This window comes from Myotis myotis, unplaced genomic scaffold, assembly GCF_014108235.1.
Source record: "Myotis myotis isolate mMyoMyo1 unplaced genomic scaffold, mMyoMyo1.p scaffold_m19_p_2, whole genome shotgun sequence".
Taxonomy (NCBI): domain Eukaryota; kingdom Metazoa; phylum Chordata; class Mammalia; order Chiroptera; family Vespertilionidae; genus Myotis; species Myotis myotis.
Window position 1 is genome coordinate 180,112,650 of NW_023416324.1, and position 494,828 is coordinate 180,607,477.

The 494,828-nt window shown below is 41.4% G+C and overlaps 2 protein-coding genes and 1 long non-coding RNA gene across 13 annotated transcripts; 1 reads left to right on the forward strand and 2 right to left on the reverse strand.

The window, feature by feature from the left end:
- Window positions 1-37,954: 37,954 nt before the first annotated feature.
- LOC118676207 lies at window positions 37,955-312,069 on the reverse strand. 2 transcript variants are annotated; one of them, XR_004974055.1, is made up of 4 exons: window positions 311,775-312,069; window positions 225,473-225,787; window positions 153,100-153,138; window positions 37,955-38,069 (listed from the first exon to the last, which is right to left on the reverse strand). It is a non-coding gene; the product is annotated as an uncharacterized LOC118676207 (long non-coding RNA). The 2 variants fall into 2 exon arrangements; XR_004974054.1 differs by lacking the exon at window positions 37,955-38,069 and adding an exon at window positions 152,085-152,385.
- Window positions 311,294-482,356, forward strand: TBL1XR1 (TBL1X receptor 1). 10 transcript variants are annotated; one of them, XM_036349723.1, is made up of 17 exons: window positions 311,382-311,490; window positions 312,212-312,281; window positions 405,436-405,510; window positions 441,178-441,280; window positions 452,915-453,060; window positions 455,121-455,343; window positions 456,008-456,140; window positions 456,511-456,652; window positions 459,476-459,539; window positions 459,620-459,717; window positions 460,928-460,988; window positions 470,070-470,191; window positions 470,334-470,408; window positions 471,901-472,028; window positions 472,640-472,805; window positions 476,462-476,563; window positions 477,632-482,356. In XM_036349723.1, exons 4-17 carry the CDS (start codon window positions 441,223-441,225, stop codon window positions 477,656-477,658), a joined length of 1,545 nt encoding a protein of 514 aa, XP_036205616.1. In that variant the 5' UTR covers window positions 311,382-311,490; window positions 312,212-312,281; window positions 405,436-405,510; window positions 441,178-441,222; the 3' UTR covers window positions 477,659-482,356. The 10 variants fall into 10 exon arrangements, with proteins under 10 accessions (XP_036205621.1, XP_036205616.1, XP_036205620.1 ...); XM_036349726.1 differs by lacking the exons at window positions 311,382-311,490; window positions 312,212-312,281 and adding exons at window positions 381,531-381,575; window positions 436,304-436,386; XM_036349719.1 differs by lacking the exons at window positions 311,382-311,490; window positions 312,212-312,281 and adding exons at window positions 391,633-391,774; window positions 407,349-407,467.
- Window positions 329,507-330,937, reverse strand: LOC118676206 (presenilins-associated rhomboid-like protein, mitochondrial). Its single transcript, XM_036349729.1, has 2 exons — window positions 330,399-330,937; window positions 329,507-330,354 (listed from the first exon to the last, which is right to left on the reverse strand). Exons 1-2 carry the CDS (start codon window positions 330,904-330,906, stop codon window positions 329,726-329,728), a joined length of 1,137 nt encoding a protein of 378 aa, XP_036205622.1. The 5' UTR covers window positions 330,907-330,937; the 3' UTR covers window positions 329,507-329,725.
- Window positions 482,357-494,828: the final 12,472 nt, after the last annotated feature.

Below are 494,828 nucleotides of genomic sequence, written 5' to 3' on the forward strand. Positions count from 1 at the left end.
TCTCTGTCCATAAACTCAAAATAAAAATTTTAAAAAGGTAATTTTATTTTTCCATACACCTACCAATTTCTGTTCCCGAGTCCCATTCTATGGAATACCAGAAACTTAATCCTGGTCACTTCAGAGTTTTGTCCCTGCCCCTTCATCCCCAACAGCTGCATCTAAATTGCATCCAGGGATCCTAAAATGCGCAACAGGAAGGTGGGGGAGAGGAGCACCTGGGTCCTCACCTGTGCATTTGGGCACCTCTGGCACTTTCCTCACCTCGCTTCTCTGCAAGCCGTGGTCCACTTCAGCTATTTGCTCAGAAGGTTATAAAACTACAGAGCATAGCAAAGAAGTGATTTGATGTTAATTGAATATCGATAAAGGAGGAGGGGGAAAGTTTTGAGGTAATTAGGCATTTAGTTGCTAAGGTAACTTTTCTCCCAGTTGGAAAGAAATTGTCTCAGGATTAGAGCCAGCCTTTCTAGAAAGAGATATACTATCAGCTTTTTTCTTTCAGTCTTTGAAAAAGTCGGAATAATCAAAGCAAGGTGGGATGCAAGGAAGAGGGTCCAGGAAGAGGCAGTGAGGAGCTTCCCAGGGCAGAATGACATCAGACTCAAGAAAAAGTGAGGGCTCTCCTCCAGGGGGGCCCAGCTCATTAGTGAGACCCCAGGAACAGCTGAGTGAGGAAGCCACTGGCCCATGAACCTGGATGAATTCAACCACAAGAGAAAGGGCTACAAACATGTTTAATACTCCAATTACAAGTGCCTCCCAAGAAAGCTGAGGGGAAATGCTGAGAAAGGTTACAGGTGAGAGAAAATAGAGGTTTTCAAGAGGACAGAAAAGGAGGTAACGTTATATTAGGTGGAGAGGATGTTTATAAGGTTAAAGAAATGATACTTCACACACTCCCTCTTAAAATGTACTTCTTTAGTCTCGATCTCTGCTGCAACAAAAAACAAAGATTAATTAGAGATCACTAATTACTCCCACTGATATTTTAGTGATATATTTTATGGAAAAGTTAAATTTTGCCGACTCATGTGCCATTTCTGTCCCCTGAGTTAACTTTGTCTAAAAGACTCCATTCACTGGGCCTTTTTACGAGTTAGCAGGCTCCCCTGCCATTGATGACAGCTACCAAGTTATAGCTACTATGGATAGAAGGAAACAATCTGCCTTGAGTTTTCGATCCCGTTTTGGAAGCCCTCAAACCCCAGAACTCTCCCCTCAGCATGAGAAGGGGAGTCCAGACCAGAGCCCCCACCCAACGTGTTCATTCAGGGCTGCAGGACCCTAATATCCAAGCACCTGTTCCACATTCTTCTTGGATGTGTTAATGTCACTTCAAAGGAAGCTGCTCTGACAATCTGCCCTCCACAAACTGCATTGTCCCCCAGGGGTCCCTCTCTCAGTGGTATCTCTTAGCCTGTCCTGGCCACACACATACATCGTCCTTGCAAGGTTCTCACCATGGCCAGTCAACCACAGATTTCTATTTTGTTTTATCCTCCAGATATTTGTTGAAATGTGCCCTCTTCTTTGGATCTCCAGCTCTACCTCCCCACCACCATCTCTCACCTGCCAGAGCACCCCATGTGACCCATGCACCCCCCCTCCAGTCTGCTTTGTCCCCCTCCATTTGCCATATTCCAGCTGAAATAATCCATGTGACATGTAAATCACAGGAGATCACCATCAGCTTAAGCCCACTGAAGGCCTCCTGATTCTCTTAGGATCAGGATACAAATGGCCAAAGTTGATCTCAAGGCCCTGCACGGCCTCTCAAGCATTAGTCACTCTCCCACAGCGTCCTGGGTTCACTCGCACAGCTCTGAAATGTTTTCATAAAAGAAGGAATGATTCCCTCCCATACATGGTTTCTGCAGCCAGGATCACCTGAGTCATCTGGGCAGAACTCCCTTCTGTCCCTGAATTATCTGAGTGGTTGCATCACTATCTGCTTGTGTTTGGTTGCACAGATATCTAAACTCTGCATGTAGGTGTGGTCATTGGTTAGGGGCCAGAGAAGACGAAACGCATGGCCCCAAAGTGTGTGCCTACAAAATGGAATCTGTTTAAATTAAACTGAAATTCAGCCCACAGAGTTCATTAGAAACAGCTCTAAACAATCAGTTACCGAGTGCTGAGCACCGAGAGATGATAGTGCCATCTTTGTCTTTAAATGGAATCAGAGAGAGAAAACAAAACACAGGAGTGGCCAACCAGGACCATGCCAGGGTCCACAGGTGCCAGGCTTATGGCACCAAGCAGACATCCTATAACCAAGTTCAAAAGTCAGGACACCTGGAGATATCTACGACATATTGAGTTTAAAAAACAAAAAGAAAAGAATAAATTATGGTACAGTACTTTACTATGAGACTCTTATATAAATAAATGTTTAAATAGGAAGAAAGCAAAACTCCAACACATGTGCCTATGTGCTTATCTAATCCCCAAAAATAAAATTAAGTACCTGATGATATGGGAGGGTGTAGAGGTAACTTAAGAAGACTTTTGGGGGGACAGGACCCGCCCTGGGGCAGGCGACTCATCATGGTCTTCCGTCGCTCCAGATAGAGGACAAAAGAGAACCAAGATGGCAGCATAGGTTAACGCCAGAGTTTGCTGCTTTGAACAACTACTTCAAAAGTGAAACCAAAAAACGGAAGGGACATCACCCAGAACCACAGGAACGCTGGCTGAGTGGAAGTCCTACAACTAGGAGGAAAGAGAAACGCATACGGACACTCAGAGGAGGCGCAGTGCTGAAGTCAAATTCTGAGGTGCAGAGTGCGCGGAGCAGGCTGGCGGCGGAGGGATCGGTTGGCGTTTTCAATCGGGAGGGAGTCGCAGACTCTGAGCTCCAGATCGGGGCGAGTCTTTAGGGACCCAGACTCAAACGGGAGAAGCGGGACTGTCTGGCTTCGGTCAGAGCGAGTGTAGCTTTCTCTCTGAGCTTTGCAGCGGGTGCTGGGACTCAGAGAGGCAGAGCCCCTGGGGACAGGACTGAGAGCCGCCATAACTTCTCTCTCCGGCCCACCCTGTTGATCCTGTGCGACCCGCCCCGCCCAAGCCCTGCACTGAGGCATTTGCCGGATAGCCTCAGGCAAAGGCTAGATTAGCACCTCCCTAGAGGACAGAAGTTCTCTCACTGCTGACACAGCTGATTCTCATAGCCACTTGGCCTGGAGGTCAAACCCTCCCTGGAATTAGCTACAACAATCAAGATTTAACTATAAGACTGCAAACAAAGACCACTAGGGGGTGCACCAAGGAAGCATAACAAAATGCGGAGACAAAGAAACAGGACAAAATTGTCAATGGAAGATATAGAGTTCAGAACCACACTTTTAAGGTCTCTCAAGAACTGTTTAGAAGCCGCCGATAAACTTAGTGAGATCTACAAGAAAACTAATGAGACCCTCGATGTTATATTGGGGAACCAACTAGAAATTAAGCATACACGGACTGAAATAACGAATATTATACAGACTCCCGACAGCAGACCAGAGGAGCGCAAGAATCAAGTCAATGATTTGAAATGCGAGGAAGCAAAAAACACCCAACCGGAAAAGCAAAATGAAAAAAGAATCCAAAAATGCGAGGATAGTGTAAGGAGCCTCTGGGACAGCTTCAAGCGTACCAACATCAGAATTATAGGGGTGCCAGAAGATGAGAGAGAGCAAGATATTGAAAACCTATTTGAAGAAATCATGACAGAAAACTTCCCCCACCTGGTGAAAGAAATGGACTTACAGGTCCAAGAAGCGCGGAGAACCCCAAACAAAAGGAATCCAAAGAGGACCACACCAAGACACATCATAATTAAAATGCCAAGAGCAAAAGATAAAGAGAGAATCTTAAAAACAGCAAGAGAAAGAAACTCAGTTACCTACAAGGGAATACCCATACGACTGTCAGCTGATTTCTCAACAGAAACTTTGCAGGCCAGAAGGGAGTGGCAAGAAATATTCAAAGTGATGAATACCAAGAACCTACAACCAAGATTACTTTATCCAGCAAAGCTATCATTCAGAATTGAAGGTCAGATAAAGAGCTTCACAGATAAGGAAAAGCTAAAGGAGTTCATCACCACCAAACCAGGATTATATGAAATGCTGAAAGGTATCCTTTAAGAAGAGGAAGAGGAAGAAAAAGGTAAAGATACAAATTATGAACAACAAATATGCATCTATCAACAAGTGAATCTAAGAATCAAGTGAATAAATAATCTGATGAACAGAATGAACTGTTGATTATAATAGAATCAGGGACATAGAAAGGGAATGGACTGACTATTCCTGGGGGGGAAAGGGGTGTGGGAGATGCGGGAAGAGACTGGACAAAAATCGTGCACCTATGGATGAGGACAGTGGGTGGGGAGTGAGGGCGGAGGGTGGGGCGGGAACTGGGAGGAGGGGAGTTATGGGGGGAAAAAAAGAGGAACAAATGTAATAATCTGAACAATAAAGATTTAATTAAAAAAAATAAAAAAATAAAATGCAAAAAAAAAAAAGACTTTTCATTGCTCTCTTAGATATATCTGTATGATTTGAATCGTAAAAATGAGAGATGATTCATTTTCTCATTCAAGTGACTGAAATTTAAAAACCACCGCCAACAAAAAAAAAGTAAAACAAAATATTTTTTAAGTATTTTTCTTCACACCCACCCCAACATGAGAGTGACGGTGGTGGCTCTGCCAATCCCTCTATTATTTTCTCAGGGAAGAATAATTAAATTGAGGGAGACCCTCCCGTTCTCTGGGGGGGGGGGGGGGGGGGGGCCTTTCTGCAAACAGGAACTTTCCAGCACACGGGTTGCTGAGAAACCAGTGATTTGGGTTCCACCTGCTCCACCCCCAAAATAAACACATAAATAATATATTTGGTGCCGAAAGAAAACCCTATCGCCCTGACTCAGAGGCTTGCATTCAGCAGAAGGCTGCCAACATGCAGCATTTAGGTGGCTGGGGAGGGTGAATGAAGTCTTGGCGTATCTGATAATGCCAAGTGTGAGGAATTAGTCAGAGCTGGGCTTGCAAGCAGCAGCATTTTTAATGATTTATTGAATTTCTTTTAAGGTCACTGGCTTATGATTTGCCATTTTAAAAATGCACTGTGAAAAAAAATAGATGTGTATTTTTCTTTACAGGAATTGAATCATTTTCTAAATGCATTTTTTAAGAGGAGAAAATCAGTACAAATAGCCACGGCCAGCACACCCCACATCTGACCTAATCACATGACCTGCAGCCCAGATAAACAGCTTTCTGAATGTTATGGGTAGAAATAGTTTTCAGAAGGAACTGAGATCATTCATGGGCAGACAGTTGGATTAACTTGCAGCATTACTTCTGTTGTATAATTTTACCGCTGGGACTATTATTTCAATTCCAGTGTACTGGAAATTCAGAGTTAGCCTAATCAGTCATCTGACGCAGGGGCCTGCAAATGCATGTTTTCATATTCTAAGGTGCCCTCGTGCCATTCACATGTTTCCTTGGTAGTGAGAGTCGCGGGTAGAAAACATGAGAGTTAATCAAAAAGAGTTACCAAATGCTACCTCCAGAAGCCCAGCTCTCAGCCAGGAACTCCTGTGTGAGGACCAGATTCTTCCCAACAGTGTTATCCCCCATCCAAGTAAGGTAGCATCTTACACAAAAGTCACACAGGAAGCCAGAGAACATGGCAAAAGCCATACCATCTGACTCCCAGTAAAAGCTCCCCTAGACCAGGCTGCCTTCTAAAATGAATTCATGGATTTATTACTTAAATAAGTACATACTAGGTGAATGTGCATGAGCAGACATAGCAGGTCTCTTCATGAAGCTTAGTGTTTTATCAACAGGAATGAGGATTTCACCTAGCAATGACACACTGAGCAATGACACATTGAGAAGAATACAGAGGATCCATGGCAAGAGTACTAAAACCAGGTTGGGGGATGTCATCAATCTGAACATTAGATGTATACACAGCATGGAGGAAGAGGGACTGGGGAGGAGAGGGAGTTTCCAGAGAGCAGGAAGCAAATATGTGGTGGGTGGATGCAAATTGAGAGAGCCTGGACCCCCAAGTGAGTGTGAAGGCTCTGGTATGGGAAGAACAAAGATTGTGAAGAAGGAAAAAATAGTGAGACACAAGGCTGGAGAGGTAAGAAAGATGTGGGGCTATTTCTGGACTGTTTCTGGAATTCTGCCTAAAAACAAGGAGAAGCCACCTGTAAACTACACAGGGAAGTCACATGATCACATCTTCATTTTAGTAAACCCCAGGCTGCAATGTGGACAATAGGTCAGAATGCTTTGCCCTAGAAATCCAGAGGAGAAATTGAGGAAGTTGGTGGGAGGAAAGGGACAGAATCAGTTGATATTTAGAAAGTAGAAATGACACTTGTCAATTGCTCAAATATAGTAGGGGAGTAAAAAGGAGACAAAAACCAGGACTCCCAGTCATTGGTCGTCAGGCAAAAAGAGATGCCATTCATTCACAAACATGGGGAGCACTTTGGGAGGGGTGAGCTTGAGGCAGAAATCCAGGTTTATATTTATGTTACCAGGATGCTCAGGGAGAGAGATTTTTAAAATAATTATGCCAGCCTTTTACCATCTGGAAAGAAAGTCTCCTTGGAGAAGATTTTGTTGTTCTTGGAAGAGTACCCTGGCTGTTTTATAAAAATTAAAGTTAAAAAGTACCCCCTTACCCTGAGGGAAAAACTTCTTCCTCCCAAAGACTTGGAAAGGAAAAGCAGTCCCTCCTTTTAACAGATGAGAAGATACACCAATTTGCTTAAGGAGCCCAGATACTTTCTGAGAGACAATTATTCGAATTCTAACCAAGACTCAAATTATAGACACCACTGGGAAAGGACTGCAGACCATGGCCAAGGTCTGGTGTCAAGATCAAACCCCAAGGTTTCTAGAGGAGAAAACATCAGGAACAGGGTCCTCTGGTCTTGCAATCCGTCCTGTTGGCCCAAAAACCCATGGGAAATGACCAGTTCCTGCATGGTGCTAAGCTGAAGTTGGAAATCACTCCTTCCCAGCCTGGGTGTTGGTGAAAAGTATCTGTACCTGTGAGCTGGGGCCCTGGAGCTGAAGACACAGCCCACTGAGGCTTTGGCAGGGCTCTGAAGAAGCAGGTCCTGCTCAAGGAAAGGACAAGCATCACTGAGACAGTGCAGGACCAGCTTTCCAAAGGGACACTACATAGTAATGACAGCAATAGCAAGAAAGGACCGCTAAGGACATCAGGGATTAAACCCCTTGGACAGAGTCAATTTTGGGACATTGTGGACAAACCAGGGTTGACAGGAGGTCCAAGAGAGATGTATTGGAATTTCTGTTTATAAAGGCAGGTGGGAATTTGAGCTACTAAATATAAAGGTAAGAGATTTGAATGAATATGCATTAAAAACTGGTGAAGTAGGGCACGCTGCTTACATGTATACTACATTTGTTAACATAATGGTTCCACTTCTTAAGCAATATTTCAAATCTATAGCAGAACAAGAGAAAAATCAAAGCCATACCTTTGCATATTGGTACATGTTTTTCAAAGTATGTACTCTTGTAGATGTGGAAAACATTTATTTTTTTGCCAGCTCATCATCCCATCTCCTTTAATCTGGCTATAAAACTGCTCTTTTCTAGGAGGGACCCATTTCCAGTGGTTTAGATGGGGCTGATCCTATCCAGAGGACTGGACCTAATGTTTGTGTGAGGAATGAATGGTATTTGACCCAAGTCAGTAGGAATGTTCCCCATAACTTTCCTGAGTATGGGGGCAGGGAGCTCTTTCTCTGGAATCATGATCTAAAAGAATAATAAAAACCTGCTCTTCTTTGGGAGTCTGTAAATGATTTTAGGCTGAAAAATGCTATCATTCATATCCCAAAAGTTTGGAAACTACTGGATTAAGATAAGAGGATAACATTTTGAAGGGAAGAGCAGTAGGCTGTAAGACTTGCCAATTTCCCTGTGAGAGGATTTGACCAGATGCTGTGAAAGGAAAGGGTAGGAAACAGCATTCTCCCCTTTCTTTCCAAACCTTTCTCTGGGTATAGCACCTTCTCCCCTGATATTTTGGGCAACTGGGAAGCCAGAACTCCTGCTGGCAGTTGAGTTTTCCTTCTCATGTTTGAAAAAGGAAAGTGGAACCCAGAGTAAAGGACACCAATAAAAATAGCGTTTTCTTGGCAGAAGACTCACCACCACTGATGTGTGTCAGAAAAGGACAATGTAACACATGAGATTATTAACGTAGGTAGCAAGATATTAATAAAAGAGAAGAGAGAAAAACTGGCTAAGCCTAAGCCTGATTAAGTCTGGAAATTACAGTTTAAGACACCCAGAGGGCAGTCACATCCTTCCCGACGGGGGCCTGATACCTAAAGCGGGCTTCCTGGGGGACAACTGGCCATTATCCAGGATTACTGAGGAGAGATAAACAATGAAGGGGGAATTCCTCTGCTGGGCACATGCCCAATCAAAGCCAAGATGGCACCCAGGTAGGTAAGCACATGCGCAGTAGAAACCAGATGATATAGCAGAACTTTGGGACATGCACAATAGAAGCCAAGATAGCTACCATAAAGGGGAAGTGTCTAGCTTGAGAAAGGGATCAAATCGGATAAGGGACGCAGCCCCCGGGAGACCTAGAAAAGAGACTGGATAGGAGGAAGACCCAACACAAATCTCTGAAGAGCCAGGAAAGAAATTGGTTAGTTTGACAAGCAAGCAAGCTCTTTCACAAGCCCGAGGTAATGTAATCAAAGCTTAACAAAGGCCTCTCCTGGTAGCACATTTTCTTTGTAGCAGTGGCATGGGCCGGCAGCCATGCAGGCCCAAGTGCAGGTCTGGGTGCAGCAGCACTGAGCCAGCCAGGGCACAGCCGGGAACAGAGACTAAGCTAGCCAGATGAAGACAGAAACTGAGCTGGACTAAGCTTTGGCATGGACTGAACTGAAATATGAAAGCTTTGGACACCCTGCCGATGCCAGGCCAATGGCACAGAATTTCTGGACCCTGGCCCTTCTTCTGGGCTTGGTGAAGACAAGGCTGGACTTCTTCCACAGCGGGATGGAGCTGAGCCACCTGGTCCGGGGTGAGACACTGGGCACCTGGGACAGTCCTTTGTGTTTCCTCCAGCTCCAGTAAATTTCCCCACTACACCTCATCTTCCCACGTATGGGTCCCCAAAATGCTTTTCTTGCGACTCCATAGAAGAGCCCTATTTCCACAAGCAACAAGTTCACCCAGTTTCTGATTTTATTTTATTATGAAGACTAGAGGCCCGGTGCACAAAAATGTGTGCACTCAGGGGGGGGTGTCCCTCAGCCTGGCCTGTGCCCTCTTGCAGTCTGAGACCCCTCAGGGGATGTCCACCTGCTGGTTTAGGCCCACTCCCCGGGGGGATCAGGCCTAAGCTGGCAGTCAGACATCCCTCTGGCAGCCTGGGAGCCCTCAGGGGATATCCACTTGCCAGCAGGGAGCAGGCCTAAGCTGCAGTCAGACATCCTTAGTGCTGCTGAGGAGGCAGGAGAGGCTCCCGCCACCACCGCTGTGCTGGCAGCCATCAGCATATCTTGTGGCTCAGCAGAGCTCCCCCTGTGGGAGCACACTGACCACCAGGGGGCAGCTCCTGCATTTAGTGTCTGACCCCTGGTGGTTAGTGTGTGTCATAGTGACCAGTCATTCCTAGTCATTCTGCTGTTAGGGTCAATTTGCATATTACCCTTTTATTATATAGGATAGAGGCCTGGTGCACGGGTGGGGGCCGGCTGGTTTGCTTTGAAGGGTGTCCTGGATCAGGGTGGGGGTCCCGCTGGGGTGCCTGGCCAGCCTGGGTGAGGGGCTAATGGCTATTTGCAGGCTGGTCAAGCCCCCCAGTGGGGACCCTCACCCCATGGGGGTGTGGCCAGCCTGGGTGAGGGACTAAGGGCTGTTTTCAGGCTGGCCACACCCCCTTCAGGGTCAGGGAGCCCCGCTGGGGTGCCTGGCCAGCCTGGGTGAGGGGCTGATGGCTGTTTTCAGGCTGGCCATGCTCCCTGGAGACCCAAGCTCCCAGCCTCTCCTTTTGTTCTATTTTTTTTTTCTGGGATTTATTTATCTTCTATAATTGAAACTTTGTAGCCTTGAGCGGAGCCCAGGGCCATCCAGGGCAGGTGAGAAGCTTGGCTTCCTCCATCGCCGGGGGCAACCCAAGCCTCCTGCTTGTTCCAGCTCTATGGCCGCTGCCATCTTAGTTGTGTTAATCTGCATAGTCACTCCTTATTGGCTGATGGGTGTGGCTTGTGGGCATGGCTTGAGCATAGCAGAGGGATGGTTAATTTGCATGTTTCTCTTTTATCATATAGGATTTCTTTTTTTTCTTTTAAGGTTTTCAATGTACTATTAATGCATTCTTACCCATTAAATAAGTGAAAGTCTGCTTTCCACATGTCTATTCTATTGTGCAAGCTGCACACCTCACAGAGGGATCCCAATTCATGGTGCTGACCTTGCATCCAAGTGCAGAATCTCAAACAAATAACAACCCATTCCTATGGAAATGCAGACTGAAACCTGGTTACTGGGTTTGCTGTTCCTCTTGCTCTGGCTGTGAAAGAACATAGACATTATGCACACGCACACACAACCTAAGTGTGTGCAAGACTTATACTGTATAAATAGTCATAGTATTCATTTACTTGTAGATATAAATGTCTGCACAGATACTGCGTGTATAGCAAATGAATACATGTATTATTTATCTGTCAATAAGCATCAGACAGCAAACAAAAATTGTTGAGACTGTAATTCCTAACTCGCACATTTTCTCACTCCAAACTACCCAGTCTTTCAGATTTGCTAAGAAGCAGCAAATTAGCTTTTGTGTTTTGTCTCCATTTATTTTTTCAACTTTCTCCTTGAAGAGATAGAAGTGAGCTGTAAAGTAGTCAGAGGGAAAGGATGAATAAAGAGTCTGGATAACCCACACAATGGATAATCCCTTTGTAATTAATTTAATTCCCAATATTTATACAGCAATCAATAAATAAATGCAACTGATATACAGTAGATTATAGTGAAGACCCTACTCTTATTCATCCACAGTCCCTGAAAGAATGCTCTACACCTGGTAGGCATTTAATAATAGGTATTTTAATTAAATTCCATAAATGGAATCACCAATCTATACTTCATTAGGAACTTGAGTATCTCAGTTGATACTGAAGCTAACTAGGTCTTCCTCTCTCCCTCCCTCACATCCCAACATCCCCATTGTCAACAAGAATTATGTCTAAGATGGACCTACTCATTTGTAACCCTGAGGCCTAGTGTCTCAACGGTGCTTAAAATAGCATGGATAATGGAGCAAGCATGCCTATGATTGGTCATTGACAGAGACTTTTTGCATGCTCAATAAGCAGCAAATATAGGCAACCCCTTGGAACCTACATTTGTTGGGACAGTGGCTGCATTTTGTTAAAATCCAGCAAAATTTGAGTTAATTTTATTTTTTGGAAATAGGCTTAAAAATAGCCTCCCAAGTTAGCATAGTTCTGCAGTTTTACCATCCCATGGTGATAATGCAAAAGCACTGTGCATGAGCTTTCCTATTTTATTGGGTTGAAACCCCCTCCTCCATATAAAATTAGATTCTATACTGATAGTATAATTACGGTATAATAGAGTTTGCTCAACTACTCAACAAAAAATGCTTTGCTTTCATAGCATTTTAATATGAGCAGCATAATGGGCACCAGCTTGAAAACCAGCCTGCCGAGAAGGAATCTAGGACCCCAAATGAGCTCAAGTTTGTAAAATGTGGTTCAGCTGTTCAGTAAACTAGTTAATTCTAACCGACTTGACATGTAGATATCAAAATTGTTCTTTTCCCAACCATGGTCTTGGTTAAAGAGAAAGCAGTCTGGCTTCAAATCCATGAAAACAATATGGACACCTGCCCTGTAGGTCTTCAGGGCTCACACTACATGGGCACCTCATTGCTTCATAGGTGACGGGGGAACCTCATCTGCTCCACATTCCTGGCTCTGAAGCACTGGTATAGAAGAGCCAGTCACTCCCCATGATGCATTAGTTTTTAATTAAATTAGACTTTTCTGTTTCTCTCAATAAATACTGCTTTTATGGACTTCGTGTCTCTGTGTTGTACACCATACACTAAAACCATTCACTTCTTTGGGGAGAAGAGATTAACACAAGTAATATAGCAAAAAAACCCTATTTACATAATTGCAATTTTCCTTTTGCCGTAACAGAGGCTGTTTTGACCTTTTAAATGTCCAATATTGGCAGAGTTGGCAGAATTTGCACTGCATGTCCACTTGATTCACTAATTTCTCTGAAATAACTAGTAACTCTCCTTATTGTTTGCTAAGAAATTGCTAAAAGGCAGGCGGTCTCTTTTACAACTTCCAATGGTTTCTTTGACAAAGGCCCACAGAGGGGCTTTCTTCATCCATTTACCACAGGGATAACATGCAGGAGTCCCATCAGGTAATACAACGTGAGGAAATGAACTGGAGTAAACACCAGGGAGTCATGGAGCCCCTGTCGCAGGGCAGAGAGCACAACCCACACACTCAATTGCATGTAAACAAGTATGTATATGGTCAGAACAACTACTCTGGCTGGCCTAAGGGAGCAGTTCATAATCCCTTCCTCCAGGACTTACCCAAAAAGGGGATACTCCAGAAAAAAATATCCCTAGGATGTCACCTTTCCCAGTGTTTTCTGAATTCAAGTCCAAAGGACACTTAACACCTCAAAGTAGAGATCTCCATGTCCTTTATGTGAGAATGCTTGTGCCCGCGGTAAGGAAATTCCGTGTAACTGTTTTACTTGATGCTTTAAATACATTTAATTAATTATGCTGACTTGAAACTACAACAAGAAATATCCCAGGCAGTTTACAAATTTCCCTTTATGTGTACTCCATATTTGCAACATTTCTCTTGCCCTTGTTTTTAAAAGAAATAGAAGGCTTGTACTGCACACACCTTTGTGAGTAGAAATGTAGATAACAGTCATCCCTATGCACACACTCTCCCCAGCCCCCATGTCTAAAATCTAGCGGAGTGTTTGACTGATTCTGGCCAATGGGCTGCGAGAGGAAGTGGCGTGTGTCGCTTCTGGGGTTGAGGCAACAGAAAGCCTTGTTCAGCTCGTCTCTCTCTTCCCCTGCTCTGGTCACCAAAAGGGGCAGATTGTTCCAGAAAGAGCAGTTATAAGATGTTGATACCCATATCAGCCAGAATCTGTGAATGATTGTATAACAAAAATTTTCCTTGTCTGCTCACATACAAAAGCAAGATTTTTTTTATACCTAGTCTAATTTTTTTTATACCTAGTTAATTAGCCTAGTCTAATTAAAGCAATAACCATGCATCTTTGCAGCTGACGAGGACTCTGTCCTTGACTAAACTTTAATTAGGCTCCTCTAAGCCCTCTGGGCCTCAATCTTGGCATTGATCGTAGTTGGGTTTATGTCACCTAGTTTTAGCGAGACTCCTGCTAAGTCAGTTTAGAGGTAATCTCCCATCCTCAGTACCTGATCACCCTCCATACCTTATCAAATTCCTCGCGCACCACAACCCTCTAGGTGAAGTTGGATCACCCTGGTGTACCTTCAACAAGAATCCTGCTAGGTCTGTTTAGCCAATATGCTCCCCACCCCATGTTTCCTTGGAATAATTTTCCATCCACTGAGCCCACTCTGCTCCTTAACTCTAAATCCCCAGTTCTCAGTGCTGCATTTGGAATTGCGCCCAGTTCTCCACTGAGGTGTCTTTTGCCCTATTGCAATAGTTCCTGAAGAAAATACATTTGACCATTTTCCTCTCAAGCTCTGGATATTTTTTTTTTGAACAGCAATGATTCTATTTATTGTCTCTTTCTTTGTCCATCCACTCAAGCCACCTGGCTTCATTCACAACTCCTAAGCTAGATCAATATACAGCCACAATTGCCCTGGCTGTATGTTCTGTAAAGGACAATTACAATGAACCCCTCTGTCCTCCCAAACTTGTTTAGCAACATTAAATCAAATAGAAAGTTCCAAAATTAGGTTTAAAGGAGAATGCCACTTGGAATTAATTTATGGAAAGGTAAGCCCGGCTGATGTGGTTCAGTGGTTGAGCACTGACCCATGAACCCAGGTCACTGGTTCGATTACCTGGTTAGGGCACGTGCCAGGGTTGGGACTCCATCCCCAGTAGGAGGTATGTAGGAGGCAGCCTATCCATGTTTCTCTCTCATCAATGTTTTTATCTGTCTATCCCTCTCTCTTCCTTTCTCTCTAAAATCAATAAAAATATTTTTAATAGTACTGATAGGGAGGTAAGCTACTATCTTCTATTCTTAATATCCTATGGATAATTCTGAAATGACAATCTTCATGTATAATATTGCAGCTGCACACTAGTGATTGAGTATTACTTTGTTAGGAGCATACATGTGTTCATCAGAGACACAGCTCCTACTAAGTGTGGAGGTTGCATTGGTTTAGGGCAGGCAGTAGAGAGAATCTTGTTTTCAGAGTGCGCTCCTCCATTGCAGTTAGTGTGCATGCTGTAGGTGCTGCCTGTCACTGCACTGCGATGAATTAATTCTATTCAGAACTCAAACTGCCTTCCATTTGCTCATAAAAGCTAGCAATGCAGGGAGAATTTGCTGAAAGAGCCACAGAGGAGTAAATTCCTGAGAAATGGAAAACAATATGACAGAGGCGCATCTGGGGCCAAAAATAAGGCAATCAAATTCAAGGAATCTAAGAGAGTGATTTTTTTAAAGCCAAACAGTACATTAGATGTAGATTCAAACAGCAAGCCCACTGGTTCTTTGTCAGCAAAATTGCTAAACAGGGGTGAACTTGTCTCCCTGGATCGTGAGGAACACAGGCAAAGGGAAAAACCACCTGAAGTCTGAACCAAAAGCCAATTTAGATCAAGCTGAGCAAACAGACAGGTCTGCTGGCCAACTCAAAACCAAATCATTAAAAAAAAAATAAAGTCTATAAGTACAAAAAGAACTTAACATGTCAAGGAAAACCCAGAGAGCCATGTTGGGGCCCAGCAGCACACGTCCCATTCAGTCCAGGCCTGGTGGCACCTGCAGCAGTTCCTGTGCACCCCCCAGCCCCCATCTTTGCTTGGTGTTGGTTAAATCATAATGAAATGAAATCCAAGGCCAGCCAGAGGACTGTGGGGGCAGGGAGGAGAGGCCGTTCTGTCCACTTGGCCCAGGTTTAAAAAATGGAGGTTGTTACTTGCTGAGAACAGATTTGCACTCCTATTTTTTTTATTTCTTTCTCTAAGCACCAGCTGAGCCTCTCTCTCAATTGCCATCCACACTGAGTCACTAACCAGCCACTGAGTGTGGGGTTCTGGCAGCAGTAGCTCTTATCTCTGACTCTCCCCACCTCGACCCAAATCACTTCCTCACTCTTTGGTGGCTTTCTTTGGTGATGCAGACAAAAACTTTGAAATCCCTGCAGCAGTTCTGAAAATTGTTTAGAAGTGATTTTTTTTTTTTTCTGAAGAGGCCTGAGTGTTTGCAAAGGAAAGTGGGTTGTGTGAGATGTGAAAAGTTATTAAACATATTTGCTACTGTGCATGATGCATGTGTAAGAGACAATTCCACTGCAGAATTCTGGGAGGAGGCACAGTATGTACTTTTATCACATATTTATTCAAAGTGAGAAGTTATACTCCATGCATAAACATGACAGTGGTATTTCTTTAAAATTTACTGTATTTTATTACTATATATCCACAACTTCTATTTTTCTACTGGAAATACTCTACATTATATTTATGTGGACAAATTGTATTTCTCTTTTGATGATACAAATGCTAGAACACTAAGTCAGCATTTACATCTTCCTTCAGTCAGTCACCATGACCAGATAGATGCAAAGGAGGTTTGATATGTTGGGGGAAGGATGTGTCTTATGTACCTGCAAATGCAGTGATGTGTCTAGATATGAATGTCCTTATCTACAAAAAGAGACAATGGAACTCCCAGTCCCTTTAGCTCTGAAAGCCTACAATTAGCAATAGCTGCACCACAGAAACTAACCCAGTTGATTCAAAGGGGTTTGGAGAGAAAAAAATCACTGAAACTGGATTCATTTGGCAGCAAAAGCAACCCTTCCACTGACCACCCAAAAGGGCCATTTTGCAATATTGATTTCTTAACTATCTAAAGAACAATAATGCATGTCTTTTCTCCTTAAATTAGATGGGAAGTTCCTTGAGGCTAGGACCCATGTTTTAAATTAACAATAAAATCTCCAAAACAAACTCAGGAGACATCTCTCATACTGCCGGACAAATGGCCTAACCATAAAAGAGGATATTAATTCCATGAAAAGGAAATCAGGTCTCAGAGCTCCCAGCCCAGAGACTGTTTCTCTCCATTACTATTGTTCTGCCACCAGGAGGTTCAGTGTAAAGAGGCTTCTAGTGAGAGACAGTGAATAACAATTGGGAGGAAGAGATCCAAGAACATTGTAACAGCCGTCAGCTGTATAAGGATCCTAAAACCTTGGCACTGGCTCTTTGGTGCCAGCAATATGCCTGCAAGAAAATACTCCTCCCCAGGAGTCTTACTGGAACCCACTCTCTGAGCACTTGGGAATGGTAGGCCAAGTTGCCTGACCTGCTCTGAGACCCCTCCCTGGCAGAGTCTGGCAGCACCCAGAACTGGCTCAGTGCTTTAAAGTAGCTCTGGGAACAATGCACAATCTCACCTTGTGATTTTATTTTGTCAGAACCAAAGGGAAACAGTGAGAACTGACTTGGCCTCTTTTCCAGATGCTTTTGACTAGGCATGCTACTTTTTAAAGAAAAATCTAGCTTAACAAATGAGACAAAGAGAGAGAGAAAAAAATCTATTTGCCCATTAATTTTAGCTCGGATGTGGCCTACTGATTATTGGGCAGGCGGGAACTATTAACATAGCTTTTCTATTTCCCTGTTGTATGCTAGCAGCTTCATCTATTCCAAGAGTCTAATGCTGGCTGTTAGAAGCCTTGGGTTTGCCCGGCCAGTGTGCCTCAGTGGTTGAGCCTTGACCCATGCACTAAGAGGTTGCCGGTTTGATTCCCCGTCAGGCAACATGCCCAGGTTGTGGGTTTGATCCCCACAGTGGGGGCCATCAGGAGGCAGCTGATTGATGTTTCTCTCTCATCGATGTTTCTAACTCTCTCTCCCTCTTCCTATCTCTCTAAAACATCAATAAAAACATATTCTTAAGAAAGAAGCCTTGGTTTTTCATCCCCAATTAACACCTGATCTTGCTGCTTAAATTCTCAGTGTTTCACTGTGTCTCCCCATAATGTCATTTGTAATGCCTGTCCTTCTCTACTGCAAACGGATGCTGTGAGGACAAATGGGATGGCTCAACATTACCACCTTCCCTATCCATCTGGGGCTCTGATTTGCAAGGACCACATTGGGTTCTGGATGAGAAACCTAAAAGGTTGTGCCAGGAATGAAAGGAGGCAGAATGGAGCCAGGCGAAAGCCCAACAGGATGCAGAGGTAGGGATCCAGGCCAGGGTTGGAACACTGGACTGGCCACAATCTCACATATCAAGGTTGGTCCCAGGCCCCCACAATACACATGTGTGTGGTTGATTATATGAACATATTTGAGACATGTGTGACTCAATTATATTATCACTAGAGGCCCGGTGCATGAAATTCATGCAAGGGGGTTGGCCCTTGCAGCCGTGGTGGCTTGCCTTGGCCCTCGCAGTCCAGGCTTCATCCGGAAGGTCATCCAGAAGGACGTCTGGAAGGTCATTCGGCTGGCTGATCTAATTAGCATACTATGCTTTTATTATTATAGATTCTTTGAACTGTTTGATAAAACATATGGATTATGCTACTGAGATTTTTGTCCTTTGCCAGAGAGTATTCTTTGTTTCTGTGGGCCAGCCAGCCCTTGAGCCCCATTTTCGTTGTCAAAAGACCTGATAGCAACTGAACTAATCATTTTAGTTCACTTGTGTTAAAGGTATTTTTGCAACACCTCCTGGCTTTGACACATTCTATAGACCTTAGGCAGCCAAGCAACAGAACAAAGTCCTCATGGGGTCTGAACAATGAGGGTCCCTCCCTTTCCAGTGGCACTAATCCCCCCCACAAAATCTCCCACCCTGGACACCCACAGGGAGACAAACAGCAGGGCCAGGACAGCAGCCACGCTGCTCTGTCAGTATTAATTGTGAGCTGGGTATCTGATCTGCTAGGACTTGCCCTTTCTGGAAAGGTTTGCATAATATGGCAATCAAATTCCAAGATTCTCATTTACTGTAAATTGTGCCTTTGCCAATGGCTTTTGTCAGGACTCCCGTTTCACCTCATGTCTCTGCTCTCCACGTTTCAGAATGCACTCATCTGTGAAAATGAATTAAACTGATTAAAAGGCAGCTTTTCTTATTTATTGGAATAAAAATAGCAAATGTATACATGGCACATCCTTGAATGAAACTCCATGGGGGAAAAAAATCACTTCAGACAAGAGGGGATTTTTGACTCTCTGGGGGAAACAAACACAGAAACTGCTACATGACTCAAGTTCAGCTGCTTTTGTAATCTAGAGTGATGCTCTACTTAATGACAGCCCAAATGATAATCCAATTATTAGGCTTTCAACAAACCCAGAACCTAATGACATCATATATTCTTATAATTATAAATGGTTCCTCTTCTTAGAGAAACACTTATAATGTAAAATAACTCTCATCTTATAGACATCTCCCACTTCACACATTTGTAAGACAAACACATTCAAAAGAAGAAAGTGTACAGATGTGTGTTATCCCAAACATGTGAAGATTCTAGGTGCCATTTTGACCCCACCTGCTAGACCAGGGCCAAGCTGAAAGCAACCTCCACAGTAGGGAGGGGAGTGTCCCAAAGCATCACCATGGTACAGCGTGGGGGCAGGTGGGGTTGGAGGCCCTGTACGTTTCAGAGAAGTGATACCCCCAGGATCCCGGCACTGCCATATTTTGCTGCTCCATGAGCAGCAGCCATAAGTGGGCCTCGTGTTTGGGGATCTCCAGAGATGAAAAGTACACTGTGTGTGCAAACTGAACTGGCAGTCCTGAATGCCTTTATTAAAGAGCTCACACATTGGTTTTCTTGTTAATTTGCTTGATGTTGTTTGAATAGAAGAAAGGCTGAGGGGAGTAGAGAGGAGAGGAAGCACACTTTGTTACCCAAGGAACAAGCCACTCTCACCACCACTTGCAAACTCTGGTTCTTAACTCAAAATGAAGCTTGCGAGGTCTGGTGACTCAAGTTTCCTCATCTTTGTGGTGGATCATCCCAAGAGCTGCTACAAGGCTTGTAGTTAAGAATAAAGGGATATTCCCTAATCAATTTGGCTCAGTGGATAGAGTGTCGGCCTACAGGCTGTAGGATCCCAGGTTCAATTCTGGTCAAGGGCACATGCCTGGGTTGTGGGCTCAATCCCCAGTGTCAGGCATGCAGGAGGCAGCCAATCAATGATTCTCTCTTATCACTGATGTTTCTATCTCTCTCTCCCTCTCCCTTCCTCTCTGAAGTCAATAAACATAAATATTTTGAAAAAGAATAAAGGCATAAAGCATAAACACCTCATAGTTCTGTACCTAGAGAATAGTAAGTGCTTATGTAAGAGTAGCTGTTTTTATCATGACAATAGCTAGTATTGTTTTTTCCAATGGACTTTAAATAGAAGATGAAACCACCAGTCTCACAAGTAGCAAGTAAGTCTCCTTCTTGCAAATGGCTAAGAGCAGAGCTGAGCCTGTCTAATCCCCAGGCAGCAGCTCCTCTCAGAACCAGCCCACTCTCAGGGATAAGGGCATGCTAACATTGACTTTGGGCGGCTTAGCATATGTTTGCCATTTTAGACATTTTACAGAATGTTTCTCATGGTGGGTGGGACACGTTACTGTGTGGGCCTGTCCTATGCATGCCAGGTCATTTAGCACCCCTGGCCCACTCCCACTAATACCAACAGCATCATCTTGCCACTGTAACAACCCAAGTAACACCCACACATTTCCAAATGCTGGTAGGAGATACAACTACCCCACTTCAGACTTTCTGGTAGAGAAAGTATCATTCTGTCCGCTTCACAATGGAAGAAACTAAGGTAAAAAGGGTGACTGACCAAGTTACTCAGAGAACACAGACAGTAAAAAACAAACAGGAGCCTGGCCAGTGTGGTTCAGTGGTTGAGCATCCACCTGTGAACCAGGAGGTCGGGGTTCAATTTCTGGCCAGGGCACATGCGCGGACTGTGGGCTCAATCCCCAGTAGGGGATGTGCAGGAGGCAGCCAACCCATGATTCTCTCTCATCATTGATGTTTCTCCCCTCTCCCTTCCTCTCTGAAGTCAATCAAAGTATATTTAAAAATGGGAAATACTTTATGTGTCACACACAGTGATCAAGTGGATGGGGGGAGGGAAGTTATACTTTTCTAACTATACATGAAGCCCCTATAGACATTCACCCCAGTGGAAAATCAGTCAATGTAAGTTATTATTAATGACAGTAGTGTGTTATATTCCTCAGGGTTTGAAGATTGGTAAAAGGTCAATAGTGCTGATGTATCTGGCTTAAAACAATGGGAGGTAAAGAGAGGAAAGAGGAAGAAGACATAAGGAGGGATACATTACAACTCTAAAGCACATCAAAATAAGGAATTCAAATCCCTAAACATATCCCACACCAATTTCAACCTAGGGACTTTAATACCTTGCCATTCACCTATTAGCAATATGTCACAAAACGCTTCCTGTGGGCCAGCACCCTGTTACGGCATTCATACTTTGTAATTCTCTCCAAGTGGTATTAACATCCTATTTCCTCCCAGTCTCTCATTCCGTCATGTGGTATTATAGCATTTAGAGGCCACGTTTTTCTTTTATTGGAAAGTATTTTCCACTCTTTTACTGAAGTCGGTGAAAAAGTACAATTCTACATGACAAAATGTATTGTGCAGTCAACTCTTCAGGAACATGTCTATTTTAAACAAGGAGAGATATCTGTGTCCAGTTGTGTTCCTTCAGCTTTGTATAAGGGGTAAGCGTTTCATTGTGCCTGTGCAGACAGCACAGCTGGCCTGGTCCAGTGGCTTTATTTTGTGCCTCTGAATACATTCTCTACTTGAAAGGAAAAGTGTGGCTTCTGCTCTGCAATAAGCTCTGGCATTACTTTTTGGTGTTCGGCTCTGACCTGAAGTGCTCCACGCCCTGACTCTTCCCTGCTCTGGACCCAAAGTGTAAAAGACACCTAAGTTCTCGCCCCGGGAAAGAGGCTGTGAACGCCGTGTGTGCTAGAGAGGGCTCAGCTCCCAAGCAGGCGCATCTAATATTAGGCCAACTTTTTCTACCTTTTTCCCCCCACATCTAACTGTCCTTTTCATTACTTAGAGAGAAAGTTTCAAACGTATCCAAAATTGGAAATGGAATGCCCAGATCATAGAAAACATTTAGAATGATTTGAGCAAACACACACACACGTGCGTGCACACGCGCGCACACACACACACACACACACACACACACACACACACACACACACACTGACCAAGGGGAAAGAGAGGTGGGGGAAGGAAGGGTTGTGGTAATGTCTGCATTTAATTCTGAAACACAGAAAAGTGTTTTTAAATCACATGCCTCATTTTCAAGTCAAGAAATATTTTTGAAACGCCAGCCAGCCAGGTGCCAACCGCTGGGTGAGATGCAAGGGAAAGAGAGCCGGAGGGGGCAAGAGAGATCAAAGGCAATTAACACAGGGCCCTGGGATATGCCAGGCACTGTGTCTCCCTGGTGAGGGGAGGGCCAAGGACGTCTCTTCTCCAGGCTTTCAGGAACCTGCTGTCTAGCTGGAGGATGAGAAACAGAGAAGTAGAAGAGAAAAATTAAAACACCCTCACAGACAATCAGGGGTAATGGTAGGTCAGAGGAAGAAAGATTTCCTAACAGCCACTGAGCACATCCATCTTCAGCAGCCCTCAAGAGTCTCCTAATATCTAATGACAAAGGGGCCAAATGACTTTTAAAAATGGGAACATGCACCACTTTATTATATAAAATCCTATTTTAGAGGCATTCATGCATTTATCCGACAGTTACGGACACCTATTGTGCCAGCACTGGTGACCTGCAGATACATTTGGTTGGGTCCAGACACTCAAATTACTTACTGACTTCATAGACAAACATCGTTTCTATTCCTCCCACCCTCCTTATATAAGGAATATCTACCCATACTCTTGGCCAGATCACCTAATAAGAATATGACATCAGAGGAAGTGGAATATATTTCTCAACCTTATTGATGTTGGGTTTGGCCATATGACTTGCTTAGACCAATGGAATGTTAGTGCATTGACATGAGCCATGGCTGTAAGTATATGGGCACAGTTTGCCTTGGCCCCTACTGCTTACCATTTCCATAACAAGAAATTTCTCTAAAAACCATTGTGTCAATCAGGATGATGAAACATAGGAGGAAACTTACACTGAGTTCTTGAACTAGAGTCTACCTGAGCCCAACCTTGATCAGTCAAGGCATAGCAGACCTCCAGAGCTATAAGAGAGAAATGCTTGTGGTTGTAAGCCACTAAGAGTTTGGGGTTGTTTTTTAGCATTTCTGCAGAATTAGCTTATTAATACACTGAGCACTGGTAAGACTCACCTTAAACTATGACGTATGCAAAGAATTTTTAAAATATATTTTTATTGACTTTTAGAGAGAAAGAGATAGAAACATCAATGAAAGAGAAAGATTGATTGGCCTCCTGCATGTCCTCTCCTGGAAATTGAGCCCACAACCCAGGCATGTGCCCTGACCAGAAATCGAACCAGTAACCTCGTGGTGCATGGGTCAATGCTCAACCACTGAGCCACACCAGCTGGATAGTATGCAAAATTTTTGTCAGTGCCTTCTGGGTGACTGATCCTCCCCATTTTCCCAGGACTGTCTCTGTTTCAAATCTGCAAGTCTTGAATCACAGACAAACTGGGACAGCTGGTCATGCTGGTGCCTCCCCACCTCTGATGTCTGAATTTGTTCTGCCTGTCAGTGCTGGCCATAGCTCTGCCATAGATGTCCCTCATTCTGCCACTGATTGTCCTTGCTGGCCCAGAACCCCACCCAGGCACCACTTCAGCTCCCCATCTAACTGTGCCCTCTATGAGCAATATCCCTAGTGGTAGACCCATATATCTTCAAATCTTCTATCTCCAGTAACTAATTGCTGATAAGATTTACTTACCACAAGTTGTTAATGGTGATGCATTATTCTAAAAGATGTTTCTTTAAAATAAATAAAAGATTCCTGCGGTGGCAATGCCTTACCCCAGGGTTGGCAGAAATGGATGCTGCTACCATCCCCAATCTACACCCATGGTAGACATCAGTAATCAATTACAACTCTGTTCCCTTTAAGCCCAGATGTGCATTCAAAATCCTGCTCAACACAGTGCTTTTGGTAACCACTTCAAATATATTAGAGTTGGAACATAAAATGAATCCCATATGTCAACCGTGCCTTAGGCCAGAAAAAAAAAATGTAAATTTAATAGTGGGAAAATCACCTGACTTCTAAGAGGTGGGGTTGAATCATAGTGCAAACAGTAAATTGAGAATCAGGCAGTTAAGAATACTTTTCTGTGACCTTGGATCAAGTTACTGAAATTTTCCTGGCCTCTGCTTCTTCATTTGTAAAAGAAAAAAAAAATTATTAATCCATGGCCTTAGGCTAAGATTTTTCTCCCTAAAATGTTATAAAAAATAATTTCCCTGGTATCTTCCAATTCTATAAGGCTGTGGTTCTATGAACCCATATGGAAGGGCTTTCTTTAGAAAGGAAAGATCAAAAATAGATGTGCTAGGAGGTGATCAAAGGAGACCATGAATTTTAAAATAGTTTGTTTGTTTTAATATGTTCTAGGAAAAAGAAAGAAGGGAAATGATTTTGTGTTTACTATTTATTGTCATTATCATCTCATTCTCTATCCCCTTCCTTCTCATAGGCCCAGGTCAGCTTGACCTGTGTTGAGGGTAAGGATGGGAGGAGCTCATGGAGATGATTTTTCTGTTGCCCTGTTAATTAAACGGTGAGAAAATGTGGGAGGTCCAATCACCACATTAGGTCGCTGGTATCAGAAAATAAGTTTGAATGTAGAAAGGATGTAGGAGCTAAGCAAATACCTTAAGTACTTTAAACTTCCATTTACGTACCTCCAAAATTGAAGTATCACATCCATCTTACTTTAAATAAGGCCTAGCTGAATGAAGAGATAATTAGTTATATTACCATGGGAATCCACCAGGACTTACCTAAAGCATTTAGCCAGATACGTGTCCCATTAGGAGTGCTCTGCAAATGGCAGTAGCTGTTAATATTAAAGTCATAACCTCATCAATTGCCTTGTAAACTATCTCAAGAAAGACCTGTATAAGGGAGGATGATGTCTCTGGCCTCTAGGAAAAGGGAAGGAGAGGAAGATTATCCAACCCTCTGGGCACTGGAAATGGGCACTCTTGTGAGAAGCGTTGGCCATTAGGCTTTCCTTGCCTGGATCAGAATCAGCTAATCAACCTCACCCAGCAACCTGATTGTCAGCGCCCCTTTTCTCTTCCAGGAAGTGAGGCTCTGCATTGAGTAACCCAGAGCGTGGGCTCATGGTTGTGCAGCTGCTCCTGTTGGGTGTGTGTGTGGTGGGCGGGCGTTCAGCTCAGGGACCCAGCCAACTCCTAAGGAACTGACAGTTCTGGGGTCTGGATCTACCACTTCCATGTGAGTGGTCTTGGTCTCGCACTAGGGAGGTCCCTGCACCAGGATGATCCCACCCCTTCCATGTAGCGAGTAGGCATCTTTCAGGACAGCTTGTAAATCTCATTTACATGACCTTCTGGAAGGCAAAACTCTAAGGATGGGAACTAACAGTGTTGCCAGGGAAAGGGTGGGCAAACTTTTTGACTCAAGGGCCACAATGGGTTCTTAAACTGGACCGGAGGGCCAGAACAAAAGCATGGATGGAGTGTTTGTGTGAACTAATATAAATTCAAAGTAAACATCATTACATAAAAGGGTACGGTCTTTTTTTTTTTAGTTTTATTCATTTCAAATGGGCCGGATCCGGCCCGCGGGCCGTAGTTTGCCCACGGCTGTGACAGGGGGTGGAGTCAAGAAAGGAATTGACTGAAAAGGGGCACATGGTCACTTTTTGAGATGATGGAAATTGCTCTGGGCTGAATTGTCCCCTGACAAATATGTTGAAGCCCTAACCTCAATACTTCAGAATATGACTGTATTTGGAGATAGGGTCTTATAAAGGGCCCAGTGCATGAATACGTGCACCTTGAAAGGAATTGTGGGCTGTGAGGCTGCAGTGGACACAGGGGTGGGTCTCGGCCCATCCTCCCCAACCCTGCCCCACCACTCCAGCCATGGACCCTGGTCCCATCTGCCGGCAGCCCTGCTCCAGCCACTGCTGCTCCCACATGCAGAGTGATTGGGGTTGGACTGTCAGCAGGTGCAAGAGGCAGCTGCTGCCCTGATCGCCCCTCAGGAGCAGGGGGAGGTGGAGAAGCCCTCAGGGGCAATCAGGGCTGGCAGCTACCATTCACACCTGCTGACAGCACCAAGTGATCAGGACCAGCACCGGGCGCTGGCAGCGGGTGCAAGAGGGGCACTGGCAGCAGGTGTGAGCACCAGGCGGGACCACAGCACGTGAGAGCAAATAATTTTCAGTAACCCCCAGAGCCTCGCCCCGATGACAGTGACCAGTGCCCCACCTTAGTCTCGCACCCCCGCTCACCTGCTCCACCATCCCACCACGGCTGACGCCCACCATGTTCTGCGCTCTGCTGCCTGCTGCTGACCCCCGCCATGTTCCGCACATGCCCCCTGGTGGTCAGCGCATATCATAACGACTGGCTGTTCCACCATTCGGTCTATTTGCGTATTAGAGTTTTATATATATACTAGTGGCCCAGTGCACGAAATTCATGTATGGGGGGAGGGTGTCCCTCAGCCCAGCCTGCACCCTCTCTAATCTGGAACCCCTCGGGGGATGTCTGACTGCCGGTTTAGGCCTGATCCCTTTGAGATTGGGCCTAAACCAGCAGTTGGACATCCCTCTTGCAATCTGGGACCGCTGGCTCCTAACCACTCACCTGCCTGCCTGCCTAATGACCCCTAACCACTCTGCCTGCCAGTCTGCTCACCCCCAACTGCCCCCCCACTGCCTACCTGCTCGCCCCCAACTGCCCCCCCCCCACTGGCCTGCTCGCCCCAAACTGGCCCCCCATGCCGGCCTGCTCGCCTCCAACTGCCGGCCTGATCACCACCAACTGCCCTCCCTCCTGGCCTGATCTCCCCTAACCACCTCTGCCTCAGCCCCGCCACCATGGCTTTGTCCGGAAGGATGTCGGAAGGTCTCCTGGAAGGTCTCCGGTCTAATTAGCATATTACCCTCTTATTAGTATAGATAGATGATTAGATTAAGATGAGCCCATTAGGGAAGGCCCTGATCCAATCTGATTGGTATCCTTAGAGGAGGGGATTTGGACACCAAAGACACCAGGGAAATGCCCACACAGAGCAAACACCATGTGAGGACACAGCAAGAAGGTGCCATCTGCAACCCAAGAAGAAAGGCCTTAGAAGAAACTAAACCTGTCAACACCTTGATCATAGACTTCTAGCCTCCAGAACTGTGAGAAAATAAACATCCATTGTTTAAGTCACCAGTCTATGGTATTTTGTAATGTCTGCCCTAGGAATATAACACAGATATATTCCATATTTTTATGGTGATGGTGATTACATGACTATTTACATTTATCAAAACTTGTAGAATTGTACACCTGTATATAAATCACATCTAATAAGCCTGACTTTAAAAGTGCTACTGGTCATTTTTTAAAGTTTGGCGAGAATAACAATTTGTGTAAGTAATTTCATAACTAAGACTGTTTGTTAAAAATGCATTATTTAAATAGAATTAAATGACTCAAAATCTTAAAGTTTTATTTTTATTTAGCTTTTCCAATGCAAATAAACAGTTCTATGAGGATGGTAATTGTGATATAACGCATTCTCTATTGTTACCTTTTTGTATTATGCATTGTCTATAAATACTTGCTGGTTCAAAAAGGGTATAGTCATCTTTAAAGCTGTGCAGCTAATCTATTTACTATATATTACTATTAAATGTCAATCTATAAATCTATAACCCTATTTACCTGAAGTTACTTAACTGTTTTGTTCATAAAATTATCAGTTCATAAACACTAATAATTGTAACATTTTACCCTGGCAATACATATATGCCTTTGTATTTTAAATAAACAGATATTTTAACATATAAAGCATATTACATGTAGCATATTTACCTGAATTTTACTGTGATTATTCAGAAGAACAGGCGTTCTTTTTATTACTGACTTTCTTATGCTGATTATACATGATGATAACTAATATGATTGCTCAGTCACTGATCATCCCAAGTTTAGAGATGCCGTCTATAAAACTGAAGCAGGATATTTGGTTACTCAGCCTTAAAGGCCCTGATCAAGGTCAAGGCTAATGCCAAATAGGCAATTTGGCCCAATACTGTACTTAGGTGGAAGCAAAAATGTAGTGCATTCCTGTATGACCTAAATTGGCATAAACTGAATTGAATTATGGTATAAGTTAATCAGACTGAAAATAAGAAGTGAATCTATAAATACAAGACATAGATGCTTCATCATATGGTTAGATGAGAGGAAGCACACACATTATATGTGTGTAGTTCTCATTCATACAAACAAGTCTATAAATATACATGTTCCAGGAACTATCACTGCAGTAAACCTAAATGTCTACTTTTCCAATCCCCAAAATTCAGCCTCCCACATGTAACCAACCCTTTCCTTGATAAGTTTCTGAAGCTACAGTGCAGACTGTAGCTTGAACTAGAGCTGCAAGGAAGTAACTCTGCCTTTTCATTTCTCCTGCCTAGAAATTCTTTTTTTTTTTTTTTTTTTTTTTTTAGAAACTCTTGATCATTTACAAGAAATCTTCAGCAAGGCAGCGCTGCCAGCAGCACTGGCACCCTTCCTGGGCGCGCCTGGAACTTCATGACAAATGCTTTAATAATCTGCCTGTTTGCTGCCTCTCACCCTTCAATGCTCTGCTCTAAGGACATTTGTTTTTTAAATCCAGTTGAGGAAAAAGCCCTGAACAAAGCTGCTTTATTCATGATTCTTTCTGTGGCCTGCCCATGGGTCAGCATTGAGCGATGCCAATGCCTCAAAGCATAATTATTAGATGAGAAATTTCCTCCTGAGGCAGCACAAGCTGCTTCCTTCTTTCAGAAGGTAAAACGTGCGCACTATTCCATAATCAAACAAGTGGGGAAATCACTGCTTAGCATGTGCACAGCCCAGAACACAAATTCTAACACCAATTAGTAACAATATGAATTTAAGTCAGAATAACCTATTTGTTAGTATGAAAATCTCAGCCAGGAAAATGTTTCTTTCTTATCTACTATAATGGCCCTTGTGCACAAATAATAGAGTGCCTGAGAGTTAGAGATCTTCTAGTAATATTTTTAATTGCTACCATGTATAGTCATTGTCTTCATAGTAGCAACTACCTAGGGTAGGAAAACATGCAAAATTATTCCAGCTGGCCATCTAATAGGGACCATCATTAGCGCTCCTAACGCTAAGATAGTATCAGTAGAAAGAGTACTGAAGTGATCAAGTTCTAAACTAGCTCTTCCTCTACCTGGCTGTGAGGCATTGGACAAGTCAGTTACCCTCTCTGAGCCTTCATTTCCTCATTGCAAATGGCGAAAGTAACACGTGAAGCCCTCCAAATGCAGGAGATGATCAGTAACAGAATCATAGCACAGTTTCCCATCAGGCCTAAGTAAAGATATGAGCAATACAGTTCCAAATCTGATGCTATGGTGTGGGTGTGGCTAAGAGTTCAATGGAAATAGATCTCTGTGTTTCTCCCCTGTGTCCTCACAAAAATAGTTTTCTTTTCCCTGCACCATATGCCTTTGGAAATCAACTTTTCAAAAAATTATCTGAAGTCACAGAAAGAAGTCCCAGCCAGAGTATGCATACCTGCTTCTCTGGATAAGTGCTTCTTGAATTACAGGCACGGAATTCAAGATCTGGAGGCTAAGAAAGGTGGACCCTGTCCTCATATTCTGTGGGGATTAAGTAATGAGATCTTTCATGAAAATGTATTCTCTTAATTTGCCCCAGTCAGTACAATGTTTGGATTATATTTTATTCCTTTCGATGAGTCCTTAGCAACATATAATAGAGACATAATCAAAGTTACTTCCAGACCTTGAGTTGTAAGGAGTAAAAATCAAATACAGTTGACCCTCTTATATCTGTGGGTTCTGTGCAAATAGACACGAAGGGCCCACTAAGGAACTTCAAATCTGGGAACTGTGGTATCTGAGGTCCTAGAACCAATCCCCTGCTGATACCCAGGGATTACTACATCGAAACTTAGACAGACGATAAATGTGAAATAAAGAGAATCTAGAAGCATTATTCAATAAAAAAAAGAAAGTATTAAATATAAATGAAGAAAAGTAACTTGAGCTGAAGTAAAATAAAGAAAAAATTTAGACAACATGGAAAAGACCTATGACAAACATTTGTTGAATAAATAATTATCTTCAAGAAATTATGAGGATTGCACTAGAGTTTACATTATTAAAGCCTTCAAGAATCCATAGAATTCAACTAACAAGCCCTCATGGAAACTTGTTAAAGGGTAGACATCTAGGCTTATGTGAAAGAGCAATGCAGGAGGTCTGGGTTTGAATTCCAATATTGCCACTTAACTGCAAGTCACTCTACTTCTTTTGGCCAGGTTTTAACATCTATCACATGCGTTTTTAGATTAGGTCAAAAGTAGCAAACTGAAGATCAGGTGGCTGATCACTGAATGAGCTCAACTTAAAACATTTTGGAAACATGATATAAAAATCTAGACTGCTGGATTCTCCTGAAATATTAGAGTAGCACCTAACGTTGAGTCAACTTCCCATTTGGAAACAATGGGCTGGAGCTGGTTATCTGCCAAGATTCTTTCCCCTTCCTTTAGGGATGCCTGGAGCCTCTAAATATGCCTACACACCTCCTCCTTACTCCACTTCACTTATACCTGCCTCAGATCTGGAGAATGTATGTTGTGTGACCCTGTTCTCTATCCTCCTGTTAGTCCACAGGCTCCATAATTCTTTAAAACTCGGCACCTACAATGAATACTCCAGCGCAATAAATTCTCTTCTTACTGTATCATTTCAATCATCCTATTAGTTAGAAGATTTGGATCAAAAATTGAAACTAACACACTGATGACCTAAAAACTCTTTAAATCTTCTACCTCCCCCACATTGCCATGGTGTTTATTTTATCTCCCTGCTCATCCACTTTGCTTCCTGTCCATCCAGATTTCTGTTTTATAGTCACATTTACATAGACCTTCCACAGTAATTAATTTCAAAGCATAACATTAAACTGGCTCCTTCGAACAAAACACATCAGAAACCAAAAATGCTTACTCAATGAAAAATAATAGCTGGATGCCAACCAGGGAATTCTTGAAGCTTAGACAGACTTGAAAGATTTCCTACCAACACTAAATCTTTGTCTTTTAGCCCCCTTTTAAACTACTTTTGTAAAAGAAAATCTGTTCTGTTTTGACCAGGCTGCACACAAACACGAGGTTAATAATGTTTCCTGACACTTTTCAATACCCCTGCTTCGAATGCAGCAGTTTGTTTTGCTGCCATATTTTTTTCAAACAATGTGCTTTGTGAGAATTTGAGATTCATCAAAATACCTAGGAGCAAGTTTTTTAGTAGAAAGTGTTAGCTAGCTGCTTGCATGCTTTTGAATGTGCGATATTTTACCATATGTTGCCATATCATTTAGATTATGTCTAAGTGATGCCAAAAATCTGGAGAAAAAACGGGAGATTCCATTATCTACATGCTTTATTTTCAAGTCACCAAGCAGCTAGCTGCTTTGACTCATCCAGCTGTGTGGCACCATACAGCTAAAACATCTGGGCGATTAGCTGAATTGCTCATTTTCATCAAGGTATTTTGTTCTCCTGTAGACACTATCTGAGCTTTACACGTGGATGTACATAGTATATGCATGTGTTTACATTAGCACATGTGTTTTTAAAATGACAGATTTAAGCAATTGTTCCAAATACAAAGTGCAGGGTCAGTCTCTTCCCTCACCTCCTGCTGGACCGTTCTAACAATCAATGGCTCTTTCCCATCTGGGCCCCTGCAATCCCTGAGGGAGCAAAGCTGAGAGGTCAGTCCAAATGAAGCTGAGGAAGGGGACGGCACTCCCCTACCTTACAATCCAAAGCCAAGAGTTCTGACCCTGGGCACATGCACACACACAAATGCGGGTGATGAGGCACCTCTAGGAGAATGCAGAAGGGGCTGGAGGAGTCACGTAATAATACCACATTACTAGTGAAGGGCCCCGCATTATGCACCAGGCTTAGTGTCTTTCCCTGCATCATTCTCAGAGTAACTCTATGAGGCAAGAACTACTATTCCCTGCCCCTCCTTTCATACAGATAAAGGGACTCAGAGAAGGTAAGTAACCAGTAAGTAGTACTGTTTGTAGCAGAAGATTCTTCTGACTTCCAAGCCTATCTTGTAATATTGAGCTACACTGTCTTGCCTGGGTCACACCTGACCACCCTCCTCAAAGTGACACAGGAATTCAAAGTATGCCATTCCAGGCCAGGACGGTAGTCCAGGCCAGGAGGGTAATCAAAGTGGCACAGGAGGGAAGGCCCCTCCTGGCAAGATTATAGAGCGACAGTGGCAACCATCCCTGTGCTGATCCAAACCTTCACCACCAGAACCTCAGTTAACTCCCTCACATCTCTGGCAGGATTAGAGCAGGAGAGGGAGGCAGTGTCACCCTATTTTCAGAGCCACGCACCAGCCACTGGGATCACTAAGGTAGGCTGGACACAAAAGGGTCTAGAGCTGCCATGTTGCCTGAATTTTCTAACAAGTCTAATCTCAAATGCTATCTCTCATTATCAGTCTATGTTTTCATTTGGGCTTTAAAAAATTAGACTGCTAAACTGCATGGGAGACGTGACCTCACCTATATTTTGGTATCTTTAAACTACTTGAGTTATGGACGGCAGCAGTTATTTTTAATGCTCACTATAGTACTTTTACTATATCTCCATTAAACTCTGTGTTTAAGGATGTATTTTCTTAAAGAAAACAAAAATCAAGATTATTTTTGTTGTTGTTCTTGGAATCTAGGCAGGCATGATATATCACACCAGGGTACCATGAGGCAGACAATAGAAGGAATGGAACACAGAAAACTTTTGAAACCAAACAAGCAAATAATTGTCATCCCAATTATTTCATTATGGCTGACAATAGAATAACACAAAAGACGGAGTGGCTCCCACAATGGCATGGCAATCATAAGAGAGTCAAGGCACAAAGAGTATGTCTAAGAGGATTCATACAATATGCGATGTACAGTAAAGCCTTGCCATCCTGAGCACAGCTCTTTTTTCTCCAAATAGTATATAATTCAAAACAATTCCCACTCCTCAACTGCCTAGTTGTCTTATTGTTATTTTGTTAAAATACAAGCTCATTTCAACCTGCCTAATTGAAAGTCAAATTTTGCCAGCCCCTTACATGGTAACTAAGGAGCTGTTACTTCCACTCTGTTCCCTCTCCTGGGCTCCAACTATCCCCAAACTGGTTCCACGAATGCAAGAGTGCAAAAGAAAGGAAATAACACTGAATGGTAGTAACATAGGAAATGTATGTTAAAGATCTGCTGCTTTGTGACATCCCAAATCTTCATTTTTAAAATTTCCCTTATAGTTAGATATTAAACTATACATTCAAAGTATCTATCCTATCTAATAAAGAGGTTATATGCAAATTGACCATCACACCATCACAAAGATGGTGGCACCCACAGCAGAGGCGGGGTTTCCGTAACACAAGATGGCTGCACCCACAGTGGAGGCTGAGTTCCCTTAACAAGCCTTAAGGAGCAATCAGCAGGGACCTGAGGCTGCACCCCCCTGCCCGGTGGGGCTTGACAGGAGACCTCAGGCTGCGCCCCCTGCCCCGGAACCAGGCCGGGGATCTCAGGCTGCGTCCCCCACCCAGTGGGGCTTGAAGGGGGACCTCAGGCTGCGCCACCAGCCCTGGTGCCAGGCCAAGGGACCTCAAGCCGTGCCCCCTGCCCCGGCGCCAGGCCAGGGGACCTGAGGGTGCCCTGGGGGCCCTGAGGCTGTGCCCCCCATCCTGCGGGGCTTGACGAGGGGCCTGAGGCTGCGCCCCCTGCCTGGAAGGGCTTGACAAGGGTGGGGCCGGCCGGGTCTGGGTCTTGCGTGATTTTGAGGTTCCACAGGTGGGTGGGGACTTGACTCTATGTCCTGTGATGTGCCCCAGACTCTAACAGGAGGAAGATTTTCATATACATTTTACTAATTTTCTTTCATCTCTGACACTTCTATTATAGAGGAAGGGTAAATAACAATATTAAAATATTTCCTCTAATTAATCCCCTTTTAATATGCATGAATTTCGTGCACTGGGTCACTAGTATATATATATAAAAGCCTAAGCAACTGAACGACCAAACGACCGGTTGACCAGCTGACCAGTCGCTATGATGCCCACTGACCACCAGGGGGCTGACACTCAACACTAGAGATGCCCCCTGGTGGTCAGTGCACTCCCACAGCCAACCTCGCACAGCCAACCAACATCCCGCAATCCCTCCCCCCTGGCCGGCTGGCCCTGATCAGCCGATCAGGACTGGGCGAGATGCCCCAATCAGCCCCAATCACCGGCCAGGCCAAGGGACCCCACCTGTGCACGAATTCGTGCACCAGGCCTCTAGTATGATTTATAAAAAGGAGAGAGAGAGATTCAATTTTTTGCTAGTAACAAAATCCATTAACATCTAGTAATAATCTCCCATAAATAATACAATCTATTAGCACTGACTATATGCAATAAACTTTAAATGTATTATCTGGTAGAGTCCTTATAATCATGAGTCAAGTATTATCAACCTCATTTTATTGATGGAGAAAGAAAGGTGCAGGAAGGGTAAGCACCTTGCCCAGGCCTTGCAGTCATGCAATGGCCAGGACTTGGACTCATCCAGGACAGGAACTTGGGCCTCTGTGTAGGAGGACAACAATAAAGCTGCCTAAGTCCAGGGCTGGAACTCCATCCTCTTTCCTCCACTTCCACTCTATCGCCACAGTATCATCACCATCACTACTGTGCTGTCTCCATCACAGCCCCATGGGAAAACAAAACCTCTCAGTTTCCCACGCCATCCTCAAGTTGCCTTCCTCAGAACATTAGCCAAGTCCCAAATCCAAATGATCCTTTAGCAGCCAAGCCAACTCCAAGAGGGTTTTCCAACCAGCACTTGAAGAACAGGAAAAAGTGGGCAACCCCCAAGTCTCAAGTCCTATGTAGACCTCAAGCCCCTCACCGCTAGCACCTAGGTAAGTCTGATCCTCTCAAGGGCTACTCGGTTCCTACTGCTGCAGACTGGTCTGAAACCTGTCTGTTCCCCTACTTAGAATTTTCAGTAGGGTCCTCATAACCCTTTGCCCCAGCATATTTTGATTGGTCACTATACTACACCTAGGTTATTACTCAAACATGGTGGGTGCTTGGCTGCTTGCCCATATTCCTTGCACCAGGTTGAGGAACCCAGCCCCAGTTGCAGTGGCTGTTGGCTACAAAGAAGGCACAGCTATGCTCATCCTCGGAGAACTGCCCTAGGCCCAATGGAGCTGCCTCCCCTTGGGAATTATACCAGTGTCCATAAGGCACAAAAGGCAGGCCCCTTGCCTTGAGGGGCGACTAACTGGGGTGCAATTTGCTACTCAGCACCTCCCACAGATCCAGCTAATACCACCTCCTTCTGAGGTTTCTTTCCCTGCCCTCCAGGTTTCCTTGCTCCCCTTCTCCAGAGAGTACCACCTCAATAAATCAGTTGTGCAAGAATCCCTGCCTCAGACTCTCAGACTCTGCTTCCAGAACCTGACAATGATCTTAGCTGCTCCTCCAGACCCTGGTTCCACCCCCAACCCCTAAAAGATCCTTCCTCAAACACAATTTTCAATTCACTCACCCTGATCCTCCCTCCTGCCTAGACACTTCTCAGCCTGGCTCACTCCTAACTTCTCTGGGAGAGGTTATGGGATTTTCAATCACCCTATGATATTTTTCCCACCTGTAGAAATTGAAAATCTTCATAACTTATTTTCCTGAGCAAGTTATCCCAAAAACTTACTAGATTTTGTACTGCCAACATAGCTGCAGGCTTTGTACGGGGAAGAATGAACATGCCTTGGTTTAGGAAGCCTCCTGCATCAGTCTGTTTGTTCCCTTAGGGCATTAAAGAGCAGGCCTGCCCTGGTTTAATATCTAGTAAGATTACCAAAGCCAGAACAATTGCCTAGTGAGGATTAATAAGATTCATCTACAGGTTAGACTGGGAGCAAAATCTTGTCAACAAGTCACAACCTCTACTTTCTGGGCCCTGAGTCCAGGCCACCCTTCCAACTGTGGAAACATGCAGACTGCACACTCCTTTCAGGTGCATGTGCACACCTATATGCATACATGTGAACAATATGAACAAGTATCTTGGGAAAAGACAAGGGCAGCAGAGTGGGAGGGCTTGGATACATGGAAGTTTTTCACCTCCAAGCAGAAGGGCTAAAAAGCAACACATTCCTTATCTAAATATGGCTTGAGTATTGCACTGAATGAGCACTAAAAGTTCATATGAAGCCCATTGACAAGCTTCTGACTCTTGCAATAAAAGCTCCATCCCATGACTATTAAAAGAATCATTGTCAAGCCCAGAGAAGGGAAATAAACCCTCATAAGAGACAGACCCCAAAACACCAGATACTTTCTTTTTCACATATGCTTTTCCATGCTTTTCAAATTCCCTTCCGATGTACATGCTTGTCCCACTTATCTTTGAGTGTAGGCACTGCCTTGCTATATCCTTGTTAAGCAAAAGGGGGTGAACTGGAATCAAGAACATAAAGAGCTTGGATGTGACCTTAAACAAGTCAGTCAGCCTGTGTCTCTCTCTCTCTCTCTCTCTCTCTCTCTCTCTCTCTCTCTCTCTCTCTCTCTCTCTCTCTCTCTTTCCATCTCATTTTCTCCATCTGTAAAAGCAAGCACTGACCAGGTTGATATAAGGCCCTGTCCTTTTCTAGTGTCGTATGAGACTTTGCTAGAAAAATAAGAGCATGAGATCCAGAAGCAAACTACGTGGGTCCATATGCCAGACTTACTACTTACTGTTTATGTCTTTGGGTAAGTTCCTTACTAAGCCTCAGTTCCATCATTTGTAATATGAGTACTTATCTCATTAGGTTGGGGTGGAGACTTAATGACATCATGTGTAGACTGTGCTTAGAACTGTGTCTTGCTCATAGAAAATACTCAATAAATATTTGATTGTTATGACTCATCATCATTTATCAAAAAAGAACTTACCAGGTTGATTTCCCCACTAGAAGACATGAAACACTGGTGGCCCCAAATATAACAACACTAACACTTATTTATTGAAAACTATGTGCTTGATATCATTTAAGAAATTATATAAATTATCTCATTTAAACCACATCAAAATCATATGGGGTTAAAATAGTTTCCTTTTTTTTACAGATGAAGAAACTGAGGAACAAAGAGGCTTAACAACTTGCTCATGGTCACACAAAATACATATTTTAATATTTCACAAACAGCTCTCCAGGGGGAGAAAAGCCCTAATTTGTAGCATGTGCCATTGGCCGTGGTGTAAATCCTTCCACCAGTTACAAGCTACCAAAGTGGCATCGCTGAATGCAGAGTTGGGAAGAGGGGAGCACAACTGGCTAAGGTGAGCTGCTCTACAGGCATCTGGATAGGGTCAGAATGTTGTGGAGTGAGCCACCCACTCCAGAGCCACTCAGCTGACTTCTTCACTGCATGCTCACATCTTTCACTCCTGCAGCTCAAGTTTAGGATGCAAAATAAATACGTATTCTCATTATAAAGCATCTAATTTTAAAAACTCAAAACTCAGATTTTGCTTCTGTTTTAGTGTGTGAATTTGAATAGAAGTCTGAGCTACATTATTAACTATGCATCCATTTTCTTTTTATTAGTCGAAGGGAATCATTGTTTTACTTCACAAGGACTTAGAACTGATTTATTTCTGTTATCTGCTTCTGTGTGTGCCACAGTCGATATTGTAATTTATTTGTAAGACATAATAAACATAAAGTTAGAAAAGATTTTTTTTTTCTTCATTTTTAAATGTAATCTAGTCTTCAACAATGTATAAATTTCCTGGTTGGTTGATATGTTTTAAAATGTTTGCACATTTGTGTGCACAATTACCATATATGATGAAAAATGTATAATATGCATTCTTTCTTATTGAGTACTCTATGCAAATTAATGTTTCTCAGTTGAAAATGTTGACTCATTTCTGCTAACTTATTAATAACGCATTACCAGATGTTTCTAAATCTCTCCATACAATTCCAATTTTTGATCAAGCCTGACATACAGAATTTCACCCAAAGAGCCTTTTCTTTCTAGTCTTAATTGAGAGTATGCATTGACTTAGCAATTTAAAAATTTACTGTAAGGATAAATAAATTAGAAGATTCTTAGTTTCTAATCTTTGTGCGGTAGCTAAAATACTATTTTGTGTACCACAAAGCAGTAGTGTGAATTTATTCACAGATAACACACTGGCAGCAAGCAAGCTTTAAAGTAGAACCATGCATTCCCTCCCCCCATCCCCGCCCCAAACAATTAGGAGTTTTCTTCCACCTTCAGGAATCTCTGGTACTCCAGACTTCAGGAGCTGCTGTCTTGCTCTCAGCTGTAAATGGTGCCCATGGCTGGAGTCGGGAGTCTTCCCAAGCCATCTCCTGTCAACATTAAGAAAGGCCAGTTTCTCAGTGGTTAGAGCATCAGCCCATGGACAGAAGATGTCTTAGGTTTGATTCCCTGTGATTCCTGGGTCAAGGGTGCATACCTTGGTTGCAGGTTCACTCCTCGTCCCCCCTTCCCCCCCGCCCCCAGCCCCTGCCAGGGTGTGTGTGGAGGCAACCAGTCAATCTATCTCTCTCATATCAATGTCTCTCTCTTTCTCTCTCTTCTCCCTCTTCTTCTCTCTCTCTCTCTCTCTCTCTCTCTCTCTCTCTCTCTCTCTCTCTCTCTCTCCCCCCCCCCCTCCTCCTTCCCCCTGTCTTTCATGAGGATTTTCAAAAAAGGAAAAAGAAAAAAGAAAGGCTAAGTCCAGGACCCAGGAGGCCTGTCATGCCCCACCCATGCCCTTCTCAGCTCTGCAGATTCAGGACAACAAAATTGGATGAAGGTCAAGTTTGACTTTGGCACATCCATTTTTTGTATTCTTTTAACTCCCCATGCCTCCCTCTCAGAGGTCTCCCCTTTTGAGAGCCTTAAATAAACTAATTCAGGCTTTGTGCTAATGTTAATAACTTGAGGTAATCCTCAACTCCATCACCAAATGTCTTCATTTTAAATGACAACAGTAGAAGAAAGGGCCATGACTGGCCCAAAGAATAGGTTTTTCAGAGATGGGATTTCAGAAACTATCACGCCAGAAAGGTTTTGCTGGGAGGACATCTCCCACAACCTTCAAAAGTACACCATGTGGGATGGAACTGGAGAGCATTATGCTTAGTGAAATAAGCCAGTCAGAGAAAGATAAATACCACATGATCTCACTCATTTGTGGATTATAGAGAACAACATAGACTGATGAAAAGGGACAGACTCAAAGACTGAGAAACAGCAATCAGGCTATCAATCCCCAGAAGGAAAGTAGGGGAGGGCGGGGGTAAGGGGAAGAGATCAACCGAAGGACTTGTATACATGTATATAAGCCATACCAATGGACATGGACAACAGGGGGATGGGAGCATGAGTGTGTGTGGGGGGGAGGTTGGGGGTTAATGGGGGGGGATGAGGACACATTTGTAATACCTTAACTAATAATAAAAAAAAAAAAAAAAAAAAAAAAAAAAAAAAGTACACCATGTGCACAGCTCTCAGCCCATTTAGAGCATCGCCTTAGTCCATCCCACCCATCCCGCCCATCCCCCTACCCCTTGGCCCCTCACCTCCATGTGAACCCACGGCAATTCTCCCCACACCTCCCTTTGGAGAGGAATGGTGTCCAGCTCTTTTCTTTTTCTTCCACTAACAGCAGCTGAAATTTACTGAATGATCACTGTCAGTTGGCCTAAATTCTAAATGTTTTACACACATCAGGTGGTTTCATCCTCATTCCACCCTTGTGAAGTACGATTACCCCCATTTTACATGTAAGGAAACTGAGTCACAGAAAGGTACGTCACTACCCAGGTGCCCACATCTCACAGGTGGCAGGGCTGGCCCAGTCTGACAGCCTGGCCTCCAACCATGTGCTCTCGACCCCACACTGAACAGCCCTTTGCTGACAGTGAGTGATGCTAGTCCCTTAGCTTCTCCTCATTTCAAACTGAGGAATTAAATTCCATCTTCTCCCCACCTATTTCCACGCTGACACTGAGTTTCCCATTCAGGCTTGGTCACATCCCTGTGTCTATTACCTTAATGGCACAAACTCTCATTAGAATCATCATTTTCAACAGCTCAGCCTTCTCTTGTATTAACAGGACACAGAACCTGGTCCCCCTGACCCCTTTCATTGGTGAAAATTGTTTAATATGTTTAACAAGGTCTTCTTGTGTTTCAAGAACAAATTGGGAAAAGGAGGTTTTTGCTCAGCTTTCTTACAGAAGCAATTTGTGTCAGGAACCCTGTGTCTATTTCTGCCTGAGCTATTATTTCTCTGGGGCTTCAGAAGAGCCTGTCCTTCCTGTGGCTGAGTTCCCTTCCCAGGGGAAGTGCAGGAAAAGCTCTGCTATCAGATGATCTCTCTAAATCTTCTGTGAAGATGTTGGCTGCTTACATTCATTTCATCGTCACTACTTAGCACTGGTTCTGCTATTAATATCCAAACACAAGGGAACATGTGAGAAAGGATATAGTTGGACAATCTATTTAAAGGAGGCAAAAATGAAAAACAAGATGATTTCCCAGATAATTCAACTTTCCAAACAAAACTTTATAAGTGGAGATGAATACAGAAAGATTCCTTTGGGCACAAAACAGGTACTGATTATTGAGCTACTTAAAAACCAATTTAGTTATTTAGCAAATACATATATTGAGGGCCAATGGAGCAAAGCACTAATTTTTGTGCCGGGAACAGTATTAATCACTGTCCATAGATTATCTCATTTAATTCTCACAAGCAAATCTCTGAGCAACTATTATTCCCATTTGTCAGATTAAAAAACCGAGGATGGTGAGGAACTTGCTTAGGGTCATGCAGTTGATAAAGTTGGTAGAGCCAAGACTTAGGTCTAGATTTATTTAACCATATAGCTCCAACTCTTAATCATCGTTCTTTACTATTCTCCAAAAACACAAGAAAAAGAGAAATATAAATAGAAGATTTTTTTTCTCTCAAAGGGTTTATTGGTTGATGGGGAAAATAACACATATTTAAACACATCTATAATGCAAAACAGAGTATAGTTCATCACCCAAGAAAGAAAAGTATCTAAGGAGTTCAGAAGAGGGAAAAAGGACTTCTGGCTAGAGGGATCATAGCAGGCTTCATGGAGGAGGTGGTATGTAAACTGAGCCCTCAGGGATTTTAACCAACAGGTTGGAGGAGAGAGTATTCAAGGAGAGGGAATGGTGGGTTTCCAAGGTCCACAGGAGCAGAAGCCTGGAATGTGAGCCTCTGAGGACCTTAGAGAAAAAGTGAGAAAGAAAACCAAATCGTGCTCATTTATAACTTAAGATGCTCAAGAACATGTAGGGTAAATGAATTAATTTGGGAAAGACAGATAGAGAACAGGCTTTGGAAGCCCTTGAATGTCACAATGAGATGTTTTTATGCATGAGAGCATTGTGAAGTTTTCCCATGTAAAACTACCTACAGAGGGAAACAACCTGAGCTTCACATTAACTAGGAAATTAGTCAAAGTACATATTTGCTTATAGAGAACAGGCTGATAAATGGTCTGGGAGAGAAGGAATAGAGGTGGTACCACTGAGACTGAAAAAAAGGCATGGATTGCAAAGAGCAAAACCGAGAGGAAGAACTTCCCCTTCCCTACAGCCCCTCCTTCTTCACCTCATCTGGGGGCAGTGGAAAATTCTGATATTATTCAAATAGCACTGGTGTAAATAGTGCCTCAACAGAAGAGGAAAAACAAGTATTTCATTAATTGCCTGAACATTTTGTCTATATGATCAACCACTGGACGTTCCAAGACATCCGCCTGGAAGTTTCCTAATATCTACCTGATGGGCAATAAAGACCTAACATCCCAATTTTGGGACAGAATTTTTTGCTTTTTCTCAGGGTTTTTGTCTTGTATAGACAAATCCACAATCTCCACCTTCACATTAGCCAGCCAACATTACCATTTCACAGGTCAGTGGCCATCTATTCCAACTTTCTGGCCTGATCCAGGGTCTACCTACATTACTCTCAATCTAATCATGTCAGTCACGTTCCCTGAATTCTGCAGAAGAAGAGAAAAAATATATTGTAGAGGCTGGCCCTACACCCTAGAGCTGCACAGTTGGGTAGGGCTAAACTGCATTTAGCACCTTAAAAGGAAGGAATCTCAGCAAAATACTTCATATTGATCCATTAGCCAAGAACAGCAAGGTGACTGAGTAATGGGACTATAGAAAGCCAAGAAAACAAGACTCTCCATTCTGTCCTATTCTTCCCAGAACAGAGAGATTCAGCACCACATGTATCCAGTTCCTTTCTCCTGGGATCTGTTTCAATAAGCCCCTTTTGCCATGAGGGTGAAGAGGGAGGCTGGCTAGGTTCTTCCCAAACCTCCTCCCTGGAAAGGGAAAGCTCCTCCTCCGTAGACATGCACTCTGATCTAACTGAGATATAAATGACGTCCACAATGTAGTACTAAATGAAGAATATTTCAAAGCAATATTGGGAAATATATACCCACCCCAAAGTGTTAGTCATGCTTAATTCTTACAAGTGTGATTACAAGTGTTATCATTTTCTTTACCTATACTTTCATATTAACAATTCAAAAATTAAAAAGTGCTTTTGCAACAACAAAGGTATTTTTTACTTTTAAAAAGTGTGAAAGTTAATATGAAAAATATATTGACACAGCTGAGCATCCCCAAGGTTTTATGGCACAACAGTTTTGTCGCAATGCCATGGTTTACCAAAAGGCAGTGCCAGGGCGTAGCTGGGACTGTCTGGAGCACTTCCCCTGGCCCCAAGCTCCCCACTCCTGATGCCGCTCATTCTTCCCTACCATGGCCATTGCCCACTAAGATGACACGTGAGCTCCCCAACAGACACACAATTTCCCTTACCAGTAAGGACCAGAAAAACAGACACTGTCTTCATCCTCTTTTCTCCTAATATATTTGTCCTCTTCTGTCCAGACTTGCTGGAAACCAGACAACATTCCCACCCTCACCCATCAAAACTGTGCCCAAGCTGGTGACCACAGAGGCCACTTCCTCATCGCAAAGATGCCTGAAATCCAGTAACCTTTTCTTTGGCCAAGTTACAGAGTTCCTTAGCAGCAAACTTTCCTAACAACATGCTGACCTGTATTCTAATGATCCATCTAAACACTACTTTCCTCATATAATTCATAAATGCCATGTGTAAGAACAAGGCAGGAGAAGGACGTGATCTAACCACACTGGGCTGTCTTTCTCCTTCCTGTGCTCACCCCTCTGGTCCAACTGCAAAGAAACCAACCAAAAAAAAAAAAAAACCACCTGTGAATATATATATCTAGGCTCTTGTGTCCTTTGCAAGCAAATCAGGCACAAATGGAATGCATCTTTAATTTACTGATGGCATGTAAAATGAGGTCAGAATGCGATTTTTCAAAATGTTAAATCACTTTGTCTATTTTCCACTGAGAAAGCATCTCTTTAACCCATATGCCCATTTAAAACTGTTTTCTTTAGCTATCTCCCTTAAGTAACAGGAGTGATTTATTATGACCTCAATACAAAGTAGAATATTGACCTATAGTTGTTTGTCATAGTAGGCCATTTCTAAAAAAGATCAAAGTGATGAATATGTCATATGAACAGAAAGCTACCTTTTAGGATTGAGATGGGACTTTAAAAGTTAAAAGGAAACAAGCATATGTACCCCCACTAATCCTTCTCTTTATCTTCATTCCTTGTTGGGAAAGGGGGTCAAAGAGAAGAAAAATATTATGCTGGGCATCAATTCGAGATGCCCTCTGGCTCAGAAACAGAACTGAGAGAATGAAAGCTACCAAAAGAAGGTCCAGGGTGCCATTGACCCAGTTTCCTTAGAAACCCTCTCCAAATAACGTGTTAAGTTCCATCTTCTCACAACCTGCCATGCACACTTCTACCTGCGGTTTGGGCTTCACCCAGCAGAGTGCGGAAATTGCATAATCTTCACATGCAATTGTCAATGGTAGCTGCCTCTTTCTCTTAACTCCTTACACTAAAGAAAAACAATAAAAGAATATGCTTTTCCTGTTTGCTTCAACTATGAGCACAACAGTTAATTATCTCACTTTCAGTATGACCATTTGGGGTCTAAATATAATATTATGAATGGCAGCCACCATCATATGGAAAGCATGACTGTCCTCAAGATTTATAAGTCAGAGATACAATGCTTAGATGCTAAACCCAAATGCTTATAGGAGCGCAGCAGGTAACTTTAAATGAGGCAAACTGAGGGCAAGGTCACAGGGAGAGATGGGACTGAAGGACCCTAGAGTGGGCACTCCCATCAAAAGGCGATGAGTGATTGTGGCCTAGCTCACACTAGTGCTGTCAAATCTTATTTTTCCACAATTGAGAGGCCTGTCATCTTTCTTGGATGTTTTAAGTTAGAATCAGATTAACAGGGAGGCTCCATGATTAACTGGGTGCTTTCAGAACAGAGATTCAGTAGACTGCTTGACAGGGCCACACACAAAAACCAAAGCCCAGCAAATGCTGGGGAAACCAACTCCAAAGACCAGAAAATATCCAAAACTTTCTGTTTCTATCTTCAAATGTAGCATTTTATACAAGGTGAAGAATTTCTAAAAAATATCTTGGGATAAGAGTATTTTGATGTTCCTCACATTATGTCACAATATTAACTGCCTACACAGCTTGCCCAATTGACTCGCCCCTTCTTAGGAAAGACCCCAGTTACAACTGCCTAAAAAAATAAGTAAATAAAAATAAATTTAAAAATAAAAACAGTAACTGAAATAGTTGGAGATACAGAGAGATTTTCATGTAAAAAAATAAATTTTACACAAGTCTCTTTGGTCCTAGAAAGGCTCAACTGGAGAAGGTCTCACGTATCTGTATTGTATAAATTCTTTGATTTGCATTATTTATAACACACTAAGTGAGTGACAAATCTCTGATCCACTTTTGCCAGCTATCGTGCCACCAAACCATTCAGGCAGCTGTCAAAAGAGAATGGTCCAATTTGACCTTGTCCTTCTTATGTACTAGTAATGATGACATAATTCTTATAAAACCTGAAGTCACAAAAACTCTTCGGTATTCCAAAAACAATAATTGAACTTCTTGTATGTGCCAGGCCTCGGACACTCAAAAGCAAAGGCAGGCAAAGGAAAGTCCTTGTTCTATTATGAATTCCAGTCAAAGTGGTGTCAATCATATGAAAAACTAACCAAATGACAATGTGAGAATAACCGTGTATAAACAAAAACGGTGGTATGGGAGTCCCTCATTCTGCCTTGGAGGCAGAGAAAGGACATTTGAGGTAGCCTTTGAATGGTTGTGAAATATAGGAAGGGTTGCTCCCGAACATGACACCTTGTATAGAATTTCATATTCATAAAGTCCAATATCTGATCACTAAATGATTATCAAGTAAAATTTTGGTTGGTTGGTTTTCATTTGGGGTTTTATTTATTTTCTTTTGTTTTGTTTGGGCTTCATTTTTATGAAGAGCACCTGAAAATTCATAAAATTCTTTTACTAAGTCCTATATTGCCCTTGAGTTTAGTTGGGGTCAAATTATCGTTGTTTCTCATCTCTTTCCCTTGTTACTAACTTTCTTTAAATAGGATCCCATGAAGTGACACAATGACATTTAATAATAAACTCAATGCATAAAACTGCTGAAGTGTTTGAAAATATAAAAGCTTTATGACAATACATATCAAATGATACTGAATATGAAAAGTTCTAGAACATTAGCAGGATTGGCTAGAAATCCTATCCTATCCTAAATTAACCTCAGTTTTACACAAGTGGAAATGGCAATTATATAGAAACAGAAGAATTTCAAAACCAATACTTTTTTTGTTATTAGATTGATATCCCAATACTGAGGATGGTTCTTTGTCATTTAATGATTGTGCCAGTCTATTCGATTCTTGAGACCTTAATTTTGGTACCTCCCAGGAGATAAACTATGGGTGAAAATCATGAGCTTTTTGTACTATAAAAAAACAGCTGGAAAAAAATCTGAGATTCTATTAAAAATGAGAAAACACATCATGTATTTCCAGATTTATCATGCCACATGCCTTCAAGATAATTATCATTTGTCATTTTGGTTTATACATGAAAAAATCTGATAAAAGATAGGCAAAATTAAATCAAATGCTTTTAGCAGGCACTTAATGAATTCCCCCTACTAATGTTTACATTGCCAGGTGATCCACTTGTACATCATCTGTCATTTGTTTCCAAGGGGTTCTATTTTCTGATATGATACTTGCAGTGTGTTATGAATCAGCTAATTATACAATAACCTTTACTAGAAGCAAAACCAAAATTGCATGGATTTCAGGGCAGTTATTTCTAATCCTCATTTTAAATCACATCTGTCTCTAAAATCAGGAGAAGAAAAGAGAGGCAGTTGGTAAACAGCCACCTACAGCTAAAGCCAATTGATGGATTTGTTTTGTTGCACAATAAAAGTTAATAAGAGCTGTGAAGCAAAAGATTTATATTTTCATAAACTAAATGCCATGTATAAACATTATTTTCATTCCCAGTTAATGATACAAGTTAGCCCAAACTTACTGTCTTTACCTGATGAATTGCTTGTGACACAGCAAAATCATTTCTAATGGATTCCAAATGCCCTTTGTGGAAAGGGACAGAGAGGTAGTTGTGGATAGATAATCAATACTTTCTGTAAATGGGTTCAAAACCTTATTTTTTTCTGTTGTTTTTTTTTTTAATTTAATGTATGACATCCAATAATTGCCTCTGTGATGGGAAACGTTCTGCCTTGACTTACTCTGTGGCCTTTGGTTAGAATATGTTGAGTGCTGAAATGCATCCCCACTCCTTTCCTCTTCCTAACACCTCTGCCCCTATAGTTACCTCGCCAGTGTGACAGTATTTAGCACATTTATGATTACCGGAACACCAGAGGAATGTAGTAGGGCAATTGATGTTTTAAGGGTATTCTTTGCAATTTTTGGTAGATGGGCTATGAGGGTTAGCCCACACGTTGGTTTGTGAATCGATTGTTCCCATCACATGAGTCAGTACAGATGGGAATGTGAATTTCCTTGAGGGGACATTTTTCAATGTGGCTCTTCACGGATGAACTCCACGTCAAGAATAGCTCCCACCGTGATCTTCCTCAGGTAACTTTCCAAGGCCAAGGGGCCTCTCACTATCATCCGGCTGTATCATTCAGCACAACCTGTGTGTGAACGGTAATAAGTGGAAATACGCTGAACCAAATGCATACATCTCCCTGTTCCTATCTCCTGCTCCTTCACTGGTTCATGTTTTTACAAAGAGTACGGCAACACAGCCCTCGCACAGACTTCAGGGACAGGAGAAACTCTTTTCTCTAAATCCCTCCTAGACCCTTCATTTCCATCAGGTTTAAGAAGAAAAAACCCACACATTTATTTTCTACATACTTGGCAACCAGATCATCTGTCAGATCTAATAAGTGCTGATGTAGTTAGTCTTCAGTGAGGAAGAAAAGTGTTAGAAGGAGAGAAGCAGAAGCCAAATCTCTGGGCTTTTAAGAATTTGAAAACATAGCATTTCCGCCCCACCACCACCACCACCACCACTAAGTAAACTACCGGTTGGTACTCCCCAAGGAGGTATGGACAATGCAACGGGAGATCTCCGTTTTTGGGGAGTGATGTGGGCTGTCTATTATGTCAAAACCCTCAGGGGAAATTTGGCCCTCTAATACCCTATATCTCAATTTTGTTTTGTTTTTTCCTTCAGAGTCAAATTTTTGATAGGACTTTTTAATGCTAACAGTTTCACCTTTACACCTTTCACTCAACCCTCCCACTGAAATTCTTGTGTTCTAATTTTCCCATTCTTCCCAACTCCTAACAAGTCCTTTGGATTCCTTTTAGAGGTTTCTTTCTTTTTTTTTTTCTTTTTTTTTCTTTTTTTTTTTTTCTTTTTTGAGATGCCTTTGTCAATCTCCCCACCAGTTTAAGCACTCTGACTCATTTTTAAGCACTTTATTATAGCACTTATGATAATCTGTTGTCATCATCTACCTCCAAAGATAATGTTTATCCCCAGAGAGTTTTGTATAGACCAGATCCCAGCACTAAGCCTTACGAATCTTGAAAGCAGATTTTGACAACACCTCAGTAATATACTCATCTTTTTTTTAATCTTTATTGTTTAAAGTATTATATACTCATATTTTAATGACAATCTTAGATTAATAAAGCTTACGGAGACCAATGTATACATCAGAGAGTCAATTTATTAAATTATAATAAAAATATAACTGCCTTCTGCACCAGAGTATGCCAATGGGTATATCCTTTCTATAGAAGAAGTTAAATCTCACTTAGGCTGCCTGGAGAATATGGAACCAGATAGAGGTGATAGGAGGAAATTCTAAAATTCAAACATTTCATAACTTCTTGTTAAGCCTGCCTCTACCTCCAAAGTCCCAGACAAGCAGGGAGACCCAAATACATCAAGTCCTATACCCTGAATAGTACTTGGACAGGCACTGCCCACATTTGACTCAAGACTCTGCTTTTCTATTTTCTAGACATTGACCAACAATCATTCTAATTAACAACTTTCCTTCAGACATGCTCATGTAGAGAACCAGGTGGCAGGCAGGTGAAGTCTCCCTGTCCTTGGGCCTGTTCTCTGCGTAACTCCAATCCCTCCTGCACTGCACTGAATTGTCAGGGTACCTCAGTTGACCCATTTCCAAATTCTGAGCATTGCTCCCTGTACCTCCTATGATGACCAGCCTGGCTCCCTAGACACACACACACACCCCTCCCCTAGCTGACTTATGCCTTATATTAGCATCTGTTAATGGTCTGGAGAAAAGTAAAGAATCCTAGGCTGGCCCATTCTGGACTCAACATCAAGTCTGCCATGGTGTTGATCCATAGAATTCTGTGTTCCTGACCTCTCAGAAGCACTAACATCAACCGCCCACTGCGGGATCTGGGCACCTACCTCATTTCCCCATGGCTGAGTCTCTGCCTTGGGCACAGTTATGTCTGGACTAGGGTCTTGTTGACCCTCCTCAGGGCAAGTCCCTGCTCCCTGCTCCCACTGCCCGACCTCTCAGACACCAGTGCCTGCCTTCTTCCACCTCCACTTAAGAGTTATCTGCCTCTTCCTACTGACAAGCCCATCCCAACCCCTAACTTTCCCCAAGGGGTCATTGAATCTCCAGACCCAGGCCCCTCTCCATCCCCACCCTGAGCCTATCTTATCTCTGTTCTCATACCTGACAGACACAAAAACACAAGGTGAATTAATTTTTCAGTTTCCAACTGTTCATGTTGACATTAGGTAATCACGTAATCTTAATACATAAAAACCAAGGTTCTGTAACAACCAAAATGACCAAAGGCTCAACCAAACGCCAGGCTGCACACACAGCAGCCTCCAGTGGGTGGGGACTGGCAAGTGGGCTGAACTGCTGACCTCTGAGAGAGAGAGAGAGAGAGAGAGAGAGAGAGAGAGAGAGACGTTGGGATGATCAGCAGCTACCGCGACTGCTGGCAAGACCCGGAGAGAGAGAGAGAAGCAGGGTTTGATCCGCCTTGAGTCTGCAGATCAGACCCTGCTTCTCTCTCTCTCTGGGCCTCACCAGCAGCTGTCCCTCTCTCTCTCCAAGAGATCAGCAGTTCAGCCTGCTTACCAGCAGCCTGGGATGGCTGTTGATCAGCCCCACCTCTCTGATCAGGCCCAGAGATAGGCCCAGAAATGCTGACTGGCATAGAAACCAACCAATCAGAACTAAATCTGGGTGAACTACGAGGATCCAATGGCTGCCTAGGAGGCGGAGCTTCTGATGCTGACTGGCATAGGAACCAACCAATCAGAACCTAATCTGGGTGAACTGCAAAGGCAGAACCTAAGGTGGGGGCTAAGGAGGGGTTTAAAGGCAACAGCTGTTTGGTGTAAGGTATAAGAAAGCAGTTCAATTTTTTAATGACTGGTTGGCAGAATAGTGCATATGGCTGGCTATCACTCCAAAAATAGGGATTATGTATTTTTGTCTGCCAAGAGCATCTCCTCCTGCTGAAAAAGCCCCCCCCCCCATTTAAGCAATCCTATCCTATATAATCTATCTATACTAATAAAAGGGTAACATGCTAATTAGACTGGGTTGACTGGTCATCTTCCAGACATCTGACTTCCTTCCGAACAAAGCCATGGTGGTGGGGGCTGAAGCAGAGGCAGTTAGGGGCAATCAGGCTGGCAGGGGAGGGCTGTTGGGGGCAAGATCAGGCCAGCAGGGGAGGGAAGTTGGGGGTGACCAGACCGGCAGGGGAGGGCAGTTGGAGGCAACGAGGCCAACAGGAGAGGGCTGTTGGGGTCAAGATCAGGCTGGCAGGGGAAGGAAGTTGGGGGCGACCAGGATGGCAGGGGAGGGAAGTTGGGGGCAAACAGGCTGGCAGGAAAGGGCTGTTATTGTCCATATCAGGCTGGCAGGGGAGGGAAGTTAGGGGTGATTAGGCAGAGAGGTTAGGGGCAGTCAGGCAGGCAGGCAGAGGCAGTTAGGGGTGATCAGGAAGGCAGGCAGGTGAGCGGTTAGGAGCCAGCGGTCCCAGATTGCAAGAGGGATGTCCCCAATTGGAGAGGGTGCAGGCTGGGCTGAGGGAACCCCCACTCCCATGCATGAATTTTGTGCACTGGGCCACTAGTAAAGTAATAATTAAGCTATCCCTTAGAACGTCATCTCTTCTCATTGGAAATACACTGAAATAACATGAACTCAGTTCACATTAGCAGGCATTCCCAAAGTCTACCATGGGAAAGAATATTGGTTTAGGAGTCAGAAAATATGAGCTATTTCATAAATGTCTGCCATCAATAGAACATTGCTTCTCTATTCCAAAGTTAAAATGACAAGGCTTAACCTGGTGGTTTCTGAAGTCTTTTCCAATTCTGAAAATTCTATGACCACAAAAAGGGATTGGTTTTATAGTGACTAATCTGTGTGCCTGTGTGTGTGTGTGTGTGTGTGTGTGTGTGTGTGTGTGTGTGCATTTGTTTGTATGTTTATAAGTCTGTATTTTCTCTGGCAAGAAAAAGGGTGTTCTACAAGCATTTATTAATGATGTGGTTTGCTAACTTGAACCAGAGACTGTTACCAGAATCTCTTAGTTTGAAAAATCCCTTAACTGTGGCCAAAACCAATGCTATAAAACAAAAGATATGAGAGAGTGACTCTGCCCGTGGCCCACTGACCTGTGGCTGGAGGCCTGGCTCAGGCCTGGACCCCCGAAGAGGGAACAGCTGGGGCCTGCTGGGACAGGCCAGGCAGGATTGCACCAGCTCGTGTTGCAGGGAATCTGAGGCTCTCAGCAGCAGTTTGGCTGCCCCCCAACCAGATTATAAATTCCTCAAGGGCAGGGAACACATCCTTTATATTTTTCCTGTATCCATATGGTGCAGAAAAAAAAGAAAGAAAGCATTTTGGGCTGGCAGCCCAGCCAGAAGCTGGAGAATGTTATCCGCCCCCATCCCCAGGCAGCCTCCTCTCTTCTAATCACAAGAGGAAGATGGTCAGGAATAGCTTTTAAGAACTGCCTCCCTCCTTCATGCCTAAGTAGGTAGTTCATGTGCTCCCATACTTGAAGGGGAGACTCGTCCATTGAAGTACTGAATGAAGCATTTCAATCGGGAGCATAAAGGTGAGTCCATCTTGGTGATCTGCTGAACAGGGGCAACCCCCAGCTCCATCCCCACCCCACCCCAGTATAAGGCTGATTTGACTGAAGAGCCAGCCCAGAGACTGGGCTGTGTGGCTGGAATCTACATGACTAGAGTCACCCCAGCCCAAACCAACAGGCCCTGCCTAGATACCTGCAGTGGGACAGCAAGGCTGGCCAGGGTCAACTCTGCCAAAGTGTTTCTGCTTGTGGTAGCTGAAGGGGTCTACTCAGGACTTTCGAAATAAACGGAATTACTGAGATGAAAACACTGAATAGCATATCCAAGTATCCTCAAAACTTACTTTAGTCTCCTCCCTAGTACTTTTCAGTGAGTAGCATCCAAAGGAGTGAATTACTTGTCACTAAGAAATTGTTAAATTCTTCTAGCTCTCCAAGTAGACTAGAAATAAAGTCTTGATAGTTACCTTTCTTTGTTATTTATTGTTAACATCAGCATCATCATCACTAAAGTAATCTATGCTCTTGGTTTAAAAAATGCAAATAATAAAGAAGATAAAGTTAAAAGTTGCATTTTCTTATTCTTTCTTATCCTTTCCCAGCCCTAGCTTGGCCCTCTCAGACGTGCTTCCTGGAGGAAGTCACTCTTAGAAGGCTTGTGAAAACTTTTAGATTTGTTCCATATATCACTTGCAATATGTATAGAAAAATAATCCACATATAAATGCATAAAACCACACACATATTCATACATACACATACACAGTTATATACATACTAGTGGCCTGGTGCAAGAAATTTGTGCATGGCGGGGGGGGGGGTGGTACCCTCAGCTCAGCCTGCACCCTCTCCAATCTGGGAACCCTTGGGGGATGTCCAACTGATGGTTTAGGTCCAATCCCACAAAGATCGGGCCTAAACCGGCAGTCAGACATCCCTCTCGCAATCTGGGACCACTGGCTCCTAACCACTCACCTGCCTACCTGATCACCCCTAACTGTCTCTGCCTGCCTGATTGTCCCTAACTGCCTCTGCCTGCCTGCCTGATTGCCCCTAACTGCCTCTGCCTGCCTGCCTGATTGCCCCTAACTGCCTCTGCCTGCCTGCCTGATTGCCCCTAACTGCCCTCCCCTGCCGGCCTGTTCTTGCCCCCAACTTCCCTCCTCTGCTGGCATTGTTGCCCCAACTTCTCTCTGCTGCTGGCCTAATATCACCCCTAACTGCTCTCCCCTGCCTACTTGATCACCCCTAGCTGCCTCTGCCTGCCTGATAACCCCTAACTGCCTTCCCCTGCCGGCCTGATCTCTCCCCCAACTGCCCTCCCTTGCAAGCCTGATCTCACCCCCAACTGCCCTAAACTTCTGGCCTGATCTTGCCCCTAACTGCCATCCCCTGCCGGCCTGATCGCCCCTAACTGCCTCTACCTTGACCCCCACCACCATGGCTTTCTTCAGAAGGAAGTTGGACATCCTGAAGATGGCCAGTCAACCCAGTCTAACTAGCATATTACACTTTTATTAGTATAGATCAATGGTCAGCAAACTCATTAGTCAACAGAGCCAAATATCAACAGTACAACGATTGAAATTTCTTTTGAGAGCCAAATTTTTAAACTTAAACTATATAGGTAGGTACATTGTTATTAACTTAATTAGGGTACTCCTAAGGCTTAGGAGTCACACTCCTAAGAGAGCCACACTCAAGGGGCCAAAGAGCCGCATGTGGTTCGTGAGCCGCAGTTTGCCGACCACTGGTATAGATAGATTATATAGGATAGGATTGCTTAAATGAGGGGGGGGAGAGAAATGCCTTTTTTAGCCAGAGGAGATGCTCTTGGCAGACAAAAATACATAATCTCTACTTCTGGAGTGATAGCCAGCCATAGGCTCAATACTGCCAAGCTGGTCATTAAAAAATTGAACTGCTTCCTTATACCTTACACTAAACAGCTGTTGCCTTTAAAACCCCTTCTTAGCCCCCACCTTAGGTTCTGCCTTTGCAGTTCACCCAGATTAGGTTCTGATTGGTCCGTTCCTATGCCAGTCAGCATCAGAAGCTCCGCCTCCTAGGCAGCCATTGGCTCCTCGTAATTCATCCAAATTTAGTTCTGATTGGTTGGTTCCTATGCCAGCCAACATCAAAAGCTCTGCCTCCTAGGTAGCCATTGGCTCCTCACAGTTCACCCAGATTTAGTTCTGATTGGTCAGTTTATATGCCAGTTAGCGTCAAAAGCTCCGCCTCCTAGGCAGCCATTGGCTCCTCGCAGTTCACCCAGATTTGGTTCTGATTGGTCAGTTTCTATGCCAGTCAGCGTCTCTGGGCCTTTCTCTGGTTCTGATCAGAGAGGTGGGGCTGATCAGCAGCCACCCCAGGCTGCTGGCCAGCGGACTGAACTGCTGACCTCTCTGAGAGAGAGAGGCAAGAGCTGATCAGCAGCTGCCACAGAGGCTGTGGATCAGACCCTGCTTCTCTCTCTGGGCCTTGCCAGCAGCCGCAGCAGCTGCTGATCAGCCCCGCCTCTCTCTCTCCGAGAGGTCAGCAGTTCAGCCCACCTGCCAGTCCCTGCCCAAGCCTGCTGCACAAGCAGCCTGGCGCATGATCGTCCCTTCGGTCATTTTGGACATTACGGACCCTGACTCTCTCTATATATATATATTTAGATAGATAGATAGATAGATAGATAGATAGATAGATAGATATAGATACCTTTTTTCACAAATTGATCATAACGTACTGTCTGCAACATAATAATTTTCCTTAAGATACCTGACATTCATATTTAAACAAATGTATCTATCCGTTTAAGTAGCTGTGTTGTATTCTTTATATGACTATGCCATAATCGATTCTGTGGTTCTCTCTTTGCAGCATCTTTTGTTTGGAGGCTGAGTTTATCACAGTTTACTCTTTCTGGATATATTTAAGTTCAGTTTCCAATGCACAGAGCTGACTGCTCTAGTTGTCACTGCCACTACTATTGCCATTTACTGGTCATATGTGATATTTTACTTCCCTTCCCATGGTGCTTCTCTAGGCTGCATTTCCTCTTGACTATCTCTCCCTAATGGACGGTTCTGTGGCCTTGGTCATTCTCTAGGGAACTGTCCCCTGGCTACATAGCTACAAGGTCAGTGACTTCACTGGTTACAACATTCTAATCCAATTGACCACACCAGCTGGGCTCAGAATGGCCTCATCCTATTTCCCTCAAAGTCTCTGCCTCCCAGGTGTCCTCACGCTCCACAGGAAGTTTATTCATTGTGTCCTAAGTGTCCAAGAAGAAAGAATTTCTCAGCATAAGAGTCACTCGAGGAGATTCCCACCCCACTGCCAACCTTCCCTGTGCAGAAATATCGGTCTGTTGCAACAACATTAGTCTTATCCCACACTGTGGGGATAAGGAAGAAAATAAATGGTGCTAATGCAGAAAGCGCAGCTTTGCACTGCTGCTAGCCACCAGAAAAGACTCCTCGGGATCTTGAATTTTGTTAGCACCTTCCCACAGCCCCAGATTTGGGTTACACTGGCCCCAACCACATTACCATTATTTAAACAGCAGATAGAAAGATGAATAGACTTTCTTGTTTCATAGGAGGTTGAGAAGGGGGGGCGGGGGAGATGGAAGAGTTGAATGCAAAGTGCCTCTTCTACACATACGACATAGCTGTGCAGTGCATCCTAATGACTTCCCAAAGAAGCACGCAAAATCCCCAAGATGTCAATCACATGGGAAAATCATTAAAGCTCCAACTAGCCAAGAAATGCTCTCTCTCTTTAAAGGCCCAGGACTTTTTTCTCCTGTGCAGGGGCACCCTTTGCACAGACCCAGCTGGATGGCTGCAAGGTTCCAGCTGTTTAAGTGGAGCCAGCCAATATCCATCAGGATGGTCGCCGACTGCCAGGAAAACACGACAGCGGGCAGCTCATTTTTCATCTAAGAATTCGATTGAAATTCTATCTCCCTCACCCATGCAGTTTAATTTAATCAATAGAACATTACACTGTGTCACATTTAGTATTAAAAATAAATGATACGGACCAGATATTTGAAAACCGGGCATTTGTTTTTGGGCAGTTTGACATTCCAGTGGCAAAAATCCCAACCTGCAGTGCTGGGAAAGCCAAACATGGAGAAGCGCCACTTCAAATTAAGCAGTTACTGCTTTGTATTGCTGGGAGCTTTGTTCCATACCTCCCTCCGATTTCCAGTCCCTTCAACTCAACCAGGTCCTCCTTAGTGACAAGGCCTACCGAGAAGGGAGAATGCCCTGCAGAGCAGCCTTCCACAGTCAAGGACGGTTGGTAGGAGTCGAACATGACAGAAGTCTTGGGTAGAAAAGAAATATCTGCAGCTGATTATATCACCACTGTTCATTCAAGTAAACTGAAGTGGCATCACCGTTTAGAATTTCAAAACACAGAGTAGTTATTTGAACAGATTAGTGGACTTCTGGGTGATGACTTGTTGTCAGAAATAATAACCCTGAAGCATAAATCTAAATATAAACCAAATCCATGGCTGCACAATGTTTTTGTGTGTTTTTTTCCCCTCGGTATTTTCATTTGCGATAGAGCAGAGAATGTCTGGGCTGGAAGGAATCTTAGAGGTCATGTTAGCCAAACTGCTAAGTCTGCCTTTGTTTTTGTCATTGTTTGTTTTACCACTTTAAATTTTATTTTTCAGTGACAGTTTACATTCCATATTATTTTGTATTGGTTTCAGGTGTATGTCCTCCACTGTTTTAAATAGTGATGGCCTCGAGACCCCACAGCTTGCACCTCATGCTCAAGGTGACACAGTGGGTGTCAAAGCCAATGAATACCTTAAGCCAGCCTGACTGGTTTTGATGAAAAGGCCACCTCTCCTTGCTTGGTCTCTAGCATATCAGCATTCCACCTGCTCATGAACCCTGACCTAAATTTCAGCTTCTCTCCCAGACTCACTTTCCCTTTCATACATTCCTAGTGTGCTTCCAGCTCCTCGGTATTTGGCACGGTGTGGCTTTGCTTCAGTTTCTCAGTCCTGACCCAGATGGGTCCCCGAACTGACTCAGCATCGCTTCCTTGGGCTCTGAGATGGCTGTCGCCATGGTTACTGTCGATGACCTCCCAGAGGTATTCTCTGTCTTTTCCTTGTCCCCTCAGCCTCCCAGCCCCTGCCACATCCCTTGGCTGAGAAATCCTTCTTCCTGCTGCCTTCCTCCTTGCTACAGCACCAGCACTTTAAGCTGATCCCTTGTCCCAGACACACAAACAGGTTCCGGCAATGCTAGGCCTTCCTGGGTGATTTCAATGACACAGCACTTTTCATCTTGGTTTCTATATGGTTTTCTGACTTCTAAACTGATAATACTTTTACATGTATATAACAATACCTATTGATAGCAAGCCTTCAGAGAAATGGAAGTTGTCATATGTTACTGGTGAGATGTTTTTGCAGCTTTGTAATGTAATCCAAATACCTTAAAAATGCATGTACCCTTTTAGCCTGCAATTCCACTGCCAGGAGTTTATCCTAAGGAAGTCCTTGGGGATGCACAGAAGGTGCTCATGGTGGCAGTTTTTGTCAATGGGGAGTATTGGGAACCAGATGAATGCTCAAAGTAGAAGAATGGGCACATAAATCATGGTTCATTATTCCTACAAAAGAACTCTATAATCACTAAAAGCACTGTAGTAGAAGAATATGTCACATGGAAAAATATTCAAAGTACAATAGTATTTTTAAGCTGCTTATAAGAGAGTATTATATAATACTTTTTATTTTTTAAATCTTCAGTCAGAGACCTGAAATAAATCTTGGCAGAATATATATCACAATATTTGCAGTGGTCACCCTGGGTTGTCGGATAAGTGATTTTATTTTATTCTTCTCATCTATAGTTTCCAAAATTTCTGTAGTAGCCTATTGCATTATAAGTAAAATTATAAATATATCAATAGCTATTCTGGAGGAATATTATTAAAGCTGTAATCTATTCACTTTACAAACCCATTATGTGTTAAGCACTGCTAGGCACTCCCGTATATTTATAATTTATACAAAGATAAATACAACAAAAACCTCGATCTCAACCAGCTCGCAATCAATAGGAGAGAGACAATTAAGAAACCGCGTGGCCCGGCCAGCTGACCACCTAATGACGATAAAGGAGAAAATGCTGGTTTTGTGTGACTGGGGGTTTTCCTGGCATCCCACTGCTAGGTCGCAGCCCTCGGCCCCGTGAGTGGCCAAGAGAACTGCAGAGAGACCCCAACTCCAACTCATAAAGCTGTGGAGACGATCAGCCTCCCAACCAACTCCACCCACCTCTTTGGGGCTATTTAGAAAAGACCTCAAAGCAGTTCACACGTCACAGGCATTCCCTGCCCCTTCCTGCTCTGCCTCGTTAGGACTGCAGCACAGTATCCCCTTGAAGCCTCCAATAACCTTTTTGTCTAACTGTTTACTTTGGAGGGAGGGAGGAGCACTGATCAAGGTTAAAACTTTCTTCGTGATCATGGTATCTCCCCTGCCAGGTAAGTATAAAACTTTCTTTATTAGAACTCTTCATATTCATTTTGCAACCTTTTGAACAGACACTGTGCATCAGATCACACGAGAAGAAAACACAGAGAACTGAAAATGCTACTTCCCCTCAACTTCATAGAAAGAAACAGGCTCAGACTGGGACTTCCTTTCCTCCTAAGCCACCACCTCTTGGAAGCATCACCCTCCTCCAGATGGTCTCAGTGCCACCAGGTTGATTTAGAATGAGCACTGAGACCACCCTTGACCACGCCCGTACAGCCTCCGTGCCTTCATCGGCCCTGAGGGCCCAGGCACTTCAACCACATTTATGGCATGGCCATGCAACCAAACGCACCCCAGAAGGCCCTCATGGAGCATGTTGTGACACGGACATCACTACAGTCCTGTGTCTGCACACCCTCTGGTCTAAGAGAGACCTATATGCAGTCGATGCTCAAGAACTTAAAGAATAACACGGAAAATAAACAAGCATTGAATGTCTGTGACATTTCCAATGAAGCTACTGACTGAGTCCAATTGGTTGAACTAGAAAGTGACTCATTCCATATCTCTGGTATAAATTTAAGGTTTTGCTCCTCTGGGAATCAATTTCTTCAAACCATTTTATGTACAAGGTCTAGTCTCTGAAGATTAGTTAAGCCTTTTGCTCCAAATTTTAAAAATAACCCATTTCTGATTATTGCCATCACTGGAAGATGTCAAAGGGCTAGGAGTAACTTCCGTGGCTCCTCATATCAGCAAAACATTGTGTTCTCAGAGCTGTTGATAACAGAAGGAAGACTTACAATTAGGTAATGTTGGTGACTTAGCAGTCCCCTGTGTTGTAAATACTAACAGACATGGAAGCTCACAATGTAACCTCTGAGTACACATAAAATCACATGATAAAACTGAGGTCCTAGCCGTGTGGTGCCCCACAGGCCACATCAGCATTCAGAGGCCTCCAGTATTTATGCCTTTTGATCACAGGAAAATATGAGGAGTGATTTTGCTTAACCTTTAAAAAGCATCTAATAAAATGGGAGTTTGCTAATAACTAACTATAGCCTCTGGACTCCTCTGCCAAAACTTTTAACTCTTCCTAAACTCTCTTGCAGAATGAATATATGATGGTTTTATAGAGCACACATGACATATTTAACAAGATATATTTCAAAAGAGAAGAGTGGTACAGCCCCTTAAATATTCTTTCCAACATGTCAAAAATTTTGTTATAATACATACCTATCAACATGTTTCCTAAGATTAGAAAATTGTCCTTTTTTATTTTTTCCTCTTTTTCTCCTTTAATTATCAGTGGGTTTGAATGATCTGCTGGCCATGGTCAAGCACTGACAGGATCTTAGAAGGTCAATGCATGAACCACCATCCTGAGTCAGTGGATTGATTAATTGTACGTAATGAGTATTTTTGATGCCACTGATTGCTGAATTAACACAGTCACCACATTTTGAAATTGCATGTTGAAAAAAAAAAAAATTGCATGTTGAAAGGACCTTGAAGAATCCCTATAATGTCCCAAAAAATACTGAGAGGACTTTAACCCTAGGTCTCTTTTTTGTTTCTTTCCATCCTTCAGCTTACAAAATATTAAAAACACAGAATTATCTTCAAGTTCATGAGAACTTGGCCTCCAAATAAACTCTTCAGTTTGAACTTACAAATTCTTCAAAATAAATTTTACTGGTCTTGAAAATAATTGTCTCTATGTTGTAGAGAATTAACTCCATAGTTGAATCAAATTGCTACTTTAAGAAAACAGATGACATACAAGTATAAACAAGCATGTATCTCCAGGTTACTGGAGCCTATAAAAGAGGCAGCTAAAATTTCCACGGAACAATAATGTATGCAGTTTTTAGATTAGCATACATTAGCATAGCTGGGGGTGATACTGGTACAGATAACAGATGATTCATATCCCCTCATCTACTCTTAATCTCTCTAGGTAAAAAAAATTAATGTGAAAGTTATTCTAACGGGTATATATTAACAAAAGATCACTTAAAAATAAACTCTCCATGATACATAAAGTTTATCACCCTCAAGAATTTTAAATTATGAGGTAGCTATTTGCCTACACTGACATGACACTCTGCTTTAGGATTTCAGAATATTGAAATAAGCCATGCAAATACAAAGACCTTTTTATTCAGTAGTATGGTAAGCAGATAAGACACTAAACTATCACTTTGAGGATACCCTTTAACTTTTATATATCTGATGCCTTGTCCTCCCTTGTGGTAGTCCTGGGTAAAATTAATCTTTTATGGCCTCCCTCTTCTCCTGACAAATTCCTATCTTACTTATCAGTGCTGTGCCCACTCCACGTTTAATAAGGCAACTGAATCAGGAGGAGGGTAGCCTGAAATCCCATGTTGGACCTCTCCCTATCCAGCGAGGTGACCCTATGCCAGTGGTCGGCAAACTCATTAGTCAACAGAACCAAATATCAACAGTACAACCATTGAAATTTCTTTTGAGAGCCAAATTTTTTAAACTTAAACTATATAGGTAAGTACATTGTTATTAACTTAATTAGGGTACTCCTAAGCTGGCCTTTGCTAAAAACGTCCTCAATCTGATTGAGGTACGTTCGTTGAGGTCGACCCCTTCCAACTCTCCCATCCACACTCATCTTGTATACTTGTTTCGTCTATCTCCTTTCCGAAAACCGACTTCTGCGCATGGGCCACGAAGTTTCAATCGCACTGTACGTGAGCACCTGCATGTGGTATTTTGTGGAAGAGCCACACTCAAGGGGCCAAAGAGCCGAATTTGGCTCGCGAGCCATGGTTTGCCCGACCACTGCCCTAAGCCAATTGTTTATCACGGGTGAACCTCTGCTTCTTGGTAAAGAGCTTTCACCTGCCCTATTTGCCTAAAAGAGTTTGGTAAAGATCAAATAAGAAACATTTTGTATGATTTTTTAAAATAAATGAACATTATACATGTTGGCTCCTCATTTAAACTTAAGTTCAGCTGATGAGACAGACAACCCAGAATAACAACGGCTTGAACACGACCTATGGCACAAGTCAGAACTTCATTGTTCTCTCCTGGGAAAAAATTTTGGAGGGAAGCTTTCCAGGATCAGTGTAATGGCCATAGACCTCAGAGACCCAACTTCTTCCTCTTTTTTTTTTTAAATATATTTTTATAGATTTCAGAGAGGAGGGGAGAGGGAGAGAGAGATAGAAACATCAATGATGAAAAAGAATCATTGATCAGCTGCCTCCTGCACAACCTGGGCATGGGCCCTTGACCGGAATTAAACCCAGGACTCTTCAGTCCTCAGGCCAACTCTCTATCCACTGAGCCAAACCAGCTAGGGCAGTAGTTCTCAACCTTCCTAATGCCGAGACCCTTTAATACAGTTCCTCATGTTGTGGTGACCCCCAATTTCATTGTTACAAATTGAACATAATTAAAGCATAGTGATTAATCACAAAAACAATATGTAATTATAATGTGTTTTCCAATGGTCTTAGGCGACCCCTGTGAAAGGGCCATTCGACCCCCAAAGGGGTCGCGACCCACAGGTTGAGAACCACTGAGCTAGGGCTAAATTCTTTCTCTTTTGATGCTTTTTTTTCTCTCACTGATCCTCTGTTCTTAGCTCCTGTTTTTAGTGCTGCCATCATCTCTGCATTCCAGACAGAGATAAGGAGGAAAGAAGGGGCATCTGCCCTTCCCATAAGGATATTTCCCAAAATTGCACTTGACACTCCAGATGACATGTATTGGCCAGAGTTTATAATATATGACTATACCTAGCTGTAAAGCAGGTTGGGAAAATAGGTGTCCAGCTGAACATCAGGAATTCTATTACAAAGAAAGAGGGAAATGGTGGTTACTGGGTATCAGTTAGCAATCTCTGACACAGACCATTTTTTTTCTGATTTCTATAAGAAGTCATAATCCCAGAGCCACCTCACTTTGAATCCCTGTAAAAACTTTTCTGTCTGGGTCACATTTCTGTTCTCAGGTTTTAGGTGATACTGACCCCACAATAAATGGACTATATTAAAATATTTAAGAGCTGATAGTGGTTAATTATTGCCAACATCTCTGAAATGGAATCTCTTTACAAATTCTTCCTACCATATCTGGACTGCCTCTGGAGTCTCAAATGTATCCCTATAAAGCACAAATCTAATTATATAATTCCCTTGCTTAAAACCTGCAGCAGTGCCCAATGCTAAGGAGACCCATATGTTTCCGTTTGCCCAGGATAACCTTGGTTTATGCCTCTTGTCCCAGCACTTTTTCTGGATTTTTATTTTATGTACCAAAGTGATATTAATAACATTTGTATTAAAATAAGCCAGGGTGTGTTTAATGGCCCTCCAGTTTATGCTTCTGCCATCGACTCTTCTGGTACTGTGTGGGAAGTATGTGCAATGAATAGATTTCTTTGACATTTAATTAAATCAACTGAAAAACAGCCAGTGATAATCCAGCTCTCTCTTCCCAATCCTTTCAAGATCCAACTTAAGTGATAGCTCCCGTTCAAGGACAACACACAGGGTTATTCACTCAGAAGTCACTCATAAACTGAACTACACTCTGATATATTAGGGTAAAGTCAGCTAACTCCTTCTAGTCCGGTGGCACTGCCTTTGGGGTACAGCTTGTCACCAGGCTGGTAGTTGGCAGGTCAGGTGGAAACATGAAAATTATAAGTTAAATATAAGTAAAAATATGTGCAGGAAATAGAGACTGAGCAATTCTGCTAAAAAGTGTATAGAGAATAGTCTGAATGTTCTTACTACAAAAGCTTATCATTTACTGAATAGTACAAATCTATTACATTTTATTAATGTATTTCTATTTTGCAATAAGCCATTTAGTTCATTCAGAAGCAATGGACCAAAGAAAAAGGAAAATTCAAGCTTAATGAAAAATTAAGACTGAATTTCCAATTTCTCAAGCAAGTTGATGCTTAAAAAGGAACTCAAACCAAATAATTGTTGAGAATACTATCTTCTGTGTGAGCTACTGACATCACTAACCACATAAAATTCAGAAGACACAAAAACTTCTGAAGGAACAACAACTCCTCCAAAAGTTGAAAAAAAATTTGTGAAGACATGAAAATTAAAACATACAGCCGTAGGTGAGTTTCTGTATCCCACTGGAAAGTATGACTTTTCATTTAGATCAAATGGTTCTCCTGAATTATACAGTTCATGTTTTATTCCAAGTTTTCTTGTGCAAGTATAAAGATAAAGTGAGAGTTGTCAGTATGCTGGGTCCATTAACAGGAGAAAAAACCTTAAACAGTTCAATGGTTTCAGCTTAGTATGAAAGTCTTCAGCTTCAAATACAAAATCAGCTCATTCAAAAACCTTAAAGACTCCATCAAAAAAAATTGCTAGACTTAAGAAGTGAATTTGGCAATGTAGCAGGATACAAGAATAACACCCAGAAATCTATGACATTTTTACACACCAATAATAAACTCACAGAAAGAGAAACTTAAAAAAAAATACCATTGCAACAAAAAATTAAGATACCTAGAAATAAACTTAACTAAGGAGGTAAAAGACCTGTACTTGGAAAACTACAGGAAATTTTAAAAAGAGATAGAGGAAGATATAAACAAGTGGAAGAATATACCGTGTTCATGGATTGGTAGAATAAACATCATTAAAATGTCCACACTACCCAGAGCAATCTATAGATTCAATGCCATCCCCATTAAAATACCAACGAGTATTTCATAGACCTAGAACAAACTCTCCAAAAATTCATCTGGAATAAAAAAAAAAGACCCTGAATAGCTGCAGCAATCCTGAAAAAGAAGAACAAAGTTGGAGAGATCACAATACCAGATATCAAGCTATATTACAAAGCCACTGTTCTCAAAACTGCCTGGCACTTTCACAAGAACAGACATATAGACCAATGGAACAGAACAGAGAACCCAATAATCATCTCAAGCCATTATGCTCAATTAATATTTGACAAAGGAGGCAAGAGCATAAAATGGAGTCAAGACAGTCTCTTCAATAAATGGTGCTGGGAAATTTAGTCAGATGCATGCAAAAAAAAAATGAAACTAGATCAACTTACACCATACACAAAAATAAACTCAAAATGGATAAAGGATTTAAATGTAAGACAGGAAACCATAAAAATTTTAGAAGAATCCATAGGCAGCAAAATATCAGACATATGTCATAGCAATATCTTTACTGATACAGCTCCTCGGACAATGGAAACTAAGGAGAAAGTAAACAAATGGGACAACATCAAGTAAAATGCTTCTGCACAAAAGAAACCATCAACAAAACAACAAGAAAGCCCACTGCATGGGAGAACATATTTGCAAATGTTATCACCAATAAGGATTTAATCTCCAACATTTACAGAGAACTCACAACTTAACAAAAGGAAGATAAACAACCCAAACAAAAAATGGGCAATGGACCTAAATAGATACTTTTCGAAAGAAGACATAAGGAAGGCCAAGAGACATATGAAAACATGCTTAAAGTCACTAATCATCGGAGAGATGCAAATCAAAACGACAATGAGGAACCACCTCACACCTGTCAGAATGGCTATCATCAACAAATCAACAAACAAGTTCTGCCAAGGATGTGGAGAAAAAGGAACCCTCGTGCACTGCTGGTGGGAATGCAGACTGGTGCAGCCACCATGGAGAACAGTATGGAGTTTCCTCAAAATTTAAAAATGGAACTCCCATTAGACCCAGTAATCCCACCTCTAGGAATATATCCCAAGAAATCAGAAACCAATCAGAAAGGATATATGCACCCCTATGTTCATAGAGGCACAATTTATAATAGCTAGGATTTGGAAACAGCCTAAGCATGGGTGGACATGGAGAGCATTATGCTAAGTGAAATAAGCCAGTCAGAGAAAGATAAATATCACATGATCTCACTCATTTGTGGAATATAATGAACAACATAAACTGATGAACAAAATTAGATCCAGAGACACAGAAGCATCAAACAGACTGTCAAACCTCAGAGGGGAGGCAGAGGAGGGTGGGAGGTGGGGGTGGGGGGTGTAAGAGATCAACCAAAGGACTTGTATGCATGCATATAAACAAAACCAACAGACACAGACAGTAGGGAGGTGAGGGCATGTGCTGGGGAGTGGGAGTGGCTTGGAAGAGGTTAATGGGGGGAAAGGAGACATATGTAATACTTTAAACAATAAAGAATTTAATTTTTTAAATGCTCTTCAATAAATTTTATATTCCAGACAAACACAAACAAAAATCAGTTCATTCAAAAATGATTAAATTGTTTTCCTTGATTTATGAAATAAAAAATAGTCCATTCCAGCACAGTTGAAACATTTGATATTTTTGTAAATGCTATTATAAATTCATTTAAAATTTTTAATATTAAAAGTAATTATATGTTTTTCTTGTGGAAAAACAATTAGATAGACATTTTGATGGAGCCCCGTTCCATGGTAAAAACAAGGATCTGAAAAAATATTTTTTAAAAATAGAAACAATGCAAAATTCCACTTGGAATTGGTTGTGGTACACATGTAATTCATACGTTTGTCAAAACAAGCTATGATCCTCTTCTATTCGATGTGGTACATAAGTATTTGAGAGCTGCAGTTCTCAAATATTACATATATATGTATACTATACACATGGTGAGAACTGTTTAATCACATAAAATATGTAACGATGCTGACACTAAAGACAAAGGAAAGTTATGCAGTATGGCAACAAGTACTATCTCATTTTGCTTCCTGCAATCAATTAGCTGTAAGGAAGGTTTGAGCCTCTGAGGTGTCTTACAATGGAATTAAACTTTTCAATAAACAAGTCCTCTAAAGTTTGTTTGCAGTTCGCTCACAATTGGTTGAGAATATTTGATCAAAGTGCTCAATGGATGAAATGTCAGAAACTCCGGGTTTTGAGTTTGGAGTGAATTTTGATTACTAAAAACAAAACTTTCAACAGGGAAGTCATAGAAACATGACTAAAAGCAAAGGGAGAACTGAACAAAAATGCATGACGAGGGTGTAAAGAGTACACAAGATTCAGTGTTGAGATTCTGTAATTGTTCTTTAGAGTAAGTTACTTGCAGGGAGAATCATTTAATAGCACCCCTATGTTTATTGGATAAATTTATGGTATCCTATTCTGGAGAGAAATGAAATTGAGAACGCCTGTAATTTTGCAATGTTTATATTTGGCAAAAATTCAAAAGCATCGTAAACAGAGACAATTTATTTGATGAGTTTTGTCTTATAAAATATTTGTTAAAGAAAGGTACACTGAAGAGAGTGGGGAAATAGCCTGCCATGTTTACACATTTCAGTAGGAAAAAACTGAACCGAGAATATCCTCTTTAGCATCATTTGTTTTGAACATTCCTCAGGGCTTGCAGGCAGAGTGTTTTCTCAATTTAAAAAAAAAAAAAAAAGTTCACAGGAGTTATCAAATATTCTAATCTACATACCATAACATAGAACTTTAAGCATAATGTTTTATTAAAACATGAAAAATAAGATCATACTGGAAAATATGTATTCTTCAGGAAAATGCTAATGGATGGTATTAAAGATAGGTATAAGTAAGCAGATTAAGATCTGTGACTATACATCGAGAATATAATTATCTTCTAGTTATTTTTATTGTGTACTGAGATTTTATTTTTGTCTTACTATATAAGATAAATGGTTTTATGTATTTAGAAAGAGCTGTCTCTTCAAAAAGTTTAACAGAATCAATTTGATGGTCAAATAGTATTTTTTTAAAATAAATTTCAATGACTTTTAGCACCTTCTTTTACGCTCACAAGTGTCCCACAATGGACAATAAATTTTATGGTTGCCCTGACCATAGCCGACAGGATGAAGCTACATTCCTTGTGATGTGGCCCTCTGAGCCTTCCCAGCCTCTCCCCAGCTCAAGCCAGACACTGCTTCTCACTGGCCAGGGAGCAGAGTTCACTGCACAGCGCTGCCCACACTCCCCTCTGGCTGCAGTGCCCCGTGCTCTCGTGACCCTAGCGAATTCTAACTCAACCATTAAATCCACCTCTGATGTGTTCTGACAACTTTCCCTGGCTTCTCCTCCCACCTTCCCACCCACGGCATTCCCTGTGTGCTTGCCTATATCCTGGTGGAGCTGCATGCACAGCCCTGATTGCTGCAACCTGTGCTGCTGTGTTTCGGGTCCTCCTTTCTGATTGGGCGGGAGAGCTGAGAAGTCCTGGACTTTGACTTCTTCATCTCTGTGTACCCAGAGCCTGACGCATTACCTGACACGTAGGGCTTGGCGGGTAAATATTTGTCCCGTGGAAGGTGTTGTATTGCAAAGATGACCTTTCAGAATCTCCCTGCTCTATGTCTGGGCATAAGGCCCTCCCAGGACCAGATCCACTAACTGCTAAGCTCCAAAGGGCTGGGTTTTCTCTGCAGGATGGGAGATTTATGAGCATCTTCTGGCATGTTCTTGCTAGGGCTCTGTGTGAGTAGATAATTAACCTCAGCTGTCTAGTGATTCGTTTAACTTCACACTATCCAAGAGTGATACTATGCGCTTGCATGTGCATGTGTGTACGTGCAAGATGAACTCTGACCGATAAGCCAAGAATAGGCCTACACACAAAGTCAACTAACAAGCCAATAACTACCTGAAAGAATAATGACTATAACCTGACCCTGTTCCCTAAAGCTGGCCACAGACTCTCGTCACCAGGTAACAGGCCCTTAAGGAAGATGATGCTCTGACAGGTGAACGTATGACAGACACCACGATGGGACTCCATGCTGTGTTATGTCTCATTCCACAGGCTGGTTTTCATTATGAGTGTAACTTAAAGCTTCCTATAGGTATATACGTATGTGTATGTTATAAACACTTGAAAAGATTACACTTGTGATCTGTTCAGATGTCCACTGACAGCAGTAATGCTGAGAATTACATAGAAGACAGTACAGCGGCAACAGACGGCCTTGGAGCTAGGCAGATCTGTCATAGAACCTTAACTTCATGTTTCATATTGCCACCATTGAGGGTTGTTGACAGAATTAAAGAGTAGGACAGTGTTTCGTGGGGACAGATGGTAATGTTGTTATATTTCATATTTCAAATTCCATTTTTTAAATTCTTTAATCCTCACCCAAGGATATGTTTCTTAATTTTAGAGAGATAGGAAAGGGGGGGGAGGGGGGAGAGAGAGAGAGAGAGAGAGAGAGAGAGAGAGAGAGAGAGAGAGAGAGAGAGAAACATTAATCAGTTGCCTCCCATATGTGCCCCAGTTGGCAACAAACCTACAACCTAGGTATGTACCCTGACCAGGAATTGAACCCACAACCTTTTGGTGTACAGGACGTCACTCCAACCAACTGAGCCACCCAACTGGGCTACGAGGTCTATTCTTGTTTGACTACCAGGTAGTCTGCTAACACTGGGCAACCTTAATTCTCATCCTCTAAAGTCACCAGGTCCCCATCACTGCAGAATTCTGTTCCCAGAGGCATTTTAAGCACAGCGCGCCCCCACCCCCACCCCCGCCGCCGCCTCCTAACCCCAGATCCACAGGAAACTGTCCTGACCCAGGGCCCCTCTGCTTCCCAGCAGGCAGCTGCCCTGAGAAAGCAAGAGATGAGCAGGATTCCATGATCCCACCAACATTTGGCTGGACTCCACATCCAGCCCAGTGACTCATGTCCTTTGAGTTACTGAATGAATTGAAAGTGTTGCCAAGAAATTTTGCAATTCACAGCAGGTCAATGTAGAAATTACAGAATCACTCTCCTCAAATTAGTGACCAGGGAGATTTGTGCCCATGAGAACGAGGGCACCTTGGAAAGCACCACAGCCGAATGTTCTTCTTACTTCGGAGCCGGGGCCCAAACACCAATGCTGTTTTATCCCTTCCTAGTGTGTATGAATGCAAAATGCACAAAAAGAAAAACCCTATCCCACGCAGAGGGTCCGAATTCATAGGCATCCACAAGTAGCTTACATCTTTTTTAAAAAATGTGAACAGCAAATTGATGTATGTGAAACTGAATAGAACTGGTGAGTGATTATATCATTCATCAATTATTTAACTTCGATGTCATTTTTAAATCTTTCAAAAGACATTTTCCCCTTTCCTTATCAATACAGCTGAGTGCTTTATCTCTCTGTGCTGCATTTTGGGCAATTTTCTTATATCTAGCTTTAAAGTTATTATTCTTTTTCTTTGTCTTTAATCAGCTGATTAAACCAGGCACTGAATTTCAATTTCAGTGCCTCTATTTCGTAATTCTAGAAAATTTGTGTGGTTATTTTGTAATGATTTTAGTGTTCCATTTAAACTTGTGTTGGTGTTTTGGCTATAGCCCTTTGTATATATCCCTTTGTATAATGTTTTTCATGGTTGCCCTAGGGATAACAGATCTCATTTCTACAGTCTATTTTAATTTAACGTTTTGTCACTACAAGTAAAATATAGAAACCCTACAATCCTATATGCCCCATTGCCTTCTCCCTTTTATGTCCCAGCTGTATTTAAAGAACTTAGGGGGAGAAATGTAGCATTTGATATTTACCATTTTTACTGTTCTTCTTTCATTCTTGAAGTTTCATGTTTGCCTTCAGAGTCATTTCCCTTCAGACTAATTAACTTCCTCTAGTATTTCACTTAGAGCAGGCCTGCTGGTAACAAATTCTTTTCAGGGTTCTCAGGTACTTATTTTTTGTATTTTTTCCCAGAGTATCAGTTGTAACCACTAAGAGAGAGAGGCTGGCATTATGCTAAGCGAAATAAGTCAGTTGGAGAAAGATAAATATCATAAATATCACATGATCCTACTCATGGAATATAATGAACAACATAAACTGATGAACAAAAACACCAAACGGACTGTCAAACCTCAGAAGGAAGGCAGGAGAGGGTTGGGGGCTGGGGGGTGTTGTGGTGGGGGGGGGAGGTAAGAGATCAACCAAAGGACTTGTATGCACACATATTAGCATAACCAATGGACACCGACATTGGGGCAGTGGGGGCTTGTCCTGGGGGATAGGAGTGACCAGGGAGGGGTCGATGGGGGTAAAAGGAGACATATGTAATAAACAATAATTTTTTAAAATGTTAATAAATAAATAAAATAAAATACACACAATGGGGTAAGACAAAAAAAAAAAAAAAAAAAAAAAAGGAGAGAGAGAGAGGCTGCTCCATGTTGTCCAGCAACAGAATTCAACGATTTGGTTGTTTTTTCAAATCTTCCTACACATTTTTTCATTTTGTCTTATTCTTCCCTTGTAGGTTCTACTTACTCTTTTTATCCCACTACTTATTTAAAGCAAAATTATTATATTGTCTCTATCACAATGTTCTGTGATCTCAAGTTATTTTTTATGGTGAATTCTTAAATTGCCTGTTTCAAAATTCTGTGCTGTGAGATCATCTTCAGTCAAAATCTTTGGGAATCCTTTGCAACCTGAGCTATGGCTTCGCATTTGCGTCTCCACAGGTCTCTGCTAATTCTCTAGGCAGAGATCAATTTATATGAAATTGCTCAGTGTCCTGATTTCTAGACCACACAGATGGTATCATTTGGACCCAAATGGGTATATAGATGGATGTTAATTTGTCAAGAAGTTTTGTTTTTGTTGTTTTCCGCAGCAATAGCTAAGAAAACACACACACACACACACACACACACACACACACACACACACACTTTCTTGCCATTTCCCTGAGCCAATAAGCAATTTGTCTAGTTTCTTTTTCACTGAGGGCTGCAGCCAATTAACAGAGCAGTGAAAGGGTAGAGAATGGATTTGAAAGCAAACAGTGAGTAATAAACATCTCCTCTAACCCAGAGCAGCTGAGGTCCAATGAGGCCCCTTTATTCTTTCAAGCACGTCTGGAGAGTTCAGCCTTTCTTACTATCTTTCTGCATTTGCCACTACCAACCTGTCACTTGGGGTTCTTCTCCCTCATACCAGCCAGAGGGTGAATTTCCTCTCCTATCAACTGGGAAGAATAAATATGCACTCTGCTATTTCACAGCATCGTTGTAAATTATGCTGCTCAGAGGTCTCACTGGTTACCAGCTCCACAAACAAATATGAAAAGACAAACTTGAACTGAAGGCAAATTGCATTTTTTAAAGTTGTCTTTGCTATCCTAGTGATGGGGGTCACTGTGAAATATAGTCTAGAGGGGAAAATATACAAATTCAAGTATCTCTACTTGAATTTATCTCTACTTTTCCTGATACATATAGATGCCACTGACCTTCGATCCCTGGCCAAACCATATAGTTGTTTTGCAATTTCTTCGGATCCTCTAAAGATTGAAGATTATTGTTAGGAGACAATTTTCCATGGATTTCTCAATGTTTCTGCACATCTTTTAAACAGAGATACTGACTGCCCTTTGTTCTGAACTATTTTCTAAGGATATTCATATAACAAACAGCCTTGAAATATAGATATTGTCTCCCTCCCGAGCAAAGAGCAGGTTTTCTTACAGCGTGGGAGATAGAGGTTTTTTCCCTTCCAAAGCAAAGAGCGGATATGCTTAGCACAGTATAATAAAGAACATCTCTATCTATCTACCAATCTCTCTCTCTCTCTCTCTCTCTCTCTCTCTCTCTCTCTCTCTCTCTCTCAAAGGTCAAGCATGCTGACTGCACATTATACAAAATGCAGGCTCCCTAATTTCAGGGTTCTTCTCATGTAATACACCCACTGTATTTGCAGGTGTCATCTGCCCTCTTTAAGACACCCTGTGGGAACTGGGGCTTAGGGGTTGGTGCAAAATGCTGATTCTCTGGCTACTGCTATTGCCATGATTAATATACTGCCCTTTGCCTCTGGCTCAGGAGTCTCAACTCTCCTACCAGCATCCCTGAAACTGCGGCAGCCTAACCTGTCAGCGTGCAAGGAGGGTAAAACCTTAGACGTTCAGTGCTCTCAGCAGTTACATAATGCCTTTGTATGCCTGCCCAACCCTCCTATGTTATTTCTTTCTCCTCCAAGGGTGGGATGGTTGCCATGTATTTGCATAGCATCTGAGAATGTGGCGATTTACCAGATCCTCTCCAGGTTTCCATTCCATCCCAGAACTGTATTTGTTAAAACACTTCATGTAGATGCCAAAAGTGGTCACTGGTTCTTTGTTTCATCCACACAGTGCTACATATTTCTCTCTGGTATGCATACACCCTATCATATATCTCAACAGCTGCAAGCAGAAGCAAACACACATACTAGTAAGACCGTCCTATTTTATAGCCACTATGGGCCTCTCTGGTAGGCCTATATAAATGCATTAATAAACCCCACTTGAGAATAAAGAATGCAAAAACCCCATGTAAGACCATCCATAAAGTTTTATTATTATGAGCTCCTACAAGACAAGAGCTAAGGTTGGCCATCCCTTTCCTACCTATTAGAATTTCCTTATTCCTGAACAAAACTTTAGTTAAAGGAAATCAGTGAGCACTCAGCTAAAATATGTGTTAGAGGCCAGTAAACAAGTTTGTTTGTTCTGCAAAGGCTGAAAGGGACCAGGGACCATGTTTAATATGTCAATATAAAGTATCCTCGTGCCTTGTTTTGGTTGTATTTACTGACAATCTGGCTACTAAGCTGTTAGATACCGGGACTGACTCGTGATTAAGTCTACTGGGCCTAGCAATGCACATTAAATTAATGAACAGGAAATGAGTTACATAAATTCCCTGGCCATCTTACATTTCTTTTGTATTATTTACATGGTATCCAGCTTTGTTCCAGTTACTATGGATGCATAACAAATTACCCCCCAGTTCAGCAATGAATCATGCTCACTGATACTGTGGGTCAGGAATTTGGATGGGCACAGCGGGGACAGCTGGTCTCTGCTCTATGATGTCTGGAGCCTCAGATGGAACTCAAAGGCTGGGAGCTGGAATTATCTGCAAGCTTCTTCGCTCATGTCTGGTGTTTGGTGGGGACTGTAAGCTGGGGGCCTTGGCTGCTCTCCACTTTGACCTCTCCATGTAAGTTAGTTTGTGCTTCCTCACAGCATGGTAGCTGAGTGCTAAGGGCAGGTGTCCTGAGGGAGGGAACAGATGCGACTGTACCCTTTCTATGACCTGGCCTTGGAAGTCATGTAGCATCACTTCTGCCACATCTACTGGTGAGAGAAATCAAGTCTGCCTGGAATCACACGGAGAAAATATAGACCTCAGCTTTCAGTGAGAGGATGTCAGTCACAATTCAAATGCATTTGGGATTGGGGGGAGGGGTGGTATTAGTGTGGTCACCATTTGAAATGCAATCTGCCACAGTATGTATTTGTGATGAATGATCACAACAATCCTACAAAACAGAGGCTTTCACATTCTTCATCTTATAGATGGAAAATGGAATTCAGGCAAGGTAAGCAACTTGGCCAAGACAACACAATCACTGGTGAGCCAAGGCCCACCTTTAATACTCATATGCCTAAACACTTGATTATAAGGGCAGCCATTAGTAAACTTGCCCATGTGAGTTTTGTTTAGACAAAGCATTCCTCCTCTCATGACCAGAGATGATTCCAGTCCCTACCTGGACCCACTGTTTTCAGGACTCTGTTGACTATCTAGTTGACCTGGTCACCATCTCTGAAGTATCAATGTCACTCATGCCCTTTTTAAGTTTCCTCTTGTTTCAGCTGCTTCTGGGATTGTATTGGCAGTAGACGCATAAAGCTCATACAGTAGTGGTAATGTGAATAAGCTTTGGTGGCAGGTAAATATGGGTTTAAATCCTGGCTCTACCATCTCTTGTGTTGATGCAGTAAACATGTCACTTAAGTTTGCTACACCTCGACTGCTTAACTACTGAAATGGGGACAATAACATGCTTCAATAACCTGGTTCAGAAGAGCATATTAATAAAAACCAGTAAAATATCAGTTACACCTGTCCCCACATTCTTATGTGGTCCCCGAGGAAAATCTCACTGCAACCAGAATTTCTCAGGCGGTGTCTCATGAGCACTTACAAATGAATCACCATGTGATTCGCACCCTAGGCTTCCTCTTCTCATCTAGACCCCTCCCTGGTGGATGGCCTCAAGAAGCCGCCTGCTGTAATAGCTGCATGGTGCCAGGTGGGTACTGGAAATATCAGGGGGAACACTTGGTAAAGTCTATGACTGTCTAACCACTATGTTGTAAACCTGAAACTATTACAAAATAATATCGAATGTAATATATATACACACACTTTTGATTAAATGGAAAATAAAAGAAGTCACCTGGGCAGTGCCTCATCACTAACTCAGTTACAGGTATTCCAACAGAAAAATGCTATTTTCTATTGAGACTGTGGCAGCAATCCGTCAGGATATCTGAGAGGTACAACATTCAGTTTATCACTGGGAGGAATGCCCCTCCGCCATTCCACTTGAGTCACACAGAAAAGCAGGTGTTTTTTTCTGCTTTTGCTAACAATTCCTCTCTCCAGAGGGCTTGCACATTGGACTTTGGAGCCAGGATGGAACAGCCCCCCTTTGCCCTCTACTTCCATCCTTCCTCCTCACCCAAACTTTCATTTCTCTTTCTCCAGCCAAAAGCTAAAACACACGCAAAGTTATACACGTCCCTTCTTCCCCATCTTCACAGCCTTGGCGGATCTGCCGACAGTCACATCGCCCTTCACATGCTCGCACCCTTGGCATGCCCTCCTTTCTCTTTGATTTTACATCCCAGTTGGCCTCTCTCATCTCTCTCCTTTCCCTTTGTCCTTTGCTTTTATAAATCATTGTACACACAGGGGGGACTGACTTCATGTAGTTACTTTCTGTAAGGGGAGCTATATGCCTGGTTTGCCCAACCTGGGCAACCAAATTTTATTCAGATCCTCCCAGTGAAACAAACGTATGTAATATTAAGAGGAGGGGTCTTTAACCGTCAACTTTATTACAAATTTGATTTAAAGAATGCCTTGAGAATGGCTCTAACCGCATTAAGGAAAAAGAAGTGTATGTAATTTACATGTCGATAACTTAAGCTGGATGTTACTAGTATTTGCAGTTTATGTTATATTTAATTCAATGGAGGGCTGATGGTAACTTACAATCAATCCCTCATGACTAAGAAGTTTAAACACCCTTGGCCAGATGTGCTGAGGGAAGCACCTCTGCCCTGGTCCTATTTACAGGTCCTTCCTCTGACTTTCAGATCCGGCTCTCCCAGCACCCAACACCGCACCCAACACCGAGTCCCTCTCTGTCTATGTCACGCCGTCTGGGTTGAAGTGACCATTCTCCTGGGTCGAGACTTTTAATGCCAATTAGTTAATGCCGTCCATTTGCAATTGCTCAAAGCTGGCTTTTAATTCAAATTTTCCATCAATCCCATTTGTCAGAGGCTGCTTTCTCCAAATAAATTCGGCAAACTGCCACCGCTGGCTGCTGACTGCCATAAATAGCACCTCAGTCTCTGCATCCTGTGCCACTGCAGAAAGAAGTGTTGTCTAGCCCCGGGCGCTGCGGTGGGAAGAAAACTCCTTCCACTTCCACTGCCACAAGAAAAGCCTCCTTGTTGCCCAGGCCTCTGACACTTCCTGTGTTTCCATGGCAAACTCCCCCCTGGATGCAGCTGCTTGGGAGGGTTGGGGAGAGGAGAACGGTTTAACCATTTTGTTCCCACTGTGGACATGGTATACTTCCTCACTATTTTGCCTGCTTGCTATACATTTCACTGTCTGTCCTTGTTCCCTAACAAGCGCCTCCCTCACCCCTCTTTCGCACGCACACATTCTTTTCAGCACTCTCAATATGGGGGGGAGGGAGGGTATTCACTTAACCCTGGGAAACCCTAGCCTCTTAGCAGGAAAATACTGGATTCATAGCAGTCTCAATAGAAAATCTGTTTTTTGAGTTTTGTGTGTATGTGTTTTTTCCCCAAAATAATTCCTCCAGCCCAGCCAGTGTGGCTCAGTGGTTGAGTGTCAACCTATGAACCAGGAGGCCAAGATCCTATTCCGGGTCAGGTTGCAGACTCTATCCTCAGTGTGGGGTGTGCAAAAGCAGCCAACCAGTGGCTCTCTCTCATCAATGAAGTTTCTGTCTCTCTTTCTCCCTCTCCCTTCCTCTCTGAAATCAATAAAAATATACTTAAAAAGTAATAATCCGTCCATTTGTAAGCCATCTGGGTCCCACTAGAAGAGGAGGCCCGTGCACCCCAAGCCAGGGCTGTTGGTCACTCCAGGAAGTCACCTGCAGCTGTAAAAACAAATGCATGTAATGAAGATATTATTTCTGGCATCTTTAAGAGATATTTTCCTTTTCCCCTTAAATTCTGTTCCTTCACAGTGTAGGCATTCCAGCTCAGCCAAAAAGCTTACTGCTGCAAAGAATGAGAGGCCATTGATCACCCTGGAGTCACAAATCCGACTTTTACAAACCTACGTCAAGATCACAGTCATGAAAGCCAAGCTTCGGGCAGAGAGAAAAGGACACTCCAAGTGGCCCTGTTCTCATTTAACATAGTAAGCACCAGGCCCAGCCAACCAGGGGAGTCTAACCTCGTGACTTGGGTGGGGAGAGCTCAGGACAGAACAGGGAAGGCGGAGGCCACAAAGGCTACTGAGCACCATGACCTGCCCCCTGACCCATGCCCCGTCCTCCACCCATACTGGGACATAATCTTAGAATGCCATTCATACAGGTTGGTAGGGAAGCCAAACGGAGAGGGGTTTTGGCCTCCTTTTGCACTGCAGATGCAGAGCAAGCTGCCACAGAACTCCTACATCAGCGGAACATGGGTTGTGCAATGTGACTGTGTGGGAAGCGGGTGGGGGTAGGGGGGCATTCATTTTAGCCCCCCAGAGGCTGCCTTGGCCCTTATATGGTATCAAAAGTGCCTAGAAATGTCCACATGCCCTGAGAATGGAAGCTGGTTGTATGTTATGGTACTGGGTGGAGAGCTTACCAGAGGAGTCATAGGGGAGCCTGCTGGGCTAGCTGGTCAGGTGGGAGGAACAGCTTGTCCTCAAAAATGGAAGTGGCACCAAATCAGCAAGAGGACAGTCAAGCCCAACTGAACCAAGAGATGATAGATCACATGTCCACCAGCTGCCAACTTCAGCTGTTGAGCAACAGGGCAAGCAGTCACCGGGCATAAAAGGGACATCACTGCAGAGAACAGAGGCGCCAGGGCAGCACAGACATGGGGCTGAGGTGCCTCTTTCCCACTGCACAAGGCCTTCTTCTTGCCATGGACTGAGAAACCATTTCAGAAAAGGGAGAGATTCTGAGATTCTGAATGATTATCCAAAAGGTACTGTTACCCACATTTGCCAAATTGAGTTAATTTTTTTGTCCTTGTGGTAGGCATTTTCTAAGGTGGCTCCTAATGATCTCACTTCCTTCCTTTTGGCTTGTATATATAATCCACTCTCCACTGAGTATGGTTCTGACCTAGTGACTTGCATCTAACAAAATACAGCAAAAGTGCTGGCATGTGACTTTGGAGATTAGAATCAAAAGAGACTCTGTTTTCAGATCGGCTCACCTCTCTTCCTCTTTCCTTGCTTGCTGTGACAAAACAAGCTACCACAAAGGAGAGGTCCATGTAGCAAGAAACTGAGGGACGCTTCTGGCCAACAGCCAGAGAAGAACTTAGGCCGTCAGTCCAACAATTCATGAGGACTAAATCCTGCCTGAGGACACAGATGAGCTTGTAAGATTGTCCCTCGGTCTAGGCTTCAAGTGAAACCCAGCTAAAGTAGCCAATGCTGCCCATTTTTCCCAAGGCATTAGCACTGAAAGCCCACATCCCAGGAAACCACTCAGTCTGGAGCATCCTGGGCTGCTGGTCATGCCAGAAATAGTCCTAGATGGTACCCTGAACGCAGCCTTCTGAGAGATCCTAAGCTAGAGGACCAAGAAAAGCCACCCCCAGATTCCTGAACCAGAAAATGTAAGATAATAAAGGTTAGTTGTTTTAAACTACTAAACTTTAGGGTAATTTATTATGCAGCTATTGATACTTAATATATTCCTCAAACCCTCACAGATTAAAAGTTCAAGAGAAAGATTTGATCAGCTATAGAAAAATAAAGAAGCTGAATTTTCTGTGTGCATTTGCCTGCAGTGAGAGTTAAATTAACAACCTTACTATAAGTGTATTATACTTCTCAACAATTGATTTAAGGAGCACAGCTTTCAGAAAGAATGAAGAATCAGGCATGACCCTTATCTTTAAGGAGTTTAAAAGCGTATCAACAAATCCGAACTTAATCACCTAACCAAGATAAAAAAAAAAATGCTATCTCAAACTTAATCTCCCTTCTCAAGAATCTACATATAGATTAAATGAATGTTCCAAGTCATGCAGTGAACCTGTTTTATAGGAAGGACAAGAACCAAGATTTCTCCCTGTCTCAGAAAGCCCATATAGAATATGAGAATGGGAACTCTATAAATGTTCTCCTGTTCCAGGAAAGCTGGCTTCATTTAGCCAATCTGTGACACAGAGATCAGCTCCATACCATGCAGACTGCATCTAATAAATACTAGTTCATGACTATGAGGCCTACAATATAATATGTTAAGATCCTGAATATATTTAGGAATAAGTCTGTGTCTATCACCAGGAGAAGCTGAAAAATTAGTTTCAGGCATTGAAAAATATACTATGAGGCCCAATATGAATATTCCAGTCTCAATTGAAATAAACAATAGCCATAACCATACGTATCTGTACAGTGTTTTATAGCTCAGGAAGACTGACACACACTTTAAGTCAAAGATTCTTACACTTCAACTCTGAAAGGCATGTAGAGTAAAAGAATTCTTATTGTTCTCATTTGATAAATGAAAAAAGTCTAAGCTATAAAGATTTAAATAATTCTTCCAAAGGTACAGACCTAGGATTCAAACCCAGACATCTTCCAACAGCAAGTTCTGCTCTGTGTCCTCCCCGTCAGTGAAGATAGAGTGGAAATAATCATGAACTATCCCATTTCCTACTCTCACTGGGATACGATCTAGGAAGCACTGTGGAAGGCAGAGAGGATCTATGGGGCATATTTATGGAAAAAGCAGAACTGTTATGCATCCCTGTGGGGATTCCCCGCCCCCCCCCCCTTGGTCCTGCAGTCCCTGAAACAGGGTTCTAGTGATAATGACTGTGTAGGTCCAGAAATCGAATAAATTTTTAGTTGACGTATCATATGAATAGAAGGTCTATAATATGGAGAATAAATTTATGTTAGACATTTGAAAACTGCAGGGAAAAACTACATTTTTGGCAAGTGTCCTGAAGAATCAAAATATTCACTTCAACTCAACATTAATGATTGAGTCTGTTTCTAATAAGCCATTCAGTAGTATTCCAGACCTGTGCTGTCCAATATGGCAGCCAATAGTCATTACTGACTATCTACATTTATTAAAATTAAACAAACTAAAATCCAGTTCCCACCCACACTAGCCACATTTCAGGGCACTCAATAGCCATGAGGCTAGTGGCTAATTGTACAGCATTTCCATTCTCACAAAAAGTTTTACAGCAGCGGTTCTCAACCTGTGGGTCGCGACCCCTTTGGCAGTCGAATGACCCTTTCACAGGGGTTGCCTAAGACCATCCTGCATATCAGATATTTACATTATGATTCATAACAGTAGCAACATTACAGTTATGAAGGAGCAACGAAAATAATTTTATGGTTGGGTCTCAACATGAGGAATTGTATTTAAAGGGCCAGAAGGTTGAGAACCACTGTTCTACAGAATGATGCTATTAACTCCCTAGAAGAAATAACCAAGTGCCTCGTTAAGTGGCTTAAATTCTGATGGAAAAAAACCCTCTAGTTCACAAGTACTCTAAAAATACAGGAGCACAACCCTGGCCAGGCTCTCTAATAGTCTCTGATGAGAGGTAAGCAGTTATTCCACATAACTTCTGGAACCATTCCAAATAGGTACAAGGTAATTGTGTGTTTTTCTGATCCCTTAAAGATGTTATGACATATTAAAATGTCATGCCTTCCATTTTCCTCATCATACCAATATTCCATAGGGAATGCACACAGCAGTCAACATAACATACTAGATAGAGTCTGTTGTGGAGTCTATTTTCTGTGCACAGCCATCCTAGAGAGCACACCAGTCACCACAGCAGCCACAAGATGGCTTCCCTTTAATCCCTGAGAAAGGTCTGCCAGATTCACAGAGCTCAAGTGTTGACCTAGTCATTGGTCGGGCGTGCCTGAGAAGAGGAGGAGAGAAGATAGAGGAGCAAGTGGTAACATGACCCAGGGAACGAGAGTTCTGAATAGCTGTGTGTCAGAGCAATGAGCTCTCAAGACCCACCCTTTTTAATTCGGGGTCCTGGACCTGAGCAGATGTCAGCAGAACAATCTGCACGCAGCTCAGAGAGTTCTCCAGCCTCTCTCACTGCCCCGTCCTGATTGTCCACTGAGGCAAGCATCCCCTCACTTCTGACATGTCTCTGGAGAACTGGACAGAACTTGTCCCACTATACAGTAAGGATCAAAATAAGTGGGGAAGCTTGGAAATCATCTGTCCCATACCCTGAATCTTATAGATAAGTTGAGGCACAGGGAGAAGTGAGAGACATAGGTCAGGTCACCAGAGCAAGACTACCAGTTTCTGTGTCTATGAAAAAGAAATCATATTCATTTCACACAGAGATGTCATGGTGGCTACCTCACCAGCACAATGAGTCACTAGGTTGTGCTCCTGTGCTACCCTGGCTCTTGGCTCCCCATACCTCCATACAGTGAGTGATCCAGCATCTAACTGTTTTTCAATGGGCAGGTTTATTCCTTCTATAATCTACTAGAGGCCCAGTGCACAAAAATTCGTGCACTCAGGGGCTCCCTCAGCCTGGCTTGTGCCCTTTCGCAGACCAGGAGCCCTAGGGGGATGTCTGACTGATGGCTTAGGCCCACTCCCCCCCAGTCTGGCCTCCCTCTGCGGAAGGCGACTCGTGGGCCAATGGGAGGGATGGTGCCAGCCAGCAAGTGGCCGGCCTCACCCCCCATCACCCACCACTGCCGCTGGTGGCCTCCCTCTGCAGGAGGCAACCAGCAGGGAAATTGAGGGATGGCTCCAACTGGTGAGCAGACAGCCCCACCCCCCAATCGCCCCTCCACCCCCACTGGTCACTGATGCCCTCTGATCGCCAGCCCCTCCTGTTGCCCGCTGGCACCAGCCTTGGCTGGCCTGGCACTGCCTACTTGCTGGCCCCGCCCCCTGCCAGCCAGTCATTCTGCTGTTCAGTCAATTTGCATATTAGGCTTTTATTATATAGGATGTGTCTTAATCAATGAACTCTGTATCAATGAACAACTAGTTGACTCTTGGTCATTATTCATGGGAAACATCTCCTATAGTAAGTATAGATCCAACAAGACCAATTTAATTTGGTAAATACAGATCAAAGCTTGCTGCCCAAAATATTATAACTCTAATAAAATCACGGCTATCATACTAGTAAAACCTGATTCCTGCCATTATAATTTTATTCTCCAGGTCTTAAAATATTTCTAAATTTCAGGCACACAGGCTTCAGATGTTAATTGCCAACACATAATGAGCTAGTAATGATTTAATGAAAATTAGGGTACAGCGACCCGGATTAAGAATGAGACACCAGATAATACCTACAGATTTGGCTCCCTGGATGTAAAAAGAGCCCCACAAGGGGAAATTTAGGGTCAAAGACAAAACTTAATCTACATTCAAATTGTGTATAGGGCAGGCCTCATTTCCAATGGTGAAAAGATGAGGCTTTTCTGATAGGTCTTTAAATCACAGTCTTAAAAAAATTAGCCACTGAACTAGGTTACAGATCTGTGGGTATAGCCCAGTGAAATATTTAGTCAGGGAACAGAAAACTTTCTGGAACACATAAACCAAATGAATGCCTAGAAGTGGAAATGTTAACCAGCACTGTAAGTTCAGAGTGCAGCTGTGTCCAAATGAGCCGGGCTTCTGGCCCAAGGAGCAAAGTCTATGAAAGACAGAGAAGAGTTATACTGTTTTCGCCAAACTCAAACTATGGACTTTTGCCATGTTAATTCAGAGATTCTGGATGAGATACAAGAAATAAAGAAAGCAAAATGGAATGGTTTTAAAACAAATATTTCCGAGGTTATTGAGTTGAAGGGATGGGGTTGTGCTTTTTTAGTTTCTTCTCTTGGCAGAGGAATGAGTAGACATCTTTCAGGAGAAATGCCTCGCATTTATTTCAGTGATCTTGGAGTCTGAGTATGATGGCCCCCAAAATACACTGAGTTTATTAGTTACTATCTAATGAATCATATTCTGTTTTAGGACAATTCATAAGCTCGTGTGGTACATCCGGGCCACAAGACATCGCTGAACAAACCACGGCTTCAGTGCCGGTGTTGGCTGCTCTGCCGTCACGGCGGAAGAAGGGTTCTAAGAACCACTTGGGACATTACTTTTTGCCAAACTCGTCATCACAATCATCCAGCAATATGATAAAGATCTCAAAGCATCAGTCATTGCTTATGCAGGCTTTGAGTAGAAGATAAATCCACCTCAACAGGCTCTGATTAGAACTGTTCTTTTTTTTTCCCCCTAAAATAAACCATTTATTTAAAAAAGAACCTTTTTTCTTCAAGTCCATTAATCAGCCTTTTGAGACTTACACTGGTAAAGCACAAAGTGTCTCTAGTATGGTTTCCCTTCTAGATTCCACAAGATGGGCACTATTATTTCCCCCACTTTACATTTGAGGTTTAGGCAGTTTTTAAAACTTAGCTATCTGGTACGGCGCAGCCAGGGCCTCCAGGAGAGAAACTGTTGGAAGCATTAAGCTACAAGTAAATTAGTTCTCAGTTGAATTGAGTGGAAAAAAATTTACCAAGGCAAATAATTAGCAAGCAGTAGAAACCTGTATGTAATAAAATGCTGAACAGTGAAAAAGAGATTCTAAAGTCCTAGTGAGGAAGACACAGGGCAGGCATGCGGGAGAAGGTGCAGTGTGAGCTGGCCTTTCGAGTGGCTTGGATGGTACAGACACAGGAGCAAAGGCGAGGACAGCAGGGGGAGAGATTAGAAGGCCTGGGAGCCAATGAAAAGGCTAGCCTGCACAGATGGTACAGGAGAGAATTCATTTTTTACCTATAGGCTTGGTCTTCCCATATGTTTAAGCTCACAAGGAACTCAAGTGGCATACAGATCAACCCATGCAATGCATAATGGCAGATCCGAGGGGGATTGGGCTGGAATCCCTGTTATCCAATCCCCAGTGCCTCCCAAGAACTACCATGCAGAAAGGTGGTGTTCCGTAATCCTAATTCAATATGACGTTTATTGAGCATCTACTATGGAGAAATATAGTGCTAAATGTTGGGAACAGAAGGGTGAATAAGATGTCTGGTCATGCCCTAGCCAGTTTGGCTCAGTGGATAGAGCATTGGCCTGTGGACTGAAGGGTCCCAGGTTCGATTCTGGTCAAGGGCACATATCTCAGCTGCAGGTTCCCAGGCCTGGTCAGGGGCATGGGCCCTGGTCGGAGGCATGCAGGAGGCAACCAATCGAAGTGTCTCTCTCACATCGATGTTTTTCTCTGTCTCTCCCTCTCCCTCCCACTCTCTCTAAAAAAGTCAATGGAAAAAATAACCTCAGGTGAGGATTCAAAAAAAAAGATGTCTGGTCACCCAGGAATTCTTGTTAAAAGCACATAAGTGCACAACTTTTTTGTGTGTTTTTTAAAATATATTTTTGATGATTTCAGAGAGGAAGGAAGAGGGAGAGAGAGAGAGAGATAGAAATATCAATGATGAGAGAGAATCATTAATCAGCTGCATCCTTTCCTGACCCACCCTGGGCATGGAGCCCACAACCCAAGCATGTGTCCTGACTGAGAATCGAACCATAACCTCCTGGTTCATAGGTCAATGCTCAACCACCAAGCAACAGCATCCAGGCAAGTGCACAACTGTTTGTGGGATGAGTGGCCCTGGGGAGGAGTGTGACCATCGGCACACTAAGTGTTAAAGGGACAAAGAAAGGAGTATTCCATCTCTCCTCAGACAGAAAAGACTTTTGAACATTTGAACTTGCAAGAAGAGTGAACTATGACAGCTGAAGAAATAAAGGAGGTTATAGGCAGAAGAAACAGCAGGGAAACTGCCTGTACACATGGAAGGATCCCACATACTCTATGAGAAGGAAAAGCAGCCCAGGAGAGCCAGGCTGAGGAGTCCAGTGCGAGAGTCCAGGAGGCAGAGCCAGCTGGAGCCAGTGTTAGGGGAGCAGGGTGAGGAATCACATAAGGAATTTGAACATAGTTGACGAGCCAAGGAAGAACTTAGACATCACAATGAGATTATTCTATCTCTGGTTCAAAATGAAAATTTGGCAGCGATGTGAAGAACAAATATGTGTGGGATGAGCTAAAAGGTTTCTTAGCTGTTGGATGATGTCATGATGGGAGCCTGAAGTCAGGTGATAACACTGGACGAGAGGTAGGATTCACAGGGCACATCAGAACTAGACCAGCCAGGGTTCCTCATGAAAAAAATAAGGACAGTTTCTGATTTTAGTGACTTGGTGGGTGGTGGTGTCACTAAATGGGATGGGGGCATCCAGACCAAAAGCAATCAGAAGTAAGTGCTACTTGAATTAGAGAAATACTGATAATTTTCTGAACACATGCTGGTGGAATCTCAAGCAACACTGGGTGATGCTGCCTTCTATAATGACTGTGTAGTCTGCCGTGGCAGGCAGCTCAGGGGAGTGATAATAGGGACAGAGGGTCTCCGGGTCACTGGCTCAGAGTCACAGCTCTCAAGTGTCCGAAACTTGTTCACAGGTCTGACAGCTGTGCAATGACTTATGTGAAAGGAATTAGACGTCTTAGTTTAGGTTCTAGCAAGATAGGTGTTCCTCTTTATAACTGACACCCTTGTTGATAGAGGTTGTTGTTTTTTTAAAAAAAGAAATTAAAACCTTTCTAGTCCTTGGATTGCCTGCTGAGATGGTTTTGGACTAATCAGACTCATTCTGTTCCAAGAGCATTCAACCATGGCATTGCTGATTTGTTCGAAATGTTTAAAAATGTTATTTAAAAATCGAAGATAGGGGTTGGCAGAAAGAGTGAAAAGCAGTCACTTAATATAGATTTTTCTGCTTTCATCCGTCATTTATTCTTTCACCATCACTTCCAAAAAGTTGTCTGCCATATTTACAGGTCTCTGTTCCTTTGATTTCTTTATCAACATTTGGATCCAAATAAAACACTGGGCCTGCACTAGTCAATCTCTCTGCCTTCGGAAGACAGCACAGTGAAGCATACATATACCTTTAAATGTTTCCTTCCTTTCAAAACCAAAGTTCCAAGTGGAAAGATGCGTGTCCCGGGCATTCGGTGGGACCCAAGGGTGGTTCCCAGAGGCCTCCGCAGCAGAGGGCTCCTTGAGCTGCGGGACCACCTAGGATCTCCACAGCCCCACGTCTGTTTACCCTGTCCCTGCGTGTGGAGCAGCCCGTGGCAAACCACCATAAAAGAATGAAGTCTCCTAAGAATTGTGCTTGAGTTTGTGCATTCCTTGGTGTCAGCTAAAGCCACAGGAACGTTGGCTGTATTTTAAAGTTACACCCATTCCCCATTGCAATGCAGGACTGTGAAATAATGCCTGAGCTCTGCCAAAAACCACAGTGATTATCAACCGTGTCAGTAATCAAGTCCAAGCACTTTTCCACAGCCCACTGATCGGATTGTCAAGAAAGCAAAAAGTAGCAGCAAAAATTGATTGCCGTTTGCAAAGATGATTTCTATCTGAATTAGGTGATTGTACAGCAACGGTGATGGATAATGGGTGCCTGGCATCTTTGCAGCAAACATTTTAGGTTTAATTTCAAAATCTGCGTCATTAGGAAAGTTTTCCTCATCATGATGAAGGGGCCACTTTGGACTCAGCACTATTACAGTCTGAAGAGCGAAAGGAAATATAAAACAGCAAGCTCCACAGGATAGAAGAAGAAAGCATTACCTTTGGGCCGAAACAATGGGAATAAATTCGAACCACAAATAGCTACCTACTATTCAATAGTTAATACAAGCATGGTTATTTTACATTAAGCAGTTTGAATATTTCCATTGTTCTAATATAATGTGATATGGTCATCGATTTGTTGTTTTAAGCCTTTCATTTATGTGAGGGAAATAAGGCTTCAAGTTGCAGGAAAAAAGGCCAAATAGATCAACTAAAATAGACCTCCTGGCCCCTCACAAACACTCCCTATGCCATGTCTCCAAGACTTGCTAGCATTGGTGTTTAATAACTTACGCTGGCAATATGTTCAAACCTACGCTGCTGGAAAATTCTTATTTAAATTGAATTTTTTACTATTCAACTCTTAATGTCAGAATCAGGAAGATGTCTGGTGAGAAGCATCAGGCCTTACTGGAAATTAATGCAGCATAAACATAATAAACTTGAGCCTCAGGCCTCTTCCCAAGATTAGTAGGTGTGAATCAGTGGTTTGAAACCTAGTTGCATATTAGAGTGACCGAAAGGACTTCTAAAAAGTACTGATGTTTGAGTCACCCCCACCCCGGAGCCATGTAATAAATTTCGGGTGAGAATGGGGCCCAGGCATCAGTCTGGTTTTTTTTTGTGTGTGTGTGTGTTCAATTTTTATTGAGGGATTGATTTGAGAGAGAGAGAGAGAGAGAGAGAGAGAGATTTGTTGTTCCACTTATTTATGCATTCATTGGTTGATTCTTGTATGTGCTGACGGGGGATCAAGCCTGCGACCTTGGCATAGAGGGACCATACTCTAACTAACTGAGCTGTCCAGCCAGGGCAGCATCAGCCTGGTTTTAGCCCCTTCCCCCAAGGTGACTCTAACATATGACCCTGTTTGAGATCATTGTTTCATGTTCTGGCATGCCTGCAAATAGAGGAAGCTGTGAGTCTTTGCCTAGAAATGCATGCAACTGTTTACACTAAGAGCAAGAGGTGCTCAAACAGATATGTCCCTTGGAGACACCTGGGAGTTTTAGGATGCCTGGGTCTCACCCCCAGGGATTCTGATGTTCTGTGCGTGAACAGTCACTCCCAGGTGATTCCAGTGTGTAGCCAAGTTTGAGAACCACTGCTCTGCTGCTCTGAAATAGGTGAGAGCTGAGCCTGTGGGGGTCCATGATGAATGTTTACAAGATAGGACTCCGTGTAACTAATAGATGTTCCACAAAAAGAACAGGAATCCCTTCCCCTGTTGCCAGAACTGTCAGAAGCTGACATCTAGACTGTGCAGAAATAGCACATAAATGAGTGTCTATTTTTGAGTAATAAGATAGAGTTGTTTCCCTAGAAAGAACTGACTAATAATCATAATGGCTAATTAGATAAGTGATTTCCAAAACCTATTTGGATGATAACTGATGTAATAAACTTCAAATTTCTTATACAGTGACATATTATTTCTTACATGTCTTAATAGTCTGTCAGGCTCAGTGGCTAAAAGATGGGTTTTTAAACCTTAACACCTCTAGGAGAATGGCTGAGTGAAGAGGAAAGTAGCATATAACAGTGAGCTTGGGTTTGGGGGTCAAACAGACCAAACTCTGAACCTCTTGCTCTGCCCTTTAGTGCCCAGCCAGCCTCAAGGCACAGCTGGGCCTGCCCATCTTGTTTCCTCATAGGAAATGGAAGTGATGCTGTTCACCCCACAGCCCAGTCATGAGAATTCCAGATAAATAACTTCTCTATTAAAATGCTTTGCACATAGCTAGAATGAGGAAAGTCATAGCAACGTTTGCTAGTATCACATTGCCTAATTCGTGGTCTGTTCGGAGCGAGCCCCAACCTGAGTTCAGTCTCTCGCACAGGATGACCACACACACAGGTCAAATGCCTCTTCCTTGCTGCCATCTCATGGGAACAGAGTCTTGCAATAATTGGGTCTAATTGCCCTATTTTTCAGCACATTTGGGGTGTGGTGTTTTGTTTGTTTATTTGTATGTTTTTTGGACCAATGGCCAAGACATTGGGTGGATATCCCTGTCCACACTGGTTTCCCTCGGGGTGAGAATTTTACTGGACTGTTCTCAAGGTTCTTTCATTCCTCTCTTCATCTTCTGCTTCAGTGAGGCCATCGAATCCATGGCTCACCAACAAGTTTCTGAAGCTTAATGTAAACAAAAGATGTTGCCATCCATCTCACTCAGCTAACCCAACAAGCCCGTGGGATCTACTCAGACCCCTCTGGCCACCTCCCGCCTTGCCAGTCAGAGTAGCCTCGAGCCTGGAAAAGCAGGAAATTCATTGCTCTGACCCTTCTTTTATGCATGGATGCATCATAGCAACGACGTCAGCAGAGATAATCTAATTGTGTGCTTTCGCACGCAGGCTACATCTGAGCAGCCTATGAGGCTGTGTGGTAGACGAGTAAACAGAGGCCCAGGCAAGATGGAACTTTCCAGAGGGCAGAGCTGGGATGGGAACTCTGGTCCGAGACTCAGTGTTCTGCATATGAAGCAAGCTTGCTGCTTTCCAGGTTTTTCTCAGACTGACTGTGTACAGCACCACCACAGCAGAAGCGCCATCCATTCGTAGCACAGAGTTGACATGATAGCAGTTTTTCCCTGATAGACTTGCTACCAGATGAAAAGTGTATGGCCTCACATCTGGCAGCACTGAGCCCACCAGCCAGGCCCCACATTGCAAAGCAACACAGAGCGGTCCTCAGAGGTTCCCAGTCCCCTCCCCAACACTGCAACTTCCGGTTTTGTCACAAAGGAATTAGGTGAGTCACTCCTGAAAGAGCAAACCCGCTGCCTTTGTCTCTAAAGGCCTGACAGGCTCAACCCATCGCCTGGAGAGCTGGCGCAGCACCGAGTATGCCTGGCGCAGTGCGAGTTAGGACCCAGCTCTGAACAGAAGACCAGGGGAAGGGGTGCTGTTCCTTGGAGCAACCAACCATTTGCCTTGGACAGAAATAACAAGAGGCGCTCAGCGCCAGATTCTGACAAAGGCAGAAAGGGGCTACTGGTTAGTGACCTGTTAGCACTTTGGGCCCAACCTACAGAAGCAGCATACTGTCGTGTCCCGCAGTGTGGTACCTGTCCTCTGGTATGGCAAGTATTGTAAAAGGAACAGGGATCAAACTTTTTTTAAATTACGTGTGTGTTTTATAAATGCATGCATTTGAAAAATGCAACCTGCCCATTAAACCCATGATTCTGTACCCATGATTGCTTAGGATGAGGCTAAATTTATTTAGTTGGGGGGCAGGGGGGAGGATAATGAGATAACTTACAGAAAAATATTGAACAAATGGAGTATGGTTGGTCCACGACTCTGGTAAAAATAGTGAAGTTGCTACTAAAATGACCAACATTTGGGAAACATCAGTGAACTGGTTACAAGCATGACAGGCTTTGGAGTTAGAGGGACTGGAGTTTGAATCCTGAATCTGCTCTCTTGTAATTGGGTAGAGGCTTAGGTCAGTTGCCTTATCTGTGAAATGAGGGTAATGATACCAACCTCCAAGGATAGGAGCAAAGATTCCACTAAATGAAATACTTAGGTGAAGAGCCCGGCATATCTGCTGAGTAACTATCACAATGATTGCAACTGCCTGGACCAATTCGAAAGATTGAATAAAACCAATTCTATCGAGCAACATTGTAGATGCCATTTTAAAAAGCATCGCAACTAGACTCTGGGGCAGGGAGGTCCATGCTGCCTCTCCTAGGCCTGCAATCCCACCACAGCTCCAGGACTGCTCATCGTTGGCCTTGAGTTTATCCGCTGGTGGGAGTCAGAGCTCTGCTAGGGTACAGCTGTCACCAGAGGGGCTGACGCTCGCCAGGTGTGAACGCTGACACTGCAAAGCTGTCTTCTTGAACAGCATGGAAGCCTCACAGCACAAGTCTACCCTGAGCACACAGCTGACCCTCTGCTCCACTGCAAGGCCAGGACAGGGACAGCCACTTCCTGACCACAACGAGAAGTGAGATGTCTCAACAGTGGCTGCCATGGGCTGTCTCGCCTTGCCTTTCAACTACTGCATCCTGTGAGGATGTCTTCAAGAGCCCTGAGCCAATTCAATAAATGGAAGCAGCCACAGCCTCCCTAGAAGAAATCTCTGAACAAGCATATCAAGCCCAGGACTGTCACCTGCCTCTGAGGGCTAGGCCAGATGAGGGAAGGAAGCAACAGGTCTCACCTGCACACTCAGGACCCATGCTTATCATAACTCTTCCTAACGTCAACATCACATGGATCCAGTGTAGAAAGTTTAGAAGATACAGAAACAACAGTACATTTCCCAAATGCCACAACTCAACAGGAACCATAAACATTTTCACATTTCCCCCCAGACTTTTTTGTTATAGTTGTTTTTTCCTATTTCCCCAGTATCCCATCCAAAAACAGGTTCAAACGCACAAAGCAGGCAACATTAACAGATTAAAAGAATGTATGTGTGCCCTAGCCAGTTTGGCTCAGTGGATAGAGCGCCAGACTGCGGACCAAAGGGTCCTGGGTTCCATTCCAGTCAAAAGCACACACCTTGAAGAAACTAAGATGGCGGCATAGATAAACACCGGGAAATTGTCACCTCCCACAACAATTGAAAAATACTGCAAAGGACAGAGCAGACATCATCCAGAACAACAGGAAGGCTGGCTGAGTGTAAATTCTACAACTAGAAGGAAAGAAAAGCACACTGAGAGCCAGAGGAGCTGCGGAGGTGAAGTGCAGAGGTACGACGGCTCGTGCACGCGCGGAAAGGGGGTGGCACCTGAGGACGCGGCTGTTTTTTTTGAATCACAAGCTCCCGACTGCTCTGAACTCTGGTTCCGGGAAGTCTCTGGGGACCCAGGACTCATACGGGGAGAAGCTGGACTGTCAGGCAGCGGGCGAACTTGAGTGCGGCTTTCCCTCAGAGGTGCTTGCAGCAATTATCGGGTCACTGAGAGGCCATAGCTACTTTCTCCGCCCTTTGACTCCCTGAGACCCCGCCCCACCCAGGCTGCGGCAGAGGCTTTTGCATGTGAATGTACCTAACTGCAGCCCAGCCAGGCAGACCCGGAACTTCCAAGAGAAGGCCCAAGGCCCCGTAGCGGCTTGCATTGCTTCACAGCTGAGCCTCTTCCTGGCTCCTGCTGTGTGGCCTCAGGCAGAGGCTGAATTAGCACCTCCTTAGATCCAGGAGCCACTGTACCCAGTGGTCAGAGGGGGACCATCCAGATTGCAACTCCTCAGATCCATAAGGGACACACTCAGGGAGCAGACTCAGTGAGCACCAAAGCCCCACTGAAGCAAGTCCTGCCCCAGAAGGGTGTCTTCAGCACAGAAGTTCTCCCACTTCAGACACAGCTGATTCTCACAGCCAATTGGCCTGGAGGTCAATTCCTCCCAGTGATCCTACAACAACCAAGGTACCAAGAGTGCACCAAGAGTGTCCACCGCAGGTAAATGGGGAGGCTGAGCCACTGGGCCCTACAGGACACTTGGAGCGCAGGACCACTCTATCAACACAGGGAAGCAGCCAAAATGCGGAGAAAAAGAAACAGGTCACAAATGGCAGAAATGGAGGAAAGCAAACAACTGGATATAGAGTTCAAGGCCACGTTTATAAGGTTTTTCAAGAATTTTATGGAAACCGCCGATAAATTTAATGAATCCCTCAATAAGTATAGTGAGACCATGGAGGACATGAAAAAGGACCAACTAGAAATTAAGCATACACTGACTGAAATAAAGAATAATTTACAGAGATCCAGCAGCAGACAAGAGGATCCCAAGAATCAAGTCAAAGATTTGAAATACAAAGAAACAAAAAATACCCAACTGAAAAAGAAAAAAGAAAAGAGATTCCAAAAATATGAAGATAGTGTAAGGAACCTCTGGGACAACTTCAAGCGTACCAACATCAGAATTATAGGGGTACCAGAAGGAGAGAGAGGGCAAGATATTGAAAACCTTTTTGAAGAAATAATGACAGAAAACTTCCCCTACCTGGTGAAAGAAATGGACTTAAAAGTCCAGGAAGCTCAGAGAACCCCAAACAAAAGGAATCCAAAGAGGACCACACCAAGACACATCATAATTAAAATGCCAAGAGCAAAAGATAAAGAGAGAATCTTAAAAGCAGCAAGAGAAAGACAGTCAGTTACCTACAAGGGAGTACCCATACGACTGTCAGCTGATTTCTCAACAGAAACCATGCAGGCCAGAAGAGAGTGGCAAGAAATATTCAAAGTGATGAATACCAAGAACCTGCAACCAAGATTACTTTATCCAGCAAAGCTATCATTCAGAATAGAAGGTCAGATAAAGAGCTTCACGGATAAGAAAAAGCTAAAGGAGTTCATCACCACCAAACCAGCATTATATGAAATGCTGAAAGGTATTCTTTAAGAAGAGGAAGAAGAAAAAGGAACTCTTACCATTTGCCACAGCATGGATGGAACTGGAGAGCGGATAAATACCACAGGATCTCACTCATTTGTGGAATATAATGAACAACATAAACTGATGAACAAGGACTGATCCAGAGACGGAGAGGCATTGATTGGACTGTCAGGCCTTTGAGGGAAGGTAGGGGAGGGGAGGGGTAAGGGGGAAAGATCAACCAAAGGACTTATATGCAAGCATATAGGCCTAACCAATGGACACGGACAACGGGGGGGTGAGGGCATGAGCGGGGGGGGGGGGGGGAATAGAGGGTAACGTGGGGACAAGGACACATATGTAATATCTTAATCAATAAAAAATATATTAAAAAAAAAAGCACACACCTTGGTTTCAGGCTCCTCCCCGGCCCAGGCCCTGGTCAGGGCTTGGACAGAAGGCAACCAGTCGTGTTTCTCTCACATGGATATTTCTCTCGTCTTTCCCTCTCTCTTCCACTCTCCTTAAAAATCAATGGGAAAATGTCCTCAGGTGAGGATTAACAACAATTAAAAAAAAGAATGTATGTGCTGGGTATACTCAGTTTAGGAGTGTGTCCATTGTAAGGGTGTGGCTGAGCATGTGTGATCTCTCACACATCTCCAGTGTTTTTCTCCTCTTCCAGGAAAGGAAACTGAAGAATACAAAGAATTATATTAATCCTGGCTCTAACCCTTAGACAGCTTGGAGCTAAGCACACTTTAGTAAACAATAAGTGAAAGACAAATACAAAAGGCCATAACTGTTTCTTCTTACCCCTAATATATGTTTTTATTACTATAAAAATTGAGTATAGTGAGCCAGGAATCTGAGTATTGTTTTTGTTGTGAGATTTTTATATATTATAACCAATACTTATAACTTTGCATCAATTTTAAGATTATAGCAGTATTTAATAATATGATTGCATTTTACCCAATGATTCAGTAAATTAAGAGAAAACTTCCTGCCTTTTGAAGGTTTTTTTATAGTTGTAATTGTGCTATTTATATACTTACTAGAGGCCCAGTGCACAAAATTTATGCAGGGTGGGGGTGGGGGGTGCCGGGGATGTCCCTCAGCCCAGCCTGCACCGTCTCCAATCTGGAGGGATCCCACAGGATTGGGCCTAAACAGGGAGTTGGACATCCCTCTCACAATCTGGGACTGCTGGCTCCCAACTGCTCGCCTGCCTGCCTGCCTGATTGCCCCCAACTGCTTCTGCCAGCCAGCCTAATCACCCCCTAACCACTCCCCTGCCAGCCTGATCGACACCTAACTGCTCCCCTGCTGGCCCTATTGCCCCTAACTGCCCTCCCCTGCAGGCCTGGTCACCCATAACTGCCCTCCCCTGCAGGCGTGGTCACCCCTAACTGCCCTCCCCTACAGGCCATCTTGTGTCCACATGGGAGTGGCCATCTTGTGTGTTGGAGTGATGGTCACCTTGCATATTACTCTTTTATTAGGTAGGATTATATCAGAATGTTCCTAAATTAAGTTTCCAAGATGTTTTTCATAATGGTTAAATTACTGCATGATATGGATATACTATATTGTTGAGTATTTATATTTTACTTTTTATTATAAATACTAGAGGCCCAGCGTGCATGAAATCATGCACAAGTAGCTCGCTTCCTTTTGCCTCAGCTGGCCGCTTGTAGCTTGTGCCCCACCCTCTGCAGCTCCTAGATCTCTGCCACTAGTAGCTCACACCCCACCCCTCCCCCCGCCCCCACCGAGAGAGTCGCTGCTCTCAGGAGGGGGGTGGGGAGGGAGAGAAGGGACCAAGAGGTGCTCAATGCACCAATGCACCTCCTGGTGACTGGTCTTTGGTCATTACAGCGTTACAACCACTAAGGTTTTTTTAATATAGATTACTGTATTAAATGTATTTATGCATGCATCTTCTTCCACATTTCAAATATTTCCTTAAGATAGTTGTTATTTCTAGATGTGGAGTTACTGGGTTAAATGGTGTAAATGTTTTGAGGTTCTTCATATATACCGTTAGGTTACTGTCTAGAGCAGTGATGGCGAACCTTTTGAGCTCAGCGTGTCAGCATTTTGAAAAACCCTAACTTAACTCTGGTGCCGTGTCACATATAAAAATTTTTTGATATTTGCAACCATAGTAAAACAAAGACTTATATTTTTAATATTTATTTTATATATTTAAATGCCATTTAACAAAGAAAAATCAACCAAAAAAAATGAGTTCGCGTGTCACCTCTGACACGCTTGTCATAGATTCGCCATCACTGGTCTAGAGAGATTAGACTACTGTACAGTCCTGCCACCAGTAGAGGAGATTGCCAGTGGGTTTATCCTTTTTATTTGTTGGCTACTTTAACTAACCAAGAAAAGTCTTGTTTTCCTCCATTTCTCTAATGTTCTCAATATTTCGCATGGCTTTAAAATATCACTTGTTTTGCCTCTTTTGTGAACATTCTAATCATATCATTTGCCCTTTTATCTTTGGATTTCTTTTTGCTAGATCTATAATTAAAATATTCTCAATTTGCTTCCACTCAAGTTCATTATATCTAATTTTCTCCCACTGAAAGAACAGTACATTACCTTTTGTGCTGAGGTTAAAAAAAAAAAAGAAAGAAAGAAAGAAAAAAGATGGTTCATCTGTCATTTTATTCCTGTGTCATTGGAATAGAAAAACGTTTCTTTATGGAATCAACCTGACACTTCAACTTGTTTAGAAAAATATATAATGGGTTATGCTTTTTTAAATCGCCTATGTTTATTACTGTTTTGGAATGTTTTACTTCATGAATTTTAATTTGATAGTCTACATATAGTTTTGGTTTAAAGTACAGGATTATGGGGGGGGGAGACATTAAAATAAAAACAGAAAATATGGTCAGTTGATTAGCTTTAAAATATTATATCTCTGCATTAATTTCAGACATAAACTATGCTTCAGATTACCCAGAACATAATATGTTAAATTTAACTGAGGTTTAAGAAAAACAAAAGCAAAAGCCACAACATTAATAAAAGAAACATCTATAGACAGGGGCCCAGGTCCAATTTCTCCTTCCCCAGGAAGCCTTCTCAGAATTTCTAGGCAGAATCTCTCTCCTTGCCCAGTATACCCACAATCTACTGTTTGTGCCCCAATAAAGTGAGCCAGGAAGCTCTACTTGAGTTGGTGAGATGCATGTACACATCTCTCTCCATCAAGGCAATCAGTTTCTGAAGCGCAGGAACATTTTCTTCATCTACGTATCCATTTGTGACCAGTGTTTTGGGTATACAATATCTCCCTCCTGCATCCCAGGTAACCCATTCCAACACCCCCATTGGATACCTGAAATCACAGATAGTACTGAACCCTACATATGTTTTTTTCTATATATACATACTTATGATAAAGTATAATTTATAAATTAGGCATATTAAATTATAAATTGAATTTATAAATTAGTTGTTAAGAGATTAACAATTAATAATAGAGCAATTATAACCATATATTATAATAAAATTTATGTGAATGCGGCCCCTCTCTCAGCATATCTATTGTGCTGTACTCACCTCACTCTTCTTCTCAAGATGATGTGAGATGAAAAAAAAATGCCAAACCTATTCTTGAATCTGTATAACCATTCCTTATTTGTAATAAATGGCTTGGTGTCACTCATTTCAGGGCCTCCCTTGTTGAAATCTTTGTACAGAATCAATGATTTCTGGTGCAACACGGTGCTGTCAATCAGAAGACATTTTCTGTTCATGTCTTCCACCCACAAATTTAATGCCTTTCCCATCTTAACTAAGCAATTATCACACACTTGTGGCTATAACTTTGCAGTTTGAGATGTGACAGCAAAAGTAGCATAAATTTCTTTTTCCCTCTTCACAATTTCACAGAGAGAAGACTCGTTCTTACCATAGATCTTAACAAACTTAACATACGATTGTTAATAAGTCAATAACTTTCCTTAAGAAGTCAAAGGAAGCACTTTATGGCTTCTCTCTGGCATATCTGAATGGCCAGCATCACTGCTCTAGCGCTTTGGAGCCATTGTTAAGGAAAATAAAGGTTACCTGAACACAAGCTCTGCGATACCAGGACAGTGGATCTGCTAACCCAGGCAGCTACCAAGTGACTAACAGACCCGGGTAGCATGCAAAGGGTAAGGATGCTGGACAAAGGGACGTTTCACATGCTGGGTGGATGGAGCAAAATTTCATCATGCTACTCAGAATGGCACACAATTTTAAACATGAACTGTTTCTGTCTGGAATTTGTCATTTGATGTTTTTGGACCATGGTTGACCGTGGGTAACTCAAACCACAGACAGAGACACTGCAGATAATGGAGGACTACTGTAGTAGATGCTCAGGAGACAGGTTGAATTGAACTGAACTTGGAAATTTTTAAAAATTGGAATAGTGGAACCCACATAGGCTTTTGGGTCTGACTGAGCAGCTTGGAATCCATCTCCAGCACTTAGCAGCTATGTGGTCACCAAGCAAGTTACCTGAGCCTCCTGAACTGCATTGTCATCTAATATGGAAATAATGTCTACCAAGGCAGGCCGTCCAGGTTGGCTAACCCAACACGCACTTTGAACGGAGTTCATCCTTGCCTGCCTTGACTGTGACAACTAGAAAGCTAAATCCACAACTTCCCAGCTTCCTTCCAGCTGGAAAGGTGATGGGCCACAGTTCTTGTCAATGAGACAAAAACAAATAGCTGAGAAGGTTCTATGAAAGCCCTGCTCTCTGGATAAAGAGGATCACGTGTCCCACATAAAGCAAGATGGCAGCAGGATGCCTACCGGTACAGCACCCACTTTAAAACCATGAGGCCAAAACATGAAGACAATTGCTAAAGTCCAAAGAAGATGGAGGGGGAAGCTAGAAAGAGTCTGGAGTCATAGGTGGCATCATTGAGACCCAATGATCCACATTTGTTTAAGCCACTGTGAGGGGATATTCTATCATTAGGCCCAAACACCTTCCTAAATGACCCCTCCACCTTATAGGATTACTGCAAACAGTAAGTATAAGTCATTTATGTGGAGCATTTATCGAAGGACCTAATATTACATTGTAAGCATTCAATAAGTGGTGACTTTCAGCAGCATTAGAGAGTGTGTAACCTGCTAGTGGCTGGCAGCAAGTTCTGAAACAGGATGAGTGAGAAATCAGAATAAGACACTAGAGGAAAAAGCAGGAAACAGGACAGGAGGGACCTGTCCCTCATGTTCCATCCTGAGGGCAGGGGCCATGGAGCCTGTCAGGAGAGGGACTGAGGCTAGATGGTACTTGACGCTCTCCTGGTTCTCTGAGCTCCTAGAGATCAAATCCCTTTGACCATCAATCCCCCTACCCAACCCCACATGGTCAGAGGCGATTCAGAATCTCTGCTTGATTTGCATGAGCACAGAAGTCTCCTGTAACCTATCCCCGGGCTAGGCTTCTACTCATAACAATCTCTAAGGTTGCTGTCATGTGCCCCAGAGGTCAGCTGCATCCTCTTAAAGGCCACTCCCCCTGAGGCTGGATCCTCAGCATTGCCCCTGGATGCTAAAACCCTGACTCTTACCTCTCCTGGTACCTTCCGTGCACACCCTCTTCAATCACCAACCCAGAGCTTCACAGACAGTTGCCTTTTGGGACCGTGCCTAACAGACATGGGTCTGACCTGTCTTCTCCCCCTTCCAGACCTACTTTGAGTTTACATATCTCTAGGATAGCATTTCCCAGAGGTGGAATAGGGAATGCTAATTCCTGGAATTGTTAATAAAGAACTCAAAACATTATTATATTATACTCAAACAAGTCATGGGGGAAAGGCGTTAATTTAAAGAGAGTTAAACAGGTTTCTTTCATACATGACTTGTCAGAGCTTCTATAGTACTGTGATTACACACACACACACACACATACATATTCTACAGTGTTTTTTAGTGTTTCCCACACTTATTTGTCTGCAAATCTCTCTTAGTCCATGAATACCTCAAAGGCTAGTGCTTTATGGGACATACTTTGGGAAATTCTGTTCTGGAAAAACAGACTTCTGACTCCACCCCCATAGTTGAACATCCTCTCCCCCTGTTGCTAAACTTTCTCTTCACCCTGTAGATTTTCCCACACTCCTGGTCCCAGACTAGCTTTTCCCCTACTTTTCTTCTCACTCCCCCTGAGCTTCAAACCTAGATGCCAGCCCCACTGGCCTTTGCCATAAAGACATAGAAGAGAGTCCCTCTGGACTACAAGATAGTCATTCATTCATTCATTCATAAAACCTACATTTACTCAAGATATGCTAACTGCTTAAAGCAGATTTATGGACAAACACTACTTGAGGAATTAATCGTCTGCTCAGAGAAAGGAAGGTGAGCCCAAACCTGTAGCCAAAGTAGTAAGTGCTGCAACCAAAGCAATTGCAAAGTTCTCTTGGAACATAGAGGTAGGAGGAATTAATTTGGCCCTGAGTAATTGGGGAAGATTTCACAGTGGGTCTGCTACTCACATTAGGTCTGGAAATGTGCATAAGAGTTACCCTGGTGGAGAAGAGGTGGAAGAACTTTCTGGGCACAGGGCATAACTTGTGCAAAGGTCTGCAGGTGTGAGAAGCATTGTTTGATTGGGGGTGGCAAAAGCCATTGGGACTAGCATCTAGGTTTGAAGCTCAGGGGGAGTGAGAAGAAAAGTAGGAGAAAAAGCTAGTCTGGACCAGGAGTGTGGGAAAATCTATAGGGTGAAGAGAAAGTTTAGCAACAGGGGGAGGGGATGTTCAACCATTGGAGTAGAGTCAGAAGTCTTTTTTTCCAGAACAGAATTTCCCAAAGTATGTCCCATAAAGCACTAGCCTTTGAGGTATTCATGGACTAAGAGAGACTTGATCCCTGAGCAATATGATACAGTTGAGGGAATGAGGGTAGCAAAATAATAAAAACGATCATTTGTTCAGTACCTATTATGTTCCAGGTACTGTACTTAGGTGAAATGTTATTTCATCTAATCCCAAAATAACACTTAGGTATTTCTCTCCCATTCCATAAATGGGGAAACTAAGGCTCAGATAAGTTATGCCAGGTGTACCAGTTAATAATGCGGATTTTGTAATTGAAGAAAACAATAATTTCAAGAGAAACATCAAAAGGGCTTTATTCAAAGTAACATCTATTGCTAGCTACACATTTCCCCCATCTTTCAGGTAATTTGTGGACACTGTCCCAATAGAACTTTTCTTGTTTTGAGGCAAACCATTCAGAGACCCAATTTTCCACTTCTTCGTATGTTTTGAAGTGCTGCTCAGAAAGTGCATGTGCCATCAATCGGAACAAGGGGTCATCTGAAGGAGCAAGGTCTGGTGAATACAGCGGGTGGGTTAATACTTCCCAGGCAAGATCTTTTAACGTGTCTTTAACTGATTTTGAAGTGTGTGATGGTGCGTCATCATGAAGCAAAATTACTTTGCTGTGTCTTCTGGCCCATTCTGGTAGTTTTACTATTAAAGTGTGGTTCAAATTGGCCCGGATGTTCTTTGTCTTTCATATCGAAATCATCACTTTTAAAGCATTTAAACCAGCATTCATAAGTATCTTGAGATGGAGCATGTTCACCATAAGCTTCCCGAAGTATACGATAACTTTCAGCAGCACTTTTCTTCAAAATAAAGTAATGAATTGAAACTTCCCTGAAAATGCTCTATTTTTTGGCACGAAATTCGACATTTTTAAGGGTAAAAATATCTATGATGTTAACACCTTCAGAAATTTTGACATATGAAGTTTTGAAGCTTGTTGTCAATACAACAAAATAGCATACATATCAAATCGCATATATATCAATATATGTGTAACTCCAGCTGTTGAAAAAAATCCGCATTATTAACTGGTACACCTGGTATATTTAAAGTTAAAACAGCAGTGAGTTAAAACTGATTAAAACTCACATATCTCTGAACCTAAAATCCATGAGCCAACCCTGGAACTTTAGCTGCTGCTATTAAAATAGTCATGGTCAACTTATTATGGAATATGAGCTTTTGGGAAGTGGGCAAAATACAGATAACTAAATGCCAGAGGCAAAACCTAAACTTAATCATTTTTCAGTTAACTTTTCACATTGGAGACTGCGGTACATCATTTCCATGCATTAGATTTGCATGAATCTGTGACCCAAGCTGCTTACTTGAGAGTCTTTCTCAACATGAAATTTTAATCAATGTTGTCTTTTTTTCCTGGTTGTAATCCTATCCTCCGATTGATGAAAATTGATTATGCACATCTAAATATGAACAGCAGAAAAGAAATTAAGAAAGGGCAATGGTCAGGGTTCACCAGAAGATCTACGAAATGGGAAAACTGGTCTTCATGAACATATTAAAATACATAATTAGAAATGAATGAAAACTTCTACCTCAAGATAGATGAAAAACTCTCTGCCAATGTTAATTTGGTAGATAACTCATTAAAAATAGTATCTGCTCACAACTCACTATTCTTGTCCCCGCATTATCCTCTCCACTTCCCTTTACTCGACTAACTCTTACACGTTTCAAGGCATAAATAAATTATCGACTCCCAGATTTCCAAGCCAGGCTCCTTCCACCTCCTCTATGTTTCTGTAGCTCCCTGTGCATACCTGTGTCACTGTCATGCCCACTGAGGTTCCTAACCCGCTCTCTATCCTGTGAGCTCCTGAAGGGCAGGGCCTGGGTCTCTGTCCTGTGTTTATTCCTTAGCTATTATATATGTGCTATTCCATATATAACTTAATGTTTTAACCTACGTGCAGAAAACTACGCATTTGCAGGTAACGATGCCCAGCTGCAAAACCTCCAAGGGCCCCACCCCAAGTTGTGCAAATTAGGCCATTAATTTTGAACCCATTATATCTCAGGTTCCTGCCCAAACGAAACTTTGTTCTGTTGCCTTTCTATATGTCCAAAAAAAACTCTTAAGTCCTGGAAGTTTCTCAAATAATTTTGTGGTTGGGGTCACTCAGCACATACTGAGCAGGAGGTATGCAGGGCTTTTCCTTAGTTCTAAAGAGTGTCCCAAAATTCACGCAAGATTTGAATTTTGCGTGAGCATTAACAGCAACAACAAAAAATAAAAGCCTAATTTTACTTGGTTTATTGAATCAGATTCTAATATCTGTTGCCCTTTGATTTCAATCCTTTCAATTTGATAAGCATTACCAAGTACCAATTATGGCCCAGGAGCAGGGACAATGAAGACCAGAGAAAACCATGGCTTTGCATATGTGCCAGCAAAGCTGTGGAGGCCATTTACCCGATGTGCTATTCCATACATAACCCTATACTGTATACTTTATGAATCAATAAAAAATTTACAACTTTTAATTATAAACCCGTGTTTTCTATCAAAATTACGTCTTGCGTGAATTTTGGGACACCCTTTAACTGGCCCTAAACAGTTCTAACCTCACTATTTCCTAACTGGTCTCCCTTTTTCCAGTTTCTCCTTAAATGTGTTTTTAAGATCTGGGGCTGCTTCTGGAGCCATCTGGCCTGAAGCAATCATTTAACATCACTGAAGCCCAGTTTTCTCTATGGGACCATCTATCCACTGCCTTCCTGGTGAGAAGGCACGGAACTCCAGACCGTGCCAAGACAGAGGCTGGCAGGACTCCTGCTGGGATGATCCAGGCAAGAGCAACCCAGCTTTGGAGATTCCAAGTACAACCATGTAGATCAGAGAATATTTCAGTTCTGAATAAAAAAAATTGAGTCCTTATGGACTGGTTGAAAATATATCAAATGTGAGCCAATTGTAAAAGAACCAATTTCCTATTGAGGAAAGTCAGTAGAGCTTTAAATATAAGGGAGATCAGACTCTTTCTATTGTAAATTGTACCTTTAGTTGTCGAGCGAGCGTATTTGGTAAACATGTGAAGCCGAAGGGAGACAGAGCACAGGAAATCACAAGGAGAGGATCAGTTCAGAACTCCTGGCACTTAGATCTGAAGAAGAAAAGAGTTCCTTTCCTCACACTCTCAGAGCCTCGGGAACCCGGGAACATGGTAGGCTCTTTTCTGAAGCCTTGTTTTGCTGAATCGGTACCAGTTACTTCTGAGAACATCCCAGAAGAGTTTCCTTCCCATTAGTTCCATTTATTTCCCCAAAGCTACAGAAGAGTGTCAAAGCACCAGCAATTATCTAAGACCTGGAAGTCTCAAGTAACAGATCTGGCTGCCACATCCACTGTTTTGAAACATGAATTATACCATGTCATCCTCTAGTCAAGGACTTACAGCATCTCCCTCCTGCTCTCAGATCCATCAATCAGTGAGCATTACTGAACATCCTATTTAGTGTGCAGCACTCCACTACGTACAGGAATACCTGAGTAAATTCATTTTTTAAAAAATGTTATTGAGCACCTACTAACTGGCAGAAGCCACGTTGGACACTAGAGAGTAAGCATGGATGACTAAGACGTGGTCCTCATCCTAAAAGAAGCTCAAAGTTTCCTGGAGTTGACGCATGGGCAATGGGTAAACAATAGTCACAGCACACTGTGATAAGTCGACACTAGGGACACATGCACAGAACTCTGGGAAGCCTAAGAGAAGGCACCACAGAAAAGCCGACACATCAGCCGGGCTTTGAGGAATGAGGAGGCATTTACCAGAGGACATGCAGGGAAAGGTACCCCAGGCTGAGTGGACGGCGGGTGTTGTGTTGCCCTGAATAAAGCACTGGAGACAATGAGAAAAGCTGACCACTGCTACCCACCACCTGGTATTTTATTATGTGCTAGAGACTACAAAGGTTTTAGGATAGTAGAGATCAAGAAGGCAGAGCCTGGGACAGTCCACCTTTGCTCATATATTCCACAGTTCTCACTAGGCAGAATGGTGGAGACAAAGGGTGAAAAGAAAAGATCTGAGAGAGATCTGAGTCAGAACCACAGCTCCACTAAAAAGTGTGTCATAGCCAAAATAAAAATGCAGAAATTGGCACCTCCCTTCCTCAACCCACCCATTAAAGCAGATGCCAACTTGTCTTCCTTCCCCAAAAGCCCAAGGAAAGTCTTATTCTTCAAGACCAGTTATTTGGGGCTTCAGAAAGCAGGGTCAGGCTGGGGGCAATAAGGAAAAGGACTAGGGGCTCACAAGCAAGGTCAGGAGCCCTGAGGTGAACAGGCTCAGGCCCAGTGTGGGATCCAATCACAGAAAGGGACAAGGACTCATCCTCACCGCATTCCACAAACCCCGTTTTTCTGAAGCTACTTTTGTTATACATTCCTGTGTTATTTATTTTGTTCTCTTGTGATTTTTAACTAAAGCATTGCCTGAAACATGGGTCGTGGCTTTATAAAAATCGCATTAGCTGTGCTAGAATCACATTTGCTTTTAAAGGAGGGCTTTAATGTAATAACCTCTTCACTTTCCTTATCTGAAAAATATAAACTTACACATCTGAGCGATTTGATGAAAATGAAATGAATGATGTAAAATTCTGATAATCAAAGAGGATCCCTTCTTTTCTACAGCGATTCATGCCCTTTCATTCCATTGTTTATTCACTCAGTTCATTATTTTGATCACCTGCTACTGGCATACCCTGTTAAACCAGTGGTTCTCAACCTTGGCTGCACATTAGAATCACCTGGGAATCTTTTTAAAATCCTGATTTCTGGGTCTCATCCTCCGGAAATTCTGTTTCTTTGTTACTAATGTTGTGGTCTCACCCCATAACAAAGAAACAGAATTTCCGGAGGATGAGGCCCAGAAATCAAGATTTTAAAAAGATTCCCAGGTGATTCTAATGTGCAGCCAAGGTTGAGAACCACTGTGTTAAATTCTTCCTGTCTGTATAAATCCTGCCTGTCTTCAGAGCTCAGCATGTTTTAGTCTGCCCAACACCACTTCCCTCTTCTTCTTTCCAGTTTTACTGAGATATAATTGATATAATATTTTCTAAATTTAAGGTGTGATATGATGATGTGATATATACTGCAAAATATTTACCACAATCAAGGTAATTAACACATCCTTTGCGTTTCATAATTACCATTTTTCCATTGTTGTGGTTATGGTGAGAACATTTAAAATCTACTCTTAGCAACTCTCAAGTATACAGTACAATATTGTTAACTATAGTCACCACGCTGTGCATTAGATCCCCAAAACTTATTACTCTTAAAAGTGAAAGTTTATACCCTTTGACCACTATCCCCCACCCCCAGTCCCTAGTAACCCAATCTGCTCTCTGCTCCTATGAGCTCAGCTTTTATGATTCCGCATATAACTGACGCTTGTCCCTCTGACGGTGATGGTGTCAACCCCTGGCTGCGGGTGTGAGCATTTGACACAAGCCAATTATGATTTCTCCCCTTGGCCCACGGCCAATCCGGAGCAGGCCCAACAACCCAGCCAGGCCAATCACAGTGCTGCTTAGGAGTTTTCAAACTGGAGCTGGAAGAGAGGCTCTGTTTCTTCTGAATGTCAGACCTTAAAATGCAAGCACAAGCAGCTAGCAGCCCTAATTCTAGTCACCAACCTACAGAATCTTGAGAGAATGAAGCCAACCTACAGAAAGATGAGCACAGAGGAGAAAGAGAATCCCCGGCCTTCCCGAGGGCTGGTTACAGGGATTCATAAATGTAACCCTATTCACTAAGTTAAGCTGAAGTGGTTTCCTCGCAGGTGCTACTCAAAGAGTCCTGGCCAACACAGTATCTTCCGAGACCTCACTGAATGCCCTTTCGCCCTGTCTACGGCCATTCTGACTTCTGAGTGACCACAATACTCAGCCTATGCCACACAACTTACCTCTGACAACGTGTCCACCACTGCCACGTGACTCTTCCTCCCAAACATGGTGCTTCTCAACACCAAAGGCCTCATCACTAAGAACATAGTAGGTCCTCAATAAGTGTGTGGAGATAAATAGAATACTCATAAACTATGAGAGCTAGAGAGGATCTTAGAGAATCAGTTAGAAATCCTCTGGAAACTGGGAAGTGTATAGTAATTTTTTTCCATAATAATAGCTGCTAGGAGGCAGTAGGAAGATGGCCATGTAAGTGTGCATTGCAATTCTTCCTGAGTAATCTCAAAATGACATAATATCAAAACTGTCCACATATAAATGTGTGTGTGTGAAAATGCACCCAGACATACCTCATTATAAGGGAGTATTTATGCCCAGGATTCCTGAGTCCAACTGTAATTCATTGTCTCTAGAGACACTAAAGCATATAATTTAAATTTTATGTGAATTCAGCAACAGATATTAAACATCTAAAGAATACAGATACCTTCTGACCCAGCAATTCAGCGCTTCAGAAAATTTACCTTAAGACAAGAATTTGAGCAAGGATTTTCACCACAGCATGGAAAAAAAAAAAAAAAAAAAGCAGAAGATCAAAAAATATCAAATTATCTACACACAGGACTTGGTTAGAGAAATCAAATGGCCTATTTGTACAATAAGGTTCCATTTTTTAAAGAAGTCATATGAAAGAAAGAGACGTTACATTATTGCTAAGTGGGGGGGGGGGAAGTAGGTAGCAAAATGGTATGTATATAGTACAATCCCATGTTTGTGTGAATATTTAAATATACATAGGTATATGCATATGTGAGCATAAAGCCGGAAGAATGTTAACTATGTGTCTCCCTGAATTGTACCATTACACATAAGTTTCATTTTCTCTTTTTTTTTTGCTTATTTTTATTTTGGGAGTTTCCCACCATAATAATATATATATATATTAGCCCTGTGCACAAATCCGTGCGCCAGTAGGTCGCCGCCCTCCTGTAGCTCCCCCCCCCCCCATAGCTTGTTGCCCTGCCCTCTCCTGTAGCTCTCTGCCTCCCACTTACTTGCTGCCCTGCCCCATCCTGTAGTTCTCTGCAGCCTGCTGTAGCCAGTAGGTTGCTGCCGCCCTCCCGTAGCTCCCCCCGCCCTCCTCCCCCTTTCCCCCCTTGTAGCTTGCTGCCCTGTCCCCTCCTATAGCTCTCCACAGCCCGCTTGTACCTCACTGGCCCACCCTCCTGCTGATCCATGATTTGTTCATGATGTGCTTGGTCATTAGGCCTCAGGGCATAACAGCTAATTAGCATACTCCTCTCTTATTATACAGGATACACACACACACACACACATATATATATATATATATATATATATATATATATATATATAACTTTTGTGTAATTAGAAAAAGACAAGAAGAGTGTTTTTGATACACAAAAATGTTCTTAGAGAACCCTTGTGTTGCAGAGGAGGGAACTGAGGCCCGGGAAGCTATGCGGTTTGCCCAGGCCCCACAGTGGGCAATGGAAAATTAGCACCCTAAACCCAGGGCAAAGTTCTTTCCAGCAGACCGGGCCGCCGCCACTAAGGGTACTGCGTTTGAAAATTCCAGCGCTGACTTCATTCTGCACTTGGAAACAACCATCCTAACACAAGCATCCTTACATGGGAGCAGTAGCAACAGAAATGCACCTTGAATTTCATGTCATGCGATCTGAAACGTGGTGCTGACATTACCTGCTGGCATTTTATCCCAGCCTACTGGATTTATTATGAAACTGGGACCAAATTTTTCAATTAATAGAGGGAACACAGGTTTAATATTAGTGAAGTCATATTTTTGCAGCTGCTCTGGTTCTCAATTCTTCCACAGTTTAATGTGCTACCTTTGTGATTTTTAGCAAATGGAAAGATTGTGTGTGTTCATTTATAATAATTGGCTATATGCTTCCACTAAGTTGCAAAGATTCAATGATTTTCAGGAATCATAACAGACCATGACCTATAAATTCAATTTCCAGTGGTAGAAATCCCCTGACCAAAGTGGATGTTGATGACGAACTAACATGCTCTGTAACAATCTGTTTTGAGCATTGAATTGACCTGTAAGTATTGCAGATACTGCCTGATGAAAATGGGTTTTATTATTTTCCATTAGCAGCTGCTACAGCAAAATGAACGGCCCCATCCACAAGGGAAATAAAAGTGCTTCCCTCTTTGCAGGAGCCTCTGCTGCAAATGTAAACAAAGCCAGCCCCTCCTGGTCCTTCCCCTCCTCTCTCCCTGCATCACACTGAAATGTCCACACTCCAGGGTCACCCGTAGTCAGCAAGCCCTGCCTGGGTCCGTGGCATCCAGTGAAAGCTTAATGGCATTTCATTCAAGTATTTACAGAGCACCAACTATGCACTCAGCATTTTGCTGATGTTGGTGCCTGGGAACGTGGGAGATAGCATGGGGGAAGGAAACCATTGGAAAAGTACTGCCTGCCCTAAGAATGGCCACTGAGCCTTCCAATTGGTTTTCCCATTAAAATAAGAAGCACTATTTTGTCAGTACTTTATATAGCTATAGTTCTCAGAACAGCCTTACCAATTAGATGTTCTGATCCCTATTTTACACCTGTGAAAAAATAAAACCTGAAGAGGTCAAGTAATGGGCACAGCGGATACATGAAATAGATGGGCTTCAACCCTGGGGTTCCCCAGCACTGAAGTCTGCAACCTTAGTGGTGCCTTGAACGGATCCTCAAGTGCATGAGCCAGAGCCAATAAAGGGTGATGTGGCATCGTGGTCAGGACCTAAGGTTTATTATCAGGAGGTGTGTGTTGCCCAGCCCCAGCCCTACCACCTTGAGTTCCAGGTGACTTACCTGTAAAAAGGAATGATAACACCTCCCTCATATGGAGGATGTGAAGTTTCAACAAGATTAAATAGTGTGTGTAAAAAAAATAAAATTCCTGATACATAGGAGTGCCAAGAAATGTTACCTACATTTGAACAATTAAAAGCACTCTAAAGTTGATCGAAAATAAATAAATAAACAAGGTGGGGAGAGGGGTGCAGTTTGGAAATGGCCAAATAAATAAATTAATTAATCATAATAATGTGTGTTCTCCAACTGGATTTAAGCACCTGAAGATGTCCATGGCTAACTTTGCTGGCTGCCTATATGCACATCTTGTAGGAAGTCTCCTTTGCCATCACAGTGGTCTGCTTTATGCTGGGTTGTTTCTTGCATTTATAAAATCATTCAGTGCGATTTTTGTTTCTACAAGTTAATCGCAAGATCCCTCACCATCTTTCCACTTTGAGCATTTGTATCCAGAAAAACAATCCTCATTTTGGCAAATATTTTCAGACATGCATATAACTGAGTTAAAAAAAAAAAAAAACATTTAAAGAAATCACTTCTCCAAGAACTTATTAAGTTTCCATCCAGAGAGACAGAAAAAAATCTATCACAGTATTACGTAAACAAACAAGCAAAACCCCACGCCCCTCCTCTGCTGGCTTTTTCTCTTCCTGCCTGCTAAATGCAAGCTGATGCAGAGCTCTCTTCTCTGACTCTCCTCTCTCACTGTCTCCCCGGTGATCTCATCTAATTCCACAGCTTCAACACTCAGGTAATACATGCGATTCCTGCATCCCTCTTTCTGGCCACCTCTCTCCCCAATGCATGATCTGCATTCTCAGCTGGCTGCTGACACCCTGACCCCCCCAAGCTGAGAACTGCAAATCAGAAGCCTGTGTATTCTCCTTGTGTTTCTGTTCAAGGTAGCAGGTCCTCCCCAGTCTAAGTCAAAGCTAGCAGACATCTTTGCCTCTTTCTTCCTTCCTGCCTTTAACTCAGCCTATCAATTCTCTCTGCTACTTCATTGATATCTGCCCCTTCCTTTCCTCCATTTCAGCCACTGTCCTAGTTAAAAGCTTATGACAGTTCACTTGGACTCAACTGAGGAAAAGTCAGAAGTTAGCCTCCTGACTTCTCTTCCTTTAGTCTCTCTTCACGCTAATTCATTTTATACCTTGCTGACCAATGACTATGACTCCTAAAGTACAGTGCTGACCATGTTTTCTCACTAATCAGACACTCTCCACAGCCACTGTCTTCTGACAGAAGAAAACACAAAAATACAGCAGGTCCCGCATGCTTCGGTTGCTACTAACCTTGCTAGCCTTACGGCCTCTATTCCTCTGAACATCCCCATATTTCCACTAAACAAGACTATTTGCAATGAACAACACAGGCCTTTTTTGTATTCCCCCTTTTCATACATACACACACACACTGAGTGGCCAGATTATTATGACCACCTGGCGTTTGTAGGCAAATTAGCTGTAAGTTCGTGCTGAAATTGCTAGAGAGCCAGACCATTATAAATAGGGAAGCAGGTTGTTTACCATGACAGTAGAAGTGATTTTTTTTCTGAAGATATGGGTAAACAATGCGATTTAACAGCCTTTGAATGTAGGATGGATGGAGATAGATAGATAGATAGATAGATAGATAGATAGATAGATATAGATAGATATAGATATAGATATAGATATAGATATAGATATAGATATAGATATAGATATAGATATAGATATAGATATAGATATAGATATAGATATATACACACACTGAGTGGCCAGATTATTATGACCACCTGACATTTGTAGGCAAATTAGCCATACACTGCATCGTATGGACTATGGAAGCTGAAGACCTGTTCAAACACCTTTGCTGTCTACAGCTACCAAGATAAAATGTCTCCAATTCACACAGGAACACAAGGATTGGACAGTTGAGCATTGGAAAAAAGTCATGTGGTCCGATTAATCACGTTTCCAGTTGCATCACGCAGATGGCAGAGTGAGAATTTGGCGGAAACAGCATGAAAGCATGCACCTCACATGCATGAGTACAACCCTTCAAGCTGGTGGGGGCAGTGTTATGGTTTGGGGCATGTTTTCCTGGCATGATTTGGGCCCCTTACTTCGTGTGGAACAACGTCTGAATAGCACAACATTCCTAAGTATTGTTGCTGATCAAGTTCATCCTATCATGTTGATGGCATATCCCAATGGAGATGGCTTCTTCCAACAAGACAATGCACCATGCCACGGTGCTCATATTGTGCAGGAGTGTTTTCAAGAACATGAGGGAGACTTTACCTTGCTTAGGTGGCCCCCACAATCACCAGATCTCAATCCAATGGAGCATTTGTGGGACGAAGTTAAAAGAGCCATCAGGCAGCTGGTTCCACAACCATCAAATCTCACAGAACTGTACAGTGCTATTTATCAGGCATGGTGTCAGATTCCTCGCATCACCTTTCAACATCTTGTGGAGTCAATGCCAAGAAGAATTGCCTCAGTATTGAAGGCAAAAGGTGGCTCAACAAAGTACTGATGGGGTGGTCATAATAATCTGGCCACTCACGTTCAAATATATCCCATATTCAAAGGCTGTTAAATCGAGTTGTTTACCCATATCTTCAGACAAAAGTCACTTTTACTATTGCGGTAAACAATCTGCTTCCCTATTTATAATGGTCTGGCCCTCAGCACAAAATTATAGCTAATTTGCCTACAAAGGCCAGGTGGTCATAATAATCTGGCCACTGTGTGTGTGTGTGTGTGATGTGTGATATATATATATATATATATATATATATATATATATATATAAATATTTTTTTTTTTTGCTACTCCCTCACCTTGAAAACCCTTCTTCCTAAACAATGACCTGTTAAAACCCTCCTTCCACATTTGGGCCCAGTTCAAATGTCCTTGTCCTGTTGTGCCTTCCTCCTTATTTGCACTCTTAGTGGATAGTTACACCTGAGCATGGGCCACGTCTGGCTGGGAGTGGGCCTGTCACTCTTCATCTCCAGTGGAAGGACCTGGCCACTGTACCCCTCCATTTCTTCCCTCCCAGCCTTATGTTGTTTTGTCAGATATTTTACCTCTACATGTTCTAAACCCAACAGTACACAGTTATTTCAATAACCTTTTAAAGGCACATAAATAATAAGATGAGGACACTTAAACAAGCTGAGTACACTTGCCCAAGGTTAGCATGTACCAAGTGCCAAAATTAAGATTCCAATCCAATTCTGTTAGTTGCCAAAAACCGTACACCATGGTGTCCCCAAACCTCTACATGCCCACTACCATTTGGACAATTCCAGATGGTGTCACTTCTAGATCCGCCACACAGTATTTATGAATGACAGGGTGTAGATGCAGATTGATGCTCTGAGGGGTTTTGAATTTTTGGTTTTGAAGTTTCCGTTGTGGCAGTGGCGGCAGTGGTGGTGTTTTCACGATCTTCTTGGTGTTCTGAGTTTAGCTGTGACCCTCTGGTTGTGTAGTAAGCATGGTTCTGACGAAAGCATATTCACTTGGAGGGACTCAATTCTCTCTCCAGTTATTTAATGATATATCTCGAGTAATGATGTCAACCCAGGATTGAAATGACATCACCGCAAGGCAGCAAGGTACTTCTGAGTCTAGAATGAAGGTCTGGGAACTAGGAGTGAGGAGAACATGGTTTGTTGCCAGTGAAAATGGGTTCTTGGGGTGTCATGAGAAAGGAATTTCAAAGGGCACACTCATGGAAGAAATTTAAGCATAGTGGCAAGATTTACTGAGATGAAGGGAAATAATATGCCTTCTAGGATGTAGAGGGCAGGTAGGCTTTAGCAGTGACTGCTCCAAGGTCCTTGATAATCCTCCATATATTTTCTTGGTTTTCAGGAACAAGCAGGCTGTCATTCAAACTATCCAACCTACTTCCTGGTATTTCCTGGGCTTGTGCTGGGTCCACCCCTAACCAATCTCTTTCCTAGATCTTCCGGGGTTTCACGCCCTTACCCAATCTGCTTCTTTTCCAAAATTACATGCCTCCCCTTTATGGTACCATCTTGGATTCTACTGCGCATGCACTCAGCAAAGGAATTTCCCCTGTTGTCTTTATTCCTCCCTTGGTAATCCCAGCTGATGACCAGTAATGACCAGTAATCGACTCTCCCTGCCCAATTCTTCCTGTGGGCTGTGGGGTCAAGTCCCCTGGCTGAGGATGCAGCTGCCCCCTGGGGAGCCTAGGAATGCTGTGGCTTCCTAGTGAATGAGGTTAAATGTCCTACTCAGCTCCCTAGTTTATTAGGCTTAATGCCCAGTTCCATTTGCTCCCTTTCTTTATTTATTACTAACTAGCTACCTATACTAAGGGTTTCATTGGGAAGCCAATGCAGTGGCTATTCATTCAGACTACTTGATGAGTTTCACTATATAGGCTGCTGAGGATCTCAAGACAAAAGCCATAGTGTGAGGAAGGAAAAAATGAAGGAAGGAAGGAAGGAAGGAAGGAAGGAAGGAAGGAAGGAAGGAAGGAAGGAAGGAGGGAGGGAGGGAGGGAGGGAGGGAGGGAGGGAGGGAGGGAGGGAGGGAGGGAGGGAGGGAGGGAGGGAGGGAAAGAAATATTCCCATCCAAGGTTTCAGAGTAAAGGGAAAATCCCTAGGATCACCGCCAATTGTCATGGGAGAAATTTTTCTTCCTGATCTATTTTTGGCAGTCAGTTCAACTTCATGCATCATTGTTTTACTTATGGCATGTACAGTAGCCAGAGAAAAACCCATAATGTCTTTTCTGTCTGGTGGGAATCTTATATTCCTATGCACAGTGACAAATGGCCTGGTCACAACAATTCTTTTCCTCCAGCATCATAGTGTTTAAATATCTTCTGAATCTGCGGAGCGCATTTAAAAGGAATGGACTCTTACCGCACGCCCAGCACAGAGACCGCAGCACAGATTAGCAGAGAAGGCGGCACGGGTGGCGGAGCGTCATTCCTACGGAAGCTGTCAGGGAAGACGAGCCGCGGAACGTGAGCGACATGAAAGAACACGGGCTATCTAGGCCGAAGGAGCATTCCACTTAGGGGATATTTTTTCCTCTGAAAGTAAACTAATACTCAAATACTTAAGCGAGGTAAGAAAATCAGATTTAATCATGGGGAAAATAATTACAAATGGCTTAAGTCAGCTTAAGCTTTTCACCACTTTAGCCTTTATTTTTATTTGCACCTTCTGGAAAAGGCCATGTTTCATGCTCGTAGCCTTTGAATCACACTAATTCACTGCTTCAGTTGTTTTTATCCTTTACTGGAGATTTTTCAAAAACTTGAACTCTTCACGGGAAAATATCTGCAACGTTAGAAGCTGACTCACGTTTCCTAGTTTTTCATGAAACAATGACATTTTTTTCCCTTTGATGCTATCATCTAACTCCACAGGAAATTTTACTACCGAGCTGCTTTCATCTCTTTCCTGGCTTGAAGATAAATGATCCTTGGTCTCCTTTAGACCTGCATAAATCACAAAGCAATCTACGAAGAGATGCCTGTGGCAAACAGCTTCAACTAGAATCAAAAAGACAGTCAGAAATATCCATACTGTTTACACAAGGAGTAACCGAGGCAAAGTAATCCAAATACTGCACTCCCTTTTCTTACACATACAAAGCATGGCTCACACGGGAATTGTTGAGAAACATGAATTAGCTCGTGTCTGACACAAAGCACCGTGGCTACTGTTACAGGTGACTCTGAGTTCTCAGCGCCTCCCCAGCAAGAGCATGGCCTGCTAGCCTGGCCTGTGTGGCTCAGTGGTTGAGCTTCGAACCAGGAGCCAAGAGGTCACTGGTTCAATTCCCAGTCATGCCCGGATTGTTGGCTCCATCCCCAATGGAGAGCATGGGGGAGGCAGCAGATCAAGGATGTTTTTCTACCACTGATGTTTCTATCTCTCTATCCCTCTCCCTTCCTCTCTCTCTAAAAATAAATAGAACATTATAAAAAAGAACACGGCCTGCTAGAAACCAAATTCTTATGAAGAATGCATTGATCAAGAAATCCATTTCCTTGAGGTTTTGTGTGTGTGTGGGGGGTGGGGGTTAATTGTTGTTTACTGTGTCTTATTACACAGACAACATCAATGGGATACTAAGTAAAAGAGGGGAAAAAAGTTGTCACCCATAATGATGCCATCTGATGAACTAAAATATTTCCATTTGTCTATGCATATGCATCTTTTTTTAAAAAGACCTATGGGGCAGAGATATAATTTTCCATTACTCTTTTTTTTTTCACTTAACAATGGCTTTTTCTTTTTTGCACTCATAATCTTCCTATTTGCCCAGGGATGCAATTGCATCAGGTGGTTGTACGTATTTATTTAACTTGAGGCTTTAAAAGACTGCATAAAGAAGTGATTACTAGCCCAGGCTCTGCAAATACAGGTGGGGGAAAAGAAAGTTTACAGTTGCTTGTATGGAAAATCATACAAGAATCCTATATAATTAAAGGATAATATGCAAATCGACTGAACGGCAAAATGACCAGTCGCTATGATGCGCACTGACCACCAAGGGGCAGGTGCTCAATGCAGGAGCTGCCCCCTGGTGGTCAGTGCACTCCCATTGGGGAAGCGCCACTCAGCCAGAAGCTGGGCTCACAGCTGGCAAGCACAGCGGTGGTGGCAGGAGCCTCTCCTGCCTCCACAGCAGCGCTAAGGATGTCCGACTAACAGCTTAGGCCCGAGGGTGCTGGGGTCCTGCCCCAGCAGGTCCAGGGGTCCCCAAAGGTGTGGACGGAGTCGGCGAAGAAGGAATGACATGGAGGCAGCGTTCAGTTGATCAGCAGCCTAGCCAGGATCTCCAGCCAGGATCTCCAGCCAAGTTCTGGTCTGGATCTCCAGAGAGGTTCTGCTTCAGATCTCCAGCCAGGTTCTGTGTCCATGTTCTCTTGCTAGGTTCTCCAGGTTCTCCAGCCAGGTTCTGTAGCCATGTTCCCTCACTAGGTTCTCCAGCCAGGTTCTGTCCAGGTTCTCCAGCCAGGTTCAGTCACCAGGTTCTAGTCAGGTTCTCTTGCCAATTTCTGTAGTCAGGTTCAGTCCAGGATCTTTTGCCATGTTCTCTCCAGCGAAGTTCTTCTGTCTGTAGGTTCTGTGTAGGTTCTGTCTTCTTAGTTCTGTGTTCTAAGCTCTGTATTCTAAGTTCTGACTCTTGCTGTCTTATTACATCTGTATTTATACCAGTTGATTCAATCCTATTAATCTCTATTCCAAAGGTTAGGGCGTTTCTTATCTCCATTCCAGGGAGTAAAGATTATGTAGCTTAAGCATGATTGTTCATAGTTAAAGTGATTAATTACCCGCCTGGCACTTAGTTAAGAGGTTTTATTCCCTCCCTAACTTCAGGGGAAAATCCCTACCTGGGGAAACAACCTTTCTCAGAGACCTTGGTTAAAACACATAGTGCCAAGAAGGTGAGCAAACATATTAAGAACAGTATGCCATATATGCCAGGTCCCTTGAAACAGCAAGCATGGACCGGCTCCCGGCAAATGGGTTATCATCCTGTGAGAGGGCACAGGCTGGACTGAGGGAACCTCCCCCTGCCCCGAGTGCATGAATTTTGTGCACCAGGCCTCTAGTAAATAATAATACAAGAATAAACTCTGTGTTTTGCATACTCACAATTGTAAACCTACTTTTACCCCACCCTGTCATTTGAACAAGTGTTCTGCCATTACTGGTCTAGGGGCCTTAGGATGACTAATCTCTGTCTCTACACCTCTAATTTTATCTATATTTAAAAATGAAAACAATGCTAGCATCTCCTTTAAAGGGTTATTGTGAGAACTAAATGAGACAGAGCACATAAAATCCATAACACATGACCTTATAGAAACCATCAATAGAAGTTGACTGTTTTTATTATTAACTAGAGGCCCAGTGCACAAAATCCTGCGCGAGCAGGGTCCCTGGGCTTAGCCTGAGATCAGGGCCATCTTCCACCTGCTTGCCAGTCCCCAGTCCCACCCTGTCGCCACCCAGCCCGGTTCCCCATGGTATCCTGTAGGCCATCCAGCAACCGGAGCCTGCAGGCCAGGGGGAGGGACCAAGGTCTGCCTTCTTCCTGCTCGCCAGTCCCCATTCCCACCCCGCCGCCACCCACCCTGGTTCCCCGTGGTTCCCCATTGGCAATCCTGCGATCGGAGCCTGCGGGCTGCGGGGAGGGACCTAGAGGTGGTCAGTGCACCTCATAGCAACTGGTTGATCTGGTCATTACGCCGTTATGGTCACTGGCCTTTTATTATATAGGATAATAACGAAATTTATTTTCCAGCTGTTACAATTATGCAGAAAGATAAAAGAAAATTCCCTTCAATGCACTTAAGAAGGACAAGATCTGATGCAGTTTTGTCCATTGTTATGCAACTTTCCCACCTATATCCTCTCTTGTCAGACACAGCATAAATAGCCAAAGGGCCTGCCCCAGCAGGCAATGGGGCAGGACCTGAGCTTTGATCTTGCATAAGGGAGACTTCACTTCACTAATGGCCTCATCACCCAGAACTGCAGCAAGGAGCGGGGAACTTAGACCTCAGTTAAGTTCAACTGTGCCACATTGTGTCAAAAGGAAATTGAGGCCTTGAGAAGTGAAGTGATTTGTCCAAGGTTGCCCTGAACAGGACTCCAATACAGCCTCCCGACCTATTTTTACCTTTGTTCACTGCTTCCCTTCCACTCCAGGTCTGACCCTGTTTACAAAGAGTGGAGGATATCTCCAGGGATTCATGCCAAGAACTCACCTTCCCATCCCTGACGTCTTTCTCAGCTTCCCTGCCTCTATGGTGAGGTCACCTTTCCTGGAAATACCTATGATGTCTTTCCAAAAACCCTCAACCGTGAGTGTGGCAATGAAATCAGCAGAACCTAAACTAATGGTTATGTAGTAAGCATAAGCAAAAGAGATCAGTGAGCTCAGTCAAACCACATTCAAATCCAGAATGTCATTTTCTTAGGGGACTGATGGGAAGCAGAATTTGCCACCCAAAAATATGCCTTTTGGGATACTGATTTTAAGCTGATTATTGTTAAGGAACAAAAGACTCAGGAAAAACCACTGACTTTCGCCCTAAAGGATTTCAGGGAGAGGACCTGCTCCAGGAAGGGAAATAGCATCACAGATAACTATAGTGTAATATAAACTAGTGTGAGAGAGAGGAACCTAGCAAGGCCCACTCGCTCAAAGTCCTCTCTGTGTCCCACTGTTGAAGATGGCCCAACAAGCGTTTATTTACCAAACACTGGCTTTTTCAATTCCATGTGAATTGCTTTCTGGTCTAATGAAGTTTCAAATCCTAACCCCTGCTTCTCCTTAGCTCCAGAATAGCATATAAGACTTACCGGCCATCTGTCCTTGGGTCTCATTCTTATGGCACCCCCAAATGTACATCTGTGAAATACACGTTCAACATTTCTTCCTGTTAATCTGCCTCTGTTATATTTGAATATTAGCTCAACCAAAAGAACTTAGAAGGTGGGAGAAAAGTTATGGGGGTTTTTTTGTGCACTGATGGGACCATAGGATTCTTTTTCTCCTTTTCTCCTAGTTGCTTGCTACATCTGTGTATTCAATTATGCATTCCTTTCCCTGATGTTAGAAGAACCGAAATTTTCCTAATAGATTATTTCAAAGTAGTTACAATTTGACCTAAAAGAGGAAGTGCTCACTATTTCATAGTAAAAAAAATAAAATCCATTCTCAAGAATATAATCATAACATACCAAGAGGTTTTATTGACGTATGAATAAGCAACCGAATTACAGTTTATCTACAAATCTATCACCTCTGTTAATCAGAAAACAAAAATCAAAAAAAAACATTTCTGGTAAAGTTTGTCACCTAAAGTAACCTTTACAAAAACAAAAAATCAGCTGGTTTCCACCCAGTGAGTTGACTTTACCTGATAGATGTCTGCAGCTTTGCTATCACCCATCAGTGTATTCAAAAATACATGTAGGTTCTATCCATTTTTGACAGAGAAATCTCAGGCTATGTGAACATAATTTTTTTTTAGGATTAAAGAAATAGAGCTCCAGACATTTCCAACATCCTGCATCCACTACTCAAATTAGCTTAGTTGAGAGTTGCCAAGGGGAGAAAGATGAATAAAAATTAGGAGCAATTAGCCCAGCTTTAATACGAAAATAATTGTTTCAAAAATGGCTGTAAATGCTTGGTTCTCTTGAAGAGGCTAAATGTTACCAAAGTACAATATAAGTCAACTCACATTAAATTTCCACGAGTTTCAAAATAGTGAGAGTTGAGTTAATAGGATGTTTATAAGTGGTAGGTTTATAAGAAAATATTATTTCTCCTGCTTGCTCTTGGGAAGGTTTGTTTCTTTTTCTCTTCCCATCTGCCCCACATTCTCTACCTTGCAGATTCACCTCTTTGTTACCATCCCCAAAGCATAGGCAGGAAAGAGAAGTTCTACCTTGCACTGTAGTTAAGTAAAATCAATACACATTAACTACACAGCCACTGTGTGCCCTAAATAATACAAGTTGCTGGGAAAAATGAAAAGACCTGTGCCTGGATTATAGTACTTATAATCTATATCTTATTTCCTTGTGAACCAGGTAAGTATAGCCCAAGTGATGACCTCAGCGCAGGGGAGCGGCTGAAGAATTATTGTGGGCTCTCGGCCAGGCTCTCCCACCTTTCGGGAGCTGGAGCAGGCCAGGGCAGGCCCTCCCTTTGAGAAGCCTGTTTCCAAATCTTTTACATAAGCACCTCCCAGTAGTAGCTACCATTTACTGAGCATTTGCTTTGGGCCAGGCTGAGCACATTCAGTCTTTGCAACACTCCTATAAGGTAGGTATTGGGATCCCCATTTTACAGATGTGGAAACTGACACAAACAGTTCAAGTTGTTCAAGGTTAAATCATTTTAAAAAGAGGCAAAGCAGGAATTTGAACTCAGGACTCAAACACCAATGCCAAACCCCTCATTCAGATTCTAATCGCGGACTTTGCCAGTATCTTTACCTCCCACCTCCACCTCGGTTTAGGCCCCAAAGTTTTTTCATGCAGGAATATCAGGCTCATTATAAAAGAAAAGAAAAAAGAAAAAGCTTGGAGCCAGAGTGTAAACCTTGGCTATAGCCATCAACAATCTCTCTTTTACCATTATTATTGCACTAAGCTATATAACATGAAGTGTTGTTGCCCAGAGTTGTACTAAAGATATATTGCCTAAATATAAAACTAGCCCATTAACTTTTAAGAATTTTCTTCTCAAAATTCCATATGGAATGTGCAAATTAATTAAGCTCTAGTGCTATAAACTGAAGATAATCAGCCTTAACCAACTGAAGAGCCACTGTGTCATCCAATAGTCAGAACACCACCAAATAATTAAGCACATTTCTGATATAAAAAGGCACATAAACGTTTTATTATAAAATAATAGTGCACTCATCCTAATGGGCTAAATAAAGGTTGCTGCCTAATTCTTAATATTTCTCTACTCAGAAACAGGTCTGGAATGAATATTAGGTTTCCAGGGCCCAGCAAGTCCTCTGCTACCTACTTGGCTGGTGATTGAATGTTAGTAAAAACACTTGCTAAGTCAGTTTTAAAATTGATTATTTATTTCTAAAGGGCAATAATCATAGCAATAATGCTATCTTTCATTTGTGTAGTAGTTAAGAAGATGATTTTTTTTAAACAAACCTGGATATATATTCAACTCTAGAACATTGCAGCAAATTATTTAACCTCTCAAAGCCTCATCTGTAAAATGGGCTTTCTCACTGGGCCATGGCAGAGATCACTTACTGTCCTGCACTTGGCACCATGCCTGGTACGTAGTGAAGGCCACTCAGCAAAGGTAGCTATAACTTGGAGGTGTTTATGGAAAAGAGAAAAAAAATCACAGAGGGATTAAGGTTTGGGTTCTTGGGAGGACAAAGATTGGCTTGGCATTGTCACCTGTCATTTCTTTCAGGGATACTTGTGTTCAGTATCCATCCATCATCACCCCATGAACACACTGTAGGCCATTAACACATATGGTTCCGGCTCCGGTACCAGAATAGGGCTGGATTGCTCAATAGAAATTGCTGTGTTTTTCTGTTTCAAGTGCTATTTTTCCCTGAGGCTTTCCGCCTGTCACTTCAGTTCAAAAACAAGTGGCTCACGTGTCTAGAAAACCACGTGCTCAGGCTCCCTGTCCGAGATTCTGCTGATTTGTGGAAAGGTCATCCACCGGGAGAGAAGCTTACTTTTACTCCAGGCTGGTGTGCATAACTGCAGAGAGTCTGGGTGCTTAATGGTGCTTACTGCTGAGCCGTCCTGAGGTCAGCGATCCTTTCACCGTTAACTCGCAGGACTAACGGGCATTATCGTGGTATGGAGGTATGTCGCATGGGAACCTCCTCTTGGTTCCCCAGATACATTAAGTTTATGTAGTGCCACGGGCCATGAAGACTGAAACACTGAAGAAAACATTTTTTTGTGATTCCATCGGGGGGACTTAGGATTTTGCTTTTTGGTCTCTTGGTGGCTCTTACAGAGGTCCTCTTGGGCTTAATGGTCCAGTCTGCCCGAGCTAATTGTTTGATTGAATAACAACTCCTGGAGGAGTTGGGAATAAGGAAACAGTGGGCTCTCCACTGCCTCCCTCACTGTGTCAGCTGCATCGTTACCTGAGCCTCTGAGCCTCCAAGTCCCTCGTCATAAAACATCTATGTGGCCTTTAAGATACTCCATTCCATCGCTAAAGGTCTATATTCTACTGCTATCTTTTTCAAATTTGCCTCTTTGTCAACTATTTCATTTCTCTGATAATGCATAGTATGGGATAGAATTAAATGTTACCTAGAAGACATGTAATTAAGTTTGTATATTATTTTCTATAACCAACATGCACTGGAGTTTAATTTTATTTGTAATTACTAACTTCAGGCTTAAAATTGCTGTGTATTAAAGAGAAATACTGCACCAATTTTATAGCCTCTTCTTCTCATATTAATAAAGTCACATAAAACACCGCCCACACACATCATAAGCCTCATTCTATCACCCAAAAGCGTGATTAGCAAGTTAAAGAGTTGGACTTACACTTACACTTATATTCTCGAGGTTTTGCTCTCATTTAAGTAAAGCTCTTGGTCTAAATCACAGTGATTATAATACGATACTAAGTAAATACATCTGCTTTTCACAATTATGTGTTATTTCCCACTTTGCATTATCTAATATAAAAGCTAGATTTTGTTTACACTTTGATGTACTGAACATTTTTTTAAACAATATCTTCTGAAAATATAAGCACAAACATACATATAAGGCATGAATTTTTGCCCCCTATAAACAAACTTGTATCCAGGCTTTGCAGGTGGCACACCAATAGAAATATCGGTGCTTTCAATTTACAGAATTTTATACTTTCCCTGTTATCTTTAAAAAATATATTCTTTGAAAGAAAGGTTACTCTCTTTAGTCTGGTTTCTCTGCACATCTGTGGAATAACAGGACACACAAATCGGTTTCAGAAGCAATACTCAGAAATCACAGGAAACTGCATTGAGAAGCAGACACAACTTCTAGGAAAACATTCCTCAGATTAAAGGTTGGCCGGCCAAGTCAATGAGACATAAATGTATTGTGGTTGAGTAGGCATGCTGGATCATGCAGAATGAAGTTCAAATCCCAGCTCTGCCTCTTACTAGTGGTATGACATTGGGCAATCATTTAATCTTTGTTGGGTTTTGTTTCTTTATTTATAAAGTGGAGGAAATTCTGCCTACTTCACAGGCTTCATGCAAAAACTAAATAAGATAATATACATATCATGCTAGTGCATAATAGTCACCCATAAATCATGGCAGTTATTGCTATTTCTATTATTGTTAATAAATCAGAAAGAATGTGAGCATGGGGCTGAGTGTACACCATGGTTTTGGCCATGACATTCAGGCAGCAGCACTAGTTTCTCTAGGAGGGTCCTGCTGTGCCCAGGGTGAGGGAATTGGAGCTCAAAGACATGCAGGAAACTGACAGCACTGAAGACCTCTAAGGAAGCTTAACACATCCTCCCTAGCCCTGCCTGAGTCTGCATTATTGCCTACCGAGCTTCTTTCTGCCTTCTGGCACTTACTCCATTTCTCTGTTCTCATGCCAGTCACCCTAACATACCCTGTGTCCCTCTTGCAAGAGTTATCGCCACACCTAAGTTCAGGGACAGGTAAGTTGGATGACCCTCATCATGTCACTGCTCCTACCGGGAGAAGAGGGAGAGTAGGAGATGAGCCTCAAGCAGATAAGGGCTCAACGTGGCAAGTCGCACACATACACACTCCACTGTTGACTGTAAAATCACTTTAGTGACATAATGCTTTTCATGAAATAGAAAATATCAGGACACACTCTATGCAGTAAATAAAGTATTACTTCATTAAACTTTCATTTCAGTTGTGTGTGTATGTTGTCTATGTATACATGTGTGTAAACTAGGTTGCAATATAAAGCATATTCCTTTTTGTTCTCATTTGTAATAGGAGACCTTTAAGTTCCCTTTTAACTAGAAAGATGAGGTTCAATAACTCTCCAAAATTTGTAGAGCTGAGATTTACAATGGCAGTTGTTATGAAGACTTTGGTTTTATTGGGTTGGCCTATTTTTTCCCCCATAAGAAAATAAATTGTTGCCTGGCCAGTGTGGGTCAGTGGTTGAATGTCGACTTATGAACCAGAAGGTCATGGGTTCAATTTCCAGTCAGGGCACATGGCACATGGCACATGCCCAGTGGGGGCCATGCATGAGGCAGCTGATCAATGGTTCTCTCTGATCATTGATATTTGTCTCTCGCTCCTTCTCCCTTCCTCTCTGAAATCAATAAAAATATATATTTTAAAAAATAATAAAATAAAAAGAAAGAAAATAAATTGTGTAAGTGTCATGTTAAAAGAATATAAGTAGGGCTACAATTAATCCCCAAGAAGATGAGGAGTCTTCTGGAAATTAGGATACCATGTAAAGTGAGCTCAGTGATTGGTGCTTGAAGCATGCTTTGGACTCTACCAGTATGACCCATTTCCTGGGCTCAGTAGCCCACTTTCGTTCGCAGTATTCCATCCAGGGAGACTTGGCCTGCTTGTGAAGATCTGAAGAGGGAGAAAAAATCTGCTGGGGGGAAGGGATGGGGGATTTTCCCCAGTACACACACATGCATGAGCTTACACACTCACATAAGTGCCCACCAAGAAGCCAGAAGATGTACAACGCATCTGCCAAGCTTCCATAGGCCAATGGAAGTACATTATGGGTCAGTAACAGAGCAGGCCTGCCTGGGATTCCAAAGCTCTCCGAAACCTGTTTTTTACTCTGCTTCTCCTTGACACAGAATAAATCACTTCATTCCTCCCCCCCTCACCCAGGCAGTTAATTAATTTACATTGAGGACTAGAACTGCCAAGGTGATCAGTCACTCCAAATATTGGTGGGCATAGATTCCCCCTGATTAAAAACGTAAACAGGAAAGTTTTTATAGTCAGAAAGTGCCTGGCAAGTACAAAAACAGAGCAAGGGTATGTAGTCGGAAGCCTATTGCTTCTCCAAACAGTCAGTCTAATGAGGCCAAACAGCTGCAAATGCTCATGTTGCAGCCGGGCCCTCTTCTCAACTCCTTGGCTCACCACACTCCTATTAGCACATTCGTTCTTCAGATGATGAAATGTGGTCAGCTTGGTCTAAGCCACCAAATTCCATTGTCTGACATTGAGACCACACCCAAACCACTTTTCTTGTCCTCGCAGGTTTCCAAATTGTGGCCATCTAAGTACAGACCGGTCAGGCCCTTGGTTACTACTGAAAATGGAAAATGTTCGTCTCCATCATCATTAGTGAACTTTCTATCTCAACCTCTAGAGCAGCGGTTCTCAACCTGTGGGTCGCTAACCTGTGGGTTCCCGACCCCTTTGGGGGTCGAACGACCCTTTCACAGGGGTCGCCTAAGGCCACCGGAAAACATATATATAATTACATATTGTTTTTGTGATTAATCACTATGCTTTAATTATGTTCAATTTGTAACAATGAAAATACATCCTGCATATCAGATATTTACATTACGATTCATAACAGTAGCAAAATTACAGTTATGAAGTAGCAACGAAAATAATTTTCTGGTTGGGGGTCACCACAACATGAGGAACTGTATTAAAGGGTCGCAGCATTAGGAAGGTTTAGAACAACAGTGATTAATCACAAAAACAATATGTAATTATATATGTGTTTTCAGATGGTCTTAGGCGACCCCTGTGAAAGGGTCGTTCGCCCCCCAAAGGGGTCGCGACCCACAGGTTGAGAACCGCTGCCCTAGAGGGATGCCAGGATGCTGAGGATGCCTTACCTTTATCACCATGTATGAACACAAAGCCAAGAGGAGACCCCAATTCAGGATCTTCTTTTTATTCCAGTTGATCTTATGCAGAGGTTTTGTCACCATTTGCTTTTAGTATTATTTAGTTGCGATTCTAGTTTATTTTCCATATCAATAATCTTTTAATAATTTGAACATGTCCCCTGGGAGAGGTTTGCAATTGGAAAAAAATTTTAAATCAAAGAAATAAACACATACATTGGTAATGAGAGAAACCAGCCTGAGATATCTCTCCCCCAAGTCTCTCACCACCCCCAGCAATGATTGTTCTAGAGGATTCTGAGAGAATAGCAGCATCTAGTTACCTGCTTCCCCACCCCAGTGCAACTACACTTAAACTTTAATCAATTTTTTAAATCTTTTTTGTTGTGTTATTTCTTTAAACCTAGTATTTTAGAAATGTATTTCTTTAAGGCAAAAGTATGTTAGGGTTTCATCCCAGGTCCATCATGTCAGGAGGCAGGGAAAACTGGGAAGCAGAGCAGCCACAGGCAGGTGTGGTGGGCTTGTGCAGAAAGTAAATAATGAGCATGGTCGGTGTGGCTCAAGGGTTGAGCATCAACCTATGAACCAGAAAGTGATGGTTTGATTTCAGGTCAGAGCACATGTCTGGGTTGCGGGCTCAATGCCCAGTGTGGGGCATGCAGGAGGCAGCCAATCAATGATTCTCTCTCATCATTGATGTTTCTCTCTCTCTCCCCCCCCCCTCCTTTTTTCTCTATAATCAATAAATATATACTTTTTTAAAAAAAAAAAGAACGCAACTCCATTATCATTCTATTGAACATGAGTCTCATTTGGTTTATAGCCATCATTTCAGGAATAAATACATTGCACCTTCCTTTGTATGTCTTCAGTATTGACAAAGTCCCCTGCTTCAGGAATTTTGATTATCAACATGTTAACCATAATTTTCTTTTTTTTTTTTTTAGGTTCTTTTTTTTTATTTTTTTTTTATTGCTTAAAGTATTACAAAGAGTATTACATATGTCTCCTTCCCCCGCCCTTGACAATCCTCTGGCCTCCCCTACCCCCCAGTGTCTTATGTCCATTGGTTATGCTTATATGCATGCCTACAAGTCCTTTGGTTGATCTCTTACCCGCCCCCCTCCTGCCCTCCCACCCTCCCCGGCCTTCCTGCTGTAGTTTGACAGTCTGTTCGAGGCATGTTAACCATAATTTTCAAATAAAAACTCTGGACAGTTTCTGAGATTAAATTTGTTCTGATGTCATAATCTCTGATAAAATGTCTTATCTGATCAAATTTTGGCCATCCCTTCACATTTGTTTTGATGTTAAAATAGAAATTTAAAAGAAAATAATTCTTTTTCAATTTTAAACTCTTTTCAAATTACCTAACAACATTGAATAGCACTTGGGAAGATTCACTGTCTCTCACCCGCATTTCAGTCCATTGCCTTTGTATTACCCCCAATTTCACAGGATCTTATAATATTCCCCAACTTTACAACTAAAACAACAGACGTGCATATACATAACTGAATCTGGGCTAGCATGCACACATGTGTCCTCGTTAATCCCTGAATTTCTTCAGCCGGTGACTCAACTTTTGTGACACATGTTTTTATTGTATTACTGCCCTGAATCATTCAGTTACTACTTATCAAATAACTTACGATTTCTCAGTTATTTCATTGATTTGTGGAGACAATGGGTGAGAATATGTGACAGTGAAGCTGTCTCAGAGAAACTGACATATGGGCCAGGAAAGACCTCCACAGGCGGGAAGGTGTGGCAGAAGGCATGCCCAGGGCACTGTGCACTGAGCAAAAGGGCGGGCCCAGTGCAGCTGTCCATTACAGGAGGGAGATGCCAGTGATCCTCACCACTGTAGTGACATTTTTTGAGCACTTCCTTTGTTCACAGATTATCCCAAGTACTTTCTGTGCATGATCTCATTTGGACTCAGAAAAGCCTTTATGAACCCCGTTTTATAGATGAGAAAATGGGCCTGGAGAGATTGCTGAGAACTGATAGAGCCTGAATCTGAACCTAAGCCATCCAGATTCCAGAGACAGTGCTCCGGGATCTGAATGTGCTCCTGGACCAGACGTAATGCCCACTAGACCAGCGGTCAGCAAACTCATTAGTCAACAGAGCCAAATATCAACAGCACAACGATTGAAATTTCTTTTGAGAGCCAAATTTTTTAAACTTAAACTATATAGGTAGGTACATTGTTATTAACTTAATTAGGGTACTCCTAAGGCTTAGGAAGAGCCACACTCAAGGGGCCAAGGAGCCGCATGTGGCTCGCGAGCCGCAGTTTGCCGACCACGGCACTAGATCTTTAAGAAGTTTCATACCTCCTGAGTGTCATTCTAGCCTGGGCCCATGAGTCAGTCTTTTTTTTTTTTTTTGATATTTATTTTATATATTTAAATGCCATTTAACAAAGAAAAATCAACCAAAAAAATGAGTTCACGTGTCACCTCTGACACGAGTGTCATAGGTTCACCATCACTGATCTATTGAATTAATTCCCTTCAAGGTCACATAATGTATTGAGTGCTTACTACGCAAGAAATCCTTGAGTCAGTCTTGACAACATTCCCACCTGCTTCAGAATGAAGCATGTCCTCAGGGTCCTGAAGCCAGGAAAATGTCTTCAGTGGGATAAGCAGTCAGGAGGCATCTTGTCATGTTTGACTTTGAGTAATTCTCATACCTAATGGTATTTACCATTCCTGACTCCTCACACATTCCCCCTCAACATGTTCTTTTTTAACTATTTATTATCTTTTTCTTTTTTTAGTCCTCACCCAAGGGTATTTTTCCATTGACTTTAAGAGAGAGTGGAAGGGAAGGGAGGAGACAGAGAGAGAGAAACATCAATGTGAGAGAGACACATTAATTGGTTGTCTCCTGCACCCACCCCAAGTAAACCTAGGAATCAAACTTGCTGGAGATCAAACCTGCAACTGAGGTATATGCCCTTGACAGGAACTGAACCTTTTCAGTCCACAAGCCAACACTCTATCCACTGAACCAAAATGGCTAGGGCTTGACTAATTATTATCATAATTAACATTTATTGGACACATTGCTGTGCAAAATATGGAGGAAGAAAAACCTCCCCCCCTGAACACACACACACATACATACACACACACACATACACACACACACACACACATACTTTTGACTTTTGATCCAAATATTTAGATTTCAAACACAATGTTTTTGGCAGGTTAATTCTGTATGAAGAAAATGAACATTTGCAGGAAATGTCAGATGCTTATTTTATGATCAGTGTAAGGAGTAATTTACCCCACACAAAGATTTGGACTTGGCAAGCAAGCCCAGTCTACCTACCCACATGTGCTTCTTCCTTGCCACAATTTTTAGGAAATGGACATTTTTAACTCTCAGTACAATGCAGAGGCAGGGGAGGTGGTTGATGGGGGCCAGCATGGCACCTGGGTCAAAGGCATTAGTAGAAGTCTTTGCTTACCCCTCCTTGTAGTAATAGATAAATCCAGGCCAACTATTCTGTGCTAAACATTTTTAAGAGACATGAAAAGTGACATATTTATTCTACTTATTCCTCTTTCACAGTCTTACAAATGAGTCCAGCAGCACATAAGAAAGATAGCTCACTCCAGCATTCTGGCTTCAAAACTTTCTGCCCATGTGGCATTTCTCCCCTAGAGATACAGTCTGCAGCCTAGACGTGAATGATTTCCATTTGAGAAACGGTTCCAGTTTCATGTGACATGACATTGAAGACTATAAGATAAAAGAACACAAACACAGGACTTGACAAAGTTTGTTGCTTAATAGTTCTCAGCCACAAAAAGTATGGTCTAGTGAAGACAGGAGAAAGTCACATCGCTGGGGTAACATTGCGTAACAATTGCAAATTTCCACCAAAAGAAGACTAAGCACGTTCACAATTCAGAAAGCTAGAAGGTTTATTAATGGTCTGTGAGCAGGAATGAGTGTTAAGTCTAAATGGACCATGGAACAGAAAGGAATTTTAGTCCAGTGCCTTCATTCTGTAGTTAAGTGGGAGATCGTCTGTATTATTCATGGTCACGCAATTGCTAAGTAGCAGAGTTGGGACATGAACACAAATTCTTTGGGTCATTTCATCTAAAGCTCTTGCCAGTGTGCCATGCTGTCCCTGCTTTTTTAATCCATCCCACAAAAATATACAGGAATGAACACACATCTCCAAATCCCCAGATTCTGAATCATCTCAGCATCTTCACCAAGTATGTGGACCCAGAGATGAGGACTCCAAGCCATTAACCATGGATAGTCCCCCAACAAATCCCAAGATATCTTAATAGAAGGCACTTTCAATAGGGCTTCTGTTGAGCCTGCAGGTAAAGCATCCCATCCAGGATCCAATCTCTTTGGTCAGAACCTGTGTTCTACTAGTTGTTAGATATTTTGAATATCACTCCTGCTTATAGGAAGATCCTGAAGGTACCAGAGCATTGAATTTACATACATGACTTTATTTTTTTATAGAATTTCCAACAGGACCACTTAATTTTTATTTTTTTATTTTTTTCTTTATTGATTAAGGTATTACATATGTGTCCTTATCCCCCCATTGCCTCCCCCTCCCCACTCATGCCCTCAACCCCCTGGTGTCTGTGTCCATTGGTTAGGCCTATATGCATGCATACAAGTCCTTTGGTTGATCTCTCCTCCTTATCCCCACCCTCCCCTACCTTCCCTTTGAGGTTTGATGGTCTGCTCGATGCTTCTCTGTCTCTGGATCTGTTTTTGCTCATCAGTTTATGTTGCTCATTATATTCCACAAATGAGTTAGATCATGTGATATTTATCTTTCTCTGACGGGCTTATTTCACTTAGCATAGTGCTCTCCAGGTCCATCCATGCTGTTGCAAATGGTAAGAATTCCTTCTTTTTTACTGTAGCATAGTATTCCATTGTGTAGATGTATCACAGTTTTTTAATCCACTCATCTGCTGATGGGCACTTAGGCTGATTCCAAATCTTAGCTATGGTAAATTATGCTGCTATGAACACAGGGATGCATATATCCTTTCTGATTGGCGTTTCTGGTTTCTTGGGATATATTCCTAGAAGTGGGATCACTGGGTCAAATGGGAGTTCCATTTTTAGTGTTTTGAGGAAATTCCATACTGTTCTCCACAGTGGCTGCACCAGTCTGCATTCCCACCAGCAGTGCACAGGGTTTACACACATCACTTTAATTATACCTATAGGAGGCAATATTTCCAGCTTGTTAAGACCAAATTATTCAGGTAATATGAAGAAAATTTTTCACTTACTCTGAAGAAAGCTGCCTTAATTTTCTTCCCCATAGCTGTAAATTCTAGCCATGTAAGAAAAAGACATCTGACAAAGGGTAGCCTTTTTAATGTTTGCTTAATAGTCTCAAGTAACTTGCTAAACCTCTAGTGGAAGCCATTAAAAAAGGTCATGCTCTTTCTATCTCACTCATCACATAGTTTTGGCACCTTGTTTATGAAAATAACTGGAATTATAAAAAGGGAAGGATCCATTGGGTTGCTCTACACCTGACATAAAATTGCATTATTGTAAACCAGTTCAATAGAAAAAAAGGCAGCCCATCTCTCAGCCTATTGATGAAATAACAAACTCCCACTGCTCTGTAATAAATATTGTATGTGTCAATTAAATTATAAGAGAGTTTGGAATTGTGCCCCTTGGTATCTGGCATGGTGCCTCAGACTTCAGTCTCCTCATCTCATTTTGCTGGAGCAAAACTGCAGTGTTGTAATCTAAGGGCCAAAAGTTTTTAATTAGCCTTAAGAACAAACCCACAATATTGGCAAGTGCCTCTACTAGCAGGGACCTTTAGAGATGATGTCACATTTTGCATCGAGAAAGATTCATGTCTACTGTGACATTTAGACGAGTTTTTAAAAAGCTCCTCCATAAATTTAGCAATATATGCCTTGTACAGCTTTAAACATCAAGTTCTCTTTTTCTTCATATTGTTGCTATTCCATTGCTCATTTGTTTTTTTAATGACATCTTATTAGTGGTTATTTTCAGTTGGCTAATAAATGTAATGTCTTCTTTGTGTGTTGTGTGAGTGAGCTAAGGGTAACCTGCACCTTCTGAGTCCACCACTGTGTGGCCTTCAGGGCGATGGATGACCCTCCCAGGGCTGAAATATGTAACTTCTCCAAAAGGCAGCCTGGCCTTTAATGCCATAGCACGCTCTGACTTCGGGTCATAAATGTTTCTCACCCATTTCAATCAGTTCTATTGGCAAACTTACTCCGTCTGTAAACTGTCCTGCTAAAGACTTGATGTCGCTTCAGATGTTTAATCCATCTTCTATTTAAAGTCAGTAACATCATACCTTATTTTCTGTATAACTATCCAAGTAATCCTTGAGAGAATGGTCCAGGGAAAGACTATCTAAAATTCATTTCAGAAAGGCCAAATGTTGGCTCTCAGTGTTTCTGTCTAGTCTGGGAATTTGGGGCATCGTTGATAACTACCTGAGCAGAACATTGCATGGTTTGCTTTGGTTCTTATTCTAGCTGAATATTAGCTGAACTTCACCAAACAATTCAGGTCTACACACTCAATTCATATTCCAAGAACCACATAAATACTTTCCCTAAGTAAGGAAAAATAAGAGAAAGAAATCAGGAACCCCTGACTAGTTGTAGATTTCTTAAAGGAAGTGTTAATATTCTCAGTTAAAGAAAGTTTATAATGTGTTAAAGAAAATTTCAAAATGAGTGATGTCACTGCCAGGTGGTGGAGGTATGGCCTACGGGCGGAGCAGTCCTGCATTGAGTCCAGAGGTTTGGTCCCAGCCCTCCTCTAACTGACGCTACCTTGTTGGGCAGAATATTTCCCTTCCTGAAGCTCAATTTTCTCACCTGTAAAATGATGGAGTTGGCCTTGGCTCCCTCAGGTCCCATTCAACTCTAACATGTTGAGGCTGTGAGTCTATAAAGTATTTGAGATGGCTAAAATAGGAGGAGGAGGCAGATGATATATTGGGCTCAAGAGCTCTGACCAGGAAAAGTAATAGGAGTCAAGAAGTGGGAAAAATGAGACACAGTTATATTCAAAACAAATAAAAATTTGGGGAAGACCTGGAAAATAACTAAAAGAAGGTAAAAACTAACAGCAAAGTCCATTTCCAAAGGTGTGGAAAGTAGAACTGGCAAACAAAACAAATAAATAGGAGGCAAAGAGCACAGTAAAAATTAAAATACTTGTCATTGGTATGAGAAAAGAAAAGAGAGAATGTCCAGTGAAAATTCAGGCCATCATCTCTTCATACCGCCATATTCTTAAAAAGAAAATCTGTACCTAGTGGTAAACATACATTTTTTTTTCAATGTAAACTCCTATCATCCTTTGTCTGTTTGTCTGTGATTTCAACCAGACTTGGGAGCTTGGTCTTATATGACATGTTATGGAATCACAATTACATCATGAAGGAACATGATAAAACATTGCCTCTTGCTGTAGAATGAATGTTTGTGTTCCTCCAAAATTTATTTTTGCAATCCTAACCCCCAATGTGATGGCATTAGCAAGTGGGGCCTTTGAGAAGTGATCAGATGATGAGGGTGGACCCCTCATGAATGGGATTATAAAAGAGGCCCACCCACCATGGAAGGACACAGGGAAATGTACAGTCGGCAACATGGGAAGAGGGTTCGCACCAGAACCTGACCATGCTGGCATTCTGACCTAGGGTTTCTCTGGAACAATGAGAAATAAATGTTTGTTGTTTAAGCCTCCACCCCTTAAGATGCTGGAGCCTCTTGGCAGCTTCTTTGACACAAAGAAGTCTTTAATAATAACTAAGTGTTGCAAAGGGAAGTGAGCTCCACAGGGGGTCAGGGAGGGGAGGAAAGGGACATTGTAGTGAGACCTGAAGAAGAGCAGGCACAGAGCTGCTCCAGGTGATTGTCAAATCATCACACTTCCCTTTTATTCACAAGGCCGGCGTACCACTATCACATACAAATGCCTAAAATAACGTCACACATTTTAAAGCCCTAACTGGTTTGGCTCAGTGGATACAGCATCAGCCTGTGGACTGAAGGGTCTGGGGTTCGATTCTGGTCAAGGGCACATGCCCCCGTTGTGGACTGGGTCCCCAGTGGGGGTCATGCCAATCAGTGATTCTCATCACTGATGTTTCTTTCTCTCTCTCTCTCTCTCTCTCTCTCTCTCTCTCTCTCTCTCTCTCTCTCTCCCTTCCTCTCTGAAATCAATAAAAATATATATTTTTTAAAATCACCTTAGAAATCCCAATGGAGGACAGAATTATCTTTTGATGCAAATTCGGGAGTAGACAACCATCTCCATCTCAGCTGAGCTGCAAAGATATTATCTGAAAGTCATTCCTGGTGACAGTGCCAGGATCCGGAGGTTCTGGTAAGGAAGCCCTCACTTCGAAGTGGTTGTCAGTATAGACAAGTTCTCCTATAAATGGAGAGTAACAAGGACCCACCCACCTCTGATTCTCCCTCTGACCACCAGCTGAGTGCTCACAGAGGGAGGGTGGGCAGGATTCCCAGTCCTGGGGTTCAGAGGAGATTCCAGGGTCAGAATGGAGCCAGTCTCAGTCAGAGAGGAGCAACGGGAGCAGATGAGGTGGTTGGCTTTGGCCACTGTGCCCACAACAAGCTACAGTTGGTGGGAAGCATGAGTGTTGTGGACACACCTGGGGCTGCTGAGCCAGAATGTGGCATCTCCAGGTGGGTTGTTGTGAAGAGAAGCAACAAAGGTGGCACTCCGTGTAGCATATATTGAAAGCTAGATCTAGACCAGTCCTAAAATACATTTTACAATTCTGGGTTCAGGACAGTTTTTATGCTTTGTGTTATGTCTTCCAGAAACTGTCCTCCTATTCCCCAAAGAAAGGAAAGATAATTCTAGCCCTAGGGTTCTTTTTTAAAAGAATAAAATGGCTATCTTAGCCCAAGCATTCCTAGGAACCTGTTTCTTTTGCAAGTTCTTTTCAGTCATGATCTCCAATTCCAATGTTAAGTCCAGCAGGATGTTATTTATGTATCAACACCGCCAGGCATAAGGACTCTCCACATCCTTTCCTCTGGCCTACACCTGCCCACCGCGCCCCACCACCACCACCACCACCACCACCACACACACACACACACACACACACACACACAAACACACCGAAAAAAAAAATAACAAAAAAAACAATTCAGGGTTGGAATCCTGACCTGAGGTAAGCAGGAAAGGGAAATCATATTTACTGACACTTGCTATGTAACTGACACTTTCAGTACACTACTGAGCCTTCTATCCACCCCACTGAGCAGCACCCCCATTTACAGAGAAGGACACCAAGGTTCAGGGGCTTCCACCCTCACATGACTCCCTCTTGCTAAATAATTTTAATATGTGTGCATTCAGAAAGGCAGGCAGAGGTCATTAAGAAATATGACCTCTCTGTGGTGGATTTTAGGCACATCTAATGGGGTTAACAGAAGCGGTGCTAACGTGACACGGAGAGCCCGCCCTCGGGGGTAGAAAGGGTTGTCTGCTACATTGTGAAATGTCTGAGTACACAGAGAGGCCGCAGTCTGACTTTCAAAGGAGTAACACTTGTGTCTCCTTAATGTACCCACCCACCATTGACCAACCAGCTTAAGAAATCTCTTGGAGGAGGAGTGAAAGGTGGAAGCGACCTAGATTGAGACAGGGTGGCCCGGGGGAGTGGGTGAAGGGCATTGGGTGAAGGGGCATTGAGGGCACAGGGCACAGAATGAGGAAGATGGCTCCAAATGGGACTGAGGTCACCCAGGTCCCTTCTGCCAATGAGGCAAATTGGGGAAATGGGTGATGGAGCCAAGTTTTCCAAAGAAATAATGCAGAGTGGATTTTTGATTGTCCGATGACTTCATAATAAAGAACAACCATTTGTTTGTTTTACTTCCTAAGATAAATAATTGACCCATCAAACCCCACGTTGCTGAACTTGGCTCATATCCCATTTGCTCCTAGATCCGGTCTTTTTTTTTTTTTCATTAACTTTAATATGCTGGTTATTAAAATGTAACTTATGTATAAGAAAACATAACTTATGAAAACTAAAAATACTAGTAAGCAATGAATGTTAGTTAGGATTACTTTTTTTAAGTATATTCAAAAGCAATATTTGTATTACCTCATTATTTTATTTCCAATAAAGAACAGAGTTTTGTTTTTTTGGGTTTTTTTTTTTTAAGAAGAAATACACATTCTGAAAGGTTGTGCCTATTTTTTCTGACCTCCTTGGACATGGGTGGCTGGGCCAACAATAGAAATCAGTACTAGGAACACGTGATTCCCCTCTTCAATGGGGTCATAACCATATTACAAGTAAATGCTAAAATAATGACTTTCTTTGGACATCTTTTTTAATTAGAGCTGAAGAGTTTAGAAAAATAATAACCACCTGGCAAGCCAGCTCCTCTTTGAAGGCTGAATTGAAATCAAATGAGAGAAATAATTAGGACAGCTGGAAATAATAAAAACAATAGATAGCAGACACATCTTTGACAGAACACAACAAACCAAAGAGACAGTGCCGTGCAAAATCTCAATTGTGTCATAGCTCACTAATTCTCTCTCCTTTCCCCCCACTCAGTTGGCAACCACAATGAAAAACACTGTATATCAATATGCAAAGCCAGAAGCAGTAACATTGTTACAGTCTGAATGGGCATGACAATAATAGAAGTAGTAGCTATTGCAGGAATATTATATCTAAATAGACACAATACTGCAGTTTGAATGAATCACTGCTTCTCCTTTTTTTGTCCCTGGTATGGAGTGCTAATTTTTACTTCTTATAAATTGTTTGTGGACTAAGCCCTACTTTTTGGTTTATGTATCAAGTCTTAAATTTGATTTTTCAAATATGAGGTTTATTTGGTTGCTATTGTCCAGACTCAAAATCATTCCTGAACCGTGGCTGGCCTACACAGAAAACAAGCAAAAACGCCTCACCTGCACTGAATTATGCCCCTCCTCCGAAGGGGAGAAGCTTCTGGACTCACTGTGGTTCTAAATAGCATGGATTTTCTTTCTGCTTTGCAGAGGGGGTGAGGGGAAGGACATATGCCAAAATGCTAACAGTTTTCTCTGGGAAATGGAATTTACTGGTAATTTTTATTTGTTCTTATGTTCTTCTCTGTATCATTCATTTTTTATAAGATGTTTATAATTTAAAGCTAAACATAATTTCATGTAAATTCTTCAATCCTGTAAATGGATGTAGAGAGGGAGGTGGGTGGGGGGAGGTGCGGCAGGGACAGTGACCCAAAAACACATTAACAACATATACATTGATGGACATTAAATTATAAGCTAAGGGCACCCAGCTGATGTGGCTCAGTTGTTGAGCATCCATCCATGAACCAGGAGGTTATGGGTTCCATTCCGGGTCATGACACATGCCCAGGTTGCAGACTCGATCCCCAGTAGGGGGCATGCAGGAGGCAGCTGATCAATGTTTCTATCCTCTCCCTTCTCTCTCTCAAAAAAAAAAAAATCAATAAAAAGCATATTTTTTAAAAAAATAAAATATTATATAGAGATATGCTAGGGGCAATGGGAATGGGATGCATGGGAATGGAGTTCACAGACTCTGCAACTCCATTAAAGTGCAAATCCCTCGCACTGTGAGTTACCTGTAATGCGGGGAAGGGTCCCAGAGTAAATCAACCCGTTACTGACTGCACAGGATGGAGCACAGAGCTCAGTGTGCATCTGGAAATCGGGTTATCTAGCTATTCAGTGAGTGACATCCTACATGGGGGTGTGAAAGCCACTTAATCTCCTCAGTCTCTTTGCCATCAAAATATCTCCTTTTCCACAGGCAAAGCTTCTGCTTAAAGTTAATGGAAACTGAGAGAACTGGGACATCTCTCCCTTTACTTTCTCTCTCTGTCAAACCAAGATAAAGGTTTTATTTGAACTTTTTTATTTGAAGAGGAGCAGCACCTGAATGAAATGTGGTCATGAACAGAAATCTTAAGAATTTGAAAGTTTCCAGACATTCACACAAATGGTACAATGCCTTGAAGAATTAGGAGGAAAATTATTCTGAACAAAAACACAGCTATCTAAGCAGTCTTCCTTGAAATAAAAAGATTTTCCACCTACATGCATTTATAAATTCAATGCCTTATCAAGAAGAAGAAAAAATGGAAAGGAATTTTCAAGTTTTAATTTAGTCAAAAATGATTCAGGTTTTTACATTTTAGTACACTGTCATATACAATTTCTTAACATTTGATAGCAATAACTAGTTCAACTTTTTTTTTCCTGAGTGTTTAATTTGGCCATTTCAATCTTCACCCAAAGATATGATTTTTTCATTGATTCCAGAGAGAGAAATATCAATGTGAGAGAAAAACATCAATCGGTTGCCTCATGCATGTACCCCAACTGGGGATTGAACCTGAAACCTGGGTATGTGCCCTGACAAGGAATTGAACCTGTGACCCTTTGGTGCATGGGAGGATGCTCCAATCACTGAACTACACTGGCCAGGGCCATGGCCCCTTCTTTGAAAAATTCAATTTAAAGCCTTGCTTCTACCTGTTTAATAATTGGATTTAATCTCCCACAATCTGACTAATTTGGAAGTATATATAAGTAGAAAGCTTACTGACTTTTTAAGCCAATTCAGCAACTACCTAAAATTAATTAATGATCTTGAGTGAGTTGTTGGATATCTGTGCACTACATATTGGTGCTTACCAAATATTTGTTCAATGAAATGAATGAATAAACAAATGAATGAATGAACAGATAATACTCACTTTTCTCATCCTGTCACTAGATGACCTACTCTTTGACCTCCTATGACCTATGTGTTCCTGTTAAATTATAACAACAGTTTCTAAACACATGTCAGTCGACAAATACCAACCCATCAACTAATGTCAGGCTGAAATGAAATTTTCAAGGTCTTGCACATAGCAAGAGGAAAAAGCAAGGACAATATAGCTGGTTTCTCATAGGCTAAATGTATTCCACTTAAAGGGCTCTCCTGTGGTTTGAGAGTTTGTCCTTTGTATTTCTTTGGAGCAGACTTGTCTTTTATGAAATGATATTTTTAAAGTAGTAAAACTATGTAAAAATATTTTTATGCATCAGAAAAAGCCCAGCTCTCAGCCTCTCTCCTCACCCTTGCATTTGCCCTTTCCCACCTTCACTATAATCTAGGTTTGATCCTGTGTCCAGCCCAGCCTAGTCCCGCATTCAGACTGCAGAACCGGGTAAGGCACAGCTCAGAACCACGGGACCTGGCCCTATAGTGAGCACATCAGGGAGTCCGCTGGGTAAAATTCCCCATTACTATCATTTTTCCATCAAGACACAATCCAGAGATGTGAGATGACAATTTAATGTCACACAGAAAAGAAGGAGAATAACATTTTATTTAATCTTTTCAACTACCCTAAAAGATAAAATGTCATCCACATTTCCTATCATAGGAAACAATCTCACAAGGCTTGCCTATGGTTTACCAAGGAAAACATAACCAGAAAGAACTGAGGCCTGGCTTTGAGTGAGACTTATTAAACTCTCACAGTCTATACTCAGGTAATAAAATATCCTTATACCTCCAAATTTTCAGTGGTCACGGCACACTTAAATCCAAATCACGGAACTCCTGATTCCATGCAATTAACTATTCGGTAGTTACCCAGGAACAGCTCAGCAGAAAGGGTGTTAGAGATGTGGCATTGGGTAGATAATGAGGCCAGCGGGCAGCCGAGAGCACTCTTTATCCCCAGCCTTCTTCCATCTTCTCTAGCCTTCATCAAAAGGACCTTTTGATTCAGAAGCCTTTTTCAGGTTGTGATTTTGAGTCACTGACCCTACCAAGAGCAGCACTGGGGAGACAGCCACTAAGGTGGGCGCCAATGATCCTCACCCGCTAGTGTTCACACTCTTGTGTTGTACGCCCCCTCATTGTACCTGGGTTAGTCTGGATAACCAATAGCATGTGACAGAAGTGATGTTGTACCACTTCTGAGAGCAGGTTATTAGTAGAATGCAACTTTTGTCTTTAGTACTCTCGCTCTTGCTCTACCTCAGATTACTCCTTCTGTGAGAAGCCAGCTGCCAGGTCCTGAGGATACTTGGGTAGCCTACAGAGAGACTCATGTAGTTAGGAAGGAGCTAGAGTCTCACAACCCCATGACTGCTTAGAAAACAATCATTCCCCAGGTGAGTGTTCAGATGAGACTGCAGCCCTAGCAAACCTCATAAGAGACCTTGGACCAGAATCACCCAACTAAACTGCCCCCGGATTCCTGATCCACAGAGAAAAATATTTGTTGCTTTAAACTGCTATGTTTGGGTGTAACCTGTTTTGCAGAAGTAGATAATAAATTAAAGCCCTAAGACTTCCCTTCAGGTGCTAAACATGTCTCTGACTTTGGACCACTGAGATCGTTCCCACTGAGGAAAGAACAATTCTTCCCCTTTGCCTCCCAAAAACAAATGATTCGTTTCGATACACTGATTCCCCCTCTCTGGCTGGGGAGTAAGCTCTATAGCTAGTTCACAAATATTTTCACTTGAGATATGTGTGTGGTTCTAGACAGTGAAATCTTGGGAAAGTTGCTCCTGTCTTTCCTTTGCTCCATCGTTTGTATACTCACTTAATTTTTTTAATCTTTCTCTCACAACAAGTCAATAGAAGCCAGAGAATTTTAAGGCATAGTTTGACTCCTCTCCTGGGCAGAATATTTAAGTCACACATTATCGTTTATTTTCAGAAAAACCGGTACAATTATGCAACATAAATTCTTTTATAGCATCTGGGACTTCAGTTCAATTTAAAATCCGGTGGGGTTTATTACCAGAATGAATGATTATGAAATGTATGCATGCAAATGAAGAGATAAAAAAATTAAAGAGCATGTGAAATTTAATGCACACTACTTGTAATTCCATGCCAAATTGTTGCAAAGGATAGTGGATTTGCAATACCATGTAAAAAATATGGCTTATAATATTTATGACTTGAGAGTATGGTTATAATATTCTATTGTCATGAATGTATATTATAAAACAGAGGAGAGAATTAGTTCCTGGTGTTAATAGGAGGAGGAGGAAGAAGTGGAGAAGAGTCCAGTGGTCGGCAAACTCATTAGTCAACAGAGCCAAATATCAACAGTACTTCTTCAAAATAGACTCGCCCAGGCCGAAACACGACTTCTGTGCATGGGCCACGAAGTTTCAATCGCACTGTACGCGCGCCTGCATGTGGTATTTTGTGGAAGAGCCACACTCAAGGGGCCAAAGAGCCACATGTGGCTCGCGAGCCACAGTTTGCCGACCACGGGTTACCCAATGCTGTCTTCAGTTTTATTACCAAAATAAAGGTCCTAGCTTCCCACCATAATAATACACCACAATGGAAACCTTGTGAAAATAGAGATCCTCTATTTTGTTAGTGTTTTTATTCTAAGAGCTCATTTGGGAACAATGTAATTCTACCGATCTTTATTAAATATAAAATATGTAAAGGCTAATATATTTGAGACTCTGGGGTGAGGAAGGAATAAAATTTGAACCTTACAATCCCTACCCTTAAGATCACAATCTACAGAGAGAGGCAGGAATGTGTGTGAAGAATCAGAAGGATTGCCCTGGCCGGCTTGGCTCAGTGGATAGAGTGTCAGCCTGCGGACTGAAGGGTCCCAGGTTCGATTCTGGCTAAGGGCACATGCCTGGGTTGCGGGGCTCGTTCCCCAGTGGGGGGTGTGCAGGAGGCAGCCAATCAATGATTCTCTCTCATCATTGATGTTTCTATCTCTCTCTCCTTCTCCCTTCCTCTCTGAAGTCAATAAAGAAATATTTAAAAAAAAAAAAAAAAGAATCGGAAGGATTGTGTAAATTGTGGCAGTAGCCAAATTACAAGCTTCCCCCTCCACTCCTCTTCTCACCCCTCCATTTTTTCACTTTCCTGCATAAAGCTCTCCATTGCTTAAAAAATGTAGTCCAGGTTCAGTTCAAAGCCCTTCAACATTTGGTCTGAAATGCCCTTTCCATATTTAAATGACACTCTGGAGAATAGTGGGTAAGAAAATAATTGACTCCACTTGAACAGACCGAGGATTCTAGTGTTGGGTGGCTATTCACGGTTTCTGCAGCACGCATCACTTCCTAATTTTTGTCTCCAACAAGGACTAACGTTTCAAGAAGGATAGTCACCCAACCAGGGAGCACCAGGCATGTCCCTGTAGGGTCTGGCACAGAGGGAAACAAAGGGGTATGTTGTTATGAAAGAAATGAACTGATATTGGCATTCCAACCCCACCTACCCCAGCCCCAGATCTCTAAAAAGGAGAGCGTTGTACCTCTAAATGTCTCAGGTCTCTGTGTACTTCACCCCGGGGAAAATTGCTCCGGGATGGTAAGATTTGGAAATAAAGAAGATGGCTTAGAATCCATTAGGCTGATGCACTGAGAAGGCAAGAGTTGAGGAGCCTTAAGATGGGAAGGCTTTTGTCTTTGGATATGAGTATTTTAGTGGGTATAAAGACAGGCCTCTCCTTCACGCATCACTCCAGATACCACAGTATGCCTCTAAGCCTAGACACTCAGAGAACACAGCAGGTAGCGGGGCCCTGAGCACTCAGTGGGGAGCAAATGTCTAACTGAGCAGCCAGTATAGCCCACAGATCAGCCCCAACACCAGCACCACGTAGGAAGACCAAGAGTTAAGGTGGCAGCACCAAGGACTCGTGATGGGGGGCGCCTTCATTGTGCTCATGAGCACTAAATGAACCCAACTCGGGTGGGGGCGGGGGGGGCGGCAGGGCGGGGAGAATCCCAAAGAAAGAGCAATCAAAGACAGAGTCTTCTAAGTCAAATGAGTGGGAGCTCACAGAAATTTATACTTGGTTTAGAGATTTAAGGACTACACCTTATATCATATTCTAAAATCTTTATATCACTAGACATAGTTCACAAGCTGCTTCCAGATAAGACTATTCAAACCACTGTGTTTCTAGGCCCTTTTGCATGCTGAGCCCATATGCATGGGTCTACAGAGAAAACCACGGTGCACTTTATGGAAAAACCCATTTCCCCATTCCTTTCTCCTCATTTCCACAGGCCAATGCAGCCTGCTGCAGGGTTTTGTATGGCCCTTGAACTAAGAATGGCTTTTATATTTTTTAAATGGTTGAAAAAGTCAAAACAAGAATGATATTTCGTGGCCCATAAAAAAGTACATGAAATTCACAGACCTGCCGTCCATACGTAGTTTATGGGACACCCATGACCATTTGTTTCCCTCGTGCTAGCTGTGGTGGCTTTCACTACACTGTGGGGAGGAACCGTTGCGACAGGGACACTATGCGTGGTCCACATCTAAAGCATTGATTATCTGGCTCTTTACAGAGAAAGTCTGCTGACCCCTGCTTTGTTCACGTGGAGAAAAGGGTGTTTAACCATATTTTGGAGAGAGGGTAACAGTCTTTATTAGTAAACCAAGTGCTCAATTGAGGGACATGAAGCATTAGGAGGCCTAATGCTTCATCCTGACCTGAGTGGGGAGTGCAGCTCGCAGCCACATCTTCCTGGTAGAGAGCTTCCACCCCATGTAAGGACATGAGCAGTGGAACGGAAAGGGAAAGATATACAAAGGCACCAGAGAGGGTCTGACAATTCCCAGGCCTGCAGCCTCTACCTGCTTCGCTGTCACAACATAGAGAAATAAAGAAGGTGAGTGTGGAGGGGAGGAGGCCGCCAGCCTGGGCTGGGAAAGGAGCTGCCAGCAGCCAGCCACAGAAGGCCCCCCTCCCTCCTTGCCTCAGAGCTGTGGAGGTGGAGAAGGGGAACAGTGTTAGGAGGAAAGAGATATCTTGGCTGCAAAACTGGGGAGGATGACAACAGGGAGAGCGGCCTCCTCCCAGGTGCCCACGGAGTGCTGTCCAGACCCAAGAGAGGTCCCCCGAGAAGCATTCTCACCACCGGCCGCCTGCGTGGACCCAGCTCTGTCCAGAGTGCGCAAGGCCCCTCAGTGATTATATTTACTCAGAAAGCAACTTACTTAAATACATGGGGAGGTGACTAAAAACGATTCGGCAACCAAACTACAGGTCTCAAGGAACTATTTTAAACCCCTTTTTAAGTTTCTCCTCTAAACTGAAAATATTAGAAATCGATATGAATTCTCACTGATGACATTTTTCCATTCTCCTCTCTTGACCTACTTTTGTTTTCAATTGAATTAGACAAGCAGCTAATTCAGAACAATAACTAATTGTTTTTGTAGTCCTTTCATTCTACATTTATTAAGCACTTGTTAGTTGCAAGGCTCTGTGCCAAGTATTCGTGGAAGGAAACAAAATGAACAAAATAAAATCTCAGCCCCAGAGAGATGCACAGTTCAGCAGGAGAGAGGTAACATGATTAATAAGAGCAGGTATCTAATCCTGGGGAGGAACCGTATGTGTATGTGTGCGTCTTCAGTGTGAATCGCTGAGATGCGTGGGTTGTGTGCAGTGAAAAGCTGAGCCTGGATCACAGGCAAAACGGACCTTCCCCTCTGTGGTCAGCGTGCTCTGGTGAGAGGCGGTTTCCAAGCCCATTGCCTAAGTCTGGTGGGAAGAGCAGAGCAGTCAGAACAACCTAGAAGGTTTGCTCAAGAGCAGACAGGCAGCCTGTCCTCGTCCTGCTGAGTCAGAGCCTCCAAGGAGGGCCCGTCCACCAGCTCCACAGGATGGGCCTGTGACACTTCCCGCCTGGGGACACGGGCTGCGCGAGCAGGTCTTCACCTGCGCTGCTCACAGAACCAGGTGGACCCTGAACCAATGAAATCAGAATGTCTGGGCGGGGCTCAGGCATCCGCCGTTTGAAACACGCACCAACGGATCCCAAGGTGCCCTTGAGTTTGAGAACCAATGCTGAGCCCCGTGGTTCCCATAACACTGTGCAAAGAATAGGCTCTACTTTCAACAAAAAACGTAGACATTTTCCTTTTCATTGATCTAAGTAGACACCGGCTTTTAACTATTAAGTAGGCCATTTTTTTTTCCTTTTGTCTAGTCCAGTGGTCGGCAAACTGCGGCTCGGCAAACCACGGCTCGCGAGCCACATGCGGCTCTTTGGCCCCTTGAGTGTGGCTCTTCCACAAAATACCAACTTCTGCGCATGGGCCACAAAGTTTCGATCGCACTGGACATGCGCGCCCGCAAGTGGTATTTTGTGGAAAAGCCACACTCAAGGGGCCAAAGAGCCGCATGTGGCTCGTGAGCCGTGGTTTGCCCACCAAGGTCTATTCTCTAAGGTTTTGGACTTTATCATCCAAACTTACTCCATGAATGGAACAGACAGTGCAAGTGTGTGTGTGCACAGCCCGCATGGGCCAGCACCACATGAAGAACTAGAGGAGAGAACTGGAAGAACATAGTCCAACAAAGGTGACAGACATGTAACTGTATGAAAAATGCTAACATTCAGCCCGGCCAGCGTGGCTCAGTGGTTGAGCATCAACCTATGGACCTGGAGGTTCAATTCCTAGTCAGGGCACATGCCCAGGTTTCAGGCTCAATCCCCAGTGTGGGGTGTGCAGGAGGCAGCTGATCAATGATTCTTATCATTGATGTTTCTCTCTCTCTCTCCCTCTCCCTTCCTCTCTGAAATCAATAAAAATATATATTTTTAAAAGCTAATATGCAGGCTGTCAGAAGGGTTGTGGAGGCAGCGAAAGACCCAATAGGCCAGGAATCAGGGCTGCCAATGGGCGGCTGGGAGGGAGAGCCACTGCAGAAGCTCCTCAGAGCAGGAGGCCATGTGCTGAGTGTGGGATGGGTGGAAGTGAGCCTCGCAGAGAAGGAAGCGGTGGCCAGCTGAGCAGACACCAACTGCAAAGGCAGCATCATGTCCGAGTTTTCTGGAAGAGCTGGAGTAAGGCGTGGCTGTGAAATGACCCCGGCCTGAAAGGTCACGTGGCCATGCCACCAGTCCCTTCAGGGCCAAGAATCACCATTGTTCTGGCCTGGAGATGCTCAATCATCCAGCTGCAGGTTAGAATCCCGTGGACTATTTCAAATAAAGTCCAGGCCTCACCCCCAGACATTCTGATTTAATGAGACACCAACACCTCTATTTTTAAACAAGTCCTGGTGTGACTCTAGGAGTCTTAGCAAACAGGAGCTGGCCTTAGCCACTGTCTACACGGGAACCTCCTGGCTGGCCCGAGGTGACCGGGGCTGGAGGCCACGGGCTGCACACCCTGGCGCTCCCGCCCTCCTGCCCAGGCATGTGGTCACTTTATTGCCCTCAGAGGGGAAAACCCAGGCTGCAGGGTTCCCAGGCGCCCGCTCACCTTGCACAAATGGGGTTGAGTGACCTCTGGCCTCTCCCAGAGGCTCAAGCTGCCACTCCCGCATTCCTACATTCCTGCATTCCTGGGAGTATTTCTACAAGCACACCCTCCTTTCTGCCAAGAGGGGGGCTGTGTAGCAGTGGGGGGAAGCCCTGGGGTACAGTATCCCCGAGATGCATCCCCAAGGAATACTTTCGAGTGCCAGTCCAAAGCCTAAATTCATGAATTCTGCCACAGCGCATAATAAAATTTCTCCCATTATGTTCAGTGAAATGAACTAAAACATTGCAATCAAATGCTTAATGAAAATAATGGAATCTATAAAGAGGAATGGAAGCAGTGAACCAGCAAGAGCGGGAGGCTGGGCCGCCAGCTAAGTTTGCACACCAGCTGGGCAACGCCTGGGCCACCGCGACCAGACCGCATGTGATTCAAATCTGCGCTCGAACAGAGGAACAAATTGCTACAGGTCATAAATCTTCTGGGTCATCTGCAAAGAGTTGAAACCAGGAGCGTTAAATCCCTAAATGCCAAGGGTGCGTTCATATATCAAAATGAACATTTGTGCCGACAACACGAGTCCACGGGAGAGAAATGTGCCGTTGCATTTATGTGTAAACAGCATAGATAAAAAAATCTATCCACTGAATCTATGAAACAATATCGCTACAGGCCTCCCCCCTCCCCCCCATTTTTCAAAGTCACAGATGGGTATAATAAACAGATTTTTCTGAATCAAACTCAGGGCAAGTGGCTTGAGAAAAAAAAATCTGAGTTGTAAATCTATTTATAAACACGGGTTCCAAAGGGAACCAAAAAAAGCTACAAAGCACCGATGATGCTGATGGGAAGTGCTAACACTGGCAGGAGGGACCTGTGTCTGAAGGAGGCGTGCGGGTCAGTTCACAGGGCACAGGTGCAGGTGCGATTACATCGGAACAGCCAGCCCAGGAGCCCAGGGGCCATACCAAGCTGCGTCTGCAGACAAAGGGCAAAAGTCCAAGACAGGTCCAAGAGAAGAGGCAGAGAATGTCCTCCAAGGCGGTTACACAAACATCTAAAAGACTAGAATTCACCCCAGGGAGGAGGGGGTGGGGAAGACGGAAAAGATCTGAGGGGAAATTTGAACTTCAAAGTGACTGAATTATAAACCTGCACTTGCTGAGAAAATTGTGAGTTGGATTGAGTTTTTTTGGAAATGACTAAATTCCAAACTTTCTGCTGAGTCAGAAATTACATGTATCGTAAGCAGATCCAGAAGACAGTTTTACACATTCAAAGGAGTAGCTGGAAACTACAGCGTGGTCTCTGGGGCTTTGTTTATTCCCGCCTCCTCACCTGGGCGAGGCCCCGCCTCTCACTGAGGTCAGGACAGGCGCTGTGGCCACTCCCTGAGGTCTCCGTCCAAAGCCACTGAAAGGGGAGGTGGCCATGCGGAGGCCACCAGCAGAGGCAGGTGTAGCCATCTCTTCATCTGTTCACTCACTTATTCCATGGCTATGTGCTTTGGGCTCCACACCCTGGAATTCTGGATCGGGGGCCAAGGGAAGTGTGAGAAGCCAAGAAAAACTACACCAGACTTCCCTCTAGGGAGACAACCCCCCTTAAAAACCTTTCTTAACAAAGAGTTGTGTGTGCGATTTGTGTGTGTGTGTGTGTGTGTGTGTGTGTGTGTGTGTGTGTGTGTGTGTTTTGTTTTGGTTTGTTTTGTTTTTTTGGTGTGTTTTTTAAAATTCTGAAACGCAGTATGGATGGTCTTACAATGGTTTGACTTAGAATTTTTTGACTTTACGATGGTGCCAACGTGGTACATATTTAATAGAAACCATACTTCAAATTTTGAAATTTTATCTTTTCTCATGTATATGGGATATAATTCTCCCCTGTGATGCTGGGCAGTGACAGTAAGATGATTTTGGCCAACTGCGGGCTAATGTAAGTGTTGGGAGCATGTTTACGGTGGGCTAGGCTGAGCTAGGATGTTCAATAAGTTAGGTGTATTAAATGCAGTTTCGACTTTTGGTGTTTTCCGTGTCCAATGGGGTTATCGGGAAGTAATCCCTGGTCAGTGGAGGAACCTCTGTATGGCCATGTGTCAGGGAAATGAGCGCACACACCCATCCTGGGCTGGGAGTAGAATGTCAACCTGAGCTGCTTTTCTGGAAGGCAATTGGAAACTATGTATCAAAAGTCTTTAAAATATGCATACTTTCTTAAACCAGAAATCCCACTTCTAGGAATTGACATGAGACAGTAATTTAAATGGATCAATATGGTGTTGCCGTTAAGAACCAGTGCTTTTTGTCAACAGAATCTGAGTCCAGGCCCTAATTCCACTGATTAGCTGGATGACACTGTGGACAAGTTACTAAATGTGAACCTCAACTTCCTAGGATGTTAAAAGAGAGAAGTAGAAAGAGCCATCGCACACGGCTGTCGTAAGGATAAGGTGAGCTCGAGCATCTGCGTGCTCAGCACCAGGACACCCAGCAAGATGTGCGAGGTCCATAAACGCTGCTGCTGTCCTTGACCCACACTGTTTTCTATACATGAAGATGATGGCGCAGGGATGGTCATCACACCATTGTTGGTAAAAAGGAAAAGCTAAAATGCAATGAAAATACCTAATAGTAAGTGATTCATTAAATTCTGACACATCCACGCTGCCTTTAAAAAGTGTTATGGAAATGTATCTATTTCTATAGAAAGATGTTCACAATGTATGATTAAGCCGAAGAAGATTTACAAACTATTCTGCACTACGTGATTCACTTTTTCTTTAACTATATATACATATGCACAGAAAAATACATTGAAACATAGACTCGAGTCTAAGATATTAAGATGGTTGTCTGTAAGAGAAATTATGGATTTTTTTTAAACCTGTGTTATCTTTGGCTTTTCACATTGAATCTATATTGTGTTTACAATAAGCAAAAGAAAATGATTTTTTAAATGGTAAGATCAGTTTTAAACTGCAAAGTCTTCCTTGAGAAGTCATAGGTAAATTTTATCAAGTGATTATCAATTCCCTCACATAAGAATTCCAATTAATGATGCATAAGGGGTGAGGGGAATAGAAAATCATTGATCCAGACAAGACCCACCAACGGATGCTAAAATTCACAGGTAAAAGCTTGAGAAGAATATTTGTATGGTCTCAAAGTATCTCCTTCCAGATAATTATTAATTACCAAGAGGAAAACAGTAGCTTTACAATGAAAAAGTCTGGACCAAGGTTAACATTACCATCAATGAGACACATCAACACCGTGAACCCTCTGATATGATGTCCTGTGTGAGAAGCACATGTCACTTTTGTGGTATTCTTGCCCCCCAAAAAGCTGAACTTCCCTCTTGCCACGAGACTACATCATACAAACTCAAATTGAACAACAGTCTAGAAAATACCTGACCAGGTATCTTCGAGAGTGTCAAGGTCATGAAAGGCAAGGAAAGGCCAAGAAACTGTCACAGATTACAAGAGACAAAGAAGACAAGACACTAAGTGTAAGGTGAGATCCTGGACTGGCTCCCAGAACAACTAAAACACATGACTGGAGGGACTGTGGAAATGCAAATAAAGTCAGTAGTTTAGCTAATGGAACTGCCCTATCAATGTCTTGTCTTTGATTATTGTTAAATGGTTATATAGGACAGAACAATAAAAGAAGCTGCACACAACGTATATGGGAATTCTCTATACTATTTTTGTAATTTTTCAATGTCTAAAATTATTTCAAAACAAAAGGTTTAAATAGAAAGCAAGACTGGAGAAGCCTAGGTACTTGGGATTAGGTATTATTGGGGAAGTCCTCAAGAGGGCCCAGACAGGAATGGTCGCAGTCCTATATTTCCTTCTTATATTCGAATAGAAAATATTGCTTTTGCAACTTGTTAGGTTCAAACAAACACAGGAGAATGTAGCATGTCAGTTTCCAGCACATAACCACAGAGAACATTCACAGGTATTATCAAAATTCAACATTTCTCTTTTGAAACTCTTCAAAAACCATAGTTTTCCCATTCCAATTCATTAGTACAATTTTTTTAAATCTCAACAATATTTTTCATGTCATATCTGTGAATCAATAAAAATTAAAGATCAAAGTCCTTTGAGTTTTAAATATCCCAAAAATTATCTCTATGATTGCCCATTTCTTCTGTTGGTCCTTTTAAAACTGAATATGAAATGTTTGTATCCTCAGTGCCTATTAAATTGGTATCTGATGCAGAAAGAAAATCACCAATCTAGACCGGCTAATAGACCTCAAGCCTCCTAAGGGAACAGAGGTTTAATCTCTTATTTTAAGTCTCTTGGCAACTAAAACAAATAGCAACTACAAACACAATTAAATGAGTTGGAGTTTACTATGTTTACTTGTATTGTTTCACTAATCCTCACAACAACCCTAAAGGGATACTATACCATTTCCATTTTACAGTTGACAAAACTGAGGCTTAAGGAGATAAATTAATTTTTTCAAGATCACAAAACAAGTGGCAAAATTGGGTCCCAGTTGCCAGATGCTCTGATTTACTGTTTGTTTTCAATACTCTTGTGAATATTCATTGATGAATGCCCAGGGTATTAGAGGTCTACCTAGAAACTTCTGTAAATCCTAAGCTGCTGGTTAAGAATGGATGCCTATCCTATATAATAAAAGGCTAATATGCAAATAGATCGAACAGCAGGACAACGGTCAATGTGACATGCACTAACCACCAAGGGGCGCACACGGAACATGGTGGGCATTGGCCACGGCAGGATGGTGGAGGTGAGCGGGGGCGCCAGACCAAGGCAGGGTGCCGGTGGCTGTCATCAGGGTGAGCCTCTGGTGGTTACTGAAAATTCTTTGCTCCTGTGTGCTGCAGTCCTGCCCAGCGCTCACACCCACTGCCAGCGCCCGGCGCTGGCCCCGGTCACCCCTGAGGGCTTCTCCACCTCCTCCTGCTCCTGAGGGGTGATCAGGGCAGCAGCCATTGCTCATACCCGCTGATGGCACATGCTGCTGGGCACCGGGCCCAATCGCTCCACCTCATCAGCGGGTGCAAGCAGGGCTTGTGTCGTCAGTGCGTGGGAGCAGTGGCAGCAGGAGACCGGAGGCCACAGTGGGAGGGGCTGGGCGGGGGCTCAGAGGATGGGCCAAGACCCACCCCTGTGCCCACCATGGCCTCGCGGCCCACAGTTCCTTTCAAGGTGCACGAATTTGTGCACTGGGCCCCTAGTCTATATATAAAAAAGCCTAAATGACCAAACGACAGAACCACCGGTCAACCGGTTGCTATGATGTGCACTGACCACCAGGGGGAAGACACTCAATGCAGGAGCTGCCCCCTAGTGGTCAGTGTGCTCCCACAGCCAACCTCCTGTGGCTGGCCAACCTCCCACAGTGTCTCCCCCCCCCCCCCCCAGGCCGACTGGCCCCAATGACCCTGATTTGGGCAGGCCAGCCATCCTCCCCCACCCGCTCCCCGCAGCCGGCCCAATCAGCCCCAATCACCAGCCAGGGCAAGAGACCCCACCCATACATGAATTCATGCACCGGGCCTCAAGTTGCATATAGGAGCCTGCTGGCATAGTTCACCCTTCCTACCTTGCATAGGTGAACAAAGAATATATAGCTCTGATTAGAACAGGACAAACAAAAACTGCACCATTAAAATCAATTTAAGGACCCAATCGGAGCTCACTGATCTAGGATTTCTCCTTAGCTACACAGAGAATCAGTTTACATTTTAATATGCAAATTTTCAGTTGGTTTCAGATGAACACTAGATTTTTTAGTCACTATCATTCCACATGTGGAGATTTTTCCTACAGGGACTATACCACCTCCTTGTGGGTACTTTTTTCCCTCCTATAAACCATGCTATACACATCTGCCAGATTAATCTTTTTAAAGTTTTCACTACTTCATTCCTCAGCTGAAAAACTTTAAATGGCTCCATATTGCCTTTAAAATAGTGTCTAAATTCCTCAACAGTCTGGCTCTAAAGCCTCTTTCCAAAAAAAATTCATCATTACTTGCAACTAAAGCCTCAATGTAGAAAAGCCTCAGTTCTCAATCTGTGGGTCACGACCTCTTTGGCAGTCAAACAACCCTTTCACAGGGGTCGGCTAAGACCATCCTGCATATCAGATATTTACATTACGATTCATAACAGTAGCAACATTACAGTTATGAAGTAGCAACGAAAACAATTTTATGGTTGGGTCACAACATGAGAAACTGTATTTAAAGGGCCAGAAGGTTGAGAACCACTGGTGTAGAACATGGGACAGAGCAGTCCCTTGGCTATCCTGAGCCAGGGTGGTCACCCTAGCACCAAATTTTGGGGGTCTCATGGTGATGGACAGTAACTCAGAAAGGCAACTACTAATGAGGAGATAGCTCTCTCTTCCATCATTCATTCATCTTTCACACATTGATTCACTCATCCAACAAACATTTATTGAGAACCTTCCAGGTTCTCTACCTCTAAAGATAGAACAGCCAGGGAGAGAGACATACAAACAAATAATTATCACACGCTAAAATCAGCACTATGACAGAAACCAGCAGAGTGGGGAAGCACGGGGAGGAAACAGCAGACTCTGCCTGGACAGTCAGAGATGGCTCAGGGAGGAAGTCACATGGGATCACTGAAGGATGTAAACACTGGAGATGTCCAACCCACCAGCTGTTGCATAGGCTAACTAAGAATATATAGCTCTGCTTAGCCCACCAAAGTAAATGCAAGTATGAGCAGAGATATGAGTAGCTTTACTTTATATATAGGAAGAGTTGGAAAAGGACAGGTCAGGGTTTTCAACTAAAAATGGGTACAAAATCACTGCATGAGGACACCCCAAGTTGCTAACCATTGTTTTATTGACAATAACAAGTTCTTTCCAGGGGCCTTTCTCGGCTCCTCAGTTCCCACTTGCTTGTGGGTAAATATCCACCTGCTATTTCACAGGACTCCTGCTCAATTGGCAACTAGCCGCCTGTAGGAAACAAGATGTTATGTTCAAGTGTAACTATTTTTTCCACCCCCATCTTATCACTAAGAAAAAGACCGAGTAGAGAAAATATATTCTTAAAATAGATAGCTTCTTTAAAAAATAAAAACAAGCAACACCATATAAAGTTAGTGCTGAGGATTGTTTCCTAAGGTGTCAGCTCAAGGACAGTGAACATTATACAATGTTGATTGCATTTCACAAAGCCACTAGAGCAGACCTATTCAAATGTTAGTGATCACTTCTTTTTTTAATATATTTCTGTGGATTTCAGAGAGGAAGGGAGAGGGAGAGAGAGATAAAAACATCAATGATGAGAGAGAATCATTGACCAGCTGCCTCCTGCATGCCCCACACTGGGGATCAAGCCCACAACCCAGGGCAGGTGCCCATGACCGGAATCGAGCCTGGGACCCTTTAGTCCACAGGCCAACGTTCTATCCACTGAGCCAAACCGGCTAGGGCTGGTGATCACTTCTTAATCAAATTAAAGAATTAGCTCCCTGAATTCCCACTCTTGAGAGTGCTTTTTTATTTGAAAACTTTATGGTCCTTGGAACTTTTGAGACTCTTCAATATAAAATTTCCATAGTCTCAGAGCTGGGTTTCTGGGTCAGCTGGATGCTGCCGCACTGCTCAGTTCAGGGTTGACTGGACTTGCCAGAGGACAGGAACACTGGAAAAAGAGTGCACATGTGATTGGATACACACAGGAGTAAAACCACCCTAACTGATAAAGGGAGAAAAACAAAAACATCAAGCTATACCTGGTTAAAGGGCAGCGCAAAGAGAGAGAAAATCCTAAACCAAAGACTAACTAGTACAGTTCCAGGTGCTTTGGAGTAGACAAGATTTGCCCATGAGGAGTGGGACTGTTGTGTATAGCCTGCTAAGTGAATCCTACTTCTAGAGACCCTATCTCTATTTATTTGTTAACACTCATGTTATCAAATTAAACAAATAATTTTTTTCATCTAGGAAACATTAAGGTTGTGACACGGGAATAAAAACATAGTGTCTCATAGATGTAGCAGATTAAGGCCCCAAGTGGTTCCATAACCTTCCCATAGTCCCAAAAAACTTAATACCATGAGAAGTAGCATAGCAAACATTTCCGGGCTGGGGGTGGAAATTTCCCTACAGGCAGTTCTCATCCAGGGCATTTCTCTGAACTTCAAAGAGGAGGCAAGCGATGCTTGCCAGGAGCATGTAGGTGTTCCCTCTAGGTCATCATAAAAATTATAACAAATCATAACAATTTGGAATTGAAGAAAATCTAATAAAGTTCAACTCCTTCTTTATACAGATGAGGAAGACGGGGCCTCAGGGAATGCAGCGACCTCGTTGAAGTAATGCAACTACCAGAGTATATGAAAAAGCCCAAACTTACATTTGAGTTGTCTGATTCCAACTTCAAACTTATCTCCAACTTAAAAAAAAAGAAAGAAAACCATAATGAGCAACAATAAGAAAAATAAAATCTCTACTTTTTCAAAGCTAGCAAACACAATCTCTACTTTTTCAAAGCTAGGGAGCATTCTTATGAATATCTACATGGAAACACCAGCCTTGGATTTACTTTCTTGAACTAATCTACAATCCCTGGCTAGCATGCTCCTTGGTGAGTACCACTTGTCTGCTACCTGCTAGGGAAAGTGAGGATTCTTTTCACAACTACAATGGGAGCTGTGGCTTTAGCTCTCCAGGAATACTTCCATATTCAATGCATCCTCATCCTTCTTGGTTTTATCAACTCACCAGATAAACTAGAAAATATCCTTCTTCTCCTAAGAAAATCTCTCTGAGGTTGCCGCTTAGTGCTTTGAAAGCACTTTGAGGAAAGAGCAGGAATAAAAGTCAGTCGGAAGACAGCCAGACCTCTAGCAGAATTCTCTGAGCCCACGTGCACATGCGCAATGCTTCCTGGGCTACCGCAGCTGCATATTTGCTCTTGTTTTGGACCTGTTTTCATATCCCGGCACCTGCTTCAGGGCCTCTGCATCCATGAGTGCCTATCCTGGTTGAACACATGGGAGGTTGTCACCCATCTGCATCTGTCATCCCTAGCATGAGCCTCATTTCCTCTCAGCCACCTGCCTCACATTTCACTTCTTGCCAGACTTCCGGTTACCACTCCCAGTGGCTATTCCTAATCTGTTCTAGGGTGTGAGGGATAACCAAGCTCCTAGAGCAGAGGTTCACCCACATGTGGCTTTTCCTAGAGCAGTTAATTTTTTTAATTGAGTCAGCACATTTTTTATTTTGTTCAATAAAGACATATTTAAATGATGCTAATAGATACTACCATCTAGAGTAAGCATCATTACTATACTTAATAAATGATCACTTTTGCAGGGTCTGGGTTTTTAATAAATTGTATTTTAACTCAAAAAGACTAAGAAAGGTACCCTGGCCTATGTTGTTCAGTTGGTTGGAGTGTCATCCCATACACTGAAAGGTCATGGGTTTGATTCCCTGTCAGGGCACATACCGAGGTTGTGGATTTGATCCCCAGTCGGGGTGCATAGGGGAGGCAACTGATTGATGTTTGTCCAGGGAGATCAATAAGAGCATGTCTTTGGGTGAGGATTTAAAAAAAAAAAAAAAAAAAGACTAAGAAAGGCATTATGTTGTTATTTCAAATTAACTTGTCAACGGATTTAATACATTGTTCTTCATTTTCTTATGTCTCCTCAATTGGGTGAAATTTTCATCATAGGCCTGCATTTGGGAATAACTGCCCTAGGGTTCAGAGGTCAAATATCTTCAAGAGCCAGGCCAGTAACAAATCACTGGATCAGCACACAGGGCCAGGACAGTGTAAGGAGAGTGAGGTATTGGCCTTGGATCTAAAATTTAAGAGATGCCAAAAAAACTCAGTAATCAAGATAACTAATATTTTAATATAGCAAAAGTAATGTAGAAATCTATCTATTTTAAACAAAAATCTTCTATAAAGACAGGATCAGTATTATATTGATTTTTCTTTTTGCAACAACTCTAATGTGACTTTGGTATTACAACTGCATGAATGAAACCCATGGTAGCAACAGTGGAAATTAAAGAGTACATAACCAGAAAGTGTTCACATTGATTATAAAATACCCTGTTGACTGAAGATAGGGTCCTATGTGCCTTCTCTGGCCCTAGTGTCGTCTACCAATTCATGAGTATCAAGCGTCTCAAAAGAAGACTTAGTCTCAGAAATGTAGGTAGGTCAAGGCAGACTAACCAGAGTTTTCCAAAAGGAACTGATAAACTTCATGCAGAATGAAGGGTCATCTTAAAACTAAAAGACTCAAGTCTGAAAATTCTCTAAACAAAGAGGAAAACAAGGCTGTCCCTTAAATGCCACTGTGGGTGCCAAATGGCGGGGATAAAGGATCAAGGCCACGAGCTCAGTCTAGGGACCCGATTTCGATGAAGGCAAGAGGAGTCAAGGTCTTATGGTGATATTCTGACTCTCTTCCTATACCTGAAAGGAAAAAAGAGAGGCAACTAAAAAGGGCAAACTATATCTACCTGAAAAGCACTGAGACTATAAAGCCATTCTGTGGTCTAATCTTAATGGTTCACATTTCTTGAGCACTCCCATTACTCAGCACTTTATATACATTATCTCATTTCCTACTGATAACATCTCTATGAGGAATGCATTATCCTTTTTCCATGATGAAGAAACTGAGGGTCATTGTAGTAGAGCTGGGATCTGAATCCAGGGAGTCTGAGTCCAGAGTCTGCATGCTTAACCACTCACTAGACTGCCTCTTAGGAGCTAAGAGAAGTAGGAAGCACTTGCCCAAAATAATATTGATGGAAGGGTGTCTGGAGAGTATGCAAATATGTCAATTCCCCCAGACAATTCAAATTTCAGCTTTGGATCAAGCAAGAACACTAGTGAACTATACAATCATCATCTTGACATTGAAGGACATTATAATCTAACACTGAAAGACAAGACAAATCTCACACAAAGATGTTGTTGAAAGCATCATCCACTACCTTGACACAGTATCCTTTTCACCAAGACCCGTTTCCTGTTACTCTCAGTATCAAGAAAAGCTGAATTCTCCTAAATGGTCACCTTGTTTACAAATATGAACAGAGTAAATTATCTTCCTCTTTGATTTCCATCTTTGTTATGGCTGCTAGAAATTGTTAAGCTAAACTTATATCCCCCATCCAGAAACTCTCCAGGACCATACACCTATCATATGCCTTTTCTTATACCATGCTCATTCTTTGCTTTATTAGTTTCCTACCTACATTCTACTTTGGTCCTGATTTCCACAGCTCTTTGTTGTATCCTTTCTTTCATTTAGTACACTGTTGCTAGCTAATCTCTTCTGGACTGAGGTGTTGAATGAATAAATGAATAATAGTCAAATAATCAGTTGTCCTTTTTTAATGAATTGAAAGAGATTCATAACACCTACTCATGTTCCTGAATCCCAAATTAGAGGACTTGAAATACTTGATCATCAAGGCAGTGCCTGTGGGAACCCTATTATCAATAGAGGTGGCAGCAATACAGTAACTAACAAAGCCATGGTATGAGTGTGAAGGGTGAATGATGACTTCATATTAGCAAAGAGAGGACCATGAATGCTCCCACAAAATGCATTGGAACCACCCTGGGAACACTGTCAATGAGAATTTTGGAGGACCAGGTTTCCATTTATGAGGTTGGTAAAGGCTTCAACCTGAGATTTCTATTAGCATAATCCACACATGCTTGAGTCCATCATTGTGGGCTGCAGTGTCCTGTAAGATATGATTATATACATTGCTTCACTGTTTGTTTCACTGGTAACTCTAAATCATAATTACACTTTTAGGTACAAAGTTTAATCCCAGGTCTACAAATCATTAACTTATTTCACTTTTGAGGAATTCCAAATGCTGCCAAAGCTACCCCTATTCCAGTCATTCAAATCTTTAGTTATGACCCAATCCAATAATATAGCCCTAGCAAAGCCAGATTAATTAGTCTGTTCCAAATGGTCAACAGAAGAGAGGAATGTCCAAAAGGAAGATAATTTGCCTGAAGAGGAATCATAGGAGAGGAGATCCAGTTAGGACTTTGAGACAGTAGAAGCAAATACACTCTAAATTCTATGTTTAAGGCTTCCCCTATTGGATCCTGATTGACAGACTGATTGAGCATGTTGTCCCTTGTCTGGGCACTGATTTGGAGCTTAATGATGCATGATCATCCCAACACTTTTCCTAAGTGACTATACCTGCCATAAGAAAATGCCCTGTGTTCAGAGCACCTTTTACTTCTGAGATGGGATGCTACTCAATTTGTGAATTGCTTAATGAAGACATTTAAGACTTCCGGTCAAGATGGCAGCAAAGGTAAACACAGTACTCAAATCCTTCCCACAACCACATCGAAAATCACAACTAAACTACAGAACAACCATCATGCATAATTACCTGAAATCTAGCTGAATGGAAGCCCTATAACTAGGGCTTTAAAGATGAAGACACATGGAGACTGGTAGGAGGGGTAGAAACCAGAACAGGCATGTGGCAAATAAAAATCTGAACAGATATCTCAGCCTCAGAGTTCTCCTCTAAGGAGTGAGGGGTCCCGAACCAACACCACATCCCCCAGCCCAAGGTTCCCATAACTTCTGGCTGTAAAAACCAGCGAGGATTGAGGCTAAAGGAGACTGAGGCTGCAGGAGTCCCAGGCGTTTCTCTTAAAGGACCTGTATACAGACTTGCTCAGATTCACTTCCTCTGCGCTCCAGTGATGGGGCAGCATCTTGAAAGGAATCAGGGACACAGGAGGAAGATCTGAATTGTCTGGCATTAGGGCAAGAACTAGATGGGGGCAGCTTTCTGCCAGCTCAAAGTGCTGGCAGAGGCCACTGTTCCTTTTCTTAAACCTCAGTATGCTCTGCATCAGGCCTCAGTATGCCCTGCACCACTTGCTAAGTGGCCCCAGGCCTGGCACTCACAGCATCCAGCCTTGGTTCACAGCTTGGCCTCTCCTGGGCACATCCAAGCCCAGCACAAGTAGTAGCAATCTGCAGATCTCTTTGTAGCTCATGTTGGGTGGCCCCAGGCAGAACACAGGTGGCAGCTGACCTTGGCCTGCTCCTCCTGGGAGGCCCCAAAGCCAGTGCATCTAGTAGACAGTTTCAAACCACACCCAAGCACCACCCAACCACCTCCATAAGTGATGCATACTCATTGGGCACCAGAGCCCCACCTAAGTAAGTCCTACTCTGTGGGGTCAGCCCCTACACAGCTGATCCTCTACTGTGGTCACATTCAGTACTCATATCCAATCAGCCTAGGGGTAAATCCCTCCCATTAACATGCCCAACAATATTCAAGGCTCAAGTACAACAGAAAGGTGTACACAGCCCACATGGGGGTGAGGGATGCACTTGAAGCACCCAGCTTGGGTAACTGGGGAGGTGGTGTCACTAAGCCCTACAAGACAAATAACAGCAAGAAATATTCAAAGTGATGCCCTGGCCAGTATGGCTCAGCTGGTTGGAGCTTTGTCCTGTACACCAAGAGGTGGCAGGTTTGATTCTTGGTCAGGACACATGCCCAGGTTTTGGGTTTGATTTCCAGTTGGGGAGCATGCGAGAGACAACCAATCAATGTCTCTCTCTCTCTCCTTCCTTCCCTCCCTCCCTCTTTCCCTCCTTCCCTTCCTTTCTCTTTCTAAAAAATAGTAAAAGAGTTTTTTAAAGAAATATTCAAAGTGATGAAAAGCAAAGACCTCAACCAAGATTACTCTGTCCAGCAAAACTGTCATTTTGAATCGAAGGACATAAAAAGAGCTTCCCATACAAGAAAAAGCTAAAGTTCATCACTACCAAACCAGTATAACATGAAATGTTAAAGGGTCTTTAAGAAGAAAAAAGAGAAAAAGGTAAAAATTATGAACAATGAAATTGCAATAAATACATATCTATCAACAATTAAATCTAACAAATAAATAAATAAATAAACAAACAAACAGAACAGAAACAGACTCCTAGATACAGAGAACATTTTGACAGCTGCCAGATGGGAGGGGGTTTGGTGAATGCGTAAAAAAGGTAAAGGGATCAAGAAGTACAAATTGCTTGTTACAGAGAAGTCATGGGGATGTAAAGTACAGCACAGGGAATATAGTCAATACTATTCTAATAACTATGTGTAGTGTCAGATGGGTACGAGATTTATTGGGATGATCACTTACTAAGTTATATAATGTCTAATCACTGGGGTGTACTCCTGAAACTAATATAATATTGTATGTCAACTACAATTTAAAAATTAAAAAGATTATAAAAATATGGGAACCTTTAAAAAATTAGGACAATTAGATCTTCAAAATTTTTTTAGAAAAGAATAAAAAAGAAAAATGTTCTATGCTAGATTGGAAATAACTGGAGATTTTCATGTTTTTTTAATCAATCAACCGGCTAACAAGTATTTATTAATCATTACCCATGAATTCATCACTGTGACAAGTTAATTGGTGAATCCACAAAAGAAGCCAGGACCTGATCACTGCCCTCTAAGAATTGACCCTTTATTTGGAAAGATGATCCACTTATTAAAAAATCAAAGAATCTTTATAATCAAAGCATTTGGCATTAGTGATAAAAGTTCAAAGAAAGGAAGAGAACACAGGGAGTGGGGTCAGTTAAAACAGAGGTAGGATGTGAGTTGACTGTGAAGAGGAAGCAAAATTTAATGAAGAGCAAAAAATGAGAGTTCATTCCAAGTTGAAAAGAAAAAAAAAAAAATGTAGACCCGTTAGCCATAGTAGTTCTGAGCTGCTATTGAAGTTCTCCTGCTACTCTGGTTGGCTTAAGAGACACTTTCAGATACTCCAGGAAAGGAAGAGCAGTTCTTCCCAGGCCACACAAATTAAACGCTTTCAGAAGCACCTCCAGGTTTTACTTTCCTTGTCTACCAATTGGGCTTTATTTGATTCTTTCCTCTTCCACGTGAGTCTTACTTTCCCAATTCTATTTTGAGCTACACTTTTGAAAGCATGTGTATTGGAGTTTATAAAGAAGATTCATAATACAGTCACTGCATATTTTTCAACAGGAAGTATTGCCATTCCAGATAGCTGTGCTGCAAGAGGTACTGTTTATCACTCTGCTTTGGGATGAGGGTGCACCTTCCAATTATAAAACTAATGGAATGCAGCTCCATTTCCCCCGTCTGCTTCCAGCCACCTGGGAGAGCTTCATTTTTCTTGCAGATGATGGGATTATCTGAGGAGTGGGGGAATGCGTTTATCCTTGGGGATGGGGGCTCGGAGATAATTGACTCGTAGCCGGTAGACATGTATTCTCAAAGCAGCCAGTGATGTTCCTGAAGCGACTCAAGCTAACTGGAGCCTACATTCCCCTGTCAAGCTGAGTGAGGGCTTTAGGAACACCAGGGAGAGGAAAACAGCACATGTTGTTTCTTCCTAATAAATCTCCCATCTTATTGTCGGAGACATTTTGCTCTCCTGAGGACAGGAGGCCTGCTTCTCAGACTTTCCAATTGGCTCTTCTTGCCTCCCACCCATTTCTATTAAAATTGTTTACTGGGATCCAGAAGAGGAAACCGGCCACATAACCTTTTTATGTTCTTTCTTTCCCTTCATTCCCTCTAACCACATTTAGACCCTTTTTCTTTTCTTCCCCCTTGCTGCCTCCACATCTTGGTCTTCCTCAGTCATCCATTATTACCCAAGGGATCTCTCTTTTTTGTTGTTGTTTTTTGTTAATCCTCACCTGAGGACATTTTCCCATTGATTTGCAGAGAGAGTGGAAGGGAAGGGGAGAGACAGAGAAAGAAACATTGATGTGAGAGAGACACGTCAATTCGTTGCCTCCCACACGCACCCAGGGATGGAACCTGAAACCAAGTTATATGCCCTTGACCAGAATCGAACCCGGGACCCTTCAGTCTGCAGGCCAATGCTTTAGGGAGCTCTCTCTCTCTCTTTTTAAAATATATTTGTATTGATTTCAGAGAGGAAGGGTAGGGAGAGAGAGACAAAAACATCAATGATGAGAGAGAGTCATTGATTGGCTGCCTCCTGCACACCTCCCACTGGAGATCAGCTGAGGCATGTGCCCTTGACCCGAAAGGAACCGGAGACCCTTCAGTCCGCAAGCCGACACTCTATTCACTGAGCCAACCCGGCTAGGGCTAGGTGATCTCTATATAGGTCTTTGGAAAAAAACAATTCCTGGATGGGCTTGTGAAGCAATGCATTATGACGAGACTCTAACTCAATCTCAATTACTATTTGGCACTGAATTTTATGAGAGAGAGATGCAATAAAATAGCAATTTCTAAATTTAACTAGCATTATATAATACTATTATTTATTACAGAAAGCTGTTGTTTATATATTGCCTAAGCTATTGATTAGTATGAAAAAGGCAATGTACAGGAAGCCATAGAAATCGATCATTATTTAAAGTAGTTAATCAAATATCTCATTTGTTACCATGAATTTTCCTCCAGTAATCATGCTCATACAATGTACCAATGAACTATAATCCACGGCCATATACCAACACTAGAACAGAATCCAGCAAGAGATGCAAAGAGATGACTTTCTCATTCTATTGTTTGAAATGCTGGAAAAGGCAATTAAAGCAGAGTAAACCATGTTTTCCTTCCGCACACCCATCCTCGCTTTACTCCCTTCCCTAATAACCATAAGCTGAAACCACTTAAGGATTACAATTATCCATCATCATTATCGCCCATATTATGACGAGGCTGCTACCCTGGCAAACGATGCTTTGGAGAGATTTTTGTTTGTTTGTTTTTTGCTTTATGGACTCCTTCAGGCAGAATGGGGGCAGGGGGGAAAAGGAGATGGAAATTCAGTTAGGAAAACAATTAACTAGCACAGCTTCACTGCACAGTAACATCAAATCATACAGCGATTAGAGCTCCGCAAACGCCCAGTTTGGCTTCACGCGCATTTAAGGATGAAAACTGATATGTACATTGAGCCGATGCTGCACTGAAAATGAAAAAATCAAAGAGGTAAACATTGTAAAATTTCATTCTCTGCCTAATCACAGCTGGAGAACGGTGATTTGGGCTGAGAGTATTTTCAGTCTGTACACAAGAAAATTCACCTTTTCTCTCTTCAAGCACTGATAGATTGCCAGAGATTGTGTACCATTCTTTTCTTCCCCCACACTGAATATTTAAAAATTTAATGTCTGCCAAAACACAAATTGCACTTGTTGACTAATAAAGGAATTATTTACCCTATTGTCCTTACAGGTTACCAAAGCCTTAATTGCTTGACCCAGGAAAGTAATAACTAAAGCTTTTCCAAAATCCAGGGGACAATGCCTTTTCTAAAATATATTTTTATTGATTTCAGAGAGGCAGGGAGAGATTGAGATGGAAATATCAATGATGAAAGAGAATCATTGATTGGCCGCCTCCTGCAGGAGCCCTGACCTCGGAATCGAACCATAACCTCCTGGTTCATAGGTTGACGCTCAACCACTGAGCCATGCTGGCCAGGCCAGGGGACAGTGCTTTTAAAGGCAGGAAAAATCTACCAATCCTTGTCTTGTTGAGCCTAACCACTTAAAAGAAATGTGTCTTTATCTTGTAAAAATGCCACTATGGATTACATAACCTGCAAAATGAGAATATTTTCTTTTCACTTTGTTTTTTCCCTAATTGAGTGCTTTCCTTGGGAAGTTTTCAGTACAATAGGAGTTAATCTGTAATACAGCAGACTTTCCCAATACAAAGCAATTCACACGGGCTCATTTTTTCCCTAGCTACCTGGGAAAGGTTTCTGTCATTTGACTATGGGTTTAAAAAAGAAATAAAGGGAGCGCAAGACCTGCTTCCCATATTATTTTTAAATAAACTATTTTAGAATACATTTTTACTTGCAGAAAAGTGGCAAAAGTAATGCAGGGAGTTCTCATTACACCCCTTACTGGTTTCCCCATTTTTCACACCTTACATTACTATGGTACCTTTGTCAAAACTAAGAAACCGACGTTGATAGAGGCCATTCACCGACCTCCAGACTTTATTTGGAGTCCACCAGTTTTTGCATTACTGTCCTCTCTCTGTGCCAGGATCCAGCCTGTGGTACCACATTGCATTATACGTCTCCCCAGCCTCCCCTGATCTGTGACCGTTTCTCAGTCTTTTCCTTGTTTTTCACAACCTTGACTATATTAAGTACTAGTCACATATCCTGTAGCATGTCTTGTTTTTTCTCAAGATTAGACTAAGGTTATGTGTTTTTGCAACAAATAACAGAGGTGACGTGCCCTTCTTGTCACTTCACATCAGGGGCACCTCATATCCACATGATGCGACGGTGACATTAGCTTTCAACCTTAGTTAAGGTAATGTTTGCCAAGTTTCTCCCCTCTGAGTTCACCATTCTTCCCTTTCCTTTATTCATTCGTTGGAAGGGAGTCACTAAGTCCAGCCCACACTCAAGGGGGGTGGTGGGTGAGAACCTCCTGGAGAGGGAAGTGTCTATGTATATTATTTGGAGGGGGGCATATCCAAAAATTAGACTATAAGAAAGATTTGTCTCTTCTCCCCAACTTATTTATTTATTCCATCAGTTGCTTCCCTTAATTTTAAAATGAGACGGGTCATTGAAATGATGAACATCTTAACTATACAAAAAACTAAGAAAATACATTAGGGGTTTTAATTTTCAGACATATTGGTGTTTCCGAGGCCTTTTCAATATACCAAGTTTAATATTCACTGAATACCTCGGGGACAATATACACATGAGGTCATACACCCACTTTTGGGCCACCACCAGAGCTCAGTGTATATTATACAAATTAAGTTTATTCATCCCAAGAAGTTTATAAAGACAAACAGCCATTTGAAATTTTAGCTGAAGCATCTTAGCTCAGCAAATATTTCAGTCACCTCTCAACCTTTCTCAGCCACAGGATTATCTCTACAGAAAACAAGGAAGCAGGTGTTCAAACCCTTTTTGAAGGTCCCATCTGGCCTCCTAGAGCGCTCCATAGACAGCATGTGGGACACTTCTGTGGCAATGACATCTATCATAACTATTCTCTTTCACCATTCATTACTCATACCTTCACCAGACATGTATGTAGCATTTACTATATGCCAGTCCTAGCTGGTTTGGCTCAGTGGATAGAGCGTGGGCCTATGGACTGAAGGGTCCTGGATTTGATTTTGGTCAAGGGCACATGCCCGGGTTGTGGGCTTGATCCCCAGTAGGGGGCATGCAGGAGGCAGCTGATCAATGATTTTCATCATTGATGTTTCTATCTCTCTCCTCCCTTCCTCTCTGAAATCAATTAAACAGGTATATTATAGATATATAGGTGTATATGGGTTATTTCTAAAAAAAACTTACTATATGCCAAATGCTATGCTGGATCTTGGGGCACAAAGGGAAAGAAAGATTACAATAACAAATAAGGGCCTTGAACCCTTATTTGGCAGGTTCTATGTGAGATGCACTGATGGGGTGCCAAGGGGCCACAGAGGAGGAAGTAGTCCGTATACCTGAGGGAGGAAAGAAGGAATGGCTGTATAAAGAAGCTACTGAAACTTCGTCTCAAAAGCTGCTTCCTAGACACAATCTGGGGTAGAGCTGGGCGGGGAATGTCAGTGAAGCATGATATAGGCCAAAGGAGAGCCTTGACCGACAGCACTGAGAACTTGAGTCAGTGACATGAGATCACACACCTTACGAAAGCAGATGATCAGGATCAACTATTTCTAACAGGATCCTTGGAAGAATAATAGTGGTTTGTTTGTTTTTTTAGTGGATTATAGAACACGTATTCTGTGAACACGCCAAAAGATTATACCTAACATGTCACCTGATGTAGAAGAGAAGAAAACAGAATAAAACACACCAATTTAACCAACATTTATCAAGCTTCTACTATCTCCAAGCACCGTGCTAGGTATCCTGAAAACTTTCATTTTTTAAGAAAATTTTTATTATTATCACCATTTTATATATGAGGAAACTCAGCCTTAAAGGTTAATTTGACCCAGTGATACCACTTCTAGGAATACATCCTAAGAATCCCAAAACACCAATCAGAAAGAATATATGCACCCCTATGTTCATAGCAGTGCTATTTATAATAGCTAAGTTTTAGAAACAGCCCAGGTGCCCATCGGTAGATGAGATGGGGGGAAGGAAGGGAGGAATGATGGGAGTGGGAAGAGATTAACAACAAATTTATATACATACCAGAGGCCCAGTGCATGAAATTCATGCACGGGTAGGATCCCTAGGCCTGGCCGGTGATCAGGGCCAATCAGGGCCTTCTGGCTGCTGATCGGGGCCTTTCTTCTGGCTGCCGGCCAGGGCCTCCTTTCCTCGGCTGCTGCTGGGGCCTTCCTTCATTTTGTGCCACCCCCTGGTGGTCAGTGCATGTCATAGTGAGCAATTGAGCTCCCGGTCTCCTGGTCGAACTCCCGAGGGGACAATTTGCATATTAGGTTTTTATATATATAGATATACATAACCCATGGACACAGACAATAGTGCTGGAGCAGGTGGAGGGGGCCCTATGGGGAGGAAAGGGGGACATTTGTAATACTTTCAACAATAAAAATAAATTTTAAAAACTTTTTTAAATTTTGTAAAGGTTAAAATAGCAGGTTACAGAGCTGGTATGTTAGGGAAAACAGGATTTGAACCCAGTTCTGGCTTTAATTATTTGATTGATTGATTGATTGATTGATTGATTTTTGCAGTCAGTGGCAGATTTAATAAGCAAGGGAACTTTCACACAAGGCTTATCTTAGATGGCCACCGGCACACAGACAGCAATGGGTGATAACATTTATGAGTAAAAAATTCAATGTTACCTTAACAGGATCTTTGAAAATGAAAATCTGGAACTCTGAGACTAAGTTTGAACAGAGTCACTATACTCTGGCTCAAATCTGGGTCAAACACCTAAGATCTAAGGGGACTGATGCAGAAAAGAAGAGGAAGGAATATGATTGTCAAAGAACAGAGTCAATGGGAATAAGAGGCAGTAGCCATGTCATAACAGGATGCATGTCCAATGCTTCAAAAATCAATATTTAAAATTCTGATATCAAGCCAAGGTAAATATAGTGCTGGGCTCAGACACCAGAAAATAAGGTTGATAGGAACAAGAGAAGAGCTGCCCTCCCTGCCCCCAGATCCATAAGGGGCTAACAGGGTCTGCTCCCTCTTCCCTGGGTGACATGCCTGACTTAGAAACAGAGAAATCCAACAGCAATATCAGCTACTGTAAAAAAACAAGTTGAGAGTAGAGAATCAAGGGGAAGATGGCAATGTAGGTAAATGCCTGTACTCACTGCCTCCCACAACCACATCAAAATTACAACTAAAATACAGAACCATCACTCAGAACCACTGGAAAGCTGGCTGAATGGAAGTCCAACAACTAGAGAAGTAAAGAAGAAAGCACATTGAGACTGGGGCTGATCCACCACCCACGTGTGCCACTGTTTTAATTGGGAGGGAGATTGTCTCTGCAGAGGCTGCCTGGAAGAGCAAGGGGTCCCAGCCCCACACCAGACCCCCAGCCCAGGGTCCCAAAGCTGGGAAAAGAAGTCCCTATGGACTGGTAAAAACCAGTGCGGATTGGGACTCAGTGACACAGAGGCTGCTGGAGACCCAGCTGTTCCTCTTAAAAGGCCGACACCACGAACTGAACTTACAAGGTCCCACTTCCTCTGAGCTTCAGCACCAGGGTGAGGCTCTGGGGAACACAGACACATATGAAGAGGAACTGGATTGTCTGGCATTGGTGCAGGAACTCGGGGGCAGCTTTCTACCGAACAGAGGTGCTCGCAAAGATCATTGTTCCTATACGGAGACCTCCCAGATCGCAGGCCTGACTGGGAGCCATTTCTATTTGCTCTGCCCTGGTGATTCCCTAAGATCCTGCCTCATCCAATTTATAACCCCACCCAAGCTGTGTACAGAGGCTTTTGTATATGAATGGCCTGTCCTGTCTCAGGCTAAAATCTCTCAAACAAGCTGCAGTTGGATCAGGGAACTCCAAATCTATCAATAAAAGGCCCAAGAACCTTTACTTATTTCACCTAGCCTGCCAAGTATCCTCCCCTCTGATAACTGTCAGTCTGTTCTCTGAATTTCTAAAAATGAAACACTTAAAAAAAGAAACACTTATTAAATTATGATATACCCATAGAATGGAATACTATACAGATATTAAAAATGATGTTAAGCCTGTCTGGTGTGGCTCAGTGGGTGAGCATCAACCTATAAACCAGGAGGTCACAGTTCAATTCCTGTGACCTCCTAGTCAGGGCACATGCCCGGGGTTGCAGGCTCAATCCCCAGTAGAGGGCATGCAGGAGGCAGCCAATCAATGATTCTTTCTCCTCATTGATGTTTCTGTCTCTTTCCCCCTCTCTCTTCTTCTCGGAAATCAATGAAAATATTTTAAATGATATTAAAATATGTGCCTTGATGTAATATAATGTGTACTTTCTTATGTAATTTTATTATAATTAATTTTTTAAAACTATATAATCACAGAAAATTGTTCCCAATATGTTTATAAGTGAAAAAAAAAAAGTGTTCTAAAACAATATTCACAACATGAGTTCATTTTCATGGCTCCACAAATATATTCATCAAATTGTTAAGAGTAGTTATCTAGCAGGGGTGGGAATATCAGTGTTTCTTAAAGCGTCTTTTTTACAAATGATTTCTGTAATTACTATGTATAGCTTTTGAAGCAATAATAACATGAATGGCACATGTCTGCAATGACCTTAGCATTCTTTTTTTTTAATTTTTTTCTTTATTGATTAAGGTATTACATATGTGTCCTTATCGCCCCATTGCCCCCCACTTACCCCCCACACACACACACACACACTCATTCTTGATTTAAAAAGAAAAGCTGATCCTCTGCTCAGTGCTTCCAAGACACTGAAACATTTTTATTGTTTCAAAGAATGGGTTAAGCTAAGTACATCAATGGGTTTGATAAGCAAAATGACCTTTATGGCTGGCTTGTGAGAAGCTGTGGTTCTCTTTCTTTTTCCTTTCCTGCCTCAGACATATACCCAGCTCCCTTCATTTCAGCTGCAGATTCTCAGGTGGTAGGCTGCACTTCATGCACACGGGGCTACACGTGGATGTGATGACATTATAAGTGGGATTTTCCATGGGCAGAGCAAGAATACCATCTCGCAGTTCCGTGTGCTGTGGGGCTTTAGTCATGTTGCAGCATGCTGTTGGCAGCTCTTTGCTACAAAGCTATCGGTGGGGGAAGGTGTGGTAATAAAAGATGCCGTCTTCCCCTCACACCAAATGGAACAGTTCCATAGAGTGTGTGCCCTGCCATTTCACTATTAATAGAGCCACGCAGCTTTCCCCTCCCTGCTGCCAGAGTCTCTTTAAAAGATGATGTCTAGATTTTTATGCAGATATTCTGACTCCCACTGCTTCTCCTTCCCCTCCCTCCACCTTGCTGAGCACAATCTATATCTTATTTTCAAATACGGAATAGTCTATTTTTTATGACAATATTTCCTTCGGGGATATGGCTCCAGCTGATCTATATGAGGATGGATAGTGCTTCATCAACAAAAACTTGCTGAGCGGATCTAGTGGGCACTATGTACTAGGAGCAGGTGTTGTGGGGTGACACGCCATCCCTGCCCTCAAGGGATTTATTTTTCTAAAGGGGAGCTCACCATCTCCCAGAGTGAACAGCCTCCCTCTGAAGGAATTCCCCCACACAGGCACTCTGTCGTCTGTGTTTTTCTTCCAGGCTGCATCTCTCTATTGAGAGACTAAGAATGTGCCTCGGATTTTTCAGGGATACAGTTTATCAGAATAAACATACTCAGATCTGCCTGACTATCATATCCACCAGGCACTTGGGCATTTTTATGGACTCTCTTGAGCCTCAAGTCTCAAGCTCTAAGGACATTTTAGACCCTTGGTGTGCTCTCTTCTTTTTATAATTAATTTTTTCATTCTTTATTTTCCAATGACAGTTAACATACAATATTATATTAGTTTCCGGTGTACAACATGCAATTAGGCATTTATATAACTTACAAAGGGTTTTACCCCAGTAAGTCTTTTACCCACCTGACACCATACATCGTTATTACAATATTATTTACTACGAGAGGCCCAGCACACACGAAATCATGCGCGGTTAGGGTCCTTAAGCCTAGCCTGGCCTCCGTCGCATGGCCTCTGCCACCCTGCGACGCTAAGTGAAGCTCCCCACCCCAGGATGCTTCGTGAACCCCGCCACTGCTCCACGAAACTCCCCCCTCCCCCCACCCTGCAACTGCAAAACTCCCTGCCTCCCAGGTGACTGCACCGCTAAGCTCAGGGTCACCCCGTGAAGCAGCCCGCCACTACCACTCAACAGTCCCCAGTCCCACCCCGCCACCAGCACCCCCTCATGGTGAGCAACTTGGGGCTGGGGGAGAGGGGGGGACCGAGAGGTGCTCCATGCACTTCACGGTGACCGGTCGCCCATTCAGTCGTGAAGGCACTTAGCTCTTTATATATATTAGGATATTCCCTATGCTATACTTTACATCCCCATGATGATTTTGTAACTGCTAATTTGTACATCTTAATTTCTTCACCTTTTTCACCCAGCCCCCACAACACCCCCAAATTTGCCAACCAGTAATTTGCTCTCTGTATTTGTTTGCTTTTTTTGTTTATTAATTTATTTTGTTTTTTAGACTCTACATATAAGTGAAATCGTGGTATTTGTCTTTCTCTGTCTGATTTATTTCACTCCTCTTTAACATGATAAAAGCTTGGGGGATGATGAGTATATTAATGATTACACTAGAAGGATATTGAGAAATTTCTCTCCACCTAAATATTAACAGGTAATATGTACCCAGAACTGGAAAAGTCCATGTTTGTACAATTCTCTATTACATGTTGTTGAGAGGAGTGTAAAAAAGTAAATATATGACATTGTAAGACGTAGTTCTTTTTTTAAATGGGACTCCATGTAACTTAGTGGTGTAAACATGACTTCAGAGTCAGGCAGAATAGGTTTCGTTTCCTATTCCATTACTTACTTAGTGATCTGGGCTAGCTGCTTAATATCTCTGAGCACAGTCTTATAAATGCAGGAGCCAATGAAATAATACCAGCCTAATACAGTTGCAGGAAGATTAAATTAGATAATGCATGTAAACGGTGCAGTAGCAATCGCTCAGTTAGTCATTCTTTTAATTGTGAGTGACTTTGAAGAAAAATAACTTTCTGCTTCACTGGTATACAGTAATACATGCATTGAGCAAGCTTAACGAACTGCTGCTAAGAGCCAGGCTGATGTAACCACAACCAGGGAATGAGTGTTGTGGGGTGGCAGGTGGCGGTGGGGGTTGGGGAAGAGGGAAAGAGGAACCAGTCCCTGTGGCAAGGAATTCACAGTCTCACAGTCCAGCAGGAAGGGATAGGCATGCTAACAAATAAACACGGATAAGTTTTATGGTAGATGTACTACAGACAGGGTGGATTAATGTCTGTTGCATTCAGGGAAGGCTTCAAAGAGGAGATGAAGTACCTGCTGCCTCTTGAAGCACGAATAGGAGTCCTAGACAGAGGTGGAAAGTGAAAGACCCTCCGAATTATTTGATTATGAACAAGCCATGGAAGCCCTTACTTTTTAGCAAGATGCCATGCACATGGTAGACACCCAATAAGTATTTAATGAGCTTACCATCTAGACAAGGTAAAGATTTGTAAAGGTACACATGGGGTGGGCACTAATTTCACTAATCTCAACCACTGGTATGCAAAACAAAACAAAACCCTGTTTCCCTTTTTGTCAAGCTACATACTTTTTTTAAATTTAAGTATATTTTATTGATTTCAGAGAGGAAGGGAGAGAAAAAAAGAGATAGAAACATCAATGATGAGAGAGAATCATTGTTTGGCTGCCTCCTGCACGCCCCACACTGGGGCCTGAGACCAAAACCCCGGGCATGTGCCCTGACCAGGAATCGAACTGTGACCTCCTGCTTCCTGGGCCTAAGCTCAACAACTGAGCCACCACAGCCAGGTAAGCTCCATACTTTTTTGATGCAGAAAATGTGATCTAGTCACTGCTAGCACATGGCTTCCAGTTAACTCAGTAATTTTTTTCCCCAGGAAATGATTTTACATTTTTAGGATTCTGCTCTTCCCCCATCCTTTTCCCGGGAACATCTTAATCTGTAAAATAGGGCGATTATGCCTACAGTGGTGTAAATTTTGGAGGTCCTATTTGTAAATCTCATAATGCTAAAGCACAGGGTACGTGCCCCATCTGGAGAACAGCAGCTTTTACCCTCCCTCACCCTGATCTACATCAAGGACACTCTTGGCATCCTCTGCCCCAATTAAAAAGAATGTTGCTTCATGAAACAAGGAAAATAAATTGTAACAGTTTATAGAATAGCTTAGAGATAATACAGGTTCCCTCTCACCCTGATAATTGGATGTCCAAAATTACAAGTCCCTGCCTACAACTGTCTTACATTTCCTCAGCCACGCATAGAGCCATTGACTGTGCTGCTTAGAAGAAAGTTCAAGCCACAGCTGACTTAGGTAAGTCTCTCTCTCTCTCTCTTTTTTTTTTTTTTTTGTTTTGTTTTTTTGTTGTTGTTTAAGTAAACACAGTGAGACACATATTTGCAACCACAGAAATTTTATCTAATCAATTCTACTTGATCCATTGAATAGTTTTAAGGCCTACCCTAGGGTCAAGGAGGCTTTTTGAGATTTCCTAATGAGTTACTAAAACCTTCTGGACTCAAAAAGTCTGGTGTTAGCAGAAATAAATCAGCACAAGGTCATTGGGTAGGATTCTGGCCAAAGTTCCAAGATGATGATATCAGATTAACCTTAAAATTTGGCAGATATTAGATAACCCTCACCAGTAACCCTAGAATGTATTAACAAACAGCTAAGCAAAATATTTGCTGACATAATTAGCTGAGGTTAAAGGGAGTGAGATTCATATAAATACCTTGCAGGCTTCATAGTCTTCAAGTAACCCAACTATAAGATACTTCTTGTGTGACTTGGTGCTAAAAGACCTCAAAGGAGTCCATTAGGTAATAATGATGATTAATGAGAAGATTGGAAAACAGAGAATGAGCCAAAGCTAACAAACCCAGAAACATTCCTATTTTATTCAGTCTCACCACGGTAGAGAGGTGACCACGCGGACTTACCAAAATCATGTAAGGACTTTAGGATTTTCCCCAGGTTGCCCAGAACCTGGACCACAGCCCCAGGCGTGATGAGAAAGGTCGGGTTACCTAAGACTTCTGTGGTTTTATTGAGGTTATGTTGAAACCAAATTAAGTTGTAGGATGAGATCTTCCTTTATTTGCATAATCCATCCTGCCTGGCTCTACCTTGCCTAGATTTTTTTTTTTTTCCTAAGAATTGGAACTAAAAAGGGAAGAGGGGGGTATGGGAGCAATGCCTGACTCAGGAGCTGTGTTGCTGAATATTGGTCCTTCCTCCCATTTCAACCCAGCACCCTTACAGTAGGATTATTTGATATTTGACACAGTTCTTTCAACCCTTCTCTCCTTCTCATCTGTTCAATGGAGAACACTGAGTGCTCCAAAAACCAAACTTTTTTGAGTTTTCTAGTAACTTGAGTCCTTAGAAAAACGAGCACGAGCTTCCACAACCTCCCAGATATTTTTAAAGGATGTACCGCAAGAAACCACTTGCTCTCCTTTTTTCTCTTTCTCAGAAGTCTGGAGGAGGAAGAATTTTAAAACAGAAAATGATGATAAAAAGCAAAATTCAACTATGACCATTTTATACGCAACACTTCATACCATGGGGCAGGGAGGGTACCTACCTTCCTACCTCCATTTGCTCCTGCCTATTACACTGGTTACCAGATTACCTGGCAAAATTATTTCTGGATTAAAATAACCACTTTGGATGTGTAATTTCATCACCTGTAAACATATACACTCACTCCAACTTAACCAGTTCTGTAGTATCAACCTGTGAAAAAAGCAAAACAGCAAAAATGTCCCCCTAAAGTAAAATAATTGAAGCATTGAATTACTTGCAAGCTACTGTGAAAGTGTAATACCCAAATATTACACTGTGATTAAAATGTGATGCTGGGAAAGTCATTGGCACCGTACATACCTGTTATTCTGTACTCTAGGAATTAAAATCTTTATCAAATATTGGAATATTAAATTTTTCATTTTCTAAATCTCCATACCTACCCACTGTTGATTTAAGAGAATCATTTTCCATAATAATTCAGACCCAAGGCAACCTAAAAACGAAAAGAAATGCCAATCGAGGTCAAACTAAAGCAAATTCTTTGGTGTCACAATTTTTTAAAGAATAGTTTCTTGATTTTTAGAGAAAGAGAGGAAGGGAGAGAGAAAGAAAAACATTGATGTGAGAGTGTAACATCCATCGATGGGCTGCCTCCTGCACAACCCAACCAGGAATCGAGCCCACAACCCAGGCATGTGCCCTGACCAGGAATTGAACCGGCAACCTTTCAGGGCATGAGAAGACGCCCAAGCAGCTAAGTCACACTGGCCAGGGTGGGTGTCACAATTTGAAACAGACTCAGAATCTGATCTCCAAACATTTTACTGAGCTAAAGAAATAGCAAGGCATAAAAGGAATGTTTTCCAGAAAAATATCACTCAGCATTTTCCTGACTATGTCCCGAGAGTATGAATTTTAGCTATAAGATGTTCAAAGTCAAGCTACCATTTGTGTGACAGAAAGACAAATTACTTCAGATAGTTTCACATTATGCTCCAAAAATTGTCTGTTAGGTTAAATGCACAGAAGTTGGAGGTAGATTTTCTCATTGAAACAAGATTTTAAAATAACAATTAAAAAGTATTAGCTAATGCTACTATATCATGGCAATAGTACAGATGCTACTGCATAAGTGGCATCTCGTGACATAAGTGGGCATGAAAGGTCTCATTGTGAATAGGACACAAAAGACTACAAATAATATTGAGAATCATTTTTATGTCTAGAAAGCATATGTGGGTGCTATTCTTTTTTTAGGCTCTTGTTTTTCTATTCCTCTCACAAATGATGATTTGGCTGTGTTTCAAACTTTTGACTAACAACTATACCCCTCAAATCCCACAAACATTTTTCTAATTTTTCCCCCCACTGGCAGACTGGAAATCCAAGGAAGCTTGCTTTTTAATCCATGCATATAAAATGTAGTTATTGTTGTAGTTGTTTAATGGAGGCAGAGTTGAGGGCAGGATGGAATTTAAGATGCCTGTAGGAAATTTAATAAGAATATACCTATGACTAAGTGTTGTGATTTTTAAATCTGCAAATTCAAGGCTCTCTTAAGTTGAAAAATATGATAATTACACCCTATCTCTAATTATTTTCTGTTTATTGCACCAAAAGGATTTAAGCAGGGAAGTATCATAGTTAGACTTTCTTTTGTGAGCATTTTTGTGGCAATACAGGGAATGGATTTTGAGGACAAAGATGGACACTGGAAAACATATAGTCTCCTGCAAAACATCAAGGGGTCGAGAGCACTACAAACAAAGGGATGGAGAAAAGGAAGTAGATGAAGGAAGTATCTAAAAGGTAAAATCTAAAACTACATAACCTAGTGATTAAGTGGATTTAAGGGAAGGGGAAATTTTAGAATGACTGTTCATATCATGTATGGGTGACAGTGTCACTGGTACCATTGTTAATTAAGATTGAATATATGGGGGAAGGAGTAAGATGGGGTGTCTCTGTGTGTCCTAGCTCTCTACGGCTGTGTATTAAACCATGCCAAAACCCAAGGCTTTAAAATAACAATCTTTTTTTAAATCTCGCCATTCTACAATTTGGGAAGAGTTCAGTGGGGAAATCTCCTCTCTATTCCACGAATTGTCAACGAGGACAGCTTGACTGGTGGCTGGAGGATCCACTTCCAAGATGGCTCACTCACATGGCTGCAAGTCAGTGCCAACTGCCTGCTGGGACCTTTGTGGGCTCGCATGGGGCTGCTTGACTTTTTCACAACAGGGTATCTGAGTTCCAAAAGCACACATTCTAAAACATGACAAGTAGAAGTTGTCAGCTTCTTAACAGCCTGGGCCCAGAACTTGGCAACAAACTGCTCCCACTGTGTTCTATTGGTCAAGCAGTCTCAATACCCAAACTCAAAGAGAGGAACATAAACCCCACTTCTCAATGGAAGATATGTCAAATAATTTGGGGACATGTTTTAAAACCTCCACACTGTAAGACATCTTAAGTTCCACTGTGGGACAGGTAAGTCCATTAAGTAATTTAACTTAAGAGGTCAAAGAAGATATACCAACTTGGGAGACATCTATCTATACATGTAGTCAGAGACACATTTACTGTCATTTTTTTAAAGTTTTGTTGATTTTAGTGAGGGGGAGAGAGAAATATCAATTGGCTGCCTCCTGCACGCCCCCCACTGGGGATTGGGCTTGCAACACGGGCATGTGTCCTGACCCAGAATCCAACCAGTGACCTCCTGGTGCATGGGATGAGTCTCAACCAACAGACACACCTGCTGGGTACATTTACTGTAATTTTAATGAAGCTTAAATTTCATGCCCCTTACTTCCAAGGTGAAAGCCCTATACCTAATAATTTTGTATACTTTAAAAAAAAATTTTTTTATTGTTTAAAGTATTACAAATAGTAGTACATATGTCTCCTTTTTTCCCCCCATTGACCTTCCCCCAGCCTCCCCTATTCCCCCAAAATTGGATAAGCTTCAGATTCCACAAGACCTGGACATACCCCTGGGTGATGTTTAAAACATAAGAGTAGATCATCTGAGGAGATTGTATAAAATGAAAGGGTCAGGGAGTGATAGAGAAAGGAGTTTATGAATGAGATTTTTAGAATACAATCAAAGAGATAGGAAGAGATCAGAAAAGAATATTGTCACAGAGGACAAGGACTAGAAAGTTTTAGGGAAAAGTAATTAGTGAACAGTCTCAAAATAAAAGTCAAAAGAAACAAGGAACTGAAAAGAACCCTTTTGAGTTGGCATCATGGAGAGTCGCTTGTACCCATGTCAAAGCAGCTACAGAGGAAGCAGAAGCCACCTTTCAGTGTGTTGAGAGTCCATGTTAATTGAAAAAATGGAGACAGCTGAGAAATTTAGCTGAAAAGACATTTGAAATAGATGGAAGATAAGGGAAGTTAGGAAGTAGAAAAATACAACTTTCTGAAGTTGTTTTTAAGCAAAAATGCAAAGCCTAAACAGTATTATAACTCTTAAGAAAATTAAAGCAATATTTTAAAATATTCCCACAATAAAAACGAGGCTCAGATGTCTTTACACAAAAATTCTTCCAAACTTTAAAAGAAAAGAAAAAATCATCTGTCTTATACAACAATTTCCAGGAAATAGAAAAAGAGGAAATATGCTCCCAAGTCATTTTACACAAACAGAATTGTCCTGATACCAAAACCACTCAGACATTAGGAGAAGGGTAACTTTCAGGTTCCTAATTCATGAATAAAGATGCAAAATCCTTAAGCAAAATACCAACAAAAGCAAATGGAATAGTGTAGATAAAAGACAATAACTATGATCAAGTTGCTTTTAAAGCAGGAATGCAGGGATAGTTCAATATTTGAAAATCTAATGTAATTCAGTACATTAACAGATTTAAAAAAGAAAACTATATGACCATTTTAATAGATGCAGAAAAAACATCTGATAAAATTCAACATAATATAAACTCATAGTAAAAGCAGGACAGACTAGAAGCATAGTGCCTATTATGTTGAAATGTTGGAGACATCCTCTTTAAAATTCGAAAGAAGACACTATCCTTACTTCTTGTCAACCTTGTATCGCAGGTTCCAGTACCAAATGTCTAAGGAAGCAAGTCTGCCTGGTTTCTGTGCTAAGCCCACCTCCCCGTTGGCTTTGCTAACTCAGTCTCCACCTGATACCCACAAACACTCCTTCCTTGGCATCTTCTTCACAGCATGGGCTGCGCAATAGAATTATTCAGTATTTAAGTTTACTGATGCCTGAGTTTCTCCTCTAGAAATCCCTATTTGATTGATCTAGGACAGTGGTCAGCAAACTGCAGCTCGCGAGCCACATGAGGCTCTTTGGCCCCTTGAGTGTGGCTCTTCCACAAAATACCTACTTCTGCGCATGGGCCACGAAGTTTCAATCGCACTGTATATGCGCGCCCGCACGTGGTATTTTGTGGAAGAGGGGCCAAAGAGCCGCATGTGGCTCGCGAGCCGCAGTTTGCCAACCACCGATCTAGGATATAGCATGGACACCTGGACTTTCAAAATCTTCCCAGGAGACTCCAATGCAGGGCTCGCTTCGAGAAACACTGAGGTAACATGAGAAGAGGAGAGAGGGGGAGGAAAGGGAAGAGTTATGACTCTCAACCTGACTGCATATTCAAATAGCCTAAGGAGCTTTTAAAAGTCCTGATGCCCAGATTGCATCCCATACCTACTTTTAAAACAGAACCTCTGGAGGTAGGATCTCCAAGGCTTTCTTATATGCAGCCAAGGTTGAGAACCACGGCTCTCTGCTTTCTCCTTAGGGCAGTGGTTAGCAAACTCATTAGTCAACAGAGCCAAATATCAACAGTACAATGATTGAAATTTCTTTTGAGAGCCAAATTTTTTAAACTTAAACTATATAGGTAGGTACACTGTTATTAACTTAATTAGGGTACTCCTAAGGCTTAGGAAGAGCCACACTCAAGGGGCCAAGGAGCCGCATGTGGCTCGCGAGCCGCAGTTTGCCAACTACGGCCTTAGGTGATGTCATCAGGTCCCCTGGATTCAATTACTAAACACATGACAACAGCTTCAAAATCTATATATCTTGCCTATAATTAACTTCTAAACATGAACACTTTGAATCCAACAGCCAACTCTGCATCTCCCCTTAGAAGTACTAAGTTTGCCCAAAGGTCCAGAGCTTTTCCTCCATCACAGTTGTGTCCACCTACCCAAGGCTTCCCACTGAGCCGCAAGCTCCCCAAGGATGAGTTGTGACTATCTGGCTTGCTGTATATGAAAATTAAAGCAGAATTTCTCAAATCCCCCTTAGCTAAAAATAGGGTTGTTTCCACATTATTGGCATATCCTGCAAGTAAAACTTAAGAAGAGGAGAAGAGGAGAGGGCCCGGCCTGCATGGCTCAGTGGTTGAGCATTGACTTATGAACCAGGAGGACACGGTTCGATTCCGAGTGATGGTACATGCCTGGGTTGTGGGCTCAATCCCCAGTATGGGGCATGCAAGAGGCAGCCGATCAATGATTCTTTATATCATTAATGATTCTCTCTCTTTCTCTCTCTCTCTCTCTCTCTCTCTCTCCCTTCATCTCTGAAATCAATAAAAATAGATTTTAAAATAAATAAAAGAAGAGGAGAGGTACAGGAGCAAGAAACCAGCACAGTGTTGATAGTACCAATTTTAAAAGATTTCTTGGACACCCTGGCCGGTTTGGCTCACTGGATAGAGCATCGGCCTGGGGACTGAAGAGTCCCAGGTTCGATTCCGGTCAAGGGCATGTACCTTGGTTGCAGGCACATCCCCAGTAGTGGGTGTGCAGGAGACAGCTGATCGATGTTTCTCTCTCATCGATGTTTCTAACTCTCTATCCCTTTCCCTTCCTCTCTTTAAAAAATCAATAAAATATATTTTTTTAAAAAAAGATTTATTGGAGGACACTGAAGAGGGTTGGGGGTCAGCCCCTAGTGAAATATGCATTAGAAACAGACCATTTCTCCCACCTCCAGAAGAATGAAGCTGATGGCAAAATAGTCTGTTTCCACTCCTATCAACCTCTGAACCACAGTGTCCTGAAGTGACTTTTTCCCATGTCCCCCCTTTTCTACCAGTATTAACGAGGTAAAAAGGGACTCCCCTAACCCTCTCTGCCACGGCACTAAGAAGAGAAATCTTCCCACACTCCTGTAACCCACATAATAATAAGGGACTTTCCTGCCTAAGTGACAAGATGGGAATCCCCTGCCACAAAGACATCTAGAAAGTCAGGGATGTCCATCACAAGTGGAGTGTGCACCTCTCAGCCAAGGAAACTGATCTTCCCTGAAGATCAGCGCATCTGCACTTTTCAGAAGCTATTTCGCTGCATTTGCATGATTTTTCCTGTTGTACGGATGAGGAAACTGAGCTTGCCCAAACCACTGAGCCGTAGGACCCAGCTGTCAGCCTGTATATGTCAGAATAATTCTAAATTTTATTCGTTTTTTCTATGTTGAAATGCACTAGCCTATCCTTGTTGTTAACTTATTTTCGAATTTTTTTCTCTATATCTCCTTTTCCTATAGCAGGGGTGAGAAGCAAAGAAGGTAGTTCTAAAGGGAAAACTCAAATGAAATAGGAAAAGCTAAAAAAAAAAAAACATATTCTTGGAAATATTTCCAAAATAACCCTCACTATCTTGAGACGAAATGCAGCTCATCTTTGATCTCGTGTCAAAACAACACAGAATAACACTATGAACTTTTTCCATCCACCACTACCAAGATCAAGCAACCTGGCCTTCGCTTTCAGAATTAGTCTGTTAGCAGCAAACTCCCAGCGGGTGGGGGAAACCCCCGGCACCCACAGCCCTGGGGAACACACTTCACCTGGGCTAGGTTCCCCAGCCTTCCCTGGTTGCTAAAACCCAGGTTTCACCAGGCAAAAGGTGAAGGTGTGTAGGAGGTCCAGTCCCCTTTGGGAGATAACCAGATAAAGCCGGCTTCTCGGGCCTACTCATCTGGGGCCAAAGTGCAGAGGGCGTCACTTGAAAGGAAGCGGAAAGGCTCGGCGAGTCCCGACAAGGCAGCGCCAGGGCTGCAGTTGCCTCAATTAGATCCACTCCCTGACTCACTGTGATGCCAATTTATTCTGTTGCTTATCGTCATTACATTAAAATGATTTCATTAGGCTGTGAAGTGTGGGCTTGTGTAGTGTGCAGCATCACTCCTGCATTTTTTGGTTGTGTCCATGCATTTAAACCTTGGGGGAAAAGGAGAATATTTTTATTCCCATGGTACCCTTCTAGGACAAATTAAATAATTGTTTTCTCTTGCTGCCTACCTCATGATCTCACTGCTTTTTGTCTGCATAATGGGAAAGAAATCATTTCAGTAATTGCCATATTGTGAGGAGCCACAGGGAGTGTTATAGCTACTGCGTCTTAGTACTTAAGTTTTCGTTTATAAGAAGAATAAAAATAGTAAGGAAGGAGAGTCCACAAATACATTGCATTGTTTTCTCAAGGCTGGCTCAGTCTATGGCTCTCTGTGCTCCCTTGACAAAAATGGCCAAGGAGACGCAGATATTCTTCTCTTCTCGTCTAGGCTCATTTCAGGAGAAGCAACCATGAGCATAGGGGAAACCCAGAATGTTCTAGTGCCTGGCATATAACTGGTGCTCAAAATGTACTTGTTGATTTGATCTTTAATATGATTTAAAATCCCAGGTTTTTCAGTCCCCTTCATATTAAGACAACTGCTTCTTGCCCAGCCATCTTGACTCTGTGGTTGAGTGCGAACCTATGAACCAGTCGGTCACGGTTTGATTCCAGGTCAGGGCATATGCCCAGGTTGCGTGGGTCATGCAGGAGGCAACAAATCAGTGGTTCTCTCTCATCATTGATGTTTCTATCTCTTTCTCCCTCTCCCTTCCTCTTTGAAATCAATAAAGATATTTTTTAAAAAAAAAAAAAGACTAATGCTTCTTAACAAAAATAAGTTCTCACTCCCCAGCAATTCCCTCTGTACCAACCAAGCTCCCATTCATTCAGTCCTTCCACAGCCCCCTCAAGTCCAACCCTATAACTAAAGTATCACAATCTTTCTGATTAAGATCTCATACTTCATTTAGCAGCTCCTGAAATCCTATGTCCTCCGGGGGGAAAAAAATGCCTTTTAATGTCTCTTCTACACACAGACACTCTATCACATAATTTCTATGATTCCTCTTCTCACAAAATTAATGTACTTCTTTATCTGTGGATAACCAAGATTTTACTGTACATGTTCGATCCTTGTTGTTCAATTGTTTTTCTCCATACTTTACAGTAAAAAATAGAGTAAGAAAACAGGAACCCATCTGCTGGGTTAGAATCTCCATAGCCAGTTTAGCTCCCTATCTGTAGTGTCACTTGGTATGGCACTGAAAGGAGTCCAGGGGGGAAAAAAACAAACTGAAAATGTGCTATCTCAGTGATCACAAGCAAGAGCAAGGCGTCCTGCCTGCCTGTCCTCATTGGTGTTGTAGGCATAGGCTACACCCATCTATGCTCCTAAGAAAATAACAGGAAATGACTGAAGAAAATGAGAACCAGTTTTTGAAAAAAGGGTCAGGCAAAAGTAAGTTTACAGTTGTAAGAATGCAAGAGTTTATTCTTGTATTATTATTTAGTAACTAGAGGCCCAGTGCATGAAATTCGTGCGCAGGTAGGTCCCTAGGCCTGCCAGCAATCCAGGCCAATCAGGGCCTTCTGGCTGCTGGCCGGGGCCTTCCCTCTGCGCCGCCCCCTGTTGGTCAGTGCACGTCATAGCGAGCGATCAAACTCCCGGCCTCCCATTCAAACTCCCGAGGGGACACTTTGCATATTAGCTATATATATAATTGTATTATTTTCCACATAAGCAACTATAAACCCACCTTTGCTGTACCCTGTATAATTCACACATCATTTTCATTATCTCAAGAGCCCCATTAAGGACCTTTTTGCACATGACAGCCAGGTTTGGGGCCTTTTACTTTGTCTTTGTTGTTCTGTTGCATGACCTTGAGTTTTAATAAAAGTATCTCAATTCTTTATTAAGTGAGTCAGCTTCTTCTGTTCCACCCAAGCGTTTTGCAGTGTATTGGGACCTAGCTCCATGCTAAATGACAGCCTCCTGCATATATCCTTTGCATGCACAGGAGAGGACGTGCCTGGTGTATCCTGCCTGGCTTCCCTCCATCCTTCCATTCAAAATATTTTCACTAATAGCTTACAATGCATTGGCCTGGACATGAAGGATATCACCCTAAGCAATGCAGATATGCATTCCATTTTACAAAAATAACCCCTTAGGACATTAGTCCTTTTCCTGACCTCCACACAAAGTTTCAGAAGCATCACAGCTGTGTTCTTTTACAGACATTTTTTATAGCTATAAATGGCTTAGTTGGGACTACATTCTCCATCATTAGCTCCCTGTTCCCCTCTGCAGCATGGAAGAATCTGGCCGGGTAAAATCACTGGTTTATGTAAAGTGCCCACTTCTAGACTTTAATTTATAAATCTATGCACAGCTCACATCTGGTCATAGAATGTTCTTAAACATTAGAGGCCCGGTGCACGAAATTCATGTGTGTGTGTGGGGGGGGGGGGGGTGCCCTCAGCCAAGCCTGCACCCTCTCCAATCCAGGATCCCTAGGATCGGGCCTAAACTGGCAGTTGGACATCCTTCTCACAATCCAGGACCACGGGCTCCTAACTGCTCACGTGCCTGCCTGCCTGCCTGATTGCCCCTAACTGCCCCCCCTGCTGGCCTGGTCACCCCCAACTTCCCCCCCCCACCACCAGCCTGGTCTTTCCTTACTGCCCCCCCTGCCAGCCTGGTTGCCCCCAACTGCCCCACCCGCCAGCCTGGTCACCCCTCGCTGCCCCCGCCCCTGCTGGCCTGGTCACCCCCAACTGCCCTCCCCGCTGGCCTGGTCATGCCTAATTGCCCCCCACCCAAGGCCTGGTCTTTCCTTACTGCCCCACCCCCACCCCGCCAGCCTGGTCGCCCCTCGCTGCCCCCGCCCCTGCTGGCCTGGTCACCCCCAACTGCGCCCCCTGCGGGCCTGGTTGCCCCACGCAACCTGCTGTTTGGTCATTTGGTTGCCCCTGCCAGCCTGGTCACCCCACTCAGCCTGCGGCTCAGTCTTTTGGTCACCCCTGCTGTTAGGTTGTTTGGTCACCCCTCACTAACCCCCCTGCCAGCCTGGTCGCCCCACGCAGCCTGCTGCTCAGTCGTTTGGTCACCCCTCACTAACCCCCCTGCCGGCCTGGTCGCCCCACACAGCCTGCTGCTCAGTAGTCTGGTCGCCCCTCACTGCCCCCACCCCCGCCAGCCTGGTCGCTCCCAACTGTCCCCCCTGCAGGCCTGGTCGTCCCACACAGCCTATTCAGTCATCCGTTCGGTTGCGATGGTCACTTAGGCTCTTATTATATAGGATTGTGACCACAAAGTCAGTCAAAGCCAAAAGTCATGACCCCAATGCAACTGGATAACATTTAAATATTAAATATTAAAAATTGTGGATTTTCTGGATAAGAAATGTTTTAGAAGAATTCATGATTCTCTCCAATTCAAAGGTCTTTAGAGTTAAATGTAGACATTTACATATATTAAAACACATTGCGAGTCGCATAGAAATCTCTAAGATATACGCCAGGGACCGCACGTTTTTGGGCAAACTGTACGTTATTTAAATCATCATCATGCACTTTAGGTGTTGTTTTTCAATAATTATAACATTTTTATTTACAAAAACAATTAAACAATTAAAGTTCCTAGTACTTTTTTAACGTATGCTACTGCATAAAACATTTTCCTCTATGAAGAGGGACCAAACAAAATTTACACAAGTATCTAGATTCGGTCCTTTTTCCATGGGCGTGAAAAACGAGAACACTCGTGAGCGGTCCTTAACAGATGGTGCGCGAAACACGAGAAAACTCCTGAGCGGTACGAAATGTGTTAAGAGCCAAAGGAATGAAAAATCCGATCAAGCAAGGCGCTATCTGAGCCCTTGCCTTAGCTTGGTATAACTAGATATTGCAGATTACATCTATAAAAGTCAGTTAAATAGCAGACTTCCTGTGGAGACAAAGCTAGGGAAATTTTTAATTGAATCCAGTGGACATCAGCTAAGAGATGACTCCAAATGGAGGCCATTTATCCCACCACTGGTCAACCCACACAGCCTGCTGCTCAGTCGTTTGGTCGCCCCTCACTAACCCCCCTGCCAGCCTGGTTGCCCCACGCAGCCTGCTGTTAGGTTGTTTGGTCACCCCTCACTAACCCCCCTACCGGCCTGGTCGCCCCACGAAAGGAGCCCCACCAAACCATTTTAATGCCCAATGAGGATTTACCGATGTTCAAGCCAACATCTCCAGGCATTTAGCACCTTCAAGCTAAGAAGTCAAGCGCCAAAATTCATCAGGGTAGCACATTTTTTTCCCATAGAGTATAATAGGACTTTTCTTTTAACCCCTGAAAATTTTAAATTAATAAATGTTTAATAAAATCGGACCGGTAATATTTATAATTTTATATTAAGAAACATATGCATACTTTGAATTTTAAATATGAGTCGTATGAGAATTTGGCCTCTTCAAGTAACAGTTCAGACATATAATTCTAATTTCAAATATAAAATTAAGTTATTGATTTAGAATTGTGATTGTAAAATACTATAATATTGAAAGATTTAAGAGATGTGTAGTGTTCCCATATCTGTGAGTTAAATTTATTAGATTTACAATACCTTTTAAGTACTTAGAAAGGGTTTTGGTAGTTAAAACAATCATAGTCTATAAAAAGAAAATCAAGCATATTTAAATTATCATTGAACTTTTAAATGTTCCAGGCTATTTAGTTATGTTTGTAAATGGAACCAAGTACAGTGGGCCTTGACTTACGAGTGTCCAGACTAACAAGTTTTTTGAGACACCAGTGCATTGAGTTGACAGAGTAATTTGAGTTAACGAGCTCCTTCACGAGCTCGGTCTCGGAACGAATTAAACTCAAGGCTCCACTGTATTAGTCTAAGGCCCCTTAAAAATGATTAAAATGTGCTAAATTTATAAACAGAAAAATGAGATTTTTAAACTGAACTTAAAAGCTTAAGAAAGAGCTACCTTTGTGGAGTTGTAATAAATAATTGATTATCCATTTTTTTAAAGCCTCTGAATAATTTTTCTGCACACAAAAACTGTCTTAAAAGATATTCTTTAAAGTCATACTTAACAACATTGTTAGGAGCTTAGGGAGTGAATGGGGAGACAGAATTACAAAGAAAGGCAGGGGAAAATGTACGTATACTTTATGTGGCTGAGGGTGATCACTAAATAGGACTTTTCTTCTAACCCAGTGGTTCTCAACCTTGGCTGCACATTAGAATCACCTGGGAATCTTTTTAAAATCCTGATTTCTGGGCCTCATCCTCCGGAAATTCTGTTTCTTTGTTATGGGGTGAGGCCACAACATTAGTAACAAAGAAACAGCATTTCCGGAGGATGAGGCCCAGAAATCAGGATTTAAAAAGATTCCCAGGTGATTCTAATGTGCAGCCAAGGTTGAGAACCACTGTTCTAACCTCTACTATCTTCCAATAAATGCAAGAGAAATGCCACAAGATAACTGGGTGAAGAAAAGATCAGAATCATTCAGCTGTTTATTATTGCGTGCCTACTCTGTGTTTAACACTGTGAGAAAATACAAAAGTATATGAAGGTATTAATCTAGTGAAGCAGGTAAGATGCACAAACCTGAAACAATTAAAGAGAATGATTCCGTTCAATAAGCGGTTACTAAGAGCGAATGAACCTTGTGAGAGATACAGTGATTGGCTCCAGGGAGCAGGAGGGAGCTGGGCTCCAAAGCAAACAATAAGCTTTATAATTGAGTGCTAAATTGTGTGTTGCAGAAGTGAGATGCATTCAAAGAGAGACACCAAAGTATATTGGAACAGCTGAGATGTATGGATGAGGTAAGAATTGATCTGGGCTTCAAAGGATGAAAAGGACTGAAATATGCAGAGGGAGGCAGGGCTGGGCGGGGGAGTTAGTATGACCCTATTGTGCAAAGGCAACAACAAAGAAACCAGCAGAGAAGAGATTCTTCTGGGCGGTGATAATGGAATAAGATTATGGAGCGATTTCTAAATCACACAAGACTAAAGCAAAAGGTAATCACTGGTCGAAGTTAATAAAGACTAGAGCTAAAAACAATACGTACTTCCCTAGCATTGGGAGAAGGTGGAATAAAATGAGATAAATCCTCATCTCTCATAGAGAGCCGATAAACAGACATTAATAAATTTTATTAAGAAAAAAATGTTAGGCAGTGCCCTCGGCGGTCCTGGATCTGTCTTTTACTTCAACAGCGTTTGGACAGAACAGACCCAGGGACGCCCCTTCCTCCAGCCTCTGGCCACTCTCCTGCGTCTCGTCCAGTCACCACCTTCAGAACCACCTCCAGGACCTGCCCACACACCGGGGTTTTTCTACCTTAACTCCTTATTGCCGAACAGCCATGAGCTCCCAAATCCGTCAGAATTATTCCTCCGGGGTGGAGGCTGCGGTCACCCGCCTGGCCAGCCTGCATCTGCGGGCCCCCCACACCTACCTCTCCCTGGGCTTCTATTTCACCGGGACGATGTGGCTCTGGAGGGCGGGGGCCACTTCTCCCCGAGTTGGTGGAGAAGAAGCGCGAGGGCGCTGAGCTTCTCTTAAAGTTGCAAAACCCGCACGGTGGCCTCATTCTCTTCCAGGACGTGCTGAAGCCTCCCCAGGTAAGTGGGCAAAACTCAGGCCGCCATGGGAGCCGCCCTGGCCTTGGAGAGGAACCTGACCCAGGCCCTTGTGGAGCTGCAGGCCCTGGGCTCTGCCCTCGCAGACCCTCAGCTCCGTGACTTCCTGGAGAACCACTTCCTGGGTGAGCAGGTGAAGCTCATCAAGAAGATGGGCGACACCTGACTCACCTCCTTAGGCTGCTGGCGATTATCTCTTCGAAAGACTCCCCCTCAAGCACGACTAGGAGCCTGTGGAGCCCAGAGGCCTTTGAGGGGCCCCTCTACATTCCCCTGGTGTCTGGCTTTTACCTGAGCCTCTCCCTGAAACTATTAGTCATTCTTTTAACCACCCTGAAGCCCTCTCCCATGCATTGGACCAAATGAAACAATAAAGCTTTTTGCAAGAAAAAAAAAAGAAAAAAATTATAAGCATATATTATTGGACATTTCAGAGCCTAGAGGAAAGATAAAGTTAAAATAGCTGGTCTCTGGGAATGGAACTAAGACTGAGGAGGGTTGAGGATCAGCGAAGGTTGCTTTCCATCCCAAGCCCTTCTGCATTGTTTGAGTTTATACGTATGACTTTGTGCCACATGAGTGTATTACTTTGAGCGAAATATGAAAATGCAAGACAAATAAATGCAGTTATTAGGCCATATCTGTTTGACCCAGAAGCACATTTACGATGAAGAAAGCTTCAGCTTTAAGGCCCCTCACTTGCACTGACCCTTTCCAAAGTTTATACTGTATCTAATGTTGTAATTATATGTTTTCTATTGTTTTCTTAAAGAGTCATGGAAGCTTCAGGCCCCGAATGACCCTGGTTTGAACTAAGATCTTTTGCATTTCTTACAGTTTCTTAATACCTTTCTTGCATTACATTTCCTAGGAGGAACCCAGTCTCACTACTATTCAATGTCACTTTCCACCAAGGCACATGATCTTAGTTATGCTAATACATAATTTTTATGCAAAATAAAATTTTCTCCTTGATTCAGGAAGCAATAGCAAGGCACTTAGTTTTAAAAAACAGGGAAATGACCCAAGGTTAGTGGTGATTTGCAAAACATCCCCTTGACATAGTTGGGTTGAAGTTGGGATGAGCCAGGAACAGAGGGACCAGCTGAGAGCTGTAGGAGTAATTGGTAGGTGAGATATGAAGACCTGGACCAGGTGGTAACAGGAAAAATTGAGATAGATGCAAGAGGCCCTTTAAAATAAAATTGACTAAGCCTGGTTACCAGCTGAAGAGCTTCCCCACAAACAATATTAGTCAGGAGACTTCCAAATTACACATTGGGATGGAGCCCCCTTTTTTTTTTTTTTTTTTTTTTTTTTACTCTTCATTTGGCAAATTTCTTATTGGCTTCCATTTAAAATTTGACCAATAAAACCAAGTTTAATAAAAGCATCCTGCCAGTCATTCAGTAACTCTAGCCAAATATTTTGGATGGAATTCTATCAGCAAGATTGAAAACAGTGAACTTTCTTCTAATAAACACAATCATGAACTTTCTAGCCCGGGATATGTATTCATAGTCCGTACATAGACTTCAGGAGCTTGTGCTGACAAGAGAGGCTAATAAATGGATTCAATTAAAGTGCCGACAGTCCTTTGGATCAGGGCACTCTCACTTAGACACAGTTTATACCGCCGCCCATGTTCCTATTGTGGCAGATTGATAACTAGACCCCATTCGGTGGAAAGAGACACATAACATGTGTCTGTTCTATGATCAGGCCATTTGGCAAACAACGGACAACAAGCTAAAGAATTTTGTGAAGAACATCTAAATATTTCTTATGGCTTTTGTTAGCCAGTATTTAAAAAAATAATAATAAATCAATTGTGTGCATGTAACTTGGGAATACATCAATGGTCAGTCTTTGGATTTCTCTGTGGAAATAAGATATTTTAAATCATGTTTGGATGCATCACTGGAAAGTGATGCCAGTTAATGATGCACCTGGTTGTTTCCTGATCGACTGACTTGACTGCAGTGCCTCCCGATAGATCAGCGGTTCTCAACGTGTGGGTCACGACCCCTTTGGCAGTCAAACGACCCTTTCACAGGGGTCGACTAAGACCATCCTGCATATCAGATATTTACATTACGATTCATAACAGTAGCAACATTACAGTTATGAAGTAGCAACGAAAATAATTTTATGGTTGGGTCACAACATGAGGAACTGTATTTAAAGGGCCAGAAGGTTGAGGACCACTGCGATAGAGGAACAGCCAGGCCTGAAACGTGGTGGTCCCTGCTCTCCTTTATCCTCCATCCCCTGGCGTGGGATTATTTATTTACAAATGTAGCCTCATGCTATACCCTTTTGCCTAAAACATATACTATATTAACTTTTTTGACAGTATAAATAATCACTTCGTAAGTACAAAAAGTGAGTTAGGAAGTGGAAAGACCGAACTAAATTTGTGTAGTGCCTTCTTACAACAGCTCCCACTCTGGTGAGTAAACTAGTCAGACAACCCACCTGGGAGAGCAATGATAGAGACAGGTTGGTTTCCACACTCAGGTATTTCTCCAGTATGTAAAAAGAAGAGGGGAGACCTTCGATGCATCGTACATTTTACTGCTCTCTGGATCTCATCCTTTCTGACATTTTCTTCCTCCTCAATCTATGATTTGTCCCCACTCTCTTCACATCTTCCAGGTCTCCCTCTCTACGGGCTCCGTGCCACCATCAGCACTGTACTAGTAAACATGCTGATGGAGTCCCCTTCTTTAAAACATAAATTCCTCCTATAACCACTGTCCTTCACAACTTAAATGTCATTATAAAGTCGTGTCCGATCCTTGCCTCCTCAGCTTCCCAATCCACCCCCTTCTGAACTGCTGTTGCCAAGCTGGCTGGTGATCTCCTTAGGCCAAATCCAATGGTCTTTATTTCCATGATCTTGTGGGTGCTTTTAATAATGTTGAATTCTCCCACTATCCTTGCAAAAACAACCTCCACCAATTTTCTGACTTTTCACTCTTTCCTGGCTACTTCTTCTCAATCTCCTTCACTGCCTCATATTTTTAAGTATTAGTTTATATGATCCCAGGTTTGTTTTCTGGCTCTCTCCCATTCTCCTTGTACATACTCTCCCAGTGTACTCCTCCCTCCAGTAGATTCAATGACCATCGATAGGTGCATAACTCCTTCTAAGTTTCAGAACCATGGCTCCAATGGGCATCACCATTTAGCTGTTCCTCAAGCTCAACATGTTCAAACTGGACTCATCTTTCTGCTCAGACTCATTCTCTCTTGTTGGGTAAAGACACAATCTACCTAGCTTTGCTACTCTGAAGGACACTCGTGCCCGTGTAGGCCAAGTATTGGAAGTCTTAGGAGTTGTGCTCTTATTTATCACTTTGCTGATCCAATTAGTCCAATTCATTCTTTTCATCCCATCGTTCATGTAACTTTAAATGTCAATCGTGTTAAAAAAAAAGAAAATGTCTTGTTGTCTGTTTTGGAAGATATATAACCAGCCTAAATGGTTTAAACAATATAGTTTAAGAGATATTTTTTTAGTCTTCAATTTCTTGTTGAAGTGCCACTAGAAATCCGCATCAACCTTTTAGGGACTGAAGGAGTAGATGAACCCCTATTTCGATTGCCTTGGCATTACCTTAGAAACATGTATTCACATGTAAATGCATACATGTACAAAGTAGATCTATGTCCGATTTCTGCTCTTCTTTATATATTGGGAAATTGCACTTGAGTAATAAGTATTGCAATGGTCAGTCAGGCAAACACAGAGCAAAGGATGGAGAAACAATCAGCTTCCATCCCTTCTGAGACTTCCTCGCCTACAAAATGAGTTAATGATGGATATTGAAAGGATTTAATGAGATAATGTGTGCAAAATGCCTGACATGCTAGGTGCTCATACATTTCAACAAAAATTTATTTTTAAGACATTTCCCACCATTCTCTTTTCTTTCCCTCAATTTTGAATCAATTTAAGCCTCTGGTGCAGAATGAAATACACCTAGAAAAATCCAACATGATCCCAGATCAGAACTGTTAGTACACCAATAGAAGATTAAATTTGGTTTAAAAGTATTTCAAGTGTTTCACATGACCTAGACTGAACTTCTCAGGTATAATCTTTATTGGACCCACACCCCTAGGGTACCTCAAGAGTGGTCCTGACTTTCAGAGGCCCTCAAACTTCTCTTTGGTGAGATTAGATTAAATGGCCAGGAGCAGCGAACATTTGTTTACCCTTAGAAGTAACTTCAGCTCATATATGACGTTCTCACAAAGTACCAGAACTAAAAGGAAAAAAAAAGAAAGTGGAGAACAAAGCATGATCTCTGAATATTATCAGCTATCCTCTCTAGAAAGTATTGACTTACTTGGAGCCACCTTCTTCAAAACAACAGCAAACTGGGGAGATGTTTGCTCAATGAGGGATGAGGAAGGGATCCAGGGAGGAACTTCTGACCACAGCTAGGGAGGGATAGGAATGGTTCTTTAAATCATTAAGGGAGTTAGAGGGGAAGAGTGGGTGGAGTGGAGCACATCCTCACTAGAACCCAGTGAAAAAGGCAGAACAAAAAGCTAACGGCAAAGTGAGTATAACGGCGTAAAACCCACGTTGCTACAAACTGCAGCCTTCGCAGGCTCTCAGCAAAGCTCCACATCACACTTCCTTTAGTGAAGCCCTGACAGGGAGCTCCCACCGAATGGGCCACAAGATAGAACTGGGCCTACGATTCAAACACAATGAATATGTTATCAGTGTAATCACTGGCAATGTTGACCTCCTGGTATCTCCCTTTAAACCCCCCAAGAACATTTTTCTAGGACTGCCATCTTCAAACTGGGGTACATATATACCTCTGTGGGTGCAAAGGGTACACAGAAAAGGGCATTTTTTAAGGGAATCAATTTCCTCAACTTTTATGATTACTGCTTATCTGATGGAGAGCTTGTTGTCAAGGTGACCTCTTTGTGTGGTCTCCTACTTTACTAAAGAGGTGCATACTGTATAGCCATGCCCAAGCTTACTGTGGTCTGTGCCCTGGGGCACGACCATCTGCTGAGCAAAATAATCTTCATGACTTGAAATAAATACCTTTGCTGGTCAGATGGTGTTAGTCAGTCTGGGCTGCTATAATAAATACCACAGTGGCTTATAAACAACAGAAGTTTTTTCTCACAGTGCTGAAGGCTAGAAGTGTAAGAAGGGACTGGCAGATTGAGTGTCTGCTTTGGGCCGCAGATGACCTACCATCTTTACACTGTGTCCTCACATGGCAGGAAGGGAGAGGGATCTCCCTGGGGCCGCTTTAATAAGGATACTAATCCCATTCATGAGCGTTCCACCCTCCAGACCTAATCACCTCTCAAAGGTCTCACCTCCAAATACCATCACACTGGGAATTAGCTTTCAACATATAAATTCTGGGGGGACACAAATGTTCAGTCTATAGCAGGGGTTGGGAACACCCAGCCCGCAGGCCATATAAGGCCGGAGAAATCATTGGTCTGGCCCTGCCAAGGCATTAGGGGTGAGTTAATTAAGTGTTTCACCAAATATAGCAGGCTAATTTTCAAGCTGATAATTTTGTATGGCCCACAAATGATGTTATAAAGATCCAAATGGCAGTTGGCAGAAAAAAGGTTGCCCACCCCTGGACTATAGCAAGTAGCTTCTTATTCTTCGCTTCCCACAAGATCAAAGTAGAATATAATCAGCGGTGATTTTTGGCAAGTCATGGGATCTATGGCAAATGAGTCCAAAGGAGATGAAGAACAAAAGAACAGCAAATAAAGATTTTGGATTTGATTTTGCTATTATAAAATGACTTCCATTTCCATCTACCTGTTTATGTGATAACATTTTTTGTTTGCACACAAAAAATCAGAAATAGAATTAATGCTCATCCATGAATCCATAAGGTAATTAGAAGAAAAGCTATATTTGCCTCATTATATATATAGTCAATAACAATTAATACTTAAAGCCATATAATCACACAGAATGTTTAAATTAATATGTATGTTTATTTGTTGGCTCTATAAGGATGGCTATATAAATTCAAAGAGAGCCGAAACCGGTTTGGCTCAGTGGATAGAGCGTCGCCCTGCGGACTGAAAGGTTCCGGGTTTGATTCCGGTTAAGGGCATGTACCTGGGTTGTGAGCACATCCCCAGGAGGAGATGTGCAGGAGGCAGCTGATCAATGTTTCTCTCTCATCGATGTTTCTAACTCTCTATCTCTCTCCCTTCCTCTCTGTAAAAAATCAATAAAATATATTTAAAAAAAAAAAAGTCAGTAAATTCAAAGAGAAAAACCATGTGAAACCTGGTTAAAGAACCACTTGTTCATGTTTTGTTTTGCTTTTTTTAAGTGAATGATGATAGGTATTAGGTTGTTATGATATGTGCATCTCACTGAGTACATATTAAAAAATGATGTAAGCATTTTCTTCTACAATGTCGATGTTTGCAGCACACTGGATATTATATCTTTTGCAACAACTTTAACTTATAATACAAAACCGTAGCTGTTCTTTTTAAAAAGAGCTGAAGGACACATCATATTTCACCATTCTTTGTGGGGGTATATGAGCAAGAATCTGAAAGCGATCATTATTATGGAACAGTAGTCCCCTAACCTTTTCACAAGGGGCGTCCCCTTTTGAACATTTAAAAAAAAAATAGGTAGTTGTAGTTTTACTTTCTCTATTGACCAAGAAAAATTAACAAATAACTAGTAGTAACACTTTTCAGTAACACAAAATCTTTAAATGAATTTTTATATTCATTAAAATGCCATGTGCATGCATCTAAATATTTTAATTCATTCATAGTACCTTTGAAATGTATTATCCATTATAATCTAGAGAGAATGTTTGGGGCACCAAGGATTCACAGAAACCCTATACTAACACCAGTCTCAGAGCCACTCTGCCCTGGTTTGTTTGACCTTTACAGAATGTTCTTTCCCTGAGAGAAGACTATGAAAATGCCTACAAAGCCAATATCAAGGGGATACCTTGAGAGGGGACACACAGATTCAAATGCCTTTTGCAGCCCACTGGGTAGCTTAAATGAGTGACCCTGCCTGGAGGTGTGTGGCTTAAAAGGGGAAGCTGCTACTCAGCTGCATCCAATTGTTGATGGGCTTGTGTTGTAGGAGCTTTTCACTTTTCAGGAAAAGGTGGATCTTTATGTGAAACCTCTGGACTTTCAAAACAATTTTGAAAAAATCTGTTTGGGCCAACCTGAACACAAATGTGTGCTGAATTTAGCCCTTGGACCTCTAGTATGCAACCTCTGCTCCAGTGCTACTCAAAGCAGGTCCCGTTGTATTCCACATTGAAATCCACAGCGCAATTGAGAACAACATTGAGAAACATCCAAAATAGTTGAACATTGGCTCAATGGATAGAGCATCGGCCTGCGGACTGAGGGGTCCCAGGTTCGATTCTGGTCAAGGGCACATGTCCGGGTTGCGGGCTCGATCCCCAGTGGGGGGCGTGCAGGAGGCAGCCGATCAGTGATTCTCTCTCATCATTGATGTTTCAAAAAATTTTAAACCAAAATTTCAGTGGGCAATGGATTGGAAATCTTGCCCACAGAGAACTTAATTATTAACATGGTCTTCATCAAAATACAGGGTCTACTTGAAGATGCTGTCTTTTCTAAACCAAAATTGGGGCTTAAAAACTAAGGTCAGTCTCTGGCATCTTCACATTGACTAGCTGAAAAGACACAAGTGGCCCATGAATTAAAATGCACCCAGTTCTAACCAGATGACAAATATCCAGCAGTAAAGGCCCGGAAGGTGACAGTCTCTTTTTCCCAGGGAAATAGGGGACGGTTCGTGTCCCTCCTTCAGGCCTGCTCCTAGGCACCTAGGCCCATCAGGCTGCCAGGGTTCCTCCAGAGCTCGCTGTGGGAGGAGTGGCCTGATGCCATTGGTCACGTGGAGTTCTTCCTTCTTCCACCAGTGCATAAGGACCAACCCGAGATAGACCCTCACTTTGGGGCAGAGGGATGTTTTGCTGTTTGTGTGTCTGCCCCTTTGAACACTTCCTGAGCTCTTCCAAGGCCGTGACTCTGCCTTCTCCGTCTCCCCAATATGGTTGTCTTACTAGTACACCTAGTTCTGGAGCCTTGATGGCTGGCGACCAACCTCCTATCCTGGAGCCTCTGCCCAAGGGCCCCTGGGACCTTTGTCCTTCGATGCTTAGGATGAAGCTCCAGAGCAGGAAGTTGGTTTCCAATTCTCAAAGCTCAACATCCAGAGCCATGTGGCTGATTTCCTTGCCTCGCAAGGACCCTTATATGGGCCAGTCGCATCCAGGAGGGGCAAAGGCCAGAGGGCCAACAGACAAGGAAAGGAAGTATGTACATAGAGGGTTAAGAACCTCTTCACTAACAATCCAAGGGACAAACTCTCAAGTCTCCACACTCCTCTCTAATGAGCTGAGGAAAAGCCCCTAAGGAAACTGTACCAGGGATTGTTGGTGAGTCCCATCCCGCCCCCTCCCTCCCTTTTCCTCTCAACAGCATCAAGCTCTCTGACAGAGGGAAACCTTCTGAACCAGCGGTTCTCAACCTGTGGGTCGCGACCCCTTTGGGGGTCGAACGACCCTTTCACAGGAGTCGCCTAAGACCATCGGAAAACACATATCTAATTACATATTGTTTTTGTGATTCATCACTATGCTTTAATTATGTTCAATTTGTAACAATGAAAAGACATCCTGCATATCAGGTATTTACATTACGATTCATAACAGTAGCAACATTACAGTTATGAAGTAGCAACGAAAATAATGTTCTGGTTGGGGATCACCACAACATGAGGAACTGTATTAAAGGGTCGCGGCATTAGGAAGGTTGAGAACCACTGCTCTAAACCATCTTGGAGGGCTGGTGCACCGGGCCTGCCAGCTGCCTACACCTCAGACAGGGGAATTTCCCCAAGCAAGCTGGGGGTGGGGGAGGGGTGTAGGACAGGCCTGGGGAGGTGATTTCAGAAGTGCAAGCCTGGTGGGGGAGTTTTTCTTCACACCATCTGGAGGGAAGTGGTTATAATCTACTACAAATGCTCCTGAAATGAGCAAGAACACATAGGGAAATTGGTACATTATTGAGAAATAGGGCTGCTTGGCTTCTTCCTGGGAGCTCTAAAGACTTTTACAGCAGTGATCGCTCTTGCCTGAGGTGCAGAGGGAGGAGGTCAGGGCCCTGAAGAGCTGCTCTTCCCCTGTAATTCTCCAGGTAGCCAACTGTGGGCCGGCTGCCATTTTTTTGCAGTTTAAGACACTGAGGGAATTTAAATAAGACCAGCCCTGTGTGTGTGAAGAAAGAAATAGCTTGTTTGGGCAAAAAAAAAAGTACCATGTTGTGTGTTACTGAGTTTCAATTTTTTAGTGTGTGTGTGTGTAACAGAGCAAAAGTACAGTCATCTATACGATTCGTTATTTAAGCTATTACAAGTACCATTACAGTAAGGAGGAAGGACGAGAACACCCAAAGTACATGAAATTATTTTTAAAAACTCATTCTAGGAAAAGGAAATGCCAGAGTAGAGAGATAAGGAGTCTTAATTAAGAACAAATTCATCTATTTCCCTTCTTCCACATGAGACACTGTGCTAAGGCCATTTGCTTGGAGAGCAGCTTTGCATCATAAATCTGGGACGTGTTCTTATGCGTGTTTGCTTTGCACGAGGCTTAAGAAAAACACAGCAACCAAACCAAACCTCCCAGGCCAGCCCTGGAGAAAAGGAGGAGACCTAATCCCCCGTGATGGCCATTACATAACCGAGAATCGTCCACAAAAAACCCCGAGGGTCTCCGCAGAACCCGCCTTTAGCTTCCTGTCACACAAGACACCCTTTCCCTGTTCCTTGGTGAGGATCCCTAGAAATGCCTCTTGCAGACCAAGCGGATCTCTGTGGCAGAGGTCACTTAAGAATGATTTATCAGTGAGCCCCAAGCCAAAACGAAGCATGTATCCACATCTAAAGTGCATCTGCATTTGGTGTAGCAAAAGCTCACATCTGTTTCTAATCGGTGCCCACAAGTTAGATGCCCCCACCAAGGAGAAGGCCTGGCTGGGGGTGGGGGGAGGGAGGTGAGGGGGGGCGCCCCTCCCCGAGGCCGCCGGCCCCGCAGCCAGGCCATTCCTCGGGAAAGCGGAGTGCGCCTCTCTTAGATGGTGCCAGGTACTCTGGAAAGTAGCCGTGTAATAATACACAAACCCCTGATGATGTCAGCGTGTTATTGACTTTCCAAGTCTGAATGACTGAGCAGAGGAGCGGGGGTGGGGCGCCATCCATCCGGCAGCGCGGGGACCGGCCAGGCGAAAATGGGCTCGCGGGCCGGCGGGGGAGGGGCGGCGGCGGCGCGGCGCTCGGGCTCCGCAGCGGCGGCCGCGGGTAGTGCAGCCGGGCCGGGCCGAGTCCCCCGCCCCCGCGCCTCCGCTGTTTACCTTTGGCCCAACTCCAAGGGCAGAAATGACTGAGGCCGCTCCCCCCCCCCCCCCCCCCGCCCCGCCGTCCCGAAGCTTTCACCACGTGGCCCAGCCCGGTTGCACCGCGGGGAGCCGAGGACCAGAAGGGGGCCCCTCCCTGCTCCCTTCCCCCACCCGGCGCCGGAGTCTTCCTCCCCGCCTGCAGATCAGGGGTCGCTTTCCCTGGTGTGCTAGCCTCTCCTACGATCCCCTTGGAAATTGCACCTCGGCGGTGGTGACATTTTATGGGACGTGGCTGGCTGCGTTTCTGGCGCGGGCAGCGCAGGTGCTGAGTTGTAGGCTCCCGTTCCCCCCCTGCCCGTGGACCGCGGGGCCATCTGTCGTCTTGCAGGCGAGGTGGGGACCGGGCTGGGTTGCCCTTAAATGGAATCGCATGGAGAGGCCGGGATCTGCAGGGAAGCGCTCCAACCCGGGGCGTGGCCATCCCCACGGGCCCGGACCTGGCTTTCAGGCCACGCGGCCCCCGCCCCGCCCCCGCCGCCCTGCCCCGCGGTGCGGGGCCCACCTTTGGGACCAGGCGCCAGAGGCCTGCCTGCCCGCCCAGCTCCCGGGCGCCCTCGCCTAGGTCCTGGAAAGCCCCCCAGGAAGTCCAGGCCCCGGTGAGGGGCTAGGGTGGGCCCCCGCGTGGGGTTTGTGGGAGCCCCATGTGGTGCAGACCGCCCTGGGGTGGGAAGGTTCCCCACCCGGCTAGGCCGCTGCAGCTGTGGGCCTGCGGGCAGCGCTGACCCTCCCGGGACCCCTGGTCTGTAGAACGGGGAGAGCAGTCATCCCCTCTTCACTGCTACAAGGATGAGAAGCAGCCAGATTTCGGAAGGGACCGGCTCCCTTTTAAACATATGACAGCCCTTTGCCTTTAGGACCAGAGTCACACTGGTCAGGCCCGGCCTGCAGAGAAGCCGGACCCATTGTTTGCTGAACTCCTCCCTTCCCCCCCGCTCCTGGCCACGGAGGCCTCTCCGCACCCACCCACGCCCACTGGGCTGCAGACAAGAGCTGGTTCATGGCGGGGGGGGGGGGGGGGGGGGGGGCGGGGAAAGTGCCTCTGACCTCAAGTCAACCGTTTGCCGCGGCTTCCCGAGTTCTCGGCCCTCCCCCACCCGCCTGGCGACGTGGGATTGGTCCCGCCGCGAGGAGCCGGCACATTGTACTCCAATCACCAGCCCTGGGGGATTTTGAAACTGGGAGTGAAAAGGTCCATTCCCCCCTCCCCCTCCCCCCCAGGGCTAACACTGCAAGATATAAAGTTGGGATCTGCTATAAAACCATGTTTCCCACCTTGCGGAGGGGAGGCCAATCTGAAGACAGATATAGAGGCTGGGGAGGGGGAGGGGGTGGGGGAAGGGGTGGGAGAGGGGGGTGGGGGCGGGGGTGGGGAAGGTTCCTCTAACTGACACAATCTTGGCAGGGCTAGTTCTTGTGTCCCTGGTACTGTCCTGCCTGCCCCAGATTCCTTGTGACAATCCAGTATTTTTTAAAGAAAATATATTTTTATTGATTTGAGAGAGGGAGAGAGAGCTGGAAGCATCAATGATGAGAAAGAATCGTTGATGGGCTGCCTCCTGCACACCTCCTACTGGGGATGGAGCCCACAACCAGGGCCTGTGCCCTTGGCCAGAATCAAACCCAGGACCCTCAGATCCGAAGGCCCATGCTCCATCCACTGAGCCAAACCGGGTAGGGCCAATCCAGTATTTTTTTACAACAAATTCTCCTGATTGTTTATTTGCAAACAAAAAAGTTCTAATTAACATGCCAACATGACATGTATTCATCTAACTTGTACAGTATCTTAGTGGAATTCAAGACTAGCTCCCACCCCAACTGTGAGCCGAAGAGGCGGAGCACTGTCAGAGTGCCTCCTGGCAAGGTGCTCCACAAAGGCTCTTCAAACTTAACTGAGCAAGGTCAGGGGACAGGAAGTGCCTTGTTGGCGGCAGCAGAGCCTGCAACTGGTTAATTTAAAGGGGAAACATTACCTATTGCTGCTATATTCTAGAAGCCCATTTATTCTTGCCCTACTGGTAATTAGGGTTTATTCAAGTGAATAGAAAGAGGAAAGAGAAGAAACTTTATCCCCTTTAAATTGCATTTAATAAAAGTCTTGGAGAAAAATCAGTGAATTGTCAGGCTTAATAATTCCCCCTGGGATTTTGTTGGAGAGAGGCTGAAGTAATGTACAGTATTCAACGTTTATGGGACAGCAGATCCACAATTTATATCTAAGAATAAAATGCTGTAGTGACCTAATCTTTTTCCCTCCTCATTTGTTTCCAACAGGTTTTTTTCCAGCCCATGAGTCACTTCCAGTCAGATCCAAAGACAAAAGCCGGTTAATTGTGTGTCGTGAGTCAGGTTCCCACCCTGCCTTATCGTGAACACCCTTTCTAGCTCCAAGAAGACAGAACGCTTTTCATCCTGTGAGGCCGAGTGGACCTTGTTACACCCCGCTTCTGGGTAGGGCTCTGAAGGGAGTAGTGCCGGGCCCTCCCATCTCACTCTGGCATCTGGCAGCTGATCTCTCAACTGATAGCACCTTGGGGTGGTTCCTTCCCAGGCTTATTTTCAATCTGGAGCTCTTCACACAGTCTCTCCTGTTCCTAAGGCACCCTGTTGAGCCCAGGGATACAAAAGTGAATATAAAAGGAGGCCCCAACTTCTAGTAATTTGTCGGATAATAAAGGAGAAAGGCAGAAAAGAATCACCCTTAGACGAGCTTTGAGGACACTGGAAGAAGTAGTACTAAGGCTAATGACTTCCCAGTCTCCACCTCTCAGCAGCACTTGATCCAGTTGACTGTTTCCAACTTCTTGAAACACTTTCTCTCGAGGCTTCCTTGATGCCTCGCTCTTTGTTTTCCAACCAATTCTCTACTCCCCAACCCCACATCACCTCCCACCCCATCTCTCCAATAACTATTATTCTCTTCTAGATAATGGTGCCGCATCCACCTGGCTGTTCATGCCAAAGAAGCAATCCTGATGTGCTCTTTCCTCTTACTCACCACATTCAATCCATCAACTTGTTTACCTCCAAAAGATGTCTCTGCCCCTGCACATCCCACCTCTACACTGCCACCTGGTCTCCCAGTCCGTACATGATCGGGTCCCTTTAGGCATTCATGTCACCTTCCCCAGCTCTGTCCAATCCAGCCACTTAGACCCCTTTTTCTTCTTCTACCACCTCACCCCTTTCCACCTTGAGGCTTCTGCTCTTGTTAATTCCTTCTGCCTGGAAGACCCTCTGGCCCTTTCTAGGACTGGCTCCCCCATATCTGTCTTAGCCCACGACAGAAACTTATTTCTCACAGTTCTTGGAGGCTGCAAGTCCCAAGGTAACAGCAGGTTCAGTATCTAGTGAGATTCCACTTCCTGGATTGCAGACAGACACCTTGCTGTGTCCTCCTCACGTTTAGAAGGAGATCATCTCTCTCATATGTCTTCTTATAAAGGCATTGATTCCATTGGTGAGGGCTCTGCACTCATGACCTAATCACTTCCCAGAGGCCCCACCTGCTTATACCTGTCTATTGGGAACTAGGACTTCAGCATATGAATTGGGGGGAGTGGGGGTGAAGAGGGGACAGAAGCATTCCGTCCATAGCAGTGCCCTTCAGGTTTCAGTTCAGTGGGCACCGCCCCAGTGTGGCCATCCATGTCCGCTTTCTCTCGCATTACCCAGTCTATGGCCTACACAACACTTACCATGATCTGTGGTGATCAATTACCTTATTGCTTTATTCATATGCTTTTGCATTCTTGGCCCTCCCCATTGGAATAGAACTTCCAGGAAGGCAGAGATCTTATTAGGCTTGTTCATTGTCCATTGATGTGTTCACTGACCAATGTCTATTTTATAGTAGGCACACATTAAGTCTCTTTTGATGAATGAGGGCAGACAGTAGAGAGAGGGCAGGATAGACATAGCTACTTGAGCTCAAAAAAGGAAGTTCGCCAGGTGGACTTAAAAAGAAAGGAACCTCAGAAAGGCACGAGGGCATGAGACTACCCAGGGTGTTCATGGAACCCTCTCTTGACCTCACCTACCCTCCCAGAAATTCCTTATGACTCTGCTCTCTTTATTGCTAAACAATGTTCTCAGGATTGCCTTGACTCACTGCTTTCAATTCCTCTCCTCCCATTCTCTCCTACTTATCACCCATCAGGCATCTGCCCCAAACCATTGCACCAAAACTGCTCTTCTCAAGATTACCAACTATCTCTGTATCATTACATTCAACTGTCAGTTTTCAGGCTTTTCCTGGTAAATTTATCAGCAGCATCTGATAAAATTAATCACTGGTTCCTTCTGGAAACGCTTACCTCATCTGGGACACTACCCTCTACTGTTTTTTTTCTCCTCACTTACTGACTGTACAGTCCCAATCTCCTTGCTGATTCTTCCACTCTACCCATCTTCTGAACTCTAAGGACTAAAGCACTTTATATCCAAATCCTATAGGCCAGCGGTTCTCAACCTGTGGGTCGCGACCCCTTTGGGGGTGGAACAACCCTTTCACAGGGGTCGCCTGAATACATCCTGCATATCAGATATTTACATTACAATTTATAACAGTAGCAAAATTACAGTTATGAAGTAGCAACGAAAATAATTTTATGGTTGGGGGTCACCACAACATGAGGAACTATATTAAAGGGTCGCGGCATTAGGAAGGTTGAGAACCACTGCTATAGGCTCTACTTTTAAAACAGATGCCTAATCTGTTTGCCTCTTACCATGTCCACCGCTGGTACCCTGGTCTGAACCATTATCCTCTCTCACCTGACTATCGAAACAGCTTCCCTAATTGGTCTCCCCACTTCTACTCTTCAATGTGTTCACAGCACAGCAGCCAGAAGGGCCCTTGGAAAACATATGTTAGGTCATGTCATTCCCTTGCACAAAGCTCTCCAATGGCTCTCCATTTTAGAGTCAAAGCCAGAGTACTCAGCAGCACCGGAGAACTACCATATCTGGGTCTGGACCTAATTTCCTCTGCTCTCTTGCTTTCACTGAATTCCCGCACAACAGCCTCTTCACTGTTTCTCAAACCAGTAGCCGCTTCCTGTCTCAAGACTTTTGAAGTAGCTGTTGCCTTTGCTTGGAAAACTATTCTCCAAGATGTTTGCTTGGTTTGCTCGTTATATCAGTTTGCTGCTATAACAACAATGCTGCATAACTGTAACCTTTCTTGCCTTCTCAGAGAGACTTACTCTGATCCCCCTCTATAAAATGCCCCATTCCCATTCCCAGCACAACTAAGGCTCCCTATATTGCTCTAAATTTTCCCATCGTCCTCATCACTTTCTAACATGTGGGATAGTGCGTATCATCTGTCTCCCCATACAATGTTAGCACTGTTTTATTTATTGCTATATCACCAGCACTAAGAACAGTTCCTGGCATTCATTAGTAGGCATGTATTAAATATTTGAGAATATCAAATATCAAATTTGAGAATGAAATTTTACAGACTGGAGCCTAAAACTGAACCATAGGAGCATGGTCAATAATCACAGCAGAGATGAAACTAGAGAAATAGCAGAAGCATTATTTTCTATGGCTTTGTATACTATGCTAAATTGTTTGGATTTTATCTTACAGGCAATGGAATAGCCTTGAATCTTTTAAAGCAGTGAACTCTTGTGACAGAGATTGTGCCTAAAGTGGGACTGGATGCATTATGGACGAGAGTAGGGTAGAGCCGGTGGCCCAGAGCCCAGGTGGCAGGCTGTGGGCATTTGGACTGATGAGCAGGGAGTCTTGTCTGTGCCTCTCATTTCAAGCTGTGTGAGCAGTTGCTATCTTTGCTCATTGGCCTTCCTGACAAAGGCCCCTGATGTGCGCCAGAAAGAATATGTGGAACAAAATGTTGGGAAGGAGTCCCTCTTAGCCAGACTTCTCCCCATTGAATCTCAAACTACGGCTATCACTTGAGTGTATATTGTAAGAATAATAATCACTTATGCTTATATAATACCATAGGGCTTACAAAGGCTATTTCCCATTATTCTAAAAACTCAAAGATCCAAAGTACTCTAGCCTGTATGTTTAAGTATCTTGCCACTTCACCAGTTAAGAAAGGAAACAACACTTATGTCCTGAAATACACTAGGGAACTTTTCTGGTGAACTGCTGAGAATATGGTTGAAACACAATCTGGGGTACTTCTCTTCTCCTTCTAACAAATACCATATTGGGCCTTAAGTTTTCAGAGATTGAAGATTAATGGTAGTGTTGAGCCAGATCCCAGAGTTTCTTTTTTTCTTTTTATTTTAGGGAAAGTGGAAGTGAGGGGGGGGGTAAGCGGGGTGGGGGGGGGGGGGAGAAACATCAATGTAAGAGACACATTGATTGGTTGCCTTCCATACTCATCCCGACTGAGGCCAGGGATCAAACCTGCAACCCAGGTAAGTGCCCTTGACTGGGAATTGAATCCCTAACCCTTCCGTGCTCAGGCCAACACTAACCAATGAGCAATACTGGCCAGGGCCCATAGGTTCTTCAGAATCCATCAAATGACTCTCCTCTCTGCAGTATTTGCACAGAGATACACATAAAGATCCTAACAGGTAAAGTAGGTACTTTCCCCGGTTACTTCTACAAAGAGTAACAGATTGCACTTTTCTTCCCCTGACCACCGAGAACACATTCAGGCTTATAAGAATATATATAGGACTCCCAGGAGTTCCCCTTTAGTCCCCCTGGTAACACAAATAGTCTTGGTACATTCCCATGCCTTTCTTCCTTTGCAGATACCCAATTTGGCCATGACTGTATTTGAATGTTACAGTCCATGCAATTAGTTTTACATAGATACACAGGCTTTCAAAGCTGGAAGCAGCTTTAGAAATTATCCCATGAGTCTGATCTCTTCATTTGGCAGATGAGAAAACCAAGGTTCAAAGAGCAAAGGAAAGAAAAAAGGAAAGAAAACTGATACTTCCTTAATAGATGCCGTGATCCAGGCAAGTGACAAGCAGCATTCTATACATGAATTCTTATATTTCTTGGAGGTGGATGTATTAGAGTTCTCCAGGGAAACAGAACCAATAGGAGATATATATATATATATATATATATATATATATATATATTCTCTCTCTCTCTCTCTCTCTCCATATACAAATATAATCTAGGTCTAGATGGTTCTAACACTTCCCAACATCTGGCATTTTTGTTGTTATTGTTAATCTCCACCCAAGTATATTTTTCCCATTTAGTTTTAGAGAGAGTGGAAGGGGAAAGAGAGGAAAACATCTATGTGAGAGACACATCGATTGGTTGCCTCCCACACAGACCCCTACTGAAGCTGGGGATCGAACCTGCAACCCAGGCACGTGCCCTTTACCAGGAATCAAGCCTGCAACCCTTTGGTGAGCAGGCCTACACTCTAACCACTGAGCAAACACTGGCCAGGGCCATCTGGCATTTTTTAATGATGTTTTTCCTGCTACTCATTTTTTCTTTTTCAATTTGACAGGATGTAATTTCTCCCCATCATTTTAAGAAATGACCCAATGGCTTCACCCACTAAGACCATTTCTTTAGTTGGAAGTAAGTTTTCAAATATTAAATGGGGATATAAAATGAGGAAAGTGCTTTTAAAGAAAGATACGAACTCTTCCACTTCAAAATGAGTGTTGTCCCAAATAAAAAAAGCTACCCCAGGCAACAATACACTCATTCCATTACTCAAAATTCCTCTGTGTCTCCTCTTTTGAAATTGCTTTAGGGCCTGTACCACTTGGTTTTCCAAAGCACTGTAGTTTTAATGTTAGCAAATGTTCATTGTTTGATTCAAGTTTTGGTCAACAGCCCAAAATTATCTGGTACCAAATCTGGTGAATGAGGTACATGATCAAGCTAATACAGTTTAGAGTAAGAGTAAAAAAAAAAGAAAAGAAAAGAAAAAGAGATGTGACTATAAATACTAGTAACTAGTGATTTTCTTTATAAAGCTGGAAAAGTGTCTTCAAAGGCGACCCTGTCTCAGCACTGACAGCAAAGCTGGAATAAAAGTTTAAGTTGGAAAAAGTCGTCTTTCAAGTGACCACACAAGGAACACAGTAATCTATCTAGTTGATTCTATTACTTCATGGTCACTCGAGTGTTAACGTTGTTTTAAAAATAATCAATGTTTTTAGAAGTATTTTGGAATGAAATACTCCTACACACTCACTGGTTAGTTTTGGCTAGATGAAGATTTAGACAAGGAGCTATAATATATTAGCGTTATAGTTCAGAGAAAAATGAGAATTTTCCATTATTTTTTTGAAGCCTGATAATGCAAAGAGCGAATCAGACAAAGGGTTTTCCTCAGAAATATTTTCTCCTTTTTCAATAAAGCACAAGTGAAATGTATGAGAGAAAAGATCTCTCTCCCAAAAGCAAGTTAGAGAAACGTAGGTCTTTGGAAGTTTAGGAGAGCATGTCTGCCTGCTGCGCAGCTGTCTTTCTGAATGTCCCCTCGCAATATCCCTTGTAATCCATACATGGCAGTCCCCTTAGATTCCACACATAATTAACACTCGGCAGAAATAAGACTAGTGAGCCTGAGGCTCTCTTAAATTTCATTTAAGAAATGCAGATTTCCATGTGGGTGACTTGGGAAGGGGAATGTAGGCCCCACTTCTCTTGCAGTATTCCCAGTCGCTGAATTTTACATGAATTTATAAAGATGTCCTCAGCCAGTCAAAAGGCATTTATTGATCATCCACTATGTGTAGGCACTGCGTCTAAGTGTTGAGGGAGCTGCAAAATGGTGTGAAACAAAATTCCAAGTCTCATTCATTTTATTGAGGTCACTACAAGTCCCAAATAATACCTAGGTATCAAGAGGGGAAGAAATGACTGAGACTTGGAAAGGCTAAAAAGAGGCTAGTCAGAGAGATGAGAAAGGAACTGTATTGAACAATCAATGGTTAGGATGCTGATGGCTAGGGTTGGGGTAAGGGAGAGGGTGTCTCAGACCAACCATACAGATGGGCATTGTGTAGTCAGGACTTCATGTAGTCCTACCCCAGGAGGTCTTCCAAGACAAGCTAAGGATGGAGCCCCTGGGAGGTTGCCGAAGGCCTGCTTGACATTTTGCATATATTTAGGGAGTTGATGACTATATTTCAGGCACCGTTTTAGGCATCGGGCTGATCATGGGAATCTGAGGGAAGTCATTTGATGGTTCTGTGTTCTCACTGAAGTAAAAGCAAAGCTATCAGATGAGTTTGGGGAGTAAACGTTGGGGCTATTTATTTTGATTTTGAATAGCTCATAGTTGTATACAATATCACATACAAATGGTGTAAGAGGACAGAAGAAAAATATCTCCTCTTCCTCTGTCCACCAGCTATCTGGTCCCCTTCTTGGGAGACAGCAAGGCTCCTCTGTCAAGAAGGGCATAAAGGAAGCATTAAGTTCATTAAGACGACTAAGAAGAATTGTTAGGGTGCCTACGTTTTTTTGATCCTGGGTTGTCGGTGGACCTTTTGCCCAGAGCAGCAATTTAGAGAGTGTTTAAATCTGTTCCTGTCTTGGTCATTACAAAACTTTACTTTTCCATACATTGCTGTCATATCTTCATTCTGCCTCTTTATAACATCAAAAATATTGTACAGTAACACTACACCCAACACCTTAGGAGAGTCCTTCCTGGGGTGCTCAGAGCCTGGCATTGCTGGGCTGTGTTGCAGAGTTTTGGAAGCACGTGGGGGAGGACTGGTCTCCTCAGGCTGAGCCCCAGCCACTCTCACCCAGGAGGGCCAGAAGAGGAAGGAGTCAGTTCTCAAGGAGTTCGTTACAATAGTTCAAGCGCAAATTTCTCCTTGTGGGAACCAGAACATGCGTGCAACCAGAGGAAGTTAGGAGCCCCCAAGCAAACATCCTATCTTATACTTTCATCTTGTCCTTATTAAAGAAGGTATTGAGGAGTGACTGGAAAAAAACAGGGAAGGAAGCTGTTAGTTGAAATAAATGCCATGTACCTCTCTCTACAACTCACAACTGACAAAAAAAAGAAAATCTGTGTACCTTTTTGCGGCCTGGTGGGCAGCTGGACAGATGTTCTGCCGATAAAAAACCACCCCTCTGGATAGTTTAAACAGGAAGGGATTAAGACGATTATTGGAAATGCTGAAGGTAAGACTCTAGGCCAGATGTTCTTGTATTTTTGTGACTGAAACTCATGGCTAGACATACATTTTCTATTATGACTCAGAATATACATACAGAAGTACGTGCACACACATAAAACTGAAATACAGCTGTATAAAACCAATTCACCTTTGCTAGGGGCAATGCACTTGAATATTTTTTCTCTTCCATTTTATTCTGTACTATTCTATTCTGTTTGTTTAATTTTTCAAGCTTGTACCAACTCACTAAATAGATTTCATTACCTGTAGTTTGAAAAACATTGCTGTAGGCGGTGATCTCCCAGGCACAACCCCTGGACCCTGGACCCACCTGGCTGTGCCACCCCTGGGGAACCTGTTTCCATTGGCGCAGATGCCTCTGAATCAGGAGGCCTCCTGCCGGCTCAGGAAGCCGCAGCTCAGCTGCTGGCTTCAGAACCAGGCCACCTCCACCACAAACCGGCTGCTCTCGCTTCAAGTTAAAGTCTCTTGAGTTTATCTGATTCTTGGAATCCTGCCTGCAAGGGACTCTGAGAAATATAGTGTTTAGCTTTCTAGCCTCAGCAAGCAGTGAGGAGTTTAGAATGACGATGGATGAAAGGTACTGAGCAAGCCAATACTTCTGCAAGGCTGAGGTGCCCGTTCCACACTTCCGATACCCCTAGACCTGTGGGCCCACCTTGATCCCTGATCTTTGCCGTGAGGATTCCTGAGCTCAGGTATTCCTGGGGTCCCTGCCTCTGTGGGAATCCAAGAACTCTGACTCCAACTACCAATGTTTAAGATTGAATTTCAGTTTTGAAAATGGTGGCATCACCTAGACTTGGGCTTTCAGAGAGTTGCGTTCTGCATTTACAAATCTTTTGGGAGACACTTATCAACTGCATTCTGTGTCCAGTGTGGTTATAGATGCTACAATTCATAGTTAATCAACTCCTGATCTCTGCCCTCGAGGAACTTTCAGTCGGATGGGGGTGATAAACGAGTAAATCACATGAAAAATATTGTGTGACAAAGGTCAGCATGGGCTGGGCTCAGTCACAGGCTGCTAAAGGAACACAGAGGAGGAAGATTTGAAGGAGACTGTGCAATCATGGAGGGATTTTTGGAGGCGGTGACCCTTGAACTGAGTTTTCAAGGTCGAGGAGCCAGGGAGAAGAAAGAGCCAGTGCAGCACTCCTGGTGAGTGAAACAGAGATGAGCATGACGGACTCTGGACTGTTCCGCTTGGTCGAATAAAGTTCTTAAGAGGGAATATGGTGCTACATGAAGCTAGAGAAATAGGCAGGTACTAGTAGATAGATCCCAGACCATGCCTACTCTGCTAACTAAATAGCCAAAAATAATACCCCTGATTTACTTGAACACTGTAAGTTTCCTGCCTCCACTTTGCCATTGTTTTATGAGATTTCTAGGGTAGAACACACGGATTTAGTGTTTCTTCCTCATTTATCAAATACCCTGTATTCAGTACTGTTCATTATGTCGGGGAGGGGGTTGGGGAGGATAAAGCATGGTCATATATTATGATGCAAATATCACACTGAATGAACATCTGGAAATGGGTCATTTATAACATCACTATTATAGGTAAGTAAATGTTTTTTAGGGTCTCCTAGGGAACACATATCTATATACAGTTTCTAAAAATACTCTTAAAAGCATAAATAAATGACCCATTAGTAATTGTGTCCCTGTGATCAGTAAGAAGTTTTCTTCCTATACATTTACAGTTGACACTTAACAAAGATCTACTCTGAGACTGAACTCTTATAGGAGCATGATAATTTTAGACTGACTCCTGTGCTGCAAACCACTCAGAAACTTTCTGCCAGCTCTGGAATAGACAGCAAGCAGGGTAATACTCATTTAATTCCTTTACACAGTAATCTGATGGCTAAATATGCTTCAGAGATTCTTTTAGGACTAGCTGGGGAATGAAATCAATCAGAGTGCATAAATTACAAGAAAAGTGCTGTTGGTGTCAATTACCTAAGCTCTGTGGATGTTAAGTCTTCTAATTTCCAGTTAAATCAGTAATGTTACCAATCTCACTCTATTATTTTAAATAGGACTGTAGCTGCATTTGCTAGGAGTCGAATGAGGGCAGACAAATGTGAATAGTTAATGAGTCTCACCAAGTAATAGCAAACTGAAGATGTCAATAACAGTTATAACAGGGCTCTCAAAGCCCCACCCTGACGTCTGCAAAAGAAGGTTTAAATCTGTTTGCTTTTTAAATTTGTTCCCCCTATTTTCTCTGAACGCATTTTGTACACAGCAGATGCCAAGCGAATACAAGTGTTCCTACTGCCATAGTGAGTCCCTATCTTCCCCCAAAGAGAATGACCCTGAGTTGGTACAGGAAGTCTTGGCTGCACTTTCCCTCGTAATCTACCCACCCCCACTGCTTGCGGCTACATTTCACTGACTCATAATTTCCAAGTATGATCAGCATGTTGACAGGAAAGATACAGTCACTGGGCAGAGCAGCAGCCCTAGAAGCTGGCCAAGGCCTATCCAATAACCTCTGCCACCATTGATGGCAAAACAGAAATAAGGACACAACAACAACAACAACACCAAAACCTAGAGTACAAGAGCGTTTGAGTGTTAAACCCTTGCTATTTTGTTGCTTCCTCAGCACACTGCACACCTTCCATGACTCACCCAACTAAATGGGGAGGGGGAGGGGGGTTGGCTTTCCTTAGTGATTGGCTATTGGTCACTTCCTCTTCTCCCAAAATAATAAAATTAGCCAATGGCATATCACACTAAATAATATTCCAGGAATCAAACTGGCTGGGAGGCAAGGTGCAACTGAGGTTTATATAGACGTGGATATCACGTACCATATGGTCAGGTTGGGTCTTGCATGCATTGCAGTCCTGTTGGGAAACATTCTTTCAAATGGCAGGCACATCAACTCAGCCCGTCCTTTTTAAACATAACTCTACCCTCTAATTTCCTTGGTAAAGTCTCATCTCCTTTGATGAGTCAGAGAAATTCAACTTTCTAAATCGCCCCATTTTTTTTTTTCAATTTGCATTCTTCTGTTTGTTAGCATCTTGCAAATGTAAAAGTTCCTACAGTTCTCTAAATCCATTCGCAAGCTCCCCTTTATTTCCAATTACACTCACAGAATGTTTGATGAATGGAGAGGAATCCTCGGACAAAGGATAACTATTAATGAGTCCATTGTGAACCAGCCAGAAGAACTAAATGGCTACATTTTAAATACATTAAGAACTGGTGAAGAGTTCAAGTAAAGTCAGACCTTAAGTCACTTGATCAGTTTGCTACTTGCCCAAATACATTCTCAAAAGAGACGTTTTATTTAGTGCTATGGTAATTAAATGTAAAAATAAATGGATGAATGGGATAAGATGGGATAGGAGGAAGGCAGCTCAGATCAACTCCTATATAACTTGTCATTTCATAAAATTAAAGAGAATTAAGAACAAGGAAACTGGCAGGTCTCCCTGTATATATTTCACGGGTCCACAAAAAACAACCCCCCCCAAACACACACACACACACACACACACACACACACACAGCAATCCTATATGTGATTGGTCTGTCTTGCATCATGAGTGAAGACAATAAACTTAGACCTATGATGCTCCTTCTGCTGTATCCGATTGGGGAGATACTGAAAGGAACAAACTCAATTTTCACACATGGGAACTGGGTCACAGAGAAACCAAGGAGCTGTGGGAAGACACAGGACTCTTTCATAGTTGACTGGAAACAGGTCCCCTTGTCCAAAGCCCCTGCAAGACTCCACAGAGCTCCTAGCCCAGCCATGTCTGGCTTCCTTTACAGATTATAAGGTCCTTATATGCTGATTAATTATATATTTTCAACCTCCGTGACTGTAAATGAGATTAGAACATTTGTATGTTGGGAAATTCAGTGGTGTATCATGTGATAGCCAGAAGAGAAATGTGCTTATGATAAAATCCACTCTGACACAAATAACTCAGCAAGCCATTGAGGAAGGCCAGGTCTGCACATATTGTGAGGTTATTATTAGCCAAGACTCCAGCTATGTTTACATTTCCAGTAAGGGGCAAGGAAAGAAGACACTAAATTCCTCAAGTAAGATTTACCTACTGCATAATCTTTCACCCAGAAATTGAGTTATTTCCTGCATCAATACAAAAATGTCTATTTTTTCGAAATTATCTTTCCAGAAACATGTCTTATCAAAGAATATTATAAAACTTTCCAACATTAAAAAATGCCCTGGTAGAATCATCACAGGCTTTTTTGAATGGACAAAAAAATAAAAAATAAAAACTTCTTACATTGAAAAGCCTGTAATTATTTTCAGGAACTATTATTGTTGTTGTTGTTATTTTATCCTTATGATCATATGAAAATCATTCAAAAATTTCAGATGGGTTAAACAGGTCTCAGATTGTGGCAACCTGAATGGGCTTTCACTTGGATTAACAAAGAAGGGGAAGAGGAAGGGTGGGAAGGAAAGCCTGGTTACTCTGAACTGCTTTCCTGCTAGAAACTCAGCCAGCTTTGCACAGACTCAGCTCGTTCTGCCCTGGGCCTTCCCCATGGAAGCCACACATATGAGTATGCATTTCTAAAGGATAGCAACATTACTGCTGGACATTAATCATGTGCCTGCCACAAACCAAATCCCAGCCTGAGCCCCTTCTCCCTCCAACAGCTCTGAGAGCAGGTCCCATTATTATTGCCCTTTTACAGATAGAGAACCTGAGGCTTAGAGAGGGGGTAAACTTGCCCAGGGCCCATGGATGGTAAAGTTAAGGTTCAATCCAGGCAGTCTGATTCCTACAGACTACTGGATGTCAAATGACATAGCCTCAAAATAGTAGTAATTTTGGTGGTTGTTTTTTCAATGTAAAGAGGCTTGATTGGATTGTGTAGCTACTGAGGCCATCTGCCCCATCAATGTGACTTAACAGTTTCAACAATTTGAAGATTAGATTATTTATATAATGTTGCCTCCTGAAACAAAGGAACCCATGAAGCTCAATAAATAAAATAAAAGTTTATTTATTGTGCATGTCAGGGTCCATTGAAGACACAGTCATTGAGGGACCCAGGCTCCTTCTATATTGCAGCTTGTGCCTCCCCTTGATCCTTAGAGTCCTTGGAGGTCAAAGAGTGGATGGGAAAAGAATGGAATGGTGAATAGGTAGACCAGGACAGTTCATATTCCATTCACCCAAATTCAGTCAAAGGTACACCTAACTGCAAAGGTGACGGAGAAATGGAGTCTAACTGTGGCCTGAAAAGGAGCAGAGACCATGGATATTGGGGATCATTAGCAGGCTTTGCTTCAGGAACCAGTATCTTCACTGGACTCTCTATTTAATTCTTTCTCCACAGAAGGACATATAATCCACTTATTTCTGAGCATTGTGGTTCGTACTCAGAGCCATTGCTTTGCACCCACCCTCAATATCCTGGAAACACCTTTTCTGATTCTCATTAGTTGTTGTGCCTTCAGCTTGCATGGAGGAACATAATGAAAAATAGCTGTATGAAATTCACTGCTATAGCTACTGAGAGGATGTTATTAAGGGAAGAAATTTCCGGTCTTAGTATGAGTAAACACCATGCTTCTCTTGAATTGAGTTTCTTAATCATATGAATATTCTGAATCTTATAATACATCATCTATCCTACTTTGCTGAGGCCACTAAGAAACTCAGAGCCAAAGCTGGCACCCTTTTCCAGATACTGAATAGAAACTTTATGATATTTATTTCTGTGTATAAATTTTATCTATTTTTATTATTTTCCTATCAAAAACAAAACAATTTTCCCTTCACTCTTACTGATCCTATTGTTTATTTTATAATTTGCATTTTATATGTAAAGAGAGAACCAGGTGGGTCAAGATGGGTAAAGCACATGAATTTGGCCATATTTGCAATTTGGGAATCTATACTAAATTCCAGCTTAGTTATGGGGGTTATTCAGAAAGACAAATGTGATAGATCCTTCCCCGCTGTCACACTGCCTCAGTGCACAGGAAACCCTACAAGCAGCTGACCCTCCACGCTGATCTCAGGCCGAAAGCATTCTTGGTGGTGTCCCCACAAAGTCTTAGAGGTGAAAAGTGCTCAGTGTGGAATGTGTGACAAAACTGCTCTCTTAGGGCCTTTGCTTAATGAGGACCTGTGGGAATAGTGTCAGAATTAACCATGTGCTTATCTATAGGGACTAACCAGCTGAGTGACCTTGAACAGGCACTTAACCTCTCTGGGCTTCTCATGTCTCTTTTTCTAAAATAAAAGGCATTGGACCATTGGATTAGATTGTCATTAAAGCCTTTTCTTGCACAATAAATGTGTGAACTCTTCATAAAAATTAAAATAATTATCATTTCAAAAATTCCTCCAAGCATTTTAGAAATAAATGACTATGTCTAGAAAAAAAGGGTCAAAGGGCAACCCAAATGGTGAAGCAGGCTAGCAGTAATGATATTTAGAAACCACCATGGTAAAATGTAGCTGCTTATCTTTATTCTGTGAACAGCAGGAGTCACAGTTCCACTATATAGAGGTGAAAGGTTGTATAGACAGGATGTATTAATTTGACTTGGAATTTGGCTGGGGCACCTGGACAGTTAATCCATCTCTTGGCTTTAGAAATCTGATACTACTCTAAGAACACCGTTGCAGAATTCACAGGGCAAGCTGGACCTAGGAATTGGCTTGCTCCATTGGTGGGCTATGAAGGGCCCACCCATGTACAACCCAGCACATCCCAGAATCCCAGAAACCACCCCAGCTTCCTATTGCCCAAGTGAACATGAACAATGTAAAGAATCTTTCAACTGTAATTCAGGAAGACTGAGAATCTGCCACAATGAGTCTTTGCTTGCAGTTCAGGACCTTGTGCTAAAAATGCATTTTATGGTGAAACAAGAGATTAGCTAATCTTTCAGGCTAACAGAGGGCCAGCTACAAAATGCTTCCTGTGTGTATTGTGAAACTCTGAGATGACAGAGAAGTTCCTCCTTGCTCTCTGAATTTCCCTTCCCCCATGACTTCCATTGGTCACACAAGTCATTGTCTGTGGTAAGCTGGCCAGGGTGTGATGTTGTAATTTTTCTTGGTTCATACTTCTAAATTAAATCTGCTTGAAAAAGAAAAAAAAAAGACTGAAAAAAAAAGATACCAATCTTGTCTTGAATCACAGAGGAGTTTTCTTATTTTTCTTCCTCTATTGACTAGCCTTATTTTTTTGTTAACAAATTCATTCTTTGGATACTCAAGGGCCAAAATGAAAAGAAAAAGTTTTTCAAAAACAAACCAAAAAAAAAAAAAAAACCCAAAACACTGAAACACAACACCATAGAAACTGAGTCCTTAAGCAATAAGCACTCAGACACTTGTGGTTTGATACCCAAGCACTGACAGAAAGCACAGGCTGCCACCGTTAAGTTTAAATTTCCGATAGGCGGCCAAGACCAACGATTCCCTTTGATGAAGAAACGTTAATACTATTTTCTTTGACTCATAGTGTGTGCATTTAATATTCTCTTTGGCCTTACTTAGAAGGGAGTTTTTCTTTCTTCCTTTTTTTTAAGGGTAAAGTCATGGGAATTTCTTAACCGCATTGTTCCACTTCGTATCTTCTTCTTTCTCTTCAGATTTTATTTTCATTGCTACCAGAGTGATGATATTATATGGTAGCCTATGGGAACCAAGGAAAACCTGACTAGCAGCAACTCTAGCCAAGCATGTACCTGTTAAGTACCAGGATCTCAGTTAGATGTTACTGACTAGCAAAAGTCTAGGCCTAAAACATCTATCCTCTTAAAATGATTTTTATTATTATTATTTAAACACATCCACAAGATGTCTGGCATAAAAGAGTAGATGACTTACCTTTGTGGAGTAAAAAGAGAAACTATAAATATATACTTGTATTTACTTGTATTTGAATACAAATATTGGAAAGATACACAAAAATTAATAAATTGGCTTCTTGAATAAAATAGAGTGGATGTTGGAGTGTCTGCCAATGATGAGTTGCTGATTTTACCTGACCTCTTTCTTTATTTTTTCAATAATAAATCTATTGTCATGCATTTAATTAGAAAGACTGAACCACCAAAAAACTCAGACTGAAAATATGCTCACTCACTCTCCCCAACAGCATATGGTTGTTTCTCATTAGTTTCATCAGTGCCATGAAAATTAAAAAATGATACTGTATGAGGATAATATTTGAAGTTTATCACATTACCAGCAGAGAAATCTCAGTCTACTAGTACCTCAGTTCACAGACACTCACCACGCAGCAAAGCAAGCATGGAGTTTCAAAACTGAGAAAGTTAAAGCCTCATAAGAAAAGTCTGTAGCCACAGCTTTCTGAGTCCTGATTACATATCTCATTTCTTAAATCAGATTTCTCCCAGAACTCATCTCTCACCAAAGTTCCTGTTTGATTCCCCTCTGGTTTCTGTGTTTGTGAAAGCACTTCAGTGATCAAGAGGTAGAAAGGCTGCACTGGTTAAAACACAGATTCAAGTCCTGGCCAGGTAGCTCAGTTGGTGAGAGCATCATCCCGCTACACCAAGGTTATGGGTTCAATCTCTGGTCAGGGCTCCTACAAGAAGCAACCAATGAATGCATAAATAAGCAAAAATTAATGTCTCTCTCTCTCTCTCTCTCTCTCTCTCTCTCTCTCTCTCTCTCTCTCTCTCTCTCTCTCCCTTCCTCTCTCTCTAAAATCGATCAATCAACCAATCAATAAAATACAGATTAAGTCAGGAATTCCTGCCCCTCAGCTGGCTGGAGCTGGAAGAGTTAACTGAGCCCCAGAGTTCTGTGTAGACCCTCAAGACTAAAGGGTAAGAGGCCAGGTTTCAGTCGAAATGTTTAGAAGCTGCATACCACACAGCTGGAAACAAAGGCTGAGCTATTTTGTGGGGAATTTGAATTATGTGTACAGCCAATCAGGAACAATAAATGGATTTGTGTCCAGTGATAACTCCTGGTCGTTACAGATAGATTTACAGCTTATTCAACATTTCCTATCCATTCTCTCTCACTGAGCCCCACGCAGCTCTGTGCTGCAAACAGATAAGAGCCATTTTACAGATAAGAGCTCCATGGATTGGGAGGTGAAATAGTTTGTCCCTTTGAAACAGATACGTTGGGTGAGCTGGGGCTCACACTTAGGTCGCCTGAGGGGGTTTCCACTGAGCAAGCTGCCTCGGGCCCTCAAATCTAGTCACTCGATTCAGGAATTCACCCACTTAGCCAACTTTCCACTGGATAAACCTAAGAGTCTTAGCAATCTAATACTGAACTTCTATTAGGCCCTTTGCATTGTACTGAAACAAGACAATTTCCCATCGTTACCAAAGTTCTAACAGTGATGAAATTTATCTCATTCTCTCTCCTGCCTATGTTCTCTTTTCATTTTTTTTCCCCATTGATTTTATAATTGAGATCGGATTAGAAATTAGAAGAAGGTTGAAACTAAATCTCTGACGAAGGTGTGGAGGATGGAATCCAGCCCTGCATTTCTCAGCCTTTGAGTGAAAATCTGACAACAGGAGCAGTGTTTCACTGTGTTGTGCGCAGTCATTTTATTTTCCTGAAAACATTTGCCCTTGCTACAAGTGGATTAGAGGTTAGAATGCCGGATTGGCAGGCAGGATTTGTGGTTTCTATTATTAGCCCTGCCACAGTTTTATCACACAAGGGTGAGCGCTAAGCAGTGTGGTTTATTGGAGAGAGAACTTGATTGCAAGATGGCACTGGCCCTCCTGTGAATGAGAGGTGGTGAGCGCCCAGCTGAGCGTCAGCAAGGGTCAGGGTACAGAGCACAGCGTGAGAGCCCTCCGTCACTGAGTGTATAAATATGTACGCGGTTCACTGCTGTACAGCAGGATCCTATTAGGCCTCTCTCCTACTCAAGGAAGGGGGAAGGACCCGAGGATTGCTTTCCCAGTGTGCTCTGGGGACTGTGCACAAACCAATACATTTCCATCCACTGATTGTGTGTGCGTGTGTGTGCGTGTGTCTGTGTGTGTCCGGAACACTACAGTTGTTTGGAGAAGCAGGGATAGGGTGATGGTGGTATGTTTTCAGATGATCGCTGCTGTTTTCTTGACTTCAAATATCATAATTCAGGCTGAACCAAAGACTTTAGGTAGAGAAAGGGAGAAAGGAATCTTGCGTACAACCTGAACTCTGAGAGATCTGTAATTGCCCTCTGAACTTAAAGGGATAAATTAAACCGAATGTGTTCGAAACTCATTGTGTCAGCCCTTCCCCTGCATTGCTTCCAGAGTTCCCATTGCTGCTGAGAGCACCCGTGGACACCTATGCTCGGTCCTCATCCAACAGCCCCAGGACCCAATCTGACCTTAGGCAGAAGAGACAAATAACTTTGACCCCACATTCTGAGTCAAAGCATACGGGGCTTACTTTTCTGGTCCCAACCCATTTGATAACTGTGTTTTTGCCTTCTTCTCCGCAAATAAAGCTCTGTGTGCCCTAGCTGGTTTGGCTCAGTGGATAGAGCATTGGCCTGCAGACTGAAGGGTCTTAGGTTCAATTCTAGTCAGGGACACGTGCCAGGATTGCGGGCTTGGTCGCCAGTGTGGGGTGTGCAGGAGGCAGCCAATCAATGATTCTCTCTCATCATGGATGTTTCTATCTCTCTCTCTGTCACCCTTCCTCTCTGAAATCAATAAAAATATATTTAAAAAATAAAATAAAGCTCTGTGTGACTACTCTACTTGCTAACTCAGTCCCTCTGGAAATACATGCAATGAACTCAAATTAACTCATTTTATGCAATCATTTATCCAGTCAAGAAATACATGTGCACGTTTATTGTGTGCCAAACACTGTGCTAAGCCTGAGGATAGAGTAGCAAGAACACAAGACAAAAATGCATGGGGTCTGCCTAATGAGAGATAGGGTCCAAAAAAATCACACAAGTAGGTACATAATTACAATCTGTGTAAGTGGTGGGAAGGCAGAAGTCAAGATGCTCTAAGAGCACCGAAACCCCAGCCACATGGTAGAGACCTGGTATCTGAAGATAAACACTCCTTCCTGGACTTTGGGGTATTGCTCACTCTCTGGGTCTCCATTCTTGGGTTCCTCACACTTGGGAGGTATTCTTGCTCTAGAACTGAACCTCGTCTTGAAACAAGCAGGGAGCCACCCTCCACCCCTTATGAAGGTAGGGCCCATCATTATTACATCCATTCCAGTTCCATTGGACCACAATGACATCACCTGAACTTAATTATGAGAGTCTTCGCAGCTAGCCCTAATGTGAGAAAGAGTATTCATTCTTTTTCAAAGATAAATTTTTAAAGCAAAACTAGTCCTAAATTTGTGGAAATGGAACAGAGGTGCCCAAGGAACGCTGCACAAGTCCTGAGCAGCACAGGTGTCGGGACAGAAGGTCTGTGTCCCTCTAAAATTCATAGGTTGAAATCCTTACTCATGTTGTGTTAGTATTTGGAGATGGGCCTTGGGAGGTAAGTAGGTTTACATGAGGCCATGAGTGGGGAGTCCCATATGGGGCTAGTGCCTTTACAAGCAAAAGAAGAAACCAAATATCTCTCTCTCTCTCTCTCTCTCTCTCTCTCTCTCTCTCTCTCTCTCTCTCTCTCTCTCTCTTCCTCTCTTCCTACTATGTGAGGACACAGTGAGAAGGGCACCTGCAAGCCAGGAAGAGGACTCTCACTACACACTGAATCTCCCTGCACCTTGACTTTGACTTACCAGCCTCTAGAACTGAGAAATACATGCCTGTTGTTTAAGCCACCTGGTTGGCAGTGTTTGGTTCTGGCAACCCGAGCTGACTAAGACCATGGGGCACTCAGAAGGCACTGCTCTGAGCGGCAGGAAATCTGGGCCCGAGCTTGACCACTCACCTTGCCTCCTTGTCAGGCTCTGGAGGTCACTGAGCAGGTGTGATTCTCTTAGATTTAGGGAGCATCTCAGCTGTGGAGTGAGAGTGTCTGTCAGCACATTTATGAATTTTTTTTTTAAGCTAAAAGTTTAGGGGTTTGTTTTCTAGGCCGTGTCAAAAAGTTGCTTCTCTGTTAGTACTACTATGTCCAAATGCTTGTACATTATCTGTGACAGCCAAGCATCCTGCCACTCCAAGTCATCCACTCTGGTTCTTGGATACCAAGCAGGGAAAACAGGTAGAGGAGGAATAACACTAAATATGGAGTGAAGTGGGCACAGAAAGGGAGAGAGCCCGAAAATATATGACTGTGTATAGAGTTCTGAATACATTTTTACCTTGAGTTTCCTGCTTGTATTAATAACATTGTATCCAATTTTAAATAATATTTAATGGATGACGGTGATGGGTCAGGCACTTGTGTAGGGTCTGGAAATGAAATGATAAACAAGGTTGTCATGGTTTCAACCTTCAAAGAGCAGCATATAAATCCAATAGGGAATATTCAACCCCAAAGGCAGAATCCAGGAGGGCATCCAACCCAGACACGGGAAATAGAGAAGGTCCCAGCATAGAAGCAGGGATATCTCAGTTGAGGTTGTTGCTACCTACTTACATCTTTTGTAATGGTAGCTGAATGACATGAGGTTGATAGGCCATAATTTACTCAAGCACTCTCAGTTGTAGGAAATTTAGAGCTCGCTCTTGTTCTCTCCCCTTTATAAATAATAATGTTATTAACCACCCTAGCAAATCATTTGCCACACTAGTGGGTCTCATTGCTATTTATCAAATGAGCTGGGCTCATGCTTACATAGTTTATCTAGAAGGAGAACTCTCTCATCTCTAAAGTTCAATAAAATGCAACCATGTGTAGGTGATTCACTTTGCAGATTGCAGACAGGCAATAACACTTATTACTGGACCACTTCTGACACATAACCTGACAGTTATTTCTTCCTTTTAGTAATCAGTAATATACAAGAAGAAAGCCCAATTATGATAGTAAATTTTCATAGGGTTTCAAGGAAAAAAAAAATTTAATGCATTCTAAGGTCAAATATAAATGATTTTGGATCAGCTTTATTTTTAAAAGTATCTGTGCTGTTGTTCATTGAGCAGAAATGGTTTGGGTATTATCTGTGGTTTCTGTTATCTATGCTTTTTCTCTACAGGGACATATAGTAATGGAAAGTTGAGTACAGACTTTACAATTATGTTTTTTAATTGATCAAATCATCTTAGAGTTGCTTTGTAAAGCTTAATTAATGCTTCTCAACTGGTTTAAGATCTTATTAAAGGCATGGGAAAATGTTTTTATTCTGAATTCCGATCTATAAGACTTCCACATTATACCTGCAAAGAATGTGAGATTTATTTTGAAAGCTGCTAGCGCAAAATAGGGAAGGAAAGAATTGAAATGATCATCTCCAAAATAAAACATAAATGATGAAATCTCCACTTGGCTCCTTTGTGTAGTGCATTGCCTGGGAGAATCATCTTTGTCTTCAAAGCTCCTGTAATTTACATCTTAGAATTCACAATGCCCAGAATCATTGTGTGGCATGCTTGCCAGAAGATGACCTTCAACACTCAATCAGAGAAGTTTCATATGCAATTTACTCAATGCCTGTAAGCGTAAAAGGGGGGCAAGTAATGCTAAAGTACTCTTTCTGGATCCTATGTACGTTTCCACTTACATTGCTACATGTCAAATAAAGAGATTCTAATTCCTTTGTTAATAACGGTCTCCTTAAACCAATGGAATGCATAGTCTCCAGCAATAAACTAATTTGGCTAGATTTGATTATGAAGAAGAAACCATGTAACTTTTTTAATTATTTGAAAAACAGATCATTCTTCTGCTGGAAAAAATAAAAATTGTAACAATAACAACTCCCCTTATTCATTCTAGTCAAGATAAAAGCATTTGTTGAAATGTTAGCCAACTACTTTGTTTCTGTCATCTTCTTCTTTTGTATTTAAGACATTCTGTGGAATAATTGTGGGTTTTTTAAAAAATGACAAGAATATAATCTTTTGTAAGAAAAAAAATCTTGGCTAAAGTCCATTTGCAATGTAGATATAGCAGTAGAAAAGACTTTTTAAAAGTTAATTAAAAACTGAATTGCTAAAAGTGATTAAAAATCATGATGGTACCATCAACAAAATAACAAGAAAGCCCACTGTATGGGGGGACATATTTGCCAATGTTACCTCCGATAAGTGTTTAATCTCAAACATTTACAGGGAACTCATACAACTTAACAAAAGGAAAATAAACAACCTAATCAAAAAATGGGCAACGGACCTAAATAGACACTTTTCGAAAGAGGACATAAGGAAGGCCAGGAGATATATGAAAACATGCTCAAAGTCACTAATCATCCGAGAGATGCAAATCAAAATGACAATGCAGTACCATCTCACACCTGTCAGAATGGCTATCATCAACAAATCAACAAACGACAAGTGCTGGAGAGGATGTGGGGAAAAAGGAACCCTCATGCACTGCTGGTGGGAATGCAGACTGGTGCAGCCACTGTGGAAGACAGTATTGAATTTCCTCAAAAAACTAAATATGAAACTCCCATTTGACCCAGTGATCCCACTTTTAGGAATATATCCCAAGAAGCCAGAAACACCAATCAGAAAGGATATATGCACCCCTATGTTCATAGCAGCACAATTCACCATAGCTAAGATTTGGAAACAGCCTAAGTGCCCATCAGTAGATGAGTGGATTAAAAACTGTGGTACATCTACACAATGGAATACTATGCTGCTATAAAAAAGAAGGAACTCCTACCATTGCAACAGCATGGATGGAATTGGAGAGCATTATGCTAAGCGAAATAAGCCAGTCAGAGAAAGATAAATATCACATGATCTCACTATTTGTGGATTATAAGAAACAACATAAACTGATAAACAAAAACAGATTCAGAGACAGAGAAGCATCGATTAGATGCTCAAACCTCAGAGGGGAAGGTAGGGGAGGGTGGGGGTAAGGGGGAGAGATCAACTGAAGGACTTGTATGCATGCATATAAGCCTAACCGATGGACACAGACATCAGGGGGGTGAGGGCATGATGGTGGGGGGGGGGGGGCGGGGAGGCAATGGGGGGGATAAGGACACATATGTAATACCTTAATTAATAAAGAAAAAAATCATGATGGTGATTCAGAAATACTAAATAGGAACATTTTTTAAAACACTTAGTACCCAAAGGACCTTCTTAGGTCAAACTGTTTATTATTTGGAATACTATCCCACACTACCACCAGCACCTGTTCTCTTCAAGACCCATCTCAAATGGCCCTTTCCTGCATATTTTTCTCTCTTTTTTGGGAGGGGGGGGCAAACCTAGACAGAGTGAGTCACTCCCTTTTCAGTCCCAGGCTATCCCCTGAGGGCTAGACATACCAAGACAAGAAGGAAACCGACTCTGTTGTACCCCTGAAATGGGGGGAAGGCAATAATTAGATAAACTACAGTCCAACAGAGAAAATAGCATGACAGCAACATACTCAAATGGGCTCTAGGTAGAAACAAAACATGTATTTATAGTTTTGATGTTCCCACAGTACTTGATCCATACTTCTCCCATACCAGTTTATTTGTGTTCAGGTCAATCTCCACACTAAATCAAGAGTTCCTCCATGAATTCAAAAATGCCCATGTTGTTTCCTCTCTGTGCTAGGCATCGTGTTGGCCCAGCAAACATCCCCTGGTTTCTGATCTAAAAGGAGCCCCCGTCCTTCTGTAGGCAGAGCCCAGCACAAGCTTAACAAACATATGATAGGAGTCTCATGAATTTTTGTTGAATATACAAATAATGAATTCCTGGATGAATTTGTAGTGACAATCAGGAGCGACTTCGGGAAGGAGAATGCAAAAACATGCACACTTGCATTTAACTGGGCTTGCCTCAGGAAGTGGAGGTGGAAGTTGATGCATAATTGGGTGCAGGGAACCTGCTTTCTTTCTTACACTGTCTTTCTCAATACTGTACCTACAACTTATCAGTCACTGAGGAAAATCCAACATTTGCAACTCCCAAATATTGATAACAATGACAGAAAATTGAAGCAAAGTAAAGGATCGGGAAACTGTTCACATGAGTTACTGTGCAAAGTACTCCTGTTCTCAGAGCGTTAGCATGAAAAAATTGAGAATTTAAATAATTGTAGGAAAATGTTTATAGCGGCCTCAGTCATAGCAGTGGAAAACAAGAAATAACCCAAATATCTACCCACAGGATGATGGACACATTATAGTGTCTACATACCAAAATAAAGAGAAATAAACTTCTGGTGTGACGCAACAACATGCAAGACACTCAAGAAAAAGGTGATGTTGAGTGAAAAATGCCAGACACAACACAGTTCATATGGGTTGATTAAATCCATATGAAGTTCCAGAAAAGGTAAAGCTAATCCTTGCTGATAGAACAGTGGTCACCAGGGGAGGTGGAGGAGGAAATGACTGGGAGTCATTTTTGGGATGATGGAAATGTTCTGTACCTTGTTTTGAACAGTGATCATGGGTGTATAACATTGTCAAAATTCACTAAACTGAATGCTTAAAACCAGTGCATTGTATGTAAATCATACCACATTAATAATAATAAAAAAACTTAGGAATATCCTAATTACTGTTTTATTTTCAGAATTTTTATTTAAAATGCAATCTTAGAATCCTCATCTTTCATTTTGCAGGTTTTTAAGCATGCTTCTTTTTATTTTTTTAATTTAATTTTATTGTTTAAAGTATTACAGATAGTAATACATATGTCTCCTCCAACTCTCCCCCCCCCCCCCCCCCGCCCATTGACCTTCCCCTGGCCTCCCCTACCCTCCGGCACATGCCTTCACCCCTTACCTCTCGCCCACCCCCTCCCCCCCCAGTGTCTTGTGTCCATTGGTTATGCTTATATGCATGCATACAAGTCCTTCGGTTGATTCTTACCTCCACTCCAACACTCCTCGGCCTTCCCACTGTAATTTGACAGTCTGTTCAATGCTTCTCTGCCTCTGTATCTATCTTTTTGTTCATCAGGTTATAATGTTCTTTATTTTCCACAAATGAGTGAGATCATGTGGTGTTTTTTTTCATTGACTCTCTTATTTCACTTAGCATAATGCTCTCCAGTTCCATCCATGCTGCTGCAAATGGTAAGAATTCCTTCTTTTTTATAGCAGTGTAGTATTCCGCTGTGTAGATGTACCATAGTTTTCTAATCCACTCATCTGTTAATGGACATTTAGGCTGTTTCCAAATCTTGGCTATTGCAAATTGTGCTGCTATGAACATAGGGTTTAAGCATGCTTCTTTAAGTCTGTATTATTTGTGCAAATTATAACATGATATGTGTATTTATGGATCAAATGTTTAGTGCAGATAAGATATGGCAGTAGCCCTAGCTTGTTTGGCTCAGTGGATAGAGAGTCGGCCTGTAGACTAAAAGGTCCCGGGTTCAATTCCAGTCACGGGCACATGCTCAGGTTGTGGGCTCAATCCCCAATAGGGGGCATGCAAGAGGCAGCCAATCAATGATTTTCTCTCATCATTGATGTTTCTATCTCTCTCTCCCCCTCCCTTCCTCTCTGAAATCAATAAAAATATATCCTATATAATAAAGAGCTAATATGCTAATTAGACTAGATGACAGAATGACCTTCCGGAATGACCAGTGGGGGGGCCGTGGGGCCACGAGGCAGCCAGGGCTGAGAGGGCAGAGGCAGCTGGGGCTGCAAGGGCTGAGCCCCTTGCATGAATTTCATGCATTGGGCCTCTAGCATATATATAAAAAGTTATGGCACTAAACTAATGATAGAGCCTTTTGCCCCATCAGTCTCTACTCAAAAATTAGTAGAACTTCATACGATGTATTTCTTTGTTGTGAATTAGTTCACATGACAGCAGTGTGTACTCTCCTTCATAAACACACAGATTGCAAGGATGTCAACAGGACATGTTTTGAGTGTTTGCCCTTGGAGGTGGTGAGCTTTGTGCTGAATAATTCACACCCTCTCACCTGGCCTCCCATCACCCAGCCCGTATTTGCAAGGCAGTAGGTGCGGGTTAGGAATTTAATCTGTGGTAACTGAAACTGAAGTTCGCTCTCACTGAGTATGTTTGACTCTATGGAAACGAGAGAACCTCGACCTTGGCCTCATTAGCACTGTCTTCCAAACAGCTAAGTGAATCAGCCACTGGCACCTACCAATAATAAACAGAAAACATGTGGGGTTGATAGGGATACTAAGGTGCACAGGAGGCCATTCTTTCCATCCATGGTGACAGGAAGCAAATTCTCCAGCTCTCTGACAACCAGAATCATAGTCCATTCATCATCGCTGCCCTGCTTTTCCCTTCTGTGCCCCCAAACAAATATACAAGGAAGAGGTAGAAACTCCACAAACAATGGTGTGTGAGAATATCACAATACTTCATTTTGTTCCAAAATCAAAATACATGTGAGTGTAGGTCCTCATCATCCTGGCCTCCCAGTGTTGAGCAAAAGCCCCTGGGAACTTACCTAGATTGATTTATGTTGTTTAGATCAATCCTTCTTGTCTTCACCCCATAGCAGACTTCACCCATGTGCGCATTGTCCAAGCTCTCATGCTCCCGTAAGTTCAGACGGCTCTGCTGATTTCTGCCAAGGTTGGCACAGAATTCTCTGCCAGGACTGAAAGCCCAGAGTCTCATGTAGAGCCTCTCTATGTACACCATCCAGTCCTTCCTCTACAAGTTCTCCCCACAATGCTTCAAGAGGCATGGGTCTCTGCTACGTGAAGAACAAACTGAAGACCACCATTCTTTCTCCGTCTTCAGGACTCTCTCCTTCTCTCTGTTTTATTTGGGGAAGGGAAAAAGAAGAGAGAAAAATAAAATAAGAATAAATAAATGAATATTTCATTTATGCAAACACATGTACATATCCTAACAATATCACCAATGTCAATATATTAATCAATATAGCTGGTTTTGATTTGAAACTCTATTACTTATCAGCTATGAGAACTCAGACAAGTTACCTAAACACAGAAAGCCTCACTTCCTGGTCTATAAAATGTAAATAAACTTTAGTCCAATTAGTTTACAAATCTATTATGAGGACTAAACATTACAGCAATAATCTTGTCTCACTTACGGAGTCTAACTGTTTTCCATTATTCATTCATGTATCTTCTATATAATCCTTTAAAGATGTAACAATCTTTTATAATGAGCAAAGAACGACACACAACTTATATACTGTTGTGCTTTTAAAATGAAGACCCAGTAATCATATTTGATATATTTTTTAAAGTTTCTTCCATGCCTGGCCCTAACTACCATACTATACACCACATATTTCCACATTCTATCAAGTATAAAGAACTGTATTTTCATTATTTTCTTGTTACCTTTTAGGCCCAAGTCCAACTTCCCATATGATGGTCCTATATTTGGGGCAGCTGTTAATACAGGGTGGGGCAAAAGTAGGTTTACAGTTGTTCTATCTGCAGGACCTGCTCTCATGAGAGATCAAACTGACCCACCGCACAGAGGACATCACGATGTCTGAATCTGATGAACAACAGGTGTCCTGTACATTAGCTGCCGCAGACACATGCATGTCAGAGGTTCAAATTTACAACCCATGAAATCCAGGAGCCAGCCTCCTAGATGAGGTTTCTAGGGTCCAGTATTCTGAATCATATTAGATCATTCCCTCCAGAGTGAAAGACAAGTTGTTGCACCTTGCACCAAGAATATTTTTCACCATTTGGCGGGCCTCTGTATTTTGGAGGCAACAAATGGCACAACAAATTGGTCAGAGTGTGCCGCTCTGATCAATTCAGTGTATAACCCATAACGCAGCTAGTTTTGAGTGATGAGCAAGTACTAGAAGGTCCCACAGCCAGTCCAGGTTGTAGACTGCAGACTAATCCAGTGCAAGCTATGCTGCCACATGGGCCTTATGACCCAGCAGATCCAGGAGCACTTGACGTTTCGATGGTAAATAGGGATGCTGTGTGGAGCCCATGGCAGACCCCAGGAGGATGGCCTGAGGGTTTGAAGCAAAGCCTCCAGATAACTGTTTTCCTTATGAGACACTGCTCTGGCCTTACTCATGGACCTTACAGAGAATGAACCCCTGGCCCTATGACATGAGCTGCCCACAACTGTCTGGGTGTTATCTGATTTATTAGGCTTCATAATTAGGCGTGCCCAGAAACACTTTGTCACCGAGTGGAAATGGTATGTGCGAAATCAGACTCGCAGATCCCAGAGGAACAATCAAGTCCCATGTGTTGACGGCTCCGGCTCCTATTGCACATTCTTCGGCTGCACTGCCTGCCTGCCTTCATTCAGTGCGAGGTTTCTATGGAGAGCTCCCTGTGAGCAAGTGACTGAGGAGTGAGTCTGATTTACAGATGTTTTTTTCTCATTCTACGGGAAAATTAAGAAGAGGGCGTTATAGCCATAGTCAGAAGTGTGCTAAACACACACACACACACACACACACACACACACACACACGGGAGGGGAAATCCTTTCTGTGAGCATAACTTTAAGCAATATCTCTCACTGTCCAGTTTGAGGGGCCTGAGAGATGGCCCACGATGTGGATGGGCCTCTACCTAAAATGGGTGATGGCTCATGGTTTGGCTGGATTGTCAGGGATTTGGAAAGAAAGGAACAGAAGACTGTCTGCATGTGGTATATAGATGGACCTCTTACACTGGCACAGAGCTTGAGGATGTTTGGTTGAATGTTAGGAGCTATGTGAACACTCGCAAAGGGATCTGCTACACACAAAGCTTTTAATAATGAGGTAAAAAAGAAAGCCTATACAGTGGATGTCTGTCAGCTCCTTCCTTCAAATGCCCAAAGAAGGCACTTGCTCAATCGGTTTGTGTACACGAGACATGATCCAGGCATGGAGGCTGTGCATGGGCCCAGCACCATGGACTTTTCATCACCTATTTTGCCTGGTTACTACCATCAAGTGCTCAAGCCGACAATAGCAGAAGCCCAGGCTGGCTCCTGTGATGACATCATTGGGTGGGGAATGGGGACAATCCAGCCACGAGCTACCCTGAACCCTTCCATAAGGAGGGGCTGAAATTGTCTTCCTGGAATAGGTACTTATTCTGGAGAGTGATTTGTCTTCTCTGTTTGCAATACTTCTATGAATACACACCAGGGACTTATGGATTGCCTTATTCACCTCCATGGTAGCCCACACAAACTACTTCAGACCCAGCAACTCATTTCACAGCAAAAAGCAAAAACAAAACCCCCAAACATAGCAATGGGCTTATGCCTATGGAACTCGCTGGTCTTACCATAACATCTAGTAGCATCTAGCCTCAGAGAAAGGTAGCACGGCCTCCTAAAGATTCAATTAGGGTTCTGAGAGAATGTCCTGAGAGGTGGGATCACTATTGTACAGAATGCAGAATATGCTCTAAACCAATGACAAATATATAGGGCTTTATTTCCCAGAGACAGAATCAATGGATCCGTAAATAAAGAGGTGACGATAATAGTACCCAGTTCCTCTGTTACCCCTAATAATCCACTTACAGATTTTTTTGTTTCCTATCCCCACACTTCCTGTAATGGGCACTTGTTAGAGAGCTTAGTTCCTAAAGGAAGGGAGACAATTGTTCCATTGAACTGGAAGGTAAGATTGCCATCTGGCAATTTGGGTCCCTCATGTTGCTGAACCAACAGACAAAGGAAGGAGTTATTGTACTTGGTTGGGGTGATTGATTCTGTTGACCTGTATCAGTTGCTACACGATGCCGGCAGGAAAAACTAGGTCTAAAACTGAGAGGAGTCTCTAAGGCAGCTCTGAGTCATTTGTTACGTCCACACACCACAGGACTGAAAAAGAATTCATACCCTTCAAAAATGAAGGTTTGGGTTGCCTCACTAGATAAAAACACTGACCAGCTGGCTGAAGGCCAGGGATGGGGAGAATGGGGGGTAGAAAAAGGACGTTATAAATATCAGCTGTGGCTTTGTCACCAGGCCCAGAAAGAAAAAGTGGCAGATATGAATAGTTTCTTCCTCATTTGGGTCCGGTCATTTTCTTTCTTCTAATCCCTATTATTTTATATAGAGAGTGCTGGTGACGATTAACTTACAATATAAAGTCTTGAGTGAATAAACAAAACAAAAAAAAATGATCACTCAGAGATAGATATGAAGAGTTTTAGACATTGGTGTCTCCATTTGGGGGGTCGGGGGGAGAAGGTGAAAGCATGTTTGCACAAAGGGAAGTTACAACATGCTAGACAGAGCGTGAGGTTGACATTATTGTAAAATAGAAGTTTTAAAGTGGGTAGAAGAGAGCATGTGGGTCATTGCTAGCCATAGGGAGGATCTGTGACAGTCTATTCACCTATTGTCTTCTGCCCTCCTACACTGCTCTGTGACACTTGGGCTGGGGATATGAGGAACACATTTCTAAGACACGTTTGACAGCTTGTTCTAGCAGATTCTGCTAGTGAGAGGCTCTGGGGAGGTAGACAGAAGAGATTTTTCTTCCCCTGCTCCAGCAGCTGTCAGCATCTCTCTACACAAATAGATGGCAGTGACTCTAGCATCTTTTGGCCCCCGGACAGCATGCGGTGCGCTCTCGGGAGGCCCAGCAGGCCCAGCTCTGGCCACAGGGCAGCCCCTCGGAGATCCGAGCCAGCTGAGCAGTACCCTCGATGGTCTGAGCACAACTGCATGGCACCCAGTCAGCCAACTCAGCACAGCTAAGCAGTGGCCTCCTTCCCCCCCCCCCTTCTCCAATCCCACCCCACTCTGAGGCAACTGCTCCTTACTCTGCCCCCTGGTTCTGGTATCTCTGCCTCTTTCTTTCTTTTTCTTTTTTTTAAAAATATATTTTATTGATTTTTTACAGAGAGGAAGGGAGAGGGATAGAGTGTCAGAAACATCGATGAGAGAGAAACATCGATCAGCTGCCTCCTGCACACTCCCCACTGGGGATGTGCCCGCAACCAAGGTACATGTCCTTGACCGGAATCGAACCTGGGACCCTTAAGTCTGCAGGTCGACGCTCTATCCACTGAGCCAAACCGGTCAGGGCTGCCTCTTTCTTTTTTATCCTCTCACCCAGCCTGAGTGGTGGTAGCTACTTCCAGTTTACTAATCTCTGGGTTAGCTCACCATCCTTGTTTTCTTCCTTTCAGCCTATTAATTCCTTGTATAGCATCACCTCTGTTTAAAGGGCAGAGGGGATAAATGGCAATGGAAAAAACACAATGAAGTAAAATAAAATACCTAGTGTGCTTTCTCTTCTCCTAACTGAACCTGATAGAGACTGGCATATATTTTAAAAGCAGATAGTTTTTTGTTTTTGTTAAGTGAAAACACATAGCCCGAATGGAAATATTTAATATTTATGGACATCTTTTATTATTCTTTTACGGAACTGAACTTCCAGAATCCGCCCTCTTTCTGTCCCTGGACAGTGTGAAACCTCATTATTCTCTGGGGGGTCACCAAGAGGCATCTTGCCTAGCTCCTGGCCCTTTTTGCCAGACAAAGGCACGGGATGCCGGCCCCTCCCGCAGTGCTCTAGCGCAGGCACCAAAAGCATTTCTTTTAGCTGTGAGTGTCAGGAAGTCAAAACAACCTGTTTTTGATGTGTGTGTGAGTGTGTGAGTGTGTGTGTGTGTATTTTCAAAAATTGCAGTGTCTGCCTGTGCCCATTACACAGAATGCCCTCCGCTTCTCCGTTTATGCGCTATGGAAACATAGCGGCCCACTCCCTGTCTCTGGGTGGCAGGGTCAGTGTGGGTCTGTCTGCAGACTGACACGTGAACTTTCCGCTTCTATCAGCTGTCATGATGCGCACGGGGATCAGAGCAGACACGGTGCCGGTGCTTCTTGGAAGTCGTGTTCTGAAGGACTGACCCTCTCTTCCCCGAGAGCGTGACAACATTTACAGGCTTCCTACAGGAATCCCGAAATGAAACCGTGAGCAGAACGGCGTGTCCCTCCTTTGCTTTCCACTTGATTTCTGTGACAACCCCATCAGCATCGGTACATGAGGACATGAAGTCGTTTTCTGTCTGTGGGCTTCTTTGTAAACTGAGAGCCTCTAGCACAGTGGTTCTCAACCTTCCTAATGCCACGACCCTTTAATACAGTTCCTCATGTTGTGGTGACCCCCAACCATAAAATTATTTTCGTTTCTACTTCATAACTGTAATGTTGCTACTGTTATGAATCATAATGTAAATATCTGATATGCAGGATGTCTTTTCATTGTTACAAGTTAAACATAATTAAAGCATAGTGATTAATCTCAAAAACAATATGTAATTATATATGTGTTTTCTGATGGTCTTAGGCGACTCCTGTGAAAGGGCCGTTTGACCCCCAAAGGGGTCGCGACCCACAGGTTGAGAACCGCGGCTCTAGAATGAAGTGAGGGCTCCCAGGGCCACAGGTAAGGGATTCCTATCATTCCAATGGATACACAAGCCACCGCAGGCTTTTTAGAAACATGCTTTCCTGTCATTGTTGAGTTTCTCCCACAGAGGCGGAGGTGGCCAAGTTCCCCTGCACTGGGAGACGGGGGACTTGGGTTTCATGTCATCCCGGCTTCTACAGATGGGCAACAGGCAGATGCAAGATACAGGGACCTTTCCAACGGCCACCATGGGCCTCCTTGAGTGCATTTCCAAACGGGTTCTTCTTTTAAAAGAGGCTCTGACCCCCCCCACCCCTTTAATTTCAGTCATGTTACCAGTCATGCCAACTTTAGTCATTGTAGGGCTTCAGAGTAAAGAGTGGGGAAGGAGGCGTGGGGGGGGGGGGGATCAAGTGGTTTTTAAATATTTTGAAATGACAAAAAAGGGAGGGAGAGGACAATGGCATCATTTTGAATATGAACGGCTGCTTATTTTAAGAACAGTCATTCTGGCCATGGCCCCGCAGATGATGTAGGAGAGGAAATACTTTCTGCATGAGGAAACAGAGGAGAAATATTGAGACAGGGTCCTGTTGTTTCCTCCGGTGCTGGTCTTTCTAGACGTACGTGGCCGAGGGTTTCTTCTTGCCCCAAACCGCAGGGACAGAAGAAAGTGCCCCATCGAGAGCGGAGATTTACAATTTGGGAGAAGCAAACGAATTATCGGAACCCAAGAGAAAAACCGTTTCCTCCAGGGAGATTCGCTTTCTCCTTCTCTGTACTCCCACGTTCACATCTGTGGTAATTATTTGCTTAGATCTGTCCCTTTGCTGGAAACATGTCTTATTCATCTTGGTGTGGGCCCAGCATTAGCCGGTGCCTGGCACAAGATGGTTCAGTGAATGTTTATCCAGTAATGATTGAGAAAAGGAGGGATGCTTGGAAACTAGGTCTTATATCAACCTCAGTAATGAAGCTGCCTGGACATTCAGAATAAAATTGTTGGCAGAGATTAGTTCAGAACATCCTTAACGCGCATTACCCAAAGTTTCAGGATTTTAGCAATAAGGAATGATAAAGACTGTGGAGGCCCCAGGTCAAGAACATGATGGAAGGGGAAGGCAGCGGGCAGGACTCTGTGCAGACTTCATGCGTCCCATACCCCGACCCTCTGAGCCTTAGGATGTGACTGATAGGATAAACCCAGTGCATGGCTATACACACACACACACACACACACACACACATATTTGTGCAAAACAATGTCTTTCTGGTCAAGGAGTCAGCCTTCTGACAATAAACATATCTCTTAAAGTATTCATCATAAAAACAAAAACAAAACAAACTCCAGGCAGCAAACAGTGGGGGGGCGGGGGCGGGGGGGGGGGGGGGTGGTGGTGAATAGTTGAAGTCCTGACACAACACCTATTCAAAATGATTGACTGTTTATTATCTAGAAAGAAAGAAATGTTCTTTTGTTGTTCTGGATACGAGGAGGGCTTTCATAGCCAGACTGGAGGGGCTCTCTTGCACTGTCCCCCTCAGAGCCTCCTGGTAGTAACTAGCTCTGGAAATGAAGACCCCAGTGACAAGCAGGAGGCGGAAGAGCTGCCTGAGATTTGAAATCACTCCAAATTATGTTCTCTTTTCTCAGGACGGGCTCTGCTTTGGTTCTGATCATATTCTTACCAGTTTCTCCCTCAGGCATTTGAGTGCTGTGCCTATCTTGGACAAGTGATCACAGCCTTATGAGATGGTAACCAGGTTGCCCGACATCAATCCAAGTACCATTCTCTTTGCATTCCTGCTCTTTAATCCTAGTGCCTGTACCTGTCAAAGGCAACACACAGAAAGGAATCAAGAGAAGTAGCTCACTTATGAAGTATAGATGTAAAAAAAATAAATAAATAAAATAATGGTCAATCAAATCCAGCACTGGATTGAAAGGATACACAAATAATGGGGAACTTTGTAACGGACGCACAGGACTGCAGCACCTGAATCCTGACACCACTAACTAGGACAAGCAGATTTTATGTGCCTCCTGACGTGTAACAAAAGCAAGGTACAGTACCTCCTGTGAAATATTCTTGCCTAAAATTTGAACTTTAGTCTACTCTAGGTCTAATGAAAGAAAATGCCAGGGAAAGGAGACTATGTTTACAACCACAAGGATGCAATCAATCAAATCTTGAGTGCAGAGTATGAAAAAAAAAGACCCCATTTTTTTCAACAAAGCACACACACAAATTAAAAAGAAGGGAGGGCTATTGTAAAGAGACTTCTTAAAACAAATCAGCAATTCCAAAAACCCAATTGTGATGCAATTGGAGAACACTGAACTTGGATAGGTTGCTGTATGACTCTAGGAAATGAGCACATGTATTAATTGGTCCTTTTGTTAGATGTCATAATGGCATTGTGCTTGTGTTTTTAAAGCCCTTATCTATTAGAGAACCATATTATAGCATTTATGGGTAAAATGATAGGTTGTCCTAAAATTTGTTTTAAAACACTCCACCAAAAAGGGGAGGAAGAGATAAGAGATGAAACAAGAATGTTGATAATTACAGGATTTGGGTGTAAGTTATATGAGAATTTATTACATTATTCTCTACTTTGGAGTTGCTCTGGAAATTTCCATAACTAAAATTGAATGAAAATAAATACCATAATCAAATAAGGGGGTTTCCAGAAATGCAAAAATTATTTGACATTAAAAATACTTCACCACAACAAAAAGTACAAGGAAGAAAATCACTTAAGCAATTAAATAGATGCTAAAAAAAAAAAAAAAGGCCTTTGGAAAATTCAATATGTAGTCCTAATATTAATAACAAAAATGTCGGAAACAATAACAGAGGACATGTTAAATGTATTATGGTATCTTCACCTGATAAAATAGCATGCATTTGTTAGGAAATAATGTAGGAGAATAACTAGTGACATGAAATTATGTTCATAATATACTAAGTAAACAAAATGTTTTACTAAAAGATTACGGTATGATTTCATTTTCTATTCATATATGTACCAAAATGTTGAGGAATGGTTAAATGTTGGTTTGGGATTGTATGTGATCTTCATTTTATTCCTTGTACTTAGCTAATTCTCCAAAATGTCTACAGATAACACATATTACTTTTTCAATAAGGGGAAAGCACACAATGTTATTTTAATTTTTTTTATTTGAAACTCTTATGGCCATTTTTTTCAGTTACAAATACACCTAAAGGAACTCTCATCTTCCCAACATTTTTTCATGTTGCCCAAATCTGAAGAGACTTGTCAAATGCCATGTTGCAATCAAAATCTGTAGTGTTTGCAGGGTTCCCAATGCAATACTGTTATTGGAACAAACTCAAAAGGCCCTTTTGAAAACAGTGCTCATATTAAACACTTCAAAGTCTTCTGAGATAATTAAGTTATGTCAATTATATTTTAAAATAATTCCTATTTTACAATTCATGCATATGGTACAAAGTGTGAGAAAATATAAAAATGGAATCAGTTTGTATATGGCAGGAGATAAAGGAATTTGCTTTTTTTCATTTTTGTAATAATGTTATAAAGGAAAAACTATGTAGAATGTTTTAGAGTGATTTGTATCCAAATTGAGTTGAATTGCTAAAATTTCAGTAAAAGGGGTAGCTTCCCTCTGCCCAAAATGTACTTTATGGGATGCTACTTTGCTGCAAAAGTTTGAGATAAACACATAGTTTTCTTTATCAAATAATAAATGAATTATTAGGGAGTAGAATTAAACTTTATTCTGAACTTTGTTGCTGAAAATCTAATTGTTGTATATACCATATGCTGATAGTTCTGAAAAACTGAAAAGGCAAAAAATGAATTAAACTAAAAGGAAATCAAACATCCTCTAAAATTTCATGTTTTCCAAAACTCTGTCATTGAACCTGACACTTCAGTTTCATTCATATATCACACTGAGCTTTTCTCTATGAGTGTATTTGGTTTATTAGCAGCCTAATTACTAAATTTGCACAGTAGATAAAAACTTGTTTATAAAAGGGTGTTCCCTGTGAAAAGTTCAAGTTTTATAATTAACTTTTTAAAAAAGGGAAAAATAAGCAAATGGGACTACATCAAACAAAAAAGCTTCTGCTCAACCTGGCAGTGTGGCTCAGTGATAGAGCATTGGTCCTCACAATGAAGTCATGGGTTCAATTCCCGGCCAAAGGCATGTACCCGGGTTTCGGGTTCATTTCTCCCCTCCCCCCTCCCCGCCGGCCTGTGCAGGATGCAACCAATTGATGTGTCTCTCTCACATCAATGTTTCTCTCTCTCTCTCCCTCCCCCGTTTCCCCCTCCTTCCTTTCCACTCTCTGTAAGAATCAATGGAAAAAATATCCCCGGCTGAGGATTAACCAAAAAAAAAAAAAACTGTTCTGCACAGCAAAAGAAGCCATCAACAAAATGAACAGGGAGCCCACTGTATGGGAGAACATATTACCAGTGATACATCTGATAAGGGGTTAATTTCCAAATATATAAAGAACATATACAACTCAACACCAGGAAGACAAGCAATCCAATTAAAAAATAGGCAAAGGACCTGATTAGATACTTCTCCAAATAGGACATACAGATGGCCAATAAACATATGAAAAAAAGTTGACTAATTATCTGAGAGACACAAATTAAAACCACAGGGAGCTATCACCTCACACCTGTCCAAATGACTACCATCAATGAGACAACAAACAACAACTGTTGCTGAGGATGTGGAGAAAAGGGAACTCTAATACACTGCTGGTGGGAATGCAGACTGATGCAGCTACTGTGGAAAACAGTATGGAGTTACCTCAAAAAATTAAAAATGGAACTTTACTTTTGACCCAGCAATTCCATTTCTGGGAATTTATCCTAAGATTCCCAAAACACCAATTCGAAAAAATGTATGTAACCCTAGCAGCATTATTTACAATAGCCAAGATCTGGAAATAGCCCAAGTGCTGGTCAGTAGATGAGTGAATAAAAAAGATGAGATACATTTACTACTTGGCTGTTGAAAAAAAAAAAAAAAAAGGAAATTGTACCATTGTGGCAGCATGGATGCGCCTGAGAGTTATTGTGCTAAGTGAAATAAGCCAGTCAGAGAAAGACAAATACCATGTGATCTCACTGATATGTGGAATCCAATGAACAAAATAAACTCACAAACAAAATAGAAACAGAGGCATGGATCCATGGAACACACTGACAGCTGTCAGAGGGAACTGGATGAAAGAAGGTGAGCAGATTAGCCAAAGAATACCTACGCATAGCCCACAGACACAGACAGCAGTGTGGTGATGGCCAGAGGGAAGGGGGAACAGGGGCTGGCTGGAAGTAGGCAATGGGGGCGGGAGGGGGGGGAGCATGGGGACATTTGTAACAGTGCCAACAATAAAAATAAAGTTGAAAAAAGAAGAAAGCTCCAGAGATATTATTGAGCTGAAGAAACAGTATGCAGGCCACTATCCTCATTCCATAACTAATACCCCCACCCAATTAGCATCAAAACTATTGTGGTTTCAGAGGGAGTGTGGCCTAATGAAGGTCAATTGGACTGCACGTTAAATGAAATGCAGAAACGTTATTTAGTATTGACTATCCGCCTTCCTTCTATATTTAGTATTTTGCATCTCTGAAAATGCAAAACTATGTTTAAAATACTCATTTTTCCAACTGACCAAGGTAAGACTCAATATGAGATGATGCTGTGCTGATGTGACTTGATAGCTGTATGATACTATATTCTAACTTTTCTTGTAATAATAGAAACACACTGGTCCAAGACCTCATATAATCTAAATTAAATGTATCTAGTTTCTGCATAAATTATTGAACTGCTATTTTAGATGAATTAGTTTTACCCTATGTTTTCTCAGCCTTGTGACAAAGGTTCCAAACCACTGACTGGAGAAATATATAATACTGAAAGTGAAAATTAATAATACTGAAAGTTTCAACTTGAGCCAATTTTTGACTAATACCATAAGACTTATATTAATCATAGTATAGTTTATTCATTTAATTCTAGTGAATTCAAGAGCTACATGGTATATCAAAGAACCTAACAAACTGTCATTTTTTTTTAGTATTCTTATATAACATTTGATAATGTTATATTGGCATGAAAACATGAAATTTTAGAAAGTAGGAGAAAAGCAAAATATTTAGCTTACTCTTTTTTATTGTAATAAATTCTAAAACAGAGTTGGAGATGCTAGTCTATATGATATTATAAAACATTCTTCTTTAGGATTGAAGTTTTTGTTTCTTATCAATCTAAAATTCATTAGGGAAAACGAAAATGAACACACACACACACACACATACACTTACACACACAGTGCAGTGAGCAGAACCCAGTGTCAACATCAACAAATTCTTTTAGAGTGCAGTGATTATATTTATTTCCAAGTTGTTCACATTTAATTACTATTTACAAAACTCGAGATAAATAGTTCTTTTCTTTTTTTTTTCTTTTTTTTTTATTATTAGTTAAGGTATTACAAATGTGTCCTCATCCCCCCCAATAACCCCCAACCTCCCCCACACACACAAACTCATGCTCCCATCCCCCTGTTGTCCATGTCCATTGGTTTGGCTTATATACATGTATACAAGTCCTTCGGTTGATCTCTTCCCCTTACCCCCGCCCTCCCCTACTTTCCTTCTGGGGATTGATAGCCTGATCTCTGTTTCTCAGTCTTTGGGTCTGTCCCATAAATAGTTCTTTTCAATTGGGCACTAGCCTTTCTAGGAGAATTGCTCCAGAATCTATAGTTCTAGTCATGCTCTTTCTTTCCTGAGTTCCAGATATATATATTTCTACCTGCCTCCTGGTCATCTTCATTTAGATCAGGGGTCCTCAAACTTTTTAAACAGGGGTCCAGTTCACTGTCCCTCAGACCGATGGAGGGCCGGACTATAGTTTTAAAAAAAAAACTATGAACAAATTCCTATGCACACTGCACATACCTTATTTTGAAGTAAAAAAACAAAACAGGAACAAATACAATATTTGTATTTGCATGTGGCCCATGGGCCGTAGTTTGAGGACCCCTGATTTAAATGACCCATACAGATAATATACAACCCTAGAACCCATTTCCTTCACCCCACTCCCACCCTACTTCTGCCCCAGGTCTCCAAAATTCAGAAAATGTCATGGCCACCACATAGTCATATGGTTGTGAGGGTTGGAAGTTTTCTCTCATTGCCCATGCTTAATAAGGACCAAGACCCAGAAAGCCAAAGAAACATCCCTCAAATGTATACATTCTATTACATTTCCAATGGCTTTGTTCTTTTCAGGTGCTCTTTTCCTCTGGAGAATAATATTTTAAAGGACTCCTAACTGACTTCTGTTTCTGGCCAACAGTAATTGAATTTGTCCTTCCTCCTGAAACTAAACAAATATATGAAGCAATGGTTCACAAAACTTTAGTCATCAAGCAACCAAGGACAGTAACCCCTGAGAGAAAACAAATAAGGTAAGCCCTGTGATTGCCTTAGCTTTCTACCTAGAAAATTTTTTAGCCTTCGTACAGAGGGGGGAAACCAAGTAGAGTTGACCATCTCCCTGAGTTGGAGTCAAAACTGTATGAGGAAGCAAAAACATCTAGAATTCACGGAGACAATTTCCAGAAGGAAAGAGCTGGATATCTGCAGAGTAACCATTGGTGTTCAACTGAGTGTTGATCACTACATGCAGGTGATGAAACTACCTGAGGCCAGGTTTAAAAAAAACACCAAAACCTAAAAATATTAAAGGGAACAATACCCTAATCTCACATGAGCTAAAAAAAAAAAATAGATCATCTATGTAGAAAATATAATGGGAAAAAAGCTTCTAGAACTAAAAAGTAAGTCTGTCAAGATTGTAGGGTGCACAATCAAATATACAAAATTCAATTGTACTTCTATATCCTATCAACATTAGAAACTCAAATAATTTTGAAAATTGTTTGACAATGTCATGAAGATAAATTTGACAAAAGAAGCACAAGGCATGCACTGAAAAATACAAAGTATTGCTGAGAGAAATTAAAGAATTTTAAAGAAAGAAAGATTGTCAAAATGGTAAACCTAAGTCACATTGTGCAACTATTATAAAGAATAAATTAGAAGTATTGGCCTGGAGAGATGCACATAAAATATTAGGTGACAAAAAGAAAAATAGGAAAAAAAATACATCATGTTTTGTGGGTTTGTTTTTTTTTTATCAGAAGCACTTTAAAAACTCCATAATAAGAAAACAACCATTTTAAAATCCTCAGAAAATTGGCACATACACTTGACCAAAGAAGATAATCATTAGTCATTAAGGAAATGCAAATTAAAACCACAATAAGATATCACTTCATAACCCCCAGGATGGCTAAAATTAAAAAGATTCATGAATCTGAGGAGAACCAAGATGGCGGCATAGGTTAATGCCGGAGTTTGCTGCCTTGAACAACTACTTCAAAAGTGAAACTAAAAAACGGAACGGACATCACCCAGAACCACAGGAACGCTGGCTGAGTGGAAGTCCTACAACTAGGAGGAAAGAGAAACGCATACGGACACTCAGAGGAGGCGCAGTGCTGAAGTCAAATTCTGAGGTGCGGAGTGCGCAGAGCGGGCTGGCGGCGGAGGGCGCGGTTGGCGTTTTCAATCGGGAGGGAGTCCCGGACTCTGAGCTCCAGATACGGGCGAGTCTTTAGGGACCCAGACTCAAACGGGAGAAGCGGGACTGTCTGGCTTCGGTCAGAGCGAGTGCAGCTTTCTCTCCGAGGTTTGCAGCGGGTGCTGGGACTCAGAGAGGCAGAGCCCCTGGGGACAGGACTGAGAGGCGCCATAACTGCTCTCTCCGGCCCACCCTGTTGATCCTGTGCGACCCGCCCCGCCCAAGCCCTGCACACAGGCATTTGCCGGATAGCCTCAGGCAAAGGCTAGATTAGCACCTCCCTAGAGGACAGAAGTTCTCTCACTGCAGACACAGCTGATTCTCATAGCCACTTGGCCTGGAGGTCAAACCCTCCCTGGTATTAGCTACAACAATCAAGGTTTAACTATAAGACTGCGCACAAAGACCACTAGGGGGTGCACCAAGGAAGCATAACAAAATGCGGAGACAAAGAAACAGGACAAAATTGTCAATGGAAGATATAGAGTTCAGAACCACACTTTTAAGGTCTCTCAAGAACTGTTTAGAAGCCGCCGATAAACTTAATGAGATCTACAAGAAAACTAATGAGACCCTCGATCTTATATTGGGGAACCAACTAGAAATTAAGCATACACGGACTGAAATAACGAATATTATACAGACTCCCGACAGCAGACCAGAGGAGCGCAAGAATCAAGTCAATGATTTGAAATGCGAGGAAGCAAAAAACACCCAACCGGAAAAGCAAAATGAAAAAAGAATCCAAAAATGCGAGCATAGTGTAAGGAGCCTCTGGGACAGCTTCAAGCGTACCAACATCAGAATTATAGGGGTGCCAGAAGATGAGAGAGAGCAAGATATTGAAAACCTATTTGAAGAAATAATGACAGAAAACTTCCCCCACCTGGTGAAAGAAATGGACTTACAGGTCCAAGAAGCGTGGAGAACCCCAAACAAAAGGAATCCAAAGAGGACCACACCAAGACACATCATAATTAAAATGCCAAGAGCAAAAGATAAAGAGAGAATCTTAAAAACAGCAAGAGAAAGAAACTCAGTTACCTACAAGGGAATACCCATACGACTGTCAGCTGATTTCTCAACAGAAACTTTACAGGCCAGAAGGGAGTGGCAAGAAATATTCAAAGTGATGAATACCAGGAACCTACAACCAAGATTACTTTATCCAGCAAAGCTATCATTCAGAATTGAAGGTCAGATAAAGAGCTTCACAGATAAGGAAAAGCTAAAGGAGTTCATCACCACCAAACCAGTATTATATGAAATGCTGAAAGGTATCCTTTAAGAAGAGGAAGAAGAAGAAAAAGGTAATGATACAAATTATGAACAACAAATATGCATCTATCAACAAGTGAATCTAAGAATCAAGTGAATAAATAATCTGGTGATCATAATAGAATCAGGGACATAGAAAGGGAATGGACTGACTATTCTTGGGGGGGAAAGGGGTGTGGGAGATGCGGGAAGAGACTGGACAAAAATCGTGCACCTATGGATGAGGACAGTGGGTGGGGAGTGAGGGCGGAGGGTGGGGCAGGAACTGGGAGGAGGGGAGTTATGGGGGGGAAAAAAGAGGAACAAATGTAATAATCTGAACAATAAAGATTTAATTTAAAAAAAAAGATTCATGAATCTAACTTTTGGTAAGAGTATGGAGCAATAGGAATTCTCATTCACTGCTTTTTAGAATGTAAAATTATACAACTACCTTGGAAAACAATTTGGCAGTTTTATAAAATGTTCAACATACATATACCAGGCAATTCAACTCCTGAGTACTTATTCAAAAGAAATGATAGCATATGTTCAAACTCTTGCATATGGATGTGTACAGCAGCTTTATTTGTAACTAGAGGCCCAATGCACGAAATTCATTCAAGAGTAGACCTTCCTTCTCCCGGCTGCTGGCATTGGCTTCCCTCTGGCACCCAGGACCCAGGCTTCCCTTGCAGCCCTGGCTTCATCCGGAAGGTCATCTGGAAGGATGTTCAGTCTAATTAGCATATTATGCTTTTATTATTATAGATAGCCAAAAATTAGAAATAACCGAAATGTCTTTCAATAGATAAGTAGCTAAACAAATTATGGCATATTCATTTAATACTACTATTCAGCAAAAACAAAAAACAAAAAAATAACTGTTGACATGCAATAATATGGGTGAATATTAAAACAATTATGCTCAGTAAAATAAGTCAGACAAAGAGTATTTACTGTATGATTCTGTTTATATAAAATTCTAGAAAATGCAATCGAATCTATAGTGACAGAAAGCAAACCAGATAAGATATGTGAAATGTATTATATATCAATTATACCTCAATAAAGCAATTTTTTTTAAAAAGGCTTCTAACTAATCTCCATGACTCCAATATTCTGAATCACAAAAGTATCAAACTTGAGAGTAAATAAGCCATCTTGGATAGTCAGCCCAGTCAAGCCTTCCTTCCGATGACTCCAGCCTCAGTCACATCTGATTGCAACTATGTGAGAGACCAAGGTGAAAACCACTGAGCTGAGCCTGGCCCGGGCAACCCACACAACTATGAACCACTAATTTTGGGGTTGATTTGTCACACTGCAATAGATAATAATCAAAACAGCAGATTTTAAGGTTTGTTAAATTTTTTTCTCAGCAAAACCTCTTTTATGTCTTGAATCTTATGTTTAAGCTGAATATAACAAACAAATAAAAGCAATACTGCTTTGGTTTAAGTGGGAGTGAGAGCCCAGATTCCTGCCTGCCCAGTCCCCCTGGGTGGTTCCCACGGCTGCATGACATGCTCCCATGTAGAATTTCTCCTTTCCCAGGTGGAGAGCTGAGGCAAAAAGGCTGTGACACACCCAAGTTACTGACCTGGGACTGAACCCTAGCTATCTTCACTCACAATTAACTCCACTCTGCTGCTGAGAATAGCAAGATGTGAGATGCATACGCAAAATATCAATTGTTAAATCAGACGAAAAGTGTGAAGAAATCAGAAAAGCATAATGTGTATATCTTGACAAATCTAACCGATAATCAAATTTTTTACTCAAAAGGAAAGCAAATAATGGGTATTTGATCGGAAATCTCCATGAGTGTTCATTAGCACATATTTGTTTTCCACAATCTGTATTAGCCATTTGTGGATTCATAATACATAAAGGCAACCCAGGAAATGAATTTCAGATATGCTAAATTGAAAATGTAAACAACTTATTAGTGTCCGTGAATAGGCACACCACATCCTGGATGTCCGGCGAATTGGCTAAAGGCTGGGGGAATATCTAATTCCTCTGAGCACACCTCTCCCTCCTTTTTTTCTTTTTGTTCTAATGGTACAAAGATGGTATAATAAATTCTGTGATGGTGGTCTTCCTTATAGTATACTGAAATCAAATGCTCCATTTTAAATCTTTGCTTCAGATTTGAAATGATTATGCTGATAAGTAGTAAAGTTCTACAGGGGACCCACTTCCAAATAATATGATGGATTTATTTCAATATAACCTGAGCCCTAATAGCAAACACAGCCAAAATATACTGCAGAACTTGGCCATAAACTTTAGCGGCTGGTTCCCCGAACTATAGCTGTAGAAACAATGTTTCCATGGTAAATATTTAAGTGTTGAGAGGACCATTTCATTAATACGGGTATGACTTAGCACGTGGCAGAAGAACCACTCCATGTACACTGAGGGTGCCATTCTCTGCTAGTAAATACGAGAACAGTCAGGTTCTGACCAGCTGCAATGTTTCTTCTCCAGCCAAGACTTAGCCAATTCAGTCCCTGACTTGGTTTCTGCTACTCTGTTTCCATGGCTGTTATTGAGTTCCAAAGTTGCACAGCAAAAAACATTTTATTAGTTTTTGTTTGTTTGTTTGTTTTTACTAGAGTACTAGTAGGCTAAATGAATGCAAAAGAAATATTATCAACTTTTTAACCTTACATTAAGAATCACTATATAGATTTCTTTTAAAACTCCCCAATCCACAAATGCTTCTACCCAAATGAAGATTATTTTGAAAGTATGAATGAAGTAGAATGCAAATCGATGCTGTCAATGAGCTTATTTTATCTTCTAGCAGGTGTGAGAGTATGAAACCTAGTTTCTGTGTATTCTTTTTAATGTGCATGTTTGAAAGGGAAAAATTTTAAGAATCAGTAATGCTGTAATTTGAATGTATAAAATTTTAGTTTCAAAGTAAAACTCATAAGCAAATAAATCACTTGGTTTGCATGATTCAGGTTTATAGTCTTACAAGCAGGAATCGTTACTCAGTCTTTGACTTGTCAGAGCTTTCATAGCTCTTCTTCAAGTCAGTAGAGAACATTTTTCTCATGCCTATGTTTAGAAAAGAATCTTAATAAAAATTAAAACAACAGTGCAAATCTCTTAAATCCAAAAGAAATCGTAAAAAAAAACATTAAAGTGTGATTAATACTATTAACTTTTTAATGCAAGTGTTGCTGGAACATTCTATTAAAATTTATAAATACAGGAGTAGGCAAAGTAGGTTTGCATGGGAAAAGACACTCAGGTTGATTTTTACAATAGCCTTACCAAGACTGTTTCGCCTACTCACAACTGTAAACCTACTTTTGCCTACCCCTGTACAGAGCTGTAAGAGAAAATGAGTCTACCTGTCTTCAGGTAGACTAGGAATGTGTAAACCTATTACTTCTCAAAGGAGATGGGAGATGGAATACAGAACAAGCTAAAAAAAACATCTTTCAAAACTATGCACATTCCCTCCCCCTATCAGAATAGCGACAGGGGAAATGTGAATGCTTGTAAAAACTCCCTTGCTTAGTCAGTCACATTGTTAAATCCGCTTCCTGAGCACTCTCATCTAACCATCATTATGACAAGCTCTACAAATAAAGATTCAATAAGAATAGTGGTAATGATAATATAATAATGACATCTTATATTAAATGTCACTTTGCTATTTACAAAGCCATTTCATTTAATTGTCTCATTTGAACCTCACAATAGCTCAATGAAGTGGACGGTAGATACTATCAACCCATTTTGCAGCTGAGGAAAATGAGGGTCCAAGAAGTGAAGGGCCAACCCTGGTCAGGTAGTTCAGTTGGTTAGAGCGTCATCCCAATATGCCAAGGTTGTGGGTTCAACCCCAGGTCAGAACACATTCAAGAATCAACCAATGAGTACAAAAAGAAGTCCAATAAATCGATGTTTCTCTCTCTTTAAAATCAATAAATACATTTTTTTAAAAATTTTTAAGTGATAAAGGACTTTCCCCTGTATATGCTAGAGCAGGGGGCTAGAACTGAAGGTTATCTGATTCTCTGTTCAGTTCTCTTTCCCATAGTGTCCTATGTCATAAAATAGTGCTTCCTACATTTTTTTTTAAAAAATTGTTCTGACTTAAATACAAGTCAACTTCTTCATTTAGTTCTCTGTCATAGCATCCAACTTCCGGGTTAAGACTTTTAAAAACATGAAAGAAAACAAAAGGAAGAAATTTCTCGGCCCCAACACATAAAATTTGAGCAAAATATAGATTTAAGAACACTCAGAGGAATAGATTCACAAAGGAAACCAAGCCGAGAGAGTGGTGTAAGATGATGCCATATTTCAAACCTTAACAGCTAGAGAAAGAGAAAATTCCAAGAGAGACAAGAGATAGCTGATCTAAATCAGCTATTAACCCTAAAATCGGGCCCTAAAAGTCATACTTGTTGCAGAAAATAAATACAAGGAAAAGTACTCAGCTTCAAACCCTTGCCCAGAGAGGAATTCCCACTGGATTCAGTGGGCATCGAGTCAAGCAGTCCTCCACACCACAACAAAGGCTAGCCTGGACAGCACCGGCAGAGCAAGAACAGAATGAAAATAAGTGTAATGGAAACTCTGAAAGCATAACGCAGGAGAAGAAGGAAGGAAGGGAGACAAGGAAGGAGGAATAAAGGACAGAAAAGGCCTAGAAGGAAGTCATTAACATTTGCTTCGTGCCATTGCATAAATTCATGAGAATACGAATTCAATAAAGTATGAGTTCAAAGATAAGATTACAAAAAACAGAAGGAGAGTAAAAGGAAGATTTGACTGGAACTATATCACAGAACTAACTGATAAATTCGAGATGGCAAGGAATAGACATCACTGAATATGAAACTTTAAAAGACACAATACAAATTCAATTAGAGTAACACTAATAAATATTGAGAAAATAAAAGATTAAAATCCCAAATAATGGCCATTGGTGTCTCCAGCTAGAGAAACTACAAATGGAGCAGAAGCTATGGTGAAAGATGTAATAGCAAACAAGGACCTCCTCACCCTGACCCCAAGTGAAGGAAAAAGCTGGATATGCAAATTAGTTCCAAGAAAATTTGATGCAAAGGCTCAGTATAGCCACTACCTCAGTTAGCGACTGAACATCAAGGACAAAGAAAGAATTCTTGCCTGGCAAATGTGGCTCAGTGGTTGAGCATTGACCGATGAACCAGGAGGTCATCGTTTCATTCCCAGTCAGGGCACATGCCCAGCTTGCAGGCTCCATCCCTAGTAGGGTACATGCAGGAGGCAGCCAATCAATGATTCTCATCATTGATGTTTCTCTCTCTCCCTCTCCTTGTTCTCTAAAATCAATAAAAAGTATATTTTTAAAAATAAATAATAAGTAAAAATTTACAAAGAATGAATTATTTACATGTCCAGGAAAGTATCTTCCTACTGTGATGGCTAATTTCATGGGCCACCTTGACTGGGCCACAGGATGCGCAGACATTTGGCTAACCATTGTTCCGAGTGTAGCTGTGAGGGTGTTTCTGGATGAGATTAGCATTTGAATCTATAGGCTAAGTAAAGCAGATAGCCTTTTCCAATATGGATGGCTCTCATCCAATCAACTGAAGACCTGAGTAGAACAAAAAGGTTGAGTGAGAGGCAACTCCTCCCACCTAACTGAGCTGTAACGTGGATCTTCTCCAGCATTCGAACTGGGACTGGAACACTGGCTCTCCTTGGGCCTCGAACCCCGTACCGTCCCCCCTGGACCTCACACCATCAATTCTCCTACTTCTCAGGCCTTCGGACTCAGGTTGGAACTGCATGTTGGCTTTCCTGGGTCTCCAACTGACCAACTACAGATCTCAGGACTTTTCAGACTCCATCATCTCCTTATAGTGAGTCTCTATATAAGTCTCCTATATATGGAAGATATATATATATATATTGCTCTGTTTCTCTGGTGAACTCTGACCTGCAAAGGTGGGAAAAAAACAAGCTGGTCTGGTCTCCTATGTCTTCACAATCATATACAAAGGTGTAAGACTAGAGAAATAACCACAAAATTCCAGTGAAAAGAAACTGTGACTCAGGAGCACTGATTCAGTCATGAGGTCTTTCTAGTATAATGACAACAACAGGTATTTTCAAACATGAAAGGACCAGGGAATATGGTGCCAACGTGCCCTTTTGAAACACTATCTGACAAACAAATAAGAGATGAATCAAAGTAAAGATCAAAGAAACTATAGTACAAAGACTGGCGGAGAACAACACTTCCATTTAAACAAAGAAGTTACACAAAAATAGTGACACTGTAATTGCAGAATGTAAACATTATATGTCAGAATAATTTGAAAATAGTAATATAGTTAATATTTGAGAGATGGACAAAGGGGAGATGGAAAAATGACAATGCTAATGTTCTCATTTTACACCATCTAAATCTGGGTTAAAAATTCCTTTAAATGTTCATCACAACCTCTTTTATAGCCTTAGAGAGATATTTAGCCAATATCCTGAGTGGAGAAGAAACATTTACTTGAAGTTCACCAATTCCTCCAGTTGTGTTTTCTTTCACTTTTCTTCTACTAAATACAAAGTTTTTAATTTTGAGGATCGCACGTTCACCATGATGCTATTTGCCTAAAGGATGTTGCTTTGAGTGTGTGCATAGAAGGCTGATGTCCATCAGCGTTAGTCGTGGCAACTTCTGGGTGATTCACTCTTACTTTTCATTTTTACTTTCCTAAATAGTCTGAATAACTTTTAAAAAGTAAAGCCACTTTTCTTTGAAAAAATACTAGAGGCTAATAGGCGAAGATTTTAACAATAATGGGAGTATACCCAATTATACTTTACTTGTTTGTTGTTGGTTTTTATTTATTTCAGAGAGGAAGAGAGATAGAAACAGCGATGATGAGAGAGAATCATGCCCTGACCAGGAATTGAATCATGACCTCCTAGTTCACAGGTTGACACTCAACCACTGAGTCATACCAACTGGGCTCTTTACTTGTTTTTGTTTTGTTTTGTTTTTGTTTTTGGCTAAACTTTCAATTTCTAAAACCATAAAGTCACTCCCTTCCTACTGTCTTGCTATTAGAAATTTGACACAGTGCTGAAAATTATTTTTATGTACCTTTCCTTGCACTCTCTCTGAATAGAGAATCTTTAGAAGGAAGTAAGTTAGACCTCATACTCCCTTCTACTTAAAACATACATGGCTACAGTACCTGCATTTTACCTCTATAGAAAATAAGCACAAATTACCCGGATATTGCCTTAAATAAGGTTGAATTCCTATACGAAGTGACGATAGGCAGTGCTAGGTTTGTGTACAGACTCCCTTGGCAAGTTAATTTTTTTCTGACTCCCCAGGGATCTCTGCTGAATGCGATGCATGATGGTAAGGATTAAACGGACAGCATATAAGTAAACTGTTCCGTATTAGGTCCTCGGTAAAGGATAGCTATTACTACTTTCAAAATAATTAATGACTTCATTTCATTGAAAGGAGGAATTGGAGGAAGCACCGAATTGGAGAACAGTCTAGAAACCTCTCAAAAGGCAGCTTTTCCTGCTTCCAAGGCATCTATTGAGGGATCTGTGTCTGTGACGGGAGCATGAGGGCCCTCTGCAAGGGCAATGAGCATGGCCAGCGCCACAAGGAAGCAGCCCTTCCTCTTGGCACACTCGGCTCCCGCTGTCCTGGGCCCAAATAGAAAGGAGGCTCCTATGCACTCTTTCATCTCATGGTACCAGCTTTGGAGGAAGTGTCGAGATTAATTTTTATGAGTCCTTTGAATGTATCATTTACCGAGCTGTAAAGGGCAATCGGGTTGCCTGACTTCTCAGAAACCAGGTTGGTGAGATAGCGCTGAGCCTTTCCTGGTGCATGAATGAGGGAAGTGAAAGCCCCTCCTGGCCCTGGCCTGAACCCTGCACTCCAGGCTGTCACTGCTTGTCTCCTGGATGGGGGAGCGTGCTACAGGCCAGCGCCATGTGTGCTCTGCTCTGCCTGCCTCCTTCTTCTCAGGAGGGCGTTTGTAGGGCACACAGCTGTCCAAAGAGGAGCAGTTCCTTAATAAAACAGGCAGCGCACCTTGGGCTTGGCTCTTGCGAGAGAAGAATAAACACACTCGGTGTGGAGATTAGAGATAAGAAAATAGCATATTCTGGCTACGGGTCCAAGTCCAATCTCTTGTGCTCATAGAGCCCATCCTCTGAGTCATCCGGACCGCCTTCACCAGGTGTAAGGGCATTCTCCCTGCTCAGGGCCTAATCCTGACTTAGCCTAAACAGCAAACTCCCCCCCCCCCCCGACCCCGACCCCCCTCCCCAAGCTGACAGTAACACACACACACACACACTCATCAGGTTCATAACTACTGGGATTACTTTTCCCCATCAATTTGGACCTTTGTCTTCTGTTATTATGAGACAATGTATGAACAAGGTATAAAAGCACTTATTATTAGGTTCCCTGAAAAAATGTGAACTCAGTTTTGTGTCAGAATCTGATATGAACCGGACCTTGGGCCTAAGTACTAAAGGCTGGAAATACTCCCACGGTATTTCTTCCATTTCCTCCTCCACCCACATCTCCCAGAGCGGTGGTGGGCCCTTCAGTCTCCGTTTTATTTCTCCTTCTGTGGCACCATGCCTGGCACTAACAGGGGCTCAATAAATGACCAGTGAATCAAGGAATTAATATGAAGATAATTACAACTTTCCACATAGATTGTTACTCCCAACCTTTTCTTTCCAAGCCGCTTAGTGTTGCATTGCCAGCTCCCTCCCCTCCCAATATGTCACTCCCTCTTTCAGAAATCCTCATTACCTTCTCCTGGCCTCTAGTCTAGAGGAAAGGCCTGACAATCAAGGCCAGGCACGCCTTTCCCAATAGTCTTCCTATCATTTATTTCACATTTTCTAGGTATTTTTCTATCGAACTCGCCGGCTCCCTGGTCACATCGCTACACACCCCTGCATGCTCCCAGGACAAGTGTTCTGTTACCCGAAACCCCCTTCACCTTCATCTCTGCACATCCAACTTCTACTGTGTTGGGTTTTTTGTTTTTTTAAATAAATCTTTATTGTTCAGATTATTACAGTTGTTCCTCTTTTTCCCCCCATAGCTCCCTTCCACCTGGTTCCCACCCCCTGTCCTTAACCCCCCCTCCCCCGCCACTGTCCTCGTCCATAGGTGTACAATTTTTGTCCAGTCTCTTCCCACACCCCCCACACCCCTTCCCCCCAAGAATTGTCAGTCCACTCCCTTTCTATGCCCCTGATTCTATTCTATTCACCAGTTTATTCTGTTCGTCAGATTTTTTTATTCACTTGATTTTTAGATTCACTTGTTGATAGATATGTACTAGTTGTTACTTTGTTGTTCATAATTTTTATCTTTATCTTTTTCTTCTTCCTCTTTTTAAAGAGTACCCTTCAGCACTTCATATAATACTGGTTTGGCGGTGATGAACTCCTTTAGCTTTTTCTTATCTGTAAAGCTCTTTATCTGACCTTCAATTCTAAATGATAGCTTTGTTGGGTAGAGTAATCTGGTTGTAGGTTCTTGCTATTCATCACTCTGAATATTTCTTGCCACTCTCTTCTGGCCTGCATAGTTTCTGTTGAGAAATCAGCTGACAGTCATATGGTTACTCCCTTATAGGTAACTAACTGTTTTTCTCTTGCTGCTTTTAAGATTCTCTCTTTGTCTTTTGCCCTTGGCATTTTGATTATGATGTGTCTTGGTGTGGTCCTCTTTGGATTCCTTTTGTTTGGGGTTCTCTGTGCTTCCTGGACTTGTAAGTCTATTTCTTTCACCAGGTAGGGGAAGTTTTCTATCATTATTTCTTCAAATAGATTTTCAATATCTTGCTCTCTCTCTTCTTCTGGCACCCCTGTAATTCGGATGTTGGTACGCTTGAAGTTGTCCCAGAGGCTCCTTGCACTATCTTCATATTTTTGTATTTTTTTTTCTTTTGCTTTTCCGGTTGTTTGTTTTTTGCTTCTTTGTATTTCAAATCTTTGACTTGATTCTTGGGATCCTCTAGTCTGCTGTTGGATCTCTGTATATTACTCTTTATTTCAGTCAGTGTATGCTAATTTTTAATTGGTCCTTTTTCATATCCTTGAGGGTCTCACTATATTTCTTGGAGGTTTCTAGAAGATTCTTGAGTAACCTTATAACCGTGGCTTTGAACTCTATATCCAGTAGTTTGCTTTCCTCCATTTCTTTCATTTGTGACCTGTTTCTTTGTCTCCGCATTTTGGCTGCTTCCCTGTGTTGATAGAGTGGCTTTGTGTGCTAGGTGTCCTATAGGGCCCAGTGGCTCAGCCTCCCTAATTACCTGAGGTGGACACTCTTGGTGCACCCCTTTGTGGGCTGTGTGCACAGTCTTGTTGTAGTTAAGCCTTGAGTGCTGTTGGTATCACTGGGAGGAATTGACCTCTGGGCCAACTGGCTTTGAGGACCAGTTGTGTCTACAATGGGAGAACTTCTGTGCTGGAGACACCCTTATGGGGCAGGACTTGCTTCAGTGGGGCTTTGGTGCTCACTGAGTCTGTCCTCTGAGTGTGTCTCTTATGGATGTGAAGAGTTGTAATCTGGATGGTCTCACTCTGACCACTGGGTAGACTGGCTCTTGGGTCTCCAAGGGCATGCAAAGTCACCCACTGCCTGCGGCCACCCAGCAGGAGCTACAGAGAGATCTGCAGATTCCTCCTCTTTGTTTGGAGGTGCCCAGATAAGGCACAGCTATGAAGTAATACAGGCTGCTGATGAGCCTTAGGCCTTCTTTTGGAAGCTCTGGTGTTCTCTGACCCAGCTACAGTTTGACAGGTTTTTAGGCAGAGAAAGGCCAGGCCATTTGTATGCAAAAGCCTCTGCACACAGATTGGGTGGGGTTGTAAACTGGGTGGGGCAGGGTCACAGGGGATCACCAGGGCGGAGCAAACAGCAATGGCTGCCAGTCTGCTCTGCCTTGGAGAGGTCCCGGGGTCTGTGTCCCATGGCCCCATGCAGGAACAACGACCTCTGCAAGCACCTCTGCAAGAAAGTCACCCTCACGTTCCAGCCCGATGCCAGACAGTACAGTTTCTCTCCATATGAGTCTGGGTCCCCAAATTCTCACCCGGAACTGGAGTTCAGAGCAATTGGGAGCTTGTATCTCCCTCCTGATTGATAAAGACAACAGTGTACCCAGTTGCCAGCCCGTTTCCACACGCACCTCCATACCTCCGCACTTCCACACCTCTGCACCTCCTACTGGACTCAAGGCGCTTTTCTCTTTCCTTCTAGTTGTAGAATTTCCACTCAGCCAGCCTTCCCGTGGTTCTGGATGATATTTGTTTTGTCTTTTAGTTGTAGTTTTAATGTGGTTGTGCACGGCAGCAAGTTCAGGTGTTTATCTATGCCGCCATCTTGGTTGTTGTCTACCATGTTGGGTTTTGAGACCCAGCAGCAAAGGGTCCTTGATAAATTATAAGTAGTCACTGATATTTGGGAAATTAATTTATTCTCTCTTGTTATTCTCTTCAAATACAGGACTATGTCCAGCAACAGCCCTCAGGATTGAAGAAGGGCTCTGACTGGGCAATCTTTCTGTAAAGTCTGCTTATAGGAATAGCTTCTGCATTAGAGTTCACCACAGAAACAGAACCAACAGGGTAGGGGGAGAGAAAGAAGGGAGAGAGAGAGAGAGAGAGAGAGAGAGAGAGAAGTTTAAGGAATTGGCTCATGAAATTGTGGAGGCTTGGTAAATCCAAAATCTATAGAGCCAGCTGAAGGCCCAGGAAAGAATACAAAGGCAATCTGCTTGTAGAATTTCTTCTAGCTCGGGGGGAATCATTGTTCTATTCAAGCCTTTGACTGATTGGGCAAGGCCCACACACAATAAGGAAGGTAATCTGCTTTACTCAAAGTCTATCAATTTAAATGTCGATCTCATCCAAAAAAAACACTTTCACAGAATGTTTTGCCAGCTATCTGGGCATCATGGTCCAGCCAAGTTGAAACATAAAATTAACCAGCACAGCTTCTAAACACCCAATACAGCCTCCTCAGACTACCACCATTACCAACCACAAAAGGGGAGTTTCTCCTGACCCTTGGAATTTTCTTCCTTTTATTCTAGAGCCATCACCAAAATTAGCCCCACAGATATTAGAAATAAAGACACAGAGAGCCAGAGGGTTTGGGGGAAGAGTGGGGTGGACATTCCCCTTAGCATGGTTGAAATATACCCTTGCTTTTGAGAATAATACAAAGGGAAATAAAAGAAAATAATTATAAAACATTCCAACAGTACAAGTTGCTATGTTCCTACAGAACAGTTCCACAACTGCATGTTCTTTTGTAGGTGTGTAGGCTTGACTACACCTGACACCTGCCTGGGAATCAAACAATTCCTTTTTTCTTCCCACATCTTTTTTTCACTCCTCCTCCCTCCCGGAATAGGGGTTGAGACATCTGCACACAAATCTCCCTAGGAAGGTTAGGAAGTTCAAGTTTTAATTGCAACCAAAACCCTCATCCTTACCTCCCTGTGAATTGTCACATAAGGAAACATCCCAGGCACAGAGATGCCTGTCTTCCTCCAGGTCAAGTTATTTTCTTGTAGTTCTTTTCTGGCCAGTTTTACCTTAACAATAGGAGCTCAAGAACGAACCTAGGCTGTGTTTACCCCAGGCCTGAATAGAGCCTGGCTTACATTTCTCTGGGTGTGTGATGGGGAAGATGTGGCCTCCTTGAAGGTAATGACCTATGGAGTTTCCATTAATATACAATCTTTCTCCTGCTGTAACTGAGCATCAGCTCAGCTACAGTGGGCCTGGGGGTTCTGCTGACGGTCCCCAGTGCGTGACACGGAGTACACACCTACAGAATTATCTGCCTCGCACATCTTTTCTAAGAATCTATTTCCTCCCCACCCCTACTCTCACAGCTCTTCCTCACCTACATTTTTGCCACAGAAGCCACTATATACATAGGTAAGGGCCCAGGTCCCTGGCTGTTGTTAGTTCGGCCACAGGTCAGCATGGGACTTAAGTGGAGCCACAGTCCTTCTTTGTGGCAGTGGCTTTGTAATTGAGGTGTAAATTGAAGCATCTCTCTCTCTCCAGGGGCTTCACCCTTAGTTGTAACACCCAGCTGCTTCTGGAAAGTATATATTCCACCAAGTGGAGAAAGCCAGTCAGAAATGAGAACGAAGCCAGCCTCCAGAGCAGCAGGTGAGATTGAGAAGAATCCTGACATCTTCCTAGTCCCTGGGCTTGAAGCATGCATGAGCCAGCTGCACCTCTGCTCTTCCTGTAGCTGGTTATTCAACACTTCCTAGAAGTCTATGAAAAAACAGCAACAACCCACCAGCATCCTTCCAATGAATGACCTTTCTTACATAAGGTAGTTTATGTTGGTTGCTATCATCTGCCACCAAAAGATCCTCAAAATAACTTAACGCAGCACTCTTCGGTGCCACTGTGTACTGACAACCGTGTCACCTGGTTGCTGGGAGAATTAAGTGAGATGGTTATCAGAGATTGCTTTGTCATCTGTAGAACATGATACATGTCATCTGTAAGACGAGAATGCACTTCTTCTGCAATCCTTCTATTCAATTAACTGGGAATAAAAAATTCTACTTAAAGACCAAAAGTTTTGTCATGCTTAAGAATTTTCAAACTTTTTGTAATATATTATCACTTTCTGTGCCCTCAAGCATTGCCAATATGAAGTCATATTTAGATTAATAGAACTTTGAGTACAAAAGCAATGCATGCCACATAAGCCCAATAATAGCCTTTATAAGATGGCCTTTTGGACATCTCAGTCTGTAATACCTGAATGCTTAGGGGTCTGTGAGGCCATTTTAAATATTTTTAAACTTCTAAAGACAACTGTACATGTACCATATATTGATGTACACAAGTTAATTATAAATCTTATTTCTTTGTTTAGGGCTAGAATTATATCAATGCAGTCTGACAACTGACTAGCTCATGTTGTGCAAAAGTTCTGATTGGCTGTTAAAGATACCATAAGCATTCCTGTGATGAAACTAGGAGTCATACTGTTATCAGGTTGTAATATCCAAACTGAATACCCAGAGCAGAATGAACCCAGGGACAAGTACAGCTTGACAGCCAAAATTAAGGACTCCGCAGGAGTGAATATTGCTTATACATTCCTATGCTTATATAACTCCATTTGGCATAACTGTGAGTGAAATAAGCTTGATTTTATTTACTAGAAAATGTGTTCAAAACATGAGATAAAAGGGGGAAAAAACAAGGGGAGTCTTGGTAAAAACTATTGTAACTTCTGATATATGTACTATAACCTGATACAGTGTTTCCATAGATGTGTCTCCCAGAATACTAATTCTGAGGTATTATAATAGAGTTACATTTTTAGAAGTTATATTTTTAAAAAGGATCCACTACATTTGGGCAACACTGGCTCAAACAGACTTGTTTGTTTAGCTGCATGATTTCTCAGAGCCTTTAATATCTCTGCATTTGTGACTCTCCAAGGTGTCTCCTTATCTGACCAGGTATCTCCTTATCTTCGTTCTTGAGGCATTTTACATGACTAGTATGCTATTAAGAATCCTTTGGGAAAAGCTGGTCTAATAAACTCTCATCAAATCATTCCCGTTTTTTATTACCTGGTTATACAGAGATTTATAAACAGAGCTGGCCCCATCAGTTGGCGGAATAGATGAAATTAGAGTTGCTTCACATACCCACCAAAAGATCTGTTCCAACTCCCATCACACCACCTTCATTTTTCTTACTAAAGTGCCATTTCTTTGGTTCCTGAATAATTGTTGCTTTTCCCAATACAGATGCTCCTGAGAGCAGAAACAACGAAGGCCAAATTTCCTCAAGCGCTTCCAGGAAACCCCCTCCAATAGCAGAGCAGGAGGAACCAAGAACTGAAGTGAACTAAGCATGAAGCAGCCCAAAGCTCAACATTCATATCAAGTTTCCTGTTGGACTTAACAAGAATACAAGTTTTACATCCTACACCAGTGATGGCGAACCTTTTGAGCTCGGCGTGTCAGCATTTTGAAAAACCCTAACGTAACTCTGGTGCCATGTCACATATAGAAATTTTTTGATATTTGCAACCATAGTAAAACAAAGACTTATATTTTTGATATTTAGTTTATATATTTAAATGCCATTTAACAAAGAAAAATCAACCAAAAAAATGAGTTTGTGTGTCACCTCTGACACGCGTGTCATAGGTTCACCATCACTGTCCTACACCATAATGTACCCACGGTTGCTTTAATATAAAACTTTTAAATTGCTTGGCAGCCGGTAGAATGGGAACTGTAAGAAGATGCTCCACATCAGAGCTTGCATCTGTAGGTGGCCCTGCGGCACACTGTGCAGTCAGAGAAGAAGCAACCCCTGGGGACGGGGCATTGGTAAGACCCCAGGGAGGAAGGCAGAGAGAGGAAAGACTGAGAGTGTGGGCAGGCTCATCCAAGTGCTGTGGTCCCCACATCCTTCAGGAAGCGGGAGAAGGGGGCAGAGCTGGGAAATGGTGCTGTGGGAACCGATAATGAGGAGGCAGTCCTGGTTCTTCCCCGGGGGGCGCTAGTTCCCTTTCCCTCCTGATCAGAAAGGCTGCCCTGTGCCCACAGTAACCGCCCCCCACTTCCCTTTCCTCTTCTGATCCTCACCTCATTGTTGACACCCCTCCTCTTGTTTTCTTTATTCCTCATTCACGCTCACCCTAATTCAAATGTAAGGTTTATTAGTGTCTCTGTGTTGAGGGGTGGGGGGTGGGAGGGACCAGGATCAAGGCTGTGCCCTCTCTTCTAAGAGAAGGCAACAATTTCAGTTCCTTTAATTTCATGCCACAAGATCTAAATGGGTGTGAACACAGTGGGGATGGGGAAAAAGAAACTCTGCCACTCTTTTTCCACTTTGTCCTAATGGGTAAGGGTGCCAATGTCAAAAGTGGCTTTCAACATCAGTGACTTTCAGCAATTTCCAAGCTTTTGAAATTAAAAAACTCTTTTTCAAATCAACTTATGAGGAGCAAGAAAAAGTAGCAGTATTTTAGATGTAACCATCATGTCCAATATTCAGGACCCATGAAAGGTAGCAGAAAACAACTTTGTTCTTTCTCCCCACGGCCCCTGCCTGCCCATTCTTTGGGGCTGGTGAGCCTTTTCCTGTGGATGTGACTTCGTGCCAGCCTTTTCTGGTCTTTCTCAGATTTACCCAAAGGAATGGAAAGTCCTCTGCTCACTGTATTCTTCCAAACAATTCAGTTATTAGTCTGAGCACCTTTCAAAGTCGAGGCGTCTCCCCTTCCCCGTGGGACTGCTTTAGGCTGGGCCCCAGCATGGGAAGGGGCATGAGCTGGCTGATCTTTAGCTTTACCCACCTTCTTCTCCTACCTGGTTTGCCCCAGCTAATTAAAGGACTAACGGGTCAGGAGGACTGGAGCTTAAATCAATCACCAATGGCCAATGACTCAATCCATCATCTACGCAATGAAGCCTTCATAAAAACCCGAAAGACTTTGGAGAGGCTCCAGAGTGCTGAGTGCATCCACGTGCTAGGAGAGGGGTACACACCCCAGCTCCATAGGACAGAAGCTCCCGTGCTGGAGACCTTTCTGGACCTTGCCCTCTGTCCCTCTTCATCTGGCTGTTCAGCAGTATCATTTATAATATCCTTTATAGTGAACTAACAAACATTTAAAGGGGAGTGGGGGGAGGTGGGGAGCTCAGGAGGAAAAGGAAAGGTAAAGAAGCAAGAAAGGTGTTACTCAACAGGTGCTGTCCTGGGTGGCACAGGGAGGGGCTCGGCGGACTTGGCAAGTGTTCCAAGTTGACTGTCTCTCAAGGGGTGTTGTCATAGGGAGACTCTCCACTCTGCGGTCTGTCATTGGCTGTTCCTGTGACAAAGGTATGTGATTGTCTTCAGATTGGTTTCTAATGAGTCTTCCATCAGTCCCACCTCCAGCCTTGTTCAACTGAGATCTCACTGAGATCCTAGGTGGCTCTCTCAGGTGGAATCTAAGGCAACCCCACCCTAGCGCGTGCTCTGTCTTAGCCTGCACCTGGCCCACAAGAAGCACACAGCTTTGACCTTTCATTCACAGGGAGTGCAGTAACTTCCCAAGCCACCGTCCCCCGCTCCAGGTGCGGCGCTTCAGCCAGCGGCGTGGCCTAGGTCTCTCCTGGTGCCGTTGACACAGATTCCGGGAGTCTCCTCAGACTGCAGGGGTGCAAATCAAGTCCCTGAAACCTTGCTCATGACCATGGGGTGAGGGAAGAGTACTCCCTTCACCCTCCATGGACAAAGGATACTAACAGCATACTAACAGCCGTCTCTAAAGAAATCTTCCAATTTCCATCCATTCTTGGCCTCTTCAACTTTAATCCGTTTGTATTCCAAAATGGGTGAAAGGTAAAGTTTGCAAAACTAGTTTTCAACATCTGTTTTCTTGGTTCTGTAGAGTGATGTGGTTTCTCCTACAATACGTTTCTCCACTGAGCCAAACCGGTTAGGGCTCCTACAATACGTTTCTATCATTCAGACTAAGAGGCTGTTTAGATGAACTCAGAAATTTGAAAACAGGAGTTAAGAAGGGTCAGAGGTCAGCCTCCACCTCCATGAAGCGAGCCAGGCATTTGCAGGACCTTTGAAAGGCCTGCAGGCGGCCACCGACCAAGGACGAACACTGGTGTGATCCCTCTGTTCCTATTAGAAAGGAGGAACCTGAGGCCTAGATGAACGAAGAGATTCACTCTGGGTGACACAATTACAGGCAGCAAATGACAACCACACCACAGTCCCTTCGTGCTACTCCTGTCAGCTCTCCCCACACCATCCTGGCTCGCTCCTATGCCTCTCGAAGGAAACTTGAAGAGGCCGAGCAGCCTTGGTGGCTCTATTGCCAGAAGTCTGGCCTCAAATCCTGTTCCTCATGTACACTTGAGGGATCCTGGGCAAACCTCCTGTCCTCTCTAAGCTTCGGGTTTCTATCTGTGAAATGTCATTGATAATGGGATGAGAAATATAATGGGTAACTTATTGCAAAGTTCTTTCCAAAATGCTGGGGCTTGGGCAAACGTTAGTTGCCATTATCATTATGAGATTGGAGTAGGGGGTGATCACAGTTGGTTTCAGGATAACCTTAGTCTTAGAATTCTTACAAGATTTATTACAAGATCACTAATATGTGGCGGTGTCTGGTCATAAGAAATGCATGAACTAAACAAGTTTGGAACGCTTTTTACATAACCCTTATGTAACTAAGTTTATCCATTATCTAGCCTGATATATATATACTAGAGGCCTGGTGCACAAAAATTTGTGCACTCGGGGGGGGGGGGGGGGGGGGAGTCCCTCAGCCTGGCCTGTGCCCTCTCCCAGTCTGGGACCGCTCGGGAGATAACGACCTGCTGGCTTAGGCCTGCTCCCGGGTGGCAGAGGGCAGGCCCAATCCCTAGGTGCAGCCCCTGGTCGGGCTCAGAGCAGGGCCGATTGGGGAGCTGGGGCGCCGCCCCCTGTCATGCACAGAGCAGGGCGGATTGGGAGGTTGCGATGCCACCCTCAGTCACGCTCAGGGTAGGACCGATTGGGGGGTTGGGGCACCGCCCCCTGTCACACTCAAGGCAGGGTCGATGGGGAGGTTGCGGCGCCACCCCCTGTCACGCACAGAGCAGGGCCAATCAGGGGGTTGGGGTGCTGCCCCCTGTCACGCACACAGCAAGGCCCATCAGGGAGGTTGGGGATCCGTACCCTGTCATGCACAGAGCAGGGCCCATCAGGGGGTTGGGGAGCTCCCCCCTGTCACTCAGAGAGTAGGGCCGATAGGGGAGTTGGGGCACTGTCCCCTGTCACACACAGAGCAGGGCGGATCAGCGGGTTGGGGCGCCGCCCTCTATCACCCACAGAGCAGGGCCAATCAGGGGGTTGGGGCACCACCACTGTCACACTCAGGGCAGGGCCGATGGGGATATTATGGCTCTACCCCGTCACACACAGAGCAGGGCCCGTGGGGTGGGGGGGTTGGGGTGTCGCACCCTGTCACACACAGAGCCGCAGGGCGATCAGGGGGTTTGGGCGCTGCCCCCTGTCACGCTGATCCCGGTGCTGGGAGGCATATTACCCTTTTACTATATAGAATAGAGGCCTGGTGCACGGGTGGGGGCCAGCTGGTTTGCCCTGAAGGGTGTCCTGGATCAGGGTGGGGGTCCCCACTGGGGTGCCTGGCCAGCCTGGGTGAGGGAATGATGGCTGTTTGCAGCTGGTCACACACCCTTCAGGGTGGGGGTCCCCACTGGGGTGCCTGGCCAGTCTGGGTGAGGGGCTAAGGGCTGTTTTCAGGCTGGGGGTGACTGAAGCTCCCAACCGCTTTTTTTTTCCTTTTTTTTTTTTTATTCTGGGCCAGCTTTAGCTTGAGGCTTGCTCCGCTGCTGAAAGTAGGTTTCTGGCCTTTGCATACAATGTTGTGATCCTGCTGGCTGAAGTCCCGCGGTATTTGTTACAATGTTTGAAACTGCCCGCTCAGAGGCCTGCAGTCGCAGGCGGGGAACGTTGGTTTCCTCGTCACTGAGGCAAGCAAGCCTCATGTTAGTTTCAAGCTGCCTGGCTGATATGTTAGTTTCATGTTAGTTTCAAGCTGCCTACCTTGATAAACGGAGATTATAAAGCACCTGGGACAATCGCACAGGTGTCACCACAGGCCTGGGCAAAACTGTGTCTGGAGCACAAGGACTTCGCCTCCCAAAACTGTGGAAGAGGAAATGGAATCCTTCCATAGCAGAGCAGGAAGCGCCCGCCCACTCCGATACTGCGTGGTGCCTGATAGTATTTCTAACATCCAGAGGAAAAGTACACACCAGCTGCCTCCCCCCACTGGAGTCTCGGGACCTAATCAAAGTCAAAGGCACTGAGAATGTCAGGGCAGGACAGGGCGAGTCTCACAGAGACTGGAGGGAAGGCTGCTGGCCTCCCAGGGCTCCCCAGCAGGAAACCCTGCCCTTTATCCTGGCTGGATCTCTTTGGATTGCAAAATATACGCAGTGCTCTTGTGTAACCTAAGAGCCTTTGAGAAAGAGAGAAAGGGGGTGGGGAGAGGAGCACTCAATGGGGGAAAATACTTTCATCTTCATTGTTACCATTTCTGAGAAAAGCCAGGGAGATTAAAGGGCTTGCCTAGACTGGGAAACTCTAGTAGTTACCACCCAATCCAGCCTTCCTATAGGGGATTAGACAGCCACGCTTACATTTGTTTTTATTTATGTTTGTTAAAAGCAAGAAAAGCAAGTTTGGGATTAACCCTGTGTAGGTAACAGCACTGATGTAAATGAGCAGTGCGTGGGAGACTAATGCCTGGTGTGCCATGAGGCCACGTAACACCCTTAAACCAAAGGGTGTGACAGTCTGAAATCGCTCCAGCAGGCAGCCGGGATCCATGCATTCCTGCTATATCGTTTTGCACATTGTTTTCAACATAATCATACACGTACCTGCTAAATCACTTGTGTTCTCTACTACAGTTTGAAAGACCATGTTCAATGGAGGCCCACCGACTTTACCTTTTATTTGCTAAGTCATTTTCCCTTCAGTACTAGTTTAAAGGGGCTCTGAGCACGTGGCCTTAAGAGAAAAAATCTGTGTTCAGTCAGCATCCATTTGCCAAGTTGGGGCCAACTCTGGTTACCAAGCTTACTGAGCCACTGTCTCCCTTCTGTAACTATGTGCCCTCCACTGGAGAGACCAGGCTTTAACTATCTATGTTCCCACAGAGAACAAACAGCTCATTCCTGGAACACAGCACTGGCTCAATAGACATTGAATTATATGATCATCAAACCCTAAGCGTATTTTTTATCTAACCATTCCCTCTTCATTTACTTCTTATTTCCCACAGGGACTGGTGCTATACACGCAGGAACTAGTGAATGAATGAATGAATGAATGAATGAATATGTTCATGAATGTATATTGTCTGATTATATATAAAAGCATTTGTATAGCTTGTGAATGTGATAGTGTTTTTCTCCTAATGGTGTTTGCTTGAATATGGTGCCATTATTCATATTATGATAAATGCATCTTTATACTGTAAGACTGTGTGCTATTTATAAAATGCTTTCACTTGCATTATCTTACATAATCCTCACAGCAGTGCTGCAAAGTAGGTATTATTATCCCCCACTTTAGATAAGATAGGTGATTTGTCCAAGGTACACTAGCAAGCACAGAGCTGAACCTGAACCAAAGTTTCGCCACATATACTCAGCAGTCTTTCCCTGAGTTGGAGGGTGAGGAGAAGGCAAAGGTTATGTCCATTTGTAAACGGACGCTTGTTTCTGAAGATGTAACTCCTGACAAGCTCTAGCACCAGGCACCTGGCTTGCCACTGGCCACAGCTGCTTTTGAAGGCACAGCTGGTCTTACTCCGGGTCACTCAACAGGACCTACGTTTAGTTATAGCTACTTAATACTAAAATAACTGGCAAAAAAGGGGGAAATTCAGAGAATTAACCAGTTGTTATTTTTGTCTACTACACAATGACAAACAACCTTTGGAGCAGATTTTTGTCTTTGGGTTGAGTTGCTATATTCATGGAAATATCACAATTATTTCCTCTCCAGCTAAATGTCAGCCCCCGTAACAAGGAAGCCAGGAGGCTTGAACAGCAGGAGTCAATATAAAAATAAAACAAAACAAGTAAGCCTCAAACTGTGGCCTGCTTCCTAGGGCCCCTGGTGCTCTTCTCTGTGCTAATGACCTGTGTTGTTGGCATTGCTGCCACAGACACTGAATGTCCTGGCGCTGTCAGGACCTGGGCAATCATTTAGTGTGGCAGTTTTCAAACTTTTTTTTTCATTTATTTTTTATATTTCAGCGAGGAAGGGAGAGGGAGAGAGAGATAGAAACATCAATGATGCCCTAGCTGGTTTGGCTCAGGGGATAGAGCGTCAGCCTGTTGACTGAAGGGTCCCGGGTTTGATTCCGATCAAGGGCACATGCCCAGGTTGCAGGCTCCATCCCTAGTAGAGGCGTGCAGGAGGCAGCCAATCAATGATTCTTTCTCATCGCTGATGTGTCTATCTCTCCCTCTCCCTTCCTCTCTGAAATCAACAAAAATAATTGAAAGAAAAAAAAGATGAATGATGAGGGAGAATCATTGACTGGCTGCCTCCTGCACACCCCTACTGGGGATTGAGCCCACAACCCGAGCGTGTGCCCTGACTGGGAATCGAACCATGACCTCTTGGTTCATAGGTCGATGCTCAACCACTGAGCCATGCCGGCTGGGCTAGTTTTCAAACTTTGAAGAAATGGTATTGAACACTTTACTTGCATGAAATGTAGCATTGAAGCCCAAAGAGCAAAGCAACCCAAGCAGACTGGTGCTGGTTGAAGAGCAGATTGTGATAAGCCTGTGAATGATGACCCTTCCTGACAGGGCTCTAAATGCAGGGCAGCCCATGGTTTTACATGTGGGGACGTGCGGCCCAGAGAGCAAAATGGCAAAGGTAAAGAATTGGGAAATCCACCAACATGGTTCTGCTACTCTTTGAATTTCTCTGTTCCTCATCTCAGTTTAACTTCCATTTCTGCCTGAATTCTGGTCTCCTCCTCTAGCCCATCCTAAGTCCATCCACTTGTGCCTGCTTACTGCCCACAGAGCCACCCCAGGTTCCAACTTTGCCACCACTGCTTGGAGAACATCATGTTTCCCAAGGCGCCTGGTCAAAGAGTTAGCAGGAGCCCTTCTTAAAATGCAGATCCTTAGATCCCCTTCTTCGGCAGATTCTGATTCAATTGGCTTGGGATGAAACCCAGTGACTCTTTTTGCATTGAGTTTGGGAAACACTTCCTGGATGGAATGGGCCAAGGATGTCCTCCTGCAGGGAAGGCAAAGACTATACCTAAGTGGGCCATTTATCCCCTGTAAGCCACTGAAGATCTGTGTATCATCAGGAATGTTTTCTCTTCTCCACAATAAAAAAATGTCAATTCTCAGGCATAAAGGGATATTTTCAACCATTGATTTTTAGAGAGAGTTGAAGGGAGGGAGTAGGAAGGAGGAGGGGGAGGAGAGAAGGAAGAGGAGGAGGAGGAGGAGGAGGAGGAGGAGGAGGAGGAGGAGGAGGAGGAGGAGGAGGAGAGAGAAACATTGATGTGAAAGAGACACAAAGATTGGTTGCCTCCTGCACACAACCTACAGGGTCAGGAATAGAACCTGCAACCCAGGTATGTGCCCTTGACCAGGAATTGACCCTTCAGTGCATGGGCCAATGTTCTTACCATTGAGCACACCAGTCAGGGCAAAAAAATTTAATCTTAAACTACCATTCCCATCCTCACCTGAAGACTAAATTGCCATTTGACAACCCTACACTAAGTCCACCCAAGAATAGATGTTATTAACCTTATTTTCAGATTTTCTTTGATAACTAATACTAGCAAACTCATATAGCACTTACTATGTACCAGCACCATTCTGTGCAATTTTCACATATTAACTCTATTCATTCTTCAACTCTATCAAGTAGGTACAATTGTTTTTCCCATTTTACAGACAAGAAAACCAAAACAAATATATTTTACATGCTTATTAGTTGACGAAATATATTGGAGCAGGTGTAGAAAAGATCATCTTCTAGAGACTTTTTGGTGCCGGTACGCTGAGTGAAGTTCAGATTTTCCCTTCCACCCAAAATCAAACTCCCCTGAAACTAACCTGCTTCCTCAGAAGGCAAAAATAAATTACTTGACTGTGTTAAGCCTGTACCTAAAAGTCAGATTATTCTCAGCGGGATCAACTGTTGTTCTGTTCAAGAAAATGGTATCTTCATTGTGTATAGAGCACATGTCAGTGTTAAAATTTTTCTGCCGAAACCGGTTTGGCTCAGTGGATAGAGCGTCGGCCTGCGGACTGAGGGGTCCCAGGTTCGATTCCGGTCAAGGGCATGTACCTGGGTTGCGGGCACATGCCCAGTGGGAGATGTGCAGGAGGCGGCTGATCGATGATTCTCTCCCATCGATGTTTCTGACTCTCTATCTCTCTCCCTTCCTCTCTGTAAAAAATCAATAAAATATATTAAAAAATATTTTTTTCATCATTTGTCCATCTATTTGTTATCACTTCACAGTTGTTGTTTTTCCCTTAGAACATCAGGTGTATTGCCATATATAAATGTCTGTAAGAACTGGAATACTAATATCGATTTTTGTTTTAGGAAAAAAAAAAGATTACTTGTAATTCAAAATCGGTACTTACTGAGAATCAACATTTAATAAAGAACCCACAAACAGTACATTGGATTTTTGACCACTGCAGTCCTGAGCCAGCTCTTCCCATGGAATTTATTTATAACTCCCTGTTTTCCTTGAATAATTCCAAAGATTTTTATAGCTTTCTAGTATGAAGACAATCCTACTGTGTTATGTCATCACACTATTTTATAGTACCCCATCTACCATTGAACTGTTAAAATAGTTTTTTGCTTGCCAATTCAAATTTGGACAATTCAAATTGCATTTCTTCTTTAAATAATACTAATTTGGGTCTCTGCTGTCTGTGGCAAAAATTCATAATTTTCTCCATTCTTACCATCTTCCATTTGGAACAGCAAAGTGCCTTTAAAAAAAAACTCCAACGTACTAAATTTCTTAACAATATCCCCCTGCTAATAGAAGTGGCCATGTGCTCTAACCCATGAGATATAAGTGAACATCACTGGATGAGAATTTTAGGGAACTTCTTTAAAAGGAGCACACACCCAGCCAACTAATATTTTCCCTTGCCTTTTCTTTTCTTTCTTCCTGGAAAGTAGATGTGATGCTGGATGTGGTGATGAGCTTGGGCTCAAGAGGCAACAAGCATCCACTAAGGATGGCTGAATGGAAGCACAGAAGCAACCTGGGTTATGTCGGTTGCAGGGAGCCACCATACCAGGCCTGCGGTGCCTCGCTCCAACATCACGTAGTGTAAAGAAAATAAAAGCCTTCATTTGTTTAACCTTCTGTTTTTCTGGTTTCTGTTACTCACAGCCAAATACAATTTCTAACTTCTAAATGATCAGATAAACAGTGCCAGAGGATATAGAGGTTTTCAATATCTTGAAGCTTAAAAATTGGGACAGGTCTACAAAGTATGATTAAACATTCTGTTATATAGCCATTAGGTATTTTCAAACAATATCTAAAATTCAATCATCTGTTGGTGAATAAGATCAATCATTTGAAAATATGATCCAGTTATTAAGAAAGAAAAAAAACATCAATGCTACCATCCACTCTCCATTTATTTCAGTAAAATAGATCTGGGCATAGAAAAGAAAACATGATTTTTGAATTATGACACTGACAGGAACTACATAAAGTTTTGGGTTTCTTAACTGAAGAATTCTTGTGCTCAGAAATATGCATATATGTAGTTGTTCACACAGGCAAATGGACTTCTAGCTTTAACAATGGAAGCAATAGGAACCTCTAAATTGTAGAATTTTAAGAAGTATGAAAATTAATGAGTGTTTTTCTACATGTATGTGATAATATTTATTATTTAAAATATGCTAATAATGGGCCAAGTTCTGTAGTAGATCCTATACCTAAAGAAGAGAGGTATTTAGTGGATTCAATCATATTTTATTGACTCTTCTGTTTGTCCCATATTTCTGAGAAAGTCTCCATTACCGCTGCAAATACAAAGTCTAAGATTTGGAGAGGCATTTTATGTGATTAAAGTTCTCTCAGTGAGAGCTCCTAACAACCATATTACTTTTTTACTGCTATAGATCAAATTACTGATCACTTAGTGACTTAATACCCATTCATCACCTTATACTTTTAGTAGGTCAGCAATCCAGTAGGTGTACTGGGTTATCTGCTCAAAGTATTACAAGGCTAAAATCAAAATGTCAGTCAAGCCATATTCTCATCTGTAGCTTGGGACCCCCTTCCACACTCACTCAGATGGATGGTAAAATTCAGTTCTCTTCAGTATAGAACCAAGGTCCCCATTTCCTTGCTGGCTGTTGGCCAGGGTCTTCAGGTTCTAGCCCTGTGCCCTCTTTCTCTCACAATTTAGCAATCTGCTTGTCTTCCGGGGTACTGATGCGTTGCCTTCTTTTAAAGAGCACATCTGATTCAGCCAGGCCCACCCAGGCTAATCTCCTATTTGATTAATTCAAGGTCAACTAGTAACTTCATCATGGGAGCGGTCTCCCACAATATTCACACCCCTCCCCCACACACACACATATACACCCCAGGGGAGGGAATTTCAGGGGGCATGTATACCAGGGGACAGAATCGTAATGCCATCTCAGAATCCTTCCTACCACAACAATCTAAAGTATTTTGCTACCGAAGAAGTAGTTATAATGGTTACTTTTAATTCACAGCTCTGAGGAGGGAGGCAATGCCCATATTCTTACCTAATTACCCGAAAACGTAATTGTCAGCACTGCATTGTCACCAGTCTTGGAACTAGGTATTCAACACTTTAGGATGACTATTTCTTCAAACCGGAATAAGAAGAACTATTCCTATCCATTCTTTTGTATATATGCCCTAGCAATGCCCTAGCAATGCCCTTCCAGGCTTCTGCCTGGGGGGTTGGCACCCGGGAGGTTTCCCCTAGGCCAGTTCTGCCACAGGGTTCTGGAGCTGGCAGCCGTGGAGGCCATTCCCTCAGTAGTTCTTCAAGGTGTCTCTAGACTTTACTTTTGGAAATGGAGCAGCTTTCTCTGGCCTTTCCAATTATCCCCTGAGCTACCTAATATCCTTTATTAAATCTATTTCAGCTAAGACTACTAAGAGTAATTTGTGTTATTTGCAAACAAGAACCTTGACCAAGATAGGGATTAATGAAAGAGGAAGAATGAACAACAACCCTTTCAGGAAATGAGAATGCGTGGCTTGCTTACCTGATGGGATCAGGTTAAAAGGCAGCAGTGGAGGGAGAGTTACTTAAATGATCACGTGGTTGTGTGGAATGAGAACCCTATCTTTGGCAGGACTTTCAGGGACAAGGGATGGCAGTTGCACAAGAGTAGCAAGGTGTGTGGAAGAAAAGACTGAAGATCAGTCTGGATGCTTCTAATTGTTACAGGTTAATTTTATATGTCAGCTTGGCGAGACACGGTACCCAGATATATAGTCAATGTATGCATATATGCATAAACACACCATCACAAACACACATCCTATTGGTTCTGTTTTTCTAGAGAACTCTAACTAATAAATACAGGCTTAACATCTGTAATAATTTCAACAATAAAGATAAATTAAAAATAAATAAATAAATAAATAAATAAATAAATAAATGTTAAATAACTGAATAAAAGAAAAGACAGGCTTAAAGTTTGACCATGACCTGGATCTAGTAATGGTCAGAACTCTGTGTGCCCTAAAAAGAATGTCTTAACAGTATGGTGGTTACCAGAAGGGAATGGGGTAGAGGGGTTAAGAGGGCAAAGGGATCAAATATATGGTGACAGAGGAAACTAGACTTAGGTTTGTGAGCTCACAATATACAGATGATGTATTATAAAATCATACACCGGAAACATATAATGTTATTAATCATTGTTACCCCAATAAATTTAATTTTTTAAAAGAATGTCTTATGGTGTTATAACTGAAAAAAAATAACATGGTGTTAGCCTATAGATTGTTGAGTTATATCAGCTGATTTCATAGTCTCCTTGCTTCTCTTACATGAAAATGAAGGTGTTGCTTAGGGAATACCAGTACCGGCATTCTGTCTCCTAATTAGAATGGGGCATATGGGAGGAGTTGGATGATTCACTGTACTCCAAAGTCCCTAATTTCACTGAGCCTTCCTGTGCCAGCTGAAGCAGCCCTCCCTGATCTGTCTGATGAGGCTGTTCCTGCCTTTCTTGATTCCATGTAATGGCCTAGAGTAGACACAGGCAATTACTTTGTAAAGGAAATCTACTTCTCCTCCCCCTCCCCTGAGAATCCTCACTACCTAGAGGCTTATAATTAGAAATTTCCAAAGGCCTATTACAAAGGCAAACCAAGAAGGGGAAAGCTTACCTACCTGCAGGTATAAATGCATGCAGGCACACAAGTAAGCAAGAGCTTGCTAATTTATATCAGCAACAGCCTAGGGAGTCTACGTGGGAATGGATTTTGAGGATGCTGGTGGTATAGATTTCCTAATGATGATAGAACAGTATCTCCCACAGCACATGCTCCTCTTGGATGTTCCTCCCATCAAGAGTTGATGCCTCTTGTTCCTTCCCCTTGAATCCAAGTGGGCTGTGACAGGCAGAAGTAAAATTACGTGACTTTGAGGCTTGGCCATAAAAGGCAATAGTTTCCTCCTGGCTGTCTTTGGGATGCTCACCCTTAGAATCCAGACACTGTGCTGTGGAGTCCAAACAACCACATGAAGAGGCCACGTGTAGGGCTCTGAGCCATGCCCTCAGCTGAGATCCCAGGCAACAGCTAGCATCAATTGCCAGGCAGGTGAGTAAGCAGGCCAGTCAACTTCTCACCCCAGTTTCAAATCTTCCCAGCTGAGGCCTCAGTTATTATGGAACAAAGACAAGCTGTCCCCATTGTTCCCTTCCTGAATTCCTGGTTCTCAGAATCCATGAGCCTAACAAAAAAAAATTTTATGGCACTGAGTTTGGGATAGCTTGTCACACAGCATTGGTAACTGAGCCAGTACTCAGGCCAGTGACCATAAATTTAGATTAGTCAGAGTTATTGATAGGAGTGTGCTTTTAACAGACTCTGGGGTCTATATGGTAGGTCCAGTAGTTAGTTTTTAAAGTTTTGTTCAATTAGTTCCCTGAAACCTGTATTTAGTGGTGGTCTTCCCTAAATGAAGATGTAAAAAAAGTTGTCTGATATTGTTAACAGGAAAAAAGATTTGGGATAAATAAGAAAATGTTGGTGATTATTTATAATTTGCAAACCACTCACACACACACACACACACACACACACACCTAGAAGAAGCTCCTTTCACCACAACATTAAAAAACAAAACAAAACAAAAAAACATTGGAAAGTAGTGGGCCAGTATCTTAGAAAGTGCTCTTGTCTGTGGGCACGGAGGCTGCCATGGAAACAGGCTCTCTGATGAGCAGACCTTTGGCTGACAGTGGCTCTGAACTCCAAGAGACCAGGTGCATGGTGGTGACAAAATATTTTATTTTAAATATGTATTTTATTGATTTTTTACAGAGGGGAATGGAGAGGGAGAGAGATAGAGAGCTAGAAACATCGATGCGAGAGAAACATTAATCAGCTGCCTCCTGCACACCCCCTACTGGGGATGTGCCCGCAACCAAGGTACATGCCCTTGACTGGAATCAAACCTGGGACCCTTCAGTTCGCAGTCTGACACTCTATCCATTGAGCCAAACTGGTAAGGGCCTCAAAATATTTTAAATACTTTTCTGGCTTTTGATTGTTTCCTGTTTTGTAGGTATTTTCCCCAATTGGAATCCCCAAAACTTCATCTTTACAGACTATTTTACAAGTAGTGCAAGCACTTACCTGGTTTTTGCCATGTGGGAATATAGGGTCTGCATGGGAAATTCATTTTTTGATGATGTGAATGTCACCAGAGGTAAAGGTAGCAATGGAGGCTTCCTCTATAACCCATGAAATATGAATTTGGAGTCAGTGGCAGCTTCCTCCACAGCACAGATCTGTGGAGTGGCTCTGGAGTTCATGGTGGTGGCAAATGACAGCTTCCTCATTAGCCCAGTTCTGTGATATGTCACAAGGTATTGCTCCTGGAAGCTTAACTTTTTCCTCCAGCTCTCCCAGTGGTCCCATGTAGGGGACCATATAGTTTATCATCTCTATATATAAAAGCCTAAGGACCATTATGACCGAATGACCAGAACGACCAGTCAACCAGTCACTATGACTCACACTGACAACCAGGGGGCAGACGCTCAATGCAGGAGCTGCCCCCTGGTGGTCCGTGCGCTCCCACAGTCAACCTCCTGCAGCCCCTCCCCCTGGCTGGCTGTCCCCCACCTCCCCCCCCCCCCCATAGGCCTTGATCACCGGCCAAGCCGAGGGACCCCACCCATGCATGAATTCGTGCATTGGGCCTCTAGTTTGAAATTAGACACATTTGGGAGTGAATGGGGCTGCTATTAATAATGTCAGGGATAAACTAGAACTGCACGGAACAGATGGGACACATAGTAGCTCTAATACTGTGATTTACTTAATACATTTTGCAGCTTAAATTAATCAGAATAGATTTACTTGTTTTTTTACTAAAATCCCTAACCAAAATACCATCATATTTGTATGATTATAAAATTAGTTAACATAAGCGGACCCTGTGTATTATATTGTGCCCATAACACAGGAGTGAATATTTTATTCTACATATTTATAAAGCAAATTCAGATTCACTCAAATTCAAAGAATCTATTATGTCAATATTAGTTGACTTAATGTAGCCATATGCTTGTTGCCTAAAGAACCATGACTCAGACTGATGTTGTCCTTAATGAAGCCTAGGGGATGGAAACAAAGTATCTTGTCACAGTGTTTTATAAATAGTGATTCACATGGTTGAGAGTTGAAGCTATTCTGAGTAAACTGAAATATTTACTAGGGAAAGAATTATATCCTCCACTTTTCTAAGTCCCCCCCCCCCGGTAAGCAAATCTTTGTACCAAACACTTATTGTGCTATGTTTCAAAATTATCCTCCCCTCTCTGATTCTCAATAAAAGTTTTATTTTATTTTATGCTAAAGATATGGAGCTATATGAAGACTGTTCTATGGTGTAGATATATTATGCTATACTACTACCAACGTTAGAAATCCAAGAAGAAAGAAACATCAGTCTCCTTCACCGTTCCAGCATCTTCATTCAAACACTATCACTGAACACTGACGGGCATTCTACTTTCCCATTTACCAATTCGTATTGGCACTGGGCTAGTAGCTCAGAAAACAAGGCTGAGCAAAACAGACATGATCCTAGGGACATAGGTCCAGTAGCTCAAAAGGCAACGCAGTAATAAAATTATAACAGAGAAATATGCAGTTACAAACTGTGAAGAGTGCTATGAAGGAAAAGTATCCGACGCTCTGGGAACTGGGCAATGTAGGGAGTCAGGGAAGAGCTTTAGGAGGAAGTGATATTTGAACAAATACCTAAAAATGACAAAACAATAACTAAGTGTGGGAGTTAGTGTGGGCGGACAGGCTGCTCTAGACATAGAGGAAAGCACATAAAGGGCCATGAAGCAAAACTGGGCATGAATTTCAGTTCAAAGCACTGGAAGGAGACCTGTGCAGTGGGGCTGAGAGCAGAGGGTGTGGGACCACAGTGGACTCCAAAGGCAGCTGCCTCCACTACAAGGCCCTGCAGACAGGAACAGGAAGGGGGCCTTGCCCAAGGCCTCTCCCCCATTCTGGGAAATTGGATAGGTCAGTAACAACTTTAAACAGAACACCAGGAACAGAAATTCTGAGAGGATAGCCAGTGCAGGAATTCTCCCTGAAATTGTAGAATTCAGGAAGAGATGGAGAGGGAAGCCCACGTCCTTGTGGGAAATCCAAAAATTAGGAGTCCAGACACCAAATCATCAACACCAAAGACAAAGATGACGTTCAGATAAAGACGACAGACTGAACTCATACATCTACCTATCCTTTCTCTTCCAAATTCCTTAACCTACTTAAAAAAAAAAAAAGTAAGTTTCACTTATAAAGGATAATTGTGCTGAAAAACAAAACAAAAATTGTACCATCACCTGACCAGAAACTGGAGGGAGAAAACACAGTAGATGGGGAACTGATTGGAAATAAGAGCCAACAAACAAAAATCTCACCCAGCCTAAAACACAATCAGGAGAAAAGTACTTGAGTAGATCTGTGTTTTCCCAAGAAAAATTGTTTATAATCAAAATTACCATTGAAATGGGCTTCATTTTCACTGCACTCTGTTGTAATTTAAAGAGTGCAAGGATTGCATGAGGAACCGTTTCAGGAGGCCAGGGTCTGCTAGGGGGTTAGAACACCTGGAAAAACAGCCCTGGGCAACTGATCGCCAATTGGTCCATTCTTACAGGAAGCACTGAGGAATGTGCGGAGTGGTCACGAGTTATTCGCATCTGGCGGACATTAAAAACAACCAAAGTCTCCAGGACAGTGGAAAGTGATCAAGAGGGAGTAAAAACCCCTGGGCACTGGCAACGAGAACTCTTCAAAACTTCGAGGTCTCTCTGTCAACGGGCAGTGCTACCAGCAGCACAAAAGGCACAACACCCTTGTGGGAAGTGACAGCCAGGCGAGCTTGCCCATCAACAGGGATATTGCTGTGAGCATTTTACCCTGCAGAGCTGTCTAGATGTACTAGTAGCTACTGTTTCTATTTCCATATGAGGAAGTTGTGTTATATATCTGAAACTTTAGTGTCTTCCAGTCAACAAGATCATCTTCATAAAAACTTCACAATTACCTGTTGTAGTTTTTTTAAAAAATAATCAATACAAATTATCCTTGAAAAGCTCTTGAGAAGACAGACCATCAAAATATTGCTCCAGTGTTCAGCACAAGTTATTTTTCCTTAACAGTAGAGTAAAATAATATTTCTTTGGTTAAGCACCTGAGAAAATGTTTGGGTTACATTTAGAAAGTATGCTCTAACGGACAAAGCTGTATCTTTCATCATGATTGGCATACTAAATGTGGTGGGTGCTTGAACTACAAGAGGTACATGGAAGCCAAATATGAACAGCAGATTTACATCTCCCTTCTTGGATTTGCTCATTCTGGGACAAAATTTATGGAATAGAATGATAGATAAAATCAGCTGCCATATTCTAAAAACTGTTTTTTTTTCTTATGTTTTCCTTACAACATAATTGAATTCTGAAAAATTAAGTATGAATATAATATAACTCCACTATAAAAATTAAGTATGAATATAATATAACTCCACTATAAAAATTAAGTATGAATATAATATAACTCCAGATATATGTTAAGATGAGATTCAGCCCTAACCGGTTTGGCTCAGTGGATAGAGCGTCGGCCTGCGGACTGAAGGGTCCCAGGTTCGATTCCGGTCAAGGGCATGTACCTTGGTTGCAGGCACATCCCCAGTAGGAGGTGTACAGGAGGCAGCTGATCAATGTTTCTCTCTCATCGATGTTTCTAACTCTCTAGCCCTCTCCCTTCCTCTCTGTGAGGGGTCAATGGAATATATTTAAAAAAAAAAAAAAGATTAGATTCAATAAAAAAGCGAAGTCAAGTAGCTTTGGCACAATTGTCACGGTGACTCATTAAATTGTGGCCTTGGAATAAGCAGCATGAGTCAGAGATTTTCCTCTTCCCCTAAGAATCCTAAAGGGTAGCTACTGTTGTCTGTGCCCCTTTCCCCAAAAGCAAACAGTGTGCCTGGAATATTAATTAGTGTGCTGAGTGTTGGAGTGGGAGATAGAAGAGCAATGAAATAACTCTGAACCTCCATGTTGATAGGAGAGAAGAAGAGAGGAAATGGAATAGGTAAATCAGCCACTTCTTTCAGTATAAATTTCATGATATTGTTCTCTAAGGTGGGTTTTCTGACACAAGTAGATCTGAGACCAAACAAGCAGTAAAGCATCGTAGATAATTTAAGATCCCAAAGAATGAGAGGGAATCCTGCCCTCTCATCCAAAATCAAGCTATTCACAGACCCTATCGAGTCACATGTCCCCCCAATCTCCCAAGATCATTGAGAATCATGAAACAATTGGGGGAATAGTTACTAAAAATCAATTTAATGAAAATTGCTATTCAAACAAATAAAAAAATCTTATAAGTTAAAATATGTCTCTAAGGAATGTTCCAGATATCTATTGCTATGTAATGAACTACCTCTCTTATGTTACTACATTGAAATACCTTATATTTCACCACTTTTGGGGGGTCAGGGAATTAGGCAGGTCTACCCTGGGTGGTTTTTTCTATTCCTGTGTCATCAACTGAGGTCACTTGATTATACATAGATGACAGATAAACTGGTCTAGAGTTTCCAAGACTGATATATTCACATGCTTGGTGCTTTGGTGGGGATGGCTGTAAGAATAGACTTAGTTGGAGCTATCGTCTACAAACCAAAGCATCTACAAGTTGCCTTCAGCATGGCCGTCTCAGGAAATTCATACTTCTTACATAGTGGCTGGCTCCCCCAGAGTAAAGATTCCCAGAAACCCAAGTGGAAACTACAAAGAGTCTTAGGACCTAATCTTAGAAATCCAAGAATATCACTTCTGTCCCCATTCTAATTAATGGTCAAGCAAAACTAAGGCCAAGCCAGATCAAAGGGAGAGAACGGGAGTCCACCTCTCAATGGGAGGAACAGCAAAGATTTGTGAGCACGCTGACTCTACCACAGATGGAGAGTTTCCACTACAGCCATGATGGAGCCATGACGAGTACCAGAAAAACCCGACTGCAGGAAACAACTGGAAAATAGGAAAACTGTATGAAACAATGTTTCAGACACTAGACAAAAGGCATGAAAGATTATGATCTCTGAAAAAGAGGGACATAAATGAGGTAACCCCAACATCACCTGGATTTTTGTCTAGAGACACTTCCCGGAAATCAGTTCAGGGAGAGAAAACCAAACAGAGCACATCCATGTTGATGAGCTGGGAAGACAGAAGTTGAATTTTGGGAAGGCTGAGGTGACTGAAAATTGCAGAACAGAGAGCAGAACAGAGGAGAAAAGCATGCATAGACAGAGTCTCAGAAAGATGCTTAAATTGCTATTCAAACAAATAAAAAAAGGGAACATTGGCTAAGTCCTAATGTCAGAGGATGGGAATCCACCACATTGGACAAAACTAAACTTCTCAGAGAAGTACAATTTTCAGGGGTCAGTGGGATAAACAACTACTAGAGCAAATACAAAGCAGAAAGATCTTTGACCGGTTGCAAAAGAAAAACTTTGTTAAATACCCAAAACATTGGGTAGAAGTTCCAAGAAGGCCATGCCTTAATGAGTAGGGCTAACTTAGCTTTACAGCAGTGGTTCTCACATGGGGACGATTTTGCCTGCCAGGGGACATTTAGTAATATAGAAAAATAGTTTTATTGTCACAACTGCTGGGAGAGGCCTGCTATTTGCAACAAATGGATAGGGGCCAGGGGTTTTGCTAATAATCCTATACTGCACAGTACAATCCTACAAAAGTAAAGAATCATCAGGTTCCAAATGCCAATAGGCCTGCGATTGAGAAACCCTGATTAGAGTAAGACTACTTTAGATCTGACCTATTTTAGATCTGACCTAACCAATAAATTAATTTAGCATCACAAAATACAAGGTCAATATGCAAAATTTACTTGAATGTATATGTACTGGCAACAAATAATTGAAAATGCCATTTCAGATAGCATCGAAACATATAAAATAATTAACAAAATGTATGCAAAGCTGTGTACTGAAAACTATATAAAACTCTGCCAAGAGAGATTAGAGAAATCCCAAATAAATGGAAAGATATACTATGTTGATGGCTTGTGAGACTAAAGATCGTTCTGCTGTAAATTCTCCTCAAAATTGTTTATGGATTTAAAGCAATCTCTTTCAAAATCTCAGAACATTTTTTTTGCATAAATTGATAAGTTGATTCTAACCTTATGTAAAAATTGCCAAAGACCAAAATTGCCAAAACAGTTTTTGAAAATAACAAAATTGACATGTAATAGAATACTAACCTATAATAATAAAAGTGTAATACACTAAATAGACCAGACATCCTTCTGGATGTTCTTTCTTCCGGCCGCAGTGGGAGGGGGCCCAGGCAGAGGCTCCCTGGCCACAGCGGCGGGCGGGGGCCAAGGCCCTTGCATGAATTTTGTTTATGGGGCCTCTAGTCAGAAATAAGAAGGAACAAACTACTGCTATATGCAACTGATACTGTTGTAGTAACATGGTTATTATTTAACAGGAAAGGGGTGGAAAGGGAGACCAAATGATATAGGCACGCCATTTACACAGCTTTCCAAAAAGCTACATTTAACATTCTCCAAGTCTATTCCTGCTAATGGATGGGGGAAGAGACTAGACCAGTGGTTCTCAACCTTCCTAATGCCGAGACCCTTTAATACAGTTCCTCATGTTGTGGTGACCCCCAATTTCATTGTTACAAATTGAACATAATTAAAGCATAGTGATTAATCACAAAAACAATATGTAATTATATATGTGTTTCCCGATCGTCTTAGGTGACCCCTGTGAAAGGGTCGTTCGACCCCCAAAGGGGTCGCGACCCACAGGTTGAGAACCGCTGGACTAGACAAAGGCAAAGGCAATTCAGAGGCACAATGCTATATATCAGGTATTATTGAATAGTTGATGTTTTGGATAATTAAAAAGTCTCAGCAGCTATCAACAGCTCTATGAAGAAGAAATGGAGAGGAAGAATAGGGAATTTTCTAGAAGACAAATACAATTTCCCAGAGCTAAAGAAAGTCTAGGGGCTCCACACTACAAGGACCACTGGCTGCAGAGGAAAGAGGACAAGTGGAAAAAATAACGCTTAAAATACTGATGAAATTTCAGGATCTCAGAAAAGCAAGAAAATTCTAAAATCTTTTGGACACAAAACAATCTACAAAGAAACAAGGATTGATGAGAATCAGATTTTGCATTAGCAACACGGATTGTTAGGAGATAATGAAGCATCTTTGGTATTCTAAGAAAAAAAGCCATTTGTAGTCTAAAATTTTGAACTAAATCAAACCAGCATTCATTTGTGAGAGTAGAAAAAAGATATTTTCAGACATACAAGAACTCAGAAAATTCATCCTCCTGAGACTTTTCCAGAAATACTCCAGTCTTTCCACTTATTTCCATCTCTAGTACTTGGTTTATGCTGTCTAGTCTCTCCGTTTCTGGTCTTGCTCCCATCCCAAGCTTTAGTGCACTTTGCAGCTAGCTGGGATAATCTTTTTGAAAGGCAAATCTTGCTTACTTCCTTAGTAAAACAAAAGCAAAAACAAAAACAAAAAAACTTCAGTGAACGTCTTCTCTACTCATCTGTAGCCATTCTCCTTCCCTCCAGCCACTTCTGATCTGCTGAGAATTCTTCCCTCCCACTTCCCTCTGGGCTATTGTCTCTGAGTCTAGACTAGAATCACCGTGTTCCTTCCCGATTGCCTCACCGTGAATGCTCTCCTCCCCCTGGCTCATTCTCATCTTTCTTCAGGTCTTTCTTAGTCTTGCTATTATTTCCTTATAGTAGTAATTGTATTATACAGCTATAAATATAACTATATATTTGTATAATTGTTTATTTAATGAATTTTATTCCTAATAGATAATAAGACCTATAAATGTACTTTCCTTTTACCTACAGCTCTGTGGGTGTGAATGCTGTCTGTCCCCAATATTTGTTCTCTACTTCTCTAGTAACTAGACTAGATTTTCCAGTCTTCTTGGCTGTGTGGCTACATTCTGGCTAATGGGGTGTGAGCAGAAACAACATGTGCAATGGATTGTGACCTTAAAGGAAACAGGTTTGGTCTTCACTTCTCCATTTCATCTTTCTGCTGGCTAGTAAGCCATCATAAAAATGACTAAAGTCAAAACCATAGGGACAAAGGATCACTAAGGCAGGAACACGTTTCCCTGACTCTGAGGGGTCACCTCGTACCAGTCCTGGAATGATATTCTTAGACTGTTACATGAATAAATTAAAAAAAAATACTTCAGATTAAATTGCCAGACCTCAGACCCTCCTGAAAAATACTACCCCTCTCACCAAAGAAAGAACTCCAGAATTGCCTGTCGTTCCATTTCTGATTTCTTATATGCTTTCTTCCTTTCACTCATGGGTGCCGTAAATATTTATTATATTCAGTGATCTATTCATATAACCTTTCAATTTTTTATTATCCGGTTATCCAGATGACCTCTATAAGACCCAGTGCTTTCACATTATCAATTTTAAATTATAATGAGGATAAAAGATATAACTGCAAAATATCTTCTTACAAGTTATTATTAGAATCCTAAACATGTCCTCACCTTAAGGGGAGATAACAAATCCATGCCAAAACAACCAAAATTTAAGTCAGTATGAAAAGGTCTTACTGTATCTTGAGTTTTGTACAGTGGTATTGTCAAGGACAACGTCACGCACTGGTGAGGCAATCAGCTAGGTAAGCATAAGCATCTATGGATGATTGCAATAGCATCCTAATTGATCTCCTGCTTCCCCTATGAATCCCTTAAATCTGTCTGCCAAAATGATCTTTCCAACATGAAAATCTGGTCATGTCACTTCCCCTGCTCAAGGTAGTCACTGGATCTTCACTGCTCTTGGGATAAACACTGAAATCCGCAGTGTGGCTTGCCAGTCCCTGAGGTTCCTCTGCCTGCTTCTCTAACCCTCATGCTTCCCTCTCCCATGCTCTCTGCACGACAACCACATTTGCTTTTTTCTTCAGTTCCCTCCAAAACACCATTTCCTTCCCCCTATGAGCCTTCACACAGGTTGTTCCTTTTGCTTGATATAGTCTCCTCCTCAATGCCTCCCTCAACCTACTTAACTACAACTCATATGTCACATTTTTAGGGAACCAAGCCTTGCCTGAATCTTTAGACTTATTCACATTTCCCATTCTATGCATTTATACTATTACACTTTTTCACAGAACTTAGGCAGTTATAATTAACTAGAGGCCTGGTGCACGAAATCCGTGCAAAGGTTGGGGGGGGGGGGTGAGGAGGGGGTCCCACAGCCCAGCCTGCACCTTCTCGTAATCCGGGACCACTGGCTCCTAACTGCTCGCCTGCCTGCCTGCCTGCCTGATTGCCCCTAACCACTCGTCTGCCTGCCTGATCGCCTCTAACCACTCTGCCTGCCTGCCCGATAGCCCCTAACCACCTCTGCCTTAGCCCCTGCTGCCGTGGCTTCATCGGGAAGGATGTCTGGAATGACATCTGGAAGGTAGTTTGGATGTCTGATCTAATTAGCATATTACACTTTTATTATAGATTTTCTATGTATTTGGTTCATGAGAGCAAGGGCCTTGTCTATTTTACACACCATTGTACCTCATGGCTTATGGGAGGACTTAATAAATATTGGTCAAATAAAATGAACACATTAATGAATGTGATATGATTTGTAAGGTCAGAAAAGAAGCCACCCCCACTTACCTTCTCCACCCACCTGCTATTAGGGTCCAAAATTCTCCCTGTTGTTTAATTTAATGAAACAATGTAGACTGGGAAATTTATTAAGGTTTCTGGAATTTGATTGTTGAGCCTGACATATATGCTTATCGGGCTCTATTCCCACCTGTAACTACCAACCAGCCACAATGTGAAAGAGCAATGCAACTTGTGGGGATTTTGGGCAAAGCCCTACTTATGTACATAATGTTCTGGGGTGCAGACTCAGTGTGGGAAGGGGAGGGAGAGGTTTGCAGGAGTGGTAGCATGGTGTGGTGGTTATGAGCTCAGACTTTCCAGCCAACTCTCTGGTTTTGAATCTCTATCCCGTCACTTATGAGCTATTACTCATAGGCAGTTTTCTGTCCTCTCTGTGCCTCAGTTTTCTCAACTGTAAAATGGAGCAAAATAGTATGTGCCTCATTGGCCTATGTGGATTCAATGAGCTAGAATTACCAAATTGCTTAGGAGAGTGCCTGACAGGACAAAGGCTAGGTAAGTAGGTAAACATGTAGGTAAAACATGTTACACCCGGAGATGCTGTTCCCAGAGAGGTAAAAACCTACTACTAGTCACAACAGTCAAGTGTGTATAAATGCAACCTCAGGGGACAGAGGTCAGATCTGCCCCCTTCTCACCATCCTCAGCACATTGCTTTATGCCCCTTAAGAGTTTCTTGTTATATACAGATGACTTCCAGGAACCGTAAACAGGGAGCTATTTGACCACATCCAGTCTTAGCAAGTTCCAAGTGCAAAGCCTAGGATGATTCATTTTAGTAAACAGAGGCTGGAGAAACGTCGTTCATTTGATCTAGCGAATATTTACTGCAAACGCAGAGGCTGGCTAGCTAGTCCCCATTACTTATGATCTTGCCCTCCTCAGTGCACTGTGGCCTGCATGACCCAGGCCTCCGGCATCCAGGAGGGGAATGTGAAAATCTCTCTCTGGTGGGTGGTGAGCAGAGTGATGGGTGGTACTTTCAGACCATGACAGTTAAAAGCAGGTGTTTAGAATTAAGAACTTCTGAGGTAACATCAAGCTTTTAGATGCTATAATATTTTTTTCTCAAGCCAATAGTAGTAATAATTTGTTGACAGTTTTACAAAAAGAGACTATATGCAAATAATACCACCCAATAAACTCTTCCTACAAGTGCTCAAAAAAAAAAAAAAAAAAAGGCAAAAAGCAGGTGTTCTCTTGAATTACAAGTAAATGGAGCCTTAATTTCTATAGGGCAGTGTAAATACACTGAAAACTCACATTAAAACAGCTGTGAAATGACAACTGTACTTTTTACATTTATAATTCCGGTTTAATGAAATTGGAATTTCTAAGGCAACTAATAAAAATATTTAAGAATTCAGGCTTATAGAGCTCAGAAAAAAAAAAGCAAAAAAAAAAAAAAAAAAAGCAGGTGTTCTGCTCTGCTTTATCCCTTCTCTCTTCCACCGCCCTCCCTGAAATTCAATCCAAGGTCTCTCTTTGTTCTTGAATTTAAGTTAGAGCCTAGGAGTTATATCAATAAAGCTTGATGAATGGTTTTATAATTAAAAAGAGCTTTTATATTGAAGCTATAGATTCATTTTAGACTGTTATGTGAGCAAGAAATGGTGTTAAATCAGTGACACTTGAGGGCCATTTGTGATGGCAGCTAGGCTATTATGACTAACACCCAAGGTCTGAGCCAGACACTCTGATTAATTTATGTAACTCAGTTTCAACTGAGGTTTCCCTGTCCATTGTCATCCAGATAGGCTGTTCAGGTCTCACAAGAGTACTGTCACATCTGAAGTTGTATTCTTTTTAATACATTTTTATTGATTTAAGAGGGAGAAAGAGAGAAACATCAATGACGAGAGAAAATCATTGATCAGCTGTCTCCTGCATGCCTCACTCTGGGGATCGAGCCCACAATCCGAGCATATGCCCTGATGGGGAATTGAACCGTGACCTCCTAGTTCATAGGTCGATGCTCAACCACTGAGCCACACCAGCCAGGCTGAAGTTGTATGCTTATGCTCACCCCTGACACTGATCTCTTGGTTCTGCAGAACTAGAAAAGCTTATTCATGCCATTTCCCAAGTGCTTTCTCTATTTCCAGCAGCAGCAACTACACATGAAATGCAACCTCTACTCAATTTCCACCTCCCTCCCCCTGCAAATTCCACTCTCTCAATGCTCTTGTTATTCGGTTGACTTTACTGAATGTGGGAGTGCAGTGACACAGAGGTGGTGTTTACTTTGCACCATCCTTGAACTTCAAAGAGAACAGCAGACATTTTTTCCTTAGAAGTCCTTCACCTCTCCTCCACCCCAAAAAACTACAAGAAATAATCCTCAACCTCACTAGGATCCTTTTTCCTTCTTAACCCTCTGCCTTAGACTGCCCCTAATGTGAGAACACCGAGTTTTTTCCCTTATAGTAGGTAAGTCAGCAGTTTTAATTTCATGAAATTCACTCCTATACCCAAATTCACTTCCAGACCCATCTTTGTGATGCTAAACCCTTAACCTTAACGGTTAAGGTCATCTTCTGAGCAGGAGGGCTCGTTGTGTCTCAGGATCCTTTTCACAAAGACACAAAAAATATATGGTGGCTCCCACCGGAGGTGGAAAAGATAAGGCAACTACACAAATAATTATAAATCAGAATAGATTATTAGACGTCAATAACCGGGTTGCTTCCTTTACACCCGCATGACAGAGAGAAAGGAGCAAAGCGGGCACGCCTGGTTCCTTTACAGGCCATTCACTAATGAAGTCCTCTAAGCTTCGGGAGAATTAAAAATCTCCCCCCTCACAACAGAGGAATGATCTTTGGTCTACAGCTTTGTAACTTCATGAGAGTCTTCTCCCTCCCCATGGAGAGAAAATTGAATCCAACCTATCCACTCCAACCCCTCAAATAGTAAATGGAGGCTATAAAAACAATTCCAATTCAAGGTTCTTTTTGTTATGTAAGTTTAAATTGGAGCCCTGGAGTTATTCTAATGATACTTTCTTTGCTGAACAGTATTATTAATGATTTTATATTTAATGCCAGCTTTGTTATTGAAGCTATAGATATATGCCTCTCAGTGATAGTAACCTTTGGTGTCAGTTCTGGGCTATTACATTAGTAACCTTTGGTGTCAGTTCTGGGCTATTACATTTTAAGTAAAGTACAATGCAGAAAACAAGATAGCACCTTAAAAGTCTAGAATAGTTTGATTTCATCATGTTACTAATTCTGGGCCAAATGGTTTATTGCATCAGTGACATAAATTGGAGTTAGAGTGCAGAGGAGAATATTGAGCAATTATAACCATCCATTGCAGGGCTGATATTTGATAGAAAGTGTTAATTTATTTTCATTGTTAAGTATTCACTGGAAATGTAGATATGATGGTAGTAGTATCATCTCTGAATAGAAAGGCTCATATTTTTATTAGACTCTCATAGCTAAATGTACCTTAATTGAAAAATTGAAGTAATAAAGATTTCTTCACTTAAGATTATCCATTTTTAGGTCTCAAAAATCCTTGTTTTCTCTTTTTTTCTTTTAAACATTATTAGATATAATCTTCATTTTATTGTAGTCATAAAGAAAAGTTGCCCTAACTGGTTTGGCTCAGTGGATAGAGCATCGGCTTGCGGACTCAAGGGTCCCTGGTTCGATTCCGGTCAAGGGCATGTACCTTGGTTGCGGGCACATCCCCAGGAGGCAGCTGATTAATGTTTCTCTCTCATTGATGTTTCTAACTCTCTATCCCTCTCCCTTCCTCTCTGTAAAAAATCAATAAAATATATTTTTTTAAAAAAAGAAAAGTTAAATTCCATTTCTATTTATTTTAAAAATATAATACAGACTCGATAAATTTCCTCTCTGAATCACTAACTTTATTCCTTTTATGTGGAAGATGTAAAGATTAATAAGAAACTGAGGTAAGTTAAAAATATTTGAAAAAAATTAAAAAAATAAAAATAAAAATATTTGTCCTACACTTATTTATGAAACATAAAAATACTACATGATTTCTAAGCCTTCTATATTAGCTCCATTGAATTGATATTTAAAACCAGCTGAAAACAGATCTTAGATAAACCCCGTGTTTTAAATTATAATTGGTTGACTTATTGTATCTTTGAATCAGTATGTTTTACTCTCCCAGAAATAGCTGCATTTCCATGTACCTTTTATGTTAGCATGTTCCCCACAGAGATAGAGAAATGGACATGCCAACTGTGTGTATAGTTTTCTAGCGTCTATGAGACTGTCTGAAATAAAACCATAGATTTTCAGAACTGCAAGTGACTCTGGACTTCTCAATTATAATCTAAACACCCTACTTGCCATTTGTCAGATGGCATCTGTTTGAACAAGAAAAACCTTAATCAGGCTTTGAAAAAGAGTAAAACATAATTTTTAAAGGCCACCATTTTAATAAATTAAACAACAGGTAAGCTAATGAGAAGTAGAAGTGAGATTATTTTATTATCTTGGTTTTAATTTGCTTTTTAAAAATGATTCAGGAGTTTTGTTTTGAACTTAATCCCCCTTTGTTTTTCCCTGTGCTATTATACACAAGCTGCCTGGGCTGCAGGGAAACAGCGTGGGGCCTGGGGAGCTAAGGATGGGGACAGAAAGGATGAATGACCTGAGAGGTGACCTGGTCCAGTGCGTCCCAGCCTGCAATACATCAGAGGCACTTGGGGAATTTTTGAAAATGCAGATTCCCAAGTTTAGATTCAATAGTTACAAGTCAAAACCCAGGAACATATACAGGGTGTCCCCAAAAATGTATACACGCACTTTGAGTAATTATAAAGGAAGTGTTTATTAAAATACATTTCATGTTCATTTAAGCTATCAGCTGTTAAAGTGTGTATATATTATTTTGGGACACCCTATATATAAAATTTGTCAGGTAATTCAGATGATCAGCTGACCTGTTGCACCTCACTTTTAGCCCAGTCCCCTCATTTTGCAGACTACCTGAAAAATGGCTTTGACAAAATTAATTAGTAATCAGAATTGAGTTGAACTATAACTATCCATATGCCATGCATGGTAAGTATTCTAATTAGTCACTAGAATTGAGATTGGAATCCACATCCCATGGATTCCCATATCCATGTTTCTCCCATGTGACTATGTTTGAGGATGAGAAGAATGAAGGGACCATGGGCTGAGCCTGAGAAATTTTACCTCGGAGTCCTAGCATCCCTTCTGAAGGATCGGAGTCAGCAATCCCACTAGCGCTGTGACAGTGGGAAGTTGGAAACAACTTAATTGACCAACAAGATGCGTAAGTTATAACACGTAGTTATAGCACAAGAAGAAAATATGTGGCCTTTAACAAAGATGATGCGGATGTATACTTTGGACATGGAAATATATTCTCAATATACATATATACATACATACATAGAAAAAATATGAAGAATATACATCCCTACATTGACAGTGGTTTTCTCAGTGAAGGGTTTTTTTTTGTTTTTGTTTTTTTAAATATATTTTATTGATTTTTTTACAGAGAGGAAGGGAGAGAGATAGAGGGTTAGAAACATCGCTGAGAGAGAAACATCGATCAGCTGCCTCCTGCACATCTCCTATTGGGGATGTGCCCGCAACCCAGGTACATGCCCTTGACCGGAATCGAACCTGGGACCTTTCAGTCCGCAGGCCGACCCTCTATCCACTGAGCCAAACCGGTTTCGGCTCAGTGAAGGGTTTTTTCTCACCCGGAGGCAATGAGATCATAGGACTCTTTTCAAAAGTTTGCTAACCACTTTTCACATATTTTGTCAACAATCACATATTGATTATAATCACCATATACATACAACACACTCACATACAAATCCAGAGGTGTTATGGCTTTGGAGGCAACATGTTATAGTTCAGCGATTCTACAAAACCAATGTTGAGCCCAAACAAGAATAAAGGTGATGAGGTTGCAGGTGTTTTTCCTTGATATACTTTTGTGTGTGTGTGTGTGTGTGTGTGTGTCCTAGAAAACAGCAATCAAATACATAATGTGTATATTTAAATTAATGGTGTACTTGTTGAATGTGTATGGTTATGTGAAGACTCTTCCCATAGTTCCTAGCATATAAATGTTTGCATCCAATAAATGTTAGTGTTTTTTTTTTTTTCCTTAGGGAGGTGACTGGTTGTTAGAAGGGGCTATAATAATACAAATGTGAAATAGTTTTTTATAGGAGGAAAGAAATGGGATTCTGTAATTGACTTAATATTACATCTATAGTTCTACCAAAGGTCTTGCCTTGTACAGTGTTTATTAATAATTTAGCTATAGTGGAATACAAAGAAAGTGGTGTGTGTTTACTGAGAAAATACTGAAACCTCCATTGAAGATAAGGTAATACGGTCTAGCAATAAAAATGTGTGCATGTGTAATATATTACTATCTCTTCTGTGTAGACTGGAGTCTAGTAAGTCAAAGGTGGTTATTTCTTTTATGAGACAGGGTTGTGATGGAAAGAGCATTTGCTGATTTCATGATTCTAATCTCATCTCTGCTACTGGGTTGTTCTGTGATCTTGGGTAACAGATAAATGTTAAGTTCAGGGAACAGAACAAATATGACACCCTCTTCAGAAAGTGTCCCATTTATGTTGGTGTATATCTAAACAATAGTAAGCATATGTTTATAAATGCAATGTATCCATAAACTAAATATACAAAGTTCTCATAATATATTCTTAACCTAAGAATGTCAGAATCCATAAACTAGACTTATCACTCTCTTATAGGCCATTCAAAAATAGATTATTCTCTTTTGTTAAGTCAGATGCTCTGGAACATTAAATATTAAACATTAAAAATAGAGGGATGACAACAGAAGGTACTTTTCATAACCCCTGCTTCTTACTTCCTCAGGACTTTTCTGCTCGTTTTCTAATGGTGAGCACACCATGCTGAGGCAAAGTGCTGGGCTGTGGTGGGGGTCGGTGATGTTGGGTCCATGTTTTGAGAGTATAGCTCTGTATACCCTTAAAGCACCTGGGTGTTTTCCAGGCCCCTGGTCCCAATAGTGATAATAACTAATTATTCGCTGGGTGCTTACTGTATGTCAAGCCCTGTGCTAAAAATTGTACATGTATTAACTCATTTACTCTTAGTTTTCTTGATGAGAAAATAAAGCACTGAAAGGTTAATTAACTTGCTTAAGGTTACTCAGCTAGCGACAGGCAGAGTCAGGATTCAAATTCAGGGCATCTGACCCTAAAACCATACCCTTAATAATTCCCTGCATGGCCTCCTGTATGTGATTATTGCCAAGCCCCATGAGGGCAGAGACTGGGTCTCCTGTATTCTCATTTTATTCACAAAGCCTGGTTCTGGGTATGCATTCAATAAATATACCTAACTATGAATAAACAATATGGGTATTTTGCAAATCAGTTGCAAAGGTGTATTTTTTTAATCCTCATCTGAGGACATGCTGAGAGAGAGAAAGAGAGAGACATCGATGTGAAAGAGATGCTTCTATTGGTTGCCTCCCACACTTGCCTGGACCAGGCTAGGATCAACCTGCAACCCAGGTACATACCCTTCACCAGAATCAAACCAATGATCCTTCAGTGTGTAGACCTATGCTCTAACTACTACTGAGCAACACTGGCCAGGGCATCACATTACTATTTTTTAATGTGGCATGACTTTGAGCAACTGGTAGATTGAAATATGAAGAATTCACTGTAATATTCTGCCTATTAACAGTGTTGTGACATTGGAACAGTAAAGAAGGAAATACATTGCCCTGTTTATCTCTGCAGTGAACAATATTTACATAGTCATGATAACATACATGCTATTTCTTACTTTTCATCTTTTAGTATCAGCCTACAAAGCATTAAAGATTTAATTAAGGTTATAAAACATTCAAAAAGTCACCAACAAAAAAATCATTACAAACTCTAATTAACAATCCTATATAATAAAAGGCTAATATGCAAATTGTCCCCTCGACCAGTTCTACCAGGAATTCAATGAGGGGGTGGGGCCAGCCCGCTAACTGCCCACGGCCCCTCCCCCTGGCCCTCTCTGCCCTGATTGTCCCCCCCACCCGATTGGGGGCAGGACCAGCCGGCCAACCTCCCTTGTCCCCTCCCCCGGCCGGCTGGACCCAATCGGCTCCGATTGCAGGGGGGTCGGCCAGAACCCACCCATGCATGAATTCTTGCACTGGGCCTCTAGTGTTACAATAAAAGTAGCAGTGGCCTAACCTAGTTGGTGGAAGGAGCTGGGGAGCAAGATGGCAGCAAGGGTCAACATGCAAAGGGCCTTATTTCCCAGAGAAGAGAAACACCATCAGGGGCAGTATTCTTTCAAATTCTTGTAATGTAAATGCACTCATATATATATTTTTGTACTTGATAATAAATTTCCATTTTTAACTTCAATTTTTTAATAAAAAGACAGCAAAGTTTGAGAATAAATTTTGAAAGCCCTTGAAGACCTCTCTGAACATCTAGTTATATCTATCAGTGAATTTTAACCCAAATTATCTGGAAAATTATTTCTCTTTCCCACTTTAGGTGTGTAGAGTCAAACATTTTATAAACATTTCCTAACATATCCCTATAAGAATCTAACGTATCCCTCCTTAACTTTCCATTCAGATCAATGTGTATTACATAATACCCTGAAATCCCTATTATATGGTATTTATACAAAATCAAATGAGAAAAATAGAACAGAAACATCACTCTAAGATGATTTTAAAAGCATTTGATTATTCTCTTAAAAGCATTAATTATCTCTTACATCCCAATTATAATATCTTATTATCCTTACTAAAATGCCAGCTGTCTTGAGTCATAGATAAATGTGGTGACATAAAAACAAAAACAAAAACAAAAGCCTCCTGGTCTGATAGTCAACACCTATTTACTATTTTAAAAACCTTGGTGTCCTCTAAGTTGCTGTGCTAGATTGCTTACAATAAAAAATTAAAATGGCTCAGAGACGTGGCTCAGTGATTGAGCGTCAACCTATATTCCAGGAGGTCCCAGTTCAATTCCTGGTCAGGGCTCATGCCCGGTAACGGGTGTGGAGGAGGCAGCCAATCAATGACTCTCATCACTGATGTTTCTATCTCTCTCCCTCTCCATTCCTCTCTGAAATCAATAAAAATATATTTGAAAAAAAAATTAATGAAGGGAAAGTAGAGGCATAAAAGTGTGTTAATAAAAGCTTATTTCCACTCTGACTTATCTGTCGCCTCTACATCTTCCCTGGGGAGCAGGATGGTGCCTGCCATATCCTTCCACAAAGCCTGAAAGAGCTTCTGCCTCCCAGAGTCTGGGGGCTGCTAGAAACCCTGCTGACTTCATATCCCTGAGTCCCAGGGAAGTGGAATGACAAAGGTTGTCCATCACCTTTGGACAGAGGAAAGCAAGGACAGTTGGAAAAAGCAAGGACAGTTGCCTTCTCTCTTCCTTCCAAAGCTCTCACCAACACATCTGATTGGTATAGCCCACATTTTATCTGAAACCCTACTGGCAATGAAATATGAGAAATGTTGTTCCCAAGTTTCTAGCCCCTGCAAAACAGGAGAGATATCTATACTTATAATAGGGTAATATGCAAATTGGTTGGGACACCGTCACATAATGACTGATCAGCAGGCTGTGTGCGCAGCAGGCACAGGTAGGTGGGGACTACCATCACCAAGAGGGCCTCCACACAGTCCAGCCGGGGTGGCCCCTGGAGGAGGCTGCTATAGGCACCTGCACCTTATCCCCCCGGGCAAGTCTGGCGGATACAACATGTTTGGGTGGCGGCACTGTCAGCTCTCCCAGAAGATGCTTCCTCTAAACCGCCGAGAAGCAACCTTTCCCAGGGATCCGGAGCAAGAGGCTGAGCACGCCGCCCTCACCTCCGCACCGCCCTTCCCTGCCCCGCTGTGAGCCCCTGAGTCCTCTGCAGCCCCCAAATCCTCCCGAGCACCTGAGTCCTCCAGAGCCCCCTGGAAAACCTCCTTCGAAGCCAGAGGCAGGCGGTCCAGCATCTCCTGTGGGGAAATGGCCAGAGCAGTGACCCCTCGCACCTTCCATCACAGAGAAAGGCGGTGCTCCTCCATTCCGCACACCCACCCCCTCCACCTGTCTGGGCTCCTCTAGCGGCTCATTGCAGAGAGTCTGCCTCTGGACAAAATGCCTCCCCAAGATCCTCGCTTCCTCCCTGGGCCTCTAATCATAAAGGTCACACAATCCATCATCAGGAGGGCCTCCATGTGGCTCGGCCAGGGACAGCCCCCAGAGGAGGCCGCCACAGGCACCTGCACCTGCGTGCGTCCCTGCCCAGCGCTGATGTGCTGCTGCCTGTGTGTGTCCCCGACCTGGGACCTGACACTGCCTGCGTGGTCCCTGCCCAGCACTGATGTGACGCTGTGGAGAGGCGAGGCTTGACAGGTAGGTGTGCAGCCTGCCGGGTCTGGGCCAGCATTTGCAATGACTATTAATAAATCACAAGGACAAACTCTAGACAGAGTAGGAATATTCCTACCTGAACCCATTTTTGGAGATGGTCAGTTATATGTTGCTTTCCCTCAAGTTCAAAGAGCATGTGGCGTTAAAGTTAAAGTTGTAAATACTTCATCACAAAGGAAATTAGTCAAGCACTCTGAAAGTGTTTTCACTCTTAATGTGGTTTACAGGGAGATACTAGAATAATGTTAATCAATTTGTCAGTCATTGTTTGCATCAATGTTGTTTTCATATCATGTTTTTGTTATTTTTATATCATGTCTTTGTTGTTGTTATATTATGTTATTATTGTTTATTAATGAATTTATATATTATTTTCATGTACATTTTACTAATTTTCTTTCATATCTGACATTTCTTTTTTTTTTTTACTTTTTTTTTATTGCTTAAAGTATTACAAAGAGTATTACAAATGTCTCCTCCCCCCCCCCCCCACCCTTGACAATCCCCTGGCCTCCCCTACCCCCCAGTGTCTTATGTCCATTGGTTATGCTTATATGCATGCATACAAGTCCTTTGGTTGATCTCTTATATCTGACATTTCTATTATAGAGAAAGGGCAAATAGCAATATTAAAATAGTTCTTCTATTAATTCCCTTTTAATGTGCACAAATTTTGTGCACTGGGCCACTAGTAAGAGTATAAAAGGGGCCAGATACCTATAGACAATATGGGGTCCATTTGTGTATTACCAAGTTAATATGAGTAGCCCTGTTTCACTAGAATGGAAGCATCAAACAGGTATAGAGAAGACTGATTCCGGGTTGGAGAGAGTGGGAGAAGGGGAAGCGAAGGGAGAGAAAGCTAGACCTAAAGATGAAGTGGGTTAAATGGGCATTTACTAGAACTCTATCATGGTCCTTATCAAGGAAAACTGCCTCATTAAGCAGCCTTTTGGGACAGTGGCATCACTGATGTGATAGGAAGGACTGTATGTGTATGTGTGTGCTTGGTGTGGGAGTAGACAGAAAGGAGGAAGGCAGAGACTTGAAGTACAGAAACCTCCTCAGAGACAATTTTAGGAATCCCCAAGTGAGGTTATGGAAGTTGTGGATTAGGACAGAAGAGGTGAGAATGGAGACAAAGGACACATGACAGAGAAGGTCCTGGGTCCAGAAAGGGAACCTTTTCCCTGAGAATGTTCCGGTGTCACACGGTGTCACACAGCGTATCGCCTGATGAGCCTGTGCCTCCGACCTCCGTCTCCTGGAGGAGCAGCCGGCAGACGAAGAAGCCTGCCCAGGGCCACCTCACAGCCTCACCCGCCAGCCCATCAGCAAATCACCCTTTTCTATGGAAGGATCCAGGTTTGCGCCTGCACTTCTGTCTCCTTTTTCAATTTCTTTGGAGTAGTTACATTAAGTATGGAGATATGAGGTACAATTAGTTGAGGAACTCCATCATGTTCCCTCTCTTTCCCACTGCTTAAAGAACTCCAAACTCTCTTGTCTCAAATCCAACATTCTTACAAATGATTGCATTTTCTACTCCAGCCCCACTGGACCTCTGCTATGTCAGGCGGATCTTACCAGCCATCCATCCCTCCCTTCACTCGTCACACGCTCTTCTGCCAACAAATATTTCTGAGTAGCTACTCTGCGCCAGCGTCTGCTGAGGATTTTAAAGTTAAAACGATGACATTAACAACAAAAACCCCTGCATCGTGGAACATACATCCTAGTAGAGAGAAGCAAACAAGAAGTAAAATACAGAGTACGTTAGCAGGTAAGTGCAGGGAAGACAAACAGTAAAATGCCCACCTTCACAGAATTCCCTACTTTCATTTTTCTGCCTTCCCAAACCCAGCTACGTTTCAAGATTCAGAGCAAATTTTCTTCCCACTCTGTGCTTTGCCTGACTCCTTCAGCCCACAACAACTTCGTCTTGTTCAATGCCTCTTATTGTCTCCTGTCTTTGTGTCCTGTTGATACATACAACACTCTCCTCTTCTGAGGAGCATTGTATAGAATAGATGCGTTTCATGTAAACATAGGGGCTTGAGAATTTTTCTTGTAACTGTTTAGTGAGAGCACATGGCTTCTACAGCAAGATGATAATGTTGTATAGAAGTTTAATTGCTGTATATGAAATAATGAAGTAAAACTTGGGGAAGAAAGACATAATGACCTATATTGAAAATTGGGAGTTAGGCAATAAAAGGGAAGGGTGGAGTCAAAGCTGGATTGGGACAGATTTACAAGAGATGAAGAGGTCTTTGTAATGAAGCCAGGGGGACAGGAGGAGAGGTAACTTACCTGGAGTAAAACACTTTGAGGGAACAGTATGAGAGGAATAGTTAAGGGAAAGAATATGATGCCCAGCTGGTGTGACTCAGTGGTTGAGCATCGACCTATGAACCAGGAGGTCACGGTTCGATTCCCGGTCAGGGCACACGCCCGGGTTGTGGGCTCAATCCCCATTGTGGGGTGTGCAGGAGGCAGCTGATCAATGATTCTCTCTCATCATTTATGTTTCTATCTCTCTCTCTCCTCCTCCTTGAAATCAATAAAAATATAAAATCAATTAATCAATAAAACAATTTCTTAAAAAAATACACATACATGAAAGAACAGGCTCACTTTCTCATTAGGGAGTAGATGAGGGCAAGTGTGTAAGGATATGAACCCTAGAATCTGAGTCTGAGGATGAGTTCTAGAAAGGGAATAAAAGAAAGTTGCCCCTTTAATGCCTGTGCTATCCAAGTCAGAGGGTATTTGCCCAGGGTAAGGCAACATTAACTTGCCTTAACAGGATATATGTTGTAACTTCACATTCCCGTAACAAAACACAAAATTGGCACAAGCAAGGTATAATAGTGATAAAGGGGGCTTCAGCTCCCAGGGCATCTGTGGGAGTCTCAAAGCAAAGCATCTGATAAATTAGTAACTTGTTTTTCTGAGAATTTCTCTCTCTCATAGGATAAAGGAAATAACCAGATGAACTGCTACTTTGTATTGAGAAAGAGAGAGAGAGAGAGAGAGAGAGAGAGAGAGAGACCGAGGAGAAAGTGCCCAAGTCACCTTAGATTGTGTGATATCCAAAGATGTCAAATGTGCTTCTAAACGCCAATAAATGAGATTTTAGAAAGTTGAAGAAAAAGCTAAGTCAGATGCAAAGGCCTAGAGCTCTAAAGGACAGATTATTTTGAAAGCCTTTCAAAAATGAGATTTTCAACTCAACAAATATTTATTGATCCCCAGCAACCTGGTACCGGGGATTTGTACCGGGGGTGGTAATTCTTACCCTTAGCAGTGGTTCTCAACCTCCCTAATGTCGCGACCCTTTATTACAGTTCCTCATGTTGTGGTGACCCCCAACCATAAAATTCTTTTCTTTTTTTAAAAAAATATATTTTATTGCTTTTTACAGAGAGGAAGGGAGAGGGATAGAGAGTTAGAAACATCGATGAGAAAGAAACATTGATCAGCTGCCTCCTGCACACCTCCTACTAGGGATGTGCCCGCAACCAAGATACATGCCCTTGACCAGAATCGAACCTGGGACCTTTCAGTCTGCAGGCCGACGCTCTATCCACTGAGCCAAACCGGTTAGGGCCATAAAATTATTTTCATTGCTACTTCATAACTGTAATTTTGCTACTGTTATGAATCATAATGTAAATATCTGATATGCAGGATGTATTTTCAGGGGTCGAGACCCACAGGTTGAGAATTCATGGTCTATGCAGGGAGAAAAAATGAGATAAGCGCTCAAATGAGTAGCTACCATTTGCTGAACATCTGTGAAAAACAATGTGATTAACAATTTACATATAATATTTTAAATATTTACAAATGCTCTGCAAGGTAGCCTCAGTTAACAAAGAGACTAAATGCTTCAACTGGTTAAATAAATTGCTCAGCCTCACCGGTGTGGCTCAGCGGTTGAGCACCAACCTATGAACCATGAGGTCATGCATGGTTCAATTCCCTGTGAGGGCACAAACCCGGCTTGTGGGCTGGATTCCCAGTAGGGGGCGTGTAGGAGGCAGCGATCAATTGATGTTTCTCTCTCTCTCTCCCTCTCCCTTCCTCTCTGAAATCAATAAAAATGTTTTTCTAAAAAATAAATAAATAAATAAATAAATAGCTCAAAGCCTCATAGCTCTGAGGAAAGAAGCTCTGGCCCTACCTCTCCTACATTTATTGGATGAGCCTGATCCCAGGGGCCTCCCTCGTGAGGCAAAAGGAAGCTTTGCTGTCTTCTGTTTTTTCCCCCTGGGTGTTCAAGAAAACCAAGAATTCATCTGCATGAATTTGGCCCCTAAAACTAGTAGCTTTTAACAACTGACTGCAAAGGAATACAATTAGTTCCATCTTTGAAACTGGAATATCTGCTAAGCTTCTAGGTGAATTCATTCCTTGAATGAAAGACCATCATTAATCCTTCTATATTTAAAATCCTTCTCCTGAACTGTCAGGAACTTCGGTCAATCAGCACTTAAAATACAACTGCTTAATGACAGAATGTGTAAAAATGGTTTATCTGAGCATTCAAAGAGGAATTCTATCTTTTTGAAAAACAGACCAACCCTTTACTGCTGAAAATAACTTAGTTGTGCAATGTGTTTAGAAGCCTAAACTGTTCAGAAGTGGATACCAGCATAACAGAGTTTTGCTTTAAACATTTAATGAATTATATATAGATTTAAATGATTGACTAAAGAAAACTGAAGACTTGACCAATTATATACCAATCAATTTTGTCATGCATACATACATTTCAATTGGAAAGAAACAAGATAAACACTCATTTTCTTCTCTATTGCAGTTAATCCTTGACTGAATTCTTGGAAAATTAAATTTACACTAATGTTATTTACCTATGTAAATTCAATGGACATGTTTTAGGTAAAAATAAGAAAACCAATGAGACCACTAGATGTGAGCAGTCTAAGATAATGTCTTCCAAAGGCCACTGATTCTGGTTAAGAGACCAGCAACAAGAGGCAGTGACAGCCAAAGAACTTCACTGGATTGAAAGGGCCACAGAGCCAACCACACCCTCTTTCCTGTATATTCCTGGAAGGGGGAAATATCCAATAAACCCTCATGAAGTTTACATTACAGCAGCTTTTGGCACACACAACGCCAGTTTTCCTGGAAGTCGAGGGGAAAGGTGTCTATGCTTTTTCTTAGTGGCAAAAAAAAAAAAAAAAAAAAAAAAAAAAAAAGAGTATGTTTAGAAGTAAACATGAGGAAGTCTGATTCACATCTCTCTATATACAGAGAAAAATCACAGAACATATTTAATCATTTATTTTCTTTGTACAGAGAAATGCCTATATAGGATATTTCAAAATCCTCTCATTATCTATAGGGCTGCCGTGTTGCTAGAAGGGCCAGCACAAGTGGCATGAGTGGGTGTTAGCATCTAAACCGCTCCCTCTGGCCACGCCTTGGGCCTGCACTGTGTGAGGTCTCAATGGAGAAAGGTGTACCTACTTCTAATGGTCCACTCAGAGGGGTAAAAAGGACCTGGGTGTGTGGCTGAGGCCCTCAATAGCCTTGCTCTTATGAGTGAGAAGGACAAAGGAGGTAGCCTTAAAAAAGACATTCTTATGGAGATGACTAAATGAATAAATGCAACTTGACCTGGGCACTTCTGCATTCTGGAAAGCACAGATCTGAGGCTGCAGAACACAGGGCCACATCATTGGTGCTTTGATAGAGGGAGTCGGATGGACCTACTCCCGCACATAGACATGCACTTCTCAGCCAGAGGGGTTCATATAATCCTGGTGCTCTCAGAGATACCTTATTTGTCTGCTGAAAATCTGGCCTCAAATAGACCCCTGGCCAAGACTTTTCTATGGCTCTGATGGGAAAAAATATTCAATACTTTGCTCTCTTCCCTCCTTCTGATAGTCCCCCCCCCCGCCCCCCACCCGTGGACCGTAATTACTCCTTGACCTAGAATCCAGAGTGTTAGAAAGTGAAAGGTCCTTTGAGATCAAACCCAGCAGCTTCTTGCTTTCTGCCTGATAAACTGAAACACTTCGTGCCTTCTGCCCTACTTAATTCTTCTGATATCTGCTCACATTTTGTATCATTCACAACTCCTGGAAAATATGAGCTAAAAATTTTTGCTCACTGCAAATCTTGCTCTGCCTAGTTCCAAACCAAAACTGGAATATGAGAAGAGACAGAAAGAAAACAAGAAACCTACATGCTTTCAAAACTTAAAGTCTATTAGACACTGAAATGAGTTATGGCAATTCATTATAATGTTGATATTCATTATAATATTTGTGCCTCATACAAAGCTTTTATTTTATTAGTTAAAAACTTCTTTGAGAGAAGGGCTATGTCTTTTAGAGTGTTTTTTGAAAAAATGTATGTATACTAGTATATATTTATTGATTTCAGAGAAGGAGGGAAAGGGAGAGAAAAATAGAAATATCAATGATGAGAGAGAATCATTGATTGGCTGCCTCCTGCACGTCCCACACTGGGGATTGAGCCTGCAACCTGGGCATGTGCCCTGACTGGAAATTGAACTATGACCTCCTGGTTCATAGGTTGATGCTCAACCACTGAGCCACGCCAGCTGGGTTAGAGTATCTTTGAATACATATGGAATGTAGCAGAGTATCATGAATTCCCAGGAGTTTAATAAATATTATTTGTTAATGATGAGTTGGTCTATCCCCTGGCCTACTCACAGTATCCCACATAATCATCCCAGACAGAGGAGAATCCATCCTGCTTTTACAGACCTCCAGGGAGGGAGAGTCAGGACCTTCTTCCATAATTCATTTCAGTGTTTAATAGGCTTAGTGTCTGCTGGAAGATTCTTCCCAAGAAGGAAACATTTAGGAATGTTATATAGTAAATGCTGGACTCCCCCTAAGCCTTAGGGGGTCGGCAAACCGCGGCTCTTTGGCCCCTTGAGTGTGGCTCTTACACAAAATGCCACATGCGGGCGCGCACGTACAGTGTGATTGAAACTTCGTGGCCCATGCGCAGAAGTCGGTATTTTGTGGAAGAGCCACACTCAAGGGGCCAAAGAGTCGCATGTGGCTCAAGAGCCGCAGTTTGCCGAGCCGCAGTTTGCTGAGCCGCAGTTTGCCGACCACTGGCTAGGAGGAAGTGGAAGGACAGAGTTGGGGGGAGACTAAGGACTGAAGTGAGAAGGGCAGGCCTACTGAGCTATCTGCGTTAGAAGGGATGAACCAGAGCTGTGCCTCCAGGAAATGGGTTGGCAAGATCCAGCTGAGCAGTGAGTTTCAGTCTAGTGGTTGGGATACAGGTCAATGCTTCCATCCACCCTGTGCCCTTGCCCTAGGCTGATGAAGGGCCACAGGAGTGCTGTGGTCAGAAGACCTGGGCAGAAGGAAGGTGGCCCGCCTCCTTACTTGAAGCTTGAGATGAAATTCAATGGGATGAAGTTGATGCCGCTGGACAGATCTAGGGAAATATTCAGATGGGGAACAACCAAAGCAAGTTGTCACAAATTCTGTTGTTTCCTGATTGTTTGGAGGGGAGAACATGCACCAAACTAGAAGCTTGCTCTGAGGTAGCTGAGACCAGGCAAAGTTGGGGTACACAAGGCCAGCAGAGAGAATTGGTACCGCAATAACAATCAAGTAGTCACTTAGAAGAATCTAGGTGGGTTTGGGTGAAAAACACCCTGGCCCGCCATTCCTTAGCCAGTCTTTCTCGGGTCTCTACAAACAGAAGGCAGTTGATTGGAGACCAGTAGGAAGCAGTGGAAGTAGAAACCTAAGTGGCATTAAGAGCTTGAAGTGTGGGTGGAAGAGAGTGAGTCATAAATAGTGGTTTATATGCCTTCTAAGGACTGTCAACCCTTGGAATAGAACAAAGATTCCACACATTTGTTCCATCCCCTATTTCTTATTAACCCCCACAAGTCGTTTTCTTTAGCTCAGCAGGAACCTCATGTTATTTTGCTCAAATTGTAAATGATTTACTTTATGAATACTGAATCACAGGACAATGGTTAAAGAAAATAGCCTCCACATGTAAGAGAAGAATTCCTAATCTGCCCCCCACACTCTTCTCTTCCTCCCTCACTCCTTGTGTGTGTGTGTGTGTGTGTGTGAGTGTGTGGTGTGCTGGGATGGCTGTTCCAGACATGAGCCCTGAGATTGTCCTGAAAGCACAAGTTTTGAGGAGCTCTCAGGTCAAAAACTGGTATTCAAATACAAAGCTGACTAGAGCCCTAAATACCATTCCTGCTTTTCTTGGCATTTTCCAACTACTCTAGCATGTACTTGTGAAAAATAATGACGTATCATAAATTAACATTTTTGGTTATAGTGGGCCTTTTGTACATTTTTGCTTAGATGTTATTATATACCTATTTTACATTAAATCTAGCTGGGGCAGTTCATTTAAAGTGTCTACCAAATGCCAGTTTGATCTACCTATGATAACACTGTGATTTCTATAATACTCTACTAGCTCAAATATTTCCTCTGTGACCTCCTAGTTCATAGGTCGATGCTCAACTACTGAGCCATGCTGGCCAGGCAGGAAAAGTGTTTTATAAATTCACTCCCCTCGCCCTCCTTAAAACTAAGGAGAGCTTTAGTGATTAGCAGCTCAAGTTAAAGGTGGGAAGACTATTTTGTGTAGGGGCTGTTTTGTTATTAGAGGACAATGAGCTGTCCCTCTAATAACAAATTATATGAAAATGCTTGGTTTTACAGCTGAGCTTCCTTATTGCATAGCTGGGTTCTTTAAAGCAGACATTACAACTGAGAGTCAAGTTTACTAACAGGTACAATTTCTTCCTGCTGAGGGCAGGCTATGCTCTTCCCAAAGACACTGAGACATTCCATTTTGGGGTACTGAGAGGGAAAGGCTGCTACTACTCCATTTTCCCTAGAGTGTAGTATACATACTGAGTTTCATTGCTCTGCAATATTGTTTTAGGCATCAGTTCCCAAATGGAATGTGGCATGAAACATAATTCTTGCAGAGTTGCTCATGTGTGCAGCTGTGCATGGCATAAAGATCCCCAGAGCAGACCTTTGGTTGCCAGACAGGGTTAGTCCTGAGGCAGCTCTGCGGATTCAGATTCACGAAGTGTCACCGGAGTCGGAACTTTATGCCCCTTTCCCTGTCATAGTGCCCCTCCAACTCTTTGCAGGGCCCTAATTTGAGTTAAATGCCAAATGGAGAGGAGGGCAGGGTCAGACTCAGGTAAATGGTACGGTTTAAAGATTATTTCTTTAGAGCAGAAGTTGGCAAACTGTAACCACAGACCATATCCAGCCACAGCCTGGGGCTTCCAATACATTTTTAAAGGACTGGAGGAAGCAAGAACAAGGAGGAAGCTACCACGGCCTACAAAGCCTGACGGTTACTATCTAACCCTCGCAATAAAAGTTCGCTCCCCCAGCTTTAGCTGCACCTCTTCTCCCCTTCTCTGCTCTCACTCCTTAGATTCCTCATTGACTCCTGGGTAGAAAGGAGTCAGGGCCCAGCCCTCAGCTCCAGGTTTATTTACTCAACAATTAGAGCTAATCCTCCCACCCAAGGCAAACTCTTTGAACTGGCTGCCTTTTCCCAGCTGGAGGGAGGCCTGCTGTTCTGCTTCTTTCTCTCCTTCTTCCCCTCTTCTCTGTCCCCTCCCCCACCCCTCCTCCGGGTTCCACTTTGCTCTTTGAAATGAAGCTGCCTCAGCATGTGACCCATAATGCTCTGGGCTGCCAGCTTTTCAGCGGCACCGCACCCCCCCCCCCCGCACCCCCCTCCCAAAACACACACACACTCAGATCTGTTTGCTGTATGGAGTGGTGGCTAAGGGCATGAACTCATCCACCCCATGAAAACCCAGAAACCCAGTTTGACATTTACTAGTTAAGGAACCTCCAGCAAGTCACTTAATCAGCCTCAGATTTGGTTTCCTCATCTGTGGACAAGGGACAATAATAGTTCCTCCCTCATCCGGCTGTGGTGAAGATTAAATGAGTTAATCTGCATAAAACTGTTTTGAACGAGGCCTAACACAAGGTAAATACTCAATAAAGTGCTAGCTTTTACCACTATTTGATGTTCTGAGGTTAAGCTGTGCGGAGGGCTGGTCTTGGCCCAGGTCTCCACTTCCTCAGGCTATTGCTCAAGGTAATGTGACACTCAGCTCTCAAACTCAGGCCATCCCCAGAGGACAGGCAAGACTGTGAAACAGGTCAGGTGTGTGTGTGTGTGTGTGTGTGTTATGTGTTTAAGAGACTTCCTACTCCCATATTCTCTATGCTTTTTACCATAGAGGATAATCATGACTAAAAGTACTTTGCTTTTGTATGCAAGTTGTAATCTGCTTTCAGAAACATCATTTAATTTGCTGCATCCAACAGCCCTGTAAAATAGCTGGCACAAGGTAGGTGCCCATAAATGATGACCGAGTGAGGGAGATGAGGTGTGAGCCAGCCAGTAGGCAGAATGATGGGGCATGGCTGACCAGTCAGTGGCAATGCACAACAGATTAATATTTTGAATCCACGCTGAAACAGCTAATGTAATCCCTATTTTATCAACGAGGACTCCAAGTTTCCTAGCTGGTTGATACTTTGTCTAAGATCACACAGCAATGAAGGTAGAATTACATCGAGAACACAGATCCTCTGGTCTTTAAACTAGCCCTGTGGCTGGTATACCTATCACTAAATATGCATGAAATCAAGTTGGTTTTATTTGATTCCAATAATAACTTGGGTACTGACATGCACAATCCTCCCAGCTTTTTGCTAATGAAGAAGTATTAGAAGGCTGATAAGGGGAGGCTTCTCTGCCTTTATCTCAGAGGAGTGACTTACAAGATTGTGGGAAGGAAGTGAAGGAGCACAAGGTGCTCAGTGACTTCCCCTCTTTTTGGAGGGGGCTTGCCTGAGGACACAAACGCCCTTTGTCCTTGGGTGAGCATTTTCCCTGCAGGGAAGGGCTGTGACTGTTCAGTTCTGCCTGTGGCTGGGGTGAGATAAGTTTGGGGGAAGGGTAATTTTAGAAAGCCCATTGGTTGTGTATCAAACACAATATACCAAACAGTGTTCCACAGAATACTTGCAAAATTTTCAAAGTTAAGTCTTTTAAAAGGGGATTCCATGGGTGTATGAGACTTCGATACTGCAAGGTATCTCAGTCTTTTAATATGCTAATAAACACTGAAAATCTCCAGAAGGAAGGTGAGATTTCCCAAACTTCTTGAATGTTGGAACCTTTTTATCCCTAAAGCACAGGTTATGTGCCCATGATAAATGGAACATGGTTTGAGAATCTTGAATAAGGACATGATAGTAATTGTAAAGGAAGAAAGAGAGAAAGAAAGAAAGAAAGAAAGAAAGAACAGAAGGAAGGAAGGAAAGAGGATGCTACCTATCAAAAGACATAAAGACTTTTGGGACATTTTTCTGATAAAGTGAAGTGGGCTCGCTTTCTAGTGGCTATATAGTCATGCATCACTTATAATCTTGTATAAGACAGTGGTCCCATCCTATATAATAAAAGTCTAATATGCTAAGTGTCCAGTCGTCAGGTTGGCCATTCAACCAATCAAAGTATAATATGCTAATGAATGGTAAGGCTGCTCAACCGCTCGCCAGGGCATGCACTGACCACCAGGGGGCAGATGCTCCTACTGGTAGGTTAGCTTGCTGCTGGGGTCCGGCCAATAAAGACTGAGCAAGATGGGCCAGACACATCCTGGAGCTCTCCTGGAGCCCTCCTGCATTCCCTCCCTGGCTGGCCAACCTCCTGTGTCCCTCCCTGGCCCCAATTGTGCACTGGTGGGGGCCCTTGGCCTGGCCTGCACCCTCTCCGCAATCCAGGCTGAGGAACCCGCTGCCCCCTATGAATTTCATGCACTAGGCCTCTAGTAAGATTATAATGGAGCTGAAAATTTCTATTGCCTAGTGATGTCATAGCCATCATAAAGATTGGAGCGCATTACTCATGAGTCTGTGGTGATGCTGGTGTAAGCAAACCTATGGTGCTGCCAGTCATATAACAGTATAACCATACAATATGTACAGTATAAAATACTTGATAATGATCATACATGACTATGTTACTGGTCAAAAATACTTACTATTGTGCTACAATTCCCTACAGTATTCAGTACAGTAACATGCTGTATAGGTTTGTAGCCTAGAAGCATTAGGCTATCATACAGCCCAGGTGTGAAATAGGTTATACCATGTAGGTTTGTGTAAGTGCACATGATGTTCATACAACGATGAAACTGCCTAACGACTTATCTCTCAGAACATATCCCTGTCAAGTGGTGCTTGATTGTAGTAAGGTCTGTGTGTGTGTGTATGTGTGTGTCGCGTGCCCCCAATCAAAATGGCAGAGCCAGTCACAGATGTGAGGGCATGCTCAGTTAATTTCTATAAAAATTATAGCCCCATCAGAAGAAAAAATGAAAACAATTCATAGTAAAATGAAGTAGAATATAAATTGGTTCAAATACAGCTATGTGTCAGTAATCTACCAGGAGGGAGTGCAAATTCAAATCATTTGAAGAAGTAGGTGCAGCCAGAATCCGTGAACATGAACGGTGAACACTATCCATTTGAAGGCAAGAGCTTGGCGTTCCCTAGCCCAACTGGCATGGCTCAGTGGTTGAGTGTCGACCTATGAACCGGGAGGTCATGGTTCAATTCCTGGTCAGGGCACATACCTGGGTTGCAGGCTCCATCCCCAGCGTGGAGTGTGCAGGAGGCAGCCGATCAATGATGCTCTGTCATCATGGATGTATCTATTTCTCTCTCCCTCTACCTTCCTCTCCAAAATCAACAAAAATACATTAAAAAAAGAAAAGAACTTGGGGTTCCCATTGGCTGGCCTTAAGGATGGGTCAGCATGTCTGATCAGCTGCGAGAAATACGACCCTGATGTCTGCATCTCCAGCCAGAGCCTCTCAGGACAACAACCCATTCAACCCACTGGAAAGGTATCCCAACTCACCTGAGTAAGCAGAATTGTTTATTTAGCATGCATTTCTTTTAGCCTCAGGAAAGCATAAAGTTACATGAAGAGCTCTAGTAAGCTCAGAATAATATTTTAATTTTATGTTTAGAAATAACATACATACCTTGCATTTGGTATTTTAGACATTTGCAATGTTTAGTTTCCTGAAGATAATTTTACATTTTAGAATGTCTAACGGGTTATCCTTGTAATGCCAATTTAAAATATCTAAATGAGAGCTATAATTGATTTAGATATGTGATTTCAGTTGAAAGGATATGAGAATTTTATTAAATATGTAAACCTTTTTTGTAATGTTCAAGAGAACTTAAGGTTCATTATATTTTATAATTAGTTTATTATATTTATGAACACTGCTTACCTACTTGTGATTCTTTTGTTTGTTGAGCAACTGAAGTATTATTTATTGTTAAAAAAAAGACTGAATACATTAAATGTATAAATGCAGCTTAATAATTCAAGGGAATTTAATTAATCAAATTGTAAACATTCCCTTAAAAGGGAGAGTTAGAGCCCTGGCTGGTGTGGCTCAATTGGTTGGGCAACATCCATGTATTGATGTGTGTGGGTTAGATCCCAGGTAAAAGGTGTGCAGGAAGCAGCCTATTGATACCAATCAATGTTTCTCTCTCTCTCTCTCTCTCTCCCTCCCTCTCTAAAAATCAATTACAAATCTTTTTTTTAAAGAGTTATATTTGAAAGGTAAAATTCAAAGCTTGAAAGAAAACTAGATTATCAAATTTGTAATAAGTTAAACTGAATTACTGTATACTGTCATCTTTGCCCACAAAACCTGTCCTTAAAAACTCTCCATGCCCAAATTGCCCTATGATGGCAGGGGTTGGGGGTGGGGAGGTGGTGGTGAGAGACAGGGAGAGTGGGACAAAGGTCTTGCTTGTGTAATCAGTAGACACACTAATAATATCAAAGAGTACAGCATGATTGATTGTAACCGTGTCTGTATTCAAGAAACATTTTTAAGATTCTGATCTAGGAAATGGGGTCATGTAAATGTAATCAAGATGGGGTTCCTCCCCTCCAGCAGTTTTTCCTTCCGACCACTTTTGCATTTCTCTGCTCTCCCCATTCAGCGGAGGGCTTTCCAGCAAACACTTTCACTTTCTGGCCTTGACCTGCTTACTTTCACTTAGTGGAAAAAACAGACGTTGCGCTCAGACAACCTCGAGTTCAAATCCTCATTCTGCCATTTACAGCATGACCTTTAGAAAAGCTATTTGGTCTCATTGCTTTAGTTTCCTGATACATCAAACGGAGATAACAATATTATTTACCTCTTCAGGTTGTTGAGAAAACCAGACAACAAAAAATAAAAGTGCCTGGCAACACGCACAGTAAAGGATGGCAATTAATCCTGCCTACGGTTTCCATCAGTGTGCATGCAGAGACAGCATGGTAGCCTACGTTCACCTATGACAAAATATGTTTTAGGTTTCTGACCACAACAAGAGCAGAGGAGCATTGGTAAGAAAACATTTGGGCCAGCAGATAATTGGAGGTAATTTTCTCCACTCCTAGCCTTTGTTATCTCAGTAAGTGGCAACACCATTCTTTCTCTTGTTTGGTCTAAGATCTTGGAATCATGGTTGAGAATGTACAGAGTGCAGCTTCTTCTAGCCAGCTCCTTCCACCATCACTCTCCTTGGGATTCCTGCACTGTCCCCCAGACCAGCAGTCCCCCTTGCACTGCTGTACCATCACATTGGGTCCTCTGCAAGGTAGGGGAGTCCTTTTCAAACAGAAGTTGGATCATGTCACTTTCCTGCTTTCAAAACCTTCCACTGGCTTTCCATCTTACTAGCAGAAAAAGGCCTGTCACATCTGGCCCCCGGCTCCCTCTCCTGCCATTCCTTTGCTTACTGTATGTCAGTCAACTGGCACTACTTTTATTCCTAGAATATGGCACACTGGCTTTTACTTCTCTTCCTTTGTGCTTGATATTCCCTCTGCCTGGACTGCTCTTTTATTTTTTAATATATATTTTTTAATGATTTTAGAGAGGAAGGGAGAGGGAGAGGAGTTAGAAACACCAATGATGAGAGAGAATCATTGATTGCCTGCCTCTTGCATGTCCCCTACTTGGCACTGAGCCAGCAACCCAGGCATGTGCTCTGACCAGGAATCAAACCCTGACCTCAATAGGTTGACACTCAATCATTGAGCCACATTGGCCAGGCCGGACTGCTCCTTTTTTGATATCAACACACTCACTCACTCATGTCATTTAACTTTCTGCTCATATTAACTGAGCAGTCGTCTCTAAAATAAGGTACACTTTCAACTCCCTCCCCACCTTATTTTACACAAGCTTGGTACCTGTGGTTTACCTGACTTGCTAGCAGCTGAATATATAGTCAGGTGCTCAAGTTTTGGCCAATGGAGTATGACTGGAAGTGATAAGTGTGAGTGCCAAGACAAGTCCTAAAAGAGAAGGCGTACGTTCTCAATTTCTCATCCTTTCTAGCCTGGTGACTGGAATCTGAATGCAATGGCAGGAGCTAGAAAAGCCAGCTTAGACTACCAGATGGAAGATGTGTGTTGAGACAGTAGGGAAATCTGCGCCCTTAATACCTCATCAACTCTGGAATGCTTACATCTGAATGGTCTCCTACGAGAATAAACTTTTGCCTTGTTTAAGCCATTTTCGTATCATTTTTGTTAATAGAAGTCAAACTATAGACTAATACAGAGATATATTTTTTGAAAGTCTGACTGCCCTTCCAACCCCCACCTGAGAAGGGACTGAAATGTAAAGTCCATGAGAATGAAAGCTCTGCTTGGTTCACTGTAAACAGCTTCTTGAACAGGGTACCCTAAGCATTCAGTAAATGTTTGTTGAACGACTGAAGGGCAAAACCACCAATGTAATGGAAGGCCTTGAGCGATGCCCTGAGGAAGCACATGGCTGGTCAGTATAAGTAAGTGATCTGTACAGACAGCACTTAGCAATCTGTGTGTGGTTGGTTTTCTGCTCCGACAGTATCACATAGGCAGGATACAACCTGCTATTCCCATTACCCGAGAGGCATAAATACTTGCAATATGGTTGTACGCTTCTTTTTGTAATTTAAATGAAGACTCCCAAGTAAAGTTCATGGTTGTAATGAAACTGGGCCACAGAGTCATGGAAAATTGTGACAAGGTTCCAACTGATGAGGAAAGGTCACAAGTAGCATGCTAAGCACAGATGGAGAAAAGGAGCTTGTGTGCTTCTTTCTCGAGATGTGTGGCCACGATGTGCATCAGTGCAGATGGCAAAAGCTGATAGCTGAAAGAACCACAGACAAAGACTGCACAAGCTGAGTTAGAATGAAACAGAGACATATCACAGGGTATCAGCAAGACGCTTGAGGGCAAATGCTGTAGATGTAAAGCCACTGAGTTCCTGGGTGAGTAAGAATATAAAGAGATTTATAGTGCCAGGATAACATTTTTGGTATCAAATATCTTTTTCATGCTATTAAGTTTGTTTTGAACATCTTAATTACATAGATCAGTCAATGCAAACAACTTAAACCATCATGGTGGCTTTAAAAATATATATAGGAATGAGATCCTGTAGGCCTGGGATTAAGTCACCTAAGCTTGAAAATGTTCTATTTCCTGAGTGATGAAAGTTGCAAAGGTGTAGGCTATCTTGCCATACCACACCCCTGGGTGTAATATTACTGAAATAAAACAAGTCAAGATTTGTTCAGTCATTTTACAATATATATGTAACTTCTGGTAACAGTTAGTGGTATGAGGTTTCTTTTTGTTTAATAATTAGCTAGAAAGTTTTCTTCTTAATGTGCCTCTCTGCTTGAGAATTTCTTAGTAACAGAGTCATTTCTCCTTTCTAGAAACATAACACACACTCATAGCATAAGAGCAGCTTTTAGGTTAGGACAAAGCACTGAAAGTTAGTAACAATAGTTGCTTCTTTGTCCTCTACCTTGCTCTTGTGCCTAATCATTGCTTGAATTTTGGTGAGGCCCCTCATCTTGTATAATGGATATATCAGACTGACTGAAGGGTAGGGTAACTATATGTACTGCCTTTATATCGTGGCTCATTTATCTGAGGATTTCATGTTGCAGCCACTCCAGCATTTCAGAATGGGTACAATTCAGCAATCAAAATTCAGAATTCAGAATTCAGCAATCAAAGTGATCAAAATATGGTTTCATTTAAAACTCCTTCACAAGGGGAATCAAAGCTTTTCCACATTTAGTGCTTTTTTGGTCCAAAGATACTTAAAGTTTCTTTTCAGTGAGCATGGCAGGTGAGGTGCTCTTTACTGGAACTAGTTGATGGCACAGGCCCCGCCCCACCTTTGGTGATTTTCATCATGATATTCAAATAAAGTAATTTATGCACAGAAATATCTTGTAAACTACAGGTATGTATAAAACATAATTATTATCATTATGAAAGACAGCAGCTTGGTATAGGGTATAAGAACTTCAGGCTAGAAGCCTTAGACCAGTGATGGCGAACCTATGACACGCGTGTCAGAGGTGACACGCGAACTCATTTTTTTGGTTGATTTTTCTTTGTTAAATGGCATTTAAATACATAAAATAAATATCAAAAATATAAGCCTTTGTTTTACTATGGTTGCAAATATCAAAAAATTTCTATATGTGACACGGCACCAGAGTTAAGTTAGGGTTTTTCAAAATGCTGACCCACCAAGCTCAAAAGGTTCGCCATCACTGTCTTAGACCCTATGAACCTGAAGAAGGGTGGGTTCCCCCTTGTGGAGGGAGAGAAAGGGGTCATTTTGAGGGAGAACAGTGGGAGGTCCTGGTTTGAAGATGACCCTATAAAGAACCATGTAGTTGGAAAGTCCTCTTTCACTGGAAGTGCTCTGGTTTGATAGTACCTGCTGCCTGGAGAAGACCCGTGCATTGTGAAACTTCAAAAACAATCTAGGCTAATAGATTTGTTTCATTGGGTGGATCTGATAATGAGCCCTATTGTACTGAGATAGTTTACCTATTGCGATGAGGATTATGTTTAGTAACCTATGTATGTAATTTATCAACTCTTTAAAAAATTTAAAAACATATTAAGCTCCCTGGCCAGTGTGGCTCAGTCTGGTTGGAGCATCGTCCCATGCCCCTAGGATCTCATGTTCAATTCCTGGTCAGGGCACATACCCAGGTTGTGGGCTTGATCCCCGGTTGGGGTGCATACAGGAGGCAACAGATTGATGTTTCTCTCTCACATTGATGTTTCTCTTTCTTCCTTCCTTTCTCTCTAAAATCAATTTAAATAATGTCCTCAGGTAAGGATTAAAAAAAAAAAATCATAGAAAGCTACAGTATTCTCATCACTTTTGAAATACAGTCTTCCCAGAGGTGCTAGTTCTGCAGTAAATAAGCCTTTAGAAGCTTACCGAAAGGCAAAACTTGCTTTCCTTGTGATGTTTTCCTGTACACGAACTCAGTGTTTTGGAAACCTGCAGTTATCTAAATTCCCATCGGGTGACATTGTTTAATCTAACATGCCCTCTCTCATATATGAAAATAGCTCCAAGGACATCCACTGCCGTGCTTTGAACTCTCCTAAAGGTAGGTGGGAGGGAGTTTCCAACCCCACTCCTTTTCCTCTAGGTTTTCCTGCCCCTCCCCCCCTTTCCCTAAGTTGGTCCAGATAGCCTCCAGAGGCTCCCCCCTCAAGGGCTAATCAGGGGAAAGAGCCTTTGACCTTGGCTATAAAGCACCTGTCTAATCACTGAGCTTATTAGGCCACCCGGAGTCCAGATGCATAAGTTACTGCAAATAAACATTTTTGGGGTGCGTGTGTGTGAAAATTTAGGTCTCTGATACTGAGAGGAAAGATCGATTGCTTTAAAATAACAACTACACCTATTTCAAATATTGTAATGAAAGTATGCAAAAAACCCCCAAACAAATCAAAACACAAACCCTCACATAAAAAGGCTGCAAAAATGTTATTTTACTTTGAAGGCAGTAATAACTGAAAATAACAGGCTTCTTTCAGGCCACATCCTAAAAAGGTAGCTGCTTTTTTATGTCTTAGGCCTGTACAAAGGTCTTCAAAGAGCCCTGACCCCTGCCTTCTGAAGATTTTAGGTTAACACGTTTGTCTTAAAAACTACGAGGTGCCTAATTTTTAAAAACAACCGGCCACACCCCCTTCCTCAACCATATTGTCACATCATCCAAATTACACTTTATGAACAGCCTTGATGTGCTACACGCGTGCAAAAAGTACACAGAGCGGGTAAACTACTTTGCCTTAGAAGTCTATATTTAGTCATCACTTAGTTACATTATTTTACTTTTGTGAAATGAGAACTGATCGACCAAACCTTTCCAACAGACCCACCAGACGATAAATATCACCATATGTTTGATTCACAGTACATTTGGGCATAAACACTTCAATTACAGCTTTGTGTTTAGTATCAGAACCCTTCTCTTGTGTGCGTGTTTTCGCTACAGATCCCGTGCTCTGCATCCCATTCTGGAAACCGCCTGACAGACAGAGCACCTTCCCAGGTACGCTCCCGAGAAGCAGATGTATTTATGCACACAAAGGTGTGCGCGCACCTTTCCACGCACACATGTCCCCGCGCCGCCCGCGCCGCGCTCCCAGCACATGCCCACCGCGTGCGTGCGGCCGCGCACCGGGTCCCGGCACCCACAGGCTGCCCCGAGCCCGCGGGAGCCCCGCCCGCCTCCCCGGCCAAGTGAACCGGCTGCACCGGCTGCGGCGCGAACCTCCCCACCCCCACGGGGGAGGGGGAGGGGGAGGCGGAGGGGCGGCCAGTGCCGGGAGGCGCCTCGGAGCGCCAGCGGGTCTTTCTTTTATTTTTAAAAAGACTGCGCCGCACACACCCGGCCCCAGCGCCGCTGGGGCAGGCGGGAGGGAGAGGAGCGAGGCCGGCAGAGCCCCCCGCACCCCCTCCCGGAGCCGCCGCCGCCGCCTCCCGCTCCGCGGCGCCCCTCCCCCGCCGGCCCCTCCCCCTCGCGCCCGCCCGGCGCAGGCCGCTCGGGTTTGTTTTGCTGCGCGGCCGCCGCCGCCGCCGCCGCCGCCGCCGCGGGCCTCCCGAGCTCATTTTTGCCTGGCTGGTCCCCGCTCCGCGCTCCCCAGTGTGGAGTGTCTGAGCCGTTGGCTGCTCCGAACCGTTTGGCTCTTTCCCTTAGTAACAGCTTTTCCCTTCTGCCTCAATTCCTCTCCCCGCTCGCCCTGCCCCCGCGCGCCGCCTCCCCCCGCCGCCGGCCGCGTGCGCCCCCGCCCCTCCCCCCGCGGCGGGAGCACCTCCGCTCGCCACCTGGGGACCCGCGCCGCGCTCCCCGCCCCCGCCCGCCCGGCGCCCATCCCCCGCGCCCTCCGCTCGCCGGGGTTATAATTGCCTCGCACCCCCCGGAGGGGTTATTTTGGGGTGGTTGGAGGCGGCGGCGGCGAGGAGGGGAATTTCCTTGTGCCTCCATTCCCGGGAGGGGGGAGCGGCGTCGGAGGCCACCGTTTCCAGGTAAGCGCGGGGGGCCGGACCCCGGGGTGGGGGCGGCCGCGGGCCCGGGTGGGGTGGGGGTGGGGGTGGCGCGGGCGGAGGGGGCCGGGGGGCGCGGGGCCGCGGGGCCGCGGGGGAAGGGGCGCCACCAGAGCAGGCATTTTTCAACTTGGCCCTTTGGGCAGCCTGGGGGAGGGGACGGCTTTTCGGGTGTCCCCTCCCCCCCTTTTTCCTCGCAGGCTGCTTTGAAAATGCTCACGTGCCTGCCCAACCCCGACCCTTTCCTGGTCTCGGGGGATCCTTACCCTGATTATGTTGTTGTCCCCGAAAATGTGCACCTCGGCCTGCTCCCCCTCGTCCAGCCTCGGTGCACGGACACCCCCTTTGAGTGTGTATGTGTGGGGGGAGGCTTTCAGGAAAGAATGTGCAGCAAATTGGATCAAGGAGCCATCATGAGGCCGACTCCTTGGGAGCCTATTTTTAGCGGAGGAGCGGGCTCTGTCGGGGGCACGGTGTTGGGTCGGCGCTCCGGCGGCGATGGGAGTCTGCTGCCCCCCTGGGGCGCGTCCGCCGCCCCGGCCCCGGCCCCGGCGCTGAGACCCGGGCCGAGCGCGCGGGGCCGGCGGCGGCGGCGGCGGCTGTTGGGGCCGCGGTCCGGGCGGGGGCGCCGGCGGGGGAGGGGCGCGCGGCCGCCCTGGAGGACGTGCTGATTCGGAACTTGGTGCTTTTTTCTCGTCCGAAGGGGGCCTTTGGAGTCACTTTGAAGTTGGGTTCAGAAGTGTAGCATTGGCAAAGTTATTGCCGGCTTCCTGGTAAGTTTGGGGTGGCGCAGAGGCGCGTTCTTTGGTGACAGTGTGCAGGCCACGTTGTGAGGGTGGTTTCTGGGTAACTTCCTCTTTGCAACCGATGTCCGTTTCTGAGCAGAAACTGACTTTTATTTCAGTGAAATATTAATCTTCAGCGGCAGCTCGAGGGAAGCGGTGCATGTGCCAGCAGGTCCCGTATTTTGGGAAGTTCCTAATTTGCTGAAAACAGGCATCACTTTGCAGTGGCCACCGAGATGAGATTGTAGGCTGTGAACATGGTGTGTTTCTTGTAAAATGTGGGTCGTAGTGGCTCCTTAAAAAGGCTCCTGTTCGGCTGTCTAGTGACCGTCCCTAAAGCAATTTGGTGATCGTCAGTGACCAGGGTTGGAACCTAGTTGAAAACTAGGTTTGCTCAGTGTCTGGAGTTTCCTTCCCACCATGGGCTGGGCAGGCACCAAGGTGAACAGCTTTGGTGCCTCCGTGATTTACAGCGGACTTAGGGAAGTTTACTATTGGTTTTCCTGTTTTCCAGACAAGAACTTTATGTGGATCTAAATAAGCGTGTGAATAAACGACGGCGGGCGAATTGTGGGCTATTTTTAGTCTACATGGTCTGTCCGCCCCTCCCCCCATGTACTGAAATCATGATCTTCCTTCCCTCTTTTTTCCTAAAGACCCTTTTATCCCATTGGGAAATAGAAGACACCTGGTGGTGTTTTCAGCCACTCACCTAAGACAAATTGTAGTAAATATCCTCGCTACACATTGAAGATGCAGCGAGTGACTTTTTGGCTATCCCAGTGTGTGTGGTTCATTTTCATTTTTGTTGAATCAGGCCAGTGCTACATTGGTGTATTTTAGTAATCCTGACTTCCTGGGACTGTATGTTCTCACCGTTTTATTAAGTTGATAGTCTAGGGAAATGGAGCAGCTCTGTCTCCATGAAGACGGTGTGTATGTTGGGTTGTATCATGGGAGTTCATGGCAAGCAAGCTTCGGAAATTATCAGTGAGGGTTCTAGCAATAGTGAGCATTTATCTACCTGTGGAGGAGGGGCGGCAGATAGAAAATGTGGCTGAGAGTGGTTAGGTGGGGGATGCGTTGTATATACTTCTCCCTCTTAAATTGAGGTTTTCTTGCTTGTTTTGAATATAATATTTTCCAGTTCTTTTTATCATGCATTGTCTGATGCATGTAATCACAACCATTAAATCCATAAATAACTACTGTTTTTGCTATTTGAGTAGTTAGAATCAAACCCATAGGGGAAAGCACTAAACTGTACTGGGGTGAAAACAATGTTTACATGGAAAAAGTTTTTCTTACTATGAAGGAACTTAATTAAGGGACTCGTTCCTGGCTTAAAAATTGTTGCTTAGCTCACCATTAGTTAATGGAGGGACGTTTGGTTATTCAAGTGATGGAGACACATTGTAATTGAAGTGGCCCTTGGTGGAGGTTGTATTTTTGCATTGGGTGCTTCAAGGAAGTGTTCAGCATTTTAAATAAACTTTTTACGTGTGCCCAGAAATCTTTCTGTTGCTTGTGCTCTCAACATCTAATTAAGGTTTATCATGATTACCATGATGCTTGCTTACCAGGAGAACAAGAAATAACTGCTTCCTGTGTGCTGGGAGCCTTCAAGCTAATGTGCAGGAAGGGTAGACCCTTCATATAAACGTAGGGAGCTACTAATGAAAAAAGATGTGAACTAATGGACTTTTTGAACAGCAACCTGTTGAATAAAGACATGTTTGTATGTTGCAATGAAATATAAGCACAATCTTGTCAAATGAGTAGCTGACAAAGGAATCCTCCCACAATTTACTACAGCATTATTTCTGACTGGACACATTTTGATGAAGTTCATAGAAATAATTTGTTGGGTTTGTTCAGTTTCTGTATTTATATAAAAAGAATTGAGTGGAATGAGGATGGTGGTAAGTCAGGGGAGAGAGATGGCTAAATATTGACATGTCTGGGACTTTGTATTTTTCTAATACAAGTGAATTTGACTCTTTTCACAAATAACATTTACAGTATGAAATGCAAAAAAAAAAAAAGAGCAGCTAACATGGAGACATTTATGCACTCCCATAAAACAGGAGAGGTAGGCCCTCAGGGCTATGTAATAAAGAATTAGTAAGAGTATGGTCCAGCTTGGAGACCACCATGGTGGTATCTCCTGCTCTATCACCAACAAAGACTTGAATTTAAAAAAAATTAAAAAAATAGAGTAAAAAAAGCCGTGTGAGAGCTGTTGCTGGAGAAGTTTCCTATTCACCACCTCTGGGACTGGGCTAGTAAGAATACAATGAATTGCCCTGTTAAGAAGAGCCAGAGGAAAGGGACTCTGCTGGGGCTGTGCTCTAGGAAAGGTGAGAGCAATGCTTTCTGTGCCATCTATACCTCAGGCTAATCTTGGGATGGGTCGTATTGGGCTTCTTTTGTGGACTATGAAATAGAAGTGCAGAGAAGTTAATTCACTTGTCCAAGGCCTCAAAATGATCAAATGATGCACTACAGTCCACCTTATCCATCACGTTCTTTCTAGATGGCTGTGGCTGCACCAAGTCTTTCCAGCTGTCTTGTCTTTCTCTAGATATCCTTGCAAAAACTAGTGTTTCTAATCAGGTTTATATTTCTTTAGTTGTGTGTCTCTACTGACAGGGTCAGGTGATTGCAGGGATAAATGAAATTCATGGGATTCAAACATCATTGTGTTTAAATCTCCAGAACTGTTTAGTAAGATACAATCTTGTCAACTGCTGTATATTCTATCTTAAGGTTGACTGTGGTGAAGGGCCTCTCCAAGTACTACTGCCTGCAGACCTGCAGAAATAAGAAAATGTGGTTCCATGCCTATAATTAAGAAGGAAAAGCAAATAAAAGTACCCTCAGAGTACATATTCCTTGAATAAGAAACATCCGTATTTTGTGTAATATAGTGATTCCATCAGAGGTCCTGAAGGCCAACTGCCTGGGTTCAAACCCTGGCACTCTCCCATACTACATGTGACTGCGGGGGAGTAACTCCTGCTGTACTCAGTTTCCTCCTCATGGGGACAGTCGACTTTGTAGAGTTCAGAGGATTGAGAGAAGTGTATGTGTAAGGTGCTGAGAACAGTACTTGACATACAGCAAGCATCATGGAAATGTAAGGTGTTTGGGTTGATGGCGATGGGTTTGGATTTGAAGTTTGCTTCTTTGTATTACATTTTATTTGCTTGTTACTTGTTTTCAGTGGAAGCATAATGTCATAGAAAGCATTTGGCAGCTTTATTTCCTGAGTTCCTTGTCAAAGTATTTGAAATAAGTTTGGCTTAATTTATTTACTATAAGTTGTGATTAAGGCCTACCTTGAAGAATTTGATTGGATTTTAATAATATCAAATTATGTGGTTGGTGTAGGGACAGTGGTGCATCTTTTGCATGCCTTTGTTGCTGTTCTGTCACTTGGGCTTGGACTTTTTAAATCCACTTGTACCATTTTAAATATTTTCCAATTTTAAAATTTTTGTTTGTTTTTCAGTGCCGTATTCGGTAGTACCGAGGATCTGCTTTTTTGATTGGAGTGATTACTTCAAGTGGGTTATTGTTTCTCCAGCCTTGACCTTTCCATCTCTGTTCTTGTTCCATATTTCAGCTGCTGTCAAGACAGTTCTCCTTGGAAGTTCTGTTCCTCTGAAATATCTGTGAGCCTTGTCTTATTTTCACTTCCCATTTTTTACTATTCTTAATTCAGCAATAATGCTAACTACTGTTGGAGTTCTATGAGTCAGGACTACCCAGATGCTTTGACAGGTACTTGTGACAATCTGAGTGGGTGATACCCTGGTTTTTAAGCGGAGAAACCAAGGCTCAGGGGATAAGTGACACTAGGCCCAGCATGTCTGTGGTATAGCTAGTGTTCTTACTAGCAGTCTACTGTCTTCTCAGTGAGTGAATGAAAAAAATGAATGAGTGAATGGTTTTCGGTCTGGGTTATGGCATTAATTTTCTAGTAGGTTGCTTTGAGTAGCCTTTCTTCTTCATCCTATCTTCTGTAACTACTGACAGTGTAATTTATTTAAAATACTGACTTCATCATGTCACTTCCCCTGCTGGAGAACCCATAATGGCTTCCCTTTGCCAACTGGATTGCGTTCATATGCTTCAGTCTGGCTTTTAAGGCTCCATTCTACCTATTCAGCTTAATTTCCCACTCCTTTCCAACTGGGATTCTTGCCTGCCTATCAAATACTGCAGTTTTCCATACTCATTACTCTGCTGCTTTTGTGCATGCTGTTCCTTCCATTTGTCCTCTGGATGGCCTGATTTCAGTCCCACTTCTTCGATGAAGATTTTTCTGGCCATTCTGACTCAGGATATTTCTTCTCTGAGATTCCATTGATTTATTGACTATCACAAACTTCATAATTATTCATTGTTTTATGAGTATGTATCATATTAGCCAGCTATACATCATATTTCTTGGACTTTTCCCTTTTATAGTATTTCTTTTATAGTATTTCAAAAAATGTTTTTATTGATTATTTTAGAGAGAGAGGAAGGGAGAGGGAGAGAGGAACATTGATCAGCTGCCTCCTGCACGCCCCCTACTGGGGATCGAGCTGGCAACCCCAGGTATGTGCCCTCACCAGGAATGAACCTGCAACCTCTTGGTGCATGGGACAATGTTCAACCAACTGAGCCACATTGGCCAGGGTGTTAGCAGAATTCTTGACTTTCTCTCATAGCATCTTCATGTTAAATGGATTGTTTCTACAAGGGCCAATGCTAAGATACAATGGCAGTCCTGTAGATATGGCAGAAACTTCTTTTTGAATTAGGCCTTCAAGGTTTAGGTGTACAATAGTCAACATTTAATTGTTAATTTTGAATTAAAAGAAAACACCTAGTGAAAACTTAGAGTGAAATGAAAATGAATAATTTTGTCTTAGTTCAAGAATGGTAGCCACATTGGTGAAAAGCCTGCTCTAGTTGGGAATCATGTCACACTCAGTTGGTTTATCTGGTTATCTTTATGCCTGTTTTAACTTAAGATTTTGGACTTTATGTATTTATTTTTAATCTCTCAGGCTTTTTTGCTTATTATTTTCTTGGTGGTGTGCCTAAATAAGATTTTATTTTTAGCTTTCAGTATGTGTGATAGCATTCTGACCACATTGGAGTCCCATTTGAGCCATTGCTATGAATGTTTTAACATTTAGCATAGGATGTATCTATTATATTGTGTAAGTGAGTTTAATTTACCAGAAGAATGTCATTGTGACCATCTCCCTTCAGTTGGATTTTATGATAAGGTTGTGCCGTATTACTGGTAGTTACAGACAAAACTGGGTAATTTATTTGAAACACAGCTAATTTGTTTATATCCTTCTGAAATTTTTAATGCTTAGAGTTCTAAAATCTAAGTTTTTTAAAGCATGGTTTTTTATTTGCATCAAACAAAATGAGTTGGATATTACCCTGCTTTCTGAGGGATTAGATTCCTAACTCAGAATTGATATAATCAAACCATAAGGGTCATCCTGAAAGATCAACAATTAAGTTCCAGTAAACATAGAAAGAGTATTCAGATTAAGGAAAAGATTTGTGTGAAATGAATAGTTTGAAGAATGAATGAGGAAGAATAGGTATTGAATGTTTAAGCTGGAGGCTTGCCACCTGTTTTCCTCTGTAGCTGTGAAAGTTTCTTTCAGGAGGTAGAATAAAAAAAAAACACAAAAAACAAAAAAAACAGAAGAGAAACATGAGGAGCCCAGGCCGAAGATGGTCATTCCAGTATCTTAATAGAATAATTCTTATGAAATGGTACTCTGTATTCTCAAACTGTTTTTTAAAGATAAAGATGTTTAACTTTTTTAATTACCTTAAAACAAAAACAGTGAAGAATTTTTACTATTTAGGAACTAGATTTCAGTCTACTTCTTGATATCTTTATTTTGCCTTAGAACAAAGGTGGTACCAGAACTTTTTTTTTCCTACTTTTTTTTTTTTTTGCATTGAGTCCTTTTTAACACTGAATGATAAGACATTATAATGAAATAATCAGTGACTGTTTTTATTCTTACTGCTTATCTACTTGCATGATAGAAAGCATTTTAAATTTTAACTTGGGTTCACTATTAAGCAAATGAATTTTTATCAGTTTTTGTTAAAACTGTGGGTTTTAGTTTTGTGGGTAAGTGATTTAGCGTCTAGTAATTAAGAGGATCACATGAACTAGTAACTAAAGTTTGCTCATTGAACCAATTTCTGTATTAAAATTCTCAAATTCTGTCACTTAATTTTATGTGATTTTTAAAAGGAAGATCTGCATGGAAATTTGCTTAATTTATGGTTTTAAAGACTAAAAAAATCTACAGCCTTGTGTAGAATAATAGTCAGAAAGTACTTGATATTAGCATGAGCAGACACCTTGCTAGAGAAGTTACAGTGATAGCCTATTTTGGTGGTTACCTTCAGCTGCTAATAAAACAAAACTTATGGGTTAGAGAGTGGTGTTTTATGCTTTCTCCTTCATTTGAACAGGCTAATTGTGTACTAATTTTGTTCCATATCTATTTTGATGCTATCAGATGCCATTAACTCAGAGTGTAAGGCAATACTTTGGGTTTTTGAAATAAGGTAATAGGAATAATGAATGATTTTCCATAACATCTTATTTTCTGTATTTCTACATAATTATCCCCTTATGGTATAAAATTTATCGTACGTGTGTAAATTTTTAGATGTTGTTTGTAGCTGTGGCAATGTTCTTTGGCACCTGTTTATATAAAAATGTAATATGCTATATACTTAAAAATTTTTTCCTCCACTAAAGTGATGTATTTTATCTAAGTCACCTTTCTCTGGTTTTCTTAGTAAGCAATGTACATTTGTGAGATCATATACAGGTTAGGAGTGCAGTCTGTTACTGTGCCAGGGAAATAGTTTTTCTATTTAGTTTTTCTATTCTTGTGCAAAAACTAACAGACCCTCCCAGAATTATTTTTTGTCTTTGGACTTTCTTATGTCCTGCCAGCAGAGGTCACCAGTTTTATTACCTGGTGAGAGATGTTTTGTGTCAAGTGAATTGGTCTTTTACAGGTTTGTTTCAATTTGATGTTTATGACTTTCTTGTTAGGTTTTTTTTTATAGAGTCTTCTCAAAGATACCTTTAAATGAAAAAAACAAGGAGGCAAGAGATCATGTGTAGTCGGTTGCCATTTTAGCTTAGAAAGGGGGAGAGGAGTGGAAAGGACACACACATGATAGTGGGGTGTGTTATGATGCGTACGCATGCTTGCCTTACGTGTTTAAGATGTCTCCAGAAAGATGCACAAGTGACTTCTAAGAGTGGTTTTGGGGGCGGGGTTGGGGTGGGGAGATCAGGAGGTAAGATGTGGGAGAAGCTTATTTTTATGCATAATCTTTTGAACTGTTTGAATTTTGTGTTTTACCATTTCAAAAAAGAATGAATGTGAAAAATCAAAGCTTCCAATTAAGAATTCTTAATCTTTTCTATTCCTTTCACTCTGGATAGTCAAAAGAAGAGAAACTATGTTAATTTCTCTCATGCTTTTTAGTCAATTTTTAAAAGAGCTGGAACTGTGTATATTCTTGCATGCAGTTATTTTTATTTCTAAAATTTGTTGGCAGAATTAGAGCCAGTATGATGATAAGTTTTGGTTTTGTTTCATGATTGAGTCATCAGACCAGTAAAAGTATTTAGTGATAGTGACTGGTGATTTTTGAATCCTATCCAAGGTTGATCATTAGAAATTAATTCATTGCAAACTTGAAAAGATTTTGGTTGTGTAGAAGTAATGTGGTGCCTGATTTCAAAGTGTTGTTTTGCCAAAGATTTGGAAATTAGGTGGAAATTGGAGTGCTCATAGTTTAGCAGTTGATTTTAGTAATTATGATAATCCTTAATAAAATGGGATTTGTGGAACCATATATTCTGACATTGCATGGATCCTAACATGATTATGTATTATTGACTCCAAGGAGACATAACATTAGACTTTGATTTCATTTTTTGGTTGCAGTGGGTGTCACTTGTAATTGTACATTGGCTGTTTAGTTTACCCAAAGGGTTGCCTTCTAGTTGTGCTTATTACTTTTTAACTTAAGCTGGAACAACCTCAGAGAAAGGTAGCACCTGTTTTTGTGTGCATTTAATTCTGCTGCTCTGACCTGACACTTGTGTTTCCTGAGAGCAGTGCCTCTTTTTAGAGCTGAGAGGATGAGGTAGGGTCTGTGCCTGATCTTTGGCAGTAGCCCTGACTGTAGGGTGTTAATGTGGTAAAGAGCTCACCTCTGAAGCAGGCATACCTTATTTGAATCCTGTCACCCCTATTTATTAATTTGTTATATGGCTCTGGGAAATTATATAACCACTAGCGGCCCAGTGCACGAAATTCATACACGGGGAGCGGGGGAGGGGGGAGGGGTGTCCCTCAGCCTGGCCTGCACCCTCTCCAGTCTGGGACCCCTCGGGGGATGTCCAGCTGCTGGTTTAGGATATCCCTCTTGCAATCCAGGACTGGCAATTGGACATCCCTCTCGCAATCCAGGACCGCTGGCTCCTAACTGCTCACCTGCCTGCCTGCCTGATCGCCCCTAACCACTCAGCATGCTGGCCTGCTCACCCCCAACTGCCCCCCCTTGCTGGCCTGATCGCCCCCAACTGCCCCCCCACCAGGCTGCGCGCCCCAACTGCTGCCCCTGCTGGCCTGATCACCCCCAACTGCCCTCCCATCCTGGCCTGATCCCCCCCTAACAGCCTCTGCCTCGGCCCCACCACCATGGCTTTGTCCGGAAGAACGTCTGGAAGGTCTCATGGTCTAATTAGCATATTACCCTTTTATTAGTATAGATTCCAATTGGTTTCCACTCTGAAAAATGGGAGTAAAAAGTAATTAGTACTTTTCTTCATAAAGCATTTGTGGGGATTGAAATGTGGATGCATGTAAAGCAAATTATTGTAGGGCCTGGCACAAAGGAAGCAATAAATGCTAGCTACTGCTTGGTACTTTGTTAGCTGCAGGAGGAACAGCTGTAGAGACAGGCAGAAAAGTGACACCCCTCCTGTAAACCTGTCATGGCTGCTTGTGGCAACTGCAGAGAATGGGATGGTTAGAATTCCCAAGTTAGAGGGCTAAGACGCCACATTTGGTGACTGAGCTTTTATTGCTCACTCTGAAATGATACTATGTACTGTGGAGCTTTGTTACTCTGATACATATGCTGTCTTACAGTAATATTTTATGTTGAATTTGGTCATATCTTGGTATGTTTCAAGGAAAAAAGGTTGCTTCCTTTCTTAAAAAATAGTCTTCTTGCTTTCGGGAACGGAATCTTGGCTCCTTTATCCAGTCTTTGGGAGATCAGACACTACTCTGCTCTCAGTGGGTACTGCTTATGGACAGATCAGTCATTTTAAATAGGCATGTTACACACTATGCAAACTTTGACTTGGACTCTCACTAAGAAATACTATGACATAACACAGGATGTGTCTATGTGCAAAAATACTGAAAGTTTTCAGAATGATATTTGCTTTAATACGGGGTACACATTTTTAGTACTCTTATTTTTTGTTTAAAAACATGCAGGGTGATTCGATTATACAACATTAGAAAAGGGATTCATCCTTTTTTACAAATTCATTGACCCTTGGACTCATTCTGTTCGTATTGTAAGAATTGTGAGGGTCTGCTTGATAACCCAGCATCCTGCTGTACAGCTTTTGGAGTCTGCAGAGACAATGAATATGCTCAAAACCTAAGTTAAAAGAAACAGAGACTTTGACCAGTTTAATTTGACTTGTCCACGTGTTCACTGATACTCATATAGTCTTTCTTGTTTATTTCCTTTTGGATCCCTCCCACCCCATTAGAACCCTGGCCTTTACCTGATACTGATAATGTCATTTTTGCCGGACTTTTAATCCTGATTTGGTGCTCTCCCTTTGATCTTGGCCTTCCCGAAGGGCTCAGAGCATTCACACTCCATGCCTTTTGTCTCTCTAAACCAGCCATTACTGTACCCGGTACACGTGGTTCTGTGGCCCAGGTTGACTCTTAATTCTGACTTCTGATCTACTACTACCCACATTCTAGCATGCGAACATCCTGTACTTCCTGTATTTTTACTGTTGAGTGTAGGTTGGCAGTGGCATGAGATTTTCATTTAATGATAAGTGGTAATGAGACAGAGTTAGAAGATAGAGGAGGGTCAGAGTTGGAAGAAATAGGGGTAGGTAGGTCATGGTAACATTGTCAGGGTGAGCTGGGACAACATCTGCTCCTGGTTACTGGTGAAAATATCTAGGACAATTTGAGATATTGGGTGTTTGGAGTGGAGGTGTGGGGATAAGAAGTCTTGGTATTATTATTTGGAAGATGACTTTTTCCCCCCATTTTTGTTTTTGTTTTTTTTGTTAATCCTCACCCAAGGATATTTTTCCATTGATTTTTAGGTAGAATGGAAAAGGGAAAGACAGAGAGAAACATCAATGTGAGAGAAACACATCAATTAGTTGCCTCCTGCACAAGCCCCTACAAGGGCACGGGCCAGGGAGGATCCTGCAACTGAGGTACTTGGCCTTGACCGGAATCGAACCTGGGACCCTTTGGTCCACAGGCTGACGCTCTATCCACTGAAGAAAACCAGCTAGTGCTCCTCCATTTTTATTGAGGATTTTTTTTGTCAGAGAGAGATAGTTGTCAGAAGGGAGATAGTTGAGCTGTTTTCTGGAAACCAGAATTTGCTATAAGGGAAGATAAGATTTTCAGTTTTAGAGCTTTGAACGAAAATCATTGCCACAGCATTTTAGTGATATTTTAAGAACTATTTATAAATAAAAATTTTACAATTCAGGTAAAAAATTACCAAGCATAGTATATTTAAAACATTAACATTTTAATTTTTCTCTGAATGTTGTTAAAACAGGCAAGGCCCTATTAAATAGGGACATGAACAGAGAATTTACAGTATATTAGAAGCTTTTGTGCTTTTTCACTCTGTTTATATGTTTGCTGGAGTGGACTTTTAAGTAGATAACTTAATCTTTTGTATCCCTGGGCTCTCTGCTGCTTGCATGTGGGCATGTTTTCTAATTTGTTGTTTCTCTACTTGGTTTGTTCCATTTTATTGGGTCATATACTCTCATGAATAGCTGGCTGCCTTGTTTCCATCTAGTCTCATTTGCCTTGCTTGCATTTTCTTCCAGATGACTCATGCTAATAGATAACATTGGTTGGTTGGTTCCTTTGGTCTGACAAATCAACGTATAAGTGACTCCTACAAGTGAGAACTGGTAGTAACAGGAAAAGTGGCTTTTTTGGTGTGTGTGTGCATAACAGCATACTGATTTTTTGATAATTACTATGATAAATGCTCATGGTATAATTTACATGAATGCATATATGGCTTTATAGAGTCCTTAGGGAAAACACTTATACATACTATTTTATCTGGCATTATATAAGGTGCTCAATAAATGTTAGTTTTTTCCCTTTAGTCTTCTTCTATGGGTTTTCCATCGTACTCAGTACAAAATTCAAATGCCTTTCCTTAACTCCCACCATGTGATCCTGCCCTTGGACACTTCACAAACCTTGTCATATTTCACAGCACCCTCTCCCTTGTTCCAGCCATACCAGCTCCACCCCTACTGAACAAGCTTATACCTGTCTCCGTACCTTAATTGCTTTGCTCTGTGCTTCAGGTTTGGCCCTGAAATTGTCATATGGCTAATTCCTTTATGTCACTCAGATTTCACTTCCAATACTACCATCTCAGGTCACATCGAGAGGTCATAAGCTGCCCACTTCGTAGCCATTTTTGTTCCATAGCCATTTTTAGTCACAAGACCCTCTTATTTTCCTCATAGCACTAGAACATTTACACACACACAAACACACACACACACACACACACATATATAAATTCCTGTGTTCTGTAAGGATGAACCAGTAGTTTAAGGCTATCAGCTTGTCATGAAAACATTTCTGAGAGAATGAGTCACTTAAATATATACATATACTAGAAGCCTGATGCATGAAATTCATGCAAGGGGCTCGGCTTCGCAGACCCTTGCAGCCTCGACCGGCCCTCGCAGCCCTGGCTTCGTCCGGAAAGTTGTTCTGCTGTTTGGTCTAATTAGCATATTAGCTCTTTATTATGTATGTATTTATTTTGTATGTATACATAGTTTTTACTCACCTCTATAGTTTAAGCTCCATGAGAACAGGTATGGGCTCTGTCATGTCACTCTAGGATCTAAAGCCAGGACCTGGTACATGTTCAGTAAGTATTTTAGAGAATTGTTCTCAGGAAGGTTTTCATGACCAGCTGATAGCCTTAAACTGTTCATCCTTACAATAGAACACTGGAAATAATTCATTAAAAGATCAGCTTTTAGAGGAGGGTTGGAAGAGGCTTTATTACACATTGGTATGTACATTTGGAGGCCTAGGGAACATATGGGTGTACCTCTCACTTTTCTTGGAGGAATGTACTTAGAGATGGTATTAGAATCAGTCTGAAGAAAATAAATGGATGATTGATGAAATTTGAAAATGTGCTTGTGTTCATCATAACTGCTAGATTTAAGAGGTTAAAGCTTAATTTTTCTTAAGTTAAAGATACATATTTCATTTAAGTAATATGCTGAGGGCTAGATACTCCATTTATGTTTTACATAGGTTCTGGAAGTTTTGTAATTTGCCTTTACTTACATTTACTTGTGATATTGTCTTTTCTTACATATTTTTATTGATGAGGGAGAGGGAGAGAGATACAGAAACATCAGTAATGGGAGAGAATCATTCATCAGCTGCCTACTGCATCCCCTACTGGAGATCAAGCCTGCAACCCAGGCATATGCCCTTGACCAGAATTGAACCTGGGACCCTTCAGTCTGCAGGCAGGTGCTCTATCCACTGAGCCAAACCTGCTAGGGCAACTTGTCATATTGTCTTGATTAATCATGGTCAACTTCTCAAAGTTGTATATGAGTCAGAATTCTTAGTTGTGTGATAGAAACTCAAAGTTAGCTTAACCCGAAAAGGAGATTTATTGGCATATGGAATCCAAAATGGATTGAATAACTCAGCTATAGGAAGGGCATTGAGTCAGCCAGGCTTTAGGACAACTAGAATCAGACCCATTTGATGCTACCAGGAATTTCTGTTTAACAATTTTGTGTGTGTGTGTGTGTGTGTGTGTGTGTGTGTGTAGGTTAGCTTCATTCTCTCATAGTAGATTGGCATTCTTTACATGGAGGAAAACGTGACTTGCCAGGGCCAGAGTTTCTATTGTTTTTACGTGCTGTAGAGTAAGGAGTACCTCTTTCTGTATTTTGTTTGGAAAGCTCTTGAAGCACTGATCAATTTGGTTTGGGAGAGTTTTCCATGGCCAGAGGCCACATATAAACTACTAGAGGTCCGGTGCATGGATTTGTGCACCAGTGGGGTCCCTCGGCCTGGCCTGTGGGGATCAGGCTGAAACCAGCTCTCTGACATCCCCTGAGGGGTCCCGGATTGCGAGAGGGCGCAGGCCAGGCTGAGGGACCCGACCAGTGCACAATCGGGCCCCAGGCGGGACCATGGGAGGGCTCCAGGGTGTGTCCGGCCCATCTTGCCCAGTCCCGATCGGCCAGACCCCAGCAGCAAGCTAACCTACTGGTTGGAGCGTCTGCCCCCCTGGTGGTCAGTGTGCGTCATAGCGAACAGTTGGACACTTAGCATATTAGGCTTTTATCATATAGGACTAGAGGCCCGGTGCACGAATTTGTTGGCTGGCCCTGTGCCTGATTGGAGTGGGGGGGCTGATTGGGGGCGGGGTTGGCCAGGGGAAGGGTCCACGGGCCGGCCCTATGCCCTGGTTGAACTCCCGGTTGAACTCCCAGTCGAACTCTTGGTCAAGGGGACAATTTGCATATTAGCCTTTTATTATATAGGATGGTGGGACTGGGAGGGGAGCAGTGCAAATGACAGTTGAGTAAATAAGGAAACTGCTGGGCAGACAATCTCTCCCCCTCCCCCTACTCCTCATCCCTCACCCCAAAATGTGAGTTCATTTATTTATAGTTGGGAAAGTTGTGCCTTTCATCCATGAGAATAGTTAGCGTAAAATTCTCCTTTAACTAGAATTGGCACCTTTTTTTTCCCTCTGTGGTTCCCAACCTTTTAAAATACAGATTCATTTTTAAAATGAAAAATTGAGGTTCCTTATGTGATAGTAATTTTATGTACCCTGTCTCTTGCTAAATCGGGTATTCAAATGAATTTGATTTCTAAAAATGAGTTATGTAGTAAAAATATTGATGTTATTTATTTTTGTTTTTAACATTACTTCTAATTTAACAGATAGTGGAAGCCAATATTTGAGGCAGCTGTTAGAAAATTATCAACAGGTTAATTATACATATATAGGGGATATTTTAATCTCTGAGGAAGATAACCACTTTCATCCTAATCAGACAGTTACGGTAAATATTTTTTTAGCATGTAACAAAATTAATAAGTTACATATTCCTAAGAGTGGTTATATGAAGCAATATTTTATTAGCTCACTAAAATAAGAAAATACTCATGTACGAAAAAGCCTTTTGTGACTCAACTTATTAATTTTTCTGGACTTCATTTGCTTAATCTTTAAAACTTTGAACTGGGCTTCTGATATCTCTTCTGGATTGAATGCTCTTTGACCCTATGATTGCACAGTAATTTAAATATTAAGCCAGTATTCAGCCAAATTAAGTGGAAAATGTACAGTACTGATCTCATCAGGTTAATCATTACCTGAACTGATTTTCCTAAAAAATAAAACATTTTCATTTCTCTGACACCTCAATTTTGAACAGATTAGCTATACAAAAAATATTCTTTAGGTATCTTAAGAAACTTCTGTTGTTTTATCCATTAACCTCTGAGTTCAGTGCATTTGTTATATCCATTTCATTATAGAGAAGATTAAAATAACATCAAATACGTTTTTGAGATGATTGTTTCCTTTAATACCTTTATTTTTTAAAGAATAGTTTATTGATTTTTAGAGAGGAAGGGAGAAGAGAGAAACATGATGTGAGAGGGCAACATCGATTGACTGCCTCCTGCAAACTGCCCACTGGGGATCAAGCCTCCAACCCGGGCATGTGTCCTGACCGGGAATCGAACCAGCAACATTTCAGTGCATGGGAGGATGCACAACCAATTGAGCCACACTGGCCAGGCCTAATGCCTTTATTTTAATTGTATGATAGCTGAATGTCAAAGCCAATAATTTTTTGGCACTTTAGATTTTTTTTTTTTAAATATATTTTATTGATTTTTTACAGAGAGGAAGGGAGAGGGATAGAGAGTTAGAAACATCGATGAGAGAGAAACATCAATCAGCTGCCTCCTGCACACTCCCTACTGGGTATGTGCCCGCAACCAAGGTACATGCCCTTGACCGGAATCGAACCTGGGACCCTTGAGTCCACAGGCCGATGCTCTACCCACTGAGCCAAACCGGTTAGGGCTGGCACTTTAGTTTTTATTTTAGTTTTGATTTTGCTCTGTGTTCTACACTTTTGAAATTGTACCAAGTCTATATCTCTTAAGTATAATAAAATGATGTTCACATTCATAATTTTTAAAATATTAAAATAAATTACAAGTGTCCATATTAACGGAGAATCTGTGTACATATATTGAAATAATTTACAATAAAAATAGGTATGTGAGTGGTATAATGGGAGGAGAGGAATATTTATTAGGGCATAATATGCCAAACAGGTTGATCTTTTTTGGCAAACCGTATGCTTTATGTGTAGGGTATCGTTTGCAAGTTGGATGATAATATGAATGGACAGGAAAGGTAAGAAGGGGTCATATTATCAAGTGACTTTTGTGCTGTGATAAGAACGTTCTTCTGTGACAGGGAAGGAAGGAGACTTTAAACAGAACAGCAGGATTATGTTTCAATCCTGGATATAGTGCATGATGGATGAGATTATGATTTGGGATGGAAAGGGTCTTAGTTAGCTTTGTACAGAAGGGACAAAGTTGAGCTGGTAGTGCAGTGGTTCTCAACCTTGGCTGTACATTAGAATCACCTGGGAATCTTTTTAAAATCCTGATTTCTGGGCCTCACCCTCCGGAAATTCTGTTTCTTTGTTACTAATGTTGTGGCCCTACCCCATAACAAAGAAACAGAATTTCCAGAGGATGAGGCCCAGAAATCAGGATTTTAAAAAGATTTCCAGGTGATTCTAATGTGCAGCCAAGGTTGAGAACCACTGTGGTAGTGCAATAGGTGAGAAAGACATTGCATCATTATTATAGCATTGCACCCTGGTCTACATTTCTGAATTCTAGAAAAATAAAAGCAATTGGAAATTCAGGAGTGAATGTTACTGAAAAGAGCTAAGCATCCAGGTTTTCTTCTTTTCAGCTTGCTGCTGCTCCTCATTTTGAGGTACATAGGGGTGTGAAGATTGGGGGCTTGTGGGGATGGGAATTGATTTTGTTTCCAAATACTTAATGGACAAAAGCAGAAGAACAAACTGGAGGAGGGGGAAATTGCTGCATGGGAATCCCCTTCTACATTATGATACACTAAACCGAGGGATAATTAGTTATTTGAGAATAGTAACAGGAAGAATAGACTGATGTAGTGTAACTAGTTAATGAGGTTTCTAGTGGGTATAATTTGTATTCTAGGATACTTTTTCATGTTATTTCGATTTTACATGAATATAAAAGTCATCAGAATCTCAGTTTGATAGAGTTGGAAACTTAATCTGAGTTAAGCACTGTTTAATTAAAATTTCATAAATAGTATAATTCTTTGTATTTCTGTGGCATCAGTCATCACTTCTCTTGCATTTCTGATTGTATTTACTTGGGTTCTTTTTTTTCCCCCCTTCTTTTTCTTTTTTTCTGAGTCTGGTTAAAGTTTTATCAATCTTGTCTGTCTTCCCAAGAACCAGTTCTTGGTTTCATTGATCTTTAGTATTGTTTTGTTTTAAAGACTATTTTGTTTGTTTTCACCCTGATCTTTATTATTTTCTTCTTTCTACTCACTCTGGGCTTTGTTCTTCTTTTTCTAGTTCCTTTAGGTGTAAGGTTAGATTGTTTATTTGAAAATTTTATTGTTTTTGAGGTGGGCCTCTGTATTACTGTGAATTTCCCTCTTAGAACTGTTTTGGCTGTGTCCCATAGATTTGGGGTTGTTGTGTTTTCTTTTTTTTTTTTACAAACTAGAGTATAAACCTTTATGTCACAACATCGTCAGAGTTCACTTTCTAGTGAGACATGTACTGAGGACACAGTTTAGAATTCTGGGAAAGCAGAAGCCGGTGTCTTCCAGGCAGGAGCAAAGACGTGGTCACTCCAGGGCCGATGCGTTCCTGGGGCTTCCCGGCAGCAAGGACCAGATGCACCAGGGTCGTCCAACCCGTTTTACTTAGAGCCACCTCCTTTTTTGGGGCCATTAGTCCTCATTTCATGCCAAATTTTCACTAGAGGCTCCCTGTTCTTCCAAATGAGTTCATGACCATAAGTAATATACCATATTCCAAAGAGAGCTCCCCCAAGATGTGCTGCATGATCAAAAAATTTCCATCCCAGGATCATTCCAGCTGTATCCATGGCAATAATGGCTTTTAGGGCAGTCCCTGCGGTGAACGTGAACATCGGGAGAAAGATAATGGCGAGCCTCCCCTCTGCGATCTTAGTGCAGACAGCTGCCAGGACCGTCATGATGGCGCCCGATGCTCCAAGTGATGGTCCATATCTTCCTGTAGCAACTTTACACACATAACTGACAAAATTGGAAATAACACCTGCAGATAAGTACACTGCCATGAACTGCTCCTGGCCCAGGATGTTCACGATGCTGGAGGAGAAGCTCCACAACACATACATATTTGCTGCCATGTGAAACAAGGAGAAATGACTGAATGTGGACAGCAACATTGGAGAACAAAGGACCCTTGAGGCTGGATTGGATGTGAAATATCTGATCATTCCCCGCTGTAGAGAAGGTACTCTCCATAAACAGAATACAAAGACATTTGCAGCTATGATACTAGCAGTGTCGAAAAGTTCCTTCTCTGAAAGCCAGTTTCCTTATCTGTCACAGTCCGCTGGCCATCACTTAGGTTATTCCACCACTTGTTAATCTCCTTTCTGAAGTCTCCTTCCTTTTGTGGTCTTATGCTATCCAACCAATCAGCTTTTATACCATCAAAATAACTCTGGACCCTGGATTTCAGTGATTCATATTGCCAAATAGCAGCTGATCCAAATGCAAAGCCTGTAAACCCAACAGTGAAAAAAAAAGGCTTTTCAAGAGTCCTTATGGGATAGGGAGAAGGGTAAAAGACTGTTTCTTCTACAGGAGGAACCAAAGCACTTCTCTTGTATGCTTCACCACTTGTTCCTGTGTCTGATTTTCGTTCAACCTTCCTGGGTGCTTTTCGGAATCCACATTTTTGCTGAATAAAAAAATTAAACCTGCGTCTGAGCAGCCGCGGCCGGGCCAGGGCCGCGGGGAGCTCCTCGCAGCTGCGGGCGGCCCCCGGCGCAGCCCACGCCTGACCGCAGCACCAGCCTCTCTGCGCCCAGCCTCGCCACGCCATCTTCCCAACCTCTGCCCCACCATGGCCCGACCTTCGGGGTTGTTGTGTTTTCATTATCACTTGTCTCAGTGTTTCTTTTGATTTCTTCTTTCATCTTGTTGTTAACCCATTTATTGTTTAGAAGTATGTTATTTATCCTCTGTGTATTTGTGTGTTTTTCAGTTTTCTTCTGCAGTTGATTTCTAGTGTCATACTGTTATATGAAAGATGCTTGATGTGATTTCAATTTTCTTAAATTTATTGAGATTTGTTTTGTGGCCTAACGTGGTATATTCTGGAAAATGTTCTATGTGTGCTTGAAAAGAACGTATATTCTGTTTCTTTGGGGTGAAGTATTCTAAAAAATATCAACTAAATTCATCTGGTCTAATGTGTCATTTAAGGCCGCTGTTTCCTTGTTCATTTTCTTTTTCTTTTTTTTTTTTATTGCTTGAAGTATTACAAGGGTATTAATATGTCTCCTTTCCCCCCCACCCTTTGTTCATTTTCTTTCTGGATGATCTATCCATTGATGTCCCCTACTATGACTGTATTACTGCTGATCTTTCATTTTATGTTCGTCAATATTTGCATTATGTATTTAGATGCTCCTATGTTGGGTGCATAAATGTTTACAAGGGTTATATCCTTTTGTTGGACTGATCCCTTTATCATTATGTAATGTCCTTTGTCTCTTAATATAGCCTTGGTTTTAAAGTTTATTTTGTCTGTTAAAAGTATTGCTACCCCAGCTTTTTTGTTTGTTTTCCTTTTGCATGAAATATCTTTTTCTCTTTTCAGTCTGTGCATGTATTTTGATCTGAAGTGAGTCTCTTATAGGCAGCATATGTATGGGTCTTGTTTTCCTCTCCATTCAGCCACTCTGTCTTTTGATTGGAGCATTTAACCTATTTACATTTAAAGTAATTGATAGGTATGTAGTTATTGCCATTTTTTATTCATACTTCTGATCCTTATTTTTCTTCTTGAAGAAGTCCCTTGATATTTCTTTTTTTTGAAAAATTTTTCTTTTTCTTTTTTAAATATATTTTTGATTTAGAAAGTAAGGGAGAGGAAGAAAGAGATAGAAACATCAGTGATGAGAGAGAATCATTGATCGGCTGCCTCCTGCATGCCCCCTTCTGGGGATTGAGTGTGAAACCTAGTCATGTACCCTTGACCGGAATTGAACTCGGGACTCTTTGGTCCGCAGGCTGATGCTCTGTCCATGAAGCCAAACTGGCTAGGCCACTTAATGGTTCTTACAACACTAGTTTGGTGCTGACAAAGTCTTGTAGCTTTTTCTTGTTTGGGATCACTCAGCAAACTTTTATTTTATTTTTTTAATATATTTTATTGATTTTTTTTTTTTTTTTTTAACAGAGAGGAGTGGAGAGGGATAGAGAGTTAGAAACATCGATGAGAGAGAAACATCCATCAGCTGCCTCCTGCACACCTCCTGCTGGGGATGTGCCCGCAACCAAGGTACATGCCCTTGACCGGAATCGAACCTGGGACCCTTCGGTCTGCAGGCCGACGCTCTATCCACTGAGCCAGACAAACTGGTTAGGGCCTCAGCAAACTTTAAAAGATATCTATAGGGTGTCCCGAAACATGTATACACACTTTAACAGCTGATAGCTCAATGGATGTTTCTTTCTTTTCAGCCTTTTCTAAGTTTTGAACCAAGGAAATCATCCTAAAATGCTACTGAAAATTTGAAAATGCAGTTGAAGTACAAACATTGCTATTCAAAGTGTGGATACATTTTTTGGGGATGCATGGTGTCCAGAGGGTGTGATAACTCAGTTTTCACTCCTTTTTAGGTTTAACTGATTTGAAATAATGGGTGAAGCCAGACAAGGTTTGAACAAAGAAAATTTATCCACTGGACTTTTTTTTATGGGTGATACATAAAAAATAAAGTTTATAGTACAAAACTGCAACAGTTGATGAAATGAGGGCTCACAACTACCAAAGGAAATGATCTTGATGCTTGCGATTCCGTTGCTTCACGTTAGTGTCAGCAGTGCCTGAACCAGAACAGTCATTAGTTTGAAAACAGGTGTTGACAAATTATTCATATCTGTAGATTTTTTAACTTTTGAAAATGAACTATTTATAATAATAAACGTGTAATATGCTAATTAGACCAGACGTCTTTCCGGGCGACCTTCTGAATGAAGCTGGGGCTGCGAGGGAAGCCTGGGTCCGGAGTGCCTCCTGGTAGCTGGAGGGAACACTGGGTCTCAGGTGCCAGAAGGAAGCTGGTGCTGGCAGCCAGCCGGGGGAAGGAAGGCCTACTCTTGCACAAATTTCGAGCATAGGGCCTCTAGTATGTTAATAAACACTGACTTTGTAATCATTCAAAATGTGTCTACATTTTTTTGGGACATCCTATATGTGCCAGTATTCTTAGACATTGGGGATCCATGGACAAATAAGACGTGGCCATTGATCCCAAGACATCTAGATGTGAGAAAGACAGGCTCTCTCCCCAACATTTTATTGAGTGCCTATTATGTGCCTAGTGTTGTGCTATAAGTTAACAGGAAGTAATAAGAATTTGATGAGGAATGCACAGATTGATTTTAAGAGTCAGTATAAGGGTACTTATTCCAGTGTTAGACCAGGTGGAGTATGGAACAAGTCTTAAAATGACTTGATTTTAGCTATATGTGAGATTGAGTGGAAAGAGGAAGGAGAGGGAAGCCATTCCAAGAGGTGGTTAGCAGTGCGAAGACCAGTAGGGATAATTATGAGTTAGGTCTAGAGGTAAGTGTCTGTGTGTATGTGTATGAAATGTTGGTGTTTGGGGTTGTAGGAAGAAGTCTCAGGACCCACATCATGAAGGCCTTTGTGGGTAAGCCAGGGCTTTGGAAAGTTGAGGGACCTTTTGAAGGAGTTAAGTTGAAGGGTAGTGTAGTCAGATCCTGACAGCACCTTGGAAGGTATTGCTATAATAGAGGTGAGAAGTGCAAGTCTTAGCTAAACACTGCAACAGTAGTTCCCAGGCTTTATTGTGGATCACCTGGAGAGCTTGTTAAACATGTTTTAGCGTTTCTCAGCTCCACCCCCCAGAACCCATTTTGATACTTCACTGGGCTGTGATAAGGAGAGCGAAGAGAAGTGGATTGGTGGAGGGATTTCAAGAGGTGGCCATTGTGGATAATAAGAGATACCCCCTAATCCTTTTTTCAGTGCTCCTATCCCATCTTGATCTCAGTCTCTTAGATTTTTAGAGCTGCTGACTTTTGTGACTGGTGAAGAAAGGGTGGGGATCAGGTTTTGGAAACATTTACATGGATAAATGTTCAAAAAAAAATTTTTTTTTATATTACCATCTGAAAAATTGTACCATCCTTCTATTACTAGAAATGTTTGCCGTTTCTCTATTGAGCTCAGTTATAATAGTCACTGGTTTTACAGTGGCATTGCCTAGTATGCATGAAATGACTAGTTTCCAAAGTGTTTTAATGTGGTAGAATTCTCTTGGGTAGTTTTTTATTGAGCATATTTGCCCTTACCATACTTTTCTTAGCTTTGACTCGTTAGGTATGTCTCCTGCAAAAATGTGACTGAAATGCGAATTTGATTTTTTGAAAACAATGAATCTGAACATATTTAAATAGTGTTTTTTAAAAGCATGAATAGTTCTGAAATTTGAAAATCTAACTCTGTGTGTGTGTGGCTGCCAGGTGGTTATAATAATAATATTCATGAGACTGATGATTCCACAAGTTGTAAATGTAGATTTAAAGTCTTTAAAGAAATCAGTATCCATGGGATTCAGTCTTTACTGATTTTTGAACATACTGAAGTGATAAATTCTCATTTTTTTCTCTGTTGATTAATGAATAATATTATCTAAGAAAGTAATAAAACAAACACCATCACTGCTTTAACAACTGAAATGGAACTTTTATTTTGCTAAGAGAATAATGCAGTCAAATTTAGGGATTTAAGAATCCTAAACTAACAAGGGAAAGTAAATTGTAGAAGGTTAGAGGACAGAATGATTAAAAAAAAACTTGCTTAGTTTGATATGATTGATTGACTGGTTATTGGGATAATTGGATTGGTAAGGTAAAGGCAAAGAGAGTGGGTTAATATTGAGATTTTTTGAATGATAATGATTTTAGAGACCATATTGTATTTTTATAGCTTTAGTGTTAGAGGTGGGGAGATACGGCCTTTTAGTGGCCACAGTAGTTTAAATGTGGCCCCAAGATGGATGTTCCTATTCTTGATTTATATTGAGTGGTGTGTAGAAAAATGATATTTCTTTAGTATTACTGCAGGGAAGTTAATTTTTTGGGCTTACACAATGTTAAGGTTGTTAGTGGTAGTCCAATTTTCTTTAAGCTAGTGGGGCAAAGTACCACATGATTTTCTAATCACATCCACATACAGGTCAGTCGGCTTCTTACCTCCTCTTATTAGTAGTTACTGCTTCTCAACTTTCTCTCGCCTAGAAGGATGCCATAGCGACGCACAGGATTTTCATTCCTTAACACACAGCATGGAACTTAGGGATGTACTACTTGCCAGAGTTGTGGTTATGCTTTAAATTCCCATATTTGAACTGGAATTGCCAACAGGTTTTTCTTTAGAAAGAATTTTATCAAAAGTGGTTAGTTTTTTTACTGGTGAATATTATTTCCTTCCTAGTCATAGATTGTTTTTCTGAAGACTGCTGTGGTGGGAACTTAATGTATATGACAAAGATAGATTAGAGAACTGAGGTGATGAGCAAGCATGTTAAAAGCCTTTGGGGGAAAACAACTAAAATAACAAAATACCTACTAAAGATGTTATTTATGATATTTAAAGTAAAGTGTTCTAAGGTGTATGTGACATACAGTGAGTGAAATCTATAATTCATTGAATTGTGACAAATATGTATGCTTGTATAACACAATTCAAGTCAAGGCTTATATGTTCATTAAAGAAAAAATTCCCTCGTTTCCAACTGCCATCACTCCTACTCTTCACCTCCATCCCAGACAACCACTGATCTGCTTTCTAACACTACAGGTTAGTTTTGCTTTTTTAAAAATCTCATATGAGTAGAATCAATCCATCCATCCATCCTCCCTCCCTCTCTCCCTCCCTGCCTGCCTGCTTCCTCCTCCTCCCTCCCTCCCTCCCTCCCTCCCTCCCTCCCTCCCTCCCTGCCTCCCTTCCTTCCTTCCTTCCTTCCTTCCTTCCTTCCTTCCTTCCTTCCTTCCTTCCTCCCTTTCCCCCTTTCCCTCTCCCTTTCTTCCCTTCTTTTCCTTTCTTCCTTTTCTTTCTCAGAATGAAGACTCCTTAAAGATGTCCATAGTCTAATCCCCGGAACCTGAAAATTTTATCTTACGTAGCAAATACAGTAGTTGTATCAGTTTACATTCCCACCAACAGTTTCTCCACTTTAGAATTTTTAGCCATTCTTAATCTTAGCCATTTTAATGGATGTGTAGCAGTGTGTCCTTGTGTTTTAATTTTCTTTTCGTTGATGACATTCATTTATCTTTTGTGAACTGTTTAAATATTTTACAGTTGTAACTATATATTTTAAATATCTCTTTGTCAGAATTACATAGAATATTTTTTCCAGTATATGGCTTGCTTTTACATTTTTTTTCAAGGTTTATTTTTGGTAGAAGTTTTTAAAATTCTGATCAAGTCTAGATTACAGTATTTGTTTTATTTGGTGATTGTGCTTTTTGTGTCATAGGAAAATTTATCCTAGGTTGTATTTTAGAAGGTTAGAGTTTTAGTTTTTACATTTAGATCTGTGACCAAACATTAAATTACTTTAATTTTGTATATCATATGAGCCCCTCCCCCTATGTGACTAGTTCTATTAGTACCATCTGTAGAAAATGAATGAATGACTTTAACACTTTTGTCAAAACTTAGTTTTTTGTAGAATTAGATTTCTTAAGATCTTTGTATGTATGTGGTCATGTCTGTGAATAAAGACAATTTTTCTTTTTTTCTGATCTGCATGCCTTTTGTTTCAACTGGCTGGGGCCTCCAGTTCAGTGTTGCATAGTTGTTGGTAATGCAGGACACATTGCTTTTTAGCAGGAAAGCATACTGTATTTCACCATCAAGTGTGGTGTTAGCTTCAGGCCTTTCATAAATATCAGATTGTGGATGTTTTCTATTCCTGTTTTACTGAAATTTTTCTTATGAATAGGTGTTGAATTTTGTCAGCATTTTTCTGGTGTATACTGAAATGATGAGATATGTGTTTTCTCCTTTATTATTTAACATTTTCAAATGTTAAATCATCCTTATCTTCCAGAGTCATAATGTGCTATTTTTTTTTATATATCACTGGTTTTATTTTCTAATATCCTAAGGATTTTTCCATCTGTTTCATGAGGGACATTAATTTGTAGTTTTGTTTTTTGCTCCTGTCTTTGTCTGGCTTTGTTATTGAGGTAATGCTGATTTCAGAAAATAGTTGAGAAATGTTTGCCTTTTTTTTCCTTTCCTATTTGTATAGGTTTGGTATTCTTTTCTGCAAATGTTTGATGCACTTCACCAGATAAGTCATCTGTGCCTGGAGTTTTCTTTGAGGGAAGGTTCTTAATAACATCAAGTTTCTTTTATAGACATAGGGCAATATTGTTTTTTTCTCTTCTTGAGTCATTTTGGTAATTCAAAGACAGACTTTTATGTCACTGTTTTCCTCTATTTTGTGTCCATTTTTGATTGCGTTGATTTCCACTTAATATCCTTCCATTTACTAAATGTAATTATTGTTTTTTCTAGTTTCTGAAGCTTATATTAGTAATATCAAATACCAGTTCTTTTGTAATATAGGCCATTTAGGACCATAAATTTCCCCTTAAGTGCTGTTTCAGCTGCATCCCCAAATAAAAAGACAAGCTCATTTTATTTTTCAATTACAAATGATTTCTAATATTCCTTGTGATTTTTTTGACCCTTTGCTAATGTTAGGCATGTGTTGTTTGATTTGCAAGTATTTAAGAACTCTGTACATGTCTTTTCTTTGTGGTCAGAGAAAATACTCTGTTGCAACTTTTAGATTTATATTTCTTTAATAATTCTGCCTGTGGACGGCTGTAGTGATGTCCTGTTTGTACTTTGTTTTGATGGATGGTATCCTATCTAATAAAAGGGTGATATGCAAATTAACCATCGCTCTCTCACAAAGATGGTGGTGCCCAGTCCTCTCAGCCCCGCCGGAGTCCCCCATTCCGGGGGAGGTGGCCGCTGAGAGTGGGCAGTGTGAGCGGCCGAGGCAAGCGTTCCGTGCCTGGATGCGAATGGGCCTCTGGACCGCGGAGAGCCTCTGGGCAGAGGGCGCGGAGTGGCCAGGCCCTGCAGAAAGCTACTAGCGCACGGATTTATGCACAGGGCTACTAGTTTCCTATAAATGTCTGTTTGAATCAAGTTGATTAAGTGTTCAGATATTCGCCAAAACCGGTTTGGCTCAGTGGATAGAGCGTCAGCCTGCGGACTGAAAGGTCCCCGGTTCAATTCCGGTCAAGGGCATATACCTGGGTTGCGGGCACATCCCCAGCAGGAGATGTGCAGGAGGCAGCTGATCGATGTTTCTCTCATCGATGTTTCTAACTCTCTATCTCTCTCCCTTCCTCTCTGTAAAAAATCAATAAAATATATTTAAAAAAAGTGTTCAGATATTCTATATTCTCATGATTTTTATATTTAGTTTTATCATTTACAGAGAGAAGAGTGTTACCAGCTTTAAATGTGACTTATTTATTTGTCATTAAGTTCTGTAATCTTTCATGTTTTATATTTCCAGGTTATGTTGTTAGGTGCACACATTTAAGATTTTTATGTTTTTAACTAGAGGCCTGGTGCATGAAATGCGTGCACAGTTAGGGTCCCCTCACCTGGCCGGTGATCAGGGCTGATCAGGGCCTTCTGGCTGCCGGCAAGGGCCTTCCTTTGTTCTGCACCACCCCCTGGTGGTCAGTGCATATCATAGCGAGTGATCAAACTCCCAAGGGGACACTTTGCATATTAGCCTTCTATATATATACTAGAGGCCTGGTGCACAAAATTCGTGCGGGGGGGGGGGGGAGGGGGCGTCCCTTAGACTGGCCTGCACCCTCCCCAATCTGGGATCCCTCTTGCAATCCAGAACCACTGGCTCCTAAGTGCTCACCTGCCTGCCTGCCTGATGCCCCTAACTGCTCTCCTGCCTGCCTGATGGCCCTAACTGTTCTCCCCTGCTGGCCTGATCCCCCTAACTGCCTAACTGCTCTCCCCTCCTGGCCTGATCCCCCTAACTGCCTATCTGCTCTCCCCTCCTGACCTGATGCCCCTGCCTATCTGCTCTCCCCTCCTGGCCTAAACCCCCTAACTGCACATCTGCTCTCCCTTCTTCTCCGCACCTTCAGACCCTGGCACAGGAGTGCTGAGAGCTCTTTGCCGAGGCTCTGCCCCTGTCCCGACGCCCCCCTCTGGGTGGGCAGTGCGGCGGGCCTGTGCGCGCCTCCACTGGGGGGGCCGCCCCTAGCGGGAAGGCAACCTCATGTTCCCGTGGCGCAAGGCCCTACCCCCGTCCCCGCCCACCAGCTCCTGCCTGCGCATGCCTCCCTCGGGAGTGGCCTCCTCCGCCTTTGAGGCAGCATTACCTTAGTGCTGGGCAGGCCTGTGTGCTCCTCTGCTGGGGGCAGAAGTCCCTGCCACCATCCTCGCCCACCAGCTCCTGTGAGCCTGCAGCCTGTTGACTGGTTGTGACTGGGACACCATTAGGACCAATTAGCATATTACCTCTTTATATATAGATAGATGGATTAGCCATTTTCTCATTATGAAATGTTCCTTAGTTCTTGTCACAAAAGTAACATGTTTCATACTAATGTGACAACTGCAACTCTTTTATACCTAATTTTATATGAATTTGTATATTGTATCTCTGGCGCTTTTCGTTCTTTTGAGATGAAAGTTTTTACCTGTTTGTGTTGTTTTCTTTCTGCCTAAGAACTTCAACATTTGTACTATTCTGTTGGTAAGATTTCTAACAACTTTAGTTTGTCTGATAAAGTCTTTTTTACTTTTATTTTTTAAAGGATATTTTCACTGGATATAGAATTCTGTTTTGTCACCTTTATATTTGAGTATTTTAAAAAGACTTTTTATATCTTCTTCCTTGCATTATCTCTGAGAAAGCTATAGATTAAAGAATACTTTTATTGGTTTCAGAGAGGAAGGGAGAGGGAGAGAGAGATAGAAATATCAATCATGAGAGAGAATCATGGATTGGCTGCCTCCTGCAATCTGGGCATGTGCCCTGGAATGGAACTGTGACCATAGGCCGATGTTCAACCACTGAGCCATACCATCTGGGCTATCTTTTTGTTGTTGTTGTTTCTATGTATTTAACTTTTTAAAAAAAATCTGGCTGCTTTTATGGTTTCTCTCTACCACTGATTTTCATCAATTTGATTATGGTGTGTTTATACTTGTGTAATATTCTGTTTATTTTGCTTGGGTTTTGTTTAGCTTTTTAGATTTGTATAATTATACTTCAATAGAAGTTTTAAAAAATTAAGATTTCCCCCTCCTTCAGCAACTTCAGTTAAACATATGTTTTTGACTGTTTGTTATTGTCACACAGATTACATTGGCTTTTTACTAGGTGTACCGGTTATTAATAGTGGATTTTTGTAATCAAAGAAAACATGATAATTTCAAGAGAAACATCAAAAGTGCTTTATGCCCATCGCTAGCTACACATTCCCCCCATCTTTAGGTAATTTGTGGATACCTTCCCAATAGAACTTTTCTTGTTTTGAGGCAAACCATTCAGAGACCCAATTTTCCACTTCTTTGTACGTTTTGAAGTGCTGCTCAGAAAGTAAGTGTGCCATCGATCGGAACAAGTGGTCATCTGAAGGAGCAAGGTCTGGTGAATACAGCGGGTGGGTTAATAACTTCCCAGGCAAGATCTTTTAACGTGTCTCTAACTGGTTTTGAAGTGTGTGATGGTGTGTCATCATGAAACAAAATTACTTTGCCGTGCCTTCTGGCACATTCTGGTCGTTTCATGATCAAAGCATGATTCAAATTGATTATTTATTGTTGGTAGCGATCAGTATTAATGATTTCACCTGGTTTTAGAAGCTCATAATACACCACACCTTCCTGATCCCACCAAATGCAGAGCATTGTTTTCTTTCCAAAGCGATTTGGCCTTGCAGAAGATGTTGATGGTTGACCTGGATCAATCCATGATTTTGCGCATTTGGGATTCTCAAAATAAATCCACTTTTCATCGCCAGTTACAATTCGATGCAAAAAAGACTTTCATGTAGTTGAAGCAACATTTTACTGATGACTTTTCGGTTTTCCATTTGTCTTTCGTTCAGTTGATGTGGCACCCATTTTCCTTCCTTTAAAATATTTTCCATTGATTGTAAATGATCGACAATTGTTTGCTGAGCAACGTTTAATGTTTCTGCAAGTTGTTTTTGAGTTTGACACGCATCTTCATCCAATAACGCTTGTAATTGTTGGTCTTTAAACTTTTTCAGTTGACCTGGACGTTCTTTGTCTTTCACATCGAAATCACTTTTAAAGCGTTTAAACCAGCGTTCACAAGTATCTTGAGATGGAGCATGTTCACCATAAGCTTCCCAAAGTATACAATAACTTTTTCTTCAAAATAAAGTAATGAATTAAAACTTCCCACAAATGCTCTTTTTTTGGCACAAAATTCGACATTTTTAAGCGTAAAAATATCTATGATGTTAACACCTTCAGAAAATTTGACATATTGAGTTTTGAAGCTTGCTGTCAATACAACAACATAGTATACATATCAAATCGCATATATATCAACATATGTGTAACTCCATTTTTGAAAAAAATCCGCATTATTAACTGGTACACCTAGTATTCTTTGTTTTTAAAAAAATGCCTGACTCCTTTTAAAAATAATATAAAGTGTACAGAATGCTTGCGGTTTCTGATAGATGTTGGGTATCACTGTTTTCTCCCAAAATTTAAAATACTTTTTGCTGCCCTTGTGAGTTCACTCGAGCACTCCAGGGTTGGTTCTTCAGTGGCTTAGTTAGAAACTGTGGGCTTATAGATGAATTCAGAGATGTTATGAAGGTCTTGATATACTACTTATGTATATTAAGGGCATATTGTATAAGACTTGTATATTATAGAAGATGCTGTTCATTATATATCAGTATCCTTTTCTGGTGGGTTTATAATAGAAATATCTTTGTGGTTTTAGGAACAGTAATTGATGTGAAGTCTTTTTCTTTGAATCTTTAGGTAGATTTAGGTTCATTATTTTTAGGTTTAATTTTCTGATAAAAATTGCTTTTGCGTGGTAAAAATATACAGACTATAAAATTGACCATTTTAATCAATTTTAAGTGTACAATTCAATGGCATTAAGTACATTCACAGTGTTGTGAACCACCATCAGTATTCCTTTCCAGAACTTTTTTATTATCCCAAGCAGAAACTCTGTACCCATTAAACCAGCAGCGATTTTTCAACCTTTCCCATCTTGTGGCGCACACAATCTACTAAAATTCTGCAGTACTCCAAAATATATATTTTTTGCGGATTTGACAAAGAGTAGGTATAATTTTGATTCATTAACACTGAAGGTTGCCCTAGCTGGTTTGGCTTAGTGGATAGAGCGCAGGCCTGCGGACTGAAGGGTCCCAGGTTTGATTCCCGTTAAGGGCATGTACCTCAGTTGCAGGCTGTTCCCCAGCCCAGGCCCTGGTCCGGGCTACTGTAAGAGACAACCAATATATGTGTTTCTCTCACAGTGATATTTCTCTCTGTCTTTCCCTCTCCCACTCTCTCTAAAAATCAATGGGAAAATAACCTCAGTGAGGATTAAAAACAAACACAAAAACACTGAAGGTTATTGTGTTGGCTATTACCACTTTTAAATTTTACAATCTAAGGGAAAAGAGGTCAGTGCCTCTGACTATATAATCAGGTATTACACTTTTTAAAAATTCTTGCAGCACACCGGTTGAAAATTACTGCATTAAACAATAACTCCTCACTCCCTTCTGCCCACAGCACCTGGTAAACTTTGTCTTTATGAATTTGCCTATTGTAGGTACCTCATCTAAAGGGGATCATAGAATATTTGTTCTTTTGTGCCTGATTTATTTAACCAAGTATAACATCCTCAAGGTTCATCTTAAATGTTGTAGCATATATTGGAATTTAATTTCATTAAAAAATTTCCCCCAATTTTATTGAGATATAATTGACAGTAGAATATTGTGTAAGTAAAGGTGCACAACATGGTGGTTGGCTAGCTGTATATATTGTGAAATGATTACTACAGTATGTTTTGTTAACAGTACCTCACATGTTACAAATTTTTTGTGTGTGATGAGAACTTTTAAAATTTACTTTCTTAGAAGCCTTCAGATATACAATAATTTGAACTTATTGTTCAATACGGTATTGTTAAATATATTCATATGTTGTGTGTTACATTCCCAAAACTTATTTATCTTCTAACTGGAAATTAATGTCTTTGACCACCAGTGGGAAATAATTTTATTTCTTTTAAAAAGTATTTTGATTTCAGAGAGGAAAGGAGAGGGGAAGAGAGATAGAAACATCATTCAAGAGAGAGAATCATTGATCAGCTGCCTCCTGCACACCCACTACTAGGGATCAAGTCTGCAACCCAGGCATGTGTCCTGACTGGAATTGAACTGTGACCTGGTTCATAGGTTGACATTCAACCACTGAACAACACTTGCTGGATGGAATTTTACTTTATCTGGCTGAATAATAGTCCCTTGTATGTATACATCACATTTTTTTTATCCATTAATTTACTGATAAATACTTGAATAATTTTCATCTTTTTGTGGTGAATAATGCTGCTGTGAACATGGGCTTGTGAGTAATACCCCCCTCCCATTTCTTTCCTTTTTTTTTTTTTGTAATAGCCATTGTAAGGGATATGAGGTTCTTATTTGCATTTCCCTAATGATTAGTGTTATTGAATATATTTTTATATTGTTGGTCATTTGTATATCTTATTTGAATAAATATCTATTCAAATCCTTTGGCCATCTTAAGATCAATTTTTTTTCTTGTTGAGTTGTAGGATATTATCTATCATGGATATTAATTTCTTATTGGAAAAATACTATGCAAATATTTTCTTCCATTCCTTAGGATGCCTTTTTACTCTGTTGATTGTGTACTTTGTTGCACAGATTTATTTTCTATTTATTTGATAATAGTCATCCTAATGGGTGTGATGTATGGTATGTCACTGTGGTTTTGATTTGCAGTTTCCTAATACCTAATGAGATTTTGCATCATTTTATGTGCTTATTGGCCATTTGTATAGTATCTTTGGGAAAGCTTATGATTTTAACAAGTGTTTTTGTTAAAATAATAAAGCACTAGCTTTATTACTACTTTCATTTACTCTTCTGTTCTTATTTGTGTTATGCATTAGTTTTAAATTTTTATTTACTCCATATTTCACTATTCATTCTTATATGCTCTCTAAAATATTTTTGACCTACTTTTTAAAAAAAATTCTAGGTAAGATGAATTCTTGGTTGGTGAATAATCACTCTATTGTTTTACATCTTGACCTGCCCTTAATTAAATACGAGGTACTGCACAGGGCAGTTTAGTTTTCTCTGGATCCATAAAACATAATGATGATACACATCCTGGTTTCAAACCAGTCTTCAAGCAGTGCTGTTCTTTCAGGGTAGTGTCAGCTGAATAGAAATGTGAGAGCAGGAATTGTAAGGAACAGGAGCCATAGAGATTTTTAGGAAAGCTGTATGGAAAATGGAAAAAGAACAGAGGGAGATGGAAGCAATAAGTTCAGTTAGGGCTAATCAAGAGCAAAGTAATTGGGATGTTAAACTCTGAGGAAACTATGAATGAGAGCTAGAGAGATCTACATAGAAAATAAAAAAAAAATATAGAAATATGTAGAACCTTGTCTGAGTAGGTGAGGGAAATGTCTATGGCTACAGCAGCTTTCTGCAAAAGTTTAGAGTGGTGCTAAAATTAGTCATTAGGCTCTGGAGAAACCAAAGAGGTGAGACAGTGGTCTGGGAGTGAAAAGTAACATGCATGATTCAGAGTTAGAGAAGTCTTGACTGAAAAAGAAGGGTGATAGCTGAGAACATCTTGGAAGTAGTTTTTAACACTGCCAGGCCAATTGAATAGTCTTAAAACTTTTAATTTGTTATAACTGTATTTAATTTATTCCTGAAATTCCCTCACACTGTTATTAATCTGAATCAACTTGGAATAAACTATTTTTAGCAGTGTTTATGACAAAAGAGTACTGTATCTAGTAAGAAAACTTCTGTTACTTTTGGGTGGTGAATAATTATTGAGATTTTACCAAATAAGACAGGGATATATTGCAGGTATTCTGGAATACAGCTGCTTTCACACTACTTCATTGTGTAAGCCACCACCAATTAACAGAATCTCATACAGCTTTTTAAATATTTCTTCTGATGTACACAGATAATGTTAAGCTATATTGGTGCTTTAAGTATATATACTTAAAAGATACTTCATAAGTTGAGGTGGTGTAATTGGAAAGCATGTGGCTTAAAGTGGCATACATCTGGCTCTCTTCTGAACTTTGATTTTTATATACTACTAGAGGCCCGGTGCATGAAAATTTGTACACTTGGGTGGGGGTGGGGGGAGGGGCGGGGGAGGTATCCCTCAGCCTGGCCTGCACCCTCTCCTAGACCAGGAGCCCTCAGGGGATGTCTGGGCCTAAGCTGCAGTCTGGCCTCCCTCTGTGGGAGGCGACCCACGGGCCAAATCGGGGGACGGCACCAGCCACAAGTGGCCGGCCCTGCCCCCCCTCCTATCACCCCTCTGCCACCACCGGGGTTGCCACTGCCGCTCCCCGATTGCCGTCCTTTCCCTCTGCCCGCTGGCACCGGCCTTGGCTGGCCTGGCACTGCTTCCTCACTGGCCCTGCCCCCCACCGACCTGTCATTCTGCCATTCGGTTGATTTGCATATTAGGCTTTTATTATATAGGATGGTAATTCTGGGCAGGTGCACCACCATTCTCTTCGCCAGAGCTGTGTTAATATGTAAAATAAAATAAAGCCATGAATGTCATCTTTAATCAGTATCATGTTCTGTGATCCTATGTTCTTTTTTTTTTTTTTTTTTTTTGGCTTATTATCTCTTCTGAGCTATCATAGAAACAAGTACATTATATATAACCTTATTTCCAGGAGAGCTTGAGTTTTAAGTTCTTAACCAACTCACATTCCAAACCTTTTATCAGTAGTGGATTTGTATTATTATATGTGATAGATTCTCACAAGTGGTTTTGTTTTGTATCCTAATTTTTAAATGAAGGTAAATTAAAAACCTTTGTGACTATTTCTTCTTATTTATGAATGCCAGCCTCTACTCTGTTCTCAGCTTACCTTAGCTGGGATTATGTCATGGTGTCCTTACTTTCTGTTAGTGGCCTTCATGGTACTTGAACAAATGCTTATATATGAGTTACAAGTTTTAGGTCCACACAGAAAAGTCATTTTGGGGCTTGGAGACAGTCAAAGCTGAGAATACTATGAACAAATGGGGAAAAAATTTCCTGGAACATATTAAACTACATAAAGGGGAAAAACAGTGTTTGAATCTGTGCCTATCATTTACCAATGAGTTTCCTTTTTCTTTTTGCTCATTTTGCTTAGTTTTAAGGAATTGAGGACTCTTATCTCCTGCTAAATGTTAACTCCTTTGATTGACAATACATTTATTTATCCCTCTTCTGTATTCTTGAATTCTGTCTCGAGCCCCCCTTAAAAACTCAGTGCCAGTTTTTTAAGTATCTTCCTTACTAGCATCCTGAGTGTCCTAAAAATTAGTCTTTTTGATACTAACTTTTAGTTTGACATGTTTACCCTTGCTATAGAAGCACAGGTAGATGAGAAAAGAGGGACCTTCTTTTGGTTTAATTGTGGGGCAGATCATGCTGTGCTATATGTCTCATGTTCTCAAAGTAGGTAATCAAGGATTATAGAAACACATAGATACCTACTTTAAGATTTATTTACATTGGCATTTCTTCAGTTATTTTAGAATAATTTTAGAGCATAGATTCTTTAAAGAGTCAGGTAGTAAATATTTTAGGCAACTATTCAAGTCTGCTTGTTGTAGTGGGAAAATAGCCATAGCCAGTATTTAAATGAATGGACAGGGCTGTGTTCCAATAAAATTTTAGTTATGATAGACACTGAAATTTGAAGGTCATATAACTTTTACATTTCCTGCCACCCCACCATTTAAAAATGTAAAAAAGCAGATTGGATTTGGCCCATGGGCCATAGTTTGCCAACTCCTATTTTAGAACCATGATGATACTGCCCTGTACTATTTAAGTAATTAACAGTATAATATAAAATTAGCAAACCTGAAAAAAAGCTGATATCAGCAGATTACTTAGCCATCTTAAACCTCAGATTTTTTATATGTAGAGTGGGAATAATGCAAGTATTATAAATTGTAGTCTTTATTATAAATAACAACCCTCCCTGGCTATTGTAAGCAGAGTAGGAATTATTAAAGAATAATAAATAGATCACAGAGTCATTGGAGAGTGCTAGAGATAGAGTCTTCAGCCCAAGCTCCTGGGCACATTTCCCAGAGCCATACGACAGAACTAGGTTTGAGAAAGCCACTAATGCTGAGCACTAAATGTCAGGTTCTCATCTTTATTGCAGGTCCTGTTAGCTCTGGTGTTCTTTCAGCAATAGGAACTTCAGGTTGTAACCACTGGAAAACAGCTAACATGGCTGATGCTGCTTCCATTAAAAAGAAAAAAAAAAGCCAAATGTATCTGCTGCCCTGAGCTTAAGCAAAATTGGAAGTTCTATTCATTGCATACTTCCAAATCAGTCTCTCGATGGTTTAATGTTGGAGGTAGAATAATATGCTATGTCCCTAGCTGTAGAGGAGGCTGGGAATTTTAAGTCCTCATTTCTAAATTAGAAATTACGTTAATGCATTAAGTGGTAGATCATAAAATGTAGGAATACCCACAAGTTAAAGTCTGCTCAAACTTTTGGTCATGATGAATATGGTGGATGGCCACAACAGCAGACACTTAACTTTTCCCATTAGCATAGACACCACATTTTGTACTTAAACTTCAAAAAACTGTAACAAGCTCTTACCTCAAAACTACCTAATCTAATAAAAGACAAACATGCAAATTGACCGCACCTTTGCTATGCCTTAAGCCACGCCCACCAGCCAGTCAGAGCGACTGTATGCAAATTAACCCAACCAAGGTGGCGGCCGGCAGCCACGGAGCTGAAGTGTGTAGGAGGCTTGGTTGCTCCAGTGATGGAGGAAGCCAAGCATCCTGCCCGTCCTGGTTGGCTCTGAGCTCCACTGAAGGCAACAAAGTTTCAATTATAGAAGGTAAATAAATCTCAGAATAAAAAGAAAAAAAGGAGAGGCTGAGAGCTTCCATCGCCGGGCGGTTGGCCAGCCTGAAAACGGCCCTCAGCCCCTTACCCAGACTGGCCAGGCACCCCAGTGGGGACCCCCCTACCCTAAAGGGAGTGTGGCCAGCCTGAAAACAACCAACAGCCCCTTACCCAGGCTGGCCAAACCTCCATGGGGTGAGGGCCCCCACTGGGGGGGGAGGGGGCCTTGATCAGCCTGCAAACAGCCATTAGCCCCTCACCCAGGCTAGCCAGGCACCCTAGCGGGACCCCCACCCTGATCTGGGACACCCTTCAGGGCAACCAGCCAGTCTCCACCCATGCACCAGGCCTCTATCCTATATAATAAAAGGGTAATATGCAAACTGACCCTAACAGCAGAACGACTGGGAATGACTGGTCACTATGACACACACTGACCACCAGGGGGCAGGGGCTCAATGCAGGAGCTGCCCCCTGGTGGTCAGTGCACTCCCACAGGGGGAGCTCTGCTCGGCCACATTCCAGGCTGATGGCTGCCAGTACAGCAGTGGTGGTGGGAGCCTCTCCTGCCTCCTCAGCAGCACTAAGGATGTTAGACTGCAGCTTAGGCCTGCTACCCGCTGGCAAGTGGACATCCCTTGAGGGCTCCCAGGCTGCCCGAGGGATGTCTGACTGCCAGCTTAGGCCTGATCCCCCGGGGAGCGGGCCTAAGCCAGCAGGTGGTCAACCCCGAGGGGTCCCAGACTGCGAGAAGTCACAGGCCGGGCTGAGGGGCCCCCCCGTGTGCACAAATTTTTGTGCACCGGACCTCTAGTAATAATTTATGAGAGGTTTATGTTCTAAGTTGGTATATGAGTTGCTTCTTAGAACCTAAAGCTTATACAATCTTCAAAACAAGGTTATAAATAATGGATTTGTTTCCAAGGTAGCCAGAATAAGGTTGTTTACAAAAAAGGCACATGTCTATTTTATGGAGATAAGTTCCTTACTTATAGAAAGATTCTGAATGTTATCAGCTTGCTACCAGGTGGCTGTTTATTCACTGTGTAATATGCTGCAGTTTGGTGTGGAGGTAAGAGGAGACACATAGTTGCTGTTATGATAGATTATCTTATTCAGAAACATTTGCTTCTTTACTGGGCTTTTCTCTACAGGGTCTATGGCCTTAGGAGGAGTATTTCCTTCTTCCCATTGACGTCAGGCTTGGCCATGGGACTTGCTTTGGACAGTGGGAAATGAGAAGTTCTATATGTCATGTCTAAGCAGAAGCTTTAGGAGCCAGTGCATGAGTTGATTTTTGCTCATTTACCTCTGCCACAAGAGAAACAGGTAGCAGATAAAGGTGTTTCTTTTGCCAGGATCCCAGAATGAAAGATACCCGGAGCCAGCCCAAAGCCAAAATAACAAAAAGAATGAGAAACACATTTTTGTTCTAGTAGAACAGTTCTCAAAGCATTGTTTATTGAGCCTCAGATCCTTTCAGGGTTAAAACTGTTTTAATGAGGTAATACCAAGTGCCCTTTTCTGTGTTGACTTTTCACTGTGGATCAAAAGTGATGGTGGGGAAAGCTGCTGGTGCCTTAGGAAAAATCTGGCAGTTACTTCAAATTGTTCTTTCATCAGAACATATTTACAACCAACAAAAAATATTTACTTAACAATATCTTTGTTGAAGCAGTAATAATACCTTTGATGAAGCAGTAAAAGTTATTAGTTTAAAAACTTGATCCTGAGTATACATCTTTATAAAAGTCTTTGTGATGCAGCAGGGAGTGTTCCGTGAAGCACTTTGTATGCTGGAATATGATGCTATTGCAGGGAAAGTGGAGATCTGCCTAACTCAACGGACCATTACTTAGGGTTGACTAGTGATTATGCATGGGTAAAGATTCCATTCATATTGCTAGAGCAATGGATTTTAATGTAAGAGTTAATTGATTGGGTTTAAGATTCCACACTTCAGTGACCCTCTAAGACACTGTCATTTGTTGAGTTTTGATATATAATTAAAGAATAATATTCATAGCAATTTGAAAAAATTATGATCTATTTCTTCCTTTTCAACTGTAGGTATACCCGATTTTATTGCACTTTATTTACTGCACTTCACAGATGTTGCATTTTTACAAAGTGAAGGCAAGACCCTCCACCAGCAAAAAGATTATGATTCGCTTTATTGTGATACACACTTAATTGAGGTGGTTTGGAAATGAAACCGTAATATTTCCGAGGTATGCCTGGACATTACCGTGTGAGTTTGGATTTTCTTCATATATTTCAACCAAAACAATATATTGCATCTGATTGGATGCAGAAACAGGGTAATCTAATCTAATCTAATCTAATCTAATCTAATCTAATCTCCTCTATTAAGGCAGGTCTTAAAGCGATTTGTAAAAATATAAAACACTTAGAATTTTGTTTGTGTTTTTTGAAAATATAGTTTATTTAAAAACAACTTTATTTGTGTTAACATGTAACTGGTTTATTATTTTTAAAAGGAAATAATAAATATTTTTTTCTTCCCTTCCCTTTAATGTTGAACCTAAGACCATTTCATAATGAAGTTTTGTATGCTAACCCACATATTTTAAAATTAAATTTGTTGAGGTGACATTGGTTAATAAGATTATACAGGTTTCAAGTGTACATTTCTAGAATACATGGTCTGTACATTGTACTGTGCTCCCATTACCCAAAGTCTGATAATCTTCCATCATCATATATGTGGCCCCTGTTACCCTTTACTACTCTGCCACATGATTCTACATAATTATAGAAGTCTCCACAGCTAGACTTTTTGGTGAGCCTTTACCTGGGACAGAAGTATTTTCACGCTTGGTTAATTCTAATAGGTCCATCCATGTATCTCTACCTTAAATTAGTCGTTGGACCTTTTTCCTGTGAACACCTGACCAGAAATCTAGCCACATGATTACTCCCCTTTCAAGAATTGGTATGGACCTCACTTTGTTTCCCTTTCTTGACAGTGTGGACCACAAGATGCACTGTCCAGTGGGAGGAGTTCTCTTTTTAAAGCTTTCTTAGTAACTGTTCCACAATGGAGCAGTATGGTTGAAAGAATCGATTGCTGGGTGATACCTGTAATCCAAGCTCCTATTTTCTCTACTCAGTTAGCTGGTCATAGAGAATGCCCTATGAAGTGATATGCCTTGTTTGAGGAAGAAATAGCAGTGCACCAGGAGTAGGCACACTGAAAATGTGAGCCACCTGCTCATGTCTTACAACCAGCCTGAATCCTTACTATCTATAATAATAAAAGTGTAATATGCTAATTAGACCGGACGTTTTTCCGGATGACCTTCCGAACGAAACCGGGCCTGCGAGGGAAGCCTGGGACCCAGGTGCCAGAGGGAAGCATCGGGCCTCCAGTGTACCATACATAACCACTTGGTCATGTAGTGTTTCTGTCATATCTGCTTTGACTTGGTGGATCAGATTATGATCATTCCTGATGGGCAGGTCAGGTTTTATAGTTTATCTGTTGTTAAATGTTTATTACCTACCAAACAGAAGGTACAGGAATTATTTCCAAAAGAGAATCTTGGTTTGATAAAAAAAAAGCATGACTTCGCCCTAAAAACTCGTAGGGATCTCTGCTGTGATTGTCCTGGACGGGTTTGTCATTGACTTCTTATGGCATTGATCTGTTGACACTTTGAGCTTCATTGTAATCACATGGTCATCATGGTCAGGTGGCAGAACTACTTGTACTGCAGCCTGGATTGGCAAGAGAATTTTCTCTTTTTCTGGGCCACACTTAAACTGATGGATTTCAGATTACTCAGTAAGAAATAGAGTAGCACACCCAAATTGTTTCCAATATCCAAAGAGGCCCAGCAAGCATTCTGCTTCTCTCTTTGTTGTAGAATGTATAAGATACAGTGATATGTTTTTCATTTGGAGAAGTTATCTTGACTTGCCACACCCCACTGGCTCCTTGAACTTCATTGTGGTGGCAGGAACCTATATTTTCTTGGGACTTAGTCTGTCTTTTGGCATACATGTCTTATTAAGGCAGCAAGAGTACTGCTCTTGATCCCTCACTAGGTTCTGTTGGCTTAATATTATCAGTGTAGTGTCCAGAGGTGTGGTGAAATAACTAAGGTCATATGAAAGGTAGGAACTTGACTTAGCTTGAGGCAATGTAGTGAATATGTACTGCTCTCCAAGCCAGATGAAAGCACATTGTTTCTGGAGTTCTTTGTAAAGATAGAAACTATTTGCCAGAACAATAGCTGCATACAAGGTAATTCATTAAGGAGATCAATTTTGGATTATCAGCTATGCTCGTAGTCATTAAGTTTAAAATGCTGTCATTCTCTAAAAACGTTTGTGTGCTCTGCTTTAGCCAACAGTTGTATTAAATGAATATCTGCTAGGGATTGCAACCCTTACATCTTTGAATTCTTTGATAATTCCCAAGGAATGCAGTATTTTATTTGCAGGGAGAGCCCCAGGGGTTTCTCCCTGACCTTCCTTGATACAGTTCTGCCCTCTGCTCCACCTGTCATGGCATTGATGAGGGACTCTTGTCAGTTGGTAGTCAGTTGAGACTACTCTTTTCAACTGTACATTTAGCATCTGGGGAAATAACCATAGATAGGAGGAATAATCCACTCTAATAAGTGAACTTGGTCCAGAACTTCATATATTATTTGACTACTATAATCCCTCATCCTGACATATATATATCACAGTGGTGCTATCTGTGTCCTCAGAGATTAGTGTAAGAGATAGCATTTATAGTCCCAAAAAGGTTGGGTTATTTCCCCTTCCCAAGTGTATGGTTACCCTGAGAAGTGGCTGTTGATCATTTGTGGAAAGCCAAGAGGAAAATCACAGTACTTAGGATGTAATCACAAAGCCGTTGAAGGGTACTTTGCTGTACCTTTATTCTGTAGGCTCTGGGTCTGGGAACTTTGAGAGGCTGTAATTTTCTATTTTTGTGGCTTATGTCTCCTCTGCCTGGCCTCTCTGTGTGCCATTTCTAGGGCTGTTCATTTGTATAGGTTAGGAATCAGCAACCCCTTTTGTAGGAGGCCATGTGTTAAATATTTTAGGCTTTATATGTTCTACAGTCTCTGAAAAAAATTAACCTAGCACAGTCATTGCAGTGCTAAAATAGCCATAGGCGATCCTGTATAATAAAAGGGTAATATGCAAATTGACCCTAACAGCAGAACCACTGGGAATGACTGGTCACTATGACACACACTGACCACCAGGGGGCAGGTGGTCAATGCAGGAGCTGCCCCCTGGTGGTCAGTGTGCTCCCACAGGGGGAGCTCTGCTCAGCCACAAGTCAGGCTGACGGCTGCCAACACAGCGGTGGTGGCAGGAGCCTCTCCTGCCTCCTCAGCAGCGCTAAGGATGTCTGACTGCAGCTTAGGCCTGCTACCCGCTGGTAAGTGCACATCCCCCGAGGGCTCCCAGGCTGCCAGAGGGATGTCTGACTGCCAGCTTAGGCCAGATCCCCCCCCCCCGCCCCCCCGGGGAGCGGGCCTAAGCCAGTAGGTGGTCAACCCCGAGGGGTCCCAGACTGCGAGAGGGCACAGGCCGGGCTGAGGGGACCCCCCCCCCCCCCCCCGCCTCCCCAAGTGCACAACCGGGCCTCTAGTATATATCATAAAAGGCCTGTGGTCGTGACGCTGTAATGGCATCAGGACCAAACGAGCAGTGGCTCTCCTGGTGGGCGGGGCATGAGCTACTAGCTGCGGAGAGCTATGAGCGCCAATGGGCGGGGTGGCCTGCTGAGGCAAGTGGAAGCGAGCTACTTGTGCACGATTTTGTGCACGTTGGGCCTCTAGTACATAAATAAATGGAGTATGTGCGTTTCCATAAAACTTCATTTACAAAAAAACAGTGGGTCATATTTGGACCACAGGTTGTACTTCCTATACCTCTGGTACAAATCATATGTGATTATGGTGGGACGTCCTAATGTGATTTTAGGGACTTTTCAAGATTCTTCCAGACAAATCAGTTTGATAACCACTAGGTTCCTGTTTCCTTAACTTTGCTTGGTGTACCACTTGATGTTATTAAGCAATCAACAAAGTCAGACTATGCCTTTTGGTCCTGACAGCACTAGAGTGGAGGTTGGCAAATGACAGCCTGCAGGCCAAACATGGCCTATACTTGCTTTTTATGACCCACAAACTAAACATATTTTTCACATTTTTCAGTAATTGAAAAAAATTAAAATAATAATATTCTATGACAAAAGAGAATTATGTGAAATTTACATTTTCATATATAGGGATTTATTGGAACACATCCACATTAATTTGTTTATGCATAGTTTATGGCTGCTCTCACTTCACAACAAGAGTTGGGTAGCTGTGATACATACCTTATGGCCTTGAAAAAATTTACTGTCTGGCCTTTCATAGAAAAAAGCTTGCTGATTCCTGCTCTAGAGATTGGGTAGAATTATTTTGTCATATTTAGTAACTGCCTTGTTCTTTGTCAGTGCCTTGGGTCAAAAATTTGCCCAAAGAATGTCACTTTCTTTTTTCCGACCTTTCCAATGCTGTTAGAAGCAATAGACGTGGCACTCCACTGTCCTTGTCCTCATGCCCTTTATAGCTCTCCACTACTGTCTCCAATTGTCCTCAAAGCCTTGTTTTCAGTAGGCACTTCATTACAGAAGACCAGAGTTGATAATTTAATTTTGTCATAGCCTGAATGAACTGCCAGAGGCTCATCTTATATAATTGTGTCTTCACTGCATTCAAACCCAACCAGGCTAGATAACATGCTCAGATATCCATTACCTTGAAGGTTTGCTCATCATCTCACAGAGTGATTGTAAGAATTTAATGATATAAATAATATTAGTCAATAATTTATTGACTTTTTACTGTATGAAGGCACTGAGCTAAGTGCTGTTCACACGTAAGAAGTAAAGTGCTTAGTATAGAGCCTGATGAATAAGTATTCAGTAAAGGTTAGCTGATAGTTATTTTTTAATTTAGAAATAAATGACTCCCTCCCCTTCATGTACTGTACAAAACTATTAGTTATTAAAATACTTTAAATCACGTTAAGGATAATTGGAGTGATTAACATAAATTAATACTTTTTGCCTATAATATTCCTCCTTTTTAAAAACTTTTAGATAGTCAGTTCTCATTATTCAAAGTAGTTATGTTTATAAAGTTTCTGTGAACACTGAATTAGCAAATATTGAACTGTTGCTCCTAGGGGAGATACAAGGTTAGGTTCCTGTGAGCCTCTGGTCACATTTTTGTCAGCTGATCAATAATAAACTTGATTTATGTTTTTGTTTAAAGACTCATTATTTACTATATATTGTTGATTCATTAGCATTACACTCCTGGCCAACAGCATTATAATTCCTGCATGAACGAAACCCATCTCCCACATTTTCTCCATAAATCACAACACAGCCTTCTTGTGCTTAGGTAGCACTAGAAAGGCAGCCTTTCTGCACTATGTGTGGGGCTATTTTAGAGAGTGAAATCAACAAAAAGCAGAGATTAACAATGGTACTAAAGGGACCATACAAAGGACAGTTCATACAGTATGGAGCTGAAGTAAGGCAGAGTGCTGTCTTATGTACACAATAGGCAACTCCGTTTTTGCTGTTCTGTACATGTCTGAAGATGCAAAAGTGCCACAAGTGTTAATTTTGGGGTTACATATAAATTTTAGCATGTAGGCAGATTTCTCAAATATGAGATCCATGAATAATGACAACAGACTATCTTTCCAGACGTCGCAGTTTATAATTACATTGTAGATAAATAATTTGGTGTTTAGTCATGCCCATTTACCCCCTGATTTGTTTTCTTTCTACATCTTGCTCCTCCTCTATGCTGTTAGGTTTCCCATATGTTTGATGCACCTGGACAATTGAAATGTGTCTGTATGTAATATTCTCTTCAGTTTTGGTGTGATGGGGTCTTTGAAGTGAAATTAAGTGTAGACCAGCAGATCAGACCTCCTTCTCGGGAGGGTGGGTGAGGCGTGGGCAAAGTGGCGCCCTTCTCACTTGTCTAACTGGTGTCTTTAGTGCTTTGACATGTTTCATTCCTTTGGTATTAGAGTTTGCTCCCTGTCTCCCCCTTTTTCCCTGCCCTCTCCCCTATTTTTATCTTTGCATTAGAGCAGCGGTTCTCAACCTGTGGGTCGCGACCCCTTTGGGGGTCGAACGACACTTTCACAGGGGTCGCCTAAGACCATGGGAACACACATATATAATTACATATTGTTTTAGTGATTAATCACTATGCTTTAATTATGTTCAATTTGTAACAATGAAATTGGGGGGCACCACAACATGAGGAACTGTATTAAAGGGTCGTGACATTAGGAAGGTTAAGAACCACTGCATTAGAGGGTTCATGTGCCCTTCATCTTTCTGTTCTGCTTTTCTCTCAGGCCTGGCTGCTTTTATAGGAAGCTTCCAGGTAGAAATGCCTACTTTATAGAGACGAGCTCTCTGGCTTTCTCCTAAAGGCAAAAGCTGCCACCAGCAGCATCTCTTCACAAAGTGAGAGAAGGAGGGGGTCACCTGCCCAGAATAAAGTCAGTCATGTAGTGCCCTGGTGAAGTACCTTAATTGTTTCCCCCTCCTTATAGTGGTGGTTAGTTGGATTGCAACTTAGAACTTATCTAGGGTGTCCTTGGAAAGCCTTTGGCGTCTTATATGTGGTTTTTCTTTTTTCCTTTGTGAATCTACTCTTCTGCTTTTTGTGTGCCCAGAATTGTTTAAAATTTATGATCAACCAGTGATGTCTTCTTGTTTTACAATAGTGCTATCGTTTCATTTTGTTTTAAATTTTGTTTCTGCCATTTCAGTGGAACTTGGGAAAGGAGGAGAAGAGAGGGATAGGAGAAAGGAGGTAAATACATTTATTCAGTTTGCTGCCTTCAACTGGAATTGACTAATTTGTGACTGATTTTAAAAGGTAGATAAGTTTCTAAGCACATCTCTCTCTCAACATGAATGACTCCTTTTGTGCCTCAGAAGAATTACTAAATCTTCTCTTTTCCCCTAGTAACAAAGACAAAGAGTGTTTTAATTTCATTCTCTGCCATGATGGTCACTGCTGCTGTCTGGGCATATGGCCTCTTGTAGAAGAAAACAATGCACAGCCACAGTGACATTGCTGCCCATCATCTTCTGAGTGCCCCCCTTTCATTTGCATATAAGGTTATACATGTGAGTGAAGTTATCTTTTTTTGAGAGCATCTATATTGGATAATACAGGATGTACCCCCCAAAATTTATACATATGTTAGCAGCTGCTAGCTCAGTTTTGAAAATTAAATGTATTTTAATAAACACTGCCTTTATAATTAGTTACTAAAGTGTGTGTAAACATTTTTTGGGGGCACCCTATGTCCATTTACTCATGAAAATGGTCAGAAAACTGATAAAATTGGGTTGTGATCTCTAGTCTCAGATAGCAAAGAAAGGGATCATTTTTCAAAATGACTTAGTAAAAGCTTGGGGGAAGAGAGTGAAAGAATGGCTAGATCATTTTTGTTCTTAGCCATCTTATATGGATGTGCAGTGTAGTTTTAGCATTTTGCTGGAAGGGGAAAAAAATATGGTACTTATGTCCCAAACACCTTTTTATCTAACACCTTAAACCTTTTGTGGTTGCTAAAGTTGTTGTAATGCTTTTAGGATATTAGGTGAGGGATTTTACTGCCCCTGTGTTTTAAAGCATCAGGCCATTGATAAAAAAATCAAGTTCTATCAGTGTATACAACCTTAATAAAGACAGTGCTTATGTTGTTGGCTTTTAGACTCCTGTAGCTTATGGTCCGCAGTAAGATATAAATGTACAGTGCTGCCTTGTGTGTTTAACACTGAAATCTATGAATTTCGTGAAACAGTATTTGCTCTTCATGTGATATACTATATTCATATTGTCTATTTCATGAACAAAAAGGATATGCCCCACTAACTTTATTTCATGAGCCACTGGTTCAGTGGTCCTCAACCTGTGGGTCGAGACCCCTTTGGGTGTCGAACGACCCTTTCACAGGGGTCGCCTAAGACCATCGGAAAACACATATATAATTACATACAGTGGGACCTTCCTTGACTTATGAGTTTAATTCGTTCCGTGAGGGAGCTCGTAACTCAAATTACTCGTATGTCAAATCATTAAAGTGAACGAGTGAGGCACGTGATACTGGGCTGATGTGGCGTTCACTGTGACGTTCGCTGCGCCAACTAGCAGTGGGGTATCTGAAGCTGGCTCGTAGCCCGAATTTTAGCTCGCAACTCAAAGCAAAAAATAGGCCGAGAGACGGCCTGTATCTTGAAAAACTCGTTAGTCGGGACACTCGTAAGTCAAGGCCCCACTGTATTGTTTTTGTGATTAATCATTATGCTTTAATTATGTTCAGTTTGTCACAATGAAAATACATCCTGCATATCAGATATTTACGTTACGATTCATAACAGTAGCAAAATTACAGTTATGAAGTAGCAACGAAAATAATTTTATAGTTGGGGGTCACCACAACATGAGGAACTGTATTAAAGGGTCACGGCATTAGGAAAGTTGAGAACCACTGTACTAGTTGGTTGTGACCTGCAGCTGGAAAACCCTTGATTTAGATCCTAATCTCTTAGAATAGTTGGAAGATGGAGGGATTTGAATTCAGGTGGACCTGGGTGGTTCTAGCTTAGTGGATCAGAGTCATTTCCTTCTTTGAGTCTGTTTCTGCATCTGTAAACTGGGAATAATGATATCTTGTTATCGTAATTGTGAGGATTAGAAATAAATGTAAACTAGGAATTATGTAAATATTTAATAGTTGGAAGTTTTTTATTATCATTGCTATATGCCACCTGTCATACTAGTAGGCACTAAGATTCAAACATTCTTGTCTTTAAGGAGGTAGGTGACACTTTATCATTGTAGAGACACATAGACATACCTACCCTACAGGAGGTAGGTAGAGTATATAAGAGGTAAAATAACCTAAAAGAGGAAGTCAGAGTTGGGAAATTACAGATGTGCCCCCCTACCTTTTTTTTTTTTTTTTTTTAACTTTTAAGGAACAGTGTCTCTCAAATTACCTCCAGCTAAATGGGGTTTTACTTCAGGGATGCATGAAATATGTTAGGAAAAACAGAAATCATTTGGAAATTGCAAAGCTAGGCATTTCAGAGAATTATAGTACTATTTTGACCATAGCCGATAGTTTCATTTTCTGATTTCGTGGATAATTGGTGAATCTAGACTTTAACAGTCATAGGGATTGGACTGATTCTCATGTTTCCCTTCAGTAGTAGCAGCATTAGGCTCTGCCTCTAGTATTCTGCCATCATATCTGCAGGTTCTCCTCCCATGCTTTGTGATTCCTGCTGCAGTGTGACTTCTACTGATTCTGTTACACTCCTGGCTTCTTGACTGATGGTGTTTTAGTTGTAGGCAGCATGCATGGATTCTAGATAACAGAAGCAAAAAAGAGGAAAGATGTGTTCATTGAAGAAAAGAAAAACTGAAGAACAAGAAATCTAGTCACAGAAATCCGTGGGCTGAGTTGGCAGTGGTTAATAATCAGTCCGGTTATTTTTCTTAATAGTTTTTCTCTTTACATTCAAATTTTTAGATTTTTAGGAGAAAATCTGATATGCCTAGTTGGAGTTATGTTTCCATCCTTTGGCCAGAGTAAGAGAGGACACTGATTGAAAATTCAATGAAGACTCTCTAGCAGAAGCTGTGTAAAGCAAAATTGGAGTGCTTCTCCAGAAGGGGACTGGATACTGGAAGCCATAAACAACAGATGTCCAATACTGTGTGTGTGTGTGTGTGTGTGTGTGTGTGTGTGTGTGTGTGTGTGTGTAGGGGCAAGTTAATTTTATTCAAATTCCAGAGAGAAGATATATGTGGTTCTTAATCATTATCTAGAGTAGAGTATGTTTATTGGGCACATACCTGGTATAAAAAAAAGTGAACAGAACTTTGAAGCAGTATGTGACTAAGGGCTTAGTGCATTTATCTTAAAACTATGATAGGAGACAGATAACAAGCAAAGATAATGTCATCCTGAAGATTTCAGATTCGTTTATTTTAAGCTATCAATTGATATGATTATATTTACCTTTTAGAAAGTTTAATCTGAAGGCATTATAAAGGTTGGAGTGAGGGTGAAGGGCTGTGTGAGCAAATAGAGGCAGCAAGAAAGCTGTTGTGTTAGTTAAAATCTAAATTTATAAATCCCTTTCTGTTCTGGCCCCTCCTGTCTCTCTGATTTAATTTTCTATTTTTCCCTTGCTCTCTAGCACACTTAGGTTTTGTTCAAATCAAACTTGTTCTCACCCCCGAGCCTGTCCATTTGGTTGGGATTCTCTTAACTTTGGTTGTCAGTTGCTTGGATTTGTACCTTAACTCATGCATCCCTTCTTTCTTTCCTGGTTATTGTTCTCTAATCCCGTGGCCTCTATGGCGTTTTGGTACAAACACCATAAGGTGTTGGACACATGGTTTCAAAGCAACAGTATTAATCAGTGTGTGTTTTGTTTTGACCAGGCATCAGTGCCAGGCAGGTCCTGCTCTTATTTCAGGAATATACTCAAGCCAATTTCAGTCACATCTGTTGGAATTAATTCACAGCATGCTTTTTGTTTACATGTTTATTTATCTTTCTCTTCCAGTAGAATGTAAAGGCTACTACAGCAGGAATTGTGTCTGTGTTGGAAGATGTTAGTGATGTTGTTAATGTGTTTATGATTTGGCAATGGGCATTCAGAATGACCAAAAGTATCTCTTCCATTTAGGTTTTTTTTTTTAACTTTTAGGTTTGAGATCTAAGTATCTTGGGAAGGAGCAGGCACTTTATGTAGTGTTGAGGTCAGGAGACAGTTAGTATTAAGAAGGAATGGGTATAAAAGTGAGCTCGATTCTTATTCCTTCATCTTTTCTTGACTCCTCCTTAATGGTCTTCATGACTAGGCAAATAAGGTAGTTTCTCCGTTTGTGTTCTCTTCGAACTGTCCCTGGTAAAAAGAATTGTAGTATCTTTACAAACAGATGAGGCAATAATAGCTACTTTTTTTGAATACTTTTTATTCACCAAGCAGTGTGGTGTTTTGTTGTTGTTTGTTTTTTTAAAAACATATATTATGTCTGATTTTTATGAGGATACTACAGGGTGGACAGTAATATTCCTTTTTGTGTGTGCCATTTAATCATTTTTTTATTTTTCAACTACAGTTGACATAGAATATTATATTAGTTTCAGGTGTACATCCCAGTGATTAGACATTATATAACTTACTAAGTGATCATCTCAATAAATCTAGCACCCATCTGACACCATACATAGTTATTAGAATATTATTGACTATATTCCCTATGCTTTACTTTACATCCCCATGACTATTCTGTAATAACCAATTTGTACTTCTTAATCCCTTTACCTTTTTCCTCCAACCCACAACTCCCCTCCTATCTGGAAGCTGTCAAAATGTTCTGTACCTATGAGTCTTTCTGTTCTGCTTTGTAGTTTATTGTTGTTTAGATTCAATTGTTGGTAGATATGTATTTATTGCCATTTTATTTATTTATTTTTCTTCTTGTTAAAGAAGACCCTTTAACATTTCATATAATACTGGTTTAGTGGTGATGACCTCCTTTAGCTTTTTCTTGTCTGAGAAGCTCTTGATCATCTATCATTTGATTCTAAATGATAGCTTTGCTTGGTAATTTTGATGTAGGTCCTTGCTTTTTATCACTTTGAATATTTCTTGCCAGTCCCTCTGGCTTGCAAAATTTCTATTGAGAAATCAGCTGACAGTATTATGGGAGCTTCCTTATTAGTGACTAAGTGCTTTTCTCTTGCTGCTTTTCAGATTTTCTCTTTGTCTTTAACACCTTGTATGCGGGAAATGTATTTATACATTTTACATATTTATACATTCTACCAGTGTAGTAGAGCGCGGGACACGTATTAATACGTTTTTTATAGACTAGCGGTAGAATGCGGGTAACGTATAAATACGTAAACTAAAGTTATCGTAATTTTACTGAACATTGCCATTTGCGCAAAAAATTAGCAAAAATGGCCCGCACCACCTGTTAGCGCGCGATAAAAACTACCCGCAAACAATGTGTTAACCTTTTGCATTTTAATTATGATGTATCTTGATGTGGGCCTCTTTGGTTTCATCTTGTTTGGGACTCTGCTTCCTAGACTTGTCTATTTCCTTCACTAGGTTAGGGGAATTTTCTGTCATTTTTTCAAATAGGTTTCAATTTCTTGCTTTCTTCTCGTGGCACCCCCATGATGTATATGTTGGTACGTTTGAAGTTGTCCCAGAGTCTCCTTATACCATCTTTATTTTTTGGAATCCTTTTTCCCCTCCTGTTCTGGTTGGGTGTTCTTTGCTTCCTTATATTCTAAACTAGAGGCCCGGTGCACAAATTTGTGCACCAGTAGGGTCCCTTGGCCTGGCCTGTGGGATCAGGCTGAAACTGACTCTCTGACATCCCCTGAGGGGTCCCAATTGCAAGAGGGCACAGGCCAGGCCAGACCAAGGGACCCCACCGGGTCACGATCAGGGCCAGGGAGAGACACGGGAGGTTGGTCAGTCAGGGAGGGATTACAGGAGGGCTCCAGGACATATCCAGCCCGTCTCACTCAGTCTCAATCAGCCGGGCCCTAGCAGCAAGCTAAACTTCTGGTCGGAGCATCTTCTCCTGGTGGTCAGTGCACGTCATAGCGAGCAGTTGAGTGGCCTTAGCATATCATTAGCATATTACACTTTGATTGGTTGAACACCTGACCGGACACTTAGCATATTAGGCTTTTATTATATAGGATTACTGATTTGACTCTTGGCTTCATTTACTCTACTTTTGATTCCCTGTAAATAGTTCTTTATTTCAATTAGTGTATCCTTTGAAGAAATATAATCTGAGACTCAAAAGGTAAGTATTACATACAGGTTTTTTTTAGTAATTACTTGGCAGAGTAGATTTGTACCTATATCACCAGGGCTCGAAAACCAGACTTCTTCTCACTGTACCACATAGTAGAAGTAGAAGATGGTAAGAACCTGATAGTGAATGCTCACTAACATAACCTTTCAACACAGGGTAGGAATATAGATAAGAAGAACATTAAAAGTTATGCCTCTCACAGCTTGCTGATCCATCATTAACCATAACTCTCGGGGGTGGGGGACTCTGTCTTGTTCATTTGTCTCTATTTCCTTTTTTACTTAAGTATTTAGAACTATCTGAGTTCTTTTATTTGGAATCATGTCATATGGTCAAATAGATATCTTGAAATGGATGCCCCTGATTTGCTAAGTCGATTATCATTATATTCTCTGAAATGTAGTTTCCTTTTGCTGTTGTGTCAGTGACCTCACAGTAAGTCTCGGTAATTTAACTGACTTCACAGTACATCTAAATCCTAAGTATTGTAGCCTTTTCTTTTTAAAACATTTCTAGATAGTCCTTCTTTGAGGAGTTGTTAGCAATTATTTTAATCTAGGCTCTCATTATTTCTTTATGGACCTCTATTTTGCTTTCCTTTCAGGTACTTATTTTTAATGTAATCATTTTGAACCTCTGAACCTTTTCTATGGCTCATAGTCCTGCAGAAGATTAAAAATGTATATGCATTGAAAATGACATCTGCCCCCTAACCACTTAGTCTCTTCCTTGCAGCAACCAGTATTATCCTCCAAGAAATTATGCTACCATATTTATTTTATTTTTTTATTTTTTAAAAAATATATTTCTTTATTGATTTCAGAGAGGAAGGGAGGCGAGAGAGATAGAAACATCAATGATGAGAGAGAATCATTGATTGGCTGCCTCCTGCACGCTCCCCACTGGGGATCAAGCCTGCAACCCAGGCATGTGCCCTTGGCCGGAATTGAACCTGGGACCCTTCAAGCCGCAGGCTGACGCTCTATCCACTGAGCCAAGCTGGGCAGGGCGCATGCTACCATATTTAAACAAATAAATAATGTTTTCTTTCAACTTAAGAAAAGGTATATATTATACATACTGTTTTGCTTCCCACCCCCCTCTGCTTTTTATTCTAAAAGTATATCCTGATGATCATGCTCTTATCATTTCCTGAAGGATTTCTTCATTCTCTTTCTTTTTGACTGAAAAATATATCAATATAACCAGGCCACTGTTGATGGACAGTAGGTTGTTTAATGTCCTTTGCTAATGCTGTAGTGAATAAGGGAATAACTTTGTATATAAGTTAATTTGCATGTATGCAAACATTTTGAAGGATAAATTCCCTACAGTGGGATTTTAGTGTAAAAGGATATGCACATTTTTAACTTTTACTACCTGATTGTCTCCATGGAGTTTGTAGTAATGGACACACCTACCAGCAGTCTAACACTACAAATTATTACAACAGTTTCTATTGTCACCGAACTGGTAGATGAAAAAACGCTGCCTTGTATTTTTTTTAATGATTTGTGTTTCATTATATAAAATACATAATACATTAAATGGCACAAAAATATACCTTGATAAATTTCACAAATGGGAACACCTGTGTAACCATCCCCTGTCCTGATTTATATCAATTCATTTTTTTATACTTGGTTTAAGTCATATAGTATGTGTCCTTATATATGGATTCTTTTGCTCAGTGTTATACCCAAAATTCATCCAGGTTGCATCAAAAGTTCTCAGTGAAATCATAATTTGCATTTCTCTTATGAGGAGAGAATCTTTTCACATTTCAAGCTTTAACTTTTTATGAGCATCTTTTCATGTTTGACTTTAAAATTTTTATTTTCTGTAAGCTCTGTATGTATTTCTTGTATCCATGAATGGAGAATCATTTTCTTATGGATCTTTTTGTATATAAAGAGAGTGAATTCTTTAGCTGGGAAATGAGTTGTAACTATTTTTTTATAGTTACTCATGCCTTCTGATTTTGCATATGGTGGTTCCTGCAGAAGATTTAAAAATTATATAAAATAATTAATTTTATGGCCATTACATTTCCCCCTCATTATATTACTTACTTGTTTTTTCAATAGGTTGGCTGTCTCCTGAACATTACATAACTTTTATTAAACCACACCTTAATGTCAGTAAAAATGAAAGTGCAATAAAGAAATGAAAAGTGATAACTCTGAAAGTGAAATTTGAATAAAACGTAAATGGAGTTCTAGAAGAATAGAATGTTCCCACACTCGCTGTTCAAGAGACTCTAGATATGCACTCAGAGGAACTTAATGAAGGCAAACTTTATAGACAAATGAGGAAAGTGGTGTGATGAAAAGGATGATGTCCCAGAGGAAGTGACCCTGACAGAGAACTTCACACTAATGGAACTTGCACAGAGATATTTTCTGACATTGAAAGTGCAACGGATAAAATGTTCTAAGTTCCAACTTAGAAAGGAGTATGACAATTCCTGAAGATGTATAAAATATAAAAGATACTCTGGCCCTGACCGGTTTGGCTCAGTGGATAGAGCGTCCGCCTGTGGACTAAAGGGTCCTGTGTTCAATTCCAGTCAAGGGTATGTACCTTGGTTGCGGGCACATCCCCAGTCGGGGGGTGTGCAGGAGGCAGCTGATCGATGTTTCTCTCTCATTGATGATTCTGACTCTAGCCCTCTCCCTTCCTCTCTGTAAAAAAAAATCAAATATATATATATACACACATACATACACACTAGAGGCCCGGTGCACAAAAATTTGTGCACTCGGGTGGGGGGGGGGGTCCTCAGCCCGGCCTGTGCCCTCTCACAGTCTGGGACCCCTCGGGAGATAACGACCTGCTGGCTTAGGCCTGCTCCCGGGTGGCAGAGGGCAGGCCCAATCCCTAGGTGCAGCCCCTGGTTGGGCTCAGAGCAGGGCCTATTGGGGAGTTGGGGCGCCGCCCCCTGTCATGCACAGAGCAGGGCGGATTGGGAGGTTGCGATGCCACCCTCAGTCACGCTCAGGGTAGGGCCGATTGGGGTGTTGGGGCACCGCCCCCTGTCACACTCAAGGCAGGGTCGATGGGGAGGTTGCGGTGCCACCCCCTGTCATGCACAGAGCAGGGCCATCAGGGGGGTTGGGGCTCCGTACCCTGTCACGCACAGAGCAGGTTCGATCAGGGGGTTGGGGAGCTCCCTCCTGTCACTCCCAGAGCAGGGCCGATCAGGGGGTTGGGGAGCTCCCCCCTGTCACTCACAGAGCAGGGCCAATCAGGGGGTTGAGGAGGTGTCCCCCCTGTCACTCACAGAGTAGGGCCGATAGGGGAGTTGGGGCACCGCCCCCTGTCACACACAGAGTAGGGCGGATCAGGGGGTTGGGGTGCCACCCTCTATCACCCACAGAGCAGGGCTGATCAGGGGGTTGGGGCGCCGCCACTGTCACACTCAGGGCAGGGGCGATGGGGAGGTTATGGCTCTACTCCATCACACACAGAGCAGGGCCCGTGGCGGGGGTGGTTGGGGCACCGCCCTCTATCACCCACAGAGCAGGGCCGATCAGGGGGTTGGGGCGCTGCCACTGTCACACTCAGAGCAGGCCCGATGGGGAGGTTATGGCTCTACCCCGTCACACACAGAGCAGGGCCTGTGTGTGTGGGGGGGGGGGTTGGGGCGCCGCACCCTGTCACACACACAGCCGCAGGGCGATCAGGGGGTTGGGGAGCTCCCCCCTATCAGGCACAGAGCAGGGCTGATCAGGGGGTTGGGGCGCCTTCCCCTGTCACGAACAGAGCAGGGCCGATAGGGAGGTTGTGGCTCCGCCCCCTGTCACACACAGAGCCACAGGGCGATCAGGGGGTTTGGGCGCTGCCCCCTGTCACGCTGATCCCGGTGCCGGGAGGCCTCTCTACTCTGCTAATCCCAGTGCTGGGAGGCCTCGCGGCTCTGCTGATCCCGGTGCAGGGAGGCATATTACCCTTTTACTATATAGGATAGAGGCCTCGTGCATGGGGGTGGGCCAGCTGGTTTGCCCTGAAGGGTGACCTGGATCAGGGTGGGGGTCCCCACTGGGGTGCCTGGCCAGCCTGGGTAAGGGGATGATGGCTGTTTGCAGCTGGTCACACACCCTTCAGAGTGGGGGTCCCCACTGGGGTGCCTGGCCAGTCTGGGTGAGGGGCTGAGGGCTGTTTTCGGCTGGTGGGTGACTGAAGCTCCCAACCGCTCCTTTTTTTCTTTTTTTTTTTTTTATTCTGGGCCAGCTTTAGCTCTGGCTCCAGCTCTGAGGCCTCTGCTGCTGAAAGCAGATATCTGGTTTGTTTGTGTTCTATAATCGAAACACTGTATCAACTCCAGCTCTGAGATCCCAGCTGGCTGAAAGCAGGTTTCTGGGGTTTTGTTTAGCTCCTATATTTGTTACAATGTTTCAAAGTGCAAGCTCAGAGGCCGGCAAGGCAGGCGGGGAACGTTGGTTTCCTTTGTCACTGAAGCAAGCAAGCCTCATGTTTGCTTCCAGCTGCCTGGCTGCCAGCCGCCATCTTGGCTGGCAGTTAATTTGCATATTGCCCTGATTAGCCAATGGGAAGGGTAGCGGTCGTACGCTAATTACCATGGTTCTCTTTTATTAGATAGGATATGTAAAGATACTCCGTATGATAAGTTGTACATGAGAGGAGATAAGTGCTGTTGAAACCAATGAATAAGTTATTTACAAGGAAATAAAGCTTTTCACAATGAGTTAAATATATTTTACTATATATATTTTTTCCTTGTAAATTTTTAACAGTTTTTAAATGTAACAATTGTAAATGTGATGGAACAATTCCCACTGATTAAGGTCACTTTGCTTGGCTTCATCTCACATGCTCATTTTTGTGTTCCACACTACTGTTCAAAATAATTAGGACTGGCTATATATGTTTAAACAAACAAAGAAAAAAAATTAAAACACACCCAGACTTCTTAAATTAAAATGATTTCAGAAAGGAATCCCTTCACTTTCTTTTCGGATCTTGGACTCCACAATAGGTTTATAGAACTCCAAATATGGGATGTTTTTCTTGTATTTAAGACTTGAGTTCTTGAGCTGCTATGGATCTAATTTCTTCCCTAAATTGCCAAATGTAGATACTAGTAGTCTCATGAACTATAGGAAGAAGAGTGTGTACGATCATGAAATGCAAAAATGGCTTTGTGTATTTCTTGAGCACCTGATACATTTTAGGTATTTGGGTATTGGGGTATAAATAACATTAGGTCTCCCCCTCCCCCCCTTTTTTCCTCACAGTCGATTAAGGGTAGGCAGGAAGATGAAAGATGGATATAATGGAGTTCTGTAGAAATATCACAGACGATTATAGTTCATGATATGGAAATTTCAGGTAATTTCAAACTTTTAAAAAATGTTGTTGAATTCTCTGCTATGTTCTGTAATGTTGGAAATACCACAAAAGGGTAATTCTTTCAAGGGAATTGGTGGGAACTATATACAACTTGAGCCTTTTTGTATTGGTCACGTGATAGCATGTTTATGTTATAACAGATATTTCTAATATAAATAATAACATTATGGAAATAATCCTTGGTCAGCAGGTCCCAACACTGATTGTGATCTGTTTATGACATTGATCTTTAAAACAAATAGCCTGATTTGGGATTGTGAATGCATTTTTTTGGGCAGAGCAGGTTAATTGACCAAGTGAAGGGTTATATTGTAAGTTATTGTTGAAGCTAGGTTTTGAACCTGCAAATTCAGGTTATTTCTGAACCTATACCTAAATTGTTAAATAGTATAATTTAATATTATGCATAGTCCTTTTTAAAAGATTTGGTTTTGACTTCATTTCTCTGTAAAAGCTTGACCTACTGTGCCTTCCTTTTTTTCAGTGATGAAATAAAAGATATTGACTCTAATTATTGTTTACTGAAAAGCATTTTTATTTAGTACTTTTGGAGGGCCTGAGCTAAAAAACTCTGAAGGATTTGAAAATGTCTAGCTGTTGCCAACTGAAACTTTTTAGTTTAATAGTGAAATAAGTCTGAAATATAAGTAGCTAAACAAATAATACAATCCGGCCATCATTGTCTTATGGGTGGCACAAGTGAGGACTCAGCTTCAAAGGAGTAAGCAGTTATTTCCAGCTGGGGGAATCAAAGAAGACTTCATGGATGCAGTACAGCTGATCAAGGGCTTGAAGGGTGCCTCATGGGAGTGTTAATAGGAGCATGTACCAATTGGAGCAAACACCATTGGTTAAGTTGTGAAGATAAAAATGCTTTTCTGATGTGTCTTAATTTTACTACATAATCATGTTTGGTAAATGATGTTTGACAAGTGATTGTTGGATCATTAATATTACCAATTTTTGTTTAAAAAAATACTGTTACATGATTCAGGATTGAATAGTATAGTAGTTCTCAAAAGTGTAGTCCCTGGCAGCATCAACATCTCCAGGTAACTTGTTAGACATGCAAATCCTTGGTCCTACCCTAAACCTAGCAGTTGAATCATAAAGTCTAGGGATGGAACCTAGCAGTCTGTGCTTTAACATTTTTTTCATAGTCACAGGCATTCATAGTCTTCTATTACGGTATTTATCAGCTTTGATAGAAGTTATTTTTTTTTTACATGGTCTTTCTCTGTAAGCTGTTAATGATTAGTCATTTATAACTGATTAAAAATCAGTGCTCTTCAACTTAGAATTTGACAGTAAAAACTTTGTCAGCTTGTATGGTAATTTTCTTACCTGAAAATTTAAAAATCTAGAAGTTGAATTTAGTGAGCTATTTTATTTATAAAAATAGTGATACTATAAAGAAAATAGCTAGCACATCTCGTTGGTACAAGTATACTGACTGCTTTATTGCCACTTAGAATTTAAAAATAGGTTATTGTAGTGACTGGTAATCTAATCTAATAAAGAGGGAATATGCAAATTGACCTTCACACCGTCACAAAGATGGCGGCACCCAGTCCCCTCAGCCCTGTTGGAGTCCCACAGTCCTTTCAGCCCAGCTGGGGGGTCAGAGGGCGGTAGGCGCATGGTGCGGCCGGACCCGCCCTCAGCCGCCCAGGGCTGGTTTGAGGCACAGGCAAGCCTCAGATGGTGGCTGGCCAGCCACCTAGGTCTGCCCGAGGCTCAGGTAACCAGGGCCGGCTGAGGCTTGCGCTGATGGCAGTGGCAGCAGCAGAGGTGTGATGGGGCGTTGCCTTCCCCTGATCACTGGATCGCCTCCCAACCCTGAGGGCTCCTGGACTGTGATGGGGGCAGGCCAAACTGAAGGACCCACCTCCCCCATCCAGTGCATGAATTTTCATGCACTGGGCCTGTAGTATATGCATAGAAAGGAAACAGGTTCTGATGTAGTTTTTTTATTTTATGAAATCTTTTAATGACACTAGTCAGTTTTTACAGTAAATATTTTTTGAAATTATTATAATTCATTGCTTCTAGTGCAATTCTAATTATTAAGGAGCTGTCAGACTTTTCCAAGGTGGCTGCATTTTACATTCCACAAGCAGATTATAGGGCAGTGGTCGGCAAACTCATTAGTCAACAGAGCCAAATATCAACAGTACTTCTTCAAGATAGACTCGCCCAGGCCGAAAACCTACTTCTGCGCATGGGCCACGAAGTTTCAATCGCATTGTATGCGTGCCCGCACGTGGTATTTTGTGGAAGAGCCACACTCAAGGGGCCAAAGAGCTGCATGTGGCTTGCGAGCCACAGTTTGCCGACGACGTTATAGGGGATCCAGTTTCTTCACATCCTGTACAACCATTCTTGTCTTTCTGTTGATAGCTATTTTTATGGGAGTAAAGTGGTATGTTGTGGTTTTGATTAGCATTTCCATGATGACTAATGATGTTGAATGTATTTTCATATGCTTATTGACCATTTCTATATCTTTTGTGGATTACCTATTCATATACATTCCCCATTTAAAATTTGCGTTATTTGCCTTTCTACTATTGAGTTGTAATATTTCTTTATGTATTCTAGATACAAGCCTCTTCTTATATGTTTCGCAAAAATTTTTTTCTATTCTGTGGGTTGCCTTTTTACTTTCTTGGTGTCTTTTGAAGTGAAAGGTTTTACATTTTGATAATAGCAATTTATTATATAGTTTCTTGGTGCAATTGCTTTAGATATAATATCTAAGAAACCATTGCTTAATCCAAAGTCACTTAGGTCTTTGATCCATTTTGAATTAATTTTTTTGTATGGAATAAACTAGGGTTCTAACGTCATTCTGTTGTATGTGGATATCCAGTTGTCCCAGCACCCATTTGTTATAGTGAGAGATTTTTTGAATTTTTATCTGTACTTTCTAGATCTTGTTAGCGGTTGAAGAGATTTTGAGTTTCACTGACTACTCCCACCCCATTCTCTAAAATAAGAATACATTTACTAAGTATTGAAAAATAAATGCTATGAATAAAACACTGTGTTCCATCTCAGGAGCCGTATATTTTTAGGACACAAACTAGAGCAGGTTTGTAATTGTTACGTCACAAATTTTAAAAATAGGAAATAGAACACTTGGGAATGAGAGACTGCGAGAAAGTCCTTCCAGTACTTAGCAGTTTTCATTTGGGGCAGAGATAACCTTGTTCTGTGGGGCTCTAGAGGCCCTAAGTAGAAGTTACATTTGAATCCTAGAGAAGCGAGAACTTTGAAACAATTAGGGCTATCTAATAATTTAGGAAAATGGTCCCCTTTGCAGGAAGTACTCATCATTGCAGGAGCTCAAGCAGAGGTTGAGTCATTTTGTCATTAAAATTACAGAATGGATTTCTGCATAAAACAAAGGTTGGTGAAGGGTTTCCATTTTCCTTTTCTAATTTGCTGTCATGTTTGTGAAGAGTTTTCAGGGTACATTCTTTTCCAGACCTGTCAAGTAGCAGAAGTTGAGTAAAAATAGGAGGTTATTGTCTTGAAGGATTAAATGATAGAAGTACTCCAGTTTTTTGATTAGCTGACATTATTATGCATTAACCTAAAAATGGGTCCCATTGCTTGAGCTAGATCTTTTCTTTTTGGCTTTTCTAACCTTGTTGGAAAATAATCAACAGTAGGAATGAGGCACTGCAGTAAGAGTTTAGTTCTTGATGAGAACTAAAAATTAAAGTATTAGTCTAACATCACATTTGTGCTTGGTTGTGATTTGTAGCTTGTGGATTGAAGAATGCTTGCATAACTTGCAGGAAAATATAATTTGTAATAATGTAAATGGAATTTCATTTTTATCCTTTCAGAAAAATCTGAAAGTTGCCTTTCTTGATTCAAGGAATTATGCTTTTACTTTGTATATAGTTCACTAAGAGATCATATTACCTAAAGGACAGTAGTAGTTAGTATTTATACTTCTATGATGATCGGTGTATGTATTTTAACTATATGTTTTAAGGCTTGGAAGAAGCCTGATTGTTACATAAGCTGATTGAGGCAAATGAATTTAAATTCCTAGCCATTAGACAGAATAATTTGAAGATCTTTAGGTGCTAAGAGTCTGAGATTATATTGCTCAAATAGAATGGGAACATGAAATAATTTGATGCCTTTATTTCTTTGAAGTGAGTTTTTTGGGATGATTTCTAAAATAGAGAAAAACTTTAGAGTTTAGCCCATTCCAGGTTATAAACAGTGATCTTCTTTGCTCAATTTTAGGGGCTTTTCCTTTTTTTAAAGATTATCCCAAAAATCTTAATTTTAAGTGTAGCCTGGATCTTGGTTGGGAACAATTGATTTCAAACAAAAGCTTTATTTCTGTGATGTTACTGTGGGCTTGCCTCAATGACAGTGGGTGCAAATTGATAAAAATGAAGTTGTCTTTATATAATTGTAACTTTTTAAGGCTTAAATGTAAGATTTTTAAATGTATTTTTTTATGCTTAAGAAGGTAAAAAACTTTTTATTGAATATGAATATTCCCTTGAAGTTACTATACATTAAAAAAGTATTGCTCTGGCTGGTGTGCTCACTGGTTAGAGCTTTGTTCGATTCCTGGTTAAGGGCATGTGCCTGGTTTGCAAGTTCGGTCCCTGGCCCTGGCTCAGGGAGCGTGCAGGAGGCAGCTAAACAGATGTGTCTCAAATCTGTTTCTCCACACGCCCCCCCCCCCCCCCAACCTCTCTCTATCCCTCCCTCCCTCCCTACCTTTCCCTCCCTTCTTCTACTCTCTGTGGAAGTCAGTGGAGAAAGTGTCCTCAGGTGAGGATTAACAAACAAAAAAAGTTGTATTAAAGTTTATGATCAAAGTTCTCTTTCTCTTTGGCTGTTTATTTTTTAAAATAGGTTTTTATTGATTTTAGAGAGAGGACGGGAGAGGGAGAGAGAAAAACATTAATGTAAGAAAAAGTCGATTGACCAAGGATAGAACCTGAAACCCAGGCATGTGCCCTGAATGGGAATCGAGTCAGTAACCTTTGGGTGCATGGTTGATGCTCAAACAACTGAGCCACACCAGCCAGGGCTCCTTTGCCTGTTTTTGAATGGACCACCTTCCAACAGTAAAATTTGCTACTGTTCACAGGTCTCTATCCATGGTACTACCAGAAGTTAGTAAAATATTTAATTTCTCTTCTCGATAAATATAAGACATGTGTGCAGTACAGGATAGAATGTGGGGAAATACTGCAGAGCAGGATGTTTTCCTATGGCTGACTTGGCTTGTAATGTTTAACAGCCCTATTACATTTAGAGAGGGATTCATTCAACTAGAATTAGCTGTATTGTACATAAATGCTATTGGAGTTGGAAGATGAAGACATTGTTGATGCTAATTATTTGGTATTTGTGAATAAGTGAAAAGACTGAAATCTGACCCATCAGTCCTTTCTGCACATATGTATGATCTGTGCTTTGATTTGCAGCTATTACCACTATTTAAAGAACCTGTTGTTCTTTGCAACTGCCTAATTTAGCTCTGTCAGCCTGAAGCCATTGATCCAAGAGCTCTGCTTTTTCTCAAACTTGACTGTAATAGCTATAGGAAAGCTAGCCCAGCACAATTGAATTTCCAATAACGTGGCTTCACTGTCGGTGAAAGTGCTGTATTTTAGGTTCTAACATTTCAGGTCAGAGATCTTGTCTTTAAGTACACAAGAGTTCAAATTAGAATGTATAGAGCCAAATTGGACATCTATGTTAGAGGCAGATCTCATGATAATAAGTAAGGGCTTTGGGTCAGTACTTTGTGTTTTTCAGAGGACAAGCTATTCAGGTTCTGTCATCTCCCCTCTTGTGCTTCCTCATCCTGGAGGGATAGTCTTATCTGCATTCCTAGCTGGATGCATTGACATAGCTTATAGTGTTCACATTTGTCTTGTATAGCAGTTGCATGTCTTTATAGATCCTACTTTAGAGTAGGAAGAAATATTTAAATTCTTCTATACCTTACAGTACCTAGTAGAATGTACTTGACTTAGTAGACACCATAGTATGGCATAACTGAATTTGATAGTAGTGCTCAGAAGCAGAATTTTGGTGAATCTGTCAACATGTACACATATACTGTAGTTATAAGTATATCTTCTAATACAATAAAACTTTTTACATTAATGCTACTATAGTTTTTTAATGCACTTCACGGTTTTGACTTCATATGGATTAATTGGAATTCTGGGGTTACCTTATTTCTTCATCTGTGGGATTGTGGTTGAGGGTTGTTTTTGTATTGTAATGCCTTCAAGCCCTATCTCATTCTAGGTTTCCAGTAATCATTGGCTCTTAAATTAGTTGCAACTTCCATGGATTTTACTCCTTTAGTTAAGATAAAACTTCAAAGGTGTGTCAGACGTAAAGGTAACTCTACTAAAAACAGCAGTCTTTCCTTCCCGACACCTCACAATAGAAAGGCTCAGTGGAGCTGTGAAAGTTTCATTCCCCATGTGCCCAAAGCAGACTTCAGTTCAGAGCCAATGGTGAAAGTTGCTACATCATCCTGTTAGGCCACCAAATTTATGTAAATAACCAGATAAGACCCTTTTCCTCAGGGACTTTAGAATTTCACGAGATAGTTAATACATGTAGTATGCAATCTAAATGGATTTAATTGGTTCAAAAATTTGTACATTATTTGGAAGAGAGGTTAATAATTGAAAGAAGAAAGATGTGTAAAGTCAAATTGGGGCTTTTTTTCTGGAGGTGTTAGTCTGGAAGGGAAGGAAGAGTAACATACAGGAAGATTTCCCAGCGAAAGGTTTTATGTTTAAACTTTACTATGAAAAAGTTCATAGTATGTAAAAGAATAATATAAATACCTTATGTTCCCATTGCTTAGCAACCAACAGTTATCAACACATGACCAGTCTTTTCCATCTGGATCATGGGCCAGCAAATGAAGGTCTGCTTTTTATAAATAAAGTTTTATTGTAGCATACCTCGCCCATTTGTTTATATTATTGTCTGTCATCTGTTTTTGTGCTACAGTGGCAATAATGAACATTGAGTAGTTGTGACAGGGATTGTATGCCCCTCAAAGCCTAAAATATTTACTGATTTACTGCCTGGACCTTTACAGAAAATATTTAGCAATCTCTGATCTATATGTCTATCCATTACTCTTTAACAGTACTTTTTTTCAGTTTGTAAATTTGAACACTCTCATACCTTTTACATAGATTTACCAATTTTGACATTTTTGCACATTTGCTTTTACATTCATATTAATCTCTTATTATTTTTATTTCATCTTTACTTTAGCTAAGCCATTTGAGGAAAATAAATGTACACATTATGATCTTTACTTCTAAATGTTTGTATCTGTTAAGAACAAGGTCACACTCTTACATAACCTCAGCGCAGTGATCAATTTTAGGGATATTTAACATTGATACAACACTATTACTTAATATATCTCATATTCATATTTTTGCCAGTTCTCCTAATGACATTGCTAACAATTGTTTTGCCCTAATTTGGGACTTAATTCATGCACTGAATATTCTGGCACAGTCAGCCTTCCTTTGTGTTTTATTACATTCACATTGTCAGTTTTAAAGAAAGTTTCCCAGTTTGCATTTGCTTCCTCAGGACAGATTCAAATTATGTTAAGGAAGAAAATAATTGCTTAGCCCTTCTCACTTCCTAGTTTTCCGTGTGTAAGTGCGCGTGCGTGTTAAGGAGAACAGAAATTACATTGTGCTGTATTTAAACAGCATAGAGTTTGGTTATACAGTTTTAAAATGTAGCTCTCTGTGGCACAATTACTGGGAATAACTGTATAAATGGAAGCAAATTACTAAATATCTAGGACCATTCATTGAATATGGCTAATATATTTCTGCCTTTTCAAGTTGTTTTAGGGGATTGAGATAATACATGCAAAGTACAAAGATGCTATACTGTGATATTTATTAAAATAAAATAAATCCGGAAAAGAGGAAAATCAGTATGCGTTGGAACTGTCAAAAAAATTTGAATGGATAAGATTGTACTTGTTCTGATATGCAAAGGATGGGTTGACTTTGGAGAAAATATCTAGGCGTGCAGACTCCATTGGAAATTTTAAGTGTGAAGGCGACGTGGTCAGGTTAGTGTGGGAAATAATGTTAGGTTGGAAGAACAGATACATCTTGGAGTTTGAGTTTGAAGGTCGTCAGGATTATAGTCAAGCCTTTGCCCATTGGCTAGTTGTATGATTTTGGATAAGTTATTTAACCTGCCTGGACTATATTTTCTAAGCATTATAAAATGACTGGTATATTATTAGCATTCTTCAGAGATAAGAAACGAAGGAATTGAGCTGGATCTTGAAAAATGGATAGGCTCTGGAAGAGAAGGAAAGGGAAAGCCATTAGAACAAGCATGTTAAATTAAAGAAGGCACCATTGGAAATAAACCTATTGCATTACAGGTTAAGGAGTGATGCATGTTGGAAACTAATGAAAAATTAAGGATATAAATTCTGAGCACTACCAGTAGGGTCTTAATAAGCATTTTGGGTAGTTTGCCGAGGGAGCCAGCCTAGGGACTTTTTATTATAGAGAGATACCTCTCCTCCCAGAAATTTGATGTAAGAAATATTAAAACTTAGAGGAAATATCAAAACTTAGTGGTAGGAAAGGGCAGTGTCCGCACGCACCTTGAAGAGAACTTGGGTGAGGTTGTGGATACAGAGAACATGCTCATGGTTGCCTGATGGGAGGGTGGTTTGGGTGAAAAAGGTGAAAGGTTTAAGAAGTACAGATTGGCAGTTACAAAATAATCATGATCTAAAGTATAGGGTATATAGTCAGTAATATTTTAATAACTATGTGTAATGATGCCAGGTGGGTACTAGACTTACCAGGGCAATCACTTTGTAAGTTAAGAGTAAGTGACCACTATGCTGTACTCCTGAAACAAATGTAATATTGAATATGAACTGTAACTAAAAAATTAAAAAAGAAAGAAAAGGAAATGGGTGAAGTTGAAATATGGGTCAATGATTTGATGTATAGGCCTTAGAATTCTTTAGAATGAATGTTTCTGAATGTCAGTTGGTTCTGGAGCTTCTGCAGACCCAGCCATGCAAGTGTGGCCTTTGATCTTGGAGGAACAATAAATGCTTGGGGAAGTATTAACTGAACAATCTACAAAATTGGTAGTCAGGATCTAGACCAGCATATCACCGTGCAATGAATGACCATTATTTATCCAGAACAAATTTCAGCAGCATTATCATGTGGCAGTAAAGAAGACTGTGCATGAGTAACTATTCTTTGTAGATCTTCTCTGCCTGAGGGTTTAAAACCTTCCTTCTGCCAATCATTCATATCTATTTACCTATCTATAAATAAAATCAGTGGAAGTCCTGATTAGTATGAATCCAGCCGTTCATTGGAGAAATAAGAGAGATAGGACCATATTGATCACAAGTTGTTGAAACAGGTTCTAGGAACAAACTTCACGGGGTAGGGAGGAGTATTCTTGATCCATAGAACTGCTGTGGTTTCTTATTTCAAAACCTGACTAACCAGGTTTTTCTGAGTGTATGCAGTCAATGAATCTGAATGATTATGGTACTAAGATGTAAGTATCTCTTGGTTTTATTAAAATTAGGTTGAGAAATTGAGATAAGACAGTTGCCATATATCTTACTGTACTCATTTTGTTTGTCCTCTCCTACTAGAATTAAACTTAAAGGATTTGTTCTTTAATACTCTGCCCCTTAGCATCTAAAATGATGCCTGCCATGATTAGTAGATACTTAATACACAGTAATCAAATGAATGAAGAACACACCATTAAGCCTAATAAATGAATTCACAAACAGATTCTTTCAAAGTCTTCCTAAAGTCTTTCTCCTTATTCTCTTTCTCCTTCCCCATTGGTTTATGGGCTTTCCTTTGATCAATGAAAGGGTATGACAGGTCACATTTTAATTTTGTCTAGGACTCTAGTCATGCCTTTGGATAAACATTTTAGCCTTAATTAGAAAGGACATTTAACATCTTTTAGCAGGAGCTAAAAAATGTATACCAGTGATTAAGTTTTAAATCTTATGTGGCAAAATTCCATACTTACAATATGCCTATCTAAACTCACATGAAATCTTTTTAGATTATCAAAGATACCCAGTGATGGGGGTGTGTAAAAGGCATGTGTAGTTAATATTTGTTTTATTCATTACAGAAGTGTGTTTATACGTCCTGGCTGACCTAGGAAATCAGAAATTTCAGCACTTTTTTTTTTTTACCGTGGAAGTAATGAATGCATTTAATAAAATGAAAGAAAAAAAAGGGGTCTTCTTTACTAGCCCCACCCTCAGGTTAGGGCTGCAACAATGGTTCTTTTGGTGGGTAACCATTATATGTTTATTTGTGTCTTTCTTGATCTATTAGCTTTAGACACAATTTATTGACTTCCTTCAACTCTTAAATAAAATGCCCTTGATAATATCTTAGGGAAATACATGTTCTTTGAATAATCACTTGGGGGAGAAAATTGTTGTAGACCAGTGATGGCGAACCTATGACACGCGTGTCAGAGGTGACATGTGAACTCAATTTTTGGTTGATTTTTCTTTGTTAAATGGCACTTAAGTATGTAAAATAAATATCAAAAATATAAGTCTTTGTTTTACTATGGTTGCAAATATCAAAAAATTTCTATATGTGACACAGCACCAGAGTTAAGTTAGGGTTTTTCAAAATGCTGACACGCCGAGCCCAAAAGGTTCGCCATCTCTCTTGTAGACTGACATAAAGAAAACATGGGAACACAATAAGAGGTTTATTGGGCAAGAGAAATATTAAGAATTGTAAAAAAACAAAAAAAAACAAAAAAAAACATACCTGTGGTTTTGTTTTTTTTTACATAAAATACCTCTTATCATCAAATGTGTGGTAGTTTTTTATTTTCTGCAACACCATCTGGGTATCCAAGAAGTCAGTTCAGTATTAATACTATCTACTTGGAGTTAGCATCAGATCTCCCAAGTCAAGGGTTCACTTCAAATGCCACCTGCGAGTCCCAGGTTGTTGCTTCTGAGTGACTGGCTATATATAAAATCAGGGTTCTCGTGATCATCCCCTCTTTAGGTTTGATAATTGGCTAGAATGGCTCACAGAACTCAGGGAACCACTTACCCATTTACTGTAAAAGACATGACAAAAGATGCAGATAACCATCCAGATGGAAGAGATGTGTAGGGCAAGGTGTGGGGTGAGGGTGGGTGCAATGCTTCCATGCCCTGACTGGAGGCATCACTGCCCCAGTATTCCCATATATTCAGTGATCCTGAAGCTCTCTGAACCCCCTCATACTTTTGACATTTTAAAGGAGGCTTCATCACAAGGCATGTCAGTTCTTAGCACAGTGACCAGTCCCTCTCCCCTTCCCAGGAGATTGGAGGGAGGTGGAGTGGAATATTCCAAGCTTCTAATCATGGCTTGGTCTCTGATGACCAGCCCCACCCTAAAGTAGTTACCTAGGAGCCCACCAAGAGCCCCCTCACTAGAAAAAATGACCTGCACATTCCAAGGAATTTAGGAGCTGTGTCAGAAATCAGCGTCAAAGACCGAATATTAGAACAAAGGTGTTCCCAGTGCTCTTATTGTTAGGAAACTACAAGGGTTTTAGTAGTCTGTGCCAGGAACTGTGGGCAGAAATGAGAGAGAGAGAGAGAGAGGGAGAGAGAGAGAGAGAGAGAGGGAGGGAGGGAGGGAGGGAGGGAGGGAGAGAGAGAGAGAGAGAGAGAGAGAGAGAGAGAGAGAAGGGGAGGGGAGGGGAGGGGAGGGGAGGGGAGGGGAGGGGAGGGGAGGGGAGAGAGATTCATAACTAGTGGATCAAATTAGCTAGTAGGGTCATTCTAGATATACTTTGAATGAAAGTCTGCTATTCTCTCTGTCCTTGTAGTTTTAAACTCTGTCTAGGAATACATATCTGAGTTGGACTTCAAGGAGAACCAGCTTCTGCCAAGTCATTTTCCATTATGACAGTTTCTTTGGGACTAGGAGCTTGAAGCAATTCCAGAAGTTTTAGCATGTGTAACAGTGTGGTTATAACTAGACCATTTTCCCTCCTTTTACAGTGTGAAAGTCCATGTATCTTAAATATGCTGTGAATGAGTGAGTGAATAAATATTCAAGAACACTTTAGAATTTGAAGACATCAGTGATTTTGAAAGAACAGACCTATGTGGCCTGGCATGGAACCAGTATCTTAGAATGTGGCTTAACAGTAATCATGGCTTGAACACTCTACAACTATGTTCTGAATTACTGGCTAAGAACAGTGATAAAGTAAAAACATAAAAAATAGTTAAATTTATGTACTGTTAAGATGTATAACCATTGACCCTAGATTCCTATGAAAATTGGCAAATTGATGGGGTCAGAGTTCAGTGGTTCTTGGTTGACATTCATCTTATACTGAACCCATTCTGCTCTTCAATACTGCTTCTCTGCCCTTTGAATGAAATTTTCAGTTTTACTTTATATATTTTCCAATCAGTGACATGGAAATAAAGTGGAATTTATTAAAGCTTCAAGTGGAATTTGCTGACTTGCTTTTAAATTAGAAAATTAGTCACTGTACTAGTGGCATTCGAAGTTAGACTGAATCAAACTGTTAACAACTTATTATAACAACAGAGAAAGTTAATATTAATAGAATTTATAGAGCTCATTAAATTGTCCAGGGTAGCAAACATCAGGGAGAACTGAGAGCTTACACTCTCTGAAAGGAATGGGAAACTGCAAGTTATTTAACAACGTTTTAAATTTTTTTGATGTTCTATCTAGGAGGAAAGTAATTTCAGACTGCACAGATATTCAGTAATCTACATGACATTCAAAACCAAAATAAAGGTACTATTTTAAAATACTACATAATTATGGAGAAGGCTTAATGAAGCCTTATTAAATTTATCCATTATTTGCTATCACTTAAAAGTAAATCTTACCTGGGAATTTAGTATTGCTGTTTTAGGCATTAGTTTCATTGCTTCTCAGCTAATATTTGGAAGCGAGGGAATAATAATAATAGTAATATTTGACTGATATTTCTTTAAAACATGGACATTTGATTAATCTAATACCCAATATAGATTGGTTGTGATGTTGATTAAAAATTGGTATTATTTCTTAAAGGTCAAAAATCTTGAACCGCTCTTGCTTCCCTCTCCAGTAATCCTTTTCCCCCCTCTAATTGTACATCCTATATTTAATCCAGAAATGATACCTTATTTTCAGAATGCTAATAGCAGTCTTCTTAAAATCAAAGTTGCATTTTTTTAAGAAAATAAAAACATTCATGAAAACAATATTCTAGACATTTAGATTGGTTATATTAACCACTTTATTCAGTAAATCTGTGGTTCTATTAAAGGACAGCTCAGTGTGTTCCATCTCACACACACAATCCAGTAAAATAACAATGGTTATCATAAATTGGTTTTTTATATCTCAGGTACTATTGCATGTTTGATAGGTATTAACTTATTTAGTTGTCATAACAACATCCCTCTGTGGATAGTGTTAAAATCCTCACTTTACAGATGAAGAAACAGAAGTTTAGAATAACCAGCCTAATGTCTCATGCTCATTAAGTGGTGGAGTGACAGTATTCTTAGTAGTTCTATGTAGTTTTTGGTAAAAAATGGATGAAGCTGAGAATGGAAGGCAATGTAAATATTAGTAAGGGCTGCACTAATATAATTGAAAGAATTGTAAAGAACCAGACATTTGTTTCTGGCAATTGTATTTTGTAAGGTTTACACATGAAATGGACTGGCATAGGATTATTAAATGTATGTGGAAAAGAGGGAATTTGGTGTGGTTAGGGCAGAGTAAGGACACATTCATGAAATGTTCACATTATTAGGAGAGGGGAAAGAAAGAAAAGTTATAAGAGATATGATATAGGGATATAATTTCATAGTAGCCACCAATGAACCTGTAGTATTAGAATGCCGGTAGAGCACATGTGTCTGTCTTTCTTTCCGGGATCTTGGGATCAAATTTGATGATGAAAGGAGTCCCTGCTTATTGTAAGCTGTCTGATTTTTAGGAGTAGTCTGTTTAGTTTTTTGTCTGTAGAACAATGAAGGAAAATAGCAAAAGTCTCTTGCTCCTTTCTCAGTGAGCTACAGGCTGTTCTACTTGTTTTTTACACAGTTCTTGGCCTTCCTTCCCAGTTCCTCTACACTGGCCTAAGGGAATCAAAGGGATCAAAATCAAATCACACCCTAAAAGAGCAAACGAAGGAAATACCTTTAACAGCAATTGCATTTGTAGCAGAGTAGCAGTGCATTAAAATGCTTTTAAAGTGTTCTACCTAGATGCAATAGTTATGATAGTATGTTTGGGTCATATAAAATTTCAGAGATAAGCTGTTAAATAATTGGTTATAGTTCTTTTTCTTTATCTTTTGAACCAAAGAATACTTCTAGTTTTCTGAATTTCAGGTATGGTTTGCATCAGATATAGTTTGCATTTGCCCCAAAATTGATCTTATGAGGGAATGAAAAGGAACCCAATAATTTCATCATCGGTTTTTATAATACCTGTATGGATAAGGTCTTTATTTTAACCCCTGGTCTTTTTTTGAGAGGAATTCATTTTACTATGTTTTCCATGCTTTGCTTTAGGCATCTAGTATTACAAAGATGAATAAGGAATCTTTCAAGATGCATACTTTTTATTGAAGGGAGACAAACATATAAAATGAATATCTGTAATGGTGGTAGAGCTTAAGTAGGATTTAGATGATCTAAATTTTAGCTAGAGGATATAAGCATATCCAAAGTCATAAAGGTATGGGGGTTTGGAGGACTAAAAACATACTAGAGATGGAATGTAATGGTGTTTGGCGATTGATTAGCTATAGATGATGAAAGAGGAGAAAGAGCCATTGTTTTTAGCTGAGTTAGTGGGAGGATGGAGCCATACACAGAGGTAGAGAATATAGGAAGAGGAGCCATTGTGGAATGGGAGATGAACTAAGTTTTTTTTTTTTTTAATATATTTTATTGATTTTTTACAGAGAGGAAGGGAGAGAGAGATAGAGAGTTAGAAACATCGATGAGAGAGAAACATCGATCAGCTGCCTCCTGCACATCTCCAACTGGGGATATGCCCGCAACCCAGGTACATGCCCTTGACCGGAATCGAACCCGGGACCTTTCAGTCCGCAGGCCGACACTCTATCCACTGAGTCAAACCGGTTTCGGCGGGAGATGAACTAAGTTTATACAGACTAAAGTTTGAAATGCTTTGGGGGAAAAAATAGGAATATAGGTGAGGAAGAAACTTCTCCTCAAGGTTCTTTCAGTGGTCTAATAATTAAAATTATGTGAGAGAGAGTAACAAGAGAAAATAACCAAATTATAGTGCATATATATGCATGAGAACCCCACATACAAGTTAGAGACCCCATAAAAAATGAATGAGAGAGGTTCAAAGCCAGAGTTAGACTGAGGTATGTAAGGCATTCTGACTAAGGAATGAGGTAAGGTTCCTTGGGGCTTGAGAGGGGAGGAAGGTCTTTGCAAGAGATAACAAGAGCAGATGTTCAGTAATTATTAGTTTGCTCTGTCATATAGATATGGTTAAGGCCCCTAATTTAAATTCTTTAAGGGAGAGGTAAATGTTTTCAAGAGCCGCAGGGTCTTATTGCCTTGAGCTCAAAACAATCCACATTGCAAAGTTGTACCTCTTGGAGAGGCCTGTTCTGAGTCCCTACAGGGAGAAGGATGTCCAAATGGCTTCAAGTTACAGGAGACCACTATTTTACACAAACCAGTGTAGAGGCAGGAAGTTGCTATTGTTTACTCTATTTTCCTTAGTGTGAGGACTTCTTCAGGCTTCTTGCCTCAGTGGAAAATGGCAGCTCATGGTGGAGCCTCTGCAGGAGGAAGTGCTGCAACTGCCCTCTACTCTCAGGACCCCTCCCAGGAGCAGTGGCCCCTCCTCCCCAGTGTCTGTTTCCTAGGGCTGCCTCTAGCTGTAAGAAAGGCTGGGAAAGTGAGTATCTGGACATGCTGTTGCTTGAATAAAATTGGGATTATGTAAGCAAGAAAGCAACTAATAGTTGTTATATAAACGATAACTAAGCAGTGATCCTCTTTCACTTCAAAATTTAAAAAAGAAAAAGAAAAAAGCTGAATTTTCAGATCATCAATTTTGGGATGCATGGCTATTACAAGTAATTGGGGCTTTAGACTTCATCAAAATTACGGGGAAGTGGATTGAGGAATGTCGATGGGATTCAAGGGGCAGTGTACATTGATATTTGTAAAGAAGAATTGACAAAATTTAGTGGTTGATATGGCCAACAAAGGAGAGAGAAGAGCCAAGAAAGATGACTTTCTGGCTACTGACTTGGGTAGTGAATATTAAGCCACAAGTAGCACAAAATTTGCTCCAGCAATGGCTGTGGTGCTTTTGTGCCTTCCAGTACTTTAATAAACCTCCAAAGGTAGGAGGATTATGCTTGCTAAAATTGCAGGCTCTCTTATGAATACTTATGATGCAAATTAAATAAATTTAACCTTACTCCCATCCAGTGAAGTCCCTGATTTCTGAATGTATTAAGTTTTTTTGTTGTTTTTTTTTTTTTTTTTAAAAAAAACCAATTAAATCTACATAGCACTTAAAGAACTAATTAGTTGTATGAAGCACTCTAGGTCAAATGTGTTTGGAAGCTGAAGGGGTCGGGGGTGGGGGGGAGGGTAGCAAGTAGTATTTATTGGTTGGTGGATTTACACTAGCCTCTGGGTTGCCCATCATCCTTACTATACTGACTCCATCTTACCTTTGCAATAAGAGAATGTAGATACAAATCTAAAGAGAGTATAGATACACATCTCTTTCTCCTAAGTAAAGTGATACTTGCTTTAAAAATTCTTTATCATGTTGAAATAAGAAAACTCTTTTGGAAACAAAGTCTTTGAAGGGACACTCAGAAGACCTAGAGGGGAGTGGTTAAGAATTTGGCACCTAATGGCCACTTTTCTGCCCTTTATCAGCTATTGCTTTGAGTCTAGAGCAGCCGTGGGCAAACTATGGCCCGCTGGCTGGATCCGGCCCGTTTGAAATGAATAAAACTAAAAAAAAAAAAAAAAAGACCGTACCCTTTTATGTAATGATGTTTACTTTGAATTTATATTAGTTCACACAAACACTCCATCCATGCTTTTGTTCCGGCCCTCTGGTCCATTGTGGCCCTCGAGTCAGAAAGTTTGTCCACCCCTGGTCTAGAATGTCTTTGAGACTTTATTAACTTGTTTTTAAACAGAGGCAATAATACCTACTGTACAAGCTTGTTGTGAGTTTTAAATGATACTGAATGCACAAGCAATGCAGAGTTTAATAGTTAATTACTTCTGGTAAGAATATTTAACCTCTGTTACTCAATTTTTTTTGTAAACCAGACTGCTTTAAAAAACAAAACAAAACTTTAACCTTCAGATCATCACAATGGGTTTTCTATGCTACTTACAAGATACTAGTAGCCCGGTGCACAAAAATTTGTGCACTCGGGGGTGGGGCGTGAGGGGTGGGGCCAGACCCCTCAGCCCGACCTGCACCCTCTGTCATGTTCCCAGACCCTGGCCACTCCTGGCATAGGCACAAGCCTACAGGCTTGGGCGGCCTGGCTCCCGAGGCCCCATTTTATCAAGATAACAAAGTCGGTGTTAGTTACAGCCTTCACAGAACCCAGTACACTGCATCGGTGCATACAACTGCCTTGCTCATGTGCCTACTTCACCCTACTGAATTACTAACATCTTGAGGACATAGCTCTGTCTTATCCTACTTCAACTTCAGTGCCTGGCCTGGTGCCAAGGACCTGAGAGGGTTTGCTGAGTGAGTCAGTCAATAATGAGTGAGTGAATGAATGAGCGAGTAAGTGAATGAGCAAGCAGGTAGGGGGCGGGAACTTCTGCCGCATTGCCATGGCAACGCGGCAGAAGTTCTGGCCTGGCTCCAGCTGCCTGACACCCAGCCTGGGAAGTTCCCGCCCTGTTCCCAGTGGCCAGGTGCCCTTCTCCTGGATGCATTGTTCGCACTCCGCTCTCGGCTGCCTGACACAAACCCCGGGAAGTTCCCGCCCTGCTCCCAGCGGCCCCATGCCCCTCTCCCAGCTGCAGAGTTCGCGCAGGGCAAAGGTGGCCCAGTTTCTCCGCCTTTGCCCTGCCACCCGGCTCTTGCCTGCCACCTGGATTTCCGATCACCGTCAGTGGCAGGCGGCTTCTTGCGTCCATCCGTCCTCCTTTCGCCTCCCATCATTGTGCCTACGTGTGCAAATTAACAGCCATCTTTGTTGGCGGTTAACAGCCGTCTTTGTTGACATTTAATTTGCATATCACCCAGATTAGCCAATGGGAAGCGTAGCGTAGGTATGGTTAACTACCCTTTTTGTCTTTTATTAGATAGGATCATTTAGTTTGTTAGTTTGGTTTTATGTCAGTGTTGCCTTATTTCTCAGAAGTCAGGAGATGTTTTCTTTCCTTTGAGTGCCTATTTTTTTGTGAGCCTAGTTTTTATATTTTTAAAGGCTTTAAAGCAGGGGTCCTCAAACTATGGCCTGTGGGCCACATGCAAATACAAATATTGTATTTGTTCCCGTTTTGTTTTTTTTTACTTCAAAATAAGATATGTGCAGTGTGCATAGGAATTTGTTCATAGTTTTTTTTTAAACTATAGCCCGGCCCTCCAACGGTCTGAGGGACAGTGAACTGGCCCCCTGTTTAAAAAGTTTGAGGACCCCTGCTTTAAAGGATATCAGAGGTTATAATCCAGTCATTGCTTATAGGAGATGAATCAGTCCCATAGAAACCTAAGTTGTAGGCCCAAGACCCTGGCATCCTAGAGGCAGAGTAGGATGAGGACCCGTGTGTGTTTTGAAGAAAGGGTTCATCAAACCTTTTCTCCTTCTAAGGTTAAGTGACCTTGGTTAATTTTTAGCTGTTTCATTTGAAGCATAAAGGTAGAATGTCAGCAATATTACCAGCCAGAGTGGGGCTTGGCATATGGTCCTTAACTTGTGAACTGTATCTGAGTGGGAGTAAATACCTGATGGGAAGGTTTGTTTCATTCTTATGACTGAGCGTGTCCCTTACTGGGTTGGGTCGCCTGGAAACTATGCCTGGAGATGACTAGAGACCCGGTGCACGGATTTGTGCACCAGTGGGGTCCCTCAGCCTGGCCTGTGGGGATTGGGCTAGAACTGGCTCTCCGACATTCCCCGAGGGGTCCCGGCTTGTGAGAGGGCAGCTCTCGGGTGACACACCCTGGAATCGGGGCTCCCTCCACTCTGGTTCCAGGTGTGTCAACCGAACCACAGCTGCCAAGTCACTGCAGCTTGGTAGCTCCTGCATTGAGCATTTGCCCCCTGGTGGTCAGTGCATGTCATAGCTACCAGACAGACAGAATGGTCAGCTGCTCGCTTAAGCATATATATATATATATATATATATATATATATATATATATATATATATAGTAGTTTCACTGTTGGAGCTTGGGGTTTCTAAGCCAGTGTGGCTTCTGCACCCTTTGGTGAGTTATTGCCACCTTGTACCTGAGTTATCCCGTGGTGGTAGGAGGGAAGTATACAGAGACTCCTGGGTTGCATGTTGTGCTGACCTGTCTGGCCTGATACTAACTATCCTGATAGCCTTCCTATCCTGTATGCTTCTGAGTAAACAGGTTACAGGTGTGGCCTACTTAGATTTTTGTGAGTTCCTCCTAATTGAGTCTGACTCATCAAAGTAGTACTTCATTCATCTGATTGATTAACCAGTACTTGAGCTTTAGAGGCCAACAAATTTTCATACTCTTTGTGGGAAAGATATTTTCTGGGCTATTTCCCCTTTTATAAGGAAGAGGTAAGATTTTGTTTCAACTCCCCTACCTTCACAAATTTCCCCCTCTGCCAATCTCATTTAGTGCTCACTGGAGTCCAGAATTATGTTTTAGATATGATAGGAGGTATAAACTATAAAGATACTACAGTAGGTCCTCGGGTTATGTCGGAGATCCGTTCCTACTGCGTGACGGAACGCGATTTTCGCCCTAAGTCGGAACCCACCTACATAAGCACCTACATCACACACATGGAGCACATACACAGCAGTAATGAAGTAAAACAGTAAACAAAATTTAAAAGAAAGATAACAATTCCTGACCTTTACTGTGGTAAATAAATAATAAAAAACATAAAGCACATAGGTACAAACGTCGAAATGATGGAACTTTTTTTTAAATAAATAAATAGGAGATGGCGACGTAACCACGAAACGACGTATGTCGAGTCCGACGTAACCCGAGGACTGTCTGTATCAATTTTTTTCCAGGTGTTTACAGTCGAAGGTATTGAAAAAAAGTTCAGACAGTCTTTATAGTTCTAGCTTTGTGGGTTTTCGCAAACTAGTTTCACTTTTGTTTCTCTTTATGTTTGCTCTACTGAAGAATATGAAACTCAGTAGGGAAAACAGACAAGACCAGAGGTTTTTAAGCATTTGAAAGAAGTGTTGGTCTGTATCCACATTTGTGTTTTGTTATTTTTACCAAAGTAGGTATGTTAAGGTAGTAATGATAGGTAAATGTATGTAGTACAGGCACAATGCGTAAGCATTTGTTGGATATTTAAACATTGAGTCTATTTTCTAAACTGTAGTAGGACTTTAAGTGACCAGACATTTCATTTCAGTGGTATTTTTCTGTTTTCCGGTATCGTGTATCTTAAAAATGTTCAAAGCTTTTTGATGTTAATTTTGTAAGAATGCTTGTATGAAAAGTACTGTGAACAGCTCTGGGCAACAGTTATGAAAGTTTCTCTTATTTAGCTTATCTTCTTTGCATTTGATAACTTTTCTGATGGCCTCCGTAATACTATTGTGCTAAACTTGTCATTTATAATGGCTAATATCTGTCCTAGGAATTACAGCTTTATAAAATACTAGAGGCCCGGTGCACAAAAATTTGTGCACTCGGGGGGGGGGGGGGTCCCTCAGCCCAGCCTGTGCCCTCTGGCAGTCTGGGACCCCTCGGGAGATGACCACCTGCTGGCTTAGGCCTACTTCCCGGGGGGATTGGGCCTAAGATGGCAATCAGACATCCCTCTGGCAGCCCTGGAGCCCTCGAGGGATGTCCATTTGCCAGTGGGGAGCAGGCCTAAGCTGCATTCAGACATCCTTGGCACTGCTGAGGAGGCAGGAGAGGCTCCCACCACCACTGCTGTACTGGCAGCTGTCAGCCTGGCTTGTGGCTGAGCAGAGCTCCCCCATGTGGGAGCACACTGACCACCAGAGGGCAGCTCCTGCATTGAGCATCTGCCCCCTGGTGGTCAGTGTGTGTCATAGTGACCAGTCATTCCCAGTCTTTCTGCTGTTAGGGTTAGTTTGCATATCACCCTTTTACTATATGGGATTGAGGCGTGCTGCATGGGTGGGGGTCAGCTGGTTTGCTCTGAAGGGTGTCCCGGATCAGGGTAGGCGTCCCGCTGGGGTGCCTGGCCAGTCTGGGTGAGGGGTGGAGGGCCGTTTTCAGGCTGGCCAGCGACTGAAGCTCCCAGCCTCTCCTTTCTTTTCTTTCTTTTTTTTAATTCTGGACTTATTTATCTTCTATAATTGAAACATTGTTGCCGTCCCTGGTGCTCCCAGCTCTGAGGCTGCGGCCGGCTGAAAGGTATCTGGGGTTTGTTTAGCTTCTATAATTGAAACATTGTTGCTTCCGGAGCTCAGAGCCGGACCGCGGCAGGCTGGGAACCTTGGCTTCCTCCATCACTGGAGCAAGCAAGCCTCCTGCTTGATTCAGCTGCATGGCTGCTGGCTGCCATCTTTGTTGGCAGTTAATTTGTATATCACCCTGATTAGCCTATGGGAAGCGTAGCGGAGGTACGGTTAATTACCCTTTTTGTCTTTTATTAGATAGGATAGGATATAGGCAAGAACAGATCTTTCAGAGAAAAAATTGGAGTAATTGAAACATAAATGACCTATTTTGTGAATGTGAATGTTCTAGGTACTAACACTTACGTGACAACCTCAAGATAAGGCACATCTGCACCCATGACTGCCTGAATACATACAGAACAGAGAATATGCAATAGCTTCCTGATATCTTGCCAGCTCTCCTGTTGAAATACAAACCAGTTCTAAGCATTCTACTTACTACTGCAGCCTGGAGGCACCACTCCTCCTTTCCCCCTCCACTCTGGAGTCCCCTCCCCCTACTCAGACCTTTACTTTTTTTAATAGCAGTTGTCACCAACTATGTGCAACCTAATTCTAAATTCTCCTGGAATTTAAACTGAGAAGGCAAGGGTCTTTATTTACTGACTTAGAGGCCTGATGCATGAAATTCTTGCAAGGGCCTTGGCCCCCACCGCCACTACAGCTTTGTCCGGAAGGAAGGACATTGGACTAATTAGCATTTTATGCTTTTATTATAGATACTAGAGGCCCAGTGCACGAAATTAGTGCACAGGTAGAGTCTCTGGTGATCAGGGCCAGTCTCTGGGGTGACCGGCGGGGCGATCAGGGGGCTTCCTCTGGCACTCACCTTGGCCGGCCTGGCACTGTCCCCCCGCCACCACCAATGGTCACTTCCCTCTGCGGGGCGATCGGGGGGCCCCTGTTGGCACCCATGTTGGCTGGCCTAGGGCCTGTGGGCTAAGGGCAGCTCCTTGCATTGAGCGTCTGCCCCCTGGTGGTCAGTGCATGTCATAGCAACTGGTCATTCTGCCGTTTAGTTGATTTGCATATTAAGCTTTTATTATTTAGGATATTTTAGTAAATTTTGTTCTGTTGGTAAAGGGCTAACTTGCAGTATTAACAATGTTTAATAGAGAGGTTAATAAAACATTTTCCCCTTTTTTCTACCTTCCTCTTCTCTTCTATCTCCTTTCTCTTCACAGTTCTGTTTGTTGCAGGATAAATACTACAGTCAAAGAAAAAAGAAAAACCCTACTATGTTAACTTGGCTTTGAGATAAAAGCAGGCTTTAGATTACATTGCTTCCTGGCCTCCTGAAGAAGAATCTGGCTTTCTCCTACCTAGGTTGGCATTTTCTTGAGTAGTTAATGCATAGGTAATGGAGAGAGTTCACTTGTAGTAGGCAGGTCTTTTGTTGTGGGTGGATTCTTTGGTTGTTTTGATATTAGAGAAGTTAGAAATGATAAGAAAATTAACATTTTGTTTGATCTGTAATTTTGTCTATAGGTTTATGAGTTTGTTTTAAAAGTTAATTACTAATACATAATTAACGTGTTCATTCCCAGATTTATCTGTGAGTAATATTATGATTTAGGATTGTTAGAAAATGTGAAAACATCTTTTGCAGTTAAACAGTTTAGTTTACATTATGGAAGTGATTTTTGTGTCCAGTGGTCATCAATCATATCAGAAAGCTAAAAGATAAGCTCATTTTCTCTAAGTTTAAAATATGCATAATTACTTTCATTTCTTTTCACCCACTATTTGGTGAATATTGGCAGGTACTGGCAAAATTTATGGCCAACAGTTTTTGTTACTTCATTTGCTCTGGCCAAGAGGATTCATTCCCAGGACCATGCTATTCTGTGCCTTCGTTGTTTCTGTCTTAGTTGGTTGTCTGTTTTTTTTTGTTTTGTTTTGTTTTTTAATACTTCCCATTGCTATTTTTTTATCATTTCATGGTAAGTCGTAAACAGTTTTTTGCTTAGAACATTGTTTATTTATTTCAAATATGTTTTCATTGATTTCAGAGAGAGGAGAGAGAGGAGAGAGAGAGAGAGAAACATTAATGATGAGAGAGAATCATTGATCGGCTGCCTCCTGCACACCCTTTACTGGGGACTGAGCCTGCAACTCATGCATATGCCCTTGATCAGAATCAAACCCAGGACCCTTCAATCCTCAGGGTGATGCTCTATCCACTGAACCATACTGGCTAGGGCAATTCTTTTATTTTTTTAATATTAGACTATTTTTTACACTTTTTTTTCCTTTTAAGCCATATAAGTGGTTATAATTAGCTGGTATTTATTGGTATTCTGTGAGAAAACATCTTTAGGGATTTCATAGGGTTGCTGCTCTAATTTTTACATCCTAGATTTTTTAAAAAATAGCCAGACTGTGTATTCATGTTGTCGAGCCATCTAATATGCCAGTAGTTCCCAACCTTCTGGCCCTTTAAATACAGTTCCTCATGTTGTGACCCAACCATAAAATTATTTTCATTTCTACTTCATAACTGTATTGTTGCTACTGTTATGAATCTTAATGTAAATATCTGATATGCAGGATGGTCTTAGGCGACCCCTGTGAAAGGGTTGTTCCACCGCCAAAGGTTGAGAACCGCTGTAATATGCCATCTCTGCAGAGAGGAGGACACTGAGGGCTTCCTTGTGGTTATATGGGTATGGCATGACAGAGCTGAGTTTTTAATGAGAGAGGGTAGAAATCCTTTGTTCTGTTTACTTCCACTGTCTATTTTTTTTAAAATATATTTTTATTGATTCAGAGAGGAAGGGAGAGGTAGAGAGAGAATCATTGATTGGCTGCTTCCTGCATGCCCCCCACTGGGGATCAAGCCTGCAACCCAGGCATGTGCCCTTGATTGGAATTGAACCTTTGGTCCCCAGGCCAACACTCTGTCCACCAAGCCAAACTGGCCAGGGCTCCACTGTCTTTTAAGTGTCTGAAAATGGCAGAGAAATACTTAAGTTTTAATGCTCTTTTTTTGATAGAACCTCATTGTTAGATATAGAATAATTTTCTTCCCATAGAATGGGTATATAGTTTTAGTAGAGAATGCTTGAATACTTTTTTTTAAAAACTTAGTCTGTTACTTAAAAAAGATATTTACATTTACATTTACATTTATATTTATATTTATATTTATATTTATATTTATATTTATATTTATATTATTTATATATCTATCTTTATCTCATTTAACCTAAAAGTTTCCCCCTGGATCTGTAGAAGATTGGGTGGTCTTGGGAATTACTTCATGGCCAAGGAAGTATTGCCTGTTTCCCTTTTGTGTAAGTTTGTGAATAAAGTTTTATTTGAAACAGTAATATACATTCATTTATGTATTGTCTCTGGTTGCTTTGCACCACAATAGCAGAGTTGAGTACCTGCAACAGAGACCATATGGCCTGCAAAACCAAAAATACTTCCTGGCCATAGTTTGCCAATTCCTAGATCATTGCATAAGCGATGGCTGAAAAGTGGGATGGAGTAGTAGGGTTCATCTGGGCTCAGTCAGTGCTTTATTATAATTTGGGTGGTGGGCACAGAGAGGAGTAGTGTTTTGTATTGACGTAAATCATTACTTAAGAAAGGTTGTCTTCTTTCTTTTCGTGACCCCTGAAACAGGGATGGGGGTGCGAGCATGAGCCTCTGTCCCCCTGTGTTTGTGTGTCCTGAGTGAATCAGGCAGACCACACAACTTGTATTTTGCTGGTTTAAATGTTTCATTTTAAATTTGGTGAAAAAGCTAAATTGAAAACAATTTGGCAGCCCAACCGTTGTGGCTCAGTGGTTGAGCATCGATCTATGAACCAGGAGGTCACGGTTCGATTCCTGGTCAGGGCACATGCCTGGGCTGCGGGCTTGATCCCCAGTAGGAAAGGGCGTGCAGGGGGCAGCTGATCAATGATTTTCTCTCATCATTGATGTTTCTATATCTCCCTCTCCCTTCCTCTCTGAAATCAATAAAATATACACTGAGTGGCCATATTATTATGACCACCTGACATTTGTAGGCAAATTAGCTATAATTTCGCGGTGAAGTTGCTAGAGGGCCAGATCATTATAAATTCTGAATAGCACAACATACCTAAGTATCATTGCTGATCAAGTTCAGCCTATCATGTTGATGGCTTATCCCAATGGAGATGGCTTCTTCCAATAAGACAATGCGCCATGCCACGGTGCTCATATTGTGCAGAAGTGGTTTCAAGAGCCTGAGGGAGACTTTACCTTGCTTAGGTGGCCCCCACAATCACCAGATCTCAATCCAATTAAGCATTTGTGGGACGAAGTTAAAAGAGCCATCAGGCAGCTGGTTCCACAACCATCAAATCTCACAGAACTGGACAGTGCTATTCATCAGGCATGGTGTCAGATTCCTCGCATCATCTTTCAACATCTTGTGGCGTCAAAGCCAAGAAGAATTGCTGCAGTATTGAAGGCAAAAGGTGGCCCAACGAAGTACTGATTGGGTGGTCATAATAATCTGGCCGGTCATAATAATCTGGCCACTCAGTGTATATCTTAAAAAAAGAACACAACAATTTGGCAGACCAACATCAAGTGAGAATTTAGCATTTTTAAAAATAATTATGACTATGTCATATTTTCTTGTATACTTAGAATGAATTATGTTAAAAGACAGTCTATCTCTGATTTCTTAAAAGAGTATGTATTTTTGACAGCAAACATGGTAGTTAAATGAGAAATTTGTTTGAACTTACTGCAGGTAAAGTATTTGTTGGCACTGTCTAAATTATACCAGTTTTAAAAATATGAAAATATGAAGTCAAAGCAACCAGTTTTTAGTTTTTTCATGTTAAAATCTGTAAATAAATACTCTTTTTAAAGAAACGTAAGAGTGTCTTGTTTGAATCTTTCACTAGTAGATTGAAATAATATTTAAAATTCTGAACCCAACACCTACTTTAATGTAAATACATTTTTTTCTCTTTGTGTCCTTAATACTTCTGAATGACAGTTTTCATTTTATTAATCATCTGCTGTTATGTTCTTAGTGTTTAAAAAAAGTTAAGCTTATCCTTTTCTAATACAAAGTGAAAGTTGAAGATGGCAGAGAAATATGGAAGTTTTTCCGTAGACAGTTTTCAGTGTAATTGACAGGCTCTCTGCTTCAGTGAGAGGTCAGGTGTGGTAATTGTTACACTGCCATGTTTGGGCACACTCCAAATATGTTATAGTTTAAAAGTAGTATCAGTGATTAATCTTTTCTTTGAGTAGTTATGCTATTATGTAAACTCCCAAAAGACAAAGTAAGACTGGACACTATAGTCATAGCACACAGCCCAGCAGAATATTAATGGGCAGTTTGTGTCTTGTACAGAAGTGCACAGCCAGAGACCAGTGGTGCTAACATCCAGGCCACTCTCTGTTCACCAAGCCATTGCCCTGGTAGGGGACTGTGTCTTCTCACAGGAAAGGGCTCCTTTTCACTTCTGTGTATTATTCTAAAATGATCACATTAGAATCCTATGCCAGGCAATGTTTAGCACTTTATAAATTCAGCTCTCATAGCAACTTATTTTACAGATGAAAGAACTGAGGCACAGAGAGGTAACTTTAGTGTTAGATCTTGGTTGTGAGTGAAATCCAAGCTGTGTGGCTGCACAGTTCAGGCTCTGAACCCCCAGTACTGTAACATGGCTTCTCTTTTTTCCTAATGTGTCTTACTGGAGTCCACGTCGCACAAAGGTGCCATAGGTGCTACTGGTGGCCCTATCGTGATGGCACACTGGAACGCCGATGGAAGGAATCAGACAGGGCACATACACAGCCCTGTATATTCCACTGTAATAACTTTCTCAGTGAATGATAGATCTGGGTTTTGTTTAAATATTTCCATTGATTTGCATAACAGTTTTTCATTATATCGAGTAGAAAAAAAATCTTCCTATAATTTCTACTTACTACTTGGAGTGTTGTCATACAGAATTCAGTCTCATTTGGTCTTTATGTGTCTCTTATCTAAATGTAGGTACCAGTAATGCCCCTTTTGTGCTCTTTTATTATGATAACCTCCATTTTGTGATCTTATGTCCTTATTACCTTTTCTAATTCATTTTTGGGGAGGGGGATTGAGTTTATCTTTTGTTTCCTATTGCTGATCTTAAAATCAAATTAATAGCATTTAATTTGCTTGATACAGTATGTTTCCCACTCTAATTCTGAGAAGCACTCACTTTGCAATGCTAATATTTGAAAGAAGTGATTCTTTTGGGCTTCTTCACCCCACAAGAATAATAATTAGAATCTGCTAATAAAATTCCCTATTCTTCCCTTTCCTGCCATATATTCCAGTGGTTCCCAACCCCCATTGGAATCTCATGGGGGAGCTTTAAAATGCAACCAATGTACAGATTCTACCCTAGACTGATGAAATCTGAGTGTCACGGCTAGGTTAGAATCTGGGAAGGGATTTCTGTAGGGCAGTTAACCAAAGACCCATCATCCCTGCAAGAATTGTTTTTGTTTCTGCTGGGAGTATACTAGTATTGTTCAGCAGAATGATTTCTGTCTTGTCCTAGCCTAATTAGCTGTTCATGTTCTTGAATAGCTGATATCTTGAATCAAATGTTTAACCCTTGGGAAGAGTGAGAAAACCTAAAAAGATTTGGGAATTATGTCAGTTTTTTCTTGAAACTTAAGTGCCAGGGTACTGCCTATGTAGTGTTAAGCAAATTTGGAAAAGGCAAAGTTTGATTTTGTTTTATCCTATAATTTCCTACATCCTTATACTATTCCTACTGCCTCCCCTCACCCGTCTACTTGTTTCTTCCTCCCAAATCGCTTTTATAAATGTTAAGCTGCCATCAGCTTTGTGTTAAGAAAACAATGTCATATCTGTCATATTTCTAAGGCATAATTAATTATAAGTCCCACCATTAATTTAGTAACAGTTTTTTGGATGAGAAAAAGAAACTAGTTACAGTTACACATTGTTGATGTACCACTTTTTTTTTCAAAGTAACTGACAACAGTGTGTGCTTAGTCAAACACTTTTATATCACCTGTCTAATATCACAGCTAACATGTGAGTCTAATCCTTTTCTCCATGCTCAGTTATCTATCATTGAAAGTTAGTGAACTAGAAACTTTTGATTGGTAGATGTTAGTGCCTAAAAAATCAATTTAATTTTTAATAATACTTAAAACTGCCCAAACCAAACTTTAATTTTAAAAACTTTGTGTCTTAGTATAAGAGAATTTGTGGTTTTATTGGTTTTCATTGCATTGCTAATTCTTTGACAGGAAAAGTTTTGAGTACTAGTACTTTTTTGTGTTATTCCTGCACAATCTTTTTTTTTTTTTTGTATAAATCTAATATAAAATCCAACTACAGGTGATGCTACCAATGAAACTAACTCAGCTGAAGTAATAATTGTATGATTAGACATCAATGCATATTGATTTCATTTATTTTTTAAAATGTATGTTTAAATTGTTTTTTATGTGGATTTGTGCTCTTATATCCAGTTAGAGGCCCAGTGCATGAATTCGTGCATGGGTGGGGTCCAGCTGGCCTGGCTCCAATCAAGGTGGATTGGGGCCAGGCCTGTCGGGAGGAGGAGACATCGAGGGGTTGGCTGGGCAACCCGGTCCCGATTGGGGTCAGGCTGGCTGTGGGGAGGGGTCATGGGCAATTGGCCGGTGGGCCCCACCCCTGATTGGGGTGTGTGGGGGGGGGTGACTGGGGACAGGGCTGGCCATGGGGAGGGGCTGCAGGAGGTTGGCCGGCTAGCCTGCCCCCTATTGGGTTGGGGGGGCAATTGGGCAGGGCTGGAGGGGGTGAGGAGCTGCGGGCTGATCAGGGTGGTGAGGGCCCATTGGGAGCAGGGCCAGCTGGGGGGAGGGGCCACAGGAGGTTGGCCAGCTGGCCCACCCCCTGATCCGGTAGTTTTCTGGCTGCAGTGGGCATCATAGCAACCGGTCGTTCAGTGGTTAAGATGTTCTGGTTGCTGGCATTTTATATATAGATTAGAAAATTGGGATCATAATATACAACTCTTGAATCCATTTTCCCTAAGTCACTTAAATAACAAAGGAAAGTGAAAATCATAGCAAATGATGGTGAACTTGTGTTTGGTCTGACTACTGGGCCTTTGAATCTGATCTGATCTCTCTGTCAGTTTCTTTAAGATATCCCTTCTGTTACGGCCCCTTCCCCTTTTCCACTGGCTGTCTAGAATATTGTGTGGGTGTGTGATTGAGAATGGGAGGAGGAGAGCACAGGCTATAATGTTTTAGAGGCTCTGATGAATGCTTCGTATGATATTAGATATTGCCAAGTTGAAGAAGGCAATTAATAAGTCTTCTGTTAAATGGATCAGTGCAATTGAGAAGATTTAGTTGAAACTTCAGTGTACAAATATATCCTTCTCTTAGTTGTTTCAGTTGAAGGTAATCACTATTTGTTTATTGTATTAAGCCATCTTGTGCTAAGCAATTTATTTTGGACTTTTTATGTGACCTTTTTGTTTTTTTGCCTCCAAGTTCATTTAATAAGAAACTTTCTAAGCACGTTAATTATGGCAAGATCATTGTTTTCTCTTAATTCTTGGGATGATTTCCCCAATTTATGTAATTCATTTGTACCTTTTATTTCTTAAGGATAGCAAGTACACTTTCTTGAATTTGTTATTAACCACTAGGTTCTAGATTAGATTATGCCGCAATATGTACCTTTTCTTAGGAAAAGGATCTGTAATCCATTACCTTTTCAAAGAGATCTATGAGTCAAATAAATTTACTTCTAAAGTCTTTACGGTAGTATTTTTAAAAATCAGTCAAAATATGCTGTCGAATTATTTTATAGAAATTTTGCATATTAAAAAATACTAATTATATGTAGGTGGAAGATTTTGAAAGATGTTTGCTGAGTCAGAAGTGCCTATTTGAAAGCCTTTTCCAAAATTAATGTCATTTTAGGTAAAATGTTCTGAAAGCAAAGCTTTTTGCTTAGAAGTAAAACCAAAGCCTACAAACATTAATTTCAGTACAAAAAAGTAAAGCAAATAGATATAGAGTATGTAGAACAAAATAGTTGTTTAATGCTGATTTTATGTGGTTATATGCTCATGAATTTGTTTTTTGTTTTGTTTTTTCTTTTTAGTGGCAGAAGGTTAGCCTTTATTGGTTACTTCCTACAAGTATTGGTATAGCCAGGCTTTCCTAAGCATTTCTACAACAAACAGAAAGTTGAGTAGTTCTTCCTAACCAATATGATTTATTTGCTATAATTCAGTCTCTACTATGTTTTATTTTCAACTAGAGGCTTGGTGCACGAATTTGTGCACAGGTGGGGTCCGGCCAGCCTGCCCCGATTGGGGCCGATAGGGGCTGGGCTGGCAAGGGGGTAGGGGATGCGGGAGGTTTGCCGGCTGGTGCCACCCCTGATTGGGGTGGAGGGGCCTGAATGGGTGTGGGGACATCCAGGGGGGAGGGGCTGTGGGCGGTTTGGGGGGGGGGGCGATCCGGGCCCAGCTTGGGCCGGTTGGCCGCCGTAGTGTGCATCATAGTGACCGGTCATTCTGGTCATTCCGCCGTTCTGGTCGCTGGGCTTTTATATACGTATGCTAGGGGCCCGGTGCATGAAAATTTATGCACTGGAGAGGGTGGGTCCCCTCAGCCCGGCCTGTCCCCTCTCACAGTCCGGGAGCCCTCAGGGGTGGGAGGCGACCCAGTGATCAGGGGAAGGCAACGCCCCATTACACCTCAGCTGCCGCCACTGCCGGCAGCGCAAGCCTCAGACAGCCCTGGTTACCTGAGCCTCACCTGAGGCTTGCCTGCGCCTACGGCTGGCCCTAGATGGCTGGGCAGCTGACATCTGAGGCTTGCCTTGCCTACAGCCGGCCCTGGGGGGCTAAGAGGCCTGGGGGTCCCTGGAAGCAGGCATGTGGCCCAGCCTTGCCATGCGCCTACTGCCCCAGCGGGGCTGAGGGGTTGGGCACTGCCATCCTGTGTGGGCGCCACCATCTTTGAGGGTGGGGCAGTCAATTGGCATATTCCCTCAGTGGCTGTAGGTGCTGCCACCTTTGAGGGCGGGGCAGCAATTGTCATATTCCCTCCTTATTGGCTGTGGGCACTGCCATCTTTGTGATGGTGTGAGGGTCAAATAGCATATTCCCTCTTTATTAGATAGGATATTAGTGTTCTGGTACATGGATTCGTGCACATTGAAAGGAAATTAATTAGAAGAAATATTTTAATATCACTATTCGCCCTTTCTCTATAATAGAAGTGTCAACCAAATTCACGATCGATAATGACAGATCGAAACACATGCATGCATTTGGCACCAGCAAGAGCTTTATATGTATCGTGCATGCATGAGTCAACTTAGCCTTTTATATATACAGAATAAACTTGCTTAATTAGGCCTGCTTTCTGATTTAGCTAAACTTTTTCCAGCCCAGTGAAACACCCCAACTTCTCTTTCAAGTAATTGTCAGCAACACAGCAGTAAATATCAACATGAAGCAGAATATTATTATAGATCACTCAGGGAGAACAAAGGGTAAAATATTTAACTGTATCAGTGTTTGACTATATTCTCTGCAGTGAGAAAACCTGAAGTCATTTTCAAGTTCCACATTTCTTACTTTTTTCCAGTTGGGTCAAGTTTCTAAACTTTCTAAATCTCTGTTTTCTGGCTAATGAAAAGGCAATAGGATTCTACCAAGTCTCCTCTCTACCTACTCCAAGACTTCTGGAGGATCAAATGAGATGAGGCATGGGAAAATGCTTCACAGACATTTGGTTAAACTGTAAAATGTTTGAACCTGGCTATAAAGCAAGTCTGGTTCATGGGCTGAAGAAATTCCAAGGAGGCTAGTTGCTAAGGCGAGGAAGCCAGGCATTGCTACGTGACGTCATTACCTGGTGCCCACAGTGACAGTTTCTTTTGGGCTGGGCTGGGGGCCACATTTTGCACCATGGGGTGGGGTGTTGCTCTGGGTGGTGGTAGGGCCTGTGTCCCACTTGTGGGAAGCCTAGTGTTGGTTTGTTGGCACCAGGTCTGTGGTGCCGTTTATTTTTAAATGGCCAGTGGGCATCATGGCAGCTCCTGCATTGAGCATCTGTCCCTTGGTGGTCAGTGCACATCATAGCTACCAGTCGGACAGACAGATGGACACTTAGCCTTTAGATAGATAGATAGATAGATAGATAGATAGATAGATAGATAGATAGTTATAGATTCTGTATGTGCTTATTTTTACACATAGAGATGTTATAACATTACACATAATGAATACATACATATATCTTAAGAACTATGTCTGTTCAGGGCACTATTCTTAGTTCTGTGGTGGGTCAGCAAGATGAGCCATCAATCTGGTCTCCAGAAGTCTGATAAGGGGATGCTTAATGACAGAATAGGCACTACAAAGTTGTGGTAAGAGAGGTACAGATTTCTTTCTCCAGAAAGTGGTGTACAGACAAGGAGGAAGCTGATTTGGGCTGAACCTGGAGGGGCAGAACCAAAGTTAAAGCACATTCTGGTGAAGGAATGAGCATTGTCATGGCAGCCAGAGTGCAGAGAACAGAGAGAGAGGACAATCTGATAATGGTGAAAATAGAGGAGATTCAGCAAGTGAGATTAAAAAGGCAGATGTAAGGGATACACATGATTTTGGTTTTTGGACAACTTGAATGACTTTAATACAGATAGTTTTAATATACATTCTGTCAGGTTACCTTAAATACACTTTATATTTTTGTAAAAGGCATAATTATATCTTAAAATTTGGATGTTTATCTTATAAGATGAAGAATTGTGTGTTGTTTTTATAAATACACAGTATAATGGCCTGGAGCAGCCGTGGGCAAACTATGGACCGCGTACCCTTTTATGTAATGATGTTTACTTTGAATTTATATTAGTTCACACAAACACTCCATCCATGCTTTAGTTCCGGCCCTCCGGTCCAGTTTAAGAACCCATTGTGGCCCTCGAGTCAAAAAGTTTGCCCTCCCCTGGCCTGGAGCATAGGTAAATGAGTCGGCTAGGAAAACATCTAATATAGAATCCAAAATAGAGCCCTGTATATGTTTATGTTTTTTAGAAATTCCTCACTTTTTCAGGTTGTATGTATGTGCAAATGGGCAGGCCTATTGACTCATTATTTCCCACAGAGTAATACAAACTTCAAATCATAGACTTAAATATTTATTAAGTCACTATTGTGATTTTTCCCTTAAGGACAATAGTCTAATAGGTAAAATTAAATGAATAAATGAAGAAAACAAGGGTAGAGAAAAGATAACTAGAGAAACTGAGACTCGAGGCATAGGAGAGTGATGAGAGACTCACTAATAACAGAAAAGAGAAGAGATCCAGGAAGAGGAGGAAAAAGTCTAATAGCTGGAATGATCTAATTCAGGGGGCCAGTTCACTGTCCCTCAGACCGTTGGAGGGCCGGACTATAGTTTAAAAAAAAAACTATGAACAAATTCCTATGCACACTGCACATATCTTATTTTGAAGTAAAAAAACAAAACGGGAACAAATACAATATTTGTATTTGCATGTGGCCCGCGGGCCGTAGTTTGAGGACCCCTGCTCTAATTAGTATTTTCCAAAGGTAGATGTGTATGTTTGTGTGTTGTGTGTGTACATGTCCCAGTAGTAAAAACAAGTATCCATTGGGATACAGTGCTCTATTAGTCTATTTATGTTCATTTTAGATTGAAAAATTATTTATATTTAATGTAGGGGTTCAAATTTATACCCCTATTTGGATGTGATATCAGAGTCATGTATAACATATGTACGTAATGGTTTTCAGAAGAGTAGGGGGTTTCCACAAAGCAACAGTGGCACTCCCATTCATTCATTCCATTCCTGAGATTTGCCATGTATTTGAGATTGCTACTGTCAGTTTGCTTGTGTTTGAGTATGTAGATTTATGAATTACATTATGTAATTTAAACCAGACTCCACAAAAACCTAATAACTTAAAAGATTCCTGCAAAGAAACTGAGTATAAGAAACATTAGTAAGGGTAGGAAACAAGCCTGGCTGGTGTGACTCAGTGAATTGAGCATTGACTCGTGCACCAAGAAGTCACTGGTTTGATTTCAGGTCAGGGCATATGCTTGGATTGCTGGCTAGATCCCAGGTAGAGGGCGTGCCGGGGGCAGTCGATCAGTGTTCCTCTCACATTGATGTTTCTATCTCTCCCTCTCCCTTTCTCTTTCTCTAAAATCAATAGAAATATATCTAAAAAAAGAAAAAGAATAGGAAACAAGAAAATGGTAGAGCTGATACAAACTACTAAAATGAGCTTTCCCCTGCCATGATCTAATCATTGGAGAAGATGGCTGAAAAATTGAGATTACCGTATCAGGAAAGCTATTTGACACCATAGGCATACATTCAGTATTGGTATTGACAAGCCTTGCTCTAAGAGTAAAATGTGCCTTGAGATATTAGTTAATAATGATATAAAATCATCATGATTAAAAGACATTTAAAAATTAAACTAGAATGTTTTAAACAATACTACAGTATTGTAAATAAATAATCCCCTTTAAAAAGTGGTTTTGTGTGTTTTACAGTGTACATAATTCAGTAGCACATGTTAATTATCTATAGTAATAAAAGCGTAATATGCTAATTAGACCAGACGTCCTTCTGGATGACCTTCCGGACAAAGCTGCGGCGGCGGGTGCCGATCCCCTTGCACGGATTTCGTGCATTGGATCTCTAGTTTATAAATAGAATGAATGTATGCCCAAACTTCTTTTCTGATAAGGGTACTCTGCCGATTTGGGGATAACAGGTCACCCTATATGGCTTACAGCTCAAAGGTTCATGAAAAATTCATAGTAAAATAATGGATGTTCATAACATGACCCTGGGGTAAACAGAGCCTAGCTGTGATCTAAGTATTGTTTGGACTCAATCATAATATCTATAGAACATTTCTTCCATAGGTGTAGAAAGGATCTACCAACTTGCTCACAAGTGTCTTATACCAAAAAGCCTTGGGCTCATTCCTCTCTCTTGAAACACCAGAGGCTGATGGGATAGCATATGTTGATATAACCATCTGTAATTCTTAATTTCTAGATTTCCTTATAGCTTAAGTTATATGGTAGCACTAAGGTTTTAGACAGCCATGGAGCTGTCAATCAGCACAAATGAGAGTTCCAGTCCACTACAGATAAAATCTGAGGGGAACAAACTTCAAGGGATTAAATTCTGAGTTATTCAGTGTATTTGCTGCGTAATCTTTTTGGTATTTCTTGACTTAATTTACCTGTAAGGTGTATGAGGTAAAGCTCCTACGTTGCTTTCTGTGGCATCAGCTTGTGCTCTCACAGGAAACTGTGCTCTGCTCTAGAACCTGCACTGGTCAGTGTCTCTCCCACGAGTCACCACTGACAGGTGGTGTGAAAAACGACTTGTATTTACAAAAAGGGTTCATGGAAGATAATGTGCTGGGACTGAGCAATTGAGAAGACTGGGAAACTATACAAAATGTAAACTCTGAAGAGATTAAAGTTTAATAAGTTTTGATGGAAATTGTTTCAAAACCAGTCATGTATTTCTCTTTATTATTAAGCAATATATAGAATATAAGTTTAGTACCATTCTTTATGGCTCATGATTGTAGATTATTAGCATACTATGTTGGGCCCTTTTACAATAATGTTTGCATGAATTGAGCTGAATGTGGGTCAGTTTGTGCAGATTCATCTCTTGAGTCTCATTTTGTTCATTGTGCCAGTCTTAGGAATGTTATACAGATTCACTGCCTGCCGTTTCTTATGCATTCAGAAATTGATGATATTGTTTATGATTATAATTGTTTACGGGGAGAAAGATAGTCATTGGTGGAGAGCTTGAAGACATAAATGAAGATTATTTCATACATGTAGAATTTGGCATGAGGAATCTTTTAAACTGAATTTGTTTTAGGGCACACTGAATATTTTACTTTCCTTTTTCTCAGCATCAGCAACAGCAACTTGTGATTGGTGGTACCGGATATTCAGTTGTACATCCCCACATCAATGCACTGCCAATGGTAAGAATTGCTCCCACTCTGAATGTTAGAGTGTTTTAATGCTCTTTTTAGTATTCACTTATTTTTAACAATCTATTAAGGAAAGTTTCTCACATCTCACAAAATATATATGTGTTCCCAAACAAAAGAAATGTTTTTAATATGTAATTTAAGGCACTTAAAATATTTTTGATAACTTAATCCTATTTATAAAGAGGGAATATGCAAATTGACCACAAATATGGCGGCGCCCAGCCCCTCAGCCCTGCCAGAGTCCCCCAGTCCTTTCAACCCTGCTGGAGGGGTGGCAGGCGTGCGGTGCAGCCAGACCCGCCCTCAGCCCCCAGCCACGCAGGGCTGGCCGAGGCTTGCGCTGCTGGCAGTGGCAGCAGCAGAGGTGTGATGGGGGTGTTGCCTTCCCCTGATCGCCGGGTCGCCTTCCATCCCTGAGGGCTCCTGGACTGTGAGAGAGGGCAGGCCAGGCTGAGGGCGCGCGCTCCCCCCCAGTGCATGAATTTTCTGTCATGAATTTTCATGCACTGGGCCTCTAGTATAAAATAAAAAGGCAAACCTTTACTTTGAAGATTTCCATTATCTGTAGGTTTTATAACTTCTTGGTTATGGTTATCAGGATGAAAAGTATTATTATGTTGTGATGATACTGTATTTTAACAAGTAGACTATTTTGGGAATAGAATTTCCATGGTAAACTTAAGTTATAGTGGCAGTAATAACTTGTGTTTTTGTCTGTCATCTTATAGAATAGCCTGATTTTGCATATTGCATTTATCCAAATACAGGGGGTCCCCAAAAAGTACTTGATAATGAAATGGATTTTAATAAACACTGCCTTTATAATTACTCAGAGTGTGTATGTATTTTTTGGGGCACCCTATATTTATAATTAAATGGCTGAAATTCTACCTGTTAGCTAGTGGATAATCTTCAGGAGAACCATTTTTATCTATTTAAAAATTTCACTCAGAAGCCTTGTGGAATAAAAGTCTGTCAGCTGTGTTATACAGCAGAAAGACCACTGGGCTCTGTAGGAGTTGGGATTTGCTTGCTTTCTTGCATGTGTCTTGGATGACTTTTGTCAAGTACTCATAAAATATGATGATAGAATTGGACAAAATTTCTAGCTGTAGGCAGAATGATCTCATCACTGTTGATTAGAATTCAGAATGATTCTCCCTTACAAAAAGTAATTCCTTATCTAAATGGTATTGCTGTGTATTTGGGGGAATCAATAAATAGGATAATTAATTTTTACCTTTTGTTTTTAAAGAATTAATTACTTAAACAGTATCTTCCATTTCAAAATAGCACATCATCAAAATTTTTAACAACTTTTACTTAAATGTTTACATTAAACATTAAATCAGGGAGCTATGGAAACTGATAAAGGTTTATAGGATTTTGTGGAAAATGGTAGATGCATCAGTATGAAATTAAAAATTAACTGAAACCAGGATAATAGGGTGAGATAAGTTATCTGTGAAAATATTCCTAGGAGATGATTCATTTTAAAGATGGATTTGTCAGTGTGTTGATAAGAGGAGGATTTCCTTTGTCTAAACTATCTTTTGAATTCTAAATTAACACCTCTCTCCAACTATGTCCCAGCTCTCCTCCATCTCTCTCTCTCTCTCTCTCTCTCTCTCTCTCTCTCTCTCTCTCTCTCTCTCTCTCTCTCTCTCAGCAGATAATGGAGAATGTTGTGGGAAACATAATTTTTTTTTTTCTGTCTTTACCTAACTTGAAGGAATACATGGTTCATCATTAATTTATGAAACACTGGGTTCTTTAGGGTGGTTGGGTGACTCATTAACCATCATTAAATCTGCTATTTCCTCTAGAGCACTATAGAGTTTCTATTGTAAGAAGCAGCTCCATGGTAAATCATCTTTGGCATTTTGGACTATCTGCCCTTGGCGTTTTGTTTGAAGTTCACATTTGAAACCTGTTAGTTTACTAGGTAGGTTGTTGGAGTCTTAACTATTTGTGACATGTCTCCCTTGAGAATCAGTTGTGCAGGCTTTTGGACTCTGAGATGTAGGTGCCTATGCAACTGGCTGTCTCTTCTAAGTGCCTGTTCTTAAGTGAAGTTTTAAATGTGCTGCTTACACAGGATATGTATTGTGTTTTTTTGTTTTGTTTTTTTCTTTTTGGAACAACTCTTAGACTGTATCTTAAATTAGATCATCTCACCTTTGCCAATTTTGTTGAAAATCATTTTTAAGTCACGACCACAGAAATTTACGTTTATGTAGTTAGTGTGTATTAGAAATGAAGGGCAAAATTACAACAAATTTGCTTATAATCTAGCTGAGGACACAAAAGCCATTCCTACACATTTGCATATGATGCTTGTAAATTTATAGATATTGGCCCTAATGATGGTCTTCCTCTGGACCTGAAAAATGCCATAGTGTTCAGGGTTATGCCTGCGTTGTGTAGTATCTTATCTTTTTTTTTTTTTCTTCTCTCAACGTGCCATAAAGGAATGCTTTGTGGGAACAGTTAACTCTACCACACCCACACCCTCCCTCAACTTTGTTCTTGATATAATAACCATGAGGGATTCATAACATTCATTTTTGTCTCTTTCTTTACTTGCCTAGGTACAAGTTATTTTAATTCTAATTGTAACAAGTCATGGTGATTTATAGCTACCTTCCTGTATTAATGATTTATACTACTTTCTATAATTATCTTATTACATTAATAGAACCCATTGGCCAACAGATGTGTATTATTATTGTAACTTTTTATTGTGAAAAATTTCAAATATACACTAGAGAGAATAGCACAATAAACTCTCAGCTGCAATACTCATCAGTTTTGTTTCATTTAATCATTTTGTTACCATTAACACCCCCCCTGCACACACACACCTGATTATTTTGAAGCCAACACTTACATCACATGATTTCATTCATGAATATTTTATTATGTATCTATGGAAGATATGGATTATTTAAAAATATATACCAAGATGCCATTATCATACTTGAAAAATCGAGAGTTTTTTCTTTTTTGAAAAGGAATTTAAATATGCTTTTTAAAAATTGTGGTAAAAACATAAAATTTATGTTTTAAGTGTGCAGTAAATGCAGTGTTAACTGTATTCACATTATTATACAACAGATCTTTCAAACTTTTTCATTTTGCAAAATTGAAACTCTGTACCTATTGAACCACAGCTCCCAATTCTTTCTCTTCTCCGGCCATTAGCAACAAGTTTACTTTTTGTTTACACTAGTTTGACTACTTTAGCTACTTTTTATAAGTACGTATGTTTCTTTTGTGACTGGCTTATTTAAAGCATATTGTGCTCTAGGATTATGCATGCTATAGCACGTGACCGGATTCTCTTTTTTAAGGCTGAATAATATTCCATTGTGTGTGTGTATCATATTTTCTTTATTCATCATCAGTGGACATTTGTGTTGCTTGTACCTTTGATTATGGTGAATAATGCTGTGATGGACATGGGTGTGCAATATCTGGGTGTGCAGATATTGCTTTCAGATCTTTTTGGCTATATAACCGAAGTAAGATTGCTGTATTATGTGGTAGTTCTAGTTTTAATTTTTTGAGGCACCTTTATATTGTTTTCCAAAGTGGCTGCATCATTTTATATTCTTAACAATAGTACACAAGGGTTCTGATTTCTCTGCATTCTTCCAATACTTGGGATTTTCTGTGGGTTGTTTTATTTTTTGGATAGTGGTCCTCCTAATGGGTATGAGATGATGACAGTAATTTCTTTTTTCTTTTTTTTTTTTTTTGACAGTAATTTCTTAGTATCATTATTTAACCATTTGTTTCCTCACCTACTCATAAATAGTGTTTCTACAGAATCACAACAAAATACATGTATTTGGTTGGAATATACAGCTTATGCTTTTAACTATTAATTTTTCCCTTTTAGGGGAAAAACCTGTAAGGTTTTCTCATTTTGTGTTTCATTAATTGCATTCCTGTAGTGAAATACCTCTTTCCCTTGTATATTTTGGTAAATTGGTAGTTAGATCTAAAAGCTTAATCTGATTCAGGGTTTTTTGCTTTATTTGGAGGGCATCATATTTCATGGGTGGTGTTATGTAATTCCTTGAAGAATCACCTAGTATTTGATTGTCTCTAATTGTTAGATTAGGTGGCCACTGCTGATCATTGCCTTGATCCATTATTTCCATGAGTGTAAAGAATGTTGACATCCTAATTGAATCAAGTCTTTAGTATCTGTAATATTTCTACAAAGAGAAACTTCCCTCATTGGATATTCGATTCCCTGGTGGCACAGTAAAGGCATACTAAATACTTGATTCTTTCCTTTAATTATGAATTTAAAATACTGGGTTGTTTCCTAGAATCCTGGAAAAGTAGACCAATGAGGATTTTAAGATGTCATTGTGAGCTTATGGATTTAAATACTAGATGTTTATTGCATGTAGTTTTTATTCTTATTCCTATGGATGCTTCATTGTCTTGGCTGAAGGAGCCTTTTTGATAGTGGCTTTCCGAAAAAGTAAATATTTGTTAATACATCAATTTTAAATGATACATAACATCTGCCATTTTTTAGGTGCTACCCAAAGTAGAGATGGATATTTATTTCAAAACCAGACTTTCTGCGCTCTTATCTCCCTGCCATGTAACAAGGCAGACTTCATTACTACTACCAATATGGTGTGTGTGTGTGTGTGTGTGTGTGTGTGTGTGTGTGTGTGTGTGTGTGTATGGCAGATTACTCTTTGAGACACTGTGGCCCTTGTTTGTTGTTGCCTCCCCTCCCCTGGCCCTTCACCTCTACATGCAGACCTGTGATCTATAGTGTGGTAGCCACTAGTCATATGTAGTTGTTGAGCACTGGAAATATGACTAGTCATAATTGAGATGTGCTGCAAATATAACATGCATGCTGGAATCTGAAGATAATTTTTAAAAAGTAAAATCTTGATTATAAGAAATATTTTGATATATTGGGTTAAATAAAATTTGTTATTAAATTCAATCGCCATCTTTTCTTTTTAAATTTTCTTATCTATAGAAAATTTAACATTTAGATGGTTTGCATTGTGGCTTGCATTGTGACATTATTGTTCTAAACTTTGCTAGTCTCAGCTACCTGACCTATATATTATGCTTATTTGCCAGAAACAAGTAATTAGTACAATGAAAACCTGGCTAATGCTAAGATCTGGGGAAACTAGAATGACCCTCAGAGGGTTCCTAAAATTAGATCATGGGACTACATTTCACAGCTAAATCGACATTACTCATTGAATGGGCCCTCATTTTGCAAAGGAGGTACTAAGGCTTAGAGAAATGATGCCATATCACATACTTTGTCAGAGTTACAGACCAAGACTTGAACCAGATCTCCTCATTTGCAGTCCAGCACTTAAAAAGAATTCTGTCATACAAATTATACAGAATCTGGATATTCTTCAAAGGTTAATCATGACCTTCCACAGGACCTCTGGAGGAGACAGAATAGGATTAAAGCCTCTTGGTTAGAGATCTCTAGACCAGCGGTGGCCAAGTGGTCCGCGAGGTCCGAAAGGTTGATGACAGCTGGTTTAAGGAAACCTTTTGGAGCAGTGGTCGTCAACCACTGGTCCGCGGACCACTAGTGGTCCCTGAGATCCGAAAGGTTGGCGAACACTGCTCTGGACGTTTTCGTTACGGTTAAGAACTAAAGATGCAAACTGTCAGGAAAAATTTTTTAAATTAAAACTAGACTTCCCCCCCATATATTTGAATTCCCTTATTCAGAAAGATGAATTATTCAGTGTTGGCTCTCCTCTGTCTACATTTATTATCTTATAAAATCATTCTCCCTCTCCCCTCAATTTTTCACTTATAAAGTTTTCATTTATTTCTTTTTATACTTTCCAGTGTGTACTTTATCTTGTGGAGAGTGGATAAAGTAGCTGCCATAATGTCTTTGATCATTTTCATCTCTGGATCATATCAAAATTGGTATCTGTTAATTGCCTTTTTCTTTCAGAATTGTTCAGAATTTCCTGATTCTTTGTATGTTGTGATTTTTTTATTGTATCCTCTTGGGAGCATGATTATTATTTTTCTCTTTGATTAAAGCAGGTGATCAGTATGGTTAGGTTTAAACTACAAGTTCTGTTACTCTGGTGGTTCCAAAGTTTGTTGGTTCATTTTTAAGGCCTTTGCTGAGCTGCTTTGGGTCTGTTCCTTATATATATCACTCAGGATTAGTGTGGGACACAAACAGTGGCTGATATCTTTAGTTCTCCAAATCTTTGCTTCTTAGGGTATGCTCTACATCAGTGGTTCTCAACCTTGGCTGCACATTAAAGTCACCTGGGAATCTTTTAAAAATCCTGATTTCTGGGCCTCATCCTCCGGAAATTCTGTTTCTTTGTTACTAATGTTGTGGCCCCACCCCATAACAAAGAAACAGAATCTCCGGAGGACGAGCCCCAGAAATCAGGATTTTAAAAAGATTCCCACGTGATTCTAATGTGTAGCCAAGGTTGAGAACCACTGTTCTACATAGACACCCAAAGGTGTCTTGGGACGTTGTTGGTTCATACACAGGAGTACAGGATCCTCTCCTTCAGCTTTCATACTCTGCACCTGACAAAGGCCTGTTTTCCTGGTTTAGTTTGTTTTTTTGTTGAAGCGGCTGGCTTAATCAAGTTTTTAAGAGGGAAAAAAGCCAACAACCCCAAAATAGGAATATCAATTACAGTCTTGAGCAAGTGAGTTCAGGAGAATAATAGGGAGGTGTAGTTCAAAAAATGAAGAATTGGCTTTCATCAGACAAATCCTTCCACACACCCTGACCACGGTCTCTGGGTAATGATGGAAAGAAACATTATGAGGGCACTGTCAAAGAAACAAAACAAGTAGCCGCTGGACTAGCCTTGGGTGCGTTTCCTGTCTAATGGTTTTGCCTGAGGGAAGGTTCCTGTTGGCTTATTGGCAGTCAATGGCTTGAGGAATCCAAGACAGAGTTCGTAACTACACAGCAGCTGCAGAGTAATGGAGACAGCAGGAGGAAGAGGGAGGAAGTCCCAGAACCACAGAGTTAGGGCACCAAATACCCTATATAACCTCTGCCAAAATGGGGCCGCCCTCTCACCTCAGAACAGTTCAGGTGTCTGTCAACATGAGGATACATAAACAAGCTGTGCTGCCTTTGTACAACAGAATATGACTGAGCAATGGAAAGGAACAAACTATTTATTGATGCCTATAGCAACCTTGAAACATGCTTAGTGAATGTAGCCATACATAAAACAAGACATTCATGTATGATTTCCATTTATATGATGTTCAAAAAACAAAAACATGCAAATTTCATCTGTTTAAAAGATGGGATGGAGGAAGCAGAACTAAATTATGTTGGAAAAAAGTAGTCGTCATGGCTTAGAACTGGATGCCTGGGCATTGGGGACAGGGACTAATTGGGAAAGGGCGTGTGGGAACTTTCTAGGGCACTGGTAATGTCCTGCCTGTGTTCTCTTAGGAAGAGCACATGCGAGTCAAAACTGATTGAATGGTACAGCTACCTTGTATTCATTGTTTGTTTGTGTAAATTTTTCTTTAAAAGAAAAACCATTTTACTTTGCTGTAGTTAATGATAGGCAAGCTGAAGAATAATATATGGGGAATTATACTGAGGCCTGCAACTTCTTTTAAAATGCTTCAAAAATTAAGACCAGTTAATAGATGTGGGAAAACAGATACAAGGTAATATTAATTTTAAAGTCTTGGTGGTGGCTCTGCAGTTTTTCATTTTTTCTGTATGTCTGTACATTTTTATAATAAAATGTTATAAATATACTAGTAGTTAGTATTTCTCTAAAGCAGATTCCTCTTAATATGTTTTTAATGGTTTCATCAAAATTGATACTATTTCTTTAAATTTGAAAATAGTTTGAATTGATCAGTGACATTTTTCTGCCTGTGCACTGAGCTCTGAACTGTTTAGATGCAGAAAGATATAGGAATATAAACAATAAAAGTGAGAAGACAAAATATATCCACATAATAATTTGATTACCTCAAAGTGACACAGCGAAGACTCATTAAGATAATTTATAATACATAAATTCTGAGGGAATGGATACATAATTAGAGTATGCTCAGAATCAAGTATGATTAATGGGAGATGGACTCCCTGGGGTTGCTTATTTTGAACAAGTTTTGAAAATGCTATTAGAGAAAATTACTAGATTCTCTTTCCATTCTTTTAATTGACCAATTGTCAGTTATGAATAATGGCTTAGAACACATTTTTTAGTGTGATGTATTCATTTTTCAAAGAAGGAAGTCTGCTTAATTTTTATGCTAGAATTGTTAGCCAAATTGGGTGATTAGAATTTGTTTTTAAAGATAATCTATTTTAGGAATATGGTTAACAGTATATTAATGAGTTTTAGAGTTGAAAAGCAAACAATCATTGTTCCAGCATTTTGTGGTTCTTTATAAACTTTTAAGAGACAAATATAGTGCTATTATAAGGTATTGACGTAATATTCGACATTAAGTATCCTATATAATAATAGAGGAATATGCAAATTGTCTGTTACACTGCAACATCACGACTGGGTCAGAAGGCTGTGTCCCCACTCTCTTCTCAGGCAGCTGCAAGGCCCAGGGTAGGAGAGGATATGATAGGAGAGGATAAGAAAGGAGAGAGAGAGGAAGGCAGGCCTGCATGCAGACAGGCTGAGAGGAGAAACAGAAATACAGAAAGGGAACAAAAAAAAGACACAGGAATGGAAAAGGGAAGAAAACGCAGGGCTGCACATGCCGGGGGGGGGGGCAGTTAGGGGAGGGGGTGGCAGAGCAGGTGCACCTGGCGAGGGGTGGGACACAGGTGGCGTGGAATGGGGGACCCCACCCAGACATGAGAGGAGGGCAGTGGTCCCAAGCATGCGGGCCGTTGGCGGGTCCCGGATGAAGGCTGGACGGTCCTAGGCCTTCTGGGCTGAGGCGCTCCTGCTTCACGGCAGCAGAGCCCAGGCCGTGTGGGCCTTGGCTACCCTCGCTGGGCCGGGTGTCCCGGGCAGGGAATGGGAGCAGGACGGCGGTAGGGAGGCTGGGGAAGGGGGAGCAGCGAACACCTGGCCGGGGCTGAGCCCTGGGCTGGGGGTTAACTCCCCCTCCCTCCCCCCACCCCCACTTCCCGAACGGAAGCTTTAAGAAGGGAAGGAGGGAAGAACTTTATAAAGGAGTCAGTAGAGAGCAGAGTTAAAGAAGGAAAGAGGATGTGTGAGTGAACTGTAGGCGCTATAATGAAAATCAAGTATAGTTGTGTACTGGGGACAGATTTTAAAAGTAGGAATCAGAAAAGAAAAAAGATAAATGATAGTGAATAATTAGGCAGGTAGATAGATAGATATTAAAACAGCGGAAGTAAGTAGAGAAGAATGTATGGGAAAGGTAGGATGAGAGAGAAAGAGGGAGGGAAGAAAAGTTTTAAAGGGGAGCCAGTAGAGCTTTAAGGAGAACAGGAAGAAGGAAGAAATGGGGGAGAGAGCAAAGCATGTCTGAGGGAGGAAGTGAAGACAAAAATTAAGGTGGGAAGGAAGGAAAAGGAGGGCAGGGGTAAAGATGAGGGGGGAGGATAGGAGAAAGATGGGAAGAAGGATGACGGAACAAGTAGGAAATAAGGATGATGATGGAAGAAGTAAGAAATAAGGAGGAAAGAAAAGTTTATAAATAATGAGTCAGTAGGAAAAAGTGTTACATAAAGGAGAAAAATTGTGTGAGAGGGAGAAGCCAAAAAGGAAGTAAAATACAATTGTGTGTAAAGATGGTAACATTTTTTTAAAAAGGTAATAGGGGTGACCAGGCTGGCAGGGGAGGGCAGTTAGGGGGATCAGGCAGGCAGGCAGAGTGGTTAGGGCAGGCAGGCAGGTGAGCAGTTAGGAGCTAGAGGTCTTGGATTGTGAGAGGGATGTCCAACGGGATTGGGCCTAAACTGGCAGTTGGACATCCCCCAAGAGCTCCCGGATTGGAGTGGGTTCAGGTTGGGCTGCGGGACCCCACCCCCCCATGCACGAATTCCTCCCTCTAGTAATATTTATAAAATAATAATTCATTTTTTCTCATTTAATTTACTTTTAGGAAATCTATTCTGATAGGTTGAATGTACATATCAGAATAAGTTGAAAGTCGGTGAGAATGAGAGAAAAATAAAATTAAAACGTGAATCGTAATTATTAGGGATGATATTTTAACCATTAATCTGATCATTTTATTTTTTCTTCTCTAATCCTGAAATGAGAACTTCCAAAAAAATTAAGCAGTTGATATATTTTAGAAAATGAAAAGTTACATATAATTACTTAACAGTATATTGACTTCATATTTTTCTAATAACCTAAAATAGTCAGACTTGAACTTTTTTTTGGTCTTTTGTCTTTTTTTAAATTTAAATGTATTTTTATTGACTTCAGAGAGAAAAGGAGAGGGAGAAAAAGGTAGAAAACATCAATGATGAGAGAGAACAATTGATCAGCTGCCTCCTGCATGCCCCACACTGGGCATTGAGCCTGCAACCTAGGCATGTGTCCTAACCAGGAATCCTGGTTCCTCAGTCGACATTCAGTGACTGAGCCACTGTCTTTTGGCTTTTTATCTTTCCAACTAGAGCAGCCATGGGCAAAATACGGCCCGCGGGCTGGATCCGGCCCGTTTGAAATGAATAAAACTAAGAAAAAAAAAAGACCGTACCCTTTTATGTAATGATGTTTACTTTGAATTTATATTAGTTCACACAAACACTCCATCAATGCTTTTGTTCCGGCCCTCCAGTCCAGTTTAAAAACCCATTGTGGCCCTCGAGTCAAAAAGTTTACCCACCCCTGAACTAGAGGCTCGGTGCATGAAATTCATGCACTGAGGGGGTTGTCCCTCAACCCAGCCTGCACCCTCTCCAATCTGGGACCCCTCGGGGAACATCCCTCTCACAATCTGGGACTGCTGGCTCCTAACCACTCGCCTGTCTGATTGCCCCTAACCGCTTCTGCCTGCCAGCCTGATCACGCCCTAACTGCTCGCCTGCCGGCCTGATTAACACCTAACTGCTCCCCTGCTGGCCCTATTGCCCCCAACTACCCACCCCTGCCAGCCCGGTTGCCCCCACTGCCCTCCCCTGCCGGCCTGATCACCCACAACTGCCCTCCCCTGCCGGCCATCTTGTGACTATGGGTGCCGCCATCTTTGAGGGCAGGGCAGTCAATTAGCATATTCCCTCCTTATTAGATAGGATAGTATTGCAATAATATAAAGCATTACCATTTTTCCTAGGTATTATAACTCCCTCAAAGCAAATGGGCTGGTATGTTGTGCCCAGCTGTAGTCATTTTTATTGTTCCAGGAATTCTGTATTATTGATATCTGAGATATTTTGGTCTTAGAGAAGATTGTGTGCTGACTTATATAAAGTGGTGGAAAGAATTACAGCTGTACTTATTTTCTAGAGATAGAAATTTAGTGAGGGACAATCTATTGGGCTTCACATGACATACCAGCTAGTTATTTTAAAGATCACATTTTTCTTTAACTGTTTATCTTGGTACCAGCACCATCCTAGAGGAGAATATTTTACCCACGACAATAATCCTAAATTTTTGCAGGAGTTTTTTTACACTGTAAAAATTGGCTAAAACTGCTGCTTATAGTATCTTATCATTAGTAATAGTATTTTATTAGTAATAAGCTAATGCTAAACTAACATTTTAATGTAAATAAGCTACTGTTTAAGTCTCTGAAAAAGTCATGGGGGAGGTAAGGGAGATGGAGAAAATGGCTGGGTACAGCTGATACTCAGAATAGAGCCCTGCAGTACGCTCTGCATGTCCATCCTGATTTCTGTTGTTTGCCATTCAGTTTAAGGGTATTTTAATAACAAACTCGTTAGGATTATAAATCCAAATACCCAAATTAAAATGGAAAATATATTCAATATAAAGGAAAATCTTGTTTCACAGATTTCCTCTCTGAGACACACATATATGTCACAACCATGAAGACTTTTATTTTTGCCTCTGTTTTTACCAACCAGAGAGAAATTTTATTAGTGATTCTGAAAAACATATTAGGTACCATATTGCCAAGGTAAAATGTTGAAATTAATAATTAATGGAATTGTGTGGATGTCAAGTTATTTTATAATCCCTTAGGTAATTTGTATAAAATAAGCATTGAAAAACAAGTTTTTTTTCTCATTGAATGTTTCATTATATCTTTATTAGAGGCTCGGTTCACGAGTTTGTGCATGTGTGTGGTCCCACAGCCTGGCCGGCCATCAGGGCTGATCTGGGCTGCGGGAGGCTGGCCAGCAGGGGGAGGGGCCATAGGAGGTTGGGCTGCTGCGCTTATCAGGGCAATGGGGCTGGCCGGCCAGGGGGAGGGACCGCAGGAGGTTCGGCCTGGTGGGGTCGGGGGAGGGACCGAGGAAGGTTGGCTGTGGGAGCGCACTGATCACCTGGGGGCAGCTCCTGCATTGAGCCTCTGCCCGCTGATGGTGAGGGCGCATCATAGCGATCAGTTGTTCAGTCGTTTGGTCGCTTAGACTTTTATATATAAAGGTATCTTTTAAAGATAGACATTGCATCCTTTAATAGAGTAGATTTCTGAAAGAGTTTGGATTATTGGTTCTCATGTCTCTAGAGTTTTAAGTCTGCCAGGTCAGAAGCATAGCATCAACATAAGCAAAAAATAAATAAACATAGAGTATCAGCTGACCCATGAACTTAAAACTTACAATTCAATTTATTAGACCTTGGAGGATTAGCTGGGACCCAGGCAGTTAATTGTACTTAGGAAAGTACAGTTGTAAAACCACTGGTTTTGGAGGCACAGAGCCTTTCTATCATTTGTTACTGATAGAAGCTTGATTTCTTTCAGTATAGAAACTTTAAACACAAAGACACCCTTTTTTATGTTTCTGTGTCACCCAGTGGGGAAAAAAAGTCATTTTAATTAGCCTTGTTGTTGGAACGGAAAAGCCAGTTTCTATTTTGAGACCTAACCAGAAAAAAATGATTGCATAGGGAACATACACTCATTAACAAAGAAGGATATCACAAGCATAATAGTTATTTTATTGCATATTGAAGTTAAATAATTGTTTAATTATTTTTCTTGTCATTTTACTCTTTGTTCAGTTACTTAACTGAGGATAGTTATGAGACACTTTGTAACTTGACGTCATTACTATGCCAAAGGTGTTCCTGTACTATTTTCGAGATTTACTTGGGTGGTCTGGCTAACCAAAGGTGAATAGATTTTTTCAGGACATAATTTGGTCAATCATTACTAAATCTAGTTTATATAGTAATACTATTAAGGCTGGTTTATCATAAAAACCTTTACAGCAGTTATAAGTTCAAAGGTAATTGCCTTTTGCAGTTCAAAATTTTATGAAAATTCTTTTCATCTGTTTCCACCTGCTATTTCCAATATAAACTTCACTGTTAAGAAGTTTACATTTTATTGCTTCTTTCTAAATTTGTCCATAGAATCCCTCAACATTAAAGCTAGAGGAGCCCTTCCAGATTATCTAATTCAGCACCCTCATTTTACAGATCAGGAAACTGAGGCCTTGGGCTAGAACAGAGGTCTCCTCACTCAGTCTAGGACTCTTTTCTGTTCCATCATGCTGCCTGAGGTTTATTATGCAACTCAGCAACATCATACATAGGGTGAGCTTCGTTGTTGTTTTTAAATGAACACACAAAGTGTTTGCTCCTCTCATCAACTGCTGTTCATTATTCCTGTCAAACATTCCATTTTCATTTTTTGCCCATACCTGTTTTAATCCATAACATAGTCTACTTGTGACTTTTTATTTTGCTGCTACTTCTTGGCATTTGATCATTATTTTTGAAGTTAAACTCTTAGTAAGAAGGTTTCTTATCAGTAACTACTGAAGCCTTACCAGGCATTATTAGCAATAGTAGATTAAAATTTAAAACAGGAATGATTTGTAGAGTCACAAATTTAGATTTAAAAAATGAATTACATGTAAGTTTAAGAGTGTGGCTGTCAGATCTAAGAGCAGACAGGATACTAAATACGATTGCATTTTTTGTGTGAAATAAAATGCCAAGTCAACAGTGTGACATGTAATTGCAGTAAAATTGGTTTATCTTATGACCTCATGGATTTAAACGCATTTGTGTTTTAGGTTATTGAATTATTTTCTCTATTGATGCTCAAACTGTCTCATTTTTGGCTAGTGATCCCCTCTTTAAGTTTGTTCCTATGTCCTTTAGACAAGGTCCTGGTAGGTTTAGGTAGTTTTCTTGCTTCCTGACTTAACAAAATAGTATAGACTTACGTGGTTTTCAAGAGTAACTCAAGGACTTTCAAGTTCTCTTGGGTTATGATTTCTGTATGACCAAAAGAATCATTTCCACTCTCCTTCCCCTTTTTGTTTTTGAATTTTTGTAAACATTGCCCATAACTAATTTTGCTTTTGTAAAAGAGTAAGAAAAAAATCTTTCAGTTTAATGAAAATTAACATGCTTCTCTTGTATGTTTACTTTTTAAAAATCTGTTGTTTTATGTCACTGAAATAACCATGATATCAACCTTTAGACTTTTTGAATTTTAGGGTGCATGATTGCTTCATTATGAATTCTGATAAATTTGTTCGATTGGATAGCATACCACCATCACAGTCACACAAACAGACACTTTTGACTAGTTATTTATCAGCCATTTAAAGGGTTCCTATCTTCCAGTTAACTAATCGTATTTCAGGTGAACTAAATAAGAGGTGTAGATGTATTACATGGCAATAACCTTTGAGGAGAAGGGTTGTAGATGTTTTATTTTGATTGAGGCATAATGGTATATAAATTGTGCTTAGATTATATTTCTTATGCTGGAGCATGAGAACTATTTTATGATTTATGAAGGTTTTAAAAAAGATTTGAATAGCTACTATGTGTTGAGTATTAAATTATAAAGAACAGACTGCCTTTTAAATGCTTATAATTGGGTAGTGGCTGAAAAGCAAATATGCATAATAAAAGGTAATGTAGTAACAATGTTAACACAGATTATAAAATGGTTTTTCATGCATTTCTATCTACCCATGAGGTTTATAGATTAGATTTTATTGTACAGAACAAGAAACTGACTTAGGGAATTTAAAATGACTTTGATTTATGCATAAGGACTAACATTTGAAAGAAAACATCAACATTCTGTTTGGTAGTCTAATCTTTTCTCTATTGCCCAGTTTTGAAAAGAATTAAAAAAAACTCCACAAAACTATGCTTTGGGATCCAGGAGGGAAGTTCCAGCCATCTTTAATGTTGGCATTGGAATAGGCTTCATAAGGAGATGGCATTTAAAGAAGAACAGAAGAATTTCAACACTTGTAGTTGGAACAAAGAGCTAAAAAAGCAGGAATGTGAAAATTTGTGGGATGTTAGAATGACATATATATACAGATGGTCCCAATTTATGATTGTTCAACTTAAAATTTTTTGACTGCACAATGGTGTGAAAACAAAAGCATTCAGTAGAACCTGCACTTTGAATTTGATCTTTTCCCAGTCGTTGTGGCATGATACTCTCGTGATGCTGGACAGAGGCAGAGGGGTGATTATGCCCACTTGCAGGCACCTAGATATAAGTGTTCTGAGCACATTTAAGGTAGGCTAGGCTAAGATAATGATGTTTGGCAGTTCAGGTGTATTGAAATGCGTTTTCTACTTACTGTATTTTCAACTTATTGGGACATAGCACCATCGTAAGTCGAGAAACATCTGTGCTCATCAAAGGGTAGGTTTAATGAAGTGCTCTGTGGCTACATAGATACTTTGAGACTATAGCCTGGAGAACTTAGATGCCTGGCTGAATAGTTATAGTAGTGGTTCCCAACCTTTTTTTGGCCATGCCCCACCTAAGCATCTCTAAAATCCTGATGCACTCTCCCCCCCGGCCCCACCACCAACATGGCATATAATTCTTATTATTCAAAAAGTGAATTCCTATCCATGTGGAGAAATCCTAAAAGGCCATTAATTTGGTCTAAATAAGCTTCCAAAGAACATGGCATCCATGAAAGAGAAAAATAAAAGGACAGTTGAAGTACCAAGGAAGAAATCACTAAGAAATTGTTAAAAACTAATAATAATAATAATATGAAGTGATATGAAAAAATAGCAAGTAAAGTTTCAAAATATAATAGAGAACTGAAATGCATTAATACGTCACAATACATATTTATATATGGTATGTGAGGCCCCGAGAACCATAAGAAATGCAAAAAATTCACTGTTAATAACTCATTCTTGAATTGCCCCCTTAAACATCAAATTGTTGTCCCGTCCCGTCCCCCCCCTCTCCCGGGGCATGTGCCCCACGTTGGGGACCACTGGTTTAGAGTGAATGTGGAAGGTAATTAAAGAAAAACATGCAAATTGATCCTACCTTTGTTATGCCTTAAGCCACACCCACCAGCCAATCAAAGTGACTATATGCAAATTAACTAAATATAGATGGTGGCCGGCAGTCACGGAGCTGGAGCAAGCAGGAGGCTTGGTTGCCCCAGTGATGGAGGAAGCCAAGCTTCCCGCCTGCTGCGACAGGCTCTGAGCTCCACTCAAGGCAACAAAGTTTCAATTATAGAAGATAAATAAACCCCAGATACCTGCTTTCAGCTGGCCGTGGCCACGGAGCTGGAGCGAGCAGGAGGCTTTGGTTGCCCCTGGCGATGGAGGAAGCCAAGCTTCCTGCCCGCCGGCCTTAGCTGGCTCTGAGCTCCACTGAAGGCAACAAAGTTTCAATTATAGAAGGTAAATAAATCCCAGAATAAAAAAGAAAAAAGAAAAAAAGGAGAGGCTGAGAGCTTCTGTCGCCCGGGTACTTGGCCAGCCTGAAAACAGCCCTCAGCCCCTCACCCAGACTGGCCAGGCACCCCAGTGGGGACCCCCCCACCCTAAAGGGGATTTGGCCAGCCTGAAAACAGCCATCAGCCCCTCACCCAGGCTGGCCAAACCTCCATGGGGTGAGGATTCCCACTGGCGGGGGGAGGTGACCAGCCTGCAAACAGCCATCAGCCCCTCACCCAGGCTGGCCAGGCACCCCAGTGGGGACCCCCACCCTGAAGGGGGTGTGACCAGCTGCAAACACCCATCAGCCCTTCACCCAGGCTGGCCAGGCACCCAAGTGGGACCCCCCACCCTGATCCGGGACACCCTTCAGGGCAAACAAGCTGGCCCCCACCCGTGCACCAGGCTTCTATCCTATATAATAAAAGGGTAATATGCAAATTGACACTAACAGCAGAAAGACTGGGAATGACTGGTCACTATGACACACACTGACCACCAGGGGCCAGATGCTCAGTGCAGGAGCTGTCCCCTGGTGGTCAGTGTGCTACCACAGGGGGAGCTCTGCTCAGCCACAAACCAGGCTGATGGCTGCCAGCACAGCGGTGGTGGTGGGAGCCTCTCCCACCTCCTCAGCAGCACTAAGGATGTCTGACTGCAGCTTAGGTCTGCTCCCTGCTGGTAAGTGGACATCCCCCGAGGGCTGCCGGGCTGCCAGAGGGATGTCTGACTGCCAGCTTGAGCCCGATCCCCCAGGGAGCAGGCCTAAGCTAGCAGGTGGTCATCCCCCAAGGGGTCCCAGACTGCAAGAGGGCATAGGCCGGGCTGAGAGACCCCCCCGAGTGCACAAAGTTTTGTGCACTGGGCCTCTGGTATGACATAATTAGTTATGTTTTATGTCTGGATCTCAAGATAACAGGAGGAGACTAGGAGACTTTGAGGCTGTTGTAGTATGGGGTGATAGGAACTGTAGAAAGGGAAGCATGGCTGAAAATGGTGCTGCATAGGTAATAGAAGGTAGAATTAAGATTGCAGTTAAGAGCTGAGATAGGAAGTTAAATCCAACATGAAACTAACGTTTAAAGTGTGAGTGGTAGAATTAGTGATAGTTATGGGGAAGAGGAGAAACAAATTTGGGGGCTTAGGACATAAATTGCCCCTGAATATGCTTAATTATAAGATTCTGAAAGGAGAATTTGTGTCTCAGCTGGAATACTTGGAGTGGGAAAGGTCGGGATGTGTTAGATGGGGCCATTTTCTAATTCTTCAGAGTGGATGAGATCATCAGTGGGAGAGAAGAGTGACGATCACAATGCTAAAAAGAAGTCAGCTCTACACATATTAGGGCAGGAAGAAAAGTCAGAGATCTATGGGTGAGAGGAGAATCAAGAAGTCAAATGGAGGTTTAATGACTGTTCTTTTCAGCCTTTTCAAATGCTGAAAATGGCAAGGGGTGGGAGTCAAGGAGTGTGAAAACCCTTTGAATTTTTAGTTTATTAATAAAAATGTTTAGAGTCCATAGATCTAAAGCCAGATTCACAATAACAAAAATATTTTTCTTTACACACATACATATTATTTTACTTAAATGCATGAATGTGATTATACTTTTTAAAAACATTTTTATTGATTTCAGAGAGGGAGGAAAGGGGAGATAGAAACATCAATGATGACAATCATTGATCTGCTGCCTTCTGCACGCCCCCTACTGGGAATCGAGCCCGCAACCTGGGCATGTGCCCTTGACCAGAATCGAACCCAGGACCCTTCAGTCCACAGGCTGATTTTCTATCCACTGAGCCAAACCAGCTAGGGCTATACTTTTTTTAGTGTACTCTTTTTCTTCTCCTCCCCCATCAAAATTAATGAATATTATTAATGTATGACAACCTTATTTGGTATTCCCTTTTTAATGAACTTATTTTATTCCTCTTCTCTCTCTCTTTCTGGGAGGGAGGGAGGACACTAAAAAAGTGTTCCTAAAGTAAACATCCTTAGGAACTTTGTTTTTTGTTTTCATATATATTTATATATACTCTCTCTCTCTCTCTCTCTCTGAAGAATGTTGCCATTGCTTGTAGTCCTGAGTGCATTCTCTTTGGAAAATTAAGGCTGTTAGAGAGACCAGCTTCATGGTTCAGTTGGTGGGAAAGGGATCACAGCCCTTCGGAACCTTACCACTTAACACAAGTGATGAGGCTGGACAAATTGGAGGACAGTGTGGATCTGCACTGTTAAGAGAAGGACATGTGCTATGACAGTAGTGCTTCTGTACCACAGCCTCCACACCTTTCTACAGCTTTGCATAGTGGAATTTGGTAAGAAATGGAATGCAATCTGTAATTTGCCTGCGAAGCCTATTCTTCACAATATCATTCTTTGTATTAATGGAGTTCTATATTATTACAGTGTTCAGGGCCTAGACCAGTGGCAGGCATGGGTTAGCACTCGGTAAATGTTTGTTGAATGAATGATAAATTAAATTACAGTAAAATTATTGAATCAAGTGGGTGTATCTAGAAAGAATCCATTTATAGAGGTGGTCTCAAGAACAATTACAATTTTCACTCTTTGTTCTAGTAGATTCCATATGTTTTATCAAAATTAGAACTTCTGCATGAGGATGTTTGTCTTCTAAGTACCTTTTTTGTTTATTAGGCATAAATTTACTGAATACCTAATATGTATTCCAACATGAACGTAATAAAAGCCATGTTACTATCTGAACAGTTGTCATACATTAACAGTAACATGTTCAGATAGTAACATGTGGTTTAAGAAGTCTGTTTCCTCAGGGGAAGATTGCAAAAGAGATTAACATTAGTATTGCCAAGAGGAAATACATTTTTAGACTATCAGGTCTCAAACATTTTGGTCTTAGTACCACATTATGTTCTTAATTTATTAATGACTCTGAAGAACTTTTGTTTATGTGAGTGATAACTATTGATATTTGCTGCATCAGAAAATAAAATGAAATTTTGTATTACTAACACATTTTAACATAACAGTAAACCTATCCATATTATATTTTATGAAAAGCAGGTATTTTTCAAAACGAAAATTTTTATGAAAAGAGTGGCATTGTTTTACATTTTTTAAATCTCTATTAATCGCTGGCTTACTCGAAGACAGCTGAGTTCTCACATCTGCTTTTGCAGCCACATATTGAAATATGTTGTTGTAGTTGAAATATATGAAAGCTGGCCTTACAAAGATAAACAGTTGAAGTATTTCAAATCAAAATAAAATTTTATTTTAACACATTCTTTGCGGGTAGTTTTTATCGCGTGCTAACAGGTGGCGTGGGCCATTTTTGCTTATTTTTTGTGCAAATGGCAACGTTCAGTAAAATTACGATAGCTTTAGTTTACATATTTATACGTTACCCGCATTCTACTGCTAGTCTATAAAAAACGTATTAATACGTGTCCCGCGCCGCTCTACTACCAGTCAACGTAAAATGTATAAATACGTTTCCCGCATACAATGTGTTAAAAATAAATTTGGGCCGAAACCGGTTTGGCTCAGTGGATAGAGCGTCGGCCTGCGGACTGAAAGTTCCCGGGTTCGATTCTGGTCAAGGGCATGTACCTGGGTTGCGGGCACATCCCCAGTGGGAGATGTGCAGGAGGCAGCTGATCGATGTTTCTCTCTCATCGATGTTTCTGGCTCTCTATCTCTCTCCCTTCCTCTCTGTGAAAAAATCAATAAAATATATTTTTAAAAAAACTAAATAAATTTGGATGTTCTTCTTTGATACTATACCAAATACTATACAGGCAGATAGTTTCCTAAGGGTTAGTTTTTTGTTTGTTTGTTTAATCCTCACCCGAGGATTTTTCAATGATTTTTAGAGAGAGTGTAAGAGAGAGGGAAAGATAGAGAGAAATACTGGTGTGAGAGAAACGACATCAATTAATTGCCTCCTGCGACTTGACCAGGGCCCAGGCTGGGAAGGAGCCTGCAACTGAGGTACATGTCCTTGACGGGAATTAAACCTGGGATCCTCTGGTCAGCAGTCCAGCTCTCTATCCACTGAGCCAAACCGGCTAGGGCAGGGGTGGGTAAACTTTTTGACTCGAGGGCCACAATGGGTTTTTAAACTGGACTGGAGGGCCGGAACAAAAGCATGGATGAAGTGTTTGTGTGAACTAATATAAATTCAAAGTAAACATCATTACATAAAAGGGTATGGTCTTTTTTTTTTTTTTTTAGTTTTATTCATTTCAAAAGGGCCGAGGCCGTAGTTTGCCCACGGCTGGGCTAGGGCAAGGGTTAGTTTTAATGCAAGATTTGAAATTGTATCTGAACTTTTTGTATTCCATTCATTAAAAGCCATAGGTCTCTCTTGAACTTTCATAATTTTGTACTGGTCATTGGGAAAATATTTGTTCACTGAGTTCTGCAGATCTTCCATATGTTCATTATGCAATAAAAATCAGACTAATTAATATCACCATTAATCTCATAGAGTATTGGGAAGCTCTCAAATTCATGGTGGCTGATAAAATTTCCAATTCTAATGTTCCCTTAAAAGCTTAAGTTTTACCCTTGCCAACTTTTACCATTAGTTGTCTTATTTAAAATGACAGTTTCACTTTATTTGCAAGAAAATGTCTGTCAGATTCTAATCTGAAAAGCCATACTTTGTAAGTTGTTCTTTAAAGTAAAAGTGGCATAAGGTGATTGCGGGGAGGGCGAAGGGGGAGGTGGTGGAGGAGGGTATGGAGGGGATAAATGGTGATGGACAGTGAACAATTGACTTGGGGTGGTGAACACACAATACAGCTGCAGAAATGTGCACCTGAAACCTGTATAGTTTTGTTAACTACTGTCACCCCAATAAATTCAATGAAAAGGAACAATATGTTAATAAAAGTAAGCATTTTGGTTTTGGCTGCTTCATCAAGGAAATTCTTCAGTGAAGAATTTTTGTGGATCATGGTAATGAAGAATATGACTGCTAATAAAATAAGGTGTTCCTGCCTTGATTTACCACTATTATCTTATAACATCAGTGCAAATGTCAATTCAGTGAAAAAGGCAAGTAATAATTTCTTAGTATAAAAATAATTTTCACCCTGAGGACCCCTTAATAAAACTCTTGGGAACCCCAGGGGTCTACACACCTCACTTTGAGACCTAATTTCTATCCTATCTAATAATAGACAAACATGGTAATTGACCATACCTCCGCTACGCTTCCCATTGGCTAATCAGCAGGATATGCAAATTAACTGCCAATAAAGATGGCAGCCGGCAGCCACACAGCTGAAGCGAGCAGGAGGCTTGCTTGCTCCAGTGATGGAGAAAGCCAAGGTTCCCCACCTGCCGCCGACAAGCTCTGAGCTCCGAAAGCAACAATGTTTCAATTATAGAAGCTAAACAAACCCCAGATACTGGCTTTCAGCCGGCCATGACCTCAGAGCTTAGAGTGCCAGTAATGGCAACAGAGTTTCGATTATAGAAGCTAAACAAACCCAGATACCTGCTTCCAGCCAGCCGCGGCCTCAGAACTGGAGCGAGCAGAGCAGCAACAATGTTTCAATTATAGATGCCAAACAAAACCCAGATATCTGCTTTCAGCCAGCCAAGGTCTCAGAGCTGGAGCTGGGCCTCAGAGCTGGAGCTGGCTCTCAGCTCCAGTGACAGCTATAGAAGGTAAATAAATCCCAGAATTAAAAAAAAAAAAAAAAAGAGGCTGGGAGCTTCAGTCGCCCGCCAGACTGAAAACGGCCCTCAGCCCCTCACCCAGACTGGCTAGGCACCCCAGTGGGGACCCCCACCCTGAAGGGGGTGTGACCAGCTACAAACAGCCATCTGCCCATCATCCAGGCTGGCCTGGCAGCAAGCGGGACGCCCACCCTGATCCGGATCACCCTTCAGGACAAACCATCTGGCCCCCACCCGTGCACCAGGCCTCTGTCCTATATAGTAACAGGGTAATATGCAAACTGACCCTAACAGCAGAAAGACTGGGAATGACTGGTCACTATGACACACACTGACCACCAGGGGGCAGATGCTCAATGCATGAGCTGCCCTCTGGTGGTCAGTGCGCTCTCACAGCGGGGAAGCTCTGCTCAGCCACAAGTCAGGCTGACGGCTGCCAGTACAGCAGTGGTGGTGGGAGCCTCTCCTGCCTCCTCAACAGCACCAAGGTTGTCTGACTGCAGCTTAGGTCTGCTCCCCACTGGCAAATGGACATCCCCCGAGGGCTCCAGGGCTGCAAGAGGGATGTCTGATTGCCATCTTAGGCCCAATCCCCCTGGGGAGCAGGCCTAAGCCAGCAAGTGGTCACCCCCGAGGGGTCCCAGACTGCGAGAGGGCACAAGCCAGGCTGAGGGACCCCCTACCCACAAGTGCACAAATTTTTGTGCACCAGGCCTCTAGTCTATAATAATCCTATCTAATAAAAGAGAAACATGGTAATTAGCGTACGTCTTCTACCCTTCCCATTGGCTAATCAGGGCGATATGCAAATTAACTGCCAGCCAAGATGGCGGCCGGCAGCCAGGCAGCTTGAAACTAACATGAGGCTTGCTTGCTTCAGTGACGGAGGAAACCAACGTTCCCTGCCTGCCTTCCCGGCCTCTGAGCTTGCAGTTTGAAACATAGTTACAAATATAGAAGCTAAACAAAACCCCAGAAACCTACTTTCAGATAGCCAGGATCTCAGAGCTGGAGTTGATACAGTGTTTCGATTATAGAACACAAACAAACCAGATAACTGCTTTCAGCAGCAGAGGCCTCAGAGCTGGAGTCAGAGCTAAAGCTGGCCCAGAATAAAAAAATGAAAAAAAGGGGCAGTTGGGAGCTTCAGTCACCCACCAGCCTGAAAACAGCCCTCAGCCCCTCACCCAGACTGGCCAGGCACCCCAGTGGGGACCCCCACCCTGAAGGGTGTGTGACCAGCTGCAAACAGCCCTCATCACCTCACCCAGGCTGGCCAGGCACCCCAGTGGGGACCCCCACCCTGATCCAGGACACCCTTCAGGACAAACCAGTCGTCCCCCACCCATGCACCAGGCCTCTATCCTATATAGTAAAAGGGCAATATGCCTCCCAGCACCAGAATCAGCGGAGCCGCGAGGCCTCCCAGCACCGGGATCAGCGTGACGGGGCAGCGCCCAAACCCCCTGATTGCCCTGTGGCTCTGTGTGTGACAGGGGGCGGGGCCACAACCTCCCTATCGGCCCTGCTCTGTTCGTGACAGGGGAAGGCGCCCCAATCCCCTGATCAGCCCTGCTCTGTGCCTGATAGGGGGGAGCTCCCCAACCCCCTGATCGCCCTGCGGCTCTGTGTGTGACAGGGTGCGGCGCCCCAGCCCCCTGATCAGCCTTGCTCTGTGCCTGATAGGGGGGAGCTCCCCAACCCCCTGATCACCCGGCGGCTCTGTGTGTGACAGCGTGTGGTGCCCCAACCCCCCCCCCCCACCCCCACGGGCCCTGCTCTGTGTGTGATGGGGTAGAGCCATAACCTCCCCGCCCTGCCCTGAGAGTGACAGTGGCGGCGCCCCAACTCCCTGATCGGCCCTGCTCTGTGTGTGATAGAGGGCAGCGCCCCAACCCCCTGATCAACCCTGCTCTGTGTGTGACAGCGGGGAGTTCTCCAAACCCATGATTGACCCTGCTCTGTGCGTGACAGGGGGGAGCTCCCCAACCCCCTCATCGGCCCTGCTCTGTGTGTGACAGCGTATGGAGCCCCAACCCCCTGATTGGCCCTGCTCTGTGCGTGACAGGCGGTGGCGCCGCTACCTCCCCATCGACCCTGCCTTGAGTGTGACAGGGGGCGATGCCCCAACCCCCCAATTGGCCCTACCCTGAGTGTGACTGAGGGTGGCATCGCAACCTCCCAATCCGCCCTGCTCTGTGTATGACGGCGGCGGCGCCCCAACTCCCCAATTGGCCCTGCTCTGAGCCCGACCAGGGGCTGCACCTAGGGATTGGGCCTGCCCTCTGCCACCCAGAAGCAGGCCTAAGCCAGCAGGTCATTATCTCCCGAGGGGTCCCAGACTGCGAGAGGGCACAGGCCGGGCTGAGGGATCCCCCCCTCCCCCCTGAGTGCACAAATTTTTGTGCACCGGGCCTCTAGTATATAATAATAAAAGCATAATATGCTAATTAGACCAGATGTCCTTCCAGACGAAGCCAGGGCTGCGAGTGAAGCCCAGGTCCCTGGTACCTGCCAGCAGCCGGAGGGAAGCCGGGGTCCAGGTGCCAGAGAGAAGCCGGTGCCGGCAGCTGGGGGAAGGAAGGCCTACTCTTGCATGAATTTGAGCATAGCGCCTCTAGTACTAAATAAAAAGCAAATCAACTGTGACTCAGGCTTGACAAAAATAATAACTCTGGTTTTAGTTTTGAGCACCTTAAATAGTGTTAGCAGTCAAGTACGTTTACTATGAAATGGAAAGTATCTTTTAAAAAGATACTGCTAAAAATAGGTGTTTGTAGTTGGCAAGTCTATAACTTGACTAGATTGATTATTTACAAAGGAGGACACCGCAGGACCTCCTTTGATTAAGGAGTGTTGCGCTTGATTTGTTCCTACCTGCTTTTTTTTTTTTTTTAAAGAAAATGTGATAGGATAGTACTGCTGTTTTTTCTTACACTGTGAAACTGAGCTAGGAGACATTCATGGTTGATTTCCCTCATTTTTTCCCCAATAAAACTGGAAAGCCTACTTCACTTCATGCCTGTCATCAGTTTCTGCTCCATTTGCTGTTGCCTTTGCCTTTGCCTTCCACATTTACTGATAGCTGGTGTGTCTGTGTGTGCATGTGCATGTGTGCTCATGCATGCTTGTGTGCCCTGCGTGCGTGTTTACATACTCATGTCTGTATCAGTCTGTTATCTGAGGATTAAACTTGGTTTAAATTGTCTTCACTTGATTTGAGCAGCTTTGATTGCCATTGGAATGAATGATGATCTCTTCTTTACGTTTTTTCCTCATACTTGGGACACTTGATCAATATTAATCAAACCTTTCTGCTATCAGAACAATCTTCTGCACATTTTTACTTCTGCCCCAGAGTTTGCCCAGTATAGCCAATTTATGAACACTTGTTTTGATTCACGAGGGTCCACTAGTCTTCATTTTGTCTACTTAGTTTTTTCTCTTGAATCAAGTAATACCAGTTTCTTACCTAATAAACTTTTATAAAGGTAGTTCTAGGTAGTTACATCTGGTACCCTTTTCTCTTTATTTTGCGTATATAATTTCTCAGTTTTAATCAGAGTTTCCATCCATTCATGTGATTGTCCTTTTAAAGTTCTAGCTGTTTCTTTCATATTCTCATAGCATATCTGTTCCAAAGCTAGAATAAGTTTATTTTAATCGAGAAAATTTTGTTATTTTTCTTGTTTCTTCCCAAACTCAGAACTTTTCCTTCTAGTGGTAGGGGACCACCTTCTTACTTTATTTTCATACCTGACTTGAGTTTCTAGACTTTTCCTTCAGACACTGACAATGGTTTACCTTAAGTCCTATGACTCATTGCTGCTCAATAATTAAAAAATATGTGCCAGAAATTTGATCTACCTCTGTTCCTTTAGTGTTTTGATATCTTGTCCATTTTCATTCCTCTGTCAGTGTATCTTGACTATAATTTTATTTAATCATTCAACATATATTTATTGCGTCATGTAGTTTTATATTTTAAAGGGATCTTAGAAGACATCTGAGTAAACAACCACTCCTTTATATGTTTGGGAAGTTAAGTCCACATCTATGGGCAGTGAGGCAGCTCATCAGAGGCCTCTGGGTATAAAAGGAAATAGGGCAGTAGTTAATGTCAGTTGAATTTAAATCAAGGGTGATTTGGATTGGTTGCTAGTTTACTGTTCTCAGTATAGTTTTGCTGAGATTTAAATTGCCTAATTGAGATTCAGAATTAGTATTCCCTTTCATCAAATCAATGGCAAGTGTTAATGTTCTGTAAACACCATTTTTGTTTTGTGAAAACCACAAGGTATTGTGGGCTGTACTAAAATAGGCAATAGGTTGGATTTGACACATGGCCATAGTTTGCAGAACCTGGTAACAGGTGAAACAAATGATTGCCATTAGGAGTCTATTGCTAATGAATAATGATTTGATATACACCTTGCCTGTGATACACCTTGCAAATGATATACATTTACCTATGTCTTTATGTAAGTCACTGTTTATAAATGATAGTTGGTCCTAATAAGCATCATACTTAATAAGTACTTAAATGTTTCTTAATGAAGTGGGCTCATTTGTTTTCCTTTTCCCTAATTCTGAGCTCTGACAGTTTTAAAAATTTTGTAATGTACTTCTGTAGGTAAAGCCTATTAAAATCGCTATGTGACCTGGTACTCTGTATTGGCCTGCAAGGTTCATATTTAATACCCTATATACTTGTACTGACTAGAATCATTGAAGTTTAGAAGTGAAAGAGATCCTCTACTTTTCATAGATGAGGAACAAGCCTAGAAAATTTATGATTTGTCTGAAATCACAAAGGCTACCTGAGATCTTGTTTCTCTATTATGTTATCTTTAATTTATATCTGCAAGCTCTGGATTAGAATGAAAAAGTGAAGGAAAAGTAATTTAGAAGTTAATCCCTTCCAAGTTGTAATCATACTTGAAATTCTTAACATTTACCAACTTTGGACTTTTGATGATCATTAACCTGATAACAAAGCAAAATAATCAAAAGGAGAAATTTTCACAGCACAAAAATTACTATAACTATTTTTAAAAAAAGAAAAATGTTGTTATCCTTTACATAAAATGTCCACATTGCTAGGCACACTCTTAAGAAAATTATTGAGCCCTAGCCAGTTTGGCTCAGTGGATAGAGCCTCTGCCTGTAGACTGAAGGTTCCCAGGTTCAATTCCTGCCAAGGGCACATGCCCAGGTTGCAGGCTCGATCCCCAGTAGGGAGTGTGCAGGAGGCAGCCAATCAGTGAGTCTCTCTCATCACTGATGTTTCTCTCTCTCTCTCCCTCTCCCTTCCTCTCTGAAATCAATAAAAATATATTTTAAAAAATTATCAAAAAGATGATCATGTGTCAAAATTGGAACATTAAAACCTATGCCAGAGTCTGACCATTTTCCTTCACAATCTATTTTGTCTGCTTTTTTATTTAAAGGTGCATATTTCTCTTAGGGCAGGGTTGTACTATAGATTTTTTATTGGGACATAATATTCAAATTATTAAAGATACCACCTTAAAAAACTTACTGATTTACTATAAAGGATATATTCTCCTATATAATAGTGTAAGAGTTATGAGATTGGCTCTTTAAAAATATAGCTTAAACTCAGCATTTATCCTAATGTTAAGAATGGTAGAATTTTGTTGTTGTTATGAAGAAATACACTACTTTGCTTCTCTTTGGACTTAATGTTACAGGCAGCCATGAAAAGATATTCTTAAAATGCTTGACAGATAAACCATAGTTGTAGTTTAGGGCTAATACATAAGAAAAGTAAATAAGCTTTTGTTATTAATGTTTTAAGATATCAGCCAAATAATTTGATTTTGTACTGTTTTTGTTTTAGTTTAATTAGTATTATATTAAAAATAACCTGAAATATGTATTTCATTTAGAGTTTAGTGTTTCTTCTCGAGATTATCCGATTGTTTCTAAATCCTAATGTTGTAACTTTACAGTTTACAAAAGTAATTTGGTAAACATGATTTCATTTAGTCTAGTAAAATTTTGTACAACCTTATAGGATTTAGCATTGCAAAAATTGAGAATGTATTTTATGCACATTTTAAGGTATATTGCCAAAGACTTCAAAGCTGAGTCTTAAAATATACCTTTCTTCATTGTGCCATATTTTATACAAACAAAGCATTATTACCTAACAGTGGTAGAATTTTAATTACTGTTTTTGATGAGGTGGTGAATTAAGGGTAATGCATTTTTGGTACTGCTCCTGAGAATGTTTTGTGGCGGTGGGGAGCATAGGAGAATGGGGCAGTGGGGACGGAGGCAGAAGATTATAAAATAACATATTCTGTTAATCTCATCATCCTTGATAATTACAGAACAGGATGGGTTCCTAAAGATAGAGAGAGGCAAATTGAAAGGCAGATCCTAGCAACTGTGAACGTAATAATTTTAAAGGCCTCTAATGAATGATCAAACAGAGCTTTTAAGAATTTGTGATATAAGATGGGTGTATATGAGTTTGACAGGGCTGCCATAACAAATGGCCACAGATTGGATGGCTTAAGCAACAGAAATTTATTTTCTTACAGTTCTAGAAGTTGGAAGTGCAAGATGAAGGTGCCAGTGCATGTGGTATTTTTTTTAAGGCCTCTCTCCTTGACTTGCCAATGGCTGCCTTCTCTCTATTGTCACATGGCCTTTCCTCTGTGCACATGCATCCTGGTGTCTCTTCTCTTATAAGAGCATCATTCATATTGGGACCATATTCAGATTGGCCTCATTTTAACTTAATCACCTCTAAAGATCTTGTCACCAAATGAAGTCCCATTCTGAGGTGCTGGAAGTAAGGGCTTCATAATAGGAATTCTATGCAGCCCATCGAGTTCATACCCACCATGACTTCCCAAATGGATAAATTGATTTAATCTCTCTCCTCACTCTTATTTCCCCACCACGTACACTTTTTGTTGTTGTTGTTTTTGTTGTTATGATAGTTTGGTATTTTCACAGTGTGTTTTGGTTTTAACAAGACTATTTGACAGTTTTTTATAACTCAGTGGGTCTCAGGGCAGCGGCTGAATTATTATTTTGCTTCAGATCAGATGGAGAATTCAGCCCCAACAAACAAAATAAATTTGTGTTTAGAAGCTGTTATATTTAGCAGGGTATTGTAGTGGTCTGTTTGTGACTACAGAGACTGGATGACCAGTTAGGACTGCTGTTCATATCTTACTGAGTCGTTGGCAGTTTATATCATAACTTGGAATTAGGAACTTCTTAGGACCCTTTAGTGCTAAGAATTACTTTATTTAGCTGTGTCTTCAACATCTATCAGAATACCTGGCACATTGGAAGTCCTGAAATGAAGTATTGACTGAGTGAATAAAATAAATCCGTTAAAAAAAATAGTGCTTTAATGCATTTCTCCCCATCATCTTTGTTAATAACATGACCATTTTAGTGTTTACTTTTCACTGGTCACTACCTCACTCCATAAATGGATCTGATCAGCATTTGTTTGGATTGGTTTATTACCCCAAAGTGCAGTAAGTACCTTAGCCCCGCATTATCCACGGTTTCACTTTCCATGCTTTCAGTTACTCGTGGCCAACCAGTCTAACAGTATTAAATAGAAAATTCCAAAAATAAACAATTCATAAATTGTAAATTGTGCGCCATTCTGAGTAGCGTGATGAAATCTCATGCCATCTTGCTCTGTGCTGCCTGGGATGTGAATCATCCCCCTTTGTCCAGCGTCTCCACGCTGTGTATGCTCCCTGCCCGTCAGTCACTTCATAGCCATCTTGCTGATCAGATCCACTCATGGTATCGCAATGCTTTTATTTAATAATGACCCCAAATTGCAAAAGTAATGAAGCTGGCAATTCAGATATGCCAAAGAGAAGCCATAAAGTGCTTCATTTAAGTCAGTGGTTATCAACCTTCCTAATGCCACAACCCTTTAATACAGTTCCTCATGTTGTGGTGACCCCCAGTTTCATTGTTACAAATTGAACATAATTAAAGCATAGTGATGAATCACAAAAACAATATGTAATTATATATGTGTTTTCCGATGGTCTTAGGCGACCCCTGTGAAAGGGTCGTTCGCCCCCCCAAAGGGGTCGCGACCCACAGGTTGAGAACCGCTGCTTTAAATGAAAAAGTGAAAGTTCTCAATGTAATACACAAAGGGAAAAAATCCTATGCTGAGGTTGCTAAGATCTATCCTAAGAATGTATTTTCTATATGAAAAATTGTGAAGAGGGAAATAGAAATTTGTGCTAATTTTGCAGGTGTGTATACAGGGTTTGGTACCATCTGGGTTTTCAGGCACTGAAGTTCTTGGAATGTGTCCCCGTGGATATTGAACATTCAGGTGATTAATTGTACTCTTTTAGTTAATTTTTTTGGCAAAGTCCCTTTCTTTTTTTTTTTTTTAATTAAATCTTTATTGTTCAGATTATTACATTAGTTACTCTTTTTTCCCACCATAACTCCCCTCCACCCAATTCCCACCCCACCCTCCGCCCTCACTCCCCACCCACTGTCCTCATCCATAGGTGCACGATTATTGTCCAATCTCTTCCCTCACCCCACACCCCCCCCCCCCAAGAATAGTCAGTCTATTCCCTTTCTATGTCCCTGATTCTATTACAATCACCAGTTCATACTGTTCATCAGATTATTTATTTATTCACTTGATTTTTAGATTCACTTATTGATAGATGTGTATTTGTTGTTCATAATTTGTATCTTTACCTTTTTCTTCTTCTTCCTCTTCTTAAAGGATACCTTTCAGCATTTCATATAATCCTGGTTTGGTGGTGATGAACTCCTTTAGCTTTTTCTTATCTGTGAAGCTCTTTATCTGGCCTTCACTTCTGAATGATAGCTTTGCTGGATAAAGTAGTCTTGGTTGTAGGTTCTTGGTATTCATCACTTTGAATATTTCTTGCCACTCCCTTCTGGCCTGCAAAGTTTCTGTTGAGAAATCAGCTGACAGTGGTATGGGTACTCCCTTGTAGGTAACTGATTTTCTTTCTCTTGCTGCTTTTAGGATTCTCTCTTTGTCTTTTGCTCTTGGCATTTTCATTATGATGTGTCTTGGTGTGGTCCTCTTTGGATTCCTTTTGTTTGGGGTTCTCTGCACTTCCTGGACTTGTAAGTCTATTTCTTTCACCAGGTAGGGGAAGTTTTCTGTCATTATTTCTTCAAAGAGGTTTTCAATATCTTGCTCTCTCTCTTCTTCTGGCACCCCTATAATTCTGATGTTGGTACGCTTGAAGCTGTCCCAGAGGCTCAGCTTATCTTCGTATTTTTGGATTCTTTTTTCATTTTGCTTTTCTGGTTGGGTGTTTTTTGCTTCTTCGTATTTCAAATCTTTGACTTGATTCTTGCGATCCTCTGGTCTGCTGTTGGGAGTCTGTATAATGTTTTTTATTTCAGTCAGTGTATGCTTAATTTCTAGTTGGTCCTTTCTCACAACATAGAGGGTCTCATTAGATTTCTTGAGGATCTCACTATATTTATCGGCGGTCTCACCAGTCTTTTTGAGGGCCTTATTAAATTTATCGGCAGCTTCTAGACAGTTCTTTAAAGACATTAAAAGTGTGGTTTTGAACTCTATATCCAGCAGTTTGCTTTCCTCCAATTCTGTTGTTTGTGTCCTGTTTCTTTGTCTCGGCATTTTTTATGCTTCACTGTGTCGATAGAGTGCCTTTCTGTGCTAAGTGTCCCAATTACCTGAGGTAGACACTCTTGGTGCACCCCCTTGTGGGCTTTGTGCACAGTCTTGTTGTAATTAAGCCTTGATTGTTTTAGTTATCACTGTGAGTAATTGGCCTCCAGGCCAATTGGCTGTTAGAATCAGCTGTGTCTGCAGTGGGAGAACTTCTGTGCTGGAGACACCCCTCTGGGGCTAGACTTGCTTCGATGGGGCTTTGGTGCTCCAAAGTCCCTTTCTTTATATCAAGATAGTTGCTACTCTTCCACCATGGTTTCTCATCTCAGTAAATAGAACTACCACCCATCCAGATGTCCTAAAAGAAACTTTGAGTCTCCTTTTCCTCATCCCTGTGTCCAATCAATCACCTTGAGTCGACTTCCTAAGTACCTGGTGAATCCCAGTACTGCCCCCAGTTCCAGTATAGTCCAGGTTTCTTGGTCTTCAGCTAGATTTCTGCAACCTATCCCTTTTCCAGTCTAGTTTCCTTCCAGTCTATTCTTCATATTACAGCCAGGATAATCTTTTTAAAGTTTAAATCAGTCCTTGCCAGATGGCTTCGTTGCATGGAATATTGTCTCATGCACCGAAAGGTTGTTGGATTGATTCCTGGTCAAGGCACATAGCTAGGTTGTGGGTTGGTCAGAGCATGTACCTGAGGCAACTAATCGATGTTTCTCTTTCTATAGACCATCCCTCCCTCCCTCCCTCTCTCCCTCCCTCCCTCCCTCCCTCCCTCCCTCCCTCCCTCCCTCCCTCCCTCCCTCTCCCTCCCTCCCTCCCTCTCTAAAATAAATGAAAACATATCCTTGGGTGAGGATTAAAAAAAGTAAATCAGGCCATTCACCTACTGTCTTAAAACCTTGTCAGTGCATTCGTTTTCTCTAGGTGATGCTTTTAAGGCCCTGCAGAATACGGGTTTTGTTTCAAGCCTTAGTTCATGTTTTGTTACTCTTTCCTCATCCAGTCCTTTCCTTGACATTAGTGCTCACTGAATTGCTTCCATTCCTGCCTTCCTCCCCAAAACTTTCCTGTTCTCCCTTTGCTCCTGTCTGTCCTTCAGGTTGAAACACCAGTGCCACTTTCCCTCGGCTGTGTTCCCAGACTGCTAAATTGGTTAGGGTTTCCTCTGTGTGCATCCACTGGAAAATTCTTCGTACCTCCTTGTCTTTCTTCCTTTCTGAGCTACAAGCTGGATGATGCTTGGTCACCACTTTTTCCACAATGTTGGGCAGTAGCAGTTCCTGTCACGGAGGAGCTTACTGAAATGTTTGGTTAATTTGTGATTTTAAAGTATCCTGTGAACTCTGCCTCATGAAGGGTCCATGATGTGGCAGAGCAATCCGCATGGGCCCTTAATGTTAGAACCCCTTTATTACTAGGTGTTAGTGTATCCTTTTTAAACAAGGGACCAAGAAACTAGTCTGTAGACCAAATCTCCCCTGTTAAGCCTTTTATAAGGACTACAGCTAAGAAAGTTTTATTTTTAAATGCTTGGAAACAAATCAAAAGAAAAATATTTTATGACAACAAATCATATAACATTGAAATATCGGTGTCACTAAATAAAGTTTTATTGGAACATAATCACACTCATTTGCTTGCATATTGTTTGCTGCTGCTCTTGTGCTATAGCCGCAGGGTTGGGTAGTATGTTTGTGTGTTGCAAATCCTAACATTTTCACTATCTGGCTCTGTACAAAGAAAGGTTGCTGAGTACTGCTTAAGTCACTCTTAAGAGACTTGAGAATGGATAAGTATAGTTAGCCATATTTAAGTTATATCTCAGTTTCCTTTTTCCCCTTTCTCCTGGTTCTAGGTTTAAGGATGTACATTAAGATAAAAGCACATCATTTGAGTTTTCAGAATTGTATTCCAAACCCACTGCCTTAAAGACCTAGAGCTTTTGGAAACTTGAACATTACCAGATTAGATGTTGACAAAATTGAGACTTAAAATCCTATGAAATTATGTAGACACTAGAGGCCTGGTGCATGAAATTCGTGCGGGGAGGGGGGTGTCCCCCAGCCCGGCCTGCACCCTCTTCAATCCAGGACCCCCTCGGGGGATGTCCGACTGCCAGTTTAGACAGTCAGACATCCCTCTCGCAATCCAGGGCCACTGGCTCCTAACCACTCACCTGCCTAATGCCCCCAACTGCCCTCCCCTGCCAGCCTGGTCGTCCCCAATGGCTCTCTCCTGCCGGCCTGGTTGCCCTCAACTGTCCTCCCCTGCAGGCCACTTCGCCCCCAACTGCCTTCCCCTGCTGTCCTGATCGCCCCTAACTGCCTCTGCCTTGGCTTTGTCCGGAAGGAAGTCAGATGTCCAGAATATGGCTGGTCAACCTGTTCTAATTAGCATGTTACCCTTTTATTATAGATAGATTAAATAGGATAGAATTGCTTAAATGGGGGTGGGGGAGCCTTTTTCAGCAGGAGGAGATGCTCTTGGCAGACAAAAATACATAACCCCTATATCTTCACTGACAGCCAGCCATATGCACTATACTGCCAAACCGGTTATTAAAAAATTGAACCACTTTCTTACACCTTACACCAAACAGCTGGCGCCCTTAAAACCTCTCCACAGCCTCCACCTTAGGTTCTGCCTTTGCAGTTCACCCAGATTTGGTTCTGATTGGTCTGTTTCTATGCCAATCAGCATCAAAAGCTCTGTCTCCTAGGCAGCCATTGGCTCCCCTGGGAAATTTAGAACAACTCCACCTTCATGTTGGCGCCAGCCCTTTAGTCACGCCCCCAGTCCGCTACTGGGTGTATCTTTGGCCGCTCTGAGAAGCGGCACCTCAGGTCTGTGCTGGTGACAATTTTGAATTCTCATCCCTGACCTAACTTTCTTACAGTGCGAGCTCTGTGAAGGCAAGCATTTGTCTTGTTCATTCTTAGTTCACTCATAGACTTTACCTGTGCCTATGCATGTATGTGAGCACCGCATGGTGACTGGTCCAGCGGTCGTTTCTGTCGTCACGGTCATTGCCTTTTTTATATATAGATAACCTTATGTAGACACAATCGGCTCACTCCCTAATCCATCCCCAGCCAGTGGTCTAGAATCTTTCTTGTCTAAATAAATAATAATCTGATTCTTAAAATTTACTATTTTTACAGTTAAGGAGAAATAAAGGAACAACTTTTTATGCTGTTTGATATAATAATTAAAATGTGATGCTAAAGCCCTTTTATAAAATTTGAATCATTTTTGTCAGTATGTTATCTTGCAGAAAAATAGACCCAGCCATGTTTTGGTTGTATAATTTATTACTAACTGTTGGAAGTAACTTTATTTGTTAGGGTTCGTTATGAGGCAATATAGAACCTTCTTTTTTTCATCATTTAATACAATCAAATGGTTTTTACAACATTGTTTACATTTTGTTTAAAAATATTTTATTGAGAAAATACTTAATTAACTTTGTTTTATTTTTAGGGTTATATCCTGTGTTGTGACCTCATGGTTTAAGTGGGAATAAAGATGAGTATAAGCAGTGATGAGGTCAACTTCTTGGTATATAGATACTTGCAAGAGTCAGGTGAGTACTTTCATAAAATAAATAGGCCTCCAATTATTTTAATATTCTCAAAATAACCTTTTATGCATTTGAAATTTGTATCAGTCCAAACTGTTGAACTTTGTATGTTTCCTTAAATGTCTGGACTGCCATTTTAAAGCTATGTGTTACTGCATGGTTTAACTCTCTGACTCTTTCAAATATGTTGGCATCATCTCAGGCAAATATTGGTAACAAATGGTTTGGCTTTCACTATTCAAATACCATTTTATCATTTGTTATGAAGTGAGATTATTGTACATAGAACATATAAACTCTCAGATGTCATCAATTTAATAATGTATATTTAGAATTCTTAGCTAAATGTTTTTGGTCCTAATTGTAGTTAGCATTTCAAAAGCTAAATTAGACATTTTTTCAGAATGTTTTCATAAGTATTATCCCAATTGATTAAGTGTACCTTTGACCTGAATTCTAACTAAATGTATTTATTGAGGGATAATTAGTAAACATAAATCATTGAAAGTCATTTGTAATAAATATAAATAAATAATTATCTAAGTTTTCTAGACAGATTAATAGATGTTGTTATAAATAGAAGGAAAACTATATGGGGAGATATGGGATGGATTAAGCCAAAAAAAAAAAAAAAGTAACAGTCTAAGAAGTTAAGCTTGGGTTGGATGGGTCATAGGATGGTGGAAAAGATTGACTGCAGTGTAAGTGCAGATTGTTAGCATGAGATGGAATTATTCAGGGTTTAAATATGTCACACTGGAGTGGTTGAGTTTTAGAAATTATAGCCTAAATTTACTGCAAGGTTTAATAGTAAAGTGTGGTGTGGTATAAAAAATATAATTTTTGTAGTTGTGTGTCAGGGGAGATAGAAGGAATAGAATAGGACATTGAATTCTCAGTTTTGGTTTTGAAACTCATTCTTCTTCTTAGGGCTCAGATAGTTGTCCTTCCTTGTATAGGAAGTACAAACGTGGGCTCAGATCCTAGACCCCACTGCTTGCTGAGATGTTCTCAGCTGCACCCTGGTTGTGAGCTTTTTCTTATTCTCAAGTACTACCACTGTGCCTCTCTGGCCTGGAACACCTGGGAAAGTGATATCCAACAAGGGCAGGGAGGAGAAAAGGGAAAAGAAACGAAAGGAACCAGCTGATGCAAAATAACTTGCTATGAAGCGCTGAAATTAATAGATCTTGTTTTGTTTTGTTTTTGAAGGCAGATCCAAATAGGACATCCATATAATATTTTGAATAAGATAAAAATGATTAATAAAGTGGGAAAATGAACGACCTAGTGATTGTTACATATAAACATGTATGCGCATGTTTGGATATTGTTATGTAGTACTTTTGGGACAAAATGTAAAGAAATTGTTGGGCCAAAACAAAGTACTTTTTATGCCTTTGAGTCTGACCACTATTTAAGCCAGAGTTTTGAGGCCTTGGAAACTAAAGCAAAATACATTGTGAAGGATCAGTTGATGGGAAATACATTGCAGTGGCTTGTTAGGTGGTTTGTAAAGGCGGTTATTTAGGCTGAACCATATGGAACTGCTGTTTCAGGAGATCAGGAACAGTGGAATAGTGCAGCAGCACCCTGTGGTTCCACCCTTGCTGGTGAAATAGGGGAAGGTGAAGTTAGGGATGTTAAGGAACACTCGCATCTTCCTGCTACCTCATGCCGCTACAAGAAAATTCAGCAAGTAAAGGGGACAGTAAAATAATACTCTGGATTAATTTCTGAAAGAGTACCAAGTGACTAAATATTATCAAGTCTTCTTAAGAACAAAAAAAAGAAAAAAAACTTATTAAAATTGCTGATGTTCTTAGAGAAAACCCTTATAAATTCCAAGTCTTAAGATGTGTTATGTTGCAGTAAAAAATAAGGCAAGGATTATATTTTAAAAGATTTTGCAAGATAGACTGGTAGTTATCATATTAAGTCCTTTATAATTGTTTACTGTATTCTTAATTATTCTTTATGTATTCTTGAAAAGGTTTTATACTTTGTACAGCGGTATACTGGTGATGAAGTATGATGTTAAGCCACATCTCTGAAAATGTGAAACCAGCCCTTTCATAAAATTTGTAACTTTATAGGAGAAAATGAGACTCAAATGATGACATTTTTTATCCTCACCTGAGGCCTTGTTTATTGCTTAGAGAGAGAGAGAGAGAGAGAGAGAGAGAGAGAGAGAGGGCCATTGATCTGTTGTCTTCCATATGCACGTTGACAAGGACTAGAACCCATGACCTTTTGGTGTATGGGAAGACACTCAAACCAACTGAGCCACCCTGCCAGGGTTCAACTGATGACATTTTGATTTACTGCACTTTTTCTAGGAATGCAACTTGTCATAAATTTAAGAATTGCCTAGACCAGAATTCTAAAGTTTGATCCTTGGACCACCTGTATCAGAATTACTTAGAAAACAGTGGATGGGGCCCAAGAATCTGCATTTTACAAATGCTGCAGGTGATTCTAAGGCAGTGATGGCGAACCTTTTGAGCTCGGCGTGTCAGCATTTTGAAAACCCTAACTTAACTCTGGTGCCGTGTCACATATAGAAATTTTTTGATATTTGCAACCATAGTAAAACAAAGAATTATATTTTTGATATTTATTTTCTATATTTAAATGCCATTTAACAAAGAAAAATCAACCAAAAAAATGAGTTCGCGTGTCACCTCTGACACGCGTGTCATAGGTTCGCCATCACTGTTAAGGCATAATAAAGTTTGAAAGCCCCTGGTCTATATTAATTAGTTGTAGGACAATTGGAACTTGACAGACAAGTATGTAGCTGTTCACAGTATCTTGAAAGAAAAATTATATCTAGTAACCATTTGAGAGAAAATAGAAACCATGAAATGTACACATTGAGAGCCAGTAAAAGTGGTATATTTGTATTTGTAGGTAAGGTTTTCCAGGAATGATGAGGCATGTTTATATCATAAAGGATACTATCAGACATTCTTTTGAAATTACTTCTAGAAATAGGAGATGGGAAAAGTTTAAAACATATATAGTTCTGTCAGGTTTCTGACAGAGCTCAGAATCTAACCCATCTCAGGACTTCCACTGCTCCAAAGGCTTGTTCTTGGTTCCGATTTCCATTTGTACATAAAAATTGCCATGTTTGCAATTGATTCTATCTTGGAATCACATAGTCCAGAAATTCCTTTATCACAAAGGATACTTACTGAGAATTAGTCATTAAATATGTAAGAAATATGATGTAAATTACTTTTTTAAGCCATAAATATTTCTCTTAAAAGATTTAAAGCAATATAGAAGAAACTGGAATCTTGCTCTTTCTCCATAAGAGTACTGAATTGGATTAGGAGATATGAAAAAAGAAATCATGACACAGACAGTGTCTGTGCAAGGACATTAAATACTGGTTTGCAAAGACTTACCACAAAGGAAAATAAAATTTCCTTCTTCTTTGTCTCATTCTCTAAAAGCTATCAGTCAGAAATTCCAAAAAGCACCTTATGAACATTTCATTCTGTTTTGCTAAAGGTGGGATTTAGAAATTTTTCAGTAAGAATGTCTAATATTTGTTCTCAACAGGCAGTGTTTAACACTGACTGGATGATGGTATCCAGCTCCAGAGGGGATAAATTACTTGAATTGTTTTCATCTTAAATACTTTAAGTGGTGAGCATTCTACTATTGTGACTGTTATCACCACTAGAAGATACACTCTGTTCAAAGTCCCTTTCTTCCCCCCCAAATTACTTAATTTCTCAGATCTTCAGTTGCCACATCTATAAACTTTGTTGCTTGTTAAAAAGGGATTACATTGTGATATATGGCCTCTTTTTATTTTTCTCAATTTTACCTCTAGAAAGTTCACCCTAAGCAAATTACTTTGCTCATCATCATTCTGTACTTTTGTGAATTAGAGTTATATATTCAACAAAGTGAAAATATTTTACATGTAGTACTGTGAGTACGATTGACTTGATTCAGTATGCTCCTTTATTTAGCGCTCACCCATGAGCATCAATAACTTGATTGCCCTTAATAACTCATAAACTAGAAACCATATGCAGAATAAATACTAAGTAGTACACTCTAAATTATATCTGTGTAACAGCTCCTAGTACAGTGATACTTTCAGAAGAGCTAACCTGGTTTGGACTTTTTTTAACGCCCCCGTCACCCCCTCCTTTGCATTTTGTTGTTTCCCCTTGACTCTGATGTAGTTATTCACAGTTTTAGTTTACTTTTTTCTAGAGAAGTTGTTCCTGGCAATTATTTGTGAACTTTGTGGCACCCCCCACCCTTTTTTTTGTTCCTTTGTGTAATATATAATTTCATTTTGCCTAAATTGTGTATTTGGTTTGGGGGAGAATTCTTCATTGTAGATTTAACTGTTGTCTTTTGCATGTTTGTTTATGATATACTTGAATGTTGGATATTATGAAGAGTTGTATTTGAAGACTAACCGGAAAATTCAAAAACAGCATGTCCTTATTACTGAGTTATTTTCTAGATTGTGATTCTGAATACTATTATTTTGTTTTAATTCCCCTGTTTTTAGAGCTGAGGTTCGTCTTGCCATACAGTCTCTATGAGAAAGTAACAATATATGTAGGTTTAAAGGGTTTGGTTCATGGAAGAGCATCTTGTCTCCTGCACCCCACCCTCTGAGCTCTCCACTGTGTTCTGCCCTTTACAAAGGGATAGCGCATTTCCCTGGATATAGGCCTTGCACCACACCACTTTTTCTGAGATGGTGCTTACTTCCCATGTCCTATTTGTTTATAACGGGTGGGGAACGTCTGGCCCTTGGACCGTATAAGGCCCGAGAAATCATTTGGTCTAGCCCCGACAAGGTATTAGGGGTGAGTTAATTAAATGTTTGAACAAATATAGCAGGCTAATTTTTAAGTTGGTGATTTTGTATAACCCATGAATAATGTTATAAATATCCAAATGGCCCTTGGCAGAAAAAAGGTTCCCCACCACTGGTTCATAAGATCACCCATCAAAGCCCCCCCTGCCCCCCCCATACACACTTAATTTAGAAATATAGATGTGATCATAATAGGTACAAACTAACCTGAATGTTTATGTGGTAACATTAAGGTTCTAACCTGTAACATCAAAATCCATTCCTTCATATTTTTAAAAAAATATGTTTTTATTGATTTCAGAGAGGAAGGGAGAGGGAGAGATAGAAACATCAATGATGAGAGAGAATCATTGATTAGCTGCCTCCTGCACGCCTTCTACTGGGGATTGAGCCCACAACCCAGGCATGTGCCCTTGGCCAGAATCGAACCCAGGACCTTCAGTCCATAGGCTGACGCTCTATCCACTGAGCCAAACCAGCTGGGACAATAATTTAATGATTTCTGTTTTAACCCCTGCAATGGCTAGTAAAATGTCAGCAATCAAGTGACAGTGTAGTTTCTCTTGGCTCAGATACAGGTAACTGAGCTAGATAAACATTCCTGTCCACATACCCTCCTGCTGGTGCCATTTATAAACAGACTGGACCAGCAGACAGGATGGAGTCAGGTGAAACTGGCTACAGTAATGTGCCTCTAGCCATGAAGAACTGGAGTGAGGAAAGCTTGGATCTGGAATACCCACCTTTAATCTTTCTTTTAATTTATATGAGTAGTAGAATGGTCAGCTACAAAAGAACAAGTAGTTATACAGAGTTTTGCTTTATAAGCAAATAAAATATGCATTAACATTTGACATATAGTTGTTGTATAGATGGCTAATTAACAATAAACAGCAAACAGTTGTCATAAATGTTAGCAGTTACTGTACTTTTATACTTCCAAATCAGTTCTTTTTTGTCACCTGAATGACTATTTTTCTCTGATTGATAGAGGAAATTTTAATTACATATTTCCGGCTGATACACTTGTTAAAAGACAACTTTAATAGCTGCCAAACAGAACTTGTCCAATCTTAATAATGATCTTTCTGTTTTTCTTTTAAAGAATATTCAGCATAGTGAGAGTATAAGGAAACAAATTTTGGTGGCATTATACATTTGCACAATTTTTGGGGGAAAGCAGTTTGGCAATCATGAAAACTCCTTTAAAATGCTAATATACATCCCTTTCAACTTTTGAGGGAGTCCATCCTAAGGAGAAAAGAAATTATACCTGGCAAAAACCTATACACATAATGAAGCAAGATTCTTTTTAAATAGTGAATATTGGAAAAGTCCAACTGTCCAGCTTTGGGATGAATTTACTAAATTTATTGGTTGAATATTATAACAATAAAATTATTTCAGAAAATATGATTTAAACGAAATGTTTATAGTTGTATGTATGTTTAAGAGCAAAATTAGGGCACAAAATTATACAGCCAATGTATTATAATTTTTTGGGGGGGAAAACAACATGTAAAGAAAAAAAGAAATACAAACATATTAACAGTTGCATTGGGTTTTGGTGTTGTATTACTTTTTTCTTCACATTTTCCTCTATTTTGTTTTTTGTAAGTGCTGAGTCTAACTCTTCAACATCAAAGATCCCCCATAGGATGATTTCCCCTATTTTCTTTTACCTTTTCTGAAATCTTTAAGAATTTGATTGTGGAACTTTTTTGTTGTTGTTCAAGCATGTTTTTATTTTTTCTTGGACAATAAACCATGAGAGGAATTGATGGATCATATTGTAATTCTAACTTTAATTTGTTTACTTTTCAATTACAGTTGATATACAATATTATATTAGTTTTAGGTGTATGACATAGTGATTAAACATTTATATGACTTCTGAAGTCTAGTACCCACTTGGCACTATATGTAGTTATTACAATATTTTTTACTATATTCCCTGTGCTTTTACATCCCCATGACTAATGATTGTGGAACTTTTAGAGTAAAAAAACTCTGGGTCTGTAGGACATAGGTGGAAATGGATTTGGGGTCAAGGGTGTGTGAAGTTGGGGGCGGGGATAGCATTATTTAGGGTTTTCTGACCTGAGGCTTGAATATAGGGCCTTGTACAAATTAGATTTTCCTTCCAGACTATGGCACTGTATTGTATAATAGTTAAGCTTTGCTCCCCCACCCCCTCTGTTTTAGATACCCAGTATCATAGCCATGAGGAACAGGGCCCATTTTTTTGTTCTGTCTTCTCTGTTTGTAGAGTGGCCGACTCCTGAAGACTAACTCTGCCTTTGAGAACACAATCTGTCATCCCAAGGGAGGGGACCCCTGAAATAAGCAATATTCAGAACATGGTGGTTTTGTGATCTTGTTTCTCACATGGGAATGGTGTGTGGTCTCATGAATAACCACACACACCCCTGCCACTGCTTGTCTTTGTCACTAAATTACTATCATTCTACTCTGGAATCTCCTTTTTACCTCCCAAACCTTAACTACCTTAGCGAATGTGTGGAGTACTTGATTCAGAGATAGTCTTTATATCAGACTTGCTCTTACCCCTGAAAAGAAGGGTTGCTATTTAGGCTGTCAGGCCAGACTTCAGTATTGCACAGATTTAGGTTGATCCCTTTTGCCTTCTACTTTGTGAGTCAGAAGCTGTCCCTGAAAAAATATTTCCTACATATACATTTACAGATAAATGGAAATATTTTCTAGCATAACCCTGGTTTAAGTTCTATTTTTGTTTTTCCAGGAAGATTTAAGTAAGTCATATGCTTTTTCTGGATTCATAGATTTTCTGATGTGTCAAGATACATTATAGTAAAACTAGAGGCCCGGTGCATGAAATTGTGCATGGGGGGGGGTGTGGGGGGGAGGGGGAGGGCGGGGGAGTCCCTCAGCCCAGCCTGTGCCCTATCGCAGTCTGGGAGCCCTCTCTTCTTACTGCCCACCTGCTCCTTACCACTCGGCTCACTGCTCCTTAGTGGTGCCGTGGAGGTGGGAGAGGCTCCCGCCACTGCGCTCGCCAGCCATGAGCCCAGCTTCTGGTTGAGCGGCCCTCCCCCCGTGGGAGTGCAGTGACCACCAGGGGACAGCTCCTGCATTGAGTGTCTGCTCCCTCGTGGTCAGTGCGCATCATAGCGACTGGTCATTCTGCCATAACAGTCGCTTAGGCCAGTGGTTGGCAAACTGCGGCTCGCGAGCCACATGCAGCTCTTTGGCCCCTTGAGTGTGGCTCTTCCACAAAATACCGACTTCTGCGCTGGGCCATGAAGTTTCAATCACACTGTACGTGCACGCCCGCACGTGGTATTTTGTGGAAGATCCACACTCAAGGGGCCAAAGAGCTGCATGTGGCTCGCGAGCCGCAGTTTGCCAACCACTGGCTTAGGCTTTTATTATATAGATTGCATTCTGATTTAACAAATATTTACTGGACACTGGATAAATTAGGTAATGTCTTCTTCCAGAGTGGAAAGATTAGTAGACATAAATCCTTCCTTCAGGCAGCCCAGCACACTTACATAGAACCATAGACGCACACAGTGTGTTAAGTGCTATACATATGAAAGGATTAGCACAGAAGAGAATGGTCAACCTGAGGGCAGTGAAAGGAAGGACTTCACCTCCATTTAGTTAGGAGAAAAGAGCATAAGAATACATAAGGCCCAAAGGGATGAGGTAAGACAGCATATTCGAGGTGTTACAAGTAATGTTAACCACTTTAATGTGCAGTGGGAAGAAGTGTAGGGGTGTGGAATTGGGGAGATGAATCTGGACAGATAAGTAGGGTCAGTTTACAAAAGTAATTGTGGCATACTTAGGAGTTTGGCCTTTATTATGAAGGCCAAAGGAATTATCGAAAGTGCCCAAGTAAGGAGTGATACGATCAGTTTTTGTTTTCCAAGTAGTATTCTAACTGTGATGTGGACGAATTGGGGAGGAGAGGAAAGAAACTTATGACAGGAATAGTGCAAGGGATCATGGAACTAAACTCCAGATTTTGGCAGAGAAGGAAAGCTGATGACAGAGACCAGAGAGGTAGGATTGATTGATAGGATTTGGTGAATGCTGAAACGCCAGCAACAGGGTTGGGAGTGAGGGTGTGAAGTCAGAAATTTCTAAGGAAAAAGAAGTTTTAAGAAGGGTCAAGAAGAAAATTAATTTTGAACATGTTTTTAAGCTGCCCTGTAATGTTATGACTACAAATAAAGAGAAAATGATAGTTAAGTCCAGCATTTATATACATAGAGGTTTACGTGTGAACCTTCTTTAGAGTAAACATTAATGAGTGCCAAAACAATGCTAATGACCACTTCAGGGTTGTATTCTGGCTGTTTGAGAACATTCTAAGTGCATGTGCAATAACTTGAGATAGATATAAGCACTGGTGATAGCTTCTGTCCTTGGCTGACAGAACAAATTAAGGATATATGCAACGTTCCAGCCAAAAATGGACATCTGTTGGATATCCACCTGCAACTTTTAGGATATTCTTGGACATAAGCTTGGACTATGTCATCTAATTAATAGTGTTTAAGTGTAATGATTTTTATTTTTACAAATTGTACTTATGAATTAGTGCCAAAGTCATGGACTTTGCTACAGTTTATAAGGCTTATGAAATCAAAACGCTTTTAAAAACTTGCTAATAAGGTGTCTTAATATTTCATGCACTGCTATCACCGCTTTGTAACACTGTAAGCTGAAACAGAAGAACACTGATGTGATTTTTTTGTGTACTGTTAGTGAGCCAGAAGTGCACTCTGCCTTTGCTTTATTTTTGACCATATTCTAACTGTTCGGTAGGAACAATAGAGTGTAGTAGTTAATGGTCTCTGAATGAATCCTTACTTTCTTAACAGCTGTTTTTCCATTTGCTAATTTTGATAATAAAATAATACAATTATATATGCATGGTACCTGGTGAAGACCCTTCATAAATACTATTTATCTTAAAGTCTTACTTTTAAATCTTAATGCCTTAAATCTTAAATCTCTAAGCCCCTTGGCTGTTTAGCTTTTTTCCTATTCATGAGTTACTGCAGAATTTATTTAGGGAGGAGTATATAATGAAAAACAAAATCTCCTACCTCACTGCTTATTGATTTCAAGAGAAAATCTCTCATCCTTTCTCCCCATCCTTTCTAGTCTTCATTCTCCTGGATTCCATTCATATTCAAGTAGTTGTGAGTTTTTCCCGTTGGTGAGTTTCTAGCCATCCCTGTGAGCTTAGATTAAGCTGAAAACTATAAATGTGTTTAATAACAGTTGCCTGTTGGAAAAATCATGAGGTTAAAATGAAAGTCTTAAAAGGTAACATCTTTTCACTTCTCACTATGGGTAGTTTCAGGAATGGAAATGTTAGATGCTCCAAAGAGGGAAGGAGCCATGAGGAAAATCAACTTAGGTATCTAATCAAGTCTGTCTATTAAACAATTAAAATATTTCCTAGGCACATGCTCTTTGTGAGCTCACAGTACTTTACTATAGATGGTTCTTAAGTGCCACATGGAGCCTAAGAGTGGAAGCATAAAATGCAAAGAATAAAAGACATGGACTAAGTACTAAAAACCTGGGCTAGACAACAGTTACATAGGTTAAATCCATTTAACCAAGACCTCAGTAAGCCCATATTCATTTACTTTATTTAGTGTGAAGGTTTCTCAACATTCTGTGTTATATGCATAATTTAATTGTTTAAAATACATTAGTGACAATTGCTACTTAGTGATGAGCTCTGATGGATATTGTCTAGATTTTTTTTTAAATATCTATTTATTGATTTCAGAGAGGAAGGGAGAGGGAGAGAGAGATAGAAACATCAATGATGGGAGAGAATCATTGATTGGCTGCCTCCTGAACGCCCCACACTGGGGATCAAGCCCACAACCCGCGCATGTGCCCTTGGCCGGAATCGAACCCGGGACCCTTCAGTCCACAGGCCCACGATCTATCCACTGCACCAAACTGGCCAGGGCTATTGTATAGAATTTCACTTTTCACTTTGAACATGGCTTGCATTAAAAAGCAAGGCTAACATAAAAAGATTTTGTTGTGTGAGTTTTGGTTTTAAGTATTACAAATAAAAATTAAAGGACTGCTAATGGAGACAGACTGGATTTTCACTTGCTAACTCATTTTCTAACACTTTCATTTAGGTGGGTTATTGCTAAGTGGCAAATAATTAGTAATTTTTTTTTTTTTTTTAGCATTCATACACTGGGTTTTAAGCATGAAGTTATTTTTCATTATTACATTTCAATTTTCTTATATTATTTTTAGTTTGCTTTTTATTTCCTAAGTAGTTTCTAAAAACCTACAAAAGATTGAATTTATAAGGTGTTTGACAATTTGTATGTAGAGATTTAAATATACTATGAAAATTTATTAAATGTCACTTAATTTATCTTGGCCTAAATTATCTTGCGTGAAGCAGTTGAGTCATGGTTTCCAAATGCTTTCTTCAAACTTAAAGTTTGATGCTAGTTGTAGAGGAAATTTGTGCTGCAGCTAAATTTTACATGTACTAGAAATTTTAAATAATAGTACATTACATAATTAAAGGAAAATAATAAAGGTTAACATGTTTGAATTTTGATATTTCTTTTGTTTAAAAACATACACTTGACCTTAGCTAACAGTCTGGGATTTTAAAGGTGTGGGATGTGATTTTGAAAGATTATAGAGATCTTTCGTTTGTGTCTTACAGCATGCTGCCACTAGGAAAATAACTTCTTACACCTTTCTTTTGCTTTTAGGATTTTCTCATTCGGCGTTTACCTTTGGTATAGAAAGCCATATCAGTCAATCAAACATAAATGGTGCCCTTGTCCCACCTGCTGCATTGATTTCTATCATCCAGAAAGGTCTACAGTATGTAGAGGCAGAAGTTAGTATTAATGAGGTAAGGAAGATTTATTTCAAATAATTCTTAAATCTGATAGCTTGTTTGCTCATTTGTTATCTGACTTCAGCTTCTCTGGGTTAACAACTGAGAGGTGTTGTTTCTAACGTAGGGGTCAGGCTGCACAGGCAAGGCATGTTGGCTCCCAAAGGTGAGGACCGCTATCTGTAGCTTATTTCACTATAAATGGTTTTATAAGTAAACAGTAAGAAATAATTTTCTTTAAAACAACAGCATTGATGGTCTGAAAAAATCAGAAAATTTCTGATTATTTGGTTATACCTGATGTTGGAAAGCAGTTGATAATTAAAGCTAATTCTTGATATTAGTGCCTATTTAAGGCCCATATACCAGTATCGGTAGTTTAACTCAGGTGTCAGCCAACTTTGTCCCATAAACCAAATCCTGTCTGCTTGTTTTTGTAAAGTTTGATTGGAACACATTCATACTCATTCATTGACGTATTGTCTGGCTAATTTTGTGCTACTATGCCAGAATTGAGTAGTTGTGACAGAGAACTTACGGTCTGCAAAGCCTAAAATATTTACAATTTGGTCTTTTACAGAAAATGTTGCAAACCCTGGTCCAGCTGAAAATCTTCATATATGGACAGATTTATGATATGTGAAGCTTTTGCCTTATTTTCATTTCAGAGATTAATATGTTCCCCTTTCCTTTCGCAAAAATATGTGAACAAACATTTTAACAAATGTTTTTAAAACTGAAGCATCCATGGTTTCTATATCAGTATTTATTACTGTAGTTACATAGTATACTAAAATTGATTTCATTGTCTTTGTTTTCCTCATCTCTAACTGATAAATTTGCTAATACTAAATTAAACGTGTTCTGTCTTTTAGCACTTTCCCTCCAAAAATATCCTTAACAGAGGGTGATAAACAATTTCTAGCAGTAGCCAGAGATGAAGTCTCATTTTATCCGAAAAACCTTGTGTAAATTTAATATAGTTCTCCACAATGTGTCTGTGTCAGTTTTAATACTTATTTTTAAATTACTTATAAATTAAAATACTTTCACCTATTCCTCAAATACTCCATTACACTCGACAGCTTAGAAAGATGTGCTGTGTTTGCAGCCTGAAGCCCCGGTCACACAATGCAGATTGTCAGGAGTATGTGGTCATCTGCTTCACATACATATCAAGTTGGCTAATTTGCACTGTTTCTATTTCCGACTTGCTCTGTGTTTGTATCTCTCCTTGTGCTCAATGGAGAACTTTTATTAATTGTGAAGCCCCTAATATCCATGAGAGGAGCTTTGGAAAATTACAGCAAGTCCATAAAATTAAAGAGCAGCAGCCTGTGAGTTAGGATGCTTCTCAACTGGTAGAACACATAAGACTTCCCCAGGGAGCTTTTTGAAGCAGTTCCTGAGCTCTTCAGAGATTTTGATTCTGTAGGTTTGAATCTACATTTCTAACAAGTTACCAGGTAATGTGCTCCTTGCATCACACTTTGAGTAGCACTGGTTAAGAGATGCCAGCTGCTGTTGACCAGTGTGTAACTTCAAGTCTTTAAACCTGACTGTGCTTGCTTGCACTCCAACATTAGTAAAATGAAATGTCATATGGCATAATATATGGAGTCTTTCTGTTTTAATCAAATCACAAGAAACTTTAAAGTCCAACAAAGGTATTTAAAAGTTTTTGGTTTTAAAGAAATATTTTCTATACTGTGGTACCAAATCTCTTATTGTGTGAATGATTTTATTTTGGTCATTGCTTTTGACTAACAGATTTTTGGAATATAATTAATAAACCTTTCTATTATCTGGGCCTACTTTTATTATTCCTTTCAGTATTTCAGCTTTATATGTGCAACATATAACACTAAGAACCAGGTGAGAAGGAAAACTTAAAACAGTTATTTGCAGTTGCTTCTTCAGTTTCCTTCTGATTCCTTTCCTTCTTACGCACATTCAGAAAATTATCTTAAAATATTTTGTCTTGGAATGAAGCTTTTCATTTCTGCTGTGGACTTGTATGAATACAAATTACTCTAAATATGGCACCTTTGATTTTTCTTCTTTTCCAAATCCAGGATGGTACCTTGTTCGATGGTCGACCAATAGAGTCTTTGTCACTGATAGATGCCGTAATGCCTGATGTAGTACAAACAAGACAACAAGCTTACAGAGACAAGCTTGCACAGCAACAAGCAGCAGCTGCAGCAGCTGCCGCAGCTGCCACGAACCAACAAGGATCTGCAAAAAATGGAGAAAACACAGCAAATGGAGAGGAGAATGGGGCACATACTATAGCAAGTGAGCTGAGATAGAATTTTTTAAAATTCCTTTTCAAAAGAAATGTTTGCTTCATAGGGATGTCACCTCTTTGAAGCTGAAATCACAACATACTTATCATTTATGCCAACTTGTTCCCCTAACCCTTACCACACAGTTCAGATTTTCATTCCTAAAGCTCAGAAAGTGAGGTTTACATTAATGGATTTTATTTTGTTTCAAAAAAATATTTAGATAATTATTTTTCTATGGTTAAATGAGTTTTGTGTCTGCATTTGATTTCTAAATAAAATGTGTAACACTAGTCATTAAAAAATACAGTGACACTCTGACATGGAGCTATAAAGGCAACTCCCATGTTATAGGAATGATATCAGCAACCCCTACTGGCGGGAACTCAGAATAGTATTGGCATGGATTACATGTTCAAGTCTTTTTATCACTTTAGTCATGTTTGTGGGTCTAACCTTTTGCAGCCCTTCTCTACCCTCATCCTCTAACCCCCACCTCTAAACACACACTCAGATATATATATCTTGGCCATACTTGACTAAAGATAAGAATTTATTCTCCATGTGATAAGTACTGTGTAATCAAGTTACACTCAGTATTATAAAGGAGGGATTTCCCCAGCATTTTGCAATATTACCTGACTGGAATTTTCCACTTGTTTCCTGTGCTGCAGATAATCATACTGATATGATGGAGGTGGATGGGGATGTTGAAATCCCTCCTAACAAGGCAGTTGTGTTACGGGGCCATGAATCTGAAGTGTTCATCTGTGCCTGGAACCCTGTTAGTGATCTCTTGGCATCGGGGTATGTTTCTCAAAGTGAAACTAAAATGGATTTTAAAAAATATCTTACTGAACCTATTACATTTTATAAATACATTACTTATGTTTTTTAGGTTTCTGTTGTTGCTTATTAGTGTTCATTTTGCCTCTATAAATCTTCATTCCTTCATAAAGTAACCTTGGAAGTTTTCATTAAACTCACTACTTCAGGGGTTATTTGGGGCCCTCAAAATGGAGACAGAGAAAAAATACTGGAAATGGAAATTCCTGATATTCTGGTTTTATTTGCCTTAGTAATTTAGGATATAATTATGTTGGTGTTTTTGTTTGTTTTTAATTCTGGAATACTGGAGAATATTAAGAGGATTTAAAATATATTTCATACTTTCTAGGTCTGGAGACTCCACAGCAAGAATCTGGAATCTTAGTGAAAATAGCACCAGTGGCTCCACACAGTTAGTACTTCGACATTGTATACGAGAAGGAGGGCAAGATGTCCCCAGCAACAAGGACGTGACTTCTCTAGATTGGAATGTGAGTATCACTGTACTGTCCATGGTGGATGTAATTACTAATTCACTTCTTTGAGCCTTAAACCGATGGCAGGGGCTTGGCCCTTTTTCAGATATTTTTAAATCTCACTAACTAATGAGAACAATAAAGTAGGAATCCTCCTTCCCAAATATGTTAAAAACAAAGGCTGGCCCTTGAGCAGTCAGACCAAGGTTCAGCTTCCAGCTCTTCTGTTGGCCTAACAGCAGAATCTTCCTAAGGTTGGAGGTCGGCCGCTTGCTTCTTTTTCCTCACATGTATAGGAAAAGTGTGGTAATGGTAGCTACATAAATGAGGAAATAGATGAAAATCAGTAGCAGGCACATACTAAGTCCTTAGCTAGTAAGTCCTGTGCTGGGGTTAAGAGAAAGCTATATAATAAAAACATGTTCTTGTTTTTCTCATTTTGCTGTGATCTGATGAAAACTTCATTGCTAACTAACTGCCTTTTAGGGACCATTAGTCTAGCTTACTTCCAAGCTTTATTCTAGCTGTAGTACTCTTATAATTCTTTGATTCAATATATGATTTAATATCTTTTAAGGATAACTTAACTATTCTGACTTTTATTGTTGATAAAGCTTCACCCCTGTACTTTCTAATACATGGTTAACATTTTCTTTTTTCCATTCCTATGATTAATATGTGGAAAATTCGCATTTGTAAGGTTCCTGTATATTTTCTTTTGTTCCATGTTGCCTTTTAACTTTGCATCCAGTTTTTACCTTTCTTCCTCCGGCCTCCCCTCTGTCCCCCCCCCACCCCCCTCCAAAGCCTGTTAGACTATTTCAGTGTTTCCAAGAATTTTAGGGGTTGGCTAGTCTTTCCTCAGCAAGTGACCATCCTTCCTCCTCTGGCTCCTGCTTAACAGCTTTGTGTGGGGCTTTCCAGGGACCTTACAAATGTTATCCCAAGGAACGAGGTCTTTTCCTAAAAATGATTACTCCAGCTAAAGTTCTATTTCCATAAAATTCTTCCAGAACTCATAACTAGGGTTTTTTTCTTGTTTGTGATGTTTTATTTTGTTCCGTTTTAGCATTCCTTTCTAAAATTCCCAGTAATGTATTTACCTTTCCCTTACAAAGTTGACAGTTGTAAAAATGAAAAGAGGTTTTATCACATTGCAGTATTATTTGGTTGTTGTGGGGTCATGACTAATATCTTAATATGTGACCTTATATAGCTTATGTCAAAAATCTTATAGCATCCTTAAGCTATTTGGCTCAGAGACCATGTTAATTTAATGAATTACATAGTTTACACTAAAAAAGATGGTAAACCAACGTTCATTTGTTGAGCTTGGTGATTCTGAAATGCAAATTAATTTTAAAACATGGACTTTCTCAAAAATATATTATTCACTGTGTACTTGCATCTTCCACTAAAAGGCAAAAACATTAGCCTTGATTAGTGGTTCTTTCTCATGACTAAAACAAGAGCCAGACATATTTGATGGTTCAAACATTTTTTTCTAACTTTAGTGGTCCATGAGCTAAAACATTTGGGGACTAAAATATTTGGGAAACCTCCCACCCAGCAGGTGTGGCTCAGTGGTTGAGCATTGACATATGAACAAGGAGGTCACAGTTTGATTCCCGGTCAGGGCACTTGTCTGGATTGCTGGCCCGAGCCCCAGTAGAAAGCTTGTAGGATACAGCCGATCAATGGTTCTCTGGCATCATTGATGTTTCTATCTCTCTCTCTCTCCCTCTCCCTTCCTCTCTAAAATCAATAAAAATATACTTAAAAAAGAAAAAAGAAACTTCCCATTGTGCAGAGCCCAGAAATAAGCTTTTGCTATTGGCTTCAACATGGCTGCTTCTTCCTAGGGCAGAACCATAGGGGTTTTTAAAGTCCTGGCAGGTCTGATTCTACAGCCCCCAGACCTAGCTTTTGTCTGTCACTTACCTATACAGCTAAGTGGCCTGAGAGGTCTGAAAAGGAAGATGCTGTTTTTGGTTCCCTTACCAAAAAGCATCAAGAAAGTACTGGGTAAGACAGGATTTCATTCTGTGTCTCCAATAAGACTTACTCATCCTAGCAACAGTCAATTCCGTGTATTCTGTGACTCGCATGTCCATAGACTGTCCTTCCCTTGTGCCATTTGTCAAGGCATATGAGATTAGAGAAACTGGAATGTTCTCCTCCTAATGAAGTGGTTCCAGGAAACTACTCAACTTCTTTTACTGTCGAGTCACCTATACTCTTCTCTGACTCTTTTTCTTGTGTTGAATTTTTATTGGTAAGGATTCATATTGGGAAAGAATTAACAAAGGAGAGAAACATTCAATGATATTTAAGAATCTGATCATCTGAAACAGCAATATTGTTAGTATAATGCAACATACTTTATTTAGACAGTAAAAGATTTAAAGAGGGTCATGTAAAACCTTTTAATCATAGAGATATTTTGGAAGATTTTTCTTTTTTACTTACATTGAATCATTAAAAGACGATGATTTTGATGTCCTTTCCAGTCTACTAGCCTCCCCTCTTTAGTCATGTGCCTCTAAGGATGCCGTAGACCTCAGCATGCAGGGGAGCGCTGTGGTCCTGCTCCGGAGCAGTTCCTGCTTTTTGAGATTTGGACATAGGCTGGCTCGGTGCTGCCAAAGCTCCAGCTTCCCAGCAGTGAAGGGTGTTTCCTAGCCTGGGGGGCGCTCCCAATTGGGCAGAACTAAAAAGATTTTGTAGCAGAGAATGTCAAGGATCTGCCGTACCTAAGATTTAAACATGAAATGTTCTAATAACAATTAAATGCCCTTTCTGGATTACATAATTGAAAGAAGTGTGTTTCTCCAACAGAGTGAAGGTACACTTCTAGCAACTGGTTCATACGATGGATTTGCCAGAATATGGACTAAAGATGGTAAATGAAGCATTCTTCTTTTCACTTGTTGTTGTTGGTTTAAGTTATAAAGATGAAGTAATGTAATTTTTTTTTTTTAGGTAACCTTGCTAGCACCTTAGGGCAACATAAAGGCCCTATATTTGCATTAAAATGGAATAAGAAAGGAAATTTCATCCTAAGTGCTGGAGTAGACAAGGTAAAAGAACATTAAACTAAACCTATATATATATAAGGTTAATGTAATAAGGGAATATTTTTCTCTTCTAATTACATAAGCATTAAAATATTTATATTTGAGAAATTCCAGGATGAATTTATGATAGTAATTGAAATACTTTCTTAGATTTTCTGTCGGCTCACTTCTGAACCTACAAAATAAAATGCCTTTTATTCTTATCTGTGTGACTACACTCCTTGTTTTTGCTGGAACTTGAGCTGTAATGAATGTCACACTTCCCATATTCTTTGCTTCCCTTCTAAAGTTTCTAATTTATCTCATCAGTGAGTGTGGCTCTGGAGTGATTCCATTGGAAATCTTAGAGCCAGTCTATTAGCTGAACTTCTGGTGCTTAATTGAAAATGTAAGAAATGCAGGATCTTTCTAGCTTTTTTTTACCTACTTAAGCTGGTAAATACCCACAGGCTGAAAATATGGCCTTCTTTCTCCTTTATTTTCTTAGATCATCCCCCTTCCCATGAACCTAGGAGAATACATGCTTGTAGGTAACTGGGTGTATTGTCAAAAGGAAGTAGAGAGAAAAGAGGAAAGAAAAGTGAGGGAGGCCAGGAATGCGAGGGGAAAGCCCTGTTAATAGTCGCTTTACTGTGCAGCTCTCCATCCCCAACGGTATAAAATCAGTGGTGGGGAGAGTGTGAAAAGGAATGGTAAATACAGCCATTATATGCCATGCTTGGGTGTAATTAATATAAAAGACATTGTTTTAAATATTGTCAACATTCAAGCTGCCTTTATACATAAATGTGGGCTTTAAAAAAATCTTAATACTGAGAATTAGCTGACTACTTTGTAAACCAAGAATTTTTCTCCTTATAGCTGAAGAACTATGAAAATCGTACATTAAGTACTCTATTGCAGTGGAATTTTTTAAGCAGTCTAATATAATGTCTGGTACATTGAAGACAAACCAATAATTGTTATTTCAAGTGAGTTGACTGATGAAAAATCATCAGGGAAAAATTAAACTACTTAGTAGTCATATCTCCTTCCCCCAACCCTGAATGTGGAGTATAACCTGGTTGTACTGTTGCGAAAAGTAAATGTGAATTATTAATTCCACTCTGACATTTCATATTGCTTTAATATAGTTAGGAATCTAAGGCATGCCTCTATAATAAATTCCTTTCAACTTCTTAACAATATATTTTTCTTTTCTATTTAATCTCAGACAACCATTATTTGGGATGCACACACTGGTGAAGCCAAGCAACAGTTTCCTTTTCATTCAGGTAAATCTTTACAATTTACGTTAGAACTGGATTTTTTTTCCTGTTTTTCTAATTATACTTTTAACTGCTTAAATTCATTTAAAATCTTGAACTATCAAGTATCAATCTGGTTACTAGTTCTTTTAAGGGTTGATATTCCATGAGTTTCAGATTGTTAATTGTCAGGATCATCAAAAATTTTTGTGAAATGTATCATAACAGAGCATTTGAGGCCTGATTGGTATTCTTTAATGGTGACATAAATTTTTGAGTCGGCAGGTCTAGGTTTGGATTTCAGTTTCACCCCATTTAATAAGCTTTAAGACTGAGCATTTCACCCCAGCCGGTTTGGCTCAGTGGATAGAGCGGTGGTTGGCCTGTGGACTGAAGGGTCCCAGGTTCAATTCCGATCAAGGGCACGTACCTCAGTTGCAGGCTCAGTCCCCATTGGAGGCCATGCAGGAGGCAGCCAACCGATGATGTTCCTCTCTCATCAATGTTTCTGTCTCTCTATCCCTCTTCCTCTCTTTTTGAAAATCAATAAAAACATATTTAAAAAAACTAAAAAGACTGAGCATTTCACTTAACTTTTCTGAGCCTCATTTTCTTTATCTGTAAATGAAGGATAATAATGCCTATCTGTTATGAGGCTAAAACTAAGTAATGTACGTGAAAATAGCGTATAAACTTCTACAATTTAGATATTCTCGTTTTGGATTGATGTATGTGAATCAGTCCACCTGTGTACATAAAATAAAAATTAGGCTTTCCCAATGTTGTTGGAACTTTGGTGCTATAGGTGGATTTTTTTGAAGAAATAAATTGATACTTAAATCCATAGGTCTGACCCACAAAATATTGTGTTCCATTCTCCATGACGTATAGCCACACAGCAAGGTGTATAACAAGATGAGTGGAGAAAAGAGTTTATTACATGGGCTCTTTTGCAGTCTAGAACTTTTGTACCTGCTTTCAGGGAGTTTCCTGATGACAGTAGCTGATATTAAACTGGACCAAGATGCCTAGTAACTATTAGAACAGGAGTTTTAATATTTCCCGATTTAACTGCTTCTTTTAGGGTTTTGGTCTGGTTAAGAAGAGCTCTCAGTAGGAGGCTGACTAAAGTAGTAACTTGTTATTTTCAAATCTTTGTCACATCTTTTTCACAGACATAACATGTACCAACTTTGTGCTAGGGAGATGCTGCTCTTTGTATACATGATCCCATTTAGTCCTACTTTTGCCCCATACTATTTCATAGCTCTCTCCTTTCCAGTACTCTGTCCTATGAATTCTAGCTGCCTTTGCCTTCTCAGCTTTGGCTGTTCAATTCAGGAATGTCATGGACCTTGGTCTAGGGAGGTTTCTTTTTCCTATGCCATGACGGGGACGTTTTTTCCCCCAGATTATAAGCTCAGACAATTTTGAAGGCACATTGTGTGTTGGGTTTCCCTTCTCTCAGGAACCACCATCCTTTGTTGCCTGATGTCCAATGTCTTGAACTATTATTTCATAAACAGCATCAGTTTTAAAACAAACTTACAGCTTCTGACAAATTGTTTTTCTGTCTCTATTTAATTTGACTAAATCCAATAAGGTACAGAATTATTTTTCTGTAGTATCTGAGGAACATAATTTTGCAAGCATAATGTTAAACAGTTCAGCTTGATTACAGTTTACCATATTAGTAGACATTTACACATCGGTTTTTGTTCACCTTTGCTTCTAGTTTTCACCCAAATAGAATTCTTAAGCCTCTGGCTCTTTGCCTATTAGTTTCTCCTACCTCCCCAAAGTGATGGCGTATTGAAATAAGTAGGCATGCGGTACTGTTACTAGCTACTACATGACATGTACCAACTTTGTATTAGAGATGCTGCTCTTTGTATACATGATCCCATTTAGTCCTTGTGACAACCTGATGTGGTAGATGGTATTAAAGTTATTTCACTAGTAAATGATATTTTTACCAATGGCATTCTTTCTTGCCAGGCCTTTTGGTTTTTTAAACAGCTTTATTGGAGTATAATTGACACCCCACCCCAACCCCCCCAAAAATACAGGGTAGGGCAAAAGTAGGTTTCTAGTTGCTTGTATGGAAAATAATATAATAATTATAAATAATAATAATACAAATTGTTTCATATACTTACAACTGTAAACCTACTTTTGCCCCACCCTGAACACATATTTAAATTGTGCAATTTGGTATGTTTTGACATATGTATATACCATTGAATCCACACTCCAGACATTGAAATACATCTGTTGGATTCAGACGTTTCTTCTTGCCCCTGTGCTGTCTCTCCCCGCCTTCCCCAGGCAATCACTGGTAGTCTTCCCCTCACCAGAAATTAGTTTGCATGATGTAAATGGGATCACAGAGTATGTACTCTTTTTTCGTCTGGCTTGTTTCACTCTGCATAATTATTTTGCTTTCCTTTCAATTGATGAGTAATATTCCATTACGTAAATAAGTACCACCATTTATTTATCACCTACTGAAGCACATTTGGGTAGTTTCCAGTTTTTGCTTGTTACAAACAAAACTATCAACATTCATGTCACAAGTAATCTTTATATGGATTTGTGCTTTCATTTCTCCTGTGTGAATACCTAGGAATAGAATGAATAGATCATACAATAGGTATATGTTTAACTTGTTAATAAACTGCCAAACTGTTTTCCAGAGTACATTTTTAAAAATGGAGTTACATTCTCACCAGCAGTGGGTAGTTCTCTGTATTCTTCCAGCACTTTTTATATGGTCAGTCTTTTTAATTGTAACCACTCTAAGATGTGTGTAGTGATATTTCACTGTGGTTTTAATGTGCATTTCCTAATGACTAATGATGTTAAGCATCTTGTCATGTGCTCATTTACCATCTTTATGTCTTCTTTGGTAAAATGCCTTTTTCAATCGTTGGACTTTTTATTTAATTATGTTTTCTTTTTGAGTTTTGTGAGTTCTTTATGTGTTTTGGATGCAAGTGTTTCCAAATAGCGTCTTGCAGTCTGTGTTCTTTGTATTGTTTTAATAATGTCCTTGGAGATCAGAAGTTATTAATATTGATGAATTCCATAATTTATTAACTTCTTTTTATGTGTCATGCTTTTGGAAGTTGAGGTCACTGAGTTGAGACCTTTCTGCTTTTCTAACATAGGTATTTAGTGGTGGACAGGCACTGTCCGCAGCCTTGTGCAGCGGGCATTGCTTCTTCTAATCTTTCTGAGTTGTGCATTCCCATCTCGGGTAGTATCCTCACACATTAGTGCTGAACATGTGAGTAGGACTGACTGCAGATTTTTAGAATTCTCTGCATAGCGCTCTCCTTTCCAGTACTCTGTCCTATGAATTCTAGCTGCCTTTGCCTTCTCAGCTTTGGCTGTTCAATTCAGGAATGTCATGGATCTCGGCCTAGGAAGGTTTCTCTTTCCTATGCCATGATGGGGACATTTTTTCCCCTAGATTATAAGCTCAGACAGTTTTGAAGGCACATTGTTGGTTGGGTTTCCCTTCTCTCACTGTCCTTTGTTGCCTGATGTCCAATGTCTTGAACTATTATTTCATATACAGTGGGGCCTCGACTTACGAATGTCCCGACTAACGAGTTTTTTGAGATACGAGCTGTCTCTCGGTCGATTTTTTGCTTTGAGTTGTGAGCTAAAATTCGGGTTACGAGCCAGCTTCAGATACCCCACCTCTAGTTGGCACAGCGAACATCACAGTGAACGCCACAACATCAGCCCAGCATCACATGTCTCACTTGTTCACTTTAAGTTTTGACATACAAGTAATTTGAGTTATGAGCTTCGTCATGGAACGAATTAAACTCGTAAGTCGAGGCCCCACTGTACTAGAGGCCTGGTGCACGAAATTCGTGCACAGGGGATGGGGGGGGGGGTCCCCTCAGCCAGGCCGCTCACACTGCCCACTCTCAGCAGCCCCCTCCCCCCCGACTGGGGGACTCCAGTGGGGCTGAGAGGACTGGCCGCCGCCATCTTCGTGATGGAGTGACGGTTAACTTGCGTATTACCCTTTTATTAAATAGAATATTGTAAATTTTTTTGGTTGTTTGGGGCAGGAGGCAAATATGATCCCTGTCACTTCATCTTGACCAGAAATGGAATTATCTGTTTTTTAAATTACTACATTTTAATTTCTGTACTAAATGTTCCCCTATGTACACTCTTGTATAATGCATAAATCATGATTCTAGATGAATGACAGTGAATTACCACTTCAAACACAGGACAGCTCTAAAAATAGCAATGTTCATGAGGATGTGGAGAAATTAGGACCCTTATACTTTTGTAGTAATTATGTAAAATGGTACATTCATTGTGGAAACCAGTTACTCTAAAAGCTAAACATAGAATTACCATGTGACCTAGCAATTCTACTCCCAGGTCATAGTCAACAGAATGTGGTCTATATGTCCAATTTATTATTTAGTCATAAAAAGGAATGAAGTTCTGACACATGCTACATCATTAGCTAACTTTGTACACATTATGCTAAGTGAAGTAAGCCAGATACAAATGGACAAACAGTATGATTCTCCTTATATGAAATAACTAGAATAAGCAAATATCCTATATATTAAGAGAGAAATATGCAAATTAGGCCCAGACATCACGACCAGCTCAGGAGGCTGCGTCATGACCAGCTCAGAGCACGCCCCCAGCCCCAGCCGACACACCACGCACTAGGGCTGGGGGTGGGATCCGGGCTGCCACGGCGTGACTCAGAGCCCACCCCCAGCCCCGGTGCCGCCCAGCTCCGAGGCCACTCCCGCCGGGGGTTCTCAGGCAGGCATACTGTGCAGCCTGCCATGGGAGCCTTCCTGCCCAGGGAGCAAGGCCCCTGGCAGGAGTGCAGCGCCACCCAGCTCCGAGGCCACTCCCGCCGGGGGTTCGCGGGCAGGCACGCCATGCCATCTGCCCTGGGAGCAGGGCCCCCAGTGGACCCATGGACCCGCCCAGGGCGTCGTGCTCCGAGCCACTGCAGCCAGACTGTGGTTTAGCCCCGCTTCCTGTGGGGAGTGGGCCTAAGCCATCAGTAGGACATCCCCTGAGGGCTCCCAGACTGTGAGAGGGCGGGCAGGCTGGGCTGAGGGACACCCACCCAGTGCACGAATTTCATGCACCAGGCCTCTAGTATATAGATAAGAGGTAAAGATTAAAGGTTAGCAGGGACGGGGGGGGGGGGGGGGGGGAGGAAACGGGGAGGTGTTGCTTAATGGTTAGTTGCACCACAGTATGAATGTAATTAACACCACTGAATTTTACACTTAATAAAATGGCATTTTATGTTAGATATGACCACAATATTTAAAAGTTAATGTAATATATCAAAAATCATTGAATTATATACTCTAAATGGGTAAATTTTATGGTATGTGAATTATATATGAATAAAGCTGTTTAAAAAAAAAGCAAATGAGTAATGAATGCCTTTCTTTCCTACCTTCATAGGTTTGTTCATTACCTTTTTAACTTACAAAGGATGCATAGTTTAACAAAAACAAATCAGAATTGGAGGACACAGAAATTTGAATCTCAGCTTCAAGATTTTAAGTGTGTTACCCTGGGCAAATTAACTTTTCTTAGACTTTCATTATGTGTAAAACGAGGCCAGTAATAGTGAACACACCTCTCATCTCTCACTTACATAAAAGTACATTTTATGTTAGAGGTCTATTTCTGTCCTAAAGAACTTGCGTTACCTGGACTCATTTTATTTTAGGAATAAATATGAAGTAAAGAGGTATGTGTTCTTAGATTGCACCAATCCGTAACCTTTGCACCTTACGAGCCAGTCCTATCGCAGACGCATTAATCACCCAGCTCCTGTTGCAGCATTCCCAGCCTTCTTCAGTTACCTGTACCTGCTCATGCACTTTGTTTTTGTTTTGAACCTAACAGTATTCTGTTTGAATACTACTTCTTATTTTCATCTACTAAGATTTTGTAGACGGCTCTGTGCCAAGTTAATACTCTTGTGCATCTGAACAGATACTTGGCCTTCTTCATAGTAATTTATTAAAATTAATTTTATTTTTCACTTTTTTTCTTTCTTTCTTGAACAAATTATTTACCTAAGTATCATTTTGTTAAAATGGTTTTTGAAATATCTTAAGTCATATATTTAATGATAAAAATGAAAGTGTAGTGTAAGTAGTTACTCAGATTCCAGGCATGAGAGCAGACTCTAAACCAGGTATTCCAAGAAAGGGAATTTAATACAAGGAAATAGTTGCAGAGGTGTTGGAAGAGTGAAAAACAGAGGAATATGAGGTAACTCGGAGTTTAACAACTGCCAGAAACCTAAGACTTAGAGAAGGCAGCAGGAGCCAAATGCTCCGGCCTTAGAGGAGAGGCTGCCTGGCAAACACAGGCAACATGGAGTAATCCCAGCAGCTGCCAGAGTCCCAGCCTGAAAGAAATGGAACAAATTGCTGTCTTCTTTGTTTCTGCTGACCTTGGGGCTCATGACGGTGTCTTCCACTGTGGGAACTCCGTAGGCACAGGATGCTGTACTGTGTGATTGGAGAAGTCAGCCCCAAGGTGCGGAGCACAGGAGGGCAGAGTGGAAAGGAGTGGCCTGAGAGTGGCTGACAGGCCAGCCATCATCTGTATTACTCTGAGAATCGTGATGCACACAGATGGCAGCAGAGTTCACACACGGTGCCAATCAAAGTTGGCCTGTAGTTTTATTTTCTGGTTGATTTAAGTTGGATTCTCTCAGAAGCAGACCTGGAGCCAAGCATTTGAGTGAAGTAGTTTATTAAGGAAACCTTCCCAGGAGAGACAAGTGAGGACTGTGGGAAGCAGGATGGGAAAGAGGAAGTGCCCAGGAAGGGAGGGTTTCTGGTGAAACAGCCCGTGTTCAGCCTCATCATACATGGTTCTGGCGGGTGTGTTTACACCTCAGAATTTCTCTCATTTGAGCCAAGGGTGCTAGGGTTTTTTTTTTAACCTACCCTTCCGCCCCCCAACAATTGGGTACTAGCCACATTTTGGGTAAGTAGAAGCAACAGAGCAGTGTGGTTCTCTGAAGAAGTTTGCTTCTCTGAACAAGTTTGCCTCTGGGAGGAGCCCTTAGCACCCAGGCATTCAGAAGCTGGGAACTGGTGAAGAGGTTATACTAGGGAGGGAGGAGACCATCCTGAGCAGTTGTCTTACGGCAGTAGCAGTCACTGCCATACTGCCATTCACGCCACTTGCCCACTCTAAAATTGTGTCTTGTTCATTTTTTTTTTAAATCTGGTGGGAATTCTTGTAATTTGAAATTTTTATAGGTGAATTTATGTTAATATTTTTTATATACCACTGTAGTTTTCATAAGGTTGCTTGGGGAGAGGATTTAATACCTCCTGCATAGTAAGTTTCATAGTAAGTTATTTTTCCATCTTGTAAGTATTACTTTCCTTTACTGACTCAGTCCAGGTAGGTTCCTGATCCCGGTTTTTTTATTGTGGAAATATACCCGAAGCTAGTTCTTCAGGAGTGTCTGGCCATGTTACTACCATTAGCTTCCCTGAGCTGCACTCTAGATTTTAGTGTTTTACCTGATTAGTCTCTAGCCAGTGAAATTAGGTTTCACTGTTGTCCTTTGTCTTTTTAAAAATGTATTGCTATATATAGTTCTCAAAACCCTGAGTAAATATTTCTTTGAGTCATAAGTGCTTTAATTTCTTGTGATTCATCCTCTTCTTCTCCTTTCCATAGTTGTAAGCCCGCACACATGACGTACTTTTTGGATTATTAATCTAAGTGCTCAAAACACCCATTTATAATATATCTAGTCTCAATATTGCCAGTTACTATTATAATTAGATATACACAGAGTGGCTTTGTTTTTCCCTTCCCATAGATACCAGTTCCAGCCTCCTTTATTAGATCTTTTATATCTCTAATAATGAGGATACACAGCTTAAACTTGACCTTTTCTGTTTCCTAACTGGTAAACTTGTTCTGTAAAGGCTCAGAAAATCACTTTTAGGTTTGGTAAGCTGCAGGTAAAAGCAGCCATATGTAACCAAATGAGCATGGCTGGATTTTCATAAAGCTTTATATGTGAATTTGAATTGCATATAATTTTCACATTCCTAGGTCTTCTTTTGATCAGGTATAGTCTTTTGATTTTTTTTTTTCTCTCCCCAGCCAATTGAAATATGGAAACTGTTATTGGCTAATGGGCCATAGTATGTCTATCACTGCTCTAAATCCATTGTTTTTGGTATGCTCCTATTGCTTAACCTGATTACTTGTTATCATTACCTTAATCTGCATTGCTAATTATAGAATCTTTGCAACTTTCAGCAGGGGACAATGAAAGGGAAGAATCTTTAATCATAGTAGAGCTAAAATAAGTAATAAATGTAGCCAGCTTCTGGGCTTCTGAGGTTTGAAATTCAGTGACATAGATTTTTAAGAGATGATTTTAAGAAGTAATTGATGGGAATCTCTTAGAAGAAAATATATTTGTGAATCATATGCAATATTACACTTACCAGTTGAGTAGATGCTGGGAATGCTACTTATTCAGTATAACATTTGTCTAGCTTGTAACTTACCAAGTACTTTCCATAAATACCTCTCACCTGATTTTCACATTATCCTTGTGTACTAAGCTTAAAGGTTTTATTCCCATTTGTTTAGATGAAGAAAATACCATGACACGTTAAGTGGCTTGCTGAGAGCCCACTACTAGTTAGGGAGTGGCAGAACCAAGGATTCTTGTTCATTGAACACTCACAGAAGTTTAGAAATAAGAAGTGGAGCATCATTTACAAATGAGAAACCAAAACCCAGTGCTAGTAATTCAGAGTGTGCCCTCAGGAACACTGACCTCCTGATCACCAGGCCAGGATACTTCTTTATTAGCCTGTGTCTGACATGGAGGCAACTAACCTGATATTTGTTAATATTTTTTATATTTAGATACAATTTTTAAAAATTCCACTTTTAAAAGTATAAAGTAGAATTTTATATTTCCATTAGCATGCTTAATGCCCAACCATGGTTTAAAGTGAAGGCTCTTAGGTAGCAGTACGTGTGGAATGAATGCTGCTAACCTGGCCTTTTTCTTTTCAGCACCAGCATTGGATGTTGACTGGCAAAGCAACAACACCTTTGCCTCTTGTAGTACAGATATGTGCATTCATGTCTGCAAATTAGGACAAGACAGACCTATTAAAACATTCCAGGGACACACGGTGAGAAACGGGTTTTCCCCTCTTTGAAGTGATTATGATGAATAACTAATGTTTCAGAGTGGGTTTGAAGTATGTATGTTTAATAACCAAAGAGCAACCTGGTCTATAAAATGAAAATATAAATATTTACTGTTATTTTTAGAATGAAGTAAATGCTATCAAATGGGACCCAACTGGCAATCTCCTGGCCTCTTGTTCTGATGACATGACTTTGAAGGTAATTTGGATAGTGGGGAGAAATGGGGTGGAGATGTCATACAGTGTCACTGTGCAGACCATTTGAACAATGTAGAATGTCTCATAGTTCATTGAGTGCTTAATCCTTGTTCTTTATATTTTCTTTTATGAAGTATTGCAAATGTTTGAATAGAGCAAATAAATTTCATTTAAAAGGATGGCTGCATGATGGGAATTATGGTACTTACAAATGTGCTGTTATAACTTGTCTTCACTATTAGAAAGTCTTATATTGGTGCAATAAATGTATTTGCACATGTAAAGATTTGACTACTAAGAAACGAAGATCTCTGTAGCATTCATGAATTTGACTGAGATCTGCAAACTATTAATTTTGCTATGGTGGTAATGTGTGACTGTCACCCTTGCCTGGAAACTGGTAGATTGCGGAGAATCACTTAATCGGTGAGTGAGCCTAGTTGACATGCCGTATTCACATCTCAATATGAATTTACATTTTCCTTGTTGTGTAACTAAAAGCAGAACTAACACCTATGTATATCACATACCACAGTAAGAGGAGAAAACATTTTGATATAAAGAACAACCTACTTAATCTTCAAATTAATGAAGCCTTTTCTGCAATATACTAACTACTGAAAAGAATGTTGTTCTTGACTCTGCAATGCCAGCGCCTGCAGACATGGTGACCTTTATAGATATCATGCTCATTAGAGAAAACTGCTCCTCCTTCTCCCAGAAACAGACTAAATGTAACCTTGGTAACCTGGGAGTTTTTTTTCCTTAGATGGGTTTTTTGTTTTTGTTCTTGTTTGTTTTTTCCTCAAGCCTGGGCTTCCTTGCAAACATTGCTAATAAAAATGCTTTTCTATCAGTATAAGTTTTTTTGCTGTTGAGTTGGAGGAGTTCCGAATATGTTTGTGGAAATTAACCCTATATTGGATAAGTTTTTTCTCCATTTTGTAGGTTGCTTTTTTATTTTACTTTACTGATTGTTTCCTTTGCTGTGTGGAAGCTTTTTAATTTTATTAGCCTCGGTCTCTTTTTGCTTTTGTTGCCTATGCTCTGGTGTCATACATGAATCATATTTTATTTGTAAGTTGCTTATCTATTTTCTCTGTGCAAAATGTTTTCTGATTTTAAATTCTAAGAGCAATTTAAAATGTTAATCTTTTATTTAATGGACAGCATAAAACTAATACATAAACATTTTAGAAACATCACCTAAGGAGTTTATTGAGTTATACCATCTGCAGCTATCAAAAGTAATCTTAGAACTACAGTTAATTCAGTCCTGAAGCCTCATAATAGAGAATATTTAGAAAGAATTGTAATTTTTAAAAGATATAAATGTTAAGTGTATTCTACATTTTAGTTTATTTTCAAATAGTCCCTTGATTTCTGTAAACATTGTTTTGGTTATAGCAGTTATATTTTGAATTGTCAAGATAGTGTTTTAAATGTACCTTTTGTATGGAAAAGTAATTTCATACATATTCTTTTTTGCTTAGATATGGAGTATGAAACAAGACAATTGTGTCCATGATTTGCAAGCACATAATAAAGAAATTTATACTATCAAGTGGAGTCCAACAGGACCAGGGACAAATAATCCAAACGCCAACCTTATGTTAGCAAGGTATTATTTATGTCTTACTCTTCCTTTTATGAGTCTTCTACAAATGCAATTTCTAATAAATATGACAAAAAATAGGGGAAGATTCCATGAAGTGGGAATGTATCCTGCAAAGAATGAATGCATATATATATATATATATATATATATATATATATATATATATATATATATATGGGAACTTTTAAACAGAGTTTTATTATTTCAAGTCATAATGGATTTTTTTGTCTGGAGATACCAAATATTTGCTGGCGATTGTTACCCAAGTAATTGAGGCATAGTGCAATAAAATTTCTTCAGCGTTTAAAAAAACTATAAAGTTAAAAATATAGTCAATACAGTCAAAACCCTGGATTAATATAAAGGAATTATTTAAAGAGCAAAGGAATACAGTGAATTAGTTCATTTATGTGCTTCAATTCAGAGACCTGGGGATGCCCTGAAGCTGCCTTTTCTCATTATAGATTGGTTTTGCGAACACCTTCTTTTAATAGCCCAGCCTGCTTCTCATGAGGAATTTGTGCTGGCTGTTAGGAATGGATGAATATTGTACATTGGGGGTGGGCTGAGAGTATTTCAATACTTATAAAATCACATTTTTTCCTCCCTGTCAGTGCATCCTTTGACTCTACTGTTAGATTATGGGATGTAGACCGAGGAATTTGCATCCATACCTTGACAAAACACCAAGAGCCTGTGTACAGTGTAGCTTTCAGTCCTGATGGCAGGTATCTGGCAAGTGGGTCTTTTGACAAATGTGTGCACATCTGGAACACACAGGTATGTCTATATGTCTGTATAAGAATAGTCAAGTATTCTCATATGCAATAGGAAGCATTAGCCTGTACAAATAATTTTCTTTTTGGTTGTCATTCCTTTTGTTCCCTGAATTCAGTTCTTGTTTTTAAATGAATACTTTAAAAAAATTACTGCTAATTAAAGATGGAAACCAACTGAAGTTATATTTTCATGATATGGACCAGATTTTAGAAACAACTCTAGATTCTTCATTTTATGTTTTCCAGTACTTTCGCAGACCTAAAATGTGAGAGTTTAATAAGGTGCATTTATTAAATAATATAATTTTTTTGTTTTCTAAAGATTGTCTTTGAATAACCTATATGAGCAGTGAAAATGTACTAAAGGACACGATTTTATGACTGAACACAATGTAATAAACTTAAACCTCTGCTACCATTTTAGGGACAGTGCTATAGAGAGTCTTTCCTAAAAGTGGAGAAAATAGCCTGTTTGTTGCTTTCCTTTCTTTTTTTAAAAAATCTTTTCAGTATTTTAGTTTTTATTCTACATATACTGTTTTTTTTTTCCTGCTACGTTTTTAAAAATTGATTTGAGAGTGAGAGAGAGAGAGAGAGAGAGAGAGAGAGAGAGAGAGAGAGAGAGAGAGAGAGAGAGAGAGAGAGAGAGAGAGAATATTATCCATTTGTTATTCCACTTATTTATGCATTCATTGATTGCTGCTTGTATGTGCCCTGACGGGAGATCAAACCCTCAACCTTAGCCTATTGGAGTGACCACTAACCAACTGAGCTACCTAGCCAGGGCCATACAGTTTTTTTAATAGCAGTCACTTGACTCCCATGATCCAGCTCTTCATTGGTTATTGTACAACCACAGTAAGTTATTATGGTCTATTTCTCTTTGTATTACTCTGCATTGCTTCTGGTCAGACTATTTTGCTTAAACCATCATTTTCAAGTGTTCTGTTTTTGTTTTTCCTTATCCAAGGATATGCTTTTTATTGATTTTTAGAAGAGAGAGAGAAAAACATTGATTAGTTGTTTCCCATACATGCCCCGACAGGGAATCAAACTGCAGTCTTTTGGTGCATTGGACGATGCTCCAACTAACAACCACCCAGCCAGGGCTCAAGTATTATTTTTGATGAAGTTATTCATTCAGGTGGTCTTCCCCCCAAAAAACAAAACATTGTAAAAGGTATACACTGAGAACTTTTGCTCTCATTTCTGTCTTGATCTCCTACAGGCAACTGTTTTTATTAGTTTTAGTTGTCATCTTGTGTGTGTGTATGTGTGTGTGTGTAAAAGCAATACGATTCTTTCATTTTACACTTTTACTATTTTGTTGTTACATTTATATTGTTAACTTACTTGGTGTGAGCTAGAGTTCTAATTTTATCTTAGAAGATGGATAATCAGTTATGTCAGTACAATTTATTGTCCCTTTAATGTTTCATAATACCACTTCTTTCATATACTAAGTTCTTGTGTGATTTATTCATAGGTGCTCTTGTATATACCTGTATCACTAGCATAGCTTTAATAACTATAACTTTGTAAGTCCCTCTAATTAAGTATTTTTTTCCCTTCAGTAAGATTTTATAATTTCTTTATAAAGACTTTCCTTTTTCTAAATTTATTCTGAGGTGTTTTATGGATTTTATTGTTAACCACAAATATCTTTAAAAAATATATTCCTTTTATTTACTGGTTGTTGCTTGTGTTTGGAACATTATGATTTTTGGCACATTACTGTGCTCTTTCAGTCTACTAGTTATATTTCCCCTTGGCTTTCCTTTCACATTACTCTTTCTGTTGTGACTGAATAGCAAAGGCTTTTTAGATACAATCTATGGATAATTTGTCTGTTGTATACCTTTTCAATCACTCATTTACTCCATTGTGAGAAAATCAATTTCAATGAAATTTGGGTATAGGACTTGACTAATGGCAGATACTGATTGGTTTTTAAGGGCCTTTGAGCAGCTATCCATGCTGTTTTGTTGTATCACTATTATGTACCAAAAATTACATTTTACTTTTTTTTAAGTTTGAAAATAGCAAAATGCATCTAATGAGTTTTTAGTGTAGGAGACAGTCATTATCCTTTTTCATATATGCATGTAGTTCTTTTCTTTCATTACTTGGGTGATATGTTACCTAAGCATTTGACAGGTAAAATGTTGAAATCTGGTCTGAATATACATACAGATTTGAGTAGATGCTGATGATCCGTTGACTCTGGCTTTTGACCATGCTATTTTTGTTCAAGTATAGCTTAATTCAAGCTTAGAAATTGGTCAGTACTTTTAAAAGAAAGTTTTTGTTTTCTTAAACCCCAAAGTTGACTGTCCTATAGATTTTACTTTTTATGTATCAGTAGATTTTAGATTTTATTGGTGCCACTTCTTTCTCTTCTAATTGTAGATATTCAAGACCTGTATTCATACTTGTTAATTAATCTCTTAAATTGTTAGAAATTTTAGGTAGGAAAAGAAAAATTAGGAAGCAGGAGAGCCTTCCAAGTGTGATCAGCTGTGGCAGTGCATTTGTGGTTTCTGAAGTATTTCCAGATACACTGTGAAGAGGAAAGCAAGGAAAAACAGACTTTGTAGTAATATACTCGGGTTAGCGGTCTGGGAGGTATTTACCAGGTACATGTCTGCTGACATGTTCTGTTTAGAAGGCCTGTTAGGCTGCTTTAAAGCTGAGAGATACCATCCTGTTTGTCAGGGCAGGACACCAGAAGCATATTTTTTCATTGTCCATTTCCTCCCAGCAGAACCTCTGACTTTGCCATATTTAATAACTGGTTTCTTAAGACGGTACATTTATTGTGTTGAGTTTTAATTACTCAGTGGCAGCTGAATGATTATTGTTCCTCTTGCTGAAGGAATAAAATAATTTAATTATACTTATGATTCAGCTAAATTGATAATGAAATTATTAGTGATCCTACTTACACTTTCTTAAGAATTCAAGAATTATGTACGTATATTTTTTAGCTTCTTTCATAACTCCTATAGCTTAGGGGTCTATTCTAATTTTACTTAATATGGAATACCTAACAGACTCACACTACAATTGTCTTTACAAGTTGGCCAAACTCGCGCAGTTTTTAGTAACATCATCAAAAGTTTAAGTCATTGCCGAAACTGGTTTGGCTCAGTGGATAGAGCGTCGGCCTGCGGACTGAAGGGTCCCAGGTTCGATTCCGGTCAAGGGCATGTACCTGGGTTGCGGGCATATCCCCGGTGGGAGATGTGCAGGAGGCAGCTGATCGATGTTTCTCTCTCATCGATGTTTCTAACTCTCTATCTCTCTCCCTTCCTCTCTGTAGAAAATCAATAAAATATATTTAAAAAAAAAAAAAAGTTTAAGTCATAGATTGAATGTTCACTTCTAACCATTGTTAATTGTGTCAGAGAGGCCAAAGGTGCCTTAGCTAAGAATGGTTATCAGTCCTGGAGAAACCAACTGTGTGAATGATCTATTGAGAGCAGATTAGTGTTCTCTTTTTATGAAAGGATCCTCAAATCACACTTCTAGTATTTTAGCGCTTGTATTTATTTTGGAGTTAAATCTAAATCCTACCTTTGATTGCTAGAAATAAACCTTATAATATTTTACCTGAGGATGTTAGTATTTATAAAATTTTGTTTTTCATATTTTTAGACAGGTGCTCTAGTTCACAGCTACAGGGGAACAGGTGGAATTTTTGAAGTTTGCTGGAATGCAGCAGGAGACAAGGTTGGAGCCAGTGCATCAGATGGTTCAGTAAGTATAATACAGTGTTTCCAGAGGGTGTGTGTGCGTAAACATAGAGAATACATGTGGCTTAGTGTTCTCTTCAAAATAAATTTTATGATATGGTATTGATCTTTTTACTGAAAACTGTATACTTTTTATGTTCATTTCATTCAAAAAAATGTAAACAAAATTTGTGCTACCTTTGCTAAAAGAGTGTGTTCATAATCAAGAAATTGACAGTTATTTTTAAAATCAAGCTTCCTTAGTGAAATTAGGAATAGCAGGATACCACTATGAGAGATTTGAATTTTCATTGCCTATTTCTACTTTCTCTTCCCTGCAGAAGAGTGTTGGTGGCCAGGGAAGGGGCAATAGAGGCAGTTGAGTCCTGCATTTGAGGAATATGTGATGCTGAGAGACTTTTCAGGGTGAAGTGAAATACTAGTTATGGCTTCTAAAACTCTGAAAGCAAAGGGAAGGTGGAAAGGGTACAGCCATTAGCTGTTTACTGAAGCTGTAGTTTAATATAATCTGTAGTATGTTTTGCTAAAACCCAAAAGAGAGAAAAGGACTTATTTTGAGCATTTTCTTAAAACTTTTTTTTTTAATTTTTATTTATTTCAGAGAGGTAGGGAGAGGAATAGAGAGATAGTAACATCAATGATGAGAGAGAATAATTGATTGGCTGCCTCCTGCACTCCCCTTACTGGGGTTTGAGCCTGCAATCCAGGCTTGTGCCCTTGACCGGAATCAAACCTGGGACCCTTCAGTTGGCAGGCAAATGCTCTATCCAGTGAGCCAAACTGGCTAGGGTTATTTTGAGCATTTTTTTACTTCTTAGTTAGCAGAGAGTAAATCTTCAAAATGTTAGCCATGGCTCCTCCTCTGTAATGTTAGCCCATCGTTGTTTCCTCCAGCTGGATTAGACGATGTATTTGATTTCTGTTAAGTGGCCGTTGCCATGATTACTATTGCTTACCAGCTTTGTGAACTTGGAACCAAGAAATAGATTCCAAATTGTACTATAGAAAAGTTAAGTTACAATTGTATAATGAAATTCTTAACACACCGGTTGATTATTTTAATTTCTTACAGGTTTGTGTATTAGACCTTCGGAAATAGCGCTACTAGTTGGAAGCCATGGACCGACTATGAATGTGTACATAGCCAAAATGACTGTCCCTGACCCATGTACTGCTATCGTCCCACTTGAACCATGGCCAGTCCACTACAGCCAAATCTAAAAGAAGTATATACACAAAATTGCACCCTGAAGATGGCAGAATTTTGTCACAGCTTGTGAATTCTGTTCACCAAGTGCTGGAATCTAATCTGCTGTGCCCCTAAAATAGCATTTAGAAGTTTTGGATATGAAAAACAGAAGAAAGAAATATGCATTATAAAAGCAGACCATACATGTACCAGTTTTTGGATACTAATGACAGCCTTGTTTCTCCCCTTTGAATCAGCAGACACCATGGATTATATTCTTTTCTTTCCTTCAATAGTTGAGCAGTTTGTATGTACAGAGAAAATGGACTTACAAAAACTTGCAGCAGTAGTTTGTTCTTGCTTTTAAACTTTTATTTTTGGTTTAGTTTATGAATGCATGAAGTAAGGGAGTGAATCAGTTTCTTGTTTATATTTTTTTCACCATTTACAAAAATTATTAAAAAAATATTTTAATGCATTCTTTTGAAAAGATAAATGTTTGGTACCTTTTATGGCTCCCAGAGCATATATTCAATTGGTGCATGTTGTGGAAGGAGAAATTGGAAATTAATAAAAATATATGACTTTGGTCATGTCAATCTGTAAGACACATCAGTAAAAGGGTATTATGCTCTGTTTTTTTGTTTTGTTTTGTTTTGTTTCATTTTGTTTTATTTTGTGATGTGGCTTAAATGCAGTAGTTTCTATTTGGGGACATATTTCTGCCAATTAAAGACTAGGAGGGCACAAATTTTTTTAAAAAAAATACCATAGAGAAGATGCAAAAAAAAAAGTCTTCTGATGTTTTGTAGCCATAACTAAATTATGGTTAAAATGTGCACTATTGTAAAAGGAGCAAAGTAGGTTTGGGGTTTTTGTTGTTTGTTTATTTGTTTGTTTTGCTTTGTTTTTTAAGAGATTAAAATGTTTCTGGATAAGGATTAGCTTCTCAAAAGTGTCCATCATTCTGTGTAGAAGCTTAAATATGTAATATAACCAAACTCCAGTATTAAAAATCTCTCGTGTAACTTTTCTTTATACAAAGCAAGATAACGGCATATAACACTGCCATTACGTGGCAAAATGTTAGCTATCTTAGTTTAAAAACAATCTTTAAAACAAGACTTGCTTCAAGGTGTTTTTAAATAGCAGTGATTCCTATTTTCTTTTTTAATGTATACTTGCACTAACTTCCCTGCTGCTCTGATTCTGCATTTGTGGTACTTGTGACTACATTTTTCTTCAAATATAGATAGATTTAAGCTGCTATTTTTTTTTTGTCAGTAATCACTACTATATCATGTCTTTTACTATGTTTATGATATCAAGTATTTTCTTAAGGATGTAGGTATCAGATCAAATCTCCTCTTGTGCTCATGCAACTAAAAGCAAAAATTTAGAGAATTGACAAATGATAGTATGGGGCTATGTTCATATGTGTGATTAACAAGTTTGTTTTGGTTAAGGTGAGAAGCCAGAACTGTCAGTTTTGAAGAGAACAGTTGTCAAATTTATCTCTCAGATTTTAATTAAGGAATCGCTTAGCAAATTTGTAACACTATTTCCATTACTAAATATTTTGAGGCCTTTACTACTAAAATTTTAACCTCTGTTTTAAGTACAAAGTGATTTAGTCCAAGTAATGCAGCTTTGATTTTCAGCATTTGTTGTTTTGCTATATTTACATAAGAGCATTGATTGAAGCAAGTCTTGGTTTTACTAAGGTAGGATAGCATTTGCTATTGTTAAAGAAAATAAATACACTTAATTCCATAATACATTGTTATATGTACCCCAGTTGTTGTTAGTGGGGACTATGATACTGTAATAATATTTTTAAAAATTTACATCCAGAGAGGCAGTCATTTATGATGGTTTTGTGCCAGCTGTTTTTAGGGTTTGGATCACATTATACATACTTAGAACTATTACCCTGTGACTTATGTAGGAAACCTAATATGCTGAGTATCTGGCACTTGAAATCCTGCTTTTATTGCTGGAGGTCCACATCTGTGGTAAACCTCTGTTGTTGTTTTAAAAAAATAAATAAAAATAAAAAAAATCTGTGCAATAATTTTTAAATGTGCTCCCAGGAATAGACACAAATGTTTTACGTATGTTTAAGCTGCATTTTCCTTTAGCGATGCATTTGTCAATTGCACTGAATTTAAATCTGAAAGTCAGAGGTGATTATTGATAGTACTTTTGTATTTTGATATTGACAGTTTATTCATTTGCATACAGTTATTGACTTTCCCCCCCAGCTAATTAAAAGATGGTCAAGTAGTTCTGCAGTATAGCTGCCAAAATAGACAGCTACATTTTTATGGTATTGTCATCTTTTCTGTTTCTTTTTTTTTTTTTTTTTAATTTTTAGCTGTTTTACTTAAGCATAATAGCCACAGTAGAACATATGAAAGATTATAAATACAGAGCTTTATTATCCTGATGTCTTGGGTCTTTTAAGTGTAAACTATCTGGAAGGTATCCATTTTGTAGGCTTGGGTTCTTTGTGAGCATACAATTGTTTATTTTTGCTGCTGTTCTCAACATCATCATTGCCTGCTGATGTGCCACGATGCTGCTCCAGTAGATAAAAAGCGGATTGCCTCTAATTTGAGCAGTAACATGATTGTAAGAGACCAAGTTTCACAGCAAGTAAAGTTTTATATTTGAGGTTCTTGCTCATTTTTTTCTGACAACTTATTCCTGAAGTTCAGCTGACTCCAGTAGATTTTCTGTGGTATTCCTTATAGATCATTGTTGTTTAGGCTACTGTTAAGAAGCTTATCATAAGGAAAAATAGAAAGGAAAGCTTGAATGACTAGAATATTCACTGATTAAAATAGAATAAAGAGCAGCTGTCACTCCTAAACATCATAAGGGATCTTATTTCTTCTCCATGTAGGAAATCCCCTAAGCTCTTATATTTTATCCAATCCCCATTTCCTGTTGTTGATCAGGTACCATCATTGACGTTCAAATGGCTTTTAGAAGTGGTAACTTTTAATTTCCTGATAGGTCTTAGAGTGTATTGAATTCTGTTTTAATTATTCTCTAAGTATGTTTTAGGATTAAACCCCTTTTATAGATACTGAAAGTGCCTCCTTTTGTGATGTAAAAAACAAATATGGTGCAAAAGTAATCATAAGATTGAATTACATGAAGGGTGTTTTTTTTGTTGTTTTTGTTTGCTTTTTGACATATAAAAATGTCAAGAGAAAGGCCAAAGATTTGTACATTTTCACTTATAAAGCACTCCTTTTTCCTTAAACTTCTTTCTGTCAAATTAGATTTAATGAGAGAGAGTACTATTTTTAAGGAGCTGTTTATGTAGAATGATTTTGTTAAGAGTAATGTAAACTATTGAATAGAGGCCTGAAGAGGAGTATGCATTTTTGCTATTTAAGGAATCACAAATGATAATCCTTATGTGAACAGGAAAAATAAATTTCAAATGTAGTGCTGTTTATCTTCTCAAAACAGTTCATTTTCGTAAGTGCATTTGTACGCTTGGATAGAACCTGCATTTATTCTCACATGCTAAGGATGGTACTTGCATTTGGTGAGTTACTGTTGACAGTTTCTACAGAATCCTACTCAGTGGACCATCATTGTGGCATGGCAGCAAATGCCAACATTTTGGGGAATAGCAGCAAATCTACAAGAGACCCTGGTTGGTTTGTGGGTTTATTTGTTTTTTTCCCTTCTGAATCAGCAGGGATGGAAGGAGGGTAGGGAAGTTATGAATTATTACTCCTTCTGGTAGTAGCTCTGAAGTGTCACATTCAGTATCAGTTTGTTTGTTTTAACATGATTCTAGTTAATGTAGAGGAGAGAGAAAACAGAGGAAGCATTCACTTTTTTAAATACACTGATTTAGAAATTTGATGTCTTATATCAGTAGTTCTGAAGTATTAATAGCATTCTTTATTTCTGCCTTTATGTTGACAGTGTTGAAGCAGGGTGAATAACTGAGGCTTTTTTTTTTCTAGTAAGCTATTTCATGATGTTTTCTTCGGATTTTTGGATAAGTTCAAAAAAACATTCTGCATGTTGTATCTAGTCTGATGTACTTATCCATCTCACTAAAAACAAAAACACAGACTGCGTTTTGTAGCTCTGTAATCCCTAAATACAGAAATGATTTTCTTCTTTCCTGACTTTGACATTGTAGCTGTAATGTTCTAATTTTGATTTTTACAAATCCTTTGGGTCTAATTCTGTGAGCCTACCTATAGCACTGGATTAAAATGTCTGCATCATTTCTTTAGTTATCCAGTTAACTTTAAAACTGTTGTAAAAGTGTAAACCAGCCCATGACAGTTTTTTGTACATGTTGAAGAACTTTATTGTTCAGTTTTCATGATTATTGTGTAAGGAAGACTGATTATAGATGTTCTATGCTGTCCTGGACCATGTTAGTTACACTTACGATGTATTTTGGTTCCACATCACAATGATTTGTCCCCAATGACCCTTTATCCTTTCTAGGCACATTTTTTGTTGTTGTTGTTATTGCAGTTTCCCTTTGCATTGTATTGCTTTGACAACTGTAATTTGAATCAGATCTGAAAGAGGTCCAGAATAAAATATATTTTGATATTATGTTGGCTGTGTACATATATAAAACCTTTGATATCTATGTAGTTTGTATAGACTATTTAGTCAGGTAAAGAGAGGGATGCTATTTCTTGTTTACAATTTCTTGTTTACACTTTAATTGCATTTACTCCTCCAATGTTCTATTGTAGAATAAATTTTTTTGCTCTGAGTTAGCCTTCATAACATATTACATGTCTGTTCTCTCCCATACTGGTGTTCCTAATTGTAACAACTGCCATAAGAACCCAAACCACTGTTTTCATAAATATATTGTTTTCTAAGATACATAGTTACAGTAAGCCCATAGATAAAATTACAAATTTTACTATTTTATTACTTCTCGCCAGAGATAAGATTTTTTAAATGAAGGGTTATTTACTATTTTTATTAAAGGAAAATAGAGCATTTAATCAGCTAAGGAATAATTCTGAATTATTTTGAAAAATAATTATTGTACTTAAAGGACATTGTTTCACATAATCAAACTAAAAGAGACCTCAGATTCATTTGCTTGATTTTTAGGACAGGATGCTCAACTTTCTTAATGACATTTTTTCTGCATATAAACCTATCTAGTAACTTCCTCTTTAGCTAGTTGCTTATATTGCTAACAAAACTTATAATCTATAAGGAAAGATACTAGGCACCTTCCAGTTTTAATTAATCCCAATTCCTTTTAGAGACTTAAAAAGAATCATGGGTCATATTTTTTGTTTTGTTTTGTAAAAACTTGTATTCTCCCCAGTCTTTTACCTGTCCCATTTTTTTAAGGAGACACTAATATAGGTATAGCCTTGTCATGTTTTATTAAATGATAAGCTAATGCAGTTGCTAGAAATTTCCGACAGCCTTTTATTTTCAAAGGGTTAACTTTTATTGCCTGGCATAGATTGTTAATATTCTGCATTTTACACTTTTTCAAAAAGTGTTGGTCTACTAAGAATTATAATCTATAGAAGCTTGAGGTGAAGCTGAAATCAATTTGAGTATTCACAAAAAGGGTTATTTTTTATTTCATAGTTCTTATACTTTATACAGTAGGTCAGATTTCTTACCTGTGATGAGACATAGCAGATCAGGCTAAAGTTCACTCTTTCCTCAGTATATTTATCCACAGATGCAGTGGAGGAAAAGCAACTGTGGATAGTAGTTTCGTGGTACTTTTTCCAGAGCACTCTGTCAACAATGAAATGTTAACCCTATGCTACTTTTTCTGCATGTTCTCAAATGTCATATCGCAATGCTTTGTCCTAACTTGTAATATTTTTGTATAAAATTTTTTAGGAGTTCCTTGTAATTTCTTTATAATTTAAAAATATATTAAACACAAAGTGTTTAGTAAAGTACAGAAGACAATTAGTAATGTTTCTTGGTTGTTGGGTTTGTATGATCAATTATGCAAACGATTCACATTTTAAGAACTAGAACCAGTGGGGTGGAATCTACATAGAAAAAGATACCACGATTTTATTTAAAAAACACACAAGCAAACACCTTAGTAATAGTAAGTAATCCAGTGTCAGAATGGGGTCTACCAGAAATATCTAAAGCAGAGGTTGGAGGGCTACTGATTAGGACTCTTTTCATTCAGGCACTGAATAGAAATGTCAGGAAGTGAAACTTGCAGTAAAAATCCAGTCACACTGAACTCAGTCTGAGATCAGACATTTGAAAACATCAGCTTCCAGAAATGCATATGTTCAAATTTAGGGGGTTTTGAAAAATCTACACATTGTCAGATCCTTTTCCACATAAGCTTTTTTTGACTGATGGAAAGATTTTTAAAAGTAAAAGGAACTCAGCAAACAAATTCTTAACCCTAGGTTAATTATCTGATTTCCCAACTTGGTGAGCAGTATCCCCAAGTAGGAGACAAATGGAGAACTGCACATTCAGCATGGATGCAGTATCCCCAAGTAGGAGACAAATGGAGAACTGCACATTCAGCATGGATAGCATAATAAAGGTCTACCTACAATCCTAAAATAATTTGAGTTTAATGTGACATAAAAAATGTAGCTATGTACTATGTCTTTATTTCCAGTGAAGTGGTTGAAATATTTTAGCATATGGAAATAAATTTGTTTGAAGTTGGACAAATATGTTGAAATATCTCTTATGATGAATCAAGACTAAATGAGAGGTAAGTAAATTTTACTTTTTTAGCAATCTTGATAAATCTAGAGTTCATTGAAACCTTTTTTAAAATAAGGTTCCTGCCCTACGGTGGTATGTGCATTGCTCTTAATGCCTGTTTATATGCCATAGAAGTGCATGTATATACAGAAATTGGGAAATGATAAATTCCCATTTCCAAGCTCCCAATTCCTCCTCAGTTGTAACCACTGTCAATATGTGTCCTTCCAGACATTTTTAATATATGCGTTTTTTAAAAAAAAAAAAAAAATGGGGTTGTAGTATTTATTGATTTCAGAAAGACTTTTCGTTGAAATTGTCAGGGGCTTTTGTCCTATTAACTACAAGTACTTCCCTATACCACAAAGCAGTGGTCTTCAACCAGTGTGCTGCAAGAATTTTTTAAAAGATGCACTACCTGATGATTTAGTTAGGGGCACTGACCTCTTTTCCCTTAGATTGTTATTGTAAAAAAATGACAACAGCCAACACAATGATAGCCATCTGGTGTGAATGATTCAAGATGAGATTTGTTAGATTGGCAAAATATGTACTTTTGTGTGGGCTGCAGAATTTTAGTAACTAGTTTATGTGCCATGAGATCAAAAGGTTGAAAATCACTGTCAAAGAGGTTAAGAGCATGAATTCTGCCTGACTGCCTAGTGTGGGTCCCAACTCCACTACTTACTAGTTATTTGACCTAAGGAGTTACTGTCCTGACTTTCCTGTCTATAGAATGGGAGTAGTGGAAATTGTTCATATGCCTGTATTTAAAGCCCTTAGGGAATAGTGTCTGGCTGTGTAAAGTGCACTATATGCTACCATAATTTTGATTTTTAATAGTTGTGTTGTCTCCTATTATAAACAACTAGTGTCCTGGTGCACAGATTTGTGCACACTGAAAGGAAATTAATTAGAAGAAATATTTTGATATTGCTAGTCACATCTTGCTAATGAAAATAGGATTCTGCCGAGTCTCCTTTCTACCCACTCCAGAACTTCTGTGAGGATCAAATGAGATGAGGCATGGGAAAATGCTTCACAAACATTTGGTTAAACTGTAAAACGTTTGCACCTGGCTATAAAGCAAGTTGCGTTCCTGGGCTGAAGAAACTCCAAGGAGGCTAATCGCTAGGGAGAGGAAGCCAAGCATTGCTACGTGACATCATTACCTGGGGCCCACAACCACTGTCTCTGGGCTGGGCTGTGGGCCACATTTTGCGCCATGGGGTCTCGGCAGGGTTGGCTGCGATTTGGTGGGGTGTTGCTCCAGGGTGGTGGTGGGGCCTGTATCCCACTTAGGGGAAGCCGAGTGTTGGTTTGTAGGTGCCAGGTCCACGATGCCGTTTATTTTTAAACTAGAGGCCCGGTGCACAAAAATTTGTGCACTTGGGCGGGGGTGTCCCTCAGCCTGGCCTGTGCCCTCTCGCAGTCTGGGACCCCTTGGGGGATAACCACCTGCTGGCTTAGGCCCGCTCCCTGGAGGATTGGGCCTAAGCTGGCAGTCAGACATCCCTCTGGCAGCCCAGGAGCCCTCAGGGGATGCCCACTTGCCAGAGGGGAGCAGGCCTAAGCTGCACTCGGGCATCCTTAGCGCTGCTGAGGAGGCGGGGGAGGCTCCCACCACCACCTCTGTACTGGCAGCCATCAGCCTGGCTTGTGACTGAGCAGAGCTCCCCCTGTGGAAGTGCACTGACCACCAGGGGGCAGCTCCTGCATTGAGTGTCTGCCCCCTGGTGATCACTGTGTGTCATAGTGACCAATCATTCCCAGTTGTTCTGTTAGGGTCAATTTGCATATTACCCTTTTATTATATAGGACTAGAGGCCTGGTGCACAAAATTTGTGCAAGGGAGGGTCCCTAGGCCTGGCCAGCGATCAGGGCCGATCTGTGGGGCAACCAGCAGGGCAACTGGGGGGCCCCCACTGGCACCTGCCTTGGCCGGCCTGGTGCCACCTGCTTGCGGCCCTGCCCCCTGCCACTGCCACCAGTCGCCTCCCTCTGTGGGGTGACCGGCAGGGCAATCAGAGAGACCATGCTGTCACCCACCTTGGCTGGCCTGGGGCCTGTGGGCTCTCGGCAGCTCCTGCATTGAGTATCTTCCCCCTGGTGGTCAGTGCACATCATAGCGAGCGGTTGGATATTGGATTGTACACTTAACCTTCCTATAAAATAAAACCCTAATATGCAAATTGACCTACTGGTGGAATGAGGCACATTGACCACAAGGGGGTAGACACTCAACGCAGGAGGTGTCCCCTGGTGGTCAGTGTGCTCTCATAGGGGAGTGCTGCTCACCCAGAAACCGGGCTTAAGGCTGGAGAGTGCAGCAGTGTTGGCAGGAGCCTCTCCTGCCTCTGCTGCAGGCGGGCAGTAAGGAGCGAGCAGTCCAGGACTGTGAGAGGGCGCAGGCTGGCCTGAGCGGACACCCTCCCCTCCCCCCTGCCCTCCAGTGCACAAATTTCATGCACCAGGCCTCGTGTGTGTGTGTGTGTGTGTGTGTGTGTGTGTGTGTGTGTGTCTGTTTATAACAGATATTTGTGTGTTTGTAGCACAAATTCACCAGTTGATTTTGATGCACATCCCTAGTTAATAGGCACATTCAAAGAATTGCAACTCACCCATTTTCTGGCATTAAATTAATCTGTTATTTCAAAAGGAGTCATTTAGGAATTTGTAGAAGAGAAATTTCATGGGAACAAGAGAATAATTTAGACCAAGAAATAACCATTTGCAGGAGTGAGGGAAAACAACTAATTTTTTAAGCCTATGTTACTAGTCACTAAATGTTGAAGCTATCGTTAAGTTTTGGTAAATATGGAAGACAATATTTGCCACAGTACATTATATAGGTTAAGTTTAATTGTGTGCTTCATAGAAGTACCAGAATGCTTAATGGTCTATACTAATATTGGTGGGAGCTAAATTTCTGGTCCATGTGCAAATGAATAGACATTTTTAAAAAAATATATTTTATTGATTTTTTACAGAGAGAAAGGGAGAGGGATAGAGAATTAGAATCATCGATGAGAGAGAAGCATCGATCAGCTGCCTCCTGCACACCCCGCCACTGGGGATGCGTCCGCAACCAAGGTACATGCCCTTGACGGGAATCGAACCTGGGACCCCTCAGTCCCCAGGCCGACGCTCTATCCACTGAGCCAAACCGGCTAGGGCAGACATTCTTTTTTTTAGGACTTCTTAAATATTATTTTTATACATTTCACCCTCTCAAGTCTTGGTGTTTTTTTTTTTGTTACTTCCTAAAGCAAATACTTGTTGGCGATCTGGTATGTCCCAGGAAGTGCGTTTACTAGTGTAAGTATGCCTGGTGTGTAGGCCTCCTGGGAGATTAGAAACTTGGCTGCAGTGAGAAGACCTGTGAAATGGGTTACGGTTATGGTTGTCAATGAGAATTCGTAGCAATGCCTAGGGGTAGGGGCTGTGGAATAGAGGCTGGCAGAAACTGGGTGTCTTCCTGATTAGTAACTGAATTGAAGTGGCTGAGGAAGCTTTGTCTCCTACATTCAGTCACATTCTCATCTCTCCAGATTGAGATACCTGTACCTCCTGAAAGGTGTCTTCCCTTCTATTCATGTAATCACCTCCTCCTAATATGCCTTCTTCCTTCCCTCATTTGCTTAATCCTAATTGTCAGGTTCAATCATGTCAAGTGCTTCTGGGGAAGCAGGCTACCCACCAACTCCTTGCCCACTTCCTTCCTCTGCCTTCACTGAGAGTGAGGTGTCAGCACCTAGACATAGCTCTGCTTATAGAATTGCTTCCTATCTGCTCTGATATTATTAGACTGAGTTCCTGAAGGGCAAAACCTATCTACTGTACTTCTCTCTGGATCCCCAGAGCCTCGAACAGTGCCTGGAAAAGAGTAGTTGTTGGATTCATTTGAGGTGGTGGTAAGAGTGGGAAGGCATTCCTGGAGAGTGAATTTTAAAAATGAGAACACAATTATAAAAAGCACCACCTCTTTCCTATAGATGTGAATGTGAACAGTTCCTTTACATCTGAGTGTCAATTTCTTATCCGTAAGAAATATCCATCAGTCTTTTTTTATTCCAGATGAATTTTTGGAGAGTTTGTTCTAGGTCTGTGAAATACCAGATATCAAGCTGTATTACAAAGCCAGTGTTCTCAAAACTGCCTGGTACTGGCACAAGAACAGACATATAGACCAATGGAATAGAATAGAGAACCCAGACATCGACCCAAACCACTATGCTCGGTTAATATTTGACAAAGGAGTCAAGAACATACCAGTACAATGGAGTCAAGACAGTCTCTTCAATAAATGGTGTTGGGAAAATTGGACAGATACATGCAAAAAAAAAAAAAAAGAAAAGAAAGAAAGAAACTAAACTACCAACTTACACCATACACAAAAATAAACTCAAAATGGGTAAAGGACTTAAATGTACGACGGGAAACCATAAAAATATTAGAGGAATCCACAGGCAGCAAAATCTCAGACATATGCTGAAGCAGTATCTTCACTGATACAAGCTCCTAGGGCAATGGAAACTAAAGGGAAAATAAACAAATGGGACTACATCAAAATAAAAAGCATCTGCACAGCAAAAGAAACCAGCAACAAAACAACAAGAAAGCCCACTGCATGGGAGGACATATTTGCCAATGTTGTCACAGATAAGTGTTTAATCTCCAACATTTACAGGGAACTCATACAACTTAACAAAAGGAAGCTAAACAACCCCATCAAAAAATGGGCCCTAGCCGGTTTGGCTCAGTGGATAGGGCATTGGCTGCGGACTGAAGAGTCCCAGGATTGATTCCAGCCAAGGGCAATGCCTGGGTTGTGGGCTCAATCCCCAGTAGGGGGAGTGCAGGAGGCAGCAGATCAATGATTCTCTCTCATCATTGATGTTTCTCTCCCACTCCCTTCCTCTCTGAAATCAATAAAGAAATATATTTTTTTTAAAAATGGGCAATGGATCTAAATAGATACTTTTCAAAAGAGGACATAAGGAAGGCCAAGAGACATATGAAAACATGCTCAAAGTTACTAATCATCCAAGAGATGCAAATCAAAATGACAATTAAGTACCATCTCACACCTGTCAGAATGGCTATCATCAACCAAACAAACGACAAGTGCTGGTGAAGATGCAGAGAAAAAGGAACCCTCGTGCACTGCTGATGGGAATGCAGACAGGTACAGCCACTGTGGAGAACAGTATGGAATTTCCTCAAAAAAACTAAAAACTCCCATTTGACCCAGTGATCCTACTTCTAGGAATATATCCCAACAAACTAGAAATACCAATCAGAAAGGATATATGCACCCCTATGTTCAAAGCAGCACAATTTACCATAGCTAAGATTTGGAAACAGCCTAAGTGCCCATCAGCAGATGAGTGGATTAGAAAACTGGTACATCTACATAATGGAATACTACACTTCGGTAAAAAAGAAGGAATTCTTACCATTTGCAACAGCATGGATGGATCTGGAGAGCATTATGCTAAGCGAAATAAGCCAGTCAGGGAAAGATAAATACCACTTGATCTCTCACTCATTTGTGGAATATAATGAACAACATAAACTGATGAACAAAAACAGATCCAGAGACAGAGAAGCATCGATCAGACCATCAAACCTCAGAGGGAAGGTAGGGGAGGGTGAGGGTAAGGGGGAGAGATCAACCAAAGGACTTGTATGCATGCTTATAAGCCTAACCAATGGACACAGAGAGCATGAGTGGGAGAGTGAGGGGGAGGGAATGGGGGATTAAGGACACATGTGTAATACCTTAATCAATAAAAAAAAATTTTTTTAAAGAGAAATATCTATCAGAGATATCTTGATTTTGAGGTTTTAAGGATTCAGTCATACAGATTATTTAGCCCTGTAACTAGCATAATGAGGCTTTCATACTTGTCATGATTATTATTGTTACTATTTTTACTGTTCTAAACATACCAGAGAAAACAATTGTTTCACAGGGTAATTTGTTGGAAATAATCCTATATAATAAAGAGTTAATATGCTAATTATACCGGACGGCCGAATGACCATCCGGATGGCCTTCAGGACGAAGCTGGGGCTGCGAGGGCTGAGACAGCCGGGGCTGTGAGGGCCGAGCCCCTTGCACGAATTTTGTGCATCGGACCTCTAGTGGGTTATAATTACATGTACAAAGCACTATTACAGGAGTGAATGGGGAAGTAGTTTATTGAATAAGCTATTATTTACAATTATATTTTGTTATGATGGGACATCTTAAAATATGTTAATTGTTTTTGCTGCAGCCTCATTAATTGGTGATGATGATGTATGTGTCATTAGTTCCCTGTGCTACTTTATCTGTACTTTTGGTGTGTCTTGCCCTTAGTCTACTACATTTTATGATTTTTTTTAAGTTGTCAGGAGTTGGGAAATGCACTTTTAAAAGAAACTGTGCCAAACATCCATTTTGTAATCTATTATTTATAGAAAAACATGAGAAATGGCATCAATATTAAGAAACAAGGTTCTAAAGGCATAGCGTTTCACATTTCACTTTTTGGCTTTTATTTCAATAATCTCACTTTGACCTCAAGGTCAAAATAGCACTCCACTTTTGTGGGTGTTTGGCCACCTCTGTTTTCAGGCATAGAAGTTTCAGTCTAGGGTCATTTACCTCGAAGGGAGTAATACATAGTAATTTTAGATATTTTTAAAGTAAAGAGTGTGTGTGTGTGTGTGTGTGTGTGTGAATGAGAAAAATTACAAGTACAAGTTTTATCTAGTTTTGGGCATGGTTCTTAAGTGCTGCTAATCATAGGCCTTTCAGCCATTTCGGAATGGTATCCCACTCACCCACGTGGGGTGTGCTTCATGAGGAAGAAAGAGAAGTGTTGCCTAAGTCACTGATACCGTGGAGTTGTTTGTTCATACTCACTGTCCACTCCTACCTCTCACTTACCTGGACATAGCCTCTGTTAGTTACATAACATTCACACCGCCAGGCATTTGTAAACAAAACCACTAAGTTTTATTTTAACATAAAGGGGATTATGCTCTACTTGTTTTTGTGTGACTGATTTTATTTCACTTAATATATTAAAACATCTTTCTGTCATTCTTTAAAGAAACCTTACTGAGTTCTAATTGACAAAGTACATATTTAAATTGTCGTTTACATATTGACCTGTGTACACTCCTGTGAAACAATCACACAGAATGAACCTGTCACCTTAAGTTTTCTCATGCCCCTTGACTATCCTTCTCTCTCCACCTCCCTCTCCTGCTCCTGACATTCTTGGGCAACCACCAATTGGTTTTCTGTAACTATAAGTTGTTTACATGTTCTAGAATTTTATAAAAATGAAATCATTGTGTACATTTTTTTGGTGGGGGAGGCAGTCTAGTTTCTTTCACTCATGTTTTATAAATGAATAGTTTATTATTTTTTATTGCTAAGTAGTAGTATGTTGTATGGATATACCGCAAATTATTTAACCAGTAACCTGTTAATGAACATTTGGGTTCTTCCACTATTTGGCTATTGCTAATAATGTTCCTATGAAGACTTGTGTACAGACTTATTTGTGTATTAGGCATGCTTTCATTTTTCTTGAGTAAATACCTAGGAATAGAACGGCTGGGAAATATTATGTGTTTATTTTTCTAAGAAACTGCCAAACTTTTTAAAAGTGGTTGTATAATTTATTGTTTTACATTTCAACCAGCAGTTCATGAGAGTTCCAGTTGTTCTATAAACTTACCAACGTGGAATGGTCAGTCTTTCAATACAAAAGTCTTTTGAATAATTTTAGATTTACAGAGGAGTTGCAAAGATAGTATAGTAAGTCCCTGTATCCTTTACCCAGAACCCCCTGGGAGTAGTATAGTAGGCATACTTATCAAACTAAGAAAGTAACATTGATACAATACTTTTAACAAAACCAAAATTTATTCAGATTTCACTGCCCCCTTCCACTTGCCCCCCCTCCCGCATCCAGTCGAGACATGGCATTGAGCCATCATGTCTCCTTGGTCTCCTCCAATCAGCAACACAGTCTGTCTCCCTGTTTTTCATGACCTTGCCATTTTTTGAGAAGCCTGGTCAAGTATGTTCTAGAATGCCTCTCAAGCTGGGTTTATCTGATGTTTTCTCATGATCAGGCTGGCATTTTGAATTTTGGGGAAGAGTATAACAAAGGTTAAATGTAATCACATCATTACAAGGAGTACGCCACATCAACATGATTTTTATTGGTGATGTTAACTTTCATCATTTGGCAAACACAGTGTCTGCAAGATTTCTCCACTGTTAAGCTTCTGGTTTTCTTTTCACATACTCTATTCATTAGAAGCGAGTTACTGATTCCTCGCTGTAGGGGAGAGAAATTAAGCTCTACTTCCTGGAGCTTAAAATAATCTGGACGTGTGTTAAAAAGCACTACAATAATTCATACTATTAGGGGGATAACGAGGCCCTGCAAGTATCCTGTTTTCTCCTTTAAGTTATGCCCTCCAGTTTTTACAGTCTTCAGTGGAGCTTGCCTGTGTCAGTTACTACTGTAGTGTTTTAACGGTGATTCCTTATTTCCCTCATCCCTTCTACATTATTTGGAATTCTGTAAGGGAGATCTGTACAGCCCTTTTCTCATGTTTACCTATCTAATCATTTATTTATATCAGTGCAAAGCATGGTAATCCCAGATACCAGCCTCACTTCTGACATCGACTACAAATTTGGGGATCCCCAAGACTGCCTTCCGGTTTCATCATTTGCTGGGGGGACTAATAGAACTCAGCAAAGCCCTTTTACTCACAGTTATGCTTTTATTGTAGCAAATTAAAATCAGCTGAGGGAAGAGGAGCAAAGGATAGGGTTCATGAGAATTTCCATTTATTTACCATCCACCAAAATACCATAAAGAAACTGTTCCCTTACCCTGAAAATTCCCCTGTACAGCCACTTCATAGTCAACGCCTCAATCCCGGATCTGTTTATTGTTGTGCCCAGATTTCAAGATTCCCAAGACCCCCAGGGAGCCAGCCAGTCCGATGCAAAAGCAAAGAGTCCTTTTAATTCAAGCCGGCTTGTGCTCCCTGTTCACCAGATTCACCGACACAACGGCAAGCCCAGTGGCTGAGAGAGTGAGGCCTGATGGGACAGGGGGTTTTATAGGGGGGTGGAGTAAGGGCAGGAGAGCGGACTGTGGGGCCCCCCGATTGGCCAGGTGCGAGTCGGTGTCTCATTACGCAGGATGTGGTCATAGTGATGGCGTGCACTTCCCTTGATTATTATTGGTTAGTCCAGAGAAATTCTGGGTGTGGCTAGCAGAGGCTTCTTCCTGGAAGAAGCACATGGCTCTGTCCAAGATGGAGGACCCAAGGCAAGATGGAGGGCGCAGTCCCCACCCAGGCCCCAGGGGCTAGTCCGATCGCTGAGGGGTCCAGCAGATCGACCAGTTCCAGCCCAGACAGGAAGTCCACGTCCTCCGTCTCGTCCCGGGGGCGCCAGCGATTGCCTCCTCCTCCGTCTCCTTGGGCTAGGGCATGCGCCCCACTCCGCCGCCGCGTGGGTCCGGTCCGGGGGGCAGTGGGCGGGTGGTGGCCTGTGCTGGGCTCCTGCTGTGGGCCGGGGAGTCGATGCCCGAGGCCGCCAGCAGCGCGGCTAGGCCATGCCTCATGGGGCCTGGCGGCCGGCTCACGCAGGCCCTCAGGGCCGCATGGACCCAGGCCCCAGTGTGGGCAAGCGGGGAGCCGACCATGGGGGAAGGGAGGAAAGAGCCAGACGGTGAGGCCTTCCGCTCCCATGACCTCCCTGGTCGCCGCTTGGCCCCACCCCTCGGCCCACCGCCGGCCGCGTAGCCGGTCCGGACACTCGGACCCGCTCCGGGGAGGCCAGGCCCTATGGCGGGCGCGGAGGGGTTCCAGAGCCCAGCGGCTGGACTCCTCCTCCCGCACCGCCCGGAGAGGCGGGCGGCGCGCCTTTCATTTATCATTCCAATAGTGTCATCCTCTCCAGGATGGCAGATAAGTGAAATAATATATGTAGCCGGACATGATGTATCGAGGAAGGGCCCTGCTATAAACAGGCCTTTAGTTACGTGGCGGCAGGGGTGGGAGGTGTAGGCCTAGGTTAGGTCTGAGTCAGGAGGCTATACCTCTGGACTGTGAGCTTTTTCCTGCCTCCTTAGGTGGGACAGGATGGCCCATGCCAGGACGGTTGGCTATTTCCCTTCCCCGGGTCGGTTAAGCTCTGCGCAGACCCCAGCGGGTTAGGCTGCGGTAAATTTCTCTGGAGGGCAGCTTGTTAGGAAAAAGAGTGTGTGGCTCATTTCAGAGTGGCTCCTTTCCCCTCCTTCCG

Excerpts from the sequence above, each read along its gene's own strand:
- LOC118676206 (XM_036349729.1), bottom strand. The coding sequence starts at position 330,906 with ATGGCGTGGCGAGGCTGGGCGCAGAGAGGCTGGTGCTGCGGTCAGGCG. Across the intron at positions 330,355-330,398 it reads TGGCCAGCGGACTGTGACAG|GTATCATAGCTGCAAATGTC; the intron begins ATAAGGAAACTG and ends TCGACACTGCTA.
- TBL1XR1 (XM_036349718.1), top strand. The coding sequence starts at position 393,711 with ATGGCCAAGGAAGTATTGCCTGTTTCCCTTTTGT. Across the intron at positions 455,344-456,007 it reads TGGGGCACATACTATAGCAA|ATAATCATACTGATATGATG; the intron begins GTGAGCTGAGAT and ends CCTGTGCTGCAG. Across the intron at positions 476,564-477,631 it reads CCAGTGCATCAGATGGTTCA|GTTTGTGTATTAGACCTTCG; the intron begins GTAAGTATAATA and ends AATTTCTTACAG.